Genomic DNA, 576,716 nt, shown 5'->3' with positions numbered 1-576,716 from the left:
GGCACATGGTGGAAGGCAGCTAGAGTCTATATGTTTAACTTAGCATTGCAGAACGTTTTATTTTAAGCCAGTGTATAATTAGAGAGGCTGCCATGAAAATGAGCGGTTTTGTTTATTTATTATGTAAGTATGCCTTTTATTAAAACGACTTTGTGAAAATCTAATTGCCACTACAGTAATATAGCATAGCAGTCCCTTACATAAATACATGATTATTATGTACAGTCACTTATCTGTGAACGAGTTCTGCTACTACTTTTCCTTAATTAAGGATACAAAAGGGCTCCTTCATCTTTGCATATTCCCTTGCTAGGACATTGATACTCATTATTTCCTAAGTCCAAACACTGAAACTGTGTCAAGAAGGCATCCATCACTAGATGGGTGCTTAGAGTCAGCGGAATTTTCAACCCCGTCAGCAATTTCAGCAATTTGCAATTTCTGTGTGTCTGACATGTGTTTTTATTGGTGAAGATCACTTTCAAATACCAAGATCATGAGAATGATTCTTTGGGTAGTCTCTGCTGCAGCCTAATGTAATGACAGTAATTAACAGCCTGTGATTAGCAGCCACTCCAGAAAGTGTTTGAATGTTAATTTGCTTCAACTAATATGTAGCACTTCTGTGTAATGACATCTAAGCTATAGGTTCATAGGGAAAGCAAATTATTTTCCAGCATTTAATCATACAAATGATTCTTAGTTAATCACTTGAACAGTAAACCTCAATGTTCTAATAAGTGACATTTGTTTTTCTGTCATTTGGTTTATTATGGCATAGGCCAGGGCAAAGACACCATTTTTCTTACTGGTCAAATTCCCACTTGCCAGCAACATCACTCCAAAATAAGGGCTCACTCAGGACATAGAGGAATGGAGCCAGGTTTGTAGGTGAGTACAAAATTGAGAGAGAACCTATATCATTCCAAATTTTGCTTTTCTGATTTTAAAGACATCACCTGGTGCCATCTTTACCTCAGTTTACATATCTGTAGAATAGAATGAATGACCCTTTGCTCTTTAACATAAATATCCTAACGCCTAATGTCTACCCAGAAATTGAGAACAGGGTGTTGGTCATTAAGCAAGCATTAACTGCTTGAATACCTACAGTTACAAGATCGGGCAGGAGAGCAGAAGCCACCAGAACACAAACCTGTTCGCTAATGAACTGACTTCTTAAAAAATAAGTGCCCTCTCAATGTTAGCCTGGAACTGCTCAAAGCACGAGGCAAAGCTATTGAGATATGAGGATTTGGCCAAGTTAGACCAGCTAAGAATTGACAATACAATAGGTATTTCAAAATACAATGATTGAAGCATCTAAGAATAAAAAGAGGGCTTTGAGAAATTGGATGAAACCCTGGACTATTTTTTGCAATCTAACTGACTTCACATTTACACTGAAAAGGTCAAACATGCCATAAAGGACGCCGAGTCATATTGTCACAGAGTCATCAGAAAAATTTTACCAAAAAATAAACTCTTGATTGGTTCTTTGCTTTTAGAATTGGCACATAGCTGCAAGTATGATGTAAAGGTGGTCAAGCGTAACAGAAAACACATTTGTTTTTATAACTTTGGCTTTATTTTTAAGCTGGAGTTTCCCATGTTTGATACAATACTGTGAAATTCAATTGCTCATTTTGTATAAATTTATTTCAAGTGCCTTTTTTCCATTAAGAGTTATCCGTGGATACCAAGGGCTTCCAGTGTTGGTTTTAAAGCTCAATTTCAGAGGTAATCATTATTAACAAGAATATTTCTTTTCCAAGCTCCAACGAACCAGAATTAAATGAGATCTCTTCACTACATGAGTTGGGTGTAGGTCCTGTGACATCACATGGTGATAGTCATTGAAACAAACACTGAACAGATCCACAATGTCATGTAAGAGGGGTGGTCCTCTGACTGGGGGTGAATGTCTGCCTGTGGGGTACGATGTCAGAGCATTCAGAAGGCTTGTTTTGTTAACCTCTCCAGTGGATGTCCCAAACTCATACTTGGATGTTCATCTTTTGACTTACCAAAACAGAAGTTTATTCCTTAAGGTAATTATAAATAATGCCACATCAGTCATTTAGATCCTAACACACGTGGATGTATCAGATCCTTTCCTAGAATAAGTTTCATAAGTTTATAACTTAAAATACACTGAGTGCTTTGAGAAAGAAGGAGAAAGCGGATTTACAAAGAGAGAAAAGAGAACAGAAAAAAGAGCTTGAAAGCAATGGGAGAAAAATCTTTACCTCTAACTTTACTATTTTTGCCTAGAATTATGCCTGAGCTAGATGGCATTTGTCAGGGAACACCAGTAAATCCCGATCATGTGCTTGAAGGTTGTCATTTAAGATCCATCCCACCATTTGACGCAGTAGTTCTACTTTTATGAAATTACTTAACAGAAATAATCATGGATGTGGCAAAGATTTATCTAAAAAGCTGTTCATGACAGCATAGTTTATAATAATAAAATGTTGAAAAAACTTGAATGCCCAACAACGAAAGTTTATCCATACAATGGAATACTCTACATAGCCACTAAAATATGATTGCAGAAAAACATTTAATATGTAAAATATGCCTCTGATATTTTGTTAATCAAAAAAAATCCAGTTATGTTACAGTAACTACCCATGATCACATTTAGTAGAGAAGTAGAAATAGAGGGACGTACCGTAAAAGAAGAAAAAGAAACGTCACTGAACGATTAACAAGATGAAAGTAACCCACAGCTCACAAAAGCCAAATGTGTGAGTGTGAAGAAGGAATGCCAGGTCCTCTTTTTAGAGCCACAGAGGTGGGCGAGGTGGCTCTCCTTCTGCTAGTATCAATTCTGAGGCCAAATATTAACTTCACAAAACAATAGCACAACTGTTTCCCAAAAGGTGCGTGCCAAAGTGCGTATTACCTCTGTGTAAGAGGGTTCTCTTGACAATGCTGAAACAGGGAACTAAGTGCTCAGAAACGACTCTTCTAGAGTCATCATCTTATTTATCCACTGATTAGCCCATTCAAGTTGTTATTAAGCACTCGTACATGAGAAATGCTGGACCACGCCCTCCCATATTCACCCATCTCTTTCCACCTCCGTTGAGGCTACCCTAGATATATTTCCTTCTTTTCTTTTCTTTGTTCTTTTTTGGATCATTTACCCAGAAGAGCCCATGACAACAAGGTGGCAGTGTTTAAAGTGTTTCTGTGGCCACGGAAAATGAAACGGTAGGGATTCCAATGCAATTATCATTGTATTAGAATTTATCTTTTCACTTAATGTTGCCTGTCAGTAAACTAAAAAATATTCCCATCACTGTGTATAGAGAAGACGTTACAGTGACTTATGACATCAACAGAGTAAGGTTCCAAGATCTAGTGCTAGGAGTATCCTTACATATCCCAGAGCAGAGACAGAGAGAACTTAAATCAGTATAAAAAAACGAACCGGAGAAATGTGGAAAGATTTTTAAGCCAAGAGAGAAAAAATAGTCTCTCCCTTAAAGGCACTTTGTTACTAGTGTCTTGCTGCTGACCGTCCCGGTTTCTGCTTACTTGAAATTGGCCAGCATTCCTAGCCAAATGGGCAGCATTTCTTGTTAACAGTCCCTTTGGTCATTCTTTTCCATTACTCACTCTATGTTTTGATCTTGCTGCTTAACTTTATGTTCTAATCAAAGTTCAGCTCTCTCATCTGTTTTCTAAATTGTCCCTTACTTAAAAAAAGACATATACTTTTTCAAACACTGATAGACTACTAAATTATTCTCAAGTTAAATAGCAAAATAAGTTATCAGATATGTATTAGATCTAATTCTCCAGTTGAGCAAAACTATCATCTCCAAGCAAATCTTGCTAGAACCTTCTTAAAGAGTTGCTTTTTAACTTCCAGACTTCTATCTGGTTCCCTTGTCCTCCTTCTCACAACGTTTTACAGACCTGCAGTTCCCTCCACTTGTAGCAGCTCTGACACTATCATGAGAATCTCCAGCGAGATTCTGTAAATGCCAGCCAAAATCTATCTGCAAGAACATCTGCTCAACAGTGCAAAACTGATGTAATTACCAACCATCATCTTTTCTCCTCCTGCTGGGGTAACTGCTCCAAAGCATGACTTTTTGCCCTGAGCTAACAAGATCCAGAAACTCCCTGTTATGTACAAAACCTGCTGCTGAAAACCCGTGTAGCTTCAACACAAATTATAACCCAGTCTCTCAACTACAAGAGTCACTCACACCCCTGTGCCAGAGGGTCTTGGAGAATCTTGCTCAAAACCTTGTGAGTCCAAGACCTCCTCCTCTACCCCCTACCTGTTTTTGTCTGATATAAACGGTCTTCAAAAGAATACGCTAGACAAAGAGAGGGTACATCTACAGTTCCAATAACACTGTTTTCAACGCACAACTATAGAAAGAATAATTAAATGTCAAATGTCTGAACTGTAACTGAGGCAGAAAGAGGAATTTTAAAAATCTTTATTGAGCATCTACTATTTGGCGAGGGCTGTCCTGGATGCTTGGCGTGTGTTATCTCATGTAACTGAGGTTTTAAAAATTCTGATAATCAAGAAATTCTCAGCTTGAATCTGTTAAGTCTAGAAGAGACATATAGGCTTTAGCTCTGCCTCCTAAGAATGTGGAGAAGAACCAACAATGACGAAAACCAATAAATTCTAAGTAATTTTTTCCAACTAATGTCAAGGGAACGAGGGTGAAGAGACCAAGCAGCTCAGAGTACAACACCAACAAGCTGTGGAGCATCCAACACGTTTCCTACTCTAAACTTCAGTTTCCACATTTACAAAATCAGGCAGCTGGATTAGATGACTTCTAAGGTCACTAGCAGTTCTAGAACATAATGATTCATTGATTTTACAAATCGAATTTCATTTTGAAAATTTTTTGAGCTGCGCACTCATTCCTCCCATTTTTGGTTCTTCTTAAACTCACGGTGAGACTGAGAACAAACTAGACCTGGTATCAGAAAGACTAGGAATTACTAATGAGATTCTAACAAATTATTTTGTTGGATTGTTTGATGTTTTTGATTTTTGAGAAACGATTTGCCATATGAACTTCCAAAACAAATGAATTCAATCAGGCCGAAGTGAGAGAAGAAAGAGTGCTTTTATTCCCAAGTGGAATTATGGCCATTGTGCACACAAAATATTTGCAGACGCAGAACAAAACTACCAAGAATACATTCTTTGATTTCTTTAGAGGAAATTTTACTTCTACTTTGGGAAATGGAAATCATGTTGGGGCAAATATGTGTGTTAGGTATGTAAAGGTATTTGATATCAATGGATGGAATGTTGCCTCTTCATCATGAGTCATCATGATGAAGAGTCATCTGTCACTCTGCCTTGGATATACGAGGCTACTTTCTAGCTCTCAACCCATGAAAGCCTCTAAAAATCAATGAAAAATTCGTGAAATATTTGCTAAGTCTTCCTTTTGTGTCCCAGCTCTGTGTCAGGCACTTGACTGACTAGCAAACCTCTCAGAGTAACACAAATAGCTGACCCATTAAGACACAGACAAGGCAGACTGCGGAAATATGGAGTGAAACAATGCAAACGCAGACAGGGGACGGGGCACCTCAGCAGGAGAATCTTCTGAAGACGCTGATGAGAGAGCAAAGGTAACATTTACATGGTGTTCACAGTATTTCCACCACGGTGCGCATGCACCACAATTAATCAGAATCCCTAAAAACATACAGCAGGCATGATAGATCTTCTGGCACATTTGCAAATGTTGTCTGACATATGAATGTGGTGTATGGTTTGTTTAGCAAGTTCCGACTTCCTATTATATGAATACTTTTATTTCTCTGGCCTTCATGAAGTTGTACTTTTCTAAAATAACCATAAGCTTGTGACTTTATTTATTAAATTCTAACATTAACAATCACAGAAAGTCTCTATATTCAAAAATCAAAATCATCCTCTATGCTAACGGTTCTAAAGGATTATCAACAACAAAATGGAAACATATACCCACAAAGGAATTTTCCAGGGTTCAAAGCAAAAGATAGGTGAAAAATCTATAGCGCGGGACTATGGCGTTTTTTCAGAGTATTGTCCGTTAATTAAGTTCCTGTTCTGACATTAGCTGATATACCCGATTACAGGTTTAAAGCCTGAGGTGACCATGTCCCCAAGAACATAGGTACCCCTCTGGCCTGGAGATCATCCTCCCAAACAGAATGGCTGCTTGAAGGACCCTCTTTTCAGTCTTCCTGGGGATGACCAGAATCACACAGAGAGATGGCCACTAGAAGGACCTCACAGCATTTTAGTAAGATATTTATTCAGTTGCAGGCCAAGACTGAGAGATCTTGAAAGTGTTCCCTAATTCATGTGAAGACAAAGAGAAGAAATCCTGAATACCTATTCTGTGCCAGGCAATATGCCAGGCGCCTACTGTGCGCCCAGGGTAGAGCCTGAGGTTCTTTCTCACAGTAGCCAGGTTTGAGCAGCACTGATCTAGAACTAAGAAGGTGAATCGGGTCGACTCCTTGCCAAATCCTGTCAATTGGTCGCAGCTTCTGGGAATGGGTATTGAGAAGGATTCCGAGATCATACCACTACTCAGCAGGGAAAATGCTGGAATCAACTAAGGGTGTCTGCCACGGACCAGTCGGAGAGAGCTGCAGAATGCCTGCCTCACGTCTGCCATTCCTGAGCTGGAGTAAGTTCACATACAGCTGCATGCAAAGCAGTGTCCTCAGAAACGAGTGATTTGCAGACAGAAAAATACCAAGCAATTGTAGCTAGATTTAAGGATTTATATCAAGCAGTGTTTCTCACAGTAAAGACAGTGGACCATCTGTCTTAGAATCCCTGGGGGTGCAGCCAAAAGTCTGCATTTTTAATAATCTCCCCAGGTGACTTTTGTGAACAAAAATGTTTAGAAATAGCATAAATGTCCTTCAGGATTTTGTACAGAAAGATTGCCTGCCCTAAAGGCATGTGGTCTTCTGGGCCAAGTGTTTATCTTGAGGTCAGCCTTTTCAATTTCTGTTTCATAAATGTAATTTTCTTATGTCATCTAAGGTTGATCAGTCTGTAAGTGTTCAGTTCATGCTAACCCTAACCCTAACCCTATCTCCAACCCTAACCTTTTGAGTGCATCTGCTCACTCAGAAGGAGTGGCCCATGCACAAAGCAGGTGTTTTTCTCCAGATTGCCTCCAACAGAAAATCGATAAATTGGTTCCTAGTTCATAATGAGGCTCTCATGATTTCGTTTAGTGTATAGTCACGTGGCGTACTCAGAATGAAAGCACAGGGAACTGAGTGTCTTTGATGGGTATTTCTACCCTGTGCCAAACCACATTCCCCTCTCCCAGACTCCAGATGAGATGTGTCAGACTAAGCACATATACCAGCCTTGTAGAATCAGAGCATTGGAGACAGAATTCGCCAATCATCTTTTCTACTTAATGCTTCTTTTCTAAGATACCAATCTGTCACTATGCTGTCTCATGTTGCACTCCAAGATTGCATCTTATTTTATCTTTATTCCATTTTAGATTGGAGTATTTGGGGGACATACTCCAATCTTATCAGTAAATATTTGCAATTCTCCTTATAGGGTGACTTGCTTCATAATGATTTCCAAAGACTGTTAAACACATTTTGTTATGTGACTTCTTCATTCTACTTACCATGATTCTTCATGATCTTATCTCCCAATTGTGGAAGTGCATCTTATTTGGGGCCCACAGAACATTTATGATGACTAGAAATAATACCTATTAATTAATTTTAGAAATGATGAACTACTTAAATACTTAATTTGCCAAAGGTGAAAAAAAAAAAGAGAGAGAGAGAGAGCTGGGGCTGGCCCTGTGGCATAGTCTGCACTCTGCTTCCGTGGTCTGGGGTTCACTGGTTTGGATCCTGGGCACAGACCTAGCACCACTCATCAAGCTGTGCTGAGGTGGCATCCCACACAGAAGAACCAGAAGGACCTACAACTAGGATGTACAACTATGTACTGGGGGCCTCTGGGGAGGAAAAAAGAGGAAGATTGGCAACATGTTAGCTCACAGCCAATCTTCCTCACCAAAAAAAATTTTAATGGTATAAAAAAATAAAAAGAACTATCTTAGAATAATGGTGTAATAAAAATGATGTTTGAGGTTGAGATTGGGGAAATATAGAGAGCCAGAGACGGGAAGCAGTTACCATTAACCAACTCAATTACCATTGTCGTAATTTCTAGACAGGATATTTGGGATGGGGAAACTGAACAAGAAGGGCCAAATTAAAGAAATAAAGTTTCAGTAGGAATTGGAGATGGGTTGATTGAAATTAGGAGCTAAAGAAAACAGAGTTGAAAATGACTCAAAGCTTGCGCTTAGAAAACAGCAGCTCTGTCGATGTCAGTAGAGACTTGGGGAAGCAAAGGCTCTCTATACACTTCAGAAGACACTTTTTCAATGTCTCCTATGAACTTTCTTTGAATTTTCCACATCTTGTTTCTACTAAGGAGTTAAAATTGTCTGGTATGAAAGAAAGGAAAAAAGAGAGAGAGAGAGAGAAAAAAAGAAAGAACAAAAGGAAGGAAAGACGGAAGAAAGAATGAATGAAAAAGAAAGAAAGGAAAAGAAAGAAAGGAAGGAAGGAAGAAAAACTGAAAAGAGGGAGGAAGGAAAGGTGGACAGCAGAGAAGGAGGGAGAGAGGTAGGAAGGAAGGAAGATTAATTAATTATAAATGCGTAAGACTATTCCCCCCCGACTTCCTATTATTATCAGATTATACACAACTAAATAGGAGCAAATCATTGCCTGACTACACACATTCACTCAGTGATTCATCCTGACCTCTAGCTTCGGTTCTGTCAACAATATTTGCCCTGCCGTCGATGCCATTCTATGGGGCCGCAGCCCTTTGGATTCGTGCGTTGGAAGAAAGGCTGTCCAAGAAAGAACAAAGATGAGTTCTGTTGGGGAGATAATGCAATAAAATATGCTTCTGGAAGGGAAATTTCAAACCCTAAAGCTTCGTAAACATACTAACAATAGGGCCTGCTTAGCATTTGGGCTAATTTAGCTGGCTCTCTGTTTCCTGGAGTTGACTCCCCCTATGCGGCTGTGCTGCGCCAGCATTCATTAGATGTAATATGCTGGCTAACGTCTTTGCGGTGCCTGAAAGACCTACTTAAGGGCTTCAGAGTGAACACACATGAAGGAAGGTTTTCCAAGAGGAAAACTTTCTTCCTGGAACTCTTAGTGGTTTGGCCTAAAAGCTTTTTGACAAGACAGCGTCTTTGCCTTACATTCTTCCACATTGTTCATTGTCCTAGTTTCAGAGAGCCATTTTTACAAATCAGATTCTCTCAGTTAGTACAGTGAGCTACATGGAGGCCAAGTGTTTACCACCATGTTGAGGATTCTGAACTGAGGGGGAAGAGGTGGAGCAGGGTAAGGAGAGAGCTCAAGGGATATTTGGCTAAAAACTAAAGAGCATCACTTTGGAAGATACTTTTTCCAGTGAGACTCTTGACCTTTCATTAATGGTTACAGATTCTCTTTATTCCATAATCTTTTCCCATCTCAGTGCCAGTTTGTGCTTTCCATTTATTTGCTAACTTAAGCGTAAGTGTCTTCCTGACTGAAGGCATGATTGCCTGGGGGACACAGTTCAGGGTTCTTCACTAATAGCAACAGAAGTGTTGATTCTGGATCACCATTGCCTAATCCACATACTAGTTGCCACATGACCTACATACACAGAGTGATTCAAGGAAATTCAGTAGAGCTAACAAACTCACTTCCAAATGACATAACAGTTCCTCATGTTCCCAGGGCATACTAAGTTTTTCCTCTGGGACACTGTATCTGATTCTCCTGCAATTCTCCACCCCCTGACTATAAATCAGAGAGGTTTGGTTAATAGGAGAAGCAAAGAAAATGAAATATCTCAGACAAAATATAAATGGCACTATCCGGGGCAGGAGAGCTTAGGTCAGGGACGTTGGATTTTCAACGTCCATTTCTGTTGTAAGCTTGTGCATCAAGTTACACTAATCTGACATAATTAAATATTTGGTTCTTTGAACTCCCTTTGTTTTGATTCAACACTCACCAAGTCACCTTCTGATTACAATTTGAGGGAAATTGTCAGCCTAGAGGGAAAAATTGAGTATACCTTCTAGACTTAGAATAGATTCATGCCAAGGACAGATGCATTTCCACTATCAATAAAACTGGCAAACTGGAAGTTATGGTTTTATACATCAGTCTCATAAGCTTGGTTACCATGAGTTCAGTCATGAGAAATGAATCCACTCTTGGTGTACCAATAAAAAACAAGCTCTTAAGCTTGTAAAACTGAGGTTCAGTCTCTGGGCCATGTAAATCCACCAAGGTAATGTAAGGCTTCTTGGAAGCCAACCAGCCAACCATTCCCCAGGTTGGCACATACTCCCTGTATCATTTCACTGAGCTGCTGGGCCCTTTACCCCTTATAAACTGCTTTTCTGAAACTCAGCTACCCAGGCAGCAACTTGGCAACATTTGGTTCTTCATATCTTTGCTGAATAAAATCGTCTTTCCTCCATTTATAGATCAATTGACACATAAGTGTTCCTCAGCCATTATCAATGCACCCTGGCTGCGTTAAGCATGTTTCACAACCCCAGACCAATGACAGCAGCTTTCCACTCCCCATTTGCTCTGTGGCCCTCATAAATGAATGACTTCTGTCATGTCTCCTCGTCCTACAGTAAGCCACTATTAAATTCCTGATGCTGCTCCTTCAGTTCATTGACTAGGATGGGATTGTCCATTTTTCAAAATAAATGATGTTGTGTATTTCTCAATACTGTGTATTTTTTGACATGATGGAGAAAAAATCCTATAAAATTACACCTAAGTACTGCTACTGACACATGATCAACCATTTGACCAGTGACCTAACATACCACAACTCATACAAGAACAGTACCTCCAGCTATCTCCAGGTCATGCACGAAGCTGAAAGAACCCTTTCTGTGAGAAAACACATTAGTCAAGATATTCTAAGCCAGTCACTGTCAATTTCGTCTGCTTCAGATAAGCATCATTTTCCTTCAAGGAACTCCAGACAACAATAAACATTTAATTTCCTTGTCTTTTCATTCTGGATTCCCAGAGCCTAGCAATGCCTGTCATTTAAATTATTTTTGAATTTTAGTTTTCTGTCCCCAATTTTGTTTTTCTCTCCTGTATTCCTACTTCTTTTTCCCTTTCCATCTTTAAAATGTTTCTCATGTCACCTTCATGTCAATTTTATGCCTTTCTTTCTGTTTCTCGGGAATATATGCTAAAAGTAGTAATAATTAGAAATGCATAAACCATCAAAACAATAGGAAGAATTAAAAGTTCCCTTAGGTCACTGGAAGATCATCTAAGCCAGATTCTAAACGATGTTTGAGTGGAACAAACCTCAGACACAGTACGTTAGATGTGAAGTATGTTCTCTTTCTCATTCTAAAATATAACAGTAATGTAAGTAATCACGTATTTGTAGAGAGCTATATGGTTTATGAGCACTTCCATAAATATTCTCTAATCTGATGCTTTTAAGAACTGTAGGACTATATCTATACACACTGAACACGTTTTTTTGTAAAAATTCTGATGTTCTACAGCTTCTTGTTTTATTCTTTAGCCTATTTTGTTTGTCATCCCGTTGTCTCCACTTCAAACAGCAGATCACAATTTCGTCACTGCTTCTTCAGGCGTTACCACCTTTCATTTCTTGGCTTTGAGGTCTCCATCTCTATAAAGCCTTTCTTTATATTTACGATTGTGTCATTGGTTTATATTTCCAGAATAAAGAACAAGTGGCTTAGCAGAGGGTGAAAATAGAATTTATCATGGTTTCATGTTATAAATAAATTTCGGAAGATATGTATGTCAATGCTTCATTACACTATGTATTTGCTTAAATATTATGCATATGTTTCCCAACCCAACACTACACTAAGCTAGAGCTCTGCTGTATCCAGAGGTTATAAAACTCAGGGAAAACCCCAGTATGCTTTGAATTTATTTATTCTTATGGCTACTCTGTGTAACCTTCTAAACTCACATGCACAAAAAGCATCTTAATTCCAAAGTCATTGTCTCTGGAGGGGAATAAAAACTTTCCTGACCTGGAATCCAGGGTTCCAGGATAAGTGATTAAACCCAGTGTCATCTTTGCAAACCAGTTGCATTAACATTCTTTTTTTTTTCCCATCTTGGGTTTTAATCACTTGGTTGAATAAAACTTCATTCACTATTGAGATCTCCCCGGATTCTGTGGGTTGATTATTCCTTACATTCCACGTATCTTTACATATGAGGCAACAAATTTTCTTCTCTGACAAGAATTGGAATTGGAATGTTGGAATATTGGAAGGTGAAACATTTCTATCATTGAAATGGGATTGAGATTGCAAGGTAAGTCCAGTGAAGGCCTTTTCTGCCCACCAGCTTCTGTGGTTACATTCAGCACGCTGTCCTGGGTGGTTAGATGAGGGGAGCACAGGTGCCCCTCTTGTGCTTACAGCAGTGGTGCCTTCTTAAAGAGGGTACATCTATGCACCGTGGGATCCTCACCTGGATGTTTTTTACAGTGAAAGTTATTCATTTAAATAACTGTACTTATATTTCTTACTTTTGCTTCCTACCTGACAGTTAGAATAAGGGGTAAGAGAAAGTTTAACTCCTAAATGCTTTAACATTATCTTAAATGCTACAACTCCACATCTGTAAATATGTTTATTTATCCCTCACCTAAGGCCTACTTACTTACTTTTTGTTCTCTAATTCTGAGTTGCCTGTCTTACTTTCTAAAGCTTCCCCACCAAACTTAATAAGAGAGCAATGGAAGAAGACAGAGATTTGTCACAGTTGCTCTGGTGGCTCCTTGGCCATGTGGACAAGCTATTTGAGGCTCTCTGGCCCAGAGTGCCCATCTGTAACCATGATCTTGATAAGGATCATAAGTTAAGGATCATAACTTACTTACAAGGAATAATATGTAAAGATAAAACTCTATTCTCTATCCTTAGAAATGTGCACTCTAGAAAAAAGATATTAATTATCATTACAATTTTAAAAGATTTGGCCCAACACTCAAAAGCTAAAACATTTTGCTTTTAGGGATCCTACTAGATGACTCTGCCTAACTAATTAGTAGAACATCCCATCCCATCGGTCACCAAATCATCAACTCTCCGTCATAAATGTTTCTCACTTAATCGAAGCTTGCATTTGCTCTTACCTGGGCCTTTAATAAATCCACATAACTGCTATCCCTCACTCCAGTCTCCCACACAGATCACAAGTATGTCTTTTCTAAGCCCAGAGTGGGTCACTTTTTTGCTTGGAAACCTTTCATGGATTCTCAAACTATTAAGGCCCAAATTACTACCAGGAGCAAGCCAGTGTCTTAACAAATGTGTCCCAGCTCCGATCCCTTCTGATTTCCTGCCGACACCTCATGCTCCTCCTGCATTGAACTGTTCCAACATCCCCATCTCTATGCTGTTGTAGAAGCTGCCTCCTCTGCCTGGAAGGCCCTCTCTCTCGTTCTCTACCTGATCATTTCCTTTCTTTTAAGAAGCACATTTTAATGTTTCTGAGGACAAGGAGAATCTTACAGTTGATCTCAGAAGAAAACTGCTGGCTTCTAGGCAAGTAGTTTCACTGCATGAGTGTATGTGAAATCAGGCTTGCTTAGGAAGGCTCTCTTTATCTGATTATTATCTCAATTAATTTATTTGCATGAATAACACCACAAGTGGATGAACTTTATTTAAACGTGTATCCTTAATTGTCTTGAAAATATCTCCAAAAAGATTACATGATGATGTAACATTCAAAGAAAAAGTTATCAGGAACGTAGACTAATGCCTGTCTCTTACTTGGCAATGTGACTAAACACAATAGATCCCGCAAATCCAGCAGATTACGTTTTAGAATTACCAAAACTAAGAGAGGCTGGCGTGACTGATTCATGCATCATGATTGTGGCTCAAGCACCAAATATCTGTCAGGAGATTTCATTTGACTTTCAAGAAAAGCTACTTAACTTCCTTTAGCCAAGGACAGAATGCCACATGTTTAACCAAACAAGAAGTGCAAATGAAAACCTGTTCTCTTGCATAACCTTCAAAAGTTGTATTTTCAGTCTTTTTTTTTTTTTAAAGATTGGCACCTGGGCTAACAACTGTTGCCAATCTTCCTTGTTTTTTTTTCCCCAAAGATTGGCACCTGGGCTAACAACTGTTGCCAATCTTTTTTTTTTTCTGCTTCATCTCCCCAAACCCCCCCTGTACACAGTTGTATATCATTAGTTGCACGTCCTTCTAGTTGTGGGACGTGGGACGCCACCTCAACGTGGCCTGACGAGTAGTGTCATGTCTGTGCCCAGGATCCAAACCCCTGGCCGCCGCAGTGGAGCGTGTGAACTTAACCACTCGGGCACAGAGCCAGCTCCTATTTTCAGTCTTAAAGATGCTAACGAGATCAAGATCACAAGTGTCAGCTGTTGAGAGCCACAAGTCACGTCTTGTTACATACACATAACTATGGATTACCAAAGTGATTCGGAAGACTCTTTACCTCAGTATGGAGAAAGCTAAGCTGCAAACATAGAGGGCGGTAAGAAGAAAGTACACAAATATATGCTACTAGTAGGTTTTATCTTAGTGTTTGTGTTTAATCTAATGTTTTTTCTTTTGTCTCCAAAGCTGTTATTTCACCAAGGGTACATTGTTCAAGTGATCACATCTTAGACTCAAGGAAATCTGATGTTTATATCCTAGGCATTCTTGTGCTTTACCCCTTTAATCCCTACAGCAACACTACGAGCTGGAATCCTCATTTTACAGATGGGAAAATTGTGGTTCAGGGTGTTTAAGTCACTTGTCCGAGGTATATGGCTAGGACAGTAGTGAAGCACTTGCACTTGGCTCTAGTCTGACTCCAGGGCCAAAGTTCTTGACCACTAGTCTATATGCCTCCCCACTCTTTCCTAGCACTAAGGTCACAGTGACTCTGTTGAGACGTGTTAGCTATGTCTTCTGGATGCCTAACTGTCTGATCTAGTTGGCTTAATAATCAATAGAATGGGTCCAGTGACCATAAGAACACATAGACATCATTAGTTGAGTGAGTTCCCATGGCAAGTCGGCTTCAGAAGAAGGCTGCCATCATTTGGTCTCATTTTTCCCTGTGCCTTAAGGTCCCCAAATAGATTAAGACTCTTTGTATTCAGGAAACCAGAGTCCATACCTCTTTGTCCCACTTGCACATAGGTGGGCACATAATAAGCAATCAGGAAATACCAATTAATAAATTAATCTTTGTCCTAAATAAACAGAAATATAATTTGTTTCTGGAAAAAAAAGACATCTGGGCTTATTTATCTACTCTACTATTGTTCAATTTATTTTGGGTTTGGATTCAACAGTTAAGAGTTCATCTTTGGATCTGCATAAAATTTGTTCTTCTCATTTCTTCCTCTCTCGCTCTCTTTCTCTCTCAACAATAAAAGTCATCATGATTTAAACTCAATAAATTACAATATCTCTATGTTACCCCTGGAACAGTCGTGACACCCCTTGATCTTCTAGGACCTAACAGCTGGGGGTAGGGGCTCCAAGAAGAATAATCATGCTTCCCTTCCCACTCACTGTCCATCTCCTAGCAGACGAGCACTATCCCCCAAGTCGTCCCCAAAAGAGGCCTGATGGGCAGCTGTCACTGATCTCTGGGGGTGCTCAGAACCCCTTTACGAAAGGCAGGAAGTGGCACAAACAGACCAAACTTTTTTTCTCTTTTTTGAGGAAGATTAGCCCTGAGCTAACATCTGCTGCCAATCCTCCTCTTTTTGCTGAGGAAGACTGGCCCTGAGCTAACATCCATTCCCATCTTCCTCTACATCATATGTGGGACACCTACCACAGCATGGCCTAACAAATGGTGCATAGGTCCGTGCCCAGGAACCAAACTGGCGAGCCCTGGGCCGTCCAAGAGGAACATGTGAAATTAACTGCTGCGCCACCGGGCTGGCCCCAAAACCTATTTTAATAGACTGAACTTTTAGAGCTGAGCTATTTGGAACTGAATTCAAAACTTCAACAAAATACCATTTAACTTTGGTTTGTTTTCACATTCTAAGGAGAAATTGTGATAGTTTGGGTCTTTATCTCTGTAAGATTCTCTCTTCTTGGATTGAGACTGGCACAAATGATCTGTGAAATTTCGTATCACTTTGGGTGTTAAAAAGAATGAACACGGTAAACACAACTCATTTTTGTGGCCAGATTGCTCTGACCTTTATTAGCTTCTGAAATTAAGAACTATTTAATATCTCCAAGTCTTTTCTTTTCAGTGGGTAGTGTTTGTCCTTCAAGGTGGAATTTGGAATAAAGCATTCCTTTAGAAATCACTCGTGAATTAGCCTACCATGAAAATCCTAAAGGACCTAGAACATGTTCTAAAATTATATTTCAAAATTTGATTTGTCTATATTTTAAGCACCTAAATTTAACCTTGTATCCCCTCATTTTGAGCTTTAACCACTATTTGGTATTTATGGAAAACAGCTCTAAGTTAATGAAACAGAATATATACCATTAAAAATCTATATGCCGATTAGATTTATAGAGCATAATTCAATAATATTTTATAAAGCAATAAAGACATTTGCCAACTCTCATGAAAAACAACCATATGTTTTGGTTTTAATAATGAAAATGTTTTATAAATAAACTCCAATTATGGTGCTTATTATTTAAAAAACATTGAATCTTTTCCTCTTCCAAGTATATTTTTTTCTTTTTTGAGGCACCCTTAATAATTTATATGTAAATTTATAGTATTTCCAGATTTATTCATTTGGTTTTTCACCACCAAAAAAATTCAATTTTTTCTCTTTTAGTTTCCAGTGTGCATTAAAAGGACATTTATCAAGTTAGTTGACTAATGTATCAATTATGAAAACATTTTATCCTTATAACTACTTTTACCCACTGATTTCAAAGCAAATTAAATCATAAGCATAGATTCTTCTATCAAATTCAGAGACAGATTTATTCCATGAATTAATGTGCCCACTTATATTTTATGAAAATAAGACTTTTAATGCCCTTTATATATCACTTATATGTAGGTATAAAATACTGATATTTTCTGGAAGGTAATTTGGCAGTATGTGTTACGAGCCTGAAAAAGTTCTTATCCTTTGACCCAGAATCTATCATAAGGACATAATCACCAAGGTTACCACAACTTCTCTATAAGGGTGTTTATTACGGTGCTATTTATCATAGTGACAAGCTGGAAATATCATCAATGCCCAACAACACATTCCTGGTTAAATGACTTATGGTCATTTGATGGAAACTGTACAACCCTTAAAGTTTAAGTTTTTTAAGAATATTTAATGACGTGAATAAATACTTATGTTAAAATGCTGTTAAAAATGGCAAAACCGTATATGCTAGTTTTTAACAGTTTTTCTGAAATTAGAATTATAGTCTATATACTATAAATGTACAAACACACAAGAATGGAGAGATACACACATGAAAATATTAATCTTGATTTTCTTCGAGTGGTGGGATTATGTGTGATTTAAAATTTCCCCTTTGTATTTTTCAAATTTTCTTCAATGAATATCCATTATTTTTATAATCAGAAAGAAGTGTCATTATTTTAAATATTACAAGTCTAACAGAAAAGAGTAATAATAGTTAAATAAATTGTATTGAAGAAAATAATTTATTGATATGGAAAGTTGTTTACATGTAAGCAAAAAAGGTATCTCAAAAACATTTTGCATAAGATGATTGAACATGATTGCATAATATGATCGCACAAGTATTTTTAGTAATATTTGTGTTCTACTATATTAATAACCTATGTACATTGTAAATTACACGTAAAAATTGAAATATTAAGATGAGATTTAAAATACAAATAAAAATTCTTATAAAATTTATAAAACTACATAGATTTAACTACTTCCCCTGTTTGCTCTCTAGAGGAAACCACTATCTGGGAGGTGTAATATAGCCTTCATAACTTTATCATTATCCTTTTCAACATACATACATGAACCCGTAACAAAATAGAAGTATCTAGCTAATTTTAAAAATTGTTATTAATGGTTTCAAAGTGTATATATACTGTACATATCCTTTGCAAATTGCTTTTTTTAATCAACTATTTGTTTTTCAGATGCATCCATGGAAATGCATGCAGATGTAATTCATTCATTTTAACCGCTGCATAGTAGTATCCCATTTTGTGATTTTACAACAATTTGTTTTTCTGTTTTAAAATTGCCAGATATTTATATTGTTTCCAATTTTTTACTATTTCAATACTGCATTGAAAACTCTTACACATGGCCCTTATACACATGGACAAAATTTTCTTTGCTGTATACCCCTAGACGAGGAATTGCTGTGTTATGGGGTAGGCTCAGCTTTAACCATATTAGATATTGCCAGATTCCCTCCAAATGGGTTGTTGATTTACACTCCTAGCACTTATAAATAAATGTGTGTGTACACACACACACAGAGTTTATCTTTTACCAGTTATGTGTATTGTAAATATCTTCTCCTAGTCTGCAGCTTATTTTTTAGTTTGCATTTAATTTAGTCTAGTTCATCAATCTCTTCCATTATGGTTTGAGCTTTTTATTTAACAAATCCTTCTCTATCCCCTTTTATATAGATATTTTTCATATTTAATCATAAAAGTTTTTTGTCCTTTCTGAAATTATTTTTTATATGGTATATGATAAGAATTCTACATTTTTTCCTGCATACCCGCTTGTCCAAGTAACATTTTAGAAACTGTGATGCCGCTGAAGTTCATGCTGTCTTTGCCAACTGCTAAATGCCCATATGTGTATTCCTGGCCTTTCGGTTCTCTGTCACTGGTCTATTTGTCTGTCTTTTAACCAATACCTCAACGTCTTAATTACTGTATTTTTATAAGAAGTTTGATATATTCTGGGATGAATTCTCCCTTCTAACCTGCCTCAAATGTCCCATGACTATTTTTGATTGTTTATCTTCTATGCAGACTTTAGGGTCAGCTGGAAAGTTCTACCCACCCTCTTTGTGAGTAAACTCTTTCTACATGCAGTTGACTCACTGAGAATGAGTCTGCTAGTATGTCGTTGCTCCGGTGCCTTTTCTGGAGTCTCAGCATATTGTGGCAATTTCAATCAGCTAAGTCCTAGAGAGCTGACTAATCTTGTACCATTCATTTTACTCAAGGTTTTCTTCATTGAAATATTTTTTCAATCAGGCAAATCCAGTTGCATAAATAATTTTGAAGGCTTACTTTGATCTTCTCTCCCTCTTTCCTCCACACTCACATTCCAACATCCCTACACCCTACTCGAGAGATGACCATTTACTTTTTGAACATCTTATTGGATTGTGGGCAGAGTGATCATGTGTTTTCCAAGCCCCAAAGAAATATCTGTGGTCTAACCCATGGTCTAACAGTTAGCAAAATATTTATAATCAAAATGGACCCGGAGAAATCCAAGATGAATGGTTTACCAAATCATATTCATAGAAATCTTAATAAGACTAACCATTGGGTCATACTAAAAGTAGCTGTCTCACAGAATAAGGAAGACAAAAAAGGAGAGAAAAAAGCCAAGTTCATTTTTTGCTGATCAAATTTAAGACTCTTCTCTGAAATATTTTCTCCCATAAAACATCCACTTTATGAATGTACATAAGTAGTGCACAATTTATTTTTAGTCACGTATTTATAATTAATACATAATTTTTTTTGAAATCCTGTTGGAACCCATATTAGCTGAGGGTAAACACACTGACCACTTCACCATGCATGTCACCTAAACAAAAAGGAGAGAAAGAAAGTGCGTTTGCTATTGCTATCACTGTGATTTTAAGGAGATAACGCCTATCACAGATCTCTGCTGTCTTCTTATGTTATATGCCCTGAAAATCACTAAGTAGTAATTTCTGGACCAAAAATCCTGTGCTAAGTGATGGCAAGTTCCAGGAGAAAGGCAGTCGGGGTGGTACCGTTTCATGAAAATGTTCTCTAAGTTTTCAGTGAGACCAACCCTATGCCTGCAGAGCCTTCGGCCAAAAGGCACCAGGGCTGCAGTCCAGGGTGTCGCTTGTGAGAACTTCCAGTCTTTCTGACATTTTGCTCTCCTGGTCTTCTACTTTGCAGACATGCAGCTCCTGGACAACCACTGATAGCTGTAGGAGCCTTGATCAGCATGGGTCCCTAACCTCAGGAACACGGCAGAACACCTCAGCAAACTGAAACCCATGGTGGGGGGTTCCCAAGCAACCAAAAGATGAAGGCGAAATGAGAAGGAAATCAAGGTCACAGTGGAGGAAGGGGGCGGGCTATGTCCCAAACTGCGGGTCTGTCTAACATCAGCTCCCTTTTTAAGAGAATCTGATACTTGTATTTTTTTCTTAGGTAAGACCCCGAGGGGAGAGCCTGCTCAGCTTGAGTCCAGGCCAGGGCACCATTGCTGAAGGGTCTTCTGAGTGAGCTCAGCAGCTGCGAGAGAAACAGGTCCTCTCAGACCCGTCCCCAGCCAGTGTGAGCGCCTGCACTCTTCCCAAGTGAACAGAGGACCTGGACAAGGCAGGTACGGGTGGGACAAGGGGGAGGGCAGCCATCCCACAGGGGAAACCTGCGTGTGTGGAAGGCTCTGTGCGTCTTGCTGGTTACTCACGGCAGTGCCCTGGCAGGATGTTTCTCTGTCAACATTAGCACTTGAGCACAAATAAAAGTTGGTTTTATGAAAGGTGTTTAAACAAGTGCTAAAACAAATCTCTAAAAATCCAACTGTCCAGGCCCAGGCGGAGGCTCATAGTCTGCAAAGTGGGATATGCATGCCAACGACTCCCAGATCATGAAAAAATATCCAAACAGCCCTGCTTAACATTTAAACAAGTAAGAAGACCAATAAAGATTTCTCTTGCTTAAAAGTACCAGCATTTCACAACTGGAACAGGCTCCGCCACAGTCTATATGAAGCCCTGATTGCACGTGAAATGCCCAGTTAAGCTCGGGGTTTGGTCCACACTGTAATCTCGCTCCAGTACAGGCCACATATTATGGAATTCAGCTTTCAGGATTTCAGACTAATTAGAGAGGCACCCAGTAGCACTATGCGGGTTCTGTCAGCATTTCCACTATAAAACCCCCTTTTCTGGGGTTTATAACTTGGCCAATAAAAGATAGCCCCAGGCTGGAATGCGCCATGCAAAAAGGTTCAACACAGGAACAAGATTTTTTGTTTTAAACTAAATTTCATTAAAAATCAGTTCTTGTAAGAACAGAGCAATAAAAATATGCTGCTTTCATTATTTCTGATGCTTTCAGCTCCTTGCTTTGTTTAAAAATAAAAAGGAAAAAATAAACGCACTTGCCGGGCATCAAGTCAGTCTAGAGTAGCGTGTATTTTAATGAAAATATTTGAGTTATTGAGGCTTAGGAAAAACCATTGCTTGCCACACACTAGTTTTGTTTCACAGTGTGCGTCTAGGATTTAGCCTGGCCCAAATTGACTTGGAAATAAGAGTGTACAATGCCTTCAATCATAGGGGCATTCATGTATTTTCATGATTAGCACACGTTAACCATCATGTTGTGGAGTGAAATCCTAAACATTCTCAGGACGTACTGAGAACTTAGCAAGTGTTGTACATTACCCAGTCATGCTTACAAACGACAATTTCATTTTCTACATCTTGGCAAGAGGACATTGAGAATCTACAAACTCCATATACTTACTGTAGCACATCCCGTATACAAGTAAAACTAAACATTATCTCCTTAGCTTTAGTCTCGTTTATTGTACCCGCTAATTATAGTTTTGTCCTGTTTGTAGACATTTTACCTTAAAAGGTTAAAACAGCATAAGTATTTGAATTTAGCCAAAAACCAAAAAGAAAGTAGAAATATGGAGAAATCAGTATGCCTGAAGCAGCGACTCTCGTGCCTGCTACTGTTTTAGGAGCTTTATATATGCGTTTTCAATAAAATTTCACAGCAATCCCATGAAAATAGGCTCTAGGAGGTTAAATAAGTTTACCCAGAGTCACAAAGTTAAATGGCAAAGCAGATATCCAAACGCAGTGTCAGACCTCAAAAACTGTCCTCTGCTTGCTATAATTTACTGTACAGTCCACTTTCTTTCCCCTCCTTCATTCATTTTACTGTGGAACTATGGCTTGGTAATTTCTTCAGTTTCTACCCACAATAACTCTCAAATTAGCCTGGTTTTTTTCTTGGCAGAACTTTCTAATTTTAAAGAAAATGGTGGGAATGGAGCTTAATTTCCAAAGCATTCAATTCCCAGTATGCCCAACTCTCAGGGCAAGCCTAATGGGATGAAGAATCAGAAAGGCTCCACCAGAGAGATGCAAAGGGCCCTGTCTAAGGGGACCGTCAACACGGATGTACACAACTGAGAGTTAAATGCAAGTTTCTGAATCCTGTTCAGAAGAAATTCATCCAAAAAGCCATGTGAGCGCCTTACAGCATGCTGAAACTGGGCTCAGTGTCCCGAGGTGCACTGCGCCTGCACCGTCTGTGTAACTTCAGGGGTTCTGCCTTAAGAAAGATTAATTTTATGCTTCTTTGCAATCTACCATTAACAAGCTGTATTTGCTTCTTTGGAGACCAATGTCCCATGAGAACGCCTTCTGTCCATTCATATTATATGCACTGGGAAGAATGACTCCGAGAGAACTGGGGAGCCACTAACCTGACAGATGCCTGGCTCTTGGCCCCATCGAGTGCGCCGTGAGTGGGAAGAGGCCGTGGGTAAGGGCAGAGGGGCCAAGGAGGCTCCTCCCTTGCTACCAAATTTCTTTTCCATTTCAGCATACACCATTCTTCTCTCCAGCTATAGCTCTCACCACAGAGATATTTGTGCCATCCACACATCAATGAAAGAAGTAAGGGGCACCTCCATTAGGAATGTCCTTGCCTCTGACTATTTAAACTAGAGCCTTAAGGGAAAACCACATGCTTTTAATGGGCTTTAATTGGTTAAAGAGAACAGTAAGTTCCCTCCCAGAAGCTTGAGAACAGAGCTCCTTTCCTTCCGGATTTGTTTCTTGGTTAACCAGACTAGGGAACAAAAGAGTTGTAAAATATTTGTTAGGCTGCAAAGCTTAACAAAGAAACGTTAAACAACACTGATGATGATATTGATTTCTTTCTCTCCCTTCCTGCTCACTCCCTGCTGCGCTCTCAGAATGACTGTCCTTGGCTTGTGACTATTTGGTAGCATTGGGAATATGCGAGGTCTAGGAGAAAGTGGCCCTCCATTGACCACTGGCCTCAGAGTCAGCTCTGTCTAAAAATTCTTTGGCAGGGTCAACCCCATTTCCCACCCCTTCGGTGACTCAGACCCACTGAGAAACTATATGTGTGTGTGCGCACGCCTGTCCATCCAGCCCCGGTTAGGAAACCCAACTCACCAAATTCAGACTTAGAGGACAGAAAATTTATAGTAATTTATCCACATTAAAACGGTTCTCCTCTGCTTAGTAAAAGGAATCACAGTGGGATTCTTTTAAATCGTGCATTTCAAATGATCCCACTTACAACCAACAGTTCAGCAGGAACAATCTACACGGAATGTAAGACGAGGAAATGAGGCCTAAACATACATATTACAGGTCTTTAACTGATTACAATTTTCCTGACATATATATTTCATTTGACATTCTTGAGGGAGAAAAATAAGATTATAAAGTTTGAGAGCTGAATATCTTTAACGTTCTTGACAACTACCCACAGTCTCTGATACAATGCTTCTTACAGAACGAGAACTCAGGAAGATGCTGTCCCTGAGTGACTGAAGGCTTGCAGCATGTGGCTCAGTGTCCGTTAGGGCCATAAATTACTTGAGTAATGCTAATTATTTTTTGCCTTCAGTGCTTATGATCAATATATTTGTGTTTGATTTCTTTTTAGTTTAAATGTATTTCCTTGCATATATTAGATTTCCCAACCATGAGCATAGGACCAAGGGCAGAGACCATGCTTGTTTTATTTTTCATTGTTTCTTCTGTACCTGGCTTGGTAAGGAATACATAGCAAATACTCAATAAATATTTGTTGACTGAGTAATTGAATAATTGAAAGGGTCTGCCTGGGGCTGGCCCCGTGGCTGAGTGGTTAAGTTCGTGCACTCCACTTGGGCGGCCCAGGGTTTTGCAGGTTCGGATCCTGCGTGCTGACAGGGAACCACTCATCAAGCCATGCTGAGGCGGCATCCCACATGCCACAACTAGAAGGATCCACAACTAAAAATATACAACTATGTACCGGGGGGCTTTGGGGAGAAAAAGGAAAAAATAAAATCTTAAAAAAAAAAAAAGGGTCTGCCTTTACTAAGGCAGGGTTAATATATTTGTGTATATTCTACAGCATTGTTTTGAAATTCTTTTCTCTGAAAAACTAGAATCACAGAGAAGTTACTGGGGGTTCTTCAAAAATAAATAAGTTCATAGGGACATGATTAATTCCTGACTTTTCCATACTATCAGATCTTATCCAAGTGTTGGCATTCCAGGAGGAAGACCCACGAAAAAGAGCTCTCCAGCTTCAGAAAGTTTGAAAAGCATAATTAGGCTAAATTAATACTCTGATGAGTACTAATTTACCTTATTTTAAATGATAAAATTTTATCGTAAATTAGTAGTATGCTAAATTAAGTGCCAACCAAACAACAGTTCTACAAAACCCAGGCTAAGGGCAAGTTCAATTCTAGACGTCCCTCTTTTGATTTGTTCGTTGCATCATTTTTCAACACAGCTCCCCATACCGGTGACTCCTAGAAAGCGACCTTTTAGTGCCCTCACCCCCTCACCCTCCTTTGCATCTCCTTCCCCCACAACTTTGAATCTTTCAATCAGGAACATAGGATAATTATATAAAGTAAAATGGACCCCATGCATGCCCAGTGAAATGCAAGCTTCTACTTAAAGAAATAAACAGTCCCTAGACTCCCAAAGTACGTGGTCCTGGATCCAACAGAAGACATGTACAGTTTCACACCACTCTCTTTCCTTCACCCACGAGTCTATGGGCCACAGTCTAGATTAGCTCCTTTCCTCTCTGGCTGTCAGTCTTTACTCCTCACTCTTATATGAAAGAGTAATAAAAAAAAAAAATGGGAAAATATCTGAAATTTTGCTTGAGAACACAGATAACATTGTGTGTATCAAATAGTTTTAAAAAGATTTTTTTTTTTAATTTCCCAGTTTTTCTCTCCTTCCTTTTCTTTTCTTTCCCTCTCTCCCAACACCCTGGAAATTATTTTGAAGTTCCACCTCGCTGGCTGGCTTTGCCCTGAGCTCTTGCTTCCTACACTCATCAGGGACGATTACAACCCACATCCACTGCAATAAAAGCAAATGAGAAAAGGTTTTTCTACACCAGCCTGACCATACGTACATAGTGAAAGTGGGAGAGAGACCATAATCTATGTGCTAGCCACACAAAAGCACACCCTCCTTTTTGCATACATATTTACCCAATTTCTTCTGGAGGCCTCATGTGCTCCAATTGCTCATTTATTCTTCAACCTTGGATAAAGAGATGAGGAGATGAGGGAGGGGGAGGGACAGACAGACTTATAGATGACAGATCTGTAGACAATGTTGTTAGCACGCCAGATCTTATTACAGAACTGTGGGAGGTCATGTACGCCACATCCCGACTCCAGGGGGACCACCACATTTAAAACAAGATGAAAAAAATGTGATGTGGGAAGAAAAAAAAACCCTCATGGGCAGCCTTCAAAGACAGAGACAGGTTGTGACTGGATTAACGTTTATTGACTGTGTAAGCCTGCTTTTCTGATTCAGGACAGAGATACATGAGTTTAATTGCAGAGGCTGTTCTGCCAACTGATCACCAGAGTGGCAACCAAAGCTTAACTAATCGGTCCTTCATTAATGAAAAGTCTCTATTACAAAACAAATTAAGCATGCTCTGATCCTAACCTACAGGTCCAATGGCATGACGGCAAAGTTTAAGCTGTTAGAGCGCTGGAAAACTTATTAAGGGTTAGCGCTGAGGTAGCACTTTGCTATTGATTTTACAATACACAGGTATTATGATTTATGGAGTGCTGGTGTCACTCTAACAAGCTGAAGGACACACAATATCATCTCCAGCATCATTAAAATTCAGAAGCCTCTAGAACTAACTCATCAACCACTGTGCATTGTTACAGCCTATGGAGCTGGGCTCCATTTTCAAAATGTCCTAAGCTTCAGGACAGTTGTCTCTTCTTGTTTGGCAATCAGCCATGTAGAGCTGCCCTCAAAATGCACTCAGTGCCATCCACTAATTATCAGAACGTATTTTCACACTGAGTTGTCAAATGCATTTTCTTATGTAATTTTGCCTTTTAACATTCAGAAGTATTTTGTGCACATCTACTACGCATCTGTTTAAGAAAGACTCTATACCAGGGCAGCATATAACTCAAGCAAGGCTCTCACTGAATCACGCCAAAAAATGATTGCTTTTATTTTTTAAAATAGATGAGAATCTGGCAGCGCTCACTGTGGTAAGCAATCAATAGGTATTCAATGAGCACCAATTATGCTCAAGTAATAGTAATAAGAGCTAATCGTTATTGAGCATTACTATCTTCCAGAATTGTTCTAAGTGTTTTCACTGTATTAATATGTTTAATCCTCACAAATCCTTTGAGACAGAAACAGTTTTTTATCTCCATCTTACTGATAAAAATATGCAGGCCCGGAGAAGTTATGTACACAGCTGTCAAGTGGAAGAGCCAAAATTCAGCCAAGTGCTCTGACCTCAAGGCGTTATCCTGGGCTGACTCCTATGCCCAATAACCGTTTCTATTAGCAAAGCAGCATTCTTTCAATTAACTCCAATGTCTGTAATTCTGTAATTTGAGGATGTTTCAAGTTAAATCTAATCAAGTGAAGATCTAAAATTGATCACTAGTTTTATCAAAATCCTTCCTATAGAGTGTTATTAAAACCCCCTTCAGTTCCCTTTTCTCTGAGCTATATACCACAATGAGTATAATATTCTTTCAGAGGACCTATTTTCTGTGCCTTTCATCATTTTTTATACTTCCATTTATTTATATCTGCCTACCTTGCATGAAATGATAGATAACCTAACGCCTAGTATCTTTTTCTTTCTTGTTTCACACCTTTCTGCCGCCTCCATCTCTCTGTTAGAAACACCGTGTTGAATTTTTTGAGAGCATCTATGGTATTTACAATCAACATTGGCTTAGACAAATTGAATTACAAACTTATAATTTGGCTTTGTATCCATATTTCTCCATAACAGTGTTTACCAAAGAGTGTGAACTGGCAAGTTCTATGTCTATCTTGTACCTTAAACTAAAGAATTTGAGACTGCTGTAGCAGAAGAATCTTCTTTCGAAGCTCTCTCACCTTTTAGGAGGCCCCAAGCGTGGTCCTTGGAACAATGTTATAACTATAGTATTGATTTATGTTCAACTTTATAACCCAGATCATTTCCTGTCTAATATGCACAGTGAATTATTTTCTAAATTTCATTTGAGATTTATTTTCCCAGATACATTACATATATAATACTCCTATTAAGGGTTGTCCCAATTATTACTAGCCATTTTTAAAACTTGAAAGGTTATTAGATTTCAAATTCTGCTTGTCATTTTGTCTCACCGGCTTGGTGTCATGCCATCATGTAAGTCCCCAAGAATTTCAGAGATAGTACAGATCGATAGCTGGCACCTAAGGAAGACCCTCTGCCTGGCCAATACTGAGTTAGAAAAATCTTCTTTGTTATCCATATACCCAAGTAGGTTTCCTCTGCTTCTGAGTGTGACTTTTCAATTCCAAGCATAGTTCTGATTGTCTTCTGATTTAACTCAAAGTGCCCTTCTATGCGCTCTCCACCTATAAAGCCACGATTCGTTATTAGTGGTAGGGCCCCAGTGTCATCTCATCTAGGAAGACTTCTGTGATTCCTCAAGTCTGAATCAATCACTCCATCCCTACTTGTTTCCTGTGCTAGCAACTCAATTTTGACTGAATCAAAAGACTCACTGAAAGGAAGTAATACATGTCATCGGTTTTGCCCAAGTGCAATTTTGCTGCATTTATTCAGTTGACCGCAGGGAGGTTAGAATCTTCCATGATATTCATCTCTAACATCTTAGTCTCATTTTCACATCTTGCAGTATTGATTTTTGAACTTGGGGTCTTTGGTCGTTATTTAGTCAAGTTGTTCCTCCTTAGCTTTTCTCTTTTTCACATCAGCGATGAGAGAGAGTTTCTTGTGTCCTCAGTGGTATTTCGTCTAAAGTATGCAGCTCCTCCGAACTTCTTTGTCTCATGGGATATGCTGAACTGCGTCTTCAGTCTTACTTTGATCCACAAGATCCTTAAGAGCTGGTGGAGACCTCAGCTATAAGCTAATACAACCTCTCATTTTATAGACAAAATGTAGATCTGAGGAAGACTGAAGAGACTAACTCCTAAGTCATCCAGCTAGTTAGGATGACACAAACAGATTACAATGTTCTGTTTCCAAACCTGAAAGGAGAAAATTGGCCACACCTAAACGTGGAAAAATGAAACAGACCACAATGGTGCTGGTCACACGGGGTTTTATTGAATCAGCATTTATACAGCCTTGTGCATCACTCCAGTGGGGTCATTTTTGACAATCCCTCTAAGCTTCTAGACTCTGATTTCTGGACATTCATATGCTATATTTGCCTGGGTTTCTTTCCACCCATCACAGTCTTGAACTCTAAACTCAGTTCACCTTTACCCAGCTTGTCTTTATCCCTTATAACTTCACCTATCCTCCCTTCTCAGGAAGAACAAGCCAACACGTCTCATAAAGTTTACTCCATCTCTGTACATACTTTGTCATTCCATAGATAGCCTCCAAGTCTTTGCACATGGAATGTTCTTCTCCCTAACACTCCCCGTCACAATCCTAAACTTCATTCACAACTCATCTTAAAGGCAAATGTAGTTTTTTGAACACACTCAACCCCGCTCCCTCAGAATTAACTGTTTAATCCTCTTCGCTTTCACGTATCTGACTTTTGCCTCAGTGCCAGCTCCCCCCTAAGTCTGTTTTCTATTAGGATTTCTTTTTTATTTATCACTTATTAGACTGCTCTCCCTAAGAGAGATATTCTCCTTTAGGCACTGAATGACTTCACAAAGTATGACCTAAATAAATGTTTGTTGAATAAATAAATGAATGATGAGAAAGGATTTTGAATATCTGTTGTCCTCTACACAAATAGATCTAACTCAAAAACTCCAGAAATGTCTTACTGTATTAGTTCAGGGGTTTTAAAAACTAATGTTTTACAGAAGGGATGGCACAAAGGAATTTCATGATGCATAAAAAGATAGCATGTTATGACATACTTTAGATATCAAGAACCTGTTTCTAAACATGGCCTAAACTTTACATTCAATTATGACAAATTGTAATTACCCTTTCTAGATTTCCTTACTCTAATTATTTATAATAAAGGGGAGGAAAAACAAGTTTAAACACCTACAATCTCACTAAAACATAAATAACTTTATAAAGCATTATTATGAACCAGTTTTAGTGTTGATATTTAGACAGTGTCAACTCATTCCCAAAACATTCAAGCAAGAACAGAGAAGCTCCCTCACTCTTTTGGATGTTCCATCTAAACAAAGACACATATTTAAAAATTTGGAAACACCAATGTAGCTGCTTGGATATGCTTTCATCTATTTGAGGAATAGTCAGATTGCGTCCACACGGTTAGGTTAAAGGTGTTCTCACATCAAACCTAGACGTGTCTTTGCTTCTCTTCATCACTTATAACTTGTGACGTCACCCTTCCACTCCTTGAATAAATCCAGTATCAGTCCAGCCCATATAAATCTGTTCTGCCCCTTTGCCTCTGTCGGCATGTACAGCATACTGTAAATAATCATAATGGAGTGGTTGTAAATAGTTCTGTGGTACACTGGAGACCCCTATTGGTGAGACTGGGGCAGTGAATGCGTGGCCCGACGCCCCAACCAACAGAAACTGGGTCGGCTTCTGCTCAACTCCTTTGGGTTCCAGTAGAGCCGAAAGCCACAGCACTGACAATTTTTACATACCGATTAATCAGTTTGTGAAAGCAAACCTGTGTGTGTTTACCGTACTTTGTGTTTGTATAAAGACATCACTAAATAAAAAAGCAGTACAAATGACAAGAAAAACAATACGTGACCACCTGTAATTTGGGGGCAATTCATTTTCAGTAAATAGACGACAGGGATAAATGCAGCATTGCTGTTATATACATACATTTTGATCAAATATGGCAAAGCATCCACAAATTTCCAGTCTCTCTGAGAGCTGGGTAGCAAGTTATACGCTTTGTATGTCCAACTTTAAAAACAATATTATATTGCTTTTAAATATTTCAGTGATAGAGTTTAATAAATAATTAGCCTTTTGCAGGACCCTTAAAAGGTAACTTGCTTAATTTAAATGAAAAGGTGCTAGTTTAGAACCTCTGAATGCTTCAAGTAAAATTTTTATTTCAAATCATAAAGGACAAATTAATTTCTTCTGAAAAATAATGACCTCTCAAACATTTAGACGAATTCTTCAAGTGTATATTGAAATTAGTTCGACAGCTTAAAAGATGCAACAGCTAGGGTTTCTATTATAACTATAATGTGAAAGGTGTTGTATGATACCAAACGTACCATAAATCTTCATTCATTTGGGATGGAGGAATTGGATGAGAATGTCATTTCATAAATGGCGTTCCATGTTTTTCCTCTTTATTCTCCACCTACCCTTAAAATAAATTTTTAAAAGAAGAATAGCAACATGAATATGATAAGTATTTATTTTAAATACTTGCTCTAAAAATGTTAAAAAGTCTACTCTGACCACAGTGTTCTGCAAAAAGCAAAGCTCATCACTTACCAGATGAAAAATATCTTTGTGCTTCGACTTGAAATATCCATATCTTTCGACTGGCATCTTAACATAATACACCTTATCAAACAAAAATAATTCTAATGGAAAAAACATACTTCAAAAACCTTTACAGACACAGTAAGTTCTTGATTCACTTTTGTTATTGGTTTTAACATTTTCATACTTGCTTTCTTCTCCATGATTTTTCCTTGCAAACTGAACTGCTATTTCTCCCTCCTTCCTCCTCAAAACATGCACACACAGACTCCTCTTCCAAACAAGATCGTTCCCTTGCCTGGAGCTGCGGCTCCTTGTGGAGGAGAGAGCCTGGGTGTGGAGCACAGAATCTGGTCCCTGTGAGCTCCATAGAAAATACTAATTCCTGTTCACACCCTGTAATCATTGATGACCATTGATTTCTTTGCCACGTGTACCAACCTGTCCCACATGCACGTGTAATTTATTCGTGATGAGTTCCTAATCTTATTTGAAATAGAAGAAAATATTTTTACTCTGCTACATCCAACTGCCGCTAAAGCACTGGGTATGGTTTATTTACAAGCTCAGACTTAGTCCCGAAGGCTGAAGCCGGAGAGGGGTATGTTTGAGAAAGGAGCGCTCCTTCAGGAAACGCACTCATCTCCCTCCCCGCAAAGTTCCCCAGTGAACTGGGCCTGACAGAACCAGCACGGAAGCGAGGCATTCCTGCCTTGGAGTTCGGAGTGTGTGAGTGGGGTGGGGTTGGGGATGTTGGAATTTTCAAAAGGTCGGAAAGCTCCAGGGCACAGTGACGTAGACACCAGAGAAGAGAAATCCCTGAGTTCTAATCTTAGCACTGTTTGCTCTGTCATTACCTTTCCTGAATGGGTTAAAAAGAAAAAAAAAAAAGGTGATTTTCTTGAAATGTATGCACTATCTGAACTGCTGAAGTTAATAACTGATCGATGGTTTTTAAATACAGAGTCCATGAGGCTACACTCCGGCACCTTCATGGGCTATTGGACGATGCCTCACAAGGTACAATTCTAGAATGCGTACTTGGACCTAGATAATGACCCCGCAAGGAACAGACCTGTAGCAACGCATTTCTACCCACTCTCTTGGCTGTTGACAACTGTTTTATCAAACTCTGAGAGATGTGGAAGGAATGCCCTGTACAGACAGTATTTCTGCAAACTTTAATGATAAAAAGAAATATTATTATAAAGTATAGGACTGCTTTATTGAGAGAAAAGAACAGAGAACAAAAAGCCAGAAATTTCAAAGAGCAAAATGTCACCAGCTCTGCCATGAGATAATTCTATAACCTCTTTCTTTGTTTCGTTTCTACTCATCTGGTAAATGGGCATTGTAACCCCTACCCTCCTGTGTCATACATGAATCAAGGGGGATGACGTGTAAAAGGGCTTTGAAAAGCTACACATCCTATTTCCAGGTGTGGGGTCATGATTTTCCCTAATACTGTCAAAAAATGCCAATGCTGCTCATTGCTATTAGCAAAATCCAATTCCTTTTGTTTGAATTTTGCCTATAGAAAGCAATAAAGTGGAATAAATATCCATTAGTCAGTAGTCAAGATATATTGGAACAGCTGAAACACCAAATCTTTTTCCTCTAAAAGCAGAATGCTAAATTAATGTTATTTCAGGAATAGTGGGAGGCAAAATGGGGAGGCATTGCTGAGTCGAGGTTGAGGCTAGGTTGGGGAGATCCAGCTAGGATGAGGCAAAAACCCTCTTCCTCGTCCCACTAAAATATCTCCCCTAAATTCCACTCGACTGAATCATGCCTAAGATAAAAGTCAGAAAAGAAGGGTCAGCTTGAACGGAGTCCTGTTATTGGTCAGCATTAAGACGATATTGATAGAAAATGTAATGCAATACATTTTCCTCTGCCACACATTTCTGAATAATAGCAATTTGCCAACTAGCTAACCACCTCAGCATAAACACTGGTACACTCCTGCTGAGCCTCGGAGAGACTGCTTGTCTGCAAGTGCACAATATATAAGGAAAACCACCAGAAAGCTCTGTGCCACCATTCACTGCAAACAGTCCTCAGGTCCTGCTGTGACTTGGCACACCCCGCTGGACAGCTGGAGACTGGAGAAGAGGGGCTGCTGCCAATAACATGTTACAAGGGATTTTCAGGCAATTTTCTGGAAACCAACAGTCCTGTGCTTTATTATTTCATGGGCAGATATTGCTATGAGCTACATACAGATATATTACGGTGTGGTGTCCATTCTACTTATACCTGATATGATACACAATAAAACACTCCAACACTTTCCAATTCCATTTGTGAGCTCGAGCAAAGAAAAATAGGGACACAATTTGCCACAGCCTTATGTTATGCCTAATATAATTTCGGAAATCAGCTATTGCCCTAAACAACATTTTATTACATGCATCAAAAAGATTTAACTTGCTAGGGGTCACGTAAGTGTAGTCAGAATATGCTTTGAAGCCAAGAGGCACTACAGATAGATGGTTTATCGTACATCTCATTTCTTCCCCCACCCCCAAGATTGCTTGCAATGAAGTGCTACCAGAGATCATTAAAAAAAGATTGCTCATTTTATGTAGCTTGAATATATAAAATGGTAGCTATCTAAATTCTAGTGGCAAGAATGTTTGAAAGACAATGCCAAGAGATAAACGAAAGTGAGTTAAATCAGGAAGACAGGCACTGGAGCAATTAGTCTAATGTAATATCATTTTTAATGTAAAGAAGCTACATTTTCTAATTTTCACTAAAAGCCCTAGGTGCTGAATGGGTTATAATAAATGCACGCAATAAAAAGCAGGTACACTCATCTTATAAAGCAGCCTATTAACCAGACTGCTAGTGCTGCAAAATCCAGCACACAGTAAACAATACTTTTTCTGTTAGAATAATGATGCATAGTTTACTCTTTTATACCATGCAGCACTTGGGGACCACATCCATTTACCAAAATAATACCAAATTAGTACTGTAAATATTGAAATCAGACCTTTCAGGCTAACCAGTGGCCTAATTTTCTCTTCAATCTGCTCTTAATCTCAATTCATCAATAACACTACCTTATTATCGGACTTTGACAGCAAGCTAAGGCTTTTGATAAATTATACATCTCAAGCCAGATTTAAAATTTGAAGCTCAAGTGCTAATTATCTGTACAGGCCTAGTTAATAACGAGATTTCTTGTTAAGTATCTGATCACAGCATGGGCATCATTTGTCAAGATCTTCAAGTCTACCTTAGAGACCGGCTCTTCGAATCCTCCCTAGCCTACCATATGTAAAATTGGGATCTTTGTTTCTATAATAACCTTTTATTAGGAAGCTGACATAATGATTAAGTTCGCTGTAGACACACACAATGAATTAGACAATTACCCTTGCTGCTTTAAACCACTCAGACTCCTAGCAAGACAAAATAATTAATATTGAATTTTAATTTGATACGTTCCACATTTAAACCCCAATTTGCAAAGTACACCTGGAAAGCTGCCGCTGTTTCCTCACAGTTTGTGCTGATGAAATAAAGGCCCCTGCAGTTTGAATGTGAAAGCACAGAAGGCACGATACACCACAATCACTTCTCAGTGGAGCACAGAATTTTCTAGCATTAATGGGAAAGGTAATTACCTAGGTCTAACTTTATAGCCTTTTCTCTAATGAAACTATAATCTCTCAGGCCTATACACTTTAAGCATTTGCATGATTTTAATGATTTCAGTGCCATAACTGTTGGTATACCCAGTCATTTTGAAAAGAAATGTCTTAAACACAAAGACGTTAATTATATTTCCAGGCTATTCTTATCGGCACAAAGTAAGGCTGAGTCAGAGAGAAGCACCATTATAAAAACAGCCAAGGGCAGCATTTCTCACATGGCCCCCAAATAAGATGAGCCCCAAGTGTACAAATCTATCTCTTCTTGTTCATCCTCCCCTCAAACTTCATCTACACTACACGGTAAGAGGGCATAAACATTCAAGTCTTTTGACTTTTACACCATACTGAAGATTTTCTAGAAAGGGTTTACAATGGGTATAACATGATAAGATCATGAAATATTTTTATTCTCTAATCAAAGTTCCTTTTAGAAAATGATTAACCTTCCTGGTTAGGGGCATTTCGTGCGAGGGGCTGGATATTCATGCAATTTTTCTCTTACAAGAAGTTGGAGTTTGGGAAAGGAAAGATGACTTTCTCCTCTACCGTGTCACATGGTGCCAAGATTGAGATGCCAGACTAAACTGAGTTATCTGTTTTAAGACCTCTTATGGCAACTCATGTTATTACAGGAAAGGAATAAAGATTCACAATCCATTTATTATGAACTCTAAAAGCCCTTATTCACCCAGATGGAGCAGCTTACCGTGCTCCTGAGTGGGGTGGCCAAGTCCAGAAACAATGGCTTCTCTTCTCTCCTTGTGTTTCCCTTGTACCTGCCTCCTTTTCCATGGACTCGCTGCCTCCACAGTCCCTCCCCAAGCTGGGTGGCAGCCAGAGGAGGACCCACTACTGCTGTGTCTAGAGGGGTGCCAAGGAGAAGTTTTTAAAACTACAGCAGTCGTTCGGTTTCCCAGGTCTACCAGGGGCAGGAAAAGGTTCCCGCAGTCTCTCAGCCAGGCAGTGGATCCAAAGATCCTCAGACTGTGTTCTGCCACCAGTGCCAAATATAGGCACTTTTTTCTGAGCACATCCCTCCTGCCAGTCCCCTGCAATAACCAGATGACTACAAACTCACAAGAAATGCTTCCTGAGCTCAAGTTTGACTCTTCGTTAAGTTAGACAGCTGTATTGATAGCTCACAATATAGACGAAACGGTCACTACACTCAAGTCTCCAAAACCCCGGAGCTATGGTCTCTGGAAGGAGAATGAAATGATAATCACTTTCTGAGCTAAATATCCCAGAAAAAGAGGCAAATGCCCAGGGCTCTCAAATCTGTCAATGAAATTAGCAGCATTCTGTGTCTTCTTAAACATTTCTTCTTTGGGTTATTCCCATTAAGCTATGAAGCCAAAGTATTGAGTACTACTTGCTCTCTAGATCACCTCTTATTTTGAAACTAGCTTTGAATCTAGGCTCTGTAAGTTACAAACTATGCAAACTTGAGCAAGTCAGGTGACCTCTCTGAGCCTCAATTTTGCCAGAAGAAAATTAGAATAAGAAGAGGCTATTTCCTAGAATTGTTACGGGGATTAAATAAAATAATATATATCATGCTCTCAGGACAGTTGTTGGAAGCAGTAAGGGTTTAATAAATATTAGCTGTCATTAATCATGCTGTCGGTTGTTACTGTTGTTATTTAGAAAGCTTCCAAGTCTCTATTTCTGCTAGTGGTGGCAGACTTAACCCTGCTAATTTCAGATACAGTTGGTGTAATAAAGTGATTTTTTAGCTAAAAATGATGTTGTCAGCCCAGTTTCAGCACAGTAGCTAACACCGTCTCCAGTCAGTCTCTGCTCCCCACCTCTCCTCTGAACACCAGGTGATCACAGCCAGGGGGGTGATGGTGTGGAGAGAGCTGGAAGACCTCTCACCTGAGACACCCTGGGCTGGGCCCTGGAGGATAATGCCTGATGCTTGCTCTTCTGATGGCAATTGGCTTGTCCACTGGAATCTTCTGGCATGCAGCCCAGCTTTCGTAGTGGATGATATTCCAGAGCTGTAGCCAATTTTCCTTCCTAACTCTAGTAAAAGGTGCATATGTATATTTTCAATGCCATCCTTTGGCTTTGTCAGGCAACCTCAGGGACAGTCACATCAACACAGTCTCCTAACTACCAGACTCCTCACACCCTGGGCTCACAAAACCAAACAAGGCAGGGTACTCTCCAGAAGCTGGGAGTGGGGAGGCCAACTTTGATGCCCTGCCGTCTCTCCACTACTCTCTTTCTGACCTAGGTGGCAACAGATACGTCTGCAAGGGCTGATACTCAAAAACAAATCGCTCTGAGGAAGAAAACACCGTACTTACCCCACTCCCACCACCGCTCCCTGCTGCCTGTTGCAGATATTCTCAGCTTCGAGAGGATTCTGATGGGTTGAGATGAGAGGCAGGTCAGTTGCAGGAAAGAAAAAAAAGACATAAAATTTAATATATCAAGTTATTACTAGACTACAAATTAAGAATTCATTTATCATCCTGATATAATTAAAGAAAAAAATAATTTTTAAGATTCTAGTGGACCTCGCTTCTGAGCAAAATCTGAGAGGAAGGTTAGTAGGATGAGCTTCAGCCCCACTCTTGCAGCTGGTCTTGGGGCCACAGCTTATCCTTGTCATTTCCCTCCTTCACTACCTAGTCGAGATTCACCTCACCCTCAGCTGCCACCTTTGCTAGTTTCAGTGGCTTACCTGGTGATGTGGCCTAGAACTTCATCCCTGAGGCATCTGAGCCGTGGTCACTAAGCCCTTCTCAGACCAAGGTTGCTGCACGTGTCCACTTACTATCAAAACTGATACAGTGAATACCAAGAGGCATGCAAATGGATCGCCTGAGGCCAACCTATTACTCCTGGCCCCCATTGTGTAACTGCAGCCTGCCACCACATGATGGTTAGGGTCAACGACTCCTACCAAAACGGTAACTCCTTTTCTTGCTTGTTTATTCCTGGACATCAGAAACCCAAAGGGCCCAGGTAGTAGCCGCAACTTATGGTTCTGTGAGACTCTTCCTAGGTTCCCCGGTGGAAGTGTTCCCCCTTTGAGGGCCAGAATCTCTAACCCTGAAGAGCCTAGATTTGTGGAGATGAGAAGTATAAATTCCCCAAGTTGGTCATTGAAAATGAAAGCGAGGGGGCTCTGCTGCCATCCTGTATTTCCCAGATCAATGTATTCTTCCTATTGAGGACACAGCAACATATAAAGGTCTCTGATTCCAGGTATACACTGTGTCTTGAAGGGTGGCACTTTGGCTGAGCCTTCAGCAGTCCATTCTAACACTGTCAGGCCACCAGCTTTGGGGTGGAGCAATGTGTATCATGTTCAGTGAATCCCATGGTCATGGATCCTCTCTCTCACACCTCATTTGCTACAAAGTGAGTCCCCTAATCTGATGTCATAGGATGTAGGATCCCATGCCAGTGGATCACATTCTTTACAATCCCTCAAATAGTCGTGCTAGAGAAGGTCCAGTAGGCGAGAAAAGCAAATTGATACCTAAAATATGTGTTTATTCCTGTCCGAATGAATCACTATCCCTTTCAATGTGGAAGGGATTTGATGTAATCAACTCCTCACCAAATGGCTTATTGGTCTCCAAATGGTGTTGTATTGGAGATTCAGTTAGCCAAGGATCCCAAACAGGGGTAGTACCAAGTATTTTTCCAATTATGTATTCAGGGACCAGGAAAAAGACCACCAGATGTGTCTGCAGACCCAATTTACCCACCGTGAACCAAACCTAAACTACTCACTGTGGCCGGGATTCCATTCATTTATCACCTGGCTCCAATGGGCCCACACTCTAACAGGAGGCCCACGGTGATGCTTAGGCTCTCCAGGCATTAATGTCAGCTAGGATCCTGTGTCTAATAATTCCTGAAATATTTGGATGCTCAGTGCTCAGTTATCCAGATAAAAGGCAGTAGAACCCTTTAAGGAAGCACTAAGAGGATCATTAAGTTGAGATCATACTGTACCAGGGAGGACCCTAATCCAGTCACTGGTGTCCTTATATGAGAAGGGTAATTTGGACTCAGACACATGGAGAGGAGAAGATGCCATGTGACAAGTGAAGATGCAGATATACAGGGAGAATGCCATATGACAACAGAGGTAGATATGAAGTGATGCAGTGACAATCCAAGGAATACCAAGGATCCTGGCAACCACCAGAAACTAGAAAAGAGGCATGAAACAGATCCTCCCTCAGAGCCTCAGAAAGAACCAATCCTGCTAGCACCTCAGTTTCGGACTTCTATCCTCCAGAACTGTGACAGAATAAATTTCTGTTGTTTTGAGCCACTAGTTTATGATATTTTGTTACAGCATCCCTAGGAAACTAATACGCCACCTATCCTTGATTACTTTTGATGGTACAGATTGAGTAGTACCCTCGTCACTGCCCATGTATTTTGTCCCTAGGACCACGGTGTTCTATTAACCATGCACAACTCTGAAGATTAGCAACCCCACTCCCCTCCACACTTGCTACTTGTTATGATAACTGCGTCCACCTGGCTGCTGAAGGTAATCACTGTCACCTGGCCTCTATTGTCTAGGACTTCGATACCAAGGTGCCTGTTTCTGTGGCAGCATCTCCTCCCAGCAGTCCTGGCCTACAGAGGAGAGCCATCACCAGACTTCTTGGTGACACTAATGCCCCTCCCACCAGTGAATCCTGTATATCCTCGGTAAATAGCGTATCCTTCGAGCCTTCGCATGGAACATAATCATAGGGTGAGTTTTCCAGCCTTTCACTCTAGCATGCTGACTTCTCTGAGCCTTTGAATCCCTCCTTCCACCCTCTCTCAAGGCAATTCTGACACTGCAGCCTCACTCAGTGTAGGCCATCGCTACTGTTATGCTTCTAGGAGCCATCCTAGAAGCAAATTTGCACCATCTCCTGGTGTCCTTGCCAGGGTGTTAAATCCTGTCTTCTTGGAGAGGACTCTAAAATCAGTAACTCTCCTCATCTGACCTTGTGTTCTTGGATCAAGCATTGGTGGTGAAACGGCATTGGTGGTGACAGCAGAACTCCCCAGCCTCTGGGTCACAAGCAGAGTGCTGGGTTCTGTCTCAGCTCCCTGAGTCCTCTCTCCAACACTTCCAAAAATTCCCTGTATTAGAATGTGCTTTCCCTGTATTAGAATGTGCTTTCCCTTACTAGAATGTGCTTTGTGCTTTCTCCTGAGTTAGCTAGAGTGCTTCCCATTGTCTTCTCTGACTGATGCATTGTTTTTAATTTTGCTTTTTCTTTGTTTTCATTTTTATTTTTTGACTGATACATTTTTGATGGAGTTATATAAAAAGGGAAGAAGAGAAAGGAGAGACAGTATGGGGAAGGGCAATGTCAAGGAAGGATAGGGAGTAGAGATGTATTCACAATACTTACCTAGTGTGGTAAAGGTCCCCCCAAGTCAGAGCAAGAGCAGTAAACCCTTTAGGTGCTGGACCACAGGGAGATCCATGATTCTCCAGAGAGGGAGCAGGGGCACTCAGGGAGGTTGGGAGTGGTGTTAACCAACTGGTACTAAAGTGTTTCATATTTTAACTGTGGGTGTTAGTGTACTAGAAAGTCCCAGAATGGAAAACACTTGAAGACAAATATAGAATGAGGAGGAAAAGTCACCTGGAGGGGGACTTGTTGGAAATGAAAATTTCCAGACTCCTCCCCAAAGATTCTGATCCAACAAGTCTGGGGTGAGGCCCAGCAATCTTTCACAAGTGTTCCAGGAGATTCTGATAGGGAGGGTCCACAGAATGAGTTCTGAGACAGACTATCAGCCGACGGAGAGAAACAGAGGAAAAGAAAGATGATGGATGGAGCAGAAGCAGAGGTGCCAAGGCCAGGGAGTGGCATCAGCATGGCCTGTGACTCTCCAGTGACTTGGACTCAGTAGAACCAAGTGCAGAAGCCAAGAATGTCCACAGCCACGTGAGTCCAGGCTCGAGGGCTTTCTGGAATAGTGCCCTGGAAGGATGCAAATAATCCAAGGTTCTGGAGAGAGAAAAGTTCAAGGTATTCAATCAGCTGGAGTGTCTAGGCTGGGTAGGAAGGTAAAAAACCCAGAAGGGAGTTGAAAGACTGGGAGAAAATTAAGGACTCAAGCAACCGAAAGTCTCTACGAGGTCAAAGTGCAGAAGTGTGGGCAGTAGGGGTGACAGAGAAGTAAGGAGACTGTGGTCAGTCTTCAATGTAGGGCAGTTCTGGGTTATGACTGTCCTCAGAGTATGTTGTCCTGGAAGTGGATGGCTGAACTGGAACAAAGACAGAGGGACGCGGAGATAACAATATCCGGGAATTGCAATGCTAGTGTGGTAGGCTGACAAATGGTCTCCCCAGAGATAGCTACGTCTTAATCCCTGGAATCTGGAATCCCTGGAACGTCACCTTATATGGCAAAAAGTAGGGGGCGGGTAGTCTTTGAAGGTGTGATTAAGGTAAGGATCTCGAGATGAGGAGATTATCCTGCATTATAAATGCCCTCACGTTTATCTTTATAAGACGGAAGCAAAGGGAGATTTTACAGACCCAGAAAGAGAGAAGGCAATGTGACCACAAAGAAAGAAATTGGAGTGATGTGGCCACAAGCCAAGGAATGCTGACAGCCACTGGAAACTGGAAGTGGAAAGAACCAGATTCTCCCCTTAAAGCCTGGCCCTGTGACGCCTAGGTTTTAGCCCAATGCCGCTGATTTCAGACTCTGGCTTCCAGAACTGTGAAAGAAAAAAATTCTCTTATTTTAAGCCACCAAGTTTATGGTAATATATTATAGCAGCCACATTAACTAACATAGCTAGGTTACTGAGTGTGTTACATGGACATTGAAATATCCTGGGTTTACTGTGGGTTGGGCAAAGAGTCTTTGATGGTTAAGACGGTGTAAGTGGAGAGCTCAATAATTTCCACACATGGAGTGGAAATGCTAGGCAGTATGAACCCCCAAAGAGGAGGAGCTTTTACCATAAGGTGGGTGGGTAATTGTCTAGAAATGGCCAGGAGAGGGCAAGATGAATGCTACCCTCCTGGCTTCAGGGACATGAAGAAAGAGTACTCTCCCCTGAAGGCAGCTTTAGGGGAAGATGGATCTAGAAACATAAATGGACTGTGGAGTTGACCTTTTTGAAGGTGTTAGAGACGTGGAGGTGTGAGGATAACTTTTCTTCTGTTCTTCAATTCCAATTTTTTAGAATGTCAAATGCATTAAAAAAAAAATTTTCAACCTAAGATTTATGATATAGAATACTGTCAGCCACACATAACTGTGACCATTATACATCTTCCCACCTTGCAAACAGGGGCGAATCCTGGTTTTGTGATCCCTGAAGTTTATACAATTTGAGAAATTCTTTTTTTCTGTTTTTTTCTTTTTTCTGTTTGTTTTTTTTAAGAAAGAAAAACAAAGTTACATACACAAAATTAAACATAGATATGGATTTTTATTTGGAGTGAAAAGATTAAGTCACAAAAAATAGAAATTTTTTAAAAGCTGGCTTATGCCACAAACATTGTAAAACTCCAGAAAAATATGCAAATATTTATAATTAACTTCATGATACACCTGTATATTTTCTTATATTCCTGGCTGTGTATTCTGAAAAATTATACAATATTAACATAAGGCATACACAAGAACCATTAAAATGTATTTTTGAATTGACACTACATTGTATTGTGGTACAATAAACCAAATTACTCTTATACAACATACATTAAACTTGAATACGTGTAGTTTTGTTTCTTGATTTTTCTGACTGTTTGTTGAAACAGTGACAATTTTATACACCTTTTCGTCTGAAATCACCAGATTTTGTAGAGCAATTTACACCAGTGTTTTAAAGGTACAGTGCCATACAGTAGTCCCTCCTTATCCATAGTTTCACTTTCCAAGGTTTCAGTTACCCACTGTCAACTGCAGTCCAAAAATATTAAATCGAAAATTCCAGAAATAGACAACTTATAAGTTTTAAAGTGGGCATGATTCTGAGTATCGTGATAAAATCTCACACCATCCCGCCCAGGATGTGAATCATGCCTTTGTCTAGCGGATCCACACTGTGTGTGCTACCCGCCCATTAGTCACTTAGTAGTCGTCTCAGTTATCAGATCAATTGTCATGATATCACAGTGCTTGTGTTCAAGTAGCCCTTATTTTACTTAATAATGGTCCAGAGTGCAATTCGGATATGCCAAGAGAAGCCATAAAGTGCCTCCTTTAAGTGAAAAAGGTGAAAGTTCTCGACTTAATAAAAGAAAAAAGTCATATGCTGAGGTTGCTAAGATCTACTGTAAGAACGAAACTTCTATCCATGAAATTGTGAAGAAGGAAAAAAAAATTTGTGCTAGTTTTGCTGTCAGACCTCAAACTGCAAAAGTTAGAGCCACAGTGCATTCTAAGTGCTTAGTTGAGATGGAAAAGGCATTAAATTTGTACAATAAGATATTTTGAAAGAGAGAGACAGAGACCACATTCACATAACTTTTATTACACTATATTGTTATAATTGTCCTCTTTTATTATTGATTATTGTTGTTAATCTCTTGCTGTGCCTAATTTATAAACTAAACTTTATCATCTATATGTATGTATGGGAAAATATATAATATATTAGGGTTTGGTCCCCTCCATGGTTTCAGGCATCCACTGGGGGTCTTGGAACGTATCCTCCACAGATAAGGGGGGACGGCTGTATTTTGGAATGTGTAAAACATGCAACTTCACCTACAACTGTATGCACTGGTGGTGGCGCTACTGCGGACTGTCCTGCCACATGGGAATTCTAATAAATTTCAAAATCTCATCAAAAAAGAAAATGAGTGGTGCATTTATAATTGCACACTGCATTATTGAAACTATTCTTGACAGGGAGAACTTCCATTTTGACTAGACTTTAATGAAAACGAATCCCTCCCTTCAAAAATTTTTACATCTGATTCTTTTGAAGACATTTCTATTTGTGTCGCTCCTCCACCATCCACCTACTATTTGTGTCAGGCACTATAAGGTGCATTCATATCCCAATGCTACTTCTGGTCCTGCACAGTCATTTCACAGAGTTGGGCTTGTCAGCCCAGCGGGCAGCAGAAGTATTCCTAGAAGTCATTCTTTCACCAGAATGGCTAAAAATAACTTAACTATACACAGAAGTGACTGCAAATCACATAAATATATCCCTCTAAATCCAAAATAAATGCATCCCCAATTCAACTTCCCCTTGCCAGAACCCAAAAATCCCTATAGCCATTTCAACACCGCCCAGTTCAAGGGGAGGTACAAAGGGAGGCAAGCCACGGTGGAAACAGACCATGTTATTTTATGTATTTATTTATTTATTTTTGTGAATTTTTCAAAACCACAACCATGTGCCCACACTGCTAAGTCTTAGTTGGCTTCGCACTAAGTTTGCGTCTGGTTGCAGGGCTCAAAACTTGCTCAAAGAAGCCAGCTTCTTGCCAGTAAAAGGTCATTTGCAGAAACGTAAAGTCATTCAGATCTGAGATCTAATTTAATACCAGCCCCTGAAGTATTCCTGGTTAGCCACATCCCATCACAACAGACTTTACAGGACATCCAGCTTCTTTTGCTGTCCTGAAATTCCACGGTGTAAGATATTACTGATGTAAATGGATCCTTAAATGGAGCCTAGAAATGTTTGTGATTGTCAAGGCCTTGTCATTGGTAGAGTAATCTGATGCGCATTGTCCTTCCAGGCTCATTTTGCATCTTTATTTGAAGTCAGTAAGCCATGAAAACAGAAAATGGATAGTGAGCAGCGTGAGCAACAGCTTTTTCTTTGCATAGGTTCTTAAAGTAGTCAGTGTTTGTCATTAGAAATAAAATTCATTGTACAAGAGTGCGGCATGCGTAGGCCAGATATAGCACAATTGGAAGGAACAGATAATTAAGACTTCAAAAATCACCCAACTTTCGTAAATTTTGTTTCATCATCTAGAAAATGAGAAAGTTGACATGTCCTCATGAAATGGCTCTCCACTGCTGGGAGAGCAGAAGAACCCAGAACTGCTGCTTCCTAAGCCCACAGAAGCATTTTGGAGCGAATTAAAATACTATCCACATGGTGTGAGATTAAAAGACATGTTTCCAGTTATTTATAAGTCCATGTCTTCTGCTTCAAAGTAAACTAAAATGCTCTGGGTTCTAAATGAGAAAAATGACAGGAAAGTTTGACATAGAAATACAACCCCTTCCTCACGGCAAGCTCACCAGCCTCAATGCTCACCACATTTTCCTGGAGGCTAGGAAGTGAAGGCAATCATCGTTGATCCCTTTCTGATTATAGTTTGTCCAGACCCACGGACCAAGCAGAGTCTGAGTGGGGAGACTGCCAAGCATGTGAACACCCCCTAAGTCCTCATGCCTGGTCAGAGTCTGCTCAGCTGCTTTCAGATAACCCTCATAAAATAGCAGACTCATACTCTCACGCCTCAGGTAAGAAACCCAGTCAGCCTGGTAGCATTTGGTGCAGTAATTAATCTCCCAGAGGCTAAAAGGCATGGCATTAAATCTGTGTTCAGGTTATAGAGCTACCAGCATCTGGAAAAGTTCAGTGTCCTTATCTTAACACTTACTCTAAGAGCTATCCTGATACATCAAAAGATTTAATTAATTTTGATCTTTTATTAGCTAAAGGGGGAAAATGAAGACAAAACAGAGATAAGATAAAAAAGAGAAAAAGTTCCAATTCAACTACATTATCCAATTACCCATATCCTACAAGAACATTGGAAGGATAACCTCTACCATTTAACCTCTATTTAAATGGTGAGAGCCATTTAAAGTGTTGTTATGGGCCCAGCCCTGTGGCCTAGTGGTTGAGTTGGGTGTGCTCCACTTTGGCAGCTGGGGTTCACAGGTTTTGTTCCCAGGTGTGGACCTACACCGCTGGTCAACCGTGCTGTGGCAGCAATCCACATACAAAACAGAGGAAGATTGGCACAGATGTTAGCTCAGGGTGAGTCTTCCTCAGCAAAAAAATAAATAAAGTGTTGTTATAAATTGTTCAAATCTAAGAAGGTAGATCTGTGTTGGCGCTTTCAGGAAAGATGTATTAATATTCTTGGTAATCAGAGATAGCCTTACATGTAGGAAGAATGGGGTCCACATTTGACATGTGGTTTCAGGAAAGGGAATCTGTGTTTATTGGGCGCTTTATATATGTTATCTCACTCCTCATAAAACTTCACAAGGAAGCTGATATTTTTAGCTCTTTACACAAGGAAACTGAGGCCCAGAGAATTTAAGCACCTTTCCCAAGTTCACAAAGCTAGTAAGTTACTAAGCCAGAATTCAAACCCAGGTCCAGCTGTCTATACCACATTATTGTCCTGGAGCTCCCAGCAGCCCCCATCAGTCTAACTCAACCTAAAGTACCAGCCCGCATCTGCTGGGTCCAATCCTTCAACTTCCTCATCATAACTAGAGCCCTTTATCCCACAAGTAGAACTAAGATTTTAAGTTTAAACGTCCTGGGAGACTATCTCCATGCGTAACTTACATGAAGATACAAATGTCTAAGTTTACAAACTTGTCTGTGAGGGGACGCTTGGGTAGGAATAAGGCTCCTGTAGTAAGGATTGTTCCTGTCTACCCAGCACTCTCCAGAAGCCTTCCCCACCCCCAGTGATGGCATGGCCAGCACTGAGCTGATCAATATCCCATTCCCCGCCACAGCCATTGGTCTATGGGCTGGAACAAGGTCAAACAGACTTTGGAACCACACTGAACATGGTAGTCTGGGTCCCTCAGTAACCGCCTGGGGCAGAGCCACTCCCCTCCCTCCCCAACCCAAGCTACCCCAGCATCCTGGAATACCCACTCTAAACTGTTGTGTGAGCAAGAAAAAACTTTCATTTTGTTAGAGCCACTGCATCTTGGGGTCTATTTTTTGTAGAAGTTAAGCCTACGCTAAATAACAACAACTATCAATAAATGTTAGTTTCATTCCCACCCCCATTCCTGGAGTCTCCCATTTACATTAATAATGTATTAATTTTGCTTCATTAATTGTAACCAACGTATCATATGAGTATAAAATGTTAATAATAATGGAAACGAAGTGTGGGATATACGGGAACTCTGTGTACTATCTTTACGATTTTCCTGTAAAACTGTTCTAAAAATAAAGTTTATTAAAAAAATTTTTAATAGATTACACAATCTTTGATGTTAGTGTTTGAGGATAGACATGTATCCCTTTAGGGAAAGAAATCAGAAAATAAATGAAGATACGTAATTATCAAACGATTTCCCTCCTAAAAACCCACAACTTCAATTATAGTGACTTAAAGCAAGAAAGACATTAATTTCTCATGTAACTTGCAACAGGTCAGGATGGGCTTTCCACCACGAGTACGGCATCTCCATGGTGGCAGCACCACAGGCTCCTTCTATATTGTTGCTCCACCTTCTCTAAGGTTGACCTCATCCGCATGGTTCCAGACAGGTCATCACTACCATCATTGCATCCTAGGCAGCAGGAGGGGGAAAGGGGTCAGGGAGGGCCTGCCCCACCCCTCTTACAGTGTAATCTCGAAGTCACACATGTCGCTTTTGACCCCCTCCATTTACCAGAATTTACTCATATGACCACAGCTAGCTTCAAAGCAGGCAAAGAAGTAGGGTCTTTATTCTGGGAAATCATGCAACCCAGCTCAAAATCAGGACTCCTATTGCTCTAGAAGAGGGACTAATAGTCATTGGGGGCCAATTATGAGTCTGCTACAAAGATTCCTCAATGCATTAAATTTTACCTCAACTCTTGTGACTCTCTAACATAAGACAAAAAAAGACCTAGCATGATTGGGTCATTTTTGGATAGGATCACAAAGACTCATTGTTTGCACCAATAAATTAAAACATTTTCTTAACTCTGATTTCAAAATTTTCCTCCCATTTTACCTTGGACGCTTCTTTCCTATAGTACTGTGGTCTTTCTGATACTTCTCTTACTCTCCTTTCTTTTGTTTTCATGGTTTCCGCATATCTTGTTATGGATCAGGCTAAGTGGATTGAGTTCTCATGCAGAGACTAAGGATCCGGGCTCAGAATGACCTCCCTGCTCACTGAGGCAGCCGAGACTCGTATTCTACGGCTGTGATTCCCCATCCAGAGCACCCTTTTCTGGACTAAAATCACTAAAATCTTCAGCACAAGAATGAGACTGGAGACAATATAGCCCTCCATCTGGCCAACTTTGATTTGAGCCCTATGATGGGGTTGTGAATGATTTTGACTCAAGTCCAGAGTCCAAATCTCCCATCCCCTCGGTTCCACTCCACTGGAATCCAGGGTGAGGTATGCGGAATGGAGACTAGGAAATTGCTGATCCCAAAGTAGGTGTCACTATAAATGCAGGAGAGGAGTTACCCTCACCTCCCATGTTCTAACCCTCCCAAAGGCCAAAAAGGAAGGGGACTGGGTGAGGACCACGGATCTGGAGGGAGCAGGGACCCCCCCATGGATAATCTGCCAGTCATCCCATCTGCTATTCCAACAGGTGACAGCCGCAAATGACCAGGAAGAAAGAAGAAGTCACAGAAACAAAATCAAAGAAGAGATGTATTTATTAGCTGAAGAGAATATTTACATATAAGGGGCCTGCAAAATAAAAACATTACACTCAAAAGATAAATTACAGTATTGATTAGTTGTGTAACAAAAATGACCAACCACTGAATTTCCTTAAATAGAAAAGTCACCCAGTGTATTTTTCAAATGTTTGGGTTTGCCAAAGGCTATTTGCACGCTGCTTTTCAGAAGCACATTACCTTCACAAGGCAAGGTCTCACCAACAGCCCTAGAGGATGCCGTGAATAGTGGAAGCGCAGGGCTGGCAACGCAGGGTCTGCAGAGGTAAGGACTGCTCAACATCAAGATATTACTATTGTTTTTCTTTCTGGGTCAAGAAAGGACATGCTTTTTGAAAACAACAAAAAAAAATGTCAGCTCATATATTTCATATCAGGTTGGGAGCAACTTTCAGATTCCAGTCTTTGCAAAGAGACTGCCATAGCTAAAAAATCAGCCTAAAAACTTTAAGTTTAATGAAAGATCCTTATTATTGGTCCCTGTTCCTTATGGGGATGACACTATGACTCCCTGCCTAGAATTAAGAACTTATTTGGTTCACCAGTTATTTTTGTTCATGCTGATCTCACTGTATCATCCTTTTTATCCTTCAAGCACTTCATTTTTCTTCAATCAAAATTTCAACAATAATTTTACTAAGTCACTTTTAACTTTCCTTAATGATCTTTGACACATGACGTATCTATCAAACATATTTATCAACATCAACAGGGTTCTCCTCTAACCACAGGCTTTGGGGGGGCCCTCCTATGATGTGGCAGAGACTGGCTGTATGTAGTTGTCACGTTCCTCTTTGTTTCTAGGCACACAGATAAACGTTATTTCCTAGTTCCTGTTAGTTAGTGGTGGGCCTATAGTTGAGATCTCCTAGGCAATAGCGAGAAGGCTAAGGCTTTTAAGAAGTGAGTGTGTCTCCTCCATGCTCTTTATGTCCTTCCACTGGCTGGAGGCAGAAGACTGTGAGGTCCCAGGGGATAAGTGAGCCACAAGATGGAAGGGGGCTGGGTCCTTGAAGCACCTTGTGGAAGAGAGCAGCCTGAAGCATCTGCCCTGGTTTGCTGTCTGGGTAAGAAAGAAACTGCTGTTATATATGAACCATTATATGTTTTTGATTCTAATTGTTATAGCAGCTAGAGACATGCTAACTAATAAACCTGACTTTCTCACTATCTGTGTTTCTACCCGTAGGCTCAGTTTAAGCTAGTCTCTCTCTGTTTCGTATTTCCTTGGAGAAGCAGCCTCATTTATGGCCTGAGCCATAAATAAATTTTGGGTGACATGGTCAACACAGCCACCAGAACTCGGTCTGCACACCTTGCACAGGAACTTGTCCAGAGACAGTCCCCAGCTAGTCTGTCCTCTCCCTGTCCTGTATGGCAGAGCTGAACCGTGGAGCTCAGCCAGCATGCTTCCTGGGCCTGTCTCTTTTCATATGTGTGTTCTTTCTCAAAGGCAAATGAAGTTGCAGATGAGATGGTGCTAGAAAAATTAAAAGTACCAGAGTAGTGGTTTACAGATTTCAATTCACTGACCTTCACTGAGCTGTCCACAGCAGAATGGCCCAGGAGGAACTTTGTAAAATAGAGATGCATAGGTCTCACACTCAGAGATTTTGGTCTGATGTTTCTGAAGTGGGGGACTAGGAATCTGTACTTTTAAAGTATCTTTGAGACCCTGATGCATAACCATTGTGCTAGACAATGGCATGTCAGGGTCAGCAGCGATGCTGTCGAATATTAACAACAAAGGCTTCCATGATGGACAGCAGAGCATGGAGGAGAAGCGATTGGGATTTGAGTCAGATGTGAGTTTGAATCCAGGTTCTACCACTAACAAGCTGTACGACTTTGGTAAACTTACTTAACATCTCTGAACCTCAGTTTCCCCCAACTGTTAAATGGATTTAATAATGCCACAATAATAAAACTTAAATGAAATAATGACTGTAAAGTCCCCAGCATAGCGTTAACAGCAAAATAAATACTAGATATACAAGGGGGATGGATTGTGTGATACAAGTCCATCTATAGAGAGATGACAGATGTGACAACTTCCATACACGGGAAGAACGGTATCTGAGAGAACACTGCATGTTTAGGATCTTCTGCCTCTCCTGGATCTCATTATCATAAACCATAACTGGAGCTGGTTTTTGCGGCCTCTGCCACTACCAGAAACAGACACCAGAGGGAGCTATTTTGCCCCTGTGCAATACTTTGACCGCAATTCGGATTTTTCCCTCTTTCCTCCAAAGAAAAGTGGAGCCAGGCCCAGCAGCCTGATCCACCTAAAGCTCCCTGGTACCCACTGGGCATAGAGCAGTCTCAACGTCCCCTGAGTACAAAGCAGGCCCCCTTAACGGCAGTTGGCCTCCTGCCCTCTTCTCGCCCCCGGCTAGGCCCCCTGGCTTTCCAGCTTCTTGAGAAAGTGCTCTTCACATGACCCAGGACCCCAGACACTTCTCCCTCTGGCCCAGCCACTCTGGCTCTTAGCCAACCCGACCCTGTTTAACTGTAGGTGCGAGAGACTGGCTTTGAGCCCTCTGCCCAAGGGACAATCCTGGGCTTGTCTCTTAACCTCTCGGACCCTCAGCCTCCTGATCTGCAGATCATAGTTTCCCAGGCTTATCATGAGGGCTAATGTGATAACGTATCACTTGCAAGTGCCCGTAACTGGAAAGCTCCCTGCAAGTGTACCCACTAATGCTAACATTTAGCAGGAGGCCTCTGCCCAACGGCCTCAGCATCACACCAAGTCCTCCTCTTTTCCCACGAACTATCACCCCCACTTCCTGTTCCCGCAAGGGACTAGGAAGTGAACTGAAGGGTTGTTCTGCCCAGTTTAATTCACTTACCCAAGTCTGAGCAAGGATTGTTTATAAACACGCCAAAGCCCCATTTTGTCACACCTTTCCCAACAGTCTGGTGATTCTTCACAAATCCATAGTGCATTAGGGGAGCTGGGTTTTACTACAAGAAGGTTCATACTTAGAGAAAAGGAATCCTTGGGTTAGGAAGGGGATCCCAGAAGACCCTGCTAGGAGTTGTTCCCAAAGGACGCTGAGATTAAAGGGAAAATAGTACTTTGGTTCTGGGCCAGTGAACAGAGAGCTGAAACACAAGTCGGGAGCTTTTACTGCTAAAGCTGCCACAAGCTTGGAGGGAAAAAGGAAAATCAGACTTCTCCATGCCTCAGTTTCCTTATCGGGAAAATAGAGGTAATGACAATCCTCCCTGACTACTGTTCCACAGGGTTTTTAAGGGAGGATGTAAAATAATTACAGTAACAAAAAATACGGTTAGCACTTACGATGTGTCACACACTGTTTTTGGTGTTTTACACTTAAATCCGCAGAACAACCCCATGTGAGAGGTACTATTATCCCCAATTTATAGATGAGGAAGCCAAGCATAAGGGAACAATAGATTTCAAAAGTGCTTAAAAGGAAACCCTTGTGCACTGTTGGTGAGAACGTAAATTGGTGCAGTCATTATGGAAAACAGTATGGAAGTTCCTCAAAAGATTAAAAATAGCACTACCATATGATCCAGCAATTCCACTTCTGGATATTTATCCAGAGGAAATGAAAACACTAACTCAAAAAGATATATGCACCCCCATGTTCATTGCAGCATTATTCACAATAGCCAAGACATGGAAACAACCTAAGTGTCCACTGATGGATGAATGGACAAAGAAAATGTGATACACACACACACACACACAACACGCATGCACACTGGAATATTATTCGGCCGTAACAAAGAAGGAAATCTTGCCATTTGTGACATCATGGAAGGACCTTGAGGGCATTCTGCTCAGTGAAATAAGTCAGACAGAGAAAGATAAATCCTGTATGTTCTCACTTATATGTGGGATCTAAAAAAAAACGAGCTCATAAACCCAGAGAACAAATTGGTGGTTGCAGAGGTGGGAGGTGGAGAGCGGACAAAACAGGTGAAGGGATTCAAAAGGCAGAAACTTCCAGTTATAAAAAGAGTAAGTTCTGGGGATGTAATGTACAGGAGGGTGACTATAATTAATAATACTGTATTGTATATTTGGAATTTGCTAAGAGTAGATCTTAAAAGTTTTCATTAAGATAAAGTGCTTATCGATGACTATCATGATTGAATATCGATGATCAAAGTATTTATACTTCTGTCCTATTGCTGCACCTTATGGAGATTTGGGCTTTTACTAATTAGATGACAGAGATTGTCAAGCGAGATGATGTTTTCTGGGCTCTCCTTAGAGTGGGACCCCTCACAACATCAACTTCTAAGTGACAAAGGGGACACACTATGTGGTTCAAATGAATTGGGTAATTGGAGAATTCTGCTACAAAAAGACATAATTTGTACATCAATAGCATCTTTCAGGGTACTGATTCCCTTCCTTTCCTTGATCATCCCAATCCTTTTCCTAAATTCTCTTCCAGTTCTTCTCCAACCCACTCCCAACTCTAGACCCCAAAGTTAGTGGCTCTATGATTCCGTGTCATCCTCCATTATACATGTCACAGCTGCATGCAGTCCTCATGCATCCATCGGACTGGGGGTGCTCTCCCTCTGGGATCAGGCAATAGAATCTAGAGGTCCAGTGAGTGCTGGCACCTCGGACGCTTCCCTTCACCCTCCCATTGTGTGGGCCAAGGGTACTACCCTTTGGATTTCTAGGCTTGAAGATGAGAAGCAAAGCACTTATCTGTGACATTGGGAATTCTCAGGGATATAATGAGGACAAACAGATTTTGATTTCTCATATGTCAGGCACTGTTCCAAGCACTGAACATGCATTGTTGATTTTTAACAATCCTTTGAGATTGCCATTTTACGTTTAAGGCTTAAGAAGCACAAGACTCTAGAGCAGTGGTCAGTAAGCCCAAGTGCCAGGCACCTGCTTTTGTAATTAAACTTTTACTGGAACACAGCCATGCCCATTCATTTTACTGTTGTTCACGGTTGCTTTGGGGCTACAATGGCTGAGTTGAGTAGTTGCGACTGAAACCCCATAAGGTCTGCAAGCCTAAAATATTTATCACACGGCCTTTAAGAAAGTTTGCCAATCCTTGCTTTAGAATCAAACTTCCTGCATTTCTATTCGGGCTCGTCTCGTAGCGGCTACATGACCTTGAACAAGTTACTTCACGTCTCTGGATCCCGGCTTCCTCATCCATAAATTGTGGATAATGATAGAATCTACATCATAGGATTGCGGTGAGGAATGAGTTAACGCACTGGTTTGCAAAGTGCGGCCCCACACACAACAGCACATTACCTGGGAACTTGTTAGAAGTACAAATTCTGCCTCACCCAGACCTACTAAATCGGAAACCCTGGGGGCCAGGCCCAGCAATCTGTGCTTTAACAAGCTCCCAGGTGATTCTGATGCCCGCTGAAGTCTGAGAACCATGACACTGTATTGAAAGTGGTTGCCCATTGTAAGTCCTAGATAGAAATTCACTGTTATTATTACTTCAGATTGATACTTACTGAATCTTTACGTACTTTGTGGGTTTGTCTTGAAAATCAACCATAAACTCATAAGCTCTTAGGATGAAGAAGAACAGCTGACTTTTCTTTTGTGTTCACCTGGTACCAAACGCCCATTAGGTGCTTATTCAATGCTATTTGAGTGATTGAACAATTTCTAAAAACGGAGTTGTTTTCCTGGGATCTGTGAAGCAGCAGTGGCTTGGAGTACCTGGGTGGGTCTCGACGGATTCTGGAGTCCCCTAAAGATACACGCAAACGTTTGCACCTAGAGTTTCGTATTTTTCTCTGTAGGTGCCTCAATATTTTCATCACATTCTCAAAGATTCCCCAACATTTGAAACACCACTGCTCCAGAACACAGGCACCCACAGGTTAAGAGGAAGGACTCCGAACGCCATTGGATGGAATGGGTGCAATCGATGGATCCTCACCCATTCCATGGAGCAGAGTAGCAGCCGGAACACAAAGGTGGCCCCCTCTGTTCTTTCCTCTATTCCCCTTCTCTGCCTCTGCCGCAGCCATCTCTGCCTTCCTCCTCCCTAATCCTCTTTTTCCCAGGAATACTGCTTCTCCTTTTCCAGCTGCTAAAGAAAGTGGGGTAGACAACTCTGCATCCCATCATGGAGCTGGCTGTTTAATCTGAGATGAGTGTTACATTACTCATTGCTCGGGGCCCCTTTGATCCACCACCATTTGCTTCTTTTATCCCCACAGAGTGCGTACATTAGTGCCCCGAATGCTTCGTGCTCTTGTTGTCTTTTAGATGCTGTCAGAGATTATTTACTTGGGAAAGCAGATGGATATCTTGTTTAATGTCAAAATAATTACCATTTGGTTGGCCTGATAGTTATTTATGCTTTCAGTGTTTTTATGTTTACATCAAAAGGGCGTTGCTAAAATTATATTTTGTCTGTTTAAGTAAACAGAATACAACAACCTTTTTTTAAACCTAATTTTTCTGTTTGAGGAGTTGCTTTATTAAAATGGTCAGAAGATAACGGAACCAAGTGGGAATGGTCACTCGGGTTGAAATGCACAGCTGCGTGCTTTTTATTTGTATAAAAGCTGGAAGGAGGGAGTAAACAATGCTTTAAACCGGGGGCGGGATAGCGCAGTGGTTAAGAACAGACTGTAGCCCAGTGTCAAATCCCAGCCCTGCTGCTTGCTAGTTGTATGAACCTTAGTCTAGTTTTTCAACCACTCTGTGCCTCACTTTCCCCATTAGCAAAATAGACATAGTGACTGTTCTGAGAGTTAAAGGAGTTCATATACATAAACATCCTGGCATATGCAAACCACTGTTTAAGTATGGGCTATTATTTAGATAAACATGTTTTAAAGTAATTCTATGAGTTTGAGATGGAGAGAGGAAGCAAGCTCTAGAAGTCTATGAGAGACTTAAAAACCTAGAATGAGTCTCCATGAACCACCATCTTCCTACTTCTCTGGCCCAGTGGTCACCTTGTCTCCAAGTTATGAAGCAAGACGGCTTCTCAATTCCAGAGCCTGTCCTGAAAGCAAGACGGCTTCTCAATTCCAGAGCCTGTCCTGACACTGAACAAACATTCCTGGTTCTCAGCTGAGCTTGTCTAGAAAGGTGTTAAAAGTGAGCCACTTGGAGACGATGTGCCCACTGTTTCTCCTTTCAGGGAATTACCATAAGAGTTCATCTACCTGGAAGGCTTTCTCCAGCCACACACCTTTATTCATTTTCATTTAGCAACTTTTATTTCCAGCTCTCTAGTTTGCCAAGGAAGTACAAGGAAGGAAAGCTCTCCTGGCAGGTTGCTCCCACTAAACCACGTGGAAAGAGCCACAGGCTTGGAGATTCCACAACTAACTTCTGGTTATTTTGACCTTACTCTGGGTGTTTTTATATAACTCTTTTATTTTTCATATGACTGCAGCTTTCTATTATAATAGACATACATTACTAGATGCTAATTCATTAATTTAGTCAAACCAGATTGTTTCTAGTTGCTTTTCAGCAATTTTGCCAGTTATTTGATAAAATAAAATAAATGTATTCATTTAACCTCACGTCTATTTTCTCAAGTTCAAGTTCTTTTCCTAAGTTTGTTATGGCTCATGGAGACTCACCTGTCTTCAAGATGTCATTTCTTAGACACTTCTTTCCATCCTGGGAGGAATGAATCCAGAAATGGTTGCATTTGTGTGCTGGGTGACGAGCTTTGGGGTTTGTTCCAAGTCTGTGGGGCATTTGAAGTTCCCTCTTTGCCAAGGAGAGATGAGTAAGATGACTAGAAGTAGGACTGGAAGAGAAGGCTGCAGGAGCCTGTTATACACCTAGAAAGTAAGACAGAGTGGGGCTGGCTCCTTAACTTCCCCAAAGTCCCCTAGCAGAAGTCAGCAGGCCCCACAAAAACATGTTGTCTTGACAAATTAGATGGCATATATTATTTCTTGGCCCACGTGGTGGAGGTTACACTTTGCTACTATGGTATAAATTCCTGTGTATATCTGGCTTTAAATATCTGGCAATAATAATTTCTTATTGCAACACCAAATATGTCGGGAATATCAACATTCAAAAGAATGAGATGGGCGCTATACTGGGCCACACTTTAACTCAATCACTAATGAAAGAGCAGTTTCATTCAGAAGCGTCATAGCGGGATATAATTCTGTGTGTTGGGAATAAATAGATTCTTAGACCTAAAAATGACCTCAAGTGGCCATTCAGGCCTCTTCTCGTATTAAAAATCTTAGAGAGCTACATCAATTACAAAAATGTTTAAAGCGTAGTATGCGGGAGAATGAAAATACTCTGCTGGGAGGAGTATAAGGCAGCCTAAACATTTTGGAGAACAATTTGGCAATATCTAGAAAACTCAAATATGTGCACACCTGATGATCCACAGACTCCACTTCTAGCAGATATATCTCAGGAAAGAATCTCATATAAACGCCCATGGAGACATGCAGAAAGATGTTCTCTGCCGTTTGGTTTTAACAGGCAAATATTGGAAACAACCTAAATGTTCATCAATAGGGAGATAGGTGAGTTATAATATATCCATACAATATAATACTATACAATAGTTAAAATAAAGAACCTGGGCTGTATTATCAACAGGAATAAATGTTTGAAACAACGCTGAGTGAAAAAATCAAGTTGACAAAGGACGTGTGTACAGTGTGATGTCCTTTATGTGGAAGTTAAGACTCTATACAGATACACACCTACCCAGAGAAAGGATAACACACAAAAGGGAAGGACAGACACTAATTTCCCAAGAATGATGTCACCAGGGAGGAGAGTCAAATCAAGGAAGGACAAAAAGAGGCTTCAACTGCCTCTGTAAAAACTTACGACTTAAAAAAGAAATCTGAAGCAAATACAGCAAATATTACCATGATGGGCTCACGGATATGGTTTTTTTTTAATTACCCGAACTTTTTGTGTGGTTGAATTTTTTTTTAATTCTCTGAGCTTTTTGTACATATGTCCTCTTTTACGGCCCTCACAATGCAGCCGGCAGGTCAGCTGGCCTTTTCCTCCCATTATCTTGCCGTATAGACTCCTTATTGATGGTCAACATCTTTCATTCTCCAAACCTGGAGTAGATTGGATTTCAGGAAAGATATTTTTTTCTAAGTTCTTTCTGCCCTCGAATCCACTTGTTCAGAGAGCTGAAAGTTATTTCCAAGTTAAATTAAGTCATCAATGTCCAGACAGAATCGCTCCTCTGCCAATAGACCTCATTCCTCCCAGGTATTTCCTCTCTCCCCACGGATGTCCTGACACCTCTCCATCTAATTTCATTAGTGAGTTCACTAAGGTACTGTTCCTTCCTCCATCCAGATCGTTAATAACTTTGTTATGTGTTTCCATCTCTAGGTTCCTGCCTAAGCTTAAGGAAAGAGCTCTCTCTCGGTAGAGACACAAAGGTGCCAAAATAATTCTGTAGGATTGTCCACTGTCCCCCTCCCATGTGCTTCCTCAAGGTTAAAATGAAAACCTGAAGAATATATTGCATCGTGAAAACCCAGTTTATTGCTCTGGCTTACCCCGACTACGCACTCACACCTTCTCTGTAGTCAGCGAACTCAGAAATTTACCTCTAACTCAAAACATCAAATCAAGGTTAGCTAGATAGAAAAACCAACATTCAAATTTGCTTTATAAAACCTCCAAGGACCCTAAATGGGAGAAAAAAGGAAATTGATACATTGCTGCAGGGCTGCTAAATAGACAGAAATGGGAAAATTTAGTGCTTGAGATGTTTACAAGTCTCTGTCTTCTATCTTCCAGTCCTTCCAAGAAGAATTAGTGAAAATATTGAAAAATGTAGGTGGAAGAAATCTGGGGTATAATGAATAACCTTAAAGATGAAAGAATAGGTCAGTTAAAAGGGGGTAGGCTCAAAATTTTGAATTAGGAAAAAGAACCTGACTTCTGTGATGTGCCTCCGTAATTTTATAAGATGCTCATTCATGATAAATTATTATTATTGTGGAGCAGACGGATGAATCTCAATCATTATACTATAATGGAAGATTAAACATTTTCTTAACTTCTATTCATCAAATTAAGTCTTTATGCTCACAACAAAGGACAAATGCATCAATGTTACCATTAGGGCTTTTTTTAATATAACTTTAGCGTGAAGCATAATAAGACATGATTAATGTACTGACAGAAATAAATACTGAACAACACACATTAGTCTAGATTAGAATCACTTTTTTAGTTCTCTTATTTTGTGGCTTCTCAGTCCTCCATGAATTTTGTCAAAGAGAAATGACCGTCAAAATCATTTGATCTTTTTTGCTAGGTGTTCCTTTTCAGCCACATCATTACTTGTAAAATGTTACTTACTCTCTAAAGCTGTGTGGTGTTTTTCTGGGAAGGGAAGGAGAGATGGTGTCTGCTCAGCTCCCAAAGAAGAGACAGTTTTCTCACCTGGTTTCGTTTGCGTCACGTTTAACAGATTGTAAGATTTGGAAGGGATGGACAGAGAGAAACCTCAAGATCCACACACAGCTCCCCTTGTTCACCGCACCCCAGCATGCCAGGCTATCCCGATACAAAAAGACTCCGGAGCCCAAAACCATATCCAGTCTTTACAACATCATGCAAGGCAGTTCCACAAAGTCCCTCAAGAATGTGTTTCAACACTTTTATCATTACCAAGCCCTCATTTGCAGAGACAGATTTAAAGAACTGACAGCAGCAAAACACTGCATAGTGGGGCAAAGAGCCCTGACCTTGGAGTCATAGGACCCAAGGTCAAGCCCCTGATCTTCCACCGTATGGATCAGAGGACCTCACACATGCTGTTTAGACTCTTTTTTCTTTTGCTTGTAACATTTATTGCCTTCTCTAACCAGATGCATGTTAAATATTTTGCATATAACGTCTCAGTTTATTCATTAGGAAACTCCCTACTACATAGGTCTTATTATCCCCTCTTATATCCATTGTTATTATCCTTGTTAATTTAGAAAGAATTGGAATGCAATAAAATAGGACAGCTTCAAGCAAAAACTGCAAAACTAGTTAACAGGTGTCATACTTAGTTCAATAAAATATCAATAGTTAAATATTTGAAACATAATAAAGAGCATCAACTATCAATTACTGTGCATCAGCACACTGTTTATTAAGCATGGTGATCCCCAGTTGGGATATGTGCTATGATTTTTAACATGAAAAGAAATTTCCACAGCACATTTTCCCATGGAGGTGACTTTTTCAATCAATAAAGCCTAACAAAGCAGGGTGCTAAGTTTGAGGAAGAAAAACAATGCTCCAAAGACACCGTATAAAGTAGAATACCAGCAAGACCTCGCAGTGACCCTGTGTTTACTTCACCTTCTGGAGAGAAGCTTGTCCCACACAACAAGAAACAGCTCAAGCTTTCAGGAGCTGATGTAAGAAAGCAGCGGGATGTTGTTGCTTTAATACCTGCGAGACTGGAATAATTACTCTGACCTCTAACACCCAGATAACCCTGATAGAATGATCCAGAAGTCATGTCAGCTCTTGGGGGACTTAAGTCATCGTTTCCCACATTAATTATCACTGAACAGAACTGTAACTTCAGAAACTACATAGAGAGGAGAATCCTAGGACCAGACCACCTATTTGTCACTTATCTCCATCTTGTTAACATACAGACACACACGTGTATATGTGCACACACACACAGTTTGGATTCCAGATAAAGAATTCATGTTATCTAATCTAAATCCTTATTTAAATCCCACTGGTTTTTATTTTTATACTTAGAAGAAAAGGTGAAAAGTTTTGTTCACACATAGGATGCTATTGTGAAAAGAACATAGCCAGATTCTAACATCACAAAGAAGATAGCAAACTTGAAGGCAGGGCCAAGCAGAGGTCATCATACACACAGAGTTTGGTGGCGGAGCCAGCAAGCATATTTATTGTCAAAGAAATATGGAAATTGTTAACTGAAAGAAGCCGGTTACAGAACAATATGTACAATAGGATCTCCTTCTGTAAAAATACATACATATATATGCATACACGTGTTGACCTGAAAATATATGAATTAAGGTGGAAATAGAGGTGCTCCCCGGGTAGTGAGAACATAATGTTTCCATTTTCTTATTTTTAACTGTATTTCCTAATTTTCTTCAATATACACACACTGATTTTTGTTATAATTGAAGGTTATGCTAAAGTGATTATTTACTTTAAATGGGTTACTTTCTCCATACATTTCTTAGCCTCATTTCACTGCTTCATCTTCTGTTTTTCGTCACAGTCTCGCCTACAGGGTAAGGCCAACATTTTCCCTTCCATTTCGTCTGTCGGAAAGGGATCATTATTGAAGACTGTTCGGGGGCCTGTGACTGCCCTGTCTCTTCCCTGCCCCCCAACACACACACATGCTTCTAACTCAGACCTGAGACTGAGTGTAAGTTTCACTATTTATTAGCTCCGTGGCCCAGGCAAATTTATTACCTTCTCTCAGCCTCAGATTCTTCCACTGTTAAATGTGGCTCATAATACTTACCTCAAGGTGTGTTGAATGAATTAAGTGAGAAAATACATATAAAAACATGGCAGACACTTTCGAATGGTGAAGTCCCCAACACTCTATTGCTCATGTAATTCGATTTTTAGCAGACATTTTCCTGCTATATTATTTAAGCACTTACATGGCAATTATGTGGGGAAATTATTGCCCATGGTGCTGACAGGTTGAACCGTGAGGCACGGGGACTATTGGAGCTGAAGCCTAAATATGATTTCTTACCTACAAAACCACTGAAGCAGTTACAGAAAAGAAAACTGCAGTTATCCACTTTCTTATTATCAGGAAACGGGAAATTGTTTCCTGATAATCTGACAAGAATGGAGATAGGAAAGAAGATGAGAATAAAATGCTATTATCTTGGTTCACAGCTGGAGAGCAAAACACACAAAGGTCTTGGTATTACTCTGTAAACACTGCACCATAGTATATTAAAGACATTAGAGGAGATGATAGGAGGGCTCATCCTAACCTAATGCCAGGAAGCTGCTGCTGTCATAAGCTGCCCCAATCCTCCTCTGTCCACCTCCGAAAATGTCCGCCTCCAATATCACTGACAAACATGCCAAGAAATACGGTTTGCATAGAGTAAGTGAGAAAGAAGCCAATTTCATGGCTAGTGGCCAAATGAAAGACTTGAGAAAAAAAGGTAAATCTAAAGGGAATGTTTTTTGGTGAAATACTCTGGCATATGCAACATAATCACATCTTCAGTTTCTTCTATGAAATCTTCAACGTTCACAAATGCTTTAGCGCAAATGGATTCTTTATGGCGAATTTAAGGAACTGCTGGTTCCTGCTTCAAGTTGTCGTGGAGTAATTATGGAGACCGCCTTTGGGGCCAGCCAGTATATGGGTCACTTTACTCTGGGTGAGTGTAAGGTCCTGTTTAGTGTCTCAGTCAAACCAGCCTTGGCAAATTCACACTGTTAGCAATTCGATGCAAACATTTTCATCATATGGCTTTCATCGTTGATTTAGGCAGTCAAAGTAATATGTTCAGTGATGCTGCAGAGAAACTATCAAACTTACCAACTCTCACTACTGCCCATCGAGTCTGATGGGTCCCCAGACCACATTCCTTGAACCTGACACCTCCTGGGTTCCATTCTTGCCTTTCTGCATCTGATTCATCATTACCTCCAGAACACACCATATCTGAGGGGCCCCGTGAGCCTTTTATTAAACAACACTGCCTAATCATTTGGAAATTAATACTCCCATCACTGTTTTGGTTTTTTTTTTAATTTCCAAGACCAAATGTCACTTACTACTCCAAACAATGCTTCTTGGGTTTCAACAAACCTCCATCTCTCTTCACGTAAATTCTAAGAGTTCATGTCACCCTTCGGAACTGAATTAAGTAGTTAATATAGGGAATTAGGTTGTTTCAAGCAGTGGAAAGATTCAAGAGGTAAAAGTCAGGGGGCCTCCACTAGACTGGGTTACAAAATCCTGACACTGTCACCATGATGCAAAGATGTTTCAGCTACTGCTGCTGCCATTGCTACCAATGCCTCAGGCCCAGGAAGACAGCATCCCCACAGTGGAACATGGAGTCTAACAGCTGCCAGCGCTTGCGTCTGGCAGAGCTTGCTTCCAAACTCCATGTAAGTCTATTTTAAAGGCAGAACATAATTCACATGCAAAATCCTGGCTGCAATGCAACCTAAGAAATATAGCTTTTAGCTTTCCAAGTTCTTCAAATAGATGGATGATAACTAGTGTAGAACATGGCTTTCAATAAGATTCAGTGCACCAAACTGCTCTGTTTTTCAATTAGTAAGAGATTTAATATAGAGAATTTGATTCTCTCAAACAATGGAATATAAAGTATATTTCATTCCACCAAATACAAAATGCTAATAATTGTTAAAGCTGGGTTATGGGCAGATGAGGAGTTGTTATTCTAGTCTGTGCTTTCACATGTGTTTGGAGGTTGTTTTTCTCCCCTGAAAGTGTGTACTGGCTGTTCTCCACTTGCCCTCAAGTCAGATCCACTCTTCCCCTTCTCCACCCAGTTCCCTGCTTTGGGAAGCTGGCTTCTCTGGACTGCACCACGCGGTTTCCCTTGCTAGTTGTCTACCGCTTGAATTTGAGCAATTTGAGGTTCCTGCAGGAGGTCAGAAGGTGTAAGAAGGGGGAGGCTGGTTATTTCTTCTCCTCTCCCTCCATTCTCTGAGTCACTTTAGTTGACAGTGGCTGTGCCCTCTATTATTATAGCTCCTGCCCAGTGGTCCCTCTTGTGTGGCTCTTACTTTCAATGTAAACTTGAAACATTGTGTCCTCCCTGTGATAATGGGTAACGATGGCTTCCTGCTGTCGCTGGTGTCTGAGTACTTCAGCATCCTTTGTTGCTTCTCTTAATCCCCATGCCCACATCTGTAAGCAGTCCTTTCATTAAAAACCTTTCGAACCATCCACCTGGAGCTCTGTTTTCTGCTGGGCCCGTCCAGCTCCCCTTTAAGATCTTCCTCTCTTCTCACATGCAGCTCATCACGCCGCCATCCTTGGCAGCCCACAGGGCCCTGCATCCTCCTGCTCTTAACTTTTCCCTCCCCTGCCTGTACCCACACTACCAAGCATTTGTGCCTTCTCCTCAGGATCTTGCATTATGCAAAAGAATTTATACATTAATTGGCAGCTTAACACTTTTTTCCAAGATAAGCTTTCTCAATTTTAAGAGGAGGCACATGGTATAATAATGCAGAGATATCAATATTACGATAAACATTTCAGGCAGAAGTAGGGAGCATACTTGGAAGTGCTCGGCCTATAAAGCCTAGAATCTATAAAGAGGAATGTCTTTTTGTCTGGAGGCCTGGTCTTGAAAAAGTGAGCAAATTTGATTCAAGATTAGAAAGACAGAGAGCAAGTCCCTTGGGGACAGAGCTTTTGTCTTGTCCTCATTTCCTTCCCCAGCACCTGGCGCAGCATCTGACGCATAGTAAGAATTCCATACATCTTTAAGGGAAGGAAGGAATGAGTGAACATGGCAGGAGGCCGCTTGCTCCTTTGTCGCTCAGCCTTCTCATCACCTCTACCCTTGTGGTTTTGTGGGGCACAATGTTCTCATAGTCAGTCCACACAAAGCCCGCATTTGGCCCTGAGAGATCTCCCTGTGCTCTTGGATGAGTCTCTTCCCCTCTAGGTCTTAGCGCCCTCATTGGCAGGGAGGCCAAGGTCAGAGACTGTCAACATTTGTGACTAAAACAATGTCAAAAATGTTTCCAGAGCATTTTTATTTGGTGGGAGTTCATGCTTTGTTTGATCGTATCTGGTTGATTTCTTCCGTGAACTGTGTGTTTGTTTTTGGCATGAATATGGCATTTTGAGATAGCATATGTTCCTAAGATTTTTCTCACTTGTGTTGACATTAACCACTTTATAGGAATTGTGTAAGGCACCCTGCCCGTGCATAAGTTTATCTTTCAGAAAAGTTTACAGAAAATGTGCATAAGAGCAAACAAGGGAAGGACAGCCTAAATTAAAAGCCATTTTTTAAAAAGTGAGGGAGAAAGTGCCTCATAAAATACCCTAACTAGCTTCATGGACCAGAAATAGCAATTATCAAAAAGTGAGAGGCAAAGTACAGTTCATAACCATAAACACACTGCTGATACAGAGCAAAAATCTAAAACCTGAGCTTTTCAGAGTAAATTGCAGTTTCTGAAAAGACAGACCAAATTTGGGAAACTATTAAAATCTAGATTAGAATATCTCTGTTCTACCATCAATTTTGTCAGAAGCAATAAAAATTCTCAAGCATTTTTAACTAGAAGTAAATAATCCATTCTCGAGTGGGGGAAATATTGACATGCAAACCAATGCTATTAAAGATTGGGCTAAGAAAGTTCTAGCTCAAAAGATACCAGCATAGTAAAACCAAAAGAATAAAGGCCATATCCCCATAGTTACTTTCTTTCTAAACTAGAAATAATTTGTGACTCCAAGCTAGTGTACTGTATTGAATTTGGATAGTTATAGCTTACACTAAACTTTTCAAATAGTGCCCGTTAAGTTGGGCAACAAACATAAATAGAACCTCAGCCAGGCAGAATTCATACCTTCCTAATTTAAGGATTTATCTCAGAAGTTATTGCTGAACTGTGGTAAAATTAAGTTGAGAATAGAAGTGTAAGTCAAAGGAGAAAATATCTTTTAGTGAGAGGTGTGAGAATTCCCTTTGAGGAGGGAGCCATCTTTGTTGGGAAAATTCCTACTTTGGGTAGGAGGTAGAAACAGCAATGCTCACCAGCTATTCTGTGGTTCCCTGTATTTCCTATCCCCTTAAAGTTAGTGGAGCCATGTGGGGCATGGTCTGGTCCATGGGCTATGACAAGTAACACCATGTGTTGCTTTGAGGTAGAACCATGCAGGAGTGCTTGCTGTTTTCAAACAGTGGAGCCCCTGTCAGCCTGGGTTGCTGAGTGCCTCTGTAGAGTAGAATTCCTTGATGACCCATATTAGACATCTAATAAGAGTGGGAAATAAACTTTTGTTGTGGCAGCCTCTAAGATTTTAGAGTTAATTTGTTATGGAAGCTTTATCTCGCCTATCCTCACTAATACAGACTAGAAGACCAGATCTCAAAAAGCCTAGATGTTCACAACACTGATCTTCATGAAGAATCTGTTCCTTGTTCCATGAGAAAGGAAAGAAAGAGCACAATATAGGCCGGAAATGAAGGGAGGCTGTGGGTTATACAAGGGAAGCCCCACCCCATAACTTCCAAATCTTAAGCGGATACTACAAAAACTCACAAAATACTTGCTGTGAGTGAATTATCAGTAAAACAACTAATTTTTGTATGAGGATGATGCAGAAATAGAACAGAGGTAACACACTTGCTCTCAGAAGCAGGATCACAAGAGCACTGGAAAGTAGCAGAAATGTTGGGCAGGCCTTTGAGACCTTCAACCCACGAATTAGGGGGCTGAGGCTCTATGTGAAATTCAAGAGTCAAGGAGCCTAAGCTTTCTTGTTTTGTTTGGGCTATTGGACCACTTCATTTTTTTTTACTTTAAAAAAAGGTTTTTTTACTTTTAAGAAAATTGCTTTCATTTATTCAATAGAATCCAAGAAGTACAGTTATATGATCATCGAATCTCGGGATCTCACAGTTAGAAAGGACATTAAAGGTCGTCTACTCTCACTCTCCCTATTTCCTGTTTCTGGGATAATCCCACCAGGTGGCTTCTGATCTCTGCTTGGGCATCTCCAGCAGCAGAGAATTCCCTCTCTCCCAAAGCGACCCATTCCAACTCTGCATGGATTTGACAGTCTCTAAGTTCTCCCTTACATTGAGCTGAAGTCTTTCTCCCTGTAACTTTTATTCAGGGGCCCAAGTTCTACCTCTTGAGGCATACAAAACGAGTCTAATTTCTCCTCTGTAAAATAGATCCTTAAATACTCGAAGGCAGCCACAATCATGTCCTCCTCCCTCTGGAAGTTATTTTTGGACAAGTATTACCCATATTCCCTTCACCAAGTCTCAGTGAGTTCTGTCCCTTTTCTTCTACTAATTACTCTGCCCTTCAGAAATGGGTTAGATGGCAGGAAGGGGGGAATAAAAGGGAATACAGATCATGTTAATATCATGTTAATATCAACCGAAGACCTAATTAAGCAAGATTTCTTGTCTGCTCATTACCTCCTCATGAATCTCATCTCTAGGGACCCATTAAATGGGTGAGAACCACAGTTGCCTTTTGAGTAGATCAAGTAAGGGCTGCCCTCATGGTATAATTTGAGACTATGCCAGAGCCCACTGCCTTAAAAATCCCAAGCCCAACACAAAACATTCAGCCATTATTTCTTCTTTGGATGACTGGGGTTTCTCTGATGCATCACCACAAAAACAATTATGAAACATTTCTCTGGCTGCAGCCCATTCACCAGGACCACCCATTCTCATTTGCTAACGATACTCCAAAGAGTCAAAGTCAAAATTTATGCAGCTGACACTGTACATTTGGATGAGGAAACATTTCTCCTCTGTACCTTTCTGACCTTGTTTATAACATGATCACCCAGCATATAATGCCCACCCTCCCACCATGTCTTACTAAGTTTTCAAACAACTCTTTCAGATTTTATTTTCAGTCCTTAATTTCTACCACTCACACTGGGCTGGAGGAAACTTAAGAAACAGACTTCTTGCTGACCCTTCCCCTCCAACCTCTAGGTTTGTCTTTGTCCAAATTTGGGCTCCTCCTCACCATGCAAATAAACCCTTAAAGATTAGCTCACTGGGGCCTCTAGAGATGTCCACTCAAGTTTGAATTCTAGCATAAATGTGGCTAAGGTTCAAGTTGAGAGTCAAGACTACAGATTTCTGGTTCTTAAAGGTTTTTAGCGTGAAGATGAAATGCTTGAATCATCAAGGCAAAGCGTTCACAATAGGTGTGTTTTGGTGACAAAGCACTTGTTCTAGATAGCTTAAAGGTAAATGCCAATACATATATAAAATGGGATTGGGGAATTAGAAGTAAATTTGAGCATCCCTAATGTAAAGCTTCTGTTTCATACCCTGGCTCTTACTAGCTGAGTGACCTTGGGCAAGTTATTTAATCTCTTTGAGCCTTTGTTTTCTCATCCCTACAATGGAGACAATATCAATCTGGTCCCCTTCGCCTCAAGCTCTTCCCTTTTTTCTAAGAATTACAGGAGGTAGTATATGCAACTAGTACAGTGCCTGGTATAAAATGAGGAGTCGATAAATGTCAGCTCTTCTCCTTCCCCTGCCTTCTCAGTTCCCTTCCTTTTCCTTACCCAGGAAATATAGACATGGATTAGCCCAACAGCCTGGACCTACAACTTCAGGTGCAGCAGATGGGGTAGCCTACCTTCACCCCGTAACAACGGGGGATGGAGCAGGTGTTCTCCTGCGGGTGGACAGGGTGTGAGCATCGGGATCAAATGTCAGCACCCCAGGCTCTGTGAGGAGTGGCTGCAGCCACAAACCATGGGGCAGCGGTACAGGTGCTTGGTAGGGAAGGAAGGGTGAGTCATGATTTTTTTCCCTGAGATGGAAAGAAACACTATTAAAACTTTTTTCCCCGTAAACCTTAGGAGTTTTTTGTGCATGTGACATATCTATCCGCCTTTTATCCAAAGAAAGCCGGGACCTTTTACCAAGTAAAAGCAAAATAATAAGAATATCCATCAGTGGAAGAAAGATGCAGCATCTGCTTAGCACCGTATCACAGGAAACAATACCACCTTAAATAAGGAGCACGTTATCTAAATGTACGGAGAAGCCAGCACGTAATTATCCAATATGAATAGGAAGGAAAAGAAGTTTTAACGCCATATCTCCCTTACTTGCCATTTTCCCCAGGGCACCTCAAACAACCTGGAATAATTTTTTTAATGAATAAATAAAGACAGAATCTCCCCCATCCCCTCAGCCCCCAAGCCTCTTGCAAGACACTAACTCAGAGGGGAGGCTGCCACCTACTGGGCCACCAATGACATCCCTCAACATTCTTTGTTGGCCTTTCAGGTCTTCTTAAAATCCCGATTTGGCCTGAAGCTGCTTTGTCAGTGACAGTGACAAAATCATAACGCAATGTACCACTGTACAGAAACTTTAAAGCTGCAGCATGAATTAATCAGATGACAACCTCTTGCAAATTTCACAGCAACCTTTTTGCTTTTGGCATCAGAGAGCCTGCATGTTGAAAGGGAAAAAGAAACCTTTCTTTCCAATTTTCTGTTGTTGTTTTCTAAGGACAAAGTGCTTTAATAGCTGGTAAGTGCTGCTAATTGTTCCCTGGACAGCCCTAATCTAGCCATTTCCTCCCCACCTTCTACTCCATAAATCCTTCAGAAGACTAATATATTGGTGTAGTATTCCGCAAAAGCGCCCCTCGGATTTGATTGGTTTACATGTTTACACATAGTTACTCTACACCCACCATTTCAAAGAGCCTATTTTGAGAAAATCTTCTATTATTGATGCTCTGAACAACTCCAGGCTTATCAAGGTATTGCCAAGATCAACTACCAAACCTTCTTTCTTTTCTTTGCGTTGCTTTTTTAGAATACACTACGTCATACTCAGTAAAGAAGCAGAAAATTTGAGTTCTCTGCCTGCAACCAGTTCTATGTCTTTAGACAAATCATTGTGCCACAGATTCTTCATTTACAAAGCAGGAAAAAGAAACCTGCTCCAGAGCAAACCTATATTAACAATATAGGCTATGCTTAACAGGCGCACAGCTCACAGCTCTGTCATGGTGAAGCACTTTCTCCCACTCTAAATCCTCCAGCAACCCCACCCAGGAGGGAAGAATTATCACCCTAAAGAAGAGAGTGAGCGATTACCAAGGTCAACCATAGAGCAAGTAGAGGAAGCAGAATTCACACTCAGACCCAGTCCTTGCCATGGACTGTTTCTGCTCTCTCCTTCTGCCTTTGAGCATGAGGTGGACCCGGATATGTGAACGCACTCCATAAAGATAAAGCTATATGCAAATTCATGTTCCATAAAGAACAAATACTATCCTTTGAACTAACAACTTGGAAAAACTGCCTCCCAAGAACTACTTCATTTGTAAGATATAGAAATATTTGCTTATGAGACCAGGCAGGCAGGATAGTTAGATAGATGGAGGGATGGATGGGTGGATGAATAGAAAGAAAGATAGATGATATATAGATACATACATACATACATACATAAGTTGATAAATAGATAGATAGATAGATAGATAGATGATAGATGCATGATAGATAGATAGATAGATAGATAGACAAGAAAGAGTTCTTTTTATGACCCATCCTTAAGAAAGTTGCCAGTTATTCAAAGGAACATTATTTTGGTTCTTTTTCATTTCAGGCTTTTCCCCCTGCATGTTTGCAGACTGCTTAATTACTTCACTGGGCTTTGGAACTCATACATTACAGATACATGATCATCCAAGTCATTACCTGCATATTTTCCCATTAAGAACAATTATAGCTCTTACCACTCCTGCCCATGTACTTATGTCCTGCAGGCCTGGGCACACTGAAGTAATCATCTTTTGAAAATGATCTTGATGGGCAAGTGTTGTATGCACAATCAGCAACAAGCAAGATGAGGTAGGAAGATTTTCATCTCCTCCATTATTGAGCGGCTCAAAAATCACATTCCCATTATTTCATCATAGTGCCATGCAGGCCACTGAAGTGGTTTATGTTCTACTAAAAAGTTAAGTTAGCTCCAAATGCAGAGACAAGACCCAGGAGATGCTGAATTGAACTGGCCTCTCCATGGATTACCTTTCCAAGCATGTACACATCACCCATTTCCTGGCTCAATTTCATCATCTACAAAATGGGATTTATAAGATGCTTTAAAAATCTCCAATCATCAAATCTGAGATGGGACAGTCTTATAGATGGCAGCATAGCTTTTTATACTGATTAAGAGCCCAAGCTCTGGAATCCTGTCTCCTCCACTTTATCAACTCTGTAAACTTGGACATGTTACTTAACCTCTCAGAGCCTCAGTTTCCACATCTGTAAAGAGAAGACAGTAGTAGTCCGTGCCCCTTAGGGATTCACCAAAATCCCGCTTGTAAAGCACTTCGCCCAGTGCCTAGTACGGATGAGAGTCCAACCAATGTTAGCTATTATTATTATTACCATTGAGTCAAAACTGAAAGAGTCTGGGGACTGTTCAACAGAGCTCAGGCAACACATCTAAATTAAAAACAAAAATTGCCTGCCAGACAATAATCCAAAGACATCGTGAAGGGTTCACATGCTATTTTAATCAGTGGATCTTGACAGGGCTCAATTTCAAAGGTAAGAGGGAGACAAGGTAGCAGATGTTGGAAAAAATATTAGATTGTACCCCAGAAAGGCTATTTAAATAAGAGGTTAATGAATAATCTACAACTGGTTGCTTCAAGAGTTAATCAATTATTCTTAAATTTTAAAAAATGTCTTTCTGTTTTATTTCCAATACAGATAAAAAGTGTTCAGTATTAAATTTTTTAGATTTTGAATAAGTAGTGAAAAGCCTCCATTAAAATTGCCTATTTCCCACCTAGGAAAGGTTAATATTTGTTGTAAATCATTCTGCTAGCTCTCACGCATGATCTTTCTTATTACACTCTCCATATACAATAAATATTTTTTCTGTACAAATTCTTCTCTATATATTGCTCTTTTCACTTAGCCGTGTATTGTAAACACTTTTCTATAGCATTTAGTATTCTTTGTCCTCTTCTTAATGGCTAGGTGATTTTCTATTCAATTAATGTCATTTATTTAACCAAGCCTCTATTGTTGGTTATTTAGGTTTATTCCCGAATGGTTGTCATGAACATCCAGGTAGCTAAATTTCTAGAAGTAGGCTTGCTAGATCACTGAGAATACACTTTTTTTCCAACAAACAGTTGATTTTTAAATTCCCATATTTTTAACTTGATTTGTACACATAGACACGTCCTCACCTTATCCAGAATCTGGAGTCCCCGCTGGAATAATGCGTGTGTTTCTTCTGGGACAGACTGTCTTTGAAACAGGTTCTGCTGGCACTACTTTGTGCTGCTGCAAGGAGCAAATGGCCAAGGGTTCTGAGCACAGTGTCTACCTGGGTCCCAGGGGACTAAACATGTCACATTTATAACCTTCTTAGCTGTGCTTCCCATGGGCTGGGGACAGCATAAGCTTGAGTGTCCTGGTCAATATGCCCAACTGAATATGATTATCTAAGTGTCTGGGTATCTTGGTTTTCCAGGACACATTTGGTGTCACTGATTTGAGTTGGCTGATGTTCAAAACTGTCTGTTCAGAAAGTTCAACCATTTTTTAAAAGTGATTTTAAATATCAGCTTGTATGTGCATGGAATATGTCTAGAAGCATACACAAGCAGTTGGGCACAAGGCTTGCCTCTGGGTAAGGAAAGCAAAACTAGCAGAGCGAGTGAGAGACTTACTTTTCTCTGTATTCTTTTGCAGTTTTAATTTCTTACCGTGTGTGTATTTAAAAGGGAAATTTTTAAGCAAGAAAGATTAAGCCCAAAAGAAACAGTGTATGGGGGTAGTTGTTTCCTCATTGTCAACTCCCGGATTACTAAAACATGAGCAAAGTAAAGCACTTGAATGATTCTACAAACAGAGTATAATTGAGTATTTAAGAATGCAAAGTCTGGAGCCAGTCAGCCTGGGTCCATAAATGCAGCTCTGTCACTTACTAGCTATGTGATCTTAGACAATTACTAAACCCCTCTGTACCTCAGTGTCCTCATCAATAAGATGGGGCTAATATAGTACCTACTTCACAATTAATTGTATTAAATGAATGAATACATAAAAGCCCTTAGAACAGTAACTAGCCCACAGAACATGATCATTGTATATTAGCTATCATTGTTGCCAGGGTCATTGCTATTATTCTTGATTCGATTTGTACAATGCTATAATTGTAATAGCAAAATACCCTCCCCAGGATCTACAGGTTTTGAAAATTAAAAGAACATTTTTACTGCAAGTGTCTAACTGATCTTATGATGTGGTTTACAACTATGCAAATAGTCAATGGGAGGGAGGGAGAGTTGCAAAACTTCCCTTTAGTTAGTAGTTGTTCCAAACTTGAGAATTGCCACCAGTCTTCGCACAAGTGGGTAACCCAAACTATCTGGGGAGTCTGGTTTTGTTTTCTTGTTTTGTGTGTCAATGTGGTTCCATTTCTTTCTTTTTTTGAGCACAGTGGAGGTGTGGAGGAGGGAGAGACAGTGGTTAAACCAATAGCAAAACTCTAGCTGTAGCTCCCATTTAGTTTGATGGCCCCTTAAACAGCTGTCTATTTAAGAAGCACATGTTCTGAAATCAGTATTTGCCTAAGGAAACCATCCGCAAGATAGGAGGGCATTAAAGATTCCTGCAAACATTCTAATCCCACCTACTGTGCATAATGTGCTCAGTCATTGGAAATGTATTGCTGGCAAAGCAGATGATACGGTGACAGGGACAAGTAGACTCTGCTGTCATACAAGCCTCAATACATTCTTTTGCCCAACATTTTACCGAACATAATAAGCAGAGTGCTGTTATGCCTGTTTTATGGGTGACCCCTGCTGCCTTGTTTCATCAAGCCTCTTCCCAAGTCGTCAGCATCATCAGAATAGGGTCTCCCTTCCAGGATTTTAGGTTCAGGCCATCCCAAACTTAGGTCAAAATACTTAGTGAGAGTACAGCAGACTCTATGTATAAGGACTCTCTTCTGAGATCTTAGCAGAGTCAGCACTGTGCCTCCCACACAATAAGCATTCAATTAGCATCTGTTGAATGAATCCCCAAATTCAGTGGGGGGTATCATACAGTATTTCCCCCTTAAACACAGGACCATCTCAAGTGCCCTGGATCTGCCACACCTTCAGGCAAAACAAGGCTGTGTTGTTTGATCCAGAATCCTTCCCTGGGCCGCTTCTTTGACTGCCAGACGTGATTTAGACAGTGCAAAGGGTAATGATTGCGTCCAAATGATAAAGTCTGGTTAGAAAACATTTTCATCGTATAAACACAGGTTGTGTTAAGCTTAGAATTCTGATTCCCAGCACTACCTATAATAACACCTTTAAAAACAAACTGAAAATTGGCTGGGCTCATTTTACTAAATTATTCAAAATCCAAGAAATTTGAAAAGTGGATCTCACAATGGATGAACAGATAGTGTAAAAACAGAGACAAGTGTTGATCCTGTTCTCCTTTGATGACGTGGGCAGCATCCAGCTTGCCTGGTCATTTACAGAAGGAAGCGACGAGCAATGACTGTACCCTGTACCACAGTGCTCAGAGTTCCTCTGTGCATTAGACATCTTCCTCAGTGATACAAGCATACAACATAATTTTCGAGAAAGAGCATTTAAAATGCTTTATACTTTTTGAGCAAAAGTTCAGTGAACTATATTGAAACAGCCTAAATCAGAACTTATCAAGACACTCGATCCAGACATTTCAAGAGCAATGTGGTAAGAAAACACGAAGATATCAATGGGTACAGATTCCCTGATGGAATAATGTGCTTGTCTTGTCAGTGGCGGCAAACAATATGGCATTACCGTCGTTAAATCTCCCCCATAGTACAGGGAACAGCTAGGATCCTGGGATGCAATCCGTCTCGACAATATTAAGACTGAGTTGGCCCTTTGGGGTTTTTAGGCATTTTAATTATAGTACATTTGCTTTATCATTTTAACTGAGGTTATTGTAAAACATTTTTAAGGCATCATCATTAATAGGCTAGGGAAAGAAATCTATTTCTGCCAACAGTTAGGAAACAAATCTTCGCTATCTCTTTGGTCCACTAGTTTATGTTTAGAACATCACACCTCTGCTGAAAAGCTGTTGGAGACACCTACTGTCATTATCATCCTGCAGTGATTTATCACTCAACTCTGAAACATACGATATACCCAACTTCCCCACTAACGGGGGTCCTATTCCAATTACCATTAATTAACTCAAAATATGCTACTTTTACACAAAGCTTTATTTTGAAAATCTTATGCTTTAAACCTGCAACTAATATTTGTACATTTCTTTAGCTAATATTTATTGAAAAGCCATTATGTGCCAAACACTGTGCTACTCAATGGAATTTTTTACCTTCCCCAATATATCGGAAACTTCTGACAGGAAAATTTATTCTCAAAAAGGAGAATTTGTGAGAAGAGACTCAGAGTCAGAATGTAAAAATACAAGATTGTGAGTTTTCATACCAGCTACACCAATAATCTACGTGTGATCCAGAAGTCATGCATCTCTCTGTGCCTCTGTTTCTTCACCTGTAACAGAGTAGTAATTTTCCTTGACCTGATTCAGCTAAGAGAAACAGCTAACAAAAATTGTTGCAAAGTACCATGAATATTGAAAAGTGCATCATCATGATGATTAATAATAATGTATAAAGCTCAAATATTGAAATGACTCTCTGGCATCATTCCAAATCAGGAAATATAATCTCTGGCCTTACATAGTAATGAGGAGAAACAGTGTGGGATACTTTTATTGTGCGAATTCAAATGAACATAGTGATGAATATCTTTAATTACGCTGGATTCTGTAACAGTGTGTGTGTGCACGTGTGTGTTCCAAACTAAATGTATCGCAATTCTCTCAACAACATATCTAGGGATTGAATAGAGCCACTCCCAAACCAGGCAGACATTTATACACCTGTACTTAACCTTAGAATGAAAGCGCATTTTGATAAAGAAGGTAAGCAGCTGGCAGTCCTCTGTTAGAGAAAGCTAGCTCTGATTTCATAGATCTCAAAATCTGTCATCTTCATGTTAGCCGGCTGTCTGCCACCTAATGAGAAAAACAAATTGCTTTTACTTTCCACGTAAGACATTTGCATTTAGAACTTTTTATTTTGGGAGCTCATAAAAGGTTTATAAAGCATCCACTCAAACCATTCTACCTGCATTTTTCACCTAAAAGGGTCTTTATGAAATCTTACAGTAAATTTAATAACCCTCTTCAATAAACGTGAGCTTTTATGAGCATGACATATCTAAATAGACTCAATGGTCTGGGAATAAAATCTGCATCAGTAATATTTTCAGTGCTGTAATATCCCACATATTAAAAAAAAAAAAAAGTCACACACAGAACAGACCACAGCATAAGAAAAAAATTATTCTCCAAGTTTAAAAAAGCAACTGGTCAATGAACACCTGGGTGACTCATTAAATTAAATAGGAAATGTCCTGATGTGTACAGCATCGAGCTTCATAATATTCGAACATTAGCATCTTTCATTTTCTTCCATTTTCAGCAAATGGACATTATAGAAATAACTTCAGAAATGGCCTTCAGTAATCGTTCACACTGGGTTTTTCAGGAAAGGGACCTTCACATGAAACATTTCCCCATTTCAATCACCTCCACGGGGGACTTCTGCTTGGGTGAACCTGCTGACATGAGCCCTATTGCTCCGGGTATCTCATAGCTCCTTTCACCAGTTAAGCTACCAAATTAGGCATGAGAGACGGGGACCCTCATTTCTCCTATTGCTGGTGTGTATCAGTAAGGAAGACAGGAAAATGCTAGTGACTTTTTTATAGCTGCTATATAACAAGAGAATGAAATGTCAAAGCCCTGGAAACTCCATCTTTCTCAGTCCCATCAAAGCTCATCTAGCTACTGCTGGTACTGGGACTTGCCCCTCGCCTTCAACTTTGCCTTCCTAGCAAGTAGCAATTTAAAATTCAGCAACGCAGAGCAGTCGAAAGAGTCAAAATAGCCTGATGATGGATTCAGTAGTTACAGAACACCTACATGGGTTAAGGGCTTGAGCAAACATTCAGAGCAGCCCACCCTTACTGTCTTGAGGTAGCTCACTTCTCACAATTAGAAACACTCTTGAGAAGTTGTATGTAAATTGTTTCCTGGATAATTAATTCACACCAAGGGATTGTATTCTAAAACATGATGAACATTTTTACACACTTTTTTTAATTCTTAAAATCATGTCTTTTTAAAATCAAGATTTGCATATTTCAATCAAAGTTCGATTAAAGTGGAATAGATAGGGAGACAGAGATCAATTAAAGCCAAATAAGACCACAGATTCTCATTTCAGGCTTTATTTCTATCTCCTCTTGCCTCTTTTTTAACCAGAATTTCTAGCCAGAACCAAATAGAGGAAAGATGCCCAACAGATCACAGAGCTCTGTTTCTTGTCTTTGAGTTCAAACTTCCTTTTTCAAATCATTAGAGGATAAAGGCGAAGAAGCAGAAAGATGGTGAGTAGAAGAGCTAGGGATGAACACAAGAACTCAGGAGGAAATGATTCCCCTGGGCTTTGGGCTTTCTCCCACCCTTCTCCTTGTCTTCTCACTGCCCTGACTCCCCACAGCGTGAGCCACAGGGCACATGGAAGCCCAAGAGGAGCCGCCTTCTTCCACACCCATTTCTTCCATCAACAAAGTCAGGCTTGGACCAGCAGAATTGCCTGGCCAGCCTGCCCCTCCTGCTCAAGCTCCCTGTCCTCACCCACACCTCCTCCTCTGCTTTTGTCTGCCATCCTGGTGACCTGAGGGGCTCTCAGGCAGGAGAGCCTTCAGCATCATTTTGTAGGATGCTCAGACAAAGCAGAGTTAGGCACTCCCAGAATGTCCAGCCCCTTTCACCCCTTCCCCCGGCCTGCCCTTGGACAGCAGTGCAGCCAAGCAACAATTGGTCCAAAGGCTGACAAAAAAATCCAGAAATAGATGAAAAGGGATTCTAGTTAATCAACAAAATAGATCACTGTCCCTAAACAGCCAAGAAATAGCAAGGCAGTATGTCAACTTGGCTTTAAAACTTGTTCGTAGGGACTTCAGACATGCCTTCTGCCCACATAGCAGTGGGAGAGTATCTGTTGGGATCCTTGCCAACCTGGACCAGGAGCCCAGTCCTAGTGCCAGAGAGTCCGCAATGATCATAAAGGGTTTTCCTAAGGCCTACATAGCTGTGCCTACTGAAAGTTCTATTCCCAGGAATCAATGAAGCCTACTGCTCCAAATTAGTGCATTTTAAAGCTACCAAATGAAATGAACGAGGTGATGATACAGAGAAAAGAAAATGCTTAAGGATAATGAGCACAGAGCACAGAGCTTCATTCTATACAGAGGGGGAAAAAGGGTCAGTAAATTTAGCACACACATAATAGTCCTCACAAATCATCTCTTAATTAATCCTCGTCCAGCCAAAACGTACTAGTTTAACCTTTTCATTCTGGGCTTCTCACAATATTTACAAAGCACTACCTCTCAACAGGAATGGAAAACACACCCATTCTGGAAGCTTCGGGCCTGAGTGTGCTGCTAGATGTGATCCTGCAGGACAGGATGGGAGGGCGCCTGGCACTGCCCCTCCTTGTGCTGGGAACAATGTGGAGTCTGATCCGACGATCAGAAATCGTAATCCAATCATTCAGGGATGCTGTCTGCATTTTCAGTGCCAGAGTTACATGCGCTTGGCAGGAAAGTGTTCTGGGGTTTGGTTTTGTTTTCAAATAACAGCAATGTAATTGACCCTTCTAAAACAATGGAGCTGACCTCAGTAAAAAAAACAGGTCTCACTTGGATCCTCCCCAAGAGTATAATTGGTGATTTATTAGAAAACCTTGTCAAAAGGCAATTTAATCCATACGGTGAGTCATAGGATGCTGAGAATAAAGAACATTCCAGAGGTGCAAGGACAGAACCTCCAAAACAATATTTCGAAATGCATAGTTTCTCAGCATAGCTATATTGATAACCAACTTAAGGTTTTGAAAACCTGAATTTGGAAAGACCGCGGGCAAGCGCAATATGTATCATCTCCCTAGTACTGTCATTTGAACCCTGTGGTGCTGAACTAGCCCCGCTGTGAACAAAATACGCAGAAACTGAAGTAGGAGCCTGAGCTTCTGCATCACGCCCTCCATGACCCTGAGTCCACTCCAGCCAGCACACAACCCTCTACCCACAGGGTCCATCACTTTCATCACTGTCACACAAAAAGTCAGAGAACTGTGGAAAATCAGAGCTCAGTGGGGAGTGCAAACAAGGGGCTTAGATTACAGATACTATGGTGTTGGCGTGAGTAATATAATAAATAAGATTTATTAAATGCTTTCTGTGTGCCAGACACCCTTTCAAGTACGTTATACTTTTAATCCATCTAGTCTCCATAACTACCCCAGGAGGTAGCTGCTCTTGCCAAACCAGTATTATAGATAAGGACACTGAGGCACAGAGAGGTTAAATAATTTGCCTAAGGTCACACAGCCAGGAAGAGGGGGTGCTACTAGACTGTGAATTCCTCAAGGGCAGAGTTGATATTTTATTCAACTCTGTGTCCCATTAACACCTAATCCAGTAGTTCTCACCTGCATAGTTTGTAAGGAGTTTGTTGAAAAGAATTGGGCTGAGTTAAATAACTTGAAGAAGGTAGAGGAGGTTGCCTGAGGCTGCAAAGTGAAAAGGGGAGCCCTGCAAAGAACTCTATGAGCAGGAAGTGCGTTTTCCTAATCCTGGTCAGTATTCAGGCTTTGCATGCTCACCAGACAGCCTTCTTTCCAGATGTACAGCACATTGGGCACACATGTAAACCTCCATCCCCCCTTGACATTGTCCTTTCTTGAATGGTGGGTGATGATTACAAGTACTAAGCAGTGTGTCCTACTGTGGTGGATTTATTTACATTTAATTCAACAAATATTTATTGAGTATTTGGACAAGGTACTATACAGGAGGTCACAGGTGACAGACAGCTTGTTCCTCCCCAGCCACAGTCTAAAATAGAGAGGAGGAATAATGGGCAGCTCCCACATCCCCGATACTTGCTCAGGTGGGCCCCTGAACTTGGTCCCTGCACAGTAGACTGAATTCTAACAGCACTCCTCACACTCATTCCCCTAAAAAGAAGAAAAGGTTACATGTGGTCGACCCTGGCAGTGGAGAAGCCATGCAGATTACCAGAGAGCAAGCAAGAACCCTGGGGCAGGAATTAAAACTGGTCACACCCACCAAGGTGCCTATTGCTAGAGCTGAAGACTTGCCTGTGTGGACTCGACTTTCTGTAGTGAGAGAGGTGCTAGGGCTTGAATGTCAACTTTCTGATCACGCAACAATGGGAAAGAGAAAAACACCTCTAGACTGAAAGTCTTTTCCAGCAGCACAAGGCTGCAGTCATCGTTGGGAGAATTAGACCCTGTTAGAGCAGATTGCTGCGGGAGCGATACTGTGACCCGTTACCGTTACCGCAGCGGCTCAGACTGCTGAAGTCACCCCAGGGCACTGAGTTCTCACTTTTAGGGAAACTAATTTAGGAGGAGGAAGGGAGGCAAGGTTGTCAGCTGTCCTTGGGGAACAAATCAGATCATCAAAGCTGGAATTGGAGAACCAAGTTGTGATTTGCAGAGGTCTCTACTCCTGTGATCAGATTCTCAAAAAGCAGAGCCCCAGGAGAAAGAAATGAGTAGGTTACTCATCTCTGGACAAGACTACACCCTAGAACAAATCAGGGGCCAGATGGAGAGACAAAATTTGCCTTCCATTTAGGGTCAGGTAATGCACAGGACAGATGAGACTCTGTGGCACCTAGCAAGGTCCAGGCATACAATACAAAGCCAGAAGCACACAGGACATCCGAGGCCTGTGTGATACAAAAACCTTCATCTGTTTTGACGGCAAAGGATATATGGCAGAAATCCTGGTCCCTAACATCACTGTGTAGAAACCAACGCTACTGTCCCAGCCCTCTGTGAACCACTGAGGACTTCTGATGAAGGTAAACCTGTGCCTGTGTGTGGGGATGGAGGAGACCCAGTGTGTGGCACCAGGACACTGGAAAGAAAGTGACACTGTCTCCCAATATCTGAGGTAACAAGGTAGAGCCAGGAAGAAATACCTCAAAGAAGGTCTCGAATTTTTTTAAAAGTCCTGCACAGTTCCGTGGAATAAAGAAACATGAGGGAGCTATGGAGGCCACAGATAAATCTTGGGCTCTGTGATACAATGGGAAATAGATATTTGGTCTTTGTCCCTGGTTCCTGGCATACAGCTCCTAAGACTTTGGAATCTCTGGAGTGAAAAGAGTGTCTTCTCGATGTTGATGAGTTGACTAGTGCCCCTAGACAGCTTCAGGCTGGTTGACGGAAAGACCAATGTGTGATTAGAGGGTTGGAACCTTCAGCCCCTCCCCCATGACCTCCAGAGAGGGGAGGGGGGCTGGAGGTTGAGTTAATCACCAACACCCCATGATTTAATCAATCATGCCTACCTAATGAAACCTCCATAAAAATCCCTAAACCACGGAGTTGGGAGGGCTCCTGGGTTGGTGAACACATGGAGTGCAGGGAGGGTGGCACACCCAGAGAGGGCATGGAAGCTCTGAGCCTCTTCCCACATACCTTGCCCTAGGCATCTCTTCCATTTGGCTGTTCCCAAGTTGTATCCTTTATAATAAACCAGTAATAGTCAGTAAAACACTTTCCTAGGTTCTGTGGGCTGTTCTGGCAAATTAGCAAACCTAAAGAGGGAGTCATGAGAACCACCTGATTTATAGCCAGTCAGTCAGAAGTACAGGTGGCAACCTGGGACCTGGGGCTGGCTGAAGTTGGGTGCAGTCGGTGGGGTCTGCACTGACTCCGGGAAGTTAGTGTCAGAATTGAATTGAATTGTATGACATCCAAGTGGTATCCACAGAGAATTGGAAAATGGCTTGGTGCAGAAAGCCCCTACACATTTGGTGTCAGAAGTTTTGTGAGTAAAAACAGCTCAGGATGTCTTCTCATATATGTCTCAGAAAATGTGCATAGTAAATTAGCAAGGATGGAAATCTTTTTCTCAGGGAGAATTAAAAAGATGGTGAAAGTGTTATCTTCTTACCAACTACCACAAGAATTCCTCTTCAGAGAGAGAGACACCTATGTTGCAAATTTTCTGAAAAGATTGCTTGGGACAGAAGCTACTGGGCTGCCCTTCCCCCAACCCTCATGTGTGTTCTGGAAACGGAGGAAGTGTGTGTTGCTAGAGAGAGGTGGAAGAAAGATGACAGAGAAGGAAGAGCAGAGGCAGTGGCATGGTGGACGGTAGGAGGTAAAGGCACCAAAGGCTTTGTGCACACTGATATGGAAAGGGAATAACTGTCAACAAACTGGGCTTCCTGTCTAGATTAACATGGAGTGGCACAGAAGCAGCAAACGCACTCATATGCAAGAGCCGGAGATAGAAAGATAGAGCTAGAAAACAATGTTCCTGGGGAAGGGCATTCTCTGAAACTCAGAAACCCAAGGAGGGGGGAAAGGGAAGGTGGCTGAACCAAGGATGTATGAAGCTCCCACAACCAGGGAGGCCTCAGGCTTTCCAGGTACCCATGGTCTGTGTGACCCACGCCTTTGTCCCCTTCTTGCCCACAGGGATGCCACATGCACCTCATCTTCCCTCTTCCCCTTGTCCTTGAACCTCGGCTTCTTCCTACTCTCTCCTCCCATTGCCTGTCTTTCTCCCTGCCCAATCAATGCTAGTTCACAGACCTCTCATCCCCAGACGTTCCCCCTTTTTATGTGAAGCTATTCATAGAGTCATCCGGATTTCTTGCTCTTGTCAGAGAATTTCGTTGTAGGCATTCAAACAGCACGTGAATAAAGTCACTTTTTTCTATTCCAGCCAACCGCCAAGATCATGCACTGCACAAGTAACATTGTCTGCAATTCAATCCACCCACACATGGGGATGTTTGGGTTTTATAGTTAGTATCCATACTGAGCAGAGTAATTTAAAATCAAGAATTGGATGACTATGTATTATAATTTGTCATTGTTAAAGAATGAAGGTAATTGGATAAGTAGACAGGACAAATGCATGCAAGATACTATCGACAGCATGTTGACTAATCAAACACCCAATCATCTTACCTGCCACAAGTGAGAATTTGGTTAAACATTTTGATGATGTACAGAATAGCTTGCGGAGGGATTTGTTTCCAGGTAATTGGCAGGAACTGCAGCTCATTAAATTAGCTCTCATCTGACATGCCAAATGTACAGTTGATCCGTTAGATCATCAGCAAGCAATTGTTTATCTCTTCCGTGAGCCAGGATGACAAATAAGCAATTTTAGCCAAAGGGGTTAAGGCCATTGCCCATCATTATTCACACCGCAATTTAACTGATTCTCTGGCAATCAATACCATGCGTTCAAAATGCAATACAGCAGTTTCTGCCACGTTGTGAGACCCTTTATGTGAATATTCTGCCAGAATATAAACAAACAAAATAGGAGGTAAAAATACTCAAATGTAGTATTTGTCATCTGATTTTAAGGGAGTGAGGAAATCACTCAATTTAGAGGCATTCACATTGGGTAGTCACATAACAGAGCATATATATTAAGAGAGCTCCTGCCCAGATTATTGGGCCAAACCAGTAAGAAATCATGAAAGCAGCAGGAGAGCAATGACAGGCTGGTTTAATGCCTACGCCAAGCTTATCAGCCTCATCAGGAAATCTGAGATAATGATGGATAAAACAGCTTTACACAGCTACATTTTGCTCTCCGTTTCCATGCACCTGAAATCAAGATCTTGACAAGAGATTAGCTAAGGGAGGGATTCGGCACCACCACCCTGTCTTATTCAATTTACCCATTGACATGGCTGGCCCTTGTCTAATAATAGATGCTATTTCCTTTTCTGCCCAACCGTTTCTCACCTTGCCTAAGGCTCCTGACATTATGGCAAGATTCTAAGCTGTTGGGACAGCATTTCCCCTCATTGTACAAATGACCAAAATACAAAGAGTAACAGGGAAAGCCACGACAAATGAGGAGTTTAAATCCTAGAACCACAGCCCAGAAACTCAGTCATCACCAGGCCGCTTAGCATGATAAGTACTCAGTGAGATCAAAGCACTGAGATTGCTCAGTCTCAAGTCTTGATTTCCCCTCCACTGGAACATGCAGATTCTTAACCAGACTGTGGATTATTTGAGTTTCTTGCTTCCTCTTCTTATCTTGACTGGGAATTGTGGTCACTTAGCTACTTCACCACTCATCTGGCATGGGCACTCAAGAGGCAGAAATTCAAGCCAACAACAGCCTCCTCACATGTTGTCTGTGCTGATAAAATATTCAGAGGAAAAGAAGATTGAAGCTGTTGCCTGAGATGAGGCTTTAGGGTCATTTCACTATTTCCATCCCTTGTGTTTTCCTTGGCCTCCCAACCAAGATAATCAAAATTTGGTCATAAATCTCCTTGGTTAAGAGCCTCCCTATGATACGTTCCAGTAATCATCGTGCTAATCAAAAGCCCTGTGGAAAAACTGCTACTTTAGGTCTTTAAAGCAATGTATGTAATTAATGTGGTCATAACATTTATAATCTGTATTCATAATTAAAATAATAAATACTGTGCACAAAGCTCTTTCTCTGGGATTTTGTCAGACACTCAACAACAAAGGCTTGAACTGAGTTGGTAGTAACAGTTGCTGTGATGCTGAAAGTTGTGCCAACGGTATGTCAAATACCACCAGGGTCACCCACAGTGGACGCGTTTCATTGGAGCTTCCAGACTAAGACAGACTAGGAAGGATCTGGCCACCCACTTCTGAAACTGTTGACCATGAAACCTCTATGAAAAGCAATGGATCATTGGCTGATATGGCTCTGGAAGGTGAGAGGATGGTGCAAAAAGACCGGGCAGGGTTCTGCTCTGCTGTCCACAGGGTCACTAGGAGTCAGAATCGACTCAGCGCCACTAACAACAACAAACAGAGCTATAGAAAAAAGTAAGTGGACTGCTTAGATTCTGACTGAGGAGGAAAGTTAGAGAGGGTGGGAGAGAGGGGAAGTCAAGAATCATTCCCAAGTTTCTGACCTAGATAACTGAGTAGATGCAGCCTCAAGATGGTTTGAGACAGGTGAGGGAGATAAGTTTAGAGCACATTGAGTTTAAGATGCCAGTGGGACTTTTAGGTGGAAAGATCTAGTAATCAATTAAATATTTGGGCCTAGAGTTCAGGAGAGAGAAGGGGGCTGAAGATGCAGACTCGGAAGCTGAGAGCACATAGTGAATGCTGGAACCGCTAGGAGTGAGTGAGACCTTTTGGAGCATGTGAGGAGAGAACAAGGCAAAAAGCAGAACTCCATGGGCGCCACATTTAAGGAGCCAGCCAGAGGAAAACAATCATCCAAGGAGGCTGAAACGGGACAAAAGAGAGTAGTACTGGGGAAAGCTCCAGGGTCATCCAGAGGGGGTTCACAACCTTCTGGAAAGAAATTTTCAATTCCCCTATTGTTAATAAATAAGTAATGATGCCAACATAATCAGGTCTCAGCTACCCCACTCCCACCAGCAGCCCCCTTTCCACTCCTCCCTCTGTAAAAAACAAAGAAAGAGTTTCAAAAGTGGATGATCATAGTTGTATACGTTTCCATAAGTCAAATAAGAAGAATGAAAGAAAAAAAATTCCACTAATTTCGGAAAAAAAGAAGTTATTGGAAACTTTGAAGAATTAATTTCCAGGAAGTAATGAAAGCAAAGGCCAATTGCAATGGGCTGGGAAGTTAGGAAGAGAAGAGGATTGTTATAGCTGCTCTTTCTAGAACTCAGTTGTGATAGAACTCAGAAGAAAGTTGGCAGAAGCAAGTGGGAGAAAGCAAGGTGGAGGGAGGTTTTTGCTGTTTGTTTGTTTTTCAGATTAAAGACTTAAGCATGTTTATGGTCTGTAGGGAAGATGCCAGGAGGGTTTCTTTAAAAAAAATAAATGACTAGACAGAAAGATAGATAGATAGATAGATAATAGACAGACAGATATATAGAGACAGACAGAAAGGTAGATGTGCCATAGATAATTTTAAGAGGAAACAAGGGAAGGAGACCAAAGCGCCTTGAAAAGGAAAGGGCTCCCTCCTCATGGGAGGCTCTAGGGAAGTAAATATGACTGATAGAAGCACAGAGCTGTAGAAGAAGGGTCAGCCAAGCTGTGGGGATGGAGAAAAAGAGAGTGGATCCAGGGGAAGAAAAATATTGCCCCATGTTTCAGAGGTGCCTATTCAAGCGGGAAATCATCAGTGACACCAATTCACGCAACTACGTGAGTGTCTCAGCAGCTTGGGATGCAGGAGCACAGATAACAGATGGTTGGGTTGATCCACGTTGGGGGTTCACAAAGCATATTTTGTGAAAGGACATGGGAGCATAAACATTGAGCATGTTAGCCAGAGAGAAGTGAGCTGTCAAATATGCAGCAGTGTTGCTGTTTCTGCCTTGTCCTGGACACACCTGCAAGCTGGGACTTCAGCAAGTTCCCTTTCTCTGTATGCTGCTGCCGAAGATGCCTGCTGCTCCTCAACCAAAAGTGGTTCCCTTCTCTCCCATTCCCCTTCTGCGCGCCATCAACTCTCCTCTGCGCTCCAGTGGTGAGGGAGATTATACAGACCTCCCTGGTTTTTTGACAGGCTACCAGGCTATGCACAACCAGAGGAAGTCTCCCCCGCTGGGCAGAAGTCATTGACTAGAACACTTCCTGCGCCACATCATCAAGCATCCTCCTGGCTCCAGCCACCTGGATTTTACCGTAGAACTGTTTCATGCCCACTCCGTGTAGGCTAGACTTACAAACAGGAGCAGGCCGTCTGCTGAGCCCTTAACAAATGTCTAATGGGCTCTCAGCCTTGTACTAACAGTAGGATTAGCAAGGGAGCCTCCAGGCACTGAATTTTTCCTCCTAGGCCTTCCCATAATCCAGCCTTTACCTGATTCTCTGCTCACCCAGAAACCTTTTGAATACAAATTCAGTTACTCAAGTATCTTAATGATAATGAGAGTATACTGGATAATGGACACAAAAATCAACCACTAGAAGGGAAGCCTCCACTGTAAAATAAAAAAAATTGGCACTCTGGTTTACACAGAACTTTTTTAAGAGCAGCAATCACAACCATTTATTAAAGCTATTACATGGAACTGGGTATTTGCTTTCTCCCCCTCATTTCTCCCACAGTTGAACACTTGGGGGCCCAGGGTCCTGGGCCTAGTTGGAGATGGATACTCCAGAGCCCTGGCACAGGAGTGAGGCATCCTTTGTCCAAGGATGTGTGCATGGAAATGGTTGGGGAGGTAACGAGGAGAGGGTGTGTATTCTGAAAGGATATCTTAGGAACACAGCCATATTCTCCAGGGAGAATATCCAGCAAATAGTCTATAGTTAGGCAGAGAGAGAGAATCAGCTATGAGGATCTAGACAGGGGAAGAGGATAAGAGAGAAAACCTAGAACATAGCCCTGAGCCAATGAGAAGACAGCTTCTGGACCTTTCCTTTTAGTAAGTTACCTGGAGTTTGGGTCACAGAACACAAGGGTCATGTAAAGCAAGTATGCAGCCTAAAGACCGGATGCTTTACCAGATGTATGTTATCTCTCACTTTTACAACAGCCTGAAAAGGGTCAAAACTCTTACCGTTCCCATTGCAGAAACGATCAAATTGAGGCTCAGAGGGCTGAATATTCAAGTAAGAGGCAGAGCCATGATTCGCATTCACATATTCTGTCTGCCTTCAGTGCTATGCTCTTACCACAGTGCCGAGCTGTTACAGCGCATCAGTCCCCCGCAGCCGGAAGAACTCTGTGTATACCATCAAAATCCGGTATATGAACCTGAGAAGTTTAGGACCACAGTGTGGACTGCCGTGACCCACCCAGACACTCTCTCCCTAGGAGGCACAGCCACATGGCTACTCAGGACATCTCTGCCATCAAGCAAACCCCAGAGGCTTTCCTACGTAAATCATCATGTTTTCACTGATAACCACAAAGTGCAGAAATCCTGGGCTAGGACAATGTATAAACTATGTCAAAGTCAGGAGTTCAGTCTCATTGAAACCACTACCTTTGATTTGCTCCATAATATAGACTGCATCCCTAATTCTTACCTCTTGTGTACGTGGCCAAGAAAGTATGAACCAGTCAATAGTAATCCATCCCCAAAACTAGAAAATAAATCAAAGGAAATGCCAAATTAGCAGTGGGGAAATATAATTATCTTTCTGTATAATTCTAATGCATCAGGGTGGAAAAAATAATCAGAGCTCATTGAAAAGTATACCAGCAAAAAACAAAAACAAAACTTTTGTTGGTATTACCTAACAACTATTTTTGGTGAAGATCTGGCCCTTAATCGGAAAAAAAATCAATCTGTGAAAAAAACTCTAATTTTTAAAAAAGTGCGAAGTTTAGAAATAATTCTGCAATCTTAAACCAACAGTTAATGTCATATGTAAGTGTGATACATTAGAGCATTTTTACTGATAGCCAGTGGGGAACCATTTAAGGTTTTTAAGAAGTATAACGTAGAGATAAAAATTGATGCCTTAAGAATTTGAATTTTGCAGTAACATAAAATATGAATAAAAGTAGAGAAAGGAATGGAGGCAAGAATACCAATTATGAATTTAAGTGTAGAGATTTCTGCTCAAGAGGACAGAGTAGTTCACACAAACAACCCTCGGCCCCACCTCACAATCTCTATCACTATGACCTTGAAACATAGAGCAACAACTAATAAAATAAGAAGAGAAAATATTTAAAAGACATTGTTACACCCAAAATCAAGATAAACGTCTCAGTGGATGTGAAACAAGAGGTAAATTAAACTCATGCAGGAGAATGAAGACTCAACATTTCCCATTCACGGAAGGGCACCAGAGCTTGGATGTGGCTGTCCATCCCAGGAATGGAGACTGAAGCTCTGGGACTGGACGTGCAATATCCTGAGTGCAAGAGCTGTAAGCTGCTCATATAGTATAAGACCTGGTCCTGGTCCAGGAGACAGTTACAAAATCACTAACCAAGGAAGGATGAGCTCAGGAAGAGAACAAGCACAAAAAAAACCCAGAAATTTCCACTCATAATGAGTTTGCAAATGAAAATTTCAAATCGCATAAGGGAAATTCACCCCATGAAAAACAGTCAACAAACTCAAAGCACAAAAGAATTCACGTTTATTTTGGAAAAGGAAATAATACAGTAATTTAAAAGAACGTTTATAAGATCTTCAGATATGTTTTATTATAGAAAAATAAGAGGTTATAAAATAAAAACAAGCAGCTATGACCCAGTACAGGGATACTAAAAAAAGATTTAGAAATCCTGGAAATGAATGTAATTGCTGCAATTTCACAAAAACCCTCAACCGATGGGTAAATTTTAACTAATCATAGTCAAAAGGAAAAGTCAAAAGATAAAATCATTGCAATAATTGAGGTTAGAGGTAACAACTGCCTGAAGTAAGGTGATGGTGACAGAAATGTAAAAATCAAAAAACAGTCTAAAAGCAGAAATAACTAGACTATGTTTCTGTTAGGCAGTACTCATTAAGCTTTAATTCTTTCTAACCACTGAAATAGCCAAACGTCAACTATGGTGATGGCCGTTGAAAAATTCTTCACTAGAAGCTCCACAATGCCATTGGAATGCAGAAGAGGGATGAAAAGATGAGAATTAGGTCCTCAGTTCTGTCCATCACCAGCCAACAAGAATAAAATGAGCTTACAGTGAGAATTCTTCATTATTCATGTCTGTAACAATAAAAAATCTTTCCTTAAGGATTGAGTAAGTTCATCAGAACTCTTCTGATTCTCTCATTGTATTCTGCTTAAGTATTTCAATAAACCTATAAATAAATAGCTTGTCATAAAATATTTATTATATACTTATACATTGATTATACATCATGTATATTATACATTTACATATTGCAATATTATTCTCTCTTATAAAATGTTTTTAATTATCCTCCACTGTGTCAATAACGTGATTACACAATGACAAATGTTGAGACTGTAAGAATTTTTAGTTGAAAGGTGAAAATTTTAAGTAAGGATGTGATAGAGAAAACAAATTTAAAGTATTTATACTAAAACAAAATTTTAAAATAAGTTTGAGTTACTTTGGGAAAATAAGATAACTCACAATCTTAAAAAGAAGCGTTTTTCCAGCTCCACCAATAAAGGTGTCCAAGGGAAGCAGCAGCAATTTGCACACTACAAACTCTCAAGCTCAGGCACACCCAGGGTACTCAATATTGTTCTTTACCGCAAAGAACCAGAACTCCTTCCAGGGTAGGTGATCCTATGTTCTGAGGCAGGAAAAAATCGGGACAGGCTGAGAACATCCTGTTGTTGCCTGTCAGTACTTAGGGATGTTCTCAAGAACGTCAGACAGTGTGCTGAAAAGATAAAGGAGAGTCCAGCCCCTTGGCCTAGGGGTTAAGTTTGGCGCACTCCACCTCGGCAGCCCAGGTTCAGTTCCCAGGTGTGGACCTACACCATTCATTGGCGGCCATGCTGTGCCCAGGACTCACATACGAAATAGAGGAAGACTGGCATAGATGTTAGCTCAGGGCGAATCTTCTTCAGCAAAAAACAGATAAAGGAGCCAGCCTTGAAAGGCTCCCTGGCTGGTGCCACCCCTGAGGGCCATCCACTGGGTGGACAGTCTGAGGTGAGGGCTGAGGGAGAAAGCAAGAGGCCAAGGCTCAGAGGGGACTCTTACAGGAGACTTTTTGGGTGCAAGTGTCTGTCAGGCTCTTGGAAGAACTCTTCAGAGCACCCTATCGCACCTGCCCAAGGGAACCAGCATTTGGATGGCTGATCAATCACAGAAAAAGAGCAAAAACCACCGCAGAGGGGTCAGTCATGAGATGTGTATGATGAGAGCAGTGATTGCAACCAACGAAGACTCTTTGAGCCCTGGAGTTACAAGGAAATGATTTTGTTCTCTTGTTCCTCCTTGCCCCTACACCAGAGTAGTAAGAACAGGAAAGACGCAGAGGTGTATGACAGCAAATTGTGCAGCACACACACACACACACACACACACACACTCCAACAGCTGGAGTCCCAAAGCTAGTCTGTACTGAGAGAAGATGAAGGCTTTAGATCAAATAGGAGATTAAAGTTTTTAAATAAAAGGGACTAAATTTTAATAACCAAAATGAGTCTTTTAATAATTAAAAATGACTGAGACGGTTGGGAATCAGAGGGAGCTATTATCAAGGCAGCTCGCTATGCAGGAAATGGAAAGATGCAGCCCCTGGTAGCAGAGACTGGAGCACAGGGCGCTGCGATGGCAGTTTCTGTCTCCATGAGTTGAAATTCTTCAACCAGGCTGCCTAATAAGATGTGTAATCTGAACACTAAGAAGGTATACATAGTAGAGATTCCCCGCTAGACACAAGAAGCCTTTGGGCAACGCATAAAATATAACCCTTTATTCAATAGTCCTTTATGTTTAATGGTGATTTTTAAGCAGGTTTTTTTTTTCAAGGAGGCTAATTGTGTCTACTTTCCTGTACTAGTTGAGATAGCCTGTTTATTGTGGAAACTGCAACTGCAACTTATTTTTGAAACATATACAGAGTATCTTCATCTCTATTTAATATAAGAGACAGAAATTAAAGTGTATACATACATAGTTAGCTCGTAGAATCTACCCCCTAATACAACCAGCCATTTTCCTATATACGTGCATCAATACAGTCCATCCTTCCAACCCCCTGCCTCAAAATTGTTAGGGCCAATAAATTATCTTAGGATATTTTCTTAGACATGTCCAATTTACCCAATGTTTTGCTGCTCCATTCTTCTTTTACAAAAAATGTGCTGAACAGTTTGATAACTTCCCTCCATACGTGCTCCTTCACAATAGAATATGAATAACAGCATCCTAGCTCTATTTAACATTATTTGTAATATTATATTTCATTTGTTGCTTCCTTCCAGGACATTTTGAGCTTTAATAAATCACAATTGATGAAAATTCACCTCCTATAATTAATGCAGATTTGCTGTTGAAATTAACTGCATAGTTAGAATTTCTTTACTAAAAGCAGATTCACTTTGTAAGCTCTTTTGAAATATATTTTGAAATGCATATTGGCAGCAAGGTAGACTGTTGAACTTTACAAAGATTAATGTGTCCTTTAATTGTGAGAAATTACTGTGGACTTTATATATTGAATATATAATTAAGAGATGCACCTAAAATACTCTATTTAGAAAAAGTTTAATGCCTTGAGGGAAAAAGAGATAAGTGATTGAGCTGTGAGTTGGTAGGAAAACTTGAAAAAGGCTGCAGCCTCCTGATTCACGTGCCTCTGTCTCCTTGAGTAAAATTGCTAGCCATAGAGTGCTGGGCTTGGTGACGTGACACTGGTTTGATTCTAAGTCCCTCATCTACAACATGTGAGCCTGAGCAAGACACACACCTAGCCCAAGCCTTGGTCTTGTCGTCAGTAAAGGAGCCTACTTCTTGGTGCTCCAGCAAGGGTCCGAGGAGGGACTGTATAGCCCAGAATTATAAGAAATTAGTATCATCCTAACCACTATAGGTAGCATATTGCCCCCTAATTTCTTAGCTACTGAGCAGTCTCTCAAGATCCAGAAACTTAAATCTGGATACTGATAGCTACCATTTATCAAACACTACGCATCAGGTATTGTGCTAAACGCTTCACAAATGCAATCTCATTTATTCCTTACAACCACACCAGTAATATCCCTATTTTACAGTAGAGGAAGACTAGCTTCAGAAAGGGAGTAATTTGTCTACAGTCACACAGCTGATCATCGATGGAGCTGGGATTGAACTGGTATCTATCCAGCTCCAGAGTTGATGCTCGCAACTGCCGGCGTAGACTCCCTCCCCGCTAACATTGGCAACGTTTTACCAGCCCCACTCATCACATGCAACTCCCTATACATTATTAAGAACAAAATACCCAGTGAATTCTAAACCCAGAAAGAACATAGTCTATTCAGGGCAGAGTCAGTCCCCTTGCTGTGCCACGACCCCCAGCAATGGAAGGTGGGCTGGAAGGAGTTACTATCCCACTAGCTGGACTCTAAGCTTAAGGAGGATGGTATCTCGCCCTCTTGTTCAACACAGAATCCCCTGGCAGATGGCAATGCTTATTTGGTAAATATTTCATGTTATTGCTGAATTCCTGAAAAACATGTACCATTGAAGAAAAATTCTTGTCTGGCTAGTCTTCACATCACTAATAGAAGTAAAATTTGGAAGACGAGACAGAACAGCATTTACTGGGCCTCCTGCTGGCCCAAGAGCCTTAGAATGGAGGCATTCCCGCAGCTCCTTAGTCCCAGCAGCCTGCATGTGACATGTGAAGACACTAGGGGTGAGAAATCAATGAAGGGCCTCTTCTCCTGGGAGGAAGGATATGAGCAAGAGAGGGAGAAATCAGAGGAACCATTTCTCTTCCTCATCCTAAGTGGCTGGTGCAGCCATAGACCCTGTGCCAGGGCCACACTAGGGGAAAATGTTCATTGCAGAACCCAGATGCCAAAGCGAGGAAGAAACAGAGCGCTTCCAGCAGCTGCACCTGGCTTTTTGGCAGGCTTTCCGCACTGTGCTGCTGATTCTCCGTGCATCTGCTCCTTAATCGTTTCACTAGTTACCTGTGAACTAAGTTTTACCCACTTTGACCATGCACCGCTTGGACTGTGGATAAATGTGCCACTGTTATGTCTATTTTCAAGGGGCTGCGAGTCTTTCCGGAGAAATCAATATCAAAAAACTTTCAGCTATAAGGGTGAAAAAAAAAAAGAAATTCTCTATTCTGAACCACCAGCAGCTAAATACCCTGATCACGCACACGTCTAATGATTTTGAAAATGGAGAGAAAACTCTGCCTTATCCTAAAGTTAGCACTGTCTTCCTGTAAATGAGTCCAAGGTTCAAAGGGTTAATCCAGTGGCCTACAGTAAGGTAGGCCCTTAGGAGATTTCATCTACAAGGGGCTTCGTTAAAACCCTCTCTGTTAGCAGAGCTTTTTGCACATCAGAAAAGTGAGATACATTTCATGGCTTTCCCTCTCCACATTTTTATGCTACACCTTTCAGCAAAAGCTTTTACAATGATATTAAACATTAACTCTGTATGGGTTAATCCCAAGACACCACAGCAGCCTTAAGGTTAATAGTCCTTTTAATTAAAGGATAAGTCAGTTATTGAACACAGAAGCTAATCACAAAAGGATTACCACTGAAAATGAACATAGTCTGTGCAATTAGTCTGATAATTAAGACTTAAGTACTGGACAGAGATCAAAGTGCTTGTAATATGCAATAAAGTTCCTAGAGTTGTAAGGATATTCAAATGTTAGCTTGTGCTTTATTGCACCTTCCATTTATTGTGTCCCCATGATAGCAGCAAACACATTTCCCCGATGGATGTCAGCATGGATAACTGCAACAGCTGTTACTACATAAGCCTGGTGTTTCTCACAATATGATTACTCTGTCAACGATGGCTGTAAAAGGTGGCATCTGCATTCATCAAACAGAGTTATCAATAAATGTAAAACCATACAACAATTAGAGATCTCAGAGGAAGAACAAATCCAACCAGGAAAAAAAATGTCGACCACACTCTTTAATTACTAAGATTGTTAATCAATAAAATGCCTTCATAACTTTTAATTAAAATTTTATTTGAACTGGATGTTTGGAGAATGTGATTCTTTGTTTTCATTACATTTAACAGTTGCACTACAAAAATCCTGGTGGCATCTGTGAGTGGCCATCCCTGGGGGACACTCTATATCTGTAATTGCATATTGTCACCTACAGAGGGTGTTAAGAATCCTTGTTAAAAATAAAGGAAATAGTTAGGAGACACCTCACAGTAGCCATTATTATGGAGCAAATTACTAGCTAGAGCAATCCAGAAGCTGTCAGGAAAGGTTAGCAAAAAGGAGCGTGAGGAAACCAACCATTCAGCAATTCATCATGGGCCAAAACTAGGTCTAAAATAAAACTGAAGCAAAAAAGGTATTCGTTTTATGAAGTCAAGACATTGCTTTTGTTTATTTATAGCAATGAATAAGGATTCTAAGAGGCTACCGATGAAGGATAAAACGATGAAATGATAAAAACAAAATCAATTGCTTTAATCACACTGTTGCTCAGGCAAGACAATGAGAACAAGTTAGAATTCCAGAGCTCCATGCTGTATACATTATCTTTACTTTATCTTTAATTTGTGTTCATAAGGGTCTGTGTAATGTATGTATCACCATCCTCCAGAAGTTGACTCAATTCCCATACCTTCATCTCAGTCTCTTCAAGCTGAATAGAGGCATCACTGTTACATATTTAAATGGTCTCTTTTTGATTTACAGAAAAAGAAAATTGATCTTGATTTTTTTTCTCAACTTAGTTTCCACTAGGATTTCATTTGACTCTCAGTTCCCGCCTACATAAATAAATGAGATTGACTATTGCTGAAATAATTAGCAGTCTCTCACATTTTTGAGTGCTGATAAGGTATAGAATTCAGCGCTCACAGGTTCACTCCTGGGGCTTCTCTTTCCTTAAGCTTAGCTTGGTTTCCTGGATTCCCACATGAGTAAGAATGATTGTGAGCTATAGCCAACCAATCCAGCCAGCATCCTGGCAAGGGCTGCCATCTCTCTAATTCATGGCTCATAGCAGATAGAATGTACCCTCCACGTTTTCCTTCTTCAAGAAAAGACAAAGTGTTATCATCGGAGCAGCGCTTGGAAGATTGGCCAAAGAAGGCTGTTTTTGACCAGCCGGTCCCAGTCCAACTTTGGTTCCAGTGATTGGGAAACCATTACACTCATGAGATCAGGGTCATATCTTGGAGAAAGAAGAGGAAAATAATAATACTTAAATAATGCTTACCAGATGCCAGGCACTATTCTGAGCACTTTGCAGATATTGACTCATTTAATCCTCACAAAAACCCTAGGAAGTAAATTACTATTATCACACCAAGAAGTCAGGTAGCTTGCCCATGCTCTATTAACTGATAGAGCTGGAACTATGAATCCTGGCTGTCTGGCTTCAGAGTCTACACTTTTAACCTCTATGCTATACTGCTTTTTAAAAAACAGCACTTACTGGGCATGTACTTTGTGTTAAGTTTGTGCTAAACGTTTTATTTCTGTTTGCATAACTCTGCAAGGTGGGTTTTACAGATGGGGAAATTGAGGCTCAAAGAGGAGAATTGAAACTGCCTAAAGTCATACAGTAAGTAGTAATGTCCAGAGTCAAATTTAGTTCTATCAGACTCTAAGAGCTCATATTACTTTATACATCATCAGAGTAAGAAATTATTACTGGATTTTAATTCTGTTAACATTCAACGATAAATGAGAAGAAAAAAAATGAAAAAGGCAAGAGAGAAAGAAACTACATGTATATGCTACATTCTTTCTCTCCCAGCAGGTTGAGGAGTCAATTGGCTGTAAGACAAACAAAAGATTAGGCAAAGTTTGGAAATTTTCCCAAAGGGTAAGAGCAGTTATTAAATTGCATTCACATATGATACGGTGTACTTTCTAACTGGAGGAGAGTACGTTCTAAGAATGAGAACGTTTGCTTCTAAAGGAATCTGAGATCTAGGAGGGCAGAGGGCAGGTAAATAGCATAAAAGTTTACGTCGAGATGTTCCCAAGACCGTGAAAGATTGCCTTCAACCCCAGCGGAAGGTCGTGTTTTTACCATTCTCCTCAGGGATGAATATTAGGGTTGTGATGTTCGTGATGAAACATGCTCCTTTCTGCCATATTAGTAAAACAAGTTAAAATAAATGCCAAGGAAGAAAAAGGGAGTTTCAAACAAACATTTAAGCAGTCCAGGATGGGGGACTAGACAGTGAGGGTGGGTAGATAGGGGCCACTAAAGTGGGAAAAATCAGGGTCTGATTCACCTTTGTAAAAGTACAGTCTCTTGGATGGGAGTAGGTTCTAATAACCAGGTCTGCACCGAATGAGAGACCTCTTCCCTCTCTGCTCAGCTGCTATTAGGAGATGGTAACTCCAACCCTGCCTGAGACAACGGGCTCAGTAGTCCAGGATGGGCAACGACTCCATCCAGTTCATCCAAATGTAAATGTCCAATACACAGTAGAACCTTTGTTTGATTCCCCAAAGCTCGGTATGGCCTAGCATGTTGCAGATGACCGTCAAAAATGTCAATGGAAATGGAGTACATTCATGAAAAACACTTTTGGCATAGTTAGTATTTTGTTCACACCTGTAAACGAAGCAGGGAGATTTCTAGCACAAATAATTTTAACCACTTATTCTCATCCATTGCACATAAATAGTAGTCATATTGAATATCAAAGGGACGTTTCAAACCTTACATGACATGTAAGAAACATTGCAGACCCCCAAGTGTTATTTAATTTCTACATTTTGAGATGATTGGAAATAAACATGATTGAAATATGAAAGCCATATTTTTTAAAACTTTCATTTTGCAAAGATTAATTGACAAGTTGTTTGAGGAGAGGGAATGAGCTGCAAGTAAGCTTCCAATTACCAGAACTGGGACAGAGACTTGGGAAAATGTATGAAATATATAAATCTGGAAAGGCTAATAGAACTTCCATTTACTAGGTTGAAGAATGAGCAGCGTAGACTTGAAGACATTATGGCTCACTTTATAAAGCTATAACTATCTATATAAAGATAAAATAAAACAACTATCTTGATTTTAATTTTAGGAAAAAAATCTGTAAAAATTTTCCACAGGAACCATCAATGACTAATAAAATGAGACTTCTTTTTCTATTAATGAAAACACTCGGGTACAGTTGCATGACTGTGTGAATATCAGTATATTCATATATAGACACAGATATGCAAATTCACTTCCAAATAGATTAGCGAAATGCTAGTACTATGGCAATCTGGGGGAGAGTCTATCTTGTTGCAATTTTTAAATTTCTCAATCCATCAGTTAAATGTAGATTCAGGGCACAGACTCATATTTCCTTGTCAAATAAATTATGTGTTACATCAAAGACCACACAGATTCCTACTTAACAAAACAGGAGAATGTCTGAATAGACCATAAATGTGAAATATGAAAGAGAGCAAAATGAGACAGCCAATAAAATAAAAGATTTGTTAGTCAGCTAAAACCTATCTACAAAATGGTACTGCTGACAATCAGAACTGGTGATTAAAGAAATATTCTTTTAAACTGATGCTAATTTTTTTCCATGAGAAATGAGCTCGAGCGATAATGCAAAATGGGAAAATTGCTATGCATAAAAAGTTTTTAATTAGACAACAAAGATTGAGATGGTGTATGTATCTTTTCTGCTTGACTATCAAAATGTCCTGTACATGCAATATAATTGGAGAAAAGAAGGAGAAATGTACTCAGTCTTTAAGAAATAAACCAGGTACTAAATTATTATATAGTTGTAAATCCATGGGTCAATAATATTTGTTGTATCAACTTGACATTTTTCCCTTTCCAAGTAACCTATAGCAATTAATTCTTGTTTATAGATATGTTTTCTACTCTGTTTCTTCCCAAAGATGGCATTGAAAGAGCTCTCCCATTTAGAAGCCACGACTAAAGATGTTATTTGGTTTAATGATTTTGGTAAATTAAATTGTTAGCAGTCCTTAGATTGGGACTATCTTGAAATGTAATGGAATATTACAAATTATAAGATAAATTACTTTCAGCTTTTCTTTAAAACAGCTTTGCTACAATATTGAGTTTCTTGGATAAATCTGGCCTCAAGAGGTTGTCAAGAGGATTTGGCTTAACCATTAAATGAGATAATACAGGAAAGCATTTGGCACAGTATCGCACACGATAAACCCTCAGCAAGCAGGAGCTGTATATAATAGGATGGACTCAATAAATACTCCAGGGAAATGAGAGCATTTTGTTGTCCAGGACTCCATCATATATGTGTTAAGTTTGCTCGAGCTGCCATAACAAAATGCCACAGACTGGGGGGCTTAAACAACAGAAATTTATCTTCTCACAGTTCTGGAGGCTGGAAGTCCAAGATCAAGATGCCACCAGGGTTGATTTCTCCTGAGCCTCTCTCCCTGCCTGGTAGATGGCCGCCTGCTCGCTGTGTCCTCACGTGGTCTTTGCTCTGTGCACGCACATCCCTGCTGTCTCTTTGCAAGTCCAAATTTTCTCCTCTACAGACCCCAGTCAGACTGGATTAGGACTCATCCTAAAGGTTCATTTTAACTTAATTACCACTTGAGAGGCCTATCTCCAAATACAGTCACATTCTGAGGCACTGGGGGTTAGAGGAATTTAGAGAGGACCAAATTCAGCTCATAACTATATAATTAGACCTTAATGTAGCCACCTCCCAACACTGGGGGAGGATGTTGGGATTCAAAGTGCACAGGAAGGTGGGGTCATGGCAAGCAAGTGCAGAGGAGAAGGGCTGATGTGAATGGAGTTCCAGCAACCTCTCTTGTGCTTTTTTCTTGTCCTGGTCCTGCTCACCTTCTCTTCGCACCAGCATCAAAGCATCTTTGCCCTGTGTCACGTGTTGATTTGCTTAAATTCATACCATGTGAAAGTGAGTAAAAGTCTCAGCACGCTCAACAGGCGCTCTGCGTCCCCACGGAGGACCTAGTTGTACCTGAAGAAGCTCTGGTTGATTGAATGGGGGAAGGAGGGGTGGGGGGAGTAAGGAAGATTCCAGCCATAGCTTAAACCACCTGCTCAAGAGATTTTTATCCTCCCCACTGGCTTCCTTACTTTTTTTGCAAGTGGCTCTGTGCTCCTGTGAAGTCCTGGGGTGGGGAGGGAAGTGGTTATTCCAAATAAGAAGGGGGGCAGCGGGGTGGGCTGGGGAAGTGAAAGGCAGAAGAGGAAGGCAGGGAGTGCCCTATGTTTAAAGGGGCCTTAAGAAACCCGAAAAACAGATACACGTCTCAGCATAAACAAAGTGTTACTTTATCCTTATTGTTTCTTCTTGTGTGATAACTATAATTTATTAAACTGTACTAATGTGCTAATCAGGAAGGAGTCCTTTTTCCTTAACAGGATGTTGGCGTTAGGAAAAACTATCATGGCGTGAAATCATTTCAGTAGCATATGTAATTAGTTACAGTAGGGACTTTAAGGAAAGGGAGGAAACACGCATCTCTTCCCTGTCTCCCTATTCTCCAAGTTACAGAAAGGAGGGGGTGTGAGTCTGAAAGTGCCCATAATTTAAGCCCTGGCATAACGCCTAGAACGGTGCTCTATGCTGTGTTCAATAAATAGATGTTGCCAACTGACAACCCCATTGTAACGTAACATTTGTTTCTTCAGCCAGATTCACCATATCTGCATAGTTCCATTGTTCTTTGGGGCTCCCTCCTCCTTAAAATGATGGATTGCCAAGTAATAAAAATGCTTTCACCTTTATCTCCACCTATCTCACCCCCTTTAGTTTTTCCTTTATTGCCAGGCTCCGTGTCAGGTGATCCATCCACCCATCTCTCACTGGCTTCCTGCTACCCAGCAGCTCAGAGCCATTCTGGTTTTAAAATATTGGCAAGTCTTTCATTATAATCATTGACATTTGTCGATTAGAGGAGATGTGGATTGCGTTTTAATTGTTCAGAAATAATAGCATTCTGAGTGGCATGAGCCAGGAAAGTCTCCCCTGGGCAAAGGTGATCCAGCTGGGAAAAATCAAGGGGAAACTCAGCAATAAAATCAGGAAGCTAAGAGCAGTGGGACACCCTAGCAAAGGGGCTATCATCTTCTTTGCCTAACCCTGAGATAAATCTCCAAAAACAGACACCTAAATGGAAAAGGGCTATTTATTCTTTAAAAATGCCTAGAAAAATAACAGGTTTTGCAAATAACATTTTTATCAGAAAAGGAGATGAGTGGTTTCTCTTATCTCTTTATGTACCATCCATTATTGGAGAGCCTTCGGTGACCCACATTCCCCTCCATCTGCAAATGGGAACCTGAAGTACATACAGCCCCCTGGGGGAAAGGCACTGGAAGAATAACAAGCTAATGTTTGTCTTCTCCGCATAATCACAGAGTAATGTGAATATTCTTCAAGATAGAACCGGAAAGATATTATGCATAAGTTCACTGAAGAACTTTGCAGCTCAGGATCAGATTTAACCGATGAGATGTGACCTGTGCAAATTCAGTTTTCAAAGGGTGCCCATGAAGTTTAGGACTTCTAAATTAGAATCTGAGTTCATGGTTTTGTAATTTTCCCCTGCATTTCATAACAGTTACAATTGATGTGTCAGTTACATTTACAGTTGGTTAACATTGACTGTGTTCTTTTGGCTTTCTGGCTAATATACCTGTTATTGAGTTATTAGTAGACATTTTGGGTAAGTAATAGCACAATTACATTCACGATCCTGTTTTTGAACCATAAAGATGTAAGTAAAGTCTACTTGGGCCTGCCAATAAATTATTTATTTATTTATTTATTTATTTATTTATTTATTTATTGGCAGGGTGGTATAGTAGAAAGAGCCCTAGAACAAGACCCCAGGAGACCAGGGTTCTCAAGCCTGGCTGCTCTTTGGGTGTCGTTACCACGTTAGTGTATGGGTGCAGGGACACCCTGCATTGGCTTAGCAGTGCCCTCACTGGGACTTTGGGTACCCTTCAACAAAATCGTTCCTAAGGAAGTGTGAATTAAGCCTATTCTTCCCCATTTCCCTCTCCTCCTCCTACAGATCTAGCTCTTTAAATTTCAGTTGAATATGAACATTGTCAATTCCTCAGTCCTTACAATTATCATACTATCCTTTTTACCTGAAATTCTACAATAAATAAATGAATGACAATTTGGTTACCCTATTTGTCAAAGTATTGAAGCCTATACTTAGAAAATCTTGGGATGTAAAATGTCCTAAAGTCAATAAATTACGAATATTTTGGAAGCAATATTTAGTAATACAACATGCAAATGTTTATTTGCTGCACCAATAAGAAGGATTTATAATTTTATTTAACTAAAAAGCAAGGTTATAGATGATCTCTTTGTAGAATGTGGCAGCATGTAAATAAAAAATAAATAGGTTACAGAAATTTCTTTAGAAATATGCCTTTTAATTTACTTTAACAAAATAAGATTTGAACTTCTTTCCTTTACAAATATTTTACTAAGAAATATGAGGTGTGAGGCTTTTATTTCCAACAATTTATCTAAAGACCTTCCCGCATTACTAATGAAGAAAAAACGCAAATGTCCATTTTTGCATGGGGTGAGTTCCATCTTTACATACCTTGCCTTTATTTTTCAATGGAATGAAAAGGAATGATGGAATTCTTAATTTTGCAAAGCCCAAATCATTTCTTAATTTATAATAAGCTAACTCAAAACTAAAAACATACTCAAAGCTTTTATCCTACCCCCAAAGAAGAAGCCAAATGGCTAACATTACATTGTCATTGCAATTTTCTCTGATTAAGTGTCTAAGTGAGCTAAGCCACTATTCATGTGACAGTACTTTTAAAGCTTCAGCAAACATATTTTTCACCTTAACATGAGTTACATCGAAAGGATATAGAAGAGATCCAACTGAGTAAAGGCCAGTCTTTCTAGAGTCGTTCAGAGCGGGAAGGGCTGGAGGAGGTATCGCTCCTTTTCCTGCCTCCATCAACACCACGCCCACACCTCTGTCAAAGCACACAGCTCACTGAAGCCCAGCGGTCTTTATTCTGCTAGAGGAGAAGGATATCTCATTTCTTTTGTTATCTTGGTGTCTAACTTGTCCTTTCAAACATGTTCAATAAATTGTAGGTGAATAAATAACTCATGGCCCAATTCCCTCTTGTTACAGACAATAAAAAAGAAACCAATAGGAGGACAATGACTTGTGTTGGGTCATACAGTTGATTAGAATCGGGATGGGATAAAAACCCAAATCTTTTGATTTTCATGCTGTGGAAATCTCAGCTGGAAAGTCGAACACAGGCACCAAAGGTAGAAAATGGGTTGAATAGAGTTTGTGGCTCCTGATGACTGATTTGTACAGCTCTTTATGAAGATACTGCCCTTGCTATGAAAAATAATGAGTTATTATCTTAGTCCATAGAGATACCTAGCCTGGAAGTCCAGTGCTTCAGGGCACAGTGGATTCCAATTCCAGGTCAGACACCAGCTCTGTGGTCTTGCTAAGTTCCTCAGTCTAATTCTCAGATCCTCATGTGTGATGTGGATGGAACAGCAGCTATCTCTGAGGAGTTATAAGGACCAAGTAAAACAATACACGTAGAGCACAGAGCTTCGGGCCTGCTACGCGGTCATCAACACGGCCGTAATTGAAACTGCTTTGTAGGGACTCACTGAGCCCTCAAATGAATGAGAAAAACAGATCCCGCTAAAAAATGTATTTAAAATATGTATGATATTAATGTATATCTTTAAACATATAATTTAATATGCATATACATTTATATTTTTAAATAAATAGTTATATATGTATAGCATATATACATAGAGGGAAAAAGTTCTGGGAAAACGTATAAAATGAGAAGATGATTGTCTCCGGGTAGTGGAATTTTTAAATCTATATTTACATATATTTTCTACAGTATGCATGAATAATAATTTGCGTAAAATAAATTTAATGTATTTTTGAACACAAATATTGACTTTTATCAATCTGGTTTAAAATCTCATTTATTTGGGATAAATCCTAAAATTATTTTCATACATCAGTTACTGATAATGCCAAAGTTATTGGAACTTTCCCCCAAAATGCTGCTGAGGTTTTTATTTTTAATTAATTTAATTAAGTTTTGCAGTTTTTTTCTTAAATCCTGATTAACACTACGTGCCAGGTACTCTTCCAAGTGCTTTATAAATATCAGCTCAATTAAGAAAGAATAATAATACCCTATTTGGGGAGAACAATAGCTAAGAGTGGGGGTAAGACAAAACATTTTTTGAAATATAGTCTAACTTCTGTTTTTTAAAACCAGACTACCAAAAAACTCAGGACAAATAAAAAATTCCTACAACCTGCTTTATTCATTTATACATAATGGCCACCAAAATGATCTAGCTTAAGTATATTCTGCTAAGAAATTAGTAATTATTTTCTAAACAATTTGGACATGGTTTTATACGGCATGATTTTACAAGGAAAATGATTGTCAAAAACTTATGTGAAACTACACAAGCACCTAACATACATTATTCTCTCTCTAACCAAAACTACCAATTGCTGTTCTCTAAGTGAAATTCGAGTACATAATTACAAACGTAATAATAAGATTCAGAACTATTTCTCATTATCTCCCCATAATACTCTTCTCTGCATGTACAAGGTCCCCATGAAGCCAGCAGGCAGGACTCAGGAGCTGTGGAGGTCACAGAGGGGGCACAGCAGTGGGTAAGTCACGAGCTGGTAGTCAATATGATATACCTCTAGAATCAGTATAATCACCATGAATAACACAGGAACATCATGGTAATATATGATAGGCTATCATTTTTCCTTGCTGTTCCTTATGTAGCTGTGATGACCATAACTCAACAACAAATTTGCCATAGAACCTTCAAAGAAGGGGGAAAATCAGCGAGCTTGCATACTTCTGTTCTGGGAACATATGATTTTTTTCCTAATATAAATCCAAATATATTCACAACCATATTTGCTTCACGTGTAGAAATGGCTACTCTTAAATATCGGTGCTCCAAAGGCCACTGCTGCTCCAAATTTGCCGCTGCTGTCACCTGAACGTTGAGCGATAGAAAGGAGGCCTCAGCATATCGAGGCTGAAACCTCTTAGAAACAGGAAAAATTAAATCATTATTGGTCTTCCTGAGCTGGGTGCTGCAGAAAAACCACTGTGAAAGTGAGTGGCCACAGCCCAACCTGGGAGAGAGTCATTATTTTCTAATCTGCACTAATGTTCATTTAGCACCAGAAGATGTGTTCGTGTTCACCGTTTTAAACCATAAGCATGTTGATTACTCAAACAACAGAGCCAGCCTTCGTTTTCCTAATTCTCCCTTTCTGACATGCCTGGGCTGACTCTGGGGAGAGCCACGTGTGTGCAATAGCTAAGGGCTGCGCTGGTAACTATTTTCACATTAAGAAACAAGAGAGCAGAGAATTATGAAACCATCTCTCGCTGGGGGTAAAAGAAAAAAACTCTTCCAACTCCATAGGAAAAAAAGCAGAAGTCCTTAGAAAACTTTTCTTAAATTTCTTTAGAAATCTCCTGTACACATGCTAGAAGATATGCCAAAGTTCAAAGAGCCCTGAGTCTGCAGAGGGGTAGGGCTCTGAAAATAGAGCAAAAATAACAAATAGAAAATAAGAGCTGAAAGGGTGTTTAGAATTCACCACACCCAACTCCCCACCCTCCATCCCGTTACTGATAAGGAAACAAAGATCCAGAAAAGGATCCCAAGCCAGACAGTGAGTTTTAGGCAGAGCCGGGATTAGAAACCTACTTGGTTTCCATTGCAGCCTGCTGCTCTTCCAGAACCCAGCCTACAGACTCCTGGCCCAGTGTTCCTTCTACTACAACAGGCTGCATTACAGTAGGGAATAGAAAGCCACTGACAGTTTTTGAGCAAAGGAATGAACTGATCATCTCTGTGTTTTAGGAAGATTGATCTGGCAGGCCCATATGTAAGCTGGATTAAAAGATCAGCATTAGCACTAAGTAGCTTTAGTCCAGGGCCTGTGGGAACAGGAACTAAGGGATCAGAATGGAAGGGGCAAGATGCAGGAGAGATTTCAAACCTGCTTGTCTGCAGGCTGCATGAAGGCAGAGCCAGTTGTAGCCACATTTCGTAATACAGTGCCAAGGGCACAAAGGGACATGGTAACTGCTGGTAAATGAACAGATGAATGAAAGAAGTAGAAAAGAGAGGAATCAGTGACTGACTGGGTAAAAGGAAGGGAAGGAGTCAAAAATTACCTCTAACTTTGTGGGTTATGTGGCTGAGAGAATGTTGGAGAAATTGGTGAGCTGAGCATCAGGGAGAAAATAGAGTGTCAGGGGTCATTCAGGGTGGACCTGGAGAGGGCTTTCTTGAATCAGTGACCTAGAAGTGACAGTGAAGCCCTAGAAGAGATGAGATTGCTACTGAATTACAGCAATGGAAAAAGGGCTGGGGACATCAGTAGGGTTAATCTGTGCACCTGGGTCTGGTTTTTAAGACTCAGTTCTCCACTTTCTGGTTGACTGATAGAACCATGGCATTGGCATTTGGCAACAACAAGGGGCAAAGCTTCAGACCCAAACTCAATGTCAGGGTGAGATTTTCAAACAGGAAGATCCAAATATATGCTTATAGTAGCAATGAGAAAATTTCAGCTTGAACTTTGAACCTGTCCCAAATTTTGCAATCAAGAAACCTTTTAAAAAATACACAAATACTTTTCATTTTAGTCTAAGTTTTGAGTCTCATGGTGAAGAAATATTTTAATTTTGAAATAGATACCAGGTTAGTGGGGAGGGACATCATAATCTTTTCAGTGATTGGGCGAGATGGCAAATAAGCCTGACATCCCCACCCCCACTCCACACCTACAGGAGTGGCAGCACGTGTATGCACCCTTTCTGCAGGAGCCTGGGGAGCAGTCCCCTACACATGGCTGCTGTTGGCCACAGCAACCTTCTCAAGTATATCCTACAGCTTTTCTGCTCCTTCCATCCACATGGCCAAACAGAGGCCAGACCTTTGAATGGGCCGTTTATATTCTATGGTTACTATTTCCTAAGGTAGTAAGTAGAATCCTAGAACCATCAAAATCAAAATTCATACTGTTCTATCTGAACATGACCTTAGAGATGAATTAGAGTTAAATTCCCTTGAGGGAACCGAGAACCAAGACTAACTTTCCCTCTAAGGACAGAAGGGCTAGGTTTTTGGCCAAGGCTGGCATTCTAGGATCTGAGGCTGAGTGTGGCTCTGGCCCTCCTACTGTAGAAAGTGCAGTCAAGAGGATAACATAGGTTAAGGGGGCTTGAGAACTACATTCTCGTAGTTGTCAGACACAAGGGCAAAATGTTCCAAACAGGAAGTGGGACCTGGAGAAGTGACAGAAGATGACAGGACAATCAATTCAGGTGTGAGGAGGTGAGGCTAGTGCTTACAGACTCTTGTGGGTGAGGACGTCTCCCCTCAGTAACCTGGTTCCGCCATGAGTTAAGGCTACCTCCTGACGAGAGATTTCTCCAACACTCTTATGGTACCAGAGTTAACGCCCATCACTGGTGAAAATAAGAGTCTTGGAATAAAGGGGGAAAACACAATAAGATCACAAGTCTTAGCTAAGCATGATGGAATTAGGTAATTATTATAAATAATAGAGATACTAATTTGCCAAAAAGAAAATTGAATCCATCAACTTGTATTGGGTATATATAAAGGTACCTACCTATCTTTTTTCTATTTGCTCACTGAACTCTATCCACCGACATTTTTAAAAAAATCATTCATACGGCTGACATTACTATTTAGTACTAGTGTTTCAGATTCAGGCTGGGGTTGGAGAGGGGCTGTTGTGGATGGCAGCGGGAGAAACTACTAGTTCTTCAACATCTTTCTACTATTCTAACATTGCATTAGAGCCCCTGATTTTTTCCCAGGCACAAAACCACTCCGAATATAGGTTACATTCCCCAGTAAAAAAAAAAATCATGCACATATTCATTTGCTCACTATTTACTCAGCAAATATGTATTATTTGCCTAATATATGTTGGACACTGTGTATACAATAGTTCACAAAACCACATGGAGCTTGCAAAGAATAATTTTAACCTACTACTCACATGAATTCAGCTCATTTCAGCATTTGTTCTTTCTTTTCCTAAAAACAATTCTACTTTTATGGGAAAAGAGTCATTTCCCTTGAGCTGAGAGTATCTCTTTTTGGGAAAACAAGAGAGAATAAAAAGCGTCTTCAATACTGTATCACTGGCATTTCATGTACACTCATCCTCAAAGTAAGTAAGAATTTCTAATCTGTCCCTTAGGAATATTCCAAAATCATTTGAAAATCATCCTAGCTTATCTCTGCTTCTGACAAGAGTTGTTTGTGATATCTTTATTTTCCCTGTTCAGGTTGCCTTGGATTTGGACATTAATCAGTGCTTACCCTCTTAAGAGTAGGTCTCCCCAGCCTCTATCCATACCAACTTCTTTCAACACTTAACTAACCTGTGGATCGTGATGTTAAACTAACTTATTCTCAATGTGATCTTCGATATGGTCAGCAGGCAATATTTTCTGCAAAAGGCATTTTCTCCTAACTGAAAGGAGAAGAAAGCTAACTCTAGCTTCCTGTGGACCGAGTCCCTTGTGAATTCCGAGAGGGAGAAAAAGGTTAATTGTTAACAGTTCCCTGCCTGTGTCACTTACAACTCACCACTGGATCCCGTCAGTCTCACACCCTTTCAGCAGTAGCATTTAACACACTGAGACCAGACGGAGGTTTTTATTGCTTTCTTCAATAAGATACAGGGCGAGTTTAAAGAAGGCGATCTTTAAGATTTATCTCTGTGTTCTGGAATAAGAGTTCAATAATTCCTGTAATTCATGTTGTCATCTCCCTTGGCCTTTTGCTTTACTTTAGTCTTTTAACATCTCACCTTATTTTAACAGCAATTATCCGAATCCATATACTAATTCAACCTAACAAGAACTCTGGTAGTCTGAACCTAGTACGAGCAAGGCATTGGACCAGGCGCTCATATTATGCTTCATAATGATACCATATTTCACAGGCAAATGTACTGTTTTCAATAACTACAAGTTATCTACAATTTATCTTAAAGGATCTGACAATAAATCAAAGGAGTTAATTGGATAAATTTTCCTTAAGAGGGAATCAGAGTCTTATAACATCCTTTAACCTCTGGTGGAAGCAGTCGGCATAAACTTGCAAATATAACATAGAATCAATTTGAATTTAGTGAACGGGATCAGTAGAAGTAAAAGCTAGACTTTAAATATAATTCATGGATCCCAAATTTCTTCTAGAATCCTTAAAATTATATCTGTATCTACCTATCTATCTATCCCTCTATCTCTGTATTTGTGCCCATCTGTAGATACATTCTTAAATACACTTAATTCTTAGAATTCATTTTCTACTTCAAAAGGCACATCACGCAGGCTACATTTCTAGCATCTTTTGAATTAGAGTGACAGTATAACATTTCTTGAAATTTCACAAAATCTTCTATATGGATCATATTTCTAGATAAGCATCAAAAGAGATCTGAACATTCCAATACTTGAAAACAAGATGAATCTTTACCATCCTGGAAGTAAGTCAACAGAATTATTTGTCCTTATTTCACAAGGTTATCCACAAACTCGGACCTCATGCAGCTCATCCTGAACCTGAAATTACAGCCATCTTTAGAATCATACTATAATTTTGTAATTCAAAGCGTTCTTAGAAATCTATTAGTCCATAATTTCTGAAACTTCCTTCCAAAGAATATTTATGTTCTTCACCATGTTAACAGGTGTTTGGGGGAACAGTTTCTGTGTTCAAATAAAGTTTGAAACATCCCTGCTGGAGGCTCACAGTGCACGTTAGCATAGAAAAGTCTCGGTAGATCTGCAGTAAAAAAAAAATCCCTACTGGTGGTGATAGGGGGCTTTCATATTTATTCTCTAAACATACTTATACTTTTTATTATTTTATACAAACTATGTGCTGTACTCCCTGAAAAAGAAATGAAGAAATAGATCTCAGAGAAAGTGGAGAAAGAGAAGAGAGATGGGAGAAGATTCGATAAGTCTCAGTGAAGAATGGAAGTTTAAGGATTAAAAGACATGTCTAAAGAGCATTTTTATAAAGTTTTGTAACGTGAGGTGATGTATATCTCTTCCTCGGTGTCCTTAAGAATTAGATTATTTGTCAGGGCAGAGAAGGAAGAAAGGAGGGAAAAGAGGAAAGACAGAGGGAGAAAGAGGAAGGGAGGGAGGGAGAGAAGAAAAAGGAGACATATGGAGAAAGAGAGAAAGGAACTGTTTAACTTTGTAAAACCTCGTGTTTCCAAAACCTGTTTGACAGTAGAACTCTAATGGAAGAGTACCTACGAACGCTAGTGGCATGCTGGTAAGTGTTTAACAATCCGCTCTTGGGGAAGGGACTTCGTTTGTAGCATTTACCTATTTCCATGGTGTAAATACTGCCCCCACGGCCAACTTCAAACTGCCAATGTGACATCCACTGGCTCCCAAGCTTCTGGTTGCAGCACACCGCTGCTACTATCTCTTTGGAAACGGAATTTGTTGACCTGGTGTATCTTTCCCTCCTTCCCAATCCTCTCTCCTGTACATACACATTTTAAAGATGAGCAAACTAAGGCCTGGAGAGGTTATGTGACGGTCAAAATATACCTAAACTCTAATTTTTAAATTCAATGATGATTCCATACTATCTAACACAGAATTTTCACTATGTGAAAAGGAAGGAGAGTACTATAGAGTCCAGTGATAAAGAAGACACTTACCTCAGAAATGTGAATTGAGGGGCTGGCCCCTTGGCCGAGTGGTTGAGTTCATGGGCTCCACTTCAGCGGCCCAGGGTTTTGCTGGTTTGGATCCTGGGTGCAGACATGGGACTGCTCATCAGGCCATGCTAAGGTGGCATCCCACATGCCACAGCTAACAGGACCCACAACTAAAATATGCAACTATGTACTGAGGGGATTTGGGGAGAAAAAAGCAATTAAAAATAAAGAAACGTGAATTGGTATCTTTTAGCTGCTCAGCTACTCTGCCTGTGGATGGCACAATTTGGGTAATTTATGTGTGTTACCAATATCTCCCAATAGTAACAAGATATGTGAGTTCATTTGTCCATATTTCGAAATCTTTAGTCAAAAGAGGCTGTACGACAATTCAAACTGTTGTCCTGAATTCATTCATATCTCATTCAAGTCTTGAAATCTCTCAGATCTTGGTCTCAAACCAGAGCTTGGTCTGGTTACTCTCTGAGGTCAGAGGAAATACTTTACTTAGAAACAAAGGAAAGTTAACTCTCATTTATTTTAATATTTTTGTGGTTCAAACTTTTCCTCTCAACCCATCATTCACCTTATATTTTTTACTTGCTTCATCGTATTTTCAAAAGACAAGGATTTGTTGAGATACATGTTTTTAAAACATAGAATTGTTTCCTGATATATATTTGCACATATGTATAAATAAATCTGATTCTGTTTGTGGAAGGTGATGCTACTTCCTTGGGTTCAAAGACGAGAATATAAATTTGCTTGTATTGAGAGTCATTATCTTCTGTGGCAGAGACGTCCCTGTGAGCCCTTCTATAAACGGATTTGTTACATAAATCCCAGGTTTTTCTCTGACTGGCTTCCACTCATCTTAGACAAGTCCCTTAATCTCTTAAAACCTTGATTTCCTTATTCATAAAAAGAATAGGATGATAGTAATCTATACCTTATGGGGTAGTTGGTCTCAACTACAGAGATTTTGAGAACTGATTAAGTTTGTGAATTTCACTCTAACTTTGGGCCATTTTACATTTTGACTCTTCCACCAAAAGCTTGGTGAGAAAAAGAACTAGAGTTAAGATTTGTTCTTTATGTTATCTGTAGATTGAAATCATTCAGATTCTCCTGGTATCTCATTAGGGATGGATGCCAAGAGTCGACAACCGTGGATAGTTGATATTTTGTAAATATAATAATAGATTTGTGTTGCCACTATATTTGCTTAATGAGCAGCATTGATAAAAGGACAATTTTAAAAACAAAGGCCTTACAAAATTCAATAAGCCACAGATACAAGAAAAAAGGAAAGAAGAAGCTTAATGAAAAATGTAAGGAATATGAGGGTAAATTTGAGGGTTGGGACACTTTCCTGGGTGCCTGCGGCTGAACCACTTTTTATACCTCAAGGAATGAAATAACATTCTTCCGTGTTCTCTTGTCTATAACGATGTATTTCTGATTTTTCAGAGATTCTAATGAAATTCTGCAGACTTTCAGAGTTTTTAAACTTGAAATTTTCCTCTATGTCCAAGATTCTCGGTGATTGCAAAGTGACTGGTTCCTTTGACAATTCATCAGCATCGTTCAGGAGGAAGAAAATTTGCTGATAGTTACCTAAGCTCTGCTGGAAAATTCTAAACATAACACGTGACTACAGGTGCAAATGAGTACTCCTAAGATTGGTATTTGTGATACATGTTCATTGCTCCCTGCAAGTATACTTAAATAAGTTTGTCAAGCAGCTTGTGAGTACAACTATTTTATTAGAGAGATTTTGTTGAGAATTCTGAAAATGATGTTATATGAAGAAGAAAAGTTGTAATTAATATTTAAATAGGACTTTACTGTTTAACCCGTAGTTTTCTTCACATTGTCTCATTTAATCCTCACACTAACCCCCATAAAGTATATTATTCCCATCTTATGGATGAAGAAATTGAAGTTTCAAGAAGTTGCCTTATCCAGGTCAGTGGAAGCCTGTCAGGGAAGGCTAGGACTCAAATACCAAATTCTGCGCACTTTCCACTAGACCACATTAACCCTTAGAAATGAACTTGACTTTTGCTCCTATGATTCAACAAATTACTGATGTCGGCCAGTCCCTCAATCCTGGGGAACCAGCAAAGGTCAAGCAAATATGTCATCTCTGCATATTTGCAATAGGGCTTTGAACTACAAATCCAGTGGTAATGAGGCCATAAGTAGAGAGTGCTTCCTCTGTAATTGGACAGTACAAGATGCAAATCCTGGCTCCAAGGCTTACTTGGCCAAGTTACCTAACATCGTAGAATCTCAGTGTCCTCATCTGTACCATGGGGATGATAATAGCACTTACCTTATAGCATCGTTGTGAGGATTAAGTGGGGTTAAATACAAAATGCACTTAGCACATAGTAAGCACTCAATAAATGCTAGCTTTCAGAAAAATAGATTTGTGTGGCTATATGGTCTCCTTTGTTGACTAAAGGAACCGATCAGACTTAAAACTCTGCCCATCCAGCAGAGGTAACAGATTAAACACATACAAAAATTTCATAGTTACTGCCGTCTCTGACCAAAAACGCTATTGATAAATAGTATTAGAGTTTTGGAAAGTATAGAGTATAAATTATATGGAAATAAAAAATACATATAAAATCTAGTACATGAGATTTGAATTTAAACATATGGTCTGTAAGACTCCAGCCAAAAAATTCTATGACTTTATGATCATTTGATATAATGAGTTTACCAAAGGCCATTACTCAATTTAGTCATCTCTGTTTTTTTCCTTTTAATCGTTTACCACATACCTGGTCTAAAATTCTAATTTCTGTATCCAACTCAGGGCGCACACAGAATGTTCACACAAGGCCGATCACTTGGGGTTTAACTGTTCACTCCTGTCTGCAGAAATCTAAAGGCCACCCCAGGCCACCAACTTAATTATATCCAGGATGCGCACCAGAGGTGAAAAGCCTCCTAGAACTGTTTTTCAATCATCATCTCTCCAATTGAGCTGGACTAGTGACACTAAAACCAGCAATTAAAAGCCTCAAGTTTAGAAATACATTCAGTTTCCCAAGTCCCCAAATGGCAAAGGTTAAGTGAATTACGTGGAGATAATTCTCCAAGGTCCCAAGGGAGGGTCCTGCTAACTTCAAATTGCTGGCTGATTCAGCCTTGTTTTTCCCTTCCCAACTGACGTGCTTCTTGCAGTGGCGCTGCCAATGTAAATATGAGGAAAACAAGAAACGTAGCAGTTGGGGAAAATAAAAACCCTTCAATATGCTTTCTAGGGGAAAGCCATGTGATTAGCACATTTAGTGTTTCTGCAACACTGAAGGCTTTTTCCTCTAGCTATTTTCAAGAACAATCGTGAGTCAATTTACACTCACCTCGTATTAAAGAATATTTGAGATCTTTACGGTGTTGCTTTGCACCTTAAATTGGAGCGCGATGCCGGGCATCTTACTGTGTGAGACCGTAATGGGACCCGCAACTCTCCTCCAGGCTGAATTAGAACCACCCATTACACCTCGAGTTGTGTGGTAACACCTCCACAGTGTTTCCAATTAACTTTGTAAGTTTTTAATCAGTGACAAATGCATCTTTGTAAATTCAATTTACCTTTTATTGCAGCGCTATAAACCGTCTTGCAGCATTCCGGTACTTTGTGAACATTTTACTTGCTACTGACATAAGACAGCTGTTGGACCTACAACAAAGGCTAAGCTTTATGAGTTACCTGAATTAGGATGTAGGTGAAGTAATTAAACCCCAAAGAGAAAGAGCAGGGGAAGCAGATCGCCCTCCGCGATCCACACACACCAATCACTGGGCGGGAGCTCCCGAAGCCACTCTGAAGCTGAAACATCCGACATTAAAACCCCAGAAACGCCCCTCTTTTATCGTGAATTTAAACTCACAATATGTTGAAAGAGGTAGATAAGTGAAAAGGTCAGGCACATTTTATTAATAAATCCATACTGCTATTTGTTTCTCTTTTTAATCAGATTCAAATGCATCCTGTTAAAGAGCGACGGGTGATTAGATCGTAAATCTGAACGACCTTGAAGATGATGAAGGAAATGCTTCTCTGTAAAGCGATCATCATGCTGCCAGTTTCATCATTTGCACATTTTTACAGGTGCAAGGAAAATGTTTAATTTCAAATCCTCTACAAGAATCAGATAAAATAAAATATTACTTTATAAGATCTCCAGGTAAAAAAGTAAATGAGCTAATCGCAGTACCTGAAAATATTTTTGAGGGGGGTGGTGGGTTCTATCTCCGCTCCTAAAATAAGAAAATGACAAAAAAAAAACCAGGCGATAGATTAGTATAAGTGTTTGACTTCAACTATGCTTACTCTAGGAGTCTAGCTTAGGTTTCATTTTGTTTGAATATTACTAATGACACATTAACTCATTGCCCCTTGCTGCAAATTATTAACTAATCGTAAGTAATATGGTCATGAGACATATCTTTTGTTACATATTTAATCAAAAGTCTGCATTTTTATAAAGGCAGCAAATTTATGGATGACATTTACAGTTTTTTCCTTAAACACTGAAGAATTCTTTTGTCTTATTTTTAGATTTATCACTCAACCATGAGACATTTGACATTCAAGATGTATTTCTGTGTCTTACTATTATCACATTGAAAGTATGGTAAATGTAATTTGTCAGGAGTTTTTAGACCCTGACATTATTCTAATTCATTAATTAATTCATTTATTCATAAATTAATTTATTCATCAAGTGCCCAATATCTGCCTAGGATAAATAGTGACTAAAGACATAACTTCTCTCCTGAGGATCAGGGATTATACATGCAAGAAAAATTTCAGACCTATTACGTATTAATTATTTCAGATGTTTATTTAGATTTTATTTGTTTTCCAGATGTTTTTAAAAATCAGCTGTGATCTAAAACTTTTCATTGGATCTGTACATTGTTACCATTTCTAAACCATAGGCTTGGCTTTCTTTGACCTTTTCTGAAGGGCATACACTTTAATACTGTTTTCATTCTTCGTATGTATCATGGATGCTTTTGATAGCTTATGAATTTTTTATAATACGTATACAAACTAGTCAAAATACAGCTTTGATTTCATTACCTTATTTTTCCCCATTCTTTATTACATGCATAAAGAAATAAGAAAATGCTTGACAGGTTACTGTATAGCTACTTTAGAATGTAGGAATTAGACATGAAAAGCACCCTTTTAAATTGCTATAAACTGGTCATTAGTTTCTCACCATTTCTCTAGGTGCTCAGAAAAATATGGCCAGACGTAGGAGAGGAGTTTAGCAGACAGTACGGAGTTTATGTGCTTTATCCCACAATATGATCTTCACCCAATCGAAGTAACGCTCCAACGACAGTCTCATGACTTGGAGGACAAAAGAACTCAGGGCCCTGGTGCAGCACAGTCATTAGATAGGGAGGCCTTGAAGGGGATACTAAGCCTTCCCCACGCTCAGTTCTCGGCCTAACCCTAACAAACCCAACCCAGGGACGTTCCCAAAGGTGTGGAGAGAGAGGTGGCCTCCTAGAACCTCAGGCTTTCATGATCCTCTCCCAAGATGTCCTCTGACACCCCAATGTGACATGAGAACATGCCTTCAAGATGAGGCAAATCAGAGGTTAGAATCAAAAGCTTTAGAGAAGTGCCCTAGCTTAGTGACTAAGCTGTAAAAAGCTGCCCTTATTGAGAGCTTGAAATATGCAGGCATTGAATTTGTCACAACCACCCTACGATGTGGATGAGGGAGCAGAGGCTCAGAGATTTGCCTGGAGCCGACAACGCTTTGGAGCTGGAGTCCATACCTTTGTTGCTGTGAATTCCACGTGGGTGAGCCGTGCTCTTAACCACTACAACACCTGCCCATCAGATGCCGAAATGTCATACTCTCTGAAGCCTAAAGTCTTAGTCTTGAAAATAAAATTTTAAATCTATGATTTTTCTCTTGAGTAGCAAAGTTCACATCCCTGAAATGCATCCTCATGTGAAAACTGAATAGTTATTGCTGTATTTCAATGCTGTTCTTTTTACTTTATGTTGCTATGTTTGATAGAGACTATTCCCACTGTTGTAATTTCCACACTGGAATTAAAGATCCTCTCTAAAATAGTAAAGAGTTTGCCCTATTTTATGGCAAAACATGCCTCTGTTTTGTAAAAGTAGATTAAATTCCCTCCCACTGGATTGTTTCCATTTAAACCATCTTACAGCCAAAGCCACTTTACCATAATTTTTGCTTAGCTTTTTTAATAAAAGGCTTTTAATAACCTCTTGCATAAGAAGGGTCTTATAGAATTGTATGTGATATGCAAATTTATTTCCATTGAAATAAATCTAAAAGAAAGTTTGTATATATTCCGTATTATTTTGTGATGTAAAACTCTAGCTCTTGATGTAATTAATTAGGGATCATTGGGAATTATCATTTTGGATCCTGGTCAGAGAACATTTTAAAAATCAATGAACATTGGAGGCTTCACTTTCTCCACACCCAAAAGAAAGAAAAAAGATTAAAAACAAATTCCTCGGGTATTGTCAGGCAGTCTCAGCCCACTCACATCTGGTGTCGTCTGCAGCAGCTCAATCAATAGGGAAGAGTAATGTAATAATTGCTGCAACATTTTCTGTAATTCCTCATTGTGGTAGCAGCAGCATTTCAATAATATTCAGAGAGACTATTTATGGTGCATAAGGTAAGAGGTTTCTGCCATGTACAGAATAACAAAAAATTCAGCACTGATGTTTAACCCTTAATGTGAAAAACTCTTAGTGAAAGTAGAGATGCAGTCAAGCACTTAAACTTAAGTTATCAAACACTCTCTATGCCAGACAATAGTCGCAGGATGTTGAGCCACAGGGCATTTGAACAGGCAAAATAGTACTTAATGACCATTAATTGATAGAGGACCAGTTGAATAAAATATGGTTTATTCACACAATAGAAGATTATGCAATTGTTAAAACAAACGAAAAATGAGGAAGCTCACTATGTACTGATAGGAAAAATTTTCCAAAGTATTTTGTTCAGTGGACAAAGAAAAATACAGGATAGTGTATATAGTAGGCTATCTTTTACATGTAACAGGAGCAAAATTAAGAATATACATTTGTGTTTACTTCTGTATGCATGAGGAAACTCTGAAGTCTATATCTAAAACTAATAATGTAGTTTATCTGGGTGTATGTACGGTGAGGTGTGGATACTGGGGAGGGGGGAGGACACGAATGAGTGCAAAATGTTGATAAATGTACAGATATATGTAAATTTTGAGCCATGCGAATATATTACTTATTTAATAAGTTAAATTAAAAGTTGTTTAAGTGATGTACATACTATCAACAAGGAACTAATTAAATAAATATGGTATATTCATAGAGTGGAAAACTATGTCATCATAAAACAGAATATGAAGCTCTTCGCATACTGATCTAGAAAGATCTCTCAGATGTGTTGTGTTTAAAAGACGATCCATATGCAGAATAATGTCCTTAATATCCTGCCATTTTTGTGGAGGGAGGAGGAATATAAATTTGTATTCACTTGCGTATGATGAATGAGCTCTGCTAGGATACACAGGAAGTGAATAATATCAGTTGGTTGTGTTGAGGGGAAACACTGGGGCTGTAGCTTTCGGGTGAAAGGGAGACTTTTCATTGAATAGCCTTTTATGGTTTTTTCTTAACCACCAGAATATATTATCTTTTTATAAAAATAAAATTCAAACATTTAAATAGTTTTCAAAACAGTATCTAGGGGGCTGGCCCCATGGCCAAGTGGTTAAAGTTCCATGTGCTTTGCTTTGGCAGCCCAGGGTTTGTGGGTTTGGATCCCGGGTGCAGACCTACTCCACTCATCAGCCATGCTGTGGAGGCATCCCACATACAAAGTAGAGGAAGACGGCATGGATGTTAGCTCAGGGCAAATCTTCCTCAAGCGAAAAAAGAGGATGTTTGGCAATGGATGTTAGCTCAGGGCAAATCTTCCTCAAGCGAAAAAAGAGGAGGTTTGGCAATGGATGTTAGCTCAGGGCAAATCTTCCTCACAATAAAACAAAACAAAAAACAGTATCTAATCATAATTACTGCTTTTTCCCAAAGAAAGAAAAGAATAAATCAATCACAGAATTAGAGAAAGGGAGAAAATCAGGCTCTAATTTATCAAACTACTAATCCAACTACTGTCAAACTATTAATATTTCTCCTTAGTTTTTCTATACAAGTTTGACTGCAGTGTACTGTCTTTGATTCAAACTTCAGCTTAATAAAATTAACTTGATTCATTTCTTCCCAGACACATAAATAAATGTGATGTTTGTCTCTCATCCACCCCACCTCCCACTCCAGGAAGGGAAGAATAAATGGATTGAGACTGCATAATTTAAATTTTACCTGGTTCATTATCACTTTCAAATAATTTATGCATTTTAAGCAGCTACTTTTCTTCTCCTTACGTGTCAATCATGCAAATTAGTAAGATCGCAAAGAAACTGGCCTATAAACAATCAAATTTTAGACTAAGTATGTCACAGGGTTATCTTTCCCTGTGCAGATTTTAACAGCTGTAAAGCACCCACCCTTCCACATTGGAAAGTAGTGGAAAGATCACGAACTTACAATTAAACATATCTAGGTTTTAATCTTGGCTCTGCCATTTATAAGCTACATGTCCTTGGACAAATCGTTTAACCCCTTTGAACCTCAGTATTCCTTATCTGTAAAATGGCAATAAGCCTATTCACAGGGCTACCATTTAAATAAGGTATATATATTAAAGTGCTTAGTAGAATGCCCCATACTAAGGTGACCAATATTCCCAGTTTGCCCGGGACTCTCTCCTTTAGCACTGCAAGTCCTATGTCCTGGGAACCCCCTCAGTCCCGGGCAGATCAGGACAGCTAGTCACCCTCTTGAGTACAAAAGGAATATTCAATGTCAATGAAAATCTTGAGTGCACAGGCTAGGGAGGGCAGCGAAGTCCACAGGAGATTGTTTTTATGTTTCCTGAGGGGCCTCAGTGAGAAGGATACAAAACAGTCAGTTCTGAAACTTTCGGGCAATGGAAGCGCAAGATGGGCAGCGGAAGGTGAGTAGTGACTTGACTTGAGAGCCAGATGGCCCGAGTTTTAGTTGTGGTTCTGTTGAAGACCAACTGTGTGGCTGACCTCAGCGCCATTGGGCTTTGGGTTCATCATCTACAGATGAGAAGTTTAGACTAGTTCTTTCTTAGCTCTAAAGTTCTATTTTAGAAATAGTCAAATATCCTCAACAGATATGAAAAAAGTCTCTAAACACCACAAAGAAGGAGATAAAAAAAGCTCAACATCTTTTGTCTCGTCAGCCCCTCCAATGTTGTGATCACGTATTGAGCATTACCTACTGTGTGGAAAACTTTCTGCTGAGTAGGAACAAATTGAGTAAGACCCAGTCCATGCCCTCCACTCACACAGGACCAAGTGAGAACTATTTTGCCCACTAGAATGTGAGAAATCTCTGGCAAGAAGTGGGATACCAGCTGGACATGAAGGCTGGGTAAAACGTCGTTGCGTTTGAGCATCTCAATCAACAGAGTAAAATAACAGTCAACGCTGTCACGCCATTCTTTTTAGCTAATTTAACTACTACCTGGATTTGGTGAGTTATCTTCATGTTTGTATATCGAAGACAGTGGTGCTCAATTAATTGAATGTTTTTGTTAACTGAAGGTTTCTTGAAGGTTTCAAACAGAAATTTTGCCTTGTTCCAACTTCTGTTTCTGAATTTTATGAAAATCTATTATTAGTCTACTCACCTTTCTTGGCAATTAAAGTGTAAAAATTAACTTTTTTAAAAATAGCATTTATTGGATGTTTAATAAAATATTTTTGATTAAAAAGTTGATAATTACGGAAAATAAAGTATGAAGAGGTAAAATTCTCACATCCGCCACAATCCGAACACTACTAATATTTACTTCTAGTTTTTTTCTAGGCATTTTTTATTGTTATGATTCTATGCAAATTATGTATATCATAGGTTTTTTTTCACTCAACCATAGAAGACATGAATTTTCTCATATTATTGCAAACTCTTACAAGAGTTTGCTTATACTCATCATTTTAATATCTTCATTCCATGATGAGATAATGCCATGAATCATTTTAGCCACTCCTCTATTTGGACATTTGGGTTGTTTTTAATTTTTCACTATTATATATAATGCAATAATGTGAAACTTCATGCCTAAAAGTGGTTTTCTAATTTATTTAGAATAATTTTCTTAACTTTCATTTCCCAGGAATGAAATTATTTTTTAACAGCTTTTTATTGAGCATAATTCACATAGCATACAATTCACCATGTAAAGTATACCATTTTTTTGCTTTCTATGTATTCACAGATACGTGTAACCATCACTACAATTTTCATTACCCCAGAAAGAAATCCCGTACTCTTTTTTTTTTAAGCCTTTTTTTTTTAACTGGCCTTGAGCTGACATCTGTTGCCAATCTTCTTTTTTTTCCTTCTTTTTCCCAAGGCCCTCCCTCCCCCGACCCAGTACATAGTTGTATATTCTAGTTGTGGGTCCTTCTAGTTCTGCTAAGTGGGACACTGCTTCAGCATGGCTTGATAAGCGGTGCTATGTCCACGCCCAGGATCCAAACCGGCAAAACCCCGGGCCACTGAAGCAGAACGTACGTGGGAACTTAATCACTTGGCCACAGGGCCAGCCCCTAGCAACCCCATACTCTTAATTTAATTTTGTGTGTGTGTGTGTATGTGAGGAAGATTAGCCCTGAGCTAACATCTGCCACCAATCCTCCCCTTTTTGCTGAGAAAGACTGGGCCTGAGCTAACATCCGTGCCCATCTTCCTCCACCTTATATGTGGGATGCCCACCACAGTATGGCTTGCCAAGCAGTGCCATGTCCACACCCAGGAACCGAACTGGCAACCCGGGCCACCAAAGCAGAATGTGCGAACTTAACCGCTGCACCACCAGGCCGGCCCCCAAACCCCATACTCTTTAGCTAGCACCTTCCTACCCTTCACCCAACACCCACTTTCCACTAACCCTAGGCAACACTACTGTAATTTCTGACTCTATAGATTTCCCTGTTCTAGACATTTCATATGAATGGAGTCATGTAGTATGTGGTTTTTTGTAACTGGCTTCTTTCACTTAGCATAATGTTTTCAAGGTTTATCCATGTTGTAGCATGTATCCATACTTCATTCCTTTTTACAGATGAATAATATTCCATTGTATGGATATACCACATTTTGTTTATCCATTCTCCAGTTGATAAACAATTGGGTTGTTTCCATCATTTTGGCTAGTGTGAATAATGCTGCTATAAACATTCTTGTAGAAGTTTCTGTGTGGACATATGCTTTCATTTCACTTGGGAATATATGTAAGAATGAAATTGCTGGGTCATAGGGCTAGAAATGTAAATTCTTGCTTAAAAGAGATTGGAAACGTTTAAGTCTCTTAATATATATCTCTAAAATACTTTTCAGAAGGATTTTGAAATAAGTTTTAATTCCATAATTGAGGATCTTGCTATTATTCACAGTCAGTTGGTCCTCAGGGAGCAATGATGTCCCAAAGCCAATGACAGTGCTGTCCAATAGAAACATAATACAAGTCATATATGTAACTTTAAAACTTCTAGTAGCCACATTCTTAAAAAATAACAAAATAGGTGAGATTAATTTTAATTATATGTTTTATTGAACTCAACATTTCTAAAACATTATGTTTTCAACCTGTAATCAATATAAAAAATTGTTACTGAGTTATTTCATCTTCTTTGTAATCCACATTCAGTTTCCAACGTCTAGTATGTATTTTAGGCTTCAGCGTGTCTCAGTTTGAACTAGTCACACTGCAAGTGCTGCACCGCCACACGCGGCGAGCGTCTACGATATTGGATAGTCCAAGTCCAGGAGTTTGGCTGACTACATGTTCTTTGGAAGGTAACAGGAAGTTGCTTTTTACAAACATATCCTCAGATTTATTTCCCCTTGTTATCCTCTTCTTTTTAATAAAAATGAAGCAGGAACAAGATTTAGCTAATTGAAAATTCTTCCTAGGCAGAGCATGGTTAACAAAGTACTTACTGCTTCATGTACTACTTCCTATTTCTACCTGATGAGTAACAACACATAATGTGTGAAAAGAGACGACTTTAAAATATCCATTCCTTTATCCCAGTTAGCTTGGACAGACCCTGGAGCTGTTTTTGTTTCTGGGATCTACGTGATTATGCTGAATGCTCAATACCGATGCTAGCATTCTCGCAAATTGGTAAACAATTTCCTTTATTGGGTCTTTAATGATGAAATAAACAGGAAAGAAAAAAAGGCAAGAAGTAGATTTCCCTGTGTCAGGCTGGTGGAAACCATGTTTTCCAATTTATTCTTCTCACAATAAAAAGTATTTGATCTGAGATCCTATATAATCCCACAACACAATGATCCTTCTCTGTTGTATGGCAACTTCCTGCCATGCATAATTATTTTCCAAAAGCGTATCAGGTCAGAGATGAGGCAGAGAATGGGGGAAAGAGTCCATGGTGACCTCAGGCAGATTTTTTTACTAGTAGGAATCAGTTGGATAGTTATTACCACCTGGTGCTGCTAATGAGTCTGGTTGGGAGAACAAAGCTGCTAAGCATTCCACAGCATACTGCGCTGTGGTCCAGGTCTGGGGAGTCTTTTGGGGTCTGTTGAGCATCTGAAGATACATTTTAAGGTGTTTTGCCTATTATAGAAATTGAACCCTTAATTCTTCAGTTTTAAAAGAAACACGTTGCTTAGAAAGCATCATCAGTTGTTTATTCATTTGTACTCTACAACCTAAATATTGTACTGTGTTCATAAGATAATTTTAAAAGCTTAAATGTATTTTACGGCATTAAAAGCAATTTATTTATAATATTCTTGGAGGAAGTAGACCATCTCTTCCAAGAAAGTATTTGCACTACAAATTCAAATTGCCTCTAAGTAACCTATATAAAGAGACAATGTATTGTAGTCATTCAGAGCAGGAAGTCTGATGTCAGAGAGTCCTGAATTCAAATCTGAGCACCACCATTTATTTACCAGCCCTATGACCCGAAGCAAGTTATTTTCCTGTGCATAAGATTTCTCTCCTGAAAATAGAATAATGAGCGCTCTTTTAAGGATCAAGTGAGATAATGCATATATGGTGCTTAGCAGAATGCTCATCGCTGCTGCCTTTGTTGTGTTTTTTTGGTTATTATTATTACAGACATCTCATGTATTCCAAGCTATCACAGTATAGAGAATAGCAAATAAAAAGCCCAGGGACTAGCACATGACCAAGCATCAAATATTATGTGACCCAACTGCTAGGCTGTATGAGAGGAAAGCATGGCTATCCACAAGTTGTGAGAACTAGAGAAAAGAGGACCAGAGTGATGGGAATAAGTAGTAGGAAACATTAAAGTAACTTATTTATGAAGGAGATACTTGCTAATACACTCCACATATTGTTAATTAATTAATTCACTTATTGAGCACTAACTGTATGCAAAACACTGTGCTTACTATTGGGGGTTACAAAGATTAGATATGTTACCTGCCTTCAGTAACCTTAAAGCCCAGCAGAGTGTTGCCTTTATGACTGTGTGTACCACCTTGCCTTCTAGTCTTTGGTTTGCTTGTCAGCCTCAGCCTCTTGATTACAAGCAGGCACGCTGTCATATTCACATTTGTGCCTCCATACTGAGCACAGTGTCTGGCTTGTAATAGACACTCAATAAATGTTTGCTGAGGTGAATTCCTTAGCATGAAGAAGGGAATCAATCCCTATTGGATTCCCAACGGTAATAGATAAGCTCCTTGAAGACAAAGATTGTAAATTTCTTGGTTCCAAGGAAGGTGTATTTTTTTATATCTCGTTAGCAGTTATTGCCAATATTAGAGTACTATTATTAAAATGAGATGCTATGGAATATCAAAATGCTGTTATTGCATTCTCAACTTTCAATAAGTGCCTTTAGTCACAAGTGCATAAAATATGCAATCACATTGCACTGTTACATCTAATTAAGGGAAATAAAGCAATGATAATGTGCTCTCTGATAAACAGGTTAATTTTCCTGAAATTTGGAAAACTTTTTTTTCCAATGGGATACTATAAATAAGATTTTTGCTGAATCGTACATGCTGGGACTTCATTATTTTCCATTCAGAACACTTCAATCTATTTTGCTTTAAAAGAAATGATAAAATTTAGATAATGAAATACGTTTAAATGAAGAAAAACTGATTACATAATATATGTGTGTGTTTTCCAGTTTTCATGTGGAGGCAGTACAGTCAATGAGAGCAATTCTTAATACTGTTGCAGTGTATTTGACAAAATTATGTTTTGAGGGGTGCATCCTTTCTGATGTCCTGTGAAGTAAATTGTGAATTGTGATGTTAATACAGAACTTTGTTAGATGGTGGAAGTTTGCAGCTGATGGTTTGATAGGGTGAGTGGAGGCAGGCTATGGACATTCCCAGTCTACTGAAGCTCATTATAATTGGTAGTCTGGAATCAAATGCTAATCTATAGCCTAATGCTAGAATTATGACTTTCCATTAATCTGTGATGATTTTTATTTCTTTATTATGAGCTAAATGTGTACACACACAAGAGTTAACAAAGCTATCTTGGCACGATTTAATTCTCAGGGCTCCCTCTGCTGGTAGTGAGAGACAACAAATTCACAGAGAGCTTAAGAATGAGGCTAGTATCGTTATTACCACAATTTTGCCATTTATATTAAAGCTAAATTTACTGTTGGACACTCATGCAATAAAACCAAATGTTTTGGCTTACAGCTAGCCAGTTTTTCCACTAAAGATTAAGTGATATTTTTGTGGTTGAATTAATTAGTCTTTTCATCACAGAAAATTGAACTATTTCGTATTTAAAATAAATATTTGCCGGAGTTATACAGAGTAATTTACAACATCACTTATACAAATGATTACCAACAGCTTACATAAACAGAAACAGAACGCTTAATAGAGACATAGCAAAGATTTAGTAGCTACCCAGACTACTTCATCCTCCCCTATATAATTCCAATGCAACGTAAATACACACCCTTTATACCATCCGATAAAATAATTACTTTCTGGGCCATAATGTCTCAACATAATACATAAAAATACATGAAAAATTGGAAAAAATATATTCAACTTGTTGTCCTCTGAGACTGAGTACTCATGTATATAGTTTTAACTTTGAAAAGCACTTTCACCTTTATCATAACATTTTATCCTAACAACCCTCAAGATAGAGCAGATACTCTAATCCCCATTTAACAGGCTCTTCCAACGAGGCCTGAAGCCCTCTCTCTTGAGAACCAATTACTAGAAAGGCATCATGAAAATTATTTAAATTATCAACTTTTTTATTATTCATGTTATCCTGAATGGACTGTCCATATTTATGTTTCACAATATCTTATTCAAACGACCAACTAATGAACCCAAATTTTCTGAGAGCAGTAGACAATTTTTCAACTAAGTGTCCTGGAAATGAATTAGAAGAAAGAAAAGAAGAGAAGTGGTGAGGTGGGAACCATTTTAACATTATCCACTATGATGGTGCATAGAGGGTAGACTGTGTCCTCATAACTTGGAGCTCCAAGATCATTTGGGAAGTGGTAAGAGTTATGCCATTGTATGGAACTGCACTCTGGGTTCTAATTGAGTCAATCTCAAGATAAAAACAAACGAATGCTCCAGTTCCCGGGAGTCACCCAGCCCTATATGCAGAGAGTCTTTTGAAACCAAATCAGGAACTTTACTTTTTTTCCGTGCGTAAGTGAACAACCTTTTAGCAAAGTTTAATGACAGAGTTGAGACCAAAGATTCTGGTCTAACTAACAATCCTCAGTGAAATAGGTTTGATGGTTTCAGTTCAGTGCATATCATGAAAGCACTCTGGCACAATTGATAGGATGTTCATGAGGAGGTAATATACAGATCCACAGATTAAATTACTTTTCACCCCAAGAGATATTTATAGGGGTGATCTATCAAGGTTACAGGGAAGAGCAGTGACATGACAGTAAGAATGCTCAACCTAAGCTTATATGCTGGAACATAAAGACACCTGCAATTTTATCCTTGTTAACCGTTACAACTGACAACTTTTCATTAAAAAATGTTTTGGTACAGAAATCAGTTCTAAAGATTTAGACTTGTTTTTCAAGTTGAGTAAAAATGCAAAAACGTATCAGCCTATTTTATTATAGAAGAGATATTCATAGTGAACAAAAAGTCAAATTATTTTATTGTAGAATACATGCTACTTATATGTTAAAGTAAGGAATAAAGACCAGAAATATGAAATTATTATGTTCGAACAGCTATAAAATCCATTCAATTGCAAATAATATGTATTATTTTTCTGAATAGAAATATTAGCAAATGTTTTGCTTCTCAAAAGCCTACCATGAGATCAACTCAATTTCAATTACATTTCAGTGTTAGATAATACAGATGGATGAAATTGTCATCTTCTACCCCACAAACTCTACTCCAATAACTCTTAATTGGAATGAAAGCTGGTTCCTCCTGACCTTTAGACTTCACTCACACACGCACAAAATTGTATTATTTCCTTGATCGTGTCAACAATTGAGGAAATAGAACTATGCTTTCAAAATTATAGTAACGCTTAACTGTATCTCATATATCTGATTGCTTCATTCCTCAGAATACAACAACCAAGGAACCAGAAGAAAACTGAAAAGACATCTAAGAAATAAAAATAAATCAGGCTAAAGTTTACCCATTTTATTCGTGAGAAAATTCCTTGGTCCCTCTTTTATAGTCTATTTACTCTTATTTTTATATACATTCCAACAAGCTTGGTTACCCTGGAAGAAAAGTATTGCCAGAGGTGGGCATACTGACATTAAGAGCAGCACTTTAGGGGCAGGCCCGGTGGCGCACACAGTTGTTAAGTTCACAGGTTCCACGTCTTGGCGGCCCGGGGTTCGCAGGTTCAGATCCCAGATGCGGACATGGCACCACTTGGCAAGCCATGCTGTGGCAGGTGTTCCACATATAAAGTAGAGGAAGATGGGCATGGATGGTAGCTCAGGGCCAGTCTTCCTCAGGGAAAAGAGGAGGATTGGCAGTAGTTAGCTCAGGGCTAATCTTCCTGAAAAAAAAGAACTTTACATATACCAGATACAAATCAAATGACCACTGAGGTCCAGAGAAAGGGAGAATTGTAAATTGTGAAACAGAAAAATCCATATCTAGTCTAGTCATAATATCAGAGAGTGGGATTAAAATGTACGTTTTATAATCTCTAATGCATAATAAGCTGAAGAGCCTGTATTGCCTGCTAACTCGAATAAGGAGTGTTTACTCCACCACTCGGCTCAGACTGGGCTGTCACAAACCCGGAGAGATACCCCTGAGAAGAGTGACCCTCGGGAGGGGAGGACCAGTCTCTTTCTCCGTGCCTGAGTGCAAACCTAGATTCAGAGGCCCCGACGAGGGCCCAGCCAGGGAGGGGAGCTTCCAGAGTTGGCAGCCCGTGACACTGGTATCCACATGTCCACAGAGAGCCACTTCTACAGGGTCTCCACGGCAGGTTCATCTGCTCTACTTGTACCTTGGCACAGGAAAGCTATGTTCCTACCCGTCCTGGGCAGCATCCAGCAGGGGTGGGAGTGAAGGAAGATTTTCTCCTTTTGATGTTGAGGCAGTCTGACAAGAGCAAGAAATGGACACTCAGGGTTAAATACTTGGCGACCAGGTGTCCTCCCAAAGCCATAAATCATGATTAAAACCGAAAGCCGTATCAAATATCTTCTGCCAATCGACCTTTCAATACTGAATTGAAGTCCCATTTTTCTCTCCAAAAATATAACCTTGCTTTGATGAAGTCACAGTTCCTGTGTTTCTTTGGTTCTCACCCAAAATGTTGAGCCCGACAAAGATGGGAATATTCGACAAAGACAATGTCATGAGAGAAATGTTTAATTTTGAGTGCATATCTTTGAGAACTTCAAGTGAAGATTTGAATATCTCTAGTGATTATTTGGAGAATCCCGAAGTGATCATTTGAAACAGAGTTCTCAACCTTCTTAAGTATTAGGATCCCTTGCTGGAAGTCCTTGAACTTTTACTATCTGCTGATTAGGAAGCCACCTAGTGAGGACGAGCTACTGCCACGTTAGTGATTCATTTAACTTTAAATTAACTTGTATTTAATCAATCACAATACCTACATATATTTGGAAAGTAGCAGTACATAGATGTGGGAGACACAAACTCAGAATCCATTCACACAGCTTTTACAGTAACTCCAAGGGCTCCTAGGAACTAAGATCCATAGGTTGGAAACTATTTCTTTAGAATAACTAAACATATGAAAATAACAAGTAACTGAAAGGATGAATGAAGTCATTGTAGAGTGCTTGGTGCATGGTAAAAACTCAGAAAATGGCAGCCGCTATTCTTATAAGTGAATTTTGCACGTAAATGGATATTCTAGTGAGGTTTATCTTTAGAAAGGTAATGTTTTTCGGTAGACGTAGAGAGTAGACAAATTGCAGACAGACTGAAAAGCTAGATCTCCAAAATGCAAAGCGAGGGCAGATGGTAGCTATCCTCACTCTCCTTAAGTCAACTCCAAGAGCTGAGAGAAGGAATTTTTATCACTCTTTATTTTGTGCTTGGGCTCTTTGCCGAAGCCTCAAACATGAAATGATCTCTATACTTGGTATTAGGGGTACCACTTGCAAAAGAATGAAACCATTTACTATCCACTCCCCCCCCCCCAAAAAAAAGCCTATAGACTTAGAATGTCTGAGACAAGTGTGGATTATAACAGAGACATAGCTTCCAGATCTTATTGTTTAAGTGAATCTTATAGGTTTTGTATTTGCTGGGGGTGGGGAGAGGAGTTTCAACTCAGAATTTCCTTTTTTCTTGAAACTTATTAAAATACTTAGGAGTCAAACATTTAGCTTCACTTGAAATAAGGACTGTAACACCAAGAAAGTGTCTTTGGCCCTTCAGGGATTTTCTTGAAGTCTGCAGAAAATCATCCTGATAGCACCTGAAGGATCAGGAGGGGACAGTTCAATTACAGTCGGGAAGTGCTGCAGAGAAGATCCACACATAATTCTCACAGTGCTCATTACCTCTGGCTTTCTGCCTTCGCAACTGCCATGTACTACATCAAGCGTGTAAATGTTCTATGCAGAACGCTTTTTTGTCACAGCTTTGGGCCCCTGGGGCACAGACAGGGCTAAGAGAAAGTTAGCATAAGACATTCGGCACCCAGTTCCCTAACTTTTTAAAATAGTGAGTTTTTAATCATGAAACATATAATGAGTAAAAACATCTAGATATACTACCCAGCAATTAGTTTGTTAAGTCATACAGCCATTCTGCGAAGTCCAGCTTCATCTGGGTCTGTTTTGTGGGTTGTTTTCCAGAATAAAGTTTAAGAATTCATTCAGTGTCCCCCATCAAGTTAGGCCACATGTTCTAATGTACTCTCTGCCCTTGTGTAGGTGACAATGTGCAAGAGACCAACTATAAGCAAATAAATATGCAACCACAAGTTATGATGCACACTGTGAAGTAAATGAGTAGGGGGCAGTGATAGTCAAACAGAGAGGGCCTCTCTGGGGTGATATTTAAGCCACAATCTGCAAAGTGAGAAGTGCCCAGAACTTTCCAGGAATGAGCAGTAAGAAAGTGCTCAAGGATTCCTGGCTGTTTTCAGGACCCACAGAAGGCCAGTGTGGCTAGGCAGAGCAGGACAGGGCAGTGGGGGTTAATCGTATTGGAGAGGGGCTGGGGTCAGATCATATAGGGCTCATTAATTTGGGTTTTCTGAAGTGCTATGAGAAGCTTTTGAAGGGTTTTAAGCAGGGGTGTAACACGTGTTTAAAAGATCTCTCTCCAACTACGGTGTGCTAAATGGACTGAAGGTTGCTAATATTGGAACCAGGAAGACAAGTAAGGAGGCATTTGCAATGGGCCGTGCTGCTGGACGCGTTCTCTTCATTTTGACTTCAAGAGAAGCTGCAAATGCAGATGGAAGGAAAATTCCAAGGCGAGTAAGCACTGTGCTGCTAATCAAACTTTGTGTAGCATTTATAAGCTATATCCAATTGTTTAATTTTCCTGAGCATCAGTTTTTCTGGAGAAATTTGCCAACCTTGAAGAGTTATATTGAGGATTAGATGATAAAATTAATGAATATAAAGCATCTGACACCATGCCTGGCAGAGAGTAGGAGCCCAATAAATTACATTGTTATTATCATTTTCCATAAAGTAGCACCTTCTTATGACTCATAAAATCTCTTTTTTTTAAATCGTTGATATCTCTGTTTATAAACTTGTTAAGACATAGAAATTATCTTGTTTAAATAAGTCCCAATCACTTTCTTGCTTTCTCTTTTACATCTTGGAGTAGAAGCTGGTTTTGCCAGAAAATGAATAGTCTACTAAATATATGAAAAATAAACCAAAGCCCTAACAATTCAAAGTATGTTCAATGCCATCCTGGTAGTAGTGTTTTTTATTTCTAGTAGGATGCATTTTACCTTACCATCTCGGTATACATATAAATGGAGAAAAAAATATTTCAAATATGAATTCCTATCTTATTTAAAAATCTGCTTCTAGTTTTGATGAATTGTTCTTTAGACCTGAATTATATTTTATGGGTCAATATTTGTCATTTAATAATAGTACATTTGAATTTTACATCATGAAATCATAAAATATGTCACGATCAACTAATATTTTCACTCACTAATATTTATAATTAAGATATTGGTGTGTCCTTGTCTGCAAATGATTATTCTTTACAATAGAGAAATATAAACACTATTCTGACTAACATTCTCCATGTTCTTTCTTAGTACTTTAATTCATGTTCAGTTTTTAGCTAAGTATACAGAAATAAATTTGGCCTGATTTCAGGGAGGAAAAAATGAAATTCTGGATTTGGGGATATTGGATTAGCAATAGCTTGAAGAGCATCTGGAAAGCTCTCCAAAAAGGATCTATGGCCTAATCATAAGAGAGAATCAGAGGAGCGTATAGTCGCACAGGACCCTAAACTCACAGTAGCCAATATTTAGATTTTTCTCTGCATCTGTTCCCCCTCAACTGACTCACATGCAAAGAGAACAGCTAATTCATGGTCTGGAGATGTTTGAATCTAGTGCTAATTATAGAACCCTCTATAAAAGCAATATGTTATTAGACTGATAAAATATAAGTCAGATCAAATGAAGATCCCACCAATATAGCTATATCCAGAAAAATCAGGATTAAAATACTGTTGGTGAATAGCCAATTAATCAGGTTCTAGTTCTATTCCCCAGCACTTGTATTCCTTTTTAATGAAGAGCCACATTTCTAATGTTGACTTGTGAATCAGTATGCCTCAGGTCAGCCACAGAATTTTCTTTAACATCAAATGCAGTTGGAAAATGGAATCAACAAATGCCGCAGAAAATAACCACCACTTGGCTTAATCTTTCTTGGAACACGAGTTCAGATAATAGAGCAGAGATAGGGATGCATTTTCTCTGGCTACAGCCCCAGAAGGGATCAGGGACTCTGTCTTTTCCCTTCTATTTCCCTGTCAGGGAGAAGGAGTTGGAGCTCCTAAGCTCTAAAATACAAGTGGTAGGCACCACCGAAGGGATTGGAGAGAAAGAACGGTGAGAAGTGATGGGACTCTGAACCACTAGAAGGAGCTGGAGGTACAAGAAGTAAGGATGGGAGAAGGGATGGGGAGGCAGGGGAGTGGTCTGGAAAGAGGGAAATGTAGAGAGGTTCCCACATTAACTCTTAAAAACTCTTAACTTCGCCCTGTGGACACTGGAAAATGATGGCAAGTGTCCCAGTTGTGCCCCAGGCAGAGGCAAGAGCAGGAAGAAGGCAAGAGTGGGATTGACCACAGTTAGACGAAGAGGAAAAGAGCACACGCTTAAGGCCAACCACCCGGTGAGGTACGTCCCCAGGGCCATATGACAGTAATCAATGCAACACAAGCTAAGGTAAGAAAAACTGGTGGCTTATCACATTTTTCATGTTGGTTTTAGGCAAGATGTTCACTACCCAGTTTCTATGCTTCTCAGAGGTTGGAAGCAGCGTGGATTGATTCTCATTGATATCTCACAGTTCCAACGGTGAAGGTTGGGAAGTACCCAATGCTCCTTTCCTGTCTTGACCTACCCCATGTGTCTCAGCCTCTGGTACAAATCTGGCATGTAGGAGGCTCTCAGTAAATAGCTGCTGAGAAGATGGTGACATGGTGACACTTCTTGAAATTAATACCTCTAGATTTCACAGGCATAATTATCTTCCTGTGCATTTAATTCGGAGAACCAGAAATTTTGAAAGATTAGACTGGCTATGTCCGTGATCATAGGACTACTAATCCAGATGGTGACAGAAGCCATTTTGTCAAGAGAAAGGCTTTTTCTTTTTTAAGTCTCTAATAGACTTTATTTTGTAGAGTAGTTTTAGGCTCACAGCAAAACCGAGCAGAACTCTCATTCATTGCTGTGGGAATGCAAAATGACACAGCCACTTTCGGAGACAGTTCGGCAGATTCGAACAAAACTAAACATTTATCCAGCAATCGTACACCTTGGTATTTACCCAAATGAATTGAAAACTTACGTCCACACAAATACCTGCACACGGATGTTTATAGCAGCTTTATTCATAATTGCTAGAACTTGAGAGCAACCAAGATGCCCTTTAGTAGGTGAATGCATCAATAAACTGTGGTACATCCAGACAATGGAATATTATTCAGCGCTAAAAAGAAATGGGGTATCAAGCCATAAAAACACATGGAGGAAACTTAAATGTATATTGCTAAGTGAAACAAACCAATCTCGAAAGGCTAAATACTGTTTAATTCCAACTATAGGAAGTTCTGAAAAAGGCAAAATTATGGAGGCAGTAAAAAGATCAGTGGTTGCCAGGGTTAGGGAGGAGTGAGAGATGATTAGGCAGAACATAGAGGATTTTTAGGGCAGTGAAACTACTCTATATGATACTATAGTGGTGGATACATGTCATTATGCATTTTGCCAAACCCATAGAATATACAACACCAAGAGTGAGCCCTAATGTAAACTATGGACTTTGGGTGATAATGCTGTGTCAGTGTAGGTTCATCAGCTGTAACAAATGTACCTCTCGGGTGAGGGATGTTGATAATGGGGGGGGGGGGCTGCACAACTATAGGAACAAGGTTTATATGGGAAATCTCTGTAATTTCCACTCAATTTTCCTGAGAAATCTTTTTATAAGTAGTTTGCTCACAGTGTCTATAAGTATTTGATAATTGCTAACTTTGCTGAGTTCTGACTAAGTGTCAGGTCCAGTCACATACCTGGTCACATTTAATTCTGAACACAGCTCTGTAAGTAGGGACTATTAGTATCACTGTCCCCATTTTACAGAGGAGGAAATGAGGGTTGGAGAGACTGAGCAACTCACCAAAGGTCACAGTGTCATAATGGACAGAGCCTGGGCTTGTCATCATCAGGCCACGCTGTCTCAGGCCCCCGACAGTAACTGAAGTCGGTGCTTTGTCACAGGGACATTCTAACATGTGGGCATGATTAATAACTGTGATGGGATAGGAAAGACTGTGGACTGAAACTTCGTATGAAGCTATTTATAAATGAGTTGTAAAGATCTCATAGACTGCCACAGGGAGAGATCCAGGGAACATGTTTGCGCGATCCACTTCACATCCACTGCCTGAGCAGCCAGAAACATTTTTTGTGTGTTAAGTTAATGTGTACAACGGTTTTTCTGTCAAAGAAAAAAAGCAGTTAAAAATCTTCGGGTGGCAAAAATTTAAATAGATTCTAATGATTTATGCTCTGACTGAAAAAAAAAGTGTTCTGCTTCTTCATTATGCCTAAAGGAAAATATGAATTTTTCATTTTTTAGTGATTTATAGACCGAACCCCTGACTGTGCCCTCACAGGGCATGTACAAAGGGAAGACTGAAATCATTAATTATATAAAGGACGCCCACATCTGGCTGCTCCTCCCAGGTGAATGAAGCCAAAGCCTGATTTAACAGATGGACACTGCACCGTTTCCTGATGGTAAAATCACCAGATGTTTAGAGATTCCAGAAGTACAAAGGCAGAAGGAAGTGCGTTAATGATGAGGTTTCTGGCACACCTTTGAATTTTCTTACTTTTAACACTGCATTTTCTTACACATTGGGTATCTGTGCATGAGTCATGCCATTATTTGAATTTTAATTAAAATAGAATTTCACTTTAAAATATTTCACTCTAAAAACAAGAAACAAGGAAAATGTGCTTATATACCTTCACCAGGCTATACCAAATATTGTTCAAAGCTTGAAAAAAATTCATTTGCTTTATTTCGCATTGATTTTCTTTTCAAAATCCCTTGAAGGGGTCTGGCCCAAATATAGTAGCCCAGGTGCGTGGTGATGACTGGTCCAGAACCCCCAGGCTCTGTCTGCCTGGGTGCAGGGGATCCGAGCAGGCTTGCTCCGACACTTTACTAGGCTGTGTCCACTATTTTTAACCCTCTGACCCTAACAGGAAGTTGGGCCTGGCCTCAATCAAGAAGGGGAAAGTGTGGAGGTCATCATGCCGGGGAACTGGTGTGAGAACTTTGGCACCAGTAGAGTGGTAAGAGGGAAATTATTTCACGGTAGGTAAGAGCATAAGAGCAATAACGTGCAAAAAGTAAGACCTGGGTTCGAATCCTGACTCCAACACTGACTACCCATGTGGCCTTATCCTGGGACCAGTTATTTAACCTCTCTATGTCTTGGTTCTCAGTTTTCTCCTCTGTATGGTGGAGATCATGATTCATACCTCATAGGATTGCATTGACAATTAAATGAGATAAGGTGTGGAAATGCACTTTGCACGCTACCTGATATAAAGTCCTTAAATAAGGAGAAATCAGAGAGAGAGAAAAAAAATATGCATCATGAATTTTCATAAACACTGCCTCAGGTGACACATCCTTCCTTCCTTTTGCCTCAGGATATTTCCATTTTGACGCCGGGGACTGACTAGCTTCGGTGTGTTTGTTCCAAAACCGTCTTGATCACTCTAGTAATCAAAGTTCAAGGCCCTGGACCTTCCCCAGACGGAGCTTCTTATTTCAGAACTGAGAGCAGGCTAAGGGGCCCACCCAGCACAGCTATCGTGTGTGACATGGTTCCTCATTCAGATGTTTAAAGGTTGGCCTTCTAAGTCCATCTAAATACAGAAACAAGCTACAAAACAAAACAAGTAGCTTTCTCCAAGAATCTTTTATGCGTACTTTCAATGGGGAGAAGCTGCCCTAGGGTTAAGTACTGTGCCATCCACTGACGGAAGATAGAGACGCACCCTGAAAGAATAAGGCCCAACTTCCCTTTTTCTACTCTCTCTCAAACTACCTGCTGGGTGACTGTTCAATTAGTGGGCAAACAGTGATTCCCAGAAATTACGGAGGTTTTAGTGTTCACAAGGATGTAGTTCCTAATGTTTTTTCCCAGCAGTATATACAACCATTTCCTACTTTTAAATAGTAGGCCAATCTGAATATTAACTATCTGCCAATTTCAACACACCTCTCCTATAAACATTTCCTTCCTGGGTAGGGAGGAAGCCCAAATGATGTGGTCCTGTGTAGTTCTTTAACTTTCTTTTTTATGATTGGTGCAGAGCATCTGATTATTTCCAGGTGTTTCAGATTTTCTCATGGCCTCCTTGTTATTTCTCCCCTCTTTGAGCTCCTTTGGCAATGAATGTGACCATGAGGTCCAAAGCTATAAAGGATGTGTTCACCACTTCCCTCTTATGTCTGTCTCTTTATTTAACCACAAGTTCACTGTCTTTATCCACGTTAATTCCCTGAGGTATTCACACAGCATTTGTGTTGACTGCCTTAATTTTGATCTTCTCTAATCATTCCCTGCCAGATGGTAGTTAAAGTTTAATGGCCCCCGTAAAAATAGTTCCCTTTCTTCTTTCATCAGTCATGTGTGTTTACTTAGCTAACTGCTGGATGTTCAGAATGAACACAAAGTGACCACCAACAAAATGAATTCAACAAACGCACTGGCTTAATACTTTTCATGGTACCTAAAGATGTTGCCTGCCATTATCCACTCAGCCATTATCCTTATGTTTTATCGTCTTTCCTTTTCTGTTTTGTTGGTTTTCTTCCCTTTTTATCTCCCTTCTCAGGTTGTTTGATGGAAAGCCACAAGACTGTGAGGCCTGGCAGTCATCAGTATGCTACAATTAAAGTGTGTGGACATGTCCAGCTCCAATAGCAGTGAGTGCTAGATAGATGACATTTGGCATCCATAGTGCTTTCCTTGCCATATCCACAAGATGTGGGTAAGCATCATTCTTTATGATTCAGATAAAGAAGCTGAGATAACTCACAGAAGACCACACAAGAGGCTGGGATAGAAACTTGGCATTCTTAAGAAACAAAATAAAGAGGCAGACAGATATAACAAATTCATCTCTAAATAAATAATATGCCCTTTTTGTCTTCAGTGCGTCCTACTATCATTCCTGAGCTAGCTAGTTCAGAAATAGCAACTAAATAAGGATTATATTATATGCCATTTTATAGATGAGGTAACTGAGATGAGTCATATTACATGACTCTTGCCAGGCCATGCACACATCTCTGGAAGTATCCTGTCACTTAGATTTACATTCGATTTATTAAAATATGTAGGAGCTATTTAAAAAATAAATAAAACTAACCAAACAAAAGATTAGCAGCATTTTCAGAGCAAGCATTCTGGGTAACTTTATATACACACACCGTTTAAAGCCTATAAAACACAGGACTCTAGGGCAGGAGTCTGCAAACTGCAGCCTGAAGGCCAAATTCTGCACGCTGCCTGTTTTTGTAAATAATGTTTTATTGAAACATAGTCATGCTCATTCTTTTGCATATTTTTTATGGCTGCTTTCACACTACAATGGCATTGTTAAGTAGTTTTAACAGAGACTGTATGACCTGCAAAGCCTAAAATATTTACCATCTGGCCTTTTACAGAAAAAGTTTGCCAACCCCTGCTCTAGGCCTTTGAATTATGGCATTGCAGGTTATTTCTACTTAAATAATTAGTTTCTTCTTATGATTCAGGAATGCTGTTTGGTATTGTTGCTGAACATTGCTTAAAATGACGTTGATTTTAAATAGCATTTCAAATGCGAAAGGATTCTAAAATCATCTACCAAAATGTGTATCTCATTTGTACTTGAAGAGTTAAGAAAGTACGAATGTTCAACAACTTCTTGGCAATTTGGGAAGCAGCTGATGGCCACTATACATTCTATAGCTGGTAGTAATCTAGAACGTGGGCAAAAGATATCCCAACCAGCTATTAATCAAGGAGGAAAATGTGTTAATATTTGGTCAGATTTTTAATTTGGGGCAAGAACCATAATCTATCTGGGTTTTTGTTTATTTATCTAAGAATCGATGCTGTGTATGCATCCTTTTAGCACTAGTATTCTATTGTCCATATTCTACGCAAAGAGTAAGTGACCCCCCTGCTCTGCCACTCCCTCCAAAAAAAAGTCTCTAGGCTCTCATGGGAATACAGTTAGTCCCAGTTTTTAAACAGCCCCTGCAGGAAGATTTGAATTCTAGGCGACTTTGACCTGAACCTCACGGGTGTGGAGGAGAGATGATACTCTGAAATGAAGAGCGTTAATTACTCTTGTGCCCAATATCTTAGCTATGACTATAAAATGGGAGACTTGTGACCTTGTGGACATGAGAAAGTCTGTCTGTACACAGGATAAATAAGGCAGCAACTTCCCACAGAGATTTTGAAGAGGGAATTCAGAAATTTAACTGATGATTTGAAAAATTCTTTTTCTATTAAAACCAATAAAGCCATGTTGTGGAATAGCATGCAAAAATCAGCATGAATTTTAAATATAAAATACATTCCTTTGAAGAAATTTTGTTCTTGAGGAAGGAGCTTTAGATTTTATACCCAGAACCCTTCTCTCACCTGTCGCCTCACACAAAGAGCTGTTCACTGTTTTTGTCACTGAGGAACTTCAGGGGGAAAGTCAAAGACACGTTGCCTTATAGAAAGTGAATTCTCATCTCCCAATGTGAAGAATACCACTTGCACCTCGGAATCAGCACACCAGAATTCATATTCAGACTTATTACTGTGCCTCAAAACTAACTAGCTCTGAGAAGTTTACTCCAACACTTTGTGTGGAAGAGAACATTCAGAGTGGCCCAGATTTATAAATTCCCAGGAGTGTGTGTATCTTGTCCTGATGTTTCAATAAATTACTGTGGGTAGAATTCAAGCATCATACATCAACCATTTTCTCTCCAAGTTCCCTTCCAAGCTAGGGAGGCAATGGGAGGAGGTGAGGAATGGAGTGAGAATAAACCAGAAGGTTCTGCCACTAACTCATGGTGTGAATTTAGTCAAGTACAACAACTTCGGGCTGTGGTTTCTTTATCTGTGAATGAGAGGTCGAAACTAGAGGCAGGCTCACAGGTGCCAAATGTGAAATTCTTAGTAAATTATAACTGCTATGAAAATGTAATTTGTATTATCTTCTACTCACTATCCTATATCTAGCAGTTATAAAAACTTATCATACTTTCTATATGTATTTCCTAAATAGGAGAGAAAATTAATATTATTTTATGCTTACCCCTAATCCCTTATTTTAGTAAAGAGTAACTAATTAAGAGTAACTTACCCCTAATCCCTTATTTTAATAAACACCATGAACAATGCAGGTATCAGAAAAATAACTTGGGACAGAGTAAGTGAAAAAAATGAAAGCTGATTACATATCTGAAGGAGCTGCCATAATGAGACTCGACAAGAGTAAGACTCGAGAAACAAGGAAACTTATTTCTCTCTCAGGTAAATGTCATGGGTAGGTGGACAGCTCTGTTCCACACAGCCATTCAGAGACTGAGGCTGACAGCACTCCCTCTTCCACATGTGGCTTCCAAGGCCATCTTGGTTGTTGCTCTTCAAGCCATCTGGAGGGTGGAAGCCTGGAAGTTTGGGGCAAGAAATTTGTTAGAGGCAATTTGCTCACCTCACTTCCACCCACCTTCCATCGGCAAGAGTTGAGCCACACGTGCACACCTACCTGCAAGGGAGCCTGGGAAATGGGCATTCTCATCCTAGGCACATCTCCATTACTATGGAAGAAGAGGAGAATGGATTTGGGAGAACAGATAATCTTTATGATCACTGGAATAAAAGGAGACTGAAGAGGCAGGCTAGTCTGTTACTCAATGCATTAAAGGTATACACGTATATATAAATTTCTTAATATTTTAATATTTCATAGTTGATTAGAAACATTCAGATATTAATAAAAATTCTAATAATACAACTAATTAATGATGCTTGCCCAAGCTTTAACAAATCTTAGAATGTATACAGTTAAAGACCTCCAATTCTCTCTCTTCCCTTACCAGAGGGAACATGCTCCTGAATTTAGTGTGAAACCTTCCCTTTTGTGTTTTTTAAATTTTTCTCACATTTTTAAATCAATAAAAAATATAAAGAATAATTCTGTATTTCTTAAACTTTACATAAAGTGGTACTACATTGTATCTATCATAATATAGCTTGCATTTTCCCTCCAAATTGAGGTTTATAGGTTTATCCATGTTGATAATAGAAACTCAATTTCCTAGTTTTGACTGCTTTATGGTATTTGTGTAACTATGGATTGTTTCCGATTTTTTATTGTTGCAAATATTGCTGCACTGAGTATCTTTGTGCACATGGGCAGCATTTTGCTAGAGTTGTGTTGTTCAATAAAGTAGCCAGTAGCCACATGTGGCAACTTAAATTTAAATTAATTTTAAAATCAATTAAATTAATTAAAAGTAATAAATCAAATAAAATTAAAATTTTAATTGCTCAGTCACACTAGCCATAACACATTTCAAGTGTTCAGTAGCCACATGTGACTAGTGGCTAGTATATTGGAGGACACAGTCCTCCTACTAGACAACGCAGTCGTGGCATTGCTGAGTTGTAGGGTATGCATAGCCTCAATTTCAATAGATATTGCCAAATTGCTCTCCATGTCAGTCAAGATTCTTAGTTATGAGCAGCAGAAAGCCATTATGGATCACTTAAACAAGAAAAATAATTTTTTAAAGGATGTTGGATAGCTTACAGAATCTCAGGAAGGGCTTGAGAACCAACCTGAAGATAAACTACTTAATATCATACCATGGAACTGATCTAACGAGGACAATGCTGCTCTGCTTAAAGGCACCTACTGCCCCTTTATTTACAAAATGATGCATGCTCAATATTCGTGCTCTTTCTAGGACTATAGTCGTTGCCTCAAGAAATTGTACGTAGGTGCCATCGCCACTATCACCTTTACTAAAAAAAAAGTAGGACTTTTTAATGCCATCTTCAGATTCAAAGTTTGGAGCCAATGTATCTGTTTGGCAGACTGGGTCTAACACCTGCATCTCATCTTTATGGAAGGCTAGGAAGACAAGTGTCTTATAACTTTTCATTTCTGGGAGATATGCAAATCTGCAGACTTACCAGCTCTGATCCAGTCTCCACAGTGGATATAAAAATTTTAACGGTTCCCATTTCTCCACATAGTTTCCAACATGTCGTGTCATCTAGCATCTTAATGTTTGCCAAACTAATGGTTGTGCAAAGATATCTCAATGTGGTTTTAATTTGCATTCTCTTGATTAACGGTAAAGCTGAGCATCCCTTAATATGTTTCATAGTCATTAGAGCTTGTTCTATAAACTGCCTATTCCTATCCTTTGCCCAATTTTTAAGTTGGATTTTTGGCCTTTTTCTTATTGATATTAAGGGCTTCTTTTTATATATTCCATTTTTTTAAAGTTCTAGGCATTAAATATATCTCTTCCCAGGTCGTGGATTATCTTTTCAATTTTAAAAAAGTATCTTATTAGGAAATCTTCAAGCATACACAAAATAGAATAATATAGTGAATCTCAGTGTAGCCATCACTCAGCTCGTTGATCTTGTTTCATCTACATAACCAACCTGCACTCCCCAACACTAGATTATTTAGAAGACAATTCCCAGATATTATATCACTTTCTGCACAGATATTTCAGTGTGAATCTCTGAGGAAAAGAACTCTTTGTAAAACCAGAACCATAATGCCATCATCAACCTAATAATATGTAAAAAACAATGCCTTAGTATTGTCAAATTATCCAGTCAGTGTTCAAATTTCCCCAAGTGCTTTACAAATGTTTTTAGTTTGTTTGTTTGAGTCAATATCCAAATAATCAATTACAATCAATATCTGATAATCAATATTCAATAAGCATTACAATTGGTTGATATATCTTTTAAGTAGATTTTAATCTGTAGGTTACCCCTCCATCTCTCTCTCTTTTTTATTTTTTGGAAATGTTTTTGTTATTGTTGAAGGAGTCAGGTTTTTATCTTGCAGAGTTCCTAAAACATGGGGACCAAGGGGAACCCCTATAGTGAAGGCAGCAGCAGCAACAGCACCTACGTACAATTTCTGGAGGCAGTAATGTCTATAGGCCTAGAAATAGCAGCAGCATCAAATTTTGGTAGTTATATTGAGACACTTGAATAGACTCAACTGCAATATTTTTGGCAAGATTACTTCACTGATGATGTAGTGTAATTCCATCCAGAGGTACATAATGTCTAGCTGTCTCTCCTTTTGCAATGATCATTGTCTAGTTTCATTAATTCAATAGGAGTTGCAAAATGGTGATATTCTAATGATACCAGTCCACCTTTATTTATTAGCTGGAATACTTCTATTAAAAAATAAGAAACAGAACAAACAAACACAAAAACTTCCCCTTATGAACTATGGATACCTTCAGGTACAGTTCATTTAGAAAAAGCAAGATAAATGCTAATTTCTCTTTAACAGTTTGCAATATCATAAATTAGTTCCCTAGACTCCTACAGAGGGGAACAGGTTGTGGACTCCAACTACTGTTTTCCACTAAATAAACTAAGGATCCGTGGAGAAATGGCTATCTCTTGATCTGGAACAGGAAATACATAGAATGAATCTATACATCATAACTGAAAGCGAGGAAGCTGCAAAGTCTGCTAGAGTCGCATCAGCAGTGCTCAGGAGCCAACTCAAAGAGCTTTCCACAGACCAAAATAGGGTTACTTGAGCATTCAGAAGAATAGCAATTAAAGGATTGAAACACAACTGATATGTTAAAAATCACAAGTTCCTAATGATGCCAAACAAAAAACTCTTTTTATATTTCTAATGGTGTTCATTTTTGACCAGATGTTTTTTAACCAAATGTAGCTGGATTCATTCATATTTTCCTTTAAGAGTGTGCTTTATTACATCTTGTTTCCGAAATCCTTCCTTACTCCAAAGTCATAAAGATATTTTCCTAAAATTTTTTTAAAATTTGGCTTTTACATTTAATTTTAATCCAAACTATTTTTGCGTATGGTGTGAGGTATGTCTGGGCGTTTAATTGGAGTCCCAGCAGAAAAGATTAAAGAGAAGCAGAGAAGAAATCTTTGGAGAAACAGTGGCTGCAATTTTTCTGGAATTGAAGCATAAATAAAAAATATTTATGCTTGGGCTTATGTAAAAACGCAAAACAGCAAAGACAAAGATCTTAAAATCAATCCAAGAGTAAAAAGAAATAATTTACAAAAGAATGACCATTAAACCATTGGTTGATTTCTCAATATCTGTAATGAAAGTCAGGAGCAGTATTTCTCTCAAATAAAGTGAGAGAAAACAAATCTCAATCTGGAATTGTGTATCCTACAAAATTATCTTTCAAGAATGAGACTGAAATAATGACAATTTTATTTAAGTACAAACTAGGAGAGTTTACTACCTTCAGACCTGCCCTAAAAGAACTTCCAAAAGAGATACTTCAGGAACAATGAAAATGACTCTAGAATTATGATCTGAGATATGAGAAGGAATAGTAAGGAAATAAAATGGTAATGATGTACACAATCACTATCTGTATGAATAATAACAAGAAGAATATCTAGTTTGTGAGGATGGAAAAAGAAAAAGACAAAACTAAGGCAGCCCTTTCCCCCCACTATCTGGAAGTAGAGTGTTCTTGTGAAATCCTCTGTAAGCCGAAATGGCATAAAGTAAAGAAGCAATTACCGTTAATTTATATGGAAAAAATTGTTGAGAGTTCTCAGGCCCAAAAAATAACCTACCAAATCATGTCAGATAACACATAAAACCTAAAATAAGGCTAACATATAGTAAAAGCAGGAATGATATGATAAATACTCAGCCTATATAAAGTAGAAATAATGTGTGCACAGTGTAGTTTCACTTACCAGAATCGAGAAGACAGCGAGCACACTGGAAGGCTGAGAGGTGGTGGTGGTGATGCTGTGTTAGACTGAGTCCCTGGTGGTGGTGGAAGGTACAGGAGACCGGAGTGGAGGAGAGGAAGAGAGTCATCTATTAATCATCTCTGAGTCCATCAGGGCAGGCAGGCCACTAACATCTACACCTTCTTCTGTGTCTGCCTGCCTCAGCATCGAAGGTCGGGGTTTGTTCTCTGATGTGGCTGATGTGGTTGGTGTGGCTGATGTGGAAGGTTTGAAATACAACAGTGTGCTCGCCTGCTTGGCCTCTATAATGGCTCACTGCAAAACAGGCACTGAACACTATTTTTGCTTTTCACCTTTTTCCATGAAAGCGAAATCCTCTTCTGATTTTTTTCGTTAGCAAAAACAGGTACTAATGTAGGGCTTTCTAAAAGCAACGTTGTGTAAAGCAAACTTTCAGATGGTGGGGGAAACCTGTGTTGGACAATTGTCCATAAGTCAGAAGGGGAAAGGGTGTGATCCAAATTAAATAGCTCTATGGACTTGTATTATTTCAAGGGGAATTAAGATATTGTGTAACTTTGGGCTTTATTCAGTTACATGGGTATAATAAAATTTCAAAGATAACCAATAGAAATAGATGGTGTAAATTCTGTATCAGTAAAACAGTGCAAAAGAGAAATACACATAAGGATAGACATATAAATCAAATAGAATAGAATTGAGAGTCCAGAGATAAAATCTTACATTAAAATTGACTGGTGATAGCTACACAACTCCGTGAATATACTAAAAACTATCAAATTGTACACTTTGAATGAGAGAATTGTATGGTATGTGAATTATATCCCAATAAAGCTGTTAAGAAATAAATAAAAGAAAACAGAGAATAAAGAATATAAAAAAAGGATGTTGCAGCCAATGCCACCAGAGCTCTTCCTCAGCCTCTTTCCTCTGTTTTTCTCACACATCTGCTGCAGACGTTTTTCGACATAGAGAGGATTCGTGATTAGTCATGGCTTCCAGACTCCTTTCTGCTTACCTCCACAACTAGAGAGGAATGATCCTTCTCTTTCTAGATTCAGTTTGAAATATCCCAGCAAAAGCCTCTCATTGGCCCTGCTGAAGTGTTGTTCCCACTCTTTGAGCCAATCATAGTGGCCAAAGAAATGAAGAATTATGATTGGCCAAGTTTTGGCAGGTGAGACAAGGTGGGCAAAGGCTGTTCCCAGAAGGGAATGTAGAGAACAAAAAAGAAGATGGAAGAGGAGGAGGAGGTCTACTCTGGGTACACATTTGCCTATAGCCTCATCCTTCAATAGTTTGTTTCTAAATCACAGCCAAGAATTTTATTCAAAGTTCCCAACCAAAAACACTTGAACCTGAGTGATGATAGACTGCAGTTCATAAGTCAACCTGTGGATGTCCAGCTTTAATGAGCCTGGCCAGCTCTCTCTTACACGAACCTCTTATAACCCTTGTGTTCAAATGGGAACTATTCCTGTCGGGTATTACAAGATACAAAAAGCTTACACAATTGCATGGTTTTGTCTAACTTTATGATGACATTTATGTGATTGCTTCTCGGTGATGACCAAGGCCAGCGTCCCTCTGATAAATTAATTTCTTTTTATACCATCCTTAATCATTCTCTTCAGAGGCTCATGTACTTCAGAATTTACTTGTATTAATTCACCTCAATAAAAATCTTTTTTTTCTTTAGCTTCACATTTATTGTGCTTCTTAAAGTCAATTTTATCACCAGAACTTCTGAAATTGCCAAAGTACAAGGATGAATGCCAGAATGTCAAGGGTTTTTAAATGAATTCTGACAAGACAGAAAAGGTCAAAGCAGATTTCTTCAACATGTTCAAATGTGGTCCTGATTATAAAGATTTTTACAAGGAGTATTTAGGTTATTCCTTAAAATGACGGCAGTGTTCTGCTATACTTGATGGATTAAATTTTGCCTGGAACGCTCTTCTCTCTAGGGCCCCCACCTTCTGCCTGGCTCACCTCCTCATCCTTCTGCTCTTGGTTTAGATATCATATCTTGCAAGAAGTCTTTCCAAGTCCCCCAAGATATAACTAGTTTTCCCTTCTAATATCTTCTCCATATTCAGTGTTTACCTCTGTTACAGCATTTATTGCACTGTATCGTAATTACCTGTTAATTTGTGCATCTCTGCTTCCCTTCACTAGAAAACCAGCTTCCTGGGGACAAAGACTGCATCTAGACTAAGGCATCCCAGAGACCAGCACAGTGCCTACAAAAAGTAAGTATCCACTATGCATTTGTTAAATTAAGGGACATTCTTCAAAACAATTGCCCTGTGCTCGGTCAAAGTGTCAAGGTCATGAAAAACTGAGAAATTGTCCCAGATTAGGGGAGATTAAGAAGGCATGAAACTAACCTGTATTGGATCCTGGACCAGAAAAGGAACATTAATGGGACAATTGGCAAAATCTGAATAAGGTCAGTACGTTAGTTAATAGTATTGCATAAAAAGTAATTTCCTGGTTTTGAGCATCATACTGTCGTTTTGTAAGATGTTAACATTTGGGAAACTGGGTGAAGGGCATATGAGAATTCTTTGAATGATTTTTGCAAGACTGAAATTATGTTAAAATGGAAAGTTAAAAAAAATTTAATAGGAGAAAACATGCATATGCTGACCCAGGAACGAAAAGGAAGGAGGGGAGGGAAGCAAGGAAAGAGAGTAGGAGAAAAGAAGGGATGAAAGCTAAAAAGCCAGCTGGCTTTTGGAAATATAGCCAGGGTAATAAAAGGATAAATTTGAGAGCTTTTATAACCATAGGTGCCTCAAATGCCATGTTATTACCACATTCTTCGCCGTCTAATTAGGAAATGCTGTTTATGACCACAACCTTATGTAATCCTTTCTTTGCTGTTCACTCCTGAGCTTTGTTCCATATGCTTTCAAATTATTCAGTTGGATTTAGCAAGCGCTTACTGATGGCCTGCTATGTGCCAGGCACAGAGATGAGCACTGAGGATAGACGCGGATGTGGTAAGATACATTCCTCATCCTCAGAGGAACACAACCTACAGGAGAAATCAAAGCAAAAAGAAAACGCAGAGTGGCAACACAGCGAGAAATGTACAACTGTCCCCACCAGTACCACATCAAGAGGCAACACCTTGAGGGCACTATGCTAAGTGAAATAAGTCAAATACCATATGATCTCACTTATATGTGGAATCTAAAAAAAAAAAGAAAAGAAAAGAAAACCAAACTCATAGATGCAGAGAACAGATCGGTAGTTGCCAGAGCTTGCTGGCGGGAGACGGGGGTGGGGAGGGGGGGCGGTGGAGCCTGAAACGAGTAAAGGGGGTCAAAAGGTATAAACTTCCAATTATAAAATAAATAAGTCATGAGGATTTAAGGTGCAATATGGCAAGTACAGTTAATAATACTGTATTGTATACTTGAAAGTTACTAAGAGTAGATCTTAAAAGTTCTTATCACAGGTAAAAAAAAAATGTGTGATTATGTATGGTGATGGATGTTAACTAGACTTATTGTGGTGATCATTTGCACAGAGACAAATATTGAATCAATATGTTGTACACCTGAAAGTAATATAATGTTATATGTCAATTATATCTCAATTTTTAAAAAAATAGAAACACAGAGAAGTGCTTACTTTCCTGTGAGGACAGAAGCTTCAGAGAAGAGGTGATGTGTAAGCTGAGTTTTGAAGAATAAATAGGGATTATCAGGAGACAAAATTGAGAAGAACATTCCAGGCACACCGTGTATAGGATTTCAGAGGTGGGAAACAGCAAAGTGAAGCACAGCTAAAATGAAAAGCACCCACAGAAGAATGGATTCTTTTTTAGTAGCTTTATTGGGATATAATTCACATATCATAAAATTGATCCATTTAAAGGGTACACTTCAGTAGTTTTTAGTATAGTCACAAAGTTGTGAAACCATCATCAGTATCTAATTTTAGAACATTTCATCAGCCTCAAATGAAATACACCACCATTAGCAGTCATTTCCCATCCCCTATCACCAGGCCTAAGCAATTCACTAACCTACTTTCTACCTCCACAAATTTGCCTATTCTAGACATTTAATATTAAAGGAATCATAGAGTATGCGGTCTTTTGTGGTTCTTTCATTTAGCATGTTTGTAAGGTTCATCCATTTTGTAGCATGGGTCAGTACTTCGTTCCTTTTCATTGCCAAGTGATATTCCATTGTATGGATACATCACCTTTTGTTGATCCAGTCATCAGTGCATGGACATTTGGGTTGTTCCCACTTTTTGGCTATTATTAAGAATGCTGCTATAAACATTCATGTACAAGTTTTTATGTGGATATGTTTTCATTTCTCTTGAATATATACTTAGAAGTGGAATTTCTGGGTTAGATGGTAACCTTATGTTTACTTTTTGAGGAACTGTCAAACTGTCTTCCAAAGTGGCTGCACCATTTTATGTTCCCACCAGCAATATTTGAGGGTTCAAATTACCACAAACTTGGTAACTTAAAACGACAGAAATTTATTCTTTCATAGTTTTGGGCTAGAAGTCTGAAATCAAAGTATCGGCAAGGTCATGCTCTCTCTAAAGGCTCTAAGAGAAAATCTGTTCCATACCTTTCCTGGTTTCTTGTGTTGCCAGCAATCTTTAACATTCCTTAGCTTGTAGATGCATCATTTCAACCTCTTATTCTGTTATCAGGTGGAATTCTCCCCTGTATCTCTTCTTCAACCATATTGGATTAGAAGCCACCCTAATCCTGTATGACCTCGTCTTGACTACATCTGCAAAGACACTATGTCCAAATACGACCATATTCACAGGTGTCAGAGTTAGGACTTCAACATATCTTTTTGGGTGACACAATTCAACCTACAACAAGTGGTATCCCACTGTGGTTTTGATTCTCATTTCCCTAACGGCTAATGATGCTTAGCATCGTTTCATGTGCTTATTGGCCATTTGTATATCTTCTTTGCAGCAATGTCTATTCCAAACCTTCGCCAATTTTTAATTGTGCTATTTGTCTTTTTGTTCTTGAGTTATGAGTTCTTGTTATATTCTCGACCCTTATCAGATCTATGATTTGCAAACGTTCTTCCATTCTGTGGGCTGTCTTTTCAGTTTTTGATAGTGCCCTTCAAAACAGAAAAGGTTTTAATTTTGATGAAGTCCAATTTACTTCTTTTTTTGTTTGTTTTTTTAAAGATTGGCGCCTGGGCTAACAACTGTTGCCAATCTTCCTTTTTTTTTTTTTCTTTTAAGGATTGGCACCTGGGCTAACAACTGTTGCCAATCTTTTTTTTTTTTTTTCTGCTTTATCTCCCCAACCCTGCCCTGTACACAGTTGTATATCTTAGCTGCATGTCCTTCTAGTTGTGGGATGTGGGACGCCACCTCAACGTGGCCTGACGAGCAGTGCCATGTCCGCGCCCAGGATCCGAACCCTGGGCCACCGCAGAGGAGCCTGGGAACTTAACCACTCGGCCACGGAGCCAGCCCCTAATTTACTTCTTTTTTCTCTCGTTACTTGGGCTTTGGTGTAATATCTAAGAAACTCTTTACTAATTTAAAGTCACAAAGATATATGCCTATGTTTTTTTTCCTAAGAGTTTTATAGTTTTCTCTCTTCTATCTAGGTTTTTTATCTATTTTGAGTTAAATTTTGTGTATGGTGTGAGATATGGATCCAAATTTATTTTTTTGCATGTGAATACCCAGTTGTCCCAGCACCATTTGTCAACAATAATATTCTTTCCCCATTGAATTGTGTGGTCACCCTTGCCAAAACATGAACTGACCATAACTGACAAATTTCTTTCTGAATTCTCACTTCTATTCCACTGATCTATATGTCTATCATTATGTTGGCACTATAATGTCTTGATTACTGTAGATTTGAAACTGGGAAGTGTGAAACTTCCAACTTTATTCCTATTTTTTAAAATTGCTTTGGTTGTTCTGAATCTCTTGCATTTTCATATGAATTTTAGGATCAGATTGTCAATTACTGCAAAAAGTTCGCTGGAATTTTTACACGGATTGTGTTGAATCTGGACATCAATTTGGGGAGTATTGCCATCTTAACAATAGTAAGTCTTCCAATCCATGAGCGTGGATGTCTTTCTATTTATTTAAATAGGCTTTAATTTCTTTCAACAATGTTTTGTGGTTTTCATTGTGCAAATCTGACATTTCTTTTGTTAAATTTATTTTTACTATTCTATATTTGATGCCATTATAAATGAAATTGTTTTCTTAACTTCATTTTCAGAATGTTCATTGTTAGGGCATGAAATAAAACTGATTTTGTATATTGATCTTGTACCTTGTAACTTGTTGAATTCATTCATTAGTTCTAATAACTTTTTAGTGGATCCCATAGGATTTTTTATATACAAGATCACATCACGTACAAATTGAGATACTTTTACTTCTTCCTTTCCCGTCTGGATGGCTCTCATTTCCTTGTCTTGCCTAACTGCCTTAGCTAGAACCTCTAGTACAATGTTAAATAGAAGGGATGAGAGCAGACATCTTTGTCTTATTTCTGATCTTAGGAGGAAAACATTCAGTCTTTCATCACTAACTATGATGTAGTTGTGGGTTTTTCTTAGATACCTTTTACCAGATTGAAGAAGTTTCCTTCTATTCCTAGTTTCTTGAGTGTTTTTGTCATGAAAAGTTGTTAGAATTTGTCAAATGCTTTTTCTATGACTATTGAGATAATCGTGTGGTTTTTGTCCTTTATTCTATTAATATTGTGTATTATATTTATTGATTTTTATATGTTAAACCAACCCTGCATTCCTGAGATGAATCCTATTTAATTCCTTTTATATGTTGTTGGATTGAGTTGGCTAGTTTTTTGTTGAGGAATTTTGCATCTATATCCGTAAGAGTTATTGGGCAATAGTTTTCTTGTGATGTCTTTGTCTGGTTTCGGCACGTGGGTAATACTGGCCTTATAGAATGAGTTAGGAAGTATCCTCTCCACTTCTGTTTTTTGGAAGAGTTGGTAAAGGATTGGTGCTAATTCTTCTTTAAATATTTGACAGAATTCATCAGTGAAACCATCCGGTCCTTGGCTTTTCTTTGTAGGAAGTTTTTTTTGATTACTGATTCAGTCTCTCTACTTGTTATAAGTCTATTCAGGTTTTCTATTTCTCCTTGAGTCTGTTTTAATAGTTTGTCTCTTTCTTGGAATTTGTGCATTTCACTTAGGTTATATATTTTGTTGGTATATGATTGTTCATGGTATTTCCTTACGATCCTTTTGATTTTTTAAGTCAGTAGTTACATTCCCTCTTTCATCCCTGATTTTAGTAAGCTGAGTCTTCTCCTTTTTCCTTTTCTTCATGATTAGTTTAGCTAAAAGATTATCAATTTTGTTGATCATTTCAAAGAACGAACTTTGCAATTCATTGCTTTCCTCTATTGTTTTTCCATTCTCTATTTCATTTATTTTTGCCCTAATCTTTATTGTTTCTTTCCTTCTCCTTGCTTTGAGTTTAGTTTCTTCTTTTCAGTGTCTTAAAGTGTGAATTTAGGTTATTTATTGAGATCTTTCTTCTTCTTTAATACAGGCATTTACAGCTATTAATTTCCCACTAAGCACCATATTAGCTGTATCCCATACATTTTTGTATTTGTGCTTTCATTCTCATTCATCTCAACTATTTTTTAATTTTCTTTGTGATTTCTTCTTTGACCCTTTGGTTATTTAGGAGTGTATAATTTAATTTCCGTATATTTGTGAATTTCCTAAATTTCCTTCAATTGTTGATTTTTAATTTAATTCCATAGATATTTGAGAACCTATCTTATATGATTTCAATCCTCTTAAATTTATTAAGGCAGAAGAACGGACTACCAATCTCAAAGGTCATGAAGAATTTTTGAAGGGTTTTAATCAAGATTTAAGCATTTTAATGTAAGTTATGGAAGGATCACTCCAGAAGTACAGAGAGTGGATTAGAGAGGATGACATGGAGAAGGGAAGGCCAGTTAAGAGCCTACTGAAAATTATTTAGACAAGAGATGACAGGTTCCTGACTGGAGATTGTGATATGGAGAAGAATGAGGAAACCAAAAATATATTTAGGAAGGAATATCACCAAAGATGAGAATTAATTAGCTATAAGGAGGAAGTCTAGAATGACTCATGCTCTAGATTTGAGTGACTAAATACATGCTGGGACCATTGCTGAGACAAGGAAAAATGATAAGAAAAAAGTTTGTGTGGGGATGGGTGGGGACTATGGCTCAGTTTGCTCTTGAGTATATGGGTCACAAGCTCAGGAAAGAAGTTTGTGCTAAGTTGTCTTATTAGTTTATTGGCATATAATGGACCAAAAAAACTTGAGATATGAATGAGACTCTTCAGAGAGATGAGCTGAGTGAAAAGAGAACAGGGCCAAGGAGGGAAAGTAGGAGAACATGAGCATTTAAGGAGAGGGCAGAGGACAAGGGGCCAGGGTTGGGCACTGAGAAAAGGAGGTTAGAACAGAAAAACTCCCATAGGTCTGGGGAGCAGAAAGCCCATTTCAAGAAGGAAGTAGAGGTCGACATGTTAATTGCAAAAGGAAGTCAAATTCCGTGCTACTTGAGGATAATCCACACGTGATTTTCTTCAATTGTTTTCTCATGACCTCTGACCAAGTTTGATTTTTGATCCGTAAGTTGCATCCAAACACCTCTTTTATTTTTCTTTCCTGGAGTATAATTGACATCTGCCATTTCTATCTCTCAGGCATCTGTTTCACCTTCTTTTGAAAAAAGTATTTCTGGTGAAATTGTCAAACAAGGTGACCCCAACCTAATCTGCCAATGAGATCAAGACGGGTAGGGACTGTGACACAAACTGGGCCAATTAGGGTCTTGCCTCCTGGAATTTGAATCTCAAGCAGTGAAATTCAAAGCCGTGAGGGCTGACCTGCACTTCTGCCATACCCCAAAGAAACTGTCCTCCTACTTAGAAAATAAGTTGCCTTCCCAAGCTCTTTGTCCATTTCTAAGATTTGTGATCCACTCTTGCATCACATTTTCTTCTTTTTTTGAGGAAGATTAGCCCTGAGCTAACATCTGATACCAATCCTCCTCTTTTTACTAAGATTGGCCCTGAGCTAACATCTGTGCCCATCTTCCTCTACTTTATATGTGGGATGCCTGCCACAGCATGGCTTGATAAGCAGTGCATAGGTCTATGTCCGGGATCTGGGCCGGCGAACCCTGGGCCACCAAAACATAGTGTGTGAACTTAACCACTGCGCCACCAGGCCAGCCCCTTCGTCACATTTTCTAAGGAATGATGTATATGCTAGATGAGTCATAGCCTCATTCCCCAAATCCTATTTGAGTACAGCCACAAATCCAATCTTGAAAATAAAAAGGAATAAACACTTTTTCTTGAAAAATAATTATTACTAATAAAGAAAATTACATTTAATTATAAAACATTTTTTTCCTTAATCTAACTTCAAAACTTGCCTTCAAGAGAAAGTACTTGTATACAGAAGTTAGAGAGATGTTCAATACAGACTTCTGTGGAAATTCTGAAGGAGACTTCTAGACACTTTCAAGGGTTTTAGAGGCTAATAAGGAATGTTAGCTGATTCTCTATGTTTCTAAATCCACTTTTAACTATGACTTTCCTTATCCAACCAAGTGGGACAATTGATAAAAGTGATTTTCCATATCGCAATTCATTATTCGGTCCTGCTCTAGATCCTACAGCTAGAGGTTCCTTTCCCTGGAATTTGGGGTACATAATGCTTCAAACCTCTGACTCCTCTTTCAAGCCCATTTAGCACAATATAAAATCCAACCATAGTAGAGGAAGAAAGCTGTCTCTTTTCATTTTTCCTTGCCCATCCATTCTTCCATATACAAATTCCCTTGTATAACCCCAGCATAATCAGTATGCTTTCTTAAAAGAAAATAATATTTTACAGGTCTTGTAAATCAATGGGTTTGTTTCTTACAAATCAGTGGATTTCTTTCTTTATTATTTTACTTTTTACTTATGTGTTTGAAATAGCTCAAAGAATTTTTAATCTAAAAACTAATGTTTTAATCTAAAAATGTTTCAAGATCTCGTAACCCGGGTTTGATTGTGGAACAAATAAAATAATGTATATACTTTGATTCATAATCAATATAATTGATTTATAACATAATTGGAATTCTGTAGCAGAAACTCTCCCACTCCCAGTCTAACTTTATAATAGGACTCTCCATATTTTAAAAGTCAAATCAGAGACTTCAGAAAACTGGTTATAAAAAGGAAAAAAATACCTAGCTCAGAAACAAAGTGAAAGCCTAAACTAAAATAAAGCAACAACATACAGAGAAATGTTTTAAAATTTAAATAAAGAAAAACTTAAATAAATAAATATAAAGAAAGCAAAAAAAACCAGTAATGACATCTACAAGCGAGTAAGTGCAGAGAGTTTTAAAGCATTCCATAGGTAGAGTCCTTAGGAATGGTTCCAGCTCACTGAAGAGAGAGTGTTTCTCTACATGCCCAATTACAATGCTAGGGCAGATTGAGGGAGAAATGTAATCAACCATTTGTTGATTATTTATTTTTTAATCATGTCCTCAAGCATCTACAGATGTAAGAAAGCATGTGGCCTCAGACTGGAGCTGTTTGCAAACAGCAGGATTACCTGGCCTAAGAAATAGCGCTTGCTGCGTGATGAAAGCTGCCCCTCCACAACCGTGGTTGGTTCGCACCTATGCCCTGCTGAAATTGGCAGAGCACGTTCTCCGTGGGCATGCTGCCAGCCCAACAGATGGGCATGAATGTAACCCTGCCAAAGAACCAGTGTGTGCAGTAATCTCACAACTGTGGTTAGATTCCTTTCCAAGGATGTTGCATCTACTTAAGCTACCCAGCAAAAAATTTATGACTTACATGTCTTCAAATGGCATTAATGAATATGTAAATAATTCTCCAAACCACTAGTTCTCAGAGTGTGGTTTGGTGGACCAGCAGTGTTGGCGCTATTTGGGAGAATGCTAGAAATGAAAATTCTCAGGCCCCACCCCAGACCTATTGAATCAGAAACTCTGGGGGTGGGATGCAGCCATCTGTGCTTTAACAAGCCCTGCAGGTGATTCTAATACAGCTCAAGTTTGAGAAACACTACTCTAAGCCACATTCTCAAGTGTTTGAATTACGTAAGAAATTTTTTTTTCATACTGATGGCTATGTCTCAGGCCCAGAGATTCTGACTTAATTGGCATAGGGTGCAGCCTGGGCCACAAGAGTTTTAAAATCTCCCAGATGACTCTAATGTGCAGCAAAGTTGGAGAAACACTAACCACTCAGAATAGCTCCCCCAAGCTTTGAGAAGAAATACTTCAGACCTTCACAAATGCAGATGTCTTTACTGAAAGAACATTTGTATAGATCTTTGCTTCAATAATTCTTTGATTGGTCAATCACTTTTTTAAGCCCTTAGATAAGATAAAGTTTATGTAATCCGTGGCTTTTGGCAAAGCCCTGTGTGCTCTGAGTCACTTAGCTTCAAGATCACCCTCTCTCAGAGCGCCATGTTTATTTGCTCCTGATTTCAGGGTGTTCTGTTAATCTCAATGACATCTTGACATCTTCTAATGTAACATCCCGAAACTCTATCTAGTGGTATCTCACTCCTCTCTGTCTCTCAAATACTGAAACTTCACCTTCTTCCCAGCCAGGAAGAGATCTGATATCAGAAAATTTAACTTCAAACAGTCTAAATCGAGATCATAAAAAGCAAAAAAAAAAAAGCTTTCAGCCTCAAACTTACCCAGCATATTTAGTATTAATGTAAGTATTTGACTAAGAAGGCAAGAGCAAGAAAATTTGAAATATCTGTTCATTGCTGCTCTTTCACCACCATTTCATCAGGGCACATGTAAACATGATGATATTTGAACGTCCCAATCGAGTGAATGCGAGAGGTTGCTGACTCCCTGGCCACCCTGAGTGCAAGAGATCAGGATCTCACACACACCAAATTCACGTTGAGAAGCTCTGAATTGATGAAAACTCAGGCTCATGGATGAAATCTTAACATAATTCTATAGAAAATGAGATGACAAACAAATATTTGGTTTCCCTTCAATTTTTAGCAACTAACCTATTGTAAGATGAGGATGATGGCCCTTTGTACTTCTATCGACTCCACTGAGATTCAACTTAACACTGAGAAGAAACAATGTGAGGTGAGAAGTAACTGGACTTAGCTTCCTGTGCTGGAATCTCAGTTCTGTCACCTACCAGCTGTGTGACCTTGGGCAAGTAATTTAACAGTGTACCTCAATTTCCCAACCTATAAAATGGAGAAATAATAGTGCCTATCCCATAGAATTGTTACGAAAATTAAATGAACTAATGTATGGAAGCACATAGCAAGCCGTGATGAAGTGGTCTCTATTGTTATTAACAGAGGTTATATCTAATGATGACATTGTGTGGACCTGTTACACAATGGCAGGCCCTCAACCTCATTTCCCTTGTCTTAGTCTCCCCTGGTTCTGATAGATGGACCTACTGCAGGAATGGCCATTCACCCATTCTAATAGATGAACAGAACTGGGCACAGCAGAGTCCATGGAAACGGTAAGGCATGCTTTGCCCTCAGACAACGAGGTTCCAGGCTGAGCTCAGGACAAAGCTGCTGGGCCCTAGGAAGGCGTACTGACCTGCTTGTGGAGCAACAAGCAAGGGGGTGTTTGGCAACATTTCTGGCTGTACACGGCTAAGCAATGCTACTGGAGTTTAGCCACTGTTGCTAAATTTCCTCAAATCAATGGAAACCAAAATGGCAATAGCACCCACATTGAAAACAAGGTCAGAATAGGACCAGGCTTCAGTGTGATGACTGGGGCATGACAGGTCACCAGAACTGGGACTTGAGAGCAAGAACTAAGAATGAACACCAAAGTATAAACTGAGGCCCACGGCAAGGATATTTATAAAGGAATACCCTTGAGATGAACACCTGTGGAAGGAAGGGCAATAACAAACGCCATCAACTGGGTAGCTTATAAACAAAAGAAATTTACTTCTCACAGTTCCGGAGGTGGGAAGTCCAAGCTCAAGGCACCAGCAGGGTCACATTTTCTGGTGAGGACCTTCCTCCTGGTTCATAGCTGGCACCTTCCTGCTGTGTCATCACATGGCAGAAGGGGCTAGGGAGCTCTCTAGGGTCTCTCATAAAAGCATTAATCCTATTAATGAGGGCTCCACCCTCATGACCTAGTCACCTCCCAAAAGCCCCAACTACTAATACTATGACCTTTGGAGGTTAGGATTTCAACACATAAATTTTGGGGAGACACAAACATTGACCACAGCAGGGACAGAAACAAAATTGGGCAGAGGGAGAAATCAAGCTGCCTCAGCTGACTCTATGGGAAGTGGTGGAACTAGAATGACCCTTCAACGTTGTCTCAGGTCGGGCTGAGATGTCATTGTCTTTGTTTTCCTCATCGATCAATCATTGGATACAGGCTGTCCTGGAAAGGGTATGTCTTTGGGTAAGGCCATTCTGCTTGGTTAAGTAATTCCTGATGGGGCTGACAGCTGAAGGCTGTCTGCTGACAACACTCCTAACAGCTGGGTTAATAAGATCCATTAAAGGAGGATCTGAGTGGCACATAAAGGGATGGGCAAAGTATGTTGAATAACATGGAATTCCAGTGGTCAGTGCCACAACTTCACCTCCCAGGTCAGCTTTCAGCAAGAATGCCCGGATCAAACACAGTAGTTCCATGTCCAGAGTTTGTTGACGGTCTCTGAAGTAGGGAAGTTACATGTTTTCAAGACAGTGCCCTCTTAGCCTTACTTGGAATGGTCTGAAAGAGACGATTGGTCAATAAGGCCATGGAACTTCTCCAGACTCTACAGCAAGACACTGGTTGTCACACTGTCTGTTCTTGCATGTTCAAGACCGGAAGTAGGCAGCTAACATGTTCAACCTTCTGGCTCAGTCTCACCCCACTAACATGCTAAAGAGAACCAAAACCTGACTATGTTTAAGTGGTGCTTCTCTTTCTTTTCATCAGTCTTACCTGGAAGGGAGGAATAGTAGCCTTCTACATGAATCTCTATCACAGAAATTCAATTGGTAGGAGTGGGCTTTTGACACCAGTCCTGGTTTATTCAATGGTCTAGCCCTGCCTTGAATGTGTTTCTTGGCTTGGACTCTATTAATCCACTTAGTCCTGGTCAATCTATTTTTCCCAGGGTCTGGACCATGTCCCTGATCCCCATATGCTGTCTGGTATCCTGTTTTCATCTCAATCAAAATGATGTCACCCGCTGAGTAAGTATCACCAGCACAGCTACTGCTCAGAGAATCTTGCTGCAGGATCCCAGCTCACCTTATCTGATACTTTAATTTGGATTTTGTGTTTGGACTTCTGTTCCAACTTCCTTGGACACTGGTCAGGTCATTCCCCCAAACCCTTGCCCCATAAAGCTAAGTTTACTCTTATCTCCTCAGTGGTGAGGGTCCAGGATGACCACTGACAAATTATATATTCTATGACACCTTGAAGCCTCTTAGAAAGATGTTTCCAAAGTACTGGCTTCAGGAGTCAAATTGCTATAATAATTCTATTCTAGCCATATAAAGATGGCAGACCTTAACCCACAATTTCCTTGGCTTCCTTTCTTCCCAGATCTTAGTCTTTCCTCCCCACAGATAGGGTCATATTACTTCACACATCAAGAAAGTGTTCCTCTGAACACAGCAACCCCTTTGCTAGAACATGGCAAAAGCCCATAGCTCAACATCTCAGACTCCCTTGGGGCCTCCCATTCAGGTTTGGTTTCCTGTCTGGTTTGTATTCCTTCTGCAGTTGATTGCACACAATAAATAGTCTACACTTTCCAGGCTATTTGGGATAACTCCAGCTCCCACAAAACTCTAGGCAGTGGCTTTGTCGCTCACAGGTTTGCTGTATAAATAATATCTTAACCACTTAATACCAATAGTATTCATTCAGAAAGGACTCTGCACAAATTCACAGAGACATAGTGGTTGCCAGGGACTGCAGAGAGGGGATGTGGGGAGTTATAGTTTAATGGGTACAGAGTTTGAGATGATGATAAAGTTCTAATGGTGATGATAAAATTGAGATGGATACTGGTGATAGTTGCACAAGAATGTGAATGACTTAATGTCCCCGAACTGTACACTTAAAAATGGTTAAAGTGGTAAATTTTATGTTAGCTATATTTTACCACAATTTTTTCAAAAAGACTCTGGAAAAAGTAAGCAGTAATATTATTCTCTCATATTACTCCAATTCTAATTAGTTACTTTGGTTGGAGGGGAACAGATATTCACTCAAGTTTCTACAAGTAATGGCTGTTTATTGTAAGACTCAGGATGGAGCCAGGAGCACATGGCAATCAATGAACAGGGACCAGACTGGAACAGAAGCTACAACTGTACACAAGGACCCTCAGGAGCAAGAGCTGTGACTCTTCTCTCAAGTGCTCCCTCACTAACACATCTCAGCCTCTCCCTGTCTCTGCTTCTTCTCACATGTCTTCTTGCTACTTCTCTGCTGAAGACTGGCACCCTCTTCTCTATCTTTTTTCCCTCTCATAGCTTCTGCTGAATTACTGCTCACCTTCTTCACAGTTTAGCTTCCTTGCAACCCAGCTTTCATCTTGGCCTGTAATATACATAATACCCCCTCTATGCATCCTTTCATATCAGTTCCTGCTGTCACCCACCTCATATTCTGTTTCCCAAATCAGGTTCCCATGAGTGTGCATATGATTGATCTGGTTGTCCCTTTTTTTTTTTTTTTTTAAAGATTGGCACCTGAGCTAACTTCTGTTGCCAATTGTTTCTTCTTCTTCTTCTTCCTCTTCCTCTTCCTCTTCCCCTTCCCCTTCCCCTCCCCCTCCCCCTCCCCCTCCCCTCCCCCTCCCCCCCTCCTCCTCCTCCTCCTCCTCCTTCTCCTTCTCCTTCTTCTTCTTCTTCTCCTCCCCAAAGCCCCCAGCACATAGTTGTACATTCTAGTTGTAGGTCATTCTGGTTGTGCTATGTGGGATGCCACCTCAGCATGGCTTGATGAGCGGTGCTGGGTCTGCACCCAGGATCCAAACCAGTGAAACCCTGGGCCACCAAAGTGGAGTGTGCAAACTTAACCACTCGACCATGGCGCCAGCCTCTGGTTGTCCTTCTTTAAGTAGAGCTTTTTAAGCCAGTCCACCCCATAAGCTGCTCTCCAGTCTATATTTTGGCTCCCTCTAGTGCAATCAGCCATATGAAAGGCGGATTTATGTGGTACAATACATGGCCACCTTCACCTGCCTCTTTAGCAGAGATGGTAGGTATAAAATACACTGTGATAGTTACGTCCAGTACAACCTCATTTTCCATATCTTCTTTCCTTATGCTCTAGAATAATAACCCCTTTCTAGACAGAGCCACAGCAACTACATCTGGGTCAATGACATCTTTGACATCAGTATATTTCAGGAGCCTCTCTACTATCTGATGTAGCTGAAAACCAAATGACTGACTTAGAGGTTACATCAGCAGCAGTACCTGGAGAAGACTTCCTTGCTCTAGGGACCACCAACATATATACACCCATAGCAGAGAGCTTGCCTCAGGTGACTGAGGCAATTCAAAACGCATAGCTTGATTTTATGGCACATTTTTACCCATGCTGGTTATGATGTTCCTAATTTAATCCAAAAACTCCTTTGGACAAATATATCACTTGTAATCAGCAAATTATTTTTAGTTCTTGGTCATTAAATCCTAATAATATAATTTGGCCTGTAGGAAATGCACTAATTATTAATGTTTTAAATAGCACAAATTGGTTTATTGTGTGAGCAACATACTAAGTAAGATATTTCCCAAACTTGGCGATACAGGAGGCTGTTCCTTGAGACATCAGATCTGGCTGGCTGAGTCCTGTAGAGCTGACTGAACTCAGCTGGCTCAACTCCAGCTCTGCCGGGCTTGAAGCTTCTGGGCAGAACAGGCAGAAAAGCTGCATTGTGGGTGCCCCCAAGTGGGTACATTTTGATGTGCATGCTGAGGATTTTCTGGCCAGCTCCTCCAGCATTAGGTCATGTCTGTGAAGTGTTTTTCAAAATGAAAAAGAGCTAAGAAAGAGTGTATTTTTTCAGCATACGTCTCTTATTCTATAATGTCAACTGAAACAATACTTAGTGTTTCAGGTTATCACAGATCATTTATTTTCTAGCAAATATCTTACAGGAAAGTTTTCAAGTTATGCTGCCATATAGAAGTGTGGACTAGAAAAAGGATAGACTTTAGTGTCAGACAAAACTTGACTTTGAACTCTCAGCCCCTTACTAGTTGTGTAACTTTGGGCAATTCACTTAACCTTCCTAATCCACAATTGTCTCATTTTTAAAACGGGATTTAGGAGAATTTGGAAGAGTATTTACCTCATAGGGCTATGTTTTGGATAAGACAATATATGTGATGTAATAGGGATAGTGCCCAGAATATAAATGCTTAATAAATATCATTTATCATTTTTGTTTGAAAACAATATTGTTTGATACATGTACAAAATAAAATGCATTTACTGAGATATATTGAAGTTCTAGGAGCTACTCAATACCTTTTCAATAAATTCTGTTTCTGCTTAACTCAGCCATAGGCAATTTCTGTTACTTACAACCGAGAACTGAGTAAGGTATATGATTCTAGCAGTGACAAAGAATGAGGTTGACTTGTTTGCCTCAAAAATGTCAATGTCATGAGAGACAAAGAAGAACCAAGGAAATGTTCTAGATTATAATAGACTAAGAGACACAACAACTAAATGCAATATGTGATTTTGGACTGGATCTTATATTAGAGTGAAAAAAATTTATAGAGGATCTTATTGGGACAACTGACGAAGTTGGAATGTAGACTGTAGTCTGAATAAAAATATTTTATCAATGTTAAATTTCCTGAATTTTACAACTGTACTGTGATTATGTAAGAGAATCCTTTTTACTGAAGTATAATTGACATATAACATTATATTAGTTTCAGGTGTACAACATAATGATTCAATATTTGTATAGAGAGAATTTTCTCGTTCTTAGGAAATACACATAGAAATATTGAGGTATGAATGCATGCAACCTATTCTCAAATGGTTTAGAAAAAAATAAACAAAATATGTATAATATGTCTGTGTGCATATGTGTATAGATGCTATATAGATAGAAGACAGATGTCTATGTATCATACATACATACATATGTGTGTGTGTGTGTGTACAGAGAGAACGAGAGAGAGAGAATATGAAAAAAGCGTAGAAAATGGTAACAATTGGTGAATCAAGGTAAAAGATAAACAGTAGTTCTCTGAATTATTCTTGTGAGGTGTTTTGTTTAATATTTAAAGTCTAAAAATATAGGCTTAAAAATTTTTATACTTAAAAAATTTAAAAAGATAATGAAGCAGTCCCTGAAAAAAAGATTAGCTAACTATCCAGTACTTTGAGACAAATCCACAAAACTATTGAAAATTATTTGGCAAAGAAAGTATGCTATATGTTAAAGGAATGTCTACTCTAAAGAACATCAGAATTTATTAACTAATTCTTTTTGAAACTGAGAATTAAACGTAAATGTTTTTCATGAGCAAGAAAAATTATGAGCTATAAGAGCTCTAATGGGGGTTGGCCCAGTGGCATAATGGTTAGGTGCACATGCTCTGCTTTGGTGGCCCAGGGTTCATAGGTTCAGATGCTGGGCACAAACCTATACACTGCTCATCAAGCCATGCTGTGGCAGCGTCCCACATACAAACTGGAGGAAGACTGGCATGGATGTTAGCTCAGGGCTAATCTTTCTCACCAAAAAAAAAAAGAGCTCAAAGGGATCTTAGAGATTATCTAGTCCAGGCTTCTTTCAAAGACAGAAAATCATCCAAATTTACTTAAAGATATATCACCTACTTAAAGATAAATCATTCTGTACTCATTTCCTGATGGTTTGAAATTATATATGACTTATTATCCTGAAAACTGGTAAATAAATGGAAAGAATCAACAATTTATCTTGCCTTTTCTGTCCTAACTCTAATACAGGTTAACAAAAAAACAGTTGCCATGGGAAAGTTCTTCTTTGTAGAATAATTCTAGATAATAAATAAAGAAGAAATGACAGAAGAGGAATTTCACCATATTTCTATCCTAATGAAATAATAAATCTAAGAAATAATCATCAATGACCACTAAAATCATTAAGTAAAAAGCTGAGAGGGAACTTTATAATGGATGAATCAGGCTGACCTCATTGATCAACTTTAATATGAGAAAAAAGACAACCAGACATTATGTGCCTCCTAAATGGTACACACAGGAAATACACAACACCACCTGTACAGGAGATTTTAAGAAGAAGAAGAAAAAAAAAGCTGACCAACCCTCTAGATCTATCTACCAATTTATAGGAAATACAGAGTTCAGATGAACATGTTAAATGACATTATGAGGATAAAATTGGCAACATCCAGGATGCAGGAAAACTCTACATGACAAAACAATTGAGTTTCTTCAACTATTAAGTCTGAAAGAAGAGTGAGGGAGAATTTATAGGTTAAAAGATACTTAAAAGACATGCAACTAACAATGTGCAGAACTTGTACAGATTCTCAAGTTCAACAAGCCAACTGTTACAAAATATTATGAGACTATCAGGGATATTTGAACACTGGCTGCATATTTGATAATATTAAGGAATTGTTGTAAAGTATTTTAGGTGTGATAATGGTATTGTGGTTATGTTTCTCAGAAAACAGTCCTTATAGAGATTCATACGTAAACATTCATAATTTAAATATTATGACTTCTGGAATTTGTTTCAAAAAAACATGAGGCAGGGGGGAAAGAAGTGAATGAGAGAGAATAGAAGAAATAAGACTTACCATGTGTTGATAACTGTTGAAGCTGGGTGATGGGTGGGAATTTAATATACTATTCCCTTCACTTTTGAATGTATGAAATTTCCACTATAAAATTTTAAACATTATTTTTAAAGGATTGAAGTAGCTATCTGCTTACTGAAATTGAAATGTTACTAATACCTATTTGTTGAATTCTCAAGGTGTATTTTTTTATTCTTTTATTACAGTAAAATATATACAATACAAAATTTCCATTTTAATCATTTTAAGTGTAAAGTTCAGTGACATTAAGTACATTCACATGTTGTGCAACAAGCATCAGTATCCATTTCCAGAACTTTTTCAGCATCTCATACAGAAACTCTATTAAATAAAGTCCCCCTTGTTCCTCCCCTCAGCCCCCGGTAGCCTCTATTCTGCCTTCTGTCTCTATGAATGTGCCTTTTCTAAGCACATCATATAAGTAGAATCACACAATATTTATCCTCTTGCATCTGGCTTATTTCACTTAGCATAATGTTTTTAAGGTTCATCCGTGTATTAGAACTTCATTCCCTGTTAAGGCTGAATAATATTCCATTGTATGTATATACCGCATTTTGCTTATCTGTTCATTTATTGATGGACATTTGTGTTGCTTCCACCTTGTGGCTGCTGTGAATAATGCTGCTGTGAACATTGGTGTTAAACTGTCTGTTTGAATCCCTGTTTTCAGGTCTTTTGTGTATGTTACCTAGAAGTGGAGCTGCTAGATCATATAGTAATTCTATATTTAACTTTTTGAAGAACCATCACAATGTTTTCAACAGCAGCTACACCATTGTACATTCCCATTAGCAAGCACAAGAATTCCACTTTCTCTACATCCTCACCAACAGTTGTTTTTTTTTTTTTATAATAGCCATTCTAATGGGTGTGAAGTGGCATCTTACTGTGGTTTTGATTTGCACTGCACTAATGACTAGTTGTGTTGTGCATCTTTTCACGTGCTTATTGGCCATTTGTGTATCTTTGGAGAAACATCTACTTGATTCCTTTGTCCGTTTTTGAATTGGGTTGTTTGGGGGTTTTGTTGTTTCATTTAGGAGTTCTTTATATATTCTGGATATTAATCCCTTATCAGATATATGATTTGTAATATTTCCTCCCATTCCACGGGGGTGTCTTTTCCTTCTCTTCATAGTGTCCTTTGATGCACGAGGTTTTTAATCTTGAAGAAGTTCAATTTATCTGTTTTTTCTTTTGTTGCCTGTGCTTTTGTTGTCATATCCAAAATATCATTGCAAAATCCAATGTCATGAAGATTTTCCCCTATGTTTTCTCCTAAGAGTTTTATAGATTTAAATCTTACATTTAGGTCTTTGATCGATTTGGGGTTAATTTTTGCATATGGTATAAGGAAAGGGTCCAACTATTTTGCATTATACATCCAGTTTTCCCAGCACTATTTGTTGAAAAAAGATATAAATTCTATTTAAGAAAACTAAACACTATATTCATACATTTTCACATAAAAACATAATGAAAAATCTAGAAAGATCACTTTCATAGTGAAAGTGTAGAAAGATACACACTACACTGTTCACAGTGATTACTCCTGGCAAGGAAAACAATATTGGGGAGGAGGATATGCAACAGCTATAGTTTTTGCTCTATATAATTTTATGTTGTTTAAATTATTTATAAGCCCATATTCATACATTACTTATATAATTTTTAAAAGATAATTTTGGTGGGGTTTTTTTTTCCCATTTGTTTTTAAGAGAAAGTTGGTTTGATGTCAAAGCATGCGACAAGTAAGCCAAGGGTCAATATTCTGGCAGGCTAGAATCCAAATTAAATAAAAACTCTAAGGCAGGAGAACTGTAGTGTGGGAAGGAATTAGCAGATCTCCAGGGTAATGCTGTTTGTCCAGATAATCAGGCAGCAGCAACAGCAAATAGAGACATTTAAGAAGACTCGGTCCTAATTCTTAACTTTCCACCCGCCCACCCCCTGATTTATTTCATTTTTAATCTTCAGCTGTATTTGGGTGGCATATGTTTTGCTTATATATGTAAGAGGTAACTGAAGACTCAGAGGCCCCTGTGAGCTTTGCCAGAGCAAAGCAGCCAGAATTACAAAGAGGCTCTCAGGCAATGATTGTTTGGAGGATGGAAAGTGGACCATTTTGGCCAGATCAGAAGATTTTAACAGCAAAGCAGCAGGGGGACAGAAAAAAAGAAAAGGGATTTTAATTTTATATCAATTAGTATACATTTTATTCTAAAGTTTTCACCAAGAAATATCTTTTGAAAGCAGTCTCACAATTGTATATAATAAATGAATAAAATGCTTGTTGAATGAATGAACAAATGATAAGTGAATCTGAAGGAGAAGAGAGAAGATAAGTAGACTAAATAAGAATAGACTAATACTAGAAGATATTGGCCTAAACAGAGTGGTTTCAGTGGGAGAAGAAAAGAAAGGAATGTGTCTAGATTTACACCCTAGATTGTACCACCTGGACAAGACCCCTGAATAGTCAAGAAGTGCAACTCCAGATGCCTATGACTCTTACCCTCCAATGAAACTGACTTATCATTGAACTGACCCTGCTTCACATTTCCTGGCCCTCACTCTATTCCCTCTCTGGCCAATGCCCTATTACTGATGACTCTCCTCTAGCTGCCCTCTTCCTACAGGGTTTTCTACCCTAAGAGCAACTTGGAGGCCATCTGGAAAGATATTTCTAGCTCTTCTTCTAGAAGTCAGTGAGGTTCAGAAAACATTCTATTACTTTATGCTCAAGAGCATTTTAGCAGCACTATTATATATCAGCTTCCTGTACCTGCATACCCAGAGATCTCAGTCTTCCCTTCTGATACACTTCTGTACGGTTTTGTGGGTACCTGGGCTGTTTTGTTTGTGTGTACATGTGTGTGAGAAAGATTCACCCTGAGCTAACATACGTTGCCAATCCTCCTCTTTTTTTTTGCTTGAGGAAGATTAGCCCTGAGCTAACATCTGTGCCAATCTTCCTCTACTTTATATATGGGATGCCTCCACAGCATGGCTGATGAGTGGCGTAGGTCCACACCCGGGATCCAAACCTGTGAACCCGGCCCACCAAAGTGAAGCACGGGGAACTCTAACCACTCGGCCATGTGGTCGGCCCTAGGTATCTGGGTTTTTTCCTGTTCTCCCAATTTTTCAGCGCCCAAGATGGGCCTGGTCCTATCACCTAGCCAGCTGGCTGGTATACTACCATGCTCTTGGAGATCATGCCATCATTTGTCAGAGCACACCCCTGCTGCTCATCTCCCTGGTCTTGTACTAAACTAAGATGCATAATGAACGACCCATCCCACACAACCCTGGGCACCTTAGCTGCCTGAATTCCAAAATCAAGTCCCCATGCCATCTCTGATTCATACTTCCAGACTAATTATCCATGCCTGGAATCAGACAAGAGTCTCACTACTTTGCTAGTTTCCTACTGCTGCTGTAACAAATTATCACAAACTGGGTGGCTTAAAACAACACAAATTTATTACGTTGCAGCTTTGGAGGACAGATGTCTGCAATGGGTCTCAGTGAACTAAAATCAAGGTGTTGACAGGGCTGCATTCCTTCTGGAAGCTCTAGGAGAGAATCCACTCCCTTGCCTTTCCAGATTCTGGAGTCTGCCTGCATTCTTTGGCTGGTGTCCTTCTTCCATATCTTAGAAATGGCCAGTAGAGTCTTTCTCGTGCTGCACCACTCTGACTCTGCTTTCATCATTACATCTCCTTCTCTGACTCTGACCCTCCAGCCTCCCTCTTTCACTTATAAGAACCCCGGTGATTACATCGTGTCCACCCAGATCATCCAGGATAATCTCCTCATCTCAAAATCCTTAACTTAATCACATCTACAAAGTCCCTTTTGCCGTGTAAGGTAGCATATTCACAAGATCTGGCGATTAGGACAAGGATATCTTTGAGTAAGGTTGTTATTCTGCCTAACAAAAGTACCTTCCAAAACTTATCTGAAGAAGCCACAGCCTTTCTATGGGGAAGAAGCTATCACTTCTGGCCCTGAGCTTACCTTGAACTCCTTGTACCTGGTCCCTCCCTTCCAGTTCATTCCCCAGAACTCTCAGCATGTTGTGTGATCTGAGGATGTTAACTGATGCTGATCAGATATAAGGATGTAATGTAAAAAACAGTAATGGAATGTTTTCAGCCAAGAGTTTAAAAGATAGTGAGGAAATGGGACGGCGGAAAGCATTTGATTAAAGTTAACTCTTGAGAGATTAAGGTTGTTAAGATCTTAAGAAAAGGATTTGTATACAATTTGCCATAGTCTAGTAAGTTTTCAGAAAGATGAACTATCTACCCGCTGTCCATATTGTTGTATATTAATGTACCCTCTATTAGCCAGAGGCTATGGGATGAGCAGACCAGAAACAGGAAGGTCTGACAAGAAGTCCTTCCCCCTAAAACTGAGGTCCCTGAACTCTTGAAGTAAGCAATGGTGGGGTAGGAAGTGAACAAAACTATAGAAATACATTACCTACCTCCTGGTACATCAGCTTTACTGAAGGAAAATAGGAAAATTAAGCAATTTAATTGGTAATTTAAAGCATTTTAAGTTATCTAAATCTCTACAAAGAATCTAATGTAAACACTGCATGTTTTTTTTAAAGATACAATAGAACAGGGGGCTTTTAAAAAGTTTCCCTGGTCCTTTAAGGCTATTCTCCTACAGGGGATCTGCTTGTGCTTCTGTGCTGGAAGGAGTTTTTTTGGTAGAACGAGCTGACAGGACTCCCTTAAATGGTCAAGAAAGGCAGATGGAATCTGACCAAAGAACAGCCTTGAACAACTGATAGAATCTGCAATTAAATAACATGTGCCTACCACGAACAAATGCCCAGCCTCCCGAAATCATTGACAGCCTTCTATGATTGCACAAGACCACGCAAAAATATCACCAGATGAAACAAGTGCTTTCCCACGTGTAGCTTTCCAAACTGGAATGTTCTCATCACAACGAGGGGACGGGGACCCTCTAAATTGAAGCATCTACTACGAACTGTGCTTTGCTTTCCTCTAGTTATTGATTGTGAGTGTTCGTCTGACCGTGTTTTCTACCTCAAGTTCAAATACAAAGTTTTTACATTTAAAACTTGCATATTTTGCTTGTGCTCTCCTTTAGTTCAAATCAAGAGAGGCAATTTCAGCAAGCACTCTAATCCTTCAGGCTTAAACGAACCTTAAGGCTTCCACTTACAGACCTAATTTTGTAGAATGTGTCTCCTTGATGTTTTGCCTTTGAAAACCATACTACCCTTAAAATTACTACATAGTTATCACTACTTTAAGACAGGTTCCCTGGCTTAGGGACACGACACAGGAAACTCAGTATCAAAGTCCATTGATCAGACATTCTTAGAAAGGTGAGACGGGTAAGCAAAAGTCTGGGACTATTCATCTGAACAAACTAATGCAATAATTGACTAAGATCAATGATGTAGGAGGTGGCTAAGGAAAGAGCAATTCATACTGTGTAACCATATTATTTCTCCATAGAGCCATGATGATCTAAATGCGGAAAGAAAATAAAGCTTTACTCAGCATGGTGCACTTGTACCATATGGAAACCCTATTATTCCTTAAATTGATGTAAGACCTTCGTATATCACAAGCTCTAGGCTTAGGAATTTGACCCTTAAAGCCCTCACTGGGGCTAAAGTAACAGAAAATTTGATAAGCAAGAATCCTTTCAAACATTTTGTTAGTGTTGTGAAATTCCTTATCTCTTAACCATGAGTTGAATATCTGGGTCCACTGAATAAGGATGGATATAATTTCTTGAAGCAGAATAAGGACTTACTTGCAACTGATTATCTTAAAAATAGCTGAAATCGACATACATCTTCCTATCACATACAAGAAACTCCACCAATATACAGACAAGAAGGTATACACACACACACACACAGACACACACACACACACACGATGCTTCAAAACAGGGATAGCCTTGCCACAGATACATTAGACTTTGCATATAATTTGAAAAGTATTGGGTAGGGCTACTGCTTAGAAGTACATCCAAGTCCATCACCAAGAACTGAAATTCAACATTTAATAATGCTTCCCTTTGGTTTAATTAATGCAAGTACCACAGAAGGGATAATCTGGTAAATTTTATAATTATTGTGAATTGTTAAAACTTTCCTAACATATTGGTTTTTTAAATTTTTAAGTTATTCATGCTTATGTTAACATATCAAATAATACAGAGGTGTGTGAAGAAAAAGTTAAGTTTCTCTCTTCCTTCTCCAACCTCATTGCTCAAAAATTTATCGAGGGCCTAGTAATGGGCCAAGTATGTTCTAGACTATATGGATACAGTAATGAATAAAACAAAGTCCCTGCCCTCATGGACTTATAGCCTAAAACAAGAGACAAACAAACAAGCAATAAATAATGCCAGGTAGCAATAAGTGCTATGAAGAAATGTAAAGATATGTAAGAGATCCAGGAAGGCCTCTCTTAAGAGGTGACATGAGCAAAGACTTGAATGAAGTGTAGGAATAACCAAGTGTATATCCATGGGAAAGGTATTCCAAGCTAAAGGAACAAAAAAGTGCAGCTCTATGAGGTGGAATATGGTTGGCATGTTGGAAGAATAGCAAAGAGGCCAATGCACATGAAGCAGAGCAATCAAGGAGTTGTCTTTTATCCACTGATAGAGACTATTTGTATTTACCCCATGAAATTATGCTACCAACTAGATACAGTTAAATTCATTTGTTCGTTTCCTTTCAATTTTTAGAGATTTAAAAAAATTTTACCCTTATAAATGGTTTGCATGGTTCCAAATTCAAATCTACAAAGCAAAATATATTCAAAGAAGTCTGGCTTCTATTTTCGTTCCCTCCAACCTATTCCTTCCCCCATAGGTAACCATCTATGAACCTTCTAGTTTTTAAATATAGGAAATACTTTTGTAATTCTCTCCACTTAGATACATTCATATCTCTCCCCCTACTTCTTAGATGAATGGTAGTATAATATAAAAATATGGAATACTTGATGAATTTGTGTATCATCCTCACATAGGTACCATACTAATCTTCTTTGCATCATTACAATTTTGACATGGGTGCTGCTGAAGTAAGCACTAAGAGATTAAGATTTTACATGGATAAGAGTTCAGAAGGTGGACACTGCCTGGAGCAAGACAGATTCGGTAGGTGCTACCATGGAGAGCCTTATGTAATCACCAGACACCAGGAAGATACCAGGTGGCTGCAGAGAGAGCAAGTTGCCTGAGGATGGACCAAAGGCATTGAAAAAAAAAGTGAAAGGGTAAATGCAGACGTATATTGCCTACTTCACAACTCAGCCTAGGGCCTACCTGCTTCAGTTTATCTTCCTAGCTTTGCCAATATTCTATTCCATCATAGAAGGAATCGATAAAAGGCCTTAATGTTTCAGGTTTTTAGTGAATTCTTTAGGCACATGAGGTATAAACACAGAACCCTTCAAAGGCACACAAAAATGTTTGTTTGAACAAACTCTTGCCACAAATCAAAAAATGTTCCTTGAGTTCTCTAAGTTTGAATTTTGCAATACTAGAAAGAAAAAGACATTCTAGAGGTCATTCTTATTTGTTCAGAGACTAAAATCTTAGTTAAGAGAGAAGAATAAAGCTATTGCAAATTACTTTGTACATACTAAGCCCCATATTTATTATTGAGCAAAAACTCATTGAGCAACTACTATGTTTAACACTTTATGTTAGGCACTATGGAAGACATAAATATGAATTAGACCTAATAACTGCCCTCGAGCATCTTACCATTGGTGCCAGTTATTGACTTAGGACTTCTCAGCTAGAAATCCATCCTTCTTTGCCTTGTATAACTATTCTAGAGCTGGACCCTGTAGGTATTTCTGCATGACAACTGGCAAAATGTTAGGCTTTGCCAATGGAGGGCAATGGAAAGACAGTGGGAGACCAGAGCAGGAGGAAACGATTTTCCCTTCTTCTGGTGTACTGTTTCCACACGGAGCTAGTGGATTGGTTCGCAGGAGAAGCCTGGTGGTGTTCACCTCAGCAGTCCTCATGGTTCACTTGCGGCCTGTGCCTCCAGCAAGTTTCTTCACCACAGGTGGACTGTAGGTTCCTGTGGCAGCCACGCCCTCTCCTCTAAATTTCTTAGTTCTTCCTTGCTGTTAATTCTTCCTCAGCCAAGGGGAGTAGCTATTCCTACAGTGGCTACTTCTGTATCCCTTAGTGTCCACTCCACTCTTCTTTTTGTTAGACACCTTTTACTGGTTAAAAATCTTTATATTAAATTTTCCCTGTTTAAATTACTGACACGATTTCTGCCTTCTGGTTAGTCCCTTAGCAGATATACCGCAGAATAAGAAAAAAAAGATAGATGTAAATTTATGTAAATTCTGTGAGAGAAAGGCCATTTCTGTTGCAATCACAGCCCAAAGACCAAAAAGCTTCAGAGGTGTAGATGTATAAAATTATGTATCAGTTTGTGTTGTGTCCAGATGCATATAACAGGAAACTGACCTCAGTGGCTTAACCAAATAGAAATTTATTTTCTTATATAATATGAAACCCATAAATAGGCAGTTAAGAGCTGCTGTAGCTACTCAAAAAAAAGTTAAGAACTCAGGCTCCTTTTAGATTCCAGCTTCTCCATCCTTAATGTGTGGCTTCTGTACCCATGGTGTAAGACTGCTTCTTTATCTCCAGACACTGGGTCCATATTCCAGGCAGGGAAAAGGAAAAAACTAATGGGTCAGTTGAATCTATCCCTTTTCATGAGGCTTTTTTCTGTCCACGTGGTTTCTTATCATTCAGTAGTCTAACTCTTCCTTGATATGGTGGCTGATTTCCAAAAAGTAGAGAATGAGAGCCATGAGACCTCTTAAGGTCTAGCCCAGAAGTCACACAGTGTCACTTCCAATGGATTCTCTTGGTTAAAGCAAGTCACAGGGTTGGCCCAGATTTAAGGGGAAGGGAAGCAGATGCTACTGCTTGATGAGATGAGTGGCTAAGTCACCTTGTAAAGGGGCATACAGGACAGCAGGGATTGTCACAGCTATACTTGAAAAGGATTTCTCACATTTCTCTTGACTGTCCCATTCCTTTCTTCCCCCTGCCATAATCATCCAGGCTTATCAGATACCTATGATGTCTCCTAACTTAACATGACTGTCTCCAGTCTGACATAAAACACAGACAGGAGTAAATACCTCACAAGAAGTCCCCTATTCATCTTTATGATCTCACATTACACCTCTCAGAAGGTGCCTTTTTTTCTTCAAACTTTCTCAGAATAAATATCCACCACCTATCAACATGAGTTGTTGTCACTCAAGACCCACTCCCCTCCGTCTATCAGTGTCTTTGGATGCAAAATCTGAGCAAATCTAACCAGAGACCACCTTGGAGACATGGCCATGGTCAAGCCCTCAACAGAACAGTCTAGGCTGTGCTTTAGAACCCTAAGTCCAGTTTCTAGCCTCCAGCCTGAATAAGGTGGATATGCTTTCTTGTTCTTTAGGCATTCTTCCTCCAGCAAATAATTATTGGATCCTTTCCCTCCCTCTCTCTCTCTCTCTCTCTATATATATATACAGGTCTTTCTCTGTCTCTTTCTCTCTGTCTGCCGCTCTCTCTCTGTCTTTCTCTGTTTCTTTCTCTGTTACACACACACACACACACACCATTCTCAAAGACAGAACATCTGTTCTTTGAACATCTAATATTTTTCATAAATATGTAAACACTAACTGGTAGAACTCACAAAGAACCTAATCTCTCCTCTTCTAGGCCAGTTCACCTGCTTACTGACATGTTGACAGTGCAGGGCCTGAACTCAGACTGCTCCTCTCCCTGCCATAGGCAACTAGCCCCTGTGCACAATGGAAGTGACCTTGTTAGGGATCCTGGCTTGTCTCCTGCCTCCACCCCCTCCTCCTCAACAGTTACTGTTACTAATTTATGGCTGAAGAGATAGGAATTTCCCTTAAACCATCTCCATACACAAATCCATTTAGAACAATTTTTCACTTAAAAGGATCTATTATTAAAGTATAGGGCATGTGATGGTTAATTTTATGTGTCAACTTGACTGGCCATGGGGGTGCCTAGATTAAACATTATTTCTGGGTGTGTCTGTGAAGGTGTTTTTGGATGAGATTAGCATATGAATCAGTGGACTCAGTAAAATAGATTGCCCTTCCCAGTGTGGGTGGGCATCATGCAATCCATTGAGAGCCTGAATAGAACAAAAGGCAAAGGAAGAAAAAATTCATCCCTTTTTTCCGGTCTCACCAGAGAGCTAGGACATCTCATCTCACCTTCTCTGGCCCTCAGACTGGGAATTGCACCACTGGCCTCCCTGGTTCTCAGGCCTTTGAAATGCAACTGAAATACACCACCAGCTTTCCTGGGTCTCCAGCTTAGAGATGACAGATCATAAGACTGATCTAAACTATTGTTTACTCTACTTTTGACATCACAGGACACCACATACTTCAGGTAAGAACTGAGTACTTGAGAAAAATACACTAATAATCTCTCTTTGAACTATACATGTGAATTATATATTTTACAAGCTAAAGACTAAGCCTAAAATTATTAGCTTTCATGTGATTTTGAACCATTTGCATTCGAAGTTGGATCAGTGACAAATTCTTATTGATTCTTCAAGTTTTAGTTCTGAGGGCTTCTCCCCAGGGTGGCTGCTAGATGGTACTGTACCTTTGTGCTAACTAGAAAAAGGGTGATCCTCTGGGTCGATGTTGTCCCATGCCAGGTCTCTAGGCTGAGTGAGCTGGATTTCAGTCCCCAGCCATCCCTTCAGCTGGGCAGACTAGATGTTTAATCTTTTATGTTGACTTGTGTCAGTTCCAGTAGCCATTTGTTAGAACTAGTACGTCAAATTTACAAGATTCAAGGATTTACCAGAAGATAACTAAGAGTCATCTTTCTGAGACATTTTTGTATTCATCTGGAGAAAATGATTTGTCCAAAGTTACCAAGAACAGGTGTTAAAATTGGATGGGTTTTAAAAATATTCAGACTTTCTTTAGTCCCAGGCCCTACATGAAATACTGTACGTTACAATCCCTTAATTCTTCCAGTCATAGAGCTAGAAGAAAAACTGACCTCCCTCACTTTACCAAGAGGCAACTTTGTGCCCAAAGTCACAAAACTCTTAGATCTATGCATTTGCTCATTCCTTTGTCCCAGTACTTCTAGGTCAGGCTCTCTTTCACACATAGGATTAGCCATACTTCTGGAATCCTTTTCCAGATTTCTTTAAATAAATGTATTCAGTTCGCTGGGAACCCTAATTTCTTCTGTCAAGTAGTCAATGAACACCACGCCCTCTGTTCCCTTCCTCGACTCCCCCCTCTCCCCCTCCACCCCACCCGAGTCCTATTTCACAGAAGAGAATGACTAGGAAGGGAGCTCCCCTACTAAAGAGAAGTAGCAACTGATAAAAGGGCCAGATCGCACAAGAAGGTGTCAACTGCAAGTCGCACTATCCTCCGGCCAGCTCAGATCAAAGACGAAACAACCTGTTCAGTTCTCTTTGCCGGGGCTAGTCTTCAATTTCTTCGTTTTGTCCCTCCTTTACCAACCCCTGCCCGCCAGCCCATCACCGGGTGGGTGTTCTTGTCCTTCCCAACTGGTTACCAATAAAGTTGTTACAAAGTGACCTTGAGCGTCTTCCCTCCTGCACCCGTTTCCCCGCCTTCTCCATCCGGGCGCCGCGGCGCGGATAAGAGCCGACTGCGCCTGCGCGCCCAGCCCCACTCCTTCGACCTCTGCCGCCGCCGGTGCCGCCGCTGCCGCCTCGCGGGAAGGTAAGCGGAGGACGCGGGAGCGGGCCTGGCCCGGGCGGAGCAGCGTCCCGCGGGGACCCATTCATTCTACGGGCGCCTCACTGGGCGCGGGGCCCAAGCTGACGGCGTGCCTGGGAGCCGGCGGGACCTGGGTGGCAAGGGCAGGCCCTGGGAGGGCGCTTGACCTTAAGCCTCTTTGCCTCCGCAGAGAGGAAGCGGGAGAGGAGCCCACGTCGACTGTCACCTAGTCCTCTAGCCGCGCCGCCCCCCAGCGTGTAAGATGTTCGCCTGCGCCAAGCTCGCCTGCACCCCAGCTCTGGTGCGTAGCCCGGGCTGGGCCGGGGGACTGTGGGCCGTACCCTGGGGCCTGGAGCGTCCACGTTGTTGAATGGGGCGTCTCCGGGCGGGGCCCGCCGCCCTCTCGGACAGCTCTCCCCTCGCTCCTGAACCTGGATCCTTGTCTTCCTTTCCTCTTAATCCTGGGGCATCGCACTCCACTCCTCCCTCCATAAGGGCGGTGGAGAGTAGCTGAGGCCTAGCTGTCAGGCCCCACTCGGCGTAGGTCAAACCTCCTTGCCTCTGGTCCCGGAGTGGCCCGCTCGCGCATGTCCGCGGTCCTGCTGTTGGGTTGGGATGCACGCGAAGGGTGGGGTGCTGTGAAGGATGTCGGGGGCCGCCGAGGCCTAGTTCACCGCAGCAGCGCTCTCCGCTGCCTATCTCTAGGTCAAACTTGCTGCTGCGGAGGGAGGGACTTTGCCTTACCCCGTGTGGGCGGAGGAAGGTGGTGGAGCAGCCGAAAGTCGTCTTCCTGCCTCTGGTCGTTTCCATAACCGTTTTGGAGGCTTTAGATCAAGTGAAGATCCGGGGGATTTGTCTTAGAGAATCAGGTCTTGGTTCTGAAGGGATTTTCTGTGACCTTAGTTCAGTGGACACTCAAGGGCAGAGAAGCTGGACTGGAATATGTCCTTATGGTCAGAGTATTTCACCGATTATTCTCGCACTGATGCAGGATTGCTTAAACTGCTTTTTAGTTTTATGATTAATGGATAAATAGCAATCTCTTGAAAATGTTGGCGGCTCATATTAACTGATGGACTATTTTAAATGACAGACATGTATAGTGACACTCCTGGTACTTACTTGTTGGTCCACTTAAACTTACCAAAGAATGTGGAGTCTTTATTTACCGTTTTTCTGATCTGAATTGTGGCACCATAATTGAAATTTTAAAAGCAGTATTTATTCTTTTAAACTAATTGTTCTTAGAACTTTTGTTCGGAGCACTACAAGTAGATTATGAGGCAAATTTTAAAATTTCATTAGCAATTTTAAACTATTAAAATTGCTTCATATATTGAAAATGTCGAAGTAGCCAAGATAAGAGTAAATGCAGAAAAGTCGTGAACTTTCAGATTCATTTTTGCTCTTTGCTTTTTTAGAATTCATGGTGCAAGAAGGGTCATTGAAGTCTTATCTGTATTCTTAATATATGAAATCTTTTTTTCATTGATAGATCCGAGCTGGATCCAGAGTTGCATACAGACCAATTTCTGCATCAGTATTATCTCGACCAGAGGCTAGGAGTGGAGAGGTAATAGTAGTAATAAAAAAAATTAAGTAATACTACCGAGTCTTATGTTTTGATTAAAGTGAAGGGGAAACAATTAATGAATGGTTTGAGGGCAATCCTTTCCACCCTTTAATCCAAAAAACATGAAGAGGATGAGCTAATGAAGGATACTTCTGTATCTAAAACTTATTTGCCTGAGTTGTCTAAGAAATATGGTCAGTGTGTATATAAAGTATATGGTTTGGGGTTGCCAATATTTAAGATTATAATAGCAACAGTTGTTGAAAGCTCTACTCTAATTAAAAAGCATATGCACATACACTGTTTCTTAATTTTCAACAACCTTATAGGGTGGAGATATTGTTATTCCTATTCTACAAGATTGGAATTAGTCTTGATTTTTCTGTTGTGCCACACCACCTCCTATTCAAACTCAGCCACAAAGTAGAGAAGTAGGTATCATTTTGACAGCATGGTAATTAAAATAGCTAACTGTGACTACTGATTTGACCTTTGCCTTTATTTCCTCTTCTCTAGGGCTCTACGGTATTTAATGGCGCCCAGAATGGCATGTCTCAGCTAATCCAAAGGGAGTTTCAGACCAGTGCAATCAGCAGAGACATCGATACTGCTGCCAAATTTATTGGTGCAGGTGCTGCAACAGTAGGAGTGGCCGGTTCTGGTGCTGGTATTGGAACAGTCTTTGGCAGCCTTATCATTGGTTATGCCAGGTAATTTCTATTGCCCAATAAGCACGCTTGGAAGAGTTGGAAACTTAGAAAACTAGTGAAATAATAATAGCTACTTTGTATTAAGTACCTCCCGTGTGTCTTGCATTATATTTTGAGGGCTTTGCATGCATTATCTCACTTACTCCTCAGCACTCCTTGGAGATAACATCCAGTTTACCCATGAAAGACTCGAGACACAGAAGTCACACTGCTTGCCCAAGGTCATAGCTAGTAAGTGTAAGAAAACAAATTTTAACTCAGTTTGACTTCAGTCTGCACTCTTAACTATTAAACTATATTGGGAATATAATTAACAGAATACATTCTTCAAAAGTATCAATTTCCATTTATTATTCAAGACCTTATTTCTAAACTATCAGATCTTAGAAAGTACAGAACATTCACAAGGATGAGGAGAATGTCAGAAGCCCTCAAAATGGATAAAGACTAACTGTTTATACTGATATGCAGAGACAGCTCCCTCCCTTTTCTCCATATGGTTAGGATTGAGGAGAAGAGAATGTCAAAGGCAAAACCAACAGAGATCTAGGCAAATACTCTTCCAGAACTTTCAGTTTACAAAGACCCTCACACTAGTAATCTGATTCTTTAACATTAACCAAACATGTTAAATTCAAATGATATTGCAAAGTAACGATTATATGTGTTGTATCTCTTTTAGAAACCCTTCACTGAAGCAGCAGCTGTTCTCCTATGCCATCCTGGGATTTGCCTTGTCTGAAGCTATGGGTCTCTTTTGTTTGATGGTTGCTTTCTTGATTTTGTTTGCCATGTAACAGAAATTACTGCAGAAATGTTGGCATTCATATTAATTACGGATGTAATTCTGTGTATCTTACTGTGACTCCGAAAACTGTAGTACTGGTGTCATGGAAATGTACGTTATTTCCAAAGTCATTTCATTAAAGATGAAAACTTTAATTTTTGCTGTGATTTGTACCTACCTAAATTTAGATCATCACAAAGAAGAACATGCATTCGGGCAGTTGCTGTACAAGTCAGAGGAAACTACAGCAGTTGCCTCACTGATGAAAAAGATTCTAATGTAATTTTTATGGACATTCTTTTATATAGTGTTCTGCACATTGTAAATTATAGGGCTTTTGTTTATTCATATAAAGGTGAAATATTTGAGTGTTTTGAGTTCTATGAAATATGATTAATTAAACCAAGATAGTTAATTGCTCAAGATCGTTTTGTGTTTTTAAGGGATAACATGAATTACAATAGTAAGAAACAGAATCACCTTCCAAGACTAACTTGGCTGGTGTTCCACAGCTGGATCTAAAAATAAATCACGTCATCTTTTTAGGAATTGAAGCTTGTTAAATGGGGGTCAGAGGTAGGGGAGGTGATTATTTTACTACAATTTAAAAAGAAGTACTATTAACCCAAAGTACATAGTATAAAATCATAGCAAATTTTTAAAATCCTAGGGAAATATTTAGATTAGACCTCTGTTCCAAGTTCGTTTTAAATAAAATCAACTTAGGGTAAAAACGTCCTATTCTTTGTGCTGGTTTGGTTGTTGAAGGGGCATGAAACATTGACTCTGAAACAGGTTTCTTTCAAGACATGCCTGCAGCTGAACAAATCCGTGAGAATGAAAAGGAAATATCTGCACTGTGGCTGCCTGGCCTCCAAGTTCCTGAGCAAAAAAATTCTTTAGAAAATCAGTATAACTTCCGAGTATAATCACAGGCTGTTTTACTTGGAAGGGAGAAGGACATATTGCATCAAAGGATCAACATCCTGGAATATATCTCTACTTAACTATTTTATTTTTATTTCCAGTGACAAGTTTCTGACATTGAAAGTACATCACTGGAATAAATCTACTCTGACAGCAGAAATGTTTACTGTGCACCATTCTTACAGGAAGTACCACCAGCCTTACAAACAGATAGTGATGGTATATGCTTTTCACTAACTTCTTTGTTTCTGAACAGAGACCAATAGAAATATTATTTTCACATCAAACACCAAATGAATTCTCCATGTTGGTAAGAGTTTGGCCTGTTTAAAGACTCCAACAGGCAAGGGTATCTTGAGAGTGGTCGAGTGCCAATTCAACTATATTCAAAATGTGTTCCTAAAGGCATTTCAGATTTCAGGCATACTTTTTATTTGGTAATACGTTATTACCTTCTGTATTGCAGAAATGTGATGTCTTTAATGCCTTTGGGATTAACTCAAAATATCAATTTGAGTATGAAATGTATGTTTGAACCAAAGAGAAACTTGTCATCAAGCCACAAACACTAGACATGTATGGAAATAACTAAAACTCAACATAGAATGGTGAGTTCCAGAAGAGTGGCAGTAAGTACTAAGATGTTCAAAGGGGGTAGAAAGAATTTTCCAGTGATGGAATCATGGAGAAGTGTTACCTGTCTACAAATTAAAATAAACCTTGAGGAACTTGTGGAAGGAAGACAGGCCAGAAGAAGAGGATATCTTGGTTAGTGAATTGCATGAGGAAAGATACTTGAGAAGCAAAGAACTGCCTGGGTATAGGAGGGAAGTAATGTGAGATAAGGCCGCAAGGTAACCTGGGGCAAAGTATGTATTCTAGCAAATGTAAGAGTGTGGGTTTTACTTGTGACCACAACCAGCCATCCAAGGTTTAGAGCTATGTTTTAGAAAGGTTAATGTAAGTGCGTAGGATGGACCAGAGCTAGTAATGACCAGTGGTTGCTATAGTAGATTTGCTGAGAGGTAATGAGGACCCAGTCTAGGATGATGGCAATGAGTATTTTTAAAGAGTCTAGAAAAGTGGTATCAGTAGGATTTAATGTCTACATCTTGGGAATGAGGTGGGGGAGGAGAGGCTGTGTGCATTAAGTAAGTGCCATTCCCTGTCTTGGGGACATTATATATACTGTCATTTAACCAGCATGACAACCCTGCAAAATTGGGATTAGTTTCCAAGATGCAGAGAAAAATAGACTCGAGGAGTTAAACCATTCCCCCAAATCACATAGTCGTTAAGTGGCAAAGTCAGGATCCAGATTCACATCTTCCTCGATTCCAAAGCCCATGCTTTGATTTTTAGTATGATTATGTTAGGGATGACAAAGAAAAAGCTGATTTCAGGGAAATGATTATGTTGTTTTGTTACAGAATTTTAAATACAAGATTGAAGCATAATCTTACAGAGAGACTTATGGGCTTGAAATGAGATGAAAAGTATGGCGTATGGTATGGAGTAGATGTGAATAAAAGAAGTGCAGAGCAGCAGTAAGGACCCACCTCCAAGGAGATAACATGAATTTGTAGCCAGCCTCATTGACCTAGTTTTGTGACTCCAGCAGTGTTGGAAAGATTGTTAACATAAACTGATGTAAAGAGTAGTGAAGGTTATCAGGCAAGAGATGACAGAGGTCAAGGGGACTCTAATCAGACAGTGGGTAAGTACATTGTTCAACAGACTGACCTATGAGCGTCAAACTGGGTAAGGAACAAGTAAAGCCGCAATAGGGGTGACAAATTCTAATAAGGCTGGGGGTGAGGTCAAGAGGATTCTGGGAAGATGGCAGAGTAGGAAGCGCCAGGAATCCCTCTTCCCACCTAGACAACAATTGCACTGTCAGGATCTGTCTAATGTAACTATTTTGGAACTCTGGAATCTATTGAAGGCTAATTTCAGTCAATTTTAGCTCTTAGTAGAGTAGCAGCTACCATCCTGCAGCCCTAGTCCCGGGGCAGACAGCTGTGCAGGTGTTCCTGGAACAGCTTGCACACAGCTTGCAAGAGCCAGGGTGGGCAAAAAGAACAGTGTCCTCCAAATATTGGGGATCTGAGCTCTGATCGCTGATTGCTGCTTCTGATTACAAAGGTGTAGATGAAGAGGAGGGCAGCCATTGTTGTTGCACCTCCCCTCATTGTTGCAAGCCCATCTCCAGCTGAAGTGACTTCCAGGGAATTTAAAGAGCTTGCACCCATTTTTCCCCCCTTCATTTTTCTGTTTTTCCTCTTTTGGGAGCCAGACATTACATACCAGCACATTCAAAAGCAACTGCATACACAGAGAAAATTAGACTCGGGCCACCCAGGCCCACGGAAAGGTGCAGGCTCAGAAAAGACCTGAGAAGACCTTAAGTTTACATGTCCCGCTGATCCTTGGCATAGAGATGGCCTACAACAATTAAAAAACAAACAAACAAACAAAAAAACCAGCAAACCTTGAGGAAGGAGGAGAATCTGATTTCCAGAGATACCACATTATTAGATCCAAATGTCCAGTTCTCAACAAAATATCACAAAGCATTCAAAGAAACGAGAGTATAGTTCATTCAAAGGAAAAAAAAATCTGTCCCTGAAAAAGAGCTGATGGCAGATCTACTAAATTAAAACTTTGAAACAACCATTTTAACGATGATCAAAGAACTAAAGGAAGCTGTGGAGAAAATAAAAAAAGAAATGCTGTATGAACTTCCTGATTTCAAAACTTACTACAAAGCTACAGTAATCAAAACAGTGTGGTACTGGCATAAAGATAGACATAATAGACCAATGGAATAAACTAGAAAGCCCATAAATAAACCCTCACATATATGGTCAAGTAATTTTTGACAGTGCCAAGACCATTCAATGGGGAAGGACAATCTTTTCAGTAAATGGTGCTGGGGAAACTGGATATCCACATGCAAAAGAATGAAGTTAGACCCTTATCTAACACCATATGCAAAAATTAACTCAGAATGGATCAAAGACTTAAATGTAAGATCTAAAACTACAAAGCTCTTAGAAGAAAATGGGGCAAAAGCTGTAGGACATTGGATTTGGCAATGGTTTCTTGCATATGACACAAAAGGCACAAGCAACAAAAGAAAAAATAGACAAATTGGACATCATGAAAACTTAAAAATTTTGTGCCATAAAAGATGCTATCAACATAGTAAAAAGGCAACACACAGAATGGGAGAAAATATTTACAAATCATGTATCTGATAAGGGATTAATATCCAGAATATATAGAGAACTCCTAAAACTCAACAACCAAAAAACAACTCATTTTTAAAATGTTCAAAAGACCTAGACGTTTCTCCAAAGAAGATATTCAAATGGACAACAAGCACATGAAAAGATGCTCAACATCGCTAATCATTACGGAAATGCAAATTAAATCTACAGAGAGATACCACTTCACAAACACTAGGATGGCTACTATCAAAAAAATGAAAAACAGCAAATGTTGGCAAGGATATGGAGAAACTGGAACCCTTGTGCACTGTTGGTAGGAATATAAAATGGTACAGCTGCTGTGGAAAACATTATGGTGGTTCCTCAAAAAATTAAAAATAGAATTACCATATGATCCAGCAGTTCCACTTCTGGGTGTATATCCAAAAGAATTGAAAGCAAAATCTTGAAGAGACGTTTGTACGCTCATGTTCATAGCATCATTATTCATAGTAGCTAAAATATGGAAGTAACCCAAGTGTCCACTGATGGATGAACGGATAAGCAAAGTGTGGTATATACATACAATAGAATATTTTTCAGCCTTAGAAAGGAAAGAAATTCTGACACATGCTGCAACACGAATGAACCCTATGGACATTAGGCTAAGTGAAATAAGCCTGTCACAAAAGGACAAATGCCTATGATTCCACTTATATGAAGTACTTAGAGTAGTCAAAATCATAGAGACAAAAAGTTGAATCATGGTTTGCTAGGGGCTGAGGTGGGGGAATCGAGGAGGGTTATAGTTTAATGGGTATAGAGTTTCAGTTTTACAAGGTGAATTATGGGGATGGATGGTGGTGATGGTTGCAACATTATGAATGTATTTAATATCACTGAAATGTACACTTAAAATTGTTAAGATGGTAGATTTTATGTTATGTGTATCTTTTTGTTTTTGTTTTTTTTTTGAGGAAGATTAGCCCTGAGCTCACTGCTACCAATCCTCCTCTTTTTGCTGAGGAAGACTGGCCTGAGCTAACATCCGTGCCCATCTTCCTCTACTTTCTATGTGGGATGCCTGCCACAGCATGGCTTGCCAAGCCGTGCCATGCCAGCACCCGGGATCCGAACCGGCGAACCCCGGGCCGCCAAAGCAGAACATGCAAACTTAACCACTGCGCCACAGGGCTAGCCCGTGTGTACGTATTTTATCAAATTTTTTTTTTTTAAAGTGAGAGGGATCAAGGTCCCAGAGGTTGCAATAAGGCCGAACGAAGATCCATTTCAGCAAGCGCTAGAAAATAGACAAGAAATTTAAAGAATTTCAGAGTTCAAGATTTTAGAGGTAAGGTAGGTCCAAAGAATGATGAAAATTTGTGGTCAAATTGCTAAACAGCTTAAGTTGAGTAGAAATGAATGTCATTGAAGTTAAGTTTAAGGAAGAATTGTAGGCAAGTGGGAAATAACATTTGAGAACCAAATAAACTATACTCATCCTTCTGCTGTAAGTTTTAAATTCTATTAGGTAATTTTAACCAATATGGATTGGTTTGGGTGTTTAGTGTTTAGGAGAGGAAAAGTTTGTATTGTTGCAGTACTATCCTCTGCAAAGCTTTTAAAAATATTATATGATTTCTACACATGAAATTATAAATGAGTTGTTGAATTCTCTACATGCTGAGCATATATTAATTTAGTAATTTCACAGTATTACTCTGCTGATATCACTTGGACTTAAGACTCAAATACATAGCCCATCAATTACTTGCCCAATTCTTTATATTATTAGGGGCAAAAATTACAATTTTTTCAGCTCTAGTACCATCTTCCTCTGCCTCAACAAACATGGCAGTTGGATTCTGTCTCTGCCAATAGCAACATTATGCCTCAGCTTGTTTTGATGTAGAGATAGTTAATAAGTAGTAGCCAAAACTTGTCATAGTGTAAGATTTATAAGACAACAATAGCATCATTTTTATAGATTTTTTAAAAAGTAGACAGCATGAGTTTATTTATACTTCTCTATTCCCTTCACCCATCCCTATCCTACTCTCCCTCCCTCTACCCCAGCTCACTTGTGTGTGCTCCTCCAGGCTTTCTGGTGTTGTGTATATCATAATGTACTAGAGCATTGCTACTGAAAGTGAGGTCTGTGGGTCTGTGGATCAGCAGCATTAGCATCACCTGGGCGTTTGTTAGAACTATAGATTCTGGAGCCTTGTACCACATCTTCTGAATCAGAATCTGAATTTTACAAGGATCCCAGGTGATTTGTATATACCTTAAACTGTGAGAAGTACTGTACTAGGATACCATAATTTCCAGTATGCCGTGACTCACACTCCTTATCTTTCAAGAAGCTGTCAACTCATTCATTGGGAGACATTTTTTCTCCTTCCTATTGGAATGTATTGCTAATTTGTTGATTCTCAAAGTGTGGTCTGAGACCTCTGAGGGCCCCAAGAGCCTTTCAGGGGGTTCATGAGGTTCTCCCTTTTCCATGTACATAGTTGTGTGAGGCTAGATTTTCACCATATACTTCAACCAAAACAACATATTGCAACAGATCAAATGCAGAAGCAGATACAAGAACGCAACTATATTCTGTTAAGCTTGACATTGTGATTTACCAAAATGAAAGCAATGCCATTCTTCTATTTTCGTTTTGGAAAATACAGTTATTTTTCAAAGAATGTTGTGCTAACATGTTGTTGTGGGGTATAGGGTCCCAAAAGTTTGAGAACCACTGGTATAATCTCTCAGTGAGAAAACGTGCTCAATGTGACATTTCACTTACTACATAGACATGTCAATTTTGTAAATTGAGGGTAACCATATCTCCCTAGGTCACATCCTTTCAGCTATCAATCTATTTATAATCTCTAAAAATTGGCCCAGGTTCCTGGTGAGACTCTGCACTTCTTTCTCCTGGATGATGCAAGTAATCTATCTCCTCTTAGATGTTTAGTAACTTAGAGCTTCTTTCTCAAGGGAGCTTAAATATTGAAGGGAGGAACTGACCTAAGATCAACAGGGACTCATAAATCCAAAGGCTTTTGATTGTTCCACCTATTAGCATGAGCCAGCATCTTACAAGTGATCTTGGCAGAGACTCCTAAGAGGACCCATGGTTGTTGGCAATGGCTACTTTTCTACAAAAAGCATTTAGTCAGCACTTCCCAGCCATGGAGATTCCAGGCTCTCTCCTCTTATGGGAGAGGCCCAGGGTTTGCTTCCTCAAATAGCTACATAGGTTGGCTTAGTCTCTCAGATGCAGGACAGTCCCGCATTATTGCTTCAAGACTTGTATGTAAAGGACAGCTCAAAGCATTTATCTGCCTCTTTAGAGACAGAGATAGGGATGCTCTGGAGTATACTGTTTTGTTTAGCTACAGACAAACAGAAGCTATGTCTGATATATTAAATCTTCCCGTTTCACTCCATTTTTATATATATACATTTGAGCAGGGTTTAAGTAGAATTTTTATGAGCAATAACAGATTGATGGATTAACAACCACATAATGCTTCTAAAAAAAGTGGAAATACCACATTCTGTGGCATTGGGAAGGTTTTGAGAGCACTTAGAGGCCATCATTGCTTCTTGTAGTATTTAGTAATGGACACTTATTCGATAGAAATGAGTTTTTTTCAAATAGCCTCATATCTAAGGAATATCAGTTTTATTCAGAAGTCATGCTGGGTTCTTAAAGGCAGTTCACCAGATCCTCACTAATTTTCTTATGAGTAAGTTGGGTAGCACCAGCCCTAATGGTCTAGTGGTCATGATTTGGCACTCTCATTGTCAAGACCTGGGTTTGTTTCCCAGTCAGGGAACCACACCACCTGTCTGTCACTGTGGCGGCTGCTTGTTGCTGTGACGCTAAAAGCTACGCCACCAGTATTTCAAATACCTGGGGCAACCATGGTGGACAGGTTGCAGCAGAGCTTCCAGACTAAGACAGACTAGGACGAAGGCCTTGGCCACCCACTTCAAAAAAACTGTCCATGAAAACTATGAACAGCAGCAGAGCATTGTCTGATACAGTGCCAAAAGGTGAGAGGAGGGCGCAAAAAAACTGGACAGGGTTCCGCTCTGCTGTACACAGGGTCACTAGGAGTCAGAATCGACTCAATGGCACTAACAACAAATGTTGGGTAGATGCATGTTTGAAACAATAAGACAGGCAAAGAAGTGGTCCAGAAGAAGTTTCCTGCATTTCAAAAGAGGAGATTCTAGAGAACCTTAGGGCTCTTGGGGATATTGAGGAATTTGGAAGCCAGGGGAAAAAAATTGAAAAGCAAAGCATTTTATGAGGATATGGATAAATAGTGAGACAAGCTCACAGGATCAGAACTGAAATAGTAACGACATTCATTTGGTTACACTGAATGTTTTCTTCATTTGAGAAAAGTTACAGTAAAGGAACTATTGTGGAACCAGAAATATGTAGATAAAGTGAGACCCTTTGCTAACTGACAGGCTGCCAACATGCATATATAATAGATTTTCTTCCTCTCCACCTGTTTTTTCCCCTAATCCCCTTTATATTTTCTCATTTTAGGTATATCATCTTTTTAGAAAATTAGCTAAAATTGCATTCTCACAACAGATCAGAGTACTGTTCATATTACTAAATGATTCTTCTTTCATCTAAAAGGACTCCTGAAAGACTTTCTTTAAAATAATGTATTCCTCTAGTGCATTATGGAGATAATTACTACATACTTGACAACAGACTGGAGAAGTAGGGATGAGGAGGAGAAATTTAAAACCAAACCGACTGCCAGTTGAATCAAGATCGGAGAAAAGACTTTCAAATTTTTAACACAAGGGAATGGAAAATAATTATTTTAAAAAATCTACTCTAATTTTAAATGCCACAACATTTATAGTTCTGTTTCTCACAGTAGACCTGGTAGGGGATGGAGAGAAGCACCATTTTAGTGAATGTATTCTAGACCTAACAATTTGTGATCTGTCAGTCGCACATTTTGTCCATCATCATGCTCATCATCATTAGTCTGAGCTGCTGAGGTTTTAATAATTATTGCTAAATAATTAGTGCTACACTACACTAACACTACTGCACTGTTATTAATATTATATAGGGATAGTACTTTCATTTTAATTTGAGAAGTAAACTGTTAATATTTGGCTTCTTTCAGGTCTCTGGAGCAATGAAATTAGTTTTAAAGAGGAGTGAGTTGGCTCACATACATGTATACAGGCCAGAAGCCTGTTAAAAGGTCCAGTGCTATTACAATTTCATTTTTATGCCAGATACCATTATTGAACTGCAGGTTCATTAACTCTCAAATACTATCCCCGATAATCTTCCAACAATTTCAGTTTCACTGTGGTTTGGAGATAATGTTTGGGAGTGCATTTTATGTTAATACACAAACTTTATTCGTAATTTTGTTATAGACTAGAAATCAACACTTAGTAAATGGAAAAACAAGGCACTGAAAAAAACTTTTTTTTAATAGTTAATGCAAATTTTCAGAGGCCTCTGATCATGCTTTTCAACTTGTGCCGGTGTGTATTTATTGAACAATCAATATCCCTACACTTAACACTGAAATATTTAAGTTGTATAGAGAATTACAGAGCAACATTAAGAAGAAACATTTCCAGCAATGTACTTCTTTCTGTGTTTTTAGGCGTGTATCTGTGTCAATTGCAGAGTAGTAAATAAGGTCTTTTTTGTCCCTCATGTTAAATTAACCAAATGAACTCCCCCTCTCCTCCTTTTTTCAATGAACTACTTTCAAAGCTTGACAGACATTTCTTCGGCATTGCACCGACCTATTAAGCAGTAGGATAACATTGTGGAAAGACTGCCATTTCTACGTCATATTCTAATTTGGTGTCCTTTGTCCTCTCTAAAATGTTAATACGGAGTTGTTGATGTTTTAAAGGTTTGAAATTATTTCTACTAAAATTGATATTTTTTAAATCTATAACTACTAAGTAAAGGAAAATTGATAAAATAGGATTCACCATAATATGGAAGATTTTCTTATAAACAAGCCTTGCACTATTTTAAATTACGGTGATACAGTGGAAGGCATTGTATTTCCTTTTGATAAGTTACTTAGAACATAATTATATGCCAATATCATATCCTGTTCTAGGCGTTTAGAAGCCAGAAGGATCAGTCCACTTACAGCCTAGGAAAATTCGAACAAATGGCATTCAGAGTAAGGCCTTTTTCTTTTCAGAACTGATTTATCTTGCTTTCCCGCTTTGGGCGTGTAAGGCGGTTGGCGGATTATTTCCGGCAAATTCGGCCTCTCCCAAACCTCATCTTAACAGAAGCTCCCCTTTTCAGGCTGCAGGTTAGCCAGAAGGTGGGTTTAGGCACGCGACTCTCTACGCTTTACCCTTCTTCCTACCCAGGGCCGGGAAGTGACAGCAATGGAAATACCGAGTTCCCAGGGCGGGGCTGGGAGGACCCTTCCCGCTTTCTCTCCCGCCACTCGCAGCCTTTCTAGAGTTGACTTTACCTCCCCGCACACCGTCAACCCCTTCCGGCGACCTCAACATCCACCTGCTCCAGCGCCGGGCATCCGCGCCCGCCTCCAGCCGCTGCCAATCACACGCTTCCGCAGGTCTTGAGTTACGGAGACACCTCTTATTTACTCTCTGTTCCCGCCCCCTCCAGAACTGCTTCCCGCCCTTCGGGACCTTGTCCAATCACCAACGCCGAGTGTCCTTTGGTTCCCGCCCCCTGTATCCCCGCCCTCCTGAAGTCCTGCCCCCTCCTTTAAGTCTGACGGAACAGCTTGACCCGGAGGCGCTCGGTCTGAAGGAAGGCAAGAAGGGGCGTGTGCGTGTAGGGAAGGGACGCGAGAAGAAAGGGGGGATGCCGGGAGTGGGGCGGGGAGAAGGGTTGTCAGTCCGATCTCGCGAGAGAGGACGGAAGCCTGTGGGAGCCCGTGGCCTTTAAAGTGCGGTTCAGCCCTTTCCTCCAGGGGTAGTTTGTAAACACGGCTGAGCTCTGGCCTCCTCGGAGACCGAAAAAAGCATGAACTAGTGACCTGGCGAGGTGAGTGGTCATGGGGAGAGGGCCGCAGGACTGGAGACCATAGGGATACAGAGAAAGAAGGCGCTAACATGGCGACGTCGCTCACCATAGTCCCCACCCCCCGCTTCCCATCACCTCGGGCGCGCCTGCCTCGGTGCCTAACCCTCGAGGCGACTGTGGTTGGGCTGCCACTTCACCGGCCCGCGCGGCGTTCGGCTTCGGGAGCCCGACCGGCCGCGCTGGACCGATAGGTAACGCGCTCGTTGTTCCGGCCCCTCCCCGCTCGCGCGCTTTCCTAACGGAGAGGAAAAGGGAATAACGGCTCCTCTTAGACCCCTCCCCCCGATTTATCTTGCCCGCTCCGGTCAGTTCAGAGGTCCCTGGGGCACATGTCGATCCGCCGAGGGTACAGGGAGACCCTCTCAGTCCTTGGATTGAGCAGGAAGAGGGCCGGCTCTGAGCTCCCCACCCGGCACTCAGAGCTTGGGGACTGTGTGTGTGTGTGTGTGATGGTGGCGGGGAGGAGGATCCGGAGGCGCGGCTGGAAATAGGGTCAGGGTCTCTGGCTGCGGTGGAACGTGATGGAACAAATGGTGTGGAGAAGCTGGGAGCTGGAACTCTCGGTCTTTTCTCTCCTTTCTGCCCCCTCACACTCCTGCCACCCCCACTTTATCCCCGTGGGGCGGGGCTGAGGTGTGGGTGCAGATTGATTTCGGTTTTCCCCCCGTTTTTTACCTTCCTGGGTGGACTGCAGACCTACTGTAGGGAGATAATCTCTGCTTTTTATTAATGTCTTAGGGACTAGGGCCGAGGGTGTGTGTGTGTTTTCTCTGTTCGCTCGTTGAACCGACGCTGGGAATGAGAGGGCGGAGGAGCTGGGGACTATTTTTGTGCCGTTAGGTAGTAGGAAATTGTCTTTGCTTAATGAGGAGTCTGAAAACCTTTGAGGCCAAGAGCAAAACTACTGTGAATAAGATGGAGTAAAAGGGATTACTCCTGATGGACTTTAGACCTATTGACTAATCCCTAAATTGTAATGTGAAAGTTACGATTTCTTAGGAATTTCAAATTACGGAGACGGTAACAATGCATACATTTAATGTATAAATTTGAAGTCAGAACAAAATCTGTTCCTCTGAGCACACTTTTTTGTCCTATTTGAAGAAATTCATAACCGCCGGCATTGTCAGTATTAGCGTTTCTAGGCATAATCTTTAAATAGCTGTGTATCCTTGGTCTGTTGTACCAAAACTCTGAAGGTGAGAAACTTGTTAAAAAGTCAGCCCTACAAGGTTAAGTGCCCTGAAAGACTCAGAAAGTAGCAATTATATGTTGTAATTAAATTTGTTACACTGACTTGAGGAATCCACTCTAAACGCCTTTTTTCAAAACTGCCGGAACATCGTTGTAAAGTATGCTCAAAAAATAGAGACGTCCTTCTGCAGATCAAGAAACAGAATTGAGCAAGTGCATGGATATTTAAGGCCATCGATAAATGAGTAACAATTAAGAATCTTAGTCTTTGTAATTTATAAGATTTTTCCAAATTTACGCTGGTGTGTATGCTGCATGCCTAAGACATGTTTCATCTTGCTTTAGAGGATGCTACTGCCATTCAGTTTTAATTAGTAAAGTATAATATTGTGGTAATTTAGAATGTAGGATTTGTATATTAATTATGAGTAAGGCAGGAGCTTTCAGGGGCTTTTGTATGTGTGTTTTTAAGGTACATAATTCCTTGTGTAGATCAGATTGCATTTCCTGGAACTTCTTTTTTAAATTCTTTATTAGAATGTTTGGAAATTTGGGGGCACTATATCATAATCTATATGTAATTCAGAAATTCCTGCATTTACTGTTTTACTTGGAGTATTTGTTTCATATTTTTAAACTAAGGTAACGGTAGAAATGAGTATGTTAGGTCTTTAACAAATAATTTGGAAGGATGCTTTTTATTGCTACTTAGTATTTGGAAGCTATATGAATATCACTTAAAAAAATAATATGCTGTACATCAAACATCTACTACCTATAATTAGCAGTAACTCAAGAAATCATCTAAATTTTTGTATTTTGGAAAAGTTAGGTTTTAATGATTTATGTGTTCTCTGCTGGTAAATTAAATTGTTAGGTAAACAATCCCACCATAAATGCTATTTCCAGTCATTTTGTCTTCAAGCTCTTCCTTCCAATATGAAATATGTCTCTAAGCTGGCACTTCTTTCTCTTTGGTATTCTTACTGTAATGTCCTTAGAGAAGAAAAAGTAGTTGAAATCTCCCTGTTTAAAACCAAATTTTCACAAGAACGTCTCTTGTTTAAAACCCGTTAAATAATAATAATTGGATATTCGGCTGATCCTTATAAAAATCAATACATACAGTACTTGTTATTCTATTCTATGTATGTAAAATGTACTGTAAAAAAACAAATGTGCGTTGTTATAGTCAGTAGTTTAACTTGGTATTTCTGTGTTTGTCTTATACTCACACCTGTTCCTTGAGGCTAAGAATGTTTCTAAATTGCTGTATATTCTCTTAATGTAATTTTTAATGAGGAGGTAGTAGTGATAATATTCACCTGTTTATATATAGGGGAAAACCCCACAAAACATTTTATTTCTTTTGTTCTATTTCTTAAGGTCAAGGTTAAAAAGTTAGAGTAAGGTATAGTTTCACAGAAATTTTGGAAAGTTTGTGGATCTTTAAGGCCAACAATAAGAATTAGTTTACATATATTATTATAAATATATATCATTATAATTGTACACTTTTAGATACAGATAGTTATTAAATCTGCTATTTTCATTTATTCTTTTTAACTGGTATATTCATTTATATTTTATGTGTTATGTTTAGTGAGGCTTTTTTTTTTCTTCTTGATATTTTGGCAGAGGTAGTAAAGTGATTAAAAACATTTTTTGCAACAAAAAGGGATATAAATAAACAATGCTTTTGAGGCTAGGCCTATTCACCCGTGTCTGCATTCTGTATCTTAACGAAGACAGTGGTTCTCAACCGTTTTTTCTGTCTTCATAGCCAAGGAATAGAAAACACTCCCAACAGTAGTAGTAGCTTATTACCACAGAGACTCTCAGCGAGATATAGTAGGGAAAGACAGGGTGGAATGATTGTAATTGGCAAGAGCCAAGTGGCAAAATACCAAGTGTATTTTCGTTATTTTGGTAGTATGTCGTTACCTTTGTCTATATTATAACCTTAAATTTATAAATATGTTCCTATGAGTTCCTTAGGTTGCCTAACTGAACCTAAACCTTTGTCATCCCAATTTTATAGCTTTGTTTTTTCTAATTCTACTGTTTGGGCTAGTGTGTTTCCTTTCACTTATGAACACATTAGAATAGTGTTACTAGAAATCAACTCCAAATTTCCCCTACTAACAAATAATTGTTTTTATTATTTTTGTTGTCTTCTAACTTGTGCATATATGTTATAGCTTTTACATAATTATATGGTAGATACGGTTTTATTTTACTTTTATGGCATTAGCAATTTCCTGTGTTATCCAACCTTTGTAATATTTAATGGGTACATACATGATAGTTTACAAAATGACTATAAAAATTTCCTCAATTTTAAATGCCCCAACAGGAAAATAATTGTTTTCAGTTTCTGCCTGTTTTAACATTGAATTGAGTATATCTGTGCGTGTATCTTTTTTCTTATTTTGATTTGTTTCCATAGGATACTAACATCAAATGAAATTACCAGGCCAAAGGATATAAATGTTTTCACAGTTGCAAAAATTTTTGCCTCCCCAAAGAGTTGAGCAAGTTTACACCATCATCAAAATACAAATGCACCAACTTTGTCGTAATTTTACCAACTTTGGAGTTGTGCTTATTAAAGTAGGATTATTTAATTAGGAATTGTTAATGGGAATAATTTGCATATTTAGCAGTTTTATTTAGTTGACTGTATCAGTCTGTAGTTATTTGTCTGCCAGTAATCTGTGTGCTGGGACAGATAACTATGTATTTTATACTTTGTGTCATTTCACTGACTGTTTCTCTTAAAGATTACTGGAACTTTTGACAATCTAATAACAATAATCCTTAAATTTTATGCAGATTTACATAGTTTACACATTGGATGTCTTTTGCTAGTTTGTTTTAGTATAAGAGCTACTTTCTGAACTGTAGATTTATGAGTTAATAAGATTCATACTGACGTTTATTTCCATATAGGTAACCTTTGAAATAAAGAATGTGTATGTGATAGCCAAATTGACTGAATTTTTGTTTCCTCTATATCGTCTTCTGGCACATAGTAAGTATATAATCAATGTTTTAGGGTAGTTCTTAGGAACTGGATTGTCATGGGTCTACCACTTGTTATCTGTGTCACCATGGGCAAATAATATAACTTCTCTGTGCCTCATTTCCTTATCTTTAAGGATAATAATACTTAACTCAGAGCCTTGTTGCGGATGTTCAAATAATTAATGTATGTACAATGCTTAAAACAGTCTCAGAAACTTAATGAGTACTCACTATATGGTGTGGTAATTATTATTGTGAAAGTTCATTCAGAAATAACAGTCATCTAGCACAGCACCTCCAGGCATGCATGTGATGTGGCTTGAAGGCAGTACATCAACCGTCTGTTTGGTAGCTTTGACGATAAAGTTGAGTTTTCCCTGGAAACTTAAAATTTGAGCTGGAACTTAGTACCTTAGAATTTTCTAAATCCCTGTGAGGCAATATCTCTTATTTTTTGTTCCATATATACACCCCTTCTCCCCAAGTCAGACTTTTTCTATATAAAACTCATGCAGTATAGCATATCTCTATTTTGAACTGATAAAATTGTGATACTTTGATTACCATAAAATCCAGTTGTCATTTTCTTGTATTCCACCAATACCACTATGAACATTTTGGTGAAACCTTTCATTACTTCCTCTCTATAGTGGATGAGATGATGTGTAAATCAAAAGACCACATTTCTAATGTTTATTCTTTTGAATTTTTTACTAACTATTCAACTAATATAACCCCATCATCAGTTCTCAACCACAGTGTTGAAATTCACTGGTGTCTTGTATCATTTGTAAGGAAAGTTGGTTTTTCTTTTTCTTAAAGGTATGCTTTTTTTGGTGAGAAAGATTGGCCCTGAGCTAGCATCTCTTGCCAGTCTTCCTTTTTTTTTTTTTTTTCTCCTCCCCAAAGTCCTGGTACATAGTTGTATATCCTGGTTCTAACTCATTCTAGTTCTTCTATGTGAGATGCCACCATAGCTTGGCTTGATGCATGGTGCATAGGTCCACGCCCAGAATCTGAACCGGCAAACCCTGAGTGTCAAAGTGGAGTGCATGAATTTAACCACTCGGCCACGGGCTGGCCCCAAGGAAGGTTTTAATGATTGTTGAAATATGGATGTTGGGTTGAGGGTTATTCCTGTCATAATATCTCTTTCACTTGCTTGAATTTTGACGTACTTTGAGAGAAAAAGAGAGAGGTGAGCTTATGAGTCTTGTAAATGGGAATTATACGTAATCTTTACCCTATCTTATTCGTGCCTTCTTTATAATGAGAAATTATTATTGATGTACTCTTAATAGCAGTAATGACTGAATTATTGTAATTCTTGGTGAGTTGTCAATTTCTATTTCTGTTTTCTTTTTACATTTGCAAAAGGTAAGTTTTTAGTAAAAAAAAAAAGAAAAACAATGATAAGTACATTTTATACGTCTACCTTGAGCAAAAATAATGCTATGGACGTTATTTCATATAACAGATACAATTACTGAATCTAAAATGATGTTATTAGTAAACTTGCATTAGCACTGTTCATATTCATAGCTATTAATCTGTAAGTTCTTTGTATTTATATATTTCTAATGTTATTCTTTTGTAATTTTAAACTATAAAACAAGAACTTGCTTATGTTACATCACCTAGAGATTAAAGGTCTGGGAATAATAAAGAATCACTTAAAAAGTGAAGTTTAACTTAAAAATTGGACTACTAGGGGGCTAGCCCTGTGGTCTAGTGGTTAAAGTTCTGTGCATTCCCCTTTGGTGGCCCGGGTTCATGGGTTTGGATCCTGGGCGTGGACCTACTGCACTCATCAGCGCTGCTGTGGGGGCATCCAACATACAAAGTAGAGGAAGACTAGCACAGATGTTAGCTCAGGGCTAATCTTCCTCAAGCCAAAAAAGAAGAACATTGGCAATGGATGTTTGCTCGGGTCAAATCTTCCTCACCAAAAAAAAAAAAAAGAAAAGAAAAAAGAACTACTGATATTTTTATTAAAGAATATTTTGAAATAATGGACCAATATCACTATGCATGTAGTCATAGTGTTCTTTCATGAATACAGTATTGAGAAAAGTCTGTGATGTTCTTTATGTGTCCCATCAGCTTTGAGTAGTTTCATTAAGACTTTAATATACTGAGGAGTTGAGATATGTGTGAAGGAAGGACATCTGTCATGTCTCCTGTGAGAGGTAAAACATTAAAAACTGCTGCATCCCTCGTTAAAGCTGGGTTTATATTTTTCTCGATTCTGAGGAGTTTGATTTCTTTACATTGATGAACTAAACTTTATGTACCAAATAACCTTATGGGATAACATCAAATTCCTCAGTTAAAGATTAATGTAAAAATATTCTGTCTAAAAGTTAAACTAAATATGTAGTTCTCAGTTTCCAGCCTTAAAAATAAAGAAGGTAGTAAGATTAGGATTAGTTGAGGATTAGGAAAACATACATTTAAAGTCAAAGTAAAACTTCTAATAAACATAATGGATACTGTATGGGTGCCATGCACTGTTACGTATTTTACATGTATTATTCATTTTTTTTTGACAACACTGAAACTAGTATATTGTTTCTTACTGGAGAGGATAGTAGTGAAATCATACCATTTAAAAATTTTCTGATACAGAAACGTAAAGATACTTTAACTTTGAAAGGGGAATGAAGTCCTACTGGCTAAATGCTACAGATTTTCAAACTCTTAGGTTTAAGTTTGTTAACAGTGACCATATTGCTGTTCCCAAAGTGAGCTCTAGGATCATTGCTTGCATTTTGTGGTGCTTGACCAAGATCTAAGAAAGAAATTATGGCACAGAGAAAACTCTCTATCCATAAGGTACTGCTGCCCTGGAAACCTTGGGACACAAGCCTGTCCTCCTTGGTACCTTAACATTTTTGCTCACTCTAATTTTCTATTTCTGCATCACAAATTACCATATACATTGCATCTTAAAACAACACAGATTTATCTTGCAGTTTTTTGTAGGTCAGAAGTTGAGGTGGGCTCAGGTGGGTCCTCTGCTTAGGGTCTTACAAAGCCAAAAGCAATATGTTGGCAGAGCTGCATTCCTTTTTTGGAGTCTCTGGGGAGGAACCGCTTCCAAGTTCATTCAGATTGTTGGCTGAATGCTGTTGTAGGACGGAGGTCCCTCTTTCTTTGCTGACTATCAGGGCTGATATTTGCTCCTAAAAGCTGAAATGCTTTCACTGCTTCCCCCTCCAGTAATGGCAGTTCAGGTCTTTCTCATGTTTCTAATCTCTGTGACTTCTGCCTCTGCTGAATCTCTGAACTCCAGATGGAGAAAGTTCTCTGCTCTTAAACGCTTGTATAATTAGATTGGGCCACCTGGATAACGCAGGATAATCTTCCTATTTTGGGATCTGTAATCTTTTTATATCCACAGAGTCCATTTTGCCATGTAACCTAACTTATTCACAGGTTCCAGGGATTAGAGGATGGACATCTTTGGGGTCCATTCCGCCTACTACACTCATATATACTACTGAAAAGAAATTTGATAAACTATGTACCCTTGCACCTTTCTAAGTTGATTCCTAAAATTTTTCATCACAAGTTTAAATACTTGAAAAAGGTATAATTTCTGGCTTTTCTAGATATTGACACCATTCTTTTATAAGTACCTAATTTCCACAGTGGTTTGATACCATCATCGGTTTTAAAAAACAAACTTTAAGGGGCTGGCCCCGTGGCCCAGTGGTTAAGTTCGCGCGCTCCGCTGCAGGTGGCCCAGTGTTTCGTTGGTTCGAATCCTGGGCATGGAGATGGCACTGCTCATCAAACCACACTGAGGCAGCGTCCCACATACCACAACTAGAAAGACCCACAACGAAGAATATGCAACTATGTACTGGAGAGCTTGGGGGAGAAAGAGCAAAAAAAATAAAAAATAAATTAAAAAAAAAACCCAAACTTTAAGGCCTGGCCCTGTGGCTGAGTGGTTAAAGTTCTGTACGCTCCACTTCAGCAGCCTGGGTTCGTGGGTCCAGATCCTGGGCATAGACCTACTCCACTGCTGTGGAGGTGTCCCACTTACAAAAAATAGAGGAAGATTGGCACAGATGTTAGCTCAAGGCTAATCTTCCTCAAGTAAAAAAGAGGAGGATTGGCAATGGATGTTAGCTCAGGGCACATCTTCCTAAGGAAAAAAATAAGGCAAACTTTAATTCATCTTTAACACTTGGAAATTTTCATTGTTTCTTTTTCTTATTTATTTGTTATATTAATTTCCACTTCTCCAACATAATTTTATTTGAATCCAGTATATTTTAATGTTTTAAAGTATTTTATTGATCACCTTACCATACTTCCCTGCAACAAGTATAAATTGAACTTTTCAGTTTCTTTTTTTTTTTTTTGAGGAAGGTTAGCCCTGAGCTAACATCTGTTGCTAATCCTCCTCTTTTTCTTTTTTTTTTTTTTGCTGAGGAAGACTGACCCTGAGCTAACATCCGTGCCCATCTTCCTCTGTTTTATGTGGACACCTGCCACAGCATAGCTTGCCAAGTGGTACGTAGGTCCACACCCAGGATCCAACCTGGCCAAACCCTGCCTGGGCCACCAAAGTGGAATGTGCAAACTTAACCGCTGAGCCACTGGGCCAGCCCCAAACTTTTCACTTTCTTAATGATTTCCTCTTTGCTTTGTTCTCATGGAGCTCCTTCTCAGGACAATGCATTTTTGGACAATATTTTGAGAATGGAAGAGGCAGTCATTAAATGAAAGTTTTTATTGCTCCTGTCATCACACTGCAATATATCTGAATTCAGAACATTCCTAAACACAGGGGAAAACACCCTTTTTTTTGTGGTTAGGAAGATTTGCCCTGACCTAGTAATATCTGTTGCCAATCTTCCTCTTTTTGCTTGAGAAAGATTGTTGCTGCACTAATGTGCCATTTTGTACGTGGGTCGCCACCACAGCATGGTTTAATGAGCAGCGTTTAGGTCCATGCCCAGGATCCGAACCTGTCAACCCTGGGCTCTGGAAGCGGAGCACGTGGACTTAACCATAACTATGCCACTGGGCCGACCACCAAAACACCATTCTTAAAGCCATGCTTTACTTAACAGAAATATTTATAAGACAGGGAAAGACACAAGCCTGAGGTTTAATGGTACCTTGATTAGTGGAGGCGTCAAGACACTGTGATTTTAAATTATCCCCTTGTTTTGTTCCATGGAGGTTTTTACAAACTGGGGCAATGCATTGTAATAAGATTTGGTATGGGTGAGAAGTATGGGTTTCTTTTGAAATGTGAAACAATGAGGGCCTAGGGAAAGTAGGCAGATCATTTTTAGGAAAGCAGACATAGAGAAGTTGAAGATTTGGAAATTGGTTTTCTGGAAATTTATCCCTAAGTTCAGATGTCCCTTGGAAAGTCTTAGTGTACCTTCAGTAATACATACACGTCTTTGAGCCCTGCTGCCTGGAAGGAGTGTCTGCCTCCTGCGTAGCTCCTGTCCCCCCACAAGGCCAGAAGCCAACTTCTCTCTACTATCTAGGATTGCCCTTGGGTATGTTAGACTCTTGTGAGTCCATGTCCAAAGGAGAATTAATTCCTTTCTCACACTAACGTCTACTTTTGGGGCTCTGTTTCCTGGCACATTATCTGCCCTTTTCCAGAATACTTGCCATTAGCAGTATTTGCTCTCTTCAGCAGAGGTCCTATCTCTCACCCACAGGTTAATTAAATCCAAATGTAAGAAATACGTATGCAGTGGCTAAGGTAGGGTAGTAATGATAAAGGAGAGGTTCCTGACATCTGTGCCTTTCAAGTTACAAAAAAGGTAAACATTGTTTTTAATGTCTTTCAAACTCTGGATGATTATTTTAACATTACATGTGTAAAACATAAGTTGTATAGGCCAGGTGCAGCTGGCTAGCTTAATTTTGTTGTCTTTCACTTGAAGTGAAGACCAGAAGTCCATCTTGCTGTTTTCTAGGATGTTAGTTACTGGTCTTTTGTGAGCAACTGCTGAGATAAGACAAACACTCCATAAGAAAATCTAAAGTCATACTTAAACATTTTCTTGGAAGGAACAATTTGCAGAAATTTGTCTCTACCTAGAAGATGTGAACCTTTACATTATCACACAGAGCCCTTTGTCCTTTGAGTTGCTGCTCCATTTATAGTCCCCATTTTGCATTTGTATAGCTGTCCCTTTCCCTTTAAGGAACAGTCTGATTATAAAACAGAATTTTGTTGCCAGCATTGAAGCAAGTCTTTCTATCTTTTGGTGTTCACATAAAAGTTTTAAACATATTAAGGCTGTTTTAGCCAACCTCATTCAGCATAAAATACAACCCTTATTTCCAACAATCTGTGTAATAGGGAAATCCTCCAAGTTTTTACATGGTCTAATAATGGGAGCTCTGCCCTCAAATAATGGTAGAGCAAAGTCTGCTTTCCCTTTTAACATCTTGCTCCTGGGATCACTGCCTTTTCCTAATGCAGTTGGTAACTTGGCCCTGTGCGCAGGTCGCACCCAATCTCACCTTGGGCACTCTATTACATAGTGGTCTCCTGTAATCATTTCTAAGTTTTGTGGACTGCTTTGTGAGTTTATCCTCCCAAACTACAACTATTTAGGTTGTTTCTTTACTCTTGCGTTGTTATTCTGGTCTTCAGAATTTTCCCCGCTTCTTCCGTCACCTACAGATTGGCCTTGCACATTTAGACAAGTTCTTATGAACGTTGGTTTTGCTCTTTGGCCACTGGTAGGACTTTCTGCTTTTGAAAGCTTATGTCTGAAGACTGTTAAGGCGTCTCTACAGAGTATCCAACCATCTTACATTTTAGAATGAAATGAGTGTGATGACAGAAACAACTAATTGTCCACCAATATTCATTCTCTTCTTTTTCCTTATTGTAGATGCTCCAATTTTTAGCTGAGCATGTGGTGAAATAAAGAATATATTTCCCAGCTTCCCTGCTAGCTATGGCCATGTAACTTAAGTTCTGGCCTGTGGAATGTAAATAGAAGTTTCCTCTGAGATTTCTTAAAAGTTTCTTTAATGGGAGGCTCTCGCTCATCTCCCCATTCTTTTCCTTCTGTCTGATTAGCAGATGTGATAACTAGACTTTATTTTAAACCACGAAGGGGATGCTGTGTATTGAAGATGGCAAAACGACACAACAGAATGAGCCTGGGTTCCTAATCATCATGGTTCTGCACTGTCTACCTTTACGTGAGAAATAAACCTCTGAATCATTTAAGCCTTTGTTATTTTGAGTTTTCTGTCATTTATGGCTAAACCTAATCCTAACTGATACAGATATAAAAAAGTCAAGCTGTTTCCAAATAAGAAGAAAAACTATTAATCTTCACTCTGAGAATTTTGATGCTCAGATTCAGCACTGCCTTTTCGTCTGTCATCTGTGACTACCTATCCCTTCTATTATGGTAAAAAGCTTTGTTTTTCTCTTTTCACCAAGACTGCATTGCTGAACTTCTGTCCTTGAGACTGTTATACCTCTCATAGGTGGCAGTGTGCCAGAAGTTATGGGAGGCCACAGGATAAACTTAATCCTGGAGCATTGAAGATTTTAGAGAGAACCTTAGTTTTTATATTAAAAAATTATGGAATGGAAGGCAAAATTCACATGCATTTTTAAATATAAAACATTTCAAAAATTTTATAATGGAGTTGAACTGCATGAGGCTGTTTCTTTAGATCTTGCACAGTAACGAGTTCACTCTTCTGCCTCTCCTTTGCCCTAGGGATACTTAGATGGGAACTTCAGCGACACTGCTTACTTGATTAGAGCTGAGGGATTCCTGGCAGCAGAGTGAATAAAGCTCATGGCCCACCAGCTAGAAAGGTAAGAGATTTTAAGCTTTTAATGGAAAAGTGGTCTTTTTATTTTGTGGTTGTCTCTCAAATATGACTGAATTCAATAGATGTTTCCAGACTGTAGTCCTCAGAATGCTACTGTCCTACGGTATTGATAGTGTTTAGGGGGAAAAAAGTTCTGAGGTTCAGCAAATATGGAAATGTCCTTCTGGAGCTACAGTGCATATCAGCATCTAAAAGCACACTGAAGACTTATGTGAAAGTATTAAATTTTGTTTAACCTGGAAGCTCCTAAATTTACCTGGTTAGGGAATCCTCTATAGCAAAGAGTCCCTATGTGAAAGTCCCAGTTCTCTAGGATTTTATAAGGATAGTAACAGAAGGTAATCCTTGAGGTATTTTCTGTATTGCAAAAATATTTTGGACAGAAAGTATTCCCCCCTCTAAGGCTGTACAAGCTAACTGAAGTGTCAAATTTATTTGCTTTTGGATTGAATTGCATCAAGTAAGTATAGTACCATGATTATTTTGTGCTGATCAGAAACATTAATAGAAAGTTATATAGCGCCTCAAATGTACCTTTATTGAACATCTACTATGTGCTAGCCACATTGTACTGATGTTAAAGATAACGAAGTACAATGGTTTCTGGTCTCAGGCCATTTACAGTTTGGGGATACAGCTTCTAAAACTGGAAGGAAGATACTGATTTAGTAAATGTGGTGTGGCATATAAAATCTTTCAAAACATGGTGGTCTAGTGATAGACTTTGTCAGATATATCAAGATACACAGGCAAATTGGCCTATGCTGTTGTACCTGAATCTGGAGGTTTAGATCAAGAGAAACTATGTGTAAATGTACAGTTACTCAAATAATGACAAAGTTTTGGAAAATAATTTAAATGTACATATCTATTTGAAAAAGTAAGAATTTTTAAGCAGGTTTAATGAGGAAAGGGTGGCAGCACTTGTAATTTTTTCTTACACACTGATATATACATTAAATAACTTTGAGCTACTTGATGCTTAAATGTTCAAGTCCACTGATTTGGTTAGAAGTATTTTCCATAAAATGTAAATTCCAGAAGGACAGTATCATTGTACCTCGGATCTAGCACAATTCCTACCCTCTTGCACATACTCAATAAGTGTTTATTGACTGAATGACTAAGTAAATAAGAGATCTGAGTTTCAGGATAGGAGGATAGTGGACGGAGGGAGATCAGAGGTAAGTCTGATTAGTGTTAACTAAGAGGTAGGCAAGTAGAAAGTGAGAGCGTTCTGCTGAGAGAGGGAGCTGACTAAAAGCTTGTATAAGTAGATCCAAGAGATCAAGGGGTAGCTTCTTAGCTTGGAGTACGAGACACGGGTCAGTCTCTCCAGGGGTCTGGAGACAGTGTTGCGGATTTGAGGCCTTATCCTAAGAACATTATTTTCATAACTGGTTCTTTCCTCTCTTTTTGACTGGCACTGAATGGTTTGAGTGCAAACCATCATTCTCTTTCCTGGACTTAGCAGTAGCTTGTACTGGTTTTCTTCTGCATAGCGTTGCCCTCTTTAATCCATCCTCCACACTTCTGTTAGTGATCTTGCAAAAATGCTCCTTTGATTGTGCAATCCACCTAATTAAAATCTTGCCATTTTTTGTGGTAGCATTAGGCAAACTTTTTCTTTAAAGGGCTGGATAGTAAATATTTTAGGCTTTGTGTGGGCCACATATGGTCTCTGTTGCTGCTGCTGCTTCTTCTCCTCCCCTCCACAGCCATTTAAAAATGTGAAAAACTTTCTTAGCTCAACATTTTGGAGCAGCGCCACAGTTTGTAAACTCAGGGTGGGAGTGAGATGGGGGAGGGTGGAATCCAAACTCCTTGCCAGAGTTTTAAAGGCCTCTCCAGATTTGCTTCTCTCTCTGACCTCACCTCTCTTCCTTTCCAACTTTGTATCCCATGATTCATCCATCAGAAGTTCTTAGGGATCCCTCAGTGTACTTTGCTTTATTGTGCTTCTGCATGCTGTCTCCTCTGCCCAGAACATCATCCTTAGCTGACTGATGCCTCTTCCTTTAAGAATACTAAGCTCAGGCATTATTCCTTCAGTAGCCTTCCTAGACCCTCTCTCCAGGGTTGCTAGGTACTTGTCTTAGTTAGGGGATAGAAACTTAATCAGATAAAGTTTAAAAAAAAAATCTCGTACTCAGCATACAGAAGACTCACGTGATACAGCCACAGAAAGCTTAGTTAGGCACCACAGAAGCTACTTTCCTTCCTCTTGACTGTATGGTTTCTCATCTCTTGTTTTTTTGTACGTACTCAATTCTGGCTTTCATTAATTTATTATCAGTATAAACATGACAGAAAATATCCACCAGTCCTGAGTATGATTTTGAATCTCTAGTGCCCACCTCTATTTGGCTGATGATTTTTCATTTTACAGATTTCCTAAGGAAGTAATCTGGTTGGCTTAACTTGGTCAGGTGTCTCTCTCGATTCACCTGAGGCAGATATGTCAGGGTCATGGATATATAGGATTGCCCTTTCCTGGCAGTCAGGCTTTCTAAGAGGGGAGTATGGGTGCTGAGGAGAGATGACCGGCTCCAGTATACTCCTTATTCCTCTGTGTTCCCATTGTGCCTGTTATATCTTTATTATTTTATGTATATCACTGAATTAGTATTGTTATTTTCACTTACTTGTCTTTCTTACTAATCTGATTTTGAGGGCAGGGACCACTATATCTTATTCTTAATATGATGTCAGGTACAAAATAGGCAATAAAATGTTTTCCAAATAATTTCCATGAAATAAATTATTTCTACTAGAAATGTTTGGGAATGCTGTAAATTGTATGTAACATTAACATTTAGTATTATCCGTATCTTAGAAATCTGCTTTGAAACTTGAGTACCTGCTTTAAAGGTAAGAGATTACAACATTTATAGTTCTATAACGAATTAATTAGAAGACAGCTTCACATCTTAGAATCTAGAGATATCCCTGACTTTTTTTTGATGAGGAAGATTGGCCCTGAGCTAACATTTGTTGCCAGTCTTCTTCTTTCTCCTTGAGGATGATTGTCACTGAGCTAACATCTGTCACTTTCTGGCCAAATCCTTAAGTAAGTATTTCTTTACTTTCTTACACAAGATCTTCAAGGCCCAGCTGTACTTTCCCCGCCCCAGCGGGGAATTGGAATCAGACAATTCTTGAAAGAACCCAGGTTTCTTTTGGTAGAGAACGGTATTTAGGCATCACCATCTGGGTGCTAAATGGGCTTATTGCTATTGGGGTATAAGTGTTCCCAGGCCCTCTCAGTGGACACACCTAGGGAAATATATGAACACATATGCGTATGTGTCTTTATATCTATATTGAAAGTCATGAGGGGCTGGCCCCGTGGCCGAGTGGTTAAGTTCGCGCCCTCTGCTGCAGGTGGCCCAGTGCTTCATTGGTTCGAATCCTGGGCGCGGACATGGCACTGCTCGTCAAGCACGCTGAGGCAGTGTCCCGCGTGCCACAACTGGAAGGACCTACAACGAAGAATATACAACTATGTACTGGGGGGCTTTGGGGAGAAAAAGGAAAAAAATAAAATCTTTAAAAAAAAAAAAAGAAAGTCATGAGTTCACACTAATAACTCCAAATCTTGTCTAATACCAGGGTTCATTCTCTATAATTACTTTCACCTATAGTGTAAATTTACCTTCACCCACCACATTCTTGAAATATTTACTTGTTCTGTCAATCCCTGTGTGTGTATCTAATGAATTGCTTGTGGCCACTAGGCCCTCTCCTCCTCCTCAAGTAGATGTCCTCCTGCTTAGGCTCTGATATCCTATGCTAGACTGGTACCATCTCTATCCCTTACCTCACGTGGATGCCTCCTCACCCTGCTTGGGCATTGACATTCCACATCAGGCCACCTCCCCCCTCCACACATAGACTTTCCTCACCCAACTCAGACTCACCTCCAGCCCAACCCCTCTCCTCACCATGGACACCTTTCTCACCTGCCCAGGCTCTGACACTCTCCACTGGTCTGCCCACTCCCCCCTCCACCACCCCATAGCCTGTGTAAGCTGCCTCCCATGAAAACACCCTTATATATACATAAGGATGTCTTTTTTTTTCTGGAAGCTGGGCTTTTATATTAATTTTAAGTTATAAGAAATGATTTGCTAGTTAATTTCTCCCATTTTCTTCTATTCATCTTTTTTTAAGGGTTCTTCTTTATTATTTGCTTATTGGCATGTTGTATCATGTGTGATTTTATTTGATAATGGGTCTGTTGAATAACTTTAGAAGTCCCAAAAGAGTCTTTCTATACTATTTTTGGAAAAAGTGGGTTTACATAAAATTTCTGTATAATTGGTAGGCATAGAATGACAATGCATAATAGTTGATATGCATAATATAGCAAGGCATACCAGCTGGTAGGCACAATATAGCAGTAGGAATGTCCCATTTTTTTTCTTTTCTTTTTTTTTTTGGTGAGGAAGATTTGCCCTGAGCTAACATCTGTTGGCAATCTTCCTCTTTTTTTTTTCAGCTTGAGGAAGATTAGCCCTGAGCTAACGTCTGTGCCAATCTTCCTCTATTTTTTTGTATGTGGGATGCCTCCACAGCATGGCAGATGAGTGGAGTAGGTCTGCACCTGGGATCCGAACCTGCGAACCCGGGCCACTGAAGCAGAACGCATGGAACTTTAACTGCTTGGCCACGGGGCCAACCCCATGTTGTCCCATTTTTTAACTTGAGTAAGTCATTTCACCCTTTGGGACCTCATTTGTAGGTTGAGTAGTTAGCATTAGATCAGGCACACAATGAGGTACATGATCAGAAATTCGTGTCATAAGAAAGAGCTTGTGATGTATATTCAAGAGGAAGAATTTTGAACAAACATCTTATTTTTTTAAGAATGGGAAAAGGAAGCATTTTATAGTTAACTACGGATGACCATTATGTATATGAAAAAGTTTAGCCTCAAGAGTATGTCAAGATATGCAACTTTAAAATTAGTTTTTTTCATTAATCTGATAAAAATTTTAAGAAATAATTTTCACTGTTGGTGTGGATACTGAGAAATGAGTTCTTTCTGTACACTGCTGATAAAGTAGAAATCAATACTATGTATTGGAGGGCAGTTTAGCAATATAAATCAAAAGCCTTAAAAATATGGCTTCACTTTGACATAGCAATTTCACTTCTAGAAATTAATCCTGTGGAAATTATAACAGATATTGCACAAAGGTTTGTCATTAAGGATATTCATTGATGATAAAAATTCACTAATAGAGAGCCAGCCCTGATGGCATAGCAATTAAAGTTTGGGACGCTCCAGTTCGGCAGCCCAAGTTTGGTTCCCAGGGGTGGAACCATACCACTTGTCTATCAGTAGCCATGCTGTGGTGGCTTCTCCCATAGAAGAACTAGAAAGACTTGACAACTACAATATACAAGTATTACTGGGGTTTGGCAAGGGGAAAAAAAAAAGGAAAAACCAGAGGAAGATTGGCAACAGATGTTAGCTCAAGGCAAATCTTTCCCAGAAGAAAAATATGACATGTAATATTTAGTGATATTGCTATTTAATGATGTGGTAGAATTTAGATAATTGCATTTGAAAGGAAGTTGTTATACTGTTTTTATAGTTTTTAAAGTTATGTAGCTCTATACATTGATAAGACTGGAATATGTACTCTGGAATGTTAAATAGTTATCTCTGAATAGTGGCATTTTGGATGACTGCTATTTTGTTGTTTTGCTGTTCCATGTTTTTCTAGCAGCTAATTTAAAGTTCCTTACAATGTCTTAGTTCAGTAGGTGTAATTTAGTTCATATTATCAAGAAATAACAATGACCTCCTTCTGAACCCCAGTTAAAACTTCAGCTTTAACGATTTTTTAGAATTATGTAAGATTGATCATTTGTATGGGATACCTAACAGTAAAAATTGCTCTGGTAGTGTTCTAACAAACCAAATTCAAAGTATACCTTTAACCAAGTTTGGGGTTCTAAAATAAAATGCCTTATAGCAATGAAATAGAAAATGTGAGCAGCATATACATGTTTATATGTGGAATTGTCTTAGAAAACTGGAAAGAGGGTCTCTGAGCTAGATGCTTGATTTGCTAGTGTAAGTTCCCTCACTCTCCTGGAAGCTTCTTGAGAGCGGGTATCTATCTTAATTCACCACTGCATCCCTAGCATCTGGCATAGTGCCAAGCACGAAGTAGACACTCAAATATCTGTTGCTTGAAAGAAGAAAAGGGGAGACTTTGATACTAGATCATGAGAGCAAGGAAGATAAAGAAGTGTTAGAAGAAGAGTTGAGAGAGAGTAGAGAAACCAAAGAAGCTGACTTCGTTTAAATTTTGTCTGGAACCCTCCTGTGTACTCTTTGTGAGAGTGATTTTCCAACCTATACTGGCAGGAAGATCTCTCCACCAGAGAGTGGTGTGGTATATTAACAGTTCTCTATCTGCAGTCATTGACTTCCCCAATTTATAGTTGAACAAAGCCTCCTTTCCCTGTGAGCGTAATTCCAACCTTGTTGTAAAAGGGAGATAACCCTGCGTTTAGAGGCTTGAGATTCCGTCAGATTCACAAAGAGTTAGTATTTAAGCCTCCCAGAGGAATTATCATCATTTATGTCTCAAGGTCCTTCAACTGTTATAATTACAGCTACCTCAGCTAACGTATTAGAAAATAGTAATAAGGAATGGGAATTTCTATTGGTTGACTAGGAAACAGGCTTATGTGTAGGTAAGGAATGTCTTTTGTAGAGGAACGGGACAGTTGTAGGAGTGGGGGAGTGGGAAAAGTGAGAGAGAAGGGTACCAAGGGTTAACTCCCTCAGAAAGCATTTCTAGAACTATTGGATTGGTTTCTGCACTACCTCTATATTGTTGTAGTATTTTAACTCTTATTCTTACCAAAAGAATTGAAATTATATTTCTGTGTTCCTCTTTCTTCTGCTAGACTGAAAGTTTCTCCAGTACATGGACTGTTTGTTTTTTCATCTTTGTATCTTGGCATATATTTGGTGTTTAAATGTTTCTTGGACTTAACTGAGTTCAAATATTGCTTTGATTTTTCCAAGCAAAATGAAGTGCGTTTTCTTATTACTTTTAGAAGAGTTTTTTGAGTTAAAGTGAACCAAACTTTTTTGACTTGTTCATATCATGCATCTGTTCATTCATTCCTTAATATTTAATAAGTAAATTATACTATGAGCTAGGCACTGTTTTAGGTAGTTAACCCAAAGATAAGATCCTTGCCCTCATTGAGCTCACATTCTGCTGGTAATGACAGAAGCATAACTTTCATAGGTTTACTTTGGATTATTCTAGTGTTCTTTTCCCTCCTCTCACAGACAGCATGGTAAAGTTGGATGTCAATGGAAAAATGGAATCCTACCAGGTAACAAGTTTTGCCTGGGGCCAAGGAAAATACTTTGTTCTTCCTTTCTCCTATACCAGATCACCCTTGACTGCAGGACTCAGAACTGTGGTTATTTACACATTTCCCCACAGGAATTATCTGTTTTTTTCTGAGCAAGACATTCTTCACATATTTATCAGCAAAATTATGAAAAAGAAAATTTTTCCCTATGCACCATTGGCTTATTTGGATTAGTGTATAGTTACTTCATTCGCCACTAGTGGGGGTTCAGTGAATGTAAGATGAAGTATTAGCAGAGTTTTAAAAATGGGCCACTGGCCTGGATAGTTTTGGTATGTTGTACTTGTCCTTAAGCTGATATTCAATAAGTTACAACGTTAGGGAAGAGGGAGTTGCTTATATAGATCAACTGCATTATGGGACAGATAGATTTTAATGAATTCGGCAGAGAATCGGACCACTAGTGACTACATTTAAAAAAATTAAAAGCTTTCTGAACAGATATTTTGAAATACTAATTATCATCTTTCTCATTAGGCTTAATAAGTTAGTCTTTTAATGGCTGCTCTTCAGCCACAGACTATGGGCTGAATTAAATGTTTCTTCTTTACCATTTTTGTGGTGGAGTTAGATATATTAATACCTATCTTTAAGGCATTTGTATGGGTATTTGTTTTCAGGAGCAGTACTCTATCTATTAGAAAGATTCTTAATAGTGACTGGGTTTTTGGATGACAGTAGTGTTACAGAAAGTGTAATTATTTGAGTGTTTTTATTTTCTACTGTTTCAAGAAATGTTTCAAAACTATTTTTAACAGCGTGAAACAACTTTGTTTTTCAGTATCCTTGCAATGAAAAAGAGGACGTGATAAGTTGTTCGACTTATGAAATTCAAGTTACGTGTGAATTCTGCCAGGTATGTATGCAATATTTGGTATTTCTAGCTATTTTTCATAGTTTAGATTATAAAAATTTTCCCAGGTTGTTTCCAGATAAATATTTCAGTGTTTTTTTTCCATAGATAAGAAGACACTTATCTAGTATGTGGTTTAGCTGATACTCCTATTGCATTTTTAAATTAACAAATAGAGCATCAAAATACACTTAACTGTGACAAACATAAACATATTTTAGGGTTTTGGTTTCCCCTAAAATGAGTTCCAAATAATTCTGACTAGTATTGATGTTGCTGTTCTGTGAGATCACATGTTGCATGAAAAAAAGGTTCAAATAAGAAATGGCTGAGGCAAAAAATGCCATGTTCTAGGTGCTCTGGTAATCATTTCACTTGAACATGTGAAAGGCTCTGAAAAGTCCTACAAAATAAAGTACTCCAGCATTTCCTAAATTTCTTTGGCCACATACCTTTTTTCTATAATAGCCATTGTCATCCCTGTTGAAAATGCTTTGGGAAACATTGCTCTGAAGGGTTAACAGGCTAATGTTGGGAAAGCAACAGTGTTACAGAATTTTTAGTCAAATCCAATATGCTTGTATATAATTTCTAGAAAGAAGGCCAAAATAAAGTTAAAACTTACAAGTTGATGGCAGGAATGATTGGGAACTTAAAGTCTAAATCAAAAAGTAGAAAAAATAGTTCTTGACTAAAAAATGTCTTTTTGTAGTTGTTCTGTTCAAATCAGGATCCAAAAAGGTCCGCATATTGCGTTTGGTTAGTAAAACCTCTTTTAATCTAAAATAATTCCCCTACCTCCTCTCTTTTATTCCCCATGATGTTTATTTGTTGAAGAGACCAGGTTTTTTGTCCTGTAAAATCTGGCTCTATCTCCTGTGTTTCCTGTAGTTGGATCTAAAGAGACTGGATTAGATTCAGGTTTTATTTTTTACTCCCCAAGAATACTTCATGTGCTGTCTGTTGCATCATATCAGGAGGAACAAAATGTCTATTTGTCCCTCTTTTAGTGATGTTAATTTAAGACTGACCTGGGAGTTCGGGGTGGTGTCAGCCTGATCCAACCATTATAAAGTTCCATCACCTTTTCTCCTGATGGTTTTATCAGACATTGATAGTTACCTAGATCCATTATTTCATTGGAGGTTAAAGTAGTGATTTTCTAATTATTTCATTCTTTCTGCACTTAGGCTGTTGAATAGGAAAGATTTAGCCTGATAGACCAGAGTTCTCAACCTTTTTTTCTGTAGTGTAAAATCTGCATGTTACATTTATTTGTCTGCTCATAATAAGAAGATGGCAGATAGGGTTAAAATGTCAGTAAAAGTATTTTATTTCACATTCAAATAGAAAAGGTAATAAGCTTAGTGAAAAATCAAATAATACTACATTTTTATTTATTCTTTATTTAAAAATCTGTACTGTAAAACATTTAGCCATCTTTTAATATTTTATTATAGGCAATACAAGGACCTGTGGAATATGAGTGATGACAAACCCTTTCTATGCACTGCCCCTGGATGTGGCCAGGTAATAGATAAATTACTTTAAATCATTTTGTATATTCACATTTATTAGAAACACTGACAATTTATGTTATCATTAAAAGGATTCTCTTACAATGTTCTGTACAGTTTTGGAGTTAGAATGAAAATAACCCAGAAAAATTTGGGGAAATAATTCTTTTTCCTCAATAGTGTATCTGAGTTTTGAAAAACACAATCTAATATGGAAAAAAAAAATGTCTTTTAATGGAAAGATGGAAAACCTGGACAAATTCAGGGTTTAAAAGCATTTTCATTTGACCTTTATTGGTTGAAAATCACTGTAAACTGCCTAATTGGAAATCAAATATACATTATCTTGTATGAAAATTATTTACTTGCTGAACTCTTATGAAATTTAACTAATATTTACCTCCGAGAATATTACTAATATATTAGTGTTCTTGAGTCTAACATGTTTAATACAGAGCATGTGTGGAAACATTTTCAGAAAATAATGTTTCAGTGTTATTTCAGAAAATAATATTTCAGCATTTTTTAATAGGCCATTAAATTATTAATCGTTGCTATTATCATTAGTCTAGTCTTTAACTAACTATAGACATTAAGGAATGAAAGAATAAATTTAATGTGTAGTGAAATTACAGAGAATGTAAATATACAACTATAAATCATAAATAAGCATTAAAGTGTTTCTTTGGTTCTTGTTTGTTTCCTTTAGTTGATATTTTAAATTGAGGTATAATTGGTATACAATAAACTGCACATACTTATAGTGTATAGTTTGATGCATGTTAACATGTATATATCCAGAAAACCTCACCACAATTAAGATAGCGAATGTATTCATCACCCCAAAAGTTGCCTCATTCCCATTTGTTATCCCACCCTCTTACCTCTCCCGCCCCTGTTAACCATTGGTCTGCCTTCTATCCCTATAGATTATTTTGCATTTTCTAGAGTTTTATATAGATGGAATATACAGTGTATACTTTTGTCTGACTTCTTTCATTCCACATAATTAATGTATAATTTCTCCATGTTATATGATCAGTAGTTAATTCCTTTTCCTTGAGGGAGTAGTATTTCTTCATTCTACAATTATAAACATTTGGCTTATTTCCAGTTTTTAGTTATTACAAATAAAGCCGATGTGAATATTTGTGTATAAGTCTTTGTATGGATGCATGCTTTCTCCTCTCTTGGGTAAATACCTAGGAGTATGATAGTGGGAACATATAATATTTATATATTTACTTTTCAGGAAATTGCCAAACTGCTTTCCAAAACAGATGTACCACTTAACATTCACATGAACAGTGTATAAGAGGTCTTGTTGTGCCATGTCCTTGCTGACGTTTGGTGTTGTCAGTCCTTGACTTTTAGCCATGTTCATTGTGTGTATACTGATAGGTAATGTGGTTTGAATTTACATTTCTTTGAGTAATGAAAAAATGAGCACTTTCATTTGTATACCATATTTTTTGTGAAATATCTTTTCAAATCTTTTGCCTGTTTTAAAAATTGGGTTGTCTTTTGATTATTGAGTTGTATGAGTTCTTTATGTATCCTGGATACCACTCCATTGTCAAGTATTTTCTTCCAGTTTGTGGTTTGCATCTTAATTTTCATAATAATATCTTTTGATGAACAGGTGTTTCTAATTTTAACAAAGTCTAATGTGTTAATTTTTTTGTCTTCTATGGTTTTGCTTTCTGTGACTTATCTAAAAGCTTTGCCTACCCTTAAGTCACAAAGATATTCTCCTTTTTTCTCTGAAAGTTTGATTATACATTTAGGTCTCTGTGCATCTTGAAATAATTTTTGTATATGGTGTGAGGTAGGAGTTGAAGCTCACTTTTTTCCATATGGGTTTTCATATGTTCCAGCATCATTTGTTTAAAAGATTTTTTTTTCCTCCATTAAATTACTTTAGCTCCTTTATTGAAAATCAAATGACTGTATATGTCTAGGTCTGTTTCTGAGCTTTCTGTTCTGTTCCTTTCATCAGTCTTTGAATTTTTATGCCAGTACCACACTGTCTTGATTACTTTAACTTTACAGTAAGCCCTCCAGTCAGGTAGGGTAAGTTTTCTAATTTAGTTCTCCCTTTTCAAGATTGTTTTGGATAGCCTTTTAATTTTAGTCATTCTGGGGAGGGTGTAGTGGTATCTCATTATGATCTTGATTTACATGGTATCTAATGATGTTGATCAGGGTAAAAATAGGAGTTACTGGGGTTGGTGCTATTTTAGATAGGTTGGTCAGGGAATGCCTCTCTGATAAGGTGACATTTGAATAAAGACATGAAAATTTGGGAGCAAACCCTTGGGGGAAGTTTTCCAGACTGAAGGAACAGCAAATATAAAGGCTCTAGGGAGGGAATGGATTTGGTGTGTTTAAAAACAGAAAGACGGGGCCGGCCCTGTGGCCGAGTGGTTAAGTTCGCGCACTCTGCTTTGGCGGCTCAGGGTTTTGCCAGTTCAAATCCTGGGCGCAGACATGGCACCGCTCACCAGGCCATGTTGAGGCGGCATCCGACATGCCACAACTAGAAAGACTCACAACTAAAAAGATGCAACTATGTACTAGGGGGATTTGGGGAGAAAAAGCAATTAAATTTAAAAAAACAAAACAAAACAGGAAGACACCTATTATGGCTGGATCATATAGTGATCAATGAGGATAAGGGTAAGATATGTGGTCAGAAAGGTAGAAGAAAAGAATCCATACCCTGTAGAGCTTTGTAGACTGATAAGGTGTTTGGGGTTTATTCACAGAGTGGTGAAAAGCGCTTGCTGAGCTAAGAGTGGAAGCAGGGAGAGTAGAAACTGACAGCAGTCCGGTGAGAGATAATGGTGGCTTTACTAGGTGGTAACAGTGGACATACAGAGAAATAGAGTGATTTGACATATATTTTGAAGATATATTTGATACACCTTTTTCTGTAAATTCAAGAAAGCTAAAAACTACAATTCTCAAAATCCTTTGCAACCAGAATTCTCGATATGATTTTAGGTTCCACCAACCAGATTTACTCATTCTGGTAAATCACATTTACTCCTTGGATTTGGTACAGAGTTCAGTGGAGAGAGAAGGGTATTTCTCAAGTCATCCATTTTGCCAGAGTGGACTGAACAGACACAACATGATTCTGTAATCCCTGCATTACAGCTAATATAAAATGTTTCTAGAACCAGCCCTTGGACAATGACAAGTTTTGCCATGTTGTTCTAGGACTCATTCTTGGAAACTCAGTCTCAAACAGGCCCCTAATTGCTTGTCAACCTTCTTTTCTGCTTAAAAACTAGAATAGTTTCTGTTGTCTTATGGTTGACTCCTTACTAATACGCATGCCATTTTTAATAAAAAGCATTATATTTAAATTTACTTAAACGGGATAAAAAGAAACTTATTGCTGAGTGTCAGAGTATATGTGTGTATGTGTGTTATAAGAGAGATTGTTTTTTAAAAGACTTCTCTAGTATTAAAAACTTATGAAAAATATTAAAAAATTAGAATTGTTTTTTAGACTCCCTATTGTGAGAAGGATTAACATTCATACTTCCTCATACCTCTTCTTTCTCGTCTCTTGATATCTGATAATTATTCTGTTAACTTTGACACTGTCAAAGTTTGTTATCCATTTTGTTTAATAACCTGTAATTCCCATATTTGCTTAGTTTTACTTCTATATTTAAGTCGTATGGATAAAGTAGGGTGAGAACTAAGCTTTAAGGCACTCCAGTGTTTAAAAGTCAGAAGGAGGGGGAGGGTGTAGCATAGGAGGCTGAGACAATGAAGAAAATTGTGTCCTGAAGTCAAATAGCAAAAGCATTTCAAAGTAGAGGGAACAATGTAGTCTTGGAGTTGATAGGATAAGGTGAGGATTCAGTATTTACTATTGGATTTAGAAATAATGGAGATTATTAGACACGTTGATAAGAGTAGCTTCAGTGAAGGAGCAGTGACAACCATGTTATTAGAGTAGTCTGAAGAGTAAGTGGGGAGAACCAGAAGCAGAGACATTATAAGATACCTCTTTCTCAGAGTATAGCTTAAAGGGAACAGTAAAATATTGCTGGCGGAAGATTGAAGATGGAGCTTTTTTATTTGCTTTGTGTTTTAAGGTGGGGACGTCACAGCATATTTCACATTTCAGAGAGGGGGACTGTTACAGGAATGGGGTTCTTACGTAGATAAGAGAGAATGGGATCCAGTGCTCAAGTGAAGGGACTGGCCTTAGATAGGACCATGGACAGTCCATCCATAATAGCTGAGACTGAAAAGTGGGGAACAGATGTAGAACATTTGGATAGAGAAAAGAAAGCTTATCAAAGCTTGACATACAAACATATTTCCTTTGATATAGTCACCACTAAAAAACGACATTTCTGGGGCTGGCCCAGTGGCATAGTGGTTAAGTTCGCATACTCTGCTTTGGCTGCCCAGGGTTTGCAGGTTTGGATCCCGGGCACAGACCTGACACCGCTTGTCAAGCTACGCTGTGGCAGCATCTCACATAAAACAGAGCAAGATTGGCACAGATGTTAGCCCAGCAACAATCTTCCTCAAGCAGAAAGAGGAAGATTGGTAACAGATGTTAGCTCAGAGCCAGTATTCCTCACAAGAACAAAAAAACCCTACATTTCCGTTTATCCTGCTGTGCAGAAGAAATTAGCTTACATGTGGTGGCCCATTGTTTTAAATAGCCTTAGGGATGGCAAATTTTTAGCTTCTTGTATTACTTAGGATGCAGGTTAAGACAAAGATTCAACCTAACAATAGATTGAACACTTTGTTTTTATGTAACAGCCGGTAAGTAGGAGTTCCAGAGCTGGCTGGCTCTGCTGTCCTCAACATGCGACTTCCATTAGTCCAGGATGGGCTGTTCCAGCTCCTGCCATCAAATCCTCACTCCAGCAATAAAGGAGGGAGAAGGGCAAGCAAAGCAGAGTACACACACCCCTGACGTGTTAGGAGCATAAACTGGAAGTAATGCAAATAATTTTCTTTCATTCCTTTTGGCTAGAACTCGATCACATGGCCACCTAAACTGCAAAGGAGCTAGAAAATGTGGTCTTTGTTCTGGGCAGCCAAATGCTCACCTAAAGTTCATTTCTTTTATTGAAGGAGAAGGGTTATAGATATTGAGGGATAGCAAGCAGTCTTTACCATAGTTTTCAGAGTTGATTTTGAATTTGGGGACCTGGCAAAAAGTCTTTTGGAGGCTGAGTCTGGTTAAGCTAGGGTAATACTTTTAAAGTTTGGAACAAAGTTACTAAAATGTGGAATTTAGTTAATAGTAATGTATCAGTGTTGGTTTCTTAGTTTTGATAAATGTACCAAATGTAAGGTGAGAGTAATCTAAGATGAGAACATTAGGGGGGACTGAAACTGAGAAAGGAGTGTGTAGGAACTCTCTGTACTATCTTTGCAACTTTTCTGTAAATGTAAGGGTATTCCAAACTAAAAGTTTATTCAAAACAATAACAACAAAAAACTCTACCCCAAAAATACACACAGAATTACCTATGAACCACCAAATAGAACTTTCAAATATTTATCAAGTGTATACCATGTCTATTATTTATCTGTACCCCAACTTGTTTCAAAAAGGATTTGAGGAATTAAAGGTTCATATAATATCTGTCATAGTAATAAAAACAATTATAATGATAATGTTTTTTAACTTAGCCAGTCACTGTGCTAAGGAAGCTTACGTGGATTATGTCATTTAATCCTCGCAACAACCCTATGAAATGTGTGCTACTGGCCTCATTTTACAGGTGAGCAGTTGAACTTAAACATATGACTGAATTTCCCTGAGTCACAGAACCAGCAGGTATTGGAGATAAATTTGAACCCAAGCCTACTCTTGTATTACATGTATAATGCAACAGCTCTAAATTGAATGTTCAGACTTCAAGATATATTTGAATACGGGTCTTTGTATTTGTATATAAAAGTTTTTATTTCCTCTTAATTAAAAAAGCATCAGAAAATCTTGACAACTTTAAAAGGACAAAATAAAATCCATAGAGGACTTCTGTTAACATTTGGTGCATTTCCTAAATCCTTCCCACCTTTTATTTATTTATTTATTTTTTAGGAAGATTAACCCTGAGCTGACTACTGCCAATCCTCCTCTTTTTGCTGAGGAAAACTGGCCCTGAGCTAACATCTGTGCCCATCTTCCTCTACTTTATATGTGGGATGCCTACCACAGCATGGCTTTTTGCCAGGCGGTGCCATGTCCGCACCCGGGATCTGAACTGGGGAACCCAGGGCCTCTGAGAAGTGGAATGTGCTCACTTAACCGCTGCACCACCAGGCCGGTCCCCTCCCACCTTTTATTTTTAAAACAAAATTGGGACCATATGCACATATAGTTTTGTAGTCTCTTTGTATGCAGATGATATTATATGTATCGCGAGCATTTTGTGTGTTAAATGAACACATGGGTTTAAGCTGCTATGTAGTATAGTATTGCCAGAACATGTCCCATAATTTATTTGCCCATTCCTCTATTATGAGCTTTTAAATTAATTCCAGTATTATAAGCAACATTTGTGCTGAATATCCATCTACATAATCCTTTATATGCTCTCTAATTAATTCCTCAAACATATTTTTAGAAATAGAATTACCCAGTCAAAATGTATACATATTTTTAAGATTCTTTGTACATTTTGCCATATTATTTTTTAAAGGCTAAACCTATACTTTATTCTCACTAATAGTTTAAATACTGTTTTCATCATGAACACTCTAATCCTGAGTATTATTACTATTTTTTGGCCTATATTTGTTCCCTAAGACACTTAAAATAATCTCTATATTATAATAATACCTTGTAACAGTTACTGACCAAAATAATAACCTGGCTAATATCAGCATTATCCATTTGTTAAATCTTACTAAGAACAGAAATGCTGTAGTCTCTTTGAAGTCAAATAGTATTGCTGAGGAATTCAAAAGATCTAATTAGAATTGATTTTAGGGGCCGGCCCGGTCGCGCAGCGGTTAAGTTCTCACATTCCGCTTCTTGGCTGCCCGGGGTTCGGCAGTTCGGATCCCGGGTGCGGACATGGCACCGCTTGGCAAGCCATGCTGTGGTAGGTGTCCCATGTATAAAGTAGAAGAAGATGGGCATGGATGTTAGCTCAGGGCCAGTTTTCCTCAGCAAAAAGAGGAGGATTGGCAGTAGGTAGCTCAGGGCTAATCTTCCTAAAAAAAAAATTGATTTTAGAAGCACCAGTTCAGTGGTGGTAGTGCAAATTATTTTTTATCATAAGCAATTGATGACATTTTTCCAAATTTGAATTTTAGCTTCAACACACTTAATGGACTTAGTTAAATTTAAAATTTAAAATGAATTTTTAAAATCTAAAATATATTTTGTTTATGATGTCATTTCAGAGAGAAACCTATAAAAATCAATGCAAAGAATTTTAACTGTTGACTCTTGCTTATTAAATCTATTTTTTGTTTTTTTAAGATTTTATTTTTCCTTTTTCTCCCCAAAGTCCCCCGGTACATAGTTGTATATTTTTAGTTGTGGGTCCTTCAAGTCGTGTCATGTGGGATGCTGCCTCAACATGGCCTGATGAGCGGTGCCATGTCCTCGCCCGGGATCTGAACTGGCGAAACCCTGGGCTGCTGAAGCAGAGGTCGTGAACTTAACCACTCAGCCACGGGGCCGGCCCCCTTACATCTATTTTTTATATGCCTCTGTCACTATTAGGTATTTCACAGAAGAGTTCTGTGAATTTCATTTGTTTTAAAGTGATGTTTTGTTGAATTCAGTAAAAGACAAAATGAGATAATTAAGTGAAAGATTCATTTAACATTGGAATTCTTCTATTTCATTGATAACGTCTTTGCTTTTGGTGATGCTTTCATTGAGAATTGTTTCTTTAGTAGAATGTTTGTACATTATAAGCTGTTTTATAAAGGAGATAAAGATTCGTTTTCTTTAGTATAGTTTCAGTGAAGGTGTGTGAGTGAAAGTGTATACATGTGTATTAATCAGTAACTTCCTGATGTCAAATAGTGTCCTTCAACTAGTGAAAGAAGTAGTAAAATGAGCTATTGGCCTGATGGCTTTATAACTTAGTTGTACCTATTTAATCTGTCAAATGGTCGTAATAGTCTAAGTCATGGATGTGAATGCATGCAAAATGACTTATGTCTTAGGAAGTTAATTCTGGTGAGTGTTCAGCCTTGGCAACACAGATTTTTCAGTTATCAGAGCTTAAATTAATTTATTACAGAAGCAACTGATTCACCTCTCTCCCATCTGTCAGGTAACCCTTCCTTTTTAACCATCTGAGGGAGATGGTTATCCTCGCCTACCTTTCTGTACTGCCTTTCCCATTGTTTATTCAGCTATATGCTCAATGTCTTGTTTAAAAAATAGTGGGCACAGGGCCAGCCCCACAGCCGAGTGGTTAAGTTCGCGCGCTCCGCTTCGGTGGCCCAGGGTTTCGCTAGTTCGAATCCTGGGTGCGGACGTGGCACTGCTCATCAGGCCACGCTTAGGCGGCATCCCACATGCCACGACTAGAACAACCCACAACTAAAATATACAACTATGTACTGGGGGGATTTGGGGAGAAAAAGGTAAAATAAAATCTTTAAAAAAAAATACTGGGCACATCTACAACATTTTGCACTGGAGTTGGACTCTCAATTGCCTGGAAGAAAGAAATTATATGAATTCAATATATTTTTATTGCTAGCAGTAGCATAATTTTTCTACAAAGTTTGTTTTTAGAATAAACTTTTTAATTTGGCGAGGAAAGCAATTCAAATAGATTCTTCAAAAATTTTAACTTAGCACGTAGTAGCTATTTTAGAAGTATTTGTTGAAAAAAAGAATGCATTTCTTTTATTCATTCATATATATATCTCTCTCTTCTCTTGGTGACTACCTTTTAACAGGATTGCGTTTTGTCACTGTCTTTTTAAGTTTCCAGTTAGAGGTAAATAAATTTTCTCAGATGATAGCCAAGGTTAAACTCACCTGTATCAAGTGCCAATTTGAGTGTATTTTATCCATGTATATAAATAGTATCATTACGTTATCAAGAATTCTTGTATAAATAACATTTACGTAAATTTGATGTCTAGATCCTACATGAAACTTCGTAAATTCATATTCCTTGCATTTCTCCTTTTAATATTCACATGATCCTAAATGTTTTTTAGAGTCCTTTTAGCTCTCCTTTTCCCTTAAAATCAATCTTGGTGCCATTTTCACATGTTTTGTACAAAACATAATGTTATTTATTCTATAGGTAGTTGCTCTTTGATTTGGATATTTGTGGTCAAACCAATCTAAACAGAGGATATGGGTAGATATGGGATATAACTTTCCAAGTTCTTACCTGTTAATTATGCTGACTTTGCAATTTTAAATCTAGGACCTCAACCAAAATGCATTTATTCCCAAATGTTTAATGATTGTCTTCTATGGAGAAGCCACATTGTTAGGTTCTTTGGAACTTAGATACTTTTAGTCTGGAATGTAGGACATGTTCATTTAAAACTGTAATGCAAAGTAAAAAATAGTGAAATAATGCCAGTAGACTCTGTGGATATGTTCCTTCTCCAAGAGCTTTGTTATTCAGCAGTCTGTCAAAGGACAGCTACTTCTTATTCCTCCAAACTTGAGAGGGATTCTTATAATGATAAAGCAATAGGAAGATAGCACTTGAGTGAGGGGGATTATTCTATAATTAACTGCCTTGTAATTGGTGGTTGTTTCTTTGCTGGATTATAACAGAGGTATTCTTTCTTTATGTGGTAACATAAAGATCCTAATTTACTTCTTATTTTGTCCAGGAGTGATATTTCCACAAGAGAAGGAGTCCATTTTAATGGTTTAGGGGAACCAAGTTCAAATATATATAATTTTAACATCCCCATTTATAAGGTTATTGACTAGAGAGTGAGTTTAGATCTCTTAATTTGGCATTTTATAATTATTGCTCTGAAGTAACAAAAAGTAAATGCTCCCTATTTTCAGTGTAAATATTGCTTGATAAGGAGCACCTTCATAAAGGTTGATGTCCAGATACAGTCCAGAAATAGTTAAACAATGTGTTTATGATCTTGTAATCATAAATGTCACCTTTGCCGTGCAGGACCTGTCCAAATTATTTGTAGCTTTAAAAATAATTTTGCTTTATTTTTTTTATAAGAGCTATGATGAAACAAAGTGAAAAAAAATCACTGTAAGTTTAAAATTTTATTTTATTTTAAAATGAACTGCTTTGATATTGTATTGGTTGCTATTTCTTCACTGGATTATAACAGAGGCATTCTCTTTTTATGTGGTAACATAAAGACCCTGATTTACTTCTTAATTTGTCCAGGATTAATATTTTTATAAGAAAATTCTCATTTTAGATGTGGGTAAGTAATCTGAAGTCTATATAAATACAGTACTTTCTTCAGAAGTCATTATACCATAGAGTATATATTTCTACTATGATATGACAAAAATTAATAGTGGTCTATTTTTAGTGTCCAAATGAAATTTATATGAAGTTTCTTTGCCTCAAATTTTGTTTTTAAATGCTCTCAAATGAGTTACGTGACATAGTAATATGTCAGTATTGCTTATTCTTGAGTAATTGGGTTTCTGTATGATTATTTGATATCTAGTATGTCAGTCTGTGCTAACAATAGATCTTTTATAGTTAACTAACTGCTATTTCATTGTTAATGGTGGTTTTACATGTTGTGGAAATGAATTTCCTTATCATTTTACTTACTTGATCAAATTGAAAATCTTAACTATATTTTAAAACTTTTTGCCACAGCGTTTTACCAACGAGGATCATTTGGCTGTCCATAAACATAAACATGAGATGACACTGAAATTTGGTCCAGCACGTAATGACAGTGTCATTGTGGCTGGTTAGTATATGCTTTTATTAATAGCTTATATACATATTTCACCTGGAATGTGCACAATTTTTGTGTATTCTCTGTAAATAATATAGTCTGGTGATATTCCAATTACTTCGTTTACAGTAAATGTTGGCAACATGTATTTTACCCATTACATTTTCATGTTTCCTTCTGACCATTCATTTCAGTTAAATATTTTGTGTAGCTTTCAAATATAGATTTCAATGTTAATTTTGTGTAAGTTAATTAGACTCCTGGGAGCATTCATACCATCTCCAAAGCTTTCATTTAACTGATAATTGAATTAATGTGATGTTTAGTCAGTCTTTCTTTTAGCTGTTTACACCTGGTTTACAATGCTGTGTGAGATAGAAAATGATCAAGCTCCTCCCGTTGGAGAAAGAGCAATTAGCAGACTTGTTCAGTAGGACTTTGTTTATATTTCTTTTTGGACTAAACATTTGTGGTCGTAAAATAATCTCAGTAAGGGGATGTTTTTGATCTTATGAACATACGGTATCACCTAAGCAGATAATTATCTTTTACAGTATATGAAAAGAGAAACTCAATTCATGCATTGGTTTTATTATCCTTTCATGCTGTATTAGCTGCCCCTTTTTTGCTTTGTAAATATATATACACACATCTGTGTATATGTATACATACATAATATATATAATTTCACTGCATGTGTATATTTTATAAGTATTGAGATAAGAAAACAAAGTTTAATATAAAATTTAATATATTATGTATAAATTTCAGACCTTTTTCTGTTGTAACCACAGATTTACATATCATAAATATTGAAATTACCCTTAAATTCTTCTTTTGTAAAGCTTAGGTTATACTATTTGTTAGTCTGGGATTATACCTGAATATTGAGTACTATTAATACTTTTAAATTATTGCCCAACATAGAGATCAAATTGTCATATGCAGTACTTTGGAGAGATAATGAAGCAGATATTAAATGATTCTTCCTGTATTTCAGTATCAAAATTTTTGTAATGAAAAAGTTGGAGGTAGCAAAAAGTTGGTAATTTATCAAAAACAATTTACTTAGGAGAAATTTAGGGGAACATTCGATCTGTTTTCAGTTCCATAAGTATAAGGAGGCAGAGAAGAGTGAAGTATGCATTTCTTTAGAGTATTGTACATCTGCTATTAAGAGCTAGAACCAAAAAATAAAATACAAGCGAAATAACAACAGCCTGGAAGTTTCACTCTCTTGAGCGTGAAGGTCTTTGCTTTTCTGAAACTTACTGCCTTAGAGCAGTATCTCTCTCTGTAACTTTTTAACTCAAAATTGTTTTGAGATTGATTTCTAGAATTTATGTTACTATTTACATTTAATACAAAGAAAAATAGAACACATTTGAACACAACACTTGACCATCTTTTTACTAACATGTGTTGAAATGAATAGTTTAGCATTACTGTATAAACATAATGCATGATATGTGTGGTATATATTTGATAATCAATGGCCATAAGCCATCTGCATGTTTAAACGATTGTGCTTGTGTTGACTTCTCTCTTCTGAAGCCCGATTATTCCAGTAGTCACTGATAAAAGTGATTTATGCATATGCATTTTATTTTTAAGACTATTCTCTCCTTTTAACACAAATTAGGAGCCTTCTGTTGAACTTAGATAGACAAACCCTTTGGGTGTGAACAGGAGAGTCATATTTATACTCAGTTTACTAATTCAGTCATGATGGACCTAAGCTAATATTTGTATGCTGGGCCCTTGCTATAGTATGATTTGGGAAATCTTTTTGAGGGTAGGGGTGTGTATGTTGCAGACTGCATAATAGGTAAAATGATGACACAATAGAGTCCCTTCAGTAATTCTGATAATACTAATAGTATCTGAGATAGGCCTATTGTCCTTTTAGTGTTAAATATATTTGTATGTAGTGAGCATAGGAGTACTCTGGGTATGGGGGAGCGGGGAGCAAAGATAAAACAGTAAGTAATGCCCATTCTGGGGACACAGTAGTTAATAAATATATTAATTTTAATTTCACAAAAGATTTTTTGGGGGCCAGCCCAGTGGTGCAGCAGTTAAGTTCACGTGTTCTGCTTCGGCGGCCTGGGGTTTGCCGGTTCAGATCCTGAGTGTGGACATGGCACCGCTTGGCAAGCCATGCTGTGCTAGGCATCCCACATATAAAGTAGAGGAAGATGGGCACGGATGTTCGCTCAGGGCCAGGCTTCCCCAGCAAAAAAAGAAGAGGATTGGCAGCAGATGTGAGCTCAGGGCTAATCTTCCTCAAAAAAAACAACAAAAAGGACTTTTTGAGTATTTTATCTTAAACTAGGAGTCATCCTTATACTTTCATTTAGCTTAGGCTGGATCCCTGATATAACCTATAAAATTGATGCCCTAAAATATATGAAATGTGAATAGAATTTGAATATCCTGCCAACTCTGTGATCAGTATGAATAAATAGCCTTGAAAATAGTAAGACTAAACAGGCAAAATTCATAAATTTGCTGTTTTTCATTCAACATGGACCTTAACTGCCATTTGTTCTGTAACCAATACATGTGTGCACATAGCATGAGTACATATTCAAGTATAGTTAAAATGTTTCAAGGTGTGAGAAAATAGCGTTGACTATTTCTCTGCTGCTTAGAAATTATTAGAACATTCCATAGATATGAACTCTTATATAGCCCCTCATACCAAGCTGGAAAAATGCATTAAAATAGAAAATTAGCTTCAATGGATAGTAATAAGGAGGGATTTGTTTTGGTTTGTTTTTGTCTTTAGGGCTCTTGTTTTAACCTTCTTTCTTTTCTTCATAGTTTTTTGATATACCTACTGAAGATTCTGTTTTATCTTAAGCTTGCTCTCATAATAGATTGTGAACACTAGCAGCAGGGCCAAGTTAGAGCAAATATACATGCTCTTGTCCTAGTTTTCCCCAAATTGCATGTATTTTAAATAGTTGTAATTTTTAATTATGTAAATTTTTAAAAATTTTTACTGTGTTATATAATGGTAATAGTTGATCCCTGAGTAGAGGATGCTTATGTCAGTCTACTGAGACAGAAGGTGTGGGCTAAGAACAAGAGAGACTTCTTTCATACTTTTATGATTCATAAATTTGGAGGAAATAATCTTGAACTGCAACAAAAACTTAACCAATTTTGTTTACTTTAAAGGAAGAGGTCTTTCCAAAGAGAGAATTAACAGCTGACTGAACCAGCCCTGTTAGTTTGTTAATTTACTAGCTATATTTTAGAGTTTTGTATATTTAAATCTATGTGATTACTTCTTGACATTTATTTCAGATCAGACCCCAACACCAACAAGATTCTTAAAAAACTGTGAAGAAGTGGGTTTGTTTAATGAGTTGGCAAGTCCATTTGAAAATGAATTCAAGAAAGCCTCAGAAGATGACATTAAAAAAGTAGGTTGTTAACCATAAAGTTAAAAAAGAGTACTTCAGACAGAACAATAATCATAGTTCACACTTCCTGCTTTCTTATTTTAGATATACTAATTGGCTATTTTTGAACTCCTAACACTTTCTTTAATGTTTGTGTTTTAGATGCCTCTAGATTTATCCCCTCTTGCAACACCCATCATAAGAAGCAAAATTGAGGAGCCCTCTGTTGTAGAAACAACTCACCAGGATAGTCCTTTACCTCACCCAGAGTCGACCACCAGTGATGAAAAGGTTCAAAATTTATATTTATGGTAGAAACACAAACTAAGTGGAAAAAATCAGCACCCCAAGTAAAGTTTAATATTTGATCTCCATAAAATGTTAATATAATAAATTGTACATAATTCAGTGTCAGATTGTAATAGTCTTATTTATGAAAGCTTGTGAAAACTCACAGAAATTTCAGGAAAAGAAGACTCCACCTTTATAGATAATTAGCTTTTTATTTCACACAGAAAAATGGTAGAGGAGAATAGCAGTCATTTTAGATAAAACTGTTACTTTAAAAGGCTATATAAGTTTAACTTAATTTTTCTGGGTTTGGTATTTTTAACTACTTTTATACAGTGTCGGCTTAATTAAGAATTTTTACAATTAAAAATTGTTTAAACAAAGATTATTTAGGCTTTTAAAAGGTTAAGGGAATAGTTACTCGTTCTCAGCAATTGATCTTCGGTAGCAGCAACTAAGATGATGATACTGTCTTAATACAGGCCTCTTGTAGGTGGTTTAGGGCCTTATTCCTGGATCTTGATTATCCTGGTAACCTGGTGCCACCTGGGCTATCATGTGTGTTGAATAACCATTATTATAGGTACTTCTTGATCACTTTTCATTCATAAGCACATATAATGAACACATTTATTTGGGGACACCATGTGGGGTATAATAAAGAGATAATGGATATAAAGAGGCAGTGACAGTGTTCTTTTGGAGAATATGTTATTCTAAAACCATAACCTAATTAATAGACTTGTGCCGTGGCAGAGGAGCTAGAAGTAAGGCAGCAAAGCAACTTTTTACCTAGGCATATATTTTGTGGGTTTTTTTTTTTTCATTTTCTGATTACAAAAATGCATTCTCATTATAAAAACTTTAAGAATATAAAAATACAAGGAAGAAAACCAAAATCACCTGTTATCCCGTAATTGAGTGATAAGAATTACTAATATTTTGAAACATTTCTCCTAGGTATGTGCACACATTTATAATACAAGTAAATGTTTGTAAGTGAATAGTTACATAGAAAGATAGATGGATACACAGAAAAATACAAAGATCCTTTTATACTGTGCTTTAGACATTTGGCCTTAATGAACCTTTTTCTATGTCATTAGAAAGTTTCCAAAATCATAATTTTTAATGGTTGCACTTTATTTTACCATTATCTTAATGTATTTTATTATCCTAAAGGTTGTTTCCACATTAGCACAGTTTTTGTAAATGCTGTTAAATCTTTGATATGAGTATCGTTTTTCCTATGGAGCATTTCAGTCCCTTCACAGTCAAGTTTTTCCCTGTTCATTGCTGCATTAGCCTCTTTGAGAGGCATTCTTTCTTCCTGCATTTCTCAGTCATTAGCTCCCCCTGGGCAGGGCATAGTCTTGCCAAATTGTAAAAAGTCAGTTCTGGGCCCCCTTCTCTTCTTTTTCTCGATTTTCTTCTTAGGTGATCTCATCCAGGCCCATAACTTTAGAAACTGTCTGCATATGAATGATTCTTAAATTTATATCAACTTAGATATCTGCTGAATTTCCGTATTCATATCCAACTTCATCTTGACATTTCCTTTTCTATGTGTAATAGACATCTTAAACTTAATACGTCTAGATCAGAGCCCCTGATTCTTTCCACAGTTTTCCCTAGCTCAGTAAATTTTCTCTCCATCCATCTAGTTGCTCAAGCCAAGAAACCTTAATTCTTTCTTTTCCTTCATAGTGAAACCAATAGCAAATTTTATCAGACCTGCTTCCTGAATATATTCTCCTTTGTCTTCGGTGTCACCACTTTAGTCCAAGCCATCATCATCTTTTACTTGGATTATTAACAGTTTCTTTTTTTTATTTTTTAAATTTTTTTGAGGAAGATTAGCCCTGAGCTAACTACTGCCAATCCTCCCTTTTTTGCTGAGGAGGACTGGCCCTGAGCTAACGTCCATGCCCATCTTCTTCTACTTTATACGTGGGATGCTTACCACAGCATGGCTTTTGCCAAGCAGTGCCATGTCCGCACCCAGGATCCAAACCGGCGAACCCTGGGCCGCCAAGAAGCAGAACGTGCGAACTTAACAGCTGCGCCCCCGGGCCGGCCCTAACAGTTACTTTCTAACTGGAGTTTCTACTTCCATCTCCAATCTATTTTTCATAGATGGTTTTATTTTTAATACGTTATATCACTTCTCTGCTTAAAATCCTTCAATGGTTTGCCATTGCATTTAAGATATCTCACACTCTTTCCATAAGCCCTCATTGATCTGAACTTACCTACCCATCCAGCCTCACCTCATGCCACTCTTGGTGTGTTCTTCAAATATTCCAAGCTTTTTCCTGCCTCAAAGACCATTACTCTGTGGATTGCTTCCTTGTCCCTGGAATGCTTTCCTCCTGATCCTTTCAGTATCAGTTCAAATGCCATTTTTGCAAAGAACCTCCCCTTACCTCACTGTGCTGTCTAAAGTAGCCAACTCCAACCTTCCCTCAGTGAATCTTTCAAGATTCATTATGTTGTTCTACTACTCTATAACATATTACAATCTGAAATGTTCTTGTTTGTTTTACTTGTTTATTGTCTCTCTCTTCCCATTAGTTCTTGAGAGCATGTTATAAATTCTCCAACTTGTTAAATAAATCAAGTTCTAATAATACTAGTTTATCTTTCTTCCTATGTTGCTTAATAAGATTTTGATAATAAGCAGCATCAGTAAGGCCAATTCAAGGAACATGGTAGACCCAGGTTTTATACTGACTAGTAAAGGAGTTCTGGGTAAGGCCCTTGACTCTTTGTTTACTATTCTGTAAAACTGGGGAAAAGACCATCTTTAAGGTCTTGGCTAATTCACAAATTCTCTGTTTTCTTTTAATTTGGAAAGATCTCACTCCAGTAATTATTTATTTTTCATTCAAGTTATCAGTATTACTTGGTCTTTTGGTACTGAGAAATTGTTGGTAATGGAGGGGTAGCTACCTGAGATTAGCGAACACTTCTATTGCTTTAAAAGTTTTTTAAACATTTGTATTACTGAATTTATATCAACCATAATACAGTCTCCCTGTACCTCTTTTCTCTTCTTAGAGAATAATGATGGAGTAAGACTGGGCAATCCACTTTGAATTTTAAGTGCTATGATTCCATGAAAATGGATTATATTTTTACTGAAATTCTCATGGAATCATAGCCAAGTTGCCAGTCTAACTTATTTCTGGATTGATAGGAAAACAAATTGTACTGAAAAAAATTACTCAGATGTTTTTAAATTAAAATATGAACATTGCATTTGAAATTTTACAGTTGCTTCAAAAATTTTCTTTTAAATAACTTTAGATATTAATTTACTTTGGGGGAAGTGTTAATATTATCCTACGGATGCTTTTAGAAGTGTATATGTTCACTAAGGTACTTGACTTGACTTGCATTTTAAAATTCCACCCTTTGTCTATCTCGTTATTAAACAGGAAGTACCATTGGTGCAAACCGCACAGCCCACATCAGCTATTGTTCGTCCCGCATCATTACAGGTTCCCAATGTGCTGCTTACAAGTTCTGACTCAAGCGTAATTATTCAGCAGGCAGTACCTTCACCAACCTCAAGTACTGTAATCACCCAAGCACCGTCCTCCAACAGGCCAATTGTGTAAGTGATTTGGGCCAATCATTGAACTGTTTATGAATTGTTAAGTTTTCCTGTCATGATTTTTCCTAAGACATTTCATTATTCAAATTGTGGCCTTGTGTGTGTGTATGTAGATCATATTCTACTTGCTTTGAATTTTGGAAAAAGTTCTTGGGTAGTCTTTTTTTTTAAATATAAGTATTATCTAATAGATTAGAAAGTAAATATCTAGAACTTAATTTTAAAAACAAATCAACTAATAGGATGTGAATTTAAGATGGTTTCTCATTTTCATGCTATTTCACACAAAACATAAAATTACTCCATCACCAGATGGCATTTCTTTCAGTTCTCATAGGTAGCTCTCAAGAGCTTTTTGGTAAGAATTTTTCTTATTTAACATATTGGAGATTGTCCTAAGTAAATCCATAACTTTTTCCATTTTTTCACTGTTTTTTTCACACCGCTCTGTACATTCTGCATTTAGAACACAATTAAAAATTATTAAATTTTGCAATTTGCTTTGCAGTGTTTAGAAAATTTATTTTTAAATGTTATGGTAATAGGAATAAAAGTACTCTTATATTTCTTAGAGATGATTGATATGGATTTTTAAAATTTCCCTTCTTTTGTTTTTCTTAGTCCTGTACCAGGCCCATTCCCTCTTCTATTACATCTGCCTAATGGACAAACTATGCCTGTTGCTATTCCTGCGTCAATTACAAGTTCTAATGTGCATGTTCCAGCTGCAGTCCCAGTAAGTTTGCAATTTAGGTTATTTAAATCTTTTCTTTATAGAAAAACTGATCTCTGTAGTCAGAAAATACACTCGTGGCTGCTTGATTGGTTTATGAAACTGAATTCAGCATAATACTTATTAGTGGTGGGTAGTATTTACTCAGTGACGTTTAGTGATAGCATAGAGCGTTCAAGGCAAACATAACTGGATAGAAAACATTTTTCCATCCTCCAAAAATCTTAATTATTTTCCTTATATTTTTAGTATTAACTTTATTCCTTGTTCAATCCATTTCAATTTGGATTTGTAGAATTTGAATGTTAACACAGATTTCTATTCTTTATGAAGATATTTGTCCTAAAATACTTGTCAGGTTACTCCATGTTTCACTTATTGTAGAAGTTGTTCATAAACACTGTCTGTGAACTTTTATGATCAACTTGGGTTTACAGAATTCCTTGCTGGCGCAAACATGAAAATCTGAACAGTTTAAAACAGTAGATAGTTCTCCACTTTCCTAATACAAGTGTCTCAGCAAAATTGACAACTTTTGAAGGATAAATCAGGAAGGAAGATCCAAAAGAAAAGTTTTTTGAGGGACTTGTTAAATATATACATTTTGAAAGACGTAGACGATAGTTAAATATCTATTTATAATATTTAATAATACAGTGGCTATTTAAAACCACATTCTTTTGAATAATGTAAGTTAGAAATAATGCTTTTTTCGTATTCTCACATTTTATAAAAGTTTTATTCTAACTCATCAACTGTGTCTTCAACATTCAAGATTTCATCATTAGAACCACTTTTTAAGACATCTAGCACGGTTTTCCAAAACACATTTTCGTTTTCGCCTAATTTGAATATAACACTTTTTGAATCTATTATTTTCTTCTTGGAAATCTTAACCCAAATGCTAATATTCATTCGTACAATAAAAAGATAATTTCTTCTTTTACCTTCTAGACAGATATTTCTGATCAATACAATATAATAATTTATTGTATAGCTTTTAAAAGTTATTTTTAAAAGCCTACTTAGAGTAACATCCAACTCTTTTGGTGTGAGATTATACCCCCAGGAATATTACTAAAATTGTTTGCTTTTTTTATTAACCAATTCTTCCAAATGACCTTTCTAAATATCCAAAATTAGCATTGATTAAATAATTTCAAAATAATGTATCTTCTTCAAACAGAGCTTTGCTGTTCAAAATGCATTATTTGAGAGACTCTATAAGGGCTCTTATATATAAGGTGATAAATATAAGGTGACTACTTCTTAGGATATTTTTGAAAGAGGAAACCTTCTTGCCCTATATTTGAGATTATACGGTTATCCTGTTACATGTAACTGTGATGAAAGAAACTGAAATGAAAGAAGAGATATACCTTAGTTATACAAAAATGAATCATTTAGTGTTGATATTAGTTTTAAAAAAAAGGCAAAAAACAAAATGGAAAAATGTGTTCTAGATTATTATTATTAGAGGTAATCAGGTTCTTTCTTTGTTATTATACAGTATACTAATATATCCGAGAACTTTTATTTATATAGTTTAGAAATTTTATATGTATATATATTTTAGGAAAGCAAAATTCATTGTTGAAATTATTTTTTATGCCTAGTTGTCACAAGTTTTGACGTTCTTTCCTTTCACATTCAAAATGGAAGGGTGACGGATCTGTGAGAAATTTTGCCTCAATCACTTTGAATATTATGGATTTCTATAAGAAGGAAGCATTAAAAAAAGAAATTGTGAAAATTGAAGATTAGGGAAGCCAGTGTCACGGAGAAATTGACAAGTTTTGAAGGATAAATCAGGGTGTAAGATCAATAAGGGTTCAGGGTAGAAATACAGTTTTTCTGATTCTGAAGTCTCAAATTATCATAGCAGCCATTGTGCAAATAAAGTGCAAATCTCATTTTGAATATATTCTCTAGCAATTGTTTTTCAATATATTTTGCAAAGCTTGTTCGACCAGTCACCATGGTGCCTAGTGTTCCAGGAATTCCAGGTCCTTCCTCCCCTCAACCAGTACAGTCAGAAGCAAAAATGGTAAGCAAGATTTTATTTATTCTGTACATTCCTTGAGCCTATTTTTAGTTTTTTCCATTAAAGCCTGCTTCAAATGCACAAAATTTAGATCACATTTTATAAAGTTATATACTGTTTTACACTATAGAAGAACCAGAAAATTTGAAAAAGAGAAGCTTCCATTAACACAGTGAATAGTAGTGTTACTTTAAAATAAATGGATGGATTGGGAGTAAAGTTCTAGTTCGTGTCGTTGGTTTGTCTGGTTTTTGGCTTTGCCTTTTTAAACAAACTCTCCTCCTGGTGGAGGCTGGGAATATTACAGCTGAAACTAGATGTAATCCACTAAAGGCAGTGCTGATATAATGAGTGGTTTAACAGTGATACAAATTAGAACAGTATTAACAAGAATTCTGATATAGTGTAAAAGTTAGTAAACATTGCATGGAGTATTTAAAGGAAAACCATATTTTTGAGTTGTGTTTCAGACACTAAGAAATTGGCATTATTTAAGGGATAAACTACAGATTAGGATTCAGGAGACATGTATTTTTAATTTTAAGCCTAACTCTGCTATTCACTACCCTTAATCAAGCCACTTTAACTTTTCTGAGTCTCAGTTTCCTCATCTGTAAAATAAAGGGATTAAACTTTGATTTCTGGGGTCTCTTTTAGTCCCAAATCCTGTAAACGAGAATTTTTTTGGTAGAAGACCTGAATCTGCTGCTGCCTTTTTTTTTTTTTTTTTGAGGAAGATTAGCTCTGAGCTAACATCTGCTGCCAATCCTCCTCTTTTTGCTGAGGAAGACTGGCCCTCAGCGAACATCCATGCCCATCTTCCTCTATTTTCTATGTGGGACGCCTGCCACTGCATGGCTTGCCAAGTGGTGCCATGTCCATACCCAGGATCCAAACTGGCGAACCCTGGGCCAGCGAAGTGGAATGTGCGAACTCAACCTCTGCACCACTGGGCCAGTCCCCATTCTTTTTTTTAATCAGTGCAGTTCTCCCTTCTGCAGTCTAACACACTTCAGGGCTAATTCTTCTTAACTTCATTTAATGAATGTATCCTTAGGAAATCAATAGATAGTTATTAGACACCTATTATGTATTTTAGTTCTGTGCTAGGCAGTATACTAACAATATAAGTTTGTACACATAAAACCCATTATATATTACAAGGCTTTAAATTTTTTAATGCTATTCTACATTAGTGCAAATAGTCAATCTGTAATTGACATGTGGTAACTTTTTTTTTAACAGTAAAACTTACGCACCGTCTGAATGAACAGCACTTGGTTGAGGAGTATAAAACTTAGCTGGTTATTGATGGTGGTGAGACACCTGGAAAACCTGAGGGGAATGTTTCTCATAACAGCGTATTTAGGTCAAAGCTTTGGAAATATTAAGATGAATCTTTTTCACTTGATAGCAGAAGAGCTTCACTGGGAAGGGTTTTTATTCGTCTACTTTAAACATACTGTGTTAATGAAAAATTCAGTTAGAATTGAGTAGAATAGAAATAGGAATTAAAGAGATCCTCTTGTTGCACACTGCAACTAGAAGTATTTTTACATATCCAGTGGACTTTTTTCCTACAAGAGAATTCAAAAGGAACAAATCAGATTTAAAGAAGTACTTTTGACTACAAGAGGTAGGCCGTATTTGTAGAAACTATTAAATTTAACACTTCTCTGAATAACTTTTTTTCTTTAAGCTCACCAGGAAATTAATAAGAATAAGTGTTTTGTATGCTTGTATCTTAAAAAATACCAAAGCTGTAACTTTCACAAATTTATTTATGAAAAACAGTCATTCTTGAAGGCCCAAAGCATAGTATGGGGAGTCACAGATTGCCCCGCTTAAATTTAACAATCCAGTGAAGTTTCTTATTAGAATTTTGCTTATGTAAAATAGCCATCTTTAGATGATTACCTATTTTAATTGGGTAGTAAATAAGATTGTCCTGTTTTTAATTAAATAAAGACTCGGAAATTAGTCTATTTCCTTTTTTCTTTTTTTTGACTTTTCATCATGGAAAATTTCACACATGTACAAAGTAAACAGGGTAGTGTAATGAACCCCCATGTACTCATCACTCATCTTAAATTATTAGCAATATAACTGCCATTCCTTAGTTTGTCTATACTTCAGACCACTCCCTACCCCTACTCAGTTATTTTTTAAGAGGCCTGTTTTGAAGTCTTTTTTTTTTTTTTGCAGAGGAAGATTTGCCCTAAGCTAACATGTTTGCCAATCTTCTACCTCCCTCCCACTACAAAGCCCCAGTATGTAGTTGTGTATTGTTGTAAGTTATCCTAGTTCTTTGTGAACCACCACCATAGCATGGCTACTAACAGACAAGTGGTGTGGTTCCGTGTCCGGGAACTGAACCTGGGCTGCTGAAGCAGAGCATGCTGAACTTTAACTGTTAGGCCATCAGGGTGGCTCTAATAGGCCTTTCTTAATGTAAAATTTACATAGACTGCAAAGGACCAATTTTAACTGTATAGTTTTGATAAATAAGTGCATTCATGTAACTCACACCCCTGTTATGGTATAGAATATTACCATCTTTCCCGAGAGTTTATTTCCCTTCCCAATCAGTCCACCTCCCCCAAATGTTCTGATATTTGTTATCAGCAGTTAGTTCTAGAACTTTATATAAATGGAATCAGTATATACTCTTGTGTGCAGCTAAGCATATGTCTGTGAGATTTGTCCAGGTAGTTGAGTGTATTATAGTTTGCTTCTTTTTGTTGCTGAGTAGTATTCCATTGTGTGCATATACAATTTCTTTATTCATTCTCCTGTTGATGGACATTTGAATGGTTTTCAGTGTTTAGCTATTGTAAATAAAGCTACTATACACATTCTTGTATAACTCTTTTTGTAGACGTATATTTCCATTTGGTCTGTCTACCAAAGCATAGAATTGCTGAGTCAGAGGGTAGATATGCATTTAACTTATAAGAAACTTCCAGATCTTTTGCCAGAGGTTACTTTCCCACCAGCAGTGTATGAGAATTTCAGTTGTTCCCACATTTTTACCCGCATTTGGTTTTGTCTATCTTTTTCATTATGGACATTCTAGGAGTGCGTAGCAGTATCTTGTGGTTTTAATTTGCATTTCCAGTTTGGCCAGACATTTTCTGTGGTATCTTTTGCCCATTTTTTAAATTGGGTTACTAGTCTTTTATTATTATGTTGTAGGAATTCTTTTTTTTTTTTCGAGGAGGATTAGCCCTGAGCTAACTGCTGCCAATCCTCCTCTTTTTGCTGAGGAAGACTGGCCCTGAGCTAACATCCATGCCCATCTTCCTCTACTTTATATGTGGGACACCTGCCACAGCATGGCATGCCAAGAGGTGCCATGTCCGCACCCAGGATCCAAACCTGCGAACCCCAGGGCCACCAAAGTGGAACGTGCGCACTTAAGGACTGCGCCACTGGTCTGGCCCCAGGAATTCTTTATATATATGTTTGTGTGTGTGTGTATACACACACTAGCTACAAATTTTTTGTTATATATTTATATATCTTACAAATATTTTCTCAATCTGTAGCTTGCCTTTATTTTTCTTAATGGTGTATTTGTACTATCATTGATTGCTACTTTTATCTTTACTATTTCCTTTCTCCTACTTAATTGGGTTTAATTTGCTTATCTTTTTTAGTTTCTTAAGGTAGAAGCTTAATCATTGATTTAAATCTCTTTGCCTTTCTAATATAAGCATTTAAAGCTATAAATTTCTATTTACAAATTTCTTTTTAATTTTTTTTTTTGAGGACGATTAGCCCTGAGCTAACATCTGCTGCCAATCCTCCTCTTTTTGCTGAGGAGGACTGGCCCTGAGCTAACATCCGTGCCTATCTTCCTCCTCTTTCTATGTGGGACACCTGCCACAGCATGGCTTGCCTTGTGGTGCCATGTCCACACCCGGGATCCGAACTGGTGAACCCCGGGCCGCCATGAAGCGGAACATGCGAACTTAACCACTGAGCCACTGGGCCGGCCCCTGCAAGGATACTTTTGTAGTGGCCTGGTTTTCAGATGTCCAGTCCTTACAGGAAGATGCGCTGTATTTGCATCTACTATAAATATTGAAATAAGATCCTTCTTTTTGCTGAAGAAATTTCTTCAGAGCAAGGTTTTTTTTAAGAACTTTGTCTTTGGAAAAGTAAGAAGGTGGTTAAAAAAAGTGTAGGTGGGGGTACACAAATACAGTATTATCTAGTACTTTTTAATACTAATCACAAATTCCTAGCACTTACTATTTTCTACAACATTGCACTAGATCTCACCAAATATAGGTTTAGGGGTTCTGTTTGTCATTAAGAACATAAACCATAGATATTTGTTATCTGTGGTGCTCTTCTAATAATACAATTTTCTTATGTAATATTTGTCATTAAAAAATAACTCTTCTGAATAAGAAAATGTTAATCATCTAGGAGTTTTGTTTAAGAAGATTTAGTGAAGTATTTAAGTAGTATTCTCCAGAATCATTCCTTTAATACTTGTGTGACAAACTGAGAAATAGCTTTGTACACAGTGGGTAGCCAGTAGGTTTTCTGCAGGGGGTTTCAACTGAGAGCTGACAGAGGGCATCTTGGCAAATGTTCAGAAACCTACATTAACTTAGTTGAGCCCTGCATGGAACCTCATGTTCAGCAGAATTCTTCTGACCTGCCTCTGCATGCCAAGCTAATCAGCAAACACCTAATGAGCCCGCTCCAAAGAAACAGACTCTCTTCCAACCTACTTCATTTTCCTATGTTCTCTGGGGGTGGGGAGACAAGACTTCATGAGGACTGATGATGCTGCAAAGACCACAATAATGATAATTAACTTGCTGAATTTAGAAGATTATGCTGTTAATTAGTTGCAAAATAAAGATAAGTAATAGAGCAGCAGATGGTAAGATAACACCCAGGAGAAGGAGGGTTATTACTCTGATGAGCTTTTGTGGCACATATGAAATATGGATCTGACTTTTTCATAAATTGTTTCTGGAGAACATTATGTTTTTTCTTTGAACTATGATGGAGTAGTTTGTTCCTACTAAGTTCTGACAGATGTGATGAAATTTGTTTTCAAGGGTGCAACATACAACATAGAATTTGAATAGCAAATTATTTTTAGCAGATTACCTCTTAAAATGAGTATGTCAGATTGGTCAACACAACAAACTATTCACCCTTTAATTAATTGACACATTCTGTATCTCTAAGAAAAAAGGTTTTCAAGATGGTAGTTGAATTTTACATTGCTGAAAATTAACTCTAAACATTAGACTGCTTAGAAATATAGTAATAAAGATTTTATAGTAATAAAGAAAACAAAGGTTTCTTCTCTTTCAGATAATGTATACCTTTATTTTAAAATTACAATTATGTCTAGGTTTTATTGTACATGTTGGAGAATATAGACTTTTTTTTTTTTTTTGAGAAAGATTATCCCTGAGCTAACTACTGCCAGTCCTCCTCTTTTTGCTGGGAAGACTGCCTCTGAGCTAACATCCATGCCCATCTTCCTCTACTTTATACGTGGGACGCCTACCACAGCATGGCTCTTGCCAAGCAGTGCCATGTCTGCACCCGGGATCCGAACCGGCAAACCCCAGGCCGCCAAGAAGCAGAACGTGCGAACTTAACCTCTGCGCCACCGGGCCAGCCCCGAGACCTTTTAAATCTTATGTAATTTCTCTGCATACTCAATCTTTATTCACTTCCATTAAATTTCTCTCTTGATAGAAATTTTGATTTTAATAATGGGCTCACCAATGTCTGATACTCTTATTGATTACTAATATACTAGACAAAAACTCTAGCTTGATAAAACTCTTTATAATATGGTCAGTGAATTAGGAGTCAACAGAATTTCTCTTCCTAGCTCTGCCTCTAACTCACTCTGATTTTGGGAAGAAACTTCACTCTTTGGGCCTTAGTTTCTTCATCTGTAAGATGGTGATTGGACTAGTAATTGATTTCCAGCATCTCTGCTAGCTTCCAAATTTTATTGTAAAGTAAATATTCGTTATATTTTTATGTTTTCGTTAATTTTTTGAATCAAACTATTTGTCCTTCTTTAAAATGTCTCTAACAATTATATACGGGTAGATTATAGATATCCTCATATTAATTGTAAAATTTATATGAATCATATTTAGTGACAACTTTTTTCACCTAACCCATTCTATTTTTTTAATATACATGTATTTTTATTGCTGTTTAAAAAGAAAAAGTCTGCAGTTCAGAGCAGTGTTAATTAACCCTTAAAAATCATTTTCTTACGTTTTGTACCCAGTGGCACACTTTCCAAGTCAGATCCATTGTAATCAATGTAACAGCATGGAGCACATTAGAGTTTCCTCACTGGATGAGTACTGTATACCCTAGGGCAGTCAAGAGAGGATAATGAATGAATACTGATGCTGCTTTTAAGTGCTCTATAAGGTAGTAACTTGCCCTACTAAAGATTATTCAAGAGAGTGATGTTTATGTACTTCAGACTCCCCTATGTGCAGTTACTGTATTTCATTAATTCTAAGAGTTAAGCTCTTCACTATAAAACTTTAAATGCTCTTCCATTCTATGATGTTTTTCACCTAAGGACTTAAAAATGGTTTACCAAAACATAATTTACCAAGCTTCACATCTCAACCGATACTTCTACTTATGCACATTTTATATCCAGAAGTGAAAGCCCTAACCTAACAGACTGGATACTGTTGGTTGTATTTTGATATCTCACATTCTGTCTTTAAAAGATAGAATTATGCAGACAGACCACCTCCCCAGAATCTCCTCTTTTGTTCTGTTTAAATGACCCACACTTTCAAATTCCGGTCTTTCTACTTTCAGTTCTTTGACCATTTAGCTTAAGTATTCCTCCCTGATTACAGCCAACTACTGCTTTGGTCACTTACCTGACTTTAGTTCTAATCCATCCTCTTCCACGTTATCCCGTCAGTTAGGAGTGTCTCAGTTTCTTGTGTCTTAGCTACTAATGTGGTTATTTCTGCTTGTTTAAAAAAGAAAGAAGAAAAAAAGGAAGGAACTAGGAATCTTATCTGGATTCTGAAAGATGCAGTGTATGACATAGTCTTGAGAACATATTTTACGTAATAAAATGTCTCAGGCTGAACCAGCACTTAGGATGACCCCTAAGTATATGTTTTTCCTAAGTACATTTTGAAAATACAAAAGTGTAGGAACTCTCCTGATTCTTTGACATCCCCACTTCCATACCTGTGCTAGGAAAATAGAGACCTCAATTGCTATTTTTGAAGAAATACGGAAGCTAACATTTGAAAAATGCTTTTCTGATTTAGGAAGTTCTGCATATTATATTTAATCTTTACCTCAACCCTACAAGGAAGTTATCATTATTCCCAGTTTTACAGATAAGGAAACTGAGATTCAGAGATTAAATGATTTGTTTAGAGTTACACACTTACTTTGAGGTAGAGTCTGAACATAAAGTGTCTTCTCAGCTGTATACATTCTGTATACTAATCTGTATACAGTATACATTCTGTATACTAATCAGTGATGATACTAGGACTTTACATACTATGGTGCTGTTTGCAATTCATAAAGAACTGTTCTGCCAAAAAAGAGGGGAAGAACGTACCTGATCCTGGGGTGACCTGGCCTTAGCAGATGCAGTATCAGACTTGGCATTCCTAATCTTTTATGATTGTCTTTTGAATCATTAAGCCATCCAGCCTCAGATTATCTTTCTTGACCTTTTCTTGTGTTTTTTGGTAGGATAATGTATGTAACGTGATGCCAGGGAAAAATCGTACAGTTCGAAATTAAAGAGATCCAGATTCACATCCAGGATTTGAACTAGCTTAATGGCTGTGTGACCTTGGGCAAATGAGCTCTGGTTTCCTAATCTGTAAAACAGAGATGCTGTCCTGTTAGAAACTCATTGATAAACTACTGATAATGACACAATGGATCGCAAGTGCCTTATGCTAAAGAAGCCAGATTCGAAAGGCTATATACACTGTATGATTCTATTTATATGATATTCTGGAGAAGGCACAACTTTTGGGATCAGGAAACAGATTAATGGTTTCCAGGGGTTGGGGGTGGGAGGAGAGTGTTATAGGAAAGGAGCATGAGGAAATTTGGGGGATAATAGAACCATTCTGGGGGCTGGCCCCGTGGCCGAGCAGTTAAGTTCGCGCGCTCCGCTGCAGGCGGCCCAGTGTTTCGTTGGTTCGAGTCCTGGGCGCGGACATGACACTGCTCGTCGAACCACGCTGAGGCAGCGTCCCACATGCCACAACTAGAAGAAGCCACAACAAAGAATATACAACTATGTACCGGGGGGCTTTGGGGAGAAAAAGGAAAAAATAAAATCTTTAAAAAAAAAAAAAAAAATAGAACCATTCTGTATCCTGGTAGTAGGGGGTGGTTGCATGACTGTATGTGCTTGTTAAAACTCATAGAACTGTACACTAAAAAGTCATTTTACTGTATATAACTTATACCTCAATAAAACCTTTTTTTAACTACTTACTTTGTTTTTAAAATCATACCCAGAATCTACAACGATTAGCGGTAGAGAGAGAATGTCCACTAACACTAGTCCAGGTATAATCATTGCCTTGGTGGAAATTTTGGTGACCTATTCATATATGCTTCAGTTTTCAAGGGATGTGGATCACTTACAGACTGTAAGAAGATATGCATAGATGAAAATAGGGAAATTACAAATTTTTGAATAGTTGTAAAATTTTCTAAATTGTTCTTAGATGGAGTGAATGAAAGCAATTGTACTAGAAACATTTGAGGACTTTTCTTAAAAGCTCTTCTCTCTTACCTACCCCTTTCTGTTATATCCAGGGAAGGAAGAGAGTAAAGGTTTCCAAGAATCTGTTTTTAACATGTAACAGCCAGGCAGTTATTTATTACTAGGAAGTTTGGGGAGGACTGAATAGACTGCAACACAGTCCTCATATCGATATTTTAGCCTCCTTCCCTCAAATATGCACCTGAATGTGGATCTGAGTAAAATGTAATAGACATATCTTTGCATCAAACTTTATGATAAAACTTTATTTGGTGGGCCAGCCTGGTGGTATGGTGGTTAAGTTCACGCACTCCACTTCAGCGGCCAGCGGTTCACAGGTTTGGATCCTGCATGTGGACCTACACACTGCTCATTAAGCCATGCTGTAACAGCATCCCACCTACAAAAAAATAGAGGAAGATTGGCACAGATGTTAGTTCAGGGACAATCTTGCTCAAGCAAAAAGAGGAAGATTGGTAGTAGATGTTAGCTCAGGGCCTATCTTCCTCACCAAAAAAAAAAAAAAAAAAACCCTTTATTTGGGGCTCAAGGACTACATCTCAGTTATTAAGAACAATAGCAACAATGATAGTCCCAGGTCTCTCAGAGTCCCTGAGGTCCTTTTCACCTGCAGTCAGAGATTGTATGGGCCCAAATCTGGAAAAGAAGAGATTTAGGTTTAAGGATCTAGGCAGAGCCTGAGAAGATTGGGATATGGGATATAGGGATGGGGTGGAAGAAAATAGATGAAAGTGTACGTAATTAACTTGTGTTACTTATTTTAGTTGAGCAAAGCTAGTTATTTTCAGTCAACAGTATTTTTATTTTTCACTCTTTTCTCAGAATTGATTAGATACAACAAAGTATAGAATCCTCTAGTAGTACTAGATAAAACGACAAAAGCGGGGAAGCTTTCCAAAGGTCCTATTGTCTGTCTTAATGGTATTTATAATGATCTTAGGAATGCAATGGAATATGATAAATGAAAACTAATTTTAAAACCAAATGTATTTATGCATTCCTTAACAAATATCTTTTTTGGTTAACCAAAGAGTATGTTGGGAGTTGGATTTGGGTGGAAATCAGGGAGCTTTTTTTCAATTCATGTTTGCATTTCAGAGATTAAAAGCTGCTTTGACTCAGCAACATCCTCCAGTTACCAATGGTGATGCTGTCAAAGGTCATAGTAGTGGATTGGTTAGGACTCAGTCAGAGGAATCTCGACCACAGTCATTACAACAGCCAGCCACATCCACTACAGAAACTCCGGTATGTGTGTTTCTTTTATCGTTCAACACTCTGTTATCATCCTTAAAAAAACAAATACAGTGTAACTTAAATGACTACTTCATATACTTTGAACAAAATTATTTCTGGTCATACTGTTATTTCAAAAGCCTTAGGAAAATGTAGTTCAGTGTAAAAGCATTGATATTTCTATTTTTTGATATAAATAAATTAATTAAAATAATTAAAAAATGAATAGTCGAGCAGTTGTTACTGCTCAGACACCATGTAAGTGTTTCTGTGGGTGTCTCCGTATGTTGGTCTGACATGGCACAGTATCCATCAATACTTTTTAAATAAAGCATTTTTGTTGTTTTTGTATTCAACAACTAATGTATATATGTATTACATTACTAACAGGAATCAAATGGTTCTTGGATTAAAATCTGTGAAACATCACAAAAGGAGTAGATATGCTTTATAGCAGCTGTTACACTAGAGCCCCTTTGCACTTGTCTCTAGTTTGTGACTGCCTGTTAGATGATTGACATTTCTGTGTCTACAGTATATTTCTGCAGTAAAGGATTACTATATTTCGGTTGAATGTTTCAGAACTCTATCTAGACCTTTTGTCTTCTCTACTTAAAAAATATTAGCATTGGCATTAAAAAGCAAAACTTTCCAATTAAATAAACACATGCAAACAGGAAATTTTAAATTGCCTCCTAAGCATAGGTATTTAGATAACTGTATTTTATCTTTACAAAACTTAAGATAAAGTGGAATGTAATTGTGGTTATCATCCACTAAACAGCCTTACTTTGGGACCAAGAGAGAAAAAGTGAGTGAGTGTGTTCTAATGTCATAACTCAGGGGTTAGCAAACTGGCTCACAGGCCAAATGCCATGGCTGTTTTTGTGTATGGTCTGTAGGCTAAGCATGCTTTTTACATCTTTAAAAGTTTATTTAAAAGAAATGAATATAATTTGTTTTCTCATACTAACTATAGTTTCCCTGGATCTAATTTTTTATCTTTATATTTTATTGTATTGGATGGAAGCTCCATGCGGCCAGGACTTTATCTGTTTGTTCACTGCTGTATCTCTAGTTTCCAGAATAGTTCTATATTTTTTTAATGAAGTGGAATGAGTGAATTAATGGAAGGAGGAATGTATGCTGCTAAATAGCCTCAAATCCTTATTAGGAGTTAAAATATACAAATAATAACTGTAATAGTTTTTGCTTCTAATACTTGTGCTTAGCATTTGCTATAATAACTGAGTTGTCAGTTTAAAAAAAATTATTCTCTGCTATTCAGCCAAATGAGTAAAAGAAAAAAACCTACTATTATCAATAAGTAAAGAGAATGAAGAAAAGAAAATATAATTTAATAATTGATCTTTATTACAATTAAAGTATAAATGAAATAACAATTTTTATTGCTAATTATTTGGAAAATATTAAACGATAACTGTATTTTTTAGAGTGAGAACTAGTTTGGTGATTTCCCTACAGAACTTATCTTGAGCTTATATATAAGACTTTTGCTTATTATATTAAGAAAAGATAGAAGTTTTCTTTGTTCACACCATTTAAAAATATAATTAATTATAGATAAAATATTGTTTTCAGGCTGCTTCTTTGGATCAAGTGCCTATGGCCATAAAGTACTGTTTCCTTTGCACTATTTCTGAGGGTTCATTTCCTGTCTCCCATATTCAGGTGTTCTGTGGCACAATTTTGGGATTTGTGAGAGGCTTGAAGAGACTTACTGTGCTTTAGTCCTAGGCGCTAGACAGTATCACTAGTGGCTGAAGGTTTTTGCCTCTGGCTGATCTGAGATAACCAGGCCATTCCATTGAGGGGTGGGGGGACCAATTAAAGTGAAGATCTGGAGTCCTGTGGGATTCTACCCATCAGAAAAATGAGCACTGATAATTACGTGAACCTGACCCTTAGAAAACGACTGACCCTAAATTTCAAAAACTGAAGAAAAGCTGAGTTTACCTAAGTATGTACATACTTTCCCTCCTTAATTTTAGAGAAACCAATTTTTAAAGAAAATTTACAGATTAATGCTATTTTTTATTTCAAAAATAGCATAGAAAACATGGTTTCCCATAGTGAATTTAAGTAAGTTATTAAATTTTTTACTTTAATACCTTATAATTAGTTTTCAAAGGATTGAATAATATGGTGTTTGTTGAAAAGTACACTTGAAAAATATGATATATACATGATCATTTGTATTGCATTTTCAATTTCTTATTTCTGTATAAAGGAAAATATTATATAAACTTTAAAAAAATATGTTCACTATGATAGTGAATTAGTGAGAATCTTGTTTTGGCAATGCTCATTTATTTCAAGGAATTTGTTAAACCACAGAGTGATTTTCACATTGCCCCAAAATATTGATATATACAGTGTTGACTTAGAAAATAGTAGTTCTCTCCTTCTGCCACCCTGTACTGCCTATGTGCCTTCACGAGATACAAATATAAGAAGCTCCCATTGTGTTTATTCTAGGCTTCTCCAGCTCACACAGCTCCACAGACCCAAAATACAAGTGGTCGTCGAAGAAGAGCAGCTAATGAAGATCCTGATGAAAAAAGGAGGAAGTTTCTGGAGCGAAATAGAGCAGCAGCTTCAAGATGCCGACAAAAAAGGAAAGTCTGGGTTCAGTCTTTAGAGAAGAAAGCAGAAGACTTGAGTTCATTAAATGGTCAACTGCAGGTATGGTACATATATGTAAATTTTGTTTTATTTATTTATTTTTAATAATTGTGAAATAGGCTCTTCCCTGTCTTTCTAGTTAGCTATCCAGATATTTTAGGACATAATATTGGGTGTGTATGGAATCTTTAGTGAAGCATAGTTTTATAAACCTATTTGAATATTGAGATGAAGTAATATAAAACTTTCAACACTCATAGAATGAAGAAATTTTAAATATGTGTTTACTTGTGTAGTACAAAAGTACCTAAACTACCTGGCTTAAACTTTATAAAATTGTGATATAAAGTTCAAAGAAAGAATCTTAAAATTAAAAATATCACTGGTATTTCACTTAGTTACTTTTTGTTTGTATCACAACTATAAAGTTGCTTCAGTAACAGTTTTTGTTTTTAAGTTCTTTTGTTTTTTGAATTACAAATTTTGTTTTGTTTTGTTTGTTTTATTTGAAGTGAATATAGTGCTCGTGAAAGATGCCACATTGACAGCTTTGGAAACTGAAGGACTCTAATTATCCAGAGAACAGGTACAATATGGCCAGTGGCAGTAGAAATCATTTCATACTGCCCTGCCAATGTGCCTTAGATACATTTCTTAGGAATCTCATGGGTATAAAGGTTTTAAATCTTCCCATTCAAGCTTTTGTGAGATTTCCAATGATGGTATCGGGCAGCACCAAGTCTGTTTCCTTCTTTCTGTTTTTTCTTCCTTCCTTTTGTTTTTGTTAGGTTTTTTTAATGTTGTGAATATTCTCCAGTAAAATCTTCTAAACTACCAATTGATGAGCGCCAACTAGTAAGATTGATGTTAATATCTTCAAGTTGTTATTGGTCAATTTTCTGAGTTATTCATTCCCAGTTAATAATCATAATTGATGATGAGACTTGCTGTCTTCCTAAATCCATCTTTAAAGATGTCACCTATATAAATGTCTGTAAATGCTTAGGAAACAGTTTTTGGCATCAGGCATAGCATTTAACTTAATGTAGATTTTTATAACTTAAATTTTTTCATATGTGAGACAGATATCTTATAAAACTCTATGTTGTGCTTTGAATATTGACAGGTTAGCTTTAGAACAAATAAATTGTCTGGCACAACTTATTTTTAATCATTAATTTAAATATGATTTACCATATCACAGAGACTTCAAATATACTTATATACTTAGGTATGTTAAGAAATATTATAATACAGTTATCAGCTGATAAATGAATTCTTATTCAAGAACTATTTTCATAATTTTTTAGGAAAAACTTCTGAATTTTTTCCACTTAAACAAAATGAAAAAGATTATATACTATAAAAATGGCTATTCTTTACCAGGTCTCTCTGTTAGAATATTAACTCTTACTGTTTAAATTTTCAAATATTCATATTACATTAACAAAGTGATTAGGTATCTGTTTTTTTCTTTTCTGTTCCTAACAAAATCATTCTTCCAAAGGACTTGGCTCTTTTATAGTAGTATGACAGTAAACATATCATTCTTTGTTAGCCTTGATTGTTTCACCCACAGGATAGAGATAACACCTGCTGGTCCTACTTCTCTGGCTTATTGCATAACTCAGTTGAATTAGAATGAATGCAAGTATTTTTAAATACATAAATTTTTAATTTTAGTAGGATAAATTTATCAGTATTTTTCCTTTGTAATTTGGCTTATCATGACTTTTTTAAGAAGTAAAAATGTTTGAAAACTAAAAAGTGGTATGTAAATATATGGTATCATTTACAAGGTATTCTGAGACTTTAGGTTGGGCCAGTTTTCTGCTTTGACCCAAGTTATAACAATATTAACAGCTTTTAATGAGATATTGCTGTTGGCTTAATTATACTGAAGCCCTGGTCACCATTATTAATAGCAATAGTACTTTATTATTTCAGAAAACTTTGGAAAATTCAATATTCAAAATAAACATAATCTTTACTTCATTAGCCTTATGTTTTTTCCACCATACAAATTAAACTATGGTTAAAATGTCATTATTGTAAAATGTGTTACATTTTTCTATTTCCTAATTTGGGTAGGAATTTCTTTTTTTTTTTTTCTTTTTTCGAGGAAGAGTAGCCCTGAACTAACATCTGCCAATCCTCCTCTTTTTTCTGAGAAAGATTGGCCCTGAGCTAACATCCGTGCCCATCTTCCTCTACTTTATATGTGGGACTCCTACCACAGCATGGCTTGCCAAGTGGTGCCATGTCCGCACCCGGGATCCAAACCGGCGAACCCCAGGCTGCCGAAGCGGAACATGCATACCCAACCGCTGCGCCACTGGGCCCGCCCCTGGCTAGAAATTTCTTGATTGGAGGAATAAAGGCAAGATTTATCATCTAGGTAAAAGTCAGCTAACATCAATTTCAAAACATGAAACTTTTAAATAGAAGACAAATTCAAGAAATCACTAAATTAAGCTCTAAAGTTGAATATAATTTTAGTTAATACCTCAAATTACAAATAGAACAAGTAACATATGTATTTTTAATAAAAACTGAGTGATGATGGCATCATGGTTAGTTAAGAAAATATTCTTAGTTTTAGAGATGCATACCAAAATATGGAGATAGGTGAAATGATGTACCAGGGATTTTTAAAATATTTCTTCAAAAAGGAAAAAAAAAATGTCTATCTGTATGTATTAACCTGGGAAAATGTCTGTAATATATTGTTATGGGCAAAAAAAGTTGCTGGAAACAGGGAAAAGGTCCATCAATGGATGAACAGATAAATTATGGTACATCCATACTGTGGAATATTATTCAGTGATAAAAAGGCGTGAAAGTACATGCTACAGTGTGGATGAACCTCATAATGTTACGGTTAAGTGAGAGACGCCAGACACAGAGTCACATATTATATGATTCCGTTTATATGAAATATCTAGAACACATAAAACCACAGAGACAAAATGCAAATTGATGGTTGCTGGGACTGCAGGGAGGAAGAAATAAGGAGAAACTGGTTAATGAGTGAGGGGTTTTATTTGGAGTGACAGAAGTGTTCTATAACTAGTTTGAGGAAGGTGATTTCACAACATTGTAAATGTACTAAACACCACTGAATTGTTCATATTAAAATGGTTAATTCTGTATTATGGGACTTTCACATCAATAAATTACTCAAAAGTTAGTTGCATACTTAAATGTACAGTATAATTCTTTTTCATTAATAAAAGGTTTATAGTTAAATGGATAAATGTGTAGCTGTGCAAATCGGCACAGAAATGAATCCCTAAATATAGGTAAAATCTTAGGAATTGATGTACCAGGATGTAACAGTGGTGAAGAGTGTTTTGGGAAGCATGGATGGTTTGGGAAGAAAGAGTACTTCACTCTGACTTTCTCTATTGTTTCAAGTGGATATATGATTTTTATTTTTTGTTTAGTTTGTCAAGTAAAATAAAAACAGTTTTTAAAAAGTAAGTGACAGGTTCTAGTTTTCAGAGTGTGAAGAGTTAACTTGCTTATAGTAGATTCAGGAAGAAAAAATTTCTTTCAGTCTGCCAACAGCAAAACCATTAACTGTGAAGAACAGGATGACTTGTAAAGAAAATTGAATGTCAAAGAAATAATTAAACTGTGCTTTATGTGAAAACATTCATCAGTTCTACATTTCCTTAATAATCCTTCACGTGACATACAGGCTTAGCTGATCAGTGTAGTGGGCAGTAATGACCCATGGTTACTTATATATTATATACAATAAAAGGTTTAACGAGCGTTGAGGTGTGACTGCTCATAGTTTTACCAAATGTATATTAGGCTTAAAGAAAATATTAATTTTCAACCTTATTGCCCCACTCACTGAATTTAATTATATTTTAGCTTTCTAAAATCATTGCTAAAAGAGCAATTTCTTCAAATTGTGTTATAGACATTTATGGTAATCTAGAATTGGATACTGCTATATTTTTAAAGGCAATATATGACTTTGTTGTCTTTTACTTGAAATGGTTTTAACCTCTTTATGGCTTTGTCTTTCAGTTCCACTCATTTTGGAGGTTAGTTTTCAGTTTACAATTTCAGCATGTTAACTTTATGAACAAAGGTAGACTCTTCTCTTTGCTAACAGTAGGGCCTTAATAATTACTCTGCAGATAAAATTTGGAGATTTTCTTGTGGATTTTGCTTTTAAAATTTAGATATTGCAAAATGTATGTAGAGTGGAAGCTCAATAAATTAATGGAAGCAATCTTGATAGCTGGATACATAAAGAATTTTCACTCATAGGTTAATGATATGGAAAAGGTTTTATTTATTGGTCCATTAGGGAATAGGATTTAAAGGAATAGGATCAAATCTTTTATTCCTGGTACCTAAACAATATTTTATTTCACTATTTATCTATTTCACTACTTGAAATAGAAAGGAATAGCAACAGTTGGAAGATGCTATATAATACCTGTTTGTTTTAATTTCTTAAAAAAATATTATTCTATGATATAACTGTCTTCCTTTTTTGCTCTGGAGTTTTTAAGTATGTTCTAGAGGAGAAAAAGGGAAATAATGATGCCACCTTTTACCTCTTTTTTTTTCCCCCTGAGGAAGATTCACCCTGAGCTAACACTGTGTCAGTCTTCCTCTATTTTGTAGGTGGGTTGCTGCCACAGCATGGCTGCCGACGAGTGGCATAGGTCCACACCTAGGAACTAAACCCAGGCCACCAGAGCAGAGCATGCTGAACTTAACCACTAGGCCTTGGGGCTGGCCTCCTTCATGCTTTTTATCATGAGTTTGAGACCTGGTGCTTCTTTTTACTAGCCTTTACTAAGAATCTTTCTGAGTCTTTACTTCCCCATCTGTCACACTCATAGAATAAGCACTCTTATGAAGATCAAATGAGAGAGGGTACAGAAAAGTGTGTTGTAACTACACTCTGCAAATGCTAGTTATTTATTATTCATTCTGTCACTAAGCATCTCTTGTGTGCAGGGCATGTTATTAGACACAGGGGTTATAACAGTGAAAAAGACATTGTCCTTGTACTTAGAGAATTTGAGGTCTAGCAGAGGAGACAGACATGAAACAAGTAATTAAATATGAGAATAGGAAAAGGGTCATTCCCATTCATTTTGCAAAGTATTTCCAAAATATTAAGAACTTTGTCCTCTTTTTTTCTATTGTTATAGACATAAATTAAAGAACTGTGTTGTTCTCAGATGTAAGGTTTGCATCCATGACAACCCTTGGAACTGTCTGGTGGGAATCTTGATACTTACTCATTGATTTTTGTGAAGACTAAACATGAAATATTAGCAATGAGAAATTCCCCAAAGAAGAAACTATCCAAAATTATTTCTTTAATTTTGGGGGTAGTGGCTGAACTAGAAATTTCGTCAAAAGATTATAAATTTATGTTATACTTGGTCATCAATCTATGGCCAAATATCAATGAAAAGTTTTGATTGATTGATCAATTGACTATTCTGTCATGATTTTATCAATATGATCTCTTCAAATAAACTGTAAAAAAATATTATTGTTCATTAGTATGTAATTAACCTTTGAGTGGCAAACAAATAGAGTAGAGCAATGGTACAGACAATGCCAAAATAATTTACATTTTATTTTTTTTTTTATTTTATTTTTTTGCTGACGAAAATTTGCCCTGAGCTAGTATCTGTGCCAGCTTCCTCTATTTTGTATGTGGGTCACCACCACAACATGGCCACCGACAATTGGTGTAGGTCTGTGCCCAGGAACCAACCCCAGACTGCTGAAGTAGAGTGGGGCAAACTTAACCACTAGGCCACAGAACCAGCCCCAATTTACATTTTATTTGAAACCAGAATAATAATTTTTTTCTGAGTCTCCTTTATCTTACCAAATACACTTTACTTTGCAAAAAAAAAAAAATCAATAATTTCTTAGATATTCTAGACTGGAACTTCTACATTTTCAAAATGTTTTCGTGTCCCTTATTTCATTTCATCTTCAGAATGACTCAGGAAGATAATTAACATATTCTACAAATATGCTAACAAATAGTAGATGGGCTTTGGAGGCTGAATCCAATTAATGTTCACTCTAAAATAATCCACAGAGTAGATGGTAGAGGTATAAATAATTCTTTTTTCATTTAGTATTAAATCCATTTATGGCTTAACATTTATCCCCTTCAGATTCACTTTGGCTTAAGCAAACTGGTTTTATGTATTTAAATACAAATTACTTATATACAAATAAATACAAGTTATATATATATCTGTTAACTGCTTTTTTTTTTCATTCTAAGGTCTCTGTATAGACTCTTCAGGCCTCTTATTATACGTATGTAGGCCTTTCTCTTTGATTCTACCTGTTTTCTGACCTTCCTAGAAAAATCTCAGAATTAAAGTCATGATTTATACAACCACTGGTTGTTAGTATAGTCATGCCTATCGTTTAAGTCCTTTCCTTTTTACATATGGGTATGTGACTGTAGTTCTTGAATGTTTGGATTAATTTGTCAAATTTTACTACATTTATCATAAATGTCTTAAAAAACGCTGGGCTTTAACCTCTTCTGCCTAATCCAGTTGTATATAATCTTTACCTCCATGAGCCTCCTGTTGTCAACCTCTACTGACCAGTTCTTTTTTTTTGAGGAAGATTAGCCCTGAGCCAACATCTGCTGCCAGTCCTTCTCTTTTTACTGAGGAAGACTGGCCCTAAACTAACATCTGTGCCCATCTTCCTCCACTTTCTATGTGGGACGCCTACCGCAGCATTGCTTGCCAAGTGGTGCCATGTCCACACCCGGGATCCGAACCGGCGAACCCTGGGCCACCAAAGTGGAACATGTGAACTTAATTGCTGCACCACCAGGCCAGCCCCTACTCGACCTGTTCTTGACCAGTAGCATATACTTACACTTAGGGCTCTCTAGCTCCTCTAAATCCACTTCCTTCAAAGCTTGGCCCACTCTAATTCCCAGTCAGCACTCCAACTACATTTGCTTTGCATTATTTCTCTCAGTCCCAATTCCTTGCTAGTAATGACGTCCCATTTGCTGCTTCCAGTCTAATGCTGGTACCAGCTCTAAAGAAATTGAATGTTAGGATATAGTAACAATACAAACTATTAATTTAACTTTTCAATCAGAAATCATTTTTGAGCATCAAGATCATCATTAAGAAAATCTTTTATCGTTGTAAAACATTTTAGATCAGGATGATATAAAAGATTGGACTGAATTTGTATTGAGCATAGCTTGAATTTGTTAGGGGAAAATTTGATTATTTGAATTTTGGATAAAGAACAGCATACTTGTGTATTACATCTTTTAGGTAAATGTAAATTACATTAAAATGTTCAAAAGCTTTTATTTTTAATTTTCTTCTCTCTTCCTGGTCTTTTCAGTTGTTTGCTCTGTTGAATGTGATTCCGATTAAAATTCAGTTAACACAAATATAAGTTTTGTAACAGGAATCGAATGCCTTACCTCATCAGTCGTTAATGGTCATTACCCATTGTTAGCTAGTGGCTTCTTCACATTTGTTCATTTGTTAATGGACGGGGCATTCCAGTTAGATGAACAGCCATAATACCACCAACTGTTAAGTTTGAAATACAGAAATTGATACTCCATTCATCAGTTGCAAATCTGCCTTAAACAGAGATTTTGAATATATATATATTTAATTTTGAGTGAATAAGAATATTGTTTTAATTGTTAATCCTCAGAATTATTTAAATCAACTGTTTTGTATCAATTAGATAATCAAGTCATAACTTCTTTCAGGACTATTATCCTATACATTTATTTCATAATATGGTTTATGGTGAATGTCTAGTGTATTTAGGAAAGAAGACAGTTTGAGTTTTTAAATTCTGTAATTGAGATGATGCTGTAAAATATGCCAGTTTTCATTTCATGACTCAGAAGATTAACAGTGTAGCTATGTTGGTGAGGTTTTGGGCATAAATAGTGAAATTAGGACCTGACCAGGTTTATATTATTTAAGCTATTTCATTTCACCTTCTTTGGTGTTTTTCACCCCCTGGACATAGAATTACCATGATCCTCTCTAAAATATTATCATGTACTCAGTCTACGCCAGGCTGTGTGCTATGCCTTGGGGATACAAAGAGCAAGATAATCCTTGCCCTTGAGAAATTCCCAATCTGGCAGAGGTGGCAAACAAGTAAACACAACACACATATACAGTCATGTGTGGCATAATGATGTTTCTGTCAGTGATGGACCGGATATAGGATGGTGGTCCCGTAAGACTAGTACCATAGAGCCTGGGTGTGTAGTATGCTGTACCATCTAGGTTTATGTAAGTACACTCTGATGTTCTTAAAACAACGAGATTGCCTGAGGATGCATCTCTCAGAAAGTATCCCCATCATTAAGCGACTCATGACTCTATTTATGGCTGTGGGACCACAGAAATGGACACCTAACTTGTCTTCCTATGCAGATTTGTACCGTACTAAGTTAACTCTTAAAGATGAGTAAAATAATTAGCAAGGCAAAAAGGAGGGGAAAACTTTTCTAGGTAGAGACATTATGTATTTAGCCATACAAAATTTCTATTCTTATATGTCAAAACGATTATATGTTATTTCATAGATTCAGACTAATGTGAAGGGTGGTCACAGGTAGCAGATTATAAGAGATTGTGTATTCTTGACTAAAAATACATATCTAGCCCTATTTCATATTACAGAAATTAATGAGAGAAACTTGTAGAAGTGAATCTCAAAATCAAGCTACTGAGGCAGAAAGAGGGAGAAACTTTTCTGGATAATGTATATTGGATTATTCATAATATGGTTTCTCTTTAGTAGTGTCATTAATAAACAGCTATAATTAGCAGTATTGAGACTAATGACAGCAGTATTCCATAGAAATGTATTTTCAAGATAAGACTTTATTTTTAAAGCAAAACTTTTATATTTTCTTTTTTGTATTTTGATCACTATACTCCCATTCTTGTCTCAAGTGCAACGTTTTAAACACAGTTTACCCTTTTCATTAACAGTTAAGAGTTACTGTGAGTGTCAGTTTCTGTGTGCTTTAATACAGCGTTGCCATTCGTTGGTGTCAGTGTGTGAGGAACTGTTTGCCCCAACACTTACCTTTAGATTGCTTAACTTTTATTCTTTTGATTTTTATGTTTCTGTCATTGGTCACTTAAGGGAGCCTGATGAGCCTATTCTGCTGAATTATTTTACATTCAGCTTTCTGGTTAAGAGACTGAGGGCTGGAAAATGAAGTGCCTGAGCTTTTATATACAGGTGTTTGCTGTATTTCTTCATTTAATTTTGAGTTCATGGATGAAGTCTGAGTAAAGGTTAAAGTAAGTCCAAATAAGTAGAGGTGTTTGTAAATTAAGATTTTTTTGTTAGCAATTTATTAAATTCATGTTATTTCTAACTCTTGAGTATTGGTAATAATCACTAATTTGTGTCTTTAATATTTGGGGATGACTCAAAGGAATTAGTTGGACTCTCTCAATTTGGACCTTTTACATAGAATCTACCAGATTAATGCATCCAAAACAAAGGCCGAAGTGCTCATTCTATAATAAAGGGTAGAACAAATCACCATTTATTTGTCAGATTTAAATTTAGATGTATGCAGATTGCCTAGGTCAAAGGCAACAAAGCTATTTAGATATTACATCTCCTGTCATTGTTTCCATGTCCAACACAGTATCTTGCAATGCATTTAGGTATCCATTATTCTTTGGTTATTGTGGTTTCCCTTATGGAGGTTTTCCTAGTTTCTAGAAACTTGCTTGAGTTTCCAGGATAAATTTTTCATTTTCAAGTAAATAGAGTCAGTGAAAATTTATCCTGACTGCCTTGATGTTTGTAATTTTTCAAATAATCAAAAGACCAGGTAACGTATGTAAAATGAAAAAACCTTTGGCAGGAAACCTGTAATATATAAGCAGTCCAAAGGCAAATGGTAATGGGAAAACTTTGAAATATGCTATCCAGTCATGGTGTTATCTCTTAAATTTTTATAAAAGTTGCAGTTTTTTAACAAATGCTAAAATATAAAAACTATTGTGTATGGCTTAAACATATTTAAGCAGCATATTTTGTTTATTCCCTCATATTCTGTTATAGATGTTTGATTTTCATATCTTAATCTTCGCTTGTTTTAAACAGTAAGAAACGTTTAGTGTGAAGCTGGTAAGGTACATAAGTTGTTTCTTCTCCAGAGTGAAGTCACCCTGCTGAGAAATGAAGTGGCACAGCTGAAACAGCTTCTTCTGGCTCATAAAGATTGCCCTGTAACCGCCATGCAGAAGAAATCTGGCTATCATAGTGAGTAATGTTCCATTACCTATAGCCTCAGGCTACAGCAGTGAAATACTGCCCGAATGATCCAAGCTACCATTAAAGAAACAGAGACTGCAGTTCTAATATTTAATATTAAATATCAGAACTTCTGCAAGGTTACTGTGGAATAGGGGGTATGCTTCTTAGAATCTAGAGACTTTTTGAATTTTCCTATTTCTAGCTTTTTTCTAGGGATTACTATAAATCAACAAAATGGGTTAGTTAATAATTTAAAATATACTGTAAGTACTGATGATATTTTGTTTATCTTCCCAGAATAACACTTTATCTTAAATTGACAGGTGACACACTGCTTCTTTTCTAGCCTCCAATCGGTAATGAGTTTTTTTAAATCAAGTGTCTTCACTTAATAATATATAGTGTCTGTTTAAGGATCAGATCCTATTATTTTTTCTTAGATATCAGCATTGTGCAATTTTTTTTATTGTTGTAAACCTTTATATTGAGTCTTCTAGTTAGTCATAAAAATGCTAAAATAGAAGAGTATTTAAATTATCTGCTTGTAAGTTTCCTTTAAATGGTTTCCCCCCAAAATGAGATTCTTCTCTTTTCAGCATTTTAGAGGTTAATTGTGCTTTTTCCTTCTTGTAATGTCCTTCTTTTTTGATAAGATGCACAATGTTGGAAGCAGCTGTTACTCTTGAATAAATGGCCAATTTTGTCCATCGTACGCAAATTTGTAACAAATAACAGAGCTGGGAATGCATTAGGCAACATTCATAATATATAACCCACAGCTTTCATTTTTATGATTTAGTGATATTTCAGGATATTTGTAAATGTGAAGATTGTTTCAAACATATGTATCCACTTCATTTTAATTTGCCAGTGTCAGTAATTCAAAAGAAAGAAACGTTTTCTATTGGATGCAAACAGTTCCTCAGGTGCTCACAATAAAACTTAATGGCCACCATCTTTACTTGTAGCCATTGTAAGCAGTTTCATCAGAATGGGCAATATTTTTTAATTTAAAAGATTCAGTAGATTTAGCAACTCTCTATTGCCATATATATTTAGAACATTGATTTTTGTCAGTTTTGAGCAAATAAATCTCAGTCCTTTGATATCTAGTCATTTTGACAAGATGGTGAAACACATTGTGGAGTAAATTGGAACCGTATAGAAATATGTTTGGGGTTCGTATTAACAATGATTGCTGCAGGGATGAGGCCATTATGGCTCCCATCTGACTTAACAACGTAATTTCCTATAGAAGCTACTGAGTCTAGCATTATGCATACATGATTTTCTTAACAAGAGAGCTCTCTTGAATTTTGATAGCTTCAAAAGGAAACATACAGTTGAGTCTATAAAATTAGAAGGAATATTAACTCTTAAGTTGCATTTAATTAAAAATTATCTGCAATTTTTTAATCTTGTATGATCATTGGATAATTCCAACAATTTTATTTCTATTATCGAGGCAGTGTATGCTCAGCAAATGCAAGCCAATTTTTCATTTTAAGCAATAATGTATATTTTTTAAGTGCATAGATGTATGGGTTTAAATAAACTGAAAATCTAGATTAATAAGTGTTTAGTGAATATGTATATTATACTAGATTGTGAGACTGCAAGAAATGAATTAGACATTTTGGGGGTTTGGAACTATTCCTACCTTTTTTCCTGTCTAGTCATCTAGATAATCAAATTGACTGACTAGCATAAAATTAATTCTCTTTTGGGAATTAATTGGACTTTTGGGAGATAATTGGATTTTGTAGAAATTTTCAAGTAATTTCTATTTCCAAATTTGAAGTCTTTGGAAAAATACTGACTTCTTTGTTGTTTAACAGGAAAGATAAATATAGAAATTGACTAAGTGAATATTTAAACCTTGGAGAAAACATGGGGAAATTCACAGATACCTAACACTATTCGTCATGTTACAGCACACAGCAATTGCTAATAGTAGTAAGCTATAATACTGGTTGACTCTTTCAAAACATTTGTGAAAGGAAACTAAGGTTTAGTAGAAATTAAAGGTTATTACAAAATCTTGCTGGTAAAGGTGACAGTATAAAGTCACACCATCTTAGGGTTTCACTGAAACCCTAATTTTAACACTGAAAGTCTTTCATCCTAGGAATCCCCTGAGTCATAGGAAAACCATGACAAATAGTCACCTTAACAGTCAAATCGTATAAAATATGAATGAAAATGCAAACACTTTTTTAATGTTTGGGCTCCATGAAGAATAAAGCACAAGAGTGATTTTGTTGCCATTAATTCATATTCTCTAGATTGCTGGGCGTAATTAAAACTATATTATTATAGTCATTTCTATAATCATAAGTGAGAATGAAAGCTTCTTGGGCTCTAAATGTAATTGAGAGCTTTATATTTTCATTAATGAAAATATGTATAAACATAGGTAGGGAACTTCAGAGAGAGGGAATTGTCAAACAGCTGGTTTCTTTCAGCTTAAGTAGGGCTGAAAAGGGCTCTTTGAGTGCCGTAAGATCTCTTCTTTCTTTCTAGTGCTTGTGATTATACTAGTAATTTTTCTCCCCTCACCTTCTAGAAGTGGACGTAGGTGTGGATATATCACATTATAAAAGTATTTTATATGTGAAATTTCTAGTTACATAATTTATGAGTACCTGATTCTTTGTACAGCCTAAAGATTTGTCCCCTACAAATTTAGTGTTTCATTGCCTCAACTATATATTTACATTTCCTTATACTACTCATCACAGATCAGCCTTTTTATTTTTGAAAGCTGGTGTAGCTATAGAACTTCACATTGAGAGAAAGGTCAGTTTGTTGTCCTCTTGAAGAACAGTGGTGAAATAAAGACTGCTTTTTAGTATTTTTTCCAGTTAATCTCTCATTGCCAGTGTTTTCTTTGAACATATAACTGTTGTATTGGATATTTAACTGAATTGTAAATATTTTATAACATTCAGTATTGCTTGATCAGAAAAGTATTCTTTTTGCTTTATATAATTTTAAAAGGATTACTGATTGAGGGGTTTTTTTTGTTATATCTTGAGGTCAAATTTTTATCCAGGGGTGTGGTTTTGCATTTGTAGCAGATTGATAGAGAAGATGGAATTCTATCTCATTAATATATTTTAAAACATGCATGCATTTGAGGCAAATGTGTCAAAATTCTGTAAGAACTACTATATTTCAGAAAACCCTCAAAATGAGGAATTTTATTTGAGCTAAAGTCGTGTTTGCCAGGGTCCTCCCCCTTCATCTTCTACAATTCAAATCATAGGATAAGTCCTGCTTCATGGAGTCCACAGTCTTTTAATAATTGACTCTCAGAGTGGGCACTTAGCCATCAGTAAGCAGGCCAGTATGCATTCTCAGATTTGATAGAAAGCCTGCTTATTGTCACTTCTAAACACTAAGTAAAAATTATTTTAATGCCAAGTGAAAAAAGGAAGGCGCAAAAGAATACATCCAGTATGGTACTGTTTTTAGAATGTTAAAAAATAAGCTAAATGATATTGTTTAGGGATACATATCTATTTGGTAAAACTTCAAAGAAAAAAACCAGAGAATGGTTAAAGAAATATCAGAATGGTGATTAGCTTTGGTGAGGAGAGGAGCTTCCAGGAGGCATCAGTGTCATTGGCAGTCTTCTCAAGTTGGGGGCTGGGTTCACAGGTGTTCATGCCATTGTGTCTCGTATCTTACGAACACTATAACTGTGTGTGTGTTGTGAATGTCAGATTGTTCACTAAATGAAATTACTGGATTCTATTCTGTTAAGATGCAGAAGATTCATTGTTCACGCCTAAAAATTGGTAGATTTATTTTCATAAATATTTAGAATGCCCTTTCCTGAATATCTTTTCAATTGCAGTGTGTACAGTTTTATATGGATTTTTATTTGAATCCCAATTAATTCATGCAACTATAACAGCTGGTGGCATTTAGAGTCTAAATATTGCTTACTCTCCTGTGTGTACATCATTAGAATCAGGTGTTGTAATCATCCATTGCTGCAGTAGAGGGAAAGTCAGCCAGAATATAGTTCTGGAAAATGCAAAGGGAATAATTTGAAGATATAATTTGTATGTAAGAATTCATTTTGTTTATGCATGTGCTTACACATTTTTTTATCTTTTAATAAGAATGGCATGTAGGCAAAGAGACTGGTTTTGTTAAATGGGTTGTTTGATAAGTGTTTTGTTGTATTTATAAGAAGCTATCTCCCAAATTCCTACCCATTTTCTTTCTTAACACTATTTAGCAAATATTTCTTCAGCCATATTTTGTGAGGCACTGAGCACGCTGATGTTTCCATGTGCATGGTTGTGCCTTCGTTGGAGCTGTTGAGGGTAAAATTGCCTACTTCAGGACTTAGAGCCACCTCTCAGTTCCTCAGTTCCAGTCATACTCATTTATCTAAATAACTGATTTTGTAAAATGCCCTCTTTTTACTCTCTATATTGACTTCAACCTACTGATACATTCTTACAGATATTTTAAGAAACTGAGTAATTTTTCTTTTTTCCGCTCAGCTGCTGATAAAGATGACAGTTCAGAAGACCTGTCAGTGCCGAGTAGTCCCCACGCTGAAGCGATACAGCATAGTTCTGTCAGCACATCCAATGGCGTCAGTTCAACCTCCAAGGCAGAAGCTGTGGCCACGTCAGTCCTCACCCAGATGGCGGACCAGAGTACAGAGCCGGCGCTCCCGCAGGTTGTTATGGCCCCTCCCTCCCAGTCGCAGCCCTCCGGAAGCTGATTAAAACCCTGCGGTGCAGCAGTCTTAGATACTCATTAGTGACTTCAAAGGGAAATCAAGGAAAGACCAGTTTCCATTTATGCGAAATCTGTGGTTGTAAATTTTTTTTTTTTACTTGAAATTAAATTTGGCTCTAAAGTTGGTGTAGCAGCAGTTGATGATCAGACTGAATAACAGTTTTTAGTCTCTGGAAAAAGACTGATTTTGCTTTTTTTTATAAATATTGTTAGATTGTTATAATTTTTCTGTGCTCAATGTGTAAATTGTATTATAATTCATTGTGGTTTATTTCACTTTTAATTTGGTGGTGTTTTAATAAATGGGGGTGTTACTGAATCTCTTTTCCCACTTCCATTTCTTTTGACCACCTCTTAACCCTCAACTGTGATGGTAGTATTGTTATATTGTTTAAACCAAAGTTTTGCGTAGTCCCTGTTGACTTTGTAATGTTAACAAGGTCATAAAGCACTAGCCAGAGAAAGATAGAAATTTGCTTTTAATCTTTTTGCGTTTTATTTTGCACATAATGCAAAAGGAAGAACATTAGAGAACACTTTTTATGTGAGTGAAACATGGTAAATGACATACAGTGCTTTTATGCACACTCTTAAACGAAATCAAGATCATTACTAGTGCATTTTCTCTTAAGATTTTAAGTAGACATGAATTTTGAAATCCTTTATCATTTCAAAAATGACTATTTTTCAAGTCTTAAATTCAGTATTTTAAATCCTATGTTTTGAGGCTAATACGAAATTATATAATGTATGATACAGGGTTATCAGATATCTAATAATTTTTTGAAATTAGGTTGTTTTTTGTTTTTTTGCAGATTTCAGGTTACAAACTGAGAAGTTTATGCATAATCAAGTATGGTATGGTTGCCAGAAAAGCCTAAAAATTACTACTTAGAAAATTTAAGACTGTTTACCCCCATTGTCTTGTACTTGCAAGCTAACTTGTACTTATTCTTGTGAAAGCACTGTCATCTTTTAGTAGCAAATTTTGATAACGTTTCTCGTGGGAAAAAAATCAGTATCTATCTTTAGAACAATGTAATTATAATGTGGGAAGCAAGAATGAATGAGAGAGAATGTATGTGTGTGTGTGTGTGTGTGTGTGCTTTCAATAGTTTATGCCAGCAATCTTTGCTTGAATGTTTAAGATGCCTTCAGTGTGATGCTGGCCAATAGATGATTGCAATTTAAAATGTCATTACTGTGCAGGCTTGGAGAACTAACATTCCATGATGTAGTTTGTTTCTGATGAGATGATTGTAGGTACACTTTTCTCATTATCCAATCATCTGTGGGATACTGAGTTTTCTAATGTGCCATTATCTATTTTTATTCAGCAATTATGTTCAAAATACAGTACAATATTTTAAAATAGACTAAATTGTTAAAAATAAAGTAGTAGATGTGTGTAAGGAAACTTTGTAAAATAGTTATGAGTCCTACCCAGTAGCAACTTCTGGCATTCAAGCAGGATTCCATTATGTAAATATCTGTAACACATTTATAATAAGTTGTGTAGTTTGTTCTGCATCCATACTACACTATTTGCTAAAGTCTCAGTGCCATCTCCTAATGAGACTGACATTTAAAAACCTATATGGAATATCCTTGATAATTCAAGGATATATCCCACCTGCCTAAGTTCCAACCTGGGAAACATTCAAATTATACAAATGACATTTCAGGACTTTTAAGTATGAAAATAATAGGAATTTTATTGTTTGGCTTATTAAAAATGAAAGCATTTTTAGTTGATAATTCTATTCTAAAATTTTTTTAACTGATTTTATAATTTTAAAGTAATCAATTTCTAATCATGATTTTGCCATAGTTATGCTAAGGAGTTGATCTCAAAGGCACAAAATACGAATTCTGCAAGAAGACTATTTTTTATTGTAGTTTGGATGGGTTAGGAAAAGCCTCAATTTTTGACTCTGCTAAGTCCTTCAGTGCATTTTTCTTTCATTTTATTATTTATGCAAGTTAAAGTTCTTTGGTAACAGGAATTCTTGCAACTGTAAAATAAAACTACATAGATGTAAGAAGTCATGTAAACGGTTAATGAGCTTACCAAGGTTAGCAAAACTTTCATTGTAAATCAGTCTGTACTCAGCAAATAAAAATCATTATTAGTTGTATAAACACAAATTCCATTTTGACTTTCAGAATGTCACACTACTTCTGTACCTAGCATTTTGAGTCCTTATATTTGCAATGTTACACAAACTGTACTATTTTCTTTTATGTGCAGTTTGCATGAGTAAACCATCAGAGAATAAATTCTATCTTTAAATTATGTTCATAATTTGCTTGTTCTTACCTATCTTTCATTATGTAACATCGCCTGATACGGTTTTTTCCGTCAGGGCATTTATCATCTGAGAAGAACCTGATATTCTCTTTCTCTAAAAATTTATTCCTTCTCAGAGACCTTTTAACCCCAGGGTGCTCGGGCCTTGTTCCTCTTCTCTGCATTCACCTTAAGCCCCACTCATATGCAATGAACCTTATGTCCCCAGCCCAGAATACTCCCTCAACTTCAGCCACACACAGATCCACCAGCATTTGGCATCGCTTGGTGACTGCCTAACAAAACCCCTGAAACATAACATACCCAACACTGAATTCTTAATCCCCCCCCGCCCTACCCTCAACCATACTCCTCCCACAGTACTTCGTAAGTCAAGTGATGACAACTCCATTCTTCCAGTTGCTTAAGCCAGAACAACTTTGTTGTCATCCTTGAATCCTCTCTTTTCTCAGAGCCCACATCCGGCCCATCAGGAAATGCTGTTTGCTTTACCTTCACAATAATCCAGAATTCAACCACTTCTCACCGTTGACACTGCTATCACCCTGAACTATGCCCTCATCGTTCCTCACCCGCTTCCCTATGTTTGTCTCATAAACTGTCTCCTTGCTTCTACCTTGCCCTCTACAGCCCATCTCTAACAGATTATGTGCAGGGGAAAATGATCAGAATTACAGCTGACTTCCTGGCCAAAACTGAGAAAGCTTCCTCAGTGAATCCTTTCAAGTCCTTGGGGGGGAAAGTGATGAACCCAGATTTCTATACCCAATGAAAATATCTTTCAAAGTTGAAGGAAAAAATAAAGACTTTTTTAGACAAGCAAATACTCAAAGAATTTAATACCAGCAGAGTTTCACCGCAGGGAATGTCAAAGGAAGTTCTTCAGGAAGAAGAAATATAGTAACAGACAGACACTTGGATTGACAAAAACAAAATTTTCCAGAAATGGTTAAAATGAACATAAATATAAAAGCTGTTTTTTCTTATGTCTAATTGCTCTAAAAGATCATTGACTGTCTAAAACAAAAATAATAGCAATGTAGGTTTATAGCATGTGCAAAAATAATGTATGTGATCACAATAGCACAACAGATAGAGGGAGAAATCGGGATAAAGCTGCTGTAAGGCTCTTAGACTGTATGTGAAGTAATGTGATATTTAAAGAGAGGCTGTGAATAGGCAAAGATGAATATTGTAAATCCTAGGGCAACCACTAAAAAGAAGAGGTATAAACAATATCCTTTTTAAAGAACTCCTATAAACTATAAATTAACATGAAAAGACAAATATTACAACCAAAAAAATAGACAAGGACAAGGAAAGACAAACAGAAAAGGAAACCCAAACAACCAACAAACACAGTATGTTTAAAAATATTCAACCCCAATATTATCCAGGGAAATGTAAATGAAAACAAAATGAGATAAAAATTTCTCATCAAATTGGAAAAATAAATCAGATGTGACCAAGTATTGGGGGAGGCTGTGGGAAATCGGAACTCCCATACACTGTTGGTGGAAGCACAAATTGGTGCAATGACTTTGAAGAGCAGCTTTGCAAGACGTTATAAAGCTGAAGCCATACACATCCTCCCACTCAGCAATGTCACTTCGCATGTCTAATTATCTCTACATGCAAATGTTTCATAATTTAAAATAAAATTTAAAAGTGTAAATATTCAGCAATTCTAGATAAAAACCAAATAATTTGACTAAAATTACACTAAATTTTTTTTTTAGTAGCTCATTGCCAGTTTTTCTCATAACAACCTGCTTTTTAAAACATCATGACCAGACGCCAGTATGTTACTTTTTGAGGCTATTTGTAATCTTAAATATACACAAATCTTTACACGAAGATGAGATTCAGTAGACTGGTATTTGAAACAGGTGCCCAGTGATTTTATCCCCTAAAATGCTATTGCTGACCGGTTTTTCTTATATTCACTATGCTTCTGAGGTTCTATTTCTACGTTTGAGCGCAATATAAATACTCCTTTGGACAGAGAAGAGATATGGATTCAGTACTGCATCGTACTCCTTTAAGACAAAGCAAAATGAATCCAGTTGAAACAACTCATCTCAAAATAGAGCAGAACTTCTTTCTAAAATTTGGAAAAACAAATATTATATCTTCCTAAACAGAAAGTCTATTAGGAAAATTTTATTTAGAAGGAAAGCCATAGTTGGGAATCAAAAAAAAGTTTTAAGCTCTTAAATTCAGCTCTGACTGTAAATTAGTAGATTATAGTTATGTTCTACTTGATGAATAACAAGCAGAAGCCACTAAGAAATTCACTACAAAAACATTGCATGGGAACCCAATGAATATTACACAACATTAACATCATGATTTATGTTCTAATTACAATCACATAAAAAGACGCATAGGATAAGAGGAAATAAATATATTTTAAAAGAAAAAAAATAAAACTAATGCTTCTGCTTTCCCAATGATTTAATTCAACATTTAGTTTTTGCAATTGTGGAATTCTTTTTTTTGGAAGTTTGCTGTTGCTTGGAAAATTTCAAGATGGCAGGTAGAGCTAATGTGGACAGCAACCCTACCTCCTCCAGAGACATAAAAATGCTATATATTTGAAATATTTTAATACGTAGCTGAGCTATAAAGCAAGAAGAGTGACACAAAGATGACGCCCCACAGCAGAGAGTTGGATTTGAAGTCAAACGTCCTTTGGAGCTCACCTGACTTGTCTATCAGACTTACAGGCAGCCAGGAGAGCCATCCAGGCTGCGAGGGAGAGGCTGCTCCTGGGCTCCCCTTGTGAGGCCAGGCCCAGGCCAGTGTGGTCCCAGTAAAACTCCACTCACCAGCGGGGGAACCGACTGTGCATCTTTCCAGCAATATCCCTACACTGAGGAGATGGAGCACAATTTTCGATGGAAGGTTGTCATCTCTGCAACAGTCCAGCTCTTTGGCTGCTAAATATTAAGCACACTCTTCTCCCCACACTGAACATGTCTCACCTCCCAAAGGAAGAAAACCCAAATTTCCAACAAGGTACTGCATCCAGTTCCAAGGCCAGTGCTGAGAGGGGAGACTGAAGCACAGACGTCTCTATCAGATCTGCGTGCGGCTCTGTGGCCCCTAGCAGCACGTGAGCTGACAGACATGTTATCTTCCTCAGAACCCTAACGCTCCCTCTATACCATTGCAAATCAAGGACAGGATAACTACAATAGAAACTTCCCTCCTGGGGGGCTGGCTCCTTGGCCAAGTGGTTTAGTCCCCGTGCTCCACTGCGGCTGCCCAGGGTTTCGCTGGTTCGGCTCCTGGGCGCGGACATGGCACCGCTCGTCAGGCCACGTTGAGGCGGCATCCCACATCCCACAACTAGAAGGACCTGTAACTAAGATATACAACTATGTATGGCGGGTTTGGGAAGATAAAGCAGGAAAAAAAAAGAAGAAGAAGAAGATTGGCAACAGTTGTTAGCTCAGGTGCCAATCTTTAAAAAAAAAAAAAGAAAAGAAACTTCCCTCCAAAAAAACGGACTGATGGAGATACATAGCGATTATTGGTCTGTAGCAATGATGAAATCTGATATTTCAGGCATCATGAGGACCATCTTTTCTGGCATTTGGGGAATTTCCTCGGTTAGACCTGATTTTGCTTGTCGGTGGAATTCCTCTCCCCTTTGTGGCCCCTGGATCACCTTTCTGGAGGCTCTTCCATGTTCATTATCCTCCTTGGCCATACCTCTGGTGACTTGGAGATTATGCCCTCCTTGGGAGCCTCCAGATTTCACAGCCTACTTTCTGCCTTTGCAAGTTTGGGGGCCAGAGGTTGTTTCAACCTGTTCAAGGCTGTTAGTCTAGTCTCACAGATTCTTCTGTGAGGTAACTTTCTCAAAATCTCAACTGGCTTATGAACTATGTGCTTCAAGTGAGTTTCATGAGCCAGTAGGCCCACCCAACATTCATTCCTAGACATACCTTTCCAAACATCCCCAGCCTGGTTTACCACATTGCTGTCTCCTTCCCAGGCCTCTCTCGCTCTCTAATCCATGGCAGCTTGAAGTCATCAGACTGAGGTGAGGAGGCTCACTTCTTTGCTGCTGGGTTCAGTCTTGACTGGCCTTTGACATTCAAACCCTTTCTCAATGTCTCTTCTTCTTCAGAGTTAGGAGCAGGTGGCCTCTGCAGCTCTGCCACTCTAGTCCCCTCAGACCTGGACAAGACAGCTGCAGCCCAGAGCCCTGTATTCCAGCGCGTTCCTCTCTCACTTGAGAGCTGATGCTCCACCTGGCACAGTATAACCGGTAACCTTAAACAGCTGCTCCCATAACTGATGCCTCTCAGGCCCCAGAAAACACTTCTCTACATCTCTTTCATATGTCATCAAAACAAAAGTAAACACAGTGGAGTGTCATGAAGTTTTGTGGGCTGTGTCACTGCTGATGTCAGAGATGAACATTCGTTTGTAGCTCAGGGAAGAATTGAAGAGTGCAAGTGCTTCGTTAAGAAAACCTCAAATTAACTTGTCAAATCTCATCTCTCAACATGAATGCAATAGGTTCTTGTACAAAGTATCATTTTCACAGTAATGTCAAATGCCCATTTGCTTTTCTTGTTCCAATTTGTAGCATTGTCAAAAGATGCACAAGACATCTGAGAAACATTGTGCAATATTAATAATTCATATTCCTCAAATTTGTAAATATCAGGTGATACCAGTGCCTTTTATATTGGCAACTAGATGGACATTGAACACTAGAATTGCAATAAAAATTATAAAATATTGGGGCTGGCCCCGTGGCCGAGTGGTTAAGTTCGTGCACTCTGCTGCAGGTGGCCCAGTGTTTCATTGGTTCGAATCCTGGGCACGGACATGGCACTGCTCATCAAACCACGCTGAGGCAGCGTCCCACATACCACAACTAGAAGGACCCACAACAAAGAATATACAACTATGTACCAGGGGGCTTTGGGGAGAAAAAGGAAAAAATAAAATCTTTTAAAAAAAAATATCAATAAGATTTCATTAAAATTTAAATATATTAAAATTGTGCTTACTTAAATAATTGATAAGTTTGAAATTCATTACTTATAATTTTATTTTACCTTTTCAAAGATAATTTTACCTTTATGGGAGAACATAGTGGTTTTGTAAACAAAATTTTAGTTTTTTATTTTTGCATTTATATAATTTTCCATTTTGATGAAATTATATTTAAATTTTTTGTACTTTGAATAATGGCTTTTCCTTTAACCCTTTATATCACTACTATAAAGAGAACAGAAATTGTGTAAGATTCTTATTACAACAACCTAATTAGTGATTTTATTAAAATGAAGGCAAGAATAAATATATCAAATGTCATGAATTTTGTGTTTTAGTTTTCTTACTAATGTAAAGATTATTGGCCAATCAGAGAACACCCAAAATACATGCAACAATTAGTACATACAGCCGTCACTGACATTTTGCTGACTCTCAGTCATAAAAAAATAGCTTTACTTGATTTTTTTATTTTCTCATTATGGAACATATTTGTCAAGACAGGAGGATAGAATATTTTTTATTTAATTGTTATACTAGTTTCGAACCCTCAAATATCTAGACAACTGGCATATTTTTGTACTCGGGCTCCAGACCTCAGAAATGTTATGGGCAGGCCTACCTACAAGGCTTCCGGTTTCAGGATGCTCTTTATTCCTTTTCATTTCTGCATGCACATTGGCCCATTCTTATCATCTTAAATGTTGCTTGTCACAGCACCAAAGCGGGCCGGGGAGTCAGGGCAAGAACTCTTGAGGATCTCAAACCAGCAACTACAGAGATCACAAATATCATTTCTACTCACAACCCAGAACTAGTCACATAGCTTGACTCAGGCACGAGGGGACTGGAAGTGCAGAACTGGGCGATTTGGTCAGCCCAGTTGTGCATTATTTTCCTATTTCATGGATAAGGCAATGAAAGGTTAAGTAACCAAGGTTACATGGCTACACAGGCAACATAGTCAGAATTTGAACACAGGCAGTTGGGCTCTTGATCCTGCGTCCTTAACCACTACACTGCACAAATCCTCTGGGAATCTGACGAAATCTTGGGAAGTGCTCTGAACACGCGCAAGATGTGAAATCAGGGTTCTAGTTGATCTCATTAGGTTCTCAAGGACACAAGAAAAGCCAAGTAATATCTAAGAGCAATTTTTTACAGTGTTCAGACCCTAGAACTCTACACCCAGCCAAATTACCTTTTATGTATTATTTCAAACATTACTGAGGTGGTGAACGTCCAAATGGCTCCAGAGGTCCAGTCTCTCACCTCTTTCAGCAGCTCAGCAAGAAGCCCGTTCAGCAGGTCTAAGCTAGCTCAGTAGAAGAACAGGTTAATGCCAGAGGCTGAGCTCTGGAGGCTCTTTATCAGCCACTTCAAGCAGGAAACCCCATTGTTATGTCCACCAAGTGTTCCTCACACCTTTCCATCTTCCTTATAAATGTATCAAGCGTTTCGGGGCCTCTCCTCCTGGAAACTGGTCCATGTGGATGCAGTGCAGCTGTGCCACCCCAAGACCACTCTTCGTGGAATAGTAAGAGCTCGGGACACTGGTGCCCTGTGCTACTTCTCACTTTTGAACATGCAGAAACCCAGAATGTATCACACACAAACACACACACACACACACATTCTTTCTAAAAAAATTGCTCAAGGAAGAAAAAAGATCAGAATAAATAACTTATAAAATAAGGAAATCTGCTATACCAGAAAGAGTTGCAAAAAGTAAAACCAGTAAAATGTATCGTGTACAAATAATTATTCATAGTATATTTGCGAGTTTAAGTAGAAAAGTTTAAAGAAGGCTCAAAATGCTATGGGCATAAAGTACAAAAATTAATGATTTGGAGCAAAATCTCAAGATGGTTTTAAAAAATCTTGAAAGGTATGGTGGAGTACAGGGCAAGAATGAAACTGTTCTAAAATTCTTATTTTGTTCTGAGGCGTGATAGTTGTCCCCAACATTCTCCTCTTCTTAAATAGCAATAGAATTTTTAATGGCACTTGGCCACCCAGCTACATTCATGTATCCATCAGGCAGGGTCCATTCAGGAAAACTGAAACCATACTAGGTATTTAAACAGAGATAATTTAATAAAGGGAAGTAGTTTAACAGATGTTGGAAGAACGAAAATTCAAAAAATGAATGTTGAGGTAAAACAGAGGTAATAACTTCAGGAAGCAGCTACAACTCCTAGGGCAGGGAGGACAAAGAGAAGAGATGGAAGTTCTAGACCCTAAAGGCTCAGAGGAAGGGTCTCCCAGAGCAGTGACGCAGAGCTCTGAGGAGAGAGTGATGAGGTTGGTTCTGGGAGTGCCAAAAGAAGGTGGAGACTGGAACCAATTGATGCTACTGTGGTGCAGGACCATTTCTGGGGCAACATTAAAGGTAAAGCCAGCAAATAAGGAGGAAGAAATTCCCTTCTCCCCTTCTCCTACCTTCCAGTTTCCCTCCATTCCCTCTTCTTCGTGAAACTCATCACAAAGTCAGCTGACAAAGGGGAAATACAGTTTGCAAAGTCCAAATCCCCAGATCAAAACCCAGAGTCTAGAAGGGTAGAAACGGATCCAAGAGACAGCAGCTCAAGAACCAGTACAACTGCTTCCCCAGCCTCCCTTTGCACTGATGCAAGCAGGTGATGAAGTTCTCGCTCATCGAATGAATGGAAATCTCATGTGCAGTTCCTGGGGCGTGCCTTCCTCCTTGCCCTCTCCTCTGGCTGCTGTCCGTGTGGAGGTGAGCCATGGCGACCACGCAGATGACGTTAACACCTTATAGATGGTGGAGCAATAAGATTAAAAGGGCCTGGATCCCTGAAGTCACGGAGTCACCGTACATTGATGAAGAAACATAGACTTCAATAGTTTCAATGTTGAAACTTTAAGGCAATTTAGAGGGAGGAAAAAGGAAATAAATTAATACAGGGGAAATCATGAAATTGAGTCAAAGGAGGAAACAACAATAGAATGTAATAAACACATAGTTGGGTGAAAAAGCAACCAACCTCCAACTGTCTTCCCTGTACAAGAGATGCACGTAAAACAAAAAGAAAAATAGTGTTTTATTTTAACAATGGAAAAAGATATGCTAGCGAGTGCACACTAACAAAGTTGGAGGTCAAACATTATTAATATCAGGAAAACTAGTATTTGAAGACTTAGGTATTAAATGAGACAAAAGTATGTATTTAAAATGATAAAAAATCTATTAAAAATATAAATAAGCCTTCACATTCTGAACAAATCACCAAAGTATGTTGTCACAAAGTGAACCATGAATAAATTGATCACAAGAATTTTAAATTCTTGAAGAAAGACTGAAAAGAAATGAGAGTTAGCTTGTTACAAACCCGATTTTGATTCAATCTGATGTTCCAAACATACTCCTGTATTTGACAGACAAGCCCAGAATTCGAGAATGTATTCGTACTTGCTGGGTGATTATCCGCTTGGGTCTATGAAGCCTTTGTGAGGAGAACAGGTTTTCCCGTGAAGGGAAAACCACTGTCAGTCCAGGGAACGGCTCAGCCCAGGCAGAGACACGGCTTTGGGCTGGAGGGAGAGATGTCCCAGGGATCAGAGGCTGGGTCCCAGCCATAGAGACGCCTGCGGTGAGCTACTCCTCGCTCAGGTGGTTGCGGGGCCCTGGGAAGGTCTGGGCTGTGTAGAAGTAAGGCTGTTTTTGTTGCTGCTGTCTTGTCACTTTGTGCTTTTTGTGGTTTTCTTCTGTGTGATATTTTTCCCATGATCCCTGGACCTTCAGGAAAGTTTCATTCAGTTTTACATGTTCCCACCCAGTCTCAGCTTTTGCTGTGGGTGATCGGGGCAAAGCTGGGGCAGGGAGAGCATGGCAGCCTGGGCACAGCCCCACACCAGCAGGCTGAGGTGACCAGCGAGCATCAGAGAGCCCCTGCAGCCTCTTAAGTCGCACAAATCCTCAGGTCCTCCTCGGACTCTGTAACCAGATGTGGTTGCCGTTGGCAGTTGGCTGGGCCTGGCGCTCAGGGTCTGCAGGCGCCTGTGGTCACCTTGGCCAAAGAGGCTCCAGGCCCAGATCCTCACCCCCAGTCCACCTCCAGGTCCGAGAGGAAGGGGGCCCAGGCAAAGCGCCCACAGCCCCCGGGCCTGGCTCCTTCCATAGCCAGATTTTGTTCCTTGCTCATTTTCTGGGTGTGGCAGGGAAGTGGCAGTATTTATTGATGTAGGGGAGCTCTTTAACCTGTGTAAAAGTGGCTGTGGGGACACAGGAGGGAAAGCTCCAAGTCCACCAGCTTGTGGGCTCATCGAATAGAGTCTTAGGGTAAACACTTGGTCCCCAAAGTCCTTTGGTTGATTTCTTGCCAACTGCTCCCAAACTGTGCATCTGCTGTGGGACCTTAGGGGCCTGCCTGTCGGTGGGGTTAGGTCAGGAGTTAGCACAAGTGTGGAGAGCACTGGGTGATTTCAGGACTTGGCTGAGCCTCTTTGTTTTCTCCAAAGGTCGTGAGATGAGATGATTTTGTTTCATGGCATTCCAGAAGAAAGGACTAGAATTCCAGACTGGAGAGCAGACTGACCGGTTATGGGTGTTTCAATCAGAGAAACAGTGGGAGCAGGGGAGTTGGGTGACATGAGATGACAGATAACAGTGGCTCATTTGGGAGGGGAACAGGCTTTGGAGGCAGTAAAGATGGCTGAAGTCTGGGTAGGATGTTATGGGGTCCCTGCTGTGTCACCCCTACTCTTCAGCAGAGTCGCAGAGCATCACAAAATGTTGAATGTGTTCGGAGTTCTCAGGACAATGGGGAAGGGCTGGAGTTCACCTCTGGCTCTGGTCCACAGCTGAACCAAGAAGGGGATCCAGACTCAGGAGCACTGACCGCAGCCGCAGGAGAGCATGGTGGGTGGAAGTGGTGGGAGCCTTTTGAATTCACACAGATCCTTGAATTTGGTTCAGGCCAAGTTTCATCAAGATATCTGGAGACGGGGCCGGCCCATGGCCGAGTGGTTAAATTCCTGTGCTCCTCTTCGGTGGCCCAGCGTTTCACCAGTTCGGATCCTGGGCACGGACATGGCACCGCTCATCAGGCCATGCTGAGGCGGCGTCCCACATAGCACAACTAGAAGGACTCACAACTGAAAATATACAACTATGTACTGGGGGCTTTGGGGAGATGAAGAAGAAGAAGAAAAAAAGAAGATTGGCAATAGATGTCAGCTCAGGTGCCAATCTTAAAAAAAAAAAAAAGAAAAGATATCTGGAGAAGTGCAGAGGTCCTAAGTAATGAATAGTCTAAGGATATTTCCTGTGGTGGCCCCCAAATTAGCTTAACTCCTGGATCACAGGTACCCAGCCGGAAAACGATGGCACACTTAAACGAAGTAACGCGAGGAGAATTAATAACGGGGCTATATACAAAGAGGTGAGCAGGGCGTAGGGATTCTGCAAGTTCAGTAATTGAGGCTGGTTAGAGGAGGGCAAGGAGAGTGAGCAGTTACTGAAACCCGGAGGGAGAGAGAGCCGTGTGGAGAGGGCTGCATGACACACTCTGAAATTCAGTTGAGAGCTGCAGCCAGCCCACGACGGCCCCGCAGGAAGGGACCTGGACAAACAAACATCCCAACCTCTTTCTCCACCCTCCCTCCAATCTCCTGCCTACTGGCCAAACTCAGCCCGAAGCCAGAGGACAAAGGAAGCTGTTCGTGCAGTCTATATAAGTCAACCCCCTAGAGTGAAAGATAAGATGGAAATAGGTGGACATTGGGCCTGGGGAGGGGGAGAGAGAGCAAACAGAAGATAATCCTGCACAACCCCTATATGCTATGTAATTTTTCCAGCAGGAATACCAATGAATCTGAAGGAAAGAATGTGCTTGCACTGAATATCTGCTGTTTATCAAGTTTTCTGTACCAGAAATCTACAACATTAAAAAAAATTTTGTTGGGGCCAGCCCAGTGGCGTAGTGAAGTTCATACATGCCACTTTGGTGGCCCTGGGTTCACCAGTTTGGATCCTGGGCATGGACCTATGCACTTCTTATCAAACCATGCTGTAGCAGGCATCCCACATATAAAGTAGAGGAAGATGGGCACAGATGTTAGCTCAGGGCCAATCTTCCTCAGCAAAAAGAGGAGGATTGGCGGTGGATGTTAGCTCAGAGCTAATCTTCCTCAGGAAAAAAAAAAATTCTGTTCACTGTAACAGCCCTGGGAGGCAGATACTGGTATTACAGGTGAGAAAGCCAAGGTTCAGAGGTTCAGAGAGGTAAAGAGGCTTGCTTAAGGTCACAGAACTGGTAAATAGCAGAATTAGGGTTCCAGCCCAGGTTGGCCATAGAGGAAAAGGAAGGCTTTGGGTTGACACATGAAATCCTATTTAACCATTTCTAATGAGAGAACAATGTATTTACTTAATTTAAATAGTTGTTCTACTAGCGGGGTGTGCTTTCATTAGAGATCCATAATTCCAGTTTTAACAAAGCGTTTTTGTAATGAATTTGCAGAAGACTTGGTATGTCTAGCATAGCAGTGGTAGCTACTATTAACTGAGGAGACTAAAAAGGCTAGTATCTTTAGATTAAAAGGAAATTTGATTTTTTTAAATACGAAATTTTTATTTTAAAAGAAAGTACAAGAATTGGAAATACAAAGTGATTTGTATACAATCAGGCAAACATCCGCACTTCCCCTCAGATGAGGTTTGCCCCCTGCATCGTTCCATTCCCTGCGTACTTTGAAGGGGAGAAGAAGAAAGACACACTCATTTCCACTTCACTTAAAGACAAATAGAACAGAATAACACTTGAAACAAGCAAAGTTTTCCCGTATACCATAGCTGGTCTAGAAAATTGGAATTAGTTGGAAAGTAAACATTCAGCCTGAAATGCAGCTGGTAGTGTGCATACTTTCCAGTACGTTTCCTTCTGCATTAGGCGTTAAAAGGAAATTTCACTTTTGAATTAATTGAACAAAACACCACCTAGTGGTAGCTTAAAATATTTTAAAAGTGAAGAGAAAATAAGTTTCTCTTGGAAAATTTGAAATCAATTCACTATCAGTTTATTTTATTATTATTAAAATATTAAGGGCTTACATAGCTTAGGGTTTTTTTCTGGCTATAACTGTAAAAAGCTGGGCAGATAAAATCCTGTTGCACCAATTATCACTGAATATTCCTTTCGAAGGGGTACATACAGTCTCTACTGTGAAGCCCAGAAAAATATTCTTCCCACATTTCACATTTTTCATTTTCAAAACTAGCATGCGATGATCATTTGCTTTATTAGATGATTCCATGAGCCCTGCTGTGTTCCTTCTCTGCAGAGCCCCAGTAGTCACGTCCACTCTTCTCAAAACTCTATCCACGCGCCCATCTCTCTGAAGGAGGAGGCTCTGCCCGCCGCTTCAGAGAGAAAAGAGAAGCCATCAGATGGGAACGCACTTAACTCCCTGCCACTCAAGCCATGCCCTGTTCGGATAGAAGAGGTTTCCTCTCCCTGTCTGAGCTCCAGCCTAATGCTTCCATCTGAATCATGGTCTCTTTCCCCAGGCCTCCTCACACTGTCCCCCTCTCTGCCATCTCTCATTCCCTCCCACTGTCTTGTTCCCAGCCTTGTTAAAATGGAATGTCTCTCCTGTCCTAGAAGCAGATAAACCTCAAACTTACTCAATGACTGCCTCTATTTTCAGCTCTGTTTTCCCTCTCTCCAGGCTGTCTGTATTTGCTGTCCTCAATTCTTTATCTGCCATTCATTCCTTAACCAAACGGAATCTGGACTCGCAAGGCCTCTCGGGAGCATTTGCCTCAAGCGGTCATTCCTTCCTCGCTGAAGTGATTTTTGTCCCTTGACTTGTACAACACCACACTCTCCTGGTTTCCCCCACCCCTCTCAACTCCTGGAAATGTCCTCTTTGTCTGCTTGCTCTCTAAACACTGAGCCTCAGTGATGGCCTTCAACTCTTTCTTCCATTTCTCCTGGATGTTTAATGCACGGCTACAGTTTAATTTCCTGGCACCCTGAAGGAGTCTGCAACACACAGTGCTTGCCACATATACAACCACCTCACTGTTCAAAGTCTTTAGTACATTCTTTTAATTGTTCAGTTATACTCTGCCTTGTTGCAAAATGAAATTGAGGTGTAACTGTATCTACAAAAGCAAGAACTGTGTGCTGTGCATTACACTGGATACTTTAAATGAATTATCTCATTTAATTCTTCCAACAAACTCATGAATCACATTTTAGTTATTTCTTCTATTTTTCAAATTAAAGCACTGAGGCTCTGAGTGGATAAATAATTTCCCCAAGGCCACGCAGTCAGAGAGTAACATAGCTAGGATTCCGTAATGGGATAAAATGTTTTAATACTAAATTACACAATTTTCATCTCTTTATCCTCTTCCTCTTACCCTAACCACCAAGCAGTAATAGTTTTCTAGGTGCACAACCTACAGAGGAATGATGGAAACAGTCTAGAACAAAGAAGTTACAGCTCAGTTTTGACTTTCAAAACAGACATTTTAAAACCTGTGGTAGAACAAATAGTCATGAGAGGCCTGGCTTTCTACTGCAAGAACGAAGCACCTGAAGGAGACAAGGATTCTTGCTCTACCCCACACACTGAAAATTAAGCTTGGAGAATTAATCACAGAGCGTACGGAGAACCATCGAGGAGAGAAATTGCAGAATGTGACACAGAGGTCATGCTTCTCGGGTTGGCAGGAGCTTGAAGAGATTTAGGGGGATAAGGACTCAACACTCGTGAGGGCCTGTTCCTCGAGCCCCACTTTGGGGCCAGTGTTCTGATGTAAGGGAGTAGGGATGACCTGCGGACAGCCAGGAGAGACTCAGAGCAGATGGGCTTGTTTCCTGCTTTCCAGCACACCGCAAAGACTGCTGCAAGCCTCCCAGAGATGCCCTGTGTGTGGAATGGTGCCAGGACCCCACGACCCCAGGAGGCGGGTCAGCAGTGGATAAGAGAGCTGTTTAGATTCATGCGCCCCAGGGTAGCTTCACAGAGGCTCAGAGCCTCCAGAACGGGACAAGGGATACAGGTAAGATGTCCTGGACTCCAAAGGAGGGGCACAGAAATACTGAGAGACATGGGGGCCTGGAAGAGTTGTAGGGTCAGGACAACGGGGTCTCAGAGCACCTGGAGGCAAGACTTATCAAAATCATCAGCTGAAGCCTGCATGCAGTGATCGAAGGCCACGTGGCTCTAGCCCCCAGGAGGGACAAGACCTCAGAGGATACCAGCAAAGACAGGATGACATCTCGGGGACTGGGCCATCCCTCCCCATTGCCATTATGTAATCTGAGGTTCCCTCTGAGCCAAAGTGTCACTTGGGAAGAATAGCACGGAGGTGGGCAAATCCTCTGAAAAATGGAATGCTCATGCCAAAGAAACCTTGGAAACTTAGCAGAGACGGGTGCTTCGGAGAGAGAAATTCAGAAGAGAGTGAGATAAGAGTCTAGGCATGGAACTGTCAGGTCATGGAAAATCCCCATGCATATCACATGTCCTCTGGAGCTGTCTTTGTTTGTCTGCTTTGCCCCTTGGCATGACCACTCACAATGAGCCTGGTGGCCAACTGTCCCAGACATACTGGAGTCAGACTCTCACCACTGCTGTTCATATTATTTTTGCTTTTTCCTGATTTTATTCTTTGGGAGATTGGGGGTCAAGAATATTTCTTGACTAATAAGAAATAAAATTTAAAAGCTAATTAATCTGAAACATTGGTTGTGAGAGTTTGTCTTCACTGAGTATTTCTGGACATAATCAAATGACTCAGGTTAAAGTAGAAGGCGCTGGCTCCATTGAGTTCTTCCCTAAAACGCTAACTTCCCCTTCTAGCTTATGTTCTGGGGTATCCTTACTAAATTTTCCATCAATGTAGGTAATCGGTGTGAGTATTCCCCAAGACCAAGGAACCTGAGGGATGAGAACAATTCAGAAACCAGCATACTGAGCAAGTCATAGGGAACAGACCCCTGACGGGGTGCCGCAGACTCGGCTGTTGTGTACCCATTGGCACTCCCGCCCGTCCTCTTCATCCATTCATTCCTGACTGTTCAGGAGTCAGGCATAGGTGTGCTTCAGGGAACTCTGGCCCTCACCAAAATCAATCATTATAATCCCAGGTCCTTTTCCAGTGATTGCTTTAGTGATGGGTGAAATTCTATCCAATAATACATACAGCAATGGCTGGGGAGGTCCTGGGAGGGCTGGGGAATGGCATGTGTATTCATTTGCTAAGGCTGCTGTAACAAGTTACCACAAACTGGGTGGTTTAAACAACAAAATTTATCGTCTCACAGTTCTGGAGGCTGGAAGTCCAAATTCAAGATGTTGGCAGGGGTGCTTCCTTCTGAGGGCCATGAGGCAGAATCTGTTCCAGGCTTCTCTCCTTGGCTCGTAGATGGCCATCTTCATGTTCACATTCCTTTCTCCTTGTGTCTTTACACTGTCTTCCCTCTGTGTGTTTTTCCGTGTTCAAATTTCCCCTTTTTATAAGGACACTAGTCATCTTGAATTAGGTCCTACCCTAATGATCTTATAGTAATGTGATTACCTCTGTAATGACTGTGCCTCCAAATAAGGTCACATTCTGAGGAACTAGGAGTCAGAACTTCAACGTGTGAACTTTGGAGGGACACAATTCAACCCGTAACAGTATCTCTTCGAGCCTTTGGACATTATTGAGTCTGCATGCAGCTGGCGGTCCTGTAGTTCTGTTATGTCCCTTGGCAAGAGCTGAATGCTCTGTCTCTCTGACCTGAAAGTGTAGGCTGATAACTGGGGGACTCACCTTCATCCTAAGATCTCAGCTTACCCTTCCATGGCCACATTCTGGGCCATCCTCACCCAAAACTGCTCCACTTTGGAACTCATGCTCAAACATCCTTCTCTCTGGCCCTAAGCTCATATTTCTTTCATACTTCACTTCAATCACTCCAACCACACGTGGTCCCCTTACACATTTCCTAACAGCCCCCCCTCCTTCGCCTCCACTGGCTACTCTATCCAGCTAAGACACCATGTCTGTTACTTCAATCTCATTTTTTCTGAGATTCTAAACTTGTGTGCCTTAAATTCTACTGCCCTGCCTGGCAGAACCCCAACCCTGCATTCCGTTTGCCTGCCAACTCCCTGTGCTGGCATCCAGCTTGGGGAGCATAAACAGAAGCTCCAAACACAGAGGAGGCTGGAACTCCTGTGACTTCATGAACACCAATGTTGGCTGACCACTCGATGTCATCCTCCATCCTTCTTCCCATAATTATTTAAATCATTCCTATTCTCTCTTTTCATGAACAAAAGCCTTCTACTGACCTCGTATCCCTGTCTACTGCCACCCTGTTACTTCTCTCCTTCTTAGTCAAACAGTTCCCAAGTGATCTGCTTTTACTATGTTTCATTCTCCTCCCATTATGTTCATGAGCCCACTCCTGTCTGGCCTTTACTGACACCCTTCCGCTGAGCCTACCATTACTTAGATTTCTAACTGCCTTCATGTTGCCAAATCTAATGAACGTTTTCCTTTCTTTATTCCATTTGATATATCGGAAGCATTTCATACCACCGGCCTTCCCTTCTTCTTAAGACAATCTCTTCTTTTGACTTCTAATCACTATACTCTCCTTGTTTTTCTTCTCCCTCTCTCCATCTCCTTGATAGGCTTCTATTCTTATATTCCCAAAGTCTCTATTCTAAGACCCTTCTTTGTTTTCTGCTATAGACACTCTCCCTGGATCATCTTTTCCACTACCAATGGCTGCAATTACATCTATACACTGATGATTCCTGCATCGGTATCTCTATCTTGGATCTGTCTCCTGAGCTCCAAGCCCAGATGTGCAATGGCCTCATGCCCACGTCCACTCGGGCATTGCCCAGGCACCTTAGACTTATCATGCTCATCTACCGAACCCATCATCCTCCCTCATGAAATCTGCTCTTCCTCTTGTTTCTTCCATCTCAGTAGTTGGTACCCCCATGGGTAACGGCTCTGGAGGTAGACTACGTAGGTTTGTAGCCCAACTCCACTACCTTCTAGCTGGTAACTCTGGGCAAGTTACTTAACTTCTTTGTATCTTGGTTCCTGAATTCCTAAAACGTGAATAATAATACCTCCCACATCAGAGGATTGTGGTGAGTTTAAATGGAAGAATATACATAAAATGCTAAGAATCATTCCTGGCGTATATCCCATTCTCAGTAAGTTTGAACTACTAATATAATTGGCCAAGAAGAGTCCTGGGACTCAACCTTGATTTCCACATCTAATGAATCATAAAATTATTTTGATTTTATCTCCTTAATATTTCTCTTTTAAAGATTTTATTTTTCCTTCTTCTCCCCAAATCTCCCCCAGTACATAGTTGTATATTCTAGTTTTAGGTCTCTCTCATTGTGGCGTGTGGGACGCCACCTCAGTATGGCCTGAGGAGCGGTGCCATGTCCGCCCCCAGGATCCGAACCGGAGAAACCCTGGACCGCCAAAGCAGAGCACGCAGACTTAACCACTGGGCCACGGGGCCGGCCCCTCCTTAATATTTCTTGAATCTGTTTATGAGAGTGAAAGGGAGGAAGTTGTCAACAGAAGTGAGAGTAAACATCTCTACTGGCACTACCTTCATTCGGGCCACAATTATCCCTCAACTGGCCCAGTGTGACCACTTCCTAAGGGGTCACTCGTCTCCAGCACTGCTCTCTACCTGCACTTTTCTACGCTGCAACCCAAGTGGTCTTCATAAAACACAAATATAATAATGCTTAAAACCATTTAGTGTTATCCCGCTGCCTTCAAAACAAACCCACACTCCTTTGTAGGAGACACAAGGCCCTCATGAAGAGGCCTTTACCCACCTTTTCAGAATCATCTCTTGCTATTTTCAGCTTTGCATTCTAAGCGCCAGCTACAGTGAGCTGTTAGCAGGTTCATGAAAGTGACATATTCTTTGCGTACATTGTTACCCCTCATCTAAGCTCTCACTTTAGAGGTCACTTTCTCCAGAAAATCTTCCTTAACCAACGTCCATATATGGTTGTGCAGATTGTGCCCTGAACAACATCTCTAGGGGGACTACACACAAACACACACACACACACACACACACACACTCTCTCTCTCTCTCTCTCTCACAAACACACACACAGTCATGCACCACATAACGACATTTAGGTCAATGACAGACCACATTTATGATGGTGGTCCCGTAAGATTAGGACCATATGGCCTAGGTGTGTAGTAGGCTAGACCATCTAGGTGGTAGGCTGTACCTTCCAAGTTTGTGTAACTCTATAAGATGTTCCCACAATAATGAAATCACTTAACAATGCATTTCTCAGAACATATCCCTGTTATTAAGCAACATGTGACAGCATATATCTCACACCTTCTTTATCCATTCATCCATTGGTGGATACTGAGGTTGTTTCCATGTCTTGGCTATTTTGAATAATGCTGCAATGAACATGGGAGCACAGATATCTCTTTGATATCCTGTTTTCATTTCCTTTGGATGTGTACCCAGAAGTTGGATTGCTGGATCATATGGTAGTTCTATTTTTAATTTTTGTTGGAACTTGCATACTGTTTTCCATAGTGACTGCACCAATTTACATTTCCACCAGAACATAATATATTTTAATCAGATGTCTGGTTAATAAGTCAATACCTGACTCGGATCAGTGATTAGAAGGGAAGAACATGACTGAATCAGTCAGGCACATTTAAGCAGGAGGAAGACACTCTATAAATTAAAACAAAAAATAGGAAAAGAAAGACAGAGAAACAGGAAGGGAGGGAGGGAAAGAAAAAAGGGATCTGACTGCCTAAGGAAAGAAGGGATATGGAAAAACAATAAAATGCAGACACAGGAATTTAAGCAGCATGAGAATCCAGGGCCACTGGCAAAGGATGACCCATTTGCCAGCTTCAGTCCACCAAGACGACGTTCACTGCGTTAGAGTGCCATACAACTCTTGATGTTCCCACTGACGACTCTGGGCCATAAAGAAACAGTTCGATGATGCTCAGCCCATTTGGTTCATGATGTTAGAAAAGTATAAGACATCTTAGAAGAATATCCATGCAATATAGAAGCCCCAAGTCAACATGGCAACACACCAAAATGAAAAGCAAAATCCACAAAAGCATGACTTTACAATAAAATTGGATGGGTGTTATTGAAGAGATTGTCCCAGTATAGATACCTTCGCCTGCAACACTTAGATAATTGAGCCTAAAACCACGGTTCCCCACCAGGGGTGATTTTGCCCCCTGGGGGATATTCAGCTATGTCTGGAGACATTTTTGGTTGTCACAAATGGGAGGTTGCTACTGGTATCTAGTAGATAGAAGTCAGGGATGCCACTAATCATCCTACAATGCACAGGACAACCCCCACTCCCCACAAAGAATTATCTGGCTCAATAGTGCTGAGATTGAGAAACCCTGGCCTAAAGTATCCCTTGCTCCTTTTTTATATTTCTTCTTTCTTTCTTTCTTTTTTTTTTTTTTGATGAAGATTAGCACTGAGCTAACATTTGCTGCCAATCCTCCTCTTTTTTGCTGAGGAAGACTGACCCTAAGCTAACATCCGTGCCCATCTTCCTATACTTTATATGGGACACCTGCCATAGCATGGCTTGCCAAGCGGTGCCATGTCCGTACCGGTGAACCCCGGGCTGCGAAAGGAGAATGTGCGAACTTAACTGCTGCACCACCGGACCAGCCCCACCCTTACTCCTTTTCAAAAAAATTTAATTCAGCATGAATAGAGGTGGATAGAGATTTGGGTGTAGTGGTATGGAGTTGGGAAAAAGTCACAGGATCTAAGTGGAGAGTGTAAACTGTTAGACAGTCTATAAGCCCACAATGTAGCGTTATTAAAGGAACTTCTGCTACCTTAGAATCATTTCAACTTGTATATGAAGTAGCTTAATGTGTTCTTTTCAGATTTTTTCCCTTAGTGTAAGAACTGTGAAATTTGTTAAGTAACCAAGAAAGGTGACGTTTTGGTCAGAATAACCTCGTGTCCTTTCTGATAAAGCAGAAGACAGTGCTCTGAGCTCCCTCCATGAGTCATATCCTACTAATTAACCTGTTTCTCAGGACATCACTCCTCTGCTAGGGTAGTTGGGTTAAGTGGATTATGCTGCATGCATCTCTGTCAAGTGTTGACCAGGCCTTTGGCATTCTAAAGCTGGCAGAGTCTTGGTGGGGGGCGCAGGAGCTGAGAGTAGAAACTTTCCCTCTTGGGAGGGGGTGGTGAGGGGGGAGGGCCCACTCTGCAGAAAAGACTTTCCCCTCGAGGCGACTGACTCTCTACCCAATGGAGAAAGCGCGAGGGGTAAAAGCATGGGGATGGGTTTACTTTGTAATTTTTGCTGTTATAACAGTATAATAGTATAGTTATAAAAGTACAACAGTATAACAGCATAAGTCACAAACCGCACCTCCACAGAGATGGGGGTCCCTCATGGGTCAGCATTCTATTATTTCTCTTTTGCAGAATAACCCTCAGAACTAGATTTAGAATGTCTACCTGTTCAGGGCCGGCCCGGTGGCACAGAGGTTAAGTTCGCACACTCCGCTTCGGGGGCCCGGGATTTGCAGGCTTGGATCCCGGGTGCAGACGTGGCACCGCTTGGCAAGCCAAGCTGTGGTAGGTGTCCCACATATAAAGTAGAGGAAGATGGGCATGGATGTTAGGTCAGGGCCAGTCTTCTTCAGCAAAAAGAGGAGGATTGGTGGCAGATGTTAGCTCAGTGCTAATATTCCTCAAAAAAAAAAAAAAAAAGACTATCTACCTGTTCAATTTTAGATAGGTCAAAAAGGTAACTTCAGGCAGAATATAGCTAGACTATTATGCAGTAGGTTGTTGTAGAAAAATCATGATGAGCTCTGTTGCAAAAACAAGATTTGACTCACTTATGAATTTCTCCAATTATAAAATGAGGAAAATAAGTGTCTATATTGGAGAATTGTTCTGAGGATTAATAAGTTATGGCAATTGCAGTCCTTAGCACACAGTAGGCAGTAACTGTCACATTAATTGAGCACCCACTATGTGTTAAGGATTTACCTAAACACCGTTTGCCATAAAGAAACTAGACAAAGAATTAGCTGCTTTTACAAACTAACTCTGCTATGTTTTAAGATCCAGAAGTTGCAGTAGTTTCTATAATTTCAGAAACTTTATATATTCAATTTACAGAAGCCCTTTCTCTCTTTGTTTTCCACTCAGAGTGCTGAAAAAAGGAATCCTATTTTTTATGGGTCTTTTTTAAAGTCTTTCTTCTACTCTGAGTTAAATTTTAAAAGTGATCACATTTCATTATTTACATTAATGGCTGAAGACTAGAAGACTTAAGTATTGTAATGATTGGCATTTGGAGCGCTGCTGACGAGAAAGGCAGAGATAACTGCGCTGATTGCCATTTGATATCCTTGCTTCTGAGACATCTGCAAGGCCTAGTCTGTGTGTCTCAGCCAGAGACTGAAGAAAGAGGCACACAGGGTTAGAAGCAGGTCTAGTCTGCAATGGAGAGGCAAAGCTGGAACTTGGAACAAAGAACTAAGGAACAACATTGTCAAGCAGGAACTTTCTAGCAAATTCCAAAAGCTGTAACCCAAACATAAAACTGTGTTCTGGGCACCTGGCATGTCCTCAGCTCTCAGGATCCTGGGTTTGGTGAAGGAGCAATTTCATAAGTCACCTTCTTGCTGCTGTCAGGGAAGCCATTGCCCCCGGAGTCTTAAATGCATCTCTCAACCTCTGATAACAACTTGCCCTCTGCTAACAATAGAGCTTTATAGACGTGGTCAAAGAAGACCTGCATCATGTCACATTTTAAAGTAGATTTCCCCCATCTATAATTAAAGAGGTACTTTGAAACGCCAGTAGTTTACATTATTAGATACAGTAGTGCCCCCTTATCCACAGCTTCACTTTCCAGGGTTTCAGCCACCCTGGGCCAACTGCAGTCCAAAAACATTAAATGAAAAATTCCAGAAATAAACAATTCATAAGCTTTAAATTAGGTGCTGTTATGTGCAGCCTGATAAAATCTTGCACCATCCTGCTCCCTCCCACCCAGCGAACCAGCCCTTTGTCTGGTGAATCCCACTGTATACACCGCCCACCCATTAGTCACTTAGTAGCCATCTCAGTTATCAGATCAACTGTTGTGGTATCGCAGTGCTTGTGTTCAAGTCACCCTTATTTTACTTACTAATGGCCCTAAAGTGCAAGAGGAGTGATGCTGGCAATTCGGATATGCCAAAGAGAAGCTGTAAAGGGCTTCCTTTAAGTGAAAAGGTGGTAGTTCTCGACGTAATAAAGAAAGAAAAAAAATCACATGCTCAGGTTGCTAAGATCTCCGGTAACTTTTATTACAATATATTGCTATAATTATTCTGTTTTATTGTTACTGTTGTTAATCTCTTACTCTGCCTAGTTTATAAATTAAACTTTATCATAGGTATGTATGTATAGGAAAAAGCATAGTATGTATAGGGTTCAGTACTATCCACTGTGTCAGGCATCCACTGGGGGCCTTAGAACAATTCCCCCGGATAAGGGGAGGCTGCTTTTAAATGTAGTTTGTAACCAAGAAACCTGACAGCTATGGAAGGATTATTGTGTGATCTACTGCAAATTATCTAGGAATTCTGGGATGTCAAACACGGCCCAAAGAGAGCTTTGTTAGAGTGCCATAGGCCTATCAGGAGAAAGTGGGAACCCTGAACTGAGCATCAGTAGAGTTCAAAGCTCTCAGATGGAGAGGGGGATGGAGGGGACGCAGGAGAGAGCGCATGACTTACCCTGAGATGGGAGACCTGAGGAAAGTGAGCTGCATTTGCAGACAGAGGCTCTGGATTGGTGTCCCACACACAGCCTGTTGGCCCAGCCCTGGGAGGAAGCTGTCATACGGAAAGACCCTGTGTGGTGGGTTGAATTGTGGCCCCCAAAAGATGTCCACCTGGAACCTCAAAGTGTGACCTTATGTGGAATAACGGTCTTTGCAGATGTAATTAAGGTAAGGATCTCAAGACGAGACAATCTCAGATTAGGGAACGCCTAAAGCCAATGACAAGCGTCATAGAAATGATAGAAAAGGGGAAGACTCAGAGACACAGATAAGGGGGCCATGTGAAGACAAGCCAGGTAGTGGAGTGAAGCAGCTGCAAGCCAGTGAATACGAAGACTGCCAGCAACCCCAGAAGCGAGGAGAGTGGCAAGGAACAGATTTTCCCCCAGAACCTCCAGAAGGAGCCAAACCTGCCCACACCTTCATTTCAGACATCTGGCCTCCAGAACCGTGAGAGAATACATTTCTGTTGCTTTAAGCCACTCAGTTTGTGGTAATTTGTTATGGCAGCCCTACCGCATCTCCTGTGTGGCCAAAAGTACTGCATTCACACAGAGAGAAGCTCCTCTGAATTTGGCTGAAAACTGTCATCCCTGAAACAAAACCACTAAAAAAGGAGCTGAATGCTGGCTCTCAGCAGAAGGCATGCAGGAATCATCAGGAAAACCAGCTCCCGCACAGCCAGGATCAGCACCCCACAGCACGGTCTGGATCACAGAGGCTGCTGTGGCCGCAATGATTGGGGTCCCCTGAGATCTGGGGAAAGGAGCCCAGGTCTCATAGACGGGGAGAGTGGACAGCGAGCACAAAGGTAGCTAGAGGAGAGCAAGAACGGAAACTAGCCCTGGCTAGTTAGGTGGCAAGGTCACACTTGAGGACAATGTGGCTAGGAAGCTGCCACTAGTCCTGCTACCCCTGAATACTTATTCAAACTGTACTGTTGTCCCAGTGAATAATTTCTCAGTGGTCCCTTCATCTTTGCATTATTGCTCAAGAGTTAAAGTCACAGGCGGCAGCATCCCATTGGTTGAACTCAGGACCCCAGGTGCCCACGCTAACTCCCCGGGGATGGAGAGAAGGATTACCTCTCCCCTTCAGGTTCTGTGCTGGGAGGGACTTTACTCACCAAGACTTATGCAATGGAAGACTCGCCCAGCATAGAAATAAAGTTTGGATGCGGAGTAGCCAAAGGAACTAACAAGCATCCACCATAGCGAAACTAGTGCAACGGAAGCATCAGACACAGAACTGGGTAGGAGCGGGAACCCCACACGCCCGCAGCTGCTTCCCAGCATGAAAAGGTCTGGGAAATGAGGGAAAACTTCATAGATTTGGATAAGAATGATTTTAAATTTGTTTCCATTTCAACTGGGCAAAGGTGGACTGGAAAATACCTTGTAGGGTGTACTTGAATGAAACATGTCGCCTTTGACCTAACTCACGAGGCGAGGGTACACCGAAGCCCCGCAGGGGACTCGGGCGGGCGGGCGGCTGTGCGCATGCGCGCCGCGGAGCGCGGCCTCTGGGTCCACCTGCTGGTGCAGCGTTTCTACAGCTTCTCTCTCGCTGAGCCTTCGCTCTGCGAGGCTGCGGCTCCCAGCAGCATGGGGATGAGCAACAGCGTGCCCAGGCGCAAAGTCTAGCATGGGTGCCCCGAGTAAGAGTGGGGGAGGGGCGGCTAATCCAGAAGGCGGTTCTTGGTGGGTCGGGATGGGAGAGCTAGGGGAGTGGGGTTTTTTTTTTTTTTTTTTTTTTCCATTTCAGGAGATGCAGGGCACCGCAGGGCTGAGGCAGAGGATTTCTGTGGTTCGGAGACTGAATGCAGCGTTGACACCGTGGCTCTCAGGGGTCTGCACCTCACCCTTATGGCCGGGACAGAGGACAGACGCCTGCTGGAGGCCGTGATCCTGCAGGGGCCTTCTTGCCGGGCCTCCTTCCTCCCCCTTTCTCACACTCCTCCTTCCAGGACCGTGTCGGCAGAAGAAAGGTCGCCTCAGCAGGTCTGTTCTCCTTTGTATGGTTCGTGGCTTCTTGGCCATGGCTGCTCTCTGGCCCAAGACTTGTGTGTACAGCCCGCAGCAGCTGAGTGTTTATCGCGGCTTCCTGACCTCTGCTGCTGCGCTTCTCCAGCTTGAGGGCCCGGTGCTTCCTCCCACCTGCTGCCAGGTGTCCCCTTAGGGCTTTCTGCGTCTGCCCCACATCTCGGAGACCTACCCGGGATGATATTGCACAAGTTGAGGTTGTTGCTTGGGGACTAACTCACTGCTAAACGACGTCCATAAATCCCTCGGGGTTGCTGCAGACAGGCCACCCTGGCTGGCAGTGGAACGGCCCATCGTGGCAGGGTATGGAACATGCCCAGGATCCAAACCAATGAAACCCTGGGCAGGGGAAGCAGAGCGCGTGAACTTAACCACTTGGCCACAGGGCCAGCCCTGAGCCTAGAAGGTTTTTATGGATTTAAGTACCTGAGTAACCGGCACCCAGATCTAGATAAACATAAGACTGGAGTTGAAGGGGGTAAGCCAATTAGAGCCAGTTCTCCAAGATGGGGGTGGGGGGGTGGGGGGGGCGGGGGCGCTGCCTAAGGCAGTGATTCTCAAGCTTGAGCCTTCATCAGGATCACCTGGAGGGCTTGTTGAACCAGATCACTGGGCCCCACCCGAGTTTTCTGATTCAGTGGGTGTGAGGTGGGCCAAGAATGTGCGTTTCTAATGTTCCCAGGGCTGCTGACCCTGCTCCTCAGGGCCACACTCAGAACCGCAGTGCTCAGGGATTGCCAGAAATTGTGAGTTAGGTTGCCTGGCATTTATAACCATACAAAGAAGGAAAGCCCTTTAGCAGAACGATTTTAATTAAAATGAATCAGCCAGGTATTTGGCTGATGGTCTTTAAATTCTGCCCTTCTATTGGCTGACCCAGAACACTTTGATCCAGTCTCTGTTTCCAGCAAAGGAGTCAACAAAGTTACAAGCACAGATTGCATCAGTACATTGCCTCCTTGAGACTATTTACTAGTGAATTAATCAGTGCTGAGTACCCAAAGAGCTTGAAAGGATCAGTATGCTTTTAAAGACTAGAGGACTCAGTCTACCCTTTTACAGTCAGAGAAGGGGTAGTGGTAAATTGCTCTGAGATCCTCAGAAGGAGACTAACCTATCAGCACCTATTGTTAGGGCATTAAAATTTTTTTTTCTTTGGTGAGGAAGATTCACCCTGAGCTAACATACATTGCCAATCTTTCTCTTTTTCTTTTGCTTGAGGAAGATTAGCCCTGAGCTAACATCTGTGCCAGACTCCTTCTGTTTTATGTGTGGGTCACTGCCACAACATGGATGACAATGGTGGACATGGTGTAGGTCCACGCCCAGGATCTGAACCCATGAACCCGGGCCACCGAAATGGAACATGCTGAACCTAACCACTAGGCCATGGGGCCAGCCTCCTTAAATATTTTTTAAAGGAGCACTGTGGCATAAGAAATATATATATTTGGTCTTTGTCCCAAGTTCCTGACAACACAGCACCTAAAACCCTTAGGATCTCTGGAGAGTGATAGATGTCTTTTGTGTGCTCATGAGATGACTGGCACCTGGGGGCCCCTAGACAGCTTCAGCGTGGGAGCTGCTTGACCAAGACCTGGTTTATGATTGGAACTTGCAGCTCCACCAACCCCTGACCCCTGGGAGGGAAGAGGGGCTGGAGCCTGAGTTCAGTCACCAATGGCCAATGATTTCATCACTCATGGCTACGTAATTAAGCCTCCACAAAACCCCCTAAACCACGGGGTTTGGAGAGCTTCCAGGTTGGTGGGCACAGGGAGGTGCTGGGAGGGTGGCACACCCAGAGGGCATGGAAGCTCTGTGCCCCTTCCCACATACCTTGCCCTATGCAGCTCTCCCATTTGGCTGCTCCTGAGTTGTATCCTTTATAATAAACCAGTAAGTATGGTGCTTTCCTGAGTTCTGTGAGCTGTTCTACCAAATTATCAAACCTGAGGAGGGGGTCATGAGATTTATAGCTGGTTAGTTGGTCAGAAGTACAGGTGACAACCTGGCCTTTTGACTGGGCTGTCTCATGGGGTCTGCACTGACTCTGGGGAGTCAGGGTCAGAATTGAACTGAATTGTAGGACACCCAGTTGGTGTCTGGAGAGTTGGAGAATTGATTGGCGTGGGGAAAAACCAATACATCTGATATCAGAAGTGTTGTGTGTAAAAACAGCTCAAGCACATTTAATACATGTATACCAACCACTTCAAATGTCCATTTTTTGTTTTTATATTAATTTCTGAACCTAAAAAGTTTTTCATAACTTTCCATATATTCTAGATTTTTTATAGTGATTATATACTGCTTTTATACTCAGAAAAAACAAACTCCGAACCAAAAAAAAAAAAAAAAAATTCCAGGAAAAGCAACGGTAGAGGTCCAGGGAGTTTCAATGATTCGTTCACTGTCCCCTCTTGCTGCCACTATTTGGATAAACAGCTGTATTTAATTAAGAATTTCTGTATTACAAGATATTTACTTTACTTCCTACAAACACATATATATCAGTGTCCATAGGCCATTTCTCACTGCTGTTTGAATCTGCAATGTACAAGAAATAGATTTTTAAACAAGTCTTAATATACTATCTTCCGACATATAGATATCGTTTCTTTTTTAAAAAGCAGCATGGAGGTGAGAGCAGTGTGTGGAAATGGAAGGAAGGTTCTTTAAAAGAAAAAGTAAACTACTTTCACTGTGTAGTCAATAGAGTAAGGCTGGTCCCCCAGTTCATTTTAATTCCTTTGTGTTCACTCAGTGTGGGCTCCACCAGCCGGTGGTTGTTCTGTGAGCATTCTGGTGACTCTTTCTTTAGAAAGAAATGCATTTGCAGACAGGATTTGTGCTATCAACTCTGTCTTCTATGCCTCCAGGGTGGAGAGGAAAGTGACGGAAAAGAAAAACCGCAACCAGATGGATTCGCAAGGCTTCATCTTAGCATTATACTGGGGCGGGACCAGTGCTGCTTCTGGGTCCTTCTGGGGCTGTGGCCATGAGTCTCAGCAGTAGTGAAAGTAGACTCGACCCTAGCTGCATGGGCACCATTCTGAAGACAGAACCAGTTGGGGTCAATCTGCCCTGGGAGGGAGCCATGGCCCTTTCCACTCCCATGGGGTCTTTCGGGCAAAAGGCAACCGACACAGGCAGCTGCTTCTACTTTTCAAAAGTTGCAATTCATTAGTCTAGTGTTAACCTCCTTTAAATCTAAAAACCAAAATCTTCAAAAAATAGAGTGTTGTATTTTAGAATGTGAAATGAAAGAGAGCAGTCACGTCTGACCCATCCCTCTCACGTTTAGGATTCTTTGCTAGTGTGTCCATCAACTCGCGTTCACCCTGCTCCTTTCGAGGTCAGAGGCTTGCAGCTTTGCGAGCAGCCCTCTCCATCACCGGACAGCTCTCGCAGGGAAAGCGCACGTCCTCACGCTGAGCCAGGGTCTGCCACCTGGGGCCTTCCTCCCAGGGCTTCTGGAGCATGTCACATGAAGTCCCACCCCTCCTCCACAGGAGAGCGCTTCAAGTGTCTGAAGACTATAATTTCATCTTCTCTGAGTGTCCTGTTATTCAGAACAAGCATTTCAAAGGCTCTCAACTATTCTTCAAATTACACGGTTGCTGCACCGTCACTTTTTTCTTGCTCTCTACCAGAGGCTCCCCAGCCTGTCCAAGTGCTGAGTGTGTACTCTTGACGAACGCTGAGCAGAGGACCTGAGGATTATAGTCTTCCTTAATTGACATTACCCCTAGCAACGCAGTCTGGTCTTTGAAAGTTTTATGAGAACCTTGCCATTTTACTAGCTCAAAATGGACTTGTGGTCAGCTAACCCCATGCCACTCCCCAAACTCAGGGTCTTATATTGTCAGCTTATTTGAGCCAGAGTATGGGACCTTCTATGTGCATGGTTAAGTAGGAAGAGACTGCTTCTCAGGGAAAGTAGGCATTTCCTCTAAGATCCCACAACTAGTAACTGAGGTTTTAGCATATCATGCCTTGACAGCACATGAAAGTCTTTTTCAATCTTGACTCTATCATCCAAGAAATTAGCAGAATCAAAACAAAACAAAACAAAAATAAAAAGAGCGCTTGAATGATTCAGGCATTGTATAAGTGCTTTTTGTAAATTAACAACTTTATGAGGTAGCACCTATGACCATGTCCATTTTAGGGTTGAAGGAGCTGAGACACAGAGAAATGAATAACTTGCCTAAGGTCACAGAGGTGATAATGGCAGAGCTGGATTCACACGCAGGCAGTCCGGCTTCAGAAGAGGTGGGCTTAACCACGATGCCTCTCAGACCAACCTTCCCAATTTTCTGTCTTCTGTAGATTTATAAAAATGTCTTTGATTTTAAGAATATGGTCGTTTATTTATTTTCTCAGCACTTGCTGACCCCAGCCCTTATGCTCGGCACTGAATACACACGTACAGGACAGACGAGGGGAACGTCAGGCACAGGATGATGTTAGTCGTAAGTGACAGAAACCTGGCTCAAACTAGACTAAGTTAAAAGGATTTATTGGCTGATATATCCAGAGTATCAGAGGAGTAGATCTTGGTTTAGACACAACGGGATCTAGAGGCAAAGATGCGGTGGCTTGGCGATGGGTGGGTTTGTTACCAGGAGAAGATGAAGGAGAGCCTGCCAGGCAGAGGGAACCAAAAGCACTTACGGCGGAGGGCGGTGTGTGGCTACGAGCAACAGGGGCCTGTCCTGGCTGCCTCGAAGATGCAGGAAATCTCTTAGAAGGTGTGGGCTGGCTTTCAAAGTCGTAAAATCAGCTCACCAGGAACAAGCACTAGGGCAGCTCGAGTGAGCCAAGGGGCGTGAGGTGCTCACACCAGCACCTTCCCTAGAATGGAGCAGTGCCGATTCTCTTTCCTCACGTCTCTCCGCTCAAGGTTAATGAGACACATTTGCAAACCAATTAGAAGGGGTACAATTTAAAAGACTGGCCATACCGAGTGCTGATGAGCATGTGGAGGAGTAGGAGCCCTCAGATACTGTTGGTGGGACTGTAAAACTGCACAGCCCCTTTGCAAAACAGTTCGGTTGTTTCTTAAAACGTTAAATCTGCATTTGTCATCTGACCCAATGATTTTACCCCTAGATATTTACCCGAGAGAAATGGAAGCATGTGCATATACTAAGACTGGACATGAATGTTCATAGCACTTTGCTTATAATAGTCCCAAACTGGAAACAACCCAAATGCCCATCAAAAGGCAAATGGATAAACAAACTGGTGTATCCACACAATGGAATACTACTCAGCAGTAAAAAGGGATGAACTGTTGATGCACACAATGGCATTATATAAAATTCTAAAAAATGCAAACTAATCTGTAGTGACAGAAAGGAGATTAGTGGTCTTCCAGGGAGAGCAGCTAGAAGAAGAAATTACAAAGGAAAACAAGAAAACTTTTTGGGGTGATGGATATGTTTATTATCTTGATTGTGGTGATGGTTTCATGGGTATATACATATGTCTAAATGTATCAAAGTGTACGTTTTAAATATGTACAGTTTGTCATATGTCAATTATACCTCAAAAAAGCTGTTAAAAATGTTCTCTACAAAGTCTCAACTAAAGATTTGGAAAAGAGTGGCTGGCCCCGTGGCAGAGTGGTTAAGTTCGCACACTCCACTTCAGTGGCCCGGGGTTCACAGGTTTGGATCCTGAGTACAGACCTATACACAGCTCATCAAGCCATGCTGTGGCTGCATCCCACATAAAAGAACTAGAATGACTTGCAAGTAGGATTTGCAAATATGTACTGGGGCTTTGGGGAGAAAAAAAAGATTTGGAAAAGAGGTGATAATGCTACTCCTCTCCCAATCACTCCTGTCAGAGAAATTATTAAATGTGTGCTAATTTCTTAATGTGTGTTTTCTAAGTTCATCGTTGGAGGTGTTGGCTCTGGTGGAAGTGAAATTTCTTGGGGAATACAGCATTTACTTAATGATTTCATACAGCCCAGCACATTTCTACACGGGAAACTAGTGAATCAATAAATCAGATTTTTTATGTTTGTAGGAACATCAGAAATCATCTAGTTCAACTTGACATTTAGTAAGTGAAAAAATGAGAATCAGTGAAATAATTTGCCTGCAGTTATTTGGCTACTTGTAAAAAAAAATCATGATATAATTAATTTATTTAAAAGTTACCTGAGAAAATAATGAGCCCCCTCAAAATAAATACAACAATCTTGCCAGATTGTTAAATTTGTTTGGCTGGTCTCTGCTTCAATCATCTCTGTGATTTATCCAATCTAGAGACGCTCCTTTCCCACAGGAAGAAGGGATGGGGAAGACGTGGCAGTCTGTTGACCGACAGTGCCTTTCTAAATTTAGCTGTTTCTCCGCCAAGGTCTGGACAAGGATTCCTTGAATGTGGTGGCCCGCTGGTGGCTCCCACCCTCCTCATGTCAATGAACCATTAGGTAGAGTAATCACGTTTGTCTGATTCTATCCTTTGGCCTGTCCTTTAATTGATAAGGAACGACAAAACATATAACCCAGAGGAATTTCCAACAATCAGATAAATATTATTTAAATAGCAATAGTCATCAAAGCACTTTAAACAATCTCCGATATAAGACATCTGGTTTATCTCAGTAGCAATCTTGGCACAAGTTCGACTTTTTCCTATCAAATTTTGGGGACGAGTAGTTAACATTTTACCATAAAATATACAATAAAATAAAGTGATAGTTCTAAAGCACACCTTACACAAATATTGATTTCAGATGCCTGGAAAATTTAAAACCATAAAAGTACTAGAATAAAATGTAGATGAATGTGGATTATACTTCTTTTACAGCATATGCTCAATGCATGTCCCCTGTTCCCTTTGAGAACTGCCCTTTCTCCACATGCCCCCCTCATGATAAGCCCCTTAGAGCTGGGGACTCCAGCCCTCCCTGGACACAGCTTATGTGTCATGGAGGGGGAGGAACTGGCCCAGTCTACTGGATGGACTGTGTGAATTAGCTTCTCTTCCCCACAAATGGAAATTGGGGCACAGAGATGCTAGTCTACTTTTCAATGGTGCTGGAACTGGGGTGGCCACAGTACAGATAAACGATTTATCAGAGAACAGAGAAGTATGAAGCAGGTGCTTAGAGAGCAGCAGAGAGGAGAGAGCAGGTAAAGAAAGAAATGGGAAAGATGCTTTGGTTTCAGGTAAGGTTTTAGTTCCCAGTTCCAGAATCTCACGTGGCCTGGTTAGATCTCCTACCTCTAGCTTCCAGTTTAAATCTCAAGAATTAGAATGAATTTCTCTTTAATTAAGCCAGCTTCTGTTGCTTGCGAATAAAAAAGCCTAGACTGAAGAAATAATCTTGGCAAAATATTTCCTAAGTATGATATCACAAGCAGAACCCCTAAAGAAAAGCTTTTTTTTAAAAAAAAAAAATATATATATCCTCATAAAAATTAAAAATTTATCAATCTAAAAAAAAAAGTCATAAACAAGATTCAATTGAAAGAAAAATTGGGGACAGTGAACTACACATATATGACAAAGAGCTTCATGCTTTCATGGAAAATCCATAACAAAAGGTAAATACGCTAATAGAAACAACAGCAAAAATCTTAAAATAGGCTGTTTCCAATGGAAGAAGTACAAACAACCAATTTATATGTAAAATGCTCAAGTGCAAAATAAACAACAATGAAAGACTGTTTTTGGTCTGAGGCAAAGTCTCCGAGCTCGTCTCCGCTTCCAGTTTTGCCTTCACGACAGTCTTTTCCCAACACGGCCACCAGAGGGCGCCGTTTGAATCATGAGTCAGAACGGGTCACTCCTCTACCCCAGTCCCTCCAATGGCTCTCGATCTCGGCTAGGAAAAGCCACGATCCGCAGGACCACGTAGCAGCCCCCCGCTGCCTCACTAACCACATCTCTTCCACTCTCCCCCTTGCTCCCTCCGCTCCAGCCTCTGGCCTGGTTGCTGTTGTTTGAACATACCACGTGTGATCCAGCCTTGAGAATTTGCTGCCAAAAATCTTCTTCCCCCACATATTCTCGTGCCTTGTTCCTCTACCTCCATCAAATCTTTGCTGAAAAGTCACCAGCTCAGTGAGGGCTTCCTTGATCATTGTGCTTAAAATGGATACCCCTTATCCCCTGCACTGCATTCCCCCCTTCCTTGCTCTATATGTCTAGCACTTCCCACCTTCTGGTATACAATACAACTCACTCATTTTAGTTGCCTGTCTCTTCACATCTAGGACGCAAGCTCCAGGAAGGCAGAGATTTCTCCCCAGCCCTTAGTACATAGCCAGGCACTTAGCAGGTACTAAATAAACATTTGTTGAATGAATGAATAAAAAAAGGATAATATCCTTTTTGTGTGTGTGCAGAGTCTGGGAAATGGTTACTTTCACACACTATTGATGAGAATGTAAATTGGTGCGATGTTTCTGAAGGATGATGTGGCAATTGGGATCAAAAGTCCTAAAAATGTGTATCTCTTGTGTAAGATTAATTTGACTTCTAGAAATTTATCATAAGGAAATAATATATGAGAACCCTTTCGGTTGCAAAAAACAAGAGGCCACTTGTGCTAGCTTAAATAATAATGGTGGAGTGATTTATTGCAAGGCTACGTTATGAGCCACATTACAAAGGAAGAAAGGGAGAGTGCATTGTATGGCATCTCTGCCACACCCACTGTCTTAACTCAGGCTCCTCAGGAAACAGATGGAGACAGAGATTTGCATGCAGAAAGTTTAGCAGGCAGGACTCTGAATCAACACTTGTAAGGGAGCGAGGAAAGGAGGATTGGGCAGAGGGCACAGTTGAACTGTGATGCAGTTGTAATCAACGCCACGGTCAACGCCACGGAGAGCTCTGGAGTCGTCCCATATTGATGCAAGGAGCCCAGGGCTTTATACCCACATATCAACCAATCATTGGATGTAGGCTGCCCCTGGAGAGGGTGTGTGACCTTGGTCTAAGCATTTCCTTTAGTCCAAGGGCAAGTTCTGGGAAGTGACTCAGCTAAGAGCCATCAGCAACAGACATTCCCGGCATCTGGGGGAATGGGTACGTCAACCCTGATGGGGCGGATGTGGGCAGCACACCACAGCATCGACTTTACCGACACAACTTAAAGATCATTTATATTCTGCTAAGACTTAGAATAATTGGAAGCAGACACTTGGATGCTGTCAGGGCTCTCTCGCTCATCTTTTTTTTTCTTTCTGTGCATCTCTTTCATTCAGATCTATGTTCCGTTTCTTAGTCCACACGGTCAAAGATGATTTCTAGCAGCCCCTTACTTAAAACTTAGAGCTCCATTCTCAGAGAGAGGGTAACTCTGAATGGCCCAGCTTGGGTCAGTGTCCATCCATGGACCCACCAAGTGACTGCGGTAGAGGGTAAAGTCACATGGTGCTAACATTGCAACCATTTGAATTCAAGGAGGCAGAAAGGGCAAATCCATGCTCGCATAGGCCACATCCTTAGAGTCAAAGAAAAAAAACTCAAATAATATAAAGTACTTACTATAAAGTAACATTTCCTGGGAACTGGTGTGAAAAAAAAACCTGAGGACGTTGCAAAGCTTATTCTGCCAAACTGCAAACAAACTAAACACGGAAAAGCCAAATACTCAGCAGTTATAATTAACCTTTTTACCTCCTAGTGCTCCTTAATCCTCTATCATGCAATCGTGCTGTAAGTACAAACTTTAGCAAAACCTTTCATTTGCTTTTGCCAAAATATAGGCTGGAGCAGGGCAATGGAAACCATTGGCCAGAATGTTATCAATATCCTAGCCTGCTGCCCTCTAGGAGGTCCAGCCCAGGGGCAGCCTATGTGAAATCCCTGTATTAGCTTTTATCTTTACAGTATATTCAACTGACATTTGCTGAGTGCCTCTGTGCTGGGAAATACAAAGAAAAACACAACAAAACTCTATTCTTAATGAGCTAAGGATCCAGCAGGCAGAAAGGTAGAACGTGTGTGTGTATATGTGTATATTATTCACAAACATATATTTTATATATTTGCATATATATACTCAAATAATTATAACAAAATGTAAAATGTATTTAGAGTCATACTTGAACTTGAAGCACAGAATTCTCTGGGAGTTAAAAAAAGGATTTGTTACTTCTGGATGGGGTGGGTTCATGGAAAGTTTCATTTTAAATGATTGCTTTGAGACCTCAGCTGAACAATATTGTTATATATATATATATACATTTATATTTAAATACACATTTTATATGTCATTATATATACTATTTTGTTTTAACCAAGCATCTATATTAGCATATCCCTATCCTGCCACAGGCTGCACAGGCTGACGACTAAAAGAAGGCCCTAAAGAACTGGCATTAAATATTTTCAACTAAATGCAACTGTAATTCTCAACCTTGGGGGAGGGAAAAGAAAGTGAAGTTTTAAGGAAGGCCCTGAAGGTCTGGCAGAGTGGGAAAAACTGTCGCGTGTGGATGCTGCCAGGCCTGACTTCCTGACTCTGAGGGATGTCTGGGTCTGACCCTGATTTCAGTAAGACAAGCAAACACCACTTCTTCCCTGAAGGAGATTGTATGTAAAAAGAAAAGCTGGAGAAATGAATTAGCTGTTTTGTTCCATTAAGGGATAAAAATGTTTGTTGAATGGTAGAAAGCCTAATATTTCCCATCATGGGGTGGGGGTGTTTTCTTTTCTGACTAAAAGGAGACTTAGCTCATTTTGGAGGGACAGTCTTAACCTAACGCCCTGAGGACGGAACGGGCTGGAGAACAGAGGCTCGGCCACACTGAGTGAAGACCGGATATGAGAGCTTTTTCTCCTTCTGGATGTTTTCTTGCTTTTGTTAGCACTAGCACTTGATTTCACCCTGTCTCTGGAGGTTATCTTTCTCCAATTTGCATTGTTCCTCAGAAGAAACACAGGAAACACAGGAAGACATACCCTAAGACAGCTGGTTTCCCCTCATAGCTCAAGAGGTACCAGGCCCTGACAACATTTTTTTTTTTTCAGTTTTTTTTCCCCTGCTTTTTCTCCCCAAATCCTCCCAGCACATAGTTGCTTATTTTAGTTGTGGGTCCCTCCGGCTGCAGCATGTGGGACACTGCCCCGGCATAGTCCGACGAGCGGTGCCATGTCTGCGTCCAGGATCCGAACCAGCGAAACCCTGGGCTGCTGAAGCAGAGCGCGAGAACTTAACCACTCGGCCACGGGGTCGGCCTCCTGACAACATTTTTAAAGCCTGGGAATCAGGCTAACCCAAGCTCAGAAAATAAGGAGTATTAATGAAGTCACTCATGGACACAATAAATGCTCAACAGGAGGTTGTTTCTTCTACCTCAGACAGGAATGTTAAAATCTTACTTGTCAGTAAAATAAATTCCTTCTGGCACTCATCTGCTGAGGAGCCTATTATCTTTTTATCCCTTGTAATTCCTGGGAAAGCCATGTCTGGGCATTCTGGTGGCACTGATGGTCCAATGATGGGCAGGTTCTAAGGACCCCTTTCCCTTCTTCTTCCTCCTCTCTCCACTGCTTAGCCTGCTGTCTCCCATCAGGACCATTATTCAGAGAGATCTAAGGAAAAGAGCTGAAGGTTAACCCTCCTCCAGCATTTGAAAAATTTAACCCCACTCCAATTATATAATGTTTCTTTCATTTGGTCTGCCCAAAACATATAAAAAAAAATTCTCTCAAAGCACTTGACAAAGCACTGAGTTCATAATAGATGTTTTGGGTCTACGTGTTGTTTGCTTTATTAATTGGTTTTCATCTCTTTGTATATCTGAGCTCCTGGTACATTAACATCATCAATAAATGTTTTGTCAAATGAATAAATGTTTAAGTCCTAAACTGGATTCAAATTGGAGCATCAACTATAAACTCAATTTTTTCAATAGCAAAATATTTGCTTACAGTATTAGATTAATTTTTGCAATAAAGGGACCTCAATGAACAAACTATACCAATGTATGTCAATATGCCAGTGATAAAAATTTGTCTGTGGCTAGATTTTTTATAGAGAAAGGTGGCATGTTCTAGTTAACCAAGTATTGCAGTTCTGAGTCAAAAGTTCTGGAGTCCAAGATCTCCCACACAAGGTAGCTGTGAGGTTCAAACAAGAAAATGGAGGGGGGCCAGCGGCTGGCACCATGGTGTAGTGGTTAAGTTCAGCACACTCTGCTTTGGTGGCCTGGGTTCATGGGTTCAGATCCCAGGCATGGACCTATACCACTTGTCAGCAGCCAAGCTTTGGCAGTGACCCACATATAAAGTGGAGGAAGATTGGCACAGCTGTTAGCTCAGGGCTAATCTTCTTCAGCAAAATAAATAAATAAATAAAAACGTATGCAAAGCACTTCACACAGTTCCTGGCACTCATTTTAAGCTGGGGACAAAATTTATTAGTAGAATTTTGTTTTAGCCATCTTTCTTACCATCTCACCTTCTAAGGAAAAGCCCAGATTCCTCAGCTTTTTTTGTGGTGGAAAATCGAGATAATGGGCAGAGAAAGACTAAAACTGAGAGGCAGGAGGACAGGGAGGAAGAGTCTTGCTTGCTGGGCCAGTTCCTGGATCCCCCGTATAGTGAAGAATTTAGGTTCTAATTGAAGGTTAAGGAAAGAAAACAGAAACTAGAGAGACCAATCTGTAGAGTAGGAATTCGGGGTGAGGGGGAGTGCAGGAAGGCCACATAGGCTGAGGAGTGTGAGAGAATTTGCGAGGTTTGAGAGTGCTCTGCTCCAGAGCAGCTGTGGGGTATGATAGAAAAAGAGGAAAAGGGGTTTTAAGAAGAGTTTCTGTGTGGCACAATGTGGACACTCTATAATATTCTTTGTGAAATGAAAGTAAAGACTACAATTCCTTTTTTTTGGTGAGGAAGATTGTTGCTGAGCTAACATCTGTGCCAATCTTCCTCTATTTTGTATGTGGGATGCTGCCACAGCATGGCTTGACAAGCAGTGTGTGGGTCTATACCTTGGATCTGAACCCACCAACCCCAGGCCACCGAAGGGGAGCACATAAACTTAAGTACTACGCCACCAGGCTGGCTCCTACCATTCCTTTTTAATTACTTTTGCCAGATGGACTTTTTATCAGAATGCAACTCAGTGCAGAGACTAAGCCATTTAAGGTCCTGGAATGTATTCAGCTGATGACAAGCTCCATTGCTAACATCAATTATTAACATAATTAACACTTACCCACCCCTGGATAGTGTTTATGTAAGTATGCTCCTGCAAAGCCTACTGGTTCATCACACACAACCAGACTGGGGATCCCAGTTGAGGCTTAACTGGAAATCCTAAAACATATAGAAAATAATTTTCCCAATACTGAATCAATTATATATTTTGAACGATATTTAAATTATTGAAACAAAAACATGATGCCCAAACAAATGGCCTATTTAATGGAAAAAATCCACCTGTTTAGTGGGCATTGCATAGCAGGCAGACACACTTTACATAACAATTGATTGCAATTATTTTTCCTACAGGTTGTGTTGGTGACGCCACCATGTCTGTAGATAGTCTGGGAGGCAGGTATCTGTGAGGTTAAGAGTCAGACAGTGCTCTTATGTTTGTGAAGACATTGTTTAGTAAGGAGAGGACTTGTTGGAAGAGGACTTGGGTCCCTACCTTCAGAGAAAATTTGGCTTTCACTGAATACTGAGGAGGATAATCCTCATGGAGAGAGGAAGAAAAACGTACTTGTTGAATGTCCACTCTGTGCTTTATTTAATCCTCAGAATCACCCTAAAAGGCAGACACGTGTGAGTTGCCTGCCCAACTCCTTCTCTCTCTTCCAACTGGTATTTCTGAAGAATTTTCTGTGGGGAATTCACCTCCACCATGAGGCTTGGGAGGATTAATCCACTCAGGTTCAGGATAGCCTATGGCTGGCCTGTGCCCACCCCCTCTCCCTGGCCACAGCAATGATTAAGGGATAGGCACACAGCCCCATTCAGGCCACTGAGAGCAAGATATTTCAGGACTTGTGCAAGACTCTCTCTGCCCTTGGATGGAGAGGTAGGACTATGTGATGTCTAGAACCTCTGACGCCATTTTGCAACCACAAGGGGAGAGTCTGTGTTATATGAAGATAGTGACTGGAGAAACGGAAACGCTAGGTCCTTGGGGACATTTTTTGCACTGCTGGATCAGCCTTCTCTGAAACTTAGCCTGACCCTGGCTTTTTCCATTAACAGAGCCAGCAATTCCCTTCTTTGCTTAAGCCAAGTTGAGTTGTTTTCTGTCAATTGCAACCAAAATGCTACAAATGAAGTGATACAGAGAGTACCTCTATTTTACGGAGGAGGAAACTGAAGTCCAAGAAGCTTTAAACCTGCCCCCAATCACATAGGTAAGTGAGAGGTGAAGCCAAGATTTGAAGCCAGACCTTTCTGACCAGTGTTTTTGTTTTTGTTTTTGTTTGAGAAAGATTAGCCCTGAGCTAACATCTGCTGCCAATCCTCCTCTTTTTGCTGAGGAAGACTGGCCCTGAGCTAACATCTGTGCCCATCTTCCTCTACTTTATACGTGGAACGCCTACTACAGCATGGCTTGCCAAGCTGTGCGCAGGTCCGCACCCCGGAGCTGAACCGGCTAACCCTGGGCCAACAAAGTGGAACGTGTGAACTTAACCGCTGTGCCGCCAGGCTGGCCCCAAATGACCAGTGTTTTTCAGGACGTACTTTGGTATTCGAGAAGTTCTAGGGAGGCAGCAGGTGACAATTCCCCACCCTCAACCCTGCTTTCAGGTAAATCCAGTGTTTTATATGCTATGTGTTTTATAGGCTACACTTCTGCTCAATATTAAGAAGAAACAAACATTCAAAAACTCTTTCTTCCACCATGCTTGGTTTCTAAGTCATGGAAGATCCATTCTGGTGCTAGCCCTTTCTTCTCTTTATGTCTGGTATTCTTTCTCTAATTCTAACTCTCTAAAGGTTAGTCTCATTTTCCCAGGATATCAGAGGTTTTAAGTAACATGTCCTGGAACCCCTTGAAATCTAGGCTCACTCAAAATTCAGACCAGAATTCTTAGAACTTGGTGACAATTGCAGTAGCTGGGTAGACCACGAACTAAGAGCCACTGTAATTCACTTTCTCTCCCTTGAACCTATTAGCCACGTAGATATCAGATTCATCCTTCTGAAGTCAGCCCTGACCATACCACTACACAAATATTTGCCAATGTCTACACCAGCAATCTCCAGAGTAGAGTGCGCATACCCCGAGGGGTATGCAAGACTTCCCTTGTCTTGTGGAAAGAAAAAGTAGGACTTCTATATATAGTTACTAGTTATTTTTCTAAACGAGGAGAAGATTAAGCTTTATTAGTATTTTATATACAGATTGACAGGTTCCCTTACTTAGTTTGTATGTTGGAAAATCCCACATCACATGCATCATGCACAAGTTCTCCTGGGGGAAGAATCAGAGTTCCACTATGGGGTGGGGTTGACAATGCAGTTGACTCATCTTTGCTCATTTGGCTTATTGCAACTTACTGCTATTTTACATGGCCAAGTTAATTGGATTTATGGTTATATTATATGCTTTTTAACTAAACTAATCCTTACCAAATGGACAGCTGTCTTAAAAAGATCCTTTCAAAGACACCATGCATTGAAAATCATACTAGTAATACAAGCACAAGGCAATGTAAAAGAAATGGCAGAACTGACATGACTCCTACACTTGGTGCAAGCTCTTTGTCAGCCACATTATGAAGCAAAATAATGATCATATAATAAGATCTGCCTAGAAGTTGACCAAAAAGTGGAAATTATCAAGAAGACTTTAAAATATGGATTTTTATCATTAATGATAAACTTCACCTTAAGGGTATATTATGCCTTAAGTTATTAGTTTACAACCATAGCACATATGTGTATGAATATATACACATACACATATATTGGCGGGTACTCAAAATGCGTTACTGGAAAATAGGGCCATAAAAAAAATTTGAGGGGCCGGCCCAGTGGTGCAGCAGTTAAGTTCGAATGTTCTGCTTCGGCAGCCGGGGGTTCACCAGTTCGGATCCCGGGTGCAGACATGGCACCACGTGGCAAGCCATGCTGTGGCAGGCATCCCACATACAAAGTAAAGGAAGACAGGCACGGATGTTAGCTCAGGGCCAGTCTTCCTCAGCAAAAAGAGGACGATTGGCAGCAGATGTCAGCTCAGGGCTAATCTTCCTCAAAAAAAAAAAGAAAAAAATTGAGACCAGAGTTTTACATAATGAATTCAAATTCCTAGTTGCCTTGAGTACTTGTAGAAAGCTGGCAGGGTTCAGATAACATCATAAGCATCAATGCAACAACTTGGCCTTCTACATATGTCTCCAACCTACGCGTCTAGCCTCTCCTCCCACGAGTCCTTGCTACAGCCAAATTGTCCTGCCTGCAATTCTTCTCTCATGATTTTCGACCTCTTTCCTCAAGACTTTCACCATGCTCTTCTCTCTCACCTAACCCCACCCCTTGCTCTTTTCTGTTTGCCTAATTCCTGTCCATACCTCAAAGCACAGCTTCATCCTCCATGAAGCCTTCATACATTTCATCAGCTTGAAATAATCTTTCTCTCCTCTGAACTCCCACAGTGTTTAATCTGTACCCCTTTTTGGACCTTGTCATTGTCCCATTTATAAGTCTTATCCCCAGGGACTATACACATGTTCGATTCGTCTTGGACTCCTTTGCCGAAATCTAGCCCAATGCCTGGTATATCATAGGTACTCAGTAAATATTTGTTGATTGGATGAAGGATGGATGGACGAATTCCAACTGGCACATTGTCCTAAATGTCTGATACAAGTCCTATTTTACAACAGTATACAATAGAGCTTTATGAAAAATCCATCACAGGAGTAGACAAGGTTTGAGCCCAGACTGTGATTTTAATCATGGAAATACACTTCTCTATTTTTCACTTCTGTTATTTAATTAGAGATTGTGTAATTCCCACACAGAGTTCATAGCTATTTTGCTGATTTATAACTCACAATGTAATCAACTTGAATAAGTCATCTTATTGTGGACACCCACACTAACCAGAAAAACCATGGCCATGTTAGGGGGATTTGATTTGTAGCCAAACCTCCTTATACTCTCTTGAAAACAAAACTGGCAGAAATCCAACTGCTCAAGTCAAATAGGCATTCAGCTACAGTGTGCATTAGATATGCCTGGTGACCTCAGAAAATACACACAAATGGAAATGCTGGCTTAAAGTACTATAATACTATTGTAGTTCAGAACAAAAACTGTTACTTGAAAGCAGCCGTAATCGCTGTACTTTTATCTAATGTGTATTTGAAAATGTATTTGATTTTAAGCCTATAAAAAAATTCCAAAAGATCTGCTATCCTATTTACCAGGAAATACGTATTCTTTTAAATATGTATTCAAACAAATTAAAAACAGACCTTTTTTTACCCTTTCTTTTTTTCTTGGCCACTTTAAACCAGTGGTCATTTTGACATGCCAAAATAAATTCTATACAAAATTCAAAAAATAGGACTTGTGGCTTTTAGAAAATTCTGACCTAGGGTTCAGAGCAATACCTGTGGTCTCTTCACCGACTGAACTAAAATTTCCTCTTTAAGCTGAGCGATTAACAAGAAATCCATTATCCTGGGTCAGAGATGGAATTTTCCCTCCCTTCACACCTACACACACACACCCCTTCTACAAATAGCTTCTTTTCACCTTGGCAGTGATATAATAATGACTGAGCAACGCTGCTCAGTACTATGCAATTCCTCAGTGATACGCAATTCCAAATCTGTGCTTAACCAGCCAGCAGCTGCCTCCCCTTTTAGCTTAATTTTGGTGGGATTATCTTCTGCTATTATTAGAGGCACTGTGTAGGGGAATGGAGAAGGTTTTCAATTCTTATGTATTTTTCAAATTTTACTTCATTTCTAAGATCCAAGATTACTCCTATGGACATAATTTAGGTACCCTCTGGTGGTCAATAGAACACAATTAACTCTCCTAAACATTAAGTTGAATTATTTAACCTTAAAGACCAATTTTACAGCTTATGACATAAATATTCTTTTTTTCCCCCCTAAACAGTTAATGGTCTAAATCCTTATATTCAAGGCAAATGTCCCCTCTGTACTTGTATATACATGACTTTGCCCTGTGAAAGTTCTACCTATAAACCATGAAGTGCCATGCAAATATCAGGTAAAGAATTAATTCAGAAAGTCTCAGATGAAAGAGACGAAGGGCAGGAGAACTCATCCAGATTAAGTGTTTAAGGAAAATGTCATTAAAAACAGACCAAATCCATTCTAAACAAATTTACGCTATGGAAATAAATACTTCAACTGGTAACATAAACATACGATAAGAGAGAATGTCACATAGTGTAAATATTTTAAATAAATAACTTAAACCTTAATCAGTGTAACTGATGAATAGAAAATGTTTCTATCACATTTGTAGAAATACACTCTGTAATTTTTTCTTCAACAGCAAACTTCTGCACTATTTTGGGAACTGTGCTAATAGCACTGGTATTCCTAGTGTTTAAAGCTGTGTTGACATGATAAAGTGCTATAATTTTAACTTGTTATTGTGAGGCAGAAACCTCCTCATTAATTTCTGCTTCATTCAAAACTGAGGAACAAATCAATGTTTACCAATGGGAACAAAGCTAAATGAGTAACAAAAAGAAAACCCCAAACACTTGTGATAAGTCATTACTTTAAAACATAGAAAAAAATTTTAAAGGGTTGTCTAAGCTCTGTTTAGTCAACAGAACTTGAACAAAAATGAGAAACCATTTTAGTAAATTTGAAATGGATTGTTCAGTGCATGCTTTTAATTTTAATCCTGTTAAACCAGAAAAAAGGCTGCTCTCTATAAAATAAATACAATGTTAGTATAACATATTGCAGATGAAATCGCAGTATCAATGTTTTTATAAAATGACTTCTTTATCACTCTAGGTATTTATGAAACTATAACATATGACTCTTAGACTTACGAGATATATGAGCACTTTAAATACATTGAATATTCAAATAAAAATGTCTTCTCTGTTTTATCCATAATCCAGTTAATTTAAATACTTTTAAATATCACAGAATTACAGCAAAACCTAAAAGAGACATTAGAGATAACTTAGTCCCATCCCTTCATTTTACAAATGAGGATAACACCAGAAAGAGGAAGACATTTGTCTAAAAATCTAACTAGTGACAGAGCAAAAAAAATCCGGCCCTTCTAGGTGCTTGCGTGTTAAGCACAAAATTAAATCTTTGAATGAAAACATAAATGTTTTGAAAAGTCAATTCATTCTTTGCTCTTTTTAATAAACAGTCTAAGGCACCACCCATAATAATCACCCCCAAGTGGTAAACGCCCTTCCTTCCATTGAATCTGTAGCTGACAGGCTATTGCTTTATTTCCAGATAAGTGTGAAAAGAAAAATTCCTCACTGGATAATACAATATTATAAAAAGGAATAGTATTTTCAAGACATTGATCTCAAATATAGAAAGCATTTTGATCAAGTATAGAAAGCATTCTGTTAGAGCATCAAACCATTAGGAAGTCAAGTGGAAGGCATTGCTTGTGGAAAGCTACATGCTTAAAAAGAGAAACATGGCAACATTCAGCTGTCTTGTTTCAAATAGTATCCTAAAAACCTCTCTCTCGTGGCATGTGTGTCTCTGTGTTTTGGGTGTGAGAGTGCCGAGAGTAAAAAAAAGGGGACGGTGAGGGGAAGAAGATGCCGGCCTGAGCCTAAGCTGGGTCTATCACCAGGAGTGCAACGCTGGTCCAGTAACTACAGCTTGTCTCTACGACAGGAGGGTGAGTCTGGGCAAAGGGCTGTTCATTTCCCTCTGACTCACCCCCAGGATAACCTCCCAAGGGACAGGGAAATTAGCAGCTAGCTGAGCTGTAGCACCAAAACCTTGATGCACTGGTACTCTCTAGGAGAGCCTGACAAAGAGGAGAGAAAAGCTCTTCTCTCTTAGCCTGATTGGACACACAGTTCTGAGTAGCACAGCATGTGAATAAAGTCTCTTTGGGACAAAATTCAACTTCCCAAACTATAAGAAGACCCAAACATGCAAAATGGCTGAGGACAAAATACCCCCTTGTTACTCTGCTTCTAATACTAGACAGATTTTTCTTTGTAAATTCAAACCATGTACCCTCTAAATTCGTGGGGGATGGAGAGTGGGGGAGGTGGTCAGGGGGAACTCCAGACGCCTAAGATTTTCCTCTTAGTTCTGTCACTAAATAGGTGTACACATTTGGGGAGTTCTTTCGACCACTGGGCCCTCAGTTACCTTATCTGTAAATCGGGGGAGTTTGGTCCCTTCCTGTGCACAATTCCATGCTTTTATGTGAAAGGGGAAAATTTTTTCTACTTTAATTTTAAAGGCAAAAACTTTCTAAGATTACAAAGGATATCTGGGAGCTGACCTAGAGTCCTGGAATAGTCCAACTGTGTGAAAAATTTGGGGTGAGTGTATGTATGTACATAAGCATCTTTCCAGGAAGAGGGACAGTATTTTCATCAGAGCCTCAAAGGGAAATTAGGTCCCCAAAAAGGTTGAAGACCACTGGTTGAGACAGCAAATGGTGTTTAATTTCGATTTATCTGGTTGCAGAGCAGATCAGCGGCAATTTTACACGGTTCTAAAGTCTGTCCCATAAAGCCCTCCTGAGTTCTCATCTATCTTCATGAGCTGTGTGTTTGTAATTTTTCATGAGCAGAAAGTCTGTTCAAAATCGAGCCCTTTTCATTAAAGATTTTAAATTCTGGGGATTTCAAGATTTATTTGGATGTTAGTGGCTAAAGGAGAGCCATTTTACTACATCAGAAAATTTCAAGCCTATAGCATCTTAAACATTTGCCCATTCACGCTGAATTATTTTACTATTTCTTTTCTCTTGACTTAACTGACGTGAAACAAAAGGCTTGGCTCCTCCTTCTGACTGGCTTTCCTTTTCTTCCAATGTTTGAATCTGCTGTGAAATGATGATGAATTAACCGGGGTCCTAGTGCAGCAGTAATTTTCATTTTCATAATGATTTTGATCCTCAAGATAAATTAAATAGAAGATATTAATATAATATTCTTAAAAGAATTAGTTGAAAATTGGAGAGAAGAGGAAAATGACATTAGGGAATCTGAAGAACTGAAAGAGAACCAGAGAAAATCTATTTGATTAGATACTGAAGTAGTCTAAAATCCCTAAGGAGAGAAACAAGAAAAAGCGAGGAATTTTTTAAACAGGTAACAAATATAGCAACTAGAGAATACTGATTTTTTGAATACATTAAATAACGACAAAAAACACTGTAACTGAGCTTTTCAAGAACATCTTTTGGCTGATAATCTCAGGGCGTTATATGGCTTCTCGTTAATTAAGGCAAAGACAGAAGGAGCAGAGAACATCACAGAAAGAAAGATGTTGCCAGTGATTATCGATAAATGCAAAAAAAGCTCAGGGGAACAACCTTTTGTGGTAAAGGAGAAGTGCCAATCAGTGAGAAACGTTGATTTTTCCTGACACAATATCAGATGTGTAAAGTAAAAGGGAGAAAATGAGGTTTAAGCGTTGGCCTTGTAACAAATTATTTTAGGTAATCCCAGATGCTTTTTAACCGACTCCTGTCTCCTCACATATGACAATCCGATCAGAACTACTCCTAGTGGCTCTTAAGTCCAAGCGGAAAGACAAGCAACATTCAGTGCCTCTGCTCGACTCCTGGCCCCCTTCCCGAGTCCTGTAGCTCCAGGTCTCAGGCTCCAGACTCTCCGTTAACCCCGAGGGCGCCAGAGAAGAGACATATCCTTAAACGAACCCGATCCCCACATGACCCTGGCTGGGTCCTTATATTTATGGAGCATCCTCCTGTGACTTCGTCTTTCGAGTAACAGCTCAGTTTTTCTCCCTCTGTGCCTCCTCAAATCCCATTCAAAAAAATCCCTGGGATTTCAGCTAAAACGCACCCCGCCCCCGGCCCTGCCGCGCTGCTGGAGGCCCCCTCGCGGGCGGCCGGGGCAGCTCCTCCCGACCCGGGGCAGGAGGGGCGCGCGCCCCCGGCCCCCGCGCGCGCCCGTTGCCATGGGAACGCACTCGGCCCGGGCGCCCGGGGTGGAGGCGGGCGGAGGCGCAGCGGCCGATTCAGGGGGAGACGCTATCGCAAGATGGCGTCTGCGAGACCGCGGGATGCGGAGTGAGCGCGCCCCGTTGGGGGCTCGAGGCTGCTCCTCTCCCCGCCGCCGCTGCCGCCACTGCGGCGCCGCCTCCCCGCCTGCCATTGCGCCGCGGCCAAGCCTCCCCGCCCCGCAGGTACCGCCGCCCGCGCGCGCGCTCCGCGCAGTGCACAGATGGCAGCGACAAGTGCCGGCTCTCCTAGGGCTAGCGGGGCTCCAGTTGTCCGGGTGCGCCTGACAATAACGCATAAATAACTTTTTCTTGCAGCGGCCCCCTGCGTCCCGGCCTGCAGCCTCCCCGCGCGCCCGCGCCCCCGCCACGCCCCTCCGGCTCCCCGCGCCCTCCGAGGTGTGAGCGCGTCGGGCCGATGCGGTGATCTCCGGCCCACCTGGGAGGAGCGCGTGGACCGGCGGGCGGCGGCGAGCAGTTGGCGAGCGCCTTTACGATGGCCCTGACCCTGTTCGGTAAGTGCCACCCTCGGCCCGCGCCGCCGCAGGTGGGCCGCGCCCCGGGGCTCGGGGGCGGGGGCCGGGGCGCCCGGGGAGGGGACGCCGCGCGCGGTGTCGGGCGCGGGCCGGGGCCGCGGAGTTGGGGCGCCCGGGGCGCCGGGCTGGCTCCCTCGCGCCTCTCCCATTGTTCCCTCTCCAGGCAGGGCCGATGGGCGTGTGCTCCCCTGGCCAATTCGGAGTGGGGAGGCTGTGAGGTGCTGGGTGTTTTGTAAACGGAGGATTCTCTAAGATGCCAACTTGGGAGCGAAGTTAGCTGGTTGTTTCCACACCTACGTTTCTCAAGTCAGTAAATAAAGATCCTGGAAAGTTTATTTATTTTGAACAAGATGTCTGTGCATCCCAACCTCCCTGGAATTGCCAAACGCGTGTGTTGATTCCTGTTGGATTTGGGTGTTTTTTTTTTTTTTCGGTCTCGGTGTATTCCGTTGGAAACAAGAATACGTGATGAACTTATTTAATATTGGTTAAAATTGAAAATGTTTGCGCTACGAATATGAGAGCAGACAAGAAGAAAGTTGGTTACTGGAAGATAAGTAACCTCTGGAGAATATCTTTGAGTATTGTAGGAAAGAAATGTTATTTCTGTGATGTATTACTGCAACACTATTGTTCAGTGGTTAAGACTTCAAGGTGTTTTTTTTTTCCTAGAGCCTGCAATGACAATGGGTTGGGAAGAAGGACTGAAAAGATACACTGTTTCCTTTTACAGAAATTGAGTGTGTTATATATGTACCTCGCTTTAAGAAAACTCAATATGTGAAAATTTAGATGTTCAGTGTATTCACTTTTTCAAAGAAGTGAAGTACAGTGATGTGTAACTGATAGCCACAAGGACAGTCTGAGTAAGTTACTCACACTATCAAGTCTCCAGTTACATTTTAATGTGCCAATTGATTAAGTTATAGGCATCAGATACCACAAATGTTTTTTGATGTAATACTTGAGTGAATTAATCTGTTGGAATCAGAGTTACTTTTATTTAACCATCTTATTTTATAAGTTAAATTCAGACCCAGAGAGGTTATTTCCCAAGGTCACATGGCCCATCTGTGGCAAAACTGAGCCTGGAACACAGTCTGCCCGTCTTCAGTCTGCGGCTGTGTTTACTCTGCCCAAATACCCACAGTATTAGAAATTACGTGTATCTGGTGTTGGTTCTCATAGGTGCTTTTAAAGAAAATGTTTCTTTCTCTGAAAGAAATAATGAAAATCTGTTGTTTTGTAATACCTTGTATCTAATTTGTATTACTTAGTAGAAGCATTTTCCTTAAGCGTGGACTTTTTTTTGTACAAAAGTTAAAAGTGACGGAAGGCTTACTCATAGTTGATAGTCTTTTTTGAAGAAGCATTTATCTTACACTGTTGTAGCTAATACATAGCAATAAGATTTCCAGAAGTAAATTTCTCTTTAAAACTATTTCTGACAAAATTCATTTTCCTTCCTCAAGAGAGAGTCTGCATTTTCAAGGTTTGTTTTCAAGGGTAAGGGTTACAAATCAACCACTTTTAGAATGCTGACGTTCTCGATGAATAAAACAAGCGAGTGTGTGATAAGGCTCTTTTAGAAGGATTCCTGAATTAAGTCTTTAACTGCTGAGGTGGAGATGGAGAGGAGGATGTGGAATTTGACTTCTAGAAGAAGGTCTGAAACCACTCCCACCCCCCAGAATGAATAAAGTGTCTTTAAAATTGTAAAGTCAATTTGCGGGAAAATAGGATTTAGCTTAGAAAATCCAATTTGGTTACAATTTTTAAGACCGTTTCTCTGTTATATAAAGCAACGTACACCTGTGTGTGCTGTTTCTTCAGTAGTGACAGAGAGGCAGCGGTTCTCAAGAGTGTGGTTGCATACCACTTCTCGGTCATCTGAGAGAGCTGTTCACCATGTAGGTTTCTTTGCCAGAGACCTGCAGACTCGGTCTTTCCAGGGGAAGGGGATTTTCAAGGGGCTCTGCTGTGGTTCTTAGGTGTGGTCAAGTTTGAGAACCTTTGTGTTTAAGATAAATACTAGAGTTGCTCAAACTTGTCCAATTCAAAATAGCTTCCTGTGTATGTTAAGAACAGTCCCCGAGGGGTAGAAGAAATGGATTTTATTTTAGATATTACTGTTATTTGACAGGTTGGTCTTGGAAGTACCTCATATCTTTTTATATTTACTCTTAATAACCCACTTAGACCAGAGGCTCAATGAGGTAATAGAGTTCTGTGAGATGGTGGTGAAGAGAAAGGAGACGAAGAAACTAGACGCTGTGGCTCCTGAGTCATCGCAGTCAGAGCTCGGTAGAGTTTCTGCCCAAGCCTCCCTAGACGGACGGCCACCAGGACCCGTGTGTGTCTTAGGTGTGATCCTTGGTCAGGCCAGTGTCTTAAGTCTGCTTGGGCTGCTAGAGTAAAATGTTCTCAACTGGGGGGCTTACACAACATTTATTTCTCAGTGTTGGAGGCTGGGAGGTCCAAGAGCAAGGTGCTGGCAGGTTGCTTCCTGGTGGAGCCTTCTTCCTGGCGTGCGGACATCTGTCCTGCCATGTCCTCGCTTGTTGGAGAGAGAAGGAGAGCCAGTTCTCTGGTCTCTCCTTCTGCTGGTACTAATCCCATTGTAAGGGCCCCCACATACCATCGGGGTTGGGGCTTCCACAGCTGGATGGGTGGGGAGGCGCAGTTCAGTGCCTAGCAGCCAGCAGGGGAGTCTAGTTGCTTTGCTTTCTGTTTCACATTTCTATCCAGGTTTTTCACAATTGTAAAGAATGTTCTTTTTATGGAAAGTTAGTGGAAGTTGGTTTCATTTTAAAAAAATGTAATTTTACATTTTAAAAAATGTAAAATACAATTACATTTGTATATGTTTAATTTTTTTTCTTAAGTCTGTTGTAGGAACTCAATAAAATACTTGTCAATTTAAGAGTGAAGACCTTCTTATCTCATTTTCACTATTAATCACTTTTGCTACTTAAAGGATATTTTTAATACAAATTTCTGTTTTATTCTGTGATAGAAGAACCAGAATCCAATCCTTCCTGATTTTACAGTCTCCTTTGGGAGTTGAAAATGTGCACTTTTTAAGATTCAGGAATTTGCCAGCAATTTTTCTTCACGAACCCACCCCTCAAACATCAGCATCGATACGAACAATTTTTAAATCCTCAAATCTTAAAAATTATCCAAATGTAGTTTATATCTCACTCACCTTGCTCATTCATTCAGCAAACATCTGGAGCCGTGTGCAAGAGGCATGGTCTCTCTTTCTTCCTAGAGCTCACGTTCCAGAACTGTAGTGTTTGCACCTGACTACCTATTTGCAACTTGACTTTGTTAGAACTTCCTCAGCAGAGAAGCACATGTCCTCTACTAATTGCTGGCCTACAAGGAAAATCTCAGATCGTCTAATTTAGGACGTTTCTAATTTAGGCTGTTTTAGCAGGAGTACTTGACAGAGAGTCCTGATTGGCTATACCAACAGAGCCCTGGTTTCCGGAGCTGGGTGAAAATTACCCTGGCAGGTCACCCCTTGGCAGGAATTTCTGTCGCTTCTGGCTGCTGGGGCCGTGGCTTACAGCCCCGATGAACCGATGAGACTGGGAACTCAGTAACCGTCCAGCTGGGCTGGCTGGACCCTGAGTAACTCTTCTCTGTCGGGGTTGAATTATCTCTGGCATCGCCCCCTCCTCTTTTTTCTTTTTCCTCTTGTTGCCATTTAGGCGCTTTTATCACTGCTGTAGATCACTCCTGGTCCTTAGGGTTCACTGTAATTTCTTACCTTCTTTCCTCAGACTCTTCTGCTGCCACGGAAATCTCATTATGCTCCTGTATCCGGCATCTCTGTCTGCCCTGACACACCTGCCTGTGGGCATCTCTGTAGTGATCCTTTGGAGCAGTTAAATGGCAATGGCGTGTTCTTTGTGATGCGGTTAGGAAATTCTCTGATTTCCCATGACCGTCCTGACATTAACATTTATTTTTAAAAAGACTAGTCAGCTACACATTTTCGGTATGATTTATTTGACCAAAAGCTAATTTTATAGGAAACTCCCACTTGAATACAACCTGCTGACATTTTTGTTTTTCAGACATTGCTCATCATAGGCTATGAGAGGGAATTACCTAAGCGTCAGGGTGGTCCAGTGGTGAGAGCCCAGCTGCTTTTCTTAGAATGTTTCATCTTTTCACCTGTGGTTAAAATCACCATCCTTATTGAAATACTTGTCCATATTCCTTTTCTTACTGCTGTCAAAAACTTAATATTTCAACTTTAAAATTTTTCTTTGAATGTGTGGAGATGTGATACTGTGTAAGAGAGAGAAAAGAATTATAGTTGCTGTAACTCTAATAGTCACCATCTGCATACAGTGTAAAAGGAATATTGGTGATGCAGTCTTTTTTTTTTTTTAAAGATTTTATTTTTTTCCTTTTTCTCCCCAAAGACCCCCGGTACATAGTTGTATATTCTTCATTGTGGGTCCTTCTAGTTGTGGCATGTGGGACCCCGCCTCAGCATGGTTTGATGAGCAGTGCCATGTCCGCGCCCAGAATTCGAACCAACGAAACACTGGGCCGCCTGCAGCAGATGGCGCAAATTTAACCACTCGGCCACGGGGCCAGCCCTATTGGTGATGCAGTCTTTTGAACTGCATCTGTCCCTGCAAATAACCATCCAGTCTTTGAGGATAGAAGATAGTAATGGTGTCATTATAAAAATTTGACAAATTTGTCAAGAAGCTTTTCAACTTTTTTTTTTCCCCTCTGAGGAAGATTCGCCCTGAGCTAGCATCCGTTGCCAGTCTTCTTTTTGTATGTGAACCACTGCCACAGCATGGCCGCTGACAGACGAGTGGTGTAGGTCCACTCGCAGGGACTGAACCCAGGCTGCCGAAGTGGAGGGCACTGAACTTCACCACTAGGCCGCTGGGGCTGGCCCATCAGCTTCTTTAGATCAGTATTTCTCAACCCTTTTTTTCTTATCATCCTCTGTAAGAAGCTTTTTTGACATTTTTTCTTAATTGTTCTCTCCATGAAACTTTAATACCAGAGGTTTATGGACTGTATGTATATCTGCTTGTATGTGCACAAAAGAGTAACGTTTTTGTGACCCCTAAAAGCCAATTTTTGCCCCCTTGAGGGCAGTATTACCCCCACTGAAGATACATGTTTTAGACTAATCCAGAGCAATCATGAGAATTAGGCAGAAAAATACTGTTTGGTCCTGCTTTGTATGTCATATAATAATAGTTCTGAAGGAATGACATTGGTATAATGTGTTATATGTATTTGATCAGATTGGTTTAACCTAAGGATTAACAGGTAGCTACCATCTTGACAGCAGTCATAACAAAGAGTTCCTTGCTGGGTGTGTGGAGCTTTTCTCAAAGTCCCTCTAGTAAGGATAGTATCCTTTGATATGGGTAATTGATGTTTCTTCAGTCTTATATAAAGTATCAGTAACAGCACCTTTAAAAACTTTATCTGCAATATATAAACTAAATGAAGCCAGTGAACTTTCTGTGCCAACCCAGTGCCAGACAAGTCCTCGAGCCTGGCCTTACAACCAAATTATCAGTTATAAGTCATTCTTACATAGAAAACGATTCCCGTAAAGGTTGGTTTTTACTTATTAATATAATCCTACTATCCTTTAAAAAGTAGAATGGGAAGAAACTAAGAAAACAGGGTGGTGTGATTATTTTTACGTTGAAATCATATTGAAAAAAAAATCGTGTTTGACAAAACAAAGTTACAAATATACATTCCTTATTTGGCTCCTTATTTTTAAAAAACAGAATGAGTACTTTGTGAATATACTAAAAACCACTGCATTGTGTACTTTAAAAGGGTGAATTTTATGGTATGTAAATATCTCATTAAAGCTGTTATTAACATAAGAAATCACCAGAGGCAGGTGGGAAATCAGATTGAAGAAGGAAAATTTACTTCACTTAAACCGTAAAAAACAGAAAATGCTATTTTTAAAAGAGTGGTTTTATATTCAGGAACTTTTAGAACTTTTCATGTTTTTAGAATATTTTTCCTTTTAGTCCCCAAGGAACAAAAACCAGAATTAAAAATTGATAGATTAGTAATGTCCCTGCCTGTTTTGAATGGTTGTTTTAAATTTAGAAAAGTAAGCACTTCTTGGAAAGAGTTAATGCCGACAATTGAGTAATTTGTGAGAGAAGGGAAGATGAGTCAGGCCAGGCCTGCCGCCAGCTGCTGAGTGGCATGGCATGGAGCCACCCCATTGTGCTGTATGCAGCTGCCCTGGAAGTTGTTCCTTTCCCTTTCCACTCTGACTCTTTACCTTTGGATTTTATTGGACTGCATGTATTTCACAGTGTAAAGCAAGTAGAAAAACAGTGTAGTCCAAGAGATGTCTCTCTGCTTGAATAGACTTTTTGTAATTTTTATTTTTAATTAATTAATTTTTTTGGTATGGAAGATTGGCCCTGAGCTAACATCTGTGTCAGTCTTTCTCTATTTTGTACCTGAGACACCACCACAGCATGGCTTGATGAACAGTGTGTAGGTCTGTGCCTGGGATCTGAACTGCGAACCCCTGGTTACCCAAGTGGAGCACACAAATTTAACCACTATGCCACCACGCCAACCCCTTGAATAGATTTTTTTTTTTTTCAAATAGTAAATCATTTATTTATTTATTTATTTAAAGATTGGCACCTGAGCCAACATCTGTTGCCAATCTTTGTTTTTTTCTTTTTCTTCTTCTCCCCAAAGCCTCCCAGCACATAGTTGTATATTGTAGTTGTGAGTGCCTCTGGTTGTGCTATGTGGGACGCCACCTCAGCATGGCCTGACGAGCGGTGCCATGTCCGTGCCTAGGATTCGAACCGGCAAAACCCTGGGCTTCCGAAGCGGAGCATGGGAACTTAACCACTTGGCCACAGGGCCGGCCCCTAGAATAGGTTTTCATCACCACAAACTTGACACTTCAAAAACTGAATGAATCCTCTTCTTTAAACTGCTGATCTTTCCTGGTTTTCCCATTTCAGCCATTAGCACATATCTTCAACCCTTACAGTATATTCTTTCCATTTTGTACCTTTTATATAGAACTTTGTCACTGTTTTTGAGCTCCTTAATGGCTGTGAAATTGCTTGGTCAGAGATGATTTTGGGATTTGAAGTGGCTTGTGCTAAGTAGGTCAGACGACAGGTAAGAGGCGTGGATGTAGACATCCGGCCTGAGTGAAATGCTTCCCCTGCAGGCCTTCATGTGAATAAAATGTACACCCTTATATTAAAGCATGATTTTTAGTATGTTATCTACGAGGAGTAACATGCTAAATATAGATACTTATCTTCATTCATGAAAGAATGATTTTAATGTATGGACTGAAGATCTTCAAGTGGTGAGACAGGGCAAGCGTTTTGACTGAGGGAGCCACACTGTAAGAGAAGAGAGAGTGGCAGGACGTTACTAAGAGGGCCCTGTAGGGGGTGGTGTCATAAGCAGAACGATATTAAAGCACAGGACATTAGGATTAGTGGGAAGGAATGGATGGTACCACAGAGTGAGAGAAGGAAGCAAAAACAAGAAGTGTATTATTTCCTAGTTTTTCTGAGGAGTGGCTCTGAGACTTGGGATTTGTTTTCCTATTTTGTGTTTTATTTACTCCTCTGATGAATTGAGGGCCTAGTGTGTGCCAGATATATATTAGTTCCCGTCCTCAAGGAACTTATATTTGCAGTGGAGGGAGACAGACAATAAAGAATGGATAACGTGCCAGGTGGCGAGTGCTCTGAGGAAAAATAACGCAGAGTGAGGGGGATGGACCAGCTCTGTGGCCAGGTGGCCCAGGAAGGCCTCACCACTAAGGTGGGTTTTGAGCAGAGGCTTGAAGGAAGTGAGGGAATGAGTCACGTGAAGTGGAGGAAGTGCCTCATGCCTCAGACTTTGAGGCAGGGATGTGCTGGGCAATTCTGAGGAACAGAAAGAAGGGCAGTGTGGCTGGGGCTGAGTAAGCTGGGGGAAAGTGGTAGGAGATGAGGGCATGGGAGATGCCTAGGGATGGAGGCGTGTTGGGGTCCCAGATTATGGAGGGCCCTGCTACATGGCGAGGTCTTCAGATTTTACTCTGAGTGAGATGGGAAGTCCGTGGAGGGTGCTTCCATAGCAGGCAGGGAGAGGAAAGAGCTTGGATTCCGGAGTAGGAGAGCTGCACTTCAGCCTTTCTCTGCCAAGGGTCGGCTATATGTTCCAGTCTCATTTTCCTTAAATGTAAATAGAGGCTATTAATTCCCTTCTCTGATTCATGCAGAAATAAATGAGATCATGTGCCTAAGATTCTTAACACAGTGGTTGAAGATACGTAGTAGCTAGTATTATCACTAATAGTATTGTTGTTAGAAATATTAGCAAAGATCCAGTTTGTTTATTTAGCAAGTCTGCTGACTGACTTGAAGTGGCTCTGCAGTGTGTGTTTATGTGTGGAGCTAAATAACGCCACGTGCCATTGTCACTTTGAGAATGCTCTGGGGGGACCTGGGTCAGGGATATACATGGTTCAGGAAGACCAGACAGACTTCTGATCGTTTCTACTGCACTCGGAAAATATGAAAAGTACACTGGCCAGCAGGCAACGCTGGCTGCTGCTTTGGGAGGTGATCCAGAACATCCTCAGATCTAGCCCCTGCTGTCGTGGCACTTAAAATAGATCGAGGGCTGTCAGCTCAGTGTCTAGCACGTAGAGGGTGCTCAACCCAAATTTATTGAGTGAATAAATGAGTGAAGAATAAATATGTAAAGGATTATCACTCTACATACTTATCCTGGGAACAACCTTGAATCAGTTTAAACATTTGCTTTCATTTATCTATTTTTAATCTTTTATTATTTGGGGTTATTCTTGCTTATTATATTAGAGTCAGTAATTGGAAACTCAAACCTGCCTCTTGGAGTTGATTAGTCTAACAATTCACTTGCTTGTTAAAATCCTGCCATGAGCCCCCATCACCGTTAAGATTAAGTCTAAATTCCCTAGCTTGCATGTAGGGCTGTCAGGATAGGACCCATGCTTACCTGGCCTCATCTCTTTCTCTTCCTCCGAGGCTGTGCTTCAGCAGTACTGAACTACTTGAAGTTTCCAGAAGGAATTATACTCAGTGTACCTTCGGCGCCATCATTTCCCAAGCCCTTCTTGGTCCTCACGCACCTCTACCATCTTGCAAAATTCATCTCGAATAGTCATCTCTTCCAAGTAGTCTTTGTGAATTAGTTACACCTTTTCTGCATCCGCAGTGCCCTGCATACATCTCTGCCCTACCACTTAGCGCATGGTGGTGTAATAGTTTATATTCTCCTGTCTTCCCCACCAGGTGAAGTTCCCTAATGGCAATGCTGTGGATTTCTTTGTTTCCTTAACAACTGCCATGTGTCTGATAGATACCGGCTACTCAATGTCTGTTTGAATGAAGCTTCGATATTACAGTAATCTCTTGTATTCCTTAAATTTGGGAGTTAATTTTAAGCCCCAGATTCATGTGATGCATACCCTCTATTTCTCATTATTTTTTGTTTATTCATTTTTTTAAAATTCGGCAAATGTGCCGTTAAGTCGTCCCTTTGTACTGTAATGCGGAGTCCCCAACTGGAAGCTCACGGAGGCTTGAATAAAAGCAAAGTCTCTCTGGGAGCAGATTCTTTGAGGTTTAACTATAACATTACCAACCACCAACAGATGTTTCTAAATTATTTGGCATAATTAGATAACAAATTCCACTTCATTAAACTATTGTTCCTTTTCATTTCAGTAGTACAAAGGAATTGCACATAAATTAGCTTGGTTTGTCTCTGTTTTGCCCTCACAGTAGTGAACATAATCAAGTTGAATAGGAATTCAGTGTGAAAATGGCTAACTTAACCTTTTAGAGGTCTGAAAATAAAAACAATATAATCTTCCTCTCATAATAGTAAATTTGTGTGCTACATAAACATTCCTATTAGTTTTCATATGTATATTAGAAGAGCAGATATAAACAACAGTTTAAACATTCTTTTTTTTTTTTTGAGGAAGGTTAGCTCTGAACTAACATCCGCTGCCAATCTTCTTCTTCTTCTTCTTCTTCTTCTTTTTTTTTTTGCTGAGGAAGATTGGCCCTGAACTAACATCCATGCCCATCTTCCTCTCTTTTATATGTGGGATGCCTGCCACAGCATGGGTTGGTAAGCAGTACGTAGGTTCATGACCTGGATCCGAACCGGCGAACCCTGGGCTGCCGAAGCGGAGCACACGAACTTAACCACTGTGCCACTGGGCCAGCCCCTAAACATTCATGTTTTTAAACGGATAAAAGTAAAATTTTGTTACTTAGGAATACCTCTCATTGTTCTATAAAGAACAGAGACAATGCAAGAAAGAGACAATGCAAGAGGATTGAAAACAAGAGCACAGGAATTCGTTTTTCTCTGTCTTGTATCATTAGTTTCTTCCTCTCCCCTGGATTGGTTCCCTCTGATTACAGCCATGCTGTCCTCACCCTTGGAGCCCTCTCAGCGCCATCATGAGTTATTAGTGGCCCTCTCTTACCAGAGGTTTATTGAAAGAGCGTTCAGTGTGCCCCACCTCCTCTTCCTGCATGCCTGCCCGTTAACCCTCCTCTGCGCCATCTCTTCCCAGCCACGGTGTTTCATCATAATTGGTTATGAGGCGTTTATGAATGTCCTTCATCTCCAGTGAAAAGAAATGTTGACAACTGTGAAAGGAAGAATTTTTCTGACACTTGTTAAAAGAACAAGGAAGACTTGGCTCAAGATGATTGCCATAGGTGTCAAGACTATGATAGGAGAGAGAGATGGGGCTTAACTCCGAATACAAGAACAAGTGGGGATTTATAAGCAAGGTGCAGGTTTGGGGGGAAGGTGGGTGAGTGGATGGAAAATCACTAAGAGGAGACAAGGGAAGGGGGAATTCTTGCTAAACTGACCTAACAAGATTCTTGTCGAGGGCAGGCCAGAGTGATCAGGCATCAGGGTAGGAGATGGGGAATTAGATTAGACATCAAGAGGGATCAGGTACGAAGGGTGGGGGCATCCTCTCTAAACTGACCTAGCAGAATTCTTCTAAAACTCGGCTTTGCAGACCTGTCAAGGTGGGGGGCCAAGGCTGAGCCCTCGAGAAGAAGAGGGCTGAGGAGGATGACCAAAGTTTGGTCAAGGAGAGCCTCGCGTCGCAACTGCCACCTTCCATTCTGCTTCTGTTCGACTGGAAGTGCTTTATCAGTTAACACCAGTCAGCGGTGACTGCTCCTCTGTCCTCATATCCAATCTTTCTGCACTGTTTGATCTTTTTGATTGCCTCTGTCTTCTGGAAACTTTTTTCTCTTGTCTTTCCAGACATTGCGTTCTCCTGCTACTCCCTTTCTTCCCTTTCACTGTTCCTCACTGTCCTCTGTTTGCTCCCTAAGACGTCAGTGCTTTTCGAGATCTGACTTCCCTTCTCTCTGGGAAGTGTACAGGCTCCAGCAGAGTGTGCTGTGGAGGATTCCCGTGTCGCCATCTCCAGCCCTGCCCCGCGTACCCTCCACATCTCTAGCAGGATTCCTGCAGACCCTTCAGGCTCCGCCTGTCCCAGCCCCAATCTTTAGCTTTCCTTCTTCCATCCTCTCTTCCCTTGCCCCTGGTACCCAGTTAGCTGCTGACTCTTGCAGCTTGGTCTTTGCAATGGCTTCCATATCTGTCCTTTCTCTGTATTCCATGTCTTGCTCTGCCCTTCCTTTCAGTACTGCAGTCCATATCCTCCGCCCCCTGCCACCCATTCAGAAGGAATCCCATCATCTTGAGAATTCTTCATCATTTTATCTGTGACTTGCCTGTGATATTTGTCAATGTGTTCCTTTCACAGTCGTTCCGTATCTCATCTTTATCGTATCCTGTCTAGGTTGGTGGTTTCTGTAAGGTCCAAGAGTCATTCTTTCTCATTTCTGTACTCACGGTGCTTAGCACAGTGCTTCACACGTTGTCGGTGCCCCAAAAATATTTGTTAAATGAACAAAACAGTTCATAAACCACACTACTTCTGTAGTTTAACAGTTTCCAGGGTAGAAATGTAGAGCATTCTTTAATTTTTTCTATAATTTTATAATGCTGTGACCAAGTTAACAATGGTAAACATATCTCAAAATCTCTCATATATTGTTTTTGTTGCCTAACTATCTTGTTTTCAGTCTTTAAAGGAAGAAATATATATATTCCTACAGTGTTGGTGTATATCAACATTATTTACTTTGGAACTGGTTGCTTTTGTCAGCTTTTTTCAAAGGTTTCTGGTGAAATCCTGCTAGGTTTATACTGCTTTATCTCTGTAGAAACCGTCTTCGTCTTCCTTTTAACTTTCAAAGCAGAGGAGAAGGGGCACTAAACAGTATCTGCAGACACAGGGCTGTGAGCCCAGGTTGGTTTGCTCCCTGCTTTAATATTGCCGTGTGTCCAGTGTTCAGTGTGGAACAGAACCCTCCTGGAGAGACCGTGCTGATGGTCAGGGAAGAGATGGGTCCTTCTGGTTTTGTTTTGTTTTGTTTTTTAAAGATTGGCCCCGAGCTAACGTCTGCTGCCAATCTTCTTTTTTCTTTTCCTTCTTCTCCTCAAAGTCCCCCAGCACATAGTTGTATATTCTAGTTGGGAGTGCCACTGGCTGTGCTATGTGGGACGCCGCCTCAGCATGGCCTGATGAGTGGTGCCATGTGTGCACCCAGGATCCGAACTGGCGAAACCCTGGGCCACCGAAGCAGAGGGCACGAACTAACTCACTTGGCCATGGAGCTGGCCACGGTCCTTCTGCCTTGATAGCTCTTCTTTGCTCTTGTGGACTTTTTCAGGCCATGAACAAAGAGATAGTGAAGGGAAGCCCTTCCTTGTTCAAGCTCCCTTTCAGACCTTGGTGGGTTAGCCAAGTTCATAGCATCTTTGGAGATTAGTTTTCCATTTAAAAAATGGCTCTTTAAGTGTTTCTAAAGTTGCCGAACAGAAAGCAGTGGACCAGAAAGCTCACGCTAATGATTGTTTTTCAGAGTGTGCTGGAACCCAGAAAGAAAGATGAAGGCAGTGGTTTATAGGACATCTCATGTATTGCTAATAATATTTCATTTAATTGTGAAAAAAAATTGTGACGAAATTGACTTTGCCACTTCTCTATTTTGGGTATATTGCCTTTTAAAGTCTTTGGATGGCATTTGTTAATCTCAGATTTGGATGTCATAAAGATGCTCATTTTATATGTGTGCAAAATATGTAAAGATGAGAGCTGGAGAAACACAATTCATGTTTTTTTGTTCATCATAATGTTTAAAAGTTAACCAGAGACCTCTTTTAAGTTACATTCTTTGAATGAGAAATGATTCTCAACTTGTCAGTTCACTCTTTTAGTTGAAGTTAAAAGGATAAATTATTTCAAAAGAACAAGGAAAGGGAACAAGATGGATTAATAATACAGTAATAAAAAGAAAGAAGGAAACAGACATCACCAGACAGTAGGGAGACTTACGGAATACTTAGAGGCCTGTCATCCTGAATTTTCCAGACAGATGGCTCTGCAGTTCTCTGGAGAGACGTCAGCGAGCCTCTTTCTTGTGCCACGCACCCTCTGCCCCCATCTGCTGTTCTTAGGTCTCTCCAGACAGAGGAGCTCTTGCTCTCTTTTAGTGTTTCTCTCTCTTTCACATGCACGCACACACACACGCGCACACACACGCCACACACACTGAAGTGTGCCCCTCCCAGGGGATGGGAGGGAAGGAGAGTGACTCCACACAGCTCCCAGGACTTGATCCTTTGAGGTGAGACCTCATTCAGCTCAAGGTGCCTTTTTTTTTAAAAAAATATTTTATTTTTCCTTTTCCTCCCCAAAGCCCCCCAGTACATAGTTGTGTATTTTTAGTTGTGGGTCCTTCTAGTTGTGGCATGTGGGATGCTGCCTCAGCATAGCTTGATGAGCCGTGCTATGTCCGTGCCCAGGATCCAAACTGGCGAAACCCTGGGCCGCCGAAACAGCCCGCGAACTTAACCACTCGGCCCCGGGGCTGGCCCTTCAAGGTGCCTTTTGACTTCACTCCTCTCATCAAAGCTTTTCTCCTTTCATCTTGTTTTTCAAGTATAGTAATTGACCTTAGGAAGAACAGAGGCATTTGAAAATTGAAAAATGATTTTTTGAAATTTTCACTTAATCAAAAGTTGATAAAAGGCCCAAGAGAAAATATCCAGCATTTTTAGGTCTTATAATCTATTTTCTGTTACCACGGGAAGAAGAAAAATTAAGTATGTTAAAAGTATTACTATTGGATAATTTCAAAAGATCTGTCCCAAGGTGGTATTTTTCATTAGTAAGGTTACATTTAAAATAAATTTTCAGTTTTCCTATGTTGCCTACTATGTACTTTCAGCTGCTGTTGCTAGCTGGCAAGGTACAGTTTTTAAAAGTTGATTTATTTATTTATCTTTTATTTTAAAATTAAACAGGAGGCTTATGGAAATAGAATTAAACTGCATTTAACTAATAATCCCTAGATTGAGAGACCAAGAATTTATAGTAGGTGAATTTCTTCTAAATTTTTTTATTGAGAAAATGCAGCAGCTTTTAATAATAAATACCATCAAGCAGCACTTTTTTAAACTTAGGATTTTCAGGCGGACTTACAAATGGTAATATAAACAAATGAATGAAGTCTGCCTCTTTAAATCTCATGTTTTATATTTCAAATCTATTTTCTTAAATTACATCCCTCTGAAACGTTTTCCTAATTACAAAAATATATTGTTAATGCTGAAAACTTGAATGAACTGATATATTTAATGCTGTATTTAGTATCTCTTTACATGTTGTTTCTTTTCTAGAGAACTCAAACCAAAAATGAAGTTTAATAGGCTTCCTATTTTATTTTCCAGTGCCTTATTATAAAAACATTCACTGAGAAAGCTGCTATAGAAATATTAACTCTCCTATTGTCACAAGGCAACTAAATATATTACAGTAGTTGTGAATTATCACTTATAAAACCCTAATACCAAAAAATCATTGGTGACACTGGCAAAGTGGTATACTTTGGGCTAATTTTATTAAAACAGTTGTGGGGAGTTCTAGAAACTAAAAATGCTTTCAAATCTTAAACCAACTTAGACTTGGCCAGAGCAATGTTCTCTCTGTCTCCCCCTAAGTATTTAGGCTGTTCTTCCTGCCATCTAGAAAATGTCAAACCGGGGCCGGCCCCGTTGCTAAGTGGTTAAGTCCGCGCGCTCCACTGCGGCAGCCCAGGGTTTCGCCGGTTCGGATCCTGGGCGCAACATGGCACTGCTCGTCAGGCCACGTTGAGGTAGAATCCCACATGCCACAACCAGAAGGACCTGCATCTAAGATATACAACTGTGTACCGGGGAGATTTGGGGAGAGAAAGCGGGAAAAAAAAAAAAAGATTGGCAACAGTTGTTAGCTCAGGTGCCAATCTTAAAAAAAAACCAAAGAAAATGTCAAACTGTAACAAATCTCCCCAGTACTTTCAACCAGTGGTGTGCTTGGGGTTCCCTTTGCAAAGCAGAAAGCTCTCTCAAAGTTTTGCATCTCAGAACATAGGTAAAAAAAGTGAATATTCTATAAACCTCCAGGCATTGTTGCATCATCAACCAATAGCGAAATTGGGATTAAGCACCTTTTAAGTAGAAAATTGGGGAAGAATCCTCAAGCAGTTAGCATTGCTGCATAACATGGCAAGACATGAACTTGGATGCCGTGTGCACTTCCCTTTGCCCCCCAAAAGACCACCAGGAAAAAGAACCCTGGAGAAAAAATTAGGGAAGTTAGAAAAAACGTAAACCAAGGGCCACCACTCGGATGCCTACAGTGGGCAGATAGTAACATAGACAATAGGGAATGTTGAGGAATTTCCTGATTTTAGATGTTGGCAGTTAATTTGGGCCTTTAAAAAAGCACTGTGTGGGCCAAAGAAAACATATCTTTGGACTGGCGGTGAGGCAACTCCCGGCCAGTAGGTGAGTTTAGAATATTAATATTTCCTTTTTAGTATTATATGAAATAATAAAACTGTACTATTCCTGAAGCCTAAAGAGAATCATATGAAGATGACTCTGGGGCATTTTCTTTTCTAATAGTCTTTCAGCTTTTCTCTTTGTGTATTTTTTCATCTTTATATGTAAACTTACACTTATAAGATACTTTTATAAACTTTACAAGATACACACACACACACACACAAACACAATGGATCTATGTATGTATCTATTAGTTCCACTGAATTTTAGAATTTTTGATAACTTTTTCGGTTTAGTGTTTATAAACAACAAAAGGCCTCTGTTTTTTTTCTTTTGAGGAAGATTAGCTCTGAGCTAGCATCTGCTGCCAATCCTCCTCTTTTTGCTGAGGAAGATTGGCCCTGAGCTAACATCTGTGCCCATCTTCCTCTACTGTATATATGTGGGACACCTGCCACAGCATGGCTTGATAAGTGGTGTGTAGGTCTGAACCTGGGATCTGAACCTGCAAACCCCAGGCCACCAAAGTGGAGCACGTGAACTTAACTGCTGTGCTACCAGACTGGCCCCATAAAAAACCTCTGTTTGGCAAGAGACTCTTCTATGACTCTGCTCCACTGCAGAATTAGGAGAATCATTCTGACTTCTCCACTGACTAGATGCTTTTTAAATTTCTTTGGTATATGGGGCCGGCCTGTTGGTGCAGCGGTTAAGTTCACGTTCCGCCTCAGACGCTCGGGGTTCACCGGTTCAGATCCCTGGTGCGGACCTATGCACTGCTTGTCAAGCCATGCTGTGGTAGGCGTCCCACATATAAAGTAGGGGAAGATGGGCACGGGTGTTAGCTCAGGGCCAGTCTTCCTCAGCAAAAGAGGAGGATTGACAGCAGATGTTAGCTCAGGGCTAGTCGTCCTTGAAAAAAAAATTTCTTTGGTATATAAGATTCTCAGTCTTCATTATTGCATGATGTATTTCTCCAGCCTAACTCCTGAGGATGTTGTAAAGATCAAATGTGATGGTTTGGCTATAAATGTTTTAAGTGCTTTAGAAGAAGGATCTTACCTCCAATCCACAAATGCACTTCATTACAGTTATTGGTATTTGGACTCTGGGAAATTAACCTTTAGTGAATACTTGATTTAAATTAAGGTAACATTTTGACTATCAAGCATATTATATTGAATATTTATAATCATTTGCTTCTGGACTGTTCTGATGGATAGAGTGAAAACATTTTCTAGGGAGTCCACAAGATGGCGCTTGCCAACCTGTTTCCTCTGTTTTTCCTTAGCTTAAGGCAATTCGGCAACAATTTAAGAAGATCTAAATATTTGTGTATTTTGAGTGTTAAAATTCGGATTTCCAGAAAGCTTGACTCCTTAAAATTGATAGGCTTCAATTTAACATTTTGAAAAGTGCTCATTTCTAGTATGGGAGCTAAGTGTCTTTGTTGAAGATTTTAAGGTCATTTTGAAAACACACTGGGATCTCTAGGATACAAAGGGCTGCCTTCATTCACTTCATTCGCCTTTTAAGCAGTTATTTTTAAAGAATTTATGGGATTTGTGAGACACGTAGTCTCTATGCATAGTTCCTAGACATTTTAAAATATTGCCATTTATAAGGACTTGGCCACTAGTAATTGTTCTAAAATAATTGTTCTGTATTCTATTTAAAAACAGGAAGATGTAGTTGGAATATAGTTTGGAATTTCTAATTATGAACGAGATTTAATAAATGGAACAATATTGAAGGGCACCAGGAATCCAGCCAATTATGATATGGATTATATTAGGCTTTCTTTTTACCCTTGTATATTTAGCATTTAATTAATACTGTTTTACATATTTACTGTTTACATTAACATTGTTCTTATGGAAGGGAATTATATTGAAATTATGTTGAGATTGGTAAGGGAGGTTTTATATTTGTTTATTGTTTTGTGAAATCCTGCCCATAATTTCAATGAAAAGAGCTATATTCAAAAAAAGACTAAGACAGGAAAGTGTATCCAGTAAAATTGAGAGCAAATTAGGTTTAGGTCTGTAGTATTCCATAGGCTCTTCATAAAAGTGGTCAAGCATTAGAACCGAAGGCATGTCATGGAATAAGAGCAGTAAAAGGAACTTTCTGTTGAAAACTAAGTCAGACTTGAAAAATTTAAATTGAAGCTTGTAACCAGATATTTTAGATGGTTGTGAAAGTAGTCATTTTTTTCACCATTTGTATGAAGGTTTATAAAGAAAGAATCTATTATATAAGAAGAAAGAATCACTGGAAGTTTTTTTTTAAAACAATTATTGTATGTACTGGCCACTAAGCTTGCATAATAAATGTGTTCTGTGGGTAGGCTGCACGCTGAAACCATTCCTTTGTTAGCTTGCCCTTTGCTATGTCAAGGATTTAGTGTTCTGTTTCAGGTTGCCACCATTTACATCATACTATTTTGCACAGCATCTCCTTTTAAAAGGCCTATAAAACACAGTCTATTTAAAGTTCAATAATTTTCCTTGAATTTCCATAAACGTTGAATTTAAGCTAAATTAATTTCTAAGCTAAGGAACTTGAGAAACATCGGTCAGAGAAATGTAATACGGGAGCAGATGGACGGGATGTACGCACAGCACACAGGGCTGATTCATCCACTGGCATCTTTGAATGCTGAGATCTTAAGATTTTATTTTTAAAGCGCTTTGATTGCTTTTCAATTGATAAAATGAAGATTGTGCTTTCAAATGTACCCATTTCCAGTTATTTTTTTCTAGAATTAAATTCTAAAAAGCTTCTGAAAATGAAAAAATAATCAAGCAATAATATTCGTTTCTTTTTCTTTGTCTTTAGATTCATAGTCCACGTTTGAGACCAAGTGAAAATTAAACGGCTCCAACTGAAATGTGTTCTTTGTGCGTCTTTGCTAGCACATCTTTAGAAAATCTAGACGTGTAATTGTCAAGGCAAGGATTTGTCTTTTCGTTTGGTCACCTGGTTGACTGACTTGTTTTCTCTGAATGTATGAGTTCTAAAGCTTGATTCTAGACTTAGATACGTTTTACTCATTTCTTCTTCTAATCTATGTTAAATTTGTGTGTGGGACCTCCAGGAGATTTTTTTGGCCCATGACAGGCACCATTTGAGATAATTATTGCATGCTCCTCACGCTTGATCAGTAAAACTACTGACATTATATTAAGAACAATGGAACTGTAAGGAGCCATATTTATTTATTCCTCAAGGATTTTCTTTTAAGTGTAACATACGTATGGAAAAATACGTGGTACATAAGTGTTTTTAAGTAAAATACACAAATAAGTACAAAAAATTAGTAAAATACAGAAGTTATAAACTTGATAAATTATTTCAAAATGAACACACCTGTCTAACTACCGCTCAGGTCAAGAAATAGAACATTACCAGCGTCCTAGACTCCCTTGGAACCCCTCCCATCTCTATCCCCTCTTTCCTCCCCAAAGTTTATCACTATCCTGACATCTAACACTATAGGGTAATTTTGCCTGCGAGATTTTTTTAACAGCTTTTTTTTGGTAGTGGTGATAAAATACCTTTTTATGCTAGTCTTTAGTAGAATCCAGTTCAACCAAGTAAAATGCTTCTGAATCTCAGGGAGAGAAGGGACTGTGTATGTAAGGACACACTATTTTAAAAATATTTTTTAATTATAAATTTAAAAACTGAACACAGTATTTCCTGTTATAGAACTGTCTACTTTAAACTGCTGAAAGATATCAATAACAGGTGAAGGTATGTACTGTTGTCTCAGGAAAAGTGACCTACAGCAACATAATCTTACATTGTTTTTGCACTTGCCACCAAAGGCAGAGGAGAAGAAATGCGTGGGGTTAGGGACTGCGTCATAAACTGAGAGAACCAAAAGCATGACATTTGTTTGAACTAAATGTTGTATGTTAAAAATTAATATGAATTTTGATATTCTATTCCATAATTTGTCTATTTTTAATGTTATTCCATACCATTAGATTGTATTGCTTTCCTTAATTAAGGGACAAAATGCTGATGAATTGAGCTGTCGCTTTTGGAAAACTGCATTGAATTAGTGTTCAGACTCATAAAAATCTGAGCACAAATGGGAAGAATTGTTTTTTTTTAATTTCTTTGTGAGATCTGTGCAGGTAATCATCAGGAGGGATGCTGGATAGCTTGGGCAATGATTTCACGCTTCACTTGGTGAGGTTTCAGTAGATGCCTTATCTGCTGAGAAGTTAAATTGCTTTGTCACGTGAAAACTGAAAATCACATATTCACAAGTTAACATCTTTTATTGTCTCAAAAAATATTAAAGGATGTTTTCAGTGACAAAAGATAATGGTTCTGTGAATGATACAGTGGCTTCCGGGTTGCTTAATGGCCTTGATGCTGAGAACCTCCACAAATTTCTTCCTGTTTTGTTTTTAGCCCAATCTATGGATATATGCCCATGAATTTGTTAGTTGATCTCAAAACTCTTGCTTTATCATCAAACACTTTGCAAAATGACATGTCTACATAGATGTTGTTATAATAAATATATGAATAAAGACCAGATGATTAGAATTCTTATCCAACTTGAAGTTGAGCTAGATTAGCTCCCCCCATCAGTTGCTTAAATAGATCTTTGAGCTCATTAAAGGGTATCGTTTGATGATGGCACCTTTCTCTAATTGGGTTTCCTCCTTTGGCCAGATGTAGATTAGACTATATCCAAAGCACAAAATTTGGCCAAATTTTACATTCCAAGGTGATTCTCAAACTGACCTGTGTGAAGCTTTAAGCAGTTTTTAAATTTTCGAATTAGCTTCACGTTGAGCTTCTTAAACTTTATTTTTCCTCGCTAGGACGTATGTATTTTCTTGCGTATTTAGTTGCAGAATATCTTTGGGGTTTTTCCTTCAAAATTTACATGATTACAAATCACTGGAAAAGTGATAGTTTAATTGTGGGTATTTCTTATATAAGAAATATAAAGGGTTAGGTTCATTTGCTAGCTCATAACAGTTTACTCATTTTAAAAATCAATATTTTAGTATCATCTTATGCTTTTTAGATGACGGCTGCTTATTATTCCTGATTCATTAGCTGTAGTTGAGGAAGAACATAGCATCCTAATCACTATTAGGAAACCAGGTATACCTCATCTGAATTTCTTTTTTTCCATCATTCGTACTTCCAGATGTACTTTAAGCTTAATTCAACTTTTTTCTTTTTATGATGCGTGCTCCCACTTGAAAACAGTTTTAAAATCATAATGAATAAAGGCTGTAAAACTTCACATGAAGTAACAGGACTGCAGATATTTTTCTGTTATGGGAACTCATGATATCAGAGAAGTGGAACTAAATGGAGTGTTTATAAACCTGATCAAATGCAGTTGCAGCGGGAAATTGAACTGATATGTGGGAATATGTGTGGGTTTTTTTTTTTTTTTGACTTTCAAGTAAATAAGCAAGCCAAACATTGGTTCCTGGGGTGAAAACTTTTTTTTCTTCTAAATCTTGCTATGGGTCCATCTCCATTCTTGGTGAACTGAAGATAGCAGGGTTGTGTTGGTCACTGTGACTAGCCTGGTTTCTCAGAACATTAGTTTTTATTGTTCACTTACACTTGACAACAAGAATAATACTCTAATAACATAAACATGCCAACAGTTCCAGTTATTTTTTGGTACAGAAGCGTTTCTACACTTGACGCTTTCATAACCTCTCCTCTCCCAGAGAGAAGCAAGAGTGAGCCACATTAATCCTGTAATATTGCTTCGTACCCCTTGGTTACAGGTGACCAGAGCCTTCCAATAGACAGGTTTCCTGGGTTGATTGTAGGAAAAAAAAAAGAGTAGAGGACTGAGATTCTGGCTTGAGATATTGTTAAGTCGATTTTGCCTTCTTTTAAAATACTTAGCGTATAATCCAGAAACCTCCCATTGCTCGTGAGTATTTTATCAAATGAAATAATTACTCTATATATCAAGAACAAATCGTTATGATTAGTAATGATAATACCTCTCATTTTTCTATATCCCTTAATAATTTTGTTTCCAAAGCCCTTTCTCTTTCATTGTAACCCCACTGAATCCTGTGTAAAATGTGCTGGGTGTTCATAAAATTCAGTAAATGGCGAAGTCTGGGCTTGAAATAAGCTCTCCTGGTATCCATAGCGGTTCCAAACTAGCATATCTCACGCTGCATTGTGATCATTTAATGTCTTTCTTCAACCTTAAACTATGAAATTCTCAAGTACAGGGACTGTGTCTTACTCATGTTTGTTTCTGTGTAGTTTAGCTGTAGGTCCCATCCATAGTTGGTACTTAATACATGTTTGATGGGTGGATGAATAGATGAATGGGATTTTGTCTGATTGATAGTGATCTAGATTTTCTTCTCTTGAGTCACTAAAAGTTTGGCTATCATTTGGATTTCTAGGGTATTTTGAAAACATTTTATTATGGTAGTCAGTCTGAAAGGATAAGGAAGTATGCCGAGAACAGTTTAAACTTATGTATCGTTAACTACTTTTCACAGTAGGCAGAATTTATTCAAGATGTATTTGAAATCTGGAATCTTTATTGTGTTTTGACAAATGCAAGTGCAAGAAGAAGAATTGGAAGTAATGATAAACTAGAACTGATTAGAGATGTATTTGAAGCCTGGAATTAGTATTTAGAAAATGGATGTCTCCTAATGTGATGGAGTGGAAGGTGTGAATCATCATCTGTGTAGTAGGCTTGCCGAAATCTTTAATCTGAATCGAGGCTGGCTCCATGGGTGTGTGACTGTCCAGTCGCGCAGGACTCTACACTCAGAAGAACCTGCTTTTGGTGTAAATTTCTGCTGTTGCCATCTTGAAAGTCTTCATAAAATTTTTGAATAAGGGACTCAAAAGTTATGTAGCAAGTCCTCATTTGAGTCATGGGGAAATAGTCACGGAACTACAGAATGTGGTCATTCTAGTACAAGACAAGTGGTCCAGATTTTTAAAAAATGTCATTGTCATGAAATATTTTTTAAGAAGGTAGAGGAATGTGAAATGTTCTTGGTTAAAGAATACAGTAGAGACATGGCAACCAAATATAATCTCTGAACCTGCGTTGGATCCTGGATCAAAAAGCCAAAAAAGCCCAAAAGGATACTTTTCACATAATTGGGGATATTTGATGATATGTTTAAACTTTGATATACCATGTATACCATCAGGGTCCTTTTTACAAAATACTGATTTTTAAGTTTCTTTTTTGAGCAGTTCTAACAGTCTGTAAGGGGTCTTCTAAAGAACAAAAGATAAGTGTTATTACTTGTTTTTTAAATAGAACAATGTCTTGCAAATACCACATGAGTTTCTGTATAAATCTAAGATACACTAAGGGGTTTTATGATCTTTTTCCTGTAACTCGAAACATTTTGCCAGTTCATCGTAGGAATTATATTATCATTACTTATCAGTTATTCCTAATTATGCTAAAAGAAAAAAGATTAAAATAATAAGAAAGCAGAAAAATGCTGCAGTTGTGAAATACAGGATCATTGTTTTGTCATCCTTCAATTTTCTTATTGCATTGCCCAAAGTATTACATCATCCTTCAAGAACGTATAAAAGCAAGTTGAAGTTACTGTCTTTGTAATTGTGTTTTGTTAAAATTTCACTGAACACAATTGGAAATTTAGAATTTTTTTATTTTCAGCCCATAATGAGAAAGAAAAATATTTTGGCAGAGGAAGACATTTCACAATTATTCGATAAATCAGAAGATGAACAGATGACAGCACTCTAGATTCTAATGATGGTTAAATTTATCCTACAGAAGAAATCTCAGACTATAGATCATTAGATGATGATATCCAAGGTCCAGGGCCATCAAGCTGGTTAATGCTGTTTTCACAAGTAGAGTTTCACTGAGAAGAGCCACGTCCGCCCACTTACATATTGTCTGTGGCTACTTTCCTACTATAAAGTGAGTTAAGTAGTTGAGACATAGGTTGTTTGGCTTGCAAAGCCTAGCATACTTACGATCTGGCCTCTTACAGGAAAAATTTGCCACCTAATGTCTTAGGTGAATTTTCTCAAACTCAGGAATTGACAATGAACAATATATGTTTAAGGAAAAAAGGAAATAAGGTATTCAAATCCAGTCATTCGTTCAACAGGAAGCATTTCATTGCATCATATTTTGCAGAAAGAATCTAACCATTCTGTTTTGCTAATAGGACAGTTGACTCTTTTTTCGTCTTTTGTGATGTTTGTGCACCAAAATATACCTGATACAGTTCTTAAGTGGATAAATACCTAAGACAGGTGTCTGTACAAAAGTGATGGGAAGGAAATAGATGTAGAAATGAACAAATTTATTGGTGGTCATTTTAGTTTTTATAAATCTAAAAATGAAAATGTTTTGCAATTATGAGCAAAGAATATGACTCTCCTCTCTTCAACAAAATTATGAGCCATCTGAGTTTTCAAAAGTGCTGTTTTGAAGATGCAAGTGCAAGAGGAAAAACCAGAAATAACAATAAGCTAGAACATTAAGATGTTTTTGAAATATGAAATCTTCATTGTATTTTGACAGTGCAAATACAAGAAGAAGAGCCAGAGTAATGATAAGCTAGAATCTGTTAGAGATGTATCTGAAACCTAGAATCAGTATTTACAAAATAGATATGTCACAGGCTCATGCACGACAATTGGTGAGCAGTTAGTTGCATTCAAAGAATGCTGCCTATTTGGGGCATATGATCTTCAAAATAGGAAAATATGAAATAAAATTTGGGCTTGCATGTTTAAATTTTTATTACATTTCTAATATGTTTTTTACTGTCCTTTTATTCTTATATCTGTAAATTATTCATAAAATGACTTAAATGTACAAAAATAGAGACGTTTCATGGACCTAGATAGTGAGTGGTGATGACTGGTTTTCCTGGCTCACAGAGGGTTGATTTCTTGGATGTGAGAATGGTTTTGTGGTTGTGTAGGGGGATGTTTTTAGAGGAGTGAAGTTTTGTGATGCCTGCAACTTACTCTGAAATTGTTTGGGGTGGTAGATGGAGAGAAGAGGGAGGAGAACGTAACAAATGGGGTGGGATGTTAACAGTTAGTGAATTTAGATGAAAGATATGCTGGTGTTCTTATACTATTCTTTCAATTTTTGTGGGTTTGGATATTTGCAAAATAAAAAAATTGAGAAAAAAAAATCGCAGAAATGGAAATTTGGCTCTCAGAAAGATGAAAAAGAACCAGTCTCCACCCTTCCCCCCCCCCACATGCTTTCCTTTTAAAGGGAACACTTGCATTTAGACTATAAATATATATATTTTTAATAATTAGTTTAGCTTGCTTCTAATTGTATCGGCATTTAACTGCTGAGCAGTAGAGGCATAAAATGGTGAAGTTAATATGCATTTGTTTGCCACCATGAATTTTCTAAAACTTCTTGTGCTTTTGGAAGATATTACATTTATTAATAAAATACAGAGATTATTTTCTTTGTCTATTAGGCAAGTTTGTTAGAATAATTAACTCCAGTGGGCGATCCAGCTTGTGTCAATATGTTCCGTGTCATTTTTATCATTTCTTATGGCCTATTCACATACAAAATCAAGAGAATTTTCTTTAAAATTACAAGCACATGTTTTGTACTGAGAACTCATTTTTTGAAATTGTTTATTTCATATATATATTTATGCATGAAAGAAACCAGTTTCATCTTTTATGTGTATTCTTAATAATAAGAATTAAATTATATTACTTTACCTTTGTTTTTGAGCATTTCATTGTTGCTGGGAAAACATTTATGACTACCATATTTACATTGGCTTTCAAGGGTATACCAAATATTTACAAATTCATGAGAAAACAGAATTTGATCTAATTGTCACTTGTGAACTGTAAAAACTCATTTATTTTTGTTATGATATATTACAAGAATTTGAAAAGCCTTATCAGAGATAAATAATTCTCTCTTACACACTGATAAAGGCACATGAAAATGTTTTTCGTTACTGTCACTTCTCTGTGCTTGATGTTGGTTTGAATCAGATAAGTCTTTTTTCCTTTTCCAGTGACAATGACCTTTTGTTTCCCAATCTGTAGTATTCAGCATCCTTGAGGGCATTCTAACAATGTTAGTGCAGTAAAGCGTGCAGACAGTATTTTAAACAAAATGCTTGTTCACAGCTGCGTGACATAAATCACTCAGTCTGCTTTTCCAGTAACAAATAAAATTGCCTATTAGAAAGCTGCATCAAGTCTGGAGTGAAACAAAGGAAGACTCTAGGTTTTTAAAAAGAAACTGATATCTACCTCTTCATTTTGGTAAACCTGTTGGCTATGACATTTCATGGGTGAAGTGTGTTGGGCATTGGCGCAGTTTTCTTTCTAAGTACTGAAGTAGAAAATTGGGGAGAAAAAAGAAGTTTTATCTTTCAAATAAGGACATTTTGGAAAATTCTTTAAAGTATGGTATCTTGAGAAGCTTGCAGGTATTCAGTCTGCATGGTAGTCCTCAGTTCCCATTAGAGCTAGTGGGAATTCACTGAGTTCTGTCTATGATGGTAGAAAATGTCCATTGACTGCTGTAACTCATTTATTTCTTCATATGGCTTTAACCAGCAGCTGTTTTTCCACTGTGCTCCATGCTTCATTTTATATATATAAAATTGTCAATTTTTGTATACACACGCACGCACACATACATATATATTGTCATTTATCTGTTGTATCTTATCATATATATAAAATTGTCATGTGCGTGGGGCTTGAAATCTTATCAGATAAATGTTGGCTGGAGTCAGATTGGACAGCTTTGGCTCCACGTCACATAACACTTTCTGTTAAACTGTTTGCCATTCATCCTACAGAAAACGTTCAGTACCTTAGGAAATGCTCATTGCGGAATGACAAAAAGCAGTGTTACTCTGTAATGGCTTAGGTTATGGCATCTTACATGTTCTGAAAACTGTCTATGAAAATCTTACTGGTGGCATCTACATTTCTGTTCCTAGAAATTTCCTTAATATGAGGTACCTCAAGAATCAAGTTAAAATTTTTTTTTTTGCGCTAACAATAGTAACAGCTGATGTTAGTTTGTCCAATTGACTTGCCCAAGGTGAGACTCACAATTAGTAAGTGCTAGTAGAAGCAGGTGTCCAAACCCCCACAGCCCGCACTCGTAACCATTGCTCTGCACTGCCAAAGCTCGTAGCACCAAGTGGGGCAGGTCCTCATCGTCAGTCCTGAAACTAACACCAGCCTCCTCTTTCTCCTAAGTGCCCAGAGGTGAAGCGCCTAGACATCCCTGTTCTTTTGCTCGTTTGCTATGTTCATAGAGAAATATCCCAGAACATTGTTTCAGTCATTGATTTTCCTGACCCTGATGGATGTATTCTCAGCTTCTGCTCCAGGCTTCTGACCTTCCTCGGAAAACTGTGTTTTGTGACTGGGGTTCAGGCAGCCTAAGTTGGTCCATTGCTGTCATGCGAGAAGACCACGGTGCTCTGTGGAATTTAAAATACTAATAGCTGTGTTTCATAGGCATGTTTTCTGTTTTATGATCTAGCAAAATGTTGAGTCACTGTAGTTCTGCACACTATATGTTGAAGCATGGGCTGTGATAGAAAGCAGCCACGATTGGACAGCAGCCCACTCGACTCTGGAAAATACCATTTTCCATTGCTGCAGATATTATGCATACTAAGAGGTTATGTTTTTCTATTTCTGGTTTTCCATATGCATAACTGAGTCAGAATTTTTCAAACCTTCTCTCTCATAGGATTATATAGCTGAATTCCATAGTCTCAGCACTGAACACGTTACACAGACGAGCACTAACGTAACTTTATGGCCTCTCTCCCTGCCTCCCAGTAAAATAAGGAGAACAGCTCCGAGATTTCACCTTACTTTCTCTGCCTTAACTTCCATTGTTTGTCTGAATGCTATCTTGTTAAAACTATGACCACTGCTCTGCCACCCACTTCACCTTCATTTTTCCTTCCCAGTCGTAGATCACTCATTTTTTAAATCATCCCTAACAAGAGTGATTCATGGTTTAAGTATTATAGGAAGTGCAAGTGTCAAGATCGTAGAAAGCATATCTACATATTCCTACAGGAATTTTTAGCTTAGGAAAATTAGAAGTTGGGAAGGGATTAGTGTTCCTGACCTTACAGGACTCTTTCAAAAAATGCAGCCAATAAGTGCCTTTCTTGTTACTAAACCAATCAAGATAATGAAGCTTCAAGCTATCACCCTACTGTGGGCCTGAGCGGAGGCACTGCTTGGAGCTGATAGATTTAATGAGGTGGAAACTCTCTTTGGACATGGGGACCAGAGAATATCCTAAACATTTCATTGAAGGTTATACTCAGGCTTGAGCTACAGGGAAACCAACAGCAGCAAGAAGACTTGAATAGCATCATGAATGAACCTGACCATAAGGGATACAGCTTGTCTCTATTGTCCTTGGAAGCTGGTCTTGAAGCTAAATAAACATCTCAGGGTTTTATTATCCATTCTTCAGCCTAGTGATAGTTGTTGTACCCTTGTGGACTACACTTGAAATATTTCCTCAAACATCTGCGTTCTGCCTTTGAGAAGTTGTCCTGGCCTTTCTTCTGCTCACACGAACCTGCTTAGGTTGTCTCCCTTCAGTCCCTAACCCATAGGGCTTTGTAATTTGGCTCTTTCTTATGGCCTTGATATTTTTCAATGTAGTCACCTGGCTTGGCATGTTTGCCTTGTTTCTAAATTAGTGTCCTTTTATGATATCGTCAGTAGTAGTTAGGAGCTTGCGATCTAGAGTCATGTGATCTCCGCTCACGTACTGGCTCTGCTCCTTGTGACTTTAAACAAATGCCTTGATCTCTCCCCCGTGCTGGTTTTCCTATCTATAAAATCGTGATTGTAATAATACCTGCTTTATAAGGGTGTTGTGAAGCATAAATGAAATAAGTGTAAAAGCATTTAGCAAGAGCCCAGCACATTGTAAGTGTTCACTGCCTCAAAATGTACTGCTATCTCCTAGTTATTATCTTAGGCCGGTGGTTCTCCACCTTTAATCTCAGGACCCATTTACACTCTTAAACGTTGTTGAGGGACCTAAGGAGCATTTGTTTATGTGGGTTGTATGTATTGCTGTTTACTGTATTTGAAAGTCAAATTGAGAAATTGAAAAAAAGATCAATTGAACTAAGAATAATGATAATAAACCTATTACGTGTTAGCAAAAATAACATTTTATGAAAAATATATTTTTAAAAAGAGTGGCATTCTTTCTATTTTTTACAAGCTCTTTAATGTCTAGCTTAAAAGAAAGCTAATATCTAATCATCTGTGGCAGTATGTTTTGATTGTAGCAAGTGAAGAAAATCTGATCTCGTAAAGATATGTCGGAAAAGAGGGAAGTATTTTAATAATATTTTCAAATAGTTGTGTATATTCTTTGATACTCCACTAAAGCTTGACAAGTGGTAGTTTCTTAAAGGTCAGTTACAGCGTAGACTCTGAAACCATGTCATTAAACATTTTGTGCTCTGTTACGTTAAAATCCATTGGTCTAACTTGTACTTTGACTGGATCTTTTACCCACGCATTTGTCATTTTGAAAATATTAGTGCCCTAAGTTAGGCGAATCTTCCAAATGTTAACATGTTTTATTATACAATATATTAACAAATCGCTTTCTTTAATATCACCATCGATTTCGTCGGAAAAGTCTTTAAATATTAACAAACTGTCAAGTTCATGGTCATGGATACAAGTTTCCCTGAATTATAATTTTCACTTGAAAGCTTGAATTTTATGTCTGGCAGTAAATACTGTCGGTTGTTTTCCTTGAAGTGACAAGCTCACTCTGTTCATTTTCAAGAAAATATCTGCCAAATATCTAAATCTGAAGAGTTGTAGTTTGTCAGTCATTCTTTCCAGTGAACTGGTGTTTATGAAAATTGCAGCTAGTTCCGCTCCCAACGTGCATGATCTTATGTGTGCTTTTTCTCAAGACACCATGATACATCATGATGCAGCAGATGCGTCTTATGCACACGGCCCAGTTTGTCATACGGAATATTAAAAAGAAATGTGCTGAAGGGCCAAGATTTAATAAAATTAGTACTTTTTAAACTGCTTCATCAAGGACATTCTTAAGTGAAACTGAATTTTTTTTAAGTGATGGCTTTATGGTGGTGAAGAATACAGTGACAATTAATACAGTTGTTGCCACTGCATTGTTTTGTGCTGAGATGCCAGCAGTTTCACCACCTCAGCTTTTGCACTGCCAGTACAAATGTCAGTCCGGTGAAAAAGGCAAATAACTTCTTAGTATAATTATGAAAATAGTTTTGACCCACACACCCCCCTGAAAGAGTCTCAGTGATCCACAAGGGTCCACAGACCACACTGAGAATTGCTGTTCTAGGTATTAAGGATAGAGCAGTGTGAAAAACACTAAAGAATCCCTTCCCTCATGAAGCTTACATTCTAGTGGAAAGAGATAAACAAAAAGCAACGCAATTTGGTAAAATGTTAGCGTTTTAGATAGGGATAAGTACTAAAGAGGGAAAAAAATAGGTGATTATGAATTGTCGGGAATTTGAATTTTTTTGATAGGGTGACAGGGAAGGCCTCACTGAGAAGGTGACTTGAGTACAGAAGTGAAGCAGGTGAGGGAGCAAGTCATAGAGTTACCTGCGAGGGGGGAACATTCCAGTCTGAGGGAACAGCCAGGGGGAACTGTGTCTCGTATGTTTGAGGAATGGCAAGAAAACCAAAGAGACTGGGGAAGAGTGGGTGAGGGGAAGAGAAGTAGGAGCTGAACTCAGCAAGGCAAGAAGGACGCATCGTCTAGGTCTCGGAGCTCAGTGCTTCTGAACAATCAGGCGCATGCATGTCACCTGGGGATCTCGTGAAAATGCAGATCCTGCTTCATAGTTGGGTCCTGCGGTTCTGCATTTCCAACAGATGACGAGATAATGCCAAGGTTGTGGTCCTCTTTGGACAGCAATCTCGTAGGCAGTTGTAAAGAGTTTGGCTGTTATTCTGAGTGACGCAGGAAGCCATTGGAGAGAATTTAGTGGAAGAGTGTCATGTTCTGATTTATGTTTTAACATGATCAGCCATAAATATTAATAACAGTAGTGGGTCTGTAATCCCTTTTCCAAAACCCTTAGTAACAGATATGTGTTAGAATTCAGAATTTTTCAGATTTTAGAAAAGATAATACATTTCATATGTATACTGTATATCTTATAACACCCAGCAGTGTCTCGGACATCACTCTGTAATCGTACATTAATATTTCTGCGATGAAACGAATGAGCACTCACACCCAGTGGAATAAGTAAAGACTGAAAATATTCTCAAATCCATTCTGGTGAAGTTTTTGCTATCAAATGAGTTATAAAGAATTTAAAAAATACTTTTAGGTTCAGGTTAGACCAGGATTTGCTGCCAAATGAGTTATAAAAATGCTTTCGCTTTTCAAAGCATTTGGATTTAGAATTGAGGAAAGGTGGGCCTTTGTTGCTGCTACACTTTCAGTTAGTCACTCCTTGTGTCCCCACACTGCAAGAGCTTCTTTTAGACAAAGAGGTCCATGACATGTTGATTTTAGGCCTTGTTGGGTGCAACTGTTGGCAAGAGAGACCAGAGCCCCAGCCCTTTCATGCCCTGGTTCTGCTCTCACAGGAAGCAGAAGAGGTACCTATCAATTTGGAATACGAGTTCTCATTTCTAAAGAGTTTATCCATCTTGGCAGCCTATACTGTCATGTGTGCAGTCAAAACACGGTTAATTAAAACATGCTGAGCATTTCATTATACCTTGGGATAGTTAGCCTGTGCTTAGAATTACCCAACTCTGCTCATTTGTGGTTGACACAATATTACTTCCATATCTGACTTTGCTTTCTTTCCTACAGCTGTGAGCTGCCTGGTTCCGCATTTGGTTCTGCATCTTGTAATCTAAAGCATACTTCTCTGTGTTCTTCAGAATCCACTTTTTTCTTTTTTTAAGTGATTGATTGGTTTTCCCAGAGAAGTCCTACTTAAAAGAAGTGCATTAGGAAATTATCATAAAACGAGGGGTGCAATCTTTTCCTATCTCAGTTATCTGTGATGGCAAAGTATTGGTAATAGGAGTGTTATTTCTCTTTTCCCCATAGAATTTCACTTAAGGGTTAGTATGCTCTGTTTTCTGAGTACCTGTCCTCTTGGTAAAGTTGGAAAACACTGATGTAAGGCAAGACTTTGAAACGTTGCTGTTTTAATACTTGCTGGCAAATTGACACATTGACTCCCATCACTGGGGAATCCTAACTATTCTATGAGTTTGTGTCAAACAGCAATGCACGTTCTAATAAACATATTCCGTTGTATACTCTAAGCCTGAGAATATGGTGATGGATTCCTTTTCCAAGGGCAAGGGTCCAAGTGAGTCATTGCTACAAAACTATGTTGGTGTATGGGAAATGAATGGGTTAGGAATAATTTGTCTCAAAGGATGAATAACAACAAGGAGAAAAACACTGTTTTCAATTTTTCCTTTAAGAACAGAACAAGGAGGATATATACTGTGTTGGCTGAAGGAGGTGCAGGCATTTGAGACAATTGAGTTCTAGTTCTTAGGTAAATGACTAGGAAGATCCCTGCTGAAAGTTTAGTTTTATATGGTTATTTTCCAGAAGTTATATTTATAAAAAGTAAAAATTCTGTGAAGAGTTTTCATGTGGTTTACATTTTTAATATCTGTAACTTCAATTGCTCTGGATGGTTAAAAGTCTAAGTTGTTGGATATGAGAAAAGTATTCATCAGGTATATATCCTTTTTGTGTGTATAGTGAAATGTATATACCATATAGTATATTCTTTTATTTTTTCCTTTTTCTCCCCAAAGCCCCCCGGTACATAGTTGTATATTTTAGTTGTGGGTCCTTCTAGTTGTGGCATGTGGGATGCCGCCTCAGCGTGGCTCCATGAGTGGCCCCATGTCCGTACCCAGGATTCGGAGCGAGGGAACTTAACCACTCGGCCATGGGGCTGGCCCCCATATGGTATATTCTTTTAAGGATGAATTACAGGACTTCATAAAAAATGAATTTATTACAATTTAATTTTAAACAGGTGAGATACAGAGAGGTCAAGGAGAAGGATATGCTTTACGGCCATTGCTGAATTTTGTGTATTCTGTTTTTCATGGCAGAGGGTTTTAGGAAATGTATCGTGTCATCAAAGGTGAATTTTTTTACTTACCTAACAAAATCCATTGGGGAGCCAGTGGGGAATGTTGAGTAGTTACTGAGAGTCTTGGCAGGAACTAAACCTCTTTTCCACGTTCTCTGTGAGAAACCTTGTGATTAAGTGGGCATATCTGAGAACTTTGTGTTAATGTGCCAACATGCTAGGATAAACATTGTTGGAAATTATCAAATCCTTTAAAGAGAAAACCTCAGAGAGATATGACTTGTTGTCTGGAAGAAGAAATAGTAGGTTGGAAAATGACAACCTTTACTTTGAATTGAGTCAAATGACCCAGTTCCTGTGTATAGCTTTTTGTTTCCAAGAGTTTAGTGAAAAGATCTGAGTAAGCAGAAGGACCTAGTTTGTGTAGTCTGCTTGCGAGGTCTGCCAAGTTGGTTAGAGGAAACATTGCTTAGGTCTTTAATAAAAGGCCAAGCTCGAGTCTGAAAAAGGAGAGGTTTCCAAGTTTGGTTCACATTTCATTTAGGAGGCTTTCTTGACCCAAGCGATGGGTCCATGGTGGAGAGTTGAGCACCACATTTGTGAAATATTTGTTTTTGGAGATCTTTGATGAAGTTACATGTGAGCACTGTAGTTGCACTGTCTCAGGAGTTTTTTTTCCATATATTAACAGTTCTGGGTCATTATTCTCTGAAGAATTAAAAACAATTATCTTCGGTTTTAAAAATGGTTTATTTTTGTCAGAATTGTATCGTGACACATCAGTTTTCAACTTGAAGCAGTTTTAAATGACTTTGTTTCTTCCGAGGGTGAATTTAACTGACCTCATTTGGCCATAACTTTGCACAGGGAATTTTAATTGTCTTAGTTGAAAAGCTTACTTTGCATGTTTTGAAGCATTTTCCAGGAAAAAAGTTTAGTCAGGCTCTGAGGTATCTAGAAACCTAGCAAAGCTCTTTTTTATTTGTTTCTTCATTAGTTTAGAATTGTGTGTGTTATTATAAGCCTTTTAATTTTTACTGAGTTTTTGTATTCCAAGAAATGTATTTCTTTTGGAGTAAGAAGTTTGGTTTTCTTTCAAGTATCAACAGGAGTAATTGTTTGATATTCATTGTGAACTTTATGCCCTTGTTCTGTGAAAAGATCACTTTATAGGACAGTAGAGTTGGGGGCCCCAAGCATCTCACTCTTGGTATGCCAGAATTTGGTACAGAAATAGGACAGCAGCAGGTAGGCATGAGTGAGGATGCCTTGCATTTTCTGATGAAAGCAGGACAGGAAATCTTTTGCCAGTTGGTTGAAGGTGAGCCTTCATTTGAAGGGAAGAAATGCTCTTTTTGTTATCAATAAATGTCATTCTTTTTACAGAAATCAAAATTGTTAATTTTCAAACCAAAGGCAATCTGAAACAAACGTGCTTTAAGACATTAATCATACAGTTTTTGCGTGTTCGTGCATCATTAGTCTAAACCTCATTTAAAATGCACCATGGTCCTCTTTGAGAAAGTCCATTATATTGTTAAAAAGTTATAAAAGCCTTTTTGGTTTGAGCCTAAAACATTAAACAGGTTAAATTTAACTTTCTGATCTGTTCTAGACTGGACTATTTATTTTTTGAAGTAAAAAGTTAAGCAGGTTTATACTTCATCAGAGGAATATTGTTCTAAACCAAAGAATTCATAAGACATAACTGTATGGTGCTACACAAAACTGTGTAATAAAAAGAATGAAATATTTTTTTTTCAGAGGTCAGTCATTTTCAACAACATTCGTAGATATATTGGATGTAAATAGGATCTAATTGGAGAGAACATAAAGATTTACTCAATCATACAAAGTTTTAAATTAATCTAAACATTAAGAACATTAGGGTATTTATAAGTAGATTTAATCTTGCCAATCAATAAATGAACCACTTTAAGTACCCCCCATAGCCCTAATATTGTAAATTATAATATCATATCAAAGATAATGTCCTAGATATATTTTACTAAGATTTTTTTAATCCTTGCCTAAAGGTACAGATAAGTATCTTAAAATTTTTAATATTTAAAGGAAAAATAAATGTCCTGAAAATATTTAGAGAAAAAAACATAAAAGACAATTATAGGCAAAAACAAATTTAACACGAAATCTTGCTTAAAATCTATATCTTTGAGTTTGAAAAAGCAAGAAAAAATTGGAATCATTTTTCATAAACATGGTAAAGTTTGCAAAAGTAAGATTTCCTTGACTTGCAATTCTAGCAATTAACCAAAAGTGAAAGAGAATTTAATTAAGAAACTGTTCTCTTTTCCATAATGAATGCTTGCTATTCAGCAGATTGTTCGAACAGGGAGAAGAGGTAAATGAAGACCTACCTCCACAGAGACTCTGGGGGGGAATTCAAAGACTGTAGAAGAAGATTGTGCATTTATTTATTAGATGTAAATTCCCTAGGAAGGTCATAGTTGATTTCTCAGCCTCTCAGGCTGGGAATATGATTTCGTGGATAGTGTCTTCAACACATCTTTTATTTCAGCCACTCTGCATTATTTGCAGTTCCTCAAACACTTGCTGAACGTTTTTGTTCCTGTGCCCTTATTCTCTGTGTTCCTTCATTTAGAAGGTTGTTCTTCCTCTTACTTCCAGTCTCCTTCCCTTAGCCCCTTGACTACAAGTCATCTGTCTTTCAGAGCCCTTGTCGGATGATACCACCTCTGGTTTGTTTTTCTTGGCACTCTGGCCAAAAGTGATTCCTCTTTCCTTCTATTCTTTCATCAGTTCAGCAAATTCTTACTGGGGACCTATTCTTGTCGGGCATCTTGACAAGATGAAGGTTATTGTACTCTTATGTATTACTCTTATTATATCACCTTGTTTGTAAATAATAACATCCATCTAATTTTCCTTACTGCCCTTGAAGGCATGAACTATATCTGGACTCACCTTGTTACTGACATGCTTGTTCATAGAAGGTGTTTAATACATATTTGTTGAAGAATGAAACTTTCTGATGCTTTCAACATTTCTGTATGCCGGCATAACTTTGAAATTTGTGTAAAATTATCTTTTGTGTAGATATGAAAAGTATTACTGACAGTTAAAGGCAATGGAGAAAATCTTTCTTTTTATCTTCTGAGATTCACCCTGAGCTTACATCTGTTGACAGTCTTCCTCTCTTTTTTCTTTTCCTCCCCAAAGCCCCAGTACATAGTTGTATATTCTAGTTGTAGGTCCTTCTAGTTCTTCTCTGTGAGCCGCCACCACAGCATGGCTGTTGACAGATGAGTGGTGTGGTTCCATGTCTGGAAACTGAACCCGGGCCGCCCAAGTGGAGCGTGCCAAACTTTAACTGCTATGCCAGCAGGGCTGGCTCTGGAGAAAATCTTGTAATGGATTTTGTGGATATGTTCTTAATTTAAACACTCATCCATGCCATGCTAAGATTATTTTAAGTGTCTGTCCCTGAGTTTTTTAAGACGGGCTGTCATTCTCAATCATGCTCTAGTGATGGAAGTCTGTCATATTTATGCGCCTGGTCTGGGTGGATTTTCTGACAGAATCAAAAAGAGGTGATGGGAGGAGCCCTTGAGACCTCCAGCTGAAGGCAGATCACAGACTTTTGGCGTTATTGGGCCTTGATAACTTCCTTTGAATAAGCTCAAGGACTTTGAACTGCTAAAAGAACTCATGATTTCCTCTCTGTTCTCTTCTTAGTTAACTTTTGTATTTCTTCTGTTAGATGAAATGTTTCTTACCCCACCTTACCCCATATCCTAGATATGCCAAGGAAATCATGATTTGAAACAGCTGTTCTCAAAGTAAGTGCTGGGGACCCCTGGGGGCCCCCGACATTTTTCAGAGTTTCCATGAAGTCAAAACTCTTTTAATAATAATAAGACATTATTGGCCGTTTTCACTCTCATCCTTCACAGTATCTAGTTGAATCTTCCAGAATGTACATGGCACGTGATATCACAACAGATTGAATATGGAAGCAAATATAAGAATCCAGCTGTGTTCAATTAGACATTAAAGAGATTTACAAAATGTAAAACAAATTTTTTGTTTGGAAAAATAGTTATTTTTCATAAAATGTTATAAGATATGGGTTTATTTTTTAATAAATTAACAAATACTATTAAAATTTCTCAGTTTTAATTTCTAATATGGTTAATATCAGTAGATGTTAAAAGTTCCTTAGAATCCAAGTTTTTAAAACCAAAATGTTTGAAACCTACTGGTTTAAAAGATTTAAAATATTTAGGGGGCTGGCCTCATGGACGAGTGGTTAAGTTCGCGCTCTCCACTGCAGGCAGCCCAGTGTTACGTCGGTTGTTGCATCGGTTCGAATCCTGGGCAGGGACATGGCACTGCTCGTCGAACCACGCTGAGGCGACATCCCACATGCCACAACTAGAAGGATGCACAGCTAAGAATATACAACTATGTACCGGGGGGCTTTGGGGAGAAAAAGGAAAAAAATAAACTCTTTAAAAGATTTAAAATATTTAAAGAGAATGGACTTTCTAACAGATTAAAAGGTGAACTCCTTTTGATGTAGTCAAGGTGTCTTCAAACTGGAATATATCAGTTCTGCCGGTTTCCAATTGTTGGGCATTTAAGTTGAATCCAGTTATTTAGTCTTAAAAGTAATAGTGCAGTAGTAGTATTCTGTATGAATGTTTTCCTAACATCCTTATTTACTTTACAATAAATTTGTAGAAATAAAACTGCTGGGTCAAAAGGTATGCAGAGGAACTGACATGACCTGTTATGTAAATTCAGGGGCCAATATTTTTTCTATTAATCAGTGCCCCAATTAGCAGGAAATTTGGTATCTTCCTCTTTAGGCAGTCTCCTCTCCTCCAAGTTTGAATGCCAGGAAGCTGGCTCAGTCCCAAAGTGGTCCATCCTCTTCCAGATGCCCAAGAGAGAACTACAGTTTAATGGTACACTGGTTATCTTCCTTCTCTTTATCACTTTCTCTCAGTGTTTAAGACCAGCCCTGTACTGTTTGTTGATAGTTGCTTGTCTAACGCTGCTAGGATGCCCTGTTTGGGCAGACCTGGCTCAGGTCAAAGTAGTGACCCAATTGGAGGTCAGGATTGAGGTTTGTTAGTTTACATGCTTATATTCAACAATTCAGTGTGCCGGGAGGCTGAGGTCAGAGACACTTTTGGCATCATGCTGGGCCAGAATCTGTCCTCCATAATAAACCTATAAGCCTTTGTGTGACCCTGGACCACCAGTTTCAATCAACCCATCTTCAAAGTCATTTTATTTCAGGAGTGTCTCTGCCTTTTCTTGCCAGTGGAACTTGGTTTGGGTTATGAGTTTCTGCTATGACAATGCTCCTTAACTGTGAATCTGAGGAATCAAAGATTGGGTAATGTTTCTTCCCTTCCAGAAGGATTTAGGGTACTGGAGAATTGGTCTCCCCAGCTCTGGCAACTAATTCTACATATCAAGAGGTTGAGGCATGTTTTTCTAAGCCGTCAACTTCCCCTCCCAGTGGGCCCCTTTCCCTTGAGTCCTGAGGACAGTGGTGCCCACCCTTTGCCTAACATGGTCAACAAAAAGATCCATGCCAAGGTGACCTGAGGTCTCCACCTCTAAACATAAGAAAGAGGGTCGTAATTTTTAAATGTTCCCCTTCAAAGAGCATCTCCTTTAAGCTCTGCCTTAACAGATGTCTGTGATGTACTTTTAAGGGCTTGTGATAGGTAGTGCCAGTTGCTCTCCAGAGAGGTTGTGCCAGTTTATACTCCCATCAGCAAAAACTGGATTGCTGGGAAGAGACTTTTAAAACCCAAACTGTACTCTTAAATGTCACTAATAATTAGAACTGTTATAGTGTTAAAGGAATCTCAAACTTTTCTCCCAGCATGTCTTGGTTATTTGGCCACCCAATTGTGATCTGTAGCGTCTTGAATAAACTCTTCTGTAATAGAGGAGATGTACAGGGAAGAACAAAATAAGAAGAAAATGCATGGCTGAAGTCGTTAACAGTGGCCTGAGGCCAATAGGGTAATATCATTGTGTTTTTAAACTCACTTCTGGTGAAGGCAGGAGAGGGTACTCATTTACTAAAGGTCTCCTAAGTGTAAGGTGCCTTATGTATAATACCTAATTTAATCCTCACAGCACACCTGTGTTGTTACTATTCCCATTTTAGATGAGATTGTTACTCTATTGTATAGATAAAGAAATTAAGATTCAGAGAAGTAGTAAATTTCCTAAAGTCACACAGAGGTGAAGGTTGATGTTCACCTGAGAAAGCTCTGTCTAGGACTAGACAGACAATTCCCCAGAGACAGGACTTGAAGTATTAGCCTCTTTGTCTCTCACCTTCTCCAAAGTCAAAGTCCAGGAGGCCCCCACTGCTCAGCTGCAGGCTTTGCACAGGGTTTCCAAGGAGTTAGGGCTGCTACAAAGTCAGAGGGCACAGTCCTGGAGACTTTCCTCGCTTCTGACACCAACTGCAAGCTGGAGGGGTTCCCCCAAATCGCCCTCAGGTTCAATAATCCGCTAGAAGGACTCACAGAACTTGTTAAACGCTGTTATACTCAGGGTCGTGGTTTATTACAGGGAAAGGATACAGATTAAAGCCAGCCAAGGGAAGAAGCACATAGAAGGTAGAGTCCAGGAGAGAAGTGGAGCTTCCCTCGTCCTCTCTGTATCGAGTCAGGATGCATGCTCTTCCCACATGGATGTGTGACAGTACCCATGGAGTATTTCCAACCAAGGAATCTCTCCCAAGCCTTGAGTTCACAGTTTTTGTGGGGGCTTTGTTACGCACACATGGCTGACTGACTGCCCATGTGGTTGATTTCAGTCTCCAGGTTGACTGACACTGTGTGACCCAAAGCCCCGCCCTACGTCACGTTGTTACTCTGGCTAGCCCAAGGCTCCCAGGCAAGGACAAGTGTCTCTTAGGAGCGGGGGGCAGAAACTAGACCTCTTTTGGAATGAGGTTAAATTCTTTACTACACTGGGTTCCAGCCTGGTTGAGTGCCCTCCCGCTTCTTGACCACCCATGGTGTCTTCCACACAGTGGGTCAGGAGGTGCCTGGTCACTGCAGCTTATGCTGTTCACACCCTGGCAAGGAGGCCGAGACACACGTGGAATATGGGCTAGTACCGAGACAGTGAGTGCACGCTCTCCTCTTAAACCCTGAACCAGTTTAGGATTAAAGACAATGTCACAGCGTTCATGTGTCCTCAAAGAAATCATAAAATGGCTTGAATGCTTGCAGGCAAAATTTTCCTAGTATTAAAAACATATAATTGAATTAATTATAATTTACTTAAGACGAATCTCAATATAATTAACCCCCTAAATACACTCAAACACCCCCCCCCCAGCAAAGAAAATATGTATATATCTATGTATCTCTGTGTGAAGGTCATATTTCATCCTAACTTTATGTCATTACTACGCAAGTTCACCTGAGTTGGCAGTTTTCCTTAATAATTGCTCATTCATGTACACAGTCAGTCCTCATTGTTCATGATTCTGCTTTTGCAAATTTACTTACTTGCTAGCATTTATTTGTAACCCTAAAATAAATACCTGTGACACTTTCGTGGTCATTTGCCAACATTCGCACAGTGGCAAAATATTTGAGTTGCATGACCCACAGATTCCCAGCTGAAGTCGGACCAGGTGACTCTCTGCCTTCTTTGTTTCCGCTCTCATACTCTAAAGTGTTTTTTCCGTAGCCTATTTAGTGCCACATTTTTTGCATTTTTGTGTTTTTTTTTTTATTGGTGATTTTGTTGTTTAAAATGGCCCTCAAGCATAGTGCTGAAGTGTTCTCTGGTGTTCTAAGAGCCAGAAGGCTGTGATATATGTTATGGAGAAAACACGTGTTAGGTAAGCTTCATTGAGGCATGAGTTACAGTGCTGTTGGCTGTGAGTTCTATGTTAATGAATCAACAATATATACTAAATAAGGTGTCTTTTAAACAGAAACACACATGAAACAAGGCTATGTATTGGTTGGATGATGAAAATGTCCAGAGGCTCACGGGAACCTAACTTGGTTTCCCTTAGGAGCAGTGGTTCAGTGTTTGTTAATTCAGTGTTTGTGATGACTTTATAGAATATAGCTACCTCAAATAATGAGGGTCAACTGTATTTGCTGCATTACTTCATTATTCATTTATTCATATAATCTTTTATTCGTTTTTTGAGAAAACATATTTGAACACTTCTATTGGGTGTCAAGCATTTTGTACATGACTTAGAATTTCCCTTTTATGTCCTTACACTTATCGTTAGTAGTCTTGGTGTAGCCCTACTGACTCAAAATGTTTGTGTGGTTTATGATAACACATCATAAAGGAAGTGTGGGATTGCATCTTAAAGTTTGGGAGTTGGAGGCTGAACGTTTCGAGTCTATGACCATTTTTACTTGAACTACATATGCTAGATTGCACCTTCTCAATAAACGTTCCAGGAATTTTCCTGCCTCCTTGGAGACCAAATTTTAAGGATCAGATTCCTAATGGGTTCATGTTGGATGCCAGCAGAGCCAGGTAATGTGGCTGGGCCACACCTTCCCACAGCAAAATGCTCTGTCTGGTGGTTTGGATACCTGGCCTTGCAGGCAGAGCTTGTGGCTGGCAAAATTATTCCTCACCTGTGCTTTACTGATGAGAAGCCAGACCACACTGGCCCCTCTCCTCTCTCTGATCCCTCCATCTCCCTCATGTGTTTGTATTTCCATCTCTTTCCACTGCCTCTTCACACCATCTCCTACATCCGCACTCCAGCAGAGTGAGGGGAAATGTGCTTCAAGAGCAGATGTCCGCCGCGTGTTCTTTGTGGCTCCCCGGGTACTCTCCCTTCTATTGGAGCGTTTCTCATTTCCTGGCTTTGATTGTCCAGGATGTGTGAGGACTAAGACCTGCACCTTGCTGCTCTGTTCTCCTGATGTTAGTGAAATCAGTTACAGTGGAATCCCCCCAATATGATGGGGGGAAATACAGAAATACTTCTCTGAGGATTAAAATTACCTGGTCAATTTGACTAAAAAGGAAAAATTCCAAGGACTTCATGGGTCTTTCAATGAAATGATCATGGAATCAAGCCCAAAGAAACAAAGACTTTATTGACTTTTACCTCAGTGACTGTAAGAAATGAGTGCCAGCAGTAAAAATTAACCTTGATGTTTTTATGTGATAAGCAGTTGAATAAATACAATAGCTTTCTTTGGACATCTTTGTAAACTGCTCTCCAAGAAAGTAAGGACCAAGACTGAAAAACCTTGGAATGCCCTTTAGTGCCTAGCACAATGCCTAGGACAAATAGACCTCAACAAATATATTAAATGAATTAATGATTAAAATATCTCATTTAAAATATAAATATTCAGTCATGTTAATTTGTTGTTTATTCTTTCAGATACAGATGAATATAGACCTCCTGTTTGGAAATCTTACTGTAAGTATACAAGTAATTTTAAATTGAGTGGGTTATAGTGCTTCATAAGTAATATAAACGTATTAGGATCATTAGATAGGAAGATTCATTGCATTTTGTACCCATTATTGAAAAATTAATTCACAGCAGGATTTGGGAATAGCACAGAAGTAATTGTGAAGAAACAGGAGTGTTTCCACGAAGTCTGTGTGTGGTTTGCATGTCTGGCTGCGTCTCCTCCCTGTGACCTTGCACGGAATTCCATATGGAGCTTGAGCCCTCTTATCGACAGTGGCCGAGGAAAATAACGCAAGGAGAAGCTAAGAATTCAAGCAATCTATTTATTCTCAGATCCTGATTATTTATATGAAAAAAGGAATGTAGATGATGATAAGTCAGGGGGCTATCTCTATAGTTTGAATGGCTAAAAAGAGGCAAAAAAAAAGGTGTTCTTTTTTTTTGGAAATTGATTTCCCAAATATAAATGAGAGACATATGAATTCTGTATTGCTCTTTAAATTTTGCATTAGAATAAAAATCTCTTCAAAGAGTCTAGGTTCTTAGTCATTTATTTTCCCTTCCTTGTTTCCTAGAGAATATTATTTCATCAAGTAAAAGATAGTTCAGATTTTTTAAAAGAGGAAATAGGGTTAATGTAAGCAAAATAGTTTTAAAAAGAAACCCATGCATGTACTGTTGCAGAAACCAGGACTGTAAGTTTTGTTTGTTGTGTATAGAGTTGGATAAGCAACCTAAGAAACCGGTACTTTAAATGTACATTGTTAACATCTTTGTAAATGTTGAATTATTCTAAATGTTGATATTTGTAAGTTGCTGAAATTTGCTGACCGAAGGAGCAGCAATTGGGATTCTCATTGATTTCGTGCTCCCAGAACAATAGATGGTTTTATTTTAATAGGTTGCTACTTTGGGCTAATTATAGTAAGCAAAATGTGAACAGTGTCTAAAAATATTGCCGTGGATGCTTTCTCTCCCATCCCTGCTGCTGTTTCTGGGGAGTGTATTTCAAAGAATGTATAAAAATGGCTAATGTTCTCTACCTCCAAAAGATTTTGTCTCATAATCTCATTGGCTGGAAGTCTCTTTAAAAGTCTTCTCTGCGTTTTCTGGTTTCAGTTTATCTTTGTTCTCTCTGCTCTAACTTGTGCTTTGCACATTTTTTATGTAAGAGCTTTTATGAAGCCTCAGACTGTTATTGAATCATGGTGGTGATTTTTACCCCTGAAGAATATTGATTACTAAATGTAGTATATGTAGTTTATATTTTCTTTATCTTCAAATATCTTACAGTAGCTGCTATTTGTCTTAAAAAATGGCATATTTCTAGAGGAAGATGGGCACAGATGTTAGCTCAGGGCCAAGCTTCCTCACACACAAAAAAAGAAAAAATGGCATATTTATTTTTTTGGTGACAATTCTGCCACTGAGGTTTATAGTTTCTTTTAGTAACTTCAGTGCCTGAGTACACCATGTACCCCCATCATTTTATTTTATTTATTTTTAATTTTTTTTTGGTGAGGAAGATTGGCCCTGAGCTAACATCTGTTGCCAATCTTCCTCTTTTTTTTTCTCCTCAAAGGCCCAGTACATAGTTATGTATCCTAGTTGTAGGTCATTCTATTCTTCTATGTGGGTTGCTGCACAGCATGGCTTGATGAGTGGTATGTAGGTCTGTGCTCAGGATCTGAACAAGCGAACCCCTGGCCACCAAAGCAGAGCGTGTGAACTTAACTACTCTGCCATGGGGCTGGCCTCCCCATCAGCCATCATTTTAATAGTAGAAACAGGGAGCAAATTGTTAGAATAGACTTTTAATCTTCTGAACATCAAATGAAAAAACTTCAAATTCAAGGAAATTTTATGATTAAACTGTGTTAAAGTCAAGTGGAAAGGTTCATTTTTAAAACCGATCTTGTTTAATTTTTCTTATAAAATCATGATGTTGATGTTGTCTTCCAATAATTTGAACACGCTCAGATTTTTAACTGATAAGAAAACATGCAAAAATTGCATTCTAACATGGAAGTAATTGTCATGATGATCATATAGATTATTAAATGTTTGTCCAAATTCTGATCCCAGAAAAAATTGTGATTCAGGTTGAGTTTTTTAATTTGCTTTTTTGTTTGTATTCTCTTTGCCATTATCAGTTTTATGGTTTTATCTTCAGCCAGCTGTAAATAATCTCCAGTAGGGTGTTTATTGATAGTACCTTTAAAAGTTCATCTGTCCAGGAGTCTGTGCATTTTAATATGAAAAGTTTTAAAGACCGACAAGCCTGTGATGCCCTTATTTCATCGACAGAGACTGGAATTTTGAGTAACTGGGGCAGCAAGCCCTGCCCAGGACCCTTAATAGTTGAGCTGCTTTGTTTAATTCTGAGGCCAGACCTAGATAGATCTTGTTTAGAATTGATCACTGACAGTCAATTTTATGAACAGTCTTAGGGACTGACAAACCATAATGCAGTCATCATCTTCTCTGTGAAGTGACTTTAATTTTTGTAATTGAAAAAAATTTCTCAATAGTAAAATCTAAATGGATTGAGATTTTTAAAAAAATCAAGGGGCCGGCCTGGTGGCACAGTGGTTAAGTGCACACGTTCCGCTTCAGTGGCCCGGGGTTCGCCGGTTCGGATCCTGGGTTCGGACATGGCACCACTTGGCAAGCCATGCTGTGGTAGGCGTCCCACGTAGAAAGTAGAGGAAGATGGGCATGGATGTTAGCTCAGGGCCAGTCTTCCTCCGTGAAAAGAGGAGGATTGGCAGCAGTTAGCTCAGGGCTAATCTTCCTCAAAAAAAAAAAAAATCAAGTATGTCAGTCCACATAAGGACATATAAGCAGAACAAAAACTATTCAAACTGTTCTGGTTGTTCCCTTATTATGTGTTACATCTATAAAACTGAGGGGACAGTTAAATTTTAGTGTCAAGATTTGCAGCATGTTAGGTTTTTTTTTTCCCTGTCTTTAGCATGGTGGGATCTGAATAGCTTTTCACAGTGAGATCTATAAGAAACTTATTTTCACTGTGATTCTGTAAGAAGTTTATTTTACCCATGCCTCTGTTCTGCTTTCCGATTTTGGTTCAACTGAGCTTGTGAAAACTTAATTCTAAATCCTTACAAGTACAAACCGATAGGAAAATAGAATTAACAAGAAGTCTAAGTTGAGGTCACTCTTTTTAAATAAATATAGTTTTATTGCTTTTTGATATATATTGCTTGAATTAAACCAGGGACCTAACATGTAATAAATGAGGCAAGCGAGCCAGGTGGGCAACTGCGAGAAAGTAGAGCGTCGATTCCCTGTCTGTAGCAGGTAGCTCATAATTAGCTCCATTTTGTTATGTTCATCTAAGACTCTGGGTCCGATGTTTCACATGTGCTGATTTTTCAAGAGAAGCTGGAATTCTTTTCTGCTTTGTTGTTGTTAAATCTCTTAAATTTATTTTTATTTTTTAATATTTTTTTTGCTGAGGAAGATTTGCCCTGAGCTAAGATCTGTTGCCAGTCGTCTTCTATTTTGTATGTGGGTTGCTGCCAGTGAGTGATGTAGGTCTGTGCCCAGGAACTGACCCCAGTCTGCTTCCACAGTGGAGTGTGCCAAACTTAACGACTAGGCCACAGGGCCAGCCCCAGGTTTCTTAATTTTTAAATGTTAAAAACGAATTTAAATTTAGAAAACAGCAAGCCAAATATAAGTGAGCCAGTTTTGACCTCAAGATACCAACTTGTGAACTCTGAACTTAACAATGTTTCTGTCTCTAAGTACTGAGAAATTCATTAAGAAGTTTACAAGCAGTGACACTTTTAAGGTGATTGGAAAATGTTAAGTACTTTAATCATATATCTTCTCATCTTGAATTTAGTTATTAATTTTTGGTGAATCACTTAATGATTGTGCAATTAAAATTTCAGCTGAATTCCAATTTAAATTACCAAAAATTCTAATCTGGAAAGGGCCTGAATTAGCTAGTCCTTATTACTTTGTATAGTTTTTTAATGATCTTTTTGATAGGTGTTCCCTGAATTCATATGTTATGTTCAGTTATACAATATCCAAAGGCCTCCCTTTATATATTATTTATTAAAAAATAAGTCTTAAAAATAGACTAACCATTGGTAGCCAAAAAGGAGGCATTTATCTAAAAATTACTCCTCCTCATGAAAGAGAACTATACCCTTTGAAACTCTGATTAAAACAAAGGGTGAGATTCTCATGTGACAATATTGTTCCTCCTTTTTTCATACTGGCTTAGCTTGATGTTTGCTTACTGAATAGGTGGCTGCATTTCTGATGATAACCAGGTTCTACAGTGTTTGTACTTTGAATCAAAATCAACATTTTACTTTCTCTAGTAACTTTTAAACTGTCCTTGTTGACTGCCATTCAATTTTCATAGTTGAGTTTCCGTAAATGACAGTACCTTCCAAAGAATTTTCTTGATGAAGGGAAACAGCTGATCTTTTGAGAATTACTGATCAAAGCAGAAATGTGAACTGAATTCTCACATCTTACACGGTTAGTAATGTGGAGGAATGGACCTGAAGAAGCCTCCCTTTTTGCAAGTCATCTTTGGGCTTCTGTAGGGAGGATGGGGGTTTACACACATCTCTGTGAGAGACGCATGCTCTCACTGTCAGGACCAGACAAAGCTGGTTTCAGTGCTCTCTTCCTTCCCTTCCCCATCTCACAGTTACTCCCTTCATATCATCTCTTTAATCTATACACATATATTCACAGGAATATTTTTGAAAAACTAACTCTCACAATAATATGTAGGTATCTAAAACTATTTTAATGTATTACCTCTCTTAGAGATTTTTGCACCCGGGAGGAAAAGGCAAAGGAATAGATTTCTATCAGTAAAATTTCAAACATTATTAACTGAGAGATTGCTTTGTTTTTGATTTTTTAAACGATAAATCTGAATCTTCTCAGTGCCTTTTAAATTATAGCATTACTGTGGTGTTATGTTTTGGTGATGAACTCAAGATGCATCCTGGTAACCAAATATTATCGTAAAGGATTTTATGTATTAATATCAGTCACCTACTTGTAGTAATAGCTAATCTTTATTGAGTGTGTCCTATGTGCTGGGGACTATTTTAAGTCTTTTACATATAGTAAGTTATTTAATCCTTTCAGTAATCTATGAAGTGGAAACTACTGTTATCCCCACTTTACATATGAGGAACACTGAGGCACATTATGCGGTGTTAGTGGCAAAGCCCCAGTGTTCAAACCCCAGGTGGTCTGATTCAAGAGTTCAAATTCTTAGCCACAATGCTATATCACCTTTAGATAGCAATACATAACAGTGATGGGTGTTTGTGTATATTCTCGGTATATACATTGTGTATATGCATATATGTGGTCTAGTTATAGATATAGTCTAATTGTGTGTATTTATATATGTTCCTATGATATGTATGAATGAATATGGTCAGAGGTGGAGTCTGTATAATGATATCCAGTTGAAATCTGAGTCATTCTTTATCTGACAATCCCAGATGTCTGGATAGTTTTATGTTATGTTGACGGAATGTCTAAGTACTTAAATACGGTGTTAAATTTAATTATATGTGATTATATATGTAGAAATAGAAAAAAAAATCTCTCCCAAAGATAAACTTAGACATATATAAACATACTTTCTCTGATAACCACACATTCTATTCGCTTCTTCTTCATTTCAAATCAAAAAGGCTGAAATCCAAAAAGGCTGGAATGTCATAGTATCGGTGTAATTTTCACTAATCCATTTCAGATACCCTAAAAATTATCCCCTCCTTGGTAAGTTATTTCAGTACCAGAATTCTTTCTTTTGCTGCATTTGCCCTAGTTGAAAGAGTGTGGTAACTTTGACTCAGAAATTTTGTTTTTAGGGGAGATTATCTTTGAAGATAGATGTTTGTAATATAAACAAGGGGGAAAAACAGAAAATCTGTTACTTCTAGCCTATAAATCCTAATTTTGGTTTCAAGTTTGACACTTAATAATGTACTTTAAAAACACATAACCATTATTTGCTTGTATCGGAGACATGCTTTATGTAATACATCCACAAAAATTGGGGACAGTAAATGACCAGATTATGGAAGACAGAGCCAGATATCCAGTAGTGCTTTGTTATAAGGTAAAAAGACACTTGTGTGGATTATGACTTTTCTCTTTGTGCTTCCTCCTGCGCTTTCACTAAATTTAGTTTGGTTTACTTTCTTTGCTTTGTTTATAACAAATTTTAACTTAATAACAAGTAGGACTGTACCACAGTTTTATGGTAAACATACAATAGCAACCAGTTTGTGATTCCTTATATAGTCAGATGTTTTGCATAAAGGAAACTGACGTCTTTACCTTCTCCCTTCGCAGTGTATCAGCTGCAACAGGAAGCCCCTCACCCTCGAAGAATGACCTGCACTAATGAGGTGGGTGTAATGAAACCATGACAGCAAAATGTCTCAGTCAGCTCTTCCCCAAGCTTTGGCCTTCCTCAGTGGCTTGGTTATTTGTGGGATTAACTATTTATTGCTAGTTAGCAAACTTGAGTGCACTTTTCTTAACCTTCTTCTCACTTGCAATAACTGCCACTTTTTAATGGACTGTCTGAATACGACAGTATAGTTTTAAGTGATGTTAGTATTCTTTTCAGTTAATTCATACATTTTTCTTCCATTTTTTGTGTTTTATTCTTTCCTTTTTAAAACAAAGTTTAGAGGGATCATTGTAGCTTTATCAAAGTAATTTTTCCATTGAAAAATGATTTAAAAAATGAACAAAAGACAGGGACAGTTCACCAAAAAAGATATGTCACATGGCAATATATGAAAAGATGTTCAACTTCGTTAATAATAAGGGTAATGTAAACTAAAATACATGGAGAGCCAATTCACCTTTCAGGTGGACAAAGGTTCAAAGAATTAGGATGTCCTTAGTTGATAAGCCTGTGAGGAAACAGACGCTCTCATATATTGCTGATGGGAATGTGAAATGCTACAACTTTATGAGGATTTTGTAATATCTAGCAAAACTATGCCTGTATTTACGTTTTGCCCTGCTGGTCCAAGTTCCAGGGATTTACCCTGAGGAATTGCCTGTACAGATATGGAATAACATATGCTCTAAGTTTGTCATTGTAGGATTATTTGTAATAGCAGAATATTGGGAAAAACCTAAATGTCTGTCCATAGGAGACTGAATAAACTATAATAGTAAAAAGAATAAGGAAGATTTCTCTGAGCTGACGTGGATTGATTTCCAGCTACAAAATGTGTGTATAGTAATTATGGTCTGTTTTTAGTAATAAGGAAGGGAAAATAAGAAAAAAAATAAAGCTTATTTTTGCAAAGGAGAAACACAGGAAGGATTGACCCAGAGACCGGTGGAACAGTTATCCATAAGGAGCGGGTGAGGAGAGATGCGGAGAGGTTAAGGAGGGAAGTGAGAGTTCTCTGAGGACGTGTTTTGACATAGTTGTGACTTGTGAACTATGCAAATGTTTCGCATATTCAGACATCAGAATTAAATAAAAATGATAAAGCAAACCTCCAAATTGAATATAAATAGAGACAAATGAATTTAACGAATTTATAACATAATCACCAAAAAATTAATTTAAGTAGCTTCTAAACGTATTATTCTGACTGCACAAACTTAAAGGGAAATATTCTAAGAACCATAACCTACAAAAAGACCTTTAACCATACTTAGTAGATTTGTTGTTGTTAGTGGTATTTATGTAGTAATTCTAAAATAATTTTGTGTATTATATAAGATAGAGCAAATGAGTAATTATGTTGGGTTTGGAGGAGCCAGCATTCTTAGGAGACATAAATATGGGAAATGGAGGGAAATGGAGGAGTACACTGTGGTATTGAGCCGGAATTGGAGTTATCAATATGAACTCATAGATTTTTAAAAGTGTGTTTTCTATCTCAGTGCGTGGAAAGGGCTTAGAAGCACTGATGCCTCAGTAAGAATGAACATACCCATACCCAGCGCCCGAATTTTGGTTTCCAAATACTGTTTCCTACTCAAAGGAGCCAGTGCTCCTTAGAGAAATTCCTCATCCCAGAACATGAGACAGAGACACCCTGGAACATTTTGTTATGTCAGAAAGCAAGAAAGGCTCAAAAATGGATGGGAACATGTCAAAAAGATATAAGAGCCCACTTGAAGGGTTCCACAGGCAAAATTTGGAACAATTTGATATCAAAAAGAGTAATGATAGTAATGAATCATAATGCATTGAATGAAAAGAGAATCTTTAAATCCATAATCATACTTAAAAAAAAAAAAAGAAAAACCTACCCCAGTACAAAGAGAAAAAAAAAAGAGGGGGAAAATGTGAAGTTGTTCTTTACAGCAGAATGGTGGCTAAAAATATAGAAGGAATGGTAATGATTTGCATTAATAATAATTGAGTGAGGCAAAGATCATCATTGGATATTAAAACCATTGAGTGAAAGATTTCAGGTAAACAGGATATTCACATAGTCTCACCAATTATTTATGAATTGCAAAGAGAAAAGTGCATCTTTATAGTGGAGAGATCTGGCAGTCACATTCTTAGCCAGGTGATCAAATTTAGCATTACCTGTAATGGGACAAACTGACATTTGTCTCCTGAAGTGATGCAATGAGTCATACACGATGTCACCTATATAGTATTTCTGCTAAAAATGTTGAACTTAAATCTGTTTATGAAGTATGAATCAGACAAATCCAGAACACATTCTGTAAGACAGCTGTCGTGGGCTTGTGAATAATGTCATTTTCATAAAAGAAATAATGGTGGTGAGACTGTTCTAAAATTAAGGAGACAAGGAGACATGCCACCAAATGCAGTGCACGCACCTTGGTAGGGTCCTGGAGATAGAGATCTCTCTCTCTCTTTCTCTCTTTAAAACTACATATTTTGGAAGCAACTGGAGAAATTTGAATATGGACTATATATGAGGTAATATAAAATTATAACTTTCTTAGATGATACACTATGAGAAAGAATTGCTTCTCTATTTAAAAAAATGTTGAAATAGATTTTGTTATTGTGACATCTGGTTTAAAAAAACATTGAATAGCTCTGAAATTATATAGTTAGTCACAAAGAGAACCCATAAACTTAGGCAGGAATTTCATGAAATTATCTTTTAAATGTGCTATTGCAGTTTAAATACATGTAGAGCCAGCCTGGATGGCCTAGTGGTCAAAGTTTGGCACGCTGTGCTTCAGCAGCTCAGGTTCAGTTCCCAGCACAGAAGCGCACCACTGTTTCTGTCAGTAGCCATGCTGTGGCAGTGGCTCACATAGAAGAACTAGAAGGACTTACAACTAGAATATACAACTGTGTACTGGGGTTATGAGGAGGAAAAGAGAGACAGAGACAGAGACAGAGACAGGAAGATTGGCAACAGATGTTAGCTCAGGGTGAATCTCTCCCAGCAAAAAAAAAAAGAAAGAAAGAAAATAAATACATGTAGATGTCCAGTCTGCATATATGTATGTATGGAATGAGTGTGTGCTTGGTGATTGCATTTCATTGCTACTGTGCTGTGATCAAGGATGATGAAGTCATTTTACATGTAGTGAGAATTTTTTCTAACTGCTATTTAATAAATGTAATGTTCCATTTTGCTTCATACTCCAGACACAATTTTTTAAACTTTTAACTGAAAGTGAAACATTGGCAGTAGTTCTTTGAAAAGTCCAGAAGTATTAGTAACGTAATATCTGTACTTTGCCTTTCTCAAAAGAATTTGAGACCACACAAATGAAGACAAAAGTAATAAAAGGATTAAGAAAAGAAAAGTTGGGGAAAATAAAAGAAGCAACAAGTATGCCAATTGATTGCAGTGCTGGTTGAGGATCAATATAATTGTGTGAAAAAGGATCACAGTCATAAGTGCTTAAACCTTAAGGATCAGAAAGGCAAATAGGATCCAGTTTTTACCTGAATTAAATTCTTTAAAAAAATCGGGTAGGTTAGTATGTGAAGTACATTTATGGATGTTACATACAGTGACCAACTGTAGTTTCACAGCCCATGCAAAAGTGGATTGACAGTTGTTTCTTACAGCAGTTGGCACAACATTAAGGAGCAAGAAATCAGTGAAGCTTCTTTTTAAAGGGCTAAGCTGATGTGGTCCAAGTGTATAGACTTCTGGTGATCCGCCTCGTGCAAAGATACGACACAGACTGCTAGGGAAGTGGATGGCTCTTAGAGTTTCTGCAGATAATTTCTCTTGATTTAGTTTTGTGATGTGGTTGACTGAGTACGCCATCCCTTGAAAAACTAGACTGTCATATTCCATGCTGTTGCTTAAAGGAAGGCATATAAGTACTGGGAACCCAGAAGAGCAATTGAGATTTTCTTACTTAAGCTGAGGAATCTATTCATCATTTTCACTGTGCTTAGTTTTCTTTCACAAGAAATTATCGATCATGTTCTAGTGGCACATTGATGGGCAAGGAATGCTGCTCCACGTGCAAAAGGATTTACTGTGGACTGGCTCCCCTTGTGCAGTGTAAACATCCTCACACAGTATTCAAAACTGAGGATCTGTTAGTTGCTTAAGTTTGGCTGCTTAATAAAGATTAAATATGCATGCATAAGATGCATATATTTATTTTAGAAATTAGTAGTGATAACCACTTGTTTCTATTTTTGACCAATCTCTATAGTGCTCAGTGTCTTCCTGTTTTCACCAGGCGATAACTAAACGGCAGTTACTAAATAGGGGGAAGTGGTTTCCCTTTTAAAGAAATGACATTCACACTCAGTATGGTTCTAATGATTAGATTTATAAATATAGAAACTGAAAGTATTTATAATCCACTAATGCTGCAAGACTACTTATTTTGAGCAATAACGACTCCCATTAAATTCTTGTAATACAGTCAAATAACTTAGATATCCATTTGAGGTGAAAGTAAAGGATTAATCAGTGAGATGGAGCTAACCTAAAAATACTTCTTGGAGAAAGAAAAGTTTCAATCTTAGTTTTGATTAAATGATAAATGTTTAGTTTGGAAGAACTAAAGCTTCTTGGGAGTGGCGGACAATAAGGATAAAAACATCCTGAGGAACCAGTTGAAGTTCAGCCTCAAATATTTAACTAAGGAATTGGTTTGGGGGCATTAAGCACTAAGTGGCCACTATATTTTAAGGGAGAAAAGGCAATAGGGTTTAATTAGCTCTGAAATGTAGAGAGAAAAAGAGAAAAGTTAATACAATAGATAAGTTGATGGTGCTTTTAAATAAAAATTATTATCTATGGATGCTAATTATAATTATAAAAATGGATCCAGTGACTTTGTCTTTAAGGATATTACTACAGTCGTGAGAAAGGGGGAACTGACGCTGCTCATTTGTATGTGCACATGTCCATTCCCTATTCTTCTAACTATAACATTGTATCACAGAATGTAAATTGAGAGGCTGGGAAATTATGCTCACCCAAAGGGAATGGGTATTTAGTGACTAGCTGTGTCTATGACCTTCTGTCTCTCTCTCTTTTTTTTTTTTTTTTTTTGGTGAGCATGATTGGCCCTGAGCTAACGTCTGTTGCCAGTCTTCCTCTTTTTACTTGAGGAAGATTGTCCCTGAACTAATATCCATGCCAGTCTTCCTGTATTTTGTATGTAGGACGCTGCCACAGCATAGCTTGATGAGTGGTGTGTAGGTCTGCACCTGGGATCCGAACCTACGAACCCTGGGCCACTGAAGGAGAGCATGCAAACTTAACCACTATGCAACCTGGCCAGCCCCTATGACCTTCTTTTGTGGTCCAAGCCCTTAGTTCTTCGTGTTCTGCTTTTTCTCAGCTAAATTTCTCTTAGCATTCTTGAGAACAAGATCTGTAGCACCTTATTTTAAAACCTGAATTAGTCAACAGTTAAAACAAATCATAAATTATTGGAGGCAGAATGCTAAAACACAATATATATAATAGTAAGAAGTAACATAATGTGACAGAAAATAAAATTGTAACTAATGCGTTTTTTTTAACTTCAGAAATTCTTGCCAATTGTCATTGTGAATGCTAAAACATAGAAAGTTTTTTATTAAAGGCTATTGTTTAGAGAAAATTTTGAAATTTAGATATTAAGTAATTCTTTTTAAAGGGGAAAGATGCCCAGGTCCACAACTAAGTATTTTAGGCATGCTTTAGAAACCAAGCAAATAGTTTAAAGCTTGAAAATGATTCTTAATGATGCTGTTCTGATGCACTTGTATCTTATGGTGGGGTTAATTCTGAAGTTAGCACATAAAATATATAAGGTCATATAATCAGATTTCCCCTTGGAAATCCCTTATCACTCATAAAGTAATGGTATATATTTTTGTGTATCAATATAAATTGATGTAAATATATAATTTATTCAGTGAAATATAGTTCATAGTAAATATAAGTATAAAATATACACTTGTGTGATTTTTAATTATGTAAAAAGTTATTTTCTTATTTTATATCAAGTACCTGGTTGAATTCAAGTAAATGTATATATGTGTGTATGTGTATAGAGAGACAGACACAGGTGTAAATTATATAGGCATACACAATATATATATTTAGATAGAGACACCAAAGAAGTTCCATGTCTTTAATTGATTCATACTAAAACTATGTAAATCAAACCAGTATGGTATTTGACCATTCTTAATGGTCAAAGTCTTAAACATGGTCAAATTCTTCATTCTTAAACATGAGGCCTTAGAACGGACGCCCTTTTTTTTCCCCTGGCACCCAAACAGTGGGAATGTAGTTAGGACTTTTAAACACATAAAACTAAATCTACTCTGTGTGACCCATTTTTGGAGTTGGCATCACAGGGAGCTGGAGCACATTTTTGAACACAGCTCCTCATTATTATGACGACTGTAGTTGTGTTTTTCAAGGCTGGTCAGTTAAAGCTGACTGAGGCTGGATGGAATGCACCAAACTCAAATCAAGGCTGTGAGCGTAATGAGAAATGTGGAGAAAGTTACGTAGTTTACATTATACTCTAATTCTAGTCACAATACCACTTAGATGTATATTCGATATACATTTTGCTAGCATGTATTTTTTAGAAGTTTCTCTTCAGATCTGGTTATAAAAGTAGGAAGTCGACAGTAATCATTACTTACTTACCTGTCTGACCCCAGTGGATTATATCCAGCACCTGGCCGTGGTGACCGGTGTGCAGTAAAGACCATTAAAAGTTTGTTGGATGAATGAATGAGTTGTGTAATTTATTTTGCAACACAATGCTCTTATTATACCATTTATAGAAATGTGTGTGTTAATGTCTGTATCTCTTAGAGAGGCTTCAGTTCTTTCTGTGACATGTATGTATTTATTCATTCAATCAGTATTCTCTGAGGGGATGCTATTTGCTAAGTCTTCAGGATTCAAGTCAAGTAAAGCAAGACCCCTCTCCTTAAGGAGCTTACTGTGTTGGTGGGGAATGAGCAGTGAATCAACCATTACAGCAGAGTTGGTGGCAATTATCTCCTTCCATGTGCGTGCAGTTCCTGTGGCCGAGTGCACAGTGCTTGTGGGAGAGTGGCAGATGAGAGCAGAGTGCTGAGCGGGCAGCACTATTACACACTTCTGTGTTCTAAGCTTACAAGTTTGGATTTCATCCTCATAGCTATGGGAAGTGAAAGTGTTTTAAGCAGGAGAAAAACATCATCAGACTTAGGCTTAGAAAGCACATTCTGGCTGCAATGTGGAAGATGGGCCAAGGAGAAGGATGGACCTTTTAGAGGAAAAAAAGGCTGGTTTAGGAGGGATTACAGTAACCCTAGTGAAAAGTGATAAAGGCATACAGTAAGACACTGGTTCTAGGAATAGCCGAGAGAGACAGGAAACAGGACTGTGTAAAGCAGTAGAATTCACAGGACTTGGTGACAAGAGTCATGGGGTTGAATGAGAGGGGCAAATCTAGTAGATGTTGGGGAACCAGTCAACTCCCTCTCATGATGCTCTCTCATGTCCTACTTGCTTGGCAAAACCACAACCTTGTGGAAATCTACCTCTGCCTGCTCTGCACATACTCCCAAGAAACTGAATATGGCTGGAGAGAAACAAAGTGCTCACCAGGCTTCACATTCAATTTGTGAACCTCAAGTTGGTGCTTAATGGTCCCTGGGAGTCCTGCTGTGCTTTGCTAATCCATTCCACCCTTTTCCTTTCCCCTCGGATCTCCAGTACCTTGCTCCCTGTCCTCTCAGGTCATGGTCTTGTCTCCTACTTTACTCCTGATCAAAGCAATCGAAAGAGAACTTCCACCACCACATCTACTCACCCATCAGCATTTGGGTCCACATAGTCTGCTTTCTTGCCCATTATCCTAGATGGTAGCCAGCTCTCCACTATACTAGATCCCATTTCCTCTCATCTACTCAAAGACATAATCCTAGCAATTCCTACCCCCGTCCATACTCCTCCATCATCAACAGTTTTTCCTTTTTCTATAAGATCATTTTCATCAGCCTAAAAACATCCTATTATTTTTTCCGTCTTAAAAAATTCTCTTAACCCTACTTTTTCCATCTGCCCTGCCCAATTTCTTTGTTCTCCTTTGTAGAAAACACTTGAAAGTGTTGTCTGTACTAGCTGTTTCTGATCCTGCTCCTCTCATTTTCTCTTAGACCCTCTCTAGTCAGGCTTTGACCCACTATCACCCGACCAGAACCACTTCTCAAGGTCGCTGGTGACTCCCACCCTGCTACATCTAGTGGTCGGTTCTTCTCTTGCTTATCCTGTCAGCAGCTCTTGACATAGTCAGTGACACTTTCCTCCTTGATTTTTCGTTTTCTCACTTCATTTCCAGGGCATTACAGTCTTTTGGTTTTTCTCCTGTCTCCACAGTTTCCTTTGCTGGTTCTTCTCTCTGACTTCTTGATGTTCGAGTGCTCCAGGACTCAGTCTTTGATCCTTATTTCTTCTCGACCTCTGTTTACTCCCTGATGATCTTACTGGTTTTAGGTTTTAATACAACTTATATTTCCAGTCCAGTATATGCACACGATATACTCAATTGCCTATTCTCCATCCTCCCTCAGGTGTCTAAGAGACGTCTCAAATATAACACACTGGAAATAGAACTGACCTTTACCCTCCTTCGCAAACCTGCTTTTGCCACAGCCTTCCACAGCTTGGTTAATAGCAGGTCCTTACTTCCAGTCGCCCAGATCAAAAACCATGCATCATCCTTGACTTTTTTTTTCTTTCTTACTACCTCAGAATTAATCCATCAGGAAACCATATTGGGTTTATTTGCAAAATATGTCCAGAATCCTACCATTTCTTATTATCTCTGTAGGTACCATTCAGGTATGAACTGTGGAAACTGCTGGATACCCACCAAACTCCATTCTTCCTTGGAAATCCAGCTAGACTAAAGTTCCCCAGCTTCTTTTAGATAGTTATGTCTGTAAGTCAAGTTTCTCTTGTGGAATAGACGTGAGCTTTGATGCCAGACCCATTCAAACTTTCTACCTATTATTTTCCCGTCTGCTTGGGTCCAGATAAAAACCAGGAGATGGTGGAGCTCCAAGATGGAAGATGCCTGTATATAGGACAGTGTCTTTCTGACCCAAATACTTATCCAGGAATGTTATATAAGCAAGAAATAAGCTTCTGTTGTGTCTAGTTATTATATACATAAGTTGACTTGTCATAGTAAATTAGTCTACCCCAACATACAGTAGTCTCTCAGTTGTGTAACTGAAGTAGTTCTTAACTGATCTTTCCCCTCATAGTCTATTCTCATCACAGAATGTTCTGTTTAAAACTTTAGTCAGATCGTGTCACTCTTCTACTCAAAACTGTGCCTTGGCTTCCCATTTCATTCAGAGTAAAAGCCAGGTCCTTACGATGGCCTCTAAGGCCCCGTATGATCTTGCATCCACTTTGTTTTGCTGTGCTCATCCCCTACTATTTCCCCATCCCTCCTTCTGTCCTCCACTTCTGCTTCAACCACACCAGCCTTGTTCCTCACATACTCCAGCGGTGCTCCTCTGAGCTCTTGCACTGACTCCTTCTCCTGGGATGTTCTTGTCTCTAACATCCACGAGGCTGATTCTTCCATATCTTTCAAGTCTTCCCTTCTCAATGGGACCTATCCTGATTACCATATTTAAAATTATACTTGAACACGCTCCAACATCTCCAGTTCTTACCTATGCTACTTTGCTTTCGTAACACTTTTCATTTTGTAATATACTATGTAGTTTATTTATTTATTTTGTTTATTGTTTGTTGCTATCTTCCCTTCCTTGAATACAAGCTCCACGAGGGTAGGGATCCTGGTCTGTTTTGTTGATCAGTATTTCCCAGGTGCCTTGAATGTGCTTGAAACATAAATAGATGTTTAATAAAGACTTAAGGGAATGCATGGGAGGTACAAAAGCACTTGTCTTATGCTTGCTCTGTTTTAGAGGACGTATTCTACTAGGTGGGAGCATGAGAGTTTGGGACAGGAGTGGAGTAAAGCACTTTAATAGAAACTGTAGCTTCACCACTAATTGCCACTATGTGCTGACACAGCCTATAGCTCAACTTTTGATTCCACAAAAATAAAGATTATCATGCTCAGATATCTCTTGGGTGTTATAATGATCCTTTATTTAACACTTACAATATGCTTTGCATCTGGAAAGCATTTTTTATGAATGCTGAGTAGTAGTACTGAATTATTAAAACCAACTATTTATTTTAAAATCAGCCGATCACTCAAAAGCCTGTTTTCACCTTATTTTACTTTCAAAATAGTCTTTTAAAAAGTATCTTTTGCTCTTGTTTAAAATTCTGTGTTCGTAGGCAATTGGGTAGTAAGATATGCTTTGGTGTCAAAATCTGTAATACCTTGATGTAGAAGTACATTTATAAAGTTGGAGATCACAACTACAGTTGCAAAAAGAACCTCTTTACCAGTTAGCTGGTACATAAGCAGGTTGGTAGTTTCTACCTCTTTATCCCTCCTACCTAGAAGGTACTTGAATCTAAGGTGGGAAAATAGTGAATAGAAGGAAGTTTGTTTTTTAAAAATTTACCTATTATCCTGTTCTAATGCAGTCTACTAATTAAAAAAATAATCTCAAGAAACTGAATAACTAGTTTTCAGCGAGTCCCCAAGTAGTAATTACAGAGCTTTAAAAAACTCTGTAAATATTCCGTATTGAATTTGTAAAATCTGACAGTAGAGAGAGAGCTAACCTAGTTGGCATGCTAAGGTTAATGGTTTTCTTGGATGAAGTCTAAAATAGAATGGAAAGTAAGCTGCGTTCTTAGTACTTCTAACTTTGGTCTAAATACCATCAGGAATGCTACAGAATTGAGGAGGAAGGCAAGCACCTAGAAGTTTATCTTACTATTAGTGGAGAATAAAGAGTTATACAGTCTTTGTAAGTTCCATGACCTTTCTGACCTCATTTTCTCACCTTTTCCCTACAACTCATTTCCAGCTTTGTAGTTCTTTGATAAGTTCTTATTCCTCGCTATGCAGCCACTGCATTTTCTTTAAATTTTTGTAAATTAATTTTTTTGGCTATTGAAACTTAACTATTATCCACGTTGATATTTTCTATGGTGTAAAATGCAATGAGAAAAAACAATGTAATGAAGAATTTATGCTTCAGTGGAAAACTGCATTGTCTGTGTGCATGATGTCCTTCCAGGTTTTCTGATTCCAGCCTTTCATTGTCTTTGAGCTGTTTTAAAACTCCCCTCCGTCCTCTTCCTCCCCCTCTTCCTCCCCCGTGTAGTCCTCCTCTCCTTCTTCTTCCTCCTCCTCTTTCTCTCCCTTCTCCTCCTCCCCTCCCTCTCCACTCCTCTCCCCTCCCTCTCTACTTCTCTCTCCTCCTGCTCCATTCTTCTCTGTTCCCCCACACTCTTCTCTTCCCCTCCACTCCTCTCCCCCTGCACTCTACTCTCCCTCCCTCTCTTCCCCCCCCCCCCCCGACTTTAACTTAGGAAATTAAAATAGATCCAAAGCTGGGTTTGAATATTGACTGACTTACTCACCTTTAATTCAGAGTCAGCCACTGTAGGAGGCAAATACCAAATGTGTATTTTTCTCCCTTTTCCTCCTTCTGTGCCTCCAAACAACTGAGCCTTTTTAAAAAAACAATGCAAAACAAAATCTTGACACTTGAAAGTATTTTTTTGTGCATAGCTTTTATATACATATTTCTAGGGTGCTGCCTGAAAAAATAGTAATATTTGGCCAAGGTCATATTATTTTTTACAACTTCATGTATGTATACCCTAACTTTTTTTTTTTTTTTTTAAAGATTTTATTTTTTCCTTTTCCTCCCCAAAGCCCCCCAGTACATAGTTGTGTATTCTTCGTTGTGGGTTCTTCTAGTTGTGGCATGTGGGACGCTGCCTCAGCGTGGTCTGATGAGCAGTGCCGTGTCCGTGCCCAGGATTCGAACTAACGAAACACTGGGCCGCCTGCAGCGGAGCGCGCGAACTTAACCACTCGGCCACGGGGCCAGCCCCTGTATACCCTAACTTTTAAGAAGCATCACATAGACTTCCAGACTAGGTTTAAAGTGCCTACCTACGTGTACCATTTTTCACAATGTGAACAAGAGGTAAGGAGATAATGATTTCCTGTGACTTCTGGCCAAGTCAGCACCACTATTATGAAAGAGCAGCATTAAACGTTTTGGAAATTTTCTAAACGTTCTACTTCATTGTTCTAGTGGCATTGCCTCCAGAAGTACATATTCTTTAAATGAGAATACATTTTTTGGAACAACTCTGGCTTTTTTTTGTTCTGTTTTTTGAAAATCTGTTGCTGATCATCTTCTTTCCTTTTTTTTTTTTTCCTCCCCAATGCCCCAGTACATTGTTGTTTATTCTACTTGTAAGTCATTCTAGTTCTTTGTCAGCCACCGCCACAACATGGCAACTGACAGACGAATGATGTGGTTCTGCGCCTAGAAACCAAACCCGGGCTGCTGAAGCAGTGAGAATGCTGACCTTTAACCCTAACCTATCAGGTCTGGCTCAGGAACAACTGTGTTGAACTATAGCCATGGAACAGGGTTTCCTTAGTAAAAGAAATAATCCGAAAGCTGAACCTATAGCGTTGTAGGGAAGGAGGGAGGGGCATTAACATTTAGAATACTTTTATTGTTTGTTTCTACTGTTTTCAAATTTCTTTTGGAGAGCAAAACATTTCTTTATTAAACAAGTTCTTCTTATTTTTCTGGGAAATAAGATACAAGAGTGAGTTTGATTAAAATGCCTTATGTATGATGAAAATAGGTCATTACATACAAAACTCTGCAGTAAATGTTAATTTAAGGAATTCCACTGATATTTAAAATATTGTAAAATGACATCTACTGTTTAGTTATTTGTTGAATTCTTATATTATACTATGCACTTTATGTCGTATTCAATAATAGTAGATTAACTTAAAGTTTCCTTTTCTGGTGGCATGACATACAACATTTATGCCAACCAAGCTGAAAAACATTTTATGAGCACCTTTTATTTTTAGTTGGAAATCTTTTCTGTTCTCTTCATTCCTCATTTTTCCTAACCTTGATATGGTATCATGAAAAAATGTTAACTACTCAATATAAAAAACTGGAGAAAGCAAAGCATGTAATTCAACACAAGTACTAATTTAAAATAATATCTTACTTAGTCACGTTGACTTCAACCAGTTTTAATCTGTAAAAAGTCCCTTGACTATTATTATGAATTTTAAAAACTTAGAAACAAGCATTTAAATGTTTGTATAAGCTTAAATACATTTTTATTATTGCATGTAGCATTTAAATTCCCAGTTTGATGTATTTGCAAGTAAACTAACTTGGGATACTTAATAATCATTTTTATATTACAGACTAACTCTTTAATTGATTATCTCTCAGAGTAATGCTATACTATTTGTGAGTTTGAAAAGACTGTTCCAAATCACTGCTTAAGTAATGATATCTTAGATGTCAGCAAAACATCCCCTCTACCCTGTTAGGTTCTGTGTCTGGGGCTTGCCAATTAAACTGACAAAAGAGATGTTAACAGGAGGGAAGGTTTATTTCATATGCACATGGGGAAGAAGGGGCTTATAGCAGGTAAGTGAAAACCCCACAGAGGCATTTAGACCCAGGAACCTTATATACCATCTTAACAAAGGGTGATAAAGTGTGGAAAAGAGACCAGACAAAGGAGAAGGGGATTTGGGCTTCTGAGGGTAGTGGTAAGTTGTGAGAAGGTGATTAAGAAATGTATAGTAAATATGGGTTGTTTAGTGAGGTTTATTCTGCAGACTCAAGTCATCTTAGGTGGTAAGAGTTGTCTCTGGAGTCATTCTTGTCTCCTCTTCCTGTTACAGGAGAGGAGGGCACCTTTACATATGGAACTTTCCTTTATAAATATAAATTTACTTCACGAATGGGGAATTTATTTATGCCCTGACAGAAAGACAAGGGGCAAATTGTTCTTCTTGTATCTGCTCGCTGTTAATTGCCTTCAGCTCAAAATAATCCTTATGCGAATGTGGCATATTTTGAGGTGGCATATTCTGATCCCCTTCACTATCTACAGGAGAGAAAAAAAATTAGTTTAAGTTTTATTTGACATTTCCATTATAGAAATGCAGAAAAGATGCAGTTGGTGTGTGAATTTTATTTTGGGCTTATTGCTTATTATAAAAGTACTGTATTATTCATCAGCGTTTACCTAATTTCTTTTAATTCAAAATTCTTTCGGGTAAAGCAAAATAATTATTCAGTGATATCACGCCAAAATCAGTTGTGTTGTGAAGATGATCACTTAGGCAATCAATGGAATCATACTGATTTACAGGACTTAATACAGGGTTATCAAATAAATAATCAGTATTTGTCTTGGATTACCACACCATTTGTGGGTATCAGTCTCTCAGCCACCACCATTTCTTTGCATTCGTCCAGGATTTTCATCAATAAGTAGAGCATATTCAAGAAATTTCCTTTCTTTTTACCTCAGTCCCATAGGCCTGATAAAGTATGTCACCCTCAACCACCTGCAAAGATCCCATGGTTCAGGGGAAAGGCCATGATCTTCTCTTCTCAAAATGTTGGGGGACCCCATTGAGGGACCCCGTTCTAATGTGTCTGAGACTCCAATATTAGATTGCACAAAAGTTAATCTTGGTTTCTATTTTTTAAGGTGGTATCAGTGTTGTAAGTAATGCATGCATCCATTCTTTATTAAAAAATTGTATTACAGATAATAGTAAAGTCTCTTTTTTGCCTTTCCCATGGGCCCCTTGCTTCACTTCTCCCCTACCTTCCTAGAGGTAACCATTTGAATTTGGTATATATTTTTCCAGATCTCTCTCTCTACTATAAATATTTATTGTAGTATTTTGTGTGTGTGTGTGTGTGCTTTTCCTAAATGGTGTTACACTGTGTTATTATTCCATAACTTATGTTTGTATTGAGTAGTTTGTCTCAGTGACTTCTTCATGTTAGTCCCTATAGGTCTACATAATCCATTCAAACTGTGTCTATTATTTATACTGTAACACAGTTCAGTTATTCCCCTATTGGTGTATATTTGTTATTTCCATTTTAAAAATGACTACAATGTTTCAGTGAGCATTCTTATACATATCTTTGTGTGTACATGTGTAAGTGTTGCTCAAGAGTAAATATTGAGAGTTTGCACATTTTTAGTTTGAATGGACACTGCAAAATTGTTCTTCTTGATAACATTTTATCATATAATGCTGTAGAACCTTAAATTAATTCTTTAAGTTAAGACTTAAGCATTGGATTTTCACCTCAAAAGCAAAGGTTTTCTCTCAAGCAGCTGCCTCACCCTGCTCTAATAAGCTCTGGACCTAAAAATAGAAGAGCCATCATCTGTAGCCCTAGGGACCAGCTGGCATATTTTTAGGACACTGTGTATTATGAGCAGAGAAATTATGCAACAAGACCAAATGAGGTAGAGTTTACCTTCAGAAGATAAATAACCTGACTACAGACTCACCAGACAACAGAAGATTCCTGAAGGATAATTATTATTTCAATATAGTTTTCAGAAAAAGGTAAAATCATGTCTCTCCTTCAGATATGAAGATGCACACATATTAAAACATTTATTTACTCATATGATGTGAGGAAACCCGGCAGATGTTAAAATCAATTCAAAGGAAAAGTTAAAAAGCACAAATTTATATGGAGTCAAGGAATGTTGAAATGACTTGCAAATAGAGACAAAAATCTTTTTTCTGCTGGGTGGGGGCATAGAAAAGCAGTCAGTTAAACCACTATCACACAGGAAAAAGTCTATGTATCCGTTACCTACCACTTAGAGAGTTCCAAAATAGCTCAAAGACGGTGGACTGAGCTAGATAAGCCAGTAGTGTATGCTATAGATAATGCATAATTTTTCATTGAAACACAATTTTTTTTCTATGCTATGAACAAATGTATCAGGTTTGCTGAAAATGGTACTATACCTTGATGACCAGTGGGTAGGTAACCTAGACTTGGCAGTCAGGCTCTGGAGAGGGGCCAAGGGAGGGGATCACTGAAAGGGTGGACTTGGAGTTGCTTTGGGAACTGCCGTATTTAAGTAATTCAGATGAGTCAGTGTCAAATAGACAAAGGGTCTGGGCCCTTTTTGCTATTCCTGAGTAAGAATCCCAGTTTTAGCTTGGGCTCCACCACTTTGTAACCTTGAACAAGTTGTCTAACCTTGCGGATACTCAGTTTCTTCATCAGTAAAATGAGAATGATAATACTATCTTACGAGGATGGAGTAGAGTAACTCATATCTCATTGTGAGGATTCAGTGATCTTCCAATGTAATTAAAATACACAACACAAACTCAATAAATGTAGTCCGTAGTGTCACCCAGGTACCTCCTAGGGAAAGCTTATTCCATTTCTGATATTTTGCAGCTAGGCCTGGCTTCTTGTCATTTAGGACTCAGTTTAAATGTCTTCTCAGAGATGCCTTTCCTGACCGCCCAACTTCAGTACCTCGTTAGCCCTCTCTTTTACCTTATCCATTCTTATTTTCATTATAGCACTTATCAGCACTTCCTGTTTTCTTGTTTATTTCTTTAAACTTCTTTATTCGTTGTCTCTCATCATTAGAATGTAAGTTTCAAAGAAAAAAAAAAAAGTAGAATTTTTGTCTTATTACCATGATGCGTCCTCTTCCAGGTAGGACAATGCCTATCCCCTATTTGCCATCCAGTAAATGTTTCTTGAATGAATAGGGCAATACTCTCTCTCTGTCTACTCCAGTAGGAATCCCCTAGCACCTTTTCTGCTGGGCCTTTCTTTATCTCCAGCCAGCACACCCGACGTAGGGAGAAGACCTGTGGTGAGAGAAGAGCTGATGGAAGAGCAAAAGGGCAAGATTATACTGAGATGTTAGCAGAAGGGAATATGGAGTAACAGGAAGGAGAGGATGGGAGAGAAAACCACAATCTGTTCTGACACAATTGTGGCATTAAGTTTTTGGATGTTTTATTTTACTTTTTTGATAAAGTGATGTAGATATTTTTTCAGATTCATAAAATCCTAGAAATGAAAGCTAATTTAGTCCCACTCTTTTTTTTTTTTCCTCCTCGCCAAAGCCCCCTGGAACATAGTTGTAGATTCTAGTTGTGAGTGCCTCTGCTTGTGCTATGTGGGACGCCGCCTCAGCGTGGCCTGATGAGCAGCACCATGTCCACACCTAGGATCCGAACCAGTGAAACCCCAGGCCGCTGAAGCCACTCAGCCACGGTGGGGGCCCTAGTCCAACTCCTTTTACATACACAGCATTTTATAGATAAGAAACTGGTCTGAGGGACGAAGTGACCAGTCCAAAGGGCACAGTTAATCTGCTGATAGAACTGGGACTCCAGATTGATTTTTCTAATCTTATTCTAATTCTTTTTCTTAATATATGCTTTGGTTTGTCACATATACGAGATGTTGAGTAATGTTCTGAACATTTGCATTTTCATAAATATCCTTTTTTTTCCTTTTCCCAATAGGTAGAAAACAGACCAAAGTATTATGGAAGAGAGTAAGTATGGATTATCAGAAGACATTTTATAGATTGAAATATGTAAGAGACACAGGTTAATGGATGCTTTTAGTAAAAATAAAAGCAAGACGAAGGAGGTATTTAAGTTTGGATAAGTTGAATTATTTTTCTGATTATAAATGTAATTATTCTAATTAGCGAAAATAAAGACAAATATAGAGAAGAAAATAGCATGGGAAAATGTATATGCAATAATGTTAAAATAGAGATGCAAGCCATGTAAGTAAATAAATAATCCTAGCTGTATGTGACAAAAATATATATATTTGTATGTATGTCTGTATTAAGCATATAGACATATGTATGCAAATATATACATACAGCAGGGTATGGGTGGTTTATTCTATGTTTATATTTTATTTTCCAAAGTTTTTCTATAAATAAATTCATGTTACCTAGAAATAACTAAATTTAGCAATTTGAAGTATTACCTTCTGAAGATCTGTTATCCTAATGGTTTTTACAAAATTGAGATACATAAAATTTTTATAGCCTGATTTTTCCATTTGATGTTAATAATGAGCATTTTTCTATTTTATGAAAAATGTAATAATTTTTAAAGTCCTTAGTTTTTCTGATTATTAAAAAACCAGAAATATATTTTATTCTTTGGGGAAAAGAATAAAAATCACCTATAATCATATCATTCCCTGAATAAAGTCGTTTGTTTTTCATGACTTAAGATCATATCAGAGAAACAATAATGTTTATAGCAAATATTTTAGAATTATTATTAAATTATTAAATTATTTATTCTGTTTAACTTTCAAAACTCTTGTGAATGTTGGGGGGAGCCACTGGTGTTCTTTATGGTTGGGCCATCATGTAGTCATTTCTCTGTTCTTGGCATTTAGGTTGCTTTTAAACTACATTATTGAAAGTAACACCATAAGAAACATGGTAAAGCATAAAGCTTTTTTTCTGGGGTGGAAATTTTGGATCAACTGGTATGAATAGTTTTAAGGTTCTTTAAATATCATTGTCAAGTTTTGTTCTCAAATGTGTTTCCTTGAGTGAGATTTTCTTTTAAATTAATTGTTTTTTTAAAATGGATAGATAATAAATTTTACTTACTTCATTAATTAGTATCATATAAACTTAATATACCAATATGCTAATCTAATGGTATGTGTTACTACTAGAGATAGTTTACCATCTTTCTGCTTCGAGCAGGGTCAGAGTGGGCCTGGTTCTGAAATACTGAGGAATTTCTGGAGATAAGAAATTCCAGGGGCCAGCCTGATGGCGCAGTGGTTCAGTTCACACGTTCCGCTTCAGCGGCCCGGGGTTCGCAGGTTCGGATCCTGGGTGCAGACATGGCACCACTTGGCAAGCCATGCTGTGGTAGGCGTCCCACATATAAAGTAGAGGAAGAAGGGCATGGATGTTAGCTCAGGACCAGCCTTCCTCAGCAAAAAGAGGAGGATTGGCAGCAGTTAGCTCAGGGCTAATCTTCCTCAACAAAGAAAGAAAGAAAGAAATTCCAGGAGCCCATTGTTAAACCTAGCTGTTCTAATTGTCATGATTTGAACATACCTTCCATGAACTGTTTTAAGACTTCAGTTGAGAAAGACTGAATCGTTTCCATGAGAAAAACTCCCAGAAGTTGTCACTTGCTCCCTAGTAAAGTTCCTAAATTATTAAGGTGCCATTTCAGCACCTTTTAAATTTGTCATTCCAAATTCAAGTGACTTGTTTTTTTTCATACCGGTAAAAGCTGCAATCAGTTTCATTTGAGCAATCGCTCAATTCACTTATCTTTGAGTCACTAGAAGGACATCATATATGTGTATGTTCTTTGTAAATTGTAAATCACCATACGAATATGAGGTGGTTTTATATTTTTAACATTAATCGACAATCACCACTGACGATTTTCTTTTTCAGCATTTCGTGTCAGAATGTTTTAGATAAATCTACTGTGTTTGTGTAACGAGTGTGTTATTTATGTTTATTCTTCTTCCTTCTTTTTTCTCTGTTAATCAAAAATAGGGTTTTAGCAGGGAGTGAAAGCAAGTATTACAGTTGTTTGCTTTTGGCTTGAGTATCCAGCGATGCAGATTATGCACATTATTGGGCAATCATGCCAATTAAGGGCAACCCAGGGTCCTGGAAAATTGCCAACATAGACTCTCAGCCAGAACTTTGGAGCAGTGCCACTAGTGTGAAGAAAGGAAATGGGACACATTTTTGTATATTTTTTAGCATGTCCATATGGTCAGATGGCTGCATAAGAAGGTAGTTGTCCTCTTGAGAGAGGTGGTTGATCCCATAGACGGATGTGAATTTTGATTTCATGATTGTTAAATGGATTGGAGCGCTACTTTGGTGCTGTTCTTGTCACCACTGAGAAGCTGGCCATAGGCCAAGCCCTGAGAAACACACGCATAGTTAAACCCAACTGCTCCCCTTCAATTATATGGCAGGACTTTGTCTAGAAAACAACAGGAGAAGGTGGAGGGTTTGTTTTATGGAAAAAGGTGACAAGCATGCTGTTTCTGAATTGACTTTGTTTCTTAGATTTCACGGCATGATCTCCCGAGAAGCAGCAGACCAGCTCCTGAGTGTGGCTGAGGGGAGCTACCTCATTCGGGAGAGCCAGCGCCAGCCCGGAACCTACACTTTGGCTTTAAGGTTGGTCATGGACCTGTAATTATAACTGTGCTTCATTTAAAACCCTCTTAATAGAAGGCTTTAAATTTTAAAAGCATCCAGCATGTAATTGAATTGGTTCTTGTTTTCTTGGGACCTAATTACCATTTTAATAGCTTTGAGACCCTTAAAAAATTCCTCATGAATGGTAGCACACAGTAATTAAGAATTGAAAAACTTTTAAAGCATTTTTATTGTAGCTTCTTTCTTCTATTTCATCTTACCGTTCTCTCCCTTCTGTCCTGCTGTGTCAGCTCCCATCTATTTCTTGAATAAGGAAAGGAACAAAGAGAAAAGATCTTTGTAACTCATAAAATGAAAGCCAGTGCAGTTTCTCTTAGGTTGGCTTTTGGTTGAAGCAGCTTTTCTTGGGAGCTCTTGGCTCTTTCCTATCAACTGAACTTTGCCTGGCGTTTTGGCTGTTCCTAGCCTACAGCACAGGGCCCAGAAACCCTGCAGTAACATCGGGACAATAATACAATAGCGTGCTTATCCTTTGGGCTTACCTCCTGCCAGCCCTCTAACCTCATTTAATCTTCACAACAGCTCTAGGATGTATGTACTGTTGCCATCTCCACTTTACAGGTAAGGAAACAGAGGACCTAGAGGTTGAGTAACTTGGCCAACGTCATGCATTTAATAATTCGTGTAGCTAATATTCGAACCCAGACAATCTGGCTTCAGAATTTGCCCTTAATCACTCTCCGTTGCTGCCTCTAAAAGCTTGGAATAGTTATCAGTTGTCTTTCTTTGTTCATGCCCTCCTTTGTTCCTTTGTGTTTCCATTCATCCATTTAGAAAAGCCTTAAAGGTAGAGCGTGAAAGAGGTCAAAGAAATGGCGTTTCTTTTCACAGCGAAGCCACAGAGGGAGAATAGAAAGATGATGCTATTACTTAGGTCTCTAATATGACCATGTCTAACTTCTTCTCCAATCGCTTCTGCCTGTTTGGGTGAGCAGGGACTGCTCTTATTTCCAGATTTAATGTTAATCTGTCTGACAGAAAGAATGATGTAATTCAGTATTCTTTCATACTGAATTCTGGATCAATTGCATACTTGGAGAAGGAACTTGTTATAGGAGTTCACGGAAATTTGCTTTTTATGGCAAATTATAAAGTGTAAATCTGCCTCCAATTAAATAATTATATTGTTTTTGAGGTTTAAATTGTGGTTATAGGGAAAAAAGTCTGGGCTGGGAATTTAAATACCTATTCATTTTACCACTAAATGAACTAGAAGACTGATTTGGGGCAAATCACAGGATTTCTTGAAGTTAGTTTCTTCATCTTTCTGCTCCTAACATTTTATAATTCTGGGATTCTACAACACCACATTTCCAGATAGTCTGGTCATCTGAGTGTCTGGAGTAAACAAGCCTTGACGTCAAGGCCGGTGGACCAGAATAAGGGCAAAGGAGGTGGAGTGAGGGGAGAGACAGAAATCTGCCCGCACGCTCTTCCTTTCCCCTTTGTTGCTGGCACCCCTGCCTCCTCTGAGATCACGTAGTAAGTTACAAAACTGGGATTTGAACTCAGTTTTGCCTCAGTGCAAAATCCAGGTATTTTCCATTATATCATATTGCCTCTCCTAATGTGGCTGTCATGCAGTTTTCACTGAGTGACACCAGCAGACACCCTAGGGCCAAGGCTTTAGTTTGGAGAAAAGTAGCTCCCAAACCTCCCAAGCTCCTCCTCATTCCCACCCTCTCAGCCTCTCTTGTGCTACTCACGACTTTAAGTTTATGAGGACTTCCCATCCACTTTGGCCCAGGAAGTCCTAGAATAGAAATTGGAGAATAGGTGAACAGGAATGATGAGAGTGCTTTTAATTCATAGGTCTAGGGTAGCATGCAGCCTTCCTTTTCTTATTGAAAAATCATGATAAAATTGTTACGTGGAAAAGGAATGGTAGTGAGCAAAAGGGGTTGTAGTAGGGATAGGGAATTTGGGAACATGCATTGTGAGTAATTTTTATGCTGAAATATGATTTTCCTTGTTCTGAACTAGAGGTATGGCGGGAAAGTGTTAAGCAGAATATGAAATAGAAGTTATATTGACGCATCTGTGATTCTTGTTTGATACTCCCCATTTCAACTAAAGATCCTCCCAATTCATGTTAATTTTGTTATTTTTAACATAATGCATGATCCGTTGGGGGAAGCCGGTTTGATACCTTAAAGCCATCAATGTTCATTATGTGTTTACTGTGTTATCCAAGGAATAATTCCTAAAATTAGGAATAAGGTGCCTTGAACTCAAGTTTCTCCTTGGGTCCCTCAACCTCAGTATGTCCAAAACTGAACTCATCAGTTTCCCTCCCAAGTAGAGCATCTGTATTCCCTTTATGAGCTGGTGGCACTATTTTTTAGTCAGTCCACAGGACTGAAACCAAGACCTCATTTTTCTTTTTGCTCTCAGTTCTATTTTAAGATGTTTTATTTGTTTAGAGCCCCCATCTACATCATATCAAACACTATATCCCATATTAAATATGTATTTTTTGCTGTTAAGATTATGTTTTTTAAAAAATATAAATTGCTTTTGAAATTAACTTTAACTTTGTAGTTTTTCTTTTGTGTTTTGGAGCTGTGCTTTTGTTTTTTCATATCATACCTTTTCATAGCCTCTGGAAAGCCCAGGGTACTGACCTACGTTGTCTGATGGTCAGAGGACTTTTTCTTCTTGCTCATCTCACACAGCCAAACTCAACAATCTTTTATTTCTTAAGTATGTCTCAAGTTTTCCCGTTCTTTTCAACTTCAAGCTGCTTCCTGGACTAGTTCAGTAACTGTCTAAGAATCTCCCTGTATCCAACCTTCCCCTCTAATGGATCTTCCTCAGTGTCAGAAATGATCAATCTCAAAATCTGATACAGTGAGCAGCAGAAGTGTAATGTTGATGTTGAGTAGGGCACAAGGTTGAAAGAACACAGCCCCCTCCAGCACTGGCATGTCCCCTGAACTTGTGGGGGCCTACTCCTTCACTGAGGATCTTTGTGTATAATGTGAGGTGTTATTTAGGGGACCGTGTATTGTGTGTGTCCTGTAAAAGTACTAATTTTATGCCATCAGAAAAGAGATTCTCATTGTATGACATGGAAGGTCATCTGTGGGTGATATCTTTCTTTCCTCCTCAGCATCATCTTCTCCAGCACTGTATCTCAGCCTGAATTTCAGGCCAGGCCTTGTCTGGCTTTTCTGCCTTTGCTCATGTTGACCCCTTGGTTCAGGAAAAATGATTGTTAGTCAATGAAAGTTTTTTATACAATGGAGGCATACAGACAGGCATCCACGTGGTTGGAGTGTGTAGTTAAAGATAAGATGCTACCCCAGGCACTAGATTATGCCTCATGAAGCATGAAGTGTTTCATAGTGACTTGGGGATCTTCTGTATGTTGATTCTGACAACATTTGCCTTCGTTTAATGAGATAGTATGGCATGTATCAGTTATCAGTAACCAAAAATAAGAAGTTTGGTTGAAAGCATTTTTCTTTATGATTTTCATAGTTTTAGAACTAATTCTTTAAAAAAAGTTTGTAACTCATTCTATAATTTTTCTCACTAAAAGAAAAAATTATTAGGTTCAGTGTTGTACGTGTTAAGTGAGAAATGAGAAGGAATAGCACCAGTGCATGTTTGGTGGTATCCTTTTTATTAAATGTTAAGTATATCCAAAAGAATACTCATAAGAGATATAAAAATTATTAAATATCATGATAAATATCATGATAACTGTTAAGTGCCCTGCATGTATTTTAAGCAACAGCCATTGCCTTGGGCGTCTCCTGTGTCCTATAGATCCCTCCCCTATTCTGTCCTGCTTCCTTCTGGCCCTCACAGTGGCAAGCCTATCCTGATGATCATCTCCTTACTTTTCTCTATAGGTTTATAACATATGTTTTTATCACGACATACTATGCTGTTTTGATTTCATCATTTTTGAACTTTAAATAAATAGAACATATAGAATATACTCTTCAGGGTTTTTTTTGACTCAACGTTTTGTTCTTGAGATTTATCTTTGCTGTACAGCAAGGCTATAATTCATTCTTTTTCACTGCTATATAATAACCTAATAAGTATACTATAATTTGTTTATTCATCCTACTATTGATGGACATGTGGGTAGTCTCTAGTTTGGGGCTATTGAAAACAGTCCTGCTGTGTATAATAATCTTGGATGTGTCTCCTGGTGCATGTTAAGATTTTCTCTAGGATATTTACTTATATGTGAAATTGCTGCTTTTGCTTCATTAGATCTTTTGCTTTATTAACAATGACAGTTTTTTCCAAAGTAGTTGTGCCAATGTCTACTCCAGAACTGTGTATAAGAATTCCTGTTGTTTCTTTTTCGCTTTCACTTAATGCTGTCAGACTTTATGCCCTTCGATGGTGTCTGGTGATTAATTTGTGTATCTCTGATCCCTAATGAGATTGAGCATCTTTTCATGTTTATTGACTACTTTTATTTTCTCTTCTGTGAAGTGCCTATTCAGACCCTTTACCCTTTCTTCTGTTGGGTTCCATGGCTTTTTCTTGTGGATTCATAAAAGTCATTTGTTCTGGAGACTAGTCATTTGGTATATATGAATTGAAATATCTCCTCCAAGTTTGTGACTTGTACTTTATTTCCACTTATAGTGTTCTTAAGTTTTTAATTTTAGCTGAATATGTACTCCACTTTCCTTTAATGTAATTACTAATATTTTTTGGTTTAAAATACTACCTTATTATTTATTTTCTATTTGATCCTCCTGTTTCATGTTTCTTTTTCTTTGTTGACTTCTTTTGGACAAATCAATTTTATTTCATTTTTTCTCTTTATTAAGTCGAGTTATATGTTCTTTTACTGTTCTTTTAATGATTAAACTTGAGATTATAACACTTGTCCTTGGCTGATTTATATTTAATATAAATGGTTACTTTTAGCACTTTCCCAATAATACTAGAATCTTAGAAAACGTTCAACTCCATTTACCTCTTTCCTACCTTCTATGTTATAATTTTCAGATATTTTATTTCTACATGTCTTTAAAACCCCACATGACCTTATTGTCAGTATTTGTCTATATTTACTCATGTATTTGTCCCCTCCATGGTTCTTCATTCTTTCTTTTGATTTTGTGTTTCTCTTGGGATTGTGTTCCTTCTGCCTGAGAAACTCCTTTAGTATTTCTCTTACTGTAGGTTTATTCATGATAAATTATTTTCTGACTTTTCTAAAGTTTTTCCCTCTGAAATTCTAACTTCTTGCCTTTTATATCTCTGAACTTCAGTTTGGACAGTTTCTATTGACCTGTCGTCCAATCCGCTAGTCTGTATTCTGCTATTCTTGATATGCTGTAAATCCATTCATTGAGTTCCTAATTTCATATACTGTGTTATTTAGTTCCAGAAGTTTTGTTTCCTGTATTTTTAGATTCTAATTTTCTGATGAAATTTTCCATGTTTTCCTGCATTTCCTCTACCTTTCCCTATATATTCTTGAGCTGTTCCCTATATATTCTTGAGCACATCTTATTTTCCCATTTCCACCACTGCACCTAGTAAGAATCTAATGATGTCTGTCTATAAGTCTAATCACAACCCATTCAAAACCACTTTTTCACTATTTTTATATGAAAATTTTTAAGTTTTTTAATGGAATTGCTGTGAATGCAGAAAAGTTTTTAGTGACTCAACAAATTTGTGAATAAAATTTTGTTGCTAATAGCTGATTCCTCTTTCTGCCTTAACTAAAACGTGCAAATAGGTGGATCATAGCTGAACATTAGGATCTCACTATTATTCCTCCTTAGCATCCGTTTAACGTGGGGCACACTTGCTTGCACTTTATCCAAGAATTTTCTTGGAAATATTAAAAACACCTCTTTATATCAATGTTGCACATTTAAGGTGGCATCAGGACTCAAGTTATGCATTACTTTGACTAATTTTTGTGCTGTCAACATTGTTTGCCTTTGATATAAAATATCCTTTTTTCTTTTTCTCTTGTTCATTTTTACTGAGAAGAAAAATATAACCTTACATGTGTATTTTACTAAAACTAGAAAAGAAAGCTGAAATAAGAAACATTTAAAACACTGATGACTTAAACAGGAAAGCTTCCAGTGTAAAGTATAGGTTGAAAGAGAAGAGAAAGGTCAGAGAGAATAGGGAATTGAGATTTTAAAAATCTATCACAAAATATTTGCAATTTCTTACTCTCAGTGTTAGAACTTTGGAAATGAAGCTGTGGTATAAATTTTAGAGTCTGACAAACATGAGTTCTAGTTGCCTGACCTTATTATATATGTATTTAACCTCTCCAAGCTTTAGTTTCCTATTTGTGAAATGGAGATTGTAATTCCATTATTTCTCAGAAGAGACCTTTTAGAAGTCTGTAATTAGCAGCATCCCACTTTCAAGAATCAAATTCTCTATCAATTGAGATGTCTGCAGCTGCAAGTATTATCTAATATTAAAAATAAGAAAACTCTACTGACTTAAACTGTAAATTATGTATGGAAATATTTCACATAATGAGAAATTCAGAAATGCAATAGCATGGATGATCAGTGTCCCAGTGATGTTATTGAGGATTTGTGATCTTTCTGTTTCTGTTCATGCCCACTCATAGCGTCAGCTTCAGTCTGGGGCTGGTTTTCCTTGTGGTCAAAAGGTGGCTGCCGGGGGCTATCAGAGTTGTGTGCTTCCTTGTTTATGCCCAGCAAGAGAGTCTATGGGGACCTCTCCTCTCATGCAGTATACATCCTTCCCTCAGGTTGATCGGGCCAGTGCAGGTCTCCCTTTCCCACTCGTGGCCAATAACAGTCTGCAGGGTAATGCATGTACTGATTGCTTGTCTAACCAGCACCTGCTCCTAGAGCTGTGTGATGGGATCAGCTTCTTCCAGAAGATAAGGCTTTGGCAGGAAGTCTGGATGACCAAACAAAATCTGGTTTTCTTTTCTTGTTTTAAAAGAAAGAAGTTTTGAGTGAAGAGGAAAAATGGATTCCAGTTACATAGTACAGCATAGTAGGTATTCGTTAAAGTCATTTCCTTATTAGTGAACATCAGTCCATGATGCAATTCTTCAAATCTTTCATGCCTGATCAACCTATTATTAAAGTGGTATATCCAGTTTTAGCTTTGGTAAATAGTAAGAAAATCAGATATGAGTTCCGAAGAAAGATGTAGGTGAGGCCAGGCACCAAGTTTTGTAAATTCTATTTTGATGATGTTCTTTTGTCCATAATATTCTTAAAATTTGATTTAAAATATTTTCCAAACTGACTTGAAAATAATTTAATATTTTAAAGGTGATATGGAAAACCTAATTATGTTAATAATTTTAGTACAGTAAAATCCGTAGTACTTTTAACTAATATATACCTTAAACTATCCCTGGTGTATCACTAATATGTGTCAAGGCCTTTCATGGAAATCAGGGGCTTGGTGTTCATTGTTAAATTAGGTAATTAACATAATCTTCCAGATAACTGCATCATCAAAAATAGCGCCATTTATTGGGCTTTTGTATTCTGCCAAGTAGTATCCAAATGGGTCAAGAAAGAAGACATTTTAGCTGCCTCTTAAATGTAGACTAGAAGTTTGCTGGGTGGAGGGATAGGATGTGATGAGAAACGAGCATTTTGGTAAGAAGACATAGCCAAGGAAGGAATATATAGAACAGCATGGAACATTTGGTCTATGGCGAGCTTCTGAGGCTTGGGGGTGCAGGAAGTTTTAGCTATAAGTGTGCCAGGAAAGCCTGGTATTTTATGCTTAAGAATTTGGACTTCATCTCTAGGAAATGGGAGTCACTGAATACTTTTAATAGAAGAGAGTTATGGTTACATTTGTAATTTAGAAAGATCATTATGGGAGCAATAAGAATAATGAGTGGAAAGGGTTGTGGGAACTAAGTTTTATCAGAATTATTTAGATAATTAATTTAGTAAGCAGTTTTCCTTTGGCTAGGGAGAACTTATCTTTAAACGGATTTCTAGATATCTTATTGATTTAAAGGGCTCCCTTTGAGGAGAAATGTTAACTCCAAATTTGGCAACTCAAGAGACATTTCTGTTGAGTCTGACTCATTTTAGCTTCTCTAAATTGAGAGAGCGCAAGATGACATATGTGCAAGAGTCTTGATAATCCCCAAATTCTGTATCTGGATATTCCGGGACAGATTTCGACATATTCCAGGGAATGCTTTTTACCCACAGTGTGTGGCACTTCCTGTTGATTTTATGCTGACCATCAAGATAAGAATTATTTGGAAGAATTTTAGATAATGGAAAACAAATGAGAATTTAAAAACTAAGAAAGCATAATGTTTAGACATATTTATTGAATTTTCTTTAAAAAATATATCATATTTCTTACTTTATAAATTCCAAAATAGCGCCTGTGTTAATCTGAAAATAAAGTTGACTATACAGGACAGTATGTATAGTATCATACTACTCAAGTATATATCTGTTGGGCATGTATTTAAGTAGAGAGAGGTCTGAAAGAATGATCACTGCATGTTCATAGTCTTCATCTCTGAGTGATGAACTTGATGATTTTTACTTCTCTGTACCTTTCTGAGTTGCCTGGTTATTATTATTATTATTATTAATTTTTTTTACAATGCATGTATATCTTTTTAACAATCAGACCAAAAAAATTCAGTAGGGCTGTTTTCATTTTGAGAAGAATCAAAGACCGTAGCTGCAACCTTGGGTCAAAGTGGAAGATAATACCTCCTAAATCTCTGAAGATTTGACTCTAAATGGAATGTGTCATCTTATTTAAATAATTGGTGAGAAGAAGAATTGGTCAGCCCGGGGGGCAACAGAAAGGGAAGTCACCTCAGAGGCCAATGTTCTAGAGTCCAGGGTCTGTGGAAGGAGGAGTCTTGGCCAGCATGGGCAGTGTCATCTCTAGTATGGCGATGAATACCAGGAATCATGTGTCTCCCTGCCATTAAACGTCATCACTTGGATTTCTTTCCTGCCGTACTTCTCAGAGCCTGTGAGTATTGTTCATAGAACTATACTGCATTTCCTAAACTCATTTGATCATGAGACCCTCTTTTCATGGAATCTCTCAGTGGAGCACATTTTGAGAACTATTCCCGTAAATGTTTGATTTACTCAGTTCTTCTTGCTCTGGAACTCAAGCTCACCAAGCAACCTTCTGATTAATGGCTTCCCGTGTGGTCTGTCTACAGGGAGAGGAAACTGAAAATATATAGGCTGAGTGTTAAGAGCCTTTGAGTTATTTCTCATTTTCAGTTAACAAATTAGAATTAAATGCTAGGAGTAGAGGAGGGTAAAGAAGGAAGAAAATCTACCAGGTTTCTTCTCTTTGGTAAGTTCAGAAAGACACCTTCCCCATTTTTTTTTTCACTTCCCTTTTTGATAAATGAACCTAAAGGACTTCTTGCTAAAGTATTAAATTGATAGGCAAAAAAATTTAAGGGCTAATTGCTTCACCAATTTATCTGTTTTCTGATATTTTTCCTGGACCAAAAAGGATTTATCTCCTATACAAAGAGTGTTCTGAAACATTTACCTGTGGCAACCAAGCACTGTTTCTATGTTTTTAAAAATGGCAGCCTTTTTTCTAACTTCATTTGCAAGGTTAGCTTTTGCATGTTATTGTATCTTACTTTTTTTTTTGAAACCTTTTTCCTTTTTGTAGTTATAAATAACACACCAAGTCACCCATTTAAAGTGTACAATTCAATGGTTTTTAGTGCATTCACAAAGTTATGCAACATAATCAATTTTAGAATGTTGTGTCACCCTAAAAAGAAACTCCATACCCATTTGCAGTTGCTTCTCATTTCTCCCTAACCCTCCCAGCCCCAGGGTACCATTAACCTACTTTTGTCTCTGTAGATTTATACATCCTGGATATTTGATATTAATGGAATCATAGATAATAGGTGTTCTTTTGTGATTGGCTTCTTTCCCTTGGTATATTTTCAAGGTTTGTCTATATTGTTGCATGTATCACTACTTTATTCTTTTTATTAATGAATAATATTTGAATAATGTTCCAGTGTTTGGATATATACCACATTTTGCTTATCCATGCATCAGTTGATGGACATTTGAGTTGTTTCCACTTTTTGGGTATGATAAATAATGCTGCTATAAATAATGCTATTATAAATAATTCTGTGTACAAGTTTTTCTGTGGACATGTTTTTATTTCTCTTGGGTATATATCTAGGAGTGAAGTATGCTGGATCATATTGTAACTCTATGTTTAACATTTTGAGGAACTGCCAATTTTTTTTCCGAAGTGCTTTTACCATTTTACAATCCCACCAGCAATGTACAAGGGTTCCAAGTTCTCATCTCCTCACCAACACGTGTTATTGTGTCTTTGATTTAAACAGTGGGTGTGGCATCCTAGTGGGATGTGGCACCTATTGAAAATTACGATGTTATATGGTACACTGAGCTAAATGCACAAGGCTGATCATGGCCAGATGTGACCGGCCCAAGGGCTTCAGCAGCATCAGACCTTGGAGGCCTCGGAAGGGCTGGATGGGTTTGATGTCTTGTAACCTCTCTTCCTGGCATACAGGCTGGAAAACTCAGTTTCATCAAAATAAGCCCATGTGGTAGATACTATATTTTCTGCATTTTAGACATAAGAAAACTGAGGATAAAAGCAAAGAAACAGAGAATATAACTTTTTAAAAATAACATTAAAAAATAATAACAAACCGTGCAGCACTTTATATAAGTTGGCATGGGATGTGGCACAAGAGTGAACTCTTGGCTTTTAAATCAATGAGTTTTTAATAATTAAGATTTTTAAGTTACCAACACATGACTATTTTTATAAAGTGGGATAAACTTTTGTCTAAAGCCTTTAAGGATGAGATTTGCTCCAACTAATTCTCAAAGGTCAACTTTTCACCCCCCACCAGAAAGAGAAGCCAAAATAAATCTATTTAAAGTTTAAAAATTTAAACTACAATTCCATTGTAAAATCATTTGATGACCATTCGTACTTATAAAAATAATTTTATAGTAGGTTTGGATAACTTATCAAAGAAAAACAGCAATAATCATCTATAAAAATAATAGCATATTTGCATCCATATAATTTATTATATCTCTATTATGATTATGGAAACAACACGTGGATGTGGTAAAAAAAAAACTTTTCGAATAAGAGGAGTGTATATAATGATAAATTACATTACTTTCCCACCACATACTTCTAGTTCCACTTCCTAGAGATAATACCCTTCATAATTATTTGTCTATCCCCTCAGAAATTCGTCATGCATAAAATATACATATATTTTTATGGCATATATGTATATTATATTCTAAGTGACAATTGTTAGGGGTTGGCTAACCGTAACAGCAAAGGTGATCTCTTGTCTTTGCAGAGATTTGCCCTATTATCTCCCTGGTTATGTAGTTCTGTGATAAACAGCTAGTGTGACAAAAGCCATCAATACCTTGTTTAATTTTAGCTGATGGTTGGTAGTTTGAGAACACGTTGAGCCAGATTCTGTGAGCTTAGCTTCAGTGCCGGTGAGGGGGTTGATGATTGGTGACAGAATGGACAACAAGATAATGAAATGGGGCTCCTCTGTATTATGTAAATGCAACTGTGATTTAATTTATTGTGGCTTTGAGTTTAGAATGGTAATAAGATTCTATTAAGCAAGGAATTCCTGTGAGAATCTTATTTAATATTTACAGCTCTGAAGACTTAATGTGAAGAAACTATTGCCACTGTATTAGAAAATGATAAAATGCATTGAAGTAAGAAAATGCAATTTTGCTAATGATTGAAAAGAACCAACAATTTTTAATTGAATCTCAGGACATTGAGAAGGTTGACTTACAAAGTGAAGTCAGCCAAAGAATTCCTGGATAAAATCAGAGAATTATAGTGAATGTTGGTAAAGGGGCTTTCACATTTTTAAAATACAAAAATTGGTTGGAAGCTTTTTTCACATTTAGGAGGAAGGATCAAAAGGAACTGGGAAAGGATTATGCTGCTGGTAGGCGTTGACTGCAGTGTACTGTGTGTTCCTTTGATCTCATAGCTCATGATAGGTTTAGTTAGTTACCATGGTTTCATTTCATTTCCTGCAAACCTTCTTGTTGTGCTATTTGGAAAAAGTGGAAAATAACGTTCTGCAGAATAATTTTTCAAAACTGTTTTTCTGCTTTTCTTAGTTAAGATTATGAATCACTTTTGGGGAAAAGTTATATATATCTTGGATATAGGAGTAGGTGATAACACACATGACCACAATAGAATTTAGCAGTCCTGCAACATCAGAAAATTTATAATAACATAATTTACTTAAAAATGTAGTAAGATGTTATCAATGCCATAAGCTTTTTAAAATATATTGGTATAATAATTCCAGTTTACATGAAGGACGCTCGGGTCAAGAATGCTTTAATAAAACAAACTATAGAAAGTAATTGATAAGGCACGATAGGATGTGGGTAGTTTCATAGGACAACCCTTACTTGAAAAAAATAGATATATTCCTGAAAATGGGTTGCAAATTGCACCACATTGTATATGCACGAGAGTATATAGCTGTTTAAAGAGATTATTTAGTTTTTTTCTAACACATGTACAATACAGAAAACATTAAAAAGGTAGAAGAGCAGAAAGGAAAGCAAAAACTCACCTCCAATCCTACTGTGCAGAGATCATCTCTGTGAAAATTGTAGTGTGTGAAATTCTAGTGCTTTCCTGGATTAAACAAAAATGGTTTCATACCAAGTACACTATTCTATGGTATACTTTTTCAATTAACTGTACATCCTGAACGTTTTCTATATCAGGAAATATGTGAGAGTATGCTATTTGAATTAATTCTTCATAAGGTCAAGTTTCACCTCCCAATCTTTTTAAACTCTGATTTTCACTTATTATATTTCCTTATTTAAATTTAGATCCATCGTAAACTTTTGTTTCTTTTTGACACGTGCACTAGAAACTATGTAAAATGCAGATAAGCAGGAAAAGAAAAATATTGCCTGTAGTCTCGCTGCCCCCAAAATAAATAGTTTTGGCATTTTTCAAAGGCATTTTTTGTTATTATTGCTTTGTTTTTAAAAACTTGTAATGATACTCTTCTGGGTGGAAGAGTGAACGAGATGGTCAAGATGCCTGGCCTTATGGAGTTTATCAGGTAGTGAGAGGGTTAGACTTGAATGAAATTATCCCGCAAATACCAAGTTAAAAACTGAGGCAAGTGCCATGGAGGGAAAGCGCAGGGTGCTATGACTGTAAAAGGAGACTCTGATCGAAATCCAAGGAATTGCAGTCAGGGAAGGCCATTCTGAGAAAGTCAAGTCTGATTTGAGAACTGAAGGATGTGTGAGATGAACTAAGGGAAGAGAGTGAGAAGGCGGGGGAGAGAGCCACCCAAGCAGAAGGACCAGCCAGCAGGTGCCATGGCTCTATGCCGAAGCGAGCCAGGTGCCAGGTGCATTTCTACACTGAAGGCAGGATGTGGCTGGGGGCAAAGAGTAAGCTGGAGAGTGAGGCATCGGATGGGGCTGCACGACCTGCTTCCTGAAGGCCATGTTAAGGACTTTGCTCTTTATCCTAAGAGCCATGGGGGAGCCATGGCCAAGTTTTAAGCTGGGTTGTGATATGACCCAAGTTTGAATTTCTTTTTGTTTCAGTAGGAAAAACAGCCAAAGGGGAGCAATGATGAATGCACACAAGAAAGTTACTTGTTACATTTTCTCTTAGTGTCCTGTTCATGTCCTTGCCCACTAAATTATTTATGTATTATGTATACAGCCATTTATTATATTTACTTGGCATGCTTTCTCTATTTTTGTTGGTTTTGATGTACAAATATTTTAATTTTACATGGTTACGCTTTCTTTGAATCTTTTTCTTAACGATTTAGTCCATTCTTCTTTAGGCTGGAAAGCACCACCTCCACAAGAGATTTGATAGTTATGTTGGCTCTTTTCTAGATTTTATGATGTATTTTTCACAGTTAACCTTTTAATCCCCCACTAATGTATTTTGATATCATATGAGGTAAGTATTTCACAAACTGTATTCTATGGAATACTTTTTTCAAGATATTAATGGGCATCACAGAAGTAAGGTAAAATAAATGTAGGAATTGTTGCACACTGTATCCCCGTCCTAGAGGCTTTTTTAAAAGATTCTGAGAAATCTTACAGTGAAACAAAACAAACACACATGTACACACAGAAACCAGCAGTTTGTTCAACTTGCTATAAGTGTTTCCCTAACTGTTTGTCCGCAGATAGGACTTACTGACATCTCCTAGAAAACCACAGGACATAATTCTAAGTCAGTGTTTGCTAATTGCTAACCAGTGATTCACATTCAGGCTAAGTAGTCTCTCCGTTCCCAGTTGTTGGGGGTTATTCTTAACATCATACTGCTATTGACTGTATGGTGGAATCTGACAAGCTTCTCAAAATTGAAGTTACTTTCTTTTCCTATCCCTAAGCCTTAATCAGAAAGACGTGGTTGGCCATGTAGATCAGGCATTGGCAAACTTTTCCTGGAAAGGATACAATAGCAAATACTAAAAGCTTTGCAAACCAATTGAGAGTATTATGTTATGTAGGCACTTATGTAGCCATTTAACTATTTAAATATATAAAATCCATTTTTAGCTCATTGACCGTACAAAAACAGGCAGTGGCCTGGATTTGGCTCACGAGCTATAGCTTGCTGACCCCTGACATAGACCACTGTCTGTGTTACTCCTAGTACCTTTGGAAATCTTTGACCTCCTTGTGCGTTCTAGAGTTGACACACATATATATACTGGGTCATGGCCACAGGGACAAGATGTTTACAGGATGTAATGTTTTTGCTTTCATTTTGCTTTTGTTGTTCAAATATAATTCTGTTATTTTTATCAGTGATTTTTTAAACTTACCTATACTATGATTCTTTCTAATTTGTATATGCCATGTCTGTCCTCTTCTGAGGGCCCCAGCTTTTCAGTTACCAAAGTTTTTCTGCTGCTAGGCCTCCTACAGCACTTTTTCATTCAAGAAGATCCTACTGGCTTAAATGCACATTTAAAAGGCAATGGGGAAGGTGGCAATGCATTGTGGGAGCCTAGGAGGCAAAAGAGTGTGTCCCACTGGCAGACCAGTAAGTTTAAAGCTCTGTAATTCCCAGGAGATTTTTCTGGGAATTTTCCAAGCAAGTCCAATCCACAGCAAAATAAATTATGCTTTTGAGTTTTACTATATCATTATAACAGACAAACAAAAGTATATTTTGGAGTGGTAATACCCAGGTAATGGGAAATATTTTAGGGACTTCCTGTTTGCACATTTTTTTTCTTCTTTGCCCTTATTTATTTATTGTCGTAGAATTCTTAAGACAAGACTAGCTGATGGCAGCTGTTGGGAGAAAGTTATTTATAGTATCACTTTTTAAAAATTTTATATTATCCTCAGAAAGACATGACCTCATACAAGAAAATCTCCAAATAACATAAGCAAAAGTAGGCTATCTTTGCATGAGGAATGAGAATTGGGATTAGGTTTGACTACAAGTAACTAAATAAGAAATGACAATTCTTAATAGAAAATAGGTCTTTATTCTTCTCCCACATTCAAGAAATCTGGAGGTATTTCAAGGCTGGGTGGCCCTCCACAAGGTGAGAGATCCAGATTGCCCTTATGTTGTTGCTTTCCTGTAAGTGACTTGCAGGTTTATCTCATGGTGGCTGCTGGAACGCCAGACTTTCTATCCACATTCCAGCTAAGAAGAAGACCGAAGGGGTGAAGATCTGAACTGCTTTCATTTAATTCTCTTTGACTGCTCCTGCTCCTACCAGCAAAGCAAGGGAAGCTGAGAAGCGTAGTCTCCAGTTAGGGACCCGTGCTCACACCTGAAAATCAGGGTCTGTTATGGAGGAAGCACAGAGGGGTGGATGTTGGGAGACTCCCAGCAATCTCTGTTGCAGAAGCAAAAGACGGCTTTGTCACGTTTTGCCTTATTTAGATGCAGGTTATTCATTTTGGGAAATACTAAAAGCTGATTCTTCTTTCATTTTTTTCCCTTTTTCCCACATACCTCTTTTTATTGATAGTCCCAGAAGAAAACAGATGTGGTCACTCAGAGGAGTCTGTTCTGGCTTGGTTGTCAGAGCTATTCTGTTTAGCAAGCTTTCGGTTCCATTGTAGTTACTTTTGTGTTTTTATCAAGTTGTGCATTTCTTTGTTTGCAAAATAAAAGTATGTACATATATGTGTAGCTCAACTAGCCTCTAGATAGGTCGATGAAACTTTTCATTGCTTTTGTGGACTAGTGTGGCAGAGGAGGAATACATTTATTCCATGAAGCTGAACTTTGGGATTGTTTTCATCTTTTTTTTATTATCCTGCCAGTAAACTAACATGTCTTAGAAATGTCTGAAAAAATGTGTATTTATGTATATGTATATCTCTTTCATACACACACAGATTTCTCTCTCTGAATATAATTTTGTCATGATCCTTAGGCAAATATCAATCTTTTGTCATTTATACTGCCAGCTGTTCAAGGATAGGCTTCTGCTGTCTCAAAATTCAAAAGAATGAATGCATTTTCTCTCAGATTATAATGTATAAAATAATAAAAATGCAGTAAGTATACGAGTGTTTAAGATATTGATTATTTCAGGAAAAATCACCTTTCCATTCTCTAAATTTCGGTGGATTTCAGAAACTTGGACATCCATTTTGAATAAGAAACAGCATGAGGTTCCAAATAATTATCCAGCTTTTTCTAGTCAGATTTTGCCAGAACACACAGATTTCAGAATTTTGGAACACACCAATTTTAGAATTTGCCAGAATATATCAATAGAAAAATGGGAAAAGAAATTCTCTTTTTTTGCTTCCCTCCTCCCTCCCCTACTTTTCATATTTATTTATAAGCCATTTCACTAAAGTATATATATGATTTGAATATTGATATGGCATTTATAATGTAGATAAAAGTATAATTTATGTCATTATATGATAGGTGTATATTATATGTATGGTTGATGACATACATTAAAATTTAACTAGTTGAGTCTGACATTTGACCAACAAATACGAATTTTGAAGATTTATTGATAAGCAGAATTAAGTACAGTGATGTTGGAAACATAGATATTAAATTCATTCACCCACCTAATTAAATTGCCCTTGCTGCCTCAGCCAAATGCTACCATATGGTTTTTCAGAAAACTGTGACTTAGTTGTATTTGATTTTAGAAAGAAAACTAACAAAGGTTAGGAAGAAGTAACAGGTGGGTGACATTATGTCTTGAAAACAGAAGGAAATCAAGTCTGTATTTATGATTGGGAAGAGGGAGGGGAACAAACGAAGATGTGAAGAAAAGAGGTTTGCGGTTTTCTCTTTTACAGACTTAATCTTTCTCACATCCAATGCTAGAGAAGTTAGTGCGTTCTGTAGCGGTGTTCAATTCCATCTCAGGGGTATAAACCAATCTCTGTATACTCTGTGGGGCTGTGATGAATATATAGAGATCTCATATATAAAGGAGCATGTGTTTTTTTTTTTTAATTTTAGATTTGTCCTCTGCGACCTTTCATTTTCCAACTAATATGAGTAAAAAATATTGAAGCCAAAAATAGTTAAGGAATTTATAACTGACATAAAAGCATCTGTAGATGTGGCTTTAGAGTCCAGTGTAGATGCTGTTTTTAATTAATTGGTGAAGCCTCTGTTTCCCCTTACACCAGAAATGTTTCAGTGTCTAGATTTTCATCACGTTCATGTCTATTTTCTACTAACTGAAAATGTTAATAAACCTGCTCTCCTCTGTCAATAAAAATAAATAATTCCTGTGAGTTGAGCTGAGGGGAGAATGGAAACTTTGCATATATATAATGAATAATTATAGCACTATGACTCTTTCAGATTTCAGAAACCTCCTCTGCTATGGATAGGGGTAATGTTTCAAATAGCCACATGTACAGTATATGGATCAAGGACAGTAACTTCTGTTTTCTTGTATGAAGAGCTGTATTTGGATTTGTTGAGGAAAGAGCAGTTAGTAATTTATCTCAATGAATTTTCCTTTTGGTATGTCCAATCTGCACTCTCATTTTTCTGAACTAAATATATATATATATTTTTTTACCCTCTTGATAATTTTTAAGTGTAGATTACGGTATTGCTTACTTTATGCATGTTGTTGAACAACACATCTCTAGAACTTTTTTGTCTTGCATGATTAAGACTCTGTACCCACTGAACAACAATTCTCCCTTTCTCCCTTCCCCCACCCCTGGCAACCACCATTCTCCTTTTTTGTTTCTCTGAGTTCGATTACTTTAGATACCCCATGTGGGTAGAATTATGTGATATTTATCTTTTTGTAATTGGCTTATGCTTTATCCATTCATCGTTTGATGGACATTTAGGTTGCTTTCACATCTTGCCTATTGTGAATAATGCTGCAATGTACATGGATGTGCAAATATCTCTTCGAGATCTGTTTTCAGTTCTTTTAGATACGTACCCTAAAGTAGACTTGCTGGGTCATGTCGTAGTTCTAGTTTTAATCTTTTGAGGAACCTCCATATTGTTTTCCATACTGACTGCACCATTTACAATTCTATCAATAGTGCGCAAGGGTTCTAATTTCTCCACATCCTTGGCAACTCTTATTTTGATTTTTTAATAGTGGCCATCCTAATGAATGTGAGGTGGTACCTCATTGTGGTTTTGATTTGCTTTTCCCTGATGATTAATGCTGTTGACCATCTTTTTGCATGCTTGCTGGCCATTTGTATATCTTCTTTGGAGAACTGTGTATTCAAGTCCTTTGCTCATTTTTTAACTGGGCTATTCTTTTTATTGAGTTGTATGAGTTCTTTTTGTAGTCTGGATATTTAACCCCTTATCTGATACATGGTTTGCAAATATTTTCTCCCGTTCTGTAGGTTACCTTTTCACTCTGTTGATTGTTTCCTTTACTTTGCAGAGGTTTTTAAGTTTAATGTAGTCCCATTTGTCTACTTTTGTTTTTATTACTTGTGCTTTTGGTATCATAGTCAAGAAATCATTGCCCATTCCACTGTCATGAACCTTTTCCCCTATGTTTTCTTCTAGGAGTTTTATAGGTTCAGGTCTTACATTTAGGTCTTTAATCCATTTTGAGTTAACTATTGTATGTGGTGTAAGATAAAGGTCCATCTTCATTCTTTTGCATGTGCGTATCCAGTTTTCCCAGCACTGTTTGTTGAAGAGACTGTCCTTTCCCCATTGTGTAGCCTTGGCACCCTTGTCAAAGATCATATGACCCTATACAGGAGAGTTTATTTCTGGACTCTCCATTCTGTTCCATTTGTCTATACATCTGTCTTTAATCTGGCTAAGTGCTTTCAATTTTGTTGATATTTTCAAAAAACCAACTCTTAGTTTCAGTAATGTTTTTTCTATTGTTTTCTATTCTGTTTCATTTATTTCTGCTCTAATCTTTCTTTCCTTCCTTCTGTTAACTTTGGTTTAGTTTGTTCTTTTTCTAGTTCCTTGAGGTGTAAAGTTAGGTTGTTGATTTGAGATCTTTTTTAATGTAGGTGTTTATCAGTGTAAACGTCCCTCTTAGTACTTTGTTTTTGTTTTCATTTGTCTCAAGATATTTTCTGATTTCTCTTATGTTTTTTTATTTGACCCGTTAGTTATTCAAGAGTGTGTTAATTGCCACATATTTGTGAGTTTTCCAGTGTTCCTACTACTGTTGATTTCTAGTTTCATTCCATTGTAATTGGAAAAGATACTTGGTATGATTCAGTCTTCTTAAATTTGTCAAGACTTGTTAAATTTGTCAAGATGTGATATATCCTGGAGAATGTTCTCTCTGCACTTGAGAAGAATGTGTATTCTGCTGCCATTGGCTGAGTGTTCTGTATGTGTCTGTTAGGTCCAGTTGGTCTGTAGTGTAGTTCAAGTCCTTCTTTTCTTTGTTGATCTTTCTAGTTGTTATATCCGTTATTGAAAGGGGGTACTGAAATCTCCTACCATTATTTTGTTACCGTCTATTTCTCCCTTTAATTTTCTGAATGTTTGCTTCGTATATTTGGCTGCTCTGATGTTAGGTACGTATATATTTATAATTTGTATAGCTTCCTTGTAAATTGACCCTTTTATCATCATATAATGTCCTTCTTTGTCTCTTGTGACAGTTTTTGAGTTAAAGTCTATTTTGTATGAGATAACTATGACCACCTCTGCTCTCTTATGGTTATCATTTGCATAGAGTATCTTTTTCTATCCATTAGCTTTCAGCCTGTTTGGACCTTTACATCTAAGGTGAATCTCTTGTAGACAGCATATAGTTGAATCTTTTTTTGTGCATTCAGCCATTCATTGTCTTTTGATTGGGGGTCTAATTCTTTTACATTTCAGGTAATTACTGATAGAGAAGGACTTACTATTGCCATGTTGTTTCTTGCGTGTCTTATAGTTATTTTGTCCATGTTTTTCTCTCTTGCTGTCTTCTCTTGTGTTTCATTGATTTTTTTGTATAGACCTGCTTTGATTTCTTTCTAATTTTCTTTTGTGTATCTTCTATTCATATTTTCTTTGTGGTTTACCATGAAGCTTACATGAAACATCTTATAGTTATAACAATGTGTTTTAAGCTGATAAAACTTAAAAGTTGTATACAAAAACTCTTTTATATCTCACTACCTCCATTTATGTTATTGATTTCACAAATTATGTTTTTATATATTATGTATCCATTAACACAGTGTTATAATTATTTTTACGCTTTTGTCTTTTAAATTCTATACCAGAATTAAAAATTCTTTATGCACCACTATTACAGAATTACAGTATTCTGTATTGGTCAATATAGTTACATTTACCAGCAAGCTTTATATTTTTGTGTGCTTTTAATGTGCTCTCTAGTGTCCTTTTGTTTTACCTTGCAGGTCTTCATTCAGTGTTTCTTTTTTCTTTTTTCCTTTTTTTTGAGGAAGATTAGCCCTGAGCTAACATCTGCCACTAATCTTCCTCTTTTTTCTGAGGAAGATTGGCCCTGAGCTAACATCTGTGCCCACCTTCATCTACTTTATATGTGGGACACCTGCCACAGTACGGCTTGATAAGTGGTGCCTAGGTCCGTGCCTGGGATCCAAACCAGCAAACCCCAGGCTGCCGAAGCAGAGCACATGAACTTAACCACTTCACCACCAGGCTGGTCCCCCGTCACCATTTCTTGTAAAGCAGGTCTAAAGATGATAAACTCCCTTAGCTTTTGTTTATCTAGGAAAGCCTTTATTTCCCCCTGGGTTTTTTTTTCTTTCTTTTTCTCCTGAAAGCCCCAGTACATAGTTGTATTTCCTAGTTGTAAGTCCTTCTAGTTCTTCTATGTGGGATGCCACTGCAGCATGGCTCAATGAGCGGTGCCGAGTCCACACCCAGGATCTGAACCAGCAAACCCTGGGCTGCCGAAGCAGAGTGCACAGACTCGACCACTACACCACCAGGCTGGCCCCTCTCCTTCATTTTTGAAGGTCCTTTTTGCCAGATGTAATATTCTTTTTTTTTTTTTTTTAAGGATTTTTATTTTTTTCCTTTTTCTCCCCAAAGCCCCCCAGTACATAGTTGTATATTCTTCGTTGTGGGTCCTTCTAGCTGTGGCATGTGGGACGCTGCCTCAGCATGGTTTGATGAGCAGTGCCATGTCCACGCCCAGGATTTGAGCCAACGAAACACTGGGCCTCCTGCAGCGGAGTGCGCGAACTTAACCACTCGGCCACGGGGCCAGCCCCCAGATGTAATATTCTTGGTGGCAGTATTTTTCCTTGCAGCAATTTGAGTATATCATCTCACTCCCTTCTCACCTGTAAGATTTCTGCTGAGAAAGCAACTAATAAATAGGAGCTCCCTTTTACATGGTGAGTCACTTTTCTTGTGCTGCTTTCGAGATTCTCTCTTTGTCTTTGACTTTTGACATTTTGATTATAATATGTCTCAGTAGGGACCTCTTTGAGTTCATCCTGATTGGAGTTCTGTGAGATTCCCGAATTTGGATTTCCGTTTCTTCCCTCTGCTTCATTATTTCTTCAAATAAACCCTCTGTCCCTTCCTCTCTTTCTTCTCCTTCTGAAACTCCCTAATGCATGTATTGGTCTGCTTGAAGATGTACCATAAGCCCCTTAGGAGCTTCACTTTTCTTCCTTCTTTTTTCTTTTTTGCTCCGCTGTCTCAATAATTTCAAATGATGTATCTTCAGGTTTGCTGATTCTTTCTTCTGCCTGATCAAGTCTGATGTTGAACCTTTCTAATTATTGTATTCTTTAGCTCCAAAATTTCTGTATTTTGTTCTTTTAGGAAGGTTAGCCCTGCGCTAACATCCACCACCAATCCTCCTCTTTTTGCTGAGGAAGATTGACACTGAGCTAACATCCGTGCCCATCTTCCTCTATTTTATATGTGGGATGCGTGTGACAACATGGCTTGATAAGCAGTGCATAGTCCGCGCCCTGGATCTGAACCAGAGAACCCGGGCTGCTGAAGCGGAGTGCGCAAACTTAACTGCTGCGCCACTGGGCCAGCCCCTGTATGGTTCTTTTTCATAGTTTCCATCTGTTTGTGGATATTCTCATTTCATTCATTCATTATTTTCCTGATTTCATTTCATTTATTTGTCTGTCTGTGCTGTTTTAGATCATTGAACTTCTTTAAGAAAATTATTTTGAATACTTTGTCAAGTAATTAATAGAATTCTATTTCTTTGGGGTTGGTTTCTGGAGATTTATTTTTGTTCCATTGATTGGGGCATGGTTCCCTGGTTCTTCATGTGACTTGTGATTTTTGTTTTCTGAGTTTTCCGCATTCATAAAAATAGCCATTTCTCCCAGTCTTTACAAACTGGCTTCATACAGAGGAAGAGCTTCACCAGTCAGCCCTGACAGAGATTCTAGGAGCCTCTGACACCTTTTGGGAGGGATGTAACTTCTCTGGGCCCGTGAGTGTGATTTCCCGATTAGAGAGGTTCATCACTTTCTTTTTCAGAACCTCATAATCTCTTGGACCGTCTGGTGTCTCTCTGTGGTACTGCAGGTTCTCTGGTGCTACAGGAGCAAGCTGCCCTGCTCTCCTTGTTCTCAGTAGCCCCTGGGTATCCAAAGTATGCCAGCTCCCTGGAAGCTCCCTGAATCAGGTGAGACAAATACCAGTCCCCTTGGAAGTTCTCTGAAAAGCCAGAACCCTGGACACAGGCCTCATTCTTCTTCCTCTTCCCTGAGGGAGAACCAAGAAGTTGGGCATCTTCTCCTGACTGTGCCAAACCATGCCAGTCTCTGTTTGGGGCACTGCAGGCCCTCTGATGCCTGCAGGAAGCTGTCCCCAGTCTTCCGTGCTTTCAGCACCTCCCAGGCATCCAAACTATGCTCGTGCCACTAGCACTTTGAATCAGGCGAGGCAATGAACCAGTCCCTCGGGCAGCCCTCTGAAAAGCCAGAATATTAGACACATGTTCCACTCTTCTCCCTGCCACCCCTCTCAACACCCAGAGAACCACATAATGATCTTTTGGTCGATGATTGACTACATATATGATGGTGGTCTCATAAGATTAGTACCATATAGCCTAGGTGCGTAGTAGGTTATACCATCTAGGTTTGTGTAAATATACTCTATCGTGGTCACACAACGATGAAATCACCTAACAACATGTTTCTCAGAACATGTCCCCATTGTTAAATGATGCATGAGCATGACTGTGCTGCAATTTCTTTCTTTCTTTTTTTCTTTAAAGTTTGGCCCTGAGCTAACATCTCGCCAATCTTCCTCTTTGTTTTTTCTTATCCCCAAAGCCCCCCCAGTACATAGTTGTATATTCTAGTTGCAGGTTCTTCTAGTTGAGCTACACGGGACACCACGTCAACATGGCTTGGTGAGCGGTGCTAGGTCCGTGCCCAGGATCCGAACCGGTGAAACCCTTGGCTGCCGAAGCTGAGCACATGGACTTAACCACTCGACCATGGGGTCAGCCCCTGCAATTTCTTAAATGAGTTCTCATAAAAGAATTTTCATCCATATATTGTTGTTAATTTGGTGTCTCTGTGGGGGAACAAGAACTGGGACTTCCTATTCTTCGATCTTGCTCTTATATATCTTTTATACACACGACCCTTACCTTATTAAATATAGTGAATGTTTCTTCTGGTTTGTCCTTCCATTTGCCTAACCCCCCTTAAATTGTCCTGTCTTCCCCGAGTCTAGTAAAATAGCTCTCCTATGAATATCTCCTGTTATCCCCAGGCTAAAATAGCTGCCCTATGGCTCTTGTCATCATTCTGAGTGGGTGTTCCTCCCTCCTGCTGCTCCCCATCTGCTCATTTCAGACAATTGTGTTAGCTTCTGGCTCTGCTTCTGCTCTCAGTTGTGATTATTCTCCAAGCTACAGGTTGACTCCTTCTGCTAGATCTTTCAGAATTTTTCCTAAGGGTTCCAATAGATGTTTGCTGCCAGGTTTTTAGGCTCACTTAGAAATCTATTCATGACTCAGGTGTTTTTATTCTTAGAGATGGTACCTGATGTGCAAGATTATCTTTCAGTCTCTACTGAATACATTTATGCCTGATACTGTTGATAACCTGGTTATTAATCTGTTTTCTGAAAAGATCTTCAATGTTCCCTGAGAATACCGAGGAACAAGGTACCGTCTACAGTAATAATCTATCTACAGGTCTGCCTGTCTTTACAAGTGAACTGAGGTCCTCCAGGGCAGGACCTACGTCTTACTCATCTTGGTTTCCTTGAACCTCATGCAGTGCTTGGTGTACACTGGACTTATGTAATAAAGTTGCATGGATAATTGTCAGACTTAGAATACGTCCCTGTGATACAGTTCTTTGCATAAATAAGGAACCAAAGAAAGCTGTTTTTTATTCCATTTATTGCTCTTATTTAAGGATCTCTTAAGTAGACAGATATTCATGATTCCTTTGCTTTGTTTTTCTAAAAAATACATAAACCAGTTACTGGGCTTCTGATGACCTTTTTGGCCTTGTGGTTTTAAATCAGTGTATGTGGTCAGGGGTTCAGGACATGGCTTTGCAGTCAGACAGTCCCAGATTCAAACTCTGATTCTAGAATTTTCTGCATGACTTTGGGCAAATTACTTATCTCCCTAGATCTCAGTTTGCTTATCTATGAAATGAGGATGTAATACTAATACCTCATTGTATTAGAAGGATTCTTTGGAATAATGCATAGTGCCTAGCACATGACACTCAAAAATATTAAATAGTGTTATTAAAATGAACACACACAGATACATTGTGTATTACATTTTCAGCCTTTTACTTATTAGCCACTAAAAGTCAGCAAGTGGCAACCATGACCATGTTGATCATTCACTTTTCCAGCAAACATTTTGATTACATCTGATGCCTAACATCTTCATTAGAGACAAGAGGCTATTTAAGAACAGCTCCATAAATAGTAGCAATTACAAATTGGTTTATTGCTTTTCCATAGCCTGAAATCCTCGTCGAGCTGTCCTTAAAATCTGATGAGAACAGTGTCCATCAGTTTAAAGTAAATCTTTGTATTAGAAACTGAGACATCCAAACACAAGAGAATATATGCTGTATGTTTCCATTTACATAAGTAGTAGAAAATTATAGTGACAGAAAGCCGTTAAGTGGCTGCACAGGACAAGGGATGGAGGGCTCAGCTTGCAGAGGAACCTGAGGATCCTTTGGGGAAGGGGTGACAGTAGTATCTGTCAGAACTCGTTGACTTGTGTACTTTAAATGGATGCAGTTTATTGTATGTGAATTATACATTAATAAATTGATTTTTTTAATGAGGCATTTTTATGATATATTTTATGTAGTAATTTGCTGATAGTTAACGACCACTAAGTAATAAGCTTAAAGATATGTGCTTAACCAAATTCAGGCCTGCCTCTGCTCATCTCCAGTAACATCCTGCTTGTCTGGAGGTCAGGCTGTTGGCAGCCTCACGTCTCCAAAATCTGGCTGAGAGGCTGGAAATAAGAAGGAAATGCCTTTGAGTGGCTGGGTAGCCACCCAGAGCCCATGTGTTTATTGCACAGGAGTGCTCGGTAATCCCCATTAGAGTCTATTTAATACAGCTTTATGTAAAATATCAATAAATCCTCCTTTTTCCAAGCTTACAGCAGATTTAAAGTAGCAAATTAGTAGGTGAACACAGGTGGTAACCTGCAAAGAGGATTTTAAAAACAAAACTAGAATCAGGAACCAGTAGCTCAGTGATGGGAGGCAGTGTGGACCAGGGAGAGGCAGCCCAGGGCACCACAGTAGCCTCTGGGCTGTGTCTGTATTCAGACACTCACGTTTTAGTATTACATTCATGATAATAAACCTGAGTCTTCAAGAACAATGTTAAATTACAGTCTGTATATGATGCTTAGAATTACGTCGTTTATACAGAAATGATTAAATAAAAGCATTTTGTTGTTTAAAGGAATTACATAGTAGGAATCTGGAAAACATGTCTCTGAACATGTAGGTTTGTGTTTGTAAACAAACACACACGTGCGCACGTATAGAACTCTACAAACACTTGCACACATACAGAACTCATGCTTTTTTAAACTTCTATTGTAGTGTGACTTTTTATCCTGAGCTAGTAGACTCATGAAAACAAGATTTTTAATAAAGTGAGACTGATCACCAACTCTTGAATAAGCCAAATCTATTGCTTATTGTACAAATATATTGACCGTTTCTGGACCTACCCTGGTTTTTAAAAGATTATAATGGGTGTAAAATACTTTTCTGTAAGTAAACATATGCATTTACTTGTTGGCTGGACATAACACTTAATATTGTTTCTCTGATTTAATAGTAAAATGAAAACAGGGTAGCACAAGTTATTATAATTGGCTCACTATGTTAGAAAAATTGTTTTTCATTTACTTACTCAATATGGAAAGCAGTTTCATGTAATAAAGATCGTCACACCAAAGCATTATAGCTCTGTAAATGACAAACACTATATCATGAGAATTATCACTGTTTTGAGAATTACGCCCAACAAAACTCTAGTAATCTGCTTATATTTTGGAAATTCTATGTTACATGTATTTTTTTAGAATACTTTTTGTCATCACATTTAGCTGGCCAACTAGAGGAAAGTGGTAAAGAAGCCCCTCCTAATTCTATTCAGCCACCACTTACTTAGGGCCTAATATGTGCAAAGCACCACGCCAGCCTCTGGTGCTTTAAAAGTAAAACTGATAACTGATTCTTAAGGGCTTGGGGCTTACTAAAGTGTTTGGACTTTTTCTTTTTTGAGGAACATTAGCCCTGAGCTAACATCTGCTGCCAATCTTCCTCTTTTTTTTTTTTTTTTCTGCTGAGGAAGACTGGCCCTGAGCTAACATCCATCCCCATCTTCCTCTACTTTATATGTGGGACGCCTACCACAGCATGGCTTGCCAAGCAGTGCCATGTCCACACCTGGCATCCAAACCGGCGAACCCTGGGCCGCCGAAGCGGAGCGCACACACTGAACTGCTGTGCCACCAGCCGGCCCCAATGGACTTTTTCTTATAGGCAATAATGAACTGTTAACAATGTTCAAGAGGGAAAATGATGTCGTAGGATTTCTCTTGGAATAAACTGGTGGCTGTAGGCAGATTGGGTAAAGTCTGTGTAGATTCAGAAAGCTCAATCAGTGAATAAAAGTTTAAATGTAGAGGGAGATTGAAGAATCTCAGATAATTATGAAATTTGGGGCAAGGTTGAGTGTGGGGGTGGTGGTCGTGTCAGGGGATGTTGGAGGAGGAGTGGTTTCTGAGGGGGAGAAGGGGTGAGAGGACTGCTAAGTTTGCTTGGGGACCTGTTGGTTTGGCAGTGCTTCGAGAGGCCTGTGAGAAGCGGATCCGTGAACTGCTGTTGAAGTAAGAGGCTCCTAGAGAGAGGTTAGAAAGCAGTCCTTACTAATGGAGAAAGAGAACCATTTTACTTTAAGCAATGGATGGAGTTTGTGAAATCTTATTTTGTTTGGGGTTGGGGTTTATTTTTATTAGCCTGTCTATTTTACCGTTAGGAGCTTGATCCTCTTAGTTGCTGCATCCATAACCTGAGGCCGTTGGGTGAGACTGGTGTTTCTCAAACTTTAAGCCACGTGGGAATCACCTTGGGATCTTGTGAACAATGCAGATTCTGAATCGGAAGGTCTAGGGTGCGACCTGGGGGCCTGGATTTCCAACATGCATTAACATTACAATCACAAAGCTCTCTTCTGTCTTCAGAGTCTCATCTTTCCGATTTAAGATTTTTGTAGAGTAAGAGAAGCCAGAATTCTTACACTTTACTCATTCAACATACATTTTTATTTCATGATTGGCAGATGAACCAGTAGCTATAGGTAAGGTTCAACAAAGCACATTTTTAATTAATAGCTCTGCCAGGCATTACAGTGCCAGAAAATTGTCATTTTCTCTTCTTTCATATATGTTTGGTTGGGTCATGTGCATTTAATTATGTTAACATGTACTCATTTTTTGAATCTTTCATTTTAATTTAGTTAGCTATCAAGTTGAACAGTTGACTGAAATAGGAGGTGTGCTTTTGCGATGCTGCAAATTTGTATGGTACATATACTTTCTTTCTTGGAATGACATTGACATATGCTTGCTTAAATAAATTATCCTTGCCAACCTGACTGAATCACTAGTCAGTATAAAACACAATATCACTGACTGTGTTAAAAGTACAAGAAAGCAGTGTGCATTTATTTGTTCATATTTTTGGCCATGACATCCATTGACGTACCCCTGACATTCTGTGTAATGATCATTGGCTAAGAGATTATGAGAGAAGTGAGGAAGGCTGGAGTTAGGGGTTGGGAAGAATGAGTAGGTACAGGAAGAGGGGATGAGTAGGAGAGAGATTTTACAAATTTAAAAATGTAAGAAACTATCGCTAAAAGTAAATACAAAAGAGATTTTTACCAGTGAATAAGCTTTCCCCTGAATTTAAGGGACTTTGGGGTTTGGTTCTGTGGGGCCTCTTGAAGACCGTTTAGTGTGGTGCAACAGGTCCAAGACTGGCCCCACTTATCAAGCCTTTGCTTGGATTTGGTTTCGTTACAACGGTTCTGTTAACTAAAGACATAAAGGAACTCATCCACCAGTTCATGATGAAGAAAGATTCAGTGCATTTCGTGGAAGTAAAATTCTAATAAATATGGTTCTGTTGTGAAAGATGGTCATTTATTAACTTAAGTAAAATTCCAGGCATTTTTTAAAGGTATTGATATTTTAAAATGTTAAATTGCTACTACTAAATGCAGTATTTGTAAAAAAACAAAAAATTAACATTATCATTCATTGGCTCCTAAAGACTGTTTTTGAAAAGAAGCTATAACTTTATATTAGGAATGTCTCTCTGTTGTCTTTAATTTAGACAACAGCTTGTCTGGATAGGGTACCCTCACTGTATTTTTTCTTACCACTTTATGGTTATCACACCATTGTTTTTGACATTTATTGTGACTGTAGAGAAGTCTGAGAACAATCTTGCTTTTCCCCCATATGAAGGTGACACTGTTTCCTGCCTGGTTATCTGAAAACTTCTTTGTTTATTCTTCAAGTTTAGTAACTTAAATCAGGATATATTTAATGTTGATAGTTCTTTAATAAACTTATCCATTAAACAGTGTGCTCTTTCAGTCTTGAGATTTCTTTCTTTCTTCCCTTCCTGGAATGTTTCCAAAAGGACATTTCTGAGTAATTTTTCTGTTACATTTGTTGGCATCTGAACTTCAGGGACAATTTTTTATGTTGGATTTTCTTGCTCTTCTGTGTTTATTATCTACTCTGTAATTGATTTACTCTTTTGTTTGTCCTCTGCATCCAGTGGCATTATTCAAGGCTTACTCCATGCCATCAATTTGCTTTTCAGTCTTATTGGTCCTATACCCTACCATTTCTAGTTATTTATTAGATTTTCTAGTTAATATATTAATATTATTTTATAACTATATTAATAATTAATATTAATGTAAATATTACTAGTGATATCATTTTGGTACTCAATTTGTTTTTATTAGCCTCATAATCTCCCTTTTCATCTCATTTTAGAAAACTCATCATTGAATTCTATAATTAAATTTATATTCTTAAGTTCCATAATGTGAAACACTTATAAGGTGTCTGTTTCTAATTGGTTTTTCTTCCAGACTAAGATCCTCGACTGCCATTTGGATGCTATATTCTTTGCTTTTATTCTTTAAACACATTTATTATAAAATAAAACATACAGAAAAGTATATAAAACTTATATGTACAGTTTTAAAAATGGATTACATTTAAATATGTGTAAACCTATATAATCCCTACCACATAAGATATATTAATGGTAGTCCAGAAATTCCCAGTGTTGTCCTCTCTGTCATTGTTTCAACCTTCCACACTGTAGTTTACCATTGTGCTCACTTTATTGTTCTTTTTCAACTTTTCTTCATAGTCTTCCCAGCCATATGTAGATTTCTGTATACTGCAGTTGGATTTTGCCTGCCTTTGGACTTTATTTAATTGAACCACACTGTATGTATTCTTTTGCGACTTGTTCTTTTTTCCCAACATTATATTTTAAAAATTCATCCATGCTGTTGCATGTATCTGTTTTCCTTATTGTATAGTATTTCACTATATTAGTCAGGATTCTCTGAGAAACATAACCAGTAGGATACGTGTGTGGATGTCTATATAGAATAGGATTTATTGGAAGCAGTTGGCTCACGTGACTGTGGAGACTGGCAAGCGTAGATCTGCAGTGAGGGCCGGCAGGCTCGAGACTCAGGAGAGCCCTTGGTGCAGACGATGTCCAAAAGCCGTCTCCTGGAGAATTCCTCTTGCTCAGTGAGCCACTCTTTGTGTTCTATTCAGGCCTTCAGCTGGTTGGATTAAGCCCGCCGAGTTATGGAGAACAGCCTGCTTTACCCAAAATTCACTGATTTAAATGTTAATCTCATCTGAAAACACCCTCCAAGTTGGGATATAAAATTAACCACTGTAGTATGTATACTACAATTTTTCTATTTTCCTGGGAATTTATATGATTTCTAGGTTTAGATATTTTGGACATTGCTGCTGCCATGTGTGTGTATATATATGTATGTATTTATGTGTGTGTGTGTGTGTGTGTGTCCTAGTGCCTGTAATTACTCATATTGTTTGGGATATTACCTAGGAATAGGATTGTATGTTGTAGGGTATGCATATATTCAACTTTACTAAATACTATAAAACCCTTTTGTTAAACAATATGTTGGTTATATTAACTGCTCTGTATCCTTGCTGATGCTTGGTATTGTCAGACTTGTTAAATTTTGCCATTCTGAGGATTTAATTTGCATTTAATGGACTACTCTTTGAGCATCTTTTCATGTTTACCCTCTTGATGTATTGCTATTTTTGTCCATTTCTTTGATTTCTTCCTTTTCTGTCTTCTCTGTTCTCTCTTTCCAGAACTCCTTTTATTTAGATGTCAGACTTCCTGGATTGAGTCTCTATCTTATTTCTCATCTTTCTGTCTTTTTGCTCTTCTTGAATATTTTCTTAACTTTGTCTTTCATTTCTTCTTTTAAGAGTTTCATTTATGCTATATTCACTTTTTCTACTTATTTTTGCATGTATTCTGTATTTATTCCTTGTTTTTTTTTTACAGCATCCTAATTTTTCTTGCTAAATCCTGTTCAAGAACAGAAATAGGAGGCATCCTACTTCTGTTCCTTTGAGCATGTTGACAATTAAAAAATTTTTTTTTCATCTCCTTGCATGGCTTATTTCCTCCAACTTGCTTTGATTCTGTTTGTTGATCCATCTTTGTCCTTCATGAGGGAGATTTTCCTCAGATGTAAGTGGTCCTTGGCTGACTGCTCTTATTTAAGTTTATTTGGCACTAAAAAGCTGACCAGTAGTTCTGAGAGCTTGAGAGAAACCTGCCAGTTAGAGAATGATGCCTCTATTCTTAAGTCTTTTCAGTTGGGCTGATCAGATTTCCCAGGCAAGAAGCTTCCACTCTCCTGTGAGGAAAGGTACAAGCCTTCTGAGAACGTGGGGCCACAGAGAGATGGAGGTCTCAATCTTCAGTATTTAAAACTTACACTTAGGGGACCAGCCCAGTGGCGTAGTAGTTGAGTTCACGCACTCCGCTTCGGCAGCCTGGGGTTCACAGGTTTGGATCATGGGCACAGACTTAGCACCACTCATCAAGCCACGCTGTGGCAGCATACCACATAAAAGAGAGGAAGATGGGCACACATATTAACTCAGCGACAGTCTTCCTCAAGCAGAAAGAGGAAGAATGGCAATGCATGTTAGCTCAGGGTCAATCCCCTTCACCAAAAAAACCCCAACTTAGTTTTCAGCATGGTACGTGTGCCTTCAATTTTGTCTGGTGTTCCTCAGTTCAGAGTTTCCTCGTTTTACCCTATCCAGAGAACAAAACTTGTCTTCCACCAGAGTGGGGAAAGGGTGGCGTTGGGGACAGGATTGGAAAGGGTGGGGGACATCTAACTGCTTCTTAAACAGACCTTCAACTAACCTTTCTTTATCAGCTCCAACTTCCAGAACTGCCTGGTGCCGCCTTTGGAGGTTTAGTGAGGCACATTGGTTTACTCCTTTCCTGTAGATGATTTATTCTGCCAAAGGAATGCCATCATTAGTTCACATATTTTAATACTTTTGCCTCATTTTACCATCCAAAATTATATAAGATAGACAAAAGTAGTATCCTAACAAAGTTTCAGATGGAGAAATTATTTTAAAGTATTATATAGCTGTGTTCTGTCTTCCTTAGTCTTTCTTAGTTAATCCATCTAAACTCATTTTTTAGTATTTAGATGAAGACCTCTTCATATTCTTGTCTCTGTTTAAACTTCTCTTCCAAGAGTATGTTTCTGATTAGATGAATTTATGAGATATTTGTATTTTGTCATTAGATTAGCTTCTTTGATTCTGGTGAACAATACACAAATATACGGTTATGACAAATAAAGTTTTTCTTGCATGTTGGTTTCTGGAAATAGTTCTAACATTTTATTGTTAACTTAGACTAGTCTGTTTGTATATGTTTTGTTTTCTGTTTGTTAACAGAAAACATCTGTTAGCTTGGAGCTTTCCTTTGAAGAGATGCTTCCAAATACTTTGACTTCAAATCAGAACTAATTCTTGGTTTTAAGGAAAGTAAAGTAAAATCCCACAGGCTATTCTTTATACTTATTTTCATCACTTTGTACCTCCAGACTGAATTTTTTATGCATATGATTTACTTGCTAAAAAATAGAAAGGATGATATTAAGGGTTTTGTTCACTTTTAAAAGCTAGATGTTAGAATTACATATTTTGAAATTCATCTGAACGCAACTGGGCACAGCATTAAACAGCTTTTTAAAACATGAAAACCAAAACCTGGAATCACTGGGGAAAAAGATGTTTCTAGAAAGTGGTAATTATGTACAACAGTAGCAGTTTAAAACAGATTATCCCAGTCTTTCTTTTCTATTTGTTAACTACAGTACCACTTTGGAGAAAACGCATTTTTATTTTGTTGAACTCTATCTAGGTGAGAGTAGGGTCTATACAGTTTCAGACGTGTTCACCAAAGAATGAACAGCTATTAAAAAGCAAGGGCAGAGGCAGATAATAAATATAAGAAAAGATAAAAAGAAAATTTTCCTATAAAAATGGAGGGAAAATGGTTTAGCTTTAACAGTTTGTACAGATCAGTACTCCGCAGTCTAGAATTCAGCCATTGTCACTAGATCCAGTTAGCGTGTCCTGCTGTCAATCTGGCTATAATTACTCACCTTTCTCCTTTGAAGTCAGAGACCTAACTCCTGAGGCGCAGTGGAAAGACTCCTTGCTTCTCTCCTTCTCCACTCTTTGCCTTCTGTTGTAGTCTCACTCTGTTTAACCAAGGAGTGTAAACTTAGCCAAGGACATCCAGAAGAAAAATTCACAAAGACCTCCTCCTGGCCTTTCGTTGACTATAAAATCAACCTTTGCAGAGATATTCCTGTACAACCAGTGGTACCCATTATTTATTCAACCCCCTTCAGTGCATATTTATTGAACATCTTTTCTGTTTTACTTTATTGTTTGATAACTCCTTCTGTTATTCTCTGCAGAGGCCTAAGCGAGCAGAGTAGGAGAAAGGGAACTACCGTTCATTGAACTTGCTGTGTACTTAGCTTTGACTTGAATACTCTTATGTAATCCTCATAACCACGTAGGGTAGGGTAATGTTATTCCTGTTTTCTAGATGCAAAATCTGAAAAACGATTTTCCCCAAATCACCCAGCTAACGAACAGCAAATCCAGAATTTAAACTTACTCTGTCTGCGGCCAGAGCCAGAGGTTTTCTGTTAACACGTAGGACCCACACTTGCCTGCCCCTGTCCTAACCCTATTTCAGGATGGCAGGGGTGCTTTTGTACTTGCACATGGGAAGATGCTCTGACATCTTATGTCAGCTCAAGTGTTTATGCTCTGAGATCTTATTAAACAGTGAGTTTCTTGGTTTCATAATGTGAGGAAGATATTGAAGTCACTTGATTTCAAGAATCACTGTACAGAAATGTAATTTTTCTATATAAGAACAAGGTTTTTATACATTTTTATAATGGTTTTTTAGAAATCAATCTAAAGATGGACTTTTTAAAATTCAGCTCATCTTGTCTTTGTATTGACTTGTTTTTATGTTTGTCTATTTCCCATTGAGGCTACTGAGGGAACAGGAACGTTATTATGAACCGCCTAATATTTAACAAGGCTCCTGGGGATCTTGTTAAATGTTTGTTGCATAAATGACAATCTGTGAGTGGTGAACTTTTGTAAGGAAGGACTCTTTTTTTGTCCTTAGATTTGGCATCTTCCTTTTTATGGCTCTTTTTCCTAGAACAGATATATCCGTCCCCCACCTTGCTCAAAGATTTTCTGTCCTGTCTTTCAGATCAAGGAAGGGAACATGTCTCTGTCTGTGCTGTGATGCTATTCTCTATGTAACTTCCAAAGTAAAAGAGAGGGCAATTCAGAGTAGGCAAAGAAAGCCTACAGTTCCTTTAGTAAAAATAATGCAATTTTTAAAGAAAAATCAATCATAATTCCAAAGTAGAAATTCATATTCTTGTCCTTTGAGCTTAAGTTTTAATTAACTCGTTATGAGTTATTTTAGTTGTCTGATCAGCTCCCTTAAGACTGGAAATTCGATTGGACTGGATGTCTAGAGCAGAAGCGCCGGCTGGGGAGGAACTGGGAACCATGCAGCGGCTCTTGAAGTCACTGAGTTGAGAAAGAGAAAAGGACAAACTTACTTAGACTTTTTCACCCAATAACTTAGAGGTAGCCAGGAAATCCTCCCCTTGGATGGATTAGAAATAGCCACATTGTAAAGTGTCAGAAAGTCTAACCCTAGAGTCCGCTCTTTCAGGCTGACCATCCCAACCCAGGTGAGGCTGGTTCAGCCATCTTCCCTTCTGCCCTGTCCTCTCATACTTCTCGGATTTCAGAAGACAATCGAGTGTCAAATGCCTGGCGCCATTGCTTGGATAGTCTTTACTAAGTGCCATGCTCATTGTGGAAATGGCCACCGTAAAATCAGAAGCCCCTGCAGGAGTAAAATGGTCTCATCTCTCATTGAAATGCCTCTGAATACAACTGAAATATAAAGGGACTTAGTGTTAAACAATGCTATGAGTGTTTATTGTTGTAAGAACATTATAAAACTTATAAAGTGGCTTTTCATGTTTACTTCTCAATGACGGATAATGTATATTAACAAAGAGGAAATAATAAAAGCAGTATATTAAACTGAAAAAAAACTTTTATATTTAACTTTGGCGTAGAAATTTTACCTTCCAATTTTTTACGCTTACATTATAATGAAAATTTACTTGAAAGAAATATGTCTTTAACATTGGAGGAAAATGGAGAATGGGAAAGTGGAATTATGTAGATCATTCACTTGAGCGTAAATCAAAATTTAATTGCTTTTAAAGAACCAAAAAGTGGATAAATTTTATTTTAGAAGAAGGACCAGCATGAATAGAATGTTGGGTTCTAGATTAAATAATTATTAAAGTCTAATTTGAACTACAGAAACAGGGTTACCTCAGACAATTATTTAAAAAATATTTTGTTTTCTTTTTTAAGGACATTAAAAGTGAAATCTTAAGTTGTTTCTAACTCCTGTCCTTCTGGAATATAACCTATACCAGAATAATATTATTGCATAAATTTGTAGTCCTGTTTAAACGCTTTACTTAAGCAGCTATTATTTTAGCGTTTTTGTTCATCTCTAGTCTGTGTATTTTTAACAAGGAAATTAAATATATCCTTTCTGATTTATTTAGATTTTTGGGGTTTTTTTTGAGGAAGATTAGCCCTGGGCTACCATCTGCTGCCAATCCTCCTCTTTTTGCTGAGGAAGGCTGGCCCTGAGCTAACATCCACGCCCGTCTTCCTCTACTTTATACGTGGAAGTCCTACCACACACAGCATGGCTTGCCACCTGGTGCCATGTCTGCACCCAGGATCTGAACCGGTGAACCCCAGGCTGCCAAAGTGGAATGTGTGAACTTAACTACTGTGCCACCGGGCCGGCCCCTGATATATTTAGTTTTTAATGAGGTTCACTTGGGGCTACCTTCGGGAGACCATGTCACTGGCCCTTGGTGCCTTTTGGCATCAGCTTCCATTAAAATCAGTGCACGTTCTTGCCTTGTCTTTGTGCCAGGACACTGATGCTAGTCATGCCAGCTTGGATTTATTTCTGAACTTTGCTACAGCAAGCAAAATAGCTGAAGTTATCGTAAAAATAAACCATTCTCCAGTTTTTAAAGTATGTCACCAAACATGACTCAAAAGTGAAAGCAGAATTTCTGGAGTCCAGTAGTTTATGACTTATGTGCCGTATGTATCGCGAACATTTCTTGCCCAGACTCAACAAGCAGAAGAATGACTGTGTGAAAGGGAAGAACAAGTCCTTGGCCCAAGGCTAGAAATAGCAAAAGTGTGTTTCTGTGCCGTCCTGCCCTACCGTATGACTCAGGTTCTGGAATCGGCTCGACTTCAGATAATTGCTAACATCACACTCAGAGGAGCCTTAAATGGGGTTTCCCGTTAAAGGACATGAATTCTGGGCTGTAAAGTACGTTGAATATTTTTATTGATCAACCTGAAGAGAACATGTTCATATAGAAATTTCATGTATTATGGAGTTGACCAGTTGAATATAGAATGTGTTCTAATAGGATGTGAGGTTTATTTTCCCCTGTTTTTCCTACAGGCATAATGAGGCAGCTTAAAAAGATAAATAAGAATACAGTTTTCCTTCTAGAGCAGACATCCTTTGGGCGAGTTATTCTTAGTTGTTGCAGGTTTATTCTTTGTGTTCAAAAGTTTAATTTTCTGTATTCCAGACAATTCATGGAAATTAACCACAGTTTATTGAGCAAACAAAGAAGACACACACAAAAAAAAAGCGATAGTTTTTTTTTTTTCTTTTCAGAAAGAATTCACTTGCTTACTTTTCTTAAAAACATCTTTCCCATTTCATTGAGGCAGATTTGGAAGTCAAACCAGAAACTTCAGGCTCTACTACGATGGAAAACACTTTGTTGGGGAGAAGCGCTTTGAGTCCATCCACGACCTGGTGACTGATGGATTGATTACTCTCTATATTGAAACCAAGGCAGCAGAATACATTGCCAAGATGACGATAAACCCCATTTATGAGCACATAGGATACACAACCTTAAACAGAGAGCCAGCATACCAAAAACATATGCCAGTCCTGAAAGAGACACATGATGAGAAAGATTCGACAGGCCAGGATGGGGTATCAGAGAAAAGGGTAAGCTACCATGAAACCACACTTTATCTTCTTCTGTTTGGGGGCCTTGTAAGAAAGCCATTGTTGCCCGAAGAGATTGACTTCTCCACGGTCAGCTGAGATTGACTTCTCACAGCTTCAAAAGGATATGCGTTTTCCTTAATGTGTAGTTTCTGTGCTGCTGAGCTTTGCAAATTTCTAATTCTTGTTCAGTTAAAATATGTCAGGTATATTTTTGTACTCCTGATTATTTCCTGTTTGATCAGTTTCAAAGTTTTAAAAATATGTTGGAAAATGGCCCCTTGTAAAAAAGTTCAGGGGTTTTGGTCAGAAGCATAACTTATGATCAAGAAAAGATAGTTATATTACATAAGAAATTGAGGAGTTGCATTATCTATCAAAATTACTTTTTTGTTTCCCTTAAAGGTAATTCAGTTTATAAATAGCTCTGTTCTTTGGCAGAATGATATATATCCATATTTTTAAAATGTGCATGATTAAATTCACTCCATCAATAACTTATACTATGTTGAGAATCAGTCAGTCTTGAGTAAGAGGAGGATTTCTCTCTTTGTGGCCTCTTAAGACGTAATTGAATGAGGAAGGTTTACTTTCTTTAACTATAAAAGACAATTTAAGTTTTTCATTTGTTATTTTTAATTATAATATTTGTAAGGTTAACATCAGAAGTTTTAATTGCTTGGCATTAAGGTGATAATTGTCCCTCCCTCCCCCTCACCTCCAAGAAAAATAATTTCCTGATGCTTTATATTGTGTGGGATTTAATTGGGGCAACTTTATGTATTCTAATTAGAATTGTGTTAATTCATTCTTAGATTTTCAAGACTCTTCAGTTGCCGTATTAAAGCAATACAGTATTGTATAGTGGTTTGAGCTTGGATTCTGTCACCAAATAGATGTATGTGCAGATTCTACCATTTTACCAGTTGAATGAACTTCAGCCAGTTACTTAATTTCTCTGTGCTTTGATGCTCTTATCTGTGAAACTGTAATGATAATGAAGTTGTTGTGAGGATTGATGGAATGAGAGAGCACATGTAAAATAGACAGTGCTTGGCACCTGGGCAGCGCTCAATCTGAGTTTGGTGGTAATGTTATTGTAGCAGCCCTGGTACCTCAAGGCCCTATCCTAAAATACTTCCAGTTATCTTGGAGTAGTTAGGTACAGAATGGAAATTTTAAATTTTCATTGTCCAGCCCAAATTTCAGTTTCTGGCAGATCTTACTTAGAGTGGTATTTTGTGGCTACAGACAAACCAACATTTTAAATTACAGAGTGTAGAAAATTTGTAGAAAATGGTTTTTTATAAACTCTTGTTTGTTAGGAACCACAAATTTTTTTTGGAATAACCAGAATCTAGAATCCTAAATGGCATGCTGTATTTAATATGGTTCTTTTCAACTCTCTAACTCCCATTTTCTCACTTTTGGTTATTTTCCATTCTTGGCATTTTTCAGTAATGTTTGTATTTAAATATCTAATACTGATATTATGTTTTATACAGATATGCTAGAATATTCTAAGTTAACGTTTGTGGAATATTTTTTAAAATGTGTACCTATGAGTCTTTTGAATTTGATCAGCCTAATGGTAGAGTAGCCTTTGCTAATGTGTTCTGTATGTACTTTTCAATATCAAGGGATTTGAGCTAAAGACACTTAGCTATTTAACATTGGGCTACTCATTTAACTTCACAGGACCTTAGTTGTCCCTCCTACAAAGTGAAAATAATATTCACAGATGCAAGAGACTGAGGTAGATAATACCCAGAGGACCACTTTTAGCTCTAGGATCCATGATTTCTTATGAATTCTGGCAACATTACATGTTACATTACCTGGATTCTCTTGTGCTGATGGCCAGTGATAGCTACATAGTGAAATAACTGGTTCTGGAAAAAATCTCTCTCCAACAGTACATTATTAAGAATCATTTTTAGAACCAGCCCTGATGGCCTAGTGGTTAAAGTTCGATGCCCTCACTGCTTCAGCGGCCTGGGTTTGATTCCCAGGCACAGACCCAAACTACCCTGTCAATAGCTATGCTGTGGCGGCAGCTCACATAGAAGAACTAGAAGGACTTACAACTAGAATATACAACTATGCACTGGGGCTTTGAAGTGGGGGAAAAAAGAGGAAGATCGGCAACAGATGTTAGCTCAGGGCGAATGTTTCCTGGCAAAGAAAAAAGAATCATTTATTCTTTGCTTCAAACTGCATGCATCTTAAATCTAGTTGGCTTAAAATCTACTCACTCAAAAATAGATTTATTTTATTTACAGGTGTCATCCAACAGGACAGGGATGATGACCTGTTCAACAGCTTGAAACATTGATTCCCTGTCACAGTGGATGACATTTGTAAGTAAAGACAATCATGTTTAATTGATTTAAAATACCTATTGACACAAGTGTGGTTTAGTAAATATTTTACCGGGTCCTGAATAGCGAAAGCCCTTCTGGTCTGGGATTCCTTTTCCGCAGAGGCAAAAAGTGTTGGTTTTGCAGGAGTTAGTATGCTATCCTAAAGAGGATACTAGTGTTGGAATTAAGAGCTGGGTTCTAGTTCGACTGTAGGAGTTGATTTTGTGTGCCCCTTTGGGGAAATTGCTTCACTTCCCTGAGACTGCATTTCCCTACTTTGAACAGTTGGGTTTTGGACTAGATGATCTCCAAGGATCTTACAATCTGTGATCCTTCAAGGAGGGGAGGTGTTTTAGGAAATAATATAGGACTAGAAAGAGCCCCGAAGTGGGATTTGAAAAGTGAGGTCTGGTTTTAGCTTATGGAGACAATCCCCTAGCCTGTCTGAACTTGAGTTTCTTCATGTATGACAAGAGATTTTCTACAAAACACTGATTTTACAGGATTATAATAAATACTTACTGCTGAAAGAGTTCTGTGCTGAAATAGATTTGATAAAAATTGTTTTTTTAAAAAAAAAAACACTTAGCTGTTGCTTTTCTTTAGGCTTCCCAGCTTTGTTAATGGCCTAGTGTGCATTGTGAGTCTCCAAGAGTGCTCTCAAACTTATCTGAGTCACCCTGCCACTATTCAAAACATTTCAGGAAAATAATGTTTCATGAAACCCACTCTGGCAAATTTTGAACCAGATAATCTCTTAAGGTCTTTGCTTGTTGTAATATTGAAGGAGGAAAATTCCATGTGCATTTTTTTTCAGTCCTTAAGGAGTAAGTTGAGCATCTGAGCTTTTGTGGAAGGTTGGAAGGATGGTTTTATGGCCATAATGTTTTTTTGGCCACAGGAAGTAAATCCTAAAGATTCTTGGTTGTCCCTAGGAAATATGGTGGCCTATTGTGATGGGAAAACTTTTTTTCCAAGCAATATCTATGTCATTTTTCTCATTAACTCTTTAAGTTGCTTCTTCAGTGTGAAATATCGATGAGAGACTTTAAAATTTTTTTTTTTAAATGTTGAGAGACATTTAGTCATGAAATTGCAGTATATTGAAAAGCCAGACTTCCTTCTCTTTAAAGATGGCTTAACTTGGGGCCTGCTCAGTGGCGTAGTGGTTAAGTTCATGTACTCTGCTTTGCTGGCCCAGGGTTGGCAGGTTCAGGTCCCAGGCACGACCTAGCACTACTTGTCAAGCCATGCTGTGGTGGCATCCCACATAAAACAAAGGAAGATGGGCACAGATGTCAGCTCAGTGACAATCTTCCTCAAGCAAAAAGAGGAAGACTGGCAACAGATTTTAGCTCAGGGCCAATTTTCCTCACCAAAAAAGGTGGGGGGCAGGCGCCTTAACTTTAGCAGCCCAGACTGGCCAAGAACCCAGCTTTTAGTTACTTTTTTTTTTTTAGTTACTTTTAAAAAATTTATCTTGGAACTGTATTTGAATAGTTCCTTCTTCCAAGTAGTGATTTTAATATATTTACTTCAACAGATACTGGACCAATGGCTGAATGCAATAGTTTTTATGATAATTTTACTTGTTAATAATGTGATTTTAAATCCCCAAAAACCATGCTTTAGAAAATGTCTCATATAGCTGTTAATAATATAAAATGTCAAATAAAACATAGAATTTACATTTCAGAAACTGTACTGTCAGTCAGTCAGAACTCTGAATCTAGCCAGAACCTCTTTACTTCTGGATTGAGTCATCTCAGCTCCAAACCTGCCTCACGTGTGAGGATGAGCTGTGATGGCAGGGGTGTGCAAATGTGCAGAATCACTCTGTTGGTTTTATGAAACTTCGCCCAACCAGATAGGCTCTGTGTGTGTGTGTGTGTGTGTGTTCTTCCTCTGGAATTTGGGGATGAATGCAGTACTTGGCCTACTGTTGGATTAATTGGTTCTTAAGGAATTTCTTTTACATTTAAATTCCATTACTTAAAGACTTCTTTGGGGATCATCAGACTGCATACGTATTGAAAAGCCTTGCGAAATTTCAAGTGGAAATGTAATTGGGGCCCTGCCCAAAACTGCCATAACTGCTGGCCTTCTTTGGAAACCTGCATAAAATGACAGGAGTCTTTGTCCCTGGAGTAGCAAAAGGAGCACAGGCAATCTGGTCTGCTAATTGTCTTAGTCTCCCACAAAGCAGATCTTCTGAATTTGCTTTCAAAAATATATAGCACATTATCTGCATCCATATAATCTCAATGTAGAAATCAGCAGGAAGGCCAACGCTTAAACTTAATCATTATAAAAGTAAAAGTATGAGAGGAGTGGGTGGCATGAGGCAAGCTGCGGAAACTGTGTTTGATTTCTCGACCTCGTGCTTTCCCAGGCTTTGGGGTCTTTGCTTCTGCTTCCCGGCTCCTCCCCACGCTCTGCTCCTCTTCTCCTCCTTCTTAGCCCAGCCTTAACCGCGTCCATCCCTCTCTCCCCCAGTCACATTTACACATTCAAGTCTCCACTCTGGCTTGTTCAAGGTTAGGATCAGCTGTTCCAGGGGTGAACAGGCTATTAGAGAACTGCCAGATGGGCCAGAGTCACTTATTTGCATTAAAAGTCCAATTTGTTATTTAAGAGGAAGACTACAATTCCACACAGAATTTCTAATGTGGGTTTATCCTCCTCTGTAAACATCTTAAGAAATCAAGTAGAGGGCCAGCCCAGTGGCACAGCGATTAAGTTCGCACATTCTGCTTTGGTGACCTGGGGTTCACTGGTTTGGCTCCCGGGTGTGGACCTACACACTGCTTATCAAGCCATGCTGTGGCAGGCGTCCTACATATAAAGTAGAGGAAGAAGGGCACGAATGTTAGCTCAGGGCCGATATTCCTCAGCAAAAAGAAGGATTGGTGGCAGATGTTAGTTCAGGGCTAATCTTCCTCAAAAAAGAGAAAGAAAGAAATCAATAGAGTTTAAGGGGAAAAAGCCTGCACGGTCACTATATAACTATATAAGTATGTATTAATCTGTGTGGTCTTGAGCAAGCCTTAACCTCCTTGGGGCTCAATTTGCCCTAGTCTCTAGATGAAGACTGTGGATGCCATCGCACTGGTGGTTATAGATGTTAATGAGATTTCACGAAGTGGCCTTACTTGGAAAGCTAGAGGGCAGTGTGATACATTATTGCACTCTGGGGTCAGAGCAATCATCAACCAGATGCCCATTCATGGGTCTGAGTACTATTCCCCCAGCCTTTGCTAGAAACAACATGTTCAGCTTTCTCTTCAAGATCCATCTTTTCAGTACTCCAACTGCCCTCTGGTACGCTAGATGACATCAAAAGGCTCCTAATTGATTCATCAAGAAGGTGGAGTTTCTCTTTTAATTATGCTGTGATACCTCTAATTGTGTTCAATTAGTAAGCATGTGTCTTTGCTCAATAATGCGCTAATGACTTTTATGGCTAAAATATGTTATTTTCCTGTGGTATTTGCATTTTAGTATTGACCAATATTTTAACTCTGCTTCCCTGAGTGTAAGACAAGTGAAGCCTTCTTTCTGCTTCTCCGCCTGTCAGTGAACTTTTATTGAACCTGCACTCCATGTTGAGCCCATTAGGATTTCTCAAATTTCCCCAACTTCTAAGTCTGCCTATTCTCTTAACTCCAGCTGGGCAAATTCTCTCCTTCCTTTGCCTTAATATCTTCACACTTCATATTCTAAATAGCCTTTCATGAGCGTTCTTTATAAACAAATTCTTGTTACTCAAAAGGTACCTTGGAATTTAGACAAGTTAAGGGCATGGCAGAAATATTGTCCCCATTTCTTCTTAGGTCTCCATGAACTAACTCATCTCTATCAAAATTACTTGCATTTAATTCAGCACTTATTGCATGCCTCCTGTTTGTAAGGAATCAGAGCCTAGCCTGATGAAAGATATACAAGAAATAAGCCCCACCTGAAAGAACTTACATTTAAATGTTTTCATTGTTTCTACCCTATTTAATTAACACTTAGATGTCTTGATAGCAGGAGGCAGGCTGCCTGTATCATCTGTCTAGTATTACAGGAGTTCAATAAATATTAAGTTGTACTTCTCTGATCTGAGTTTGCTACTGTGATAGCCCAGTAAATCATAGAAAACACTCTTGTAGACAAGAACACTAATTTTTCAGAATCATGGATTAGAAATTAATATGACATTCTGACATTCCCTCCCAGGTTTAAGGCTTTAATGCCTCAATATTATTTCACTTTTGATTTGGCCCCTTAAGTTTTATATAAACAGTTGTTGACTGACTAAATGAACAAACAAATAAATGAGTATATTTTATGAATTCAGCCAGATCCAAGGCCTTAATATAAATTAGTCCTGAGCCTGAGAAAGAAAAGTGTAGTAATTCAACTTGATTTGGTACTCTATGTTTTTCTCTTTAAGAACTCAATCTTTAGATTGTCTCTATGAGGTAGGGAGGGCCGTTCCTCATTCCACAGATAAACCATCTGAGGTAGAGAAAAATTGTCTTTGTGACATGACATAGTTTGTGAGGGTGGTGACTAGGTGTACCTCTTTAGGGATATATTCAAACAAGCCAAGATGGCAGAGTGGCATCTCCCCAAATTCGTGGTGGTCAGTCGTGTGTGGGGACAATCTGGACCCCATAGAGAATCTCATGCTTGTAATGATTAAAGAAAACTCAGCTGGGCCCAGGAAATGATCTGTGTGAATCTCATCTGTCCTTCCATCTTATCACCCACAGAAAGGATTAGTAATTGAAAGCCGTTGGGGAAAACCAGATGGAAAGAGGAAGATGGAAGATAAATATTAGTTCCTCAGCTCGAAAGAACCAGGCCAACGGAAGACCAAATTGTAATTTTCCAAGCCAGCTGCAGTTTTGGAAGATTTCTGTATATGGGCTAATTAAACAAATAAAATAACTCTTAAATTACTGGGTTGAGGGTTGGAAACGGAAGCCATTAGAAATTCTTTCACAATTGCTATTTCAGAGGCTTTAGCGTTTTGGTGGGGAAATAATCATTGGTGGCAAGATCCCCATTCATTTAATTTTGTGGAACAAAAATCAGCTCGGGTGGCTTTAGAAGGGCAATAGCATTTTGGGGTCCAAAGCAAGTGGAGACTATCAAGCAACAAACTGGCCTTCCCCTGATGCTCACACACTAACTTTGTGGGCATTTATAAAAGAATCAGCTCTCCACTTTCAGTAAATCCTCACCTTAGATCTCATGCTGAATGATTTGGATTGGTAATTTTCATCTTATGCTTTTTGCTCCATCACATTCCCCTTAATATTTGGAGTCATTTCTTTTTCTCCCTAATATTTAGACCTCTCAGAGACTGCTAAGTCATAGCCATCTCCTGAGCCTTTCCTCACTCAAGTTATGAGAACTTAACAGTTTTTCTATGGCCTCCTGAGTTAATTCTTAACTCTTGTTGGATCTCCTTCAAGTTACTACAACCAGTCAAAAATGCTCAAAGTTGAGTGTTATATTATAATAATTAGATTCTTTCAATGAGAAATTATAAACATCTAGGGGCCAGCCTGGTGGCGTAGTGGCTAAGTTTGCGTGCTCTGCTTCAGCAGCCCGGGGTTCACAGGTTCACATCCCAGGACCTAGCACCCAGTGGACCTAGCACTGCTCATCAAGCTGTGCTGTGGTGGCATCCCACATAAAATGGAGGAATATTGGCACAGATGTTAGCTCAGTGACAATCTTCCTCAAGCAAAAAGGGGAAGATTGGCAACAGATGTTAGCTCAGGCCCAATCTTCCTCACACACACAAAAAAGAAATTATAAACATCTCTAACAGATACTCATCTTGCCCGTGTTTGTTACCTCTTTTTAAGTGTGCTGCTGCGTTCGTTTCACTGGTTTGTTCAGTAACTTGAATGAATCAGCCCTGTTATCCTCTATTTCCTTAGCTTCTAAAACCATTCAGTGAAAACTCACTAAGTGCTATAGATTTCCTGATGACCTAATTTACATGATTAAATTTTACATCTCATACAACTTAAACATTTTCCTGGATAATTTCTAAGTTAGTGCAGCTTGTACTTATTTACCAGAACTGTTTGATAAAAGGTCACCTTTACTGTAAAATTTCCCTCCAAAAGCAGAAGCTTTTATATACAAGCTGTGGGTTGTTTAGCACATTCTTAAGAGATTTACACCTGCCATCTTTCCACCCACTCAACAGGAAGGGGTCCCTGTTGTGGGTAGTTTGCTTAGTAACTTTAGAATGACTTTGGGCTGCTGCCCAAGTTCATAGGAAAAAACTATAGTCCTCTGCCCCTTGAGAAAGTCCTGGTTTTCCTTGTAATGCAGAAACTCTACACATGAGCCTATATCTCTTTTATAGGCTCATTTTCCAAGAATATTTGTAAGTCAACTTTAATGAGGTATAATTTACATACAGTAAAATGCACACCATTACATGTATGGTTTGATGAGCTTTGACAAGTGTATACACCTGTGAACCACCACTACAATCAAATATACCATATTTCATTACTCCAGAAAGTTCCCTAGTGCCCCTCCGTAGAAAATCCACCCCCACCCCCTGCCCCAGGGAAACCACTGATTAGATTTCTATCAGGACAAGAAATTTTTTTAAAGTTTTGATATGACAGGTGACATCCTATTTTATGTTTTAGTTTTCCACACTTACAGCACTCCTTACTGTCATCTTTTCTCTTTTTATTTATTATAAACACATCATCTTATTATCTTTAAGTACATTTTAGATGTAAAAATTTCTCAGGTCATTTTTTTTAGGGAAATGTGAGCAGCTAAGGAATTATTGGTGTGTAGTAGCGATTGCAAGGCACTGTAAGTTGTTGAAGGTTTCAATCCTATCATTATGGACTCTTCACTTTTTATCCTGTAATAAGGACTTCAATCAATTTGGGTACACAATGAGAGAGGATTCTTAGGTACAGGGAGGAAGGTCTCTGCTCTGCTGGGATCTTGGACCTGAGCCAGAAGCAATCGGCCAGCTAGAAGGTGGCCAGCTCTCCCTTAATCACTGGCTGTCCCCTTGCCATTCCTCTCTGGCTCGGAATAGGTCCCACAGGAGTAGGGAAAGAAGCTGATGGGAAAGAAGAGTGTCCCCTACTCTCTGTGAGCTCTACCAGGTGTCACAATGAGAAAAACTGTTCTGCTTCCCTGTCCTAGTCTACTCAAAGGGGAAAAGGTATTCTTTGTGGCAGTGATATGATTTTAGAATTCTCTATGGACCACCACTAAAGCTTTTGTTTTTCCAGCATTATTAAGGCCACTAGAGCACTTAGATTTCTTTTCCTAGAATCTTTGAAAACTTGCAGGTGCAACCCACTCAAGAGTCTTGTAGACTAGAGAGTTCTCTGCCTGGTCCCAGGTGAAGGACAGTGTTCCCTTGTGTAAGAAGCCCCCGTAGGTGGACTATGGGTTGTATAAAATTTCTGGAGACATGGTTGTAACTTTTCTCCTGCCTCCCTCAGAAAAACCTATTGGAATGTGAGTGAATGAGGGGAATGTTAATATAAACAGAACCTTGACTTCACTCTGATTTCTTAAAAATAGGCTAAATGATTTGCATGTTAATTTTAGTAATGGTTTCAATGCACTTTGACTAGAGCAGGCCTTCCAGTGATCTGGAATTGCTTGCTAAGCAAGTGGGCCTCAGGCGCTCTAAACCCCTTGTGACCCTCTTTTGGCACTCTGCCTCGTTTATTGGCCACCTTGTGGTGGTCTCGTGTTTCTTAAGGCTGGGAGGACTGGGAATAGTGGTGGAGAGAGGGGAGTACCAGAGTGTGAAAGTAGTAGAGAATCATAAGAATGTTTTATCTGCACTGACTAGCTCATCGTGTCCTGCTAATATATATAGGTCATATTTGTGAACAAGTCCAATCGTGTTACCTAAGACTATTCTTAAATTTTAAAAAAATGAATCATGTGTTGATAAATGTAATTAATGAATTTAAGAGATTTTATCTTAGTCTTAAAGAAATACATGTTCTTTATTAAAAAATCTTAAAAATAAGATTTTGTAAAATCTTATTTTGTAAAATCAAAAAAAGAGAAGAGAGGGGATTGCTCATAGCTCCACCATCCAAAGATGACTGTATGTTAATGTTTTGGTGGGTTTCCTTCTAGTCTTCCTATGCAAAGATTATTTTAAACTTTAATATTTTTATTATACAAGTAATTCATGTTCATTGCTTACAAAAATAATGAAGCAATGAAAAACAGTAAGAATATAAAAATCACACCAAATCCCACTATTGACAGATAACATAACCAATAATATTCTCCTGTTTATCCTTCCAGAGTTTGTGTATGTGTGTATGAGAGAGAGAGAGGGAGAGAAGAAAGAGAGAAAACATGTAAACATGTTTCTTCTATATGAACTACTTTGTAATTTGCTTTACTGACAATTAGGTTGTGAAAAATCTTTCCATGTGAATAAGTGTATTTCTGCTCTATTATTTTAAATGTCTATATAATATTCTATTGTGTTAGTATATAGTAATTACTTAAGCAATCTCTTAATATATTTTTTATTCATTTATTCTATAAATAGTAATTGAGTACCTTATTTGGGCTACTGTGCCCAGTACTGAACAAGACAACCATGGATCTTCTCATGAAGCAAATTTTCCATCTTGTACACCTAGAATATTAAAAATGAAGAAACAGGGATATATAGAGAGAAAGTGTTTTTCCAAGAAATCTCATTCTTAAGTGACCAGTGCTCTTTTTCCTGCATGCTATGTTTTTATAATAAATCTTCCTTAAGTAATCGGTCTTTAAATCATTAAGTGAAAATGTTTTTGCTTAGTTCAGATTAGGATTACACTAGAGTCTTTTTAATAGACTTTCTAAATTTAGAATTTTGTTTATTTTTGCAAAATGAATTTTTCCCTTCAAGTAAAAGATTTCTTTCCAGAATATTTAATACTTTAAAAATAAATATTTCTTTAGGAATAAGGATAACTAACCAAAAATTTAGATTTATAAGTTAATTAACTTTCAGGATAACTTAAAAGCGTGTACAATTGTTTTTCTTGGAATACTCTATATCTTTAAACTGTGTAAAACTTTATATGAGAGAAGCATATTTCTGCATTTGTGGAATGTAGAAAATTGTACATTAGCTTCATATGTAATCATAGCCAAGCTTGTCTGCTCTTCAGAGTTACCCAGTTCTAAATTAATGAAGCATTTGGAGGAGAATGGATTTTCATAGTTTCCATCTGCAGCGTGCACAAGAGGGGCTTAGCTGAAACTGCTATATAAACTAGGACTATTTTGCTATCTTGCAGACGTAACATTCTAATTACCACTTATTTCAGTGTGAATAGTGAATTCCCTTTGTTCCCTTATAGACAAAACCCCCCAAAATCCTTGCCTAAATAGTGAATAGGACAGATGCCTTTATTTGGAAGCGGTGTTCATAGTTATTACAAAGGGGGTTTTTTTTTCATATATATGTGTTTTGTAAATCATAGTGATGTTAGATTGTAAAACAAGTATTTTTAATATTTCACTTCGGGGTTTTGGGGTTTTTTTCCTTTTTGAGGAAGACTGGCCCTGAACTAACATCCATGCCCATCTTCCTCTACTCTGTATGTGGGACGCCTACCACAGCATGGCTTGACAAGCAGTGCATAGGTCCACACCTGGCATCTGAACCAGCGAACCCCAGGCCACCAAAGCGGAATGTGCAAACTTAACTGCTGCGCCACTGGGTCGGCCTCACTTGTGGTTTTATACAAAAATATTCTAAACATTTAAGCTAAATTTATTTATTTTTCTCTCTAGGACAGAATACTTACATAGTAGTAGATCTTTAGCATTTGATGTGGTGTTAAGACTCGTAAGACTTTCTGTAGCCGTAGATGCTAGCGTTTGGTCGTAGCTTTGGAGCAGTCCAAGCATCTAGTTCAAATGCTGTCCTTATGCTATTCCTGTCAGTTCTTTTTTTTTTTTTCTTTAAAGATTGGGACCTGAGCTAACAACTGTTGCCAATCTTTTGTTTTTTTCTTCCTGTTTTTTCTCCCCAAAGCCCTCCAGTACATAGTTGTATATTTTAGTTGTGGGTCCTTCTAGTTGTGGCATGTGGGATGCCGCCTCACCATGGCCTGATGAGCAGTGCTGTGTCCGTGCCCAGGATCCAAACTGGTGAAACCCTGGGCCACTGAAGCGGAGCGCGAACTTAACCACTTGGCCACGGGGCCAGCCTCCCGTCCTCTCTTAATTCCTTATTTTTTAAGACTTGTTTTCTACAGAGATTCACCTTTACCTCACATAGAAGCTCTTCAAAAGGAGCTTTGATTATGGCATGTTTTTTTTTTTTTTTTTTTTTTAAAGATTTTTTTATTTTTTTCCTTTTTCTCCCCAAAGCCCCCCGGTACATAGTTGTGTATTCTTCGTTGTGGGTTCCTCTAGTTGTGGCATGTGGGACGCTGCCCCAGCGTGGTCTGACGAGCAGTGCCATGTCCGCGCCCAGGATTCGAACCGACGAAACACTGGGCTGCCTGCAGCGGAGCGCGCGAACTCAACCACTCGGCCACGGGGCCAGCCCCTGATTATGGCATGTTATCTCCTATTTATCCAGCCATTCCCCCCTACACACACCCAAAACAACCGTTTTTTTATTGTGCATCTCCTTGGACAGGAGATCTGGATCCTCGTCTTAGGACTTTAATGATGTCACTTTAAGCATGTCATCAGCCTCCCTGGGCCTCAGTTGTAAACTGAAGGACTCAGCTTTGTAGATGTCATTCAGGTCCCTTCTAACTGTCATGATTCACAACCCATAAGTTCTCTTTGTTAACCCTCAAGACGTTTTTCAGACTTAAGATTCTGTACTTCTGAGAACTTTTTATGATTCTAAGAGGTAGAACAGGCAGATTTAAGTACAGGCTTGGCTCTGCTACTGACTGGGATTGTAAATCTTTGAGCCAGTGACGTAATTACCTTTGGCCTCAGGACATTGAAAGTATCTTCTAGCTCCCCAAAATACATTTCTAAGGGTTATAAAACTAAGAATAACAGAAATAACTAGTGCTTAATTGAGCCTCTGTATGTCAGAAAGTGTGCAAAGTCCTTTACCAGATTATCTCCTTTAATCTTTATAGGAATCCTTTTGAGGGTGGGTATTATAATAACATGGGTATCTTTGGGGGTGATAGGTTTATGGTGAGTTATCACAGGATCCTACAGGTGTGTCGTAATCGTGCATCCTTTATTTTTAAGAATGAAATCACAGAGGACAACCAGACCTTTCCGCCAAATGCCGCTTGGTGTCATTGTAGAGACTGCACCTTGGCCTGTGTTAGTATGTAGACTAAGTGGGTCACCATATTTTGAGTAACTGGATTACTCAAAAGGGAGAGGCTAAAACACCTGGGAACCGTCCCCAGGAAGTTGAAGCGTGGTTCACGTGGGCCCTTCATCCATTGAGACGTGGCACTCTAGATCTGCAACCCTTATGTTCAGTTTTTAAAATAATCTCTTATCAAATGTTAAAAGAATAAAAGGATTCAAATTTACCGAATAAGTAAACCTATGACTACTGAATTTTTTAATATAAAAAAATGAAACAAAACATCCTTCCTTATATTGTAGCTCAGTTCTCTGATGGTTGCTTGTGTCAAATACTCCCCTCCCTTCTTTAAGTACCACAGAAATGTGTAAATCCGGATAGTCTTGTTCCTTTCATAGGAACAACAAAAATAAATAAGAAAGGATTTTATACTTATGTGATAGTGTAAATTGTACATAAATGTGCAAAGCTGTCAATAATTCAACATGTTTCAAATCACAGTAACTTAGTAGAATGAGATCTGGATAAGTTTCTCTAAAGTTTTTATAACTAAACCAGATTAAATGGTTAACATAATTTGTGTATTAATGAAATATATTGGTAACTAAGATTTAGAATAAAGCGTGTCATATTTATTTAAGATGTCAGCGCACTTTTGCATTTTCAACAGTTGACTTAAATTCAGGTTGACATCTTAAGGTTTTCATCGTTTCAGTCTTCAAAGTACTTATTAGCATTTCATTATCAAAGTTGAAGCTTACTTAGCTCTTTGACAAAAGACCTCTGAGTTGACAGTCTCCTCCTAAATAAACAAGATTTTGAAGGTAGGTGAAGTATTTTTCAAATCAATACTCTAGAGACTATATGTAAAGCTTACTATAGAGAGTTTACTATAATTTAGAAGCAGAAAAGAAAAATGAAGCAAACGAAGCCTCTCAGCTTTTCAACAGAATTTGACAGGTTATTGTTTTCCACGGTATCTCTCAGAAACAGAGAAACCAATAACAATGAATAAAGATTAGCATTCCTAACTATAAAAGAAAAAAATTAAAGATATTATTATGATAATAGTTTTGAGAAATAAAATAATGAAGAAAATGAAAAAAACTAATGTAAAGTAAACTTTTGGAGAAGTTCTAAAATATGCAGTCATAAATAGTTTTTGATTAAGGAGCCAAATCAGATCAGTGTTCTCACCAATGAAGCTTTATATATAATAGAGAAGCTTGCAGAAATTTTGATTCAGTAGAATCAACATGGGGTCCAGATATCGATTAATATGTTTGTCTTTCTATATGCGTGTGTGTGTGAGATCCTATTGCACAGTAAAGGTTACAACTAATGGGTTAGATCAGCGGTTCTCAAATTTTGGGGGTTCAGGGCCCCTTTACACTTTAAAAATAGTTGAGGACCTCAAAAAGCTTTTATTTATGTGGATTATATCTATTGATATTTACCATATTGGAAATTAAAACAGATTTTTAAAAAATATCTATTAATTCACTTTAAAAATAAACCCACTATATGTTAACATAATAGTGTTATTATTATTATTAAGATAACCATATTTTATGAAACAAATTTAATTAGAAGAGTGGCATTTTTTGTATTTCTGTAAATCTCTTTAATGTATGTCTTAATATTAGGAAACAACTGGATTCTCATAAATGCTTCTGCATTCAGTCTGTGGTGATATGTTATTTTTGTTGAAGTACGTGAAGAAAATCTGACCTCATAAAAATATGCATTTGGAGAAGAGAGGAGTATTTTAACAGCCTTTTCAGATAATTGTGGATATTTCTCTCTGATATCACACCCAAACTGGATAAGTGATAGTTTCTTAAAGGTTACTTGCAATGTGGAATCTGAAACCTTATCAATAAGCATTTCTTATTCTATTACACTAAAATCCATTGGTCTGTCTTGAACTCTGAATGGATCTTTCAGCTATTCATGATTCTGTAACATGTGCATTGGTCATTTAGAAAATATTGGTTCACTGAGTTATGTAGCTCTTCTAAACTTGACATGTTTCTTTATGCAATATCGTTAAAAAATCACATTTGTTAATAATATTATTGGTCTCAACAGAAAAGTCATTTAAGTAGTGGGAAGCTGTCAAGTTCAGGGTGGCAGGTACAGAATTTCCAAAATTCTTATTTTCACTCGAAAGCTTGAATTTTATCATTGACTGTCAGTTGTTTTCTTTGAGGCGGCAGGCTCACTTTGTTCAGTTTTGAGAAAATGCCAAGTCTGAGTAACCAAAATTTATGTTAGTTGTTCTTCCAAGTAAAAAATGGTATTCTGTGGAAAAAGCAGCTAACTCAGCTTGCAACTCAAACAATACTTTCCCTCAAGAAAACCATCCCTAGACAGACCCAGCTATCTTTTACATCATTTGGTATGAGGCTAACTCTTTCTCTTTTGGAGAGTTTTTCAAATGTGGAGGTGTAGAACTCTAAACTTAATGTAATCCACAGCAGAAACAACAGAGATAGAGATAGAAAAGAAAACTATCCAAATTGTCACCCACAATAACTAATTTAATATGCTGTCGTTCATTAAAAGCAGTACCATTGGTATAAAAGAGTACTTTAAATTCTATACTTAGTATCTCAAAGACTGGGTTCTTTTAAAATTGGAAACAACAAAGAAACATTATTCAACTGATGACATGGTTTGAGATTTCTAACAGTGAAAAATGTAACAAAAGCATCCACTTAAAAAAAATCTACAGCTGATCCGCAGGAGGAGATATTTTGGGCAAGCTATTTTTTTAGCATCATACTTTTTATTTTAATGTCTTCCTTATTGAGACGTGCATTTGAAAATAGTTTCATCTTGCAATTTTCTAACAAGTTTTGTGCTTGAATTTGTAGGAAGAAAAATAAACTTTAAGCTTACCAATAGTAGATATCACCCAAATTCCCTTTTCCTTCTATCATTTTTTTGGAACTCATCATTACAGAGGGTTTTTATTTTTCCATAAATTTTCATGCACTTTGCACTGTTCCTTCACAATAATAGTTGTTTTGATCCTACGTATTAAGCCACAATGATTCAACAATCTTTAGAACTGAAAACTGCAGTTTTTGAATCCCAAGCATCCTTTGTACTTCAGGTGGCACCTGTTCTCTTAACACAACAAATGTTTTCAATTCAGTCTCATCCTTTAGTCAGCTATGTTGCTAAGATACCTATGTTGTCACAGATTTTCTCTCTAACATGTTTTCAGTTCATATTTGCATACATTTCAGCTATCAAATGAGGAAACAGTATTTAAAATGCCTTTCTTCTTTGCACCTCTGGGCAGCCATTACTTTTTTAAAAACTTAGCTGTAAGACATTTAAGAAGTGGCCATTGTAAGAAAATGGCCATATTTTTTTGTATTAAATCTATTCTGGCAGTATTGTAAGGGCAGGAAGCTGGACTCATTCAGACAAGCACTCATCTGTGAGTCTGGAGAATTCACTGAGAGTTACAAATGTGCCATGAACTTTGTGCCCTCATTCTTTCCACATTTAGCGTCTTCTTTGTTCTGAGTATGATGATGGCAGTTTCGACATCACCACCACCACCTGGGCTTTGACAGCATTGAGAGCTCTCTGCTTGCTGGGTACTGAGAATGCGTACTTTACATCCATTCCATACATTCTACATACATTAGCTCATCTCATCCTCCCAACAGTCCTATGAGGTAGGACCACCATCATTCCAGTTTTACAGATGAAGAAACAGAGACTTCCCCTACAATCCCATAACTAGTAAATAGGGCTGAATGTCTTTTACAGATAGTCTTTACTCAAGAGCCAAGCTTTTAACCTCTTAACTATAGATAACACTGAACTTCAATTAAAAACTTTTTTTTAATTGTTTTAACTCTATGGAAAGGGTGGGGGGGTGGTTAGGCAGATTAAGGAGGAGGGTTTATAAATGACACCTCCCTGTCTGCATGATTTCTGGTAAGAGGACTGTATGAGGCAGTCAGCAGGCTACCCTGTGGCTTGGGCATTAGAAGCCATTTGAAGGCACGTCCATATTCTAAGGAGAGAGATCTGGGATGGAGAGACGGGTAGAAGTCACCTGTTAGAATCTCAGAAGGACCAGGAGAGGAGGAAGCAGCTTGGGAAGAGGGCATTGACATAGATTTCACAAATAAATTCAACCTTTATTAGAAAATGTGATTATTAGGATTAAAAAAGGATGAAAAAAATCCATTACCCACCCAGTATTTATCCCAATTGTTATTAACTCATGAAATATGTACTTATTGGCTTAATATCTAGTCCTTATGTAAATAGCCTAGAGCCTTATTTTCTGATATTTGCCACAGTTTCACTGATGCCCAGAACATAGTAAATACTGAATAAAATATTTGTTGAATGAAAACTATTTGAGAACCTTGTATTGTACATGTATACTTTGACCATTTCTGTATTTTCTTTAAATGAATTTGTGGGCTATGTAAAGTATTTACACCTTCTCAGGCCACATGTCTAGAACCCCAAACCCCTATTTTTTAAATACTATATTCTTTTAAAGATAAAATGCATCCTAATTACTCACTGCATTGGCCACTCTGGAATCTCTGTTCTAAGACTTCCTTACTTGTTTACCCATGAGATTGGGATGGCTTTCCACCTTGTAAATTGTGTGTGGCTGTTTGGTGAATTTTAATGGAAAGCTTCATTACCTATTTCTAAAGACAGCTTAATTAGTTGCTCACAAGACTGCTCTCTCAGTTCATTGGTTTAGAGGGTAGTTTTGTTGATTGGTTTTTATTTAAGGAACCGGAAAAGCCAACGCAAAAACAAAAACAGGCGTGCTGCTCCGTAACTCTCCTTGAAGCCCTAATAGACATTTGACAAAGGATCTGCATGTATCTAAGTAAGAGCAACATATCACTTTACCCACCACCATCAAAATAATGAAAGAGGCTTTTAAAAATGCCAGAATGAATCACCAAGGCTGACCTTACTTCTCTGTTTGTTGTAAACCATTTATCAGGCTTAGAAGTGAATTGGGGGCGGTCCTTTTCATCTGTGAATATTTCTGCTTGCTGATGGTTCTGGGTCTTTGTCACCCTGGGCCTTACTCAAGGCAAGTCAGTCTTATCACAGGTTGAGTAATCACGTCCCCAAGTCCCAGGGATGCACCACAGAGTGGAGAGAGGGCAGGGCGTGAAGTCAGGAGCACTGGGCTTCCATCATGGCTCCTTTGCTTACTGATTATCTGCCCCTGAGCAAATGCCTTAACATCGCTGAAATTTCTTTGTGTAAAAACAGGAATGTGAGGAGGCAATGAAATAGTGTGTGTGGCGAAGTACTTTGTAAAATCTAAACCTCTGTGTAAGGGATACTGATTTGGGGGCAGCGTAAGAGCTAGGCCTGGATTTTTTTTTTAACCAAATAGATAGAAGAATACAGTAATTAAAGTTATTGTAAAGTAGGACTAGAACAGGATTATTAAGGCATTTACCTTCCAGATTCCTCTTGCTATGCACCATGGCCATGTAGTCAGGCCTGCTGCCAGAAGCGGTCCTCTGAGGCCTCCGTCAGTCACCCAGGCCTGCTCTCCTGAAACTAGATTATGAATTTCCTGCCACTTGACAGGGATATATGCTAAACCTAAGATGCATATGACACATCTTCCTAGAAATATCAATTTTACCCAGTAGTAATTGATGGAAAACATTTTTGTATGAACATTTTCATATGGGTACATTATAGGGGAGCTTAGAGAGCCACCCCAGGGTCCCTGCATGTCCCCGTTCACTGTGGCTGGCTCTTGTGGACATTTTGCTGGAAAAGGTAGTAAAGCATAAGCCTCAGCTGGCCAGACAGCCTTAAATAAGATGTGACCTTATCAACCTAAGATCTTCAATTGCTCCTTAAATTATCTCCCATTAACGTATCCTTTGTGGAGGAGGAAAACGGCAAGGTGAAAATCCCTCTCGAGACATTAAAATGTCACTAGAAGATAGATGTTTAAATCATCCTTTAATCCTTTCTTCTTCCTCCTCACAGAAAGTTGATTGCAGTCTGACGTTCTGTGTCTTATTCTCTAATGCACTGATCATTTATGGGCCTGGTCCAGGTGCCTCACATCACTCTTAAGATGTCGAGTTCCATTTGAGACACAGTACATAGATAGATAGATAGATAGATAATTAGATTCTTTTATATATAAACATATATATATATAAATTATCTCATATAAAGGAGAGCATTCAAGTTAAGGGTTGTTAAAGTTCTCAATCTCATTAGGATCCTTTGAACTAAAAGGACTTTTGTCAATGAAATACTGTGGATGTGATATGAAAAGTTTATTTTAGCAAATACCCAGATGCACGCTATTTTTACTTTTTAACATCATTACCTTGATGTAGAGCATGCCATATAGCATGTCATTACAAAGAAAAGACAAGTTAATGTCTGGCAGTGAGGGGAACAGTGAACACGTCTATGAATTATGCCCATGCTTACACGTCTTCTCAGAGTAATTGTTTATGAAAGTTAAATCTTTTACCTTCAGGCCACTACTGCCATTTTCAAATAATAGAAATGGGTTTTCAAAAGTATGTTTGAACTTCACAAATATACTTCATACCATGAGTCAACATTTATCTTTATTGAGGCTTAAAATGAATATTAAAATAAATTACAATTGGAATATTCTAATCAAACTACACATGAAGGAAATAAACTTTTATAACTTAAGTTTAAGAAAGTTGGTGACAGTCCTTTTTAAAATAACCAAATCACATAGCCATCACCCTAGCCTAATCAATGAAGGCACTAGAGGAATGGGGAAACTGAAAATACAGTACCTACCTTTTATTCTGATACACTGGCTTTCTTCTGTTACATTGATGATTGCACAGGACTGAAATAAGCTCATGTGGCAGCTTAAAATGTGAAAATACTCCTGATGTCAATCTGAATCTGCTTTTTAGTTGTATTTACCATCTGTATATTTCAACTAAAAGCTTTTTGAGAAAGTGCAAAAGTCCATCATTCAAGAGTTTTGCACTGGATTTAAAGTCCCAATTAATTATTGATAAAGTGTTAGAGCTTCCCTAATTTTATCTCCTCTGTTTTTACAGAACAACCATAGTGTTTCTTTAAGTCTTGCAGGTAATAGGTATCAAAATTTGAGTAAAACAAAAAACAAAAATGTTAATGATACATTTCCCTAAGTAGCCCCTCAGGTTTATTTTAGGGGGAAAAAATTGAGAAAAAGTTTCCATTGAGGCTGATTTCAGCTTTTCACTGGGAAGAACCAAGAAAGAATGTTGTTATGATCATCATTGTACAACCATCACTGCCAGTGGCCAAATAGTGGAGGGTGTTAGATTAGAATATTTCACTCTTATTATGTAATTTTAAGCCAGCCCTGGTAGTCTAGTGGTTAAGCTTCAGCACTCTCACCGCCACAGCCCGGGTTCGTTTCCCGGTCAGGGAACCACACTACCCGTCTGTCGTCATACTGTGGTGGCTGCATGATGAATAGCAGCGGAGCATTGTCTGACGCGGCGCCGGAAGGTGAGAGGATGGCGCAAACAGACTGGACAGGGTTCCGCTCTGCTGTACACAGGGTCACGAGGAGTCAGAATCAACTCCAGGGCACTAACAACAAGTGTGATTTTATATATATTATGTGTATATATTAACTTGTGGTTATGTAATTCCAGACTGGAAAACATCTTCCATTTATTTTATTTTATCTGCCCAAAGTACCTATTATATAAATTGTTATCAGTACATCAGAGCTACAATCTAGTATCCATTAAGAACTTGTACATGAAAAAATAAGACTGTGTCTTATGAATTGACTTTAGGATCACCACCAAAGATATTTGAGCAGAGATAATGCAAAATAATTGTAAAGAGATGCCTAGGAAGAGGAGACTCGGAGAAGTAGAAGTTGCTTATGTTCATCTAAACTCTGACAAAATGAGGGAGCCCCACTAAGTGGACATTGAGTGTTCTAGTCCATTGGCATGACTATCCTAATTAAAGAGCGTTCAACAAATCTCTTAACTCTATGCATTACATATTCAGTTCATCTAACCCATGCCACTTGTTCTGATTCCATTCTAATCAACTTCCTAATAATTTTTTGTTTCCAGTGTAGGTGTGCTTCCAGAAAAGAGCCTGTTGGTCAACCACTTTGTGATAATTATATCTCTTATCTTAGTATAAAGTAGACAACTGTCATTCTGCTTTTACCTCTAAATTTCATGAGCTTGGTATTATAATATAGCCTCCCCTTGACAAATAGATATGATCTCCTTGTGCTGACAAATTAAGTTTCTGAGCCTACAAGACTGGGTGCCAGACAAAAGCCCATAGTAAATTAGCCAGAGCCGCCTGTATGGACTCACTGGAGATAGCCAGGCTAGGCTTTCCCGCATAGACACACCCAGATCTTTACATCCCTGTGTGCTGAATGAGTTACGAACCTTCCTTCTTCCTTTTCAATTTTTGTTAAAAATATAGAGAGGACCATGGAGTTCATTTAATCCAGCTGGGACTTAGAAAAATTCAGTGACTTGGCTGCTATCAGTCAGAACCAGGCTATATGCCACTCCAGCCCCTTCTCTTGGGGCCTGGTTTTCTTCATGCAGAGTGCAAAATCTCCCTCAAAACTGGCACTTGGAGAGTTTGATCATTTCTGTTGTTTCTTGTAAGAATAAAGAATGCAGGACTGAACTTTTTTGTTTGCGTTGTCTGTTCAAATGTCTTATGTTTATAGTTTTTGCATATGAGTCTGTCAGGGAACATGTGAGCATGTACAGAGTTTGATAGTGTCAATGTTAGTAGTGTAATTTAAATTTATTGTATGCTGAAATGAATGCATTGATGTACCTTATTGTTATCTGTTTAGATGGATATTATGTTAATGCTAGAGGAGCTATGTAATGAAGAGGGATTAGGAATTATGACATGACTGATGCCAGTAGCATAAAAATTAGAGTCCTGGCAGGAGGTAAGAGTTTCCTATGCAACATAAAAAGTTGTTTATCCTAACATAATTTAAGGAATGTGTAGAGTTCTGTAAAGAAGGCTCTAATGTTTGACTTAAAATACATTTGAAAATTTTGGTTAAGGAGATGAATCTGGTAGATACTATGAATTCAAATATAAGCAGTACTGAAATGGCTAGTGATTCAAGGAGTACTAGAATATAAATGATCCAGAAATTTATTCAAATGATAGCCTTTCAAAATTGCATGTTGACAACAGATAATATGAGAGGCAGGATGGCCTAGAGGAAAGACACAGAATTGGAAGTCACATAGACCTGAATTCAAATCCTATTCTCATCATGTGCTAATTAGGTGACCTTGGGAAAGGCACTTACTCTCTCTGAGCTTCTGTTTCTTCATCTGTAAAATGATACCTACCTTATTGATTGTTTTAACAGCTAAACTGCACACATGTAAAGCATTTACTAGTACAATGCCATGTAGTTGTCAGTTAATAAATGTACACTGACATATTGTTGTTAAGTACCTTGAAGTATATTCCAGTCTTGGCTCTAAAGGAGAGAAATTTGGTTACAAATTATGGTTGGGGGGACCAAGCTATGAATAAATCTGTGTATCTAGAGTGCGCTGAATTTGCTTGATCTACAGATCTTGATAGTGGAAAAGCTGTATTGTTTATATCTCAGTTTTAATGTTTTATAGAAATTGCAAGATTTTGCTAAGTGTAAGCCAGTGACTTATATCACCCAGTAGTTAATCCAGCTACTCTTCATCTCCCTGAGCCTCAGGGACATGCCAGTTAGAATATTCCCTTCTTGTGCTTTTTGGATGGAATGTTGACTTAGTTTAGTTAATGGGAGCATTGTGCTCATGAGTCTGTGGCATCATCATGATGTTATAAAGGAGGTGGCTATTTGTGTGAGGTCCTTCCAGTTTCCTAGAGAATATTCTTACTATTAGCGAGTCCTAATATTCAGTAATGGGAGATTTATTCTTTTGGCTTAAGTCTTGGTCCCACATTAAAAACCAGATATTTGTGAGAAAAGAAGTGTACTACAAAGAAAGGAGGGGAAACTCCTATTTATTGATTACTGTCTGTGCCAGGAATAGTGCAAAATGTGTCCCACATATTAGCTCATTTAATTCTTAATAATTCCATAATGTAAGTACTTTTCATCCATTTTACACATGAAGAAACGACTGAAATAAATTAGTAACTTGACCAAGGACATCCCACAGCCAATAGATGACAGGGTTAAAGTCAGCACCTTTGTCTGGCTCCGTTGCCCATGATCCTGTTGTTCTATGCCTAGTGAAGATGAGAGGCTAGCTCAGCACAAATCCAGTATTATTACTAGACAAACAACAAGGTAGTGGGGTCAGCGGCAGAAATTTCTTTATTTGACAAACAGCAAATGTCTACCTTTCCAAGGTCACCTATGGCCGCCTTCCATTCTTTATTCCTCACATGACTCCCCACCTCCACACACACCATATTTGTAGTCCACTTCTCTACATTACAGATGGTCTGGACAAAGGTAGAAGCAAAGAGGGTTGTGGAATCTGCCCATTCTCCATCTCTTTTTCCAGGCCAGTCCCTTTCTTTCAGGTGAGCATACGAAAGTGATATCAGTATCACTGATGGCCAGAGTCAGGTCTAAGACAGGCTGAAGATTCCCAGTCACAATAAAGAGCTAACTACTGCTGGTGTTTCCAGCAAGAATGACCTTGTGGGATACGTGCCCTGCTGGTTTAGACCCACCACCTAGTTAGACTGTTTTCTTCTATTCTATAGAACCAGAATATGAGAGGCTCTATCCCTAAACTTCGGGTCTGTCTCCTGCTCTCATTATAAGGTAGCAGAATATAAGGTAGCACAAAGAAGTGTTGGGCTTTGGGGACAAAGACAGGGATTCAGATCACAGACTTTCCACTTCCTGTCTGTGACCTTGAGCAAGTCACTCTGTGAGCATCTATAAAATGTCCATTATACAACATACTCCCAGGATGATTGTGACCAATAAATGGGACAACAATATGAATGAAGCCTCAAACATTGTTCCTGGCTTCTTCACAAATGCTGGCAATCTCCTTTCCTTTCCAGTTTCCATCCCCCGGCCCCAACCCCACTCCTTCAACTAACATACTTGTCGTTATATGCCTTTTAAAAGATAGAACTAGAATTTGGGGACTTTGGGGGAGACCATAATATGTAGGGAAGGGCAGGAACTTCCAGGCATGTTTCTATGTTATAAATAAAAGCAGATTAATCTACTAACTTCTTGAGGTCAGAAACCCATGTTTTATCCTACCCAGCATACCCTGCAGCTAATATTTGGCACAGCACCCCTGTCAATACTCTCATTTATTGAGTGCTTACTGTCTACAGACAGTCTTTTCCTCTTTTGCCTTTCATCCCCTTTAAACTGCCCAGTAACCTATATAAAGTAGGTATTCGTATTCATAGTATGTAGTGAGGTAACCAAGGCACCAAGCCAGTCTCTCAAGGTCAGGATTCAAACTTCATTGTCACTGATTTCAAATCCCTTCTTTTTTATTACAACACTCTGCCTCCCCGATAAAAATAGTTGTCCTCATTTCATTTGATTTTTTTTTTAAAGATTTTATTTTCCCTTTTTCTCCCAAAGCCCCCCGGTACATACTTGTATATCTTTAGTTGTGGGTCCTTCTAGTTGTGGCATGTGGGATGCTGCCTCAGCATGGCTTGATGAGCGGTGCCATGTCTGCACCCAGGATCCGAACCAGCAAAACCCTGGGCCGCTGCAGCGGAACGCACAGACTTAACCACTGTGCCACGGGGCCGGCCCCAGATTTTATTTTTTTAACCAGATATTTATTGAACCTTTATTTGTGCAAGCTATTTACTAGATTTAGGATTTATTCTAAGATGTATAAGACCCAATTCTATGTAAGCAACTACACAGTTAACTGTGATTGAGGTAGAAGATGATAATCTCATAATTAATGAACAAGTGAAGGGCCCTGAGGTTCACAGGTGGGTGAGATCGCATCTGACTGGGACAAATCATCAGAGGCTTCATGAAGGGGAGGGGGTGTTTGAATGGAGCCTTGAAGGCCGCATTGCCTCCTACATGTACTGCACTTCTGTATGAGAAGTGCTTAGCTGGGTTCCTAAAACATAAGTAATTGACAATCAATAAATGATAGCCATAATTAATAGATGCTGTAACTATCCAGGTCGATATAGCCAGATAAATATAAGGATGAGTGGTATACATTTGTCTGGAACGTCAGAACGTTGGTATTGGTTCTGAACTTTAGAGTTAGCAGCTCTCATAACTTGAGCTCTTCAGCAAAGTTAATCAGAAGTGCATTTGCAGCTATTAAGGGCATCTTAGTGACCAAACCCCCAGCGCTTTGAGGGTAGCTAAGAACTTTTTCATCCTGAGCTGCTATTTTCTATCTCTTTACTGCACTAGGTAGCTGTCCAAGTCGCAATTAACCCAGTATTTCTTGATTAGGTAGAAAAATTAGGAAGGACATTATGACTCTGCATTGTCTATAGTAGACTTTGCTTCTCAATGACAAAATAGTCACTTTTACCCAGGCATGAATTTTCTGGATAACTCTACCATGGATATTCTTAGGCTTTGGTCGAATTTTAGTTACTACAGCTGAAGGACTAGGGATGATCTGTAATAAAGGACCTTGATCAGAAATAGGAAAAAAAAGCTATTTTGGTGACATGGGTGATTGTTTTCTTTAACTTAGTAAGTTAAACATTAAGTGTTAAACATTGTGGAGAAAAAAAAAATTACTGTTAAATTTGCCTTTGGAGTCTCTGTTTTTTTCCTGATGCCTACTGAGAATCAGATAAGCCTCACTTTAGGTTGTACATGACTGGAGAGTTGGTTGGCCTTTTTATTTTTAGTCATCACATGACAAACTAGGTCTAAGCTGAAGAGTAATTTAGGTTAGGCAAGGAAAGTTCTTTCCGTTGTATTTCCTCTTGGAATGAGAACATTTTTTATCTCATATTAATCACATGAAGATATAAATTGTGGAAATGAACTTCTGTAGATGCAAATATTTTCTGCCTTTTATTTACTTAAAAATGTTTTTAAAAGAATAAACCATGTTAAAAGAAGGAACTACAGACTCAAGTGAGTAAAAAACTATTTGGGGATGTTTAGAAAATCAGTCATTCAATATTTCCAATATCTAGCATGGTTTAAGGACCACTTCATACCCTAATTAAATTAGAATCTGCATTGGCCACATGCTCCCTCTAGCTTATGAAATCTGAGATAAGTTGTTTGCACCATCAAAGGGACTGAATTCATTTAAATATAGAGTTGTAGATTCTGTAAATACAGTGTAACATTAGAATCATAATGAGTTAAACTTAATTACTGTAGCACGAGGAAACAGATGTTTAGGGAACCAATATGGGAAAACTTAAGCTTCTTATAGCACCTTAGTAAGGAGTATAGGACTTGCTGTCAAATGGAGCTGGGTTTGAGTCTCTTACCCAGCACCCCTCTTTCTACACCAGCAAACAACCACCCAAGGGTCCTGTCAGCACTTACCCTATACCTGGGACCTGTGTACAGGAGCAGTTATTCCCAAGGAGCCTCCACTATGACCTGGTCTCAAGCTCTTGAATAAAGAATGTTGAGACTAAGAATTAAAATAATGGTTGGCTCTATTTAAGTATAGATCCACAGCAGAACTACTCATGGTAGGGAGACAAAGCTGACCGCTCCAGGGTGGTAGCAGTGTTATATGCATGTTCCCTGTTCTGCATGAAAATAGTACAATACCTAATTAAACTCCTTTTCTTTTTCATCAAAATACTTATCAGCTTTTGCTCATCTTTAATAATAGTGGGTTTTAGTTAACTCACCTCAGTCTGTATGCACAAAGGATGGTATAGATCGAGCCTTCCATAATTTGCCTGGGAGTGGTGCATTCTTTTTGAAACCAAGTGCTGTGTGTTCATTTTCCTTTGCTTTTAATAGGTGAAAAAAAAATTCCATTTTGTAATGATGCATGACTCATTCATTGCTCATTGTCTTCCCACTGATTTTTTTTTTTTTTTTTTTTTTTTTGCCTTGAGCCAGCAAGAAAATGTTACATGAGAGGAGGGAGAAACAGACAGAATGAGTTGAGGAATACAGTACTTAAATACTGTTGCTTGATTTTCATTGGTTATCTCCTTTCTTACGGTGACCAGTCTAATCCAGCCTTCCTTGTCAGATCCCTCCCTTCACCCACCCTCAGCTAGGGGCTTCACAGGGTGTCTGTTGCTAGAAACTGATTGCAGGCAGTATGTAGGCATCTTTCATTCAGAATGGACATTAATATATTGAATAGAGAAGAAAGCTTTTAGAAATGTATCATTTGTCAGAATTGCAGGGCTTTTAGAAAGGAATAGTGAGATGCTGAATGTTTTGCATGTTAGCGTCGACTCTTTATTTCTGTTCAGACTCTTAAGTTTTCAGATGCTTAAATATAGAGCCCTTTAAAAAAAAAAGGAAGAAAGAAGAATTTTTCTGGTTAGTCGACCTCTTTTTAAGAAGTGCTTCATCATCCTCCTCCACCTCTCCGTGATGTTTCTCTGCAGCTCTCTGTAGGTTAGAGTTCTGTGCTGCCTGGTAGAATGCTCATTTGTTAGCTGAATAGAGTTCATCGACAAGACATAGATCAATATAGGTTTTATTTCTTTCCTGTGAATTCCAAAATGCCATCCAAAGAGTCTTGGTCGGGTAGGAAAACTAATAGAGCTGCAGTCCACAAATCAAAACAAGAGGGCCGTCAGCAAGATTTATTGATAGCAGCCTTGGGAATGAAACTGGGTTCTCAAAAGTCGTCTGTGACAATCTGGCAACCTCTGAAACTCTTTGCTTATTCGCAGTTGACATCACTTGTTAGAAGAGCAACTCTGAAAGAAAATGAGCAAATTCCAAAATATGAAAAGGTTCACAATTTCAAGGTAAGAATATTTGTTTTTAACCTTTTCTTATAAGAATGGAAATGCACATTACTTGAAGTATACAATATTAAAGGAATATCTTCTGATGTCTTTTTAAAACTAGAATGACTGGACTGAAATGTTCTTGCTATTTAGGGAATGAAGATGTTTTAAGCATGATTTTATTTAAGGAATAGCTGAATAAAGCTAATAGAAGCCAACCCCATTTTCTCTTAATGCTGATTTAGTGTTCTGTTTAATCAGTGTATACTTGGTGGTAAAAGTCTTGACTCATGTTAAAGAGGTCTCATTTAAAGATATTGGCGTTATTATTTGTGATGCAAATGTGTCTAACTACCTTTGTCGGTTATTTCGTGAGAGGATTAGATCATCTCTGTTCATTTCTGGTAAAAAGCTTTGGATAGAAGAGGCATGTGCTGTTGCATCTGGATGGAGCAGATGGTCTGCATTTCCCCTAGTTTCTGCCTTTTCTCTTCTGTGAATGAACTGACCATGATGAAAGGAGGATTGCTACCATGGGACTGGTGATGCTGCCGGCACTGGCAGCTTCTCTTCACTTTTTGAATAGCTTTATGCTTTCACCTTGTATGTGTGTGTGTGTAGTTTTTAATTACTGTGTTAATGTGGTTTACCAACTATACTTTAATCATCTTTCATCAAGGTGATATGGTGTTGATTCAAGCTGTGCGTAGATCTTGCCTGTATTTATGGCATGCTATAAGGCCTCGAAGTTCAGTCCTTTGCAACCTAATTCAGAGAACATACAGTGTGGGGCCATGCCTAAGGAGATCCAGTTACACTTAGTGAGTGGATGCACTGGCATTTCTGTAGGAACTTCCCAATAGTTATACAACTTTATGGTGAAGTTCTTGAGACATGAATATTTTTAGTTTAGACAAAATTGTCATTAGTTTTGATGTTGAGGGTATCTGGTTTCAAAAGTTGATAAAGCTGGAAACCCTGATCTTCAGATTATTTATTAATTTATTCAACACTTATTCAGCAGATAGAAGTTACCAGGCTCTGTAGCAGGAAATTTCATTCCAAATTTGTAATTCATCCTGATTTTTAACACTACCATTTACTCAAATGCTAAATACCAAGCCCCCAATATGCTCTGCTTTTTCCATAGTGAGATTTTTATGATCTTCAGATCATTTTGGGATAAAGGATAAATTCCAAAATGTATGGACTGTGTAAAGATTGCTAATATTTCAAGGTAAAACAAGTAGCATTTTCTTATCCCTCTTTACACATATTAAGGACCTTACCTTTCAACCAGTATCTTCGATTTAAAATGAAATTGAGACCATTCAGTATGTGCATACAGTCGCCACCACATCTTGCATTTATGACCCCACAATACATGTAGGTCACTAGGCCTCAGTTTTTCCTTGCATGATATACAAGCTGGTATTACAGGATCTCTATCAGGAAAATGACCCCAAATAAATCCTTTTGGAAATATAAAGTTATATGCATGTTAGATCACAAAAATAGCCCTTTAGGTTCCTAAGCAAGAAACTAATCATACTGTTTAGAAATGGCTGAGATTTTAAAGTCTATCTCCAAAGATGGACCCTCTGGTGTGTTCAGCAGGAACAGATTGACCTATTAAGGATGCCATTTTAGTGCTAAGTCAAGTTCATTGTACATACTTTCTCTCCATATTGGTTAAAAGCAAATAATAGGGCTATTTAAGGATTTGCATAAATAGGCACATTCTCCCTGTTTTTTGGTTGTATCTTCCAGTAATTTCTCAATTTTAATTTAACAAATTTTGTACAGCCAGAAAGTGCTGACTATGAGCAAACATGACTCTTAGCTTGGTACCCAAACTATTTTAAAGATACTTTTCTTTAAAAAAAAAAAGCACATTAAAAAGTAAAAGTCTGCTTTCTTCTCTGGAGCTAAAAAATTAAAACCAGCTTGGGCTTCCTGTTTAAAAAAAAAGTATGCTTAGGAACAAGCTTATGGTAGACAGTGAGTTGCATTACATATTTTTAGAGTTGCTAATAAGGTCAGAAGTCTCAGTATTTCTCTCTTTCCATTGAAATTACTCTTTGTTACTCAAAAAATGTTTCTGTGGGGTGTCAGTATAAAAATGAGACGGGGGGGTGGTTATCATACTTGACTTCCGAGAACATCCCCAGAAGAATTCAGACTCTGTGGCAGGAGCCGTTCTCTCCCACACAAATGTTCACTCCGAAGGTCACTGCTTGTGATCTGTGAGTGTGTGCAGTTCAGAAGTGGACTGTGGGGGGAAAAACCCTGAGCATTTACGTAATGGTCATTGTTCACATGGCCTTGCCGCTGCCTATTTTCTATCTTGGTAAAAGTGTGTTCTGCCCAGCCACCAGCCCACTCACCAAAGCCTCATTTCAATGTAGTTTTCTTTTTGCTTCTTGCACTGCCTTGTTATGTAATGTTGCTCTGTGGTGTTGGACAGCTGCCAAATCTCATTTCAGAGGCTGAAGCCAAGAGCGTCTTCTGCCTTTGGTGGGAGCATTCACCAAGGTGAAATCCAAAAAACTCAGCTGGGCCTAATTCCAGACAGGTATTTGTTTTTTGAGAGTTTTTGTTTTTTTTTTTTAATAGAAGAGGCAAAAAAGGAAACAGGGAAGGCTTCCCATTTTGCTGTGTTATATAACACTCTTTTTTCTGTGGTTACTTGTAAGGATTTGATAAAGAATCTACCACAAGAAGGATAGTTGTCTCTCTTAGGGAGATCATTTTAAAAATAAATGTCCCATATCCTTTAAACACCATTACTCTGTAACTTGTCAGCTTAACTTAGAGTGAAAATAATTTTAACTGTCTCCTGGATTGACCTCTCATTTTAAGAACCGCTCTTATGCTAACACAACAGAGAGAGAAAGTGAGCAAGCAAGTGCTAATTTCTTGAACAGACTTAAAAAGTAAACTAAACAGAGAACCTCTGACATTAAAAGTAAGACACAGGCACCCCATCAGCGGTGACCACGGCCTCCCTCTGAGGCTCTGGATAGAAGGATAACTGAGACCCAGCCCGTGCCCTAGGAGCTCGCTTATTATTTGGATGACCTTGGGCAGATTGCTTCATCTCTCTAAACCTCTGGTTCTACATCAGAAAAATTGAGTGCCTGGTATGTGTAGGTACGTGGTAGCCACTATTTTTGTTATTACAAATTATCCCTAAGTCGATAGTTTTCTGAATCCTTACTAAGACGTTTTGCTTGCCCAGTTGAGAGGTCCTGGTGCAATTGAGAACCCTGGCCTGATTGTGGGGGCTAAAGAAAGCTCTTGCTCTTTCTTAGCTCCCAGGCAGGGTTAGATGTTACATAAGAGCAGTTGCATTTTCATGCACCACAGAATACAGTGAAATCTTCTGTGATTTTTTTTTTACTCCCTCCAAATTAAACTACTCAGTGTTTCATTTGGTATGTTTAATTCAGATAGCTCTATAGAATAAAGTCAAGATGACATATAATAATAATAACAGAAACCTGGCTACTTAGGCATATAAATAATTAAAAGAAAACAACGTTAAGAAATATAGTGAATAGACACTTTAAAATATGTGTAGTTCTTTTTTAAGGTAGTCTTGAAGTGGTGACTGGTTGATTTTAGAGTTTCAGATACTTGCATTCTGCATACAAATGAAAGATGTGATGTATTATGTAAATAGATTTAATGTTGCCAAGATAATATGCAAGCAATGAATCCTGAAATGTGAATTGATACTGTAATTAAAATAACACTATAACATAAACATCAGACTATTTAATAAAATTACTGATCCAAGACCTACTGGGATAAAGTGATAATAGTGAAGCTGTCCATCCTGGCCAACAGACCAGACATTCTGCTGTTTGATAAACTGAAGGGTTGAAGCAGCCAGCACTCCTGCTGAAAGTGGTCTTTCCTTTTAGGATGGACTCAGATAAATCCAAGCCCTGTGCTCTTCATTTGATTTACATTTGAAAATAAATACAAAATGAACCAACAAGTAAAAACTGATTTAGTATGAAATGTGGAGTTAAACTACATGATCTATGAGTTTTCTTACAGCTCTAAAATTCTCTGATTATATTAAGAAGCATTACATTTGTTAGTATAATTATTCTGCTTTCCATCGTTAAAATTTTATTAAAGCCCACATAGGGACAAATTTTTAATATGTTGATTTTTGAAAAGAATTAAAATTATATGAAAGCATATTTTTTAAAAACTAGTTATATCATCAGTGAAATGACATATTCAAGGACTCTTCCTACCACCGCCTTTGCATTATCCCCACCAAGGATCACACCACCACCTCTGCCTTCTTTGCTCCCTCCATTCTTCCTTCCTCCGTCTCCATTTCTAGTAAAATGCTCCAGAAGCATCTGTTGGATGACTAAGTAAACGAGCACACAGTATGACATGGTGGACCTTTGCTGTGACGGTGGTGGTGGTTCTTGTTATTTTGAAACCACTTCTCATGGCAGCAGGAAATTTCAACACAAAAATAGATCCTTCTAATGCTCTTAAGACTTGTATTGTTACAAATGGTTTTTTAAAAAATCAAATTCATGGGAGTTTTTAAAATGAAACAAACCCTAAAATGTCATCATGTTACCTTATCTACTGGAGAACCTGTGTTCACATTTTAAATGCTCAGAAATTTGAATATTGTTTTGAATTAATAGTAAGATAAAAAAAGTTAAATGCAATATGACAAAATGGAAAAGGCAGCCTGGCATGTCTCATTATTAAGCTTCAGCAGTAATGTCACTCATCATTGCTTCTCCTGTGGATCTGAACGTGGAGTGTCCAAAATAAACATTTTAAAGGGATAAGTAATGTTTTTCTCCAAGTAGGAGATTAAATTGAATTATATATTTCAATATTATGCATATATATGTATATATGTGTGTATGCACACACACACAATTCCTGATTCTTAATGTAGGCCACTTGCAAGAAAAAATAAAATAAAGATCAGTGCATAGCAGGGATTTTTCTCTGCTTGGGGCAGTCAGACTTGCAGAGGGCTGATAGAGAGGAAGTAGGAGATTGGACAAGATCATCTGTAAGGTCCCTGTAGGCGTTGTGTTTCTGCTGCTATCTGGTAAGTACGTATCAGATGCTGTGGAAGCCAAAAATAGTGAACATACTCTACTCTGCTTTTTACTTTTGCCCCCGCTGGTGGGGAGGAGGACCACAAAGACTCATCATGTACTTCATCCAGGCCTTTGCTCTGCCCCTCAGCTTTGTGGCCCTCTTGACCTCAGCCCTACTGCATCCTTCTTATGGTTTGTAACACTGGCTGGGGAGCTGGTTATGACACCTCAAGTGCAAATTTAGATCATTAAGGTCATTGGAAAGGTTACCGCCTGCTGTTAATAATCCAAAAAGAAATGTTTCACAAAGGTCTTGTTGGTTTGCACATAGTTGCTTATACTACTTCATCGCCGTTTTGTGGGGCTAGAGAATTTAAAATGCTATACTTAATTCAAGAGAAACCCTGATTTCGTGAATTGCAGGAATTAATATTGCTAAAATGTCCATACTACCTAAAAAGATCTACAGATTCAATGCAATTGCTATCAAAATCCCAAGGACATTCTTTACAGAAATATAAAGAACAATTCTAAAATTCATATGGAACTACAAAAGACCCCTAAATAGCCAAAGAAATCTTGAGCAAGAAGAACAAAACTGGAGACATCATATTTCCTGATTTCAAAATACATTACAAAGCTACAATAATTAAAACAGTGCGATACTGGCATTAAAAACAGAGATATAGACCAATGGAACAGAATAGAAAGCCCAGAAATAAACCCGCACTTCTACAGCCAAAAGATCTTCAATAAGGGTACCAAGAACACTAAGGAGAGAGAGAATAGTTTCTTCGGTAAATAATATTGGAAAAACTGGATAGCCACATGCAAAAGAATGAAATCGATCCCTTATCTCACAACATATATAAAAATAAACTCAGAACAGATTAAAGACTTAACTATAAGCCCTGAAACTAAAAAAACTACTAGAGGAAAACATAGGGAAAAAGCTTTTAGATGTTAGTCTGGGCAATGATTTTTTGGATATGACACCAAAAGCACAGGCAACAAAAGCAAAAGTAGACAAGTGGGTCTACATCAAACTAAAAAGCTTCTGCACAGCAAAAGAAACTATCAACAGAATGAAAAGGCAGCCTATGGAATGGGAGAAAATATTTGGAAAGCATGTATCTAATAAGGGGTTAATATCCAAAATATATAAGGAACTCATACAACTTAATAGCAAAAAAAACCCCAATTTAAAAATGGGCGAAGGACCTAAGTAGACATTTCTCAAAAGAAGACATCCAGGGGCCGGCCCCGTGGCCAAGTAGTTCATGTGCTCCACTTCAGCAGCCCGGGATTTGTTTGGATCTTGGGCGTGAACCTACACACCACTCATCAAGCCGTGCTGTGGTGGCATCCCACATAAAGGAACTAGAAGGACTTACAACTAGGATAGACAACTATGTACTGGGGCTTTAGGGAGAGAAAAAATAAAAGCTGGGAACATACAACCTCTCAGAGCCTTTAAAAAAAAAAAAAAGACAACATCCACATGGCCAACAGGTATATGAAAAGATGCTGAACATCACTAATCATTAGGGAAATGCAAATCAAAACCACAATGAAATATCGCTTCACACCTATTAGAATAGCTATTATCAAAAAGACAAAAGATAACCAGTGTTGGTGAAGATGTGGAGAAAAGAGAACCCTTATGCACTGTTGGTAGGGAGGTAAATTGCCACAGCCACTATGGAAAACAGTATGGCTATTTCTCAAAAAATTAAAAATAAAACTACCTTATGATCCAGCAGCAGGTTGTCTTTTCACTCTGTTAATTGTTCACTTTGCTGTGCAGATTTATCATTAGATGTAGTCCCACTTGTTTATTTTTGCTTTTGCTGCTTTAAAATTTGGAGAGAGATTTGGAAGTTTGTCTTTTCTACTTGGAGACTGTTAGCGGAACTTATATTAAGTGTACTATTTCTTTTATGTAACGCAAAACCAAACAATTAAAAACAAAACCTCAGGCCAGCCTATGAAATTAAGATGCAGGATTGCCACTTTTAAACAGCTTCCAAAGGAACCTGGCTCTCTCTCAGCAGAACCTGTCCTGATTCTTATTCCCAACCATTATCCTAAGATGAGACTCTCTGGCAGACAACTACACCTAATGTGGCATTGGTTATTTCCAGCATATATGTCCATCCTAGTGACTTAATGTTTTAGAAAATTTGGTATCTCCAAAATCTATCCTAAAGTAGAGAACCAGCTTGGCTTGTGACTGACTCCCGGCACAATAACGAGTTTAGGATCCTAGTAAACCCATAGGAAGAACACAATTTTAAAAAGTCACCTCTTCCAAATTCTGTTCTCTTAATACTTTAGTTTATGAGTCCACACAATAATCTAACCTTCAAGGATTGGTTTTTCCCACATTTGGAACATGTTGGTATTTTAAAGGCAGCTTTTTGTGGTCACTTGTATCATCTCCATTCTCCCCTTCCAGATTTAACTGAGGATTAAATCTTAATTATATTCTGCTCATTTTCTAAGTTAATAGGAGAGATATATATGTAGTATTTCATATCTCTTTTTCAAAACCTTAATTGACAAATTATACCGTCATACTTCATCTTCTTTGTGACCCGCTATGTCAGCATTCCTCAGAGAACAAAGAGTCTTACTTAGGAGTGAAGTCTACTGTGGCTTTAATAAGAGTCAAAGCATGGAGAATATGTACATGTCGCAACATCTTACCCCAGCTGTTGTCAAGTTTCCTATATCTCAGTATACTTCTATCATCATTAGTCGGCATTCATTATTTGTATGTAATAGTACATGACACAAAAATATCATTGCCTTCATCAAAGAGCCCAAAGGGCACAGAGAAAAAAGACATGCATATGTACCTAAGGAAGTGGAAATATGTCTAGGAAAGATTGTTTTTTTAAGTGGAGAGAATACACGCAAATAGTGATTTTTCTTCTTTCTTGAATATTTTACCACAGTACCACTGGCATCTGAGAAAACTCTACAAATTATTTTCCTGATAAACACGATATCAATAGTTTTTTTTTAGGTTTACTAATGCCTCTTCTTAAATTATCTTAAGATTCTTCTGGTTTCACAGTACAAAAGCTAGGAAGGAAAGGAGAAATAGCCCAGCGATGTTTCACTTCTAGAGAACATCATCAAGTGCTTATTTTCTTTATTTTTATATTCTTTGGGGAGCAAAGATAGAACTAGGTGTATTTTTTAAAGTATTAACTAGACATAAAAATTAAAAAGAAGAGAATATATCAATTTTTAGGTCATGAGAGCCAGAGGATTCTTGTGATAGTAGATGATGTCCTCCAGTCTGTTATATGAGAGATGATGTTTTGGCTCTGTGAATGCATTTGCCCAGATCAGGCCTACAGTGTCAGGCTGACTCTTTCTCTGTTGTAGAACTCCTTTTGTGTGGGGTCCCAGCCCTTACATGTGCCACACCCTGATCGCTGCTTGTGACCCTGCCTCACAAGTTTGCACAGTGCCCTCAGCTGTAAAGAGAAGGTCCATCTCTAGGAAGCATGCGGTTTTTGCTTTGATGGTTCCTGTTACAGCCCATTACTCCACAGTTATGTGACATTGCTTCAGTGTATCTATTTAAAAATCTACTTGGAACCCATGGCAGATATTTACCATTTGATGGAACAGTTGGGAGACTTTCCATTGCAATGGTCAGAGAGTCCAACCCATGGTCACCAAGGCAAAAAGGGAAATTATTGGCTCACATAGTAGGAAAGTCCAGTGTTAGTTGAAGGTATCCTTTGACCCAGGGCTTAAAATGCCACCAGAACCCTATCTCCCAGCTCTGTCTTCATTTTTAGGCTCCCTCTAGTGACAAGATGGCTGACAGAGGCTCCAGCTCTGTATAGTTCCAGATTCTAATCAGCTATAAAGAGAGGCTTTTTGAACAAAGGGTCTAGGCCTGGCAGGCATTTGCCCAGTTATCTTAGATGCCCATCTCTGAACCAGTAGCTCTGGTTCAGGAGGATGGGATGCGCTCATTGGCTTAGATCTAGGTCACATACTCTCCCCTGGAGCTGGGGATAGGGTTAGCTCCATACAGTTCACAGGGATTGAGGACTGTTATCCAAACATAAGACATTTATTCTGTGTGGCTTAAAAATAAGAAATGCCCACTACCACATTAAATGACAAATGAAATCACCAATTACAAGATCCTAGTGTACACCCTACTGAATACAACACTGTTACCGTAACATGTTGGTGGGAGAGACGTGCTTGTAGAGTTTGATAACAAAGGAATCCTGAAGCATTTCAGCGTATATAAGGGACATTGAGAATTACTGATTAAGTTAATGTCGTTTACACGTGTAGCAACTGAAGCCCAGAGAAGTCACAGGTTCAAGCTCATCACGTGAAAGATCAGTTTTAGAAACAAGAATATAATCTGAACTTCCATTTTCAGCCGTGATGGAGAAAATAGATATACCTTCTCATCTTAAACAACTAGCAAACTAGAAGAAGCATATAAAACAACAGTCAGAGATTGAGTAACAGGTAGTATAGCACTGTGGTACCTGAAAGAAGGAACACAAACAAAATGAGTCTCAAGATTGTTCTCGCCTAGTACCTGGAGGCAGTTTCCAGTCCACGGCACATTGGGGATGGGGGGATCCAAAGAGAGCCCAGTGGTCTAGCCAAGTTGAGGACACAGAGATTGGAGTTTGGTGAAGCACAGCCGCTAAAATTTGTGGGGCAGAGTACCTGAGGAGACAGAGCTGTGCACAGGAAGAGCTCTGGAGGTCCACACAGCAGTCTTCGTGAGTTTTTGACTTAGCGCTTATCTACACATGCATGAGAGGAAACTGTTTGGAAACCACCAGAAAGCAATAGGCTGAACAATTACTGAAATTCACCCAGAGCTGAGAATAGTTTTATCCACCAGTAGGAGTGGAAAGACATCATAATACATGAGGCATTGTTTAAACGTCTTCACAAGGGTATCATCTTAGTAGCATGACTAAATTAGCAGTAGACTAAAGGCTACAGTGAGGAAAGAAAAGGAAGCTGTTTAAAACAACCTAAATGGACTCCCTCGAGATGAAAAATATGTCTGAAATGAAAAATACACTGGTTGTAATAGTATTAAAAGCATATTAGTCACCACAGAAGAAAAGACTAGAAAACCAGAACATAGCAATAGAAAATATCCAAAATGAAGGACAGAAAGAATTTTAAAAAAGAATGAGCGCAGCATCAGCAACAGGTGGGACAATATCAAGCAATCTAAAGTGTAATTGGAGTCAGAAGGAGCAGTGGTGGGAGGCTAGGGAACAGAATGATTATTTGAAGATATAATGACCAAAAATGTAAATTTGATGAAAACCCACAGACCAAGAAGTGCAGTGAACTCCACATAGAAAAAAAAATATGAGGAAAACACCACCACAGCACATCATCATCAAATTGCTAAAAACTAGTGCTAAAGAGAAAATTGTGAGAGCTGCCAGAGAGAGACAGAAAGAAAACCAGGTTATGGGAAAGAACAATCTTCTTCCTAAAGTGGTCCTTTGCCTCAGCCTGAGAGGTGAAGTTGTTCACCCCTCACGTGTGACAACAAAATGTATAGAGGATGCCTCTAGGATCTAGAAGTTAAACATGTTCGATTTCTCTTGAATTTTATTTTTACAGTCCAGCTTCATAATGTGTTCATAGTTTTATGGTTTTATAGGACCTAAAATTTGCACATACACAGTAATACAATGTAAAATTATTTTTACAGAAGATAAATTTTACACTACTGTTTTCTTTATTAACATCTTTAATTAAAAATTTGAAATAATCCTTTACATATCTTACAAAGGTTTTTGAAAAGCAGCAGGGGAGGGGGAGGAGAATACATATTATATACAGATGAATAAGAATGACAGCAAAATTCTGTCAGAAACTGTGCAAGACAATGGAGCGGCATCTTCAAAGTACTCAGCAACAACAACAACAAACTATTGACCTAGAATTCTATATCCAGCAAAAATCTCTTTCAAAAATGAAGACAAAATAAAAATATTTGTTTTTCAAACAAAGAAAAACTGAGTAAATTCATCACCAGGACATCTATACTATAAGAATATTAAAGGAAGTTCTTCAGACAGATGGAAAATAATACCAGGTGGGAAATTTAGATCTCTACAAAAGAATAGAGAATGCTAGAAATGGTAAACGTGGGTAAGTGTAAAAGATGTTTTTTCTTCATTTTAGTATCTTTAAAAGATAATTGTTTAAAGCAAAAATAGTAATATATTATGAGTTTATACCAGTAAAATATATGACAACAATAGCATAAAGAACAGAGTAGGGAAGTGGAAGTATACTGTTGTAAGATTCTTACACTATACATGAAGTGCTATAATATCGTTTGAAGGTAGACTGATAAGTTAAAGATGTGTATTGTAGACCTTAGAGAAAACTGTAAAAAATAAAATAGTTAGAAACTAATAGTGGAGACAAAATGGATTCATAAAAAATAAGTAGTTTATCCAAAAGTATGCAAGAAAAGAGAGAAATAGGAACAAAGAACAAATGAAATATATGGAAAACAGAAACAAGATGGCAGATTTAAACCCAATCATATTGATAGGTACATTAAATGGAGTTGGCCCAAAGACTCCAGTAAAAAGCAGAGGTTGTCAAATTGGATAAAAAAGAAAGATCTGACTATATGCTATCCACGAGAAACCCACTTTAAAAAAAAGACAGAAGTAAAAAGAAAAAGGTAAATCATGCAGACAGTAATTCAAAGAAAAATGGAGCAGCTGTATTTATATTAAACGTAGTTTTCAAAACAGGGAATATTATTGAGAGTGAAAAGGATAAAACTCATCAAGAGGACATAGCAATTTAAAATTTATATGCTCCTAATAACAGTTCAGAATACGTAAAGCAAGAACTGAACTGAAAAGTGAATTAGACAAATCTATAACTATAGATGGATATTTCCACACTTCTTTCTCAATGATAAAACAAATAGACAAATAATAAATTTTGGTAAGGCTATAGAAGACTTGGACAACAGTATCACTTTGACCTAATTGATATTTATAGAGTATTCTACTCAGCAACAGCAAAATACACATACTATTCAAGTGAACATGGAAGATTCACCAAGATAGATGATTCTGAGCAATAAAACAAGTGTCAATAAATGTGAAAGGATGAAAATTGTACAAAGCATACCTGCTTACCACAAGAGAATTAAATTCAAAATCAATAACATATCTGAAAAAATTTCTCACATATTTAGAAATTAAACAACTTACTGCTAAGTAACTCACGAATTAAAGAAGAAATCTGGGGCCGGCCCAGTGGCGCAGCGGTTAAGTGCATACATTCTGCTTCCGCAGCCCGGGGTTCACCGGTTTGGATCCCAGGCATGGACATGGCACTGCTTGGCAAGCCATGCTGTGGTAAGTGTCCCACATATAAAAAAAGTGGAGGAAGATGGGTACAAATGTTAGCTCAGGGCCAGTCGACCTCAGCAAAAAGAGGAGGATTGGCAGCAGATGTTAGCTCAGGGCTAATCTTCCTCAAAAAAAAAAGAAAGAAATCACAGGGGATGTTAGAAAATATTTTGCACTGAATAAAAAGAAAAATACAGAATATCAAAATTTGTGGAATGCAGCTAAAGTAGTGCTGATAGTGAAATCCATACCATTAAATGCTTATTTTAGGAAAGGAAAAAGATTTTAAATCAATGAGCTAAGCTTCCACCTTAAGAAACTAGGAAAAGAAGACCCATTCAAACTAAGTAACAGAAGGAAAGAAATATTAAAGATAAGAGCAGCAATCAATAAAGTAGAAGAAAAACTATAGAGAAAATCTGGATCTCTTTTACTAGAGCTTTAAAAGGTTTACATGGTTTTATAATTTCTTGTGCATTTTAGTCAAACCGTTTTCCTAGTATATCATAGGAATACTTCCATTCATAACATAGTATGTATTAACAGTAAACTTCTTTGAATGACATTTTTACAACCTAGCCAAAGAGAAATTAAAATCTGGTTGTGTGGAAATGTTAATATTAGCACAGACTTGGCTTCGAGGAATTGTGGATGTTAAGATAATGTAGATCAGTCTGAGGCTTTTTTGTCTCTCAGGGTTCAGTTTACCTATGTGTAATGTGGGGAAAGAGATTATCTGTCAGCCAGCTGTGGATTGTACAGAGGTTTTTATTGCACAACCAAGTTGATTCATTTATTTTCCTGTTAGACCTTCAAGATAGAACTTTAAGAGATTGGCATTTTGAAGTATTGATTCAGTGTGTTGATTTTTTACTACTGATATTTGAATGCAAACTTATTCATCCACGTAATGAAACTAAACTTTCAAAGGAGAAATGTTTTTAGGTTATGGCGTTTGACATTTTTCAACTTTAGCCATGATTCAATGTAGTAGTTAAGTTCTCATTTGAGCTCCTATGCAAAGAAAGGAAATTTGCTTCTGAAACTTAGATGTCTACACGTTAATATTAAAGGTTGTCTAGGAGTTTAAACACCCATGTTTTGAAATGGAAAGTGTTTTTTAATTACTAGCTATAATTATTGTTATATTATCTATTATACAATCTGTACCTTGTAACATGATTAAATTAAAAAATAAGTAAGTAAAAGGAATGTCTTGAGAACTTTGCTGTGTCCACTGCCTGATTCCTGGGTTTTGGATTGATGGCTCTGCGTAAGGGGCCCCTCTGCAGCTTAGACCAGAACATTGACCTCAGAAACGGCTCGTGGTCTAGCATTAATCTGGCTGTGTGTGATTCTAAGCAAGTTCGCTTGTCTGTGCCGCATTAACTCAGCTGTTGTTTCAGAGCTGTTTCTCCCTCACTGGGAAAAGGTTGATTTGGGGTTGGTGGGTGGGGTGGGAATAGGCAGATCATAAAGGAAGCCGTAAAGAAAGTTAAACTGGTAATAAGGCCTTATATAGAATCTGCTGAATGAATTAAATGAGTGGAATTGATAATTCATTACTTTTTCTGTACGTTTACTTAAAGTATTTTACACATCAATCAACAAAAACCATTTTTATAATGTTTTTCATGTGGGAGCAGGACTAAATTATTATATTGCCCTAGTACTTGCCCTGCTAGTAAGACTAGTATTTTTTATAGTCTGACCACGTTAAGTCAGCTTTTTCCTAGAGTGATTTCTCATATTTAAGAGGATGGCATTTATTTGTGGTATGACCAGTGTATGTCTAGCAGGCTTTTATGGTGTCTCCTTCAATTTTGAACAATTTTCTCACTCTTGAAATATTAGGTCACTGATTTTCTGCCATTTGTCTTCCTGAAATGATGCTTCTGTCTTTACTTGTCTGTTTCACATGGGCCTCACAGGGCCCGGCAGCAGCTAGTCATAGAAGCTGTTTGCACCCAGGCGCCTTCACCGGCTGTCCAGCGCCTCCGTGCGCCCAGGACCTGCCCCGTCCTGTCTGCTGTTGGCCGTGGGTGCGCCCCTTCTCTGTTCCAGGCACTCACGGCTCCAAGTGTTGCTGAAAGACGTGTTTCAGCAAGAGCTTGCTGCATTCCTTCTGGCTTTCCTGCCATGGGCACCACATTACACATCCATCGATGTCAGTGCTGGCGGTTTAAGCGTTCCCAAACCTCACGGTCTGTTAGAGATTTTTCCTCTAAGAATTGGAAGGCCCCTAGTTTTGACTAAATTTAATTAAATAAGACAAGGTGGTGTGAGAGGATTCCAAGATGGCGCCGTGAGTAGTCCTCTTTGTCTCTCGCCCTTCGAGTCTACAATTATTTGGACACTTATCGCTTGACAAAGGATATCCAGACAGCATCTCAGGACGTCTGAGACACCCACGCGACTATACATCGGAAGGCGGACGGACTTTCCTCCGGGAGGATGTGGAAATAGGTGAAAACTCTCCGACCCCGACGGGCAGCCTAGTACCCGCAAGCGGCTTTCTTCCAACGGACGCCCCCAGAGGATCCACACACATCTAGGGCAGGAGCGAGAACACAACAGAGGAGCGACGGTGGAAACAGGTGACCAGAACCCTACTTAAACCCCCCGCAATTACTCCTAAACGCAGAGGGAAACTTTGGAGTTGCACACCTGAGCCCGCGGGGAGAGTCTCTCCCCGCCATTGGCGGGGAGACCCAGCCTGGTGCTCGGGGCGCCCGGAGGGTCCCAGAGAGACGCCCGCCCCGGGGCACTAGGGATTGCCGGAGATCTCGGAGAGGACCGGGGCGGGGGAACTTTCAAAGGCGCATCCGGCGACCCGGTGGGGAAGCGCCGGAGCTCCGCCAGGCAGCAGACAAAACTCTCTGTCTGCCGGTAGCAGAGGGGCCACGCTGAGCACTCAGGGCTCCCGGCAGAGGCCCGGAGAGAAGCCCAGAGGGCGGGGCGACCCCCAGCTGCCGTTGCCCGCCCCGCGGGACTAGGGATTGCCGGAGATCTCGGAGAGGACCGGGGCGGGGGAACTTTCAAAGGCGGGTCCGGCAACCCGGAGGGGAAGCGCCGGAGCTCCGCCAGGCAGCAGACAAAACTCTCTGTCTGCCATTAGCAGAGGGGCCACGCCCAGCATTCAGGGCTCCCGGCAGAGGCTCGGACAGAAGCCCAGAGGGCGGGGCGTCCCCCAGCTGCTGTTGCCCGCCCCGTGGGACTAGGGATTGCCGGAGATCTCGGAGAGGACCGGGGCGGGGGAACTTTCAAAGGCGGGTCCGGCGACCCGGAGGGGAAGCGCCGGAGCTCCGCCAGGCAGCAGACAAAACTCTCTGTCTGCCGGTAGCAGAGGGGCCACGCTGAGCATTCAGAGCTCCCGGCAGAGGCCCGGAGAGAAGCCCAGAGGACGGGGCGACCCCCAGCTGCCGTTGCCCACCCGGTGAGGCTAGGGATTGCCGGAGATCTCGGAGAGGACTGGGGCTGGAGAGAGTTCCAGAGACCCAGCTTAGTAGCCTAGGGGGAAACCCTACAGGCTCACAGAAGCCTTAGGGAAAGCCTCTGCACAGCACCAGTAGAAGGCACCCAGCCGCCAGCCACAAGGCTGGAAGACCCCAGGGCAAAAGCAGCATAGCTAGGTGTACTAACCACAGACTGTAGAAGATGCCAATAGCTCTCCTGCGACCCATAGAGGACAAGTGAGATTTGGTGGGTGCCGACAGCAACGGAGCGACAAATATAAGTGATCCCACCCCTGGCCGCTGGAAAAGCCCATAACACCGTTGCAGACCCCAAGGAGAGAGCGCATCTAGGTGGGCAACAACAGTAGGCCCCTGCAGCCTGAAGCCCCCCGTGACGGCCCCCACGGCAGAGGAGGGAATCCAAAGGGCCACTGTGGCTACGAAGAGGGGCCCAGGCCCAGTTAGCAACTACGGACAGGGTTCCTGGTTGGTGAAGTATAAACAGCTGCTCCCCCCACCGCAGCAGCTGAAACAAGTGAAAGGAGCAACTAAACTCTATCTCCATGCGGAGGCACAAATCAACATCATCAAGCAATATGAAAAAATACATTAAATCTCCAGAACAGAAAGAAAGTAACAAACACACAGAAAACAATCCCAAAGAAAATGAGATATATAACCTAAATGATGATGACTTCAAAACAGCCATCATTAAAATACTCACTGAGTTAAGAGAGAATTCTGACCGACAACTCAACGAGTTCAGGAGCTATGTCACAAAAGAGTTTGATACGATAAAGAAGAACCAAACAGAAATATTGGAAATGAAGAACACAATAGAGGAGATTAAGAAAAATCTAGATGCTCTGAACAGTAGGGCCGATAATATGGAGGAAAGAATTAGCAATTTGGAAGATGGCAATATAGAATTGTTGCAGGCAGAGGAGGAGAGAGAAGCAAGACTTAAAAGAAATGAAGAAACTCTCCGAGAATTATCAGACACAATTAGGAGATGCAACGTAAGGATTATAGGTATACCAGAGGGAGAAGAGAAGGAGAAAGGGGCAGAAAACCTATTCAAAGAAATAATGGCTGAGAACTTCCCAAATCTGGTGAGGGAGATGGATCTTCAGGTGACAGAAGCCAATAGATCTCCAAACTTTATCAATGCAAGAAGACCAACTCCACGGCATATAGTAGTGAAGCTAGCAAAAGTCAACGACAAGGAGAAAATATTAAGGACAGCCAGGCAAAAGAAACTAACCTACAAAGGAACCCCCATCAGGCTATCAGCAGATTTCTCAGCAGAAACTTTACAGGCTAGAAGAGAGTGGAATGATATATTCAAAAATCTGAAGGACAAAAACCTACAGCCGAGAATTCTCTACCCAGCGAAAATATCCTTCAAATACGATGGAGAAATAAAAACTTTCCCAGATAAACAAAAATTAAGGGAGTTCATTGCCACAAAACCTCCTCTTCAGGAAATCCTCAGGAAAACCCTCATTCCTGAAAAATCCAAAAAAGGAAAGGGGCTACAAAACCAAGAGCAGAGGAGGTAAGTAGAAGGACAACAACAGAGAGTAGCAGCTCTACATCAGAACAGATTAAACCATGGGACGAGAAACAAAGGAAACTGAAGAAAACCGGAAAACAAGACACAAAATGGTAGTGGTAGGTCCCCACGTCTCAATAATCACTCTAAATGTAAATGGATTGAACTCCCCAATCAAAAGACACAGAGTGGCAGGATGGATCAAAGAACAAGATCCAACAATATGCTGCCTCCAGGAAACACACCTCAGCCCCAAAGACAAACACAGACTCAGAGTGAAGGGATGGAGAACAATACTCCAAGCTAATAATGAACAAAAGAAAGCAGGTGTCGCTATACTAATATCAGACAAGGTAGATTTCAAAGCAAAACAGATAAAGAAAGACAAAGAGGGACAGTATATAATGATAAAAGGGACTCTCCACCAAGAAGACATAACACTTATAAATATATACGCACCCAACACAGGAGCACCAAAATTTGTAAAGCAACTCTTAATAGAACTAAAAGAAGACATCAACAACAATACAATAATAGTAGGGGACCTCAACACACCATTAACACCAATGGACAGAACATCCAGACAGAAAATCAACAAGGAAATAATAGAATTAAATGAAAAATTAGACCAGATGGACTTAATAGATATATATAGAACACTTCATCCAAAAACAGCAGGTTACACATTCTTCTCAAGTGCACATGGAACATTCTCAAGGATTGACCATATTTTGGGAACCAAAGCAAACATCAATAAATACAAGAGAGTTGAAATAATATCAAGCATCTTTTCTGATCATAACGCTATTAAACTAGAAATCAACTACAAGAAAAAAGCAGAGAAAGGTGCAAAAATGTGGAGACTAAACAACACGCTTCTCAACAAACAATGGATCATTGAAGAAATTAAAGAAGAAATCAAATATTATCTGGAGACAAATGAAAATGAGAACACGACATACCAAATCATTTGGGATGCAGCAAAAGCAGTCCTAAGAGGGAAATTCATCGCAATACAGGCTCACCTCACTAAACAAGAAAAAGCTCACGTAAGCAACCTCAAACGACACCTAACAGAACTAGAAAAAGAAGAACAAACAAGGCCCAGAGTCAGTAGAAGGAGGGAAATAATAAAAATAAGAGCAGAAATAAACGATATTGAAACAAAAAAGACAATAGAAAGGATCAATGAAACAAAGAGTTGGTTCTTCGAAAGAATTAACAAAATTGACAAACCCCTAGCCAGACTCACCAAGAAAAGAAGAGAGAAATCGCAAATTAATAAAATCAGGAATGACAAAGGAGAAATCACAACAGATACCAATGAAATACAAGAGATCATAAGAGAATACTATGAAAAACTATATGCCAACAAATTGAACAACCTGGAAGAAATGGACAAATTCCTAGACTCCTACAATCTCCCCAAACTGAATCAGGAAGAAATGGAGAATCTGAATAGACCAATCACAAGTAAGGAAATAGAAACGGTAATCAAAAACCTCCCCAAAAATAAGAGTCCAGGACCAGACGGCTTCTCTGGAGAATTCTACCAAACATTCAAAGAAGACTTAATACCTATTCTCCTCAAACTGTTCCAGAAAATTGAGAAAGATGGAGAACTCCCTAACACATTCTATGAAGCCAACATCACTCTGATCCCCAAACCTGACAAGGACAACACAAAGAAGGAGAACTACAGGCCGATATCACTGATGAACATAGATGCAAAAATCCTCAACAAAATTTTGGCTAACCGATTACAGCAATACATCAAAAAGATTATACACCATGATCAAGTGGGATTTATACCAGGGACACAGGGATGGTTCAACATCCGCAAGTCAATCAACGTGATACACTACATCAACAAAATGAAAACCAAAAACCACATGATCATCTCAATAGATGCAGAGAAAGCATTCGACAAGATCCAACACCCATTTATGATAAAAACCCTCAGTAAAATGGGTATAGAAGGAAAGTACCTCAACATAATAAAGGCCATATATGATAGACCCACAGCCAACATCATACTCAATGGACAAAAGCTGAAAGCCATCCCTCTGAGGACAGGAACAAGACAAGGGTGCCCACTTTCACCACTCCTATTCAACATAGTTCTGGAGGTGCTGGCCAGAGCAATTCGGCAGGAAAAAGAAATAAAAGGAATCCAAATAGGTAACGAAGAAGTAAAACTCTCGTTGTTTGCAGACGACATGATCTTATACATAGAAAACCCCAAAGAATCCACAGAAAAACTATTAGAAATAATCAACAACTACAGCAAAGTAGCAGGGTATAAAATTAACGTGCATAAATCAGTAGCATTTCTATACACTAACAATAAACTAACAGAAAAAGAACTCAAGAACTCTATCCCATTCACAATCGCAACGAAAAGAATAAAATACCTTGGGATAAACTTAACCAAGGAAGTGAAGGATCTATACAATGAAAACTACAAGACTTTCTTGAAAGAAATAGGCGATGACATAAAGAGATGGAAAAACATTCCTTGCACATGGATTGGAAGAATAAACATAGTTAAAATGTCCATACTACCTAAAGCAATATACAGGTTCAATGCTATCCCAATCAGAATCCCAAGAACATTCTTCACAGAAATTGAACAAACAATCCTAAAATTCATATGGGGCAACAAAAGACCGCGAATTGCTAAAGCAATCCTGAGCAAGAAAAACAAAGCCGGCGGAATCACAATCCCCGATTTCAAAACATACTACAAAGCTACAGTGATCAAAACAGCATGGTACTGGTACAAAAACAGGTCCACAGATCAATGGAACAGAATTGAAAGCCCAGAGATAAAACCACACGTCTATGGACAGCTAATCTTCGACAAAGGAGCAGAGGGCCTACAATGGAGAAAAGAAAGTCTCTTCAACAAATGGTGCTGGGAAAACTGGACAGCCACATGCAAAAGATTGAAAATTGACCATTCTTTTTCACCACACACCAAAATAAACTCAAAATGGATCAAAGACCTAAAGATTAGGCCTGAGACAATAAGTCTTTTGGAAGAGAATATAGGCAGTACACTCTTTGACATCAGTTTCAAAAGAATCTTTTCGGACACTGTAACTCCTCAGTTGAGGGAAACAATAGAAAGAATAAACAAATGGGACTTCATCAGACTAAAGAGCTTCTTCAAGGCAAGGGAAAACAGGATTGAAACAAAAAAACAGCTCACTAATTGGGAAAAAATATTTACAAGCCACTTATCCGACAAAGGGTTAATCTCCATAATATACAAAGAACTCACACTGCTTAACAACAAAAAAACAAACAACCCGATCAAAAAATGGGCAGAGGACATGAACAGACATTTCTCAAAAGAAGATATGAATATGGCCAATAGACACATGAAAAGATGTTCATCATCGCTAATCATCAGGGAAATGCAAATCAAAACTACACTAAGATATCACCTTACCCCCGTTAGATTGGCAAAAACATCCAAAACCAAGAACGACAAATGTTGGAGAGGTTGTGGAGAAAGAGGAACCCTCATACACTGTTGGTGGGAATGCAAACTGGTACAGCCACTATGGAAAACAGTATGGAGATTTCTCAAAAAGTTAAAAATAGAAATACCCTATGACCCAGCCATCCCATTACTGGGTATCTATCCTAAGAACCTGATATCAGATATCTCAAGAGTCCGTTGCACCCCTATGTTCATCGCAGCATTATTTACAATAGCCAAGACGTGGAACCAGCCTACATGCCCAGAAACTGATGATTGGATAAAGAAGATGTGGTATATATACACAATGGAATACTACTCAGCCATAAAAAAAGACGAAATTGGCCCATTCACAACAATGTGGATGGACCTCGAGGGCATTATGTTAAGCGAAATAAGTCAGTCAGAGAAAGACGAACTCTATATGACTCCACTCATAGGTGGAAATTAGCATATTGATAAGGAGATCTGATCGGTGGTTACCAGGGAAAAGGGGGGGTGGGGGGAGGGTACGGAGGGGGAAGTGGTGTACCCACAACATGACTAACAAAAATGTACAACTGAAATCTCACAAGGTTGTAATCTATCATAACATTAATAAAAAAAAAAAAAAAAAAAAAAAAAAGACAAGGTGGTGTTGCTTTGAGACTAAAGATACTCCTATTTTGAGTACCCCTTCCCCTCCTTTTTTGGCAGGGAACTCCTACACAATTTTATGTGTTTGTTGCTAATGATCATAACCAATGTTATGCAACCTCTTCTCACGACTTAATGGTATAAACCACAGTACTTTAACTGAAGTGGCAAAATTAGGACCAAAATTCTAAATTTCAAATCTTTTGGATGAAAATTAAGCCATCTTGATGAGACTAAAATTGATTACTTAAAAAGAGTACACTCTAATTGCCCTAAAGATAAAAATTTTTTTTAAAAGAGAGAAAAAGGCTTTCCTGCCCAGCTGCCTGCCTACCTACCTTCCCTTCCTTTTGATTGTGATCATCTGTTCTCTCACTTCATCACCCAGTACCATGCTGGAGAACTGACTCATCAGAGCCTCCAGATGAAGAGCGGCAGCTGAAATGTCATTCCCACCTTCCCAAGCCCCATCTCATTTCCCCCAATGTTCTTATTGCCTCCACCGTAGTTTCCATTTGCGGCGGGCTGTGCAGTCATGCTCCTTGGCTTTTGCTCTCAGGCTTATTTCTAGAGGTGGTATTATGGCTTGGAAGGGTTAAGAAATATATGCTGAATTTTTCTTTCTCTTCCCATAGCGTGGATTTCTTTTCCACTGTTTCTATTACCGACATTCAATCTGGAGAGGTGAATGTCAGAAATATGATGGGAAGCAGACATGGTGGTTTTCTTATAGAAGCCAGGATTTGGTCAGTATAACAGGAGGCCCATTTGAGACGGGTTCGGTTTTTACCTAGGTCAGTGCCCGGGAGACACACGACCCTTGGCCTGTGCTGTGTGGGCCCCTGAGTAGCCCACCCATCTCCCTGTCTGTCCGTCCTTTTCAGCCTCGTTCTGACCAGTGCCTTCTCTGTGACAGACTCTATTGGGGTCTATTAATTAATCCAGCCTTTCATCTCTGTTTTTAAGGAGAATAACATGAAACGAGTTGTTCACAGGTGAAAAGCAATCTCAAATGCCATGGTAATAAAGTTGTCTTTTTTCCAGTTGCAAAAGAAAAGAGGGCTTTCAAACTACTTGCCATGCCCTTTGTTCATGAAGGTATAATTCCTGCCATGTACTTTGTCACTTTCATTTGTCAAGATGTACCAAAAGCTTTGGAGGTGGCCTAGAAAAAATATCTGTGGCCAGCTTACAAGATTGCTTTTCTCAGGCTCATCCCTGACCTCACTAATACTTTATTCTGAAACTAATTGCTCTTGTAGATTATCTTACCAAAACACCCTTCTCAAAGGAATTATTTTCCTATAAATTGATCGAGCAATTTGTTTAAATAACTCTAAGGAAGAAATAGTTCTGTTTATAAAGGAATTAGTCAGCTTCCCACCTTGTAAAGCTGGTCTGTGTCATTAAGGTCATACAGTAAACAGCAGAAACAGAGGCAGCTTCTGCTTGTAAGAAATAGTTAAGTAAGGACTAGTGCATGTCATAGAATGAAGTAAGATACTACTAACACTTCATTCATCACAAGACCACTGTCCATCAGCCTTAACTATGAGAAACACAGACCAGAAGATAGAAGTTGGGTTTTTAAAAAAAAAAAAAGGCTTTCAAGAGGAAGATAGATGATACATTTTGTTGATTGATGTCCAGTGCTAGCAAAGCTCCCTTATCCGATTTCCTCATCCACAACTAAGAATCTTTGAATGGAAAGGGGAGAAGCGGGTGAGGAAGGAGGAGAAAAAGCTGACAGCCTTGCAGAATAAGAAGAGACAGGAAAACAAAACACAAACTTACGAAAACATAAAAATCTGGGGCCATTTAGAATAAAATCCTATAAAAAAGCCGACACAAAGAGAATGACACTTAATGAGTGTCTGTTAGTTGTGTCCGTTGTAAAGACAGCGATAACTGATTCCCTGGGTGCTCACCAGCTGCAGATCTCTGAGGGGTATCCACTACACCATCGGGCATTCCAGGCAAGGTCCTTCTCGGTTATAATCTAGGGCTTCCGGCCCAAGCCCCTGGTCCCCTTGAGAACCACTCCAGGCCTCCTTTCTCCAAGATCCCACCCTAGTTCTTTCTTAGCATCGTCCTAAGCAGAAAGAATCCCCAAAGTGCAACTTTTGGCCCTTCAATTATTATACTTTCAATGCCCATTACGTTCTGATTTAATCATTTTAAGACAGGTAATCAAAATACAACCAAATCTAGTAAACAAAATCGTCTGCAGGGACAGCACCCTGTTTCCATTGTGCTGGATGGAGCAGTGAACTGGAGAGCTATTCTAAGTTGTGTCATCTGTGCAATTGATTTTTTAAAGATATGTTTTTCTGACTTAGTAAAATACATGATATAAATATCACTGATTATGTAAAACTGCTTAGAAAATAAAACTTTTAGATAAAGCTCAAATATAGCACAATCACCATTTTAAAAAGAATGTATCACTTTTTCTTTCATGCATTTGACACTGTTCTAGTATGACTTCATTGCTATCCAGGTGAGAAACTTGCCTTCAAGTCCAACAGCGTTTCTCTGAATTTCTGGCCAGTTCCAGTTCCTATCCCCCACTTTCCCCAAACTCCTCATTTGCTTAGTAGCTGAGCTTCCATCCTAAGGCACAGAGACTACAGACTATGAACTCCTTTAGCTTTCTGGCCTCCAGCCCCTGCCCTCTACTCCTGCACAGCCATTCTCTCCCGCTAAGCCTTTTTCCAGCTCAGGAAAGGGGAAAAGTAATTATCCTCTTATTCAAAGCTAATCTCTCTGCCCTGGCTCCCATCTCCATCTGACGCCTTCAGGAGCCTTAGAACATGAGTTACTTCTCTTCCCCAGGAATCTTCAAGCAGCCTTTCTCTTCCCTTCTTCCCTCCCACCTCACTTCCAGACCTGGTCCTCTGCTTTTGTTCCCTCAGTTAATCCTCTCCTCTCCAAGTCACCAGGCCCAAAACTCTTAACAGTAACCCAGGTTCTTCCCCTCTCCTCTGTATCTGATTCAATTAGTTACCCAGCCCTGTTGATTCTGCCTCCTAAATGTATCCCTTTCTCTCGATCACCACTGCCTGAGTTCAGATCCACATCTCTATTACCTGGACCACAGCCATAGCATCCTACCTAGTCGGTCTTCCTCCAGCCTTGCTCCCTTGACTGTGTTGCTCTCCTTAAAAATCTTCAGTGGCCCTGCATTGCTCACTGGGCAAAGTATAAATTTGTAGGCGTGGAAAAGGCCCTGTCTGCCTCCTTTGTCTCCTGCCATGCCAGTCATTCCTGCCCCCACCCGTTCTGAACTTTCTTGCAATGCTCTAAACATCCCATTGTTTCACTCTTGCTGTGTTTCTTTGATTTCCCTGGAACAGCCTTTCCTAATGTACCCCACTCCCCTATGCACACCCCCATTTGGCCCTGGCTGTGCCTGAGCAATGGCCCTCCCCCAGCTGTCCTCACACTGCAGACACTTTCAGCAGAGCATTATCACACCGCATTTAACGGGAGAAACCTATAGTGAATTCCTTGAGCTAATATCCTTTTTATCTTTGAATATATCATCACTTAATAAATGTTTATGAATGAATAAAAGTGATTAATGAGGTCTGTGGAGTCTTACAGGTCACAAGACAAACAAAATTTTAAAAATATGTATTTTAGGTATAAAAATTCAAAAGGAAATCCACTTAAACCCTTTTATACCAGTAGAAATTTAGTAAGCTTTTGGTGCTTCAAGGCCTATCTCTAGAATAATTTCCTGGAGAGCTATATAAGCTACCTTTACAAATGGTTTAAAAAAAAAACAAAATTAAAAACAACAACAATAAAACTAGTTGCAAATGGCTCAGGATGCCTTTATAAAAAGCTATCCAAGAAGAGAATGTATAAATAACAATATCCTAAAGATTGCTTTCTGAGATACACGTGTGATCCTTTAATTGGCGAACATTGGGCCTGCTCAGACCGTTAAACCCTTTCTTCAGCACATGTAATGTGAAGAGACGTCCCAAGATTTTCAAAATAACCACGTTCACTACTGCTTCTGTGAAGGAGACGAGGGGAATTGGTCTATCATAACATCTCAGTGCTCAGTGCTGTTGGCCAAGAGCCCTCGTTTGTTTATTTCACACCATCTATTCTGTTTTTGCTCCTCCAATGTAATTTTAAGACCCTTTATCATGAGATAACTGCAGGTACAAAACTGGGACTTCCTCCACACTTGTAGTCCATTTTTGTTAACCTTACCAAGTTAAGTAATCCTGGACTATCCTGAGATCTGGCAACTGTAAGCCAGTTTGTATCGCAAAAACTTTCCCAAAGAATACCTTCACAATTCTGTAGCTATTTCGTGGTTATACAACTTTTTTAATATGAGTCAATGCTATCCGTTTCACTTATTCCTCTCAGAGTAAAGCAAGGGTGCATACTTCATCCATTTTATTCACTCAGGAACTCAGGTAAATGCAAAGACATCACAGACTATCTGGATGTTGATCTTGGGCTCTGCTTCAGGAACTCCAGGAAACGCTTTCAATTTACAGGCCCTGATCATCATTAACAATCCAGAGGCAACTGTCTCTGCATAGTTTTTTCCATGAAAGATGCTTTTCCATAAAAGACAGAGAAGGGATTATGCCCTTCTTTTCAAAATCAACAGTGTTTTGTACTCAAGCTCATTTGGCAATGGCCAGAGTTACAAGCGCATACCTAGTTGGAATGAAGCCCAGGTTATCCATTGCAGCCTTATATGGAAAGTTTGGCCAGGAGTAATATTTTGAATTCTGATATATCGTATTTCATTGATTCTGATATGTACTTTTTTTTCATTTTAACATCTCTGAAATTGGGATTTATCTTATCGATGGCTTCTCACAGTTTAATTGGCATAATTTTTCTAAATGGAATATATGTGTCTTACATTCAATGTAAATCTTACATTCAGTAGCATCTTAAGTTTGAAATAATAAGTTATATGTATATATATCTTAAAAATCATTTACTCGATTTTGAAGATCTATTCAATACATAAATGGAAGAGTAGTAAAAATGGCAGTCTTAGCTATGAATTTCACTATTTGCAGTAGCTGCTTTGGCAGATATTTATGTTGGAAACAAATCATCACATTTTGTGATTTCCACTCTCTTGTATTACTGTTTTCTGCAGGAGGAAATCATATATATAAGAAATTATCTCACGTAAATGTAATTTGATACAAATCAGTGGGTTCTTTGTTCCATCTCCCTTTTCTTTTAACTTATTTCTTGAATGCATTTTCAGCCAATATTTGCTCAGAAATCTTAAAGTGTTACTGATAATACTCATGATTTTTTTCTTTTATTCTTTAATGTTTGGGGTTTAGATTCATTGCTTCTCTAGTCTACCAATATTTTTTCATCTGAGTTAAGCTAGAATGTCTTTGCTTTCCTATACATAACAGTCTAGAGGTATCTTAGCGTGTAAATCCTCGCTTCTTTGGAGATTCCTTTCTTAGGGATAAAGGAATCAAATGCACTAAGACCTTTATGAGCTGGAATGATTGGTGAATAATTACTATTAACTATAGTTTTTTAAGTGTATTCATTCTCTTTGCTAACACTGTAAGTATCAAATGGTTTTGAACAGAAGTTGGCCCTTTTTGATGATTCAGTTGTAAGCAGTCACTAAGTATCACCTTTAACATCCGTGGCCCTAACTGAGGTCACAGAGGGCAGAAGGTGGATCATCTGACAAAACCCTCACTAGATGCAGACATGCTCTACACTGCTCCTTGTCCCTCCTCAGGCCGTGGCACTCAGAAAATGCCAGTGGATTTGTACAGCACATAGCTGAGGCTGCTTACAGCTGGAGGGGACTGGGTGGAAAATTCCACTGGAGACATTGTTTTCAAAAGTAAATCACAGAATATTGTTTGATTTATCACCATTTCTAAAACAAAGAGGAAATCAAGCCCTGAAAGAAATTTCAACTGCTTGTCAGTTCCACTCAGCCAAGGTTTTTTTTAATGTAACCATACCATGCCTCCTCAGTCCTAACTATGGCTTATACGTTGGTGCCTTCACAGGAAGCAATTTCCTCATCTGTGTGTTTTCCTTCTGGCCACTTTGTCGCTCCTCTCTTTCAGGTCCATACATTCAGAGGGCCACACTGGTGTGAATACTGTGCCAATTTCATGTGGGGTCTCATTGCTCAGGGAGTGAAATGTGCAGGTAAGAGCTCTCCCCTCTTTGCTTTATTGGGTAAGTTATGCAGTTATAAGGAGTAAGTTATAAGGAGATTTGCTGTGAAACACATACAACGGGCTGGGTCACAGTTTGCCCTTAACACACATGCGTAGGCTAGATTCTCACACAGCCACTTTGGAAATCGATATTTTTCTGCCCTCAACCTTCGTGTACATAATGGGCAGTAGACTCAGGCTCTGGTACTATTCCATTAAAAAGAGAGAAGTTGCTTGTTTAAAAAGTCTGATAAAGGAGATAAAAGGAAAAGCAGTTATATTTAACTCTTGCCTTTGATGTTACAGGAACTAAATTTATAAAAAATGTTTTTTTAAACAGCAGTGTACAAGGACCTATGATTGTTGCCTTGGAAACTGAATTTTAAGGATAACTTGTTAAGCTAGATTGTCCTTACTAAATTTTTGTGAAATCAAATTGAAGCTTTAAAGATCTGTGAATTTATCTTCAAAGATGGTTACCAAATTCTGAAAAACCATTTAGTCACTAATATTTTGTTTGTGACATTTTGAAATCTTGAATATCCAAATCCTTCTTATAAAATATGACCACAGAATTTTTAGATTTAAATTTAGAAACTTTTCAGATTTACACATAGAGAAATATCAACTCAGGGATTTATTGAAATGCTTTATGAAATAAGTAGTCATTCACGTCACGTGAAATTCATTTGTATAGAACAGCTATACTGAGTACTGGCCATTTATTCACACAACTCTAAAATTCTGGCATAGGCTTAAAAATAATCATTTAAATTTTAAATGTATAGTGTTTGGTCATAGAAATTTCTTTCTGCTATTTAAATTGTAAAATTAAAAAATACCCTCTTACATGTTTAAGAGTAAAGTATTTCAAAATGGTAACTGTAATTACCATTCTGTCAAATTTATCACTGTAGAGATCCACATTTCTTTTGTGGCATGATTTTTAATGGCATATTTTTGTTGTCCATTATGTGTAGAAACTTCTAGGGTCTGAATTTTCTTGTTTCTAAATTGCCTCCTCTTTGAATAGCAAGGTGCAGTATGCACTGCCTGTGAACGCTCCAAGTCACCCTTCTTTCAGTTATCATTCCCTTAGCATCACTGCAGCATGTTAAGTTCCAGGCGTACGTCACCAGCCAAATCCATTCAAAGACCTCTCTGCCACAGGGAGGGATAAGAAGTCCCCCAAGTGTCCACTTTGAAGCATACAGAGGTTCAAGGAGAGCCTCAGCTCAGATCCAGTCTGACTCCTCCATCGTCCTATAGGGATGACAGCCCCATTTGCAAGTCTCTGCCCAAAGAGTAAATGTGGACCATGTGATTGTTCTGGCTGGTGGCTACCCAGAGTCAGGATGAGGAACTGTCATTAGGAAGGCTGTGGTCCAGCCTCTGAACTGGAGGGGAACACAGAGGAACATAAAGTGGTGTTGTTAAGACCATCTATGTTGTTGTGGTTTTTCAAAGGCAAATGGAGTTCTCCTTCCAAACACAGATCTCCTGCTCAAGGCCTGGTGGTCTCAGTAAGCCTGGTTTGCCCTTATGACACAGCCTTGACCAGCTGAGACTCTGCAACAGTTTCTTAAACACTTTATGACTGTCACTAACTTAAAAGCTTTTCTATTATTCTTGTTTTGAAAGAGTGAAGGCCATCTACATAAGAATTCTGAGTCAGCTGTTAGCAGAGAACTGGTACAATATGTATGAATAATCTTTGGCGATATGCTACAATCCCAAATCATGTTGGAAAGAAATGTGTTGGAATATTTATGATAATAATATGAAGGAAAAGGAGAAAGAAAATGATTCACCCCATCCCACAGCCACCCGCATTAATAGCCTCCACCTCTTGCTGTGAGTAAAGGACAGGAATTGAAAGAAAAGCCTTGAGGAGATTTTTCGTTTTATATCTTGTCCTTAAAAGCATTATATTCTATGTGATTTGAACTATATTGATGTGTAATATAAGAATAAGTCAGCCCACTTTTTAAAATGTGGAAGGTTGGGATTTGCATTAGTTCTGTTTTCTATGATAATTAATTATATTTGGATGGACAGTGGGATTCTTAGATCTGAAGTGGCACATCCTGACCACTGAGCCACCCCCTTTGTCTAAAACAGAATGCAAATAATTAGGAATTTAAAGAGAGAGAGAGAACTAACTGTGGTAGACTGAACATTGGCTCCCCAAAGATGTCCACTTTTTAATCCCTGGAAACTTGTGAATCTGTTACCTTTCATGGCAAAAGGGACTCTGTGATTAAATCAAGGATTTTGAGGGGCCAGCCTGGTGGCCAAGTGGTTAAGTTCACACGTTCCGCTTCAGCGGCCCAGGGTTTCGCTGGTACGAATCCTGGGCGCGGACATGGCACTGCTCATCAAGCCATACTGAGGTGGCATCCCACATGCCACAACTAGAAGGACCCACAACTAAAAGTGCACAACTATGTACCAGGGGGCTTTGGGGAGAAAAAGGAAAAATAAAATCTTAAAAAAAGAAAAAGATCAAGGATTTTGAGATGGGGAGATTACTCCTGATTGTCAGAGTGAGCCCAGCGAAATCACAGTCTCAAGGGTCCTTATAAGAGGGAGGCAGGAGAGGCAATCAGAGAAGAGATGTAAGGACAGAAGCAGAGGTCAGGGAAGAGAAAAGATACTGTGCTGCTGGCTTTGAAAATGGAGGAAGCAGGGCATGGGCCAAGGAGTGCGGACAGCCTCTAGAAGCTAGAAAAGGCAAGGAAGGGAACAGATTCTCTCCTGGAACCTCCAGAAGGAACACAGGCCTGCGTACACCTTGGTTTCAGCCCAGTGAAACTGATTTTCCTCAAGAGCTGTAAGATGATAAACTCTTACTGGGTTTTTTTACGGTTCTTTTTGCTGGGGCAGATTCGCCCTGAGCTAACATCTGTTGCAATCTTCTCTTTTTGTATGTGAGCTGCCACCACAGCATGGCCACTGACAAGTGACATAGGTCCATGACCGGGACCCGAACCTGGGCCACTGCAGTGGGGTGCACCAAACTTAACCACTAGACCACCAAGGCTGGCCCAAACTCTTGTTTTAAGCCAGTAAGTTTGTGGCAATTTGTTACAGCAGCAATAGAAAACTAATGCACTAGCCACTAAACATTAAACAAAAATGGCAGGCTTACTGCCTGTCAGAAAAGAGATGTGTTTATCTGCTTTTGATTGCGAAGACAGCTTGCTTTGTTCTGGTTTCTTTTTTCAAAATCCTCCAAAGCAGAAGAAAGCTTGTCAAGAATTTTTAAAGGAGTGTTTGCCGAAAGCGGCAATTTTGTATCCCACCACCCCCCCCCATCTTTTTTTTTTTTCCCCACATTATGTAAAGTGTTGGGTGGTGTTCCAATTGCCAGGCTGGCACAGTTGCTATAGGAATCAGACTGAATCCAGCTAATAACAGGCAAGCTGTCCCTTCAGGACCGAAAGCTCTAGGCTTGCTTCTGAGCACTCCACAGCCAGCGAGGACAACGGAGGGAGCCCCAGGGGCCGTCAGGAGAACACCAGTCGTTACAGGCGTGATCTTCCCAGAACCCACAACACAAGGGTCCATGGTCGGCTCATCTGCCGACGTCTCCCTTACTCTAGCCGTCCTTAAAGTGGGTAGAAGATGTTGCAAGGGAGCATCTAACTGCAGCCTGGGACTGGTGCTCCTCTGACTAAAATATTTATGAGCCAAGTGGGTAGCCTTTAAAACGGAAGTTCAAAGGATCCTCGTTGTTCAGATAAAATAGTTCTCCAAACCATTTTTCCTTTCTTTGTGAAATGTCAGCTTATAGGTTAAAGTAATCTTACTATATAATCATTGAGATTACCAAACATTCTTCCCATCAAAAAGACCGTTATTCCACCAGCATTCCTGAATTGTTTTCATTTTAGCCTTACTAGAATATTCTAGGAAATTACGCCAGATAATAATTGTTGTCAATCAGACATATCAACTTAGTATTGCTTGTTTATTCAAATGACTTCATTTTTCCAGTGTATCATTATCATTGCTGCCGGCCGCCAAAAGGAAATGGCAGCAGTCTTTTCCTGATAATAAAATGTATTTATTGCTTCAAGTATATGCATACTTAACACTTTGGATTGAAGAAAAGAAGGAGAAATAATGTCTTTTATTTTAATTACTGCTTTGATTGTACCTAGAAAGTTACGTTTGTCATCGTGAGCCAGTAAGAAGTTGGTTAGACTCGCTTAACACTCTCATGTAGCGTCTTTTAATCAAAAGCAGAATTTTCATAAATATCCCAAAGAAAAGGTATTGTTCTTAATTTAGTTTATGAAAGTAATGACTTCTGACGCATGTTAGAAATGGGCTATTCTCACTTTTCCTGGGCGGGGGTTAGGAGGGGGGACCACTAAGAGATATGTTTAAAAATAAAACTTTTATTTGCTATTATTTAAAATATGAACCCTCATAGAAAAGAATAATAATGATCTTTCCTTTCCAAATACACGTGAACATTATCCCTTAATCCTGTCACTAGAATATAAATATCAGCTATTTATTTCAAAAAATACATTTCTGTGCTTTCTAGATATAAAGCATATATGTTTTTTAGAGAAATGAAGCTGCAGAAAATCTGAGCCTAGCCTAAAGTTAGTAGTCTAAGCAATAGAAATATTTTATTAATAAAAGACAAAGTAAAATGTGATTTGAATTTTTCATTCCTTCTTTCATATATTTATTCCATGCTTATTAACTTGAGGAATTGGGAGGGGGAAATGTGGTTTAATAGTAACATAAAAATAACCTACCAAACCAAGAGACACAACAAATGAAATGATCTTTTATGGCCTTTTTTTTTTTTCTTCATTTATAGTGTAGAGCTTCTCTGGGAGAAATGGAACTATATAGGAGTTATATGACTTTAATAAATAAGTATGAAAACCAAATAAAGTCTTAATGGCAAACTGAAATATTGATATACTGCTAGTCCCTGAAGCAGCAATTTTGAGAGCAAGCTCAGGGCTGGTATATTGCACTGTGAACTTAAGGGTATAAAGATGCTTTATTTTAATGACTTTGCCCTATCCTCTGGTCTTCTGAAGGACATTATATCCCATCCTGCCAAAAATTTGGCCTTTGAAATTTATTCCTAAAATTGAGGATATTATCCCATAGTTTCATCTTATTCAAATGGAAGAAAGAATATTAGTTTAGAAAACGTTTCCCTCTTCCTTAAATACCTAAATCTGAGCTCAGCCATTACTTTATCCAGTTTTCACTGAGTCACAAATAAACTTAGGAGCTTGCTGATGTTAACAGTGGAAGTTGAGGGCCAGCCCCGGGACCCAGTGGTTAAGTTCAGTGCACTCCGCTTCAGCAGCCCGGGTTCAGTTCCCGGGCGCAGACTACACTACTTGGTGGTGGCCATTGCTGTGCCAGAGACCCACATACAAAATAGAGGAAGATTGGTAACAGGTGTTAGCTCAGGGCAAATCTTCCTCAGCAAAAAAAAAAAGAAAAAAGAAAAAAGAGGGGAGAGATGACTCCAGACATTCAAAGGAAAAATGTTAATGTTAATATCAGACATTAGTGCCATTCAGATGTTTTGATATTATGTGGATGCATCAAAATTTTACTATTTTGCTTTCTACTGGATTTCTGTTTAGAGTTTATACGTAAGGAAAGAATACAACAGAACAAAAATATAATGGGTAGGTTTTATCACTGCTAGTCGAAAGTTCTGCCAGATCATTTATATATAGCTATCTATAGCACACTCATTTGGGTAAAATATAGCAAGGTCTTTTAAACTCAAGTATATGCAAGTAATAGTAGAATACACATTATTGAATAGGATGTTGAAAACAGCAAATTCATCTTCACCAGTGAAAACAGTAACTCAGAGTACATGGTGTACTCAATGGGGAGAGCGCAGGCTGGAAATCAGGAAGCTCAGGTTTAAATCTCAGTTCTGCTGCTTTCTGGCTGAGTAACTCCAACAAGTCGTTAGGCTGTCTGAGCCTCCTTGTCTTCGCCTGTGAAATGAAGACATCGGGATGGGTCATTACCAACATCCCTTCCCCCTGGACCTGTGACCTCTGTGTACACAAAGTATGAGGCACATTAACATTATTGTTATATAATGAAGCTTTGCTGACTTTTATACTTTTAAAATACAGTTTAAGAGTTCTTCCAGTTCTAGATGAATAAATATGTTTTGTTTTATTCTCTCCAATAATTGTAACAAAAAATCCTGGACAAAATATATACGTCAACTATCAGAAGATTCTGAAAGTTGGAGAAAAGAAGGAAGGCTTGACTCGGGACCTCAGGACTCAAGGAACATCAGCGAGTTACCTGATGGTGTTTTGGTTTTTGTGGGTTTTTTTAACCTACTATGTGTTCAGCTGAGGCGCTAGAGAAGCCCATAACCTAAAAATGCCAATAGGCACAGACAAAAAATAGTCCCAAGAAAAGCCTGCTCTTCCTAGCCAAAGCACCGGGCAAACGGCAGCCTGGCCAGACAGAAATCTTTTAGCCATAGCTACCATTCTCCAGTGAACACCATGAAAAGACCAGGTTACTACCCTCCCCAGTGGACGCTGCAGCAGCAGTGTGTGGGTAAAGCCCTGTTTTCCACCCACCCTGCGTTAACCAGGGTGCGCTTCTCTCCTGTGAGTCTGAGTAGAGCCCTCTCCTCCATCAACATCTTGCAATAAGAAAGTGACACCCCTCCTTGGCTCTGCCTGTGCGCGGGGCCCTGACTCTCATCCCCAAGCTATCGTAGAAGCAGCCCCACTCTGCCCAATTGCCGTCTTCATCCCTGACCAGCAGGAATGACGCAGCTGAGACTGGTCAGGACTCTCTCTTCTGTACCCCCACTGTGGTTCCATGCAGCACAGCACTCCTCCTCAGCCAGGTTTGTGGGCAAACCCTGCCTTCCATCCCCACCCTGCAGTAACTAAGAGGCGGCCTCTCCCTCCCCAGACTGTAGAGGAGAGTCCTGCCTTCGTGTAACACGCAAGTAGGGTAGGCAAAATAGCACTACAATGGCACCACAAAGGCTTTGTAAACTAGACTGACATTTGAACCACAGCCTACAAAAGTGAGCCAGGATGTGCATGCTAAATCTAAACAGGTCAACTGCCTGCTGAAATTGAAGATTTCATGGAACTGGACCCACTGCCTTATACCAAGTACAAAATATAAATTCAAAATAGATTAAAGACTTGAACATAAGACCTGAAACTGTAAAACTCCTAGAATAAAAACATAGGCAGTCAGCTCTTTGACATGGGTCTTAGCAATAATTTTTTGGGCCAGTCACCTCAGGCAAGGGCAACAAAAGCGAAAATAAACAAATGAGACTACATCAAACTAAAAAGCAAAGGAAACCATCCACAAAACAAAAAGGCAACCTACTGAATGGGAGAAGATATTTGCAAATCATACACTCAATAAGGGGTTAATATCAGAAAAACAACCCAATTTAAAAAAATGGTCAGAGGACTTGAATAGACATTTTTCCAAGGACTTAGACATGGCAAGCAGGCTCGTGAAAAGATGCTCAACATCACTAATCATCAGGGAAATACAAATCAAAACACAGTGAGATACCACATCACACCTGTCAGAATGGCTGTCATCAAAAAGACAAAAAATAACAAGCGTTGACAAGGATGTGGAGAAAAAGGAACCCTTGCACACTGTTGGTGGAAATGTAAATTGGTGCAGCCACTATGGAAAACAATATGGAGGTTCCTCAAAAAATTTAAAATAGAACTCCCATACAATCCAGCAGTTCCACTTCTGGGTATTTATGCAAAGAAAATGAAAATACTAATTTGAAGAGATATATGCACCCCTATGTTCATTGCAGCATTATTTACAGTAGCCAAGATATGGAAGCAGCCGACGTGTCCATCAATAGATGAATGGATAAAGAAGATAATGGTGTGTGTATATACAATGGAATATTATTAAGCCATAAAAAAGAATGAAAGCTTGCCATTTGTGACAACATGGAGGGACCTAGAGAGTATTATGCTAATCAAGGGAAATAAGTCAAAGAAGGACAAATACTATATGATATCACTTATGTGTGGAATCTACAAAACAAAACAAAACAGAAACAGACTCATAGATACGGGAAACAAACTGATGGTTACCAGAGTGGGGACAGGTTGGGGAGGCGGGTGAAATAAGGGAATTAAGAGAAACAAACTTCCAGTTATAAAATTCGTAAATCATGGGGATATAATATACTGCAGAGGGAATATAGTCAATAATATTGTAGTAACTTTGTATAATGACGTGATAACTAGACTTACCATGATGATCATTTCATGATGTATATAAATATGGAATCACTGTGATGTACACCTGAAACTAATAGGATATTGTATGTTGTTTATACTTCAGTTTTTATAACGAAACTATAAATAATAAAATTGAAGATTTTAATAGGAACCAGAGTCTTATAACATTCAAAATATCCAAGATACAGTTCACAATTACACTTCATACCATTGAACCAGGAAAATCTCAACTCAAATGAAAAAAGACCATCAGCAGACATCAATATTGAGATGACACAGATGTTGGAATTTTCAGACAAGGAAAGCAGCTATCATAAAAATACTCCAGCATGCGATTATAAACACTCTTGAAACAAATGAAAGAAAGATAATAAAAGAAAACTAAATAGAAATTTTTATAACTGGAAAATTTATTAAGAAATAAACTCACTGGATGGGTTCAGTAATAGACTAGAGATGATAGAGGAAGGAATCAGTGAACCTGAAGATCAATCCGAAATTTTCTAATTCAAATCAGAGAGAGAAAATAGATTTTAAAAAGTGAGCTGAGCCTCAGAGACCTGGGGGACAATAACAAAAGATACAACATTTGTGTTGTTGGAATCTCATAAGAGGATAAAGAGGCTGAAAAAGATGTTTGAAAAATTAGTGACTAAAAACTCCCCAGATTTGGCGAAAGCAGTCAGAGAAAAATGATGCATTACTTACTTGCTGATACTTTTATGTACATGAGATGTGTTAAGAACACTGTAGATGCAGAAGCTCTATAACCCCAGTCATGCAAGTCCTTTTCAGCATGTAGCATTCACACCTGACAAACAGGGACTGGCCTGGAGTTCACCTTAGCTTCTGACTGTAAGCTGATTATGACAACGCCGTATAACGAACCCTGGGGCACTCCATCGGAAAGGCCTCTCCAAATGTTATTTCATTCTTCTACATAATAAACAGAGTCATGGTAAACACTTATAGTTTACTACATGTAAGCATTTTATATATATTAACATTAACGCTTTGCACGAACCTAATAATAGAACCTAACAGTAAATCTAATAATAATAGATAAATACTATTGTTATTCCCACTTTACATAACTGAGGCACAGAAAGTTTTAAGTCACTCACTCAAAATCACACAGCTAGTGTAACCCTAAATTATAGAAGGTAAGCAACACGTTAAAATGCTCAGAGGAAATAAGGTCTTTAAAGTGGACGTTTTGCCATTGATTTACCTTATGATTGAATCAGAAATCTTATGTAGGGGCGGGCCCCCTGGCCAAGTGGTTAAGTTCGCACACTTTGCTTCGGCGGCGCAGGGTTTCGCCGGTTCGGATCCTGGGTGCGACATGGCACAGCTCTTCAAGCCACACTGAGGCTGCGTCCCACATGCCACAGCTAGAAGGACCTGCAACTAAAAATACACAACTATGTACCGGGGGCTTTGGGGAGAAAACGGAAAAATAAAATCTTAAAAAAAAGAAATCTTATGTATTATCTAATATAGATATAAAGAGGAATTTGGAGTTTGGGTTATATCGTCATTTGGACGTTTTTTAACTATACAGAATGGTGTTGGGTCTTTTTTTCAGATAATATAGATTGAGCTCTTTGTTCTGCAAGCTTCTAATGTATTCAAAGAAGAAGCTGTTATTCTTTAGTGATAGTGGTGTTTAGGCACTGTTAGCACTGGCCATGCCATCTCTAGTGCTGTTCACTTACACACACGCATGCAAAGACTCAGCATCCCTCTACACCTAGCCTGTCTTTGCACATGGGAGGTGCTCCGCACGCATGAATTCCTCCCTTCGAGTCACCACAGGCCTTAAGTTCCTATTTCAAGTTGGCAGTGTCTACATGTTTAATGAAAGAATGATTCCATTTACAGGTTTTGGCTAATTGTCCTTGTCTCTGTTCATTGTTACTACCATATATATAGCTAGATGCAGCTTTACCAAAAGTCATAATAATGATGTTGATCACCAGTATTTGTCTAACCTTTTGTAATATGCAAAGCACCTTGAATGCATTGGCTCATTAATTCTCATAACAATTCTGTGAGGTAAACGCTGTGCTCCTCTTTCTGCCAAAACAGCGAGCAAAACTGAAGCTTGCCCAAGGACCACAGACAGTGGTCATGTTTTTATATGATTTTCAAATTGATTTCATTAAGACCTGGCTATAAACTGCGTATAACCCACTGGGGTCAGATTTATAAGAAGTCAGCATCAAGTTTCCATGAACTTAAAGACAAATGGGTTATGTCTTAAAAAACCTAAAGGTGACATTTATTTTACTTAAATTATTCAGCTATGGCTTATCACTCTTCAGTCTAATTTAGCAAAATATTTGTATTCCTCTCTATCCCTTCTAAAATTGCATCGTGCTCTTGTTGAAAATAAGATGTCTCAAAATATTAACTAGAAAGTGTTTGGGTTCTGGCATCTTAGAAGTTATAACCCAGTAAAATTACAAAGCAAAGGAATAACTTCAGTAGTGGAATATGGTATAAGAGTTAAAATCGTGGCCTCCAAAATCCTCTGTAGGCTTGAATCCCACCTCCGCTACATACTAAGCACACGGCCTTGGGTAAATTACTCACACTTTACGTGCTTGTCTTCAGATTTATAAAGTGAGAAGGTAATGGTACCTGTTTCATAGAGTTTTGTGAGCTTAAATGAAATAATAAATGTAATGCACTTGGAATAGTGCTTGGCATTAGTAAGCTCGTAATAATAGCAGTAGCAAATAATAACTGTGGCTGTTTTTAGCTCCTAGATGACTTATATATTCATTCTTTCATATATATGCAGAAAGGATTATGAATAGATATAAATATGAGCAACAGCATCTTAAGTGGGCCTGGGGTATTCTCTTTCGGAAGTCCAATTTCACCTCATATCAAATGTTATTAAAACGCAATTATATCCCACATTAAGTGTAATTTTTATGTAACTTTCAAGAAACAGATAAATTTTTAATTGGCTACTGGTATAATACTACGTTTTGTAGTCATTTAATTAAACACTTATTAATTTGGGTTGGGTTGGTATTCTCCTGAGACCACAGAGCAAGTAAATGATGAAGCATGAGCTGGACTTCTGGTCTTCTGACTTATAACCAAAATTTTCCAAGAGAAAAGATGGGAAGAATGTTTCCTGACTCTGCAGGAACTGCTGGAAGCTAGTCTTTTAAACCTAATTCAGGCTGGAGTGTCTTGCCAAAATAAACACTTCAGAATGCTCAAAACTGAAAATAATAATGAGTTTTCCCTGTCTTTATCTTTTTAGATTGTGGTTTGAATGTTCATAAGCAGTGTTCCAAGATGGTCCCAAATGACTGTAAGCCAGACTTGAAACACGTCAAGAAGGTGTACAGTTGTGACCTCACAACGCTCGTGAAAGCCCACATCACGAAGCGGCCGATGGTGGTGGACATGTGCATCAGGGAGATTGAGTCTAGAGGTGAGCGTCTCCAGGGTGGTGCAGAGCGTCGTAATTCACCGTGAATGCGGGTCCTAATGCCTCTGGGTGTCTTGTTGCGCAACCTGGTTATCTTCTTCTGGAAGTTTAGGGGGAGTGATTTCAGATGGCACATGATCTGGAAGTCTGAAATGAATTAATTCAACACATAATTAAACAGCTTGATTTCAGGTACATTTAACAAGTGAGAGGAAATATGCTTAAAAATATATTTATGGTGATGCTTCCAGTCTATAAAAGTTGACATGTAGGTACCAATTCATTTTTCAGTTTTTATATTTTTCTTGGGTCCGAGAAGCAAAGATGTAAATGCTTTATTAAAACTATCCTAGGCCAAAAACCAGAGCTGCACCCTAATTATTCTTACCCACTTGGGAAAAACTGCTACAGGCCTATGGATGTAGTTTATCTTAGTCTTCTGTTATGTAAAAGAATTTATGGTGTAATTGGGGTGATGAATTATTTCCCTTAAGACTTAACATATTTGATCTAATTAGACATAATGATGAGCCAGATAATAAATATTCAGGTGACAGTAGGTCGGAGTTAAAGAACTGTGAGTGAAATGGTTTTGTTTTAGAAAAGTGTGAAGAGGTTTCTAAACATATATATTTCATCATTCTTTCTGACACATTACTTCCGCAGCCTGAAGCATAGGAAGGAGTTAAAATGTGAAGAAAAGGCGTAATTCCAAAGAAACTAACTAGCACCCTTGCTTTATTTTACAGGTCTTAATTCTGAAGGACTGTACCGAGTGTCAGGATTTAGTGACCTAATTGAAGACGTCAAGATGGCTTTCGACAGAGGTATGTTCTTCAGCGTGTTCGTTAACTTAGGACAATAATACTCTTTGGCGAAAAGGCACAATTTATTATGTTAGTCTGTGCATTATTTTTCTAAATCATTGATAATTATTATACCAAATAAAAAGACTCAGCTTATAATTTACTATTTATTTATTTTTTTTTAGTTGTAAATATTAAACTATTAAATTTCAGGGTGAGAAAGAAGCCTAAAATTTAACTATATTACCAATATTTAAGCATCCAAGGCTGGTCCGTGTTCACCAAAATATATACAGAGCAATTAAATTTACCAAAAACTATAGAGCAAAGGGGGAGTGGGATCTAAGTCATTACAGATCTCAGATTTCCCAGGTTTGAGTTAGCCCACCTAACTCTGCCTGTCCTCCAGGCTTCCTGGACATCCTGGTCACCATCTTTGACTGAGCTGAGACCTAAGTCCTGGCTCATGTGTCACAGACACGAAGCTGAGGGCTTTCTGGGATAGGACCTGCCACACTGTGGGAGGAGGGGCTCAACCAAAGAAGAGCTCAGTGGGGATAATTTTGTCTTAACTAGCATTTAAATTAAGATTTGGTCTTGTGGTTCTCTCATTTGTCTTTGCTTTAAGTACTGGAGTAAGGTGGTACCAAAGAAGAGTTGTAAGCCTGGATACAGAAAGTGAAACAGAATAAGAGTTGTGATGTTTTAAAGAACCTCTTTCCTTTGCAAATATATATGTCTAGTTCCATTACACTCCTCTCCATCACAAGCCTCTTACAGCCAAGAGAGGCAGAAGACAAAAATAAATTAAATATTATTACCAACCTGATATGAGGAACTCTGGGCCAGCCCAAGTATTGATAAGCTCAAAGAAGATGAGGTGAAGTAATGGCGTGTTAAGCCCAGGTGAGCATCCAGAACAGTCCTGAATCAAGGCCAGATTGAATGTTAAGAGGCATCTCTTTTTCTCTGGAAGGGAGCAACTGAGCATGTCCATACCCAGCCACCGGTCATGATGCTCAAAAATAACTCAGGGCTGACAGAGAAACTGAATGTTTCCGTGTGCCCAGAAAGCAAACAAATGACAGTTTCCTCTCTTTAAAAATATGAAACAACCTTTTTGTGCCCTGAAAACACCAATAACAGGTTTGAAAATTCATGAAGAACTCACCTTGGCTCCATAAAGCCACACCCTTGAGGCCAGTCTTTGACACCACCCACCCACCCCATCCCCCAGAGATGTGCCCCAGCCATCATCTGCGGGATCTGTAGGAATGATGTGGAGAATTTTAACAAGGGTGTGAAAGAAAACAGTGGCTCAGATCATTTAAGTCAATTCTGTGCATAAGTGCTGCCCCAAATCCATGAGTGTTCAGAGGAATAGGGTATCAAATAAATGGAGCACAGTAAATTTGAAGCTATCAAAGATGATCACTTCTGGGAGTCTCAACCCTCAAATAACGAGATCTAAGGAAAAAGAAGGTAGGCTCTATAGAACGCCAGAAAGATCTCATTCAAGTGTCAGAGTAAAAAAGCAGGATTTGGAAAATCTTCCCCAGCTTAGGAAATCGTCACCGAATGGAGCACCAGCTACTCCCAGGTCAGCGCATGCCGTTACAACTTTGCCACGTTTTGTCTCTGGTGGAACAGCAAATATTTACGTGACCAGTACAGTGAGAGGTCCAATAGGAAGGTCAAAGAAAATAAAAACCTTTGAGTCTTGGCCCAGCACAGCCCCAGTCTGATTGAAGAGTCACAAGCTGAAAGTCATGAAACAGTCTGGGAACAAAAGATGTTACAGACTGTGCTGCTGTGTTACAGCCCTACTGAGAATGTAGTCTCTGCGTATCAAAGTCCAGAATGTGTTTATATTATTTTAAAACAGGTGGAAGAGAATACACAGATTCTTATTAAAAGCTTATTAAACTTACTTAAAAGTTTAATAATAATATACATACTAAGTCCCAGAGTGTTAATCTTTTAGGCTCCTAGCTTTTTAAAATCTATTCTCCATTGATTCATTAACTCAAAAATATTTATTAAATGGCCACTGTGTACCTGGTACCATGTTCTTTACTTTAGATACAGCAGTATCATGTACTGTGTACACTTGGTCATTGCACTCACGGAGGGTTTGCATTAAAAAATAATCACACAATGGTTATTGATTTTATTTTAATAAGTGCCATAAAGGAAAACATTAATAACTGGGGAAGTTAACCTAGTCATTAGGGTTGGGGGTGGGTGCTGGAGATCAGAAGAGACTTTCTCAGAGATGAAATATTTATGCATTTTTGCTAAAGCTTAAAGGGTGTGTTTTTGGTTGAGTAGCAAAGAAACAGGATATGTAAGGCCCTGGCAACAGAAGAGTATGTGCAAAGGCCCTGAGGCTGACCTTGTCAAGGCACTGAAAGGTGCTGTGACTTAGAGAGTAATAAGTGAAAGGAGAGTAGACTGAGATATAATGAACACAGTATTTTACCATAGAAAGAATTATCTGAGTGGTAGAAGATTCACAAACCAACCTCCGTATTCTGTTTAACCCATCACATAGCTGATAGAAGAATTGTGACTTTATTTTCCAAACCAAAAATTGTGCTGTAGCCTATAATGAGACAGGCTATTTGAAATCTGGATTCTTATAGAAAAATAACTAATAGATCCTGGAAACAGAAGCCATGTGGCAGAATAGAAAGAAATTTCTTCTTTTTTCCTCAGTAAACACTTTGATAGAGGTGATATTTGCCTTTGTCACTTTTCTACCTACCTTCCTGATCTCTCATCCCATTCTCCAGGTCTGTAGGCCCCCAGCACCTACATGCTTCCCTAAGCTCCCCCAACGAAGCAATCTACATTGCCTTTTCCTTCCAGAAAATGCTGTATCCCAATTTGCACTGCCACTGCATGTGATTTCAACCCAAGTGTGAAAGGTGGACACTGATGACCTAATTCACACTTGAATGTGAGTGTCTGATAGGCCAAGGTATTTGCATTTTTAAAAGAGGTTGCTTTAAAAAAAATAGTCTTTTGGGGCTGGCCCCGTGGCCGAGTGGTTAAGTTTGCGCGCTCCGCTGCAGGCGGCCCAGTGTTTCGTTGGTTTGAATCCTGGGCGCGGACATGGCACTGCTCATCAAACCACGCTGAGGCAGCGTCCCACATGCCACAACTAGAAGAACCCACAACGAAGAATATACAACTGTGTACTGGGGGGCTTTGGGGAGAAAAAGGAAAAAAATAAAATCTTTTAAAAAAAAAATAGTCTTTATTTAGAGTAGTTTTAGGTTTAGCAGAAAATAGAGAGATTCCTCACATAAGCCCTCCCCACAGCTCCCCCATTAACATCTTGCATTAGTATAGTACATTTATTACAATTTATGAACCAATATTGATACATTACTATTAACCAAAGTCAATAGTTTACATTAAGGTTCATTTTTTATGTTGTACAGTTTTGTGGATTTTGGCAAATGCTTAATGTCATATATCCATTACGGTACCATACAGAACTTTCACTACCATAAAAATCCCCTGTGCGCCACCAATTCGTCCTTCCCTTCCTCCCCTGAACCTCTGGCAACCACTGATCTTTTTACTGACTATAGTTTTGTCTTTCCCAGAATGTCATATAGTTGGAATCATAGAGTAAATAGCCTTTTCAGACTGGCTTTTTTTACTTAGCAATATGTATTTAAAATTCCTCCATGTCTTTTCATGACTTGATAGCTCATTTCTTGTTCTTTTTCCTTTTTTTTTTTCATGAGGAAGATGATCAGCCTGAACTAACATCTTTTGCCAATCTTTCTCTTTTTGCTTGAGCAAAATTGTCGCTGAGCTAACATCTTTGCTCATCTTCCTCTGTTTTGTATGTGGGATGCCACCACAGCATGGCTTGATGAGCGGTGCACGGGTCCATGCCCGGGATCCAAACCTGTGAACCCTGAGCTACCAAAGCAGAGTGCACAAACTTAAACACTACGCCACCAGGCCAGCCCTGCTTATTTCTTTTTATAGCTGGATAATATTCCATTGTCTGGATGTACCTCAGTTTATCTGTTCACTGTTTGGAGGACATGTTGGTTGCTTCCAGTTTTTTGGCAATTATGAATAAAGCTGCTACAAACATTCATGTGCAGGTTTTTGTGTGGACATAAGTTTTCAACTCCTTTGAGTAAACACCTAGGAGCATGGTTGCTAGATTGTATGGTAAGAGTAGTTTAGCTTAGGAAGAAACCACCTGTCTTCCAAAGTGGCTTTCCATTTGCATTCCCGCAGCAACGAATGGAAGTTCCTGTTGCTGCACAGCCTCGCGAGCCTTTGGTGTTGCTGGTCTTCTAGATTTTAGCCATTCTAATAGCCGGGTAGGGAAGAGGCTGCTTTTTAATCCATAGCAATCTCTCATAAACCAAATGGAATAAAAGAAATGCAGCATAAGACCTAGCTGGGAGTAGATGCTATTTAAATCTTTAGTAGATGAAAATTCAGGTATTTTAATGAAGTAAAATACTTAATGCAGGGGAGTGTAGAAGGGGCCACTGGAAGGAAGGCCAGCTTTGCTAGAGAGTCTTAGGGCCCAGCACCCCTAAACTATTCCTCTCTCTTATAATTGCTTCTTGCTATTTCAACGCTCAAAAGTTTTGTTTTGCTTTTTTTTACTTGCCGCTACCTCCCCTGCCCCAAGAACTCAGGCAAGATCCAAATGTTCGCGTAGGAGCCTGGGGGGGTGGTCCAAAAGCACAAAAGCCCAGGCCTGGGTGCCTTCTGTGAGCTGGGAGGGCCTCTGTCATCATTTTTCACATTCTGTTTATTTTAAAAAGGAAAAAAGCAATCCCACAGTATTCCCCTAGGAATTCTCAAGTAGCCATGAAATTTAAACATATTTCTGTTGACTTCAGTCCTCTCCTGCTTTCCCCTCCATAATTAAACATGGAAAATTGAGGAACTTCAGAACAGAAAATTCAAAGAAATAGATTTTGGTTTTCACAGGAAATTGATCATTTTTATATATATCATTTATCTCACTGAATTTGATGTTGAAAACTGAAGCATCGCTCATCTTTAAAAACCATATACAAAAATATGTCATTCATTAAAACAGTGCCATGAATCCAGATATTTACTTTTTTTTCTTCTAACCTCTTTCAAAGATGGTGAGAAGGCAGATATTTCTGTGAACATGTATGAAGATATCAACATTATCACCGGTGCGCTGAAACTGTACTTCAGGGATTTACCGATTCCGCTCATCACCTACGACGCCTACCCCAAGTTTATCGAGTCCGCCAGTAAGTGGGAGGCGGGCTTGCCGACCTCTTCGTGGTGACCAACTTCTCCTCTTTTTCCTGCCGAGCATCTTGAATGCATTTTATGAAATATTTCCCCGTCGCCTCTCTCCACGCTTAATATACTCACAAGAATTTTGAACTCTTCTCTAGCATAGTTTATGACCATCAGAAGCTTGTTTGGAATGTGCTAGACCTCATTTTCCAAAGGAAGGCTCCTTAGATATGGGCCAATACTTTGGTAAAATAAAGTAAAAATGAATGACTTGAAAAATAAAATTGGAAAAACCAGACTAACTATTTTATTAGATTTTCAGCAAGCACAAAAATTTGTCAGACTGCTATGAAAGTTTCTAAATTCTTACTCTTAATGTCTGTCCTTATCCTGTGACAGACCATGAACAAATACTTTGCAAACTGGCACTGGTCTGCAGATCATACTTTAAGGAGCAAGAAGTTATTTTTTAAGTTCTAGTTAGGATGAAAATGAGAAAAAGCAGAGGCTCATTTGCCAAATTTTATTTATAGTGTAAAAATCTTACCTGTAATTCACACTTCCTTTTTTTTAAAAAAAAGGGAATTCTTAACAGATTTTTAAGTGCTGGCATTACCATTTTTTAGAAAAGATAAGCTATTTCTGTCATTTGCTGTTCTCTCTTAAAAGCCGTATGTTGTCTTGATCTTTAAATAATAACATCACTTCCTTGGTAACATTGATTTGCTTTTCGACTTTGAAATTTCATGAAGTACAAACTTCCTTTGTTCTGAGTTTTGGTTTCCTCTTCAGAACTTTTGTTGAGAATGTTTGTGGTTGAGTTTGTGGAGCACTGATTTCTTATGGGTCAGCCCAAGGTCCCATGTAGAGAACACTCGTGAGAATTACACTGCTTTCTACTAAGTTTCATGTTAGAAGCCTAAAAGACTCTAGATCTCTTCCTTAGGAATTTAACTCTTCTCATTTGGGGATGGATTCAGTGCCGATCATGAAGATTGTCTGAGGGAGCTTACAGGGTCTTGTTTCTGGGGCAGACATTTCCTCCTCAGAGAGAGAAGTCTGATTGCCACGAGACTGGAAAGCGCTTGACACACACTGACATCGTGAAGGGCTGCTCAGTCCCTGGTTTGCTCTGCTCCCAGGACAGCACTGGGGGCTCGACCACACAGTGTTCCTGTCCCTGCATTGCGTGGGAGTAAAGCCGAAGCTTGGCTCCTAAGCCTAACCCAAGGGCAGGCCCACGGCGGAGGACAGAGCCGTGGTTCAAACCCCAGTCTTGACCTCTGCACAACGCCTTCTCTGCTTGGAGGAAAATCCAGGCCCGCCATATGAGATTTCAAGGCCTTTTACCCCACACTCCCAGACAACCTCACCCTCCTCCCCACACCCACCCTGTTAGTGAGGAGGACCTCCCCTCTTTAGTGTTCTTCCAAGCCATTTGTCATCGTTCTGGGGTTTGTGTCTGAAACAGCCCTCCTGTCTGAAATCAGCACACCCCTTAGCTCACCCTCCAAGAGCTCTTGAAAGCACATCGAAAGAAAGAAACTTTCCTAAATCAAGGTAGACATTCCCTCTCCTTATAATTTCAGCTCTTTGATATGTGATACCGAACTGGCATAATACTTATACACAATATAACCTTTATTGTACATGTTTGATAGTGATGTAATTGCAGGACGTTGTGTCCTTGTACATGTCTTTTCTAGCAGTAGAGTCTGTTTCCTTTTTTAGACGCGTAGATAAAGCCAGTCTCTGCATAAGCCATCCTCTCATCTGTGTAGGCAGATGAGGAAGAAGAGGGAGGCTAAGATTTATAGAGCATGTGCGTGGTGCCGGGAATCATGTTGGGTACTTTACATCCATGATGTTGCTTTAGAAAAAATGAGATATTATAGGGTGTAAGGAAATTGTCCAAGGTGCCATCACTAGAGGAAGTGGCACTGGCATTCAGACCCACATCTGTCTAACGTCAAAGCCTTTGCTGTCTCTACTCTGCACACTGCCTGGCTCCCGTGATGGAACAGGGAACAAGAGACGTACACAGAGGAGGAAGACGGGAGGGCAGGAACACCTTCCAAATGGAAGACAGGGCTCGCTGACCCTTCCTGAGGCAGGTGCTCTTGAACTTCTTCATCTCTCAGCCCCTGAAAAAATGTGGGTCATGTTCTTGGATCTCAGGTGTCTCTGGCATTTATTAGCATCCCTGGCAACAGCTTTCTCCTGCAAAAGATGTTTGAGCTCTGCTGTTGCAGCCTCCCTTGGAGACCCTGCAAGTTGAAAGCTGGAAGGGAGTGGCTACAGGAAATGAAAAGGGGCTGCAAGGGCGGAGGAGACCAGGGCATTCCATCTACAGGCTTGAAGATCTACATAATCCCCTGGAAACTCCTTTATGAACCATCTGGAAGTCTTTGTCTACGGGGCCGTTCTTCCTCGCTTCCTCTCCCCACCAGTTAAGAAACTGGTGCCCTACAATAGAAAGGCCTAGAATTCCGACAGGTGCTTCTCACAGGGCCTGCTCAGTAACCCAACGGTCATGGGTTACTGAGGTTCCTGACCACCTTGCGAACAGCACTGCCAAAGCTGAACTCCTGGTAGGACCGAATGTGGCAATCTTCCTCTGGCCAGGGAGTCTCAGAACTCTGTTCCCAGAAGACCTTAGAAAAGCTACATGACTCAGTATATAACCTTGAGTGAGTCAGATAAACTCAGAAATAAAACCCCCGGCTTCTTTGTCCCCAATCACTTCAAATTTCCTGAAGAGAAGCCTGGGAATGAGAACTTGCTGAGTTTTTCCCTCAACTCTGCCACTGATTCACCCTTTTGTTTGACTAAGTTTTATTCTTCTCGTATTTGAGTTTCTCTTTTACAAAGAATTAACAGTGTGTAGTTTAAAAAGCTTTTAACTAGATGTTGGTACAAGTTTAGGGTGCTTATTTCCTGCCCCCACACTGTCCACATTTCCATATCCTTCCAGACCCTCCTCAAGTGCCATCTCTTCTTCTTTCCTCTTCCTCCCATCCACGAGCCATCTTTTTCCTCTATTCCCATTGTGCTTGGCCGGGACCTCTTTTCCAGCCTCCTTCCTTCATGCCTGGAGGTTGTACTCCTGTCTTGTCTTCCCTACTAGACTTAGGCCCCAGTTCTCTTGCTCATGTTTATTTTCCCACAGCACCTATGATAGTCCCTCGCTTACATAATAGGTGCTCAATAAATATTTGTTGAATGAGTAAACATAATTTTATATTGAGAACCTTAGAATCTTAGAGTTTTTGGGTACTCTAAGGAGTCATGTAATTAGACTTCCTTCTACAATGTATTCTTTTTTAAATACCCAGTAACTGCACCATCACTGCTTCTCTAGGCAGCCAGTCCTCTGGCGCACAGGTGTAACAATGGTAAAGCCCACTCCTGCACAACAGAAATCTACCTGCTTATAACTCCTCCCATTGGCAGTGGTCCTAGTATCACTCTCTTCCACAGGCAAGCTTTTCATATATTTGAAACAACTAATGATGGCCATTCATCTCTGAATACGTTCCATTTCGTCTATCTCCCACTTAAATTATGCTGTGGTCTTCTTGGGGCTAGAGATTTGTGTTCTCTGAAAAATTGATCATGGTTAATACTCTAAGTGGGAAAAAAAAGAGGAATTAATCCCAGAGAATAATCTCTGTCAATTTAATATCAGTTTATTCAAATGCATTTTGTCATATGTTCCCAAATTTATATCTCCAGTCTGGACGTCTCCCTGGACACCAGATGTTTGTTTGGCTGTCTGAAAGACATCTCGAACAGACTCTGCATCCTCCCCACCAAGCCTCCTCCACCTGTGATCTTCCCCAGCTCAGTTCATGGAGGCTCCGTCCTCCCAGCTGCCTCAGGAAATCCTGTGGCCTCCACCTTCAAAACGTACCCAGAATCCAGCAACTTCTTAGCACCTTCATGCCCCACCCGGTCTAAGCTAGTGTTGTTCCTTGTCTGGAGTTTTGTAATAATTGCTGGGATGGCCTTTCTGCTTTACTCTTGCCCTTCCGTAGTCTGTTCCCATGTGGCATCCAGAGGAGAGAGACTGTGAAAAGTGTATGTCAGCTCATGCCCCTCCCTTGTTCAGAACCTTTCCATTCCTCTCAGTAAGTGCCAAGTCCTTAGAGCCGCCTACAGCGCCTGACATGAAGGGGTGCCCCGTTGGCCTTCTGACGCCACCCCTTACTTTCCTCTTTGCTTGCACTACTGCAGCCACATTTGGCTTCTTTTCCTCAGACATTACAGGCATACCATCCCACAGGATCTTTGCACGGCTGTCCCTCTGCCTGGAGCCATCTTCCCCCAGATTTCCACATGGTTCATTCCCCCACCTCCCTCAGAGTTTGTACTCAAAACCTTCTTTCCCACTGAGGTCTATCCTGACCACCCTAGTTAAAATTTATCCTGCTGTTTTTTCCCCCGGCACTTGCCTCCTTCTAATGTAGTGTAAACTGTAAGATGCCATATTCATTGTTTATGGTGAGTCCCCTGCCAATACAAAGTACCCTCTCTGTGAGCAGGGAATTCTGTTTACTTGCTCGCCCACCAACACTGTCCTTAATTTCACACCATCTCAGGGTTCTCCCTACAAAGACTAATTGTGGAAGTCAAAAGGAAACCATTAGTCTTTTTTCAATTTCCAGAGTAGTTTGGTTTCAAATTAATTAGTCTTGTGGTAAAAAGTCTGCATTGCATTCTTCTGAATATCCTAAGTAGTAGAATATTTTTGTGCTTTGAGAGTAGATTTGACTTTTTTATATAACACAAAGTAATTTAAAACTCAGTCTAAGGAATAAAGGCAGTAAATATTGGATGATATATGTCTGGGTTTAAAACGCATGAATATCAATTAATAAGAGTTTGGCAGGTGTTACAGAGGGCAATGGGGTGGCATAGCTTGTAGGCCATCACTGAAAGGGGATTTTCAAAATATTTTGAACAGTGTAACATCCCTTAAGTATGTCTGTAATGTTCTAAGAAGACCTCATTTGAGTTTTTATCTATGTCTACTTGTGTCTGAATTTTTTATGGTTACGTCCTATATATCCAATTTCCATATTTACCAGACTCCAAGACAGTCTAGGCAAACTGTGGGCTCCCCGCAAAAGTCCAGTAAATGGTATTGCCACCCTGAAACTAAGCCTTTGGAAATCTGAGACTTGAACCTTAAAAACATTTTCCAAAGCTGTGTGGCAAGGATCTATGAAAAAACATTTCTTAGCAGTTTGGAAGATCACCACAAGAATAGAATTAAATGAACCATTTCTACCAGTTGTCTGTTAACGTTTTTCTCCTTATTATTCAACTTGCTGCTTTAGAAATTATGGATCCCGATGAGCAGCTAGAAACCCTTCACGAAGCACTGAAACTCCTGCCGCCCGCTCACTGCGAAACCCTCCGGTACCTCATGGCGCATCTGAAGAGGCAAGTTACAGCCTGGGAGGCTTGTGCTTGTACTGCACCCAAATTATAAGAATCAAAGGAGACGAAAGGTGAAAGAAAGGACAGATGATCTATTGAGTGAATAAATAAATGCATAGCTAGGTTGTCTTGTGTGAAGTTGCACAAGTTGAGGAGGAATGCGAAGTATTCACACTGCAATCTGGAATGCAGACTTGACTGTGACAGCAGTGTATTTGCAGTTCCAGGCTATGTGTGCAAATAGGCCAGAAATACCCACATTCTGCCAAGCCCATGCATTAATTTGGGGGGAAAGGGCAAAGGTCGGAGCTGTGAAAACACCAGCATTAGCATAATAAAGCAAGGGCAAAGCAAGCTAGAGAGGAGGGCTCACTCTTCTCACTTCCTGCTCCAGAATGGGCGCCTCAGAGTGGTGCTGGGATTGCAGATCTTTGAATGAGTGTTGCCCACACTGAAAAGTCTGTAAGAAGTGATGGAGTACAGCGGGAGGTAAAGCGAGGAATGGAAAAATCAAATATTTCAGTTAGTTCTGGTTTAATGTTTTAAAGTGATAGTTGGGGACATAGCTTGTTTCCCTGCTCGGTAACCCTCCATCTCTGCCAGTTAAGGCAAAGTTTTTAAAATTTTATGACCAAGTTTTAGTGGTTTTAGGATTTCAAAATATAAGACCAATCAGATACAAAAAAGACAGCAGAACTTAACATCTACTTTGTCTGCCTTTAGGCATGAGTTACCCAAAATGAATATTTAACTCATGGTGCTTTTAACAAGCACGCATTTTCCCTCTTCAAGAGCACTGAGTTAAAACTTTTGTTTAATTTGCTTACAACTTCACTTGTAAATTAAAGTTTCTCCATATTTGGATGCAGTTAAGTGCTCCACACTCTCAAGCGATAGTCTGTGTACCTTTGCTGAGGCAGGAAGAAGAATGTAAACACGCTCCCTGACGAGGTTGCTGCCCCCGAGCCATTTCCTATTAATATCGCTACCACTCTCCCTAGACACTCAATCAGCCATTCAACTGGCAGAAATACTCTACAGGAAACAAGGTAGCCAAAGTGGAAGGAGAACTGATGAAATAATTGAGACAGCCAGTCCCATCTCTATTTGCACACGTACCCCTGCAGCCACAGGGTGTGGCAAGAGAAGCCACAAATAGAACTTGAACCACACAGTCCAGCACATTAACTCTGGCTTGAGCTTCAGGGATCACCAGAAGTTTAAAGCATGTGTTAACATAATTTACTTTAAGGAAAGTCAGTGCTTTGACATTAAGGAGAAGTACAGAGAAAGCGCCTACTGTAAGAGTTAAGTGGGCACAAGCCTTTGTTGTGAATGTTCTTGTTTTAGCGCCAAAGCAAGGTGAAGAACCCCATGGCTTACACGAAGTCATGCTCCTTTCCGTGTGTTTTCCAGAGTGACCCTCCATGAAAAGGAGAATCTTATGAATGCCGAGAACCTGGGGATTGTTTTTGGCCCGACCCTGATGAGATCTCCCGAACTTGATGCAATGGCCGCACTGAACGATATACGATACCAGAGACTGGTGGTAGAGCTGCTCATCAAAAATGAAGACATTTTATTTTAAAGTTTTAGTTTGAGGGAAAAAAAAGAGATGTTTTACAGATGAAGGAATGTTTTATAGTAATTTAATTGGTTCTTATAGCTGAATTATTTCTCGGTTAGAGATTTGGGCATATAACCAGATTAAAATGAAGGAACTTCCCCTTGTTTTTGTAGCACCGCTCAGCTGTCCTTGTAAAACACTGCACACACGCTTTCCAGTTCTAGTAATCCTGGGTGTTCATTATGTTAAGAGAAACTCAAGCTATTGCATGCCCAGCCCCCTGCTTGGCAAGAGAATCCCGTGCAAAGGGGACAACAAGCCTGCGCCGCCTCTTCGTCCTGGGTAGTCTGTGGTTGTAACTCAGCATGTTTCGCAGAGTAAATCTGTCGTGGCTTCACTTTTGGGTCCTATGTCTTGGTTTCTGATGCTTATGTAAACATGCACACGAGTGGATAAACCAGCCCCGCTGGCTGCTGCATTGCCATAGACTAGAACATATGCCGACTTTTCTCGAAGGCTTGATCTCTGGTTTCTCTTAGTTCCTCTCTAACATAGTGCTTTCTTTCCAGCAGAAGCAAAATGCGTTTTCAGATTTGTTACTTGAGTAAATTATCCATACCAATAAAAAAGTACAACGCAGATCCTTTTCTGTTAAATTATTATTGGTTTTCCGTTGTAATTTTGTGTTTTTATCCGGCATGCATTTATTAATTAATTAAATTTGCCTTTTAGAAATCAAAAAAATTGAGAGCTTACTTTTTTCCCATGATTGGGAGTATTCGGAAAAATGTGTTTGGCCAGTTTTTTAATGCTGACTATTCCCTCTCACCTCTTGTTTACTGTTGAAAGTTTTGTCTTGAGCACCTAAACAAATAATTTAAAACTGCTTGGAAATAGAGCACTCATTCATTGGATTTCTTTTTCTTCTTGCATATTCTGGCTGAAATCTAGAATATTCCTCGATTTGGGGTGGTTGGGGCAGACAGGAGTTCCTTCTACAGCCATCGGAAAAAGAAACAAGGCTAAGTAAAAAGAATGATTTTCTAAGCATTTGGTTTGTCAGAAATGCGTGATGTTGACATTCCATTGAGCTGACGATGCTGCCTGAGCTGGGTCCCAGATAGCAACCTGACAACTGAGGAAGGGGGGTTTGCATGCAGGGAGATGCCAGGAAACCCAGAGAATGGGGCTGGTACTGTCACTAGCCACCCATGTGGCTTTGAGCAAATGACACTCCAGAGTTTGGTTGCTTGTGTGTCAGATGAGCATCCCGCCAGAACTGAAGTTCTCTCCTGCTTTAAGAAGTTTAAAAAAAAAAAAAAGGACTGGACACATTTCCATTTTTGCCATTTCAATCCTTAATACTTTTAAGACTATCTCAAAGATAATGGAAACTGACAGAAATATGGAGTTTTTCTGTATTTTTGCTCCTGGGTTATAACCGGAAGTTGGTAGTATGTTTTTATTAATGTTTATATTCAGAAAAGTATGGGTATTCAGGAGATGGTCCACCACAGCCATCCTCTCAACCACCGTCTCCTGTGAAGAATGTCATTGCACTGAGCAGCATTGGATATTGGATACATATATGAATAAAGTACAGGAAATGTTTTATATAACAGAAGATTTCTTTAAAAGGGAGGCCACTAAAAGGCACTATCCATCGAAGGAATGCTTTTGACTCACGAAATACGTTTGTCAGAGAAATCGGATCAGCTGACGCCGTCCGTGGGTTAGGCAGACCTCCTGAACCGTGGGGTGCTCATGGCTGCACTTCATTCTGTGCAGTCCTCTTAGAGGACAAAATCCGTGTAAAGAGATATGCTTTATTAGAACGTAATCACCCTATTTTTTTCCTAAAAGGAATAGATATGATTGACTTTAGAGTAAACATTTAGTATAATTAGACATCAATCTGGATCAAAAGCAATGCCTAATATTAAATATTAAGCAGATGTTAAAGTTCCGAGGATGTCTCCAGACAAGGTTACTGTTGACCAGGTCTGTGAACTAGTGCACTTGCTGTGGTTTTAAACAGATGGACATGAGGTTCATCCCTCCAGGATGTGCAGATCCAAGTAACAGCTACGTCATCTGTGAGCGCTCTTGGACTGCTGGGTGACGCTCCTTGAAATGAACATACAATTGCCAGTCCCTTAGGGAGGTCCTTACGCAATAATTAACCAGAGTCTTTTATATACATCTTTCTGCGGCCACTGGGAGATTTCTTAACTCATGACCTTTCAGGATGAGGCAGTGGTTTCTGTTTATTCCCACTACAGTGTGGAGTGGGAGGAGGGACCCACCGACCTCTCCATGATCACCCACGGATTTGGCAGCACTACAGATCCTCTGCCCTGGATGTAAAGTCCATTTCTTCTCAATTTTCTATATATAGTTTTAAAGAGATTATTGAGAAATTAAAGATTTTCCCATCACTCTCTCTTCGTTAGTTTTTAATGCCAGTTAGTTATTCCAGCTGACCAGAGGAAGTAGTTCTTTGCTGAATTGAGTAAAAAATGTGCCTCCAAGTGGAAGAATGGCTATTTATCAAAATGTTTCCAGTTACTTAATGAACTCAAATGGAAGGCCTCTGAATAAATTAGGTTCAGAGTTCCACACTGTTCATTTTTAACAAAATATTTTAGAGTTTATAGCCCCAAAGCTGATTAGGTATTATTGGTAAGCCCACTTAAAAGAGCAAAAAGTTTCATTTGGGTTTTTTTCTAATGCACTTTGGAAAAGCAGGATACCCAAAACTCTTCTCCCAACTGTGTATTTTAGTCATTGGGAGGACAACCTCTTATGGAACTCTGTAAGCGTCCCTATAGTGATTTGCCTGGAACAGCTGTATGGCATTCACATTTGTCTATTTGTGTTAAGTAAAAGGCATTTCTTTTTCTGAGCTGAAGTAATAGTGATGTTTACATCCCATTGTCACACATCACACTTCCACTGAACATCTGGGCGGTTCTGACCCTCGATTGGCATGCATTGTGATGGAGTGCCGGAGAAGGCTAAGGAGAGTAGAGCATTGTCAGGGATCTGTCAGCTCCTCTAATGTTTAGAGATCTAGTTCTCGCTTGCATTCTCTCTCCAAGGGAAGCCCAGACCTGCATCCCCTGGTATATCTGCACTCTCATTCCACACCCATTTCCTGCCTGCTCCCCCTGGGCCAGGCACTGTGCTAGGCCTGGGAACAAGATCAGTTCCAGTTCTCAAGGAACTGACTGGGTCAGTGTGGCCTAGTCAAACTTGGATTTTATTCTTTCTCATTGAGCATCTTATTTCCTATGTGCCTCAGCACTAGACATCAACAGAAGGCTACAACAAGACAGTGGTGGGTGTATTTGCCTATCTTTGGGGAAATGTGAGCTCACAAGCCACACTCTTACAGTCCCACTGGATACTTCTAAGTTGACCTTAAACATTCATTTGACCAATAAGAAAAGAAAATATGGAATGAAAATGCCTTCACACAGACCCAGTGTGAGCTTATTTGGAAGCATCAAAAGCATCACTACTTAGCTGCCTGTCCCTGTGGGTGAGTGTGTTTCTGGAATGAGACAACAGAGCATGAAAGAGCGCCGTCATGTCATCGTCTGCCGTGGATTCTCCAGCCCCAGTCTCCCTGCATCACATGAGGCTAGGGGATGGTGCTGTGGGTCCGCTGCAGCCGGGTGCACTTAGCTCATTCTGGCCAATTCTGTGCACAGCTAATAGTCATCCTGGAACGAGAGATGATCTTAACCAGCCAGCTCAGAGTCTCACCATGTATCTAAAACAGACTGTGACAATCTTCACATTTCCCAAAGAGTAATGAAAGAAAAAAACTGAAGTTCTTTTCCCTTGGTTTTGTATAGTCAAGGAATTAGGTCATAACTAGTATTATCAATTAGCAATTTTATTAATAAAGTCTGTATTAATACTTTTGTTAGAGATCCACACATTTGTTGGTTTCAACACATTCTGCTACCCCATTAAAGTCATTAGGGCCTCTCAGCAAATATTTAAATAATTTTTAAAGTAAAATTATTTCATTAGTCACGCATGTCACACAGGGATCTCACATCAATTGATATTTCACATATTGAGATCAAAAATCAAGAGAGAGCTAAGCTAAAAATTATGATTCATTTGTCACCATGTAGTGTAAGGAAAACCCTGATTTGTGAGTTTTATTGTTCTCTACTGAAGAGATTATATGTTTTTTCTTTTCCCCAAAGTCCCCCAGTACTTAGTTGTATATTCTAGTTGTGAGTCCTTCTAGTTCTGCTATGTGGGATGCCGCCTCAGCATGGCTGGATGAGCAGTGCTAGGTCCACGCCCGGTATCCCAACCAGTGAAACCCTGGGCCGCCGAAGCAGAGCACATGAACTTAACCACTCAGCCACAGGGCTGGCCCGAGATTATATTTTAATACACTCTTTCAGTCATAACATATTTCACAATGTAAATGTTTTCTTTATTGCTTATTCCACTGAATAAAAACAACACAAGAAGTATAAGTGCCATGTTGCTGACCTAGAAGTTGGAGCTCTGGTGAACACTTGGAAGCGTGTTGTTCAGATACAGTCAGAATTATATTGTAGCAGACAACAGCATGTGAAGCTAGAAATCTCAGGGTTGTTTTTTCTAGTTCTGAAACATTACTGAACTTCCCATGTCACTGTGATAACACAAAAACAGAGAAGGTAACGTGTAGAGGCTAAAATGACTCACTGAAATAAACGCAAAAAAGGCCTTCTAGAGGTAAAGTGTATACTTGGAATGTTCTGAAAATGTAAAAATGTTTTGGTTTTCATTGTCTTGATCTTAGACCCTTGAGTTTCTTCTACTGTGTCTGCTGGGACAACCTGGGCACAAGCCAGGGCTTGTCCATGCAAAAAATCAAGGCCTGGCCTGATGTTTGGATGCCTCTCTAGGAGGGGACATTTTCCTAAGAGAGTTTTTCTTCTTACCAAAGAAAATTTGTAAGAGAGAAATAATTCATTTTTTAAAACTGTATCCAAACTATGTGAGAAAGGAGATGATATGGGCATGCAAAGGTTAATTTCAACTACATGAGTGCCAGCACTCTGTCCCAAGAACCTAGGAACATTGTGACATCAAAAACATAAAACATAGGGGCTGGCCCTGTGGCCAAGCAGTTAAGTTTGTGCGCTCCGCTGCAGGCAACGAATCATGGGCACAGACATGGCACTGCTCATCAAACCACGCTGAGGCAGCGTCCCACATGCCACAACCAGAAGGACCCACAACGAAGAATATACAACTATGTACCGGGGGGCTTTGGGGAGAAAAAGGATAAAAGTAAAATCTTTAAAAAAACATAAAACATAGAGTGGAGGAGGAGTAAAAATGTAGAGCTTTAGAATGCATTCACACTTGAGTTATCATCTTAGACTATTAAATACATTGTTAGAAGATGTTTTATGTAAGCCTCATGGCAACAACAAAGCAAAAACCTATAGTAGATAGACAGAAGATAAAGAGAAAGGAATATAAGCATACCACTTCAGAAAATCATCAAACCGCAAAAGAAGAGAGCAAGAGAAGAAGAAAGGAACAGAGGAACTACAAAACAGCCAGAAAAAAATTAACAAAATGTTAATAAGCACACACCTATCAATAATTACTTTAAATGTAAGTGGACTAAACTCTCCAATAAAAACGTATAGAGTGACTGAATAGATGAAAAAGCAAGACCCGTCTATAATCTGCCTACAAGAGACTCACCTCAGACATAAGGATATACACAGACTGAAAGTGAAGGAACAGAAAAAGTTCCATGCAAATGAAAACCAAGAGAAAGCCAGGGGAGCTATACTTTATTAAACAAAATAGACTTTAAGACAAAGACTGTAATAAGAGACAAAGAAAGGCATTACACAATGATAAGGGGGTCAATTCAACAAGAAGATGTAACATTTGTAAATATTTATGCACCCAGCATAGGAGCACCTAAATATACAAAGCAAATATTAAGAGACGTAAAGGGAGAAATAGACAGCAATACAATAATAGTAAGGGCCTTTAATACCCAACTTTCGCCAATAGATATATCATCCAGACAGAAAATCAATAAGGAAACATTGGATCTAAACAACACATTAGACCAGAAGGACTTAACAGACATATATAGAACATTCCACTCAAAAGCAACAGAATACACATTCTTCTCAAGTGCACACCCAATGCTCTCCACGATGGAGCATATGTGAGGCCACAAAACAAATCTTAATAAATTTAAGCAGATTGAAATCGTATCAAGTATCTTTTCTGACCACAATCATATCAAGTATCTTTTCTGACCTCCTTTCTTATAAGAAGAAAACTGAAGAATTCACAATATGTGGAGATCGAAACAACATGTTACTGAACAACCAACGGGTCAAAGGAGAAATCAAAAAATACCTTGAGACAAATGAAAATGGAAATACAACATACCAAAATTTATGGGTTGCACCAATATTCTAGGAACATAAGAAGCTGTTGTTCAGCACCAGGAGATGGCATTAAATGTAGCCATATGTGTAAGGGCTCCAGGCCCTCAGCCCATCTGTGGCCTGGTTCTCTGACTCTCCCCTGCTTTAGCCCAGTGCAATGGTTTTCAAACTTTAGCATCTTTCAGAATCACCTGGAGAACTTGATAAAGGCACAACCTCCAATTTCTGAATTAGGAGGTCTGGGTTGGGGCCCCAAAATTTGCATTTCTAACAAACTCTCAGGTGATGCTGATGCTGCTGGTCCCAGGCTCACACTTTGGGAACCACTGGCTCAGTGTTTCTCAGCCCTGGCTGTACGTTAGAATTACCCGAGGGCCTACTGCAGGCCAATCAAACACTGTGGGCAAGGCCTGGGCAGACAGCTCTCTAGGCAATTCAAATGTGTCCCTGGTGTGCAGGCTGAATTCAGCTTCATTTCTTGTTGGTGTGTTAAAATATACCCTGGATTTGGTTTATTCAGGTATGGTAAAACACACAGACATGGGAAAGTTTGTCATGAAGGAAGAAGGTTATACTCGCAGATCCCTAGAAACAGGAGGCACAACATCAATGCAGGGCCACATAGGGACAGACCACAGGGGAGAAGGCAAAGCAGGGCCCAGAGCCTTTATTGGAGTTCTCTGAGGAGGGAATAGGTAAGGCCAGGTGGGTTCCTTGAGTCGGTTAGGATTGGATAGTTTGAGTAATTTCAGCGGACTCTGGCCTATAGATGCGGTCTGTAGTTGCCTGGTACCTGGCCCTGCGGTGACTTTGAGCAGGGGGACTATTGGCTTGGTGTGTCAGAGTTTGATAAAGGAGAGAGTGGGGGTGTAGGCTATGGATGGGTCGGTTATATCACAGGTGCACTTGTCCGGGAGTCCTTTACTATCTATAGGAATTAGCTAGCCCTGGGAGAGACTGTTTCTCCAGAATCAAGGCCTCAAATGGCAAAGCATCAAGAATATAGAAAATAAGAAAATACAGTGAATACAGTTGGCTACCTCTGTTTCCCTTCAGTCTCACCTCCTAGTTTCTGACTTAAGTCTGACTCTGTCCTTAATACTTTCTTTTCTTACCAAATTTTATTCTAAATTGCATAGCTTAAACTAAATCAGATGTTAAGTCAGAAAAAGGTGAGTTCTAACATGAACTACGTTAAAGCACTTCAAGAAGGATCCTGTATTTGATGAGACTAGCATTCCACAAAATGTAGGAAATATGAACTGTGCTGAGAACTAGGACAACCTTCATCAACCTGACACAGCCAGAGGCCCAAGAGCTCAGACCACTTGTGTCAGCGTGTCTGAGCTGTTTGTTCCAAGAAACCTTTGTTTAAGGAAGGTAAGGCTGTTTGCTTCAGGAAAGTCCTACAGATCAATTTACCTTAGACAACAGACTGCTCACCTGGGCAAACAGCTTGCTTGCCAAACAATAACTTAGCTATCAAGACTCCCTACAAGACCCTTGCTATCTTCACCAGTCTTAAACGGCTATATTCCACTGCCTCGAAAGACACATCCTAACTACTTGACCCCAGACCCTAAAAACCCTACAAAATCCTCTCCAGAAGATCCTATTCGGAGACACCGCTTAGCTGCGGTGGCGCTCTGCCTTACTGCCGCGAGTTCTAATCAACTTAGTCTTGCTTTATTAGGAGGTGGTCTGATAACACATTGGGGAGCTCAGTGTATTGTTATGGAGTTATTTCAAGAACAAAGGGCTCTCTAGTCAAATAAACTTGGGAAATACCATAGACCAATTCCACCTTTACGGAGATTGCAACCATGTTAGCATAATAAAGCTTCTGAAAAGTTCTGCATTTAAAAAAAACTTTAGAAGATTAAGCAAAGTGCACGGGGAAACCTTGTTTTTCTGCAAACTGACTGACTTCTCTAAGAACATTTTCACCCTTACTACTAGTTTTTAAAACACTGATTTAGGTAAAGTCATGAATGACTCATGAGAAATTAAGCACTGTGGGCATATAAAGTATAATGCTGACATCCTGAAGCTAGTGGTGAGTGAGAAGGTATTACTACACAAAGGGCACCATCTGCTCACCATGAGACAAAAGCCAGTTGTCAACAGGCAAGATGGTGGCAGAGAAAGGGCATTTTATTACATCTTGCTAGCAAGAGGGAAGATGGCCAACTAATGTCCAAAAGAACCATCTTAAGGGGGCACAGAATCTTGAAGCAGTTATATAGGCCAGTGGGTTACAAGGGAGGGGTTAGGAATGGTGAACCTCCTGGTGTTACAGACTGGGAGTTGCCACCCAGATCTTTCAGTTGTCATTGATGATGGCTCTCAACACAGACTCTCTGTTTGGAGGTTATCACATTCCTAAGGAACTCAAAAGAATGAAGTTATCGTCTTATCGCAGCTGGGAGGTATATGCACTAGCAGGGGTCATAAAATCTACAGAACAGGTGGATCTCCTGGAGGGTGAATTCCAGCTGGGTTAGTTAGTCAGAGGTCATTCAAACTTACAACACGGTCTCTTTTCTACAATATGGCTTCCCTTATATCAACCTTGTGTTGAGCCAGTTTCAAAGGCACCCAGACTTCCCATGCTGGCAGTGTCCTCACCCCACCATCAGAGCCCCTGTGCTGGGCTGGCTGCCCTGTGGAAGGGAGTTTCCATATTATTAATGGTTTCTACATGATGAATGAAGGAGGGTTTATTGGAAACCACCAGTCTGTCTACAGAGGGTTGTTCACTGAGGCACCCCAAACAAGGCATCAATCCACTTTGTCAGAGCAGGAGGAGCCAGGACGCCTTCTGGCCCTGGACTCTCAAAGCCGCTTGACCAGGTGCACACTGCCCAGCACTGTGCTTTGCCCAGAATGAGCCTCAGTGAATTCTCACCAAATAACAATTCCTATTTCTGGTGGTGCTGCTGAAAGATGAGAGGAAATCCCCAACTAGTGCCTTCCCCGCTTCTCAGAGGTGGGAGGAGACATGGGTCACGGCAACTAACTTCCCTGTAGTTTCCACTCTGGAAACACCCTGGTTTTGACTCAGATCTGAGAGAAGAAATTAGCAAATTCTCAGAGAATTCCAGGATCCAATGCATTGTCTGTGAAACAGGTGGCCAAGCAAAGAGGACGATTGGCCTCACAAAATCAAGGTCATTCACATTACCAGTGAGCATTTTGCCAGTGTGTTCCTTGATGTCCTCATTAAAAATTAATCACCATTAATATTAATTACAGTGATTAAGAGGAAACATCTGTGAAGACAGGCCTGAATCCTTATAGCTCTGGCAGGGTGTAGTAAGATAAAACAGAGCTGCCAAAGAGAAGAAGCTTCATCATCTCACTTAAAAAAGAAAGAAAGGAAAAGAAAAAAATAGGCTAAAATCTGAAAATGCTTGAGCTAGGCCCTCAGGTCTGGGTTCCTGGGGACACTGCCTCTCTCCCTCTCTCCCTCCTCCTCCCCGCTCCCCTCACCTCTTCTCCCTCCTTCTCCCCGTCCTCCTCTCCCTCCTGCCTCCCCCCTCCACCCCCCTCCCCCCTCCACCCCCCTCCCCCCTCCACCCCCCTCCTCCTCTCTCCCCGCCATGCTGTCTTCTCTGGCTTGCTGCTGGCTTCTCAGAGTGTAGAGCAGACAGTCTGCAGAAGGAAGTCAAAGGTTTGCATCCTGCAAAAATCCATACAGCTCCAGGTCTACTGAGCTGAATTTGGGTCCTGCGAAAGATTTTTTTTCTTGCCTACACCCCCATGAACCACTGTTCTTTCTTCTTTTTCCGACTTTATAATGAGAGGAAGCAAAGAATTGGGGGGAAGGTCGTTCTGAGGGGGAACTGTGGATTTCTCTGAGGAATGAATGCCAAGGGCCCTGCATTGCTCCGCAGTGGGGAGATGAGAAGCCCCCGGGGGTGGCCCAGCAAAGGACTGGCCCTTAGCCTAAGATGCAGAGAAATTCAGCCTGTTAGGAAGCACTCCCTGCTCCCCACCACCCCTGCCCCTTTGTGCCTGCATAAAGGCAAGGAAGAGTGGTAAAGGAAAAAGATCCCTGTGCTCCGCCAACAACATGGGTAGGTGCTGTCTTTCGTGCATGTTTCTCTTGTACCGAAAGCCTGGCCCAATCAAATATAATCCAGAGGGCGAACATCCCAAGTCAGTTCTCCGAGTGCCCTCGGCTTTCCACAGTGTTGTGGGAAAAAAGACTTCAGGCCTGGAATTTAAGAACAAAACTTGCTGATTATAAAAACTGCATTGCAGGAGAGATGAAGAGAATGCTGGCCAGCCAGGGGCTGGAGGCCCTGGAACATGGAAATCGTAGGCTTTCTTTTCTGCCCGTGGCCTCCTCAAAGCTTTCCCTGTGTCATCAGGGAAAGTGACTGCAGGGGAAGATAGGCCTCTGGCCGGCCACTCCCATAAGGAGGGAAAGGTGGCCTCATCATAGATCAGCCATTCCAAAATGCTACATGAAAGAGGCACTGAGAACATTCATTTGAAAGAAGTACTTGTTCTGAAAGTTCAAAGGGAAGATGACATGCAGTCAAGATGTCTTTTCAAGGGAATAAGCATTAAGGATCTAACTATTGTCTGCATTTTTACTGAATGCAGGACTCCACAGTTCGTGTGATGACCAAGGGGCTGGTTTTCTGGTCAGCAGCCTATAGCTGTTCTGAATCCCATCCACTTGGCCCAGCACTCTGAACCCCTGAGTAGGCTGCAGAGGTCTTGCATTTCCACTTTCCCCAGAGTCCCCTGCCTCTCAGTGACTTCCAGGAAGAGCTGATCCCCTGCCACAGATCTAGATGGGTCTCCAAGAATGTCCCTTACAGACTCGGACAGAGCCCTCAGCCAGCAATCCCAGAGCCATGGAACTACCGTGGTGGGTGGTATCATCAGGGCCCCATGTGTTTGCCAGGAGGGGCTGAAGAGCTAAGGCTTACAAATGGGTGGGTGACCTCATGGAGATGCGTGGTCACAGTGGAATCTGGTTGCCATGGTGATGTGAGGTTTTCTGCTCAAGCTGTTTGAGAAGCAAATTTTCCATAACATATATGTAAACATATTGCAGCATCTTTAGTTTTTAAATTCATTTTCATTTTCATATAGCATCCAAGGTAATCTCATACATAAAAGAAGAAGAATAAAGGGTGATTTCCCAGGGGACAGCTCCTTGGAGGGTATGTGGGTCTCCACCTTCATTTAGGCATGAGTGTAGGAAGGAGAGAGCTGGGCTACTTTTCAAGAAGGAGCAAAGTGTACCCAGGTCATCGGGGGCATCTGCAGTGTTGCCCAAGAGTAGCAGGAGCTCCAGAGATGGGCAAAGGGCAGCATTTTCTTCTCCTTCAACCTCCAACGAGGAAATTTTACCTTGTTTTCTATCTTTCCTGCTATTTAGTAAACGACTCCACAGCCCTGTCTCTCTCCTCCAGCTTTACGTGCAGGAACCATTTTTTGAGCCTGTCTTAGTCAGTTTGGACTTCTGAAACAAATTGCCATACACTGGGGGGCTTAAACAACAAACATTCCTTTCTCACAGTTCTGGAGGCTGGAAGTCGAAGATCGAGGTGCCAGCAGCAGATCTGGTGTCTGGTGAGCGCCTGCTCCCTGGCTTCCAGATGGCCACCTTCTTGTATCCTCACATGGCAGAGAGGGGAGCAAGTTCTTCTGTCTCCTTTTGTAAGAGCACTAATTCCATTCAGGAAGGCTCCATCCTCATGACCTACTCACCTTCCACAGGCCCCACCTCCTAATACCATTACATTGGGGGTTAGGATTTCAACATATGAATTTTAGGGGGATACATTCCATCCCTAATAGCCCCTGTGGACTTTTTTTCTAGTGTGTGGTATCATATATGTAAAATTTATCATTTTAACCATTTTTAAGTATACAATTCAGTAGCTTTAAGTACATTCACAAGGTTGTACACCATCACCACTCTCTATTTCCAGAACTTTTTTATCACACCAAACAGAAGCTCTGTACCCATTAAACAATGACTCCCCATTCCCTCCTCCTCTCCATCCCTGGTAACCACTATTCTACTTTCTGTCTCTATGAATTTGCCTATGCTACCTCATTTAAGTGGGATCATGCAATATTTGTCTGTGTCTGCCTTGTTTCACTTAACATAAGGTGACCCAGGTTCATGCATGTTGCAGCATATATCAATACTTCACTCCTGTTTAAGGCTGAGTCATAGCCCATTGTGTAGACCACATTTTGCTTATCCGTCCATCTGCTGACAGACACTTGGGTTGTTTCCACCTTTTGGCTATAAACATGGTATACAAATATCTGTTTGAGTCCCTGTTTTCAATTCTTTTAGGTATATACCCAGGAGTGGAATTGCTGGGCCATATGGTAATTCTGTGTTTAACATTTTGAGGAACCATCATGCTGTCTTGAGTGAGCCTCTGTGGACTCTGGATCAACACGCTACATTTAGGGTTTTCTTCTTTTTAATATTTTTGTTGTGAAATATAACATATATTCAAAGCAGCACATGAAATGTAATTGAATGGTTTAATGAGTAACTATTAGGCAAACATCCTTGTTACCGCCACCTAAACTAAGAAGGAGAACACTGCCAGACACCCCAGGAGCCCCATCTGTTCTAGGAAACCCTGGCTGATTCTGACTTCTTCCCTTCCCCCTGGGGTAACCCTATTCCAAATTTTATCATCATTTTTTCTTGATTTTTTTCATATTTTTACCCCTTCTGTATGCATCCCTAAAAACTATGGTTTAGTTTTGCTTGTTCTTGAACTTTGCATGAATGAACTGGTGCTGTACATATTCTTTTTGGATTTGCTTCATTCATTCAACTCTATGTTTGTGAGTTACAGCCATGTCATTGCACCTAGCTATGGTTAGTTCATCTTTACAGACATATATAACATTCCATTGTACAAGCTTAGCTCCACAGATTTAGGGCATATATGCTATAAATATTTATGGTCAGTGGATTGTTTCCAGTTTGGAGCTATTAGGCAAAACACTACTGTGATCATTCTCATCCATCTCCAGAAGCAGAGCATTTGCCCAGGAGCGGGATTGCTAGGTCACAGTGTCTGCATATCTTCACCTCTGCCAGATGATGAATATCAACCTGTTTTTCTAAGCGGTTATGTCATTCTCACTCTCTCCCCAAGTGAGAAAGTGCCTGCTGCTTCCCAGCTCTCCAACACTGGGAAAATGCTCTGCAAATCCATTTACAAGGAGGGCTCCCCTGTCTATTCTACTGGAGCTAAAAATGTTCAAGACACATCCTTGACCTTTTAGGAACCTGCAAACCCAGGAACCCTTGGAGATCCTTCCGTGGGAGCCCCATCCCAGTTTCGGGGTGGCAGAGGTGGGAGAAACATGGTGTAAGACTACTAGGGGCAGGGGAGACCCGGGGGGCTTGTCACTGTCACCCTGGGGCTGTGAATCACAGAGCCCCAGCCAGCTACAGACCTGGCCAGCTGGTCATAAAACATACGTCAAAGGCTCAGAATGCCGCTGGCTGTGGTTTAAACAGAGCCCAGGTGTCACCTGCAAACTCCCTCTCTGCTCCCTGCTGAACTGCACACCTGCCCTGACCAGGGCTTCAACAGGCAGCCTCAGCGTGTCCAGGGAAGCAGGGATGTGAGGTCAGAGTCTTGCTTGGCCTTGCCAGCCAGGAGCGCTCACTTGGGCTCTGTGACTGGGGCTCACCCTGGGAATAGAGTGGAGATGCTGTGCTGCTCTTAAAAAAAATGCATCTCATTATTACGGATTTCAAGCAATAGAGGTAAGTTCAAAGAAGAACATGAACAAAGGCATTTGAAATCTCACCACCCAGAAATAACCATCACAACCATTTGGCCAACATCATTCCATATATCTTCTTGTACAAGTATACAGATGAAAGGATGGATGGAGGGATGGATGAAGGAGTGGATGAATGGGTAGATGGGTAGATGGACACACATATTATACATATAATTCTAGAAAAAATCCTACTCTATATGTTACTTGAAAATAAAATTTGTTCCTTCTCTTTATAAATTAATATTTGTTGCTTTCTTCCTGTAATTACAAGAGTAAGATACTCCCAGTGTAAAACCCTGGAAATAACCAAACATAAAGAAAAAAAAACCATCCTTAGCCCACCAACAGATTACTGTTAATCTACCTGCATACAAGTGTATATACATACAATGTAATATTCATTTATTTGCAATGTCTTTATCAAAGTAGCATAGCATTACACCACTCTAACCCTACTCCCATGGCTCCCTTTTAGGATTCCCTACTGCCCAGTGGCCAAGGACTCCCTGGCAGTCCTAGCCCCTGGGTCCTCGGCTGGGCTGAGTCAAAGGACCCTCTCACATCATCAATAATAACGGAATCTCACTCATGCCAACCAGGAGCCAAAAGGACCAATGGGCCAGCCCTCATTTTTCACAGCTGAGTTTTGATTCTCAGCTTGACCACAAACAGAAATGTGCACCGGAAACAAAGCCAAACCTGACCTTTATTTGTGGTGAGAAGCACTATATAGATCTGCATAGCTCAATCCACAGGAAAGATTGATGGCAACAACTTTTTAATGGTAACTAACACTGCAACTAGAATTTTATCATCAGGGAAACAAATGACATTAATGTCCCCCGAGTAGACACTGCAGCTCAGAGTGACAGTCTTAGAAGCAATGCTGGGTGACTTTCCACCCAGACCAGATGTGGTAGCTCCTTGAATGGTTCCTAAAAAGCATATGAGCCAAATGCTGAAACCAAGTATCTCATCTCCATAGCTACAAAGTCTTGAACCAAATTTTAAAACAAACCATTTAGGAAATAGAAACAACAAGTAAAATTCTGCTTCAGTCTGTCCCTAGAGTCAGCTGGGGGAGTTACTTGTCCCTACAGAGTGAGCCGGCCTCTGTGCTCCCACCACCACCTCCATGGCCAACACACAGCCCAGGGAGCATCTGGGCCTGTTGTCTGGACCTGGGCTCTTGCGAGAGGCTTTAGCAGGGCTTTGGAAAGCTGGATGCAAGAGAGGCTTTAGCAGGGCTTTGGAAAGCTGGATGCAAAGCTTTCTATCTTCTTTCCCATGCCACAGAGAGGCAGGGCTGCCTCTAAGGGGTCACGAGACCGTGTGTTGATTACCCCAGCCCCCAACCCCTCACGCCTCACTCATTCCAATCTTCCTGGTACCTCCTTGCTATCCAAAAGCCTCATGTGACCCGTGAACACAGAGAACCCATCAGCACATGCCCTGCCAACTCCTCTTCACTAGCATCAAAATCTCTCCTTAGAACTGCCCCATAACTCATCCCTCAGTAACCTAATGGCCAGCTCTGTGGTGTTCATGCATTACTATTCCCAGGCAATAGAGTGCATTTCAAGACAGTCTTTCTGAAAGAAATGATGTACTCCAAAAATGTGGTCCCCACCAGAAGTTAAGTGCCCGAGCCTGGTTGATGCGGCTCTGCTTGGGGCATGCTGGCTGTGGAGACCCTTGGATCACACTGTGGAGGGGGCTACCTGCTCCTCTATGCCTGAGACCAACCTGATTTCCAAGGAGTTGGGGGAAGGGAGAAAGGAGAGAGGGCACCTTTCCATTCCTCTCTCGGCCCCTCTCTGTGGGGGCGCAGAGCAAGCTCGCTCTGTTCAGCCCAGCCTCAGCACCAGCTGGTGAGCCTGCCAGATCTTTCTCTATCCCCCATGCCACCTCCTCCTCTCACCTAAAATGGGAGGAGAGAGGGGGAGGAAATGCTGCCTTTTCCTCCTGTGCTGAATTTATCCCAAGTGCTCACTGGCTGCAGAAGTCTTGTTATAATCTCTCAAAATTTTCCAGTGTTCTCTAGCCCACTCCGTTTTCTTCCTACCTGGTTGGGGGAGGCACTCTGTCTGGCTTCTGCCGCTCTATCCTGCACCATCCTGCATCCTGCTCCCTCGGGGGGCTGCAGATCCCAGCTCAAGCTTTGTTTCACATGTTGGGGCTGAGAATTTTGACAAGCGTTTAGCATTTTCTAACCAGTTCTCACCTTTGCCTTGACCCCTGGTTCCACCCTGCCCTTTCTAAACTTTCTCCAGAGCAATGGCACATTTCATTTTGCCTTATATCCCCCTCTTTCCTGCTGGAGGTTCTAAGGAGAAATATAGAAATGGCAACAGTCTGAGAGAGAAAGAGAAGGGAAGGGCCAGGATATCCACCAAGTAGGATATCAGGCTTGGACCTAAGGTGGTTGGGTGTAGGGACAGGAGAAGAAAACCTCCAGGAGCAGGACATCGTCTCCTTTCAGCTTCAGTAAACCCCATGGACAATACAAGAGCAATCAGTAGTTTCCCTTCTGGAAAGTGGCAGAACTGGCATCAGCACGGAGGCTTATGGATGTTTGTCATGTTGCAGTGGGACACTGGCCAGTGAGGGGCACCCCTGGACTTGAGTGAGGAGCCAGAGCTGAGACGAGGCAGGAACCACAAAGGAGCACTGTGGCCACAGGGTGGGGTCCTGTGTCTGCAGGGCCCAAAGTCAGCTGTTCCAGCCACAGTGGCCAGGTCCAGCCCCAATGGTACCCACACGGGGTGCGATGTCCAGCGGTCCCCAGCAAGGGTTGCCGAGGCCCCAAAGGGCTGTGTTCTGGTGTGATCTTACGGTGGCCCTGGCTGCGGCAGAAACCTCATGCCTCTATTTCCCCAAGTTCGCTCTCCAGCCCTCGCTGTAACTCTGAGCCATCCCATCACCATTCAACTCCCTCCTTTTCTGCTTAAATCAGCCAGAGCTGGTTTCTGTTGCTTACAGGTGAGTGCTCCAGCTGATTCCCCAGGCCTCTGGGCTCTGATTCCAGAGACTTCCACTCTGCTTCTGTCTAATTGCTTTCTGCCTGCCCGAGGCCAGAGTAGACCGACTCCACTAGACACCCGAGCATGCCATATGTTAAATGAAAAGGACAGAAGCCTCCAAGTCTGGCACCAGCCCTGCCCTTCGGCCGTGAGAGCCAGGCTTGCTTGCCCCGTGGGGCTTTTCCCATCAGTCAGTGACTAGATGGAGGAATAACCTGTCACATGCGCTGTTGAGGACACCTGAAACAACAAGGCCACCAATCAGAACCACCAATCCGTGACCTCCGAGAAGCCCCCAGACCAGCCTCAGGTTACAAAGTTATTTCTAACCTTGTAACTTGTGTTACTAAAAGCAAGGTGCACAGAGCCTTGCATGCCTCTTCCAGCACAAGAAGACACATTGCAGTGATTAATAATCACCATAATCTGGGCCTTCCCCGTGGCCGGGTGGTTAGGTTCGCACCCTCCGCTTCTGCAGCCCAGGGTTACCGGTTCAGATCCTGGGTGCGGACATGGCACCACTGATTAGGCCACGTTGAGGCGGCGTCCCACATGCCACAACTAGAAGGACCCACAACTAAAATATACAACTGTGTACTGGGGGGGATTTGGGGAGTAAAAGCAGGGAAAAAAAAGAAGAGTGGCAACAGTGGTTAGCTCAGGTGCCAATCTAGAAAAAAATAATCACCATAATCCAATTATAATAACAATTCAAAACCAGGCAAGTATTTCCTTTTGTGCTTGCCCTTTGTGCTGGTATTTTGCTCTCTGCACAAGCTTTTCGCACCTGCCTGGCAACGTTAATTATTTAAACTGAGGTAGGGTGGGCCAGCGCATCCCTCTGTGCCTTGAAATTATTTGTTTGCTTCTGCTCACAGGAGAGTCAGAATATGTGATTCCTTAGTCCTTGCAAGAAGGGTCAGATAAGAAACAAGGGGTTTCTTTTTTTTTTTTTTTAAAAAGGTTTTATTTTTTCCTTTTTCTCCCTAAAGCCCCCCGGTACATAGTTGTATATTCTTCGTTGTGGGTCCTTCTAGTTGTGGCATGTGGGACGCTGCCTCAGCGTGGTTTGATGAGCAGTGCCATGTCCGCGCCCAGGATTCGAACCAACGAAACACTGGGCCGCCTGCAGCGGAGCCCGCGAACTTCACCGCTCGGCCACGGGGCCAGCCCCAAGAAACAAGGGGTTTCTTAAATCCATCCAGATTTGTCGGGAGGGAGTGGTGGAGGGGACCAAGGGGCTGTACTTGAATTAAGACATGGATGACTCCTTTCGACTATCTCTGGCCTCAGAGTAAAACTGTGATGCTCCCAGACCCGGAGGGCTTGAGCAGACAGAAGCAGGTCTCTGTTAATCCTCGAAAGCCGTGTAATTCGCAAACAAAGGGGGCTCTGAAATCGGTGGAACATGCAGGCTCTGTGAGGGTCCAACCCCTGAGGTCCCCAGAATGCCACCTTCCTGACGACATCCAAATGTGTCATCATTCCCTGGGTCTGATTAGCTGTACAACCTGCTATTTCCATGTTCCCAGGATTCATCTGAGTTAACTCTGTTACTAATTGGGTTTGTATCTGGCAATGGTGACATCGAAAAAAGGTTTTGTCGTCAATTATGTTCTGCTGGAACACACAGGAAGGGGTTGTCCTGTCAATGCTGAGGCAGTCTCTGCCTTAATGAGCTGCCCCAGACAAAGGCACAAAAGGACATTATTGTCCCTGACTACCTGTCTTTAGTGGCTTCTGTTGAACAAGAAGTTCAGCTCTATCTGGGCACCGTGTGAGCTGGCTTTACTGCGCTTTCAAATCGCCTGCTTCCCATGGAACGCATCTGAATGTGATCAGGTGCAATAGAGCCACTTAAAAAAAAACCATCCCCAAGGAAATGAAATGGGCGAATGCTCTTCCTGCGGCCTAATGACCGAGGGCTGGGTTTAACTGCACCAAAGCCAGGAAACGGACACTTAGGGTCCCCACTGCCCCCATAACCCGACCACATGGCACACACCTGGAGGAAGAGAAATGGAATTCTTCCTGCAAGGTTTTTTTCTGGTCCAGAACAAGTCATTCTTCAAATATTTTAACATCCTGAGCGTGGGTGGAAGTGATGCTTACTTATGTCTTATGGAGAAGATGGTGTTTTTATAGAAGAATCATCTAGCTGACTGGGGTGGTTGCAGGAAAGGCTGGCGGTCACTTGGGGAAAACAGAAAAGCCTTGGCTTTTTTTTGCTTTGGGTCTTGATGGGTCAATATCTGTCACTTTTTTAGAATACTGGGGGTTTCCAAACCTCTGCCCCAAGGACCCGGCGGCACTTCCTGTTCACAGGAAAATAGAAAGGGAAGGAAAGCTCCATATTAATTGCTCAGAAACAGCCAGGCCCCCAGGGCCTGGGTGTGGCTGGGGAGGAAGCCGGCTCTCTCTGGGGCAGGATTCTGTGTGTGGTGGGGAGCCCCAGTGGCAGCGACCTTCTGAGGAGGTGACTTCAGTCACAGGAGGTGGCAGGAGTGAGCAAGGCTGCAGTCAGTCCGTGGGGAGGAGGGGTTCCATGCAGGGCAGGCAGCACCCAGCCTGTGGCGTGCCAGACCAGCCTGGGCCTGAGGTCGGCCTGCACTGTGTTTGCCTCCAGGATCCCATGACCAGCCTGTAAATGTGATACGCTTTGGTCCAACCACTCCTGCTATGGGAACTGGAACTGCATATTTCCTGCCTTTCATCTTGACATGTTGGGGATGAATATGTCAAAATAGGCAAACCGCAGCACCGTCACTGGGGCAAGGGGCAGGTCTGTGGCTCTGGGGGTACAGGGAGGGCTCGGAGTGAGCTGTGCTGAGCAGCCTGCAGGCAACAATAGAGAAGAGCCTGGGGGCATGTTGTACCAGGCGCCATCTGCCCATGCCAGGCCAAGCGAGTCCTTCTGCTGGCCGGGGACCGGGAAGTTGCTCAGACAAGGTGCACAGCCTGTGTGGGGACATATGCTGCGGTTGTCAGAGCCAGATTGCTAATTCTGGGTTCTTTCTGGGTGATTCTGGGAAAAATCCATTGCAGGAGTTTATCATTAACTGGAGAGCATTGGGTCCTCCCTTGATCTCCTGCCAGAGTGGATTTTTGGAGAGGAGCCTAGCTTTGAAAAGGCAAATTCAGAGACCATAAAGGCAGACTGTGAGCACACCATGCATGACTTTGGGGTGATAAAACTGATTTTTTTTAAAAATCAAACATATCAGAATTTATTCCCCAAAACAAGTGTCCTGTATCATCTCCTTGGGAGAGGCAGAGTCAGAGGGAAGTGTATGCGTGTATCCCATTCTAATCCAGGTGGAAGAGCTACTTTATTGAAGTGTGAGAAAATTCAGAACACAGTAAACATGGGATGGTCCCGGGGCCTTGTACAGCCCAGAGCTGCCTGCCTTGTCTCGATTTTCTTCTTAATTCCAGTTTGCTCTGTCTCTTCAGCTCCCCATGCCCATCCTGCATCTTCACCCTATCCCCCTTCACAGACAGCCAGGCTTGTCCTTCAGCCTCTCATCCTTGAAGGCATGGATCTTTCTCCCTGATATGAGGTCCCAGGTAATGATTCAGGCCACATTCCCAGGAAGATCCCTGGTGTGTCCCCCTTGGGTCTCTGACAACAACCTCTCTTTCCCAAAACCTACTTCCCAGTTCTTCCTTAAATTAACCCAATCCCATCTCCTTGTTCTCACTTTCTTAGCTTAGTTCCTCTGACTCTCTTCTTACCCTTCCTAAGCCATCTGGGAGGAGGCAGATGCTCTGTCTGCATCTCAGGGATGAATTTCCATCTGCAAGGTATCAGTCTTCATGCTTATGGTACAAGAGAGAGCTCTGTCTAGGGCAAAAAGGGATACACAAACCCTGTGCAACGGGGAGGTGGGGATGTTTGTCACAGCCCTGGAAACATGTTCTGAAGGTGACAGTTCTAATAAATGCACAAGATTCTCCTTAACCAACATGCTAATTAGCCTTCAGAACAGAAAAGAACAAAGAATATAATCCTCCAAATTTACGAATTATTCTTCTCTAGGAAACATGAGCCGAAATTCAGTCTCTGAAACTTTTAAGAGGCCAAGCTTGAGGGGCTCTCTGAGAAGCGTCAGACCCTTCAACCTCTTTCAGAATTAATGGATTCAGGCCCAGAACTGACCTGGCTGGAACCAAAGACTATCACAATCAGATCTCAAATTAATGACTCTGGTGTGTTTCTTCCCATCAAAAATGTATCCTGAGAGTCCTCAGGGCAGGAGACCAGAGGTGAGGGGTTTTCCAGGACAAAGATGCCCCAGGTCATCCTCAGACCCCACCATCCAGTGACAGTCTCACACTCAGGAAGGCTTCTCAGGCCTGCCTGGGCTCCCGTGTCTCTAAGGGGCAATGACGGAGAATGGAGCCAAGCCTGCGTGTGCAAATCGTCACAATGAAGCCGAAAAGGGCCAGGATCCTACCTCACGCTCTCTGAGCTCAGGCTTCCCGACACCGACCAAAGCTGCCTTTGTCTTTCTTGAAATGGAAAACAAGCCACAGAAAGCTGAATTTCACCAACACAACTTCAAATCCTTCTGAAAACAACTTTACAGAAAAATAGAGAAAAGGAGCAGTCTGCACAAAATTGGCACAACCATTTTGTGAGCCCATTAAGAAAGAAAACTGGTTTTGTTCCTTTGACATTTTGCACGAATTGGGAGGAAGGGATAGAGGCAGTGCGTCGCATTCAGTTAGGAGGCTGGCTATCTGGAACTGTACGGAATTTCCCCTCATTCCAGTGGGACACATGCCTGCCAAAGACCATTGTCTCCAGTTTTGGGGGAGGACTTCACATGTGGGCTGTATCCTTTACCCTGCAGTGATGTCCCCCAGAGTTGTGTTTCTCAAACATGTCTGCAGGGGGCGCTCTAACAGCAGAGGGAGATGAATGCATCCACAGGGACCCAAGGACTGCTCAAAGGGGCCACAAACAGCACCTATCTTCTTTGAGGTCTTGTATCTTAGGCATTCATGTGAATTTTGCATTTGTATTTATTTTCACAGAAAAATCAGCCTTTAAATTCTTCATTGGTTGAATCTAGTCTACAGTTTTGGGAGCAGACCACATAAAGACAGGAACTGAAAGCCTAGACCAGGGTCAAGGGCAGGCCCTCTTTCAGGGCTAGGACAGGACCTGAGCAAGGTTGTGTTGCCCACAGTGGACAGACTGGTGAGGAGAAGGGGGCACCCTGGGGAGGTACTATAGGGTGGTCTCCATCAAAGATGGAAACTCAGGCACCAAGAGTTGGGAAGCACCATGGCCAGGTCTGGGAGAGTAATGGGGAAGTTCTTGGAGTATGTCCTTGTGCTACTCCTGCCCGGTGCAGGCTTAACTGAAGTAGGAGGGAACTTCCGTGAGGGCTCTGCCCACACTCAGCCTGTCCAGGTTTTTGAGGATCTCACCTAATAGGATGGGTCCCATTCCCTTGGGCTGGAGGTTTCCTTTTCTCCCAATAGTCTTTAGAGGTCATGTCTGATGGCAGAGGACTTTGACAGGATGGGAGAAGGCTTTGGGCTGCCTCACCTAGAGGCCAGGTGGGCCTATGTCCCATCACTCTTCCAGGATGAATGTCATCATATTTTTTTCTCAGCGTCACCAGTAGGTTTTGGGCTGGAACTCTGACAGCTACACAGAGACGCTTCTTGGTTTACAAGTTGTTATTTTATCACTGTAAGTATCAGTCAACATTTGGTTTTTAGTCATAACATAGCTAATGCATAATTTTATATGCTTCACAGCAAATTAAATAAAGAATTGGCAGCACATTAAATAAATGGTTAAATTGATTACTTTTTGGTCTCCAAGTCTTCGAGTAAAATGGAAGCTCCAGGCAGATGCACCATGTCTATCTAGCACTCCAGACACCCCTGGGGACTGCCAGTGTGTCCAGAGTTGTGACAAAACTAAGCTAGTGCGACTGATGCATTGAGTCATAGCACACAGAAGGGATGCATAGACATTGGCAATTTAAATAGTGCTGATCATGTTCATATAATAGGCTAATGTAGTTAAAATTAGTATGACAGATGAAATAGTACTTGAAGAAAAGTCAGGCTTGGCTAGTCAATCTTTAAAAGTCTAGCTAGATGATTATGGAGTTGACACACATGTTCTAATTTGTTGTAAGCCCTCTATAACAAAAAGAAAAGGTAAAACTCTATATATATTCAAGCACATCTATACTCTTTTCCACTGCACTGCAGAATACTAAATACTTCTGTCAGGCGTGCAGTAACATACAAGGCCCATCCTCCTAAGCTGTAATTAGCTAAGTGGTCCCAAGACCAAATTACATAGTACTTAAGAAAATGATGAAAATGAGACTGTAGACAAGGTCACAGTTGATTGGTGCACTTGGCAGGTTTACCCTGTGTGTCACAGCCTTTCACTAAAGAAACCGGCTCGTGCATTTATGACTTTCTAGGTTTGGGGATTAAACTAGAGCGTGCCTTTTGACAAGATCCAACAGCCATTTATGATAAAAACTCTGAACAAAATGGGGATAGAAGGAAATTATCTCATTATAATAAAGGCCATATACAACAAACCCACAGCCAACATCATACTCAATGGGCAAAAACTGAGCGCCATCCCCCTGAAAACAGAAACGAGACAAGGATGCCCTCTATCACCTCTCTTATTCAACATAGTACTGGAGGTTTTGGCCAGAACAGTTAGACAAGAGAAAGGACTAAAAGGAATCCAAATAGGGAGGGAAGCAGTGAAACTCTCGCTGTTTGCAGACGACATGATCTTATATATAGAAAACCCCAAAGAATCCATTGGAAAACTTTTAGAAATAATCAACAACTACAGCAAAGTTGCAGGATATAAAATCAACTTACATAAATCAGTAGCATTTCTATACTCTAATAATGAACTAACAGAAAAAGAACTCAAGAACACAATACCATTCACAATTGCAACAAAAAGAATAAAATACCTCAGATTGAATTTAACTAAGGAAGTGAAGGACCTATACAATGAAAACTAAAAGGCTTTCCTGAAAGAATGGATGAGGACATAAAGAGATGGAAAGACATTCCATGTACATGGATTGGAAGAATAAACATAGTTAAAATGTCCATACTACCTAAAGCAATCTACAGATTCAACGCTATCCCAATGACATTCTTTACAGAAGTAGAACAAAGAATCCTAAAATTCACATGGGGCAACAAAAGACCCTGAATTGCTGAAGCAATCCTGAGAAAAAAGAACAAAGCTGGAAGCATCACAATCCCTGACTTCAGAACATACTACAAAGCTACAGTAATCAAAACAGCATGGTACTGGTACAAAAACAGGTGCACAGATCAATGGAACAGAATTGAAAGCCCAGAAATAAAACCACACATCTATGGACAGCTAATCTTCGACAAAGGAGCTGAGGGCATACAATGGAGAAAAGAAAGTCTTTTCAACAAATGGTGCTGGGAAAACTGGAAAGCCACATGCAAAAGAATGGAAATTGACCACTATTTTTCACCATTCACAAAAATAAACTCTAAATGGATCAAAGACCTAAAGGTAAGACTTGAAACCATAAGGCTTCTAGAGGAAAATGTAGGCAATACACTCTTTGACATCAGTATTAAAAGGATCTTTTCAGACACCATGTCTTCTCAGACAAGGGAAATAATAGAAAGAATAAACAAATGGGACCTCATCAAACTAAAGAGCTTCTTCAAGGCATGGGAAAACAGGATTGAAACAAAAAAACAACCTACTAATTGGGAAAAAGTATTTGCAAGTAATATATGTGACAAAGGGTTAATCTCCATAATATATAAAGAACTCACACAACTCAACAACAAAAAATCAAACAACCTGATTGAAAAATGGACAAGAGACATGAACAGACATTTCTCCAAAGAAGATATACGGATGGCCAATAGACACATGAAAAGATGTTCATCAACACTGATCATAGGGAAATGCAAATCAAAACTACACTAAGATATCACCTTACACCCATTAGAATGGCAAAAATAACCAAAACAAAAAGTAACAAGTGTTGGAGAGGTTGTGGAGAAAAAGGATCCCTCATACACTGCTGGTGGGAGTGCAAACTGGTGCAGCCACTATAGAAAACAGTTTGGAGATTTCTCAAAAAATTAAAAATAGAAATACCATATGACCCAGCCATCCCACTACTGAATATCTATCCAAAGAACTTGAAGTCAGCGATTCCAAAAGTCCTATGCACCCCTATGTTCATTGCAGCATTATTTACAATAGCTAAGATGTGGAAGCAACCTAAGTGCCCATCAACTGATGATTGGATAAAGAAGATATGGTATATAATACAATGGGATACTACTCAGCCATAAAAACGATAAAATCGTCCCATTCACAACAACATGGATGGACCTTGAGGGAATTATGTTAAGTGAAATAAGCCAGATAGAGAAGGACAATCTCTGTATGACTCCACTCATATGAGAAATTTAAACATGTGGACAAAGAGAACAGATTAGTGGCTACCAGGGGAAAAGGGGGTGGGGCTGGGCACAAAGGGTGAAGTGGTGCACCTACAACACGACTGACAAACAATAATGTACAACTGAAATTTCACAAGATTGTAAACTATCATAAACTTAAGAATAAATAAAAACCCCAAAAACTAGAGCATGCTTGGTCTCCTCTCACGTGCAGAACCCTCACAGGATGTTTTACTGATGTATCAGAAACTCTTACTGAATTCTCTTTGATCTTTGCCATATTTTTACCCAAAAGGATTCAGAAGGCTTTACTCACTTTGGAAAAGACTAAGAGCTGACCTCAATATTACTGGCTCTTTGATATTTGGCCACTTTTTAGCCAAAGGGATGTGTGAGTCTTTGTTAGAATCATGCGCTAATAATTGGGGGCAACTAACACCATTGTCTTAAAGGACGGAGGAAGGGAGAGGGGAGATTCCATTGAAAAACTCCAACAATATTTTAAAATTTCGTCTTGTCTGCTTTATGATATTCTGAGAGCCCTGACAAACTTTTATCTTTGGCAGTTTTTAAGGTGAAAGAATTACGGCTTGTCATTTTTCACTGTGTACTAAATGTACTAACTATCCAGCTAGACACGAGTGTTCAAAGGCTACATACAGTTGCGGATTTGATTGCATTTCTTGCACCAATGCAGTTAATTCCACTGAAAGATAATAGAAAAATTCCATTGTGGAAAAATGCATGAGACAGATATTATAAAATATTGTAATATTAGTGCAATTTTTTTCTGAAGTGAGTTCTTTATTAATTTCATTTTTGATATTTCCTGTCACTGTGTCAACAGCAGAACATTCTTGGTCCAAATGAAAACTAATTAAAAGTTATTTAGGGAACACAAGTGAATAACAATGTTCAACAGTTAGCACCTCTCAGAATAGAAACTCAAACAGCTGACAAAATGGAAGGTGAAAAACATTCATGGTTTCTACTATTCCAGATCACAGCAAAGTCTGAAGTTTGCTTATGTAACTGACATAAACCCAGGATCCTACATGGTCCAGTCTTGGCACTGGGCCAGTCCTGCAGAAAAATATAATTGAAAACAGTTCAAATCTTTTCTGTCTTTTGGGAAAATGTCAAAGGCAGGAGCCTGCTTAAAATATCCAACAAAGCTCCTTAAAAATACTGTTTGGGCTTCTGTCTCGGTCTCTAATTCTCTGACCAGTTCTCTCTCCTCCTATTTCCCCTTACCCCTCCAGAGACCCAGCTTGAGGCTCTTCTCTCTCCACTCCCTCTTTTCTCTGCCTCAGTTCTTCGTTTGTCATTCCACTTGGGCTCTCAGGCTTCTTTAGCTTTCCTTCAGATTGCTATTACCCAGACTCTGCGTGACAAAGAAAAGTTCCAGATACACTCCTTGTTACAGACAGGTGGTAGAAGTAGGACACATTTGATTTTGCATCAAATTCATTTTTCTGAATTTGTTTCTGTCCCAGAGAATATGAGAAGCCAATTGCAGAAGAGTTTTGCCATCAAAGCATTTCCTGAATTAATCAAGTGGTTAGACCCTGGGGATGCAGGGCCAAGGCCTCGCTTCGGTTCCTGCAAACTTTGCTTTGTCTTGTTGTCACAGTTCACACTTCTACTGAGTCAGCTGTGTCACAATGTACCCCAGAAACAATATATCCTGTGAGAGAATTCTGACTTTTTTCCTCCTTGTACTTTATGTATATATATAAAATCTTTCACTTAAGCTTTCCTTTTAGAAGGAGGAGATATATATATATACACATATATATTCTAGTTGTTCTAGATGAAGCAAGAGTGGGAGGCCAGAGCACCCCCCTTTAGGCCACATCTCCCCCTTCTGCCTTCTCTCCTCCTTCCCTTCCCTTGGGGCCACCTCTGAGGCGCCCCTTGGAGCATAGTTTGGACCACCACAAGTGTAGTGACGGAGCACCACGTTTGGAATCAGAAATATCTGATTACTGTCCTGTCCTGTTAGCTCTGCTATTTAGGACCTAGGTGGGCTTGGACACATTAACAGAACACCCACCCACCGGGTCCCTGTGAGAGTGAGAGGATGGACAGCAGAATCTCGGCCAACGGTGATTTCCTCCCTACCATCAGTCTCAAGGGAACATGGAGAGAGGAAAGCTGGATGGGGGCAAAGCCTCCCTGCCCCAGGAAAAAAACAGCACCAAGATGGGGTGGAGCCGTGCTGAGTGGGCAGCAACCTGTTTTGTGCGCCATAAGAAGCATTTATGTAATCCAGTGATCACAGATCCAATGATTCCTACAAAACCGTCAGCCTCAACTGCATGGCACTGAGCTTGGCTGAAAACAAAGAGAATCAAAAGAAAATGATCATTTCAGACAGACCGACACGACAACAGAGGCAAGTCAGTTGGTGTGAACTGGACAAAAATCTCAGAGCCTGAGGAAGTCCGGATTCTCAAATGAGTTTCGGTTGGATGTTGAGCTGTCCAGTACAGAGTTCCTCCGAACTGTAAACCATGTAAATTGGAAAAGCAGAGTTGGGCTGTCTCAGGGCCTGACAGCTGACCCTCTTTCTTGTCTCTTCTGAGGGGAGACACAGCTCCAGGGGTCCCTGAGAACGCACCTGAGCCGCCTGCCTCCCAGGAAGGAGCCCGCCACGCTGGCCTACAGGGCGTTTTGGGGTGGACACTGCCCCTGTGGGTCCTAGGGACATCAGGCTATGCTCAGCCCGGAGAGCCGTCCCATCCGGAGAGGGCCTCAGCGCTCCGCTGTCACTTTAGTAACCGACTGTTGCCACCTGCTGGCCACTGGACTGAGGCGCTCAGCGCTGGAAATGGGAGGGTTTGGCTAAAGGGAACCAGGCTCCTGCAAACCCCACCAAAATATAGACCCGGACTGAGTGTTCTCCAAAGAAGTGACCTTGGGAGAATTCGCAACGATTCCATTCCTTAAGCCATACAAGAAGGGGCACTTTTATAGAGGCGAGACCCTTCATTCATGCATTATTTAATTAGTCAATTACAAACTCATTAGTAGCTGTATACCGGTACCCTGCAAGGCACTGGGTGATGACAGTCACACGTCATTCTACCCTCAATGACATTATCCAGTGTGATCTTCTACCCTCTCCACTGAAGCAGGCTTTACATTCATCGTTCACTCATGAACAGCTGCTGACTGAATGCCCACTATGCGACAGGCTCTGGGACAAAAGCTGCGGCCACAGCAGTGAGCAAATACAGGCGCCGTCTCTGCACTCACTGGTCTGCAGTCCAGTGGGAGAGACAGACGTTAATCAGATAATCACACAAATAAATAAACGTGCAACTGTGATAGGTATAGTAGAAAAACGAAACGGTGATAAGGGCAGGACTAAGTGACTTTGATGGATTCTAAAATGGAGATTTGGGCTATTTCATATGCATTAAAATGTTTTTATATGCACTATTTAAAATGTTTTCATTCTTTGACCCAGTACTTCCACTTTTATCCTAAGGGAACAATCAGAAAATTGGGCTGGTTTATATGTATAAGGACATCCACCGCATGATTGCTTATAAAAGCAAAAGAATAACAATAAAAAAGGAAACCATCCAAATGTCCAATGATAAGGGGTTGGTTAAACGAATTATGGTACATTAAAAAGATAGAATATTCCGCAGCCATTAAAAACAAAAATGGAAAGCCACATTATTTTTCTCAGTTATTTTATTGAGATCATAACAGTTTATAACGTTGTGTAGTTTCAGGTGAATATTATTATTTATCAATTTCTATATAGGCTACATCGTGCTTACTACCAGTAGCCTAATTTTTATCCATCATCATATATATGTGCCCCTTTATCCCTTTTGCCCACCCCTCAACCCCGTTCCCTCTGGTAACCACTAATCTGTTCTCTCTGTCCATGTGTGTGTTTATCTTTCACATATGAGTGAAATCATGTGGTGTTTGTCTTTCTCTGCCTGGTTTATTTCACTTAACATCATACCCTCAAGGTCCATCCATGTTGTTGCAAATGGGACGATTTTGTCTTTTTTATGGCTGAGTAGTATTCCATTGTGGTATGTATATATATATATATCCACATCTTCTGTATCCAATCATCAATCAAAGGGCACTTGGGTTGATTCCATGTGTTGGCTATTGTGAATAATGCTGCAATAAACCTATCGGTGCATAAACCTCTTTAGATGGTTGATTTCAAGTTTTTTGGATAAATAAATACCCAGTAGAGGGATAGCTGGATTATATGGTATTTCTATTTTTAATTTTTTGAGAAATCTCCACACTGTTTTCTGTAGTGGCTGCAGCAGTTTGCATTCCCACTAGGAGTGTGTGAGGGTTCCCTTTTCTCCACATCCTCTCCAACATTTGTTCTTTTTTGTCTTGGTGATTATAGCCATTCTAACAGGTGTAAGATGATATCTCATGGTAGTTTTGTTTGCATTTCCCTGATGATTAGTAATGTTGAACATCTTTTCATGTGTCTGTTGGCTATCTGTATATCTTCTTTGGAAAAATGTCTGTTCGTATCCTTTGCCCACTTTTTGATTGGGTTGTTTGTTTTTTTGTTGTGGAGTTGTATGAGTTCTTTATATATTTTGGAGAGTAACCCCTTTTTGAATATGATTTGCAAATATTTTCTCCCAGTTGGTGGGTTATCTTTTTGTTTTGTTCATGATTTCCTTTGCCTTGCAGAAGCTTTTTGGTCTGATGTAATCCCATTTGTTAACTTTTTCTTTTGTTTCCCTTGCCTGAGTAGACATGGTATTTGAAAAGATGCTGCTAAGACCGATGTTGAAGAAGAGTGTACTACCTGTATTTTCTTATAAGAGTTTTATGGTTTCAGGTCTTATATTCAAGTCTTTATTCTATTTTGAGTTCATTTTTGTGTATGGTGAGGATAATGGTCTATTTTCATTCTTTTGCAAGTGGCTGTCCTGTTTTCCCAACACCATTTATTGAAGAGACTTTCCTTTCTCCGCTGTATGTTCTTGGCTCCTTTGTTGAAGATTAGCTTTCCATGGATATATGGTTTTATTTCTGGGCTTTTGATTCTGTTCCATTGGGCTGTGTGTCTTTTTTTGTGCCAGTACCATTCTGTTTTGATTACTATAGCTTTGTAGCATATTTTAAAGTCAGGGATTGTGATGCCTGCAGCTTTGTTCTTTTTTCTCAGGATTGCTTTGGCTATTCAGGGTCTTTTGTTGTTCCATATAAATTTTATGATTCTTTGTTCTATTTCCATGAAGAATGTCATTGGGATTCTGATTGGGATTGCATTGAATCTGTAGGTTGCTTTAGGTAATATGGACATTTTAACTATATTTATTCTTTCAATCCAAGAGCATAGAATATCTTTCCATTTCTTTATATCTTCTTCAACTTTTTTCAATAATGTTTTATAGCTTTCAGTGTATAGGTCTTTCACCTCCTTGGTTACATTTATTCCTATATATTTTATTCTTTTTGTTGCAATTGTAAATGAGATTGTATTCTTGACTTCTTTTTCTACTAGTTCATTATTAGTTTATAGAAATGCAACTGATTTTTATAAGTTGGCTTTGTACCCTGAAACTTTGCTGCAGTTGTTGATTATTTCTAGTAGTTTTCTGGTAGATTCTTTAAGGTTTTCTATGTATAGAATCATGTAATCTGCAAACAGTGAGAGTTTCATTTCTTCCTTTCTGATTTGGATATGTTTTATTTCTTTTTCTTGCTTAATTGCTCTGGCCAAAACCTGCAGTACTATGTTGAATAAGAGTGGTGAGAGTGGGCACCCTTGTCTTGTTCCTGCTCTCAGAGGGATGGCTTTCAGTTTTTCCCCATTAAGTATGATGTTGGCTGTGGGTTTATCATATATGGCCTTTATTATGTGGAGGTACTTTCCTTCTATGCCCCTTTTATTGAGAGATTTTATCATCAATGGATGTCAAATGCTTTCTCTGCATCTATTCAGATGATCATGTGATTTTTATTTCTCATTTTGTTAATGTGGTATCACATTGATTTGCAGATGGTAAACCATCCCTGCATCCCTGGCATAAATCCCACTTGATCATGGTACATGATCCTTTTAATGTATTGCTGTATTCAGTTTGCCAAAATTTTGTTGAGGATTTTTGCATCTATGTTCATCAGCCATATTGGCCTGTAATTTTCCTTCTTTGTGCTGTCCTTGCCTGGTTTTGGTATCAGGGCAATGTTAGCCTCATAGAATGAGTTAGGAAGCATTCCATCTTCAGTTTTTTGGAATAGTTTGAGGATAGATATTACATCTTCTTTGAGTGTTTGGTAGAATTCTCAAGAGAAGCCGTCTGGTCCTGAACTTTTGTTATTTTGGAGGTTTTAGATTACTGTTTTGATTTCTTTACTTGTGATTGGTCTGTTCAGAGTCTCTATTTCTTCTTGATTCAGTTTTGGGAAATTGTATGAGTCTAAGAATTTATCCATTTCTTCTAGGTTATCCAATTTGTTGGCATATATTTTTTCATAGTATTCTCTTATAATCCTTTGTATTTCTACAGTATCCATTGTAATTTCTCCTCTTTCATTTCTAATTTTATTTATTTGAGGCTTCTTTCTTTTTTTCTTAGTAAGTCTGGCTAACAGTTTGTCAATTCTGTTTATCTTCTCAAAGAACCAGCTCTTAGTTTCATTGATCCTTTCTACTATTTTTCAGTCTCTATTTCATTTATTTCTGCTCTAATTTTTATTATTTCCCTCCTTCTGCTGACTTTGGGCTTTGTTTGTTCTTCTTTTCCTAGCTCTGTTAGGTGTAGTTTAAGATTACTTATTTGAGAATTTTCTTATTTGTTGAGGTGGGTCTGTATTGTTATGAATTTCCCTCTTAGAACTGCTTTTGCCCCATCCCATAAGAGTTAGAATGTTGTATTTTCATTTTCATTTGTCTCCAGGTATTTTTAAATTTCTCCTTTGATTTCTTCATTGATCCATTAGTTGTTTGGTAGTATGCCGTTTAGTCTCCATATATTTGTCACTTTCTCAGCTTTTTTCTTGTAGTTGATTTCTAGTTTCATAGCATTGTGGTTGGAAAAGATTGTTGATATGATTTTAATCTTCTTAAATTTATTGAGGCTTGCTTTCTTCCCCAACATATGGTCTATCTTTGAGAATGTTCCATGTGCACTTGAGAAGAATGTCTATTCTACTGTTTTTGGATGGAATGCCCTCTATATATCTATTAAGTCCATCTGATCAAGTGTTTCATTTAAATCCACTATTTCCTTGTTGACTTTCTGTCTAGACGATCTACCCATTGATGTAAGTGGGATGTTGAGGTCCGCCACTATTATTGTGTTGCTGTTAATTCCTCCCTTTTAGGTCTGTTAATAGTTGCCTTATATACTTTGGTCCTCCTCTGTTAGGTGCATATATACTCATAAGTGTTATGGCCTCTTGGTGGAAAGTCCCTTTTGTCATTATCATTATATACTGCCCCTCTTTGTCTCTCATTGTCTTTTTAATCTTGAAATCTTCTTTGTCTGATATAAATATGGCAACACCTGCTCTCTTGTGCTTGCCATTTGCTTGGAGTATCATCTTGCATCCCTTCACTCTGAGCCTATGTTTGTCTTAAGAGCTGAGATGTGTTTCCTAGAGGGAGCATATTGTTGGGTCTTGTTTTTTAATCCATACAGCTACCCTGTGTCTTTTGATTGCAGAATTCAATCCGTTTACATTTAGAATGATTATTGAAATATGAGGGCTTAATATCGCCATTTTATCTCTTGTCTTCCAGTTGTTCTATATTGCCATTTTTTCTCTTCCTTTGTATTTCTGACTGCCATTTCATTTTGGTGGTTTTCTCTGGTGGTTTTCTCCTTTTTTATGAGTTGTAGAGCCGTATTATTTGACCAGGAACATATTTATTATATAATTTTCAAGTCATAGAAAAGTATAGCAGATCCCATTTTTGAAAACATTTTATTAGTGTTTTCTTCCAGCTCCCTATTACATAATCATTTTTTAAATTGTTACTGTTGCTTCATTATGGTCATCATGCAACTATGCTGTTAATTTTCCCATCCAAAAAAAAGGGCACAAAACAGAAATTTCTGTTGACTCTACTTCCCCCACCAGCTACCACCCCATTTCTTTGTTACCCTTTGCAGTAAAGCCCCTTTAAATCCTCCTCTCTTAAAGCTACTCCAGTCAGGTTTTGTACATGTCAAGGTCGCCAGTGGCCTCCATATTGCTAACCCCATAGTCATTTCTGTCCTCATCTTATGGGCTCCAGCAGCAGCATTTAACACAGCGGGCCACTCTCTCTTCCTTGTATGAGTTTTCAACTAGCTTCCAGAACTCTACCCTCTCTTGGATCTCCTCCTGCCTCATTGCTTCCTCCTTCTCAGTCTTTGCTTCATCCTCCTCTTCTTCTCAAGTTTTTTATGTTAGGTCTCTTATCTGCCTATACTCATTCCTTTGACCTTATCCAGTCATGGCTTTAAGCACCATCTACCCTAGCCTAGGCCTCTCCCCTAAACTCCTGACTCATAAATCCTACTGCCTACTCAGATTTCTAATAGACATCTCAAACTCATCATGTCCCTAACAGAACTTATGGCTTCCCCCCATTTAATCTGCTCCATCCAAGCCTTCCTTACTTTAATTTTTGGCACCTAAATCCTTCCTAATGCTCAAGCAAAAACTCTGAAAATCATCTTTAATTATCCTCCTCTCTTTCTCTTGCATCCAGGTCCAATCCTCTAGGAAATCCTGTTAGCTCTAGTATCAAAATATATTTCCCAAATCCAACCACTTCTTATCACCCTCGCTGCAACCACTCTGGTCTGATCCACCACCATCTATGCCTGGATTACTGAAGTAGCTCCAAACTTGTCTCCCTACAGCCTCTTGTCACCCAGGAGCCAAAACTGCCCTTTGACAACATACATCAGATCACATCACTCCTCTGCTTAAAACCCAGCAGAGGCTCCCCTCACACAGAGTATAAGTCTACAAGGTGTGCTATGTCCCCTATTCCCCTGGCTACTCTGACCTCATCCTCTAGCGATCTCCCCATCCCTCACTGGGCTCCAGCCTGGTTCACTTCCTTGCTACGTCATGAGAACACCAGGCCCATGCCCCTTGGGGACTTCTCATGCTGTTCACTCTGCCTGGAATGCTCATCCCACAGATGCACCTCCAACAAGTCTTTTCCCAATGCCTCATCCTCAATGGAGCCTACCCTATCTACCACATTTACAATAGCAATCCCCTTTCCAGCTCTCCTGACCCCCTCACTCTGCTCTACTTTTACTTTTTTCCATTGCATTTTCTGATAAGATACTAAACAATTTACTTATTAACTACATATGTTTTTTTATTATCCATTTTCTCCAACTAGAATGCATTTTTCCTGAGGAAGAGAAATCTTCATCTGTTTTGTCTACTGATGTATTCCGAATGCCTTGAACTGTGTTTGGCACATAGCAATGCCCAATGAAAAAAAATGTTTTAATAAATGAATGCATGGGTAGAATCCTTTCACAATGTGTATTTATATCAAGTCATCATGTTGTATACTTTAAATATCTTACAATTTTATTTGTCAATTATACTCAATAAAGCTGAAAAGAAAAAGATTAATCTTCTCCTAAAAATAGCATTTCCCCAGCAGTAGTTAACCCATGAAAACCTAAAAATTAAATGAAATCTTTTGATTTCAAGTATGTAAAGCAGGAATTTGGGATAGTGAAAATAAATAAATGCATAGAAAGGGTCTGAACAGATATAAAATAACCCATTAACCATGAATATTTCTAGATAGAAGGATAATAGGCAAAGGTTTTTCTTTTCACTCATTTTTTAAAAATTTTTCTATAATAAACTTGAATTACTTGAATAATAAACTTTTTAATGAAAAAAATAGGTTTACTCCTGGGGACAATAGCAGTTTTAATACATATATTTTTTAGTCTACAGTTTTAACAGTTCATCTATAGAAGAGAACTGGTAAAATAGAGAAATATGGAAAAGGCACCCATTTACATCATTGTGAAAATGCCCTGTTCAGACAGTAGGAGAAATTCTGTCTTGATTTGAGTTCCCCCAAAAGCAGACCCTGTCGGGAGTATAAACGAGAGGTGGCAGAGTAGGGAAGTGAGACAGAGAAGAGAAGGAAGCCGATGAAGACGGAGGGTTGTCAAGCCGTTTCCACCAGGGGCAATGGGACTCAATCTCATGCGTGAGCTCTGAGACACAGCTCAGAGCATCCTCAGAGTTACCTATCCAGGGGATGAAGAAGCTGGGGTATTTATCCTCCAACAGTGGCTGAGTGCTATTTCTGGGAGCACTAGCTCTCTTGCACTTTCAGCTTGTCCCATGTTTTCCTATAGCCAGAAAAAAATCCCTCAGGCAGAGAGTGGCAGTGCTGGCAGTAAGCAGAGTTCTCCGAGTAGAAGTGAAAACCAAGACGACATGGGTGGGCACCCAGAGGGTCTGCAACGGTTCCTTTATTAGACCCTGATTTTGCCCTCTAGGAGGAGCTCCCTTGTCCATTGCTCTCTGTTGCTACTGGCTATGCCCCCTGGTGGGGGTCTTGCTTGTCCATTCACCTCCATGGCCACATCTGAAGTGGCCGGTGGGAAGAGTGCCCTCTTTGGGAGACTGTGCAGACGTCGTAGACTGCTTTCTGCTAGTGCGTGTTTGGGCATCCAAGGACTGTTTTAAGGCTGAACAACCAAAGTTTTTGTAGTCTGGGTTCATTCCTTCAAATACTTAGTAAGCTTCTAAAATATTTGTTTGCAGCTGTTTCCATGTGCCAGTGTGCACACATAAGGTTCTTTACAGGGCATGATTCTCAAGCTTGATTTACATCTTGCAACCTAACCGCTGTGCCTCTCTCCTTCAACTTAATGGCAACCATCTTGAAGCCATCTGGAAAAAAATAGGCTTGAGTATGAAGAAAGCACCTTTCAACGGATCTTTGCTACAGTGGTGAAACTGTTATTTTGGGTTTTTAAAAAATATTTTATTTTTCCTTCTTCTCCCCAAAGCCCCCCAGTACATAGTTGTGTACATTTTAGTTGTGGTCCCTTCTAGTTGTGGCATGTGGGACACTGCCTCAGCATGGCCTGATGAGCAGTGCCAAGTGAGCAGTGCTAGGTCTGTGCCCAGAATTCAAACCGGTGAAACCCTGGGCTGCCAAAGCAGAGCATGCGAACTTAACCACTCGGCCATGGAACCAGCCCCTGAAACTATCTGTTTAATGAGAAGTCTTAATGGGCTTTTGTTGCTCAAAGCCTTTTTTCCATGTTATCACTTACTCTTTGGGGTTCAAAACAGAAGGCTCCAGATTTCTGGACTCATTTTATTCCCTTTCATTTCTGCTCTTGAACCAGCTGATTGTTGCCTGAGCTTGACTCTTCCTTTTATTGAGTCAGTAAGCAAAGCCAATAAGAACTGATGTGCACAGGCCAGCCCGGTGGTGCAGCAATTAAGTTCGCACGTTCCGCTTCTCGGCGGCCTGGGGTTCACCGGTTCAGATCCCGGGTGTGGACATAGCACTGCTTGGCAAAAAACCATGCTGTGGTAGGAGTCCCACATATAAAGTAGAGGAAGATGGGCATGGATGTTAGCTCAGGGCCAGGCTTCCTCAGCAAAAAGAGGAGGATTGGCAGCAGAGGTTAGCTCAAAGCTAGTCTTCCTCACACACACACACAAAAGAACAGATGTGCATTAACTTTGGGTTTTCCAACCTCAAGCCCCAGGCTCAGCACACATTTTTTGCTCACTAAGTAATTAAGGACAACAGTTTTAATAAATAATTTGCTGTTATATAACATGGGTCTTCATATTTTCAGCCACCAGTACCAATTTTCTTGCCTTCCTCTGTGGTGCTGCGTATTTTAGGATTTGTTTTCAACCACAAGTACCCCAATGCAAGGGACTGAATTTTGTATTAATAATGATAACACTTCCTGTGGTACAAATAAAACCAAGAATTTCAATAGCTTAGCACAATAAAAGTTTTGTCTTCACTCGTGAAAGAGAGCTGGGTGGTAACCAGGTCAACAGTCTGCCCTTCTCCATGAAGGCAGTCAAGGATCTAGGACATCAAAAGTGAAGCCCCCTCAACATGTGGTTCCAAGGTCGCCCTGGGGGCCATGTCCATTCCAGCCAGAAGGAAGGCTAGAAGAGCATGGATGCACTCTGGTGGGAAGTTTGTGAGTCTCACAAAATTTCTCCTCACCTTTCATTTTCTAGAACTCAGTCACATGGCTCCATCTAGATGCAAGGGGCAGGGTGGAGGGATGTACTTCCTGGCTAGGTAGTCGCAGTGCTGTGCCATGTGAAAGGAAAGAACCAGTTTTTAGCAGACAGTTAGCTGATCTCCCACAAGTTAAACAGAAAAAAATATAAATAATGCAAATTTACAATTCTCTCCTCTTCCCTCCAAGCCCTCTCTCTAATTATTTGTTTGGACTCCCTGGAATGGGGGATGGTCAGGATGCTGTCCTCTGGCTTGAGGGAGGGACCTTCCTCACCTGATTCAATTTGGAGAGGAAGCAGGGAAGGAGGAGGCAGGGTATCTTTAAATATCTGCTGCTTTCCCTGTTTTGGTAAAAATAATTCTCAGATGGAGCACTTACTAACTGCTGGCTTATAGGATTTTTTTTTTGAACAAAGGAATTGAAAAGCTGAACCACTCTGCGCTTTGCTTCCCTAAGCAGGAGGAGGCAGAGGAATGTATGGAAGTAGGAACCTAGAACAACCACGCATGCAGTGGATCACTTTCCCATTAATTACTCTTCTCTGGAATAACAGGACATGGCAGGTGGGCAGCTTGCTCCAGCTGACGGCTCACCTTGGGATAGGTATTGCCTGATACAGAGACAGGGGTTGGAACAGCCACTCCGGGGTACAGTAAAACCAGTTTCATGGGAAAAGCCATCTTTGTTAAAACCAAATTCAGTCAAACACAGAACTTTCCAGCGGCAGATTCAGTGCCAACCACTCGCTTCTCAAATTCATTGGGTCACAAAAGCCCCAGGCACTCTCAGCCTAGAGTGAACTAGAGCAGATGAATTTTCTTGTGTGTAGAATGTGGACTTTTATGATTTAGAATGATCAGTGTCTTACACACACAGCTGACTAGCTCCTCAGACCAAGTGACTCTAATCAAATCATGTAGATGAGGTTCTGGTTTACAGAAAAGGGAGTGGGTTGCTCACCATTCAGAATAAGTCTTTCTGTTCTGTAAGTTTCTTTACTCTCATGTTGCATTAAAACACAATAGAGTCCACACTCAACTTGTCAAGGGTATAGCAACCGTGTAAAGTAAGGCACCCTGTAATAATGTAAGGCCCTCAGCAACTCCCTGGGCTCCAGGGCTCTGGGCAGCCCAGCTGTCACTGCCACAAACAGGTGGTGTAAAACAATAGCTCCGCTGAGCCGACTCACTTTCCAAACCCTCTAGCAGCTGAGTGTCCAGCCAGAGTGCCAGCGAGTAGCACGGGCCACCAGTCTGCCACCAGTCCACACCAGCGCCCACAGCCCATGGAGCCCTGGCCGCTCCTTCTGCTCCTTGGCCTCTGCTCAGGTAAGTGCCAGGGTTGGGGGGCTCTCCTTTGAGGCTGGAGCACTAGAAGCTCCCAAACCAGAGTCTTTCTTCTTTGATGGGAACACAGAATGGCAGGGCTTCCCCAGCCCGAGACTGCTCTGTCAGTTTCTCAGGAATGTTATCTTGATTGGATTTGTGGATAAAGATCTTTAGTTTATGTTATTTAATTAAAATAGGAGCTGCCTGGCCAAAAGCTGCAAAGTAGACATGCAAGTCTCTCCCTCCATCATTACCGGGTACCTGAGTCACCCCTTTGATCAGACTCAGCACCACTTCTGCCATCCTGGAGCTGCTTTCACATTTGAACAAATACAGAGACTTGGAGTGGCGTCTTATAATCGAAAACAATATGGTCAACAAGTCCTTCCATTGCTCTAGGAGAATTCTGATAGTGAAGAGGATTGATTGACAGCTACATGTGCTGGAGAGAGAAACCTATTCATAATTGTTACTAAACTCTTTCCATTAAAGATGAAATATTTTGTAATTTTTAAACATCTAAATTTAAACTAAAAGTCCATATGAATGCATTCCTGCCTACTTTTTTGTTTTAAAGGACATTACTATATGTAGCTTTGGGTTTGAATTGAAACCATAAAATCTTGCACAGCCCTTGACCTGCATTCAACTCTGGAATGTGTCATAACACAGCAGCTGAAACGCTAGCCTGAATCCCACACTTCCGGTGGAGAGAAACTGGAGCTATCTGCTGATTGCTTCATGTAAAAGTTTACTGGTGAGGTCATCCCAACTGAGAAACAATGCGGCTGACATTCTGTGATTTCCCTTCTCTAAAATTGCTCTGACAAACGCAGGCCTCCTAGGCAAAAGAACTTTATTATTAGTGTTTTTCAATAACAGAATTGAGAGAAAGAGCCTAAACTCAAATAGTTATATCCAGTAGGATTTGGACTTGATCCAACCAAAGCTGGCCAGGTGGTAGTGGTGGTGGGATGCGTGTGTTTGCAAACACAACACTCAATTAAAATTCTTAAGTGATATGCTTATGTATAAAAGTCCTTAAGAGATCTCCTAGGACACCAAAGACTTCCAAAAATGCATGTTTAGTTATTTTAAAAAGTAGGTGATATGTATTTAGCTCAAACCTAAAGTTTGCTGGTATCGATTCACATGGGTTGTTCATAGACATTTAGAACTAGATGAAGTAGTCCAACATCTTCCATTTTTTATTATAGGGAAACTGAGGCTGAAAATACAAGTTGACCTGCTCAATGTCACTTAATTTATAACTTTTGGAACATGATCAGTTGGAGACTCCATTTGTTATATGCACAGTCAGAAAACAGCCTGAAATTGCCAAAGGTACCAAAAGACACAGCACCAGGTTGAGATAAGAATTACCCAAGGTGACCAGTTAACAGTCAGAATTCCTTTTGCCCAACCCAGTGGACTGTTCCCCCACATAAAAATAGGGATTAAATTAGTGTGGTACAAAAATAACCCTTTGAGGGGCCAGCCAGGTGGCATAGTGGTTAAGTTCGCACGCCCTGCTTTGGTGGCCCAGGGTTCACTGGTTTGGATCCCAGGTGTGGAACCTACGCATTGCTTATCAAGCCATGCTGTGGCAGGCATGCCACATATAAAATGGAGGAAGATGGGCACAGACGGTAGCTCAGGGCCAGTGTTCCCCCAGCAAAAAGAGGAGGATTGGCGGTGGATGTTAGCTCGGGGCTAATTTTCCTCAAAAAAAGAGAACACTTCGAACTTGTGGCTGGGTTCCCCTTCTTAGAATCAGTCCTTTGTGGACAAAATCCTCATTCATATCAGGGACACTTTTTCCTGTCTTAGGTTAACACACAATGATTTCTGCTCTACTTATGTAGCGCCTTTCATTACAACCTCTTCTCTCTTGCGTCTCTAGAATCCCAAGCACTTCATTGCCACCTTTCTCACAGCATATTACTTTCTAACTTGTTCGTAGTTATTTACGTAAATGACAAATGTCAATCTCCATGTGGGTAGGAGGACAAGATTCGTGTCAGGTTCACCTTTGAACACCTCAAAGCTCTTAATGCTTTGCATACAGTAAATGCTCAACAAATATTTGATGAACGAATTAATGTTACCATCATCTAAATAAGGATTACCTATATGATTTCGCTGAAAAGGGAGACTTTGACATTATTTGTTTGTTTGTATGTTTATTAAGTTATATCCTGCCTTTTAAAGAAAGTGTTTGCTGTGACTCACTGAATCCATGAAGAACTGGTCCAACTCTCCAGACCATATTGGATTTGGGAACAGAATCATAGAATTCTGATTTCAAGATCTGTAAGTTTTCTAGCACTCTACCCAGCTTTAAGGAGGAGAATAGAAAAGAATACCGATGAAGCCAATCTAAGAAATGGAGATCTCCTCGGAAATTCCTTAGAGATTAATTACTGAAGGAACAAGGCCCCTTGTTATTGGCAAGGGAGGAAGAGGAGGAAGTGAATGTCATTGGAATGCTGGCCATTCCCTCCCCAGTCCTCCTCATCTCCCTAGTGGACCACAGGGTTGGCCTGCATAGTTTTCCTGCTGCATAATGCTGACCATCTGCTCTATCCATTGCTTTCTAGTATGTTCTTCCTGTCAAACTGGAATAAAGTCACTCAAAAATAAGCAGCCCAGGGCAATGCCAAAGCAATAGCTTCAAACTCAGTCGCCAAGGCACTCAGCGACCCATGCCTGTCCCCTGTCCCACCATGGGCCAGGTGGAGCCTGGGAAAGACAAGGCGTGCAGACAGAAGGATTGTTGTGTCCCGGGGACTCAATGGGCAACTGCAAAACTGCGACAACACACTCCCTTGAAAAGTCTTCAAATGCAGGTAGTTTCGGGGAGATGCCATGTAAAAGCGCTGTCTGGTTGGGCATCTTGGATGCTCTTGGACTCTTGTGGGTTCAGAAAGTTTGGGAAACTAGAAATGAAGGGGTAGGCTAGGTCAGGGGTTCCCTAGGTCAGGGGTTCCCTACATAGAGTCCAGGAAAGTCATAATGGGGATATTTATTCTCCCCTGAAAGCTTCAAAATCTGAAAGGCAATGATACACTTACCTTTAAGGAGGTGGTAAATGCACAGGGCCTAGCATCAGACTGCCTCCGTTTGCAACCCCACCCTAACTGGCTGGGAACCACAAACACATGGCTCAGCTGTCCCAACCGCAGTTCTCTCGCTTGTAAAGTAGGGCAAAGACATACCTGAGAGAATTGTTATAGGGATTCAAAAAGATAATACAAATCCAGGGCCTTGAATAAAGCTGTACAGACTAATGAAAACACACTTTTGAGGGATGAAAAGGTATCAACTCATTGCGTAACATGGGTTGTTTCAAGCTGATCCAAAGTCCTTGATGAGAAATAGTGGTTGAGAGCGTGGGCTCTGGGTTTGAATCCTGGCTTCACCATTTATGGACTCTGGGCAAGTCACTTAACCTCTCTGTCAAGTCAGCAAACCTCGATTTGCTCATCTGTGAAGTGAGGAGACCAGCAGTCCCCACTGCACCCAGTTGCGGAGATTGAAAGAGTTAGCATATGCAAAGCGCGTGGAAGAGTGTCTGGCACATCACAAGTTGAATATGTTAGTTATCATTTTCATTAATAAAAATAGGAAAGGTAATTTGGACTTAATAATTATTTTGTTGACAAACTCCTTCAAACTTAGGATCCAAGGAGAAAAACAATAAAGAAAAATAATAACCTGTCTTTGAGGCAATAGGTGAACGCTACTAGGAAAAAAAGGAAAACAGCGCGCATTCCATTTTTAAAGTTGTCTTGGCCCATGGAAAAGGGGTGGTGGTTTGAGCAATAACCTGCGGAAAGCAGAGATCTAGTTACACAAATCAGGGCAAATGGATCTTGTGTCTACTTCCTCTCCCAACCCCGAACAGGCAATCCCTAATCCACAGAAGGCTTGAGTTACAAAGATCCTTCATAAGGCACTTGTTGGAATTTGGAACACATTTTCTCACAGCAATAATGGCACCGCAGTCATGCAGTTTCCAGCACAGCCCGCAACACACTCATAAAATTAAGAGTGAGGGCAGGAGCGCAACGCAGAATGACAGAGCTCTAACCCAAGCTTTGCCCCAGCCACATGACCTTGGACAAGTGGTCCAGCCTCTCAGAATCTCAGGGAAGAACGTCTGCCTGCCTGCCTGCCTCACCAGATGCTGCTGAGGACCACATAACATTGGACATAAAAGGGCTGTGGGCTCCAAGAGTATTAGATGAATTGCTCTCCCTCCTGAAGGAAAACGCAGTAAAGATTCATTGGAATCACTCATGCTCCAAATAGGAGCCCCAAATCCAGGTCAGCAAAGCACACAGTTTTTGCTATATCTTTACAACTTAACTGGGACATGTACCCACCAGCAGCAATATTTTTTTTTAATTATGGTAAAATACACACTACATAAAATTTACCACAGTAGAATACATATTACATAAAATTACCGTTTTAAAGTGTGTCAGTCAGTGGCATTAAGTACATTCACAATGTTATGCAAACATCACCACTATCTAATTCCAGAACTTTTCATCATCCCCAAAGGAAACCCTGTACCCATTGGTAGTCATTCCCCATTCCCCTGTCCCCTCAGTCCCTGGTAATCACTAATCTCTTCTCTGTCTCTATGCATTTACCTATTCTGGATATTTCACATAAATGGAATCATATAATATATTGTCTTTTATATCTGGCTTCTTTCACTCAGCATAATGTTTTCAAGGTTCATCTATATTGTAGCATATAACAATACCTCATTCCTTTTCATGGCTGAATAATATTCTACTGCATGGATATGCTACCATTTGTTCATCCATTTATCTGTTGGTGGACATTTGGGTTGTTTTCATCACTTAGCTCTTGTATATAGTGTTGCTATGAACATTCATGTACAAGTTTTTGTGTGAACAATTCTTTGGGGATACACCCAGGGATGGAATTGCTAGGTCAAACGGTGACTCTGCATGTAACTTGTGCGAAGAACTGCCAAACTGTTTCCCACAGTAACTGCGCCATTTTACATTCTCACCAGCAGCACACGAGGCTTCCAGTTTCTCTGCAACCTCACCAATATTTGTCATTTTCAATTTTGTTAATTATGGCCGTCCTACTGGGTGTGAACCAGCATCAATTTTTGGCTATTTATAGCATCATGAGGTCTCAGGCCAGCAAATCCGAGATTCTTTTACGCCATGGCCAGACTCTGGAATACTAAGACTGGCTTTCGTGTGGACCTTTCTTCTTGTGTATGCTTGTTCCTAGCTCACTTGATTCAGCCGGAGGAATGTCATCTGTCCAAAGCACAAGTGTCATGATAATCTGGCACACCCCACTGGGAAGGGACCACACCAGCAGCTGCACTTGGAAAGGAGCTTAAGGCAATCAGAGCTGCATCCAGGACCCTTCAACAAGGGGGCCTGCGTGCCTTCCATTAGCTGGTCACGCCTCAGTTACTCATGTTAGTGTATGTGGAGGGTGGGGAGCAGAGTCTGACAATGTGTGTGTCATTTGCTGTCTCAGCTGGCCTCGTCCTGGGCTCCGAACATGAGACCCGTCTGGTGGCAAAGCTATTTGAAAACTATAACAGTGTGGTGCGGCCAGTGGAAGACCACCGCAAGGTGGTAGAGGTCACCGTGGGCCTGCAGCTGATACAGCTCATCAACGTGGTGAGACAAGAGCGCTCCGGGCTCCCCGCAGCACCCACACCTCTCACCCTGGAGCATCCTCCCCTCGGCTCCCCCCTCCAATCCCTAAAGATGGGGCCTTGTCTTTTTGCAGGATGAAGTAAATCAGATCGTGACAACCAATGTTCGACTGAAACAGGTAATTCAGCTAGATGTTGCAATTATGTTGTTTTTATTCACTCTGAAATTTAACCTGGGCCCAGAGGAAATCAATTTGGGTAACAAGGATATGTACAAAAATGTTAAAGGCATATATTTGGAGGTAGTGGGGTTATGGATCATGTTCTGGTGTTTATTTTTTACATTGTGCGTTTTCCTGTGTTAATTAGTTTGCTAGGGCTGCCGTAACAAAGCCACAAACTGGGTGGCTTAAACAACAGGAATTTATTGTCTCACAGATCTTGAGGCCAAAAGTTCAAAATCAAGGTGTTGGCTGCACTGGTTCCTTCTGAGGGCTGAGAGGCGCAGTCTGCTCTGGGCCTCTCTTTTGCTCGTAGTCGGCCGTCTTCATGTTCACGTGGCATTCTTCCTGAATACGTACCTGTCTTCAAACAGTCCCCTTCTGATAAGGCCACCAGTCATATGGATTAGGGCCCACCTTAATGGCCTCATTTTAACTTAATTACCTCTGTAAAGACCCCGTCTCCAAAAAAGGTCAGTTCTGAGGGACTCGGGGTTGTGACTTCAACATACGGATTTGGGGGCAGATACAACTTAATCCATAGCATTGTGTTATCCAGATCTGCTGCATTGGGCATATATTACTTCTATAACGTAGGAAAAAATAGAATGCTTTTTAAAAATAATGTTGCCTGCTTGAGGAAATTGTTCACCATGGGTCATTCTCCTTTCCTTGGGGTGGGCAGCGTGGTGTGGTAGATATGCCGCCACCCATGGCATGACTTGGGAGTACCTTTGTTTTCTCATATGTAAAATGGGGTCAATAGTCACTCTTATCTCATAGGACTGTTTTGAGGACTAAACGATGAATATAGGTAAAGTGCTTAGCACAGTGTCTGCATGTGGTCAGTGCTACATACATGTTCACTGTGACTGTTTACTCAAGTGAAACCTGAATTCTGAATCGAACCTTTTTTTCTGGAGCACAATTTCTGTCCATATCTGAATAACCATAACCATCAGAGCTCTTGATAACCTTAGATTTTCTTTAATGTTTTTAGCTTTTTAATTGGCTAAATGTCTTCATTTTTAGCAATGGGTGGATTACAACCTAAAATGGAATCCAGCCGACTATGGCGGCGTGAAAAAAATCCACATTCCCTCGGAAAAGATCTGGCGCCCAGACCTTGTTCTCTATAACAAGTAAGCAAAACAGACAGGATGGGGGACATCCCCAGGGCAGGTGGAGCCGAGCGCCCTAACGGAAGGGGCGCCACTCTCAGTATGCTTCTCACCACTGTTCACATTAAATAACCCTTAGCAGCCAGGAGCCAAGTTGACATGCTAGGGGTGCCATATGGTGTCTCATGTTATGAATAGAAACAATTATCAGAGCCAAATTGAATCAGGGCTGTGGGGTGGGGGACATTTAATCCCTGAGAGCTCCTGAAGGGTGTGTGGCAACCATCCAAGGAGCCCAAACTTCATATAATTGAGTTCTTTGGAATTAAATGTCCTTCTTACCAATAGATCTGAACCTCCCGGGGTTGTTATTCATCACATCTTCACAGCATCCCAAGACACTGAGCGCTGGTGATGGCCTGGATGCCTGTGTAGGCCGATCCACTGGGCTCTGTGACAGACTGCATGTGGTGAAGTTATAATGTGATTCAAGACACTCCGGTTTAATGACACGTTCATTATCATACGCCCTTCATTTGTCAGGGAATGTTCATTTCAAAGAGCATCCTTCCCAGGCAGGAGTGTTCGACATGCGCCTAGAGGATCTCCTGTCTGACATTATTCAGCGTGTGTCTGGGGCGAGCAGGCTGTGCATTCTAGCAGACTTTCCAGGAAAGGTGGCAAGGGCTAGTGAGTGGAAACCATGTCCTTCAAGGCCAACTCTCCCCAACTGCGATTTTCTACTATGTATTTTCCAATTATACCTGGGATTCTAGCTTGAGCCAAATTATCCACTCACTTGCCTAACCTTTTCAGACAAAAATACTGATAGAGCAGAGTGTCTGGTGTTAGTTTTCTCTTTCAGTAAGAATCTGAGGGATGCAATTAAAATCCTCTGGTCCTTTGGACAAGTCATTCAGGAACATCCTGCTGGGGAGAGGCCCCTGTTTTACCTGTTCATAGGGAGAAACTTAGATGATCCTATGGCCCTCTGCTTTTTGGGGCCTTTTCAGGAAGATCCAAAACTGCATAGATTTCTGGATAGAGCCCCACCTCCATCCCAAAGAAAAATCAATGAGAAAAAAATTTTCTCGATTCATGAGGTGAGGCACCAGCATATGCCATATGTCCCTGAAACCCCCCCCCCGAGGCAGACCCCACCCACCTGTTCGGCATCTATTCTAATGTCCTGCTCTTGGCCAAGGCCCTGGGACCAGGCTGTTTGTGGAACGAGTAGACTGCCCACTGAATAAGGCCTGCAGAAGTGGCTTATTGTTATTTTTTAACATCTACCATTTTTTTAAAGAGAAATTATTGCCAACATTTGAAAATCAGGAAATGTCACATTAAATCTGGATTTTTAGCCTCTCTAGAAAAATCCAACATTCAAAAATCTGGAAATTTTGGATTAAAAAATCTAGATTTCCAGCTTCTGAGGAAAAATCCAAATATCTGGCGACATTGGGCCTTCGCTCCCGCGCGGACACCACAGGCAGAGCTGAGTGCGCCTCCCTTGGAGGAGAAAGGGGCTGACCCTTTACCACAGTCTCAGCCCCACACTCCTTCCAGACTGCCTGGCCCTGGACGCGTCTGAGCTTGTGACCCCATCCCAGTGAGTTCTAAATAGTCCTCAAAAAGTTAGTAGAGGGGGCTGGCCCGGTGGTGCAGCAGTTAATTTCCCATGTTCCGCTTCTCAGTGGCCTGGGGTTCGCTGGTTCGGATCCCAGGTGCGGACATGGCACCACTTGTCAAAAGCCATGCTGTGGCAGGCGTCCCACATATAAAGTAGAGGAAGATGGGCATGGATGTTAGCTCAGGGCCAGTCTTCCTCAGCAAAAAGAGGAGGACTGCAGTAGTTAGCTCAGGGCTAATCTTCCTCAAAAAAAAAAAAAAAGTTAGTAGACCTCTTCCTTAACCTGCTTGTCACAGGGATGAGCCCCTAGAGGAATTTTTATTTAAAACCAGTTTTAAATAAAACTGGGTTTTTTCCCAGTTATCTTTCAAAGTATATCAGAAAAGAGATAGATGGAGATTGATATTGCAAATACTACTGAGGACTGGGAAGAAAAAATCTGGGATGCAGCGCATCAGTGGTACCTGTTGTTTCTTTAAAACCATAGATTCCCAACTTCTTCCCCAGATAATTTGATTCAACACTTAGACAGTGCTCAGGAATCTATATTTTAACAAGCACCCCAGTGATTCTTATTATTAGACAAATTTGGGAAACTGCCATAGATAAAAAGCGAGCTACCCAAAAGCAAGCTTCTATAATTAGCACCTGAATAATTAACAGCTGTCTCCTGTTAATATCCCCAAGCAGAACCGAAGGCTCATCCATCACTTGGAGCCATGTTCCTCTTTTATCCCAACTGTAGTGCAGACGGTGACTTTGCCATTGTGAAGTTCACGAAAGTGCTCCTGGACTACACCGGCCATATCACGTGGACACCTCCAGCCATCTTTAAAAGCTACTGTGAGATCATCGTCACCTACTTTCCCTTTGATGAACAGAACTGCAGCATGAAGCTGGGCACCTGGACCTATGATGGCTCTGTGGTGGCTATCAATCAGGTAGGTGGTGACCTTGTGTGAAGAGGTTGGATTCAGGAAAGGTGTGACTCAGGTCTCCGACTCTGTCCCTTGATAATCATAGGCTCTCGGCACCAGTTAGAACTCTGGGAATCATCTAGTTTGTTCTCAGTTGACTGGGAAGATTTTCAATGCCCTGCACATGAGAACTACCTGAGAGCCTAAATGAATTCCCTATGCCCAGGCTCTGTCCTAATAATCCTAATTTCATCAGTGTGGGGTGGGGCCAGGGTACTGATGTGTTTTAAAGCTCCCACATGACTTGAATGTGTAGTCAACATGGAGAACCCCAATAGTCCAAACCCCCTTATTTTATAGGAAAGGAACCCAAGACCCCAAAGTGGAAGTGACCCAGGCTCCCTCCTGGGTGTGTAACAGACAGCACTGGTATCAGTTGCCTTGTCATAGCTGATTACAAAACCCTGTCCCTCCTCATGGTGGCATGGCTGGGATTTCAGTTTCATTCCATCTTCCAGGAAAGCGACCAGCCTGACCTGAGCAACTTCATGGAGAGTGGGGAGTGGGTGATCAAGGAGTCCCGGGGCTGGAAGCACTGGGTGTTCTACGCCTGCTGCCCCTCCACGCCCTACCTGGACATCACCTACCACTTCGTCATGCAGCGCCTGCCCCTCTACTTCATCGTCAATGTCATCATTCCCTGCCTGCTCTTCTCCTTCTTAACCGGCCTGGTGTTCTACCTGCCCACAGACTCAGGTGGGTGCAGTTGCCATGGCTGCCGCTGCTGTTGACGCTGACAGATCTCATGCTGCTATTTTGGGGAAAGCCAGAAATAATCATGGGCTAATTAACAAATACAGGCAGACAGACCCAACTCATCAGCACCAGGAGGATGCTTTACTCAGTGGTCACGTGCAGTCACTGTGGGTGGAGCTCATAGCTGGAGCGGGCTACAGAGCAGGCTGAGAGTTGAAGGTACCCTGAAGACACACAGACATAGCTCAGTCTAGTTAAAGTGAATAACCATCAATCCCTATTTGCTGAATACCTACTGTGTGCCCAGAAATGGGCTGGGTAAGGCAAGGATCGCACACACTCCTCATGCCACTTCCCGGATGAAGTCACTTGCTGTATACTGACTAATCCAGCTCTTGCCTCTTGTGCTCACTGCTTGCCACTTGAAAATAGCTTTGGTATATCCGTTTTCCAGAGGGCAGCATCTTTATACACAAGACCATACTTCCCAAGTGGCAATTCTTTCTCACATATCAGCCTGGACAACTTACTTACCTCCTACTGAGTAATCACATCTGTGACATAGTTTCACGAAACACCAACAATCTATAGAAAAGGGGAAAAGAGTATGCCTGCCTGCAAGTCCCTGCTCATAAACGATGTATGACAGACACATAGGGAAAAAAGAAAGATGGTACAGACAGTCCTCAAACTTATGACAGGTAACACTTTATCAAAATAACAAAAAAAATCCACAAAAGTCTAAATCCAACTTTCCAACAAGAAAAAAAGATTATGCGTTCACTCATTCAACATGTATTTGTTGAACAACTGTGATGTGGCAGGGATACAGGAAAGAATAAGACAGAATTCACCCCACAGAATGTAAGTTCTAGTGATTGCACTCGTATTTAAACAGATATTTTTTCAACTTTCTAATCAAATGAAGCTTCTTAAAGTGAAGAGAGAAAACACTAGTCAGGGCAATATGGAAACTAATCAGAGTTGCTATAAATACTAAATGATGTACACTTGAAAACATCTAGAACAGTAAGCCTGCTGGATAAATGTTAGCTATTATTACCATTATTATTAAGAAATTTGATGTAACTTGATCAATATTTCATATTTATAATTGTCTTCTTTTTCACATTTGAAGACTTTCTTACCCACCAGGTAGAACTGACAATTTCTCGTCTGCATCCGCTTCGTATCCTGTATGTGCTCCTAGCATCTGGAAGGATCCAGAATGGGAAAAGCTCCACAGTAGAAAGCAGGGCAACACAAGGGTTTCCCAGGACACAAACAGCTAGACCAGCCCAAGGACAGTCCCCTCCAGAGGCTCTGCTGCATCTAGGTGGTCAGTGCCCACAGAGACATTCCTGGGCTGTTCAGCTCCCGACCTTCTTACTTGCCCTCCTTGCCTAACCAAGACTCCAGCAGAGAATGTTCACCCTGAAATTACAGGGCCTAGAGAAAAGGGTGGAGGTGGGGAAATCCCTGGTCCCTTACTATGAAAAACAAAACAAAACAAGAAAAAACAAATCATCCTCTTAGATGAAAGAGAGAAAGTCAGTGATGTGAAATCATCGATTTTGTCCTTTTCTTGGTCTTGGTCTTGCAGCTTGATCCCATAATGAGAAGCTTATGTGTCCCACAATGAGAAGTACCTCTAGGATGTCCATCCATCTGCTGGGTAATGAGTAGGCTGGGCTGCGGTTCAGTTTTGTGAGGTTCATGACATTTTGCTGCAAACAGAAAAACTGCTGCCAAGGGTCTAGCTTGCTGCCCAGCTTGGCATAAGTTGGTTCCTTGAGTTCCACCAAGAAACAAAGTTGTGGGGCACCAGATGAAAGAGCCGTTTCCTGCTTGGCAGCCTCTAACTGAATTGTCCGCCACTTGCCATTGTCAGCAGAGTTAAGGTGCCAAGGTCTCCTAGGAAATTCTACCAAAAATATTTCCCCAGAATGAAGCTTTGAGAACATTCTGGTCACACTCCTCCCACCCTTGGATTTTGGTGGTGTATTCATTTGCTGGGGCCGCCATAACAAAGTACCACAGACTGAGTGGCTTAAACGACAGGAATTTATTGTCTCAGTTCTGCAGGCTGGAGGTCTGAGAGCAAGGTGTCGGCAGGGTTGGTTTCCTCCAAGGCCTCTCTCCTTGGCTTGCAGATGGCGCTCTTCTCCCTGTGTCTTCACGTGGTCTTTCCTGTCTATGTATATCTGTGTCCTGATCTCCTCGTCTTATGAGGACACCAGTCATATTGGGTGAGGTCCCACTGCAAGAACTCATTTAATTTAATTACCTCTTTAAAGGCCTTATCTCCAAATACAGTCACTGAGGTGCAGAGACTGAGGACTCCAACGTACAGATTTGGTAGGGAGCAACAATTCAGCCCATAACAGGTGGGCTGTTGTGTTTCTTCTTCATCTTGTCCAGGAGAGAAGATGACTTTGAGCATCTCTGTCCTGCTGTCCTTAACCGTGTTCCTTCTGGTCATCGTGGAGTTGATCCCTTCCACCTCCAGTGCTGTGCCCTTGATTGGAAAATACATGCTGTTCACCATGGTGTTTGTCATCACCTCCATCATCATCACCGTCATCGTCATCAACACACACCACCGCTCCCCCAGCACCCATGTCATGCCCGAGTGGGTGCGGAAGGTGAGTGATTGTGGCCCCTGCAAACTTTGCACAGGGCGGCCATTCCCTTGGGTACATCTACTGGTCTCCCCTTCCACGTGGCCAGTGGGATTCTGGCTAACACTTGTGGGTACTTAGGAACCGAAAGTCCTTTCTGGGCTGTAGGGGATTTTTGCAAGGAACTTTCTTTGGCTCTTCCTAGGGATGAATAACTCATGTATCCTCCCCAGAGAGAGAAGAAAAACAGTAACAAAGTCCACTCCAAATTCAAGCTTAACGAATCTCCTTGGTTAGAGAAGATGAATAAATCACTGTCTTTTCATTTAAATGCTGTGAACTTCTTGAGATTTCTGCTTGTATGTCTTCTAATTTGTGAACAGGCTGCTTAGTTTTTGCTGGTAGAATCATCTGCTGAGAATAAAATAAGAGCTAGAGTTGGAGGGGGGCTTGATCAGAGATTGTCAAAACGTGAGTTTTTATGAGGAAGTTGGTCTCCAATATTTACATGACTGAAATTTAGAATGTGTTAACATTTCAAATATGCCAGTCTTTTTTTTTTTTTAATTAATGTTATGATAGATTACAACCTTGTGAGATTTCAGTTGTACATTTTTGTTAGTCATGTTGTGGGTACACCACTTCCCCCTCTGTGCCCTCCCCCCACCCCCCCTTTTCCCTGGTAACCACCCATCAGATCTCCATATCAATATACTAAATTCCACCTATGAGTGGAGTCATATAGAGTTCGTCTTTCTCTGACTGCAAATATGCCAGTCTTTTAATAAAATCTCACGGAGACACGAACTTCCAGGGTCTTTTGTGCAGAATGCAAAAGATTTTTCATGAACTGACAGAGAAACTACTGCTTGCAATGTATTCTTTTTGGAGGAGAAATAGTCCCTGTTTCTATAGAGACAAAGTGACTCCCGGCAATACCTATGTTGCATTTCTTCAGGAACAAGAAATGGAAGAAAACAGTCTAGCTGTTTTGTGGCCAGAACCTTGTCTATTTTTTAGCGGAGGGGTCCTTTCTTTAACCGTAAGATCACGAGAACACGTGGCCTTGAAAGCAGCCGATCCCTATAAGGGGTCCGGAAGCTTAAGCGTCATTGGTGTCTTGAGTCTGATAGCTGCGCAAGGCTCCCTCCAGTGGCGAACTGCTCACATTACAGAAGCATCGTCTAACCACAGTAGTCTGACAGGCCACAGGACATGCACAAAGGAATTTTTGAGAAAATCTAGTATAGTCCTTTTGTTTTAAGGACAAAGAGGCTGAGGCCCAGAGAAGCTGAATTACTCGCCTAAGGTCACATTGCTACTTCAAAGTCTGAGTTTGATGCTTGCCCTGCTGCCAGTGATTCTGATACATGGATATCTTTTTTATGTTAGGTTTTTATTGATACCATCCCAAATATCATGTTCTTCTCCACAATGAAAAGACCATCCAGAGAAAAACAAGACAGAAAGATTTTTACAGAAGACATTGATATTTCTGACATTTCTGGGAAGCCCGGGCCTCCACCCATGGGCTTCCACTCTCCCCTGATCAAACACCCCGAGGTGAAAAGTGCCATCGAGGGCGTCAAATACATCGCAGAGACCATGAAGTCAGACCAGGAGTCCAATAACGTAAGCTTTGTGGCTTGAAATCGCACCTCTGGGTTTAAATTATCAGATGCTCAAGCACAGACGGATGGGTTTGGCTTGACGAGTAGGTTGGTGTTTCAGAGAGAGCTACCGACCTAAGATGTACCTTGGTGACCGCCTCTGGGCCACCTTAGTAAGTCATCACATTGTGAATAGTCTATTCAAAAAATAAAGGTCATAATGCCAGCCAAGTTATGTTGGGGGCCTCAGGATCTGCAAATAGAATGGGCCATAGAAGGTGCAAAGCATCAACACTGTGAGTCTAATGACCACCTTCAGGAAATTCTAACACTTTCCTCTCTCCCAGGCGGCTGAGGAATGGAAGTATGTTGCAATGGTGATGGACCACATTCTCCTTGGAGTCTTCATGCTCGTCTGCATCATTGGAACCCTGGCTGTGTTTGCAGGTCGGCTCATTGAATTAAACCAGCAAGGATGAGCGGAGAGCTGAGCGGAGCCCAGTTCTGCCCCAGCACGAGGCAGAGCGGAGAAGGGCAGGGAAGACAGAAAGATCTGTCTCCTTGGATACAAGCTCACTTATCAAACACTTAATTTGCTGTATTTATGATTAATGATAATGATCGACATTTACAGACGGTTGTGGCCTCCAAGTGTTTTCACATTTTTTCTCCCTTCAGTCCTGCTCTGTCTGCCTGGAGAGCCAGGCTTTTTCAGTAAATGAAACAGAACTGCTACAAGAAGGTTCATTTCCAATGGCGTCTAGAGGAGTTTTGCCCAGAATAACTGAGGGTCTCTGTTGGCCTGGTTTTTAAATTTTTTATTTTTTTAAGCAAAGAGTGTATCCTTTGCTTAAAAGCCAGTTTTGTACCTATTAGGAAAGCCCCATCTACCAGTCCCAAAAAGATAAAGCATTTGATTTGCAGAGAAAGGACACAGTAGTTCAGAATGGCCACCAAAATGCAAACCGCATCAAAAACTCATGTTGTAAAGTAGATTTCTAGAACTGGGAGTTGAGGGAAGGGCTTCTGAGTCTAACACAGCACCTGAGTTTGATGCTCAGGGTTTGAGAGAAAACAGGTGAGTGGGAGGGCCAGGCACTGTGGGAATCACCTCACACATATGGTTTTATTTCACCTTCTTAACTGTCATAATGTCTCTGTCTTACAATGAGAAAACTGACCTCGAGGGAGGTCAAGTTTGTTTCCCAAACTAGTAAGTAGAACTGAGATTTGAATCCAGATTTTGAGAGTCCAACGCAGCTCCAGGCTGGGTCAGTTCATCTGCTCAGTTGGTCTCCTGGCCCCCCTGGCTCAAACTAGGCCTTTCTGTAACCTGCTCAGTGTTTTGAGAGCTTCAGTCTTGGGGTCAACCATCTTTCTGCCTTCCCAGTTAAACTCCCTGCTTTTTTCCCAAGTCCTTATCCCAATCATGTTTGGGATTCTAGTTCTATAAGTGAAATCAGAAATGTGTGCACATATTATCTCCATTTCTAAAATTCTGGACAAGTGAATAGGAGAGAAAATTATTTTTCTTCATAGCATCTTCCAGCCACTACATAGTTCACCTCAAAACTAGAAAATGTGCAGCCCTGGGCTCAGTAATGGCCTTGGGATCACCAGGACACATCTGAACCCATCAGTATCCGGGCAGAGCCATGAATTGCACTCCTGGGCAGCGTGTCTGAACCCAGGTGGTTTCAATCCACTTCTCCATGGGGTTCCCTATCACACCCCTGCGGCAGGACTGAGCACCATCATTTTAGAGTGAGCCAAAGGGAAAACAGTTTGGTGGTGTCTCAAAAAACTAAACATAGAATTATCACATGATCCAGCACTTCCACTCCTAAAGATATACCCCAAAGAATTGAAAGCAGGAACTTGAACAGATCCTTGTATGCCGATGTTCACTGCAGCATCATTTACAGCAGCCAAAAGGTGGAAACAAGCCAAGAGTCCGTCAAGGGAAAAGCAAAATGTGGTCTATACATACAATGGCATATTATTCAGCCTTAAAGAGGAATGAAATTCTGATGGCTGCTGCTTGAATACCTGTGGATCAATCTTGAAAACACGCTCAGTGAACTAAGCCAGATGTAAGAGGACAAAGATTGTATGGTTTCACTTTTACGAGGTACCTAGAATAGGCAAATTCATAGAGACAGAAAGTAGAATAGTGAGTACCAGGGTTTGGGGGAGGGGGGATTTCTTGCTTGATGTGCAGAGTTTCACTTGGGATGATGGACAAGTTCTGGAAATGCACAGTGGTGATGGTTGCACAACATTGTGAATGTACTTAATGCCACTAAACTGGACACTTAAAAATGGTTCAGATGGTAAATTTTATGTCATGTGTATTTTACCACAATTAACAATAAAGAAAAGAATGAAAACAGTGGCAAAAATGGTAAGTTTCGTGTTAAATACAGTTTACCACAATTAGAAGAAAAAGAAAGAATCTGTTGCTTGCCTAATCCGTCACAGTCTCCCAGGACAATTGATTCAGAAAAGGAACTTAAAAATTATTTCCATTCTCCTCATTTTAAGGATAGGCAAATTAAGGCTCAGAGAAGTGAGACAGCCCCCCCCCCCACCCCACCTCAGGTCACAGGCTAGTTGGTGACAAAACAGGTCTCCTAACGTTTACTTTTGTGTTATTTCCATTAGATTAAATAACCCATCTCTCCCCCCAAAAGCAAGGCCCTCCAACATGTTCCCCACTCACCCCCTGCTCCGGAAGCCAGTAGAGTTGGCCCTCTGTGGATACTGCAACATTACAGGATGTGGCTTCATCGGCCCCTAAACATGTGTTTCCTCAATCTGTCACCAAGTCAAAGATTTTCATCTTTGGAATCTCTTCCCTTAGTTAGGGCCTGGTCTCCAGAAGGCCACGGATGAAATGAGAGAGGAGGCACATCGTGCTGGGATCCATCTCCCCACCTAGAGGTGTTTGCTGAGGGCCCGGCCCTGGCCTGCCCTGTGTAGCCTCATTGATGTGCGTGTCTGGATAGCAGATGGCTTCTAGGGAAATAAGGAGCATCCTGGAACTGTAGTACAGACAGGTAAGTACTGACAGGGGTGGGATTAAAGAGTGAAAATAGAAACAAACTATTCACAGTTCAAATCTCTAAGTTTTCCCTTTTTTCCCCTGTGGTTGTTGGAACTGGGATTTTTTTTTTATTGGAAATTATATTAATTAAACAAATCAGATGGGATCATCAGGGAGAGATTTTGAGGCTGGGGTGGAAGCTAGCCAGTGTTGGCTCTGACTACTGTGGACCATCATATCCTTCTTGGGGGAGAGGGGCCAGGCAGAGCTCAGGCAGCTGCCTTCTTGCTCGCTGCCCGAGGTCTTCCACGCCCCCTAAGAACTGGGTCTTGCTTTGAAGCCTGAATTCCCCTGCTCCTAGTTCTTAAACCACACTCTTCAAGGTCATTTCTCCCACCATTGCTGTCGAGTCCCAGCTCTGCTCCAGGTCTCCAGCACCACAGCCACTCGAGGTCTCTCTCCTGCACCCCTTCCCTCTGCCTTTACCCCAGTTCCTCAACCCCTGCATTCAGCGTGGCCCCCTGCCTTGGGTCTCTGCTGCCTGCGTTCTCCAAGTTAACCTCTCTTCACCCCACCTAACATCTTTCCCACAGCTGCCAGTGTTCTAATCATGGCTGCCAAAGGTCATCTTCCCACAGCCTGAGTTCTCCAATTCTTCCTCCCCCAAATCACTCCCCTTCTGCCACCCACCCCTGCCTATGTCTACCATCGTGACTACCATGGTCTTTTCTCCACCTCTGCCCGACTTCTATCTCTGCCATTGCCTGAATTTCTTAACCGCCCCTGCCCGATTTCTTCCTGCCTCCCCTGCCTAGGTCTGTCCTGACTGCTGCCCGAGGTCACTTGCACTGCCGCCTGAGTTCTCCAATTGCGGCAGCCCGATGTCTGTCTCAATGCTCTGCCTAAATCTCTTCTCCCCTTTCCCACCTGCCGGTTTACCCCGACTCCCCAGCTGGGCCGCCCTGTCTTCCCTCCTGACTCACGCCCTCGTCCTCACTGTCGCTGTAGCTACTGCTGCTGCAGGAGCCAGGCTTGCTGTCCTCGCGCTGGCTCGGGGCTCCATGTGCGCAGAGGAGGTGGGCAAGGGTGGGGTTGGGCCGGAGCTCGGCGCTGCCCGAGTGGGGGGGGGGGGGTGGCGGCCATGTGCTTGGGGGCAGCAGGCCCTGAGCCACCCTCAGAATCTCCAGCACCTTGGCTCCTGGGGCCTCTACTGCCAAGTGCAGGGCTTCTCCAGCCGCAGGTGGGCTCTGGTTTGTTGAGGTCAGCTCGGGCCCCCCGCACAGCCAGGCCATCTCTGCATCTTGGAGAATGATGCCCGCATGGAGTGGAGGGTGGCCCTTGTAATTGCCAGCCTCCAGCTGCAGCTTCCAGCCTTCCTCCCTTTCCTCTTCCTTCTCCAAGCCGGTCCCGGAACAGGGCAAAAGGGTAGTCGGTGTTGGGGTTGTGGTTGGGCCCTGAGGCAGGTAGGTGTCGGGGGTGCCTTGGGCCACCAGGTAGGGACTGGAGCCGTGCACGCAGCAGTCCAGGCGCAGTGCTGTGTGGCCCAACCCTCTGCTGTGCGCAAACCCAGGTGCCTGGCGTATCACCTTCTGCTTTGCGGATGCCTCCCCAGGATGGCTGCCAGCGCCGGGCCAGGTCCTCAGTGCAGCCGCGAAGCCCAGCAGGAAATCCAGGACGGGCTGGTGCTGATGAATCTGCCGCACACGCGGCGCTGGTCCCCATCCTCAGGGACGCAGTCCAAGACAAGAGGCGCCCACACAGCTGGGGCCTGTGCCAGTCCTCCATGGCCCCGCCACCCCACACTCCCCCCATGGCTGCGGGCCCTAAGTCTTCTTTTGAATTAGTGGTCTCAGAGAGCAGGGGTCCCAGAGCAGTGAGGAGGAACACTGTCTCCGTTTCTAAAGGCCCCATTAAAAAACGGTCACAATCCAGGTGGCTAAAAACAACAGGAATTCATTCTCTCACAGTTCTGGAGGCCTGCCAAGGACTGAATCGTGTCCCCCCAAAATTCATATGTTGAAGCCCTAACACCCACCCCCCCCCCCCCGCCCTGCCCCACCCCATGTAGTGGTACATGAAGATGAGGCTTTGGGGAGGTTAGGTTTAGATGAAGCCCTGAGAGTGGGGTCCTCGTAATGGGATTGGTGCCCTTTTAAGGAGAGACACCAGAGAGTTTGCTCTCTCTCTCTCTCACCACATGAGGACAGAGAGAGAAAGTGGCAGTCTGCAAGCCAGGGAGAGGGCCCTCACCAAACCCTGCCCACGCTGGTACCCTGATCTTGGATTTCCAGCCTCCAGAACTGTGAGAATGTAAATGTCTGTTGTTTGAGCCCCCAAGTCTATGCTATCTTGTCACAGCAGCCAGGGCTCACTAAGAAAGGCCTGAAATCCAAAATCAAGGTGTTGACAGGTTGCCTTCCTCTGGAGGCGCTGAGTGAGAATCAGTGCCATAACTCCCAGGTTCTGGTGGCTGCTGGCAATCGTCTATCAGTAGCCATGCTGTGGCAGCAGCTCACACGCAAAAAAAGAGGAAGATTGGCAACAGATGTTAGCTCAGGGTGAATCTTCCTCAAGTGGGAAAAAAAAATCATAACTGGGAAAGGAGGGGAGTAAAAAGAAAAAGCCAGAAATGGTATTTGACTTCTTTCAACTCAGGTTCAGGACCCTTTCCACACTCTTCTGCAGTTGCTGTGACAAGCATGTGAAGAAATTAAACCCCATTGTGCATGGCTATTGAGAATATAAAATAGTGCAGCTGCTATGGAAAACAGTTTGGTGGTTCCCCAAAAAACTAAACAGAATTACCATGTGATCCAGCAATTCCACTTCCAGGTATATACCCAGAGGAATTTAAAGCAGGGCCTTGAACAGATACATCTACACCAAGGCTCAAGGCACCATTGCTCACAATAGTCAAAAGGTGGAAGCAACTCAAGTGTCCATCAGCAGATGAATGGATAAACAAAATGTGGTCTATACATACAATGGAATATTACTCAGCCTTGAAAAGGAATGAAATTCTGACACATGCTACAACATGGATGAAACTTGAAGACATTAGGCTAAGTGAAATAAGCCAGTCACAAAAGGACAAACACTATATGATTCCACTTATAGAAGATACCGAGAGTAGTTGAATTCACAGAGACAGAAAGTAGAATAGTGGTTACCACGGGCTGGGAGGAGGGGGAGTTATTGCTTAATGGCTACAGACTTTCACTTTAGGATGCTGGAAAAAAGTTCTGGAAATGGAGAGTGGTGATGGTTGCACAACCTTGTGAATGTACTTAACGTCACTGAATTACATAGTACTTAAAGATGGTTAAAATGATAAACTTTATGTTATGTATATTTTACCACAATAAAAAGTATTGTTTTTTTTAAATCACAAACTGCTCCTCTCTTATGCTTGAAAACATGCCCCGGGTGAGGACTGGATGAAAATGGGCCACTGGTAGAAAAACTAGTTTCTTCCTCCCGGGGATTAATCACCTCTCTCTCCACAGGCATCCTTACGGGCTCTAGAGCCCCCTTGAACCAAGCCCCAAGATCCTCAGAAAGTCAGCAAGGAACCGTAGAGCAGGGAAATTGTCCCTGTTCAAATTTAACCCAGTTTTGGGCAATCGGTCCATCCACCACCCAGGGCGCCTACAATGAGGGGAGAGCAGTGAGCAGAGTGAGGAGGGGTCTCTGTGTCCTTCCCAGCCCTGGGCACCTGCTCCACTAATCTTTCTTCCCCCTCTATCAGCCAGTGAAGGCCCTGCTAAGGTACCTTGTAGGAGTACTTTTTTTTTTTTTAACCAGAAAAATAAGCCTCTTAAAAAATCTTTACTTTTTGAAAATCAGTTTAACGTAGTGTTTTTAAGCCTATGTTTCTATTCTCCTTTCAATAGCCCTTTGCTGTGCACCCCTCACCACTTTATAGTATTTTCTAGTTCTGGTTTCAACTCCTAGCATGGAATCTTCCCAAAGGACAAAGATTGTATTTTATTTGTGTTTATGTTCTCAGGTATTAGTTAGGCAGGTGCTCAAAAAATGTGTTGAATACATTAAGAGATAAGTGAATGGATGGTCAAGCACCTAAATTGTTTTTCGATTCCCCTCATTCTCTAACTAACAAACTATCTTGGTGTAATTGGTCAACACAAATGCCTACGGCTTCAGCTGTGTCAGTGTGAATTTCTTGTACACCCACGTTTGTTGACATGATCACCATAAGGCTTTTCAACCCGAGAACATGCATAATTCTAGGAAAAGCGGTCTGTGAGCCCTTCTCACACGTCTCTAAAGATATCTACTCCCACTACGCTGACCTGCATCACTAAAACTTACCTGTCTATACAGGCCCCTCTCGAAGGCCTTTGCCTCCAGAAAAACTTCCCCACCGTTGGCTGCTCATGGTCTACACTCTTTGATTTTCCTTATCACATATATTGGGCCTGTGAAGTCTGCCTCACTAATTACTTTATGGATGTAAATCTTCCATCCTCAACAAGACTGTTGTTCTCTCTTGGAAGAAGGTAGTTGGGTTCCTGCTACCCACAGTTCCTATGGACCTTGGGCAACTTACTCAACTCTTCTGAGTCTCAGAATAAAGTGTGGATGGTGACATCTTCTCGGGGGTGCTGGGAAAAGGGGCCGACACCCTGCAGATGCTCCTTACAGAGTACTCTCCAGGGCCCAGATTATGTCCTAAACTGCTTTATATCTTCCACCAAACCCAGGAGAGGGTTGAGTACCTATGATGTGTCCACAAATATTTGTTGAATTGAATTTTTCTCCATCGTATTTTTTATTGAGATATATTCACATACCATAAAATTCACCAATTGAAAGGATACAATTCAGTGGTTTTTAGAATATTCACAAGGCTATGCAACCATCACCACTATGTAATTCCAAAACATTTTTGTCACCCCATCTCCATTACATTTTTTTAAAAGCTTTATTTGGCTTTTAATGAATCAAAGTACACTTTGACTACATCTCACTAAATATAATGATTCTACTTTATCATCACTAATAGTATTTACTATGTGTTGGACACTCTTTGAGTAATTTATAAATAATAAACCCTGTGTGGTAAGTTTCATCAGCATCATCATGAGCCCACGTAACTGATGAAGAAACTGAGACGTGGAGAGGTCAGGAATCTTGCCCAAGACCACACAGCTAGAAGCAGCAGAGCTGGGATGTGAATCCAAGATGTCTGAGTCCATTCTCCTCACCACTCCTGCTACCTCTTGACTAGAGCATTAAGATTTAACAACCAACTAACCAGAAACAAGCAAAAAACACAACCCTTCAGCATTAAGAGCCCATTTCTTCCTCCTTTATTTATTTATCAGCCACCCTTGGCTGTGATTTTTTTCTAAACACAAATGAATTGTCCACTGCTGGCCCTGGGTTAGGCTGTGTAGGTGACAAAAATCAGGAAGCTTGGTCCTTGCCCTCCAGAAGCGAATAAAAGAGTATAGGTAGAAGGTGACCCACAAACACAGACGTGGGAGAGTCTGGCCACTGGTGATGGCAGAAAGCTCGCCACATTGTTCCAAAAATATCATAAATAATGAAATACTTCTGGGAAGACCAAAGGGATTGTTTTCTTTCTCTAAGACAAAATTCAGATTTCTTAACATAGGTTGAATTTGGTTATGAATTGGACAAGTATTCTCTCACTTTGAGCTCTTTCTTTTCTTCATTTCATTCTCTATTTACCTTAATAGTACTGCCTCCCACATTTAAATTATCTATACACTGTCATTTATAGGGGGCCTATCTGTAGATGATAACACACACTTTGACAGAAATGATCTCTCTGAAAAATAGTGTGTACACTCGATGTTGGTAATTCAAGTGTTTTTTTTCTGATTATGCAGGTACTAGGGAGCTTGCTTTGGGAAAAATTCTGTAGAGAAACCTTTAGTAAGACAAAAAATCCTATAAAATTGTATAATTACTTGCTAATTTTCCCCCTAAGCTCTAATTACCATAAAGATCAGATGTTCTTATTCAAGACACACCTTAATTTTAGCTATTTCATAATCTATTCTGCGCAGCTGTTCGCAAAAGAAATAGTGTGTCCTAAGTTTGAAGGCCTGGGCTCAGTCAACATCTCAGCTAGATTTTGACCCTCAGGAAAATTCGGGCTCTTAGAGATGCCTATTATCTCAGATTTGTTGCACACATATGAGGCCCCGAGGCATTTTTACAAGTAGATCTTCCATTACTGGGAAACCCAGGGTTTATTTAGGTCTCTGAAGACCAGCCTGGTCTAGGATATCTGTTTATAAATCATTTTAAATGTTACCTTTTTTTTCCCCCTACTAATCATGTATTTTAGGAGGAATATCTTTTAGAAAATAACATATCACCAATAACAATTTTATTGTATTGTAATATTTTTGGTTGGTGGGCTATTTTTTGGGAGGGTGGTTAAATGGCACAGTATACTACACTGTAATTTGAGAAGAATGGGCAAACCTAGAGAAATACTATTTTAGTTAAATAAACTAGGCAGCAGCTCCCTCTTGTGCTGGAAAATAAATACTGCAGCCTCCGAAATAAAATGTGGGAAAGCATCCTTTAGTACACATAAAACCGGCTTAAACTAAGAGCTTTTCCCAAATGCTTTAAGTCTAAGAAAAGTGTAGTGCTTAGCAATTCTTTAACTAGCACAACCACTGCTATCATTAATTTTTTAAAATTAATTCTTCATACATTTATTGAGCACTTACTTGGTGCCAGGTACTAGGGACAGTGGGGTAATGACATAGTTGCTGCCCTCAAATTGCTCATATGGACTGGTCCGTCTAGATGCCACCTTTCTCATAATGCTTATTCTGGTCCCCTGTAAACTGAGACCTCTGAAGTGCCTCCTTTCTCCACCCACCTTCTGAGACTGAGTCATCTCATGCCTGTCCCCACTGTCTTCCCTTACCACAGTCAGTGATTTTCTTGTCTTATCATCCTACTGGATTGTAACATCTTTGAAGGCAGCAGGCACATGTGAGCCACTCTTAGTTTTCCCACAGCCCTTTATTCTGCGTTGTTCAATTAGTATTCAAACACATATTTATTCAATTTAACTTAATTCAACCAAATCAGAAAGCAACAGAGGTCCACAGCTAATTAAAAACAGGTTCTAATGGAGAATGGTATTTCAGCCACTTTGTACACATAGCTCTCAAGAATGGAGTGGGCAGCCATTGTTTCGTTGCTCCCAAAATGCATGTTGAATCTTTCTCATCAGTTTCTGTGGTTTGAAAAGGACACCAGTGGAAGGTAAGGTTTATTTTATCCTAGAATCCATGGTGTCAGAAAGAGTTTGCTCCTTCCTGGCTGTCATGAAAGGATGCTGTATCACAGAGGTGTTCCCTGTGGGCGCCATGTCAGGTCCCTAAAAGTGAACGCGAGCTCTGGCAGGGCCACATGGGGCGACCAAGGTTCTAAATCAGTGGTTCTCAGACTTTGGGATTTCATGTAAGAGGAAAATATTTCTTAAATAATTTTTCAGTGACCAACATTAGGTTGCCAATATCTTACTTTGCTAACTATAAACAATTTTTTGTCATCATTTATTATGACCTTCATTTTTTTTTTTTTTTTCATTTTTTTTTTTTTATTAATGTTATGATAGATTACAACCTTGTGAGATTTCAGTTGTACATTTTTGTTAGTCATGTTGTGGGTACACCACTTCCCCCTCCGTACCCTCCCCCCACCCCCCCTTTTCCCTGGTAACCACCAATCAGATCTCCTTCTCAATATACTAATTTCCACCTATGAGTGGAGTCATATAGAGTTCGTCTTTCTCTGACTGACTTATTTCGCTTAACATAATACCCTCGAGGTCCATCCACATTGTTGTGAATGGGCCAATTTCGTCTTTTTTTATGGCTGAGTAGTATTCCATTGTGTATATATACCACATCTTCTTTATCCAATCATTAGTTTCTGGGCATGTAGGCTGGTTCCACGTCTTGGCTATTGTAAATAATGCTGCAATGAACATAGGGGTGCAACGGACTCTTGAGATATCTGATATCAGGTTCTTAGGATAGATACCCAGTAATGGGATGGCTGGGTCATAGGGTATTTCTATTTTTAACTTTTTGAGAAATCTCCATACTGTTTTCCATAGTGGCTGTACCAGTTTGCATTCCCACCAACAGTGTATGAGGGTTCCTCTTTCTCCACAACCTCTCCAACATTTGTCGTTCTTGGTTTTGGATGTTTTTGCCAATCTAACGGGGGTAAGGTGATATCTTAGTGTAGTTTTGATTTGCATTTCCCTGATGATTAGCGATGATGAACATCTTTTCATGTGTCTATTGGCCATATTCATATCTTCTTTTGAGAAATGTCTGTTCATGTCCTCTGCCCATTTTTTGATCGGGTTGTTTGTTTTTTTGTTGTTAAGCAGTGTGAGTTCTTTGTATATTATGGAGATTAACCCTTTGTCGGATAAGTGGCTTGTAAATATTTTTTCCCAATTAGTGAGCTGTTTTTTTGTTTCAATCCTGTTTTCCCTTGCCTTGAAGAAGCTCTTTAGTCTGATGAAGTCCCATTTGTTTATTCTTTCTATTGTTTCCCTCAACTGAGGAGTTGCAGTGTCCGAAAAGATTCTTTTGAAACTGATGTCAAAGAGTGTACTGCCTATATTCTCTTCCAAAAGACTTATTGTCTCAGGCCTAATCTTTAGGTCTTTGATCCATTTTGAGTTTATTTTGGTGTGTGGTGAAAAAGAATGGTCAATTTTCAATCTTTTGCATGTGGCTGTCCAGTTTTCCCAGCACCATTTGTTGAAGAGACTTTCTTTTCTCCATTGTAGGCCCTCTGCTCCTTTGTCGAAGATTAGCTGTCCATAGATGTGTGGTTTTATCTCTGGGCTTTCAATTCTGTTCCATTGATCTGTGGACCTGTTTTTGTACCAGTACCATGCTGTTTTGATCACTGTAGCTTTGTAGTATGTTTTGAAATCGGGGATTGTGATTCCGCCGGCTTTGTTTTTCTTGCTCAGGATTGCTTTAGCAATTCGCGGTCTTTTGTTGCCCCATATGAATTTTAGGATTGTTTGTTCAATTTCTGTGAAAAATGTTCTTGGGATTCTGATTGGGATAGCATTGAATCTGTATATTGCTTTAGGTAGTATGGACATTTTAACTATGTTTATTCTTCCAATCCATGTGCAAGGGATGTCTTTCCATCTCTTTATGTCATCGCCTATTTCTTTCAAGAAAGTCTTGTAGTTTTCATTGTATAGATCCTTCACTTCCTTGGTTAAGTTTATCCCAAGGTATTTTATTCTTTTCGTTGCGATTGTGAATGGGATAGAGTTCTTGAGTTCTTTTTCTGTTAGTTTATTGTTAGTGTATAGAAATGCTACTGATTTATGCACGTTAATTTTATACCCTGCTACTTTGCTGTAGTTGTTGATTATTTCTAATAGTTTTTCTGTGGATTCTTTGGGGTTTTCTATGTATAAGATCATGTCGTCTGCAAACAACGAGAGTTTTACCTCTTCGTTACCTATTTGGATTCCTTTTATTTCTTTTTCCTGCCGAATTGCTCTGGCCAGCACCTCCAGAACTATGTTGAATAGGAGTGGTGAAAGTGGGCACCCTTGTCTTGTTCCTGTCCTCAGAGGGATGGCTTTCAGCTTTTGTCCATTGAGTATGATGTTGGCTGTGGGTCTATCATATATGGCCTTTATTATGTTGAGGTACTTTCCTTCTATACCCATTTTACTGAGGGTTTTTATCATAAATGGGTGTTGGATCTTGTCGAATGCTTTCTCTGCATCTATTGAGATGATCATGTGGTTTTTGGTTTTCATTTTGTTAATGTAGTGTATCACGTTGATTGACTTGCGGATGTTGAACCATCCCTGTGTCCCTGGTATAAATCCCACTTGATCATGGTGTATAATCTTTTTGATGTATTGCTGTAATCGGTTTGCCAAAATTTTGTTGAGGATTTTTGCATCTATGTTCATCAGTGATATCGGCCTGTAGTTCTCCTTCTTTGTGTTGTCCTTGTCAGGTTTGGGGATCAGAGTGATGTTGGCTTCATAGAATGTGTTAGGGAGTTCTCCATCTTTCTCAATTTTCTGGAACAGTTTGAGGAGAATAGGTATTAAGTCTTCTTTGAATGTTTGGTAGAATTCTCCGGAGAAGCCGTCTGGTCCTGGACTCTTGTTTTTGGGGAGGTTTTTGATTACCGTTTCTATTTCCTTACTTGTGATTGGTCTATTCAGATTCTCCATTTCTTCCTGATTCAGTTTGGGGAGATTGTAGGAGTCTAGGAATTTGTCCATTTCTTCCAGGTTGTTCAATTTGTTGGCATATAGTTTTTCATAGTATTCTCTTATGATCTCTTGTATTTCATTGGTATCTGTTGTGATTTCTCCTCTGTCATTCCTGATTTTATTAATTTGCGATTTCTCTCTTCTTTTCTTGGTGAGTCTGGCTAGGGGTTTGTCAATTTTGTTAATTCTTTCGAAGAACCAACTCTTTGTTTCATTGATCCTTTCTATTGTCTTTTTTGTTTCAATATCGTTTATTTCTGCTCTTATTTTTATTATTTCCCTCCTTCTACTGACTCTGGGCCTTGTTTGTTCTTCTTTTTCTAGTTCTGTTAGGTGTCGTTTGAGGTTGCTTACGTGAGCTTTTTCTTGTTTAGTGAGGTGAGCCTGTATTGCGATGAATTTCCCTCTTAGGACTGCTTTTGCTGCATCCCAAATGATTTGGTATGTCGTGTTCTCATTTTCATTTGTCTCCAGATAATATTTGATTTCTTCTTTAATTTCTTCAATGATCCATTGTTTGTTGAGAAGCGTGTTGTTTAGTCTCCACATTTTTGCACCTTTCTCTGCTTTTTTCTTGTAGTTGATTTCTAGTTTAATAGCGTTATGATCAGAAAAGATGCTTGATATTATTTCAACTCTCTTGTATTTATTGATGTTTGCTTTGGTTCCCAAAATATGGTCAATCCTTGAGAATGTTCCATGTGCACTTGAGAAGAATGTGTAACCTGCTGTTTTTGGATGAAGTGTTCTATATATATCTATTAAGTCCATCTGGTCTAATTTTTCATTTAATTCTATTATTTCCTTGTTGATTTTCTGTCTGGATGTTCTGTCCATTGGTGTTAATGGTGTGTTGAGGTCCCCTACTATTATTGTATTGTTGTTGATGTCTTCTTTTAGTTCTATTAAGAGTTGCTTTACAAATTTTGGTGCTCCTGTGTTGGGTGCGTATATATTTATAAGTGTTATGTCTTCTTGGTGGAGAGTCCCTTTTATCATTATATACTGTCCCTCTTTGTCTTTCTTTATCTGTTTTGCTTTGAAATCTACCTTGTCTGATATTAGTATAGCGACACCTGCTTTCTTTTGTTCATTATTAGCTTGGAGTATTGTTCTCCATCCCTTCACTCTGAGTCTGTGTTTGTCTTTGGGGCTGAGGTGTGTTTCCTGGAGGCAGCATATTGTTGGATCTTGTTCTTTGATCCATCCTGCCACTCTGTGTCTTTTGATTGGGGAGTTCAATCCGTTTACATTTAGAGTGATTATTGAGACGTGGGGGCCTACCACTACCATTTTGTGTCTTGTTTTCCGGTTTTCTTCAGTTTCCTTTGTTTCTCGTCCCATGGTTTAATCTGTTCTGATGTAGAGCTGCTACTCTCTGTTGTTGTCCTTCTACTTATCTCCTCTGCTCTTGGTTTTGTAGCCCCTTTCCTTTTTTGGATTTTTCAGGAATGAGGGTTTTCCTGAGGATTTCCTGAAGAGGAGGTTTTGTGGCAATGAACTCCCTTAATTTTTGTTTATCTGGGAAAGTTTTTATTTCTCCATCGTATTTGAAGGATATTTTCGCTGGGTAGAGAATTCTCGGCTGTAGATTTTTGTCCTTCAGATTTTTGAATATATCATTCCACTCTCTTCTAGCCTGTAAAGTTTCTGCTGAGAAATCTGCTGATAGCCTGATGGGGGTTCCTTTGTAGGTTAGTTTCTTTTGCCTGGCTGTCCTTAATATTTTCTCCTTGTCGTTGACTTTTGCTAGCTTCACTACTATATGCCGTGGAGTTGGTCTTCTTGCATTGATAAAGTTTGGAGATCTATTGGCTTCTGTCACCTGAAGATCCATCTCCCTCACCAGATTTGGGAAGTTCTCAGCCATTATTTCTTTGAATAGGTTTTCTGCCCCTTTCTCCTTCTCTTCTCCCTCTGGTATACCTATAATCCTTACGTTGCATCTCCTAATTGTGTCTGATAATTCTCGGAGAGTTTCTTCATTTCTTTTAAGTCTTGCTTCTCTCTCCTCCTCTGCCTGCAACAATTCTATATTGCCATCTTCCAAATTGCTAATTCTTTCCTCCATATTATCGGCCCTACTGTTCAGAGCATCTAGATTTTTCTTAATCTCCTCTATTGTGTTCTTCATTTCCAGTATTTCTGTTTGGTTCTTCTTTATCGTATCAAACTCTTTTGTGACATAGCTCCTGAACTCGTTGAGTTGTCGGTCAGAATTCTCTCTTAACTCAGTGAGTATTTTAATGATGGCTGTTTTGAAGTCATCATCATTTAGGTTATATATCTCATTTTCTTTGGGATTGATTTCTGTGTATTTGTTACTTTCTTTCTGTTCTGGAGATTTAATGTATTTTTTCATATTGCTTGATGATGTTGATTTGTGCCTCCGCATGGAGATAGAGTTTAGTTGCTCCTTTCACTTGTTTCAGCTGCTGCGGTGGGGGGAGCAGCTGTTTATACTTCACCAACCAGGAACCCTGTCCGTAGTTGCTAACTGGGCCTGGGCCCCTCTTCGTAGCCACAGTGGCCCTTTGGACTCCCTCCTCTGCCGTGGGGGCCGTCACAGGGGGGCTTCAGGCTGCAGGTGCCTACTGTTGTTGCCCACCTAGATGCGCTCTCTCCTTGGGGTCTGCAACGGTGTTATGGGCTTTTCCAGCGGCCAGGGGTGGGATCACTTTTATTTGTCGCTCGGTTGCTGTCGGCACCCACCAAATCTCACTTGTCCTCTATGGGTCGCAGGAGAGCTATTGGCATCTTCTACAGTCTGTGGTTAGTACACCTAGCTATGCTGCTTTTGCCCTGGGGTCTTCCAGCCTTGTGGCTGGCGGCTGGGTGCCTTCTACTGATGCTGTGCAGAGGCTTTCCCTAAGGCTTCTGTGAGCCTGTAGGGTTTCCCCCTAGGCTACTAAGCTGGGTCTCTGGAACTCTCTCCAGCCCCAGTCCTCTCCGAGATCTCCGGCAATCCCTAGCCTCACCAGGTGGGCAACGGCAGCTGGGGGTCGCCCCGCCCTCTGGGCTTCTCTCCGGGCCTCTGCCGGGAGCTCTGAATGCTCAGCGTGGCCCCTCTGCTACCGGCAGACAGAGAGTTTTGTCTGCTGCCTGGCGGAGCTCCGGCGCTTCCCCTCCGGGTCGCCGGACCCGCCTTTGGAAGTTCCCCCGCCCCGGTCCTCTCCGAGATCTCCGGCAATCCCTAGTCCCACGGGGCGGGCAACGGCAGCTGGGGGACGCCCCGCCCTCTGGGCTTCTGTCCGAGCCTCTGCCGGGAGCCCTGAATGCTGGGCGTGGCCCCTCTGCTACCGGCAGACAGAGAGTTTTGTCTGCTGCCTGGCGGAGCTCCGGCGCTTCCCCTCCGGGTCGCCGGACCCGCCTTTGAAAGTTCCCCCGCCCCGGTCCTCTCCGAGATCTCCGGCAATCCCTAGTCCCACGGGGCGGGCAACGACAGCTGGGGGACGCCCCGCCCTCTGGGCTTCTGTCCGAGCCTCTGCTGGGAGCCCTGAATGCTGGGCGTGGCCCCTCTGCTAATGGCAGACAGAGAGTTTTGTCTGCTGCCCGGGCGGAGCTCCGGCGCTTCTCCACCGGGTCGCCGGACCCGCCTTTGAAAGTTCCCCCGCCCCGGTCCTCTCCAAGATCTCCGACAATCCCTAGTCCCACGGGGCGGGCAACGGCAGCTGGGGGTCGCCCCGCCCTCTGGGCTTCTCTCCGGGCCTCTGCCGGGAGCCCTGAGTGCTCAGCGTGGCCCCTCTGCTACCGGGAGACAGAGAATTTTGTCTGCTGCCTGGGGGAGCTCCGGCACTTCCCCTCCGGGTCGCCGATCCGGCCTTTGAAAGTTCCCCCGCCCCGGTCCTCTCCGAGATCTCTGGCAATCCCTAGTCCCACGGGGCGGGCAACGGCAGCTGGGGGTCGCCCCGCCCTCTGGGCTTCTGTCCGGGCCTCTGCCGGGAGCCCTGAGTGCTCAGCATGGCCCCTCTGCTACCGGCAGACAGAGAGTTTTGTCTGCTGCCTGGCGGAGCTCCGGCGCTTCCCCTCCGGGTCGCCGATCCGGCCTTTGAAAGTTCCCCCGCCCCGGTCCTCTCCGAGATCTCCGGCAATCCCTAGTCCCCCGGGGCGGGCGTCTCTCTGGGACCCTCCGGGCGCCCCGAGCACCAGGCCGGGTCTCCCCGCCAATGGCGGGGAGAGACTCTCCCCGCGGGCTCAGGTGTGCAACTCCAAAGTTTCCCTCTGCGTTTAGGAGTAATTGCGGGGGGTTTAAGTAGGGTTCTGGTCACCTGTTTCCACCGTCGCTCCTCTGTTGTGTTCTCGCTCCTGCCCTAGATGTGTGTGGATCCTCTGGGGGCGTCCGTTGGAAGAAAGCCGCTTGCGGGTACTAGGCTGCCCGTCGGGGTCGGAGAGTTTTCACCTATTTCCACATCCTCCCGGAGGAAAGTCCGTCCGCCTTCCGATGTATAGTCGCGTGGGTGTCTCAGACGTCCTGAGATGCTGTCTGGATATCCTTTGTCAAGCGATAAGTGTCCAAATAATTGTAGACTCGAAGGGCGAGAGACAAAGAGGACTACTCACGGCGCCATCTTGGAATTCCCCCCTATTATGACCTTCATTTTATGAAAAAAATTATATTTTAACACCAAAAAGTAGGAAGGTCATAATCTCAGAATAGAGAAGTTTTTTTCTATTGGATACATTTATCTCTGATTCTGGATCAAGAAATTAGAGAAAGAAAGTGGAGGGTGGTCGCGACGGCACGCACCTGACGCCCATTTTCCTCTATTGGCTTCAAGAGTTTCCTTTCGTTTGATAATTCCCTCACTTGGGTTTGCCTTGTAGTCTGTGAGAATGATCGAGAAATCACATCCGGGACTGGCCCCATGGCCAAGCTGTTAAGTTCATCCGCTCTGCTGCGTGGCCCGGGGTTTCACCGGTTCGGATCCTGGGTGCGGACATGGCACAGCTCATCAGGCCACGCTGAGGTGGCGTCCCACATAGCACAACCAGAGACGCTCAACTAGAATCTATGACTATGTACTGGGAGCTTTGGGGAGAAGAAGGAAAAGACAAACAAAAGAAGATTGGCAGCAGATGTTAGGTCAGGTGCCAATCTTTAAAAAAAAGAGAGAAATCACATCCGATGGAACAGGAGCTAGAGTGGAAACCAGCTGATGCCAGAGCCTGAGTGAAGGAATTTTTCCTGCTAGGTCTTTTTCTCCTCTAAACATTCTGGGTGAGCAACTTAACCTGCTGAGAATGTCAGGTTTGAGACAGATAACACCCAAACCTCTATCAGTTACCAGTAAACATCCTCCTGCCTTCAGGGTGTGGAAAATGCAACGCATCATCTGGACCCTTAGCTTTCCAATCTCCTCTTCATCTTTCCCCGCAAAGGGTGCATCTGTCCTTGATCTCTTACATAAACCTCCAGGTCCTGAAAGGGTCTAAGGGTGTCTTCACTTATTCCTCAGCAGATCTCTTAGTCACCTTTCCCTCAGTGTCCCCAGCCTCCAACCCCTTCTGCCATCCTTACCCCTCATCTGGTTCCTCTTCCCCTTCCCCTAAGGGCAGCTCCAAAATAACCCCAGTGACTATTGAGAAAAAACCCTAATGCACCAGTTTGTTTCTAGGAGGCAATCCCTCTCATGGCATTAGTTATAACAGTTTTACCTTTATAACTTCCTGTGACCCAGGGCTCTTAACAAGATAAAGTACAGTATATCCAATTAAATTTGAATTTCAGATAAACAACAAATAATCTTTTAGTATATGTTCCATGCAATCTTTGTCTTTCTTTGCTAAATCTGGCAGTCCTACTTCAAGCAGATGTAACAATAAAAATGGTACTGCCACTCACTGAGCACCTGGGCTGAGCCCTTCAATTAGGGAGACCACGTGTGCCGCATTGTTAGGGACGGCGTGGTCATGCTGGCGGACCTCATGTCACTACTAATAGTGCCCTGTTCATGCTCTCAAGTGTCCCACTTTGGATACTTATAACGCGTGTTCCGTTTTAATTCTCGTGACAACCCTATGCAAGGACGTTTTATTATCCTCATTTTGCAGACAAGGCAACCGATGTTCAAGACTCATAAATAATTAGCCTAAAGTCATACAGCAAGCAAGAACGTGGTAGCGCCAGGATTCCGGCGCAGGCCTGCCGGACTCCAAGCCCTTCTCGGCAGGGACAGTGCCCCTTTTAGGAGGGAGGCTGTGGAGCTGGTGCAGGCAGAAGTCCCCACCTTCCACAAGGGCTCACCCCCTTGTCTAGTCGTGGTCCTTTCCCAATATGGAAGCAAAACTGTGCCCTCTTTCAATGCACAAGACTCTTCTCTAAGCAATGCGATTCCACCCCCCAAATTTAGCTGGAATAGATTAAACCTTCTCTACTAACCTCATTAGCATTTGGGGAGACTGTTTATACCTTAAAAGGACATGCTTCTCATGGTGCCACCAGAGTTACCAAGAGGAACTGTGAGAATAGAGTGTTAGAGGCAACAACAAGGTGGGGCTAATGCAGTTGTCTCTCCTTCAACCCTAACAGCGCAGTTGAGCAGGCCCAGGACAGACAGGGGATGGGGAAGGGTTGTCCCGTTGGTCATCTTGTTTATAACTACAGCATTCTTCTGTCCTTTATTCACACAGTAGGCCTAGAATACACACTCATTTGTGGCAGGCAAAACACCAGGCACTCCGTAAACTGGATGGTGAATTAGATAGAAGAGGCCTTACCCTCATGGGGCTTAGGGTCGAGTGGGGTATCGGTCAGTCACCTGGAGCGGGGTGAGGCTGGTTTACTCACCTGGCCCAGCCTGCCCTCTCTCCCTCCTTTGCCTCTAAGAATTTGGGTTCTGTCCTCCCTGGTACTTGAGTTCTAGCCCAAGGAATTTCTGCACCTGTTGGCTGCACAAGAGACATCACATCACTGTGGGACACAGTGAGGGCATCCCTTTGAGCCCACAGTGTGGACTATAATCAGTACATACCCATTGATAATGCTGAGCACTAGCCTTGGCCTGGCCTGGTGCTGCACCTCTCACTCGATGCTTCAGCATCCCCAAGAGCTAGGCACCATCATTGTTCCAATTTTAACCGATGGGAAACTGAGACTTGGAATTGTTAGGTAATTGTCCAGGTCCCACGTGCAGACCTTGCTCCCGGTGAGGGAACCTGGATGTGACCCTGGCAGCCTGGCTCTTGCTGAACAATGGCCCCAGGTGCAAGGCTCCATGAGGGGCCACAGTGTCCAAGCCTGGGACTGGAGAGCGGACAGCGCAGATACTGAGGGCACTTACCATGTGTGGGCGCCATCCAAGACACTCGGCATATATTAAGTCATTTCACCACTGCCACGCCCCTGTGACATAGGGTTTTATAGATGACAAAAGCAGCACGGGAGGTTAAGGAGCTTGCCCAAGTGACACAATAGATTACGTGGTAGATAAATCAGTGCTTCTAGGTCAGCGCTTCTTGAACTCTAACGTGCACGCGAATCACTGGGGACCCCATGAGCCTGCAGGCTCAGAGTCGGCAGGTCTGGGGTTGGCCCACACTCTGCATTGCTACCTAGTTCCCGTGTGTTGCAGATGCTGATCCACACGTCACGTTCTAAGTAGTAAAAGTTTATGTTGTCTTTCCTTGTGGTAGTCTGGCTGCCTTTTTATCCTCCATTAAGCTTTTCCAAATGGCTCAGTGTGTTACTAATCATTTTAGCTGATTTTTATTGAGTGCTTACTCTGAATCAGGCCGTGTATTAAGAGCTTTCCATGGATTATCCCATGATGAAATGAAGTAGGATACAGTTAGTGTCCCCATTTGCACATGAGGAAACTGAGGCACACAGAGTTTAAAGCATTTGCTCAAGGTCACAAAGCCAGCAAGAGGCAGAGCTGGTCCCATTTGTTCTTGTAAGTGCCCATGAAGAAGCGGAAGGGCGAGCACTGCTAACTCATTGCGTCCACGGAGAATACCCAGGTGCAGAGATTGTTCAGCATTTCAAACCGAGGCCTGGAATCCATCTGGTTCTCACAATCCCAAATCCAATGCTTTTTCCACCTCCCCCTCCCTACCCATGAGCAGACACTTCCCGTGAGAGATTGCTTCCTTCAGACAGATCTGAGGGAGTCCTTAACCAAGCCATCAGCATCCCCCAGGGGCTTGAACGAACTTTCCTAGCTCAGCTGTCTCCCTTTCAAAGTCCATTATGCTGGTTAGAATCCCCGAGGCCTGCAGCCTCTCAGGGAAGCCGTTGGAAGCCTCCAGAGCTCCCGGGAAGGCCCTGTCTAGCAGGCCTGAGTGCACCTTCCCAGGGTTACTCATTACTAACTCAGTCAGCGGCAGTGGTGTCGGGCAGTGAAGCCCCAGACCCGAGCCGAACTTTCAGGGACTCTATGCAAAGCCCCACAGCGGGGTTGTTCCCCTGTCATGGCCCTTCATTTCTCGTCTCCCCTCCCCTCCCCGCTCAGGTGTCTTGGGTCTCCCTTCTTTATTATGCACTCTTCTTCTTTTTTTTTTTGTCAAACTGCTTTCCAGAATGACCCTTTGGCTCTAAGCTGATGACTGATGATTAATGTGTAAACAAGAACCTCAGTTAAGTCAGCGCTGGCAATGGGAGTGGAGGACCCAGACTCAAAAGACTCCTGCCCTTGGGGAGTTTACAGCATAGAGGGATAACAGATATAGGAAGAAGTTCAGTGGGGAGAGGGAACCTCTCAGATGCAGGCAAGTCAAGGGCACCATGGGAGCCCAGGGGACTTGTCAGAGGAGATGCTACCACAGGTGAATTCTCAAGACTCGGTCAGAGGCAACCAGAGGGAAAGGCATTCCAAGCAAAAGGAACAGCATGAGCAAAAGCACAGAGGCATGAAGCAGCTCTGATATGCAGAAGCAGTTCTATACTTATATAAGATGTAGAGCAAAGACTGGCCAAGGACAAGACAGGAGAATAAAATAGGGGTAGTGTCAAGGGAGTCCCCGAATGCCACATCAAGGGGCTTGGACCTGTTCCTCCAGACAGTGGTTCTCAAATCATGCCTCAGGGCTCATTTGCGAAGGCCGAGTGTGGACAGACATCTGAGCTCCTGCCCTGCGGCCCTCATTGCCCTTCCACCAGGGCGGCTCTGATTGTCAGTTTTACATGTGCTCTGCATAATATTGTGTCAAGAAACAGGTCTGTTGCCAAAAGACAAGTGAAGCCGCTGCTCTGCCGGATGGGACAGCATTTCGGAGGAACTCGGGATTTAGGGGATAGGGAGAGGCTGCATTTGGGGTTTTCTCTAATTGGTGTATGCCCAGGCACACTCTCTCCACAGGCCGGGAAGTGGCCATCTCAGTTCCTAATTTGATTCTGTGGTGAGTGAGAAAGCGGGAGCTGCCACCTTCCCCTCAGGAGAGCCCCACTGACCAACCCCACAAGCTTTACCGGCCCTGACAGCCCCACTGGCCCTGCGAGCCCCTCTGAGTCCATTCTCTTGGCTCCAGCCCATGAGGGTTTATCATTCCAGAGATCTTGACGGGAAGCTGAGGGTTATGGGTATTGTCACCGTGCTGCCAGAACTGACCTTGCTGATGAAATCTATTTTTAAACCTTTGCTGGGCCTCCCCATGCCCAATGTTACTTACCTCACTTATTAAGAGCCCATCTAAGCCAGTCTCATCTTCCCCTCCTGCCAGAACACCTGGCTCTTCCAGTGCTCCACCCTGCCTCCCTGGCCTACCTGTCACTTGGTCGCGTCACGAATATTCCAGTTCTTTCATGTTCTCCTCATGAACCAAGTCCCTCAGCCCCTCATCATGACTGCTGCTCTGCCGGACTCTCTCCACTTCATGCCCCTGGCTGCTGCTGTCTCCACCCGAGGAAGGCAGCTTGGGTAATTCATCCTCCGGCACCACTTTCCAAGGGTGCTTATCAAGCTGCTGCCAGGGATCCACTGAGCCATATGAAGTTTCCTTTCTCCCTGGGAAAGCATTAGTCCAGAGGGCAGCAACATTCTGAATAAGGCCACAGTACCAATAAAAATGTTTGAGCACGCACCTCCCTGATAGATTGATATCGACTTACTTATGGATTACAATCATGCATTACTGCAATAATCCATTGTGTACCTTATTAAACATACACAAAAATGTAAATTAAGGCAAATGAGTTAAACACAAACAATATTTTAAAGCGTTTTATTTATTGATGGTTCAAAAACTGTTTGCTCTCACTTTAAAAATGTGATGAAAATATCCTAAGAGGACTGTAATGGAATATGCCTCATTTAAAAATTTTTAATTAATTTTTTATTTCGGGGACAGTTTTAGGTTTACAGGAAAATTGAGTGAAAAGTAGAAAGAGTTCCCATATACTCTCTCAACACCCTTCATCCCCATTTCTCCTACTAATAACACCCCATATTAGTGTGGTACATGTGTTGTAATTGATGAGCCAGCATCGATCATTATTATTAAGGTCTAGTGTCATTGGGATTCGCTCTTTATGTTATACATTCTGTGGGCTTTGATGTATCCTCCATCACAGTGTTATACAGCATAATTTCATTGCCCTAAAATTTCCTGTGCTTCCCCCTTGTATCGCTCCCTCCTTCCCCCAACCCCTGGCAGCCCTATCTTTTTACTGCTTCATCGTTTTTTAAAACCTTGGTTTAGCCCTTTGTGGTAAAATTGGATTCAAAGGTCTGATTCTAAGTTCACTCCCTGCTTTTGAACCACGTGGCTGGCATAGCAGAAGAAGACACCCCCCAAGGGTTAGTGTCTCCAGACGGGGGAGGGCAGCACTGGGCACACTTAGGAAATCACAATAATTTTTTAAATGCTGTTCACCAGTTATGTAAAGTTCTTTATTGAAATTTGGTTGCTAAATTTCTCTCTTCCCTGAAGTCAATCATTTATTTTTGCAAGCTTATTAGAAGCTAATGCATTTTATAATTTTAACAAAGGGCTCAGATGCCTCCTCTCTTTTAAAATACTTTGATTGGAAGATTTTTTAAAAGAGCCAAAATTTTTCTCCTAGTTTTTAAAGTATACAGATATAAGGGTTTTTGTAGAGCGTAAACTTGTTTTTTTAAACAAAATCACAGGATGATGGAAACATTTCTAAACACCTGTTTTCAAAAATACTCTTTCCATAGTATAAATTTCTTTTCAAAAGCTGTTTCTCTCTTATCATTAAAATGTCAATTTACATTAAAGGGATAGATTAGAAAAC

General features: G+C 39.6%; 4 protein-coding genes, 4 long non-coding RNA genes, 1 other non-coding gene and 1 pseudogene across 35 annotated transcripts; 4 read left to right on the top strand and 6 right to left on the bottom strand.

The window, feature by feature from the left end:
* Positions 1–124,230: 124,230 nt before the first annotated feature.
* On the bottom strand, positions 124,231–127,688 carry LOC139076640 (uncharacterized). The gene is made up of 2 exons (XR_011528434.1): positions 127,290–127,688; positions 124,231–126,800 (listed from the first exon to the last, which is right to left on the bottom strand). It is a non-coding gene; the product is annotated as an uncharacterized lncRNA (long non-coding RNA).
* Positions 127,689–138,551: 10,863 nt separating this feature from the next.
* Positions 138,552–143,212, bottom strand: LOC103553754 (uncharacterized). The gene is made up of 3 exons (XR_545537.2): positions 143,036–143,212; positions 138,819–138,870; positions 138,552–138,720 (listed from the first exon to the last, which is right to left on the bottom strand). It is a non-coding gene; the product is annotated as an uncharacterized lncRNA (long non-coding RNA).
* Positions 143,213–170,012: 26,800 nt separating this feature from the next.
* On the bottom strand, positions 170,013–170,119 carry LOC139076884 (U6 spliceosomal RNA). Its single transcript, XR_011528921.1, has one exon. It is a non-coding gene; the product is annotated as a U6 spliceosomal RNA (small nuclear RNA).
* A 3,163-nt stretch (positions 170,120–173,282) lies between these two features.
* ATP5MC3 (ATP synthase membrane subunit c locus 3) lies at positions 173,283–178,064 on the top strand. Its single transcript, XM_008524458.2, has 5 exons — positions 173,283–174,842; positions 175,030–175,140; positions 176,335–176,412; positions 176,929–177,122; positions 177,805–178,064. The coding sequence occupies exons 2-5, from the start codon at positions 175,102–175,104 to the stop codon at positions 177,917–177,919; spliced, it is 426 nt and encodes a 141-aa protein (XP_008522680.1). The 5' UTR covers positions 173,283–174,842; positions 175,030–175,101; the 3' UTR covers positions 177,920–178,064.
* Positions 178,065–188,852: 10,788 nt separating this feature from the next.
* Positions 188,853–262,102, top strand: ATF2 (activating transcription factor 2). Of its 22 annotated transcripts, XM_070580234.1 has the most exons (18): positions 188,853–189,108; positions 193,294–193,375; positions 201,111–201,211; positions 204,065–204,099; positions 208,556–208,602; positions 209,426–209,500; positions 210,958–211,027; positions 221,835–221,931; positions 225,235–225,353; positions 225,495–225,623; positions 229,064–229,242; positions 229,864–229,978; positions 231,936–232,022; positions 241,933–242,082; positions 244,570–244,776; positions 254,940–255,045; positions 259,563–259,744; positions 260,622–262,102. In XM_070580234.1, exons 6-18 carry the CDS (start codon positions 209,469–209,471, stop codon positions 260,685–260,687), a joined length of 1,539 nt encoding a protein of 512 aa, XP_070436335.1. In that variant the 5' UTR covers positions 188,853–189,108; positions 193,294–193,375; positions 201,111–201,211; positions 204,065–204,099; positions 208,556–208,602; positions 209,426–209,468; the 3' UTR covers positions 260,688–262,102. The 22 variants fall into 22 exon arrangements, with proteins under 22 accessions (XP_070436335.1, XP_070436333.1, XP_070436340.1 ...); XM_070580232.1 differs by lacking the exon at positions 208,556–208,602; XM_070580239.1 differs by lacking the exon at positions 260,622–262,102 and having other exon boundaries at positions 259,563–260,125.
* A 7,109-nt stretch (positions 262,103–269,211) lies between these two features.
* Positions 269,212–313,148, bottom strand: LOC139076638 (uncharacterized). The gene is made up of 2 exons (XR_011528432.1): positions 312,951–313,148; positions 269,212–270,021 (listed from the first exon to the last, which is right to left on the bottom strand). It is a non-coding gene; the product is annotated as an uncharacterized lncRNA (long non-coding RNA).
* On the top strand, positions 309,151–501,202 carry CHN1 (chimerin 1). 6 transcript variants are annotated; one of them, XM_070580250.1, is made up of 14 exons: positions 309,151–309,392; positions 309,525–309,721; positions 352,334–352,372; positions 358,748–358,803; positions 376,373–376,404; positions 378,946–379,059; positions 416,669–416,957; positions 445,542–445,619; positions 473,365–473,449; positions 485,035–485,208; positions 485,955–486,032; positions 491,156–491,293; positions 496,628–496,733; positions 498,147–501,202. In XM_070580250.1, exons 2-14 carry the CDS (start codon positions 309,703–309,705, stop codon positions 498,316–498,318), a joined length of 1,380 nt encoding a protein of 459 aa, XP_070436351.1. In that variant the 5' UTR covers positions 309,151–309,392; positions 309,525–309,702; the 3' UTR covers positions 498,319–501,202. The 6 variants fall into 6 exon arrangements, with proteins under 6 accessions (XP_070436351.1, XP_070436352.1, XP_070436353.1 ...); XM_070580251.1 differs by lacking the exon at positions 309,151–309,392 and having other exon boundaries at positions 309,398–309,721; XM_070580252.1 differs by lacking the exons at positions 309,151–309,392; positions 309,525–309,721 and adding an exon at positions 311,239–311,408.
* LOC139076639 (uncharacterized) lies at positions 436,641–444,648 on the bottom strand. Its single transcript, XR_011528433.1, has 3 exons — positions 444,531–444,648; positions 442,306–442,423; positions 436,641–436,761 (listed from the first exon to the last, which is right to left on the bottom strand). It is a non-coding gene; the product is annotated as an uncharacterized lncRNA (long non-coding RNA).
* A 36,237-nt stretch (positions 501,203–537,439) lies between the features above and the next one.
* Positions 537,440–554,569, top strand: CHRNA1 (cholinergic receptor nicotinic alpha 1 subunit). The gene is made up of 9 exons (XM_070581580.1): positions 537,440–537,620; positions 543,165–543,310; positions 543,423–543,467; positions 544,542–544,651; positions 547,009–547,204; positions 547,699–547,936; positions 550,358–550,581; positions 551,950–552,189; positions 552,515–554,569. The coding sequence occupies exons 1-9, from the start codon at positions 537,578–537,580 to the stop codon at positions 552,644–552,646; spliced, it is 1,374 nt and encodes a 457-aa protein (XP_070437681.1). The 5' UTR covers positions 537,440–537,577; the 3' UTR covers positions 552,647–554,569.
* A 1,579-nt stretch (positions 554,570–556,148) lies between these two features.
* Positions 556,149–556,998, bottom strand: LOC139076588 (NF-kappa-B inhibitor beta-like; annotated as a pseudogene).
* Positions 556,999–576,716: the final 19,718 nt, after the last annotated feature.

Source organism: Equus przewalskii, chromosome 17, assembly GCF_037783145.1.
Source record: "Equus przewalskii isolate Varuska chromosome 17, EquPr2, whole genome shotgun sequence".
Lineage (NCBI taxonomy): Eukaryota > Metazoa > Chordata > Mammalia > Perissodactyla > Equidae > Equus > Equus przewalskii.
Note: the sequence above shows the minus strand (reverse complement) of the source record. Positions and strands in the feature narration are given on the sequence as shown.

Bases quoted from the DNA above. Each gene is read 5' to 3' on its own strand.
- ATP5MC3 (XM_008524458.2), top strand. From the start codon at position 175,102: ATGTTCGCCTGCGCCAAGCTCGCCTGCACCCCAGCTCTG. The intron at 176,413-176,928 runs GTAATAGTAGTA...CCTCTTCTCTAG, and splicing joins CAGAGGCTAGGAGTGGAGAG to GGCTCTACGGTATTTAATGG. The intron at 177,123-177,804 runs GTAATTTCTATT...TATCTCTTTTAG, and splicing joins CTTATCATTGGTTATGCCAG to AAACCCTTCACTGAAGCAGC.
- ATF2 (XM_070580227.1), top strand. From the start codon at position 209,469: ATGAAATTCAAGTTACGTGTGAATTCTGCCAG. The intron at 225,624-229,063 runs GTTCAAAATTTA...GTTATTAAACAG, and splicing joins CGACCACCAGTGATGAAAAG to GAAGTACCATTGGTGCAAAC. The intron at 259,745-260,621 runs GTTGTTATGGCC...GTTTTTTTGCAG, and splicing joins CAGAGCCGGCGCTCCCGCAG to ATTTCAGGTTACAAACTGAG.
- CHN1 (XM_070580250.1), top strand. The intron at 352,373-358,747 runs GTAAGTATACAA...CTCCCTTCGCAG, and splicing joins TCCTGTTTGGAAATCTTACT to TGTATCAGCTGCAACAGGAA. The intron at 379,060-416,668 runs GTTGGTCATGGA...TCATTGAGGCAG, and splicing joins ACCTACACTTTGGCTTTAAG to ATTTGGAAGTCAAACCAGAA.
- CHRNA1 (XM_070581580.1), top strand. From the start codon at position 537,578: ATGGAGCCCTGGCCGCTCCTTCTGCTCCTTGGCCTCTGCTCAG. The intron at 543,468-544,541 runs GTAATTCAGCTA...CTTCATTTTTAG, and splicing joins CCAATGTTCGACTGAAACAG to CAATGGGTGGATTACAACCT. The intron at 547,937-550,357 runs GTGGGTGCAGTT...CATCTTGTCCAG, and splicing joins CTACCTGCCCACAGACTCAG to GAGAGAAGATGACTTTGAGC.